The 569,190-nt window shown below is 49.0% G+C and overlaps 12 protein-coding genes, 2 long non-coding RNA genes, 1 other non-coding gene and 2 pseudogenes across 61 annotated transcripts; 10 read left to right on the top strand and 7 right to left on the bottom strand.

The window, feature by feature from the left end:
• Positions 1-43,922: 43,922 nt before the first annotated feature.
• Positions 43,923-54,228, top strand: LOC121816168 (uncharacterized). Its single transcript, XR_006055613.2, has 3 exons — positions 43,923-44,108; positions 46,725-46,983; positions 47,230-54,228. It is a non-coding gene; the product is annotated as an uncharacterized LOC121816168 (long non-coding RNA).
• Positions 54,229-58,168: 3,940 nt separating this feature from the next.
• ASB13 (ankyrin repeat and SOCS box containing 13) lies at positions 58,169-75,053 on the bottom strand. The gene is made up of 6 exons (XM_004014310.5): positions 74,953-75,053; positions 64,743-64,930; positions 63,259-63,409; positions 61,614-61,748; positions 61,245-61,436; positions 58,169-60,104 (listed from the first exon to the last, which is right to left on the bottom strand). Exons 1-6 carry the CDS (start codon positions 74,993-74,995, stop codon positions 59,977-59,979), a joined length of 837 nt encoding a protein of 278 aa, XP_004014359.1. The 5' UTR covers positions 74,996-75,053; the 3' UTR covers positions 58,169-59,976.
• A 7,572-nt stretch (positions 75,054-82,625) lies between these two features.
• On the top strand, positions 82,626-82,697 carry TRNAW-CCA (transfer RNA tryptophan (anticodon CCA)). Its single transcript has one exon. It is a non-coding gene; the product is annotated as a tRNA-Trp (tRNA).
• Positions 82,698-84,709: 2,012 nt separating this feature from the next.
• On the top strand, positions 84,710-153,944 carry TASOR2 (transcription activation suppressor family member 2). 22 transcript variants are annotated; one of them, XM_042229657.1, is made up of 27 exons: positions 84,710-85,196; positions 90,797-90,970; positions 103,160-103,293; positions 110,089-110,234; positions 110,526-110,621; positions 111,693-111,765; positions 116,039-116,130; positions 118,631-118,768; positions 118,911-119,041; positions 119,122-119,141; positions 119,242-119,341; positions 127,400-127,518; positions 128,376-128,479; positions 129,371-129,443; positions 129,539-129,604; positions 131,144-131,863; positions 135,695-135,937; positions 136,835-137,023; positions 139,313-140,171; positions 141,914-142,337; positions 142,918-146,670; positions 148,910-149,035; positions 149,718-149,871; positions 150,689-150,794; positions 151,226-151,407; positions 152,069-152,183; positions 152,419-153,944. In XM_042229657.1, coding segments are annotated over exons 2-27 (8,187 nt in total). In that variant the 5' UTR covers positions 84,710-85,196; positions 90,797-90,947; the 3' UTR covers positions 152,420-153,944. The 22 variants fall into 22 exon arrangements, with proteins under 22 accessions (XP_042085591.1, XP_042085590.1, XP_060253518.1 ...); XM_042229656.1 differs by adding an exon at positions 87,601-87,728 and having other exon boundaries at positions 152,069-153,944; XM_060397535.1 differs by lacking the exon at positions 136,835-137,023 and having other exon boundaries at positions 127,400-127,500.
• A 1,549-nt stretch (positions 153,945-155,493) lies between these two features.
• Positions 155,494-185,936, bottom strand: GDI2 (GDP dissociation inhibitor 2). Its single transcript, NM_001161865.1, is given in 11 exon segments — positions 155,494-155,640; positions 155,730-155,784; positions 155,973-156,117; positions 157,483-157,654; positions 159,010-159,109; positions 164,340-164,471; positions 164,733-164,931; positions 170,242-170,376; positions 171,790-171,889; positions 174,835-174,942; positions 185,892-185,936. Coding segments are annotated over 11 exon segments (1,338 nt in total).
• Positions 159,913-163,190, top strand: LOC101105348 (choline transporter-like protein 2). Its single transcript, XM_027976784.3, has one exon. It carries the CDS (start codon positions 160,929-160,931, stop codon positions 162,090-162,092), a length of 1,164 nt encoding a protein of 387 aa, XP_027832585.2. The 5' UTR covers positions 159,913-160,928; the 3' UTR covers positions 162,093-163,190.
• Positions 185,937-190,324: 4,388 nt separating the features above from the next.
• Positions 190,325-233,885, bottom strand: ANKRD16 (ankyrin repeat domain 16). 8 transcript variants are annotated; one of them, XM_015099685.4, is made up of 8 exons: positions 233,307-233,885; positions 230,061-230,281; positions 228,131-228,173; positions 226,238-226,346; positions 225,588-225,749; positions 222,901-222,979; positions 194,206-194,280; positions 190,325-190,598 (listed from the first exon to the last, which is right to left on the bottom strand). In XM_015099685.4, coding segments are annotated over exons 1-8 (1,011 nt in total). In that variant the 5' UTR covers positions 233,627-233,885; the 3' UTR covers positions 190,325-190,596. The 8 variants fall into 8 exon arrangements, with proteins under 8 accessions (XP_014955171.3, XP_042085588.1, XP_014955168.3 ...); XM_042229654.2 differs by having other exon boundaries at positions 194,206-194,277; XM_015099682.4 differs by having other exon boundaries at positions 190,325-194,280.
• LOC101106787 (voltage-dependent calcium channel gamma-like subunit) lies at positions 197,976-210,890 on the bottom strand (annotated as a pseudogene).
• Positions 233,886-234,217: 332 nt separating the features above from the next.
• ABHD12 (abhydrolase domain containing 12, lysophospholipase) lies at positions 234,218-298,888 on the top strand. 13 transcript variants are annotated; one of them, XM_060397553.1, is made up of 16 exons: positions 234,218-239,417; positions 240,438-241,460; positions 242,482-242,541; positions 242,700-246,114; positions 275,114-275,238; positions 282,844-282,949; positions 286,035-286,154; positions 288,502-288,532; positions 289,846-289,891; positions 291,865-291,994; positions 292,837-292,874; positions 293,296-293,375; positions 294,333-294,415; positions 296,508-296,586; positions 297,223-297,350; positions 298,251-298,888. In XM_060397553.1, the coding sequence occupies exons 4-16, from the start codon at positions 245,696-245,698 to the stop codon at positions 298,288-298,290; spliced, it is 1,425 nt and encodes a 474-aa protein (XP_060253536.1). In that variant the 5' UTR covers positions 234,218-239,417; positions 240,438-241,460; positions 242,482-242,541; positions 242,700-245,695; the 3' UTR covers positions 298,291-298,888. The 13 variants fall into 13 exon arrangements, with proteins under 13 accessions (XP_060253536.1, XP_060253535.1, XP_060253530.1 ...); XM_060397552.1 differs by having other exon boundaries at positions 242,642-246,114; XM_060397547.1 differs by having other exon boundaries at positions 242,482-246,114.
• A 2,083-nt stretch (positions 298,889-300,971) lies between these two features.
• PYGB (glycogen phosphorylase B) lies at positions 300,972-335,307 on the bottom strand. 2 transcript variants are annotated; one of them, NM_001024863.1, is given in 20 exon segments: positions 300,972-302,264; positions 303,329-303,395; positions 304,421-304,555; positions 305,006-305,213; positions 306,654-306,795; positions 308,325-308,383; positions 311,666-311,813; positions 312,346-312,447; positions 312,810-312,924; positions 313,562-313,725; positions 314,417-314,563; positions 315,672-315,764; positions 316,180-316,323; positions 317,124-317,206; positions 317,492-317,603; positions 319,123-319,254; positions 320,574-320,677; positions 321,915-321,993; positions 324,251-324,352; positions 334,943-335,278. In NM_001024863.1, coding segments are annotated over 20 exon segments (2,532 nt in total). In that variant the 5' UTR covers positions 335,186-335,278; the 3' UTR covers positions 300,972-302,111.
• A 16,349-nt stretch (positions 335,308-351,656) lies between these two features.
• ENTPD6 (ectonucleoside triphosphate diphosphohydrolase 6) lies at positions 351,657-369,418 on the bottom strand. 3 transcript variants are annotated; one of them, XM_012188584.5, is made up of 15 exons: positions 369,253-369,418; positions 367,841-367,931; positions 364,908-365,231; positions 363,261-363,337; positions 362,193-362,336; positions 361,237-361,312; positions 360,521-360,556; positions 359,757-359,845; positions 358,880-358,959; positions 358,278-358,342; positions 356,820-356,921; positions 354,725-354,865; positions 353,867-353,959; positions 352,857-352,969; positions 351,657-352,764 (listed from the first exon to the last, which is right to left on the bottom strand). In XM_012188584.5, exons 3-15 carry the CDS (start codon positions 365,197-365,199, stop codon positions 352,666-352,668), a joined length of 1,407 nt encoding a protein of 468 aa, XP_012043974.2. In that variant the 5' UTR covers positions 365,200-365,231; positions 367,841-367,931; positions 369,253-369,418; the 3' UTR covers positions 351,657-352,665. The 3 variants fall into 3 exon arrangements, with proteins under 3 accessions (XP_012043974.2, XP_004014357.2, XP_060253515.1); XM_004014308.6 differs by having other exon boundaries at positions 353,867-353,923; XM_060397532.1 differs by lacking the exon at positions 369,253-369,418 and adding an exon at positions 368,041-368,168.
• Positions 369,419-369,520: 102 nt separating this feature from the next.
• LOC114117506 (uncharacterized) lies at positions 369,521-400,233 on the top strand. Its single transcript, XR_003591138.3, has 5 exons — positions 369,521-369,739; positions 370,235-370,353; positions 370,644-374,122; positions 393,990-394,238; positions 399,063-400,233. It is a non-coding gene; the product is annotated as an uncharacterized LOC114117506 (long non-coding RNA).
• An 8,092-nt stretch (positions 400,234-408,325) lies between these two features.
• On the top strand, positions 408,326-416,476 carry VSX1 (visual system homeobox 1). The gene is made up of 5 exons (XM_027976427.2): positions 408,326-408,749; positions 411,064-411,142; positions 411,749-411,872; positions 413,870-414,050; positions 415,373-416,476. The coding sequence occupies exons 1-5, from the start codon at positions 408,326-408,328 to the stop codon at positions 415,660-415,662; spliced, it is 1,098 nt and encodes a 365-aa protein (XP_027832228.1). The 3' UTR covers positions 415,663-416,476.
• Positions 416,477-420,740: 4,264 nt separating this feature from the next.
• On the top strand, positions 420,741-422,046 carry LOC101106027 (chromobox protein homolog 1-like; annotated as a pseudogene).
• Positions 422,047-434,955: 12,909 nt separating this feature from the next.
• ACSS1 (acyl-CoA synthetase short chain family member 1) lies at positions 434,956-479,015 on the top strand. 2 transcript variants are annotated; one of them, XM_015099680.3, is made up of 14 exons: positions 434,956-435,280; positions 443,781-443,877; positions 458,460-458,659; positions 464,074-464,249; positions 464,614-464,766; positions 468,591-468,738; positions 469,663-469,800; positions 471,981-472,073; positions 472,952-473,064; positions 473,271-473,397; positions 473,956-474,083; positions 474,159-474,222; positions 476,169-476,287; positions 477,545-479,015. In XM_015099680.3, the coding sequence occupies exons 1-14, from the start codon at positions 434,989-434,991 to the stop codon at positions 477,722-477,724; spliced, it is 2,028 nt and encodes a 675-aa protein (XP_014955166.2). In that variant the 5' UTR covers positions 434,956-434,988; the 3' UTR covers positions 477,725-479,015. The 2 variants fall into 2 exon arrangements, with proteins under 2 accessions (XP_014955166.2, XP_042085584.1); XM_042229650.1 differs by lacking the exon at positions 464,614-464,766.
• A 5,441-nt stretch (positions 479,016-484,456) lies between these two features.
• On the top strand, positions 484,457-511,396 carry APMAP (adipocyte plasma membrane associated protein). 2 transcript variants are annotated; one of them, XM_004014307.5, is made up of 9 exons: positions 484,457-484,610; positions 492,558-492,674; positions 496,931-497,046; positions 503,788-503,880; positions 505,339-505,455; positions 506,868-507,042; positions 507,562-507,696; positions 508,075-508,267; positions 509,438-511,396. In XM_004014307.5, exons 1-9 carry the CDS (start codon positions 484,519-484,521, stop codon positions 509,636-509,638), a joined length of 1,239 nt encoding a protein of 412 aa, XP_004014356.2. In that variant the 5' UTR covers positions 484,457-484,518; the 3' UTR covers positions 509,639-511,396. The 2 variants fall into 2 exon arrangements, with proteins under 2 accessions (XP_004014356.2, XP_042085585.1); XM_042229651.1 differs by lacking the exons at positions 503,788-503,880; positions 505,339-505,455.
• Positions 511,397-512,460: 1,064 nt separating this feature from the next.
• CST7 (cystatin F) lies at positions 512,461-522,313 on the bottom strand. 2 transcript variants are annotated; one of them, XM_027976776.2, is made up of 4 exons: positions 515,073-522,313; positions 514,723-514,895; positions 513,822-513,938; positions 512,461-512,885 (listed from the first exon to the last, which is right to left on the bottom strand). In XM_027976776.2, the coding sequence occupies exons 1-4, from the start codon at positions 515,200-515,202 to the stop codon at positions 512,808-512,810; spliced, it is 498 nt and encodes a 165-aa protein (XP_027832577.1). In that variant the 5' UTR covers positions 515,203-522,313; the 3' UTR covers positions 512,461-512,807. The 2 variants fall into 2 exon arrangements, with proteins under 2 accessions (XP_027832577.1, XP_012043971.2); XM_012188581.4 differs by having other exon boundaries at positions 522,227-522,313.
• Between the last annotated feature and the right edge of the window lie 46,877 nt (positions 522,314-569,190).

The raw sequence follows: 569,190 nt of genomic DNA, 5'->3' as shown, positions 1-569,190 counted from the left end.
TCTACCTGGACACAAGAAGGAGACACCATCCTGATCATCCATCTCCACCCCCTGGGCTCCTCCCCAGGGGAACTTGAAACTCGGTGTGTGGCAGGTTGACTTCACCTTTAATTCCCAAAGGTCCTGTAAAACAGAACGTCTGGCACAAGGAAAGTGCTTTCCAAGATGCTTTACTGGATCAAGCCCAACATCTGCGGACAGTCTGGTATTTCCAGCATCACAGAATTGGCCGACTGTCTGGTCCTTTACAAGGGACCAGGGCATCCTGCCTGAAATCACCATCTTGGAAGCGGGAGAGATTTTAGAGGATGGAGATGTGGCTGCAGCTCCAGACTGTGGCAAGCTTCGGTGAATGCGGCCCCGATAAATCACAGTTGATACAACCGGAAATCCGCTCCCAAAGGTCCTTGTATGGGAGGTTTGTCCTACAGCCGTAACTCAGTTTTATATAGATGCACTTCTTTTTGGTGGAGGGGGGAACAGTAAGTGCATGAACTCTTTTATGGGTCTTCCCCTCCACAGAGAATGGCTCAGTGAAGTGCTTAATAAACTGAGAAAAGCATGTCAGCAAACATTTTGGAGTGTCTACCCTCAGTTCAGTCTTGCACTGACCACAGCTATCGGTGAACTTCTGATCTTTGATTAAGTGCGCTTTCTTTTTTTTTTTTTTTTTTTTTTCTGTACTCTTCTCCAAGATCCACAATACCTCTGGGTAACATGGACCATATAAATATTTAATCAAATGGCTCCACGTGAGATTTTCAAGTATGAATGATGCAATTTGCCTCGTAAGAAAAATCTGTGTTTCTCTGATTTGCAGTCATGAAGCCCCACACAAAGCCCCACAGACCCCCACACGGTGTCTTTTTCTTAACACACACACAGTCTGGAGAGAGAGCCAAGGGCCCTCTGGGGAGGAAACTGTGAAGAAACAGAACGTCTAAATAAAGCCAAGACTTCTCTGAACACCTCACAGTCCTTATTCAAAGGGCATTTTACAGATACCCTCTCACTCTGGACAAAACGAGCCTTCCTTGGTGGCTTGGAAAACGCCAGGCAGAGGGGCTTGATCAGCAGACACGCACTATCATAAACATCTCGTCTGTCAAGCCAGCCTCTAATATAACTGCAGCTTTGGGAGGGGAATGCAAAGAATATTTCAGCTTTAAACAATGACGCATCACCAAAGCAAATGGGCAAGGGCCAGTCGAATTCTCATCTAAAATTAAATGCAGTGTTGTTTGCAGAACTTCACCTCAAGTCCCTTCAGTCCTTGCCTGGAATAGATTTGAGTCTCTGCCTCTTGCTCTTGGCTTGGTATCCAGACAGCATGCATGGATGGAGAAGGGGGGGGAGGGGAGGTTCGTGACCTCAAGGCTGGGGGTAAAGGACTAAACTTGGCCAAAGGCTTTTTGGAAATGAGTTGGTAATGATCTTTTAAGTGATTGGACGCCTTAAGAGAAACATATTCTGTTTTATTTAAAACAGTCTTTCAGGTCAAGCAATCCATCCGTGGCTGTTCGTTGAGAATAGCAGGAAAACGACTGGCTGACACTGGCTCTCCCAGAGCCCAGGCTATGGTTTCCAGAGGCGAGGAGCTGAGTTTACTGGCCCGGCCCCGACAGGGGTCGGAGTCCAACTCTGCCATGTATTGGAGTCTGGACCTCACTGCCAAGTTACTAGGTCTGGTTTCCTCGTCTATAAAATGGGGATAAGGTTTGTTGGGAAGGTTAGGTGAGGAGGTGCCCAGGGCCCTGGCAGGTACCACTTCTCTCTAAAGGTGGGTTATTACTGTCACCCATAAATAACCCCCCAAGGCACCAACTGACGTACCAAGTAAGTGGCATCGTCATTTGATTCACAGAAGCTCAGAGGTGGAGAGGTCAAGAGGCAAGAGGAGGTCCACAGAGAAAATGTTTAGCCGTGACTACAGCTTCAAAGATCTGGTCACTGAACTTTCCCACCTTGATCCTCAGTGCTCCTTAGGCCTGATTTATTCCTGTCTTGACCAAATGGGATGGCTGTCCTGTAAAGAGTGGGACTCCAGGACCATCTGCTTCTGTTCTGCTGGCCACTCCTCCCACCCTGGACACCACATCCCATGAGGGATTCAAGATGGGAGGGGGCAGTCCTCAGGGTGCCCCCAGGGCGGGGCTGGGGAGTGTCTTCGGTGGTCTTACAGTTAGATGACCACCAGCTTCCTTTCCCACCCACAAGAAGGACTCCGAAGGATGGAGGCAGGGGGTGGGCAGAGTGAAGAGATTCGTCCATGCCTGCAGTTAGAATCCATCAGACCCAGCCATCCCTACAGTGGTGGCTGGCCTGGGGAAGGACGCATGTGGACCCTGCATGTCATGTGACTCCTGGAGGAAGGGCTGGCCAAGGGCCATGGCACACAGAGGTCTGGGGGAGGGTCGGGGGAGGGTCAGGGAGAGCGTGCATTGGGTTTATTCTCTCCTTTATTCAAGCACTGGTTGAGCATCTGCTGACAGGTCATCCAGTCCTTAGGGGATGATGGGAAAGGTGAGTCAGAGCACATGGGGGCCCTGGGCTCTGGACTTTACTCGGTGGACAATGTCCCCTCTGGCTGCTTGTCACATCAGCATCCCATCAATGATAATAGTAATAAAAATAGTAGCAATACCTCTCATTGCCTGGGCGCAAAGCGAGAAATGCTGCTACTTGAAGCACTACTCAGCCCTCACCACACTCCATGGGGAGAGACTTCCACTTCACAGATGAGGAAATGGGGGTGCAGGAAGGTGAAGGATGCTTCCAAGGGGCAAAAGCTCCAGGCAGCAGAGCAAGGGTCCCAACCCAGGCATCTTACCTCTTGATGGTCCCCTCCCAAGCACACGGTGCCTCCATGGCCCCCTCCTTGCTCCGGACTGTGACCACCGTCCTGTGCTCCCTGACCCTCCATGGGAGTTCACCTCCACGCCAGGTCCACCTTCACCAAAGCTGCTCTTGGTTGGAAAGCAGTAGGGGGCGGAGCTTCCAACTTGCCTTCCCTTGTCTTCGTCGTGTCTCCTGCCGGGACCTTGGCAGCAGCCTCCACCTGGTCCCCAGGCTCCATCCTGATGGCTCCCAGCCCGCAGGCAGCAAAGGGAGCCAGTTAGAGTGTAAGTCGGTGACACGGGCCCCTGCTCCTAGGCCCTCGGGGTGTCCTACAGTCTCAGCTCCCATCCTCCCAAAGGCCTCCTCCACCAGGCCCAACAAACAAGGACCCCAGAGGGCCACAGCGGGGCCGCCATCTGGCCAGAGCCAGGACGCTCCCTCCCTTCGTGGCCCCCAGCACCAGCTCTCCCATCAGTTCTTGTGTCCTGACCCCTGGGGCTAGTTAAGGGCCATCTTTCCTCCAGTGCTTCCGAGGTGGCCCACGCAGCGTTTATCACATGGCGTGGTCATTGCCGGTTTACCTCCCTGCTGCTACAGACTGGCGTGTGTCCACCAAAAACCCAAGTGTCAGCTCCTAGCCCGCAAGGGGACCATGTTGGGAGGTGGGCTCCCTGGGAGGCGATGAGGTCTTGAGGGTGGAAGCCCCAGGACGGGATTAGTGTCCTTATAAAGGGACCCTAGAGAGCCCCCCGACCCTCCTCCAGGTGAAGACACAGCAAGAATATGCTGTCTATGAACCAGGAAGAGAATTCTCACCGGACACTGAACCTGCTGGTCCCCTGATCTAGGACGTCCAGCCTCCAGAGCTGGGAGAAATGAACGTCTCTTGTTTATAAGCCACTAGCCTGTGGTGTTGTGTTACAGTAGTTGGAATGAATGGTCCCCCAGACTAAACTCGAAGCCCAGTCTGTGTTTACTTCGAATGTGTTGCCTGGACACAGAGGGGGTAGGGTAGGGAGGGGGCGCTCAGCACAGACCCTGAAGAGTCCTGGTGAAGAGCCCATGCCCTTGGGGCATCCCAGCCCCTAAACAGTTCCTCAGGGATCCTGACTCTTTCCTCTCTGAAACCCTTGCGTGACAGCAGTCACATTCCTGTGCTTTCTCTGTACCTCTGTCCCCAGAGTCGGGCCCCCAAACCTCCTCCCCACCTGGGATGTTTCTGTAAAGGAACAAGGAGGCCCTGAAGGGGCAGCCCCCAACAGCAGGAAGGCTGGGCATCACCATCCTGTGACCCCACAGACCAAGGCTGGTGCTGGGAGGAGAGGATACAGGCATTTCAGGAGAGCACACGGGGATTACCAGAACCTCAGTGCAACGACCACCAGAGGCAGCAGCCCAGAGCTCACCAAAGAGAGGGGGCTTTGGGGAGATATGAGCTCTTACTGCGTCTTATTTCGGGCCATTTGTGTTGTGTATAAAATGGGTGTGATTCCTGCTATATTAGGCCAAGGAACCACCAGCTGCTGTAACAAGCAGCCCCAGGCCTCGGGGACTAAATGCAGTGAAGCTAGCCCTTCTTACTGAAGCAAAGCCGTGTGGTCCTCCACCTGACCTGCCGCCCTAACCAGCCGAGTAGGGGAGAGAGGAGGGCAGAGAGTTGCCTGAGGCCTGGGGGCCAGCCTGGAAGAGGCATCCATCTCTTCAGCTACATCCCCCATCTAGGACCAAGGGGAGGAGAGGTAGGAAATATAGACCACAAAATGGTCTGGAACACACCCATACTGCTTCTGCGTATCTCCTTGGAAGAGCTGTGTTTATCAGAACCACACCAAAAGGCACGGAACAGCATCCTGGCCCGTGTGTGGTTGATGCCGACATAATAAATTTCCTTCTTCTGTTGCCTTTGGTGGCTGGTTGGGGCTGCAAGTTTTCTAGAATGATCTCTGTATATAAAGAGCCCTAGGTCTTTTTCCAAGCCACCACTAATGAGACTTTCGGGGGCACTAGCCAAGCATCAGAGGCCCAGGGGTGTCCGGGTGGGGAGCAGGGGCTCACCCAGATTTTCCAGAACATTTGGAAAGCAGTGCACTGAGGTCCATGCCAATGTGTGCCCCCCAATGCCTCCACCCATATCCATCAGCCACAGACACACATCTGTCCTGCCCCAGAAGGAAATGGAGATTTGGGTGACTGGATCTTGAATTTCCTCAGCACAGATAAAAGAGGCTTAAGGAGTCTGTCTGTGTGGATAAAGCCAAGGAATGAGGTGTCTCTGGCTGGGAAGGCATGACTCAGGGTGGAGTCAGCTGAGTCCCCATGTGTGGGGAGGCAGGCGGGATGAGACTGAGACTCTTTTCTGACCTCCCCCTTCATCACTTCCTGCCTTCACCCGTGGCTTGCTCTGTGTCTTTGGGGCAGAGACAAGCTGCTGGTGAGGATGCTGGGCTACGAGGACTCCGACCTGCCTCCAGGAAGCAAACGGAGCTCAGCATCAGCAGACCACCAGCTGCACAAAAAGAGAAGCCACATGACATGGTTGGGGCGGGGCGGGCAGGGGTCGTACCCCCACCATGGCCCTCGGTTCATCATCTCCGAGAGTCTTCCCTCCAGGCTGAGGGACCTTTTTTGTGAGATTCCCTGGAGATGCTCCCACGTCTTGGTTGGGGTCATCCCACTGCTATTGGTTATGGCAATGTCAGACTCCAGCTGTTAAGTGATGGCTGACCCCCTCAGGCAGCCGACCTCCTTCCTGCAGCCCCCACTCCCTAGGGACACACCACCCGCGCCTCCCCGGGTCCCTAGGCCTCTCAGTGGCTGCACCCATGGGGGCTCCGAACCCCTCAGTCTCCTTTCTCCCACACCTGCTGTTCACTCTCAGTCCCCTCCAGGAGAGGGGTGGGGGAAACAGTGCCCTGAGAATCTGTCCTCCTTTGGTATGATGGCTTTCCCTTTGTCTCATGGGGGTTCAGAGAGTGAGGTGTGTCCACGATCTTCTACCTAAGAGGCAGAACCTGAGCGCCAGGGGTGGGGAAAACTCATTTCCTGCAGGCCGTCTTCCTTTCGCGTCTCCAGAAAAGCCGCAGAATGCAAACACACACACATTCAAAGTTTATCTGGACCAAACCGTCCAGGATTCTAGCACAGAAGCTGGGGACGTGCCAGCAGACTTCTCACCTAGCTCAGGGCACCACCTCCCGACTTACTGTGGTGGTCACTACACCTGGCTCTGGTTCCGGCCCGCAGCCAGTTCTTTCAGAGGCTGCAGTCCATAACCATGTGACGGGCCCTCCTCCAGCCTTTCCTCCCCTCCTCCTCCCACATCCATGCTCTACCTCCTTTTAAGACTCATGTTTCATCCTAAACCAGATTTCTCTTTTCTCTTTCATTTTGTTGACCAGCCGTCACCATGACAACCCTCCCACCCACCCACCTCCTCTCAGGAATGGGCCCACAGGCAGGGGCTTGTCCTTGTCCTGAGTTACTCAAAGTGAGTCAAATCTCAGCTCCCGCCCAGGATCAGCCAGGAGTGCTCCTTCCTTTATTTCCTTGATGCCAGGAGGACTCCAGCACTGGGGAGCTTAGCTTAGGGCAGGGAACCCTTCCCTGGGGGGCAGGAAATGGGTTATTTGCCTTTGGAGTCAGCTCCTCCAGGGACCAAGTGGGAGCTATTCTGGGTCCCTGCACACCACAGAATCTACAAGGCAATATCATAAGCCATATTAAATATACATTTTAAGTAAATATTTTTAATTTTTTAATATTTATTTTTATTTATTTGTGCCAGGTTGCAGCATGTGGGATCTTGGTTCCTTATCAGGGATCAAATCCTGGGTCCCTTCACTGGGTGTGCAGTCTTAGCCACTGAACCACCAAGGAAGTCCCCATAAATTCATATGATTTTAAATACACACACACACACACACTCCCTGGCGGCTCAGCAGTAATGAATCTGTCTGCCAAAGCAGGAGACATGGGTTCAATCCCTGGGTCAGGAAGATCCCCTGGAGAATGGAATGGCAAACCCCTACAGTATTCTTGCCTTGGAAATCCCATGGCAGAGGAGCCTGGTGGGTTACAGTCCATGCGGTTGCACAGTCAGACACGACTGAACAACAACACACACAATACATTTGATAATAACTATTTGGAAGTTTTTCTCGCACATATGATCAAAAACTGCTTTGCTGGGTGACTTTGCTCAAAAATCAAGCCAGCCATAAATCCACAAAAGATGGGCAAGAATGAAAACCCTCTCACAAACCTTGCTGTAACCTGTGGGAAGCAAGCATTCTGTGCACATTTGATGTCTCAAGATATTATCAGCATGTTTACGAGGCCAAAACATTCAGAAGGTGTAGATGTAAATAAATTTTGTTAAAGTAACCATCCATGAATGTTTGCTTAGTGCTAAGGGGGGAACATTCCCTTGCTCAAGACTTGTATTCCTCCAAGACTGTATTCCTCCAAGCTGATTCTTCAAAGAATCAGCTAATTAAGTAATACTGACATTTTTCATGGCGATTGAAGGGAGTAACCCTCCTTTTCCAATCCCGTGTGCATTTTGTTTGGTTTGGCGATAGGAAGACTATCACATGAATTTTATTAATTTACAGCCATTTATTGAACCTAAACAGAAAAGCCACACCTGGCTGTGGGTGTAGTAGGTGCAGTCTCTCCAACAGATGAGGTCATACCTAATGTCCCTCACCAGGAAAAAGGAGGTAGGTGGCTCAGACCGAAAATGATCAAGGGAGCCGAGATCTAAAGTGATCTTTAAAGCTTGATCCAGTGGTGACTTCACAGGGGTATCCACATGTAAAAGTTCATCAACCTGTGTAACTGTGGACATGTCACACCATATCACATCCCTGTAGAAAAACAGAATAAGTGCTCAGAGGGCAAACTGAGAGCATCTCAGTTCTCTTGGCTTTGACCACAGAGGTGCCAAAATATCACCCCCACCCCTGACCTGTGGAAGAGGCTAGAAGGGAGGAGAAAGGGCCCAGACTGCACACCTGCAAAGTGTCAAAAACCTATGAGGAGGTGCACAGGGAAATGCCTGCGTAAGTAAGTGGACATAGGCTAGGGAAAAGCAGATATAGGCTGGCTTCTCTCGGACTTTGTCAGCTGACTTGTTTTATGTGTTTTGGATTCTCTCCATGTATGTCCTTTATTGCTCACTTGGTATCAGACAAAGTGCTGCAAGTATTGATAAGGTTACTAATAGATTTTAGCAAGTAGGAGAATTCACAAATACAGAATCATGTGTCATGAGGACTCACTGTACTGATTAGGTAGAACTAGTGGTAAAGAACCCACCTGCCAATGCAGGGAGACACAAGAGACAAAGGTTGGAGCCCTAGGTTAGGAAGACTTCCTGGGGTAAGAAATAGCAACCCACTCCAGTATTGTTGCTTGGAGAATGCCATGGACAGAGGAGCCTGGCAGACTACCGTCAATGGGGTCACAAAGAGTTGGATACAACTGAGCAACTGAGCACAGCACACAAGAGGAACTAAGGGGGAAAACTATTGTCTATAACAGTGGTTACCCAAGTTTACTCCAGTTAGAATCTCCTGGGGATCTTTAAAACCCTTAATGAACAGACCACGCTTCCAGCCAAATAATTAAGAATCTCTGGGGTGGAAGCCAGGCATCAGTCTTTGCAGTGTTATTGTTTCAGTTTCCCCAGGTAATGACAATGCTCAGCTATGGTTGAAAGCCTGTGATCTTTGCTTGACCAAAATTTATTGGGCATGGCCCATGGAGGGCTAGGATGGTGCTAATGGCAGCTGCAATTAGAAGAGTAAGTCCCAAACGGCCGTCAGATCACCCTGTGTTTGTGATCTATTGCTCTATAACAGATTGCCCTAAGGCTTAGCAGCCTGAAAGGACATTTACTATCCCACAGTTTCTGTGGGTCAGGAATACGGATGTGGCTGAGCTGGGTCCTCCATGCTCAGGGCCTCTCACAAGGCTGGAAATGGGTGTCAGATAGGGCTACGGTTCCTTGTGAAGACTCAGCTGGTGGGGGATCAGACTCTAAGCTCAGCTCAGCATTGTTAGGCAGGGAGCAGCTCTTCATGAGTGGGTGGACCAGGAGGCCCCATTTCTCATTGACTGGTTGTTCTTTGCTGTGGGGGCCTTGAGCTCTGCCTTGCAGATATCTGTGCACATAGGATATATTCAGTCAGCCCTGGGGTTGATCAGTTGGCTGGTTGGTTAAATGAAGTAACAAATGTCATCTCAGAAATCTACCTTCCCCAAGTGCCTTCTCCAGAAGCCGCAAAGCCTGATGTTTCCACTGTCAAGATCGCCAGTTCAAAGTTTGTTGGAAATATAAATATTTTAACAGGATTACAGATCATTTTGGCAGGGAAGGCAGAGCCTGTTAACAGCTCATGGTTACCCAGAACCCCTTTCTCTAGTCCTTCATCACTTCCATCCAAGGCCAGGCACACGGTGGGTGTGCTCTGATGAGAAAGAGGGAAGAAGTTAGGGAAGGTCTGAAGCAGAGCTTCCAAAAGAGCTCCAGAAAACCTGTTGTGAGGCTGACTGCCCCTCCAATGAGCGTGTTTATTCATTTTTGAAATGATAGTTATCTGCTGAAACGGGACGTCTGATCCGTAATGTGTAACCATGATCACATGTCTTCGGTGTGAGCTGGACTCCTAGAATGGAAACAAGTATCCTTAAGCCCCTTTCATCCGGGGTTGGATCCGTTCCGTGTGTCTGTGGACTTACTTGCCTTTGTCACCAGTTGACAACCCAATTCTGCAGTTCCTACTCTCTGTGTGAACAGGGGAGAAGACTTTGTTGCTCTGGCCTCTGTCTGACCTGGGGTGGGGGCATGGGGCATCTCAATTCTACCAGCTGTGTCATCTGGACAAGCTACTCAACCTCTCTGGATGGCGGGGCAAAGGCTCAGCAGGTGAAGGTCTTGCACAGAGCTCAGGGCTCTGTGATAAAGTTCTATTTACCAATAAGGACATGGCTCACTCATCACCCGTTTACCCAAATACGCGATCGTGCCTGCGGTGGTGTGTGGGGACATGCACCCTCCCAAGTGGACGCTGCCCAGACCCATGTCTTTGGGGAACCCATGCTCCTGAGTCGCAGCTCTGTTCTCGGGACCTCTGGGGACATGGGTTGTGCCTCCGTCACTCCTCAGGTGGCCAGGCTGGAAGGAAGAATTCTCGCAGCAAGAATCGTCCAACAAGTATTTATTGAGCACTTAGTGTGTGCCATGTGTGGGATTGAGGATCTTCTTCAGGTAGATGGGGACAAAGTCAGGAAGCCAAATTCATTGAAGCAAGATTTCCTTTTTATAAATGCGATATCTATTCACACAACATATTGAAAGCTTGCTCTGTCTGGGATTTTGAAAGCAGAGGGAGAGGAAATCCAGCCATGGGTATGACTAGGGCTGAGTTCCCACCAGCTCCTGCCCACACACCTGTGGGGTGGGCATGAATGCTCACACCTGCTCACACCTGTGGAGGTGGGCACACCTGCTCACACCTGGGGTCCAGGGGTAGGGGGAGGAGACCTTGCGACAGGAGACAGTAGATTCTGAGGGGGCAGGAGAGTGACCACAGAGCCAAAAGGGGTCCCGTCTGCTTGTCCCCTTCCTCCTGCTTCTGGCCACGGACTTGGTAATGACAGGGCTTCCCTATGGCCTCCCCAGGGGCAGGACTCACTCCCACTGAATTGCTGCCCAGCAGCCTCGGCCTCGTCCTGGCAGGAGGTTCGAAGTGTGTGCGGGGCCCCCAGCGCTCCCAGGCCCAAGGGGCCGTGTTCACCCTCTCCCCATTCTGTCCCAGCCACCTTTGCACTTTGCAGGCCTCTGAACAGGCAGGTGACCACCCTCCCTGGCTGAGCCAGGCCCAGAGAGACCAGGATTCAGAGCCACAAGCTCTTGGCAGCCCTGCCCCGGGGGAGGGTGGCTCTGGGCCTCCCTGAGGAGAAAGAACCGAGCCCGCACCTCAGGCTTCCCCAGCCTCCCCCTGGTGACCTTGACCGTACCCGCCAGCATTACAGCATGAGGAACCCAAAGTTCACAGAGATTAAACACAAACGGATGACAGGCTTCTGAGTCACTCAGAGACCTTACAAACATGGTTTCAACAAGGGCAGAGCCCAAGGCCAGGCCCCTGACGAAAACCAGATGGAGGGAGAAAGAAACCCTGTGACTTGCAAGAGGCTGGTTTAAAAGCCAAAGAATAAAGTAAGAGTCCCTAGGACAGCAAGGAGATCAAATTAGCCCATCCTAAAGGGAATCAATCCTGAATATTCATTGGAAGGACTGATGCTGAAGCTGAAGCTCCCATACTTTGGCTACCTGATGCGAAGAACTGACTCATTTGAAAAGACCCTGATGCTGGAAAAGATTGAGAGCAGGAGGAGAAGAGGATGACAGAGGACAGGATGGTTGGGTGGCATCATCAACTTGATGGACATGAGTTTGAGCAAGCTCCAGGAGTTGGTGATGGACAGGGAAGCCTGGTATGTGGCAGTCCATGGGGTTGCAAGAGTCAGACACAACCGAGCCACTGAACAACAACAAACTGGGACTCACAGCACTGCCCCAGGGCCCTGGAACTCACTGCATCTGAGACGTTTCCACATGCAGCAGGGACTTTCCAGAGGCCAGCAGGGGAGGGAGAGGGCTTGTATGCCGGTGGAATACATCCGTGTATATTTAAGTCAGTGCGATCGGGTCTTCTGGTTGGAAAGATGGGGCACTGGTGAGTGATCATTCGACCTGTCAGGACCTGCGCCAAGTGCTCACAGGGGCTCTGGGAGATGGTGTGGTTGGGGACCCGGGGGCTCCTGGAGACTAGCTCTGGGTGGTACAGCGGCCGTTAATGGCCCCCAGAAGCACATCTGGCCTCCACTGGGCCTCAGAGGCCCGGCCACTGCATCTCTTCCAGAACATCCCACGTCTGGACTTACTGCAGCACCTGATCTGCACCGCTCAGCCCAGGTCATCATCCTCCTGCTCCTCCCAGCTCCAAGGCCCACCCAGAGGAGGCCACGGACAAAACGCAGCTGCTCCCTTGGGAGTAGGCAGCACACGGCATCCCCAGGCCTGACAAATCCACCAGAGCTTCATGCTGTCATGTTATCTAACAAGGACAATTCCTGGCTGCCCATGCCTCTGCAGAGGGAGAGCCAATGGATAGGAGGCTGGCCCAAGGCCACACTGCTGGTTAAGTTCTTGCCCATCACACCCCCTGTGTCTCCCACCAGGAGGACCACCTGCTTAATGACTGACACCATCTTGGGTCCAAAGTATGCGGAGAGCAAGGCCAGGGACCAGCTCACCAGCCCCTGCCATTCCATAGACTGTTGTAAACGTCCTGTGGCCATAAGGACAGTGGTTCGTAGACTCTCAAGCACTCTCCAGTCACACAGCCAACCAGGTGGATTCCTCGTTCCAGGTGTCATCCCATGTGTCCCTGGCTGCAGGTGGGTGATTCACCATCCCCGCCACCCACACCTGCCTCCTGCACAGCACTGACCACTGCAGGCCACCCTGGGCTGCCCCTGCTCCTGAAAAGCCTTCTCTGACCCTCCACTTCCATTTCCAAGTGACTCCTCTGATCAGGTTATCATAAGAATGACAAAGTCAACCCAAACAGTATTGCAAAATCAAGGGATTAGAAATGAGTCTACAGGGTGATGGGAACAAAGCAGAGGGCACCTAAAGAACTGAGCCATGGGGATTTCCCTAGCAGTCCAGTGGTTAGGACTCCATGCTTCTGCTGCAGTGGGCGCAAGTTCAATCCCTGGTGGGAGAACTAAGATTCTACACTCCATGAGGCACGACCACACACAAAAAAAGAAGAAGTGAGCCCTAGTTTAAGCCTGTGCTCAGGCAAAGGGCTCTGTGAGTACCTAGACGTACAGGGTTTTCCTCTCCCGAAAGGAAAAAGAGCTGGAGCTGGACAGACATGAAGGCTGCCTCCTGAGATACAGCTGCTGGGGACGGGTGGAGGGGCCCGCAGAGCAGAGAAGGGCCATGTCTTTCAAGATCTTCAAAGAGCAAAGCCCCTCTGTTTCCCCAGGGAGGACACTCTTCAGGAGTCCTCGGGGGTGTTCTACCAATCGTTGACCTGGGTCAGATGCTGTTGGGACAGGCCCTCTGGAGGGCAAGGTGCTGAGGTTGCAAAGTAAACCTGAGCAGGTGGTCACCATCAGCACCCCCCTCATTCTCATCTGATGTTTAATTTATGTGTTACTGTTTCAGTCTTTTGATGCTAATATTCTCATACTTGGGAAAGGAGGGGGGAAAAGCCCCACCAGAGGGACTTCCCTGGTGATCCAGTGGTTAAGAATCTGCCTGCCAGTGCAGACAGCATGGTTCGATCTCTGATCCAGGAAGCTCCCACATGGCACGGAGCAACTAAGCCTGTGTGCCACAACTACTGAGCCTGCAAGCCGCAACTTCTGAAGCAGCAAGTGCTCCAGAGCCTGTGTTCCACAACAAGAGAAGCCACAGCAATGAGAAGCCCAAGCACAACTAGAGAGTAACCTCCGCTCACTACAACTAGAGAAAGCCCACATGCAGCAACCAAGACCCAGTGCAGCCAAACATTAATTAATCAATTTTTTTTTTTAAAAAAAGAGCCCCAGCAGAGGAGGAAAGCAGGGCCTGATGGGACTGAAGACAGCCAAGCGGGAGGGAGGATGTGGACAAAAGAAAGGGCTCCGCAGGGCCAGGTGGACCCCTGATACGCAGACACTCAGGGATACCTGTCAGTGGGATGCAGCTGGGCGCTGTGCGGGGTGCTGGCCATCAGGAGCAGGCTGAGGGACCCAACGTTGACGTTTGGGATGGTCGCCTCTAAACAGCAGACCTGGCCTGACCCTTGGCCCTCCACCTCCACTCCTTGACCTCTGGAGGCCAGGGCCCACTCTTTTCTGCACCCGAGGTTGCCTAGGCAACGACTGCTGCTGACCCCTAGACTTCCAAAGCCCCAGGGCTGTAATCTGAATCTCAGGCAGGCTTGTTCCACTCTGCTGGCTTTGAAGAGAGAATGCTGCAGCTCTGGTTTCAGAACCTGCCCGGAGGACACCCCCCAAGTGAGGGAACAGGACCTGGGAGGGAAGGCGAAGAGGGAAACAGCTGGGAGAGGAGTCCCCTGGGGCAGGGCATGAGGTGAGGACCTTCCCGAGTTCCGCCTTTGGATTCGTGAACAGAAGGGTGCACAGGGGCCCATCTGTGGTCAAAGACTCTCTTGGGCCCAGCCTGTCTTCCTTCGCTGTCTTTATCAGAGGCTGGAATAAAATCACGCTGCTCAGATCCACAGAGGACAGCGAGCAGCAAGGCAGGGCTGACAGGCTTCAGAGAACTGGACTGGTAAAGGAGGCTTTCTTACAGTAGAGTTATGGGCCGAAACCAGTCATCCTAAGCGATAACTTATGGGGGAAGTCTGGCTGTCCAGAAACTGTCTGGAGGGTTCTGATCGCTTGCAAACCCCATGTGAGCAGGTAGGAAAAGGACACCTTGGAAAGCAGAGGTGACCAGAGCATGCCTGTGTGCTTGCCCATCATCCCCTGCCCATGCTGCCTAGAAGCTGGGACGCCCCCTGGTATTATGTGCAGATCTTGGAAGTTAAGGTGACTAATGCAATGTGAATGCAGGCCCCAGTGTTGTGTTTAGAATGGAAATAATTGTGCAACCCAGGAACTGTTGAATGGTGTGGTTAAACTAGCTGGGTTGGGACATTCACTCTAACATTTATAAGCTGTGTGTCCTTGAGGAAGTTATTCACCTCTCTGTGTGGCAGTGGTCTCATCCACATGATGGCGGTAACAATCCTAGGATTTCAGTGCAGTTTGAGCCGGTCACTCCAGAGGAAGCGCCTGGCAGTTGTCTCTAAGTCGTTGCTGCTGGTGTTGGTGACTCAGCCGCCCCATGCTATTAAAGCGTTGACGAGTTGCGTCTGCCTAGAGGGCCCTAGACTCTGAGTGCTTGGCCAGCCTCAAACCCTGGTCGCCCCTGATGCCGTCAGGCTGTGCCTGGTCCCTCCTGATAGCAGTGAGGTGGACACCCAGGTAGCCCCTGGGAATGAGTCAGTGAGAGAAACCAGTGACTCCTCTCCCCAAGACAGCTTGAGGTTGTGAGCCCCCAGCCCACGATGTTGCCCTTGGTGAGACCCACTGACAAGAAGGCTGTCCCTCCTGTGGCTAGTCCACAGGGACAGTGGGTGCCGGGAAATCCCATTTTCCACACACAGCCACAGCCAACCTGTGCTGGAGTGGAGGGAAGCTGGCTTTCTCTCTCTCCTTTCTCTAGCCAGCGGGGCTGTCCCCTTCCCACAGCATCTCAGGAGGACGGGAGAGGATTAGAGCTGGTGCGGATGGAACATTACATCTGCTTGTCCACTCCCTAGGTCTCTCCCAGTCCCTGGAAGACTCGCCTGTAATCCGCCCACACCCTGCCTCCATCATTCTCCAAGGCCTGAACCCAGTCGCACCTCACATGGGATTCGAACCCAACCGAAACTCAGAGTGGGACCTGAACCCCTGGGCTGGGACTCCAACCCACCATCTTTTCATTGAGATCACACACCCGTCTCGAGACTTAATGACACTCAGGTTCTTTATGTCTCGGTGTAGAAAGAACTGATCGAGAGGCTGATAGGTAAGAATCAGATTTGCTGAGAGAGACACATACTCCACAGACAGAGCGTGGGCTGTCTCAGAGGGTGAGAAGCCCTGAGATATGGGGTGGACAACTTTTACGGGCTGGGTAATGTCATAAGCTAATGAGGGGGAGGATGACTCCAACTAACTGGGGGAAGAGGTATGGATTTCCAGGCATTGGGCCATAGCCCACTTTTTGGCCTTTTGTGGGTGGGCTGGGATAGGTCCTGGTGTCCATGGGTATGAGGGTAGTCGTTAATGTGCTAATATGCTACAGTGAGCATGTAAAAAGGCGCCATGTCCAGAAGGTGAACCTTCTGCCCTCTTGGGCCTAACCAGTTCTAACCAGTCTCTGTCATGAACTCAACAGCTGTGTAATTCTTTTGAAGTTTTTACCTGGCCTTCTTCCCTCCTGTCTCATTGGTGTTGATTTCGGGAGCCATCACTTGTGAAAGAAGTAAGCGGTTTACACAGTGCCTTTCGAGGGTGTAGGCCTCTGTCCCCAAGGCCGGCTTCTAGGCCGGGAGGCCATGTCTCTAAACACTTATCACAAGGTTCAATCCCCAGGTCTATAAGATCTCCTGGAGGAGGAAATGGCAACCCACTCCAGTATTCTTGCCTGGAGAATCCCATGGACAGAGAATCCCATGGCGGGCTGCAGTCCCTGGGACTGCAAGAGTCGGACATGACTGAGCAACTAAGCACACACTCACGTTCCCTGTCTGGGAACCACCTTTCTGCCCATGGGCCTCTCCAGAAACCCAGACCAGATTCGAAGCAGCTGAAACTAGGCTCTGTCTTAAAGCCAGAACTCCGTCTCCCCTCTGTTCGTCGTGGCCTCCTATGCTGTTTATTCAGTAACAGGTTATTTATTTTGCCAATACTGAGTGTGGGATGCGGGCGTCCTTCTAAGGGCTTTGCCAACGTCACTCCATGAACCCTCACAACAGCTCCGGAATGTAGATGCCCAGTCTTCATCCCCATGTGCTGGGGCGGGTGAGGGGGACCTCAGCCCGGAGCAGTCCCCCATACATCCCAGGTGCACAGACAGTGAGCAGCCGGGTCAGGATTCAGACCAGGGTCATGAACTCCGGGGTCCCTGGCCTTGCACTGTCTCATGGCACAACATGCCACATGGGTCTGCACTGTCCGCAAGTAGCCTGGGATCTTCTAGAAGCAGAGACAGGGTCTTCATCAAAGGATCTTACAGTGAAGGCACCCAGAGATGACCTGTGATGACTCAGAAGTGACTTTTACTGGAGGGTTTCCCATCCACCCACCTACCCATGAGCAACATCAGCCCAGGAAGCCAGGGAAGTAACCCCTCCCACAGGAGCTGCCCAAGTGCCCTGGCGGGTGAGGATGGGAGCAGGGAGGAGGCCCCTGGCTGACCCCTCAGAGAGCTGTAGCTACTGCACCCCCTCCGGCTCCCCCAAGGGGAAGATGGCATCTTCTCTTCCATTGTTCTCTGAGGAAGTCTGGCAGCAGCACAGACAGCCTGCCTTACAGGCCCCTCCTCGCTAGAGCCTCACCCAGCAAGAGTCCCCAGATGCCCTAGAGTTCCCGCTGGACCCTCAGCTCAGGGGCAGCCCTGACCCAGGGACACGCAGCCAGTCGGACCGAGGGGGACCTGAGGGACCTCGAGAGGGGCCCTAGAGAGGGGGCTGCCTGCACTCCAGGGCACTGAGTGACAGCCCCTTTCAGGCACAGTGGAGACTGGGTAATGGAGGAGTGGGGAGTGGGAGCCAGGAGGCTGGGTGTCCCCAGTGGATTTAGTAAAGCTATTTTGCAGCTGGTTAATGAGGCTGCCAGGATGGCTCCCCCATGACAGTGTGGTGACCTGGGGCACTGGGCCCCAGGAGATGAAGGGGAGGATAGCTCAGGGAAGCTGGGTCAGCCAGCATGGGGGCAGAAGGAAGAAGGAGGGGCACCTGGAGGTGTGACACCAAGGTTCAGGAAACGGCGTTCATGGGGTCTCAGGGGCCTTTCACCAGGCTGCAGGCCAGCTGGCCACCTCTGGCTGCTGCAAGGGCCGGGCTGGGGGACGGGGTAGGTTCCTCCACGCAGGCAAGTCTGAGATGTCCCTAGTGAGTGGCCACCGCAAGTCTGTCCTGGGGGGCCGTCACCCCAGCTGCGGGCAGTTCCCACCCAGTAGCTGAAGCCTCTGACTGACCAGACACCTCTGCATCCATCCCACCCCACCCCAGCGCTCTGGGGGCATGGAGGTCCCTTGGCAGAGTTTTCCATGAGAACAATGCAGGTCTGAAGGTTCTTGTGCTTAGCCTGATCCCTGCTGGCCCAGCGCCCACCCTAAGATGCTTTGCGATGACAACTCAGAGTCTACTGACTCCACCGGAAACTGTTACAGGACATCCCAGAGCTTCAGTTGCATAAGACACAGTCTCTGAGCAAACAGAATTATCATCTAGCTGGATAGAATACAGGAGCAAAAGTGTGAATGGTGTTATAGCACAACCAATGGTGAGAACCAAAAAAGCCTCTAGACCATAAAGGCATGGCTTCCACAGGTGGCTCAGATGGTAAAGAATCTGCCTGCAATGCAGGAGGTGCGGGCTCAATCCCTGGGCTGGGAAGATCCCCTGGAGAAGGGAACGGCAACCCACTCCACTATTCTGGCCTGGAGAATCCCATGGACAGAGGAGCCTTGTGGGCTACAGTCTGTGGGGTCACAAAGAGTCAGACACAGCTGAAGTGACTAAGCACACACGTATGCACGTAGGATAAAAGTGGCTATGAGAGCAGAGGGGACTCCACAGAGCCCAAGTTTGGCCAGGACTGAGTGGGATTTTGCTGATGGCCTCTCCATGACTTCTTGTTGCTGTTTAGTCACTCAGTCGTGTCTGACTCTCTGCGACACTATGGACTGTAGCCTGCCAGCCTCCTTTGTCCCTGGGATTTCTCAGGCGAGGATACAAGAGCGGGCCGCCATGACTTAGCAGCCTATTAAACAACACCTTTGTAAGCAGGTCCATGAAGAGCGAGGCTGGTACCTGGACAGGAGGAACAGGGTTGGGCGAGACTGCCGCAGCTTGACACCCTCCTTCTGTGAATGTGACTGGCGGAGGTGCTGCCTGCAGAGACCAAGGATGATGGCAGAAGGAGCCCAAGGGGTGGAAGAAGAAGGCCCCCCACCCAGCAGGCAGACCCCAGCCCTGCACTCACCTTCCAGTGCCCAGTTTCCCTTCGCCCACCCTGTGTGCATCCAGGACGGGCCCACAGACCCTCTGCAGAGCCGACCCCAGGCTGCTCACAAGCACAACTTTCACTTAAAGTTTGACCTGGTGCCGTGCGTAACCCCACCAACCATCTGTGCTTTCTTTCCATACTTCTGTTCATGATCTGAGGGGCAGGGCTCCCTATCTCCAAAACTAGTTCCCAGTCTCCTGCTCATTGTGACTCTGTTTCTCCTCATACTCACTGCTCCCTGCCCCCTTCCCAAAAGATGAAGGAAAAAAAGTAATAAGATGAAAAAGAGGTGACGTGTGTCTGAGCCATCAAAGCAGGCCGAGAAGGCGGGTGGCATGGCTGGCCATCCTTCTCAAGGGGGAAGGGGGAAGCTGGGGGTGTAAGAGGACTGAGCAGTGACTGAGGTCAAGGTTAAACCCCACTCTCCCCACCCCACCCCAGGCTTAAGGGTCCCTCCAATCCATCACACCCCTGCACCTCCCCTACACAGCTTCCCTCATTAGGGTCCTGACCTTCAGTCTCCCTCGTTGGCTTTCAGTCACGTTCAGCAAATTTATCCTGATGCCCTGAAGTCTTTATCTCACAGTTTCTTAGAATTCAGACAGCACGTGAGCAGTGCAGTCCAAACACACTCGCGTTTTGCTTTTATTTCTCAAGGCTTCATATATACATAAAGTACCGACAAACTGCTGGAAAGAAGAGGAAGACACACAACGACCACTCCCAAGTGGCCCCCTTGAAGATTTGGTGGCGGGGAGGTGGACAGACAGAGGGACCTGAAGCCCCAGGTGCCCTGCTGGTGACAGGATCCCAGGTCTGGAGGCAGAATGCACCCCTTGACCTGCGGTCATCAGGGCCCGCACCTGTCCCTGCCTTTCACCCAGCCCCTCAGGAGGCCCAAGGGCAGCTTCCCAGGCCCGGATGTGAGTAACTTTCAAGGCTGGGTCTGGAGGGAGGTCTTTCCGGGTCACGGTCATGCAGAGAGCTGGCCTCCCAACGCGAGCCACTCTAAGCTGGAGGTCTGCGCCGGGCAAGCGGGTGACAGGCGTAGCTAAAGGCTTCCTGGGACAATGAGCCGGCCTGCTTTCACCTGTTGTTCTCGGCCGACAGCTGTGGGAGACGAATGAGCCAGGGCTGGGCCAGCGGAGGGTGAATGGGAGGCCAACCCGGCCTCCGTGTGCCCAGTGCTCGCACAGAGAGCTACCCACACAGAGCGCTGCCAGTGTGGCCCCTGGAATGTGCCCGAGACCCAGGCTGTGGCCTCTCGGCCGGGGCAGGACCCACAGCTGCCGAGCCCAACACCTCCATGGCCCACAGCTGTGCTTGTCACAGGATGTGGCCCAAGTCCCCACTGGGTGAGAAGGTGGCAGTTCCAGGGCTGTGCTTTCCATCAGTGTCTGCTCTGGGAGCCCCTCCAGGCCATACCTGCCACAGCTGCCCCTCGACCACCCAAGAGCCAACGCAGTGACCCGTGACCACTGAGGCTTCACAGCCTTTCTCTGCACGCCTTGCCTGCTGATGGTGTCAGGGCCTGACGTTCGGAACTCATCCCCTTCTCTGGTATATTCAGCAAACTTCTTCCGGATGCCTTAAAGTCCTCAACTGACAGATTCTCAGAATTCAGACAGGATGCTAGCAGTGCAGTTCAAACGCAATTGCATTTTGCATTTATTTCTCGAGGCTTCATAGAAAGGAAGCCCCAAGCTAGATCACTAGAAATAACGTGAGTACTAAAATTGGAGCCATCCATAGACAATTAGCCTGACCCCTAAGCAAGCAAAGAAGACACACAAATTCACGAGCATTCCATGCTTGGTGGAAACTGAACTTACTGTCGTCATGATTTTGCTACATATACATAAAGTCACTACCTGGTACACCTTAAATTTACCCAGTGTTGTGTGTCAATTATAACTCAATAAAGCCAGAAAACAAAAGAGAGAGAGAAGGAGGAGAGGAAGAAAGAGAGGAAAGGAGAAAGGGAGGGAATGCAGGAGGGAGGAAGATGACACAGGTACCACTCTCAAGAGACCTGGTTAGAGATTTGGAGAGCTGAGGGACTTCCCTGGTAATCCAGTGGTTAAGAATTCGCCTTCCCACGCAGGGGGTGTGGGTTCAATCCCTGGTGGAGGAGCTAAGATCCCACATGCCAAAAAAACCCAAAAATATAAAATACAAGTAATACTGTAACAAATCCAACAAAGGCTTTTAAAATGGTCCACATTAAAAATAAAATCTTTAAAAAAATAAGATATGGAGAGATGAGCTCACAAATGGACCTGAAATATTATAAGGATAACACAAGTAAGAATAGAGTTCAGGGTGCACAGACATGCTGCAGAATTGAACTGAAATTGCTGTGGAAGGGGGGAGAATGCACCCAGGCCAGGTAGATCCCATAAGACCCACTGTTTCGAAGGATGGAGTTATTAAGATCCTATGTGAGTGCTGATTTAAGAGGAGTGTGTAGAATCACCCGACCCCAACCAAGAGGGAGGGAGAGAGAGGTACTTCTGTCCCTGGGGGTGGCAGGAAACCCATTGTTTCCTGGGGGGAAGAGAGCAGGATGCCCACTCCATCATTCCTAAATTACTGATTAAATAAGTTGAGATTTTTTCTTGAAATAATTCACCTGTGTTTGTGGTTAAAATATAGAAAATACAAATGAACAAGCAGAAGGAAAGGTAAGTCCTGGGTATTCTCACCACTTCATCCCACATGTCTTTTTTCTCTGCACAAACACAAGTTTGCTAAATTGCACTTTGCTAAAGAAAGCACTGATTCAGGACACATCTGTCCTAGTCTGCGAGTTACTAGGTGTGTTCACAAGGGGCTCACAGATGGTGATTCCTCTTTTTGTGTGCAGAGGGCTACAAAGAGCTCCTTTTTGGAAGTGATGGCCAATATTTGTCACCCATCAACCTGGACAGCTTTGGATAAAGAAATGCAAGCCCTCTACCTGCCAAGTAGGACAGCCTGTTACCACCCTTTTCTGCTTGGTTTTCCATGGCGTCTGTGACATGGTGAGGGGAGCGAGGCTGATTTCAAACTCTTCTAAATAACGTTCCTGCCTCTCACTTAACCTCTTTGGTTCCAGAGTACTGAACCCGCAGGGGTAAGAAAATATAGGGAAATAGTCGTGTACCCCCAAATGTCACCCCTGACCTCCAGGAAGGGTCTACCATGGGAGAGGCGGCAGGTGGACTAAAAGACACCCACATAGGAGGACTTCCCTGGCAGTCCAACGGTTAAGAATTCGTGCTTCCACGACAGTGGGTTCAGGTTCAATCCCAAGGCACAGAACTTAGATCCCACATGCCTCACAGTGTGCCAATAAATAAGCAAGTTAAAACACCCACGCGGTACACGACTGAACACACCCAAGGGCTTGCACAACGAATGTAAGGGTTGGAGAGGGACTGAGAAATAGCCTCGTCCTCCCGCGCCCACTTTGACACCACAGAGGAGGAAACTGGAAACCGACTTGCCCAAAAGCCTCTTGCAAAGCCCCCAGAATGTCTGTTTCTGAGCCGTCATGTAGTTTCTTAGCAGTTCTGTGCTTCTGGTTGGGGCACATACCCATCAGACACAGTTTTGGTGGGCCTGCTGTAAATCACTGTAACTCGCCGTCTTCCTCCAAAGAGACAGACTCGCCCAGAGGGAGTCTGTGGCCTTCCCTGGCCCCCAGACCACTCGCTGCACAGGGGCCAGTGATGTAAGTGCTGGTCCCACCGGTGCTGAGACAGGAAGAGAACTCAGGGGCTGTTTCTCTTCTCCAAAAGACCCTCCCGGTGGAGTCGCTGGGGTTTTATAAACCAAGTGTCTTCACAGCTGAAATGAATAACCATGACCTCAGCCATCACACACGCAGCCCCTGCTGCTATGCATTTAGCATTGCAGTCCGGGCGTCCTGTAAATAGCCCGTGTCTGGGGAACATGTGGGGGACGAGCCTGCCGTCAGGAAGGGCTCTCGCTGGAGGCCTGAGACAAGCCTGCAAGCCCGACCGTCATCTGTTAGCGATTTCCCGCTCCCATTAAAGCCAGACGCTGGATCCGCTTGCGGCGTCCAGACCATCACCAGGGAATTGTCTTTATTACTTGGACTTGGGTCTTCGAACCACATCAATTATAGACCTTGGTGTTGCCAACGGGGTTACGGGGGAGGGGTGAGAGATGAAATGAGGACAGTCTTGCCGGGAACAGTTCACAGATGTGTGGAGTCGGAATCCTGTGTTCACAGAACATAGGAGGGAAAACAAAAATCTAGATTTTAGGCAAATCAACCCCCCAAATATGATGCCTAATCCACAAAGCTTTGCATCGGGGCATTTAGGCTGCATTCAAACCTAACTTTATGAGGGTCAGGCAACAGAGACCTAGGACCCAAATTTAAGGAGTAATTTCCAGAGATATGGAAACAATATGCCATTATTATTATTTAAAACATATGAAAAATAGAGTTGCTATTAACTAGCCTCTTGGAAACTATAAAACACACAGTGGACCAGCCAGAGAAGACACCTGGGCTTCGTCCCGGTTCCTCCATGAACTTCTCCATGGCCTTGGGCACATGACAGGCATGAAGCCTCAGTTTCCTCTTGTCAGATGAAGGGTTTGAATAATCCAAATTTCCCTCCATCTCTAACTAGAACTCGGATTCTCAGTGCCTTTGGGAGGTATGGAAATAAATCATTGGCAGAAAAATTCACGCCCAGTAAGAGAAGTCATCATATAATAGCCATGAGGGCTGCTGAACTGGGGGCCTCAAAGCATATTAGAGAGGAGGGCTGGTACCTTCCACAGTCCAAGACGACAAAATTGCAGCCGCAGGAACCTGGGTCTACACTACAAAGCCCTGCACCTTGGGGCCACTAAAGGCAGGCTCTCCAGCCTCTTGGCAACCATGTCCTAGCTTCCTGGAAACCCTGTCCCCCAGAAGAGGCAAAATTATGCTGAGGGACAAGGGACCCTGGAAAGTGTAGGGAGGTTAGTCTTCAGGGAACTCCCACCCCTCACAGGATGGGCCTGACTTGGTCAAAAGACACTGTAGCTCTCCAGAAGGCTCAATGGCCATAACAGTTCCACTAAATCCTGGAAGAAAAGGGACGTTTGCAACCAGGAACTTGCGGACTGTCTCCTCTTTCGCTCTCTTCCGTTTCCTGAGAGTGACTGATGGTGCCCTGGCAAGGAGGGGCCACAAGGGAAGTCATTTCCTCTCAAAGATGTTTCACTCACCTCTGATTCAACTCAAGTGAATCTGCTCAGAACCAGACACAACACACCATGGATTTTTCCTGAGCTCTGATCTGTTGTGGTTCTTGACTTGAGCCCCCATCCTTCCACACCATGTAGCTTGTTCAAGAAGCCAGGATCTGTGGCTGGTGGGGCTGAGTGCTAACCCTGCTTCTCTGCCCTGAACCTGCTTGGAAGGCATCTGTCCCATCTCCAGCTTCTGGGCCAGGGGAACAGGAGGATGAGGCTGTCAGATGCAGGGGATCTAGGTCCAGCCACAGTCAGGACCAGGCTCCCCTTGCCCTGAGAACACAGAAGACCAGGGGCCCTTGGCAGTCACCAGCATGGCCTTACAAAAGAGTCCAGCAGCAGCTCTCGCCAGGCTTAACATCCATGGATGTCACGCTCTAAGAAAAACGCAGAGACTATTTTCCACTTTGTTGCTGTTCAGTCGCTTAGTCATGTCCAACTCTTTGCAACCCCATGGACTCCAGCACACCAGGCTTCCCTGTCCTTCACCATCTCCTGGAGCTTCCTCAAACTCATGTCCATTGAGTCGGTAATGCCATCCAACCATCTCATCCTCTGTCATCCGCTTCTCCCTCCTTCAATCTTTCCCGGCATCAGGGTCTTTTCAAATGAGTCAGTTCTTCACATCAGGTGGCCAAAGTATTAGAAGTTCAGCTTCAGCATCAGTCCTTGCAATGAGTATTCAGAGTATTTCCTTTAGGATGGACTGGTTTGATCTCCTTGCAGTTCAAGGGACTCTCAAGAGTCTTCTCCAACACCACAGTTCAAAAGCATCAATTCTTCGACTAATTGTCCACCAGCCACATTTCTTCCAGACTTACCCCCAAGGCCTGGTGGAGGGACCTTCAGCTGATAGCCTAGAAGAAAAAAATGAGACTTCATACTGCTCCCCTCTTCTGTCTGTTGTGTGCCCAGGGACACATGCATGTGCACGCTCATACATGTACAGCTAGTCGGGACTGACTCTGTCTTAGAGCTGCCCCGTGGTGGAAGAGGAAGGGGCAATTCCACCTGTATCCCATAGAGGACGCTCTCAGCCTGCACGGAGGTGAGCAGCCTCTGCCCATTCATACCTATCCTTCCGTGAATCATCACCAACTCTACAAGATGGACTAACCATATGGCAACAGCTTGGGCCTGGCAGTCAGCTCCATCAGAACGAAGCATCTGGTGCTTCCCAGAGGCACTGAGCTCATAGCTGACGCCACTGGAATCAGGTGGGGCAGGTGGTCACCTGAAGGAGGACAGGGGCTGGGGAGGAGCAGGTGTCTCTGCAGGTTTGTCTCTGGGGGGCTGAGCACAGGCAGGATGGGGGACCTAGGGGCTGTGCAGAAGCTTCCAGAGACCTCACTGATTCTCACAATCTGTGGATGACCCAGGAGCAGGCTGCTCCATAGATAAAATACCAGGTGTGATATGAGAGAGAGGAGCGGCATCGGAGGAGAAGGGGGCTAAGGGGGTCACTCCTGAGCCCTGCACTTGGGTCACAGAAGCAGCTGGTGACAGGGAGGTGCATGGTGTCATCCTCATGGGACACATGGAAATGTGAACCCTAGAGGGTTTCTCTTCCTGAATTTTCCCCTCTCCAATTCAGCGTCTGTGTCTCGACACCTCCGGAGTAAAAGCAGCGAGAACGGGAATAACAACATGCATTGAGTACTCCGTGAATGTCGGGCACACTTATTAACTCGCTTAATCCCAAGGTGGTGGCTTCCCTGGCGGCTCAGTGGTATAGAATCTGCCTGCCAATGCAGGAGACATGGATTCAATTCCTGGGTTGGGAAGATCCCCTGGAGAAGGAAATGGCAACCCGCTCCAGTATTCTTACCTGGAGAATCCCAAGGACAGAGGAGCCTGGCGGGCTAGGGTCCAGGGGGGTCACAAAGAGTCAGTCATGACTTAATGACTAAACAGCAGCAACAGTCCCAAGGGAGGCACAAGGTCAGTGGGAAGCAGAAATAGCCTCCACATTTCTCTGGCTTTGAGCAAAGGATGGGAAGGAGACAAAGTCTTAAAGAAACTTAAAGGGAGAAGGATCTGGCCTATAAGGAAGGAACCAAGGAGAGAAAAAGGGAATGAGAGAGAGGATCATGGTTCCTGGGCAGAAGCCAGTGTGGCCTTGAACCCAAGCCTTGGCTCCTCTGGAGGGGAGGGGGCAGTGGGAATAGGGGCAGACTCCCATCCTGCCTCACGCCTGAAGTGGAGGCCCAGGGCCAATGGGTCATTGGACTGGACAGTGAACATCTCCACCGCTCTGGTGTAGACTGGGTGTCAGGCCACAGGACTGCCCCTACAGCTTTTGCACTAGGCAAGACCCTGGGAATATGCCCCAGTCTTTGGATGGAGGAGGGCTTCCCTCCTCAGTAGCTCAGATGTAAAGAGTCTGCCTGCAATGTGGGAGACCCAGGTTCGATCCCTGGGTTGGGACGATCCCCTGGACAAGGGCATGAAATCCCACTTCCAGTATTCTTGCCTGGAGAATCCCCATGGACCAAGGAGCCTGGCAGGCTATATAGTCCATGGAGTTACAAAGAGTCAGACATGACGGAACAACTAAGCATACACAAAATATAACAGTCCCATGGTCTTCAAAGCCAGGCATGAAAACCATTTGCAAAATGTAGAATCACACCACTCTTTTCGCTTATTTTTTTTAATATTTTATTTATATTTATTTTTATTTGACTGTGCTGGGTCTTAGCTGTAGCATGTGGGACCTAGTTCCCTACTAGAGATTGAATCTGGGCCCCTTGCATTGGGGGCACAGAGGCTTAACCACTGGACACCACTGGACCACTAGGGAAGTCCCTCACTAATTTTTTTGTTTGAAAAACATAGTTATTGGTTATAAAATATGCTGTCTTAACAAGCAATGAGTTTATTCATGCATTTTAATGAATTAATGAATCATATACTTCTTTATTTTTCAGTTGGAGGATAATTGCTTTATAATGTTTTGCTAGTTTCTGCTGCACAACAGCCCCACATATACATACAGGCCCTCCCACCCCATCCCCACCCCACCTCTCTAGGTCATCACAGAGCACCAAACTCAGGTTGAATCATACACTTTTAAACTTTCTCAGCTCTAACTGTTAACATAGGCACCCACTGAGAATTTGTTTACAACATAAAAAAACAAAAGCTCTTGGGTATCCTCAGTAACTTTTGAGAGTGAGAGTGGTCCCGAGACCAGGGTCTTTGGGAACTGCTATAATAGAGCAGGAGGGATGAGGTCGGTAGGGGAGGGGGGTCAGCAGGAGGGAGGATCTGTAGCTGACCGTCAGCCTCTCCAAGCTCATCCACAAAACGAAGATGCTGGACCAATGGGCTTCATCTTAACAGTCTCTAATTTTACAGGCAGAGGCAGAGATGGACACTGGAAAAAGTCAATGGGGCCCTCCCTGAAATTCTGACTCCCTGCAATGGGCCATGGGAATGCCACGGGACGGGTTAGAGGCCAAAAATACTTGCTCTAAGACCTGGGGGTCAAAGGGCTCCTCCCAGAGCCAGAAGTGGGGATGATGTCAGCGCCCAGGGGCCGGCAACATTCCTGGTCACTCAGGTCTGTGGGTGATGGCTCAGGAATCCGCCATCCTTCTGTGGCTCCAGAATCTCTGAGCCCAGAGTGTGTGTGTGTGTGCGCATGCACACATGTATGCCGTGTGTGTATCTGTGTGTACACATATATGCCATGTCATGTCTGTGTCTGTGTGTATATGTGTGTGCATGTGTGCCGTGTGTGCGCACATGTATACCGTGTGTGCACATGTATGCCATGTTGTGTGTGTGCACGCGTGCATGCTGTGTGTGTATCTGTGTGTACACATGTATGCCATGTTATGTCTATGTCTGTGTGTATATGTGTGTCGTGTGTGTACACATGTATGCCATGTGTGTGCACGTGTGTGCCATGTGTATACACCTGTATGCCGTGTTGTGTGTGCACATGTGTGCCATGTTGTGTGTGTGCACACGTGTATGCCGTGTGTATCTGTGTGTACACATATATGCCATGTTATGTCTGTGTCTGTGTGTATATGTGTGTGCATGTGTGCCGCGTGTGCACACATGTATGCCATGTGTGTGCACATGTATGCCATGTTGTGTGTGTGCACGCGTGCATGCCGTGTGTGTATCTGTGTGTACACATGTATGCCATGTTTTGTGTGCATGTGTATGCCGTGTGTGTACACATGTATGCCATGTTGTCTATGTCTGTGTGTGTGTTGTGTGTGTACACATGTATACCATGTGTGTGCACGTGTGTGCCATGTGTATACACCTGTATGCCATGCTGTGTGTGTGTGCACATGTATGCCATGTGTGTGTGCACGAGTATGCCGTGTGTGTGTGCCCACGCATACCATCAAACGCTAGAAGTAATCCAATCCCGGCTCTGACATCCTTTCAGGGAAGCCTCTGTGGAGGAACAAGCTTAGAGCCTCGTTCCTCAATCGCCCATGCCCCTCCCTGTGTTGGGGCCCCAGCAAGAAGAATTACTGAGGGTTGGTGGGGAGTGACCCCAGCAGCCGTGCCACCCCTTCCTTTCTGCCACGTCCCTCACCAGGGCTGGAACTCATGATCCTTTGCAGGGTTATTGGAGAAATGCTCCAAAACACTGTTATAAATACCCACTAACAAATAAACATGGGTTATTTCTGAAGAGTGCCCAGGAATAGCCAACTGCCCTAATAGCCAAGGTTGTTCTTCAGATCCTGGGAAAAATAGAAATATGGGCATGGTTTCTTTTTCCATGGCCCAAAGCAGAAGCATAGTGCATACATGCCTAATTTTAGTTTCTGTTTCCATTGCTTTTTTATCTTATCATCTTATAACTTGGGGCAAGAGAGAGGAGGGGAAAGAGAAGGGAAAACAACAAGGAAGAAAAAAAACCGAATAGGCAAGGAAGATTCTACTCATCTCTTTCAGCTCTTTCCAAAACATTCAGAAAAACAAAATAGTCTAGGACTTCCCTGGCCATCCAGCAGACAAGAATCTGCCTCCCAATGCAGGAGATCCGGGTTCAATCCCTGGTCTGGGGAGATCCCACGTGCCATAGGGCAACTAAGCCTGTGCGCTACAGCTATTGCGCCCACATGCCACAACAGCTGAGCCCACACTCTAGAGCCTGTGCTCCTCAACAGAAGCCACCGCAGTGAGAAGCCCACACACCACAATGAAGAGCAGCCTTTGCTCGTCACAACTAGAGAAAGCCCTCACAGCAGTGAAGATCCAGTGTAGCCAAAAATAATTTTTGAAAAAGCATAGTCTAGGCTTTCATGCTTCGTTGACTCCAGAAGACATGAATGATAGATACAAGATGACAAGTGAAAAATAAAAAACTAAAAAAAAAAAAAAGATGACAAGTGAGTCATAGAAGGAAGGTATCAACTTCCAGATCCCAAAAGAAACAGAAAAAAGAAATCTGGGAGAAAAAAGGCCACTATAACAACCGGTGTGACTTGAGGCACCAGAAAAGGAGTTTAAATGTAAGTCACCAGTAGTCATATATGGATGTGAGAGTTGGACCATAAAGAAGGCTGAGCCCCAAAGAATCGATGTTTTCAAACTACAGTGCTGGAGAAGACTCTTAATCCTTTGGACTGCAAGGAGATCAAACCAGTCAATCCCAAAAGGTATCAACCCTGAATATTCACTGGATATTCCCTGAATATTCACTGAAGCTGAAACACCAATACTTTGGCCACCTGATTTGAAGAGCCGACTCATTGGAAAAGACCCTGATGCTGGGAAAGATTGAGGGCAAAAAAGGAAGGGGGTGACAGAAGATGACATGGTTGGATGGCATCAGCAATTCAATGGACATGAGTTTGAGCAAGCTCCAGGAAATAGTGAAGGACAAGGAAGCCTGGCGTGCTACATTCCATGGAGTCACAAAGACTTGGACACAACTGAGTAACTGAACAACAACAAAATCCCATAAAATAACTAGGATTTATTAAGCACCTGTGATCTGCCTAGCATTTTCTCCATGCGTCATCTCATTTAATCACCAGTAAGCCTTTGCTCCCTGCGCAGACCAAGTGGCCTCAATTCTCAGTTCTCGGTGGTCTGGTGGATGTTAGGATCCCTGGGCGTGAGGCCACAGCCTGTCCACCACAGTGCAGCCATCTGCCTTTCTCATCCATCCCCTCTGGATGGCAGAGGAACCCTCAAGGAGGGACCCCGGCATCAGGCTTGAAGCTGCCCCAGCCCTCTGCCCAGTGCCCACATCACAGACCTGACACAAGGGCAGAATCCAGCCAAGCACCACCCTGCCTCCAGAGAGGGGAGAGAGCCTGGACAGATCCTCCCCCAGGGCCCGCTTCACTCAGGACTCCTCTGGGGAAGACCTGAAGGTTAATGGAACACCGAGGCCCGGAGAGCAGGGTGCCTAGAGCGGGCATGGGATCCACACGCTGTTCCTGAGGTGGTCTCACCCCCAGAACCTGGTCAGAAACAGCCCAGTAAGTCCCAGGAGAGGCATCAGCTGAACTGAGTGCCACTGCCTCTAAGACCTAATAAGTCATGTCTGTCTTGTGAAAGTGCTGCACTCAATATGCCAGCAAATTTGGAAAACTCAGCAGTGGCCACAGGACTGGAAAAGGTCAGTTTTCATTCCAATCCCAAAGAAAGGCAATGCCAAAGAATGCTCAAACTACCACACAATAGCACTCATCTCACATGCTAGTAAAGTAATGCTCAAAATTCTCCAAGCCAGGCTTCAGCAATACATGAACCGTGAACTCCCTGATGTTCAAGCTGGTTTTAGAAAAGGCAGAGGAACCAAAGATCAAATTGCCAACATCCGCTGGATCATGGAAAAAGCAAGAGAGTTCCAGAAAAACATCTATTTCTGCTTTATGGACTATGCCAAAGCCTTTGACTGTGTAGATCACAATAAACTGTGGAAAATTCTGAGAGAGATGGGAATACAGACCACCTGACCTGCCTCTTGAAAAATTTGTATGCAGGTCAGGAAGCAACAGTTAGAACTGGACATGGAACAACAGACTGGTTCCAAATAGGAAAAGGAGTATGTCAAGGCTGTATATTGTCACCCTGCTTATTCAACTTCTATGCAGAGTGCATCATGAGAAACGCTGGACTGGAAGAAACACAAGCTGGAATCAAGATTGCCGGGAGAAATATCAATCACCTCAGATATGCAGATGACACCACCCTTATGGCAGAAAGTGAAGAAGAGCTAAAAAGCCTCTTGATGAAAGTAAAACAGGAGAGTGAAAAAGTTGGCTTAAAGCTCAACATTCAGAAAATGAAGATCATGGCATCCGGTCCCATCACTTCATGGGAAATAGGTGGCGAAACAGTGGAAAGAGTGTCAGATTTTATTTTGTGAGCTCCAAAATCACTGCAGATGGTGATTGCAGCCATGAAATTAAAAGACGCTTACTCCTTGGAAGAAAAGTTATGACCAACCTAGATAGCATATTCAAAAGCAGAGACATTACTTTGCCAACTAAGGTCCATCTAGTCAAGGCTACGGTTTTTCCTGTGGTCATGTATGGATGTGAGAGTTGGACTGTGAAGAAGGCTGACTGCTGAAGAACTGATGCTTTTGAACTGTGGTGTTGGAGAAGACTCTTGAGAGTCCCTTGGACTGCAAGGAGATCCAACCAGTCCATTCTGAAGGAGATCAACCCTGGGATTTCTTTGGAAGGAATGATGCTAAAGCTGAAACTCCAGTACTTTGGCCACCTCATGCAGAGTTGACTCATTGGAAAAGACTTTGATGCTGGGAGGGATTGGGGGCAGGAGGAGAAGGGGCTAACAGAGGATGAGATGGCTGGATAGCATCACTGACTCAATGGACGTGAATCTGAGTGAACTCTGGGAGATGGTGATGGACAGGGAGGCCTGGCATGCTGTGATTCATGGGGTCGCAAAGAGTTGGACACGACTGAGCGACTGAACTGAACTGTCTCCACCTGAAAATACAATCTGGCTTCAAAACCAGCCCACGGGCCTATACAAGGTGCAGAAGCAGGGAATCAACTCTGCCCTCAAAACCAAAATCATGCTGATGAGTGGGCATGGCCCTTGCAGGCAGGCCCTGCAGAGGTCCTGTCAGGCACCCCAATGTCCCCAGTACGAGCCCTGACGGTTATATCAGAACATGCTTCACCCCCTTGAGTTAAAACTGTCACACCTCTGCTTCTCTCACCTTCTTAAGGCACTTTTTAAATAATCTTTATTGAATTGGCAGTAAGGAGATACCCCTCGTCCAAGGTAAGGAGCAGCGGCTGTGCTTTGCTGGAGCAGCCGTGAAGAGATACCCCACGCCCAAGGTAACAGAAACCCAAGTAAGATGGTAGGTGTTGCAAGAGGGCATCAGAGGGCAGACACACTGAAACCATACTCACAGAAAACTAGTCAATCTAATCACACTAGGACCACAGCCTTGTCTAACTCAATGAAACCAAGCCATGCCTGCGGGGCAACCCAAGATGGGTGGGTCATGGTGGAGCAGTCTGACAGAATGTGGTCCACTGGAGAAGGGAATGGCAAGCCACTTCAGTATCCTTGCCTTGAGAACCCCATGAACAGTATGAAAAGACAAAATGATAGGATACCAAAAGAGGAACTTCCCAGGTCATTAGGTGCATCATGGACTCGATGGACGTGAGTCTGAGTGAACTCCGGGAGATGGTGATGGGCAGGGAGGCCTGGCCTGCTGCGATTCATGGGGTCGCAAAGAGTTAGACACGAATGAGCGACTGAACTGAACTGAACTTGGAGTGACCTGGCGTAAGCATGATGCGTTTATAACTGATGCAATAATTGATGCAGGCAAATAGCAAAGATTTCTAAAGATGGTTTCACCAGAGTGCTTCATGGATCAAGAAATGCCACATCATGGGAAAAACAAAAGCTTCCCCAGGCGGTCTTATCGATTCTGATTCCTGGCGGTCCAATCGCATTTCGATATACTCTCACCTGTCCATGTGGCCTGAAGTCAGAAGGTGGCGGGTGTGGGGTGTGTTCAGATTTCCGGATTCTGAGACCTGATTTCTCACACTCTCTGATAAAGAGCTTGGAGCTCATGGGCTGCTGGACGGGAGGGGACATTGTGGTCCCTTTCCACTGTGTCCCAGTGGTCTGGCTGGTGTTGGGATCCCTGGGCCTGAGCCCACAGCCTGTCCACTGTGGGAGAATCCACCTTAAGGTGCTTGAAGAAGGTGGGGACTTCCTTGACCATCCAGTGGTTAAGACTTTACCTTCCAAAGCAGGAGTTGTGGATTTGATTCCACAAGCCTTGTGGCCAAAAAACTGATACATAAAAACAGGAATGAACCGGTAGCCAATTTAATAGTTCAGTCACTCAGTTGTGTCTGACACCTTGCGACCCCATGGATCGCAGCATGCCAGGCCTCACTGTCCATCACCATCTCCCGGAGTTCACTCAGACTCACGTCCATTGAGTCAGTGATGCCATCCAGCCATCTCATCCTCTGTTATCCCCTTCTCCTCCTGCCCCCAATCCCTCCCAGCATCACAGTCTTTTCCAATGAGCCAACTCTTCGCATGAGGTGGCCAAAGTACTGGAGTTTCAGCTTTAGCATCATTCCTTCCAAAGAAATCCCAGGGTTGATTTCCTTCAGAATGGACTGGTTGGATCTCCTTGCAGTCCAAGGGACTCTCAAGAGTCTTCTCCAACACCACAGTTCAAAAGCATCAGTTCTTCAGCAGTCAGCCTTCTTCACAGTCCAACTCTCACATCCATACATGACCACAGGAAAAACCATAGCCTTGACTAGACGGACCTTAGTCGGCAAAGTAATGTCTCTGCTTTTGAATATACTATCTAGGTTGGTCATAACTTTTCTTCCAAGGAGTGTCTTTTAATTTCATGGCTGCAATCACCATCTGCAGTGATTTTGGAGCCCACAAAATAAAATCTGACACTCTTTCCACTGTTTCGCCATCTATTTCCCATGAAGTGATGGGACCGGATGCCATGATCTTCGTTTTCTGAATGTTGAGCTTTAAGCCAACTTTTTCACTCTCCTGTTTTACTTTCATCAAGAGGCTTTTTAGCTCCTCTTCACTTTCTGCCATAAAGGTGGTGTCATCTGCATATCTGAGGTGATTGATATTTCTCCCGGCAATCTTGATTCCAGCTTGTGTTTCTTCCAGTCCAGCATTTCTCATGATGTACTCTGCATAGAAGTTAAATAAGCAGGGTGACAATATACAGCCTTGATGTAATCCTTTCCCCATTTGGAACCAGTCTGTTGTTCCATGTCCAGTTCTAACTGTTGCTTCCTGACCTGCATACAGATTTCTCAAGAGGCAGATTAGGTGGTCTGGTATTCCCATTTCTTTCAGAATTTTCCACAGTTTATTGTGATCCACACAATCAAAGGCTTTGGCATAGTCCATAAAGCAGAAATAGATGTTTTTCTGGAACTCTCTTGCTTTTTCCATGATCCAGTGGATGTTGGCAATTTGATCTTTGGTTCCTCTGCCTTTTCTAAAACCAGCTTGAACATCAGGGAGTTCATGGTTCATGTATTGCTGAAGCCTGGCTTGGAGAATTTTGAGCATTACTTTACTAGCATGTGAGATGAGTGCTATTGTGTGGTAGTTTGAGCATTCTTTGGCGTTGCCTTTCTTTGGGATTGGAATGAAAACTGACCTTTTCCAGTCCTGTGGCCACTGCTGAGTTTTCCAAATTTGCTGGCATATTGAGTGCAGCACTTTCACAGCATCATCTTTCAGGATTTGAAACAGCTCAACTGGAATTCCATCACCTCCACTAGCTTTGTTCATAGTGATGCTTTCTAAGGCCCCGTTGACTTCACATCCCAAGACGTCTGGCTCTAGATTAGTGATCACATCATCATGATTATCTGGGTTGTGAAGATCTTTTTTGTACAGTTCTCCGTGTATTCTTGCCACCTCTTCTTAATATCTTCTGCTTCTGTTAGGTCCATACCATTTCTGTCCTTTATCGAGCCCATCTTTGCATGAAATCTTCCCTTGGTAGCTCTAATTTTCTTGAAGAGATCTCTAGTCTTTCCCATTCTGTTGTTTTCCTCTATTTCTTTGCAGTGATCACTGAAGAAGGCTTTCCTATCTCTTCTCCAAGGCAAGTTCTAATCCCTCCCCTCTAGCCAGCTGCCCCACCAAGTCCCCCTGTGAAGGTATTCAGGTGCCACTGGGCAGGAACCTCTCAAATCTCCCATCGTGACATCCCAACTTGTCCCCACAACATGCTGAAGTTGTAGATACTCGAGCAGAATGAGCAACATGATGAACCAAGAGATTCCAGGAGTGTCTGGCGACACGGAGAAGCAGAAAAGTCCGCTGTAAGGCAGCAGCAGTGATGGGGACCTGGAAGGGAGGAGAGTGAGAGACACGACTGAGGAGGAAGGGCCAATGGGGTTAGAGGGGCCAGGCGCCAGCAGGGGCCCCGAGGTGCGGAGAGTCTGACAGAGAGCAGGACATGGCGGGGGTCGGGGCTGCTGGGAAGATATGTTTAGCAGTTTGGTTAAACAAACCACAACGCCTGCAGGAGCGGAATCAGGAAGCACCTATTATGGTCTCAGATCATTTACAGTTTTGTTTTTGTTTGGCTTGGCGGGGTGGGTGGGAGATTTATGGGAACGAGAGCATGAGAAACCACTGTACCTTCTAGAGAGAAGCAGAGACGGAGATGAGAGGAAACAAAGCTTGGATTTCACTGTTAAAACCCCATTGGCTGTGGGGCAAGCATCGCCGAGGCTGGCATGCTGGACATCCTGCTTGGTTCCTTAAAAGGTAAGTTCAGCTAAGAAGGTCCTTCCTCCTGGGAGATTTTTAGAATAAGTGGAGTAGATTGCCAGCTACACACACAATGAGATGAACTCTTATAAAGCAGCTGACGTTTGCTGGGTAACTAGATACAGAAAATATCCCAGTAAAATAGTGTTTTACCATGAGGAAACAGCCCAGACAGATGAACGGCGGGGCTGGACTGCAATCAGATCTCCTGGTCCCAACACTAGAGTCTGGGGTCCATTCGTGTTCTGCGTCAGTGCTGTGTTAACCTTTCCACTCTGAAAAGGGCCAGATGTGGACCATGGATTATTTGGTCCACTACCTCCGGGATGGAAGAGCCTGGGTGCAGAGTTAGCGAGTCCTGTCCTTAGTCACCGTGAGAGCCTAGAGGGAGACTGGAACTGAGTGGAGGCATCTCTGGGTTTGAGGACCTGCATTTTCTGCCGGTTGCCCAGGGGGCTCTGTGTTGGGGCTGGAAAGGGAGTCCCTCCTCTTCTTCGGGGATGCAGCTTGAACTTCTCTCTTTGTGTCTGTGGCCGGTGAGTCACCTGAATGCCGGCTCACCCCCCAATCTCCTCCCTATAACCTCCTGGTTCACTTCTGAATACCTGGCCCTACCGTCGATGTAGGGACCATGGGCAGCCGAGGGCATCTGCGTCCTCCCCACCGTCCATGCACACTTGTTTACACACTGAGCTCTCACAGCACACGCTCAGTGTCCACAGGCTCCCAAGTCCTCGGAGTTTTGGGGAGCCAGCCTGGGCCGGCGGTGCCTGCCTGTGGTCAGTGCTGTTTGCCGGTCGGGATGCACAGCTGAGGAGGAGGCAGAAGGCGTAAGGAGGCTGGTGTGGTTCACGGTCACAGGGATGTGGCCACAGACCAGGAACAGGGTCCCATCGCGGCCTCGTTTTTCTTCCGGGCAGCTGGGCAGTCAGCTCCTTGTCCTCACATCCCTGATGAGCGGAGGGTGTAGCAAGACTGGTGCATCCTTTCCAGACAGGAGAAAGCCAGTGATTCCCCCCCAAACAGTCCATCGGGCCCAGAGCTGAAGGTCAGGCCCAATATCTTGTGTTAGGACCTCTCTCACTGCCTGTTGAGGCCGCCAGGCTTGCCATACTTGGTCCCTCTTCTCACGTCTGAAGACATTCATCTTGGCGTGCAGGCTGTGTGCCATTGTGGGCAGCCTCCCAGCAGCAGGATGGGGCAGATCTGAGTTCTCCACGTGCACCCCTGTGCTGTAACCCCAGCAATGTGGAGGGAGGGGTCTAAGAGCAAATGGACCTTCAACAGTCTTATGAGCCCTCTACTAAAATGCGTGAGAACTGTCAGAGTCACCATGAAAGCTGGGTGTTGGGCACCACCAGGCAGTTCTATTATTATCCCCAGTAAACAGTGGAAAAAATTGAGGCCCAGAGATGTGAACTATTCTGGCTCAGGTCACAGGGTTAGGCAGAGGCAGAGCTGAGATTTGACCCCAGATGCTTGGAAAGGCAGTGATGCCCCACTGTTCACAGCACAGTCATCATACTGTCTTAGACCCAAAGAGGCATCTCCATGTGACCTCCCAAACCCATCCACCTCTGTCCAGTGGCCCCAGTGTGGGTAGCAGGACAGTGGGAAGTTTACTGTCACCGCTTTGTCTTAGTGAGCTCAGCTGCTGTAACACCATACCAGACCCGGCGGCTGATAAACAACAGAGTCTATTTCTTACAGTTCTGGGGGCTGAAGGTCAAGATCAAGGTGTGGCCAGGATTTGCGTCTAGTGAGGACCTGCCTCCTAGTTCATAGAGAGTGTCTTCTCAGTGCGTCCTCACACCTGGAGGGCACTCTCTAGGGTCTCTTTATAAGGACGCTAATCGCATCCTCAGGGCTCCACGCTCATGACCTCATCACCACCCAAAGGCCCCACCTCCTGATACCATCATCTTGGAGGTTAGTGCTTCAGTATACGAATTTGGTGGGGGACAAGCATTCAGTCTGAAGTACCCTTCCTTTCCTTTCTGGGGCCTTTCTTTGTGACCCCGCCAGGCTTCTCTGTCCATGGGATTCTCCAGGCAAGAGTACTGGAGAGGGTTGTCATTCCCTTCCCCAGGGGATCTTCCCAACCCAGGGATCAAACCCACATCTCCTGCATTGGCAGGTGGAATCTTTACTGCTAAGCCACCAGGGAATCCCTTTGATTTGGGTACATAAAAACATTATTTGTGGGAAAACTCAAAATGGACAAGCTTTGGGGAAACGCTGGGGGACTGATGTGGGTGTAGAAGGAAGCTGACGTCCCTGATCATTGCTCAGTAAATGACTGGTGATTTTTAACACATATAACTTCTGTGACTGCCAAGCAGACCCACTGGAGTCGCACGTCCTCACAGTTTTGTTTGCACTCTTGCCATTAATTGATACATTTGTGGGCCTCCACATTCTTCAGTTCTGCTCACCATGCAGGAGCCCCAGGTGACCAGGGTCTTTATCCCAGTCACCTTGGCATCACCAAAGAGAAGAAGCATCTCAGTGAATCTCCTGTCCACCTGGTCCCACCATCCTGGATGCCCCAGACTCTGCTAAACCAGCAAGCTAGAGGAACCATGGGGTCAGGGGGAAAGCCTTGCGGTATCAGCTTGGTGTGGCTGGTCCATGCCCTCGAGTGTACAAGTTGTGTGTGTGTACTTATGTATACGTGTCTACCATTTCCTGGAAGGCCACAGCTATGCCATGAGGAATGGGTGACTCATCGCCCCGCATCAGCCCTCACCAGTTCACAGGCCTGTCTAGAGCCGCCCAGAGCCAGGCTCTCATGGTGAAGGATGTTCGGCTCACTGCAGGGCCATGCCCTGGTCCCTGCCCTCAACCATCTGTTTGGCTTTGGGCCACTGAGAAGAGAAACCTGCTGTCTCTCTGGGTAATTCCCTCTCTCTTCAGCTTCTCAAGTAAACATTTCAGAAGGGGAATCAGTCAGGTCTCCAGATAACAACAAAAAGAGAAAACAGTCCCATAAACCTTCTCATCCAGCTCACCAATCCCCCATCTCCTCCGCAGTTCCACCTCTGGCTCTGCAGGTAACCTCCCTGTCCTCCTTCCTCTCTTCCTGGCATTTCCTCTTACTCATCATTCACTCAACACTTCAGGAACCCACTCCATGCTAGATTTTATGTCTGGCCCCGGGGATACAAGGATGGATCAGGCAGCACCCCTGCCCCAAAGGTAAAAACCGAAATCAGCCAGGAGAAAAAGCTTGCTCCATGTGTTGTGTGTGAGTGTTGGGAGGAGGAAGAGGAGAAACTGAGTCCTGGACCACTTCTCCTTCTGGGTGAGCAGTTCAGAGAGGAAAGTCTTCACCACTTTGGGTCATCCTCAGAAGCCAGAAGGCGGGGCTGGTGTGGGTATCTGCATTCCCAAACAGTTCTGCCCTGTGGACGGTGTGTACTGGCTCCTTTTCCTGACCCCGCACCCCTGGTTCCCAGGAAATACTCTCTTCAGCGTAGAATCAAAGACATGGCCTCTGAGGTTGGTCATGCACAACCAGACGGGGTAAAGATGGTGAAACCAAGCCAGGATGGGCCTGGAAAGATCTAATGCCTCTGGGCAGAAGCAGGGGGAAAAAAGCGGAGGTCTGGAGGCGTCCTGAACCCAGTCTCCCTTCATCCTTATTAAAGTCCATGAGCCCAGCCATCTCATGGGGTGACCTGTACAGTCAAGAAGCAGAGACAAGGCCTGTGTTCACAATCCCCTTGGACCCGCTGGCCGGGATGCAATGTTCCTCCCATAGAGGTCAGGTCTGGGCCATCAATAGGATCTGTCTGCTGGTGTGTTTTGCTTGTTCCATGGGAGGGGGAGGGGAGGCAGCCTGGAAACAATCAAGGGGACTGTTGACCTTTCACAGTTAAGGTCCTAAGGGCCCAACACCCAACGTGTGAACAGGCAGTGGAGGGGCCAGTGAGCCAGGGACAGGCAGACCCCAACCCCAGCCCCACTGACCAGGGAACAAATATAGACAAACAAGCAATCCGTGACATCCTTGAAACACATGTTGCAGGCTGAGGTCTCCAGTCCCAGCAGAGAGGGGGTGGAAGGCTGGGAGAGCCTTTCATCATTTCCAGGTCCCCCACCCAGAAAGTGCCTCTTCAATGGCCCCCCAACCCCAAGACAGCACCTGAGATCTGTCAGGTTCTGGACTCTGCCTCCCTCACTCCTGCAAGCGGGACGAACGAGGACAAACAAGGTTGGAAGCTGTACTGGGGTTGGTTAGGACCACACGGTCTGCTCCATCCTAGAGCTCCAGGTGGACACCCCACCCTCAACTTTAGGATGCTTTGTAGCGGGAGGGGATGGACCTGCGGCCCCAGCCAATTGGGAGCTGGGGTGGCATCCCTGAGGATGCCCATCCAGTTTGTGCCAGGGCCAAGAGCTGCTGGGCGCACTCAGCCCAGGGAGACACGTGGGGCCGGGAAGGGGATCGGAAACCTCGGTGGTCTTTAGGAGGATCGCAGGTGAATCCATCAACCCCAAAACTGTTGCTTGTGATTACAGAGCAGAGGGCAGTGCATTATGGCCTTAGGACTGCTTTGTGGAGCTTTTTCAGGAAATCAAGGTCTGCCCAGGAACCTGGGCGTGTTGAGGTCCACACCCTGCCCTTGATAGTCATTGAATCATCCTGAAATCTGCCATGCCCAGCCCACCCTAAGCTCCATGTTTTGGTTGGGTTTGCTTTGCCCTGTCTCATCACTAACCCTCTGGCTTTCAAAGCCCTCCTCCCTGCCGGAGGTCCCTTGGTCCCCACAGGGGCGTGCTGCCCAGAGCCAGAATAGACAGTGGGAGTTAGAAAAGAGGAGAGTTGAAAGGCAGTGGCTCCCGGGAGTCTCTGTAGGGTCTACACCTCACCTCACCTGCATTTCAGCTGCATGCCACGGCTGCCTGCAGCCCATCCTGCCCTAGCTGCTGGAACTCCATGAGTTTCTTCAGGTTGGCGGTAAGAAATGGAGTATTTCCTGCCATAGTAGTAAACAAGGATGTCACAATCAGCCCTCCAATGTGAATGCGTCAGCCCCAAGGACACTCAGGAAAGAGAAGAATACCTGCCATCTGCCAGCCATCAGATTACAGCCACTACACCCAGTGAGCCCCAAGGAAGCTCAGGATGTAAAAACACAAGATACTGGCCCCAGATCGCCGAGATTCATACAAAAGGAATGATTTCAGTGAGCCCAGACTCCACATCTTCCCATACACAGAAAAGCACTAAATTCCTTAACTTGGGATATGTGTGCATGCCAAGTCTATTCAGGGACTCTTTGCGACCCTATGGACTGTAGCCCACCAGGTTCCTCTTGTCCATGGGATTCTCCAGGCAAGAATACTGTAGTGGGTTGCCATTTCCTTCTCCAGGGGAATCTTCCTGACCCAGGGATCAAACCAGCATCACTTAAGTCTATCTGCATTGGCAGGTGGGTTCTTTACCACTAGCGCCACCTGGGATATCTGCTTTCCTTTAATGAACAATAATATTTTGATGTTCAGATTACCTGCCCTTTGTTGCAAAACTTCAGCATAACCTAGCTTCCCCCTTGCCTCCTCAGAGCAGTTCTCTCAGGGTCCCTTGAGATGATACCACCCAGGCTCAAGTCCTAAAGCTTCCCACTGAATAAAAACTAACTCGCAACTTTTAGGTTGTGGATATTTTTAAAGTAGGCAGCAGCAAAGGAAACTGGATACTGCTGCTGCCAAGGAGGACATTGTGTTCTTACATTTGCCTCAGACCACAGCCCCAGGACCACACACATGGAGAAACTGATTTCTTCTTTCCCCCACCCATCCCTAGTATGGGTACCTCTGCCCCCATGGCCTAGGAAAAAAGAAGGCACAGCCCACACTCATGGGTGTGGCCTTTGGTTGCCTTGGATACAGGTTCTTCTTTTCCTGCATCCACAGAGGATGAAGGGCTGAGATGTCATAGCTCTCAGACTTCATAGTCACAGCTCAGATGCAATCAGGACCTTCCTATAACAACTCCACTTGAAATATGGGATCTTCATGAAGCCCACAACTAATTCATCACAACTAAGACTCAAATACGAGCCTGATTAGCAGTTGGTTTTCATTCTTCTTGGTTTAGGTATCTTAGCTCTTGTTTTTCTTTTATTCCCTTTCTTTCTTTCTCCCTAACATCTCTGGGAGAGTCAGCAAGTAGAGTCTTCTCTGAACTCAGTATGGGGCAGAGACCCAGGTCCCAGGTCCCCCCCAGAGGCCCGGGGGGAGGGGCAATGACATCATGTCTGCAGAGGCCCGCAGCCCCTTGGAAGGTGATCCCGCTGTAATTTCTTGGAAAAGCCTGCTCCTTCCCGCGGTTTCTGCTCACACCAGCTCGGGTTACCTCCTCTGGCCGCCACTCACAGGAGCTCTCTGCTCTTGCCAGGTTTCCATTTGCATGCCCTCCCACCCTCTCCGTCTGACCACAGCAGCCTGAGTTTAACCTCCTGCGGTCTCCACCAGCTAGTTAACCCTCCGGATCTCTCTAATGCAAGGTGTTTGGGGGAGGGAACATGTTTCACTTTGTTGTTTCATTTTGATGCATTCTCTCACTCTGCGTACTGAAGTCTGGTGAGGGAAGAATCTGGGAAGTAGGTAGATGCTCGCTTGTTGGAAACACAGCTTGGAGGGTGTGTTTATGCTTGGAGGGTGCTCAACCAGCCCCCAGCTTGTGTGTGATGATTCCCCCCGCCCCTGCCATGAGTTCCTTTTCAGTGCCTGAGGTGAGGCAGGTGGGGAGGCCCTGTCCCTCCATAAACAGCTCCACCTGGGACACCACGGATCTAGGTTCTGGTTCTGCTTCTCCTATTGACTTTCTTGAGGAGGGACAGACAGAAACCCTCCCTCATCCCGGGTTCTAATAATCTCGTCTCTGGGATGGCCCTTGCTGTCTGGCATCCACAGTTTTCCGTGGGAACATGGGATGGATGCTTAAGTGGAGAGAGAGGGTGAAGGAGCTTACAGGGCAGATGGGCGTGTGAGCTCTGAGTTCTCTAAAAACAGGGCAGGGGAACTTCCCTAGTGGTCCAATGGTTAAGACTCTCTGCCCACAATGCAGGGGGCCCGGGATCAATCCCTGGACAGGGAGCTAGATCCCACATGCTGCAACTACCCAAAAATATTAAAATAGTTTTTAAAAATAAGTATTAAAAATAAAAGCAGAGGAGGCAGGGGTTGACCATCCTCCCATACTGGAAGGTGGGCCAGCGTGGTGATTACAGGTGTGGGTTCACAGGAGGTACACCTCAAACTTCCACTATGCCATAATAAAGCCAGAAAACAAACTGTGTGGGTTCTAGACTCCAATGCCCAGGCTGGAACCTCAGCCCCACCAGCAGGTCAGTGACCTGTGCACGATCCCTAACTCCTGTGAGCAGTCACCCTTCTTTAGCAAACCAGGGACATGGTACTAGCCACCCCATAGACGTGGTCTGGGGACATCACAGGATAATCCGCATGCACCCTTGGGCTGCACTGCTGTATTAGAAGGCTTCCATAAAACGAACCATTATGAAGACTGTGTCTCCAGCATTTTGCTTTGAAATCATCCTGGAAAGATTAACTAATGAGTCTTTTTAGAATCTTGGGGGTAGGAACCATGATTCTCCCCAGTTTCCTGGTAAGGAAGCCCAAACTCAGAAGGTTATATCCTGTTCAGCATCCCACAGGTGAACAAGGGGCAAAGCACACCTGGAAGGCTGTTCCCATCTCCCGCTGCCTGGCTGGGAGCAGGCGTGGTGCTGACCTGAGCTCCACACAGTCTGGTTCAGGGGCACAAAATGTGGGGCTGTCCTATCCTGGAGGGGCTCTCCCAGAAGAGGTTTCAAGGGCACAGGATCAGAGGAGGCGGCCGTGGAGGCCGGACCCTGGCCGGCCCCGTCAGATCCCACAGACCCGCACTGCCTCCCGGGGTGTGGGGGCACCCGCATCTCCTCTTCCCCGCAAGAAAGATGTCTGACCCGAGGCGGTGAGCTCTCCGAGCAGGTAGTGGGTCCCCGCCCAGGCTCCAGCCTCGCTCCTGCGGTTTGGCAGCGAGGCCTCTCCAGCTCCAGGTCTGGCACTGCTGCTCGCCCACCTGCAGAAAGCCGGGCAGGTGCGTGCCTAACGCGGAGACGCACGGGCAGGTGGGCGCGGGTACCAGCTGTCCACGCAGACGTCCCCACCCCGCGCTGCGCGGAGAAGAGGGGCCTCGAGCCTCTCCAGGCCTAGCAGCAGCAGCAGGCTGACCTCCCGGGTCAGTCCCGAGTGAACGCTCGGGGCTTCCCCGGAGCGCCCTGCGCCAACGGCAGAGGCGCTTCGATGCCCAGACTCAGAGACCCGAGGACCTCCTGGAGGAGGTGAGCAGGGAGGGGAAGAGCCGGGCCCCCTCCCAGGGAAGAGGGTGCACCAGGCCTGCAGCGGAAACACATGGAAAGAGCTCGCAGGAAACTTGGGAGCCAGACGCTCTGCTCATGAGAGGCCCGGGTAGGCGGCGGTCACCCAGCGGGTAAATGAGAGAGCAGGTCTGACCACAGCCTGCTTCCTCCAGACCCCTGTGGAAGGAGGTTGCCCTTCCCGGTGCCCCATCCCACCCTGCCCCCTCCAAGCAGAGCCCTCAGCCTGCACGTGGGAGCCTTGTCACTTGGCTGTTTTATGTGGTTTGGAAGGAAATCCGTTTCTGGGTTTTGAGGCCAAGGTAACATATTTTTTTTAATTTCCCTCCCTTTTTTTTCTCTTTGGTGGGCTTGCTATGACTGATTTCAGAGCCTGGCTTACTGGGCAGGGAAAGAGGGGGTGCAGGCTGTGGGGGTGGCAGGGTCCTGTTAAGGGGGGGCCCTGCCCTGCAGAGGTTGGAGGTTGGGCACCCCTGCAGGGGGCAGGCCTACACCCCAAGGCAGGAGGAGGGTCAGCAGACTCACCCCACCTGGCCGGGGCTGGGTTTGGAAGGTGGAGAGGGTCATGGAGGCAGCCCTCGGGTGCAGAGTGCTCTGTGATTGTGTAGATCGCTCTCTAGTACGGACTCTGTCACCCGCTGGGGCAATCGAGGGGCAAAATTTGGGCTGTGGCCTCCAAGGCCCACCAGGAGGAGAAAGGCCCGAGGAGTGCCCTCAGCCAGCCCGGAGAGGCCGCTGGTGGCAGCCCAGCTGGCCCAGGCAGGCGCAGGGGGTGGAGAGCGTGGGGGACTTAAGGGCGCCCGGCGTGTGAGGCCACCATCACATTCCAGAGTGACCGCAGCCCCAGACTAAACATGAGATGGAAAAGCCTGGCTCTGAAAAATAACTATTTTTACATCCCCTTCCCAAAATTCCAAGGTGCTGAGATACAATTTAAAACAAAAAGAAACCCAAAAAAGAGGATAGAGGGAAAAAAATACCCCACTATGAAAATTATTCTTTCTTTCAACATTTCTAATGCTGATTTCGGGGCCCCACCCAGACCTGCAGAACCCACCTCAGGCCTGGAACCCTGCATTTTCAATCTGCACCCAGCTGACTCCTGCATACCACTTTTGCTCGTTGTGGGGACTATGCCAGCCACTGGGCCAGGGGCTGGGGATGCTGGGTGTTCAGACAGAAGGAAATTCACAGCGCTGTGGAGACGCTTCCCACAAAAAGCAACGACTCAGCACCCTCATCACAATGCAGTCTAGGCAGAGCCAGTGAGAGCTCTTCTTGGAGGGTCTGGGGTCCTCCAGGCCTCGGAGGAAGAAGGCAGAGGTTCTGGTCTCCAGGTGTGGGCTGCCTGGGGGCCTTGATCTGAGCTGACCCAGCATCCAGACCTTTCTCAGCAGAAGTAGAGATCACTGGGACACTCCAGACACGCCGGTGGCCTCTTTCTTACAGCCGATGAATGAGAACCAGAGAGGGAAAGTGACCTGGCCCAGGTCACCCAGCCAAGGAAACGGCAGAGCAGAAATAGGAAACTAGCTTTGGGGCCCACGGCTGTTTGTGCAGTTAAGCTTTGGCCCGGCTATATTTCCCACAGAAGTAAAACCTGAGGGCAGAAGTGATCTCAGACATCCTCACAGTCCACCCTGAGTGTTTCGGTAAGGAGCCCAAGGCCATGGGGGAGGTGACATTCCTGCCCCTGGGGCCACACAGCTCAGCAGGGACAAGGGAAGTGGCAGCCCACCTGGAACTGAGTTGCCTTCAGTCCCCTCTAGAATTACAGGGGTCGCTGAGGGTGACAGGGAGAGAGCAGCTTTCTCAATGAATACCCGTCTCTGGCCCAGGCCTGGCACAGCTCAGCAAACCTGGACCGGGCCTGGGCAACCCGTCAGCAGGCTGGGCCATCGGCTCCCCCTTGTGGCCAAACGTCAGAACGCCAGGCTGGGGACCCTGCCCCTGGGCTTGGCCCTGATGGTACCTTTCACCCCACGGGTGAGGCTTAGGGGTCTCTGTGTATGGAGGCTCCACCAGTGGCTGGCCAGAATTTGGGGGGCAAATGCTTAGCTCATCCTGAGAGCTACAGATATGTAAAGGACCCCAAGCTTAAGGGAGATTCCTGCTGAGGTTAAAAAGCTTGCTCAGGGGTCTCCCCTAGTTCTGGCCTCAGCACTTCCCCTAGGGCAGTGCCCCGGCAGCCCACCCAAGGGCTAAATCTCCAGCCGACCTTTCCAGGCAGAGACGCTGTGGTGCTCAGCCCCTGGTGCTTCTACAGGTCTGTGAAAACATTTCAGCTCAAAAGTTCTAAAATTCGAAGGGAAAAATGAACATAATAATGACAAATGTATGAAAATGAATCCAGCTGGATTATAGTCCTCTATGCCAACACAGCCATGAAATATAATTTTTTGTGTATTTTTTTTAAATGGAGGAGACCATGAATCCTAAAGTCCCTCGGGCCCAGGACAGTCAACATTTCACCTGGAGGCCCCATGCCTCCAGAGAGTTCTTATTAAGGCAAGAAACAAAAAACAAAAATATTTATTTCCAGAGAATAAACACGATGAGGCTATCCTCGTTTGTTTACAGGGAGTGGATTGGCTCGTCTGTGCTCTGAGGTGGACAGACAACCTTGAACCAGTGGTTTAACCTCTCAGAAACGTCTCTCATCTGAAAAGCAGAGAAGAAAAGAATACATTCCCAATACAGCTCCTGTGACACATAGAAATAGGAGCTTAATAATAATGTCATAGACTGGATGTTTGTGGCCCCCTCCCAAAGTCCTGTGTTGATGCCCTAATCCTCACTGTGATGGTCATGGAGATGAGGCTTTGGGGAGAGGATTAAGGTGAGATGAGGCCGTGAGGGTCATGGGGTTAGTGTCCTTACAAGAAGGAAGAGGGGACTTCCCTGGTAGCTCAGTGGTAAAGAATCCACCTGCCAATGCAGGAGACATGGGTTTGATCCCCACCCCGTAAAAGGAAATGGCAACCGACTCCAGTAGTCTTGCCTGGGAAATTCCACGGGAGAGGAGCCTGGTGGGGTTGCAAAAGAGTCAGACACAACTGAGCGACTAAACAGTAACAATCCACAGGAAGGAAGAGACCGGAGCTGCCTCTGACCACCCCATGAGGACCCACGAAGGCCACTGTCTGCAGACCGGGAAGCGGGGCTCTCACAAGGGCCAGGACTGCTGCCCCAGTCTAAGCCTTCCAGCCCCCAGGACAATGAGAACTGACCCCAGCCTGCACTCTAGTGTCATGTCGTGACAGCCCAAGCTGGTGGAGATGAGTTACCGCCATCGTAATTCTTTGCAGGACTAAGTACCCCGTGGGAGGAGAAGCAGACTCATTTGCAGGGGAGAGGACCGGCCTTAGAGGGAGTCACAAAGGGTCTGAAGGGTCTACTCTGAGCTCTTCTGGGAGCCAGCCCATCACTGACCACCAGCATGGTGGGACTGGCCACTGATGTGGAAGCCACTGGCCTTATCACTGGTTTTCACTGACTCTGGCTTGAGGACAGGACGCTGCAGCCTCTTTCACCCTTCAGGCCCTGTGGGCAGGTCGCGAGGCCAGGCTGCTTTGCCAGGACACCCTGATCAGTGTTGGTTTGAAGACTGGAAACCCTGAAGGGTGGCAGAATTTGGGGCAGCTGTGGGAGACAGCTGGCATGGTCTGAGAGTTCAGAGACTGTATGCAGTACAGGACCACCGTGACCGTGGCCCCTTTGCTTCTCAGATCTTTCCTCCCTGGCATCCTTTCTTCAACTTTTAGTGATACTGGGGTTGGCAGACTATGGCCCGTGAGCCAAAGCTGGCCTCACCCGTTTTTGTAAAGTAAGTTTTATTGGAACACAGCCATGCAGTTCATCTGTGGGCAACCTTGCCCTGTAATGATAAAGTAGTTGTGACAGAGACCATACATTCCAAAAAGCTGAAAATGTTTATAGTCTTTGCAGAAAGTTTACCAACCTCTGCTCTAAACCTCTCTACCCCCAGACTTACCATGTAAAAATAATGAATCCTCCTGTGTTGAAGACATGGGGTCAGCTTTTTGCTACTCATAGTCTAATTGATGCAATAATACTTATACTTGAGGTACATAGAGTTTTCACAGCTATGGGAACATAGCATAGCAACTTTGGGGAGATTAAGAAAAAAAAGCACATCCCAAATTCTCTTTAAAAGAAGGAGCACAGTGATCAAATTGGACATAGTCCTACATAATTCCAGAGGCTCTGTTCACACCATAGAGGAGTTGTACAGTACACAGCCTGGGCAGCTGTCCATGGCAACCCTGTAGCCCTGCCTTCATCTATTCAGTCACTGTGTGTGGATTATCTCTGTGCCAGATGCTGAGGAAGGTATGGTCCCTGATCTTTTGAGTCTCACATAATAGAGGAAATAAGCTGAGTATTGATATGTTTAGGACAGAACTATATCTCCCCTCCCAGTTCATGTTGAATGTATAACTCCCACGTTGCTGTATTGGGAGATAAGTAGGCTTTAGGGTAAGTGTCCTAGAGAGGCAAATACAGTTCAGCAAATATCTTAGCTCCCAGCCTGGGGGACAAGGATGTGCCAGGCCACCTGGCAAGCTCCTTCCCTATGTTCAGGTGGGTGCATCCAGCCCTGAGACTCTCCTTGACTGATATGCTGTTTGAGAAGCAGGAACAAACCTGGGAGATGTGAATTCCGTTACTCGGATTTCTTATCTTTGGCCCGCATCAGAAAGCCCTCTTTGATCCAGGGAAGTAAAACGCCAATCGGCCCTGATGGGGCTCTGGGCTTGCTTAGTCCATGGGCCTGAACTATTCCAGGTGAAGCATATTGGTCTTTAAGCTTCCATCTTCCTTTGAGTGTTTGATTTCCAGAGAATATGTTATTTCGGAAAAGAGCGTTTTCTTTGCCTTGGCTCAAACGGGGACTCCTCCTGCCTCCTCTCCTATCGCCCTGCCCCTTAAGTGCTGGCGTGAGGCCGCGTCCGAGCAAGCGTGGCCTCTGCTCTGCCCGGCGGCCGGTCCTCCTACATGCCCAGTGTCTCTGGGTCCAGGACCGAGTGTTGGGTTAGGTTGTTCCAAAGGAGGATGAGAGAGCAAGGACTTAACATGTGGCTCCGAGAGGGACACAGACACGCCTTGGCCCTCGTGGTAGAGACGTCCTTACCTGCTTCTGAGTCACAGCAGTGGCCCAGGGCACCGCCCAAGCCGTAGGTCAGGGGGCATCTTCTCAGCCAGCAGGACTGGGGCAGCGTCTGGAGGGCGGTTGCATTTGGCACACATTATCCCCAAACCTGCAGAGGGTCTTGTTCACGTGTCAGCCGGTCTTGTGGGGACATTGCAGGGAGAACCAGGTCATAAGCTGAGTGAAGGGGGCGGTCAGCCAGCTCCATCTAATGATCCCTTCAGTGTATGTGTGTGAGAAAGAGAGAGAATGACCACTCTTTTCCCAGGAACTCAGGCCTAAATTCACAAGACTACCACCCAGACTTAATCCAGTCAATCTCTTAATATCCAGTCAGTCTCTCAGTCCAGTTGATTTTACCTCTGAGCTGTGGGCATGACCTTCACCACTTTCTCCCTTGCGGCCCCCTTCCCTTCCCTCTCCCCTGCTCTGAGAAGCTCTAAAGGGCCCTGGACCTCACACCTGCAGCCTCTGCTGTCTGTCTCCTAGCTCCCATCCCATTATCCCCCAACTAAAACCCCTCACAGGGTCCCCTCTGCCTCCAGAATAAACCTCCCCCATCTTTACTCCTTTATTCTGCTCTTTTCAGAGCAGAAAATGGCAGCACACCCTCTCCTTTACCTCCTGAAGCTGCTCAAGGGCAGAACCCTACCAGGTGCCTGGATTCACTTGGAAATATTAAAGGAAAAAAGAAAAAAAACACCAAAGGAAACCCAATCCAGCCCGCCCTGGTTCACTGGTAAGACAGAGATTTATCTACGTCTCTGGATCTCTTCCGGTCATCCATCACCTCCTTCAGCCGTCGGAACATCCCGAGGAAAGTAATGATTCACTCTGGGCTGTGATCAGAGCTGCCTGTCAGCACAAAGTACAGGTGGTTACGGTGTTCACTCCTGCAGTTCAGGCACTGGGCTGCAGCTGGAAGTCGATGCTGACAGCAGCAGAGAGAAACACAGCGCTGTTCTTTGTGGCCAGGAACCTTTGAAGCAAGATTCCCAGGACCCCAGCCCCAGAAGCCTGGCTCCCTGTGATACCCCTGGGAAGCATAATGGGAAATGACCTCAGCTATGCCAAGCGTCTCGAGGCTCCATGTGTCTCCCTAAAATACTACACGTTGAGGGCGTTTCACTGAACTGGGCCTCGAAACTAAAGTTTGAGAGCCTGGTGGAGAGGAAACCGCAGCTGGCAGAGCAGTAGTCCCCAGGGTGGGTCTTTCCGACACCCCCTCCAGCAGCCGCTGTGTCCCATGGAACTCACAGAAATGCAGGTTCACAGGCCCCAGCCCAGAATCACTGAATCAGGTTTTCTTCAGGGAGGAGGCCCGGCAGTCTGTTTTAACAAGCCCCCCAGGTGACTATGTTCCAGGCAAACGTTTGGGAACCACTGGAAGAGAAGCCGAGGAAAGTCCCATGTCCACCTGCATCTCCTCCCAGGGAAATCAGGGTATGGGCCTGAATGCTTCAGGTCCATCTACCCCGACCCTGGAAATCCCAGCCTGCCTGCCTTCCTGCCCTACCCCCTGACGGAAGACAGTGCTTAGTAGGTAGCAGAGTACGCTAGGGGTTTTAATAAGTGCCAGATTTTAAGCCACATTCTTGCTTGGCAAATGGTGGGTCCTAGGTTCATGTTCAGTAGACACCGCCATCCGCCATGTTGAATTACGACTGTCACATTTGCAAAATACTCCTTTCTTGTGTTAGTGAAAGTTCTCCTGGGAAACAGGCCCAGTGGGATATGCTTTCCCATGCATACAGAGAGGGGAGGATTTATCACATGGGACTCACTCCGTCATGGAGGCAGAAAGTCCCTCTGTCCACCTGCAGCCTTGAGACCTGGGCACCTGGTGGTATAGTCCAGTCCAGACCTGCAGGCCTGGGGACGGGAGGAAGCTATAGTGCCAGTCCCAGTCTGAGACAGGAGAACACCCATGTCCAGCTCAGTGGTCAGGCAGAGATCAGACCCCCTCCTCCCCATCTCTGTTCTCTTCAAGCCTTGAGGGACTGGATGGTGCCTCCACATTGATGAGGACAACCTTCTTTATTCAGTCTGCTGACTCAGATGCTCATCTCTTGCAAGGAGAAGCTTAGAGACACCCCAGAATAATGTTTTACCTGCTACCTGGGCACCCCCTGGCCCAGTCAAGTTGACCCATAAAATTAACCATGACTCACTTCATAGCATCCTTTCCTCCCATTCCACCCAGAGGCATCCTGTCCCTGAATGTTACTCCAGGTAGTAACCAAGCTCTTGTTGTTTTTCAGTCACTAAGTCATGTCCGACTCTTTTTGACCCCATGGATTGCAACACGCCAGGCTTCCCTGTCCGTCACCATCTCCTAGAGCTTGCTCAAACGCATGTCCATTGAGTCGGTGACACCATCCAACCATCTCATCCTCTGTTGTCCCCTTCTCCTCCCGCCCTCAATCTTTCCCAGCATCAGGGTCTTTTCAAATGAGTTGGCTCTTCGCATCAGGTGGCCAACATACTGGAGCTTCAGCTTCAACATCAGTCCTTCCAATGAATATACAGGACTGATTTCCTTTAGGACTGACTGGTTTGATCCCCATGCAGTCCGAGGGACTTTCAAGAGTCTTCTCCAACACCACAGTTCAAAAGCATCAGTTCTTCAGGGCTCAGCCTTCTTTATGGTCCAACTCTCACATCCATACGTGACTACTGGAAAAACCATAGCTTTGACTAGATGGACCTTTGTTGATAAACTAATGTCTCTGCTTTTTAATATGCTGTCTAGGTTTGTCATAGCTTTTCTTCCAAGGAGCATGTGTCTTTTAATTTCATGGCGGCAGTCACCATCCACAGTGATTTTGGAGCCCAGGAAAATAAACCAAATTCTGCTGGGCCAAATTTCCAACATCTCTTTCACCCCTGAATTGTTTTTCTCATCCAACTTGTGCCTGACAACTTAACATTCATTTTCCTCTCTCTCCTTATTCATTTTATCTCTCTCTCTCTCTTCTCCCACTTTTGGTGTCACACTGGCCTTTCTGTGATGCATGGAAATCCTGGAAGCACACCTATGACAAGGTAAAGGTTTAAAGTCATGTCAGTGGGACAACCTACCTTACAAACTTCTAAAACCAAAGGTGCCTTGGGCATCTCAGTCAAAGTTTCCTCCTCCTGCTTTCCCTCAAGTTCAATATAAACCAAAAGCCTGTCTTTTCTAAAAAATGATTTTATTTCTGTGTTTACTTTTGGCTGCACCGGGTCTTTGTTGTAGTGTTCCTGCTTTCCTCTAGTTGCAGCGAGCAGGTGCTCCTCTCTAGTTGTGGGGCTTCTCGTCGCTGTGGCTTCTCTTGTTTCTTCTTGTCGCTGTGGCTTTCTCTTTCTCTAGGACACATGGGCTCAGTGCTTGCAGCTCCTGGGCTCTAGAGCACAGGTTCAGTAGTTGTGGCACACAGGCTGAGTTGCTGTGCAACATGTGGGATCTTCCCAGACCGGGGATCAAACCCGTGTCTCCTGCATTAGCAGGCGGATTCTTTACTGCTGAGCCAGCAGGGAAGCCCCAGACTGTCTCTGAGATCAGGTTTAGTATTGAGTGGATTCACATCCTTCACAATCCAGCCTTCAGGTCCATCGTGCCTCCATTCAGGGGTGGCGACCCCTCGCCAAGCAGGGTCCCCACATCCCTGAGCCAAGCCTTTGTGTGTGTGGTCAGCTGGCTGCCTGGCTTTGGGATTTAGTCCTTTGTGACCCAGGCAGACCCTCACAGGATGCTGCAACCATCATCACAAAGCAATCGATCAAACCGATTACATGTTTCTAGAACACAAAGGAATGTGTTTTTGTAGGCTGGTTTGGGAACTTGTTACCTTTGTTTCCATGAAGAAGTGTGTTCAAGAAGCCAAATCCTCCATCTCAGGTCACAGTTCCCTTGTGATTAGAAACGTCCTTCAGCTTTATCAAGTCTCCCAGGTTGGGCGGCCCTTGCTTTAGAGGCATATGAGCTGATCCTGAGGCCGCCTCCCAGGTGAGGCCCCCGGTTACAGGTGTGGGGGGTGTGTCCTCCAGCCTTGCAGGTAACATTGCTCTGACCCGTGCTGTAAGTGTCAGAAACGACTTCCTGCTCTTGGCCTGCTCTGAGAGCTCTGGCCAGTCTCCTCAGGAAGAGGCAGCAGGGGTGGCTGGTAGAACTGGTGACCCCGACAGGCAGGACCCAGCACCCGTGTTTTCCACCGGCTACCCTCCCCTCCCCTCCTCCAGCCGCTCCCTGTATTGCCCTTAGCCCCTGCTCACTTGGCTCTTAAACAGAACTGAATCCTATTTTCTGCTGGATACACTCTGAGCTTTTTAGGGGGGCATGTGGCTTGTGAAATCTTAGTTCCCCAAACCAGGGGTTGAACCCAGGCCTTCCACAGTGAGAAAGCAGAGTCCTAACCACTGGGCCACCAGGGAATTCCCCACTCTGTGCTTTTTTTTTTAAAAGAAGCAAAGGACCCCTCTGACTCTCCAAAAGAAAGAGTTTTAAAAAATTAAAAAAAAAGACTAACGATTAGACTCTTTGAAGGTAGCCTGTGATGATCTTTCCCCTATGGCTCAGTTAATTTCAAGTTTTAAAACCACCCACATGTGTTCTGCGTGTTGACTCATAGGCAGAAGGTCTGGCTCCCTTCTCTCAGTTTGGCCCTTTGTAGAAGTCTCCTCCAGAAATTTGGAAGAAGTAAGCACAAATGTTTATAGTGAACACTTTACACATGTAAAATCCTACGTGATTAAACCTCACTCTCTGGTTTCTGTGTTTGGGAGGAGTGTACAAAATGAAACAAAAGAGAAGCTGTATCCGTCAGTCTTTGGCATCTTCACACTTGCTCCGGAAAAGTGCTGCCAATACTACAGGTCCTTAGAAAGCCTGGTAAACTACACAGCACCATGGATAGAAAAATGAATGCAGTTGTAAATATTTATTTACCCAAGACGTGAGAAACAGTCAAGGTCATCTCTCTCCTTCTCCTCTAAGAGCAAAGTTGGGCCTCCTTCCTGTTTGGGGCTCACGACCCCTTCCTGCCCCCATTCCCAGATATGCTTCCTATGTCTGTTCCCTGAGCAACAGATTCAGGTCCTTCGGGGCCAGGGCCAGGTCCTTTGGGGTGTTGGCTTTTGCTTTTGGTGGGGTTACTGGTATCTTCAGTGCCCAGTAAAGAACCTAAGAGAAAATAATCAGTTTGAAAAAATAAAACAGGGCTTCTTTGGTGGCTCAGTGGTAAAGAATCTGCCTGCCAATGCAGGAGACACGGGTTTGATCCCTGGTCTGGGAAGATCCCACGTGCCATGAAGTAGCTGAGCCCAGGCACCACAACTACAGAGCTGAAGTGACAACTGCTGATCCCATGCACCCTAGAGCCCATGCTCCATGACAAGAGAAGCCACCACCATGAGAAACCTACACACAGCTAGAGAGTAGCTCCTGCTCACTGCATCTAGAGGAAGACCCAGCACAGCCAAACATAAATAAAATGATTTAAAAAGAAGGGTAGATGGATGGAAGGAAGGAATGAAAGGGAAAGTGGACCAAGAGCCAAGAGGACATTCCTCGTCTCATTCATTCAGCGCCCTGTCTCCACCACAGCAGAGTGAGCCGGATTCGGTGAACACCGAGAAGCAAGGGGAATTTTCTCTGTGGATCGTGCAGAATGCAGAGGGGTATGCTACTTGCACACCCAGCTCGGAGCTCTGTTGCCAGTTCTCTTCTCTGAAGTTTGTGGTTCATGAGAACCATACACCTGGAGACCAGCTGCTGGAAAGTCAGAGTCTATATGAAGAAGGAGATGTGTGTATGAGAGAGAGACTTGTCACGAGCCTCTCCTCCTTTATTTGTGGTTTTGAGACATTAGGCTTCTAGGAGGCTCCCTGTTTAGATTGGACCAACTTAAAACATATTTGCATTCAAGTTGCCAGAGATCACGAGACTTTTGATGCCAGCATAACATGGGCTTAGCTGTCAATGCCACATGGTGCTCACACTGAGAAAAGAGGAAAAACAAAGTCTGCGGGGTCTGGAAGCCTTTTCCAGGCCGTCATGGAAAGGACAGTCAATGCTGCAGGGTGGAGAAGCAGGCAGCCTGCTGGCACTCCTGCAGTCAGCACAGCTGCTCACAATATGGGCCGGTGAGCTCTGTGATGGGAGCCAGGCTTAGGCTCATTTTCCTGAATAAAGGAACCCAAACGCTTAAACTCGAAGGTTATCATGTGGGTTCTGCGATGTTGCTGGTCACACACATATCCTCGGATGCTGTCTGTCTTGCATTTCACTTTTTACAAATGGATTCATACTATACTTCAATAAGTTTGGCAGCTTTTTTCCATTGGCCATTATAATTTTTAGATCTATTAGTGGTAATCCATGTAAACCATATCCGACTCAATGGACTTGAGTTTGAGTAAGCTCTGGGAGTTGGGGATAGACAGGGAAGCCTGGCGTGCTGCAGTCCATGCGGTCACAAATATTCGGACACAAAATGACTGAGCAACTGAACTGAACTGATGTAACTCTAATTCACTTTAACAGTCACAGTGCATAAGCATTAAGTGAATGTGCAAATTTATTCTACAGCTTCTCCGCTGCTGAGGTCTTTCACTATGACATGCACTGTGGCACTAATCATTGCCACTCATCTGCTTATGACACACGTGTGGGTTCCTTCAGGTACATTTGCCAAAATAGAAATGTTAGGGGGAAGGCATAATCAGATGAAGGTAGTCAAAAAAGGACAACTTCTAGGACTTCCCTGGTGGCACAGTGGATAGAATCCTCCTGCCAATGCAGGAGACACAGGTTCAATCCCTGGTCCCAGAAGATTCCACATGCCACGGTGCAACTAGGCACCACAAGTACTGAGCCTGTGCTCTAGAGGCCATGAGCTTCAGCTACTGAGTCTATGCCCTGCAGCTACTGAAGCCTGCACGCCAAGAGCCTCTGCTCCACAGCGAGAGAAGCCGCTGCAGTGAGGATCCCGTGGACCGAAACGAGAGGAGCCCCCACTTGCTGCAACTAGAGAAAGCCTTTGCAAAGCAATGAAGACCCAGTGCAGCCAAAAATGATTTTTTTAAAAAAAAAGACAGACTTCCTGTTACAAGATAAGTAAGTGCTAGAGATGTAACACACATGATAAATATAACACTGCTGTACACAGTATGAAAGTTGTTTAAAAAGTAAATTGAGTTCTCTTCACAAGGAAAACAATTGTTTTCTATTTCTTCCATGTGGTATCTATATGAGATGATCCATGTTCAGTAAATCTGAGGTGGTCATCATTTCATTGTGTGTGTTGTGCACCTTAAACTCATATAGTGCTGTATGTCAATTACAATACAACTAGAAAAAAAAAAAAAGAAAGTAGAGCTACTGTACAATTGTGGTATAAGCACTTTTAGCAATACTGTCTAACAGCTTTCCAAAACACACGTACCAATTTATACCCCTGTTGGCCGTCTGAGTTGCCATTTGCCCAACATACATTTTCATTTTTGTTAAGACGATGGTACTTAACAGTATCATTTCACTGAAGTGTGTACTCACTAATGTGCATTTCCATCATCACTGCTTGGGACAGGTTGGACAGGAAAGGACCAACCTTTCATGTCATGGGACATTTGAGGTTTCCTCTTCTGTAAATTTCTTGTTCATAGTCTTTGCCTGCTTTATTTTTGTGGGGAGGGGGGTGTTAATCTTCTTCTGAATGATTTATCAAATATCCTTACATAGTTTGATCAGTAGTCATTTGTTATCTATGTAAATATCTTCTCCAAATCTGTCAGCTGCACACTGGGTTGTTTTTTAATTTTTTAAAGTAGAGTTGAATTACAATGTTGTGTTAATTTCTGCTGTACAGCAAAGCGACTCAGTTTATATTCTTTTCCACACTTTTTTCCATTATGGTTTATCACAAGATATTGAATATAGTTCCTTATGTGCACATTGAGTTTTAAAATGTAAACTGAGAGGTGTTCTGAGTGGATTACTCCTGAAATAGGTGGTCCTACCTCAAAATCAGAAGAGAATTGTTTACATGGTTGTAAGATGTGTGCATGTGCTAAGTCACTTCAGTCATATCTGAGTCTTTGAAACTGTATGGACTGTAGCCCGCCATGCTCCTCTGTCCATGGCATTCTCCAGGCATGAATACTGGAGTGGGTTACCACGCCCTCCTCCAGGGGATCTTCCTGACCCAGGGATCGAACCCACATCTCTTATGTCTCCTGTATTAGCAGGCAGGTTCTTTACCACTGGCATCACCAGGCGAAGAGGTTTACACATCAACAAAGCCACAGTCATACATGCAACAAAGCACAGTCATGCATGCAACAAAGCACAGTCATGCATACGACTTTAATATTTGAGAAGCATGTCATTGTTTTCAAGGCAACTTCTCATCACCAAATTTTGGCTTCATGAAAACATCTGAGCCTGACTAGCCTTATATTCTCATCCATGAGATTTGGTGGTTGATCATCACATCCTTTCAATGATCAAAGTCTGACCTTGATCCCTCTCCTACAGCCGGGAAGACCCAGGCTCAGAGGGCTGAGATGTGTCTTCAGCCAGTCCTACGGAGGGGTCCATCCTCATCAGTTACATCTCAATAAAGTGGGGGGCAGCTACAGGAAGCCCTGGAATGATAGTCATCTGATCCCTTGGGCAGGGTCTCTCCGCAAGTGGGGGTATGGAGACCAGCACCAGGAGAGGAGTGGCTGGGAGAGGGGCAAGGGGGACACACGTCCAGGACTGGCCAAGACCCATCGGAGATGGCAGCAGCCCCTCTGGCTCTCCCTGGATGAAGCCCACCCTGTGCTTCTGCCCGCCCCCAATAAGAAAAGGGCCATGTGCACAAAAGGATGGACTCACCCCGACCAGTTTTATTGAGCAGTAAATGCAGGAACCAGACTCTGCCCCTGGTGTCCCACATGTGGAAACGTTAGCAGCTTTCACAGACAGAGGCAAGTTCCTGTTACAAAGATGAAAGGGCAGAACCTGGCGCTTTTGTGTGTGTGTGTGATTAGTGCACATGGATACACTGATTGACCCAGAACTCGTATCTACACCTGCAGCAAATGGGAGCAGCTCTTATCTCCTTGTACGAGGAAGCACCATCCTAACAGCCTGAGCAGTGGAGCGGAAAATACCCACAGCTGCCAGCACAGAACTTTCCACCATGTATGGGCCCCACCCGTGTAGCCCTGCCAAGAGGTGCCCCTGGTCGTGAGCACAGCTGGCATGACCTTGACCCACCAGGCTCATTCTTCCCCCGACACTCTCCAGGGGAACCTGGTGAGGTCAACATTTCTGGGGACACTGGCTTGAGGCCTGACCCACAAGAGAGTTCACAAGGGGTACTTTCTCCATTGCCCCCCAAACCAAATAGACACTGGCTTGAGGCCTGACCCACAAGAGAGTTCACAAGGGGTACTTTCTCCATTGCCCCCCAAACCAAATAGACCTCAACTACTTATACAAACGCCCTCTAGTTTAACCCCTGAGATTTTAAATTATGATACAGAATCTTAAGCAGACAGATGCAGTTTGAACATACTATGTCATGTCACCTCATGGTTTATAATGTAGAATTACTTGTTTCTTTCTATTACTAAAATCAGATTGTGCAACACTTTCTCGCCCTGACTGGATGATGAGTCTGATTCCTGGCCGGCTCACAGCACCAAGGCAGTGCCTGAAGCTCAGATGTTCCTTAAGTGTCCACAAAAAATGCATGAATCCACGCTCGACCTGGCAGAGGGTGATGCGACCTCTTCTGCCAACTGCAGAGCTTCAGGAAATTAGCAAAACTTAGGGTGGGCAAAGAATTCATTTAGCAGCTGTAGAAAGATGAAAAACATTCTCTAAAGAGTTTCCCAGTGGTGCTTCACATTGGAAATCACTACCCCAGGGAGGATGTGCTAGGACGCCTTCCTGTTACCTGTTGCTTTACAGACTTGTTAACAAAACCTAAGTGCTACAGCGCATGTGTCTAAAAGTTTTCATCACCAGCATATACTTTTTAAAAGAGCTGAGACCTCAGACTCAGACTGGAGAAAAACTTAAGAAACACTGTGGGAATAGGAAGCCTGATGCTTCCCCACTGAGACCCGTATAAAGCCCCCTGAGTGATGGGCACACCTGGGCACAGGTGGTCTCACAAGGTGCCAACCGTAGCTCCAGAAAACAGCACCCAAGGGGGCAGGCTGTCCCCAAAGTGCTGTCCCGGGCCCACCCCCTGCAGTGCAGGCTCCTCCCTTTGCACATCCAAGGCCACCCGGCGCTGAAGGAATCAGGGTGATGCCTCCCAGATGTGTGGAAACGGAATCAGAGCCCTGGCTCCCCAGCCCCACCTGGCCCCCCCCCCCCCGCCCCCCGTGCTTCTGGAGAGTCTGTCCTGAGAATCCCTCCGAGGAAGGTCATGAAGAGAGACACCGGCACAGCCGGGAGGAAGATGGAGGGAGCTGGACCGAAGTCCAGGGAGGGCCAGCCCCAGGCCTTTCCCACAGCCTTAGAAACATCTGCCAAGGGTCTGCACAGAAGACGAAACAGGATGGTCCGGAGGGACTCAGGGTGCTGCTCCCCACAGCAGCAGCACAGTTTCCGACACTGAGGGCAGAGAACCCGCCTCGGCCCCGAGTCACTGTCTGCCTGGACCTCACGCCTGAAGCTCAGTTGTAGGAGAGGAAGTCGATGAGCCGGGGAGGGATGTCCAGCCTGGCGATCTTCTCCAGCCCCCTGACGCCGGCCGCCCGCCTCAGGCTCACCCTGCAGAGCTGAGACAGGCTAAGGGGGGTCTCTGCAGAAAGGGACAGAATGTACGAGAGGTCAGCTTGAGGAAGGAGTGCAGCATCCTTCAGCGTAACAAGAGCCAGGACAGAACTGCAGACACCTCCCCTTTCCTGCAAAGATGATGAACCCTGTGTACCCTCTCCGGAAGGCAGCCAGGAAGGACAGCCAGGGACTGGGACCCAGGGCAGAAGATCAGGAAATAGAATTCAGCTGATGGCCCCTGGGGTTTCATTTTGTGGGCTTTGGGTTTAGGGGGATTTTTTTTGGCACCATAATGTTATAACTGAGCACATGGATTCATCAGCAAAGCACAAATCTGCAGCCAGTAGGCTTGTTTGTCAAACTTCCAGACAGATGAGGATTGGGCAAGGGTTCAGGCAGCCAATGCTGGCTACCCACCCCTGTAGTTCCAAGCCCCAGGGGCTCTGCTCCGGAGCACTACAGCCACAGGGACCCATGAAGAGCTGACCCACAGGACAAAGGGTCAGGACCACAGGCCTAAAGATGAAGCCTGGAGCTACAGCTCATGAGGGACACACACCAGGGCCAAAGAAGGAACATGCCTGGAGGCCCCTGACCGTTGGGCCATAGGAACACGTACAGAGCAGAGCCTGGCCCCGACGGCTGCCTTTAGGACCATGTTAACCAAAGAGAGTATTCTCTACCTAGGAAATGTTATGAAAGAAAAACCTCTTTGAAAGAAAAATGAATTACTGGTGGCATTCCTTTTCCCAGTTACTTCCTCCTAAATTATCTGGATGCAGCAAGAGAAAACACCTTCTAGAAAATGTTTTCTGGACAGATGTGGATGGTATTTGCCTCTCAATCCATGATGGATTTTAGTTGGGTCAGATTGGCAAAATGTTTAATCAATGGGCTTTTTCTTTTCCGATTGGTATTTGAAAGCCTCTTAGGACTGCAATTCCATGTAAACTCTTAAAAATGTTTCCCCAGAGACGAGGCCTTGACTTAGCTGGTGGTTTGTCCTCTGTTGGCTGAAGATCCTGGCCTGTATCTGCATTATCGCAGGGACCCATCTGAGTAAAGGGACGACTGACTGATCGTAATTATCTCCTTTCCCGCAAGTGGTCCCCGCAACCCCAGCGCGCGCAGACACGACGCCAGGAGTCACTGCGCACACACTTACTCTCATAGTGCTCCAGGCACCTGGCGGGGGCACTGCTGGCCCACGTGTAGTCCGACGGCTTCCGCCCCCGGTTGTCGCGCGCGTAGATGTTGCCCCCAAACTGGATGAGCATCTCGATGAGGTCCACGTTCTTCACCTTGGCCGCGTGGTGCAGCGCCGTCTCATGGAGCTTCGCCGCGTTCACGTTGGCCCCTGCAGGGTCGGGAGTAGAGTCAAAAATCGCCGAGGAACACGGGACACGAAAGTATCAGCCCCTCCCCAGAAACGCAGTCAGCCTCTGCAGCAGCGGGCAGCACAGGTGGAAACGCTGTTGTGCTGAGCCCGGGGCTGGGGTGGAGGGGTGGGGCGGGGGGGTCAAAGACTACGCACCTGCATTGAGCAGCACTTTGACACAGTCCAGATGCTCGCGGGCGCAGGCAACATGCAGAGGGGTCCCAAAGTGGCAGTCGTGCGCTTCCAGGTTGGCCCCAACATCGATCAGAAGCCTCACACACTCGGAACTTCCTTAAAAGAAACGGAAGCAAAGGAAAAAGCCTCGTGTATTTGAAGTAAGAGGCGTGGCTGGAGCGAGCTTGGCGGCGGCAGGAGACAGGGGAGGTGGGCTGCAACCCACGGGAGCACAGGGTGGGCATCCTTCCCTGGGGAGCTCGCCCACCATCCCCCAAAGCCCGCCAGGCAAGCGGACAAGGGAAGAGCTGCGCGGACCTGTACCCAGCACTGGGAGAACACAAAGTTTGGGTCGCCAGGTGTGGACGCAAAGCTCCCGGGCCCTCGTGGAAGAGAAGGGTCTCCCCACCTCTGGTTGCTCCCCAAGCTGTATCTGAAACACCAAGCTGCCTGGATGAACTTCCCTAAACTTTCCTACCACAGGGGTTCCCTGCCCCCTCCCAGCTGACACCTTTCTGGCCTCTTTCCTGGCTTTTCTCCAGCATCTTTAACTCAAGTTTGGGGTTGAGCTTAGGTCGGGCTCCATCCATCCCAGACTCCATCCTGTCTCATTTCTTGATCACGCCTGCTCCACCTCCACCACCAGGCTGTGGCCATTTTCATGTGGACTCGTTCCCCATGACCAGGTCCTCTCCACTCCCCAGCCAGCCTCCTCCTAACCGAGTTGACCTGGACCTTGGGCTGTCTCCCCCACATCAACTCTAACCACCCTCTGCCTGAGCTCTCCTGTGTGTATGTGCAATGCACACACTAACTTCTGCTTGGTTTTCTCTTCTTAATCCATCCCTTGTCCCTTGTCCATCTTATTGGCAGGACCCTGCCAGTGAACCTAAGATGAGTGTAGGAATAAAAAAACTTCTCTTCCCCATGCTGTGCATGGATGGATGACTGCTAAACGAATCTTTCAACAATGTGTTCCTAGCATTCAGCATCTGCTCATAAACCTTCAGAGCTGCCTGAAGTGGTCCCCATCGACAAAGGTGACTTGGCGATGGGATTTGGGGTGCAGGCAGCAGAGACAGGGGAGACATAGGAGAGCCAGGTCCCAACAAGCGCAGCGAGCCAGAGCATTGCACCTGCCAAAGCCCAGGACAGGTGTGCAAACTTTGCTCTCAACAGTAGAATCCAAACTGCCTAGCCTAGCCTCTCAAATTTTCTGGCCCGCTGGTCTCACCCTAAATTTCCAGTTCTGCCTGTCATAGCTCCTCTCCTGGGCGTGTCTAACCCAGTGAGACTGGAGCAGCCATGTCCTCCCACCCTCTGAAATCCATCCTTTCTCCAGGGGCAGCTGAAAACCACGAGTGCCCAGCTCTTCTGAGAGCATCTGCCTCAAGGATGCGTCTGGGCCTCCTCTTCCTGCCAGATCAGGGACTCTCAGGGCAGTCCACGAGGTAAGTGGCTGCAGGGGGCACCCGACTCCCGGGTGAGCATCTGAAAAATGATGACTGGCTAGAACCCTGCCTTCAGTCCAGGCGAGCACTGCATCTCCAGGAGGAAAAGCACAAGACTCCATGGCTTCACCAGCCATCGGACAGCCTCCCTGGCATCTAGGCCTCTGCCAACTCACCGCTCATGCAGGCTTCGTGCAGCGGGGACGCTGTGTACAAGGGCGGGTTGACCTTGGCCCCATAGGAGAGCAGGAGCTTCACGCACTCGACACTGCCTGAGGCACAGGCATCACAGAGCGGGGTGCTGCCGTCAATGTTGCGAGCATCCACCTGGAGGGAGGGTAACAAGCATCAGAGGGTGGAGGAGAGGGTGCCGGCCACTCACGCTCTGATGCATGTTCATCTCTGCAAAGACACTGCGTGGTTCTCCTAAGTCCTTAGGTTTTCTATTACATATCTTCCCTAGTGGTTCAGAAGGTCAAGAGTCTGCCTGCAATGCAATTCAATCCCTGGATTGGGAAAGTCCCCTGGAGAAGGGAATGGCAACCCACTCTAGTATTCCTGGAGAATCCCATGTACAGAGGAGCCTGGTGGGCTACAGTCCATGGGGTCACAAAAAGTTGGACACGACTGAGTGAAGAACACCAATACGTGCTGAGGCACTGTCCCAGGTGAGTGCGTTCACAGACCACAGGGCGTGTCTACGGGAGCCTAAGTACAGCCAGCAAGTGCTTTAGGGCTTTTCTTTCAACTCAGCCTCATTCCCGCCACCACCCCAACACCTCACTAGCACAGGCAGGGTAGGAAGACCGGCTTTAACTTGAGCCCCATCTAGGAGGAGTGCCCAAAACTGTCTAACCATGCCTCTTCTAGCTGGAAAATCACAGAGCAGGAAAAGGCAACTCCCCAAACTGGCAGATTCCGCTTAGAATTTGTCCAAATTCAGCTGTTATTTGGATTCACGCGGAAGCTTGTTCCATTTCCTCTGGAACTGCCGTCATAGCCAAATTCTGGGAAAAGTGAGCAGTGCACAGCCTTCCCTTCTTCCTCACCTCCCCCCATCGCTGTCCCGTGGGAGCTAAGCCAGCTCCTACCAGCCTGCCCAGCCCTCTGGTAAAGACCCAGCTATTCCGCCAGCCCAATACCTGGTACGGCTGTGAGTCCTTAACTAGGGAAAGCAGCGAGTCAGTCTTGCTTTTGTTCCTTTCTACCTGGCCTTTCTAAAGCTGGTTTGCCAGCATCCCACGTAATCATCCTGCTCTCTGTACCCAAATGGCTCCTGCAGCCAAGGCCCCACCAGCCCCATGGGCAGCTGGCCTCTGAGAGGTGCACAGCCTGGCCCATCTGCAGAGCTGGCCCAGCTCTGCAGAGCAGAGCTCGCCACCGCTTTGCTAAAACCCCTTCTCTTCCACCGCCAGTGACCTCCCAACAGCCAGTCCAAAGGCCTCCTCACAACCTCAGGGTTGTGGTTGCCATAGAGATCGGCCCTCTCTACAGCCCATTCTGGTTTCCTCCTTCCTTTCCTTCTCACCTCCTGCAGTGGTCTTCTTTCTTTCTATGTGCTCACAGCACACACAACACTATTCCCAAGCCTCTTTTCCTCTAGAGCTTGTCCTGCCATTCCCGGGGTGGGAGTGGGGGTCTGTGCTACAGGGTGGCTTACCTGGGCCCCAGCGGCCAGCAGCAGCTGCACGCACTGCACCTGGCCCTGCAGACTGGCCGCATGCAGGGGCGTGATGGAGTCCACTGTGACCTGATTGACGCAGGCCCCACTCTCAATCAGCTGCTGCAGCTGTCGGGTCTCCCCCCTCTGGGCCGCCTCGTGCACAGGGGTGCGCTCCACCCAGAAACCTGGAAAGGAACACAGGTAATGCTAAGACCATGCCACTTCTGTCCAGGTCAAATGAACACATGTATGACCCCAGGACCCTTTATGAAACCTAAGCCACTGTATATATGAAAGTGTAATTGGTCCAGACACCCCTATTCAAAATCCTTCAGTGATTCCCACTGCCTGGGGGCAGAGTCCAAGTCTTTGGGGAGGCACCTCCTTGACCCCTCTCCTACCACTGACCCCCACAAGCCTGTTCTCCAGCCACACTGCTGGCTCATCATGGTTCCCTGCCCTGGCACACCTGTGTCTCTGCATACATTCTCTCTGCTTGAGAAGCCCACCTGTGCCCCTACCCCAGCCATCCATTCTGCAGTCTCCTTAGTTTAGATGTTATGCCGTCCATGTGGACCCATTTGAAATATCTCTTTCTCCAGGAAACACATCTTCCACAACCCTCACACCTATATACTCATAACATGGCATTTATACTTCCGTTATCCTTGCCTGGGAGAGCCTTCAAAGCAAGGACTTCTTCTAATTCAGTTTTATCAGATTCCTCAGGATTTCCTACAGTAAATCATGTCATCTGCATTCAGAGGTAGCTTTGCTTCTCCCTCTCTAATCCAGATGCCTTTTCTTTTTCTTGCCTAATTGCTTTGGCTTGGATGTGCAGCTGCACATTGAACAGAAGTACCAAGAGACACCTGCTGTCTTGTTCCTGGTCCTGGGGCAAAAGCTTTGTCCTCCAGTTGTTAAGACTCCATGCTTCAACTGTAGAGGATGTAAGTTTGATCCCTGTTTGGGAAACTAAGATCCAGCATGCTGTGCGGTGTGACCAAAAATAGCTTTGTCCTTCACCACAAAAGCTGTGGGTTTTCATGGATATCCTTTATCAGGTCAAGGATATTCTCTTCTATTTCTAGTTTTTTGAGTGTTTTTATCATGAGAGGGTATTGGATTTGTCAAGGACTTTATCTGGAGCTATGGCAATGATCATGCTGGCTATTTTTTCTTAATTATATCAAAATGATGTAATACATTAATTGATTTTTAGATGTTCAACCAACTGTGCACTCTTGGGATAAATTCCACTTGGTCATGGTGTATAATCTTTTTATAAGACAGAGTTGATTCACACATATTTTGACGATTTGAGGGTCTATGTTCATAAGAGTCACTTTTCTTGTGATTGATGTATTTGTCTGGTTTTGGGGTCAAAGTAATACTGGCCTCAGAGAATGAATTGGGAAGTATTCCTCCCTTTAAATTTTGGAAGAGTTTATGAAGAACTGGTATTAAATCTTTAAATATTAGGTAAAATTCATCTGTGAAGACATCTGGGTCTGGGCTTTCTTTAAGTTTTTTATTTAGAATTTTTTTTTTTTTGAGTCAGTTTTGGTAGTTTGAAGTTTGCCTCTTTTTAGGAACTTGTGTACTTCATCCATGTTATCTAATTTTTGGCATACAGTTTGTTATGGACTGAACTGTGTCCCCAAAATCCATATGTTGAAGCCCTAACTTCTAACACCTCAGAATGCGATGGTATTTGGAGACATAATTATAGAAGTCATTAAGTTAAAGCAAGCTTATTAGTGTGGGCCCTAATCCAGTATGACTGGTGCCCTTAGAAGAAAAGAAAGTTAGGACATACAGATACCAGAGATCTGGGTGAATGAAGCAAAGACGACATGAGGACATAGCAAGAAGGCAGGCGTCTGCAAGCGCAGGAGAGAGGCCTCAGGAGATGTGAGCCCCACAAATGCAGAATCCAAGCTTGGGGAACTTCATACTTACTGACCCCAGAAGGAGACCCCAGTATGTCTCCCAGTCAGAATGAGTGGCCACCCGAGTGCCTGTCTTTGGAGGGGGTAGGTAGTGGAAAGTGGCTGTGGATCACTTTCAGGTCAATCTCGGGGGAGCAGATTGAGCAGCTGCAACCCTCAGAAGAGAAGAGCAGGGGGGCCCTGGGTCTTGCAGGAAGGAGGAAAGTGCAGCTCAGGAAGATGGGTGCAGGGGAGACCCAAGCATTCACTGAGAAGTCTGTGCAGGTAGACACAGCCTCCCCCACCACAGAGCACAAAGATGGAAGGACGTGACAGTGAGCAAGCAGTTCACAGTCATGGGCAGGGGGTGGACAACCAATTCAAAACCACAGGATGACTGCAGTACTGGAGGAACAGGTCAAGTTACAGGAACTTAGAAGCAAGATAACCCATGTCCAGGGCCTGTCAGGAAGGCATCACAGAGGAGGTGGGGCTATGGCCAGCCTGCCGGGCATCACCTGCTGGCTCTATTCCCAGTGCCTGGCACAGTGTGAGGCCCTGCAAAGGCTTGCTCACATGACTTGCTTTTTGAGTGAATAAGGGACAAATGAATGGGAGTAATTACTAATATGAATTCTAAAGCCTGGACATAAAATTTTTAAAGAAAATCTAATTGTATCTCTTTCTGATCAGTCTACAGAGGAAGTGCAGCTTACTTGGAACCATATTTTCTAATGAATAAACAACGGCTACATTTGTCTTAGCAGCAGCTGAGGGCAGAGATCAGAAGCAGCAGATATGATTACAAAGGAGAGAATTTATGTGTCTCAGGGGCCACAGTCAACAGTGAAAGGCACCGATGGGAAGGGGGACCGTATATATCAGAATAAAGAATGCCTACAACTCAATAACATAAATAACCTCTTAAAAAAAGTAACAAGGGACTGAGATATTTCTCTAAAGAAGATATACAGATGGTCAACAGGCACATGAAAAGATGCTCACCACCAACTGTCAGAGACATGCAAATCAAAACCACAGTGAGATACCACCACACACCCATTAGGATGGCTACTATCAAAAGAACAGAAAATAGATGTTGGCAAAGACGTGGAGAAATTGGAACTTTTGTGTGCTGTTGGTGGGAAAGCAAAGTGGTGCAGACACTTTGGACAGGAGTACTGCAGTTCCTCAAAAATTAAAATGGAACTATCAGACAATCCAGCAATTTTTCTCCAAAGGAACTGCAAACACTAACTCGATAAGATATAAGTACCCACGTTCACGGCAGCATCATTTACAATAGCATGATACAGAAAGTACCTGAGTGCCCATGGACGGATGAATGGATAAAGAGGATATGATATATACACACCATGGAATATCATTCAGCCTTAAAAAGGAATGAGATGCTGACACAGGCTACAACGTAAGAACCTCGAGGACATGACACTCAGTGAAATAAGCAAGTCACAAAAAGACAAATACTGTATGATTCCACTTACATGACGCTCCCAGAGTCATAGAGACAGAAAATAGAATGGTGGCTGCCAGGGGGAAAGGAGAAGGGGAACAATGGGGAGGTGAACAGGTGCAGAGTTTCCATGTTATAAGATGAAAAATTCTAGAACTCTGTCATATCAAAATGTGCATGTAGTTCATACTACTGAACTGCGCAATGAAAACTGACCATCTTCACCGTTTCCATGGGTTTTCTTAGCCAGAGCGAAAACTTTAAAAATTCTCTTTTAAGGGAGTAACAAAGATGGAGGAGGGCCCAGTGGTGGGGGAGGTGTTAACCACAGCTGGTACCAACCACAGGGTGTCATCAAGAGGAGACAGCTTTACAGCAGGGGGGAGGTGGGGGGAAGTGGCAGTTTCAGTGTCTCTGAAGACCCCTGGAAGCAAAGGGGAGGGGAGAGCGACCCCAGAGATAAAGAACACAGGGTGCCTTGTGGCTGAAAGGAAGTGCAGCTGCAAGAAGGCGCACAGGCTGGCAGTGGGAAGCTCGGCAGCCCCCACCCCTGCCCCCACCGCTGCATGCCCTCCCTCACCACAGTGAGCAGGTTGGGCAGGTGGGAATATACTTACCAACCTTAAAGCCAAGAGCCTGCAGGGAAGAGAGGCAGGAAGATGCCATGCTAGTGGACCCACTGAGCTCAGGCTGTTTCCAGCCCTGTGCCTGGACCCCACGTATGACTGGATACCCCCACCCCTGGACCACTCCCCTGGGAGAGGGTCAGTCAGTCAGTTCAGTCACTCAGTCATGTCTGACTCTGGACTGCAGCAAGCCAGGCCTCCCTGTCCATCACCAACTCCCAGAGCTTGCTCAAACTCATGTCCGTCACATCAGTGATGCCATCCAACCATCTCATCCTGTCATCCCCTTCGCCTCCCACCTTCAGTCTTTTCCAGCATCAGGGTCTTTTCCAATGAGTCGTTTCTTCACATCAGGTGGCCAAAGTACTGGAGAGGGGCCACCCTGGAAACCTGAGACCCGCCCTCTGGGATGAGACTTCCCCTGAATCCCAGCCCTGCCACATAATCGGTCTCCTGGCTCCCCATTCCCATCATCCCCCTCCCTCCTATCACAACCCCTCTGGTCTTCCCCTCCCCACTTAGCATTAGCAGCTAAGTCATCAGTGGGTCATGGTGGTCCTGCTTCAAACCCTTGCTCTTGTCTCTGGAATAATCCACATAATCCACATGCCTTTGCAGGCCAGGAATACAGACCCTCCAGGATGGACCCCAGCCCCTTTTTCCAGGTTCCCCCCACCCCACCATATCCTCCCATCTCACCACTACCCCACACACACCCTTGTCGCCAATCGATCGGCACCTCAGGTAGCTGACAGAGGGTCCAGGTGTGCTGTGCCCCACTCAGCCCCACTCCTCCTCCCCACTGAGGCTGGGTCTCAGCTCCTTGAGGGAGCCTTCCGGCGTGCAGCCCCCTACCCATGCCTCCTCTAGGCTACCCCTGTGCACACACCTGTCCCTGACTCCCCTCCTCCCCTTCCACAAGCATCTTCGTGGCAGGACCTCAGCCGCCCACCTCCCATTCCATCACCACACCTGACACACGGGTATCAAACAAACATATTCTCTCCAGGAGCCTGTTCTACTTGCCAGACTGAACTTGCCCCGCTGCAGCCAGGTCGGTACCCCACTGCCAGAGTACACCCCTCGACTGGCCCATCACAGGCCTGCCCAGCCCAGACACTGACCTGGGCCACGCCTGTGGCCTCGCCCACTCAAGCCATGCCACGTGCCAGGGCATCAGTCAGATGGGAGTCTGTCGCAAGAGAGCCAAGGCCATAGTGCCCGGAAGACACTGCCTGCCTCCTCTACACACTGCCCAGGGGTGGGTTTCGGGACCCTCCTCCCAAATAGCCAGCAGTCTGGCCAGGCAGAAACCTCTGGGAGCTGGAGCCAGCACGGGTGAATATTTACACCAGGGGAAGCAGCAAATCAGAACAGGCTTTTCCTTTTGCTTGTTTGTTTGGTTTTTTTTTTCCCCTTTTTCTCCAGACAGCCAATTTACCAGTATCCCACTTAGTTATCCAGAGCCCGGAATCCAGCTCTTTGAGCCCAAACAGCAGCTCTCAGTCACAGGCCAGCCAGCCCTCCCAGAGAGCCTGTCCCTCCAGCGGGCATGGCCTGCCAGGCCTCTGGCCCACGTGCAGAGTAGAGTTCCCATCGGCCCTACCCGACTGCCCAGAGTCCAGAGCCCAGCCCCTGTGCTGACCCTGACTCTGACCCTGACCACTCCTCCCCAGCCAGGCAGCCCCTCCACGCAGCAGCTTCATTCTAACAGAGTGTTTTCCAAAGGCCATAGAGAACACCTCCATCACAAGTGGATCCAACAGCTCAGCATCCACCAGGCACCCTTCAGCGTCACTTGGGCCAGTATCTGGCTCCAAGTCTGTCATGAAGGGCAGCCTGGGGCCCTCACTGCAGAGATTGAAATAAGCCTTCTCCCCAAATATCCCAGTAAATATTCTTGAAATAATTCCAGGTAAGCTTTCCCTTACCCCATGCACAGCCGCAGGGCACCTTTATGGGGATGTAGCCAGGGTGAGCGGTCACTGAAGCTGCAGTGGAGCTGGTGTTCCGAGGCCCACTCTCAGCGGGCTCTCTGGAAAGTCAGGGACCCCAGTGACTTGTCCCCCAAAGTCCAAGAAGTTCAAGGATTTGTGGGTACAAAGAAAAGATGAATTGAAGAGCTAAAAGGACCTAGAAATCATGGCAAAGTGTACCCACCCATCTAATAGTAAAGGAGTGAAAAAAAACAGGGCCAAAGACCCATAAGGACAGAGAGACCAGCGCCTGAGAATGGCAGACCTCTCCATGAGATGCCTTAGGGACCAAAGACACGTGCATGCAGATAGCTGGGCACAGGTGGTGCTTAGTAAATGCTTGATCATGACCACCCACCTTACAGTGCTGTCCGAATCCAAGTTCAGTGTGCTTGAAGCTACCAGTCACCTTGACTCTAAGGGAAGATAGAAATCTTCATTTTTAAATATGTTAATAGAAACCCTTACTTAGCACTTGGGGCTGAGTATTTTGCTGCTTTTGAAGAGATTTTTTGAGCACGGTCTTTTTTCAGTGTTTTCATGATCAATAGCCCAAATACTGTTTGTCAGTAAACTTGAGGTCAAGCGGCACAACCCATGGTTTTTAAAATGTGTTAAATTGGGTAAAAATTTTAAAGAGAAAAGGTTTACCTTCCTACAGGAACAAGACAGTCAAAGCCTAGTTAAGAGGGAAAAAGAAAGTGAAAGCGAAAAAGTGAAAGCAAAAGAGACAAGTGGGAAGAGGTTTCGCAACGCAAGCAGTGGAAGACAGCCAGGGAAAGGGAGGGAAAGAGCTTCTTAAACACATTTTATGAGAAACGCCCAAATCAGATGTTTGCCCTCCCTCCACAACCTTCCTGATCGCTCATCCAATAATCCGCCACCCCAACCTCTCCCCTATAGTGCTTAGGACCCAGGGGTGTGAGCTGGGGAGGACAGTTATACCAAAAAATCAAAACTCCTTTGTACTGCTGTAGTTGGCAGCCACTCCTGGCCACAGTGAGTGCCCAGAACACCAACTGGTATTAAAATCAACCTAATTTCCTTCAAACATTTTTATTAGTAGGGTAATGCACGGCCCAGAGGATTCTCCACTAACTAGACACTTCTAGAATGCAGCCTTCTCTAAGGTAGAAACAAGATGCGCAATTTGAGATTTTTAAGGAAGTTGATCTCCCAGCCAGGGCACCAATTATCTAGATCTCTCAAAGTACTTTCACTACAATTCTTATTTTAGAAATTGAAATCCCAGAATTCCCTGGCAGTCCAGTAGCTAGGTCTCAGTGTTCTCACTGCCAGGGCCCTGGGTTCAACCCCTGGTTGGGGAACTAGGATCCCACAGCCACCCAGCAAGGCCAAAAAAAAAAAGGGAGAAAAAACAAACAAACAAAACCCATCATATTCTGCAGACTCAACAGGAGGATGAACTTGGAGACTTGAATGGGGATGCAGATTGACCTCCATCCTGATCATGGACACCCGGAGGCAAAGACGTTTCTCAGAGCCTGAAAGTGACATCGTGCAGAGGTGATGAATGGTAATGGTGCTCCCCCGCCCCCTGAGAACCTGCAGCGGACAACACGCATCCATCCCAGTCACAAACCCACCCAGCACTACACATCCATTACAGGTGATCTTATCTGACAGAAGAGACATGAGCCTTGTAACATAAAACAGGCAAAACCAAAAAGAACTGCTTGCATTAAAACCTCAGCTTTGGGGACTCCCTTGGTGGTCCAGTGGCTAAGACTCTGCGCTCCTAATGCAGGGGGTCCCGGGTTCAATCCCTGGTCAGGGAACTAGACCACACATGCTGCAACCGAAGAATCTGCTTGCGACCACTAAGACCCAGCTCAGCCAAAGAAATAAATATTAAAAACAAAACAAAACAAAACACCTCAGCTTTGTGACTTCCTGGCTGTGAGAACTCAGTTTCACCTCTAACTTATAGATAATGATGAGTGTCCTGCAGCCATTGCAAGGCTCGTAGTCAGCACTGGCACACAGCCGAGCAGCTCAGTGGCTCTCACCATGGTCCCAGGGTGTCTTGGTCCCAGGGCTGCCGCCCCCTTTCTCTCTCCATGCCACCTTCCCAACACCCCAGAGGCTGAGGATAAGTGAAGAATCCTTTCATCTTCTGCCAGCCTCTAGCTTCCAAGTCAGAAGCCCGTAAGTACAGATGCTGAAATCAGGAGTCACTTTTTCCAACTTTGCAAACAGACAATGATGTGAATTACATTTGCTAAGGAACAAACACTGGATTCACTTTAGGATGCGACCTGCCCTAAATTCTTGGTTCTTATTGGTAAACCCATATTATAGGACTGCTGCCTTTACTTCTGTGAAGTGTTACAGGGTTATATTAAAGCTACATGGTTTGGTTAGAGTATACCACACACAGAGAATTTGAGATCAGAACGCTAACATGAGTTAAAGTTCCTATGATGGTCCTCTGCTTCTGCTGGGATGGCAGCACTGTTTTGGATTCAACACATTGAGTTTAGTCATTTGTGTTGAGAATAAAAATGTCAGCAGGATAAAATGTATTTTGGAAGAAATACATGACATAAAACAATGGCGAAGTCAAAAATAGCCATGAACCGCAGAAACTGTGCATCCTCCATTAGTTTAGAATGTTGTTGTTCAGTCACTCAGTCGTGTCTGACTCTTTGCGACCACATGGACTGCAGCATGCCAGTCTTCCCTGTCCTTCACTATCTCCCAGTGTTTCCTCAAATTCATGTCCACAGAATCAGTGATTCTGTCTACCCATCTCATCCTCGGTTGCCCCATTCTTTTCCTGCCCTCAATCTTTCCCAGCAACAGGGTCTTTTCCAATGAGTTGGGTCTTCCTATCAGGTGGCCAAAATATTGGAGCTTCAGCATCAGTCCTTCCAATGAATATTCAGAGTTGATTATCCTCTAAAAGATACATTCCTTAAACTGTACAAAAACACATACCCAGGAGTGATGCAGTGCTATTGAACCTTGTTGTTTTTGTTGTTTGGTCATTAAGTCATGCCTGACTCTTGTGACCCAATGGACTGTAGCCGACCAGGTTCCTCTGTCCACAAATTTTCCAGGCAATTCTGGAAAGGATTGCTATTTCCTCCTCCAGGGTATCTTCCCCACCCAGGGATGGAACCTGCATTTCCTACATTTCAGGAGGATTCTTTACCACTGAGCCACCAGGGAAGCCACTGAACCTTGTACATGAACAAAAATACTAAAATGTGTTTAAATAGGTGTCTGTAGTCAGCTGTTCATTGCCTGTTTCATTGAACCAACCACACACAGCTTACACTGGCAGGGTCAAAGTCCTGTGCTTGCCTAGGATGAGATGCCAAGTAAAAACAGAGATGCTTATTAAATGACTTTGATCTTGTTGAAGGTGGATGTTTTGCAACATCATAAAATATCTTTGCTTTGCTAGGACTGTAATTCCTCTTAAGCTAAATTTACCCTTAAGACTTCTCACTTTTATTCGCACTACATTTTTTATGAGCATAAAAGTACTGCATAGATTGTTTTCTTTCCAGGCTTTCAAAGTGTTTTCACTGCTCATGTCATTTGCCCTAGAATAACTCGGTAGGCAGGGAGGCTTGCTTCCCCTGAGAATGGCCCTTTGCCCTAGCATCCATTTTATTCTAGGGAAGGCTCAATGAAGAATCAAGGTCGCATGTCTCACACAGCGCGACACGTGCACACACTCCTTCCTGATCGGATTCCTGGTGTCTCCGTAGGATGCTAACGACCCCGCGCACGACCCTCCCACTTGGGTGCCTGGAAGGCAGTCTGCTCCAACCCTGGTACCAGGGCTGCCAGTGGTCCCACGCGGGCACTTCCTAGGTTCTCCTCGGAACCTGGCAGTGACCATGCACAGCCCCGCATCCTCCCCAGGTTGCTGGGCTCTCGGGGGGTAGGGGGGAGTTCTACGGTTCTCAAGTCACAAGGATGACCAGCCCTGCGACGCGCGGGCCGACGGGGGAACCTGGAGCGGGACGCAGAAACCGCATCTGAGCTGCACTGGACCCCCGGACCTGTTCCTTTAACAGCACGGCCCTCTGAACCGACCCAGTCCCCGCCAGACGCCCCTGGCCAACCCTCAGAGCAGGACGCGTCCCCGCTGGGGGTGAATGTCACCAGATGCAGCTCTTGGTCCCCGGAGCCGGCCCCGCGCCCCCTGCGCCTCGCACGTACCCACGTCACCCAGGAAGCTGCCGTCCAAAGAGCGGGGCTCCATAACACCGGCTCCGGCGTCCCGGTCCGCGGCTCCGCCACTCGCACCGCCGCGGGAACCTGGGCCGGGAAAGCGCCGCCCGCTGGGCGGGGCCGTTCGGCGTCGCCGCGCGTCCGGCCGAGGTGGCTTAGAGCCGGGAGTTGTAGTTCCCCGCCCCGCCGGTGCGGCTCCCGGGAGGGCCCCGGTCCAGCGCCACGCCGCGGCCACCTGCGTCCAACTCCGCGGTCGCCGCCTCGGGCTTTTCTGGACGAATGTATGTTCGTGTGCAAAATATTTGTTCGTGTGCAAACCGTGCCATGTGTCCATGTGCAGAAGGGATCAGTGTGCAAACCTGTACAGGTGTCCTGAAAAACACGTGTCCAGGTGCAATGTATGTCCACATGCAAAATATGCCCGTTTGTCCATGTGCACATCGCGTCCCTGTCGGTGTGCAAAACGTGTCTGTGTGCAAAGCGTTTCCACATGTCCAAGAATCCACGGGCAAAACCTGCCTCCGTGAGCAAAATATGTCTGTACTTGCAAATTGCGCCCACATGTCCATGTGCAGAACATGTCCTTGTGTCCCAGTGTAAAAAATGTCCAGCTGCCACAACTCACTACCTTCCTTTGCATTCATCTAGCTAGGCAGCGGAGAAGGCAATGGCACCCCACTCAAGTACTCTTGCCTGGAAAATCCCATGGATGGAGGAGCCTGGTAGGCTGCAATCCATGGGGTTGCTAAGAGTTGGACACGACTGAGCGACTTCACTTTCACTTTTCACTTTCATGCTTTGGAGAAGGAGATGGCAACCCACTCCAGTGTTCTCGCCTGGAGAATCCCAGGGACGGGGGAACCTGGTGGCTGCTTTCCATGGGGTCGCACAGAGTCAGAAACGACTAAAGCCACTTAGCTGCAGCAGCTAGGCAAAGCTCATCCCACCCCACACCCCCCCCCCACATGCTTTCATTTTGAAGATGCGTTTCCTACCAGAGCTGGCATGCTCCTGCTTCTTTCATCTTTCCAGAGAAATCATATATTCCAAATCGTTCACATCACACACACACCATGCGTTTTGAAATCTCCTAACAGAAATGAAGGACCTGTTTACAGATTCCAAGTAGGCAATTCGGTAATTGAACTGTTGTTTTTTTTTTTCAAACAAGCTCACAAAGTTGAGGTTTAACCTTGCCAACGTTTGTTGCAGTCACATCACTGAGATCTGCACTGAGCCTAAATGCAGAAATTAGTTTGAGCTGAAAAGTAAACATATCAGGAGTGATCCTGCCTGGAAATACATAAGGACTAGCACACAGCTGGGAGACCTGAGAGAGGTCTACCCTGAGACTGAGTCTTTACCTCCAGTCTGGGCCACTGGAGCTGTATCCGCAAGGGTTTGATTCCCATCTATCCCACTTCCAAAATCGGGAAAACTCCTTGCCCCAGTTCTGGGAGTGACATTTCAAGCCTCTTTCCATAGGATGTTAAGGAAAAACCCAAATGACCTTTTTGGCCAAAGCAATAGTATAGCCATTTCAGTTTTCTTACATGTGAATATACTCCTATACTTTTAAATATATTTATATCTTTGAATCTAAAGTGTGTCTCCTGCACATTATAGTTATATCATCTTTTAAAAAAATATTTATTTGGCTGTGCCAGGTTATAGCTGGAACACTTGAGATCTTCTATCTTCCTTGAGGCATTTGTGATCCTCAGTTGTGGTATGCGGGATTTTCTTTTTTCAGTTGAGGCATGTGAACTCTTAGTTAAGGCAGGTGGGATTTGGTTCCCTGATCAAGGATGGAACCTGGGCACCCTGCACTGGGAGCTGGGAGTCTTAGCCAGTGGACCATAAGGGAAATCCCATTATATTATCTTTTAATCAATTCTATTGATTTCTCTGCTCATCTCCATTTTGATTTGTTTAATCCATTCACATTTAACTATATTTATATAGCTGGATTTTGTAAGGCCTCCTCAGACAACCATTTTGCCTTTTTGCACTTCTCTTTCTTGACAACGGCCTTGAAAACTCAGCAGTGGCCACAGGACTGGAAAAGGTCAGTTTTCATTCCAATCCTAAAGAAAGGCAATGCCAAAGAATGCTCAAACTACCGCACAATTGCACTCATCTCACACACTAGCAAAGTAATGCTCAAAACTCTCCAAGCCAGGCTTCAACAGTACGTGAACAGTGAACTTCCAGATGTTCAAGTTGGATTTAGAAAAGGCAGAGGAACCAGGGATCCAATTGCCAACATCTGTTGGATCATCAAAAAAGCAAGAGAGTTCCAGAAAAACATCTACTCCTGCTTTATTGACTACTCCAAAGCCTTTGACTGTGTGGATCACAGCAAACTGGAAAATTCTGAAAGAGATAGGAATACCAGACCACCTGACCTGCCTCTTGAGAAATCTGTACGAAGGTCAGGAAGCAACAGTTAGAACTGGACATGGAACAACAGACTGGTTCCAAATAGGAAAAGGAGTACGTCAAGGCTGTATATTGTCTCCCTGCTTATTTAACTTATATGCAGAGTACATCATATACACTGGGCTGGATGAAGCACAAGCTGGAATCAAGATTGTGGGGAGAAATATCAATAACCTCAGATATGCAGATACCACCACCCTTTTGGCAGAAAGCAAATAAGAATTAAAGAGCCTCTTGTTGAAAGTGAAAGAGGAGAGTGAAAAAGTTGGCTTAAAGCTCAACATTCAGAAAACTAAGATCATGGCATCTGGTCCCATCAGTTCAGTTCAGTCACTCAGTCGTGTCTGACTCTTTGCAACCCTATGAACCACAGCACGCCAGGCCTCCTTTCCATCACCAACTCCCGGAGTCCACCCAAACCCATGTCCATTGAGTCAGTGATGCCATCCAACCATCTCATCCTCTGTTGTCCTCTTCTCCTCCTGCCTTCAATCTTTCCCAGCATCAGGGTCTTTTCAAATGAGTCAACTCTTCACATCAGGTGGCCAAAATATTGGAGTTTCAGCTTCAACATCAGTCCTTCTAATGAACACCCAGGACTGATCTCCTTTAGGATGGACTGGTTGGATCTCCTTGCAGTCCAAGGGACTCTCAGGAGTCTTCTCCAACACCACAGTTCAAAAGCATCAATTCTTCTGCGCTCAGCTTTCTTCACAGTCCAACTTTCACATCCATACATGACCACTGGAAAAACCATAGCCTTGACTAGATGGACCTCTGTTGACAAAGTAATGTCTCTGCTTTTTAATATGCTGTCTAGGTTGTCTGGTCCCATCACTTCATGGCAAATAGATGGGGAAACATTGGAAACAGGGGCAGACTTTACTTTTGGGGGGCTCCAAAATCACTGCAGATGGTGACAGCAGCCATGAAATTAAAAGATTCTTATTCCTTGGAAGAAAAGTTATGACCAACCTAAATAGCATATTGAAAAGCAGAGACATTACTTTGCCAACAAAGGTCCATCTAGTCAAAGTTATGGTTTTTCCAGTAGTCATGTATGGATGTGAGAGTTGGACTATAACAAAAGCTGAGCACCAAAGACTTGATGCTTTTGAACTGTGGTATTGGAGGAGACTCTTGAGAGTGCCTTGGACTGCAAGGAGATCCAACCAGATCCAAATGTAAAGAGATCCATCCAAAGGAAATCAGTCCTGAATATTCATTGGAAGGACTGATGCTGAAGCTGAAACTCCAATTCTTTGGCTCCATGATGCAAAAGACTGACTCACTTGAAAAGACCCTGATGCTAGGAAAGATTGAAGGCAGGAGGAGAAGGTGATGACAGAGGATGAGATGGTTGGATGGCATCACTGCCTCAATGGACATGAGTCTGAGTAAACTCCAGGAGTTGGTATTGGACAGGGACACCTGGCGTGCTGCAGTCCATGGGGTCACAAAGAATGAGACATGACTCAGCGATTGAACTGACCTGATATAGCTGGATTTATGTCTGCCATTTTATTTTTCTTCTATATTTTCATGTCTGATTTAGTTCTCTGTTCCTCCTTTATGGCTTTAATTTGCATTAAATGAATATTTTCTATTGTAGCATTTTCATTTCTTTAGTGTTGCTCTAGGGTTTACCATATATATTTTATCAAAATAAGCTTCAGATTTACACTAGCTCAATTCAGTGACATATAAAAATGTTATACCTATTAAGCTCTAATCCTTTTCTTTCTTTTTGCAGTGTTATTGTCATACATATTACTTCTACTTATGTTACAAATTCAACAATACATTCTTATAATTATTACTTTACCATCTGTTGTCATTTCCTTAGCCAAATGGACCTTTGCCCCCACTTACCTCCTTTGTGCTTTTATTAGCAAATGTAATATACATATATTTCATGTCTACATGTTAAACCCCCAATAAGCCCAATATCACATTATCTAAATATTATTCCATGTTTTTTTAAATTAGTTATGACAATAAAGGAGAAAAATAGGCAATAAGCATTTATGTTTTTTTAATCTTTATGTAATTAATTTTACCAGTGTTCTTTGCTTTTTCTTGTGGATTCAGATTACCATCTGTGGTCACTCAGTTTCAATCTGAAGAATCTCTTGTAAAGCAAATCTGCTAGCAAAATTTCTTTCAGTTTTTGTTTATTTGGAACAGTCTTGTATTCACTTCCATTTTTGAAAGATAGATTTGCTAGATATAGAACCCTTGGTTGACAGTTTTTCTCTCCTCCGAGTACTTTGAATATGTCATCTCACTGTCTTCTAGATTCCATTGTTTCTGCTGAGAAGCCATCTATTAATCTTACCAGGGTTCTCTTGTAAGTGATGTTATTTTGCTGTTTGCTGCTTTCAAGATTTTGTCTTTTGTCTTTGAGCATTTTTTCCCTATGATGTGTCTATTTGTGACTCTGAATTTGTACCACATGGAGTTCATTGGGCTTCCTAGATGTGGATATTATTATTTTTCAACCAATTTGATGAGGGTTTTTTAAAATTATTTTTTGAAATATTTTTCTTCTCCATTTTTTCTCTCTTCTCCTGCTACTACCAATTTTAATCAGAGTATTTTGGAAATTAAAAGATGAGGGAATACTTAACCAGCTCATTCTGTGAGGCTAGAGCTACTCTGATACCAAAACTAAGATATTACAAGAAAAGTAAACTGTGGACAAAAGTAAACTGTTCCTCTCAGGAACATACATACCAAAATTCTTAACAAAATACAGCAATTCATGCCCAATGATATAGAGAAAAGAAAATGCATCCAAAGTAAACTTTGTTCCTCCCAGGAGTTCAAGGTTGGCTTAATGTTTGAAAATAAATTAATGTAATTTATCACATTAGTAGATATTTTCACTGCACAATCCTCTCAATAGATGCAGATAAAATTCAACATTCATTTACCATAAAAGTTCTCAAAAACTAGGAACAAAGGGGAAAATCCTCAACCTAAAAAAGGACAGAAAACACCAACGTTAACATTATACTTACCTTTGTGAAATACTGAATGCTTCTCCCCCTAGATCAATAATGTTTGCTCTCACCCAGTATCTTTATTGCATTTGAGGACTTAAACAATGCAATAGGGAAAAAATACAGATTGGGAACAAAGAAAAGTATTTTTATTTTTTATTTTATCATACATACACACACAAATAGCTATTAGCTCTAGTAAGTGAGTTCAGCAAGTTGCAAGATATAAAGTTACTATGGGAAAATCAACTGCATTTCTATATACTAGCACATAGCCACTGTGAATTACAATTCTTAAATACCATAAAACTATAAAGAGATATATATAAGAAAATGTGCACAAGACCAGTATGCTGAAAAATATACATGTTGCTTAGAGAAAACTGAAATAGAGATATCATGTTCATGGATTCAAAGATGCAATATTAAGATGTTAATTCTCTCCAAACTTATCTATATACTGAACACAATCCCAGATGAGATCTTAGCAGCTGTGGGGTTTTTTGGAGGGCTGTTTGTCTTACTTTGAGGTAGGAAATAAGCTGATTCTAAAATTTATACAGAAATTCAATAACTTAAAATAGTCAAAACTACTTAAATATTGGAAAAAGAACAAAGTTGGAGGCAGTTCAAATTCAAACCATATCATACCCTTCAGAGTAGCTAAAGTTAAAAATATTGGCCAAGATGTAGAGAAACTAGAATTCTTATACATTTCTTGTGGAAATGTAACTTTGTAAAACCAATTTGCCAAAAGTTTGACTTGATTAAAGTTGACCATAAGCCTTCTTTATTGCCACAGTAATGCTATATAACAGACTACCCCAATCTCAGTGACTTAGGACAACAGCATTAATTCTCATACTCACCAATCTTTGGGATGTCTTTTCTGTGTGTGTGCTCAGCTGTGTCCAACTCTTCATGACCCCATGCACTGTAGTCCGCAAGGCTCCTCTGTCCATGGGATTTTCCAAGCAAGAATACTGGAGTGGATTGCCATTTTCTCCTCCAGGGTATCTTCCTCACCAACCCAGGGATCGAACCCACATCTCCTGCATCTCCTGCACTGGCAGGCAGATTCTTTACTACTCTGCTATCTGGAAAGCTTGGGCTGTCTAGTTCAGTTCAGTCACTCAGTTGTGTCCAACTCTTTGTGACCCCATGGACTGCAGCACCTCCCTGTCTATCACCAACTCCTAGGGCTTGTTCAAACTCGCATCCATCCAGTCAGTGATGCCATCCAACCATCTCATCCTCTGTCATCCCCTTCTCCTGCCTTCAATCTTTCCCAGCATTAGAGTCTTTTCTGATGAGTCAGTTCTTCACATCAGGGGGTCAAAGTGTTGCAGTTTCAGCTTCAGCATCAGTCTTTCCAGTGAATATTCAGGATTGATTTCTTTTAGGATGGACTGGTTTCATCTCCTTGCAGTCCAAGGGACTCTAAAGAGTCTTCTCCAACACCACAGTTCGAAAGCATGTGGGATGTCTATGGTTGTGATAATTAAGATGGGTTTGGCCTACAGGTTGAATTCACATCTGCTCCATAAGTGCTTGTTTTGAGTGCCCAGAATGAAGGGGCAACAGCAGCAAGAGACTTCAATCTCCTCACGTGCATCACCTATACTCAGGAGCCAAATCAAACTAGGCAAGCACACTTAAGACTCCTGCATATGTCATGTCTGCGGATATCCTATCAATCAAATGAATCCATATGACCAAGAACAATATAAATGGGTAGAAAAGTAAACCTTACCAACAGTAGAAGAGGGAAAGGGAAAGTTATCTGCTGAAGCAAAAATCCAAATTATCATGTCCAGCATCTCCAGCATGTTATATACCCAGCATAAATGAGGCCCGTGTGTACCAGACATGAATAAGAAAGTTCAAGCAGTACTATTCATAATAGCCAAGAACTGGAAACAATGAAAACGTCTATCTACATATCAAAGAAAATGTACTACATCCAGACATACATATATAGCAATGAAAATGAAAAATTGTACACAAAAACATAAGTTCCACCATGTTACTCCAAAGAAACCAAGCACTAAACCATTCAATTTATATAAAATTCAAACCACAAGCAAAACTAAATGATAAAGTTCAGGGGTTGCATATTTATGCAGTGAATCTACTAAGAAAGGAAAGAAGAGATTACCATGGAAATTATATTGCTTGTTAGGTTTGATGGTAGGTAAGAGGAGTGGGTGGGCTTCCCTGGTGGCTCAGAGGTTAAAGCGTCTGCCTCCAATGCAGGAGACCCAGGTTCGATCCCTGGGTGGGGAAGATCCCCTGGAGAAGGAAATGGTAACCCACTCCAGTATTCTTGCCTGGAGAATCCCATGGATGGAGAAGCCTGGTAGGCTACAGTCCACGGGGTCACAAAGAGTCGGACACGACTGAGGGACTTCACTTTCACTTTCACTAAAGGGAGTGGGTATTGATCAGAGATATCACAAGAGGGAGCTCCTGGGGTTTTGGCAGTGTTCTATTTCTTGACCAGAGTGGTGGTTTCATGAACATTTGCTTTGTGATAAACCAGTGAGTTGTATATACCGATTCTGTGTACTTTGAAAATATCGGTTATATTTGATTGCTTCTAGAGCCAATTTTCTTCAGTTCTTGAACATAATTTCCCTTTTAGGGTTTTTGTACTTGCTTTGTATTCTGCTTAGAAAGTTCTTCCTCCACATCTTCCAAAAACTGATTTTGTCTGTTTTCATTATTGAGGTTTGACCCCAAATGTCCCTTATACAGTGAAATGTTGACGCTCTCCCTCTTCTGCCCCAGCTTCCAGGCTCCAACCCTATCCTCAGCATTTCTGGCTTGTTTTCACAGCAGTGTTAGTAAATGAAATTCTGTTCTTGGGATAGAAGTGGTTTACTTGTTACTGTTTGTCATTCACCTCTAGAATAAGCACCACAATGTGCAAGGTCCTTGTCTAGCTTACTCACAACTGTAATCTTAGCGCCTAATTTAGTAGCCGGCCACAGTAAACAATTTAAAAGGTGCTACTGACAGATGTGTATAACGGACTTTTGGACTCAGAGGGAGAGGGAGAGGGTGGGATGATTTGGGAGAATGACATTCTAACATGTATACTATCATCTAAGAATTGAATCGCCAGTCTATGTCTGACGCAGGATGCAGCATGCTTGGGGCTGGTGCATGGGGATGACCCAGAGAGATGTTATGGGGAGGGAGGTGGGAGGGGGGTTCATGTTTGGGAACGCATGTAAGAATTAAAGATTTTAAAATTTAAAAAAATAAAAAACTAAAAAAAAAAAAAGAATAAGAAGAGGCAGAAAAAATAAATAAATAAAAGGTGCTACTGAATGAGTGAGTCATTCCATTCCTACCACGAGGTCCAGTGCCTGGTTCACGGTTAAGTGTGTGCAGCACTTAGTATCTCTCATTGGTAGAAGAACGCTATTTGTTGCCCCTCAACCTAGATAGCATATTGAAAAGCAGAGACATTACTTTGCCAACAAAGGTCCGTCTAGTCAAGGCTATGGTTTTTCCAGTGGTCATTTATGGATGTGAGAGTTGGACTGTGAAGAAACTGATCGCTGAAGAATTGACGCTTTTGAACTGTGGTGTTGGAGAAGACTCCTGAGAGTCCCTTGGACTGCAAGGAGATCCAACCAGTCCATTCTGATCAGCCCTGGGTGTACTTTGCAAGGAATGATGCTAAAGCTGAAACTCCAGTACTTTGGCCACCTCATGCGAAGAGCTGACTCACTGGAAAAGACTGTGATGCTGGGAGGGATTGGGTGCAGGAGGAGAAGGGGAGGACAGTGGATGAGATGGCTGGATGGCATCACTGACTCGATGGACGTGAGTCTGAGTGAACTCTGGGAGTTGGTGATGGACAGGGAGGCCTGGCGTGCTGCGATTCATGGGGTCGACTGAGCGACTGAAATGAACTGAACTGAACTGAAAGACTCCCAATCGTGAGGCGAACAAACACCCCATAGCGCGTGCGGGGCCATCGACACAAGGATTCGGCGGCTCCCCTTGCACGCCTTCCGTTTCCGGTTACGCGTCCACCTCGCAAGACGCCTCGCCACACCGCTGCACCCGCCAGAATCTATCATCCAATCCCGGGCCGTCCTGAAGCCTCGCGCCTGCTCAGAGGAGAGAGGCGAGCGCCGCGTGGACGCCGGCCGCGGCCCGCGCCTGCGCGTCGGCTTCTCCTCAGCGATTGGCTCCTGCCCTCCCTAGGGGGCAGCCACAGTTCAGTTTTCACTTTCTCTCCCCCCACATCACGTCTTCCTGTGGGCGTGGGTTTTACTTCCGGGTTCCAGCGTCCGTCACTGGGAAAGTCGACATGTTCCCTTAGGGAGTGGGGCGCCTTGGGGTCCGTGCCGCCTTTTGACCCTCTGGGGGCAGGGACGACGCTTGGCTGACCAGCGCCGAGGAGCCTGCGGGCTCCAGACCCGGACAGCCCGGCCAGCGTCCCTCCCGCCGGCGCGTCGCGGCCGCCCCGCGACGCCCGGGCGGCGCTCCTGACAGGGGCGGAGAAGCAGAACGGGCTACGACGTGGAGAGTCCCGCGCGCAGCTGACGAGCCTTTGCTGACGCGGGCCGCGTGGAAACCGGGAGGAGGGGAGTCCCGGCCGAGAAGGCGGCCCGAGCGCTGCTCGGTCTCAGGGTCCGACGGGATCTGCCACGCGTGGCCGGGAGGGGAGGCAACGCGCGTGGAGGCGCGGACAGCATCTCAGCATGAGGAGGAAACTGAACTCTGAAGTCAGGTCCGCCAGGGCGGCGGCGGCGCAGAGAACAGGTGAGGCCGTCCCTCGTGGACGCCCGCCCGGGGGACGCGGCAGGTGCGAGTCCTTCGGGGCTGAGTTGCCCGGCGTGGCCGCTCGGGTCGTGGAGGTATATGCAGTAAGAGAGCTCGCCGTTGTCACGTTCTGTTTTGTTCTTTTGAAAAATTAAACAGCTGTCCACTTTGCATGCTTCTCGCGGCTGCTGGGTTGACACACGCCTTCTTGCCTTGTTGGCGTTCCTCCGGGTGAGCAGGGCGCCGGGCGGTGGTTTCAGAGTCGCTTTTGTTGGGCTGCCTCTGCGCGGCCTCCCGGCCGCCGACACTCGGGTCTTCACCTGTCTCCAGGCTCTCGGCGTCCTCCTGGAGTGTGGCGCTTCAGACTTCCTCCCGCCCCTCTAGGAGGCGTTGTCTCTGGCGGCTTCGGCGCGTCCTCGGAGTTGCCTGTCAGAGGACCGCGGCATCCTCACGGACGCCGTGAGAACTCTGGAGGCGTTGATTTTCCGGCTGGGACTGGCTGGGAAGCACTTTCCTCAGGAACCCTGGTGAAGTCCGCTCCCCCGCTTCCTTTCTGTGGACCCTTGGTGGCTCTGTGTGACCTCTTCTTTTTAAGGTAGACGTAAAAGAAGGAAGAGGTCTTTCTCCAGGGAGGCCTCTTTAGCTGAAAACTGAAGTATCGCATCACCGTAGGTGGGTCCATGCAACCCAGCAGTTTGAAGGTGGCACAAGCAGTAGTTGTGGGGGACGTGGCATGCCCTGCCAGGTCGCTTCAGTCGTCTCCGACTTTGGGCGACCCCGTGGACTGTAGCCCGCCAGGTTCCGCTGTCCATGGGATTCTCCAGGCAAGAATCCTGGAGTGGGTTGTGGGGAAGATCCTTCGAAAAGCCTCGTTTCACTTAATTCACCACTTGTCTATTTGAAATCTAAAAATTTAAATGCACCTCTCTTACCCTTTTTGTCCCTCAAAGGGAGAACGGTTAAGGTTTTTCAGAATATATTCTAGATTTAAGGGTTGCTCTAGCATATGGTGTTAGTTGCAGTAACGTTGGTGATCCAAAGGCCCATAGTGTTCCCCTTCAGAAGCTTTAGGGATAGGGGTGTAGATATGATATATAATATTATGGGCTTTTAGATTGGTAGTAAGCCTACTCAGGAGGTTCATAACAAAGCTGCTATTCCTTAACAGTATAAGAGTACTTTTTTGTTGAAAAAGATGCTTTCTATAATAGAACCAGATAGCTCTATAAATATGTTCTGCTAAGTCGCTTCAGTCGTGTCCGACTCTGTGCGACCCCATAGACGGCAGCCCGCCAGGCTCCCCCGTCCCTGGGATTCTCCAGGCTAGAACACTGGAGTGGGTTGCCATTTCCTTCCAATGCATGAGAGTGAAAAGTGAAAGTGAAGTCGCTCAGTCGTGTCCGACTCTTAGCGACCCCATGGACTGCCGCACACCAGGCTCCTCCGTCCGTGGGATTTTCCAGGCAAGAGTACTGGAGTGGGCTGCCATTTCCTTCTCCAGTGCATGAAAGTGAAAAGTGAAAGTGAAGTTGCTCAGTCGTGCCCGACTCTTAGCGACCCCATGGACTGCAGCCCACCAGGCTCCTCCATCCATGGGATTTTCCAGGCAAGAGTACTGGAGTGGGGCGCCATTGCCTTCTCCGGTAAATATGTTCAGTACATCAGTAAATAAATAACCCAGTTTGGAGAAAGCTGTGTTTGTTCACAACTGTTTTGAGGAAGATAAAGACCAGTATTTGAAATTTTGTGTTTTCTTTTAAAAAGAGCTATATCAGGGGCATCTCTTGTAACCCAGAAATAGTTGCTTAAATGATTTAAAATCTACAAAGTGTCTAAAAGTTTGGGTGAGATGTAGGGTTTGTTAAATAAATGCTATGTGGTATATCTATTTAGTATCATTCGATCGATATGGTATCTATTTATCCAATAAGTCTTTCATTCTTCTATTGATGCACATTTATTTTCAAGTTTTCCCTATAACTTAAATGCTGCAGTTATAAGCACTGCTTCATGTGCTCATCAAAGTATTTTTATGAATCATAGAATTGATTCCGTCTGAGGATGATAGATCATAATGCTATTAAATTACCCTCAAATGATTGTATCCTTTTATATTCACTTTCTCAAAAGGTGTGTTTTATCTCCCCACTAGCCAGATGGTAATATTTTACTAACTTTCTAATACTTGAAAATAACATCTCATTTAAGTGTTTATCTTTCCTGGGTAATAAGAATATTAAGCATTTTTGAGCAACAAACATCCTTTGCTGTTTTAAGTTCTGACTTTCTTATTTGACCCATTTATTTGTTACTGCAGTGTTTTAATTACTGTAGCTTTAAGGTATATTTTGGTACTTCCTTTTGAAGAAAAGCTTTGGGCTCTTCTTTTGCATTTTTCTTCCAGATGAAATTTAGAACCATATTTTCAAGTTCTGTAGAAAATTTGGTTGCGATATAGTTTGTGATTGCATTGAATTTGTAGATCAATTTGAGAAGAGACATTCTTTTGGGTTTTTCCTTCTAGGATAATAGGTATGTCTCCTCGTTTCTTCTATTAAATTTTTTTGTAATGAAATATGCCATTTATATGTACTGTTAAAAAGAAAAGTGTATCTGTATACTCTGCTTGATAGAACATCACAAGTACTTGGAAGCTTTTGATGTATGCCTTTCCCCAGAAACAGGATTCTCTGCCCCCATGACCATCGTCATCCTGAATTTGGTGTTAATTATTCCCTTGCTTTTCTTTACAGTTTTAGCAACTGTGTATGTATTTTTTCCCAACATATTGTTTACTTTCACATGTTTTTGAACTTTAAGTAGAATCATATTGCATATTCTGTGAATTACTTTTGTTAAGCATTATGTTTCTGAGATTCATCCCTGTTGAAGTGTATACCTGTAGTTCAGTTCAGAAACTTTAGAACTCCTTTACAAGTATTGAAAGTATTGAATACCTCTCAAAGATCTTTTGCTTATGTGGATTAAGTCATATTAGATATTAAAACCAATTTTAAATATAGACATTGTTGCATTTGCTTATGCCTATAAACATATGGTATATTGATAGCTCTAAAAAATAGTAATAATAGAATTAAAGATTTTAAAATTTAAAAAATAAAAAACTAAAATTAAAAAAAAATAGTAATAATAATAGTAAATCTTAGACAACATTTTTAATGAAAAGTAATTTTTCCAAAATAAGTTAGTGGCAAGAGTGGCATTGTTTTACAGTTTTCCCAAATATCTTTCATGACCAGAATCTCATGTTTGCTTCTACATTCAGTCTCTTGCAATATATTGTTTTGGTTGAAGTAGATGCAGAAAATCTGGCCTCACCGAACTACATATTGAGAAGAAGGAGGAATATGTTGATAATCTTTTAAATAGTTATATTATTCTTTCAGTTCAGTTCAGTTGCTCAGTCGTGTCCGACTCTTTGCAACCCCATGAACTACAGCACGCAAGGCCTCCCTGTCCATCACCAACTCCCGGAGTTTACCCAAACTCATGTCTACTGAGTCAGTGATGCCATCCAACCATCTCATATTCTTTAATACTCATCAAATCCTAACAGTTTCTGAAAGGTTAGCCACAGTGTAGAATTTAAAATCAAATAACTTCTCAAACTCTGTGACATTAAAACCTGTTAGTCTAGCTTGCATTTTAAAGGGATATTTTATCCATGCATTGGTCGTGTGAAAGATATTAGTTCACTGAATTATGTAGATTTCCCAAATGATGATACATTTCAATATAGAATATCAAAAAATCACCTACATTATCATCACCACTTTGGGAATCACTCCTGTGATTCATTGACTTTTGTTGAAGTATAATAATCTATTATAATAATATATGTTTATCCATTTTATTTTTTATGAACATACTGGTTAGTTCCACCACTGGGCTACAATAATTAGTGGTGCCATAAACATTCTTGGTCATTTTTTCAAGTCCATATACACAGTAGTATCATTTAGGCATATTAGTAGTGGCATATTAGTAGTGGAATTGCTAGATCAGTTGGGAGGATATGTACAAGTTCAATTTCATTAGATAGGCTTTTCCCAAATGATGACTCTGATTTATACTCCACCATGAATGAAACCCCCCTTTGCTCTCCAGGCTTTCTGATGTGGCGTTGTCCAACATTTTAAAATTTTGCTGGTCTGGTGGAAGATAAATGATTTATTACTATAGTTTTCAACTGCATTTCTCTGATTACTTCCGACATTGGATATATCTGTTCCCAATTCCCTGCCTCCCTCTCTGTTAATTCATCTTGCCTGTAGCTTTTCAGTTATATTAGCCTTTTCTGGAATCCTTTTATGGCTTTGCGATTATGGCTATCATATATTTTTTGTTTATTTTCCATTTTTTCATTTATTAAACTATTTTGAGGTAACTGTAGATTTGAAACACATGTATTTCAGATGTGTTTCTTTTAAAGAGCATCTGTTGGAATTTTAATGCAATTTAAAAACATTTTTAGCTGAGATACAGTCTATCTATATTTGCTTAGTTGCCCTTTGTTCTAGTTGTCCTGTTTTATATTTCTTTTTTCTGTTTGTTTTTTTAATAATTATTTAATATCTTTTACCATTTCAATTATTTAATATCTTTTACCACTTGATTTTTCCGATATACTAATTTGGAAGTTTTATACTTTTTTATTGTTGTTCTAGAAATAGGCATCCTTGACTTTTCAAAATCTAAAAGTGACCAATATTTTTACCTTCCTCTTAGATAATACAAGAATCTTAGACATTTAACTTAATTCAACCCCTCATGACTTACATGTTTTTATCATGTATTTTGATTTTTAAAAAAATATTACCAGGGACTTCCCTGGAAGTCCATTGGTTAAGACTTCATGCACCCGATATAGGATGCATGGGTTGAATCCCTGCTTAGGGAACTAAGATCCCATATGCCATGCAGTATAGCCAAAAAATAAATAAATAAAAAATATTCTCACCAGACAGAAGAGGACCCATTTAGAATTATTGTTGTGTTTTGCAGGCAGTGTATTTTTGCTACTTTCTCTATTATTCATTGATTATTTTATCTTTTAGACCATCCATCTAGGGCCTTTTCCTTCTGCTTAAACTATATGCTTTAGAATAACTTACTAAAAGTCTGTTGATGATAACCTTTTTCAGTTTGTGTTTACCTGAAAATATCTTTATTTTGCTATCACTTAAGATGTCTTTGCTGAATATAGCAGTTTAGGTTGGCAGTTGTTTTCTTTTAGCACTTTAAAGATCTCATTTCTCTGTCTTTTGGTTTCATTTATTGCTATTGAAAAGTCAGCTGTCAGTCCCTTAGTTGCTTTTCTCGGACTACTTTGACATTTTTCTCTTTGTTTTTAGCTTTCTGCTGCTTCATTGTATTTTTATCTTGGGACTTATTTGCCTTTCTTAAGTTTGTATTGGAGGTGTTTTGAAATATGTTTATTGGCTTTATAATTTCTAGACTGTGGATTTCCATTTTTATATTCTATTGATATATTTATCTAATGTATAAATAAATGTTTTATAACTTTCATAGTAATTTTCTCCTGGCCTTTTACTTCTTTTTCCCTTTGTTTTCCACAGTTTCCCCAACAGACTGCATTGCCACTGGTGGATTTTTGTTAATCTGAATAGTGAAAAGTGAACTTGACAATAAAACTCGGAAACTGGTCTTTGGAGAGGAGTAGGACTGCAACTACTCTTTCCGTTTTTTCATCATAATTGGTTTATTCAGATGTTTCTTCCATTTAGACCAATGTTAGTAAATTATATTTTCATGATTTTCAAATTTAGTAGTGTAAATAGCATGTGATAATTCATAATTTTAGACATTTCCCCTGTGTTTGTGGTTAGCCTCCTTTTGTTGATTTTTTTTTTTCTTTTCATTGATTATGTTTGCTGAAGGTTGTCTGTTCCAAAAAAATCAGCTTTGGGGTTTTATTGATTAACTCAGTTGGCCTTTTGTTTCTGAATTTGGTTTCTCTTTTTTTATTTACAAATTTTATAAGAAGTGTCTGGTGCATACTTTCTGTTTTCTCTTAATGAGATTCTTTAATGAGATTTTTAACACTTAATTGAGTAACTAAATCCCTAGGTAATATTCTGTGTTGAAGACTCTGCCTTCCCTCCCCTCTGACCCTGTTTAGAACCTTTGGGTATACCTGTTCCCTAATTAAGAGAAAGAATATTCACGACCCCAACTCCTGAGACCTGTTTTGACCAGTTAAAGCACCTGCTCAACTCTATGGTTATCCCCTACTTCTCTGTGAGCCATCCTTAGTGAATAGTCCTGTTCTTTGCCCAGGGCATTTTTATGTGATTTATCTAGGGGCGGTAGCAATTAAGGAAGGGGGGGGGGATTGTGATGGCATAAATTAGGCATCACTTTCCCTTTTGTTAGATGTAATAATCAAAATAATCCACAGTGGGTCTTAAAATGTCATTGACCCTGAAAGAAATTTATTCTTAGGATTTTCTTGTCAGGACAAAACTGCTTAACAGTATCCTTGTAGTAAATACAGTAATGAGTTTAATGCAGTCATTTCATTGCAGATTGATAGCTTAATACTAAAGCACAAATTTAGCCTAATTTGATGAACCAGAACAAAGATAGGTTTCCTTTATACAGATGTCTGAAAATGGCACCATATAAATTTTGAAGTGATTCCAGTAAAGTGCATAATCTTGACTATGGAAAAGTGTTCTCCAAAGAATCTGTTGACTTTACATAGCATAGCAAGGAAGGGAACAAAATTTGAAAACTATAAGATTATAAGTATCTGTGTGATATACAGAAATGTTTTTTATTGTAGGATTCAATTTTGAAAATGTAAAACTAATCTTCAAAAATTGAATATTAAGTCTAAAAGTAAGTCACAGTTAAATGACAATATCATATTGCCAAGCCATAACTCATTTTTTGCAATGGGAGTAATTTAAGTTTTTTTTTTTACAAAGAAGGCACTTGTACTGTCATTGCATATACTAAATGCCCAAAGTTATTTTGCTATTTTACATAGTAATTAATCTACATAATTCTTTATGAATTTAAGTAACTTGCTTTGTGAGCTAAGGTTTTCCTGTATGCTTTCTATTTGTACAGTACCATAGCAGCAATGATTCTCTAGGAGCTCCTGGTTAGTTTTCCTCTAGCAAATGCAGATATGGTCCGGGAAATACATATGGTTGTGTTAGATTACTTGGTTAAAACATGAGCCAAAAGTAAAAGATGTCCTTAGACCAGGCCAGACACTTGACACACACGTACACCAATTTTACTTTTAGTTGATGTTGTTAGGGCTGCTGTGGCTTAGTGGGAGGGACAAGCACCCCCAATCCTGACCCTGAGTGCTGGAATCAGCATCTGCTGGGCATATATGGAATATCCATAAACCATATCCAGTAGACCGTTTATTTTTATCGACTACGCAACAATGCCCAGTGAAACCATAATCAGGGAGTTTACGTAGGCAGTAACTGGAAAGCTTTATAGCAGCGAGGAGTTAAAATAACTTTGGGGTCACTGTAGTGAAAAGATGTGGATTTCGGGTTAGGTCTGCGATCTGCAGTCCTGAATAGTTACTGAATAACCTGTGGGCGAGACACCTTCGAGGAAGTTGAAGCTTGGAGCGACCATTGTAAAATGACAGTAAAACTGTCCATCTAGGAGTCCTGGGAGACGTCAGACAGAGGCCCGAGGGAGCCCCGCTTGCTTGTCCGCACTCGGCCCCGACCGCAACTCCCACCCGCTTCGCAGCGGCCTGTGCGGGTGTGGGTTGGCGGTTCCGCCCCGCGCGGTTGACTTTTAAAGGCGCGGAGCTGTGTGCGCCGCCCACCACGCTGGCTTTCGCTGGCGGGAGCAGGCAGGCGGGGCCGGCGGGGGGAAGGGAAGCCCCCTCCCCCACGCATCATGAGGTGAGGAGGAGGGGTCGACGCCCACCTGGCGGGTAAACTGCCTGCCTGCCGTGCCTAGCAGACTGGCAGAAGGGTCACTCTAGGTGTCCCACCCTCAGGGGGCTTTAGGGAGTGAAGCTTTGGTGGTGCCGCCGGGATGCTAGGGCTCAGGGGCTGAGTCTATTCAACTCCTTGCCACCGCCGTGGACTGTAGCCCGCCAGGTTCGTGTGTCCATGGGATTCTCCAGGCAAGAATACTGGAGTGGATTGCCATCTCCCTCCTCCAGGGTATCTTCCCTACTCAGGGATCGAATCCGTGTGTCCTGCGTTGGCAGGCACGTGGATTCCTTACCACTGAGCCATCTGGGAAGTCAGGTTTACGGAGCATCTTAGGGGAGACCCTTGCCAAGCTGCTATAGAAGATGGCAGCACTCCTCACATCTCATGTGTGTCTGTGTCTGTGTCTGTGTGTGTGTGTTGCCAAGCTGCTATAGAAGATAGCAGCACTCCTCACATCTCGTGTGTGTGTGTGTGTGTGTGTGTAGACATGTAGTATTTTAGGATGTCCTTTGAACTGTGTCCTTTAAAGCAGTGATTCCAAATAATAGCAAGAATACGTTGGTTTTTATTCTTTATCTGCGTGATTATCTTGACGTTAGGAAACATTTAAACTTTTGTGCATGGCAGACGTGTTTATATATTTTAAGATTGTTATGAAAATCATGTTTCTCATTTATGGTATCTTCTGTTTTAAATACAGGAGCTTTGTCTTATGGGTCTCTTACTGTTTGGGCTTATGGGAAATGCTATTTCCATTTGTTTGCTTTGTCTTCATTTTTTAAAACTAATTTGCTACTACTTAGGGCAATGGGAGATCTTTTTTTTTCCAAAATGAAAATAGCTTTATTTCCCCAGATTATATTTATGCTTACATAAAATTTCAGGTAATACATAAAGCTGTAAAAAAAAAAAAAAGAAAAGAAAAGAAACAAAAATTAGCTGTATTTGATGCACTCAAAGGTGACTTGGTAGAGTTTTGGGTACCATGGTCCAGGAGCTCTCCTGGGTACTGGGGGGCTTTGTGAGCAAGACAGTATCTACTTGTGTGCACCTTACATTCTGGTGGGGAAGAGGGACACACACCTCAAAAGTAAATTGACAAGATAGTTGAAGTAGTGAGTGCTTCAAAGAAAATGCCTACTTTAGTTGGGGGTAATCAGAGGTTCATCTGAGGAAATAACTTCTAGATTTCAGTAAAAGAAGAGAGGGAGCTAAGTCACGGGCATAACAGAAGACCCAGCATTCCAGTCAGAAATATCAGCAATTGCAAAGGCCTGAGAAGAGCAAAGAGCTTGAATGGAAAGACCAGGGTAGCTGGACCTTAGTAGGAAGGTGGATCAGGTAAGGTGGAGGGAGTAAGCAGGGGCTGAATTTCATAGGGCTACCGAGCAGTGTGTGCAGTGGGGTCTCAGGGCTTAAGTAGGGAAATGAAGTGATCTGGAATACTGATTGATTTACTGGTTATGTGAATGTTTATTGAAACCTAACTGTACCAGGCACTGTTCTGGGCACTGGGGTATAGCATGGAAAAAGATACTCTGTATTCATGAAACTATTATAATAATCTAGTGGTGGGAACATAATCAAATAAACAAGAAAAAGATCAGATATTGGTAAGTGTTATACAGATGATAACTACCATTTAAATCATAGTATATGTTCTTAAGGCCTTATATATGTGTGTGTGTGTGTGTGTGTGACACACATATATATTAGTACTTCTTTGTAATCAGCTTTTCTTTCCTCTAGACAGTTTATGGTAGGACTTTTTCTCTGTTACATTAAATGAATAGATTTATTTGGGAGTGTCAGGGTTTTTTTTTAGGCTAAGTATGGCCAAATTAATACTACATAAATGAAAAAAATACTGGGCATCAACAAAAACTTGTGTAAGTCATCTATTTGGAAAGAAGTATCACTTCATGGGAAATAGATGGGGAAACAGTGGAACGTGTCAGACTTTATTTTTTGGGGCTCCAGAATCACTGCAATTGCAGCCATGAAATTAAAAGACGCTTACTCCTTGGAAGGAAAGTTATGACCAACCTAGATAGCATATTCAAAAGCAGAGACATTACTTTGCCAACAAAGGTCCGTCTGTCTAGTCAAGGCTATGGTTTTTCCTGTGGTCATGTATGGATGTGAGAGTTGGGCTGTGAAGAAAGCTGAGCGCTGAAGAATTGATGCTTTTGAACTGTGGTGTTGGAGAAAACTCTTGAGAGTCCCTTGGACTGCAAGATCCAACCAGTCCATCCTAAAGGAGATCGGTCCTGGGTGTTCTTTGGAAGGAATGATGCTAAAGCTGAAGCTCCAGTACTTTGGCCACCTCATGCAAAGAGTTGACTCATTGGAAAAGACTGATGTCGGGAGGGATTGGGGCAGGAAGAGAAGGGGACGACAGTGGATGAGATAGCTGGATGGCATGACCGACTCGATGGATATGAGTCTGAGTGAACTCCAGGAGTTGGTGATGGACAGGGAGGCCTGGTGTGCTGTGATTCATGGGGTCGCAAGGAGTTGGACACGACTGAGCAACTGAACTGAACTGAACTGATGCAGTAACTTCCTTTGGATACATTAACTTATGGCTCTCCACCTTCATTCTATGCTCCAGCAGCCCCTCGTGATAATTTTGACATATTAGTGTGGTTTGTCATACACTTCAAGAATGTACCCTAATTAACCTCTGTTGTCATTCTAGTTCCTCATGGATTCTCTTTGCCAGTACATATATTTTAGGATTTTAGTATTCATAAGAGAAATGCAAGAAAGTAGAGGAAAAGAATAGAATGGGAAAGACAGATCTCTTCAAGAAAATTGGAGATACCAAGGGAACATTGAAGAAGAAAATGGCAACCCACTCCAGTATTCTTGCCTGGAAAATCTCATGGACAGAGGAGCCTGGCAGGCTATGGTCCATGGGATTACAAGAGTAGGACACGACTTAGCAACTAAACCACCACCACCAAGGCAACATTTCATGCAAGGATGGGCACGATAAAGTACAGAGATGGTAAGGACCTAACAGAAGAATCGCAAAAAGCAATTAAAGAAGTAGCAAGAATACACAGGAGAACTATACCAAAAATATCTTAATGACCCAAATAAACATGATGGGGTGGTCACTCACCTAGAGTCAAACATTCTGGAGTGTGAAGTCAAGTGGGTCTTAGGAAGCATCACTACGAACAAAGCTAGTGGAGGTGATGGAATTCCAGCTGAGCTGTTTCAAATCCTTAAAGATGATGCTGTTAAAGTGCTGTACTCAGCATGTCAGCAAATTTGAAAAACTCAGCAGTGGCCACAGGACCAGAAAAGGTCAGTTTTCCTTCCACTCCCAAAGAAGGGCAGTGCCAAAGGATGTTCAAACTCCCGGATGATTGCTCTCATTTCACATGCTAATAAGGTTATGCTCAAAATCCTGAAGCTGGGCTTCAGCAGTCCATGAACTGAGAACTTCCAGATGTATGAGCTGGGTTTAGAAAAGACAGAGAAATCAGGTCAAATTGCCAGCATTCATTGGATCATAGAAAAGCAAGAGAATTCCAAAAAACATCTGCTTCTACTTCATTGACTATGGAAAAGCCTTTGACTGTGTGGATCACAACAAACTGGAAAATTATTGAAGAGATGAGAATACCAAACTACCTTACCTGTCTCCTTAGAAACCTGGATGTGGATCAGAAGGAAACAGTTAGACCCTTACATGGAACAACAGACTGGTTCAAAATTGGGAAAAGAGGATGTCAAGGCTGTATATTGTCACCCTGCTTATTTAATTTATATGCAGGGTGAAAGTGTTAGTTGCTCAGTCGTGTCCAACTCTTTTTAACCCCATGGACTATAGCCCACCAGGTTCTTCTGTCCGTGGAATTCTGGAGGCAGGAATACTGGAGTGGGTTGCCATTTCCTACTCCAAGGGATCTTCCCCAACCCAGGGATTGAACATGGTTCTCCTGCATTGCAGGCAAATTCTTTATCGTCTGAGCCATGAGGAAAGACCTAGTGCTCATGATATGTGGGGTACATCATGCAAAATGCCAGGCTGGATGAATCCCAAGCTGGAATCAAGGTGATACTATACATGGCAGAAAGTGAGGAAGAACTAAAGAGCCTCTGGATGAGAGTGAAGAACCTGGCTTAAAACTCCACATTGAAAAAACTAAGATCATGGTATCCAGTCCCATCACTTCATGGCGAATGGATAGGGAAAAAGTTTGGAACAGTGACAGATTTTATTTTCTTGGGCTCCAGAATCACTGTGGACAGTGACTGCACCCATGAAATTAAAAGATACCTGCTCCTTGAAAGGAAAGCTGTGACAAACCTAGACAGCAGGTTAAAAAGCAGAAACATACATTACTTTGCTGACAAAGATTTATCTAGTCAAAGCTATGATTTTTCCAGTAGTCATGTACGGATGTGAGAGTTGGACCATAAAGAAGGCTGAGTGCTGAAGAATTGATACTTTTGAACTGTGGTACTGGAGAAGACTGTTGAGAGTCCCTTGGACTGCAAGAAGTCAATCCTAAAGGAAATTAACCCTAAATCATCATTGGAAGGACTGATGCTGAAGCTGAAGCTCCAATACTTTGGCCACCTGATGCAAAGTGCCACTCATTGAAAAAGACCCTGATGCTTGGAAGGTGATGAAAGTGAAAGTGATGTCACTCAGTCGTGTCCAACTCTTTGAGACCCCATGGATTGTAGCCTACCATGCTCCTCCGTCCATGGGATTTTCCAGGCAAGAGTATTGGAGTGGGTTTCCATTTTCTTCTCCAGAGGATCTTCCCGACCCAGGGATTGAACCCGGGTCTTCCTCATTGTAGGCATACACTTTAACATCTGAGCTACCAAGGAAGTCCACAATGCTGGGAAAGATTGAAGGCAAAAGGAGAAGAGGGTGGCAGAAGTTGAGATGGTTAGATGGTATCACTGACTCAGTGGACATGAGTTTGAGCAAATCCTGGGAGATAGTGAATCAGGTCAGGGAAGCCATGGGGTTGCACAGAGTTGGACACAACTTAGTGACTGAACAACAACAATTCATAAGAGAGATCTGTAGTTTCCTTTCATATGTTTTTTATTTTTCAGATTTTAATGTTTGCTTTGCAAAATCAAATTGGGAAGCTGTGCTCCGTTTTCTGAATTTTAGAACAGATTACATAAGTATAATTTTTCCTTTCAGTTATCAAATGCATATTTACTAAACATCTACTGTGTGCCAGGCATTGGGCTGATGCTGGGTAATCAGAAGTAAACAAAACAGACATGATTCCTGTCCTCATAGGGCTTGATTTATTAGGGTAGTAGACATTGGTGAAATAATTATGATTATATAATTATAAACTATGATAAGTACTCTGGGGGAAAAATAGAGTGCTTTAAAAGAATAGCATTGATGATCTACTTTGTTCTTTTTGTATATTTGAGTAAATGGTTATTGAGTTCATATGCACTAAAAATTAATTCTTTTAATATTTGTTGAAGATTTGATACGTAATTAGGTCAGTGGTAAATACTTAAATAAAATGAGGTCTTCATAATTATAAAAATGGAAATAAAAATAATGGTAATAGGAGCTACTATGATAGATGGTATATTGCATATTTTTTATTGAGACATATTAAGTAGACATTTCAGTTACATGACACATCCAATTGTTCACTCCTCTGGAAATCCCGCTAAGATTATAGTAAAAGAATAAAGATAAAAATCCACAAAGATCGAGAGAATGAGGAAGGAGAAGATAAATGAAATCAATATTTGGGAAACTAGAAGGAAGTTGTTGTTGTTGAGTCTCTCAGTATTGTCCAACTGTTTTGCGGCCCCATGACCATAACCCACCACGTACCCCTGTCCATTGGATTTCCCAGACAGGAATATTGGAGTGAGTTGCCATTCCCTCCTCCAGGGGATATTCCTGACCCAGGGATGGAACCTGTATCTCCTGCATTGCAGGCAGATTCTTTACCACTGAGCCACTTTCTATGGGGAAGCTCATGGAAAGAAGGTAGTTAAGTACTAAATGATTTAGTGGATTAGACAATGCTGAAGAGAATAAGCTAACAAGAGAAGCAAGCTGATTTCCTTCACAGAATCTGGGAAAGGATCAGGATATAGAGGTACCAAGCTTTTCTCAAGGTAGAAATACCGGTGGAATAGAAATAGAAGTAATTGATCCTCTTCACTCCACATACCCAGATAGCCACCTTCCTTCTACCCTGACAGAAGACTGAAGGTTTATAGTCAGGAGACATGAACTAGGCAGGCTCTAGACAACTGAGGTTGGGTGAAGATCCTAAATAAAGATAAGGATTAAGTGAAAGTTAACATATGGAATGGTGAAACCAGAGCTGTCTTTTTCTGCATGGTTCTCAGAACTAGTAGTCAAGCTTTTGTGTGTTATAGTGTGTTAATTGCTCAGTCATGTCAGACTCTTTGTGACCCCATAGACTGTTGCCCACCAGGCTTCTCTGTCCATGGGATTCTCTAGGCAAGAATACTGGAGTGTGTAGCCATTGCCTTCTCCAGGGAATCTTTCCTACCCAGGGATTAAACCCGGGTCTTCTGCATTTCCGGCAGATTCTTTACCATATGAGCCACTTATGCTTCCCCTCAACAGGGTATTAAAGGATTCTTTTCTGGAGAAACTTTTCAACCCACAACAAAATATTTAACAGATAGGACTTTTTGAGTTCACTTGATTAAATCAGCAGCTGCATCACCATCAGATCTCCTGCAGGAATGACGGCTGCTGGTCAGGAAGTGGTGCTCATGCGTTAGACTTTCAGTCAGCTTTAAGTGCCTCACAGTTAAACGTAAACAGACAGCCAAGGATCACCAGTCATTTGTTGGAAGTCTCTAACACAGAAGAGACCAAGCAGGAATAAACAGAAAATAAAAGGAGCTTGGTAGAAATTAGATTTACTGCAGGTAACAGGAGAAACTTTAACACAATGAAACAGTAGTATCTTTAAAGAGAAAAAAGAAGATATAACTTACATGAAAGAAGAGATTCTATTTTTTAAAAGAGGAATTATTCAGAAAACAGGAAGAGATTAGATAATAAAGCTGAAGAACTCTCCTAAAAACAGCCACACCAATTAGAATCTGGAACACGATACAGTGGGTACGTAATGATACAAACAGCCACTGTCATTGAGATGGGATATGTCATGAAATGTTTCAGAGAGGCACTGATACTTGAAATCTGAAGGAAGCCAAAAAAGGGGGCGCACTAGTGTATATGTTTTCAAGGCAACAGAAGTAGGAGCAAATGCAGAGGTAGAAGCACGATACACATGAGAAACTGCAAGCAGTTCATTATTTGGGAAATTAATATGTTTTACAAAAAAATAATGTATAGTTATACATACCTTTTTTCAAAAAGGATTTGAGATGGAGTTGTGTCGATTTATTTAAAATTCTTTAGAAAAGTAGCAGTATTGATGGTATCCATTCATTATGTCGAGAGGAGAATTAAGTTGTGAGTCAGGAGACCAGGATTCTAGTGTAGACCTACCACTGACTTGTTCTAAGACCTTAGTGTGATGATGTCAGTGACTGCCTTCCAATAATTATCTCCCCTTTTCTTACATACCCCCAGATCACAATTTTGCCTAGATTTGGGGGGAATTTCATGCTTCAGGAGTAGCATGGGAGGATGAGAATGGTGGGGCTATGTGAATATTACTCTAAGCTCATTACGGTAATTCTACTCTCCTTGGTTCGTGGCTGTTTTAGTAAAAACGTGACTCAGTTCTGACCAGTAAGGTGAGAATGGCCGCCTGCAGAGAGAAGTCTGGGAAAGTTTTCTCACAAAGGACAAAGGAAAAGATTCTCTCTCTCTCTGCCTTCATCTTATTCTAGCTCTGAAGATGTGTTTGAGTCCAGTGTAGTGATGCAGCAGAGCAGTTTTCAGTCTTAAGGGTTCCCTCCTTTGCTCCTTCATCCAAGGATTGTTTTTAAAAATATGGTGCCTTTATTGCTACTCCTCTTGTAACTTGCAAGTGTAATCTGGCTTGGGAGGGTCTTGACTTCCACCTCTTTGAGGTGGAAGAGGTTTCCAACTCAACTGGTTTCCTCTTTGAGACCACTGTCACCAGAAGACACAACCCTTGCTTCCCAGAGGTCACTCTAGGAATATTTTGTGAGCACATTCTAAGATCCCTGGGCTTCACAGGCACTTTCATTGTAAACACTTTTTCAATGAGACAGTTTCATTTGTCTCATGAAATCCAAGGTATAGCATAGTACTAGAATAATAGCACTAAGTTTCGTTTAATGAAGGTTGAATCATATACTACACAATTGCACTCATCTCACACACTGGTAAAGTAATGCTCAAAATTCTCCAAGCCAGGCTTCAGCAATACATGAACCGTGAACTTCCAGATGTTCAAGCTGGTTTTAGAAAAGGCAGAGGAACCAGAGATCAAATTGCTAACATCCACTGGATCATCGAAAAAGCAAGAGAGTTCCAGAAAAACATCTATTTCTGCTTTATTGACTATGCCAAAGCCTTTAACTGTGTGGATCACAATAAACTGGAAAATTCTGAGAGAGATGGGAATACCAGACCACCTGTCCTGCCTCTTGAGAAACCTATATGTAGGTCAGGAAGCAACAATTAGAACTGGACATGGAACAACAGACTGGTTCCAGATAGGAAAAGAAATATGTCAGGGCTGTATATTGTCACCCTGCTTATTTAACTTATATGCAGAGTACATCGTGAGAAACGCTGGGCTGGAAGAAGCACAAGCTGGAATCAAGATTGCCGGGAGAAATATCAGTAACCTCAGATATGCAGATGACACCACCCTTATGGCAGAAAGTGAAGAGGAACTAAAAAGCATCTTGCTGAAAGTGAAAGTGGAGAGTGAAAAAGTTGGCTTAAAGCTCAACATTCAGAAAACTAAGATCATGGCATCTGGTCCCATCACTTCATGGGAAATAGATGGGGAAACAGTGGCTGACTTTTATTTTTGGGGGCTCCAAAATCACTGCAGATGGTGACTGCAGCCATGAAATTAAAAGACGCTTACTCCTTGGAAGGAAAGTTTGGACCAACCTAGATAGCGCATTAAAAAACAGATATTACTTTGCCAACAAAGGTCCGTCTAGTCAAGACTATGGTTTTTTCCAGTGGTCATGTATGGATGTGAGAGTTGGACTGTGAAGAAAGCTGAGCACAGAAGAATTGATCCTTTTGAACTGTGGTGCTGGGAGAGACTCTTGCAAGTCCCTTGGACTGCAAGGAGATCCAACCAGTCCATCCTAAAGGAGATCAGTCCTGGGTGTTCATTGGAAGGACTGATGCTGAGGCTGAAACTCCAATCCTTTGGCCACCTCATGCGAAAAGTTGACTCATTGGAAAAGACCCTGATGCTGGGAGGGATTGGGGGCAGGAGGAGAAGGGGATGAGATGGCAGGATGGCATCACCGACTCAATGCACATGAGTTTGAGTGAACTCCGGGAGTTGGTGATGGACAGGGAGGCCTGACGTGCTGTGATTCTTGGGGTCGCAAAGAGTGGGACACGATTGAGCGACTGAACTGAACTGGATTTAAGGGTAGAGAGAAGTTTTATTTGTGTTCTGTTTGATTTTATTATTTCCAATCAGTAGAACATGGGTGTGGTTCTATAATCTCTTCACTTTGAGAGGCTTTTTTCCCCATCTAGGACTGTACCACCCTGATCTTGTCTGAAAGGTTTTTTTTCAATAAGGCAAAAGTGATTTCTATTTATTTTTGTGAAGAAAATTTCCTTTAGAAATTAAAGGATTGGAGAAACAACATTTCAGTTTATGTGTATTATTACTTCTTATAGAGCAAATCAGTAGAACTTTAGCCTTTAGCTCTGGATCCTTGACAAAGTAAATATTACAAAATTGTACCTAATGCTCAGTAAACATTTATTTATATAGTAGATATGCCCAAAATAGAACTACTCACTTTATGATTTAATTTTTTCTTTTTTTGTTTTAGCATTTATGACATTAACAGAGAACAGGAGTATGTCAAGAATTCTGGGGGTATACTTGGTGAAAATGAATTAAGACCACCCTCCCAGCTGCATCCCCTCTTAGAGAAGACTGAGACAGGGTTCATATCAGAAAAGAGTGGGTATTAAACAAATGGTCTAAGTTATTGTTAATGAATCCAGAGTTGAACAATGCAATTTTTAAAATTTTAATTTACATCATGTAAATGCAAGGACTTGAAAATTATAATTTCTAGTAGCTGCAAAATTTTTGTAATTATTAGTCCAAAATTGATAGGTTCTTTAAGTTTAAGTTTTTAATTTAAGGTTAATTAAGTTTTCAAATTGCATCAGAAAATATGTGTTCAAGAGAAATTGTCACTCTCTGTATTTCTTTGAAATTATTATTTATTTTACTTGATTTTAAGTTATGTTAAATAGTAGAAGTAATACATGCTTATATAAGAAAAATATAAATTGTAGTAACATATGTAAGGTAAAAGTACAAGGTCTCCTTTTTTGTCCACTCCCCAGTCACCATTGGCATAAACACTGTTAACTGTTGGATTTCCTATCTCTTTCTAGATCTTTTTCTGTATACTTTGAAACACATAATTTTTTTTACCAAAATAACATTATATAATGCATTTATTCACTCAATAGTATACAGTAGATATCTTTGTACATTAGTATATACAGATTTACTTTGTCTTTATTTAATAGTTGCAAGGTGTTTCCCTGTTGATTGCAGTTTAGGTTATCTCCAAGGCTTCCCCGGTGGCTCAATTGGTAAGGCATCTGCCTGCAATGTGGGATACCTTGGTTTGATCCCTGGGTTGGGAAGATCCCCCGGAGAAGGGGATGGTTACCCACTCCAATATTCTGGCCTGGAGAATTCCATGAACTGTATAGTCCATGGAGTCGCAAAGAGTCCAACAGGACTGAGCGACTTTCACTTTCACTTAGGTTATCTCCATTGTTCTTCGTGTTACAGGTGCTGGTATGTGGAACATCCTTGTACTTATCACCTCTGCACTTAGCTAATATTTCTGAAGAATAGATTTTCAGGAATGAAATGGTTATTTAGTATGCCCATTTTAAGTTTTTGTTACTTCCTGACAAACTGTGTTCTGAAGAAGTTGTATTTATCTTAAACTGGCAGTCCTTTGATATCTTAAAGGTATCAGAGATACCTTTTCAGATTAGGTGATTAAGGACTGGGCTGTTCCTTCAACAACTATCAAATAACCGAGGAGATAAACTATAGGCATCTAGAGTGAAAATGCTATTGCTTAATCACAGACAGGATATGTCCAGGGGAATTGTAGAAGTGGTTAGTTTCTGTTAGAATTACTGTGACACCTAAGTTGTTGCCATTTGTTCATCTCATTATTTGCTTTCAGACCAGATGCTTATTAAATGGAAAACAGATGCTTGTAACATAGCTTGAGAAATTGGTTTATAATTTCCTTGTCTCTCTTACTAGAAGTTAGAGAAAGAAGTGTCCCTCATGTCAGTCACTCAGTATCCCTGATGGAGTTTGAGATGGGGGAGATGATTCAGGGCACTGTGAGCAGAGTCCAACTTCTTGTGTCAAGCATGACCTAACTTTTAAGATAAAATCCAGAAATAGCAGAGCTGCTGCTGCTGCTAAGGCACTTCAGTCGTGTCTGACTCTGTGCAACCCCATAGATGGCAGCCTACCAGGCTCCCCACTCTCTGGGATTCTCCAGGCAAGAGCACTGGAGTGGGTGGCCATTTCCTTCTCCAAAGCATGAAAGTGAAAAGTGAACGGGAAGTCGCTCAGTCATCTCCGACTTTTAGTGACCCCATGGACTGCAGCCTACCAGGCTCCTCCGTCCACGGGATTTTCCAGGCAAGAGAAGTATACCCAAAGCCAGGTGCTACAGTAAAGAGCATTAACTCAGTTTTTACAGCCATTTTGATTGAACTTAAATTTTTTCCGTATGCACTCTGTTTGTCACTTAAGTCTTACGGGATACTCTTTACACCTTACAGTCAGATTTTTTTCAAGTTACCCTCTTAGATGTTGTTTAAATTTCTTTGTGGAATAGCCCCCACTTCTTTCTCTTAATATTCTGATACTCTTGAATGGTTTATAAAGCATGTGTATTGCTCAGCAAAAAAGATAAGACTATCCTTTTATTTAGTGCTCCTTGATTTGTACATTTGTTAGGGGGTTAAATGAGAGTGGGTTGTGTGGGCAGAGACTTCTCAATAAACATTCTTATCTATCTCCTTACATAAAGAGCAGGAAACTTGTACTTTCTTGAGAGTATAATCAAGGTTATTTATTATGAAATCATGAAAGATGCAGGATTTACCATGGTTTTCCATAAAGTTTTCTTTTGATATGCTTTTCCTTCTGTCAACTATAAAAATTGTTACTTTTATAACGTATGGCTATTGAGTGCTAACCTAAAAGGGGAAGCATTTTTAACCGTAAATAGTCTTAGAAATTACAATATGAAAGTACAAAATAAGTGATTTACTTGTTCTGCCTTGTTTATTTTAAATCGTTACCATTAGTCATAGCTTTATTGGGAACTGTATTCCCCACACTGTGTTAGACAGGTTTTTTTTTTTAATTGCATTATTTCTCCCTTCAGTTTATTATTGTGCATTGACACTCAAAATTGGGGAAATATGTAGTATTTACTACTTCTGAAATTTAAAATCTGTGCCTATCTGTTAACATTGCGTACAATTTAAGATAGTTGGTAATCATAGTTTGTTCATTTCCAGAACTACAAGAACTTTTGTATCTTGTAAGCAAAATCTTTCACAGATATGGAGCCTAAGTGAACAAAGCCATAGCTTTTTAATTACTGTCATTAGTGTTTTGCTATTTGAAGCTCTTTAGAATATCCTTTTCTTTTCTTTCTTTTTTTAATAACACTGGTATATTGATCCAGTATTCTTGCCTGGAGAATTCCATGGACAGAGGAGCCTGGCAGGCTACAGTCCATGGGGTCACAAAGCAAGTCGGACACGACTGAGGGACTTTCACTTTCACTTCATTATATTAATATTGAAAGAGAGAAGATGAAACTGAGGAAAAATAAAAATAAATGTTTCATCTTTTTTTTTCCTTCCTATTTATAATCTTTTATTTTCAATTCTAGGAAGTTTTGTTATTAAAAGCATTTTCAAATTACCTTGTGAATTAAAGTGTTAGGACAGTTTAGTACAAATTAATTTTACTGAAATGTTTGTTTTAATTTAATAGTTTAGGGTTTTTTTTTAAATCTGTTGTTCATAAATTAATTTTATTTAAAAAGCTTATATTCTCCAACTTTTGAACTTTAATGTAATTGGCTGAGTTCTGATAAAAGTAGGAAACCATATTAACGTACGTATTTATACTGTAAGGTCAAAACTTCCAGTGTTATAAACATTACTCTGTTCTCCTTAGAAGTAATCCGTGTGTATCCTTTTCCCCACCTTGTTAAAGAGAATAGAGGATCCAAATAGAAAGGAGTAAACAAAGCAAACAGTTAAATGTTATGAGACTTCATTAGTCTCAGTTCTCGCTGAGTGAGGACTCGTAAAAAGGACAAAGGCCCAACCAGGAGAATTGCTTGATTGGGTCATTAATTCTCAACTATAGGAAACATGGCTTTCATAGGAGAGGTAGCCTAGCATCTCTCAGATGGTACGTGGGTATGGTTTGAAAAAAGCACTTTCAAAAAAAGTAATGAATTTTTATTTTCATAAAATGATGATTTTCTAGTACAATCCATAAGAAGTAAAGTTCAGTAGACGTTTCCAGGCTGGTGAGGAAGGCTCAGAGAGAAACAATTTCTGATGTGTTTGCTGAGTGTGCAGTTCAGTTCAGTTGCTCAGTCATGTCCGATTCTTTGTGACCCCATGGACTGCAGCATGCCAGGCCTCCCTGTCCAACACCAACTCTCCCGGAGTTTACTCAAACTCATGTCCATTAAATCGGTGATGGCATCCAGCCATCTTATCCTCTGTCGTCCCCTTCTCCTCCTGCCTTCAATCTTTCCCAGCATCAGGGTCTTTTCAAATGAGTCAGCTCTTTGCATCAGGTGGCCAAAGTATTGGAGTTTCAGCTTCAGCATCAGTCCTTCCAGTGAATATTCAGGACTGATTTCCTTTAGGATAGACTCGTTGGATCTCCTTGCTGTTCAAGGGACTCTCAGGAGTTTTCTCCAGCACCGCAGTTCAAAAGCATCAAATGTTCTGTGCTCAGCTTTCTTTATAGTCCAACTCTCATATCCATACATGACTACTGGAAAACCATAGCCTTGACTAGACGGACCTTTGTTGGCAAAGTAATGTCTCTGCTTTTTAATATGGTGTCTAGTTTGGTCATAACTTTTCTTCCAAGGAGCAAGCGTCTTTTAATTTCATGGCTGCAGTTACCATCTGCAGTGATTTTGGAGCCCCCCAAAATGAAGTCTGTCGCTGTTTCCACTGCTTACCCATCTATTTGCCATGAAGTGATGGGACTGGATTCTGTGATCTTAGTTTTCTGAATGTCGAGTTTTAAGCCAACTTTTTCACTTCTTTTACTTTCATCAAGAGGCTCTTTAGTTCTTTGCTTTCTGCCATAAGTGTGGTATCATCTGTGTATCTGAGGTTATTCATAATTCTCCAGCAATCTTGATTCCAGCTTGTGCTTCATCCAGTCCAGCATTTCTCATGATGTACTCTGCATATAAGTTAAATAAAGCAGGGTGACAATATATAGCCTTCACATACTCTTTTTGCAATTTGGAACCAGTCTGTTGTTCTTTGTCCAGTTCTAACTGTTGCTTCTTGACCTGCATACAGATTTCTCAGAAGGCAGGTCAGATGGTCTGCCGTCTCTCAAAGAATTTTCCACAATTTATTGTGGTCCACACAGTCAAAGGCTTTGGAGTAGTCAATAAAGCAGAAGTAGATGTTTTTCTGGAACTCTTGCTTTTTCAGTGGTCCAGCAGATGTTGGCAATTTGATCTCTGGTTCCTCTTCCTTTTCTAAATCCAGCTTGAACATCTGGAAGTTCAGAGTTCGCATTCTATGGAAGCCTGACTTGGAGAATTTTGAGCATTACTTTACCAGTGTGTGAGATGAGTGCAGTTGTGCGGTATTTTGAGCATTCTTTGGCATTGCCTTTCTTTGGCATTGCCTTTCTTTGGGATTGGAATAAAATCTGACCTTTTCCAGTCCTGTGGCCACTGCTGAGTTTTCCAAATTTGCTGGCATATTGAGTGCAGCACTTTCACAGCACCACCCAGCATCATCTTTTAGGATTTGAAGTAGCTCAGTTGGAATTCCTTCACCTCCACTAGCTTTATTCGTAGTGATGCTTCCTAAGGCCCACTTGACTTCACATTCCAGGATGTCTGGCTCTAGGTGACTGATCATGCCATCGTGATTATCTGGGTCATGAAGATCTTTCTTGTATAGTTCTTCAGTGTATTCTTGCCACCTCTTAATACCTTCTGCTTCTGTCATGTTCAAACCATTTCTGTACTTTACTGTGGCCATCTTTGCATGAGATGTTCCCTTGGTGTCTCTAATTTTCTTGAAGAGATCTCTAGTCTTTTCCATTCTATTGTTTACCTCTATTTCTTTGCATTGATCACTGAGGAAGGCTTTCTTATCTCTCCTTGCTATTCTTTGAAACTCTGCATTCATATGGGTATATCTTTCTTTTTCTCCTTTGCCTTTTGCTTCTCTTCTTTTCATAGCTATTTGTAAGGCCTCCTCAGACAACCATTTTGCCTTTTTGCATTTCTTTTCCTTGGGGATGGTCTTGATCCCTGCCTTCTGTACAGTGTCACGAACCTCCGTCCATAATTCTTCAGGCACTCTATCAGATCTGATCCCTTGAATCTATTTGTCACTTCCACTGTATACTCATAAGGGATTTGATTTAGGTCAGACCTGAATGGTCTAGTGGTTTTTCCCTACTTTTTTCAATTTAAGTCTGAATTTGGCAATAAGGAGTTCATGATCTGAGCCACAGTCACCTCCCGGTCTTGTTTTTGCTGACTGTATAGACCTTCTCCATCTTTGGCTGCAAAGAATATAATCAGTCTGATTTCGGTGTTGACCATCTGGTGATGTCCATGTGTAGAGTCTTCTCTTGTGTTGTTGGAAGAGGGTGTTTGCTATGACCTGTGCATTCTCTTGGCAAAACTCCTATTAGCCTTTGCTCCCTTCATCCTGTACTCCAGGGTCAAATGAGTGTGCAGTAGTAGCCCCTTTCCATGGAACCTCACAAACTTCCCTGTAGATTTGGTGAGCCACTGGGAAGGTTAAGTTTGTCAAAATGTGGCCTGCTGCTGCTGCTAAGTTGCTTCAGTCATGTCCGACTCTGTGCGACCCCATAGACGGCAGCCCACCAGGCTCCCCTGTCCCTGGGATTCTCCAGGCAAGAACACTGGAGTGGGTGGCCATTTCCTTCTCTGGTGCGTGAAAGTGAAGTCGCTCAGTCACGTCCACTCCTAGTGACCCTATGGACTGCAGCCCACCAGGCTCCTCTGTCCATGGGATTTTCCAGGCAAGAGTACTGGAGTGGGTTGCCATTGCCTTCTCCAAAATGTAGCCTAGATTTACAAAAACTTAGGAACAAGAAGCATTGATCTAAGCAGTCGCTGACCTCCAGCTTGACACTATAGATGCATCTCTTTTACAGCCTTGATTACAGCACCCAGCTTTAAACCTAAAGGGATTTACTCTTGCATTAAAAGTAATTCATCCATTGTTATAATCCATTTAGGTTATTTTCATTAAGTATGAGGTCTTTGAAGATAGTCCAGATATGATAGCCAGAACATAATGGAAATGTCTTTGTTATGCAGGAAGGAAATGAATGACTTGGTCAGTGATATTTAGTGTGCCACTTTCCCCAGCCTTTGGTTATCTTAAACAGTTGCATTATTTTTGTGTTTTACAGTTTTTGAGACAGTATCCTTGAGTTCAGACTCTCTCTTCCAGAGGACAGTTTCAATTCTCCATACTTCTTACTTGGACTCTGCATCTGAGCATGGTTTTCAGTACAGTGAAGTGACTTTGGTGAAAAATGACATTTTCTTAAATGAGGTGAGGTGCTTGGTACACACTGTGTCTGTGGTTAGTTTTATTTTAGTTTTGAAGAAATAGACCCATCATTTTTTATATTTGAGCCTAGTTCTTCTTACCTATCACATTTTAGCACGATAAACGATCCTTGGTAATAATCACTTGAAAGGTAATTATAATATATTCTAGGGAATAGAAAAATAATAAATTTCATTAGTCTTTTAGCAGGAGGAATTCAGTTGATGCATTTTTAAAAAATTAATTTGGAAGGCAAAATAACATGTTAATAACATTTGATTATTCTCTATACAGTACAAAGCTTTTTACCAAGAAAAAAAAGCAAGTAACTATACTCACGAAGAACTTCAAGAAACTTATGGGTTTCTTCTGTTTGAAACTGAAAATCAGGTAAGGAAATTTAGTTTTAGAGAATTAATTTTATGATATTAAGGTACAAAATTAATTATGTCATTAAAGTTAAACATTGATTCTATAAAACTTGTAACATTACCAGTTCATCAGTCTTTTTTAGGTAGCAGTGTAAATGACAATGAAAGCTTCTCATGAAAGAGATTTGATTTCTGCAACTTTTTAAGGTTTTCTGTAGTTTTATCTTAAATACATTTGTAAGCTTGTAGTGAGATTTCGATTAATACAGACTTCTTAAGTATTAATAATGCCTTTTAGTGGAGTGAATGGATATTTTTCCATTCTGGATCATTGTTTACATAGATATCTTCTATTTCTCATGGAAGTTTTTTCAAGTTTAAATTACATGGTTTTGGGGATAAGATGAACACTTTCAGCATTCTAGTTACTTGGAATTGTTTCATGCTGTTTTGAAAATTGAACATATATATTGTTGCTTATACCTAAATTGTGGAGAAAGAAACTGCTGTGTGCAGGTATGTCTCCAAAGATGTGTGTGACTTCTAGATACACTTTCATCAGTGCCAGAGATCTGTGATCCAGTTTAAAGTAATTCACAAGTAGTATTTTGGTTGGGATCATGATTTTTAAAGAATGGGGGTAGATTTGCTAAAGGATAGTGAACATTAGCATGTACCTTATGATTACATAGTAATACCAGAGAGTTTATTTACTTAGTTGTTGACTTCCAAATAAGATATGTTAGGGGTTCATACTTTAAGAAAAAATAAAGGTCATCTGGGGGTAAGGCATTTTCAAATTTTGTGATTCCCAAGCTGTAATTGTAAAAGAAATCTTCAGGAGAGGACTAATCTGTGAGCTTGTTTAATTTGGTTTTGCCAATGACATTTTCGTTAGCAGAAATGGTAAAATTTCATGAAAAAGTTTAAATTGTTATTATTAACTGAAACACAATTGCTATACAGAAACTTGCTTTGTGCCCCGAATGCATATAGTGTACAGATTCTGTATTGAAAGTTTGTATGTAAATTATAGTTATTTCATTGACTCCAAAACATGATATAAGCAAAGTCCGATCTTTTGTTGAAGGCGAAGTTGGTATGTCAGCATGGACTCTGTGTGGGCAGCAGTGCTATCACCACTCTGGGAGACCCAGCGAAAGGTATGGTCTGTAAGGAAGGAGAATTTCTTTTACAAGGTGAAGTGGAATTTAGTTAGTTACAGAAGAGTCTGTATTAAAAGCTAGTTTCATTGATGATAAATAATCTTTGGAATCAGAACTTTAAATATATACATGAGCTTTGAATCTAAGAACTTAAGGTTTTCTAATAGAGTTCTCTCTTTTAAAAGATGATTGGACTAGAAGATATCTTTCAGTGCCAAGAGGTCAGTGCTATCATCTGGGGCTAAGGAGGCTTTCCTCCTAACTATCATATGGCAGTAGAAATAGAGAATAGATGGTACTGACCAAAGACAGCAACTGTGGAATGTGAGGAGTAGAGAAAGGAAATACTCAAATATAAAGTGTTAAATTTGCACTGCATTGATATTATCAATAGAGGAGAGATTTTAGACAGGCTGATGAGTTACAGGAGAAAGGTAGTCTTATCACTAAGAATGTGCTTTAGCCCTACTTTCTTTAAGCTTCACTTTCTTCATCTGTAAATAGATAAAACTATCTTCTAGATTTGTTGTGAGGATTATGAGACTATGTAAAGTGCTTAGCATGGAGCTTACACCTAGTAAGCTCGCAGTAAATGAACACTTACTTCAGTAAGCTGTTTGAGAAACAGTAGGTCATCATAAGTGTTCTGGAAGCTATCCTGCTGGTGATGAAAACAGTTGGAAGAGGGATGAGGACTAGAGGTTGGGGCTCAAGGTGGCAGAGGGTGCATGTTAGTTGAAGCCAAAGATATTGTTACATGGGGCAGCACAGATGGTGAAGAACAGAACTTTTATTTAGATGGTTATGGGACCAAGGGATAGGGACATGGGGCGAGGACAGGAAGAGGAAGAGCTGAGAGCAATCCAGTGGATGAAGAGTCTGGAGGTGGAGTCTCACAGGAAGCAGAAGGTGTCCGGAGGGGTGTTAGCAGTGTCAGATGCTATAGAAGTTGGAGATCAGGGGTGAGAAAGACTAGGGGGCTTCATGGCTAGGTTCTTGCTGGCCCTTTCTTTGTAATAACAGCTTTATTGAGATAAAATTCACCATACAATTCACCCATTTGAAGTATACAATTCAGTGTTCTTTTAGGGCATTCAGAGTTGTGCAACAGTTAGCACAGTCAGTTTTAGACCGTTTTCATCAGTCCCCTCCCCTCCCACCAGCCTGGGCAACCACTGTTTTCATTTTTGCACCTGTGGATTGACCTATTCCAGACATTCCGTATAAATGGAATCATATCTGACCTTTTGTAACTGTTTTTTTACTCAGTGTTTTTGAGATTCTCTGTTGTTGCATGTACTTGATTCGCTTTTTGACTGAATAATATTCCATTGTACCACTTTTTCCTTATCCATTCAGCAGTTGGTAGATACTTCGTTTCTACTTTTTAGCTATTATTTTAAAAAGCTACTGTTTATATTCTGGTACATATGGTCTTTATGTGGACAACTATTTTCATTTTTGCTGGTTTATACCTAGGAGTGGAATTGCTGGCTTGTATGGTAACTCTGTGTGTAGGAAATGTTTTTAAACTTCTATTCAGCTATCCTAAAGGACATGAAAGAGGATAAGTTCACAACTCAAATAACAGTTTACCTGAAACCTTTTTTTCTTTTCCCCTATTCTTCTTAACATCTCCTTCTTTTCATTATGAAAAATGTTAATGTAGAAAAAAGTAGCATGGTATGATATACCCATCACCTACCTTTACCAGATAATGTTTCGCATTAATCCTCTTCATTTATCTAAAAACATTTTTCTTCCTGAAAAATGTGGAAGTGAGTTACAAGCAAAGGCCTCAGCATATACCTCTAAAAATCAAGGCCATTTTTCTATGTGACAGTTGCATGAGTTTATTGTTGATGTTCTGAGAGCCTGGTTTCAGTAGGAGGTGTGGAGTAGAGGCTGCATTGTTCCTACACATACACATTCTTCTTCACATGCTGGGTGTGATGATAAGATAGCACTACTGGATATGTATGTTTATAGTTTTTGGCTCAAGTAAAATGAATGACATATATGACCATCACTATGAACAAAGCTAGTGGAGGTGATGGAATTCCAGTTGAGCTATTTCAAATCCTGAAAGACGGTGCTGTGAAAGTGCTGCACTCAATATGCCAGCAAACTTGGAAAACTCAGCAGTGGCCACAGGACTGGAAAAGGTCAGTTTTCATTCCAATCCCAAAGAATGCTCAAACTACCACACAGTTGCACTCATCTCACATGCTAGTAAAGTAACGCTCAAAATTCTCCAAGCCAGGCTTCAGCAATACGTGAACTGTGAACTTCCAGATGTTCAAGCTGGGTTTAGAAAAGGCAGAGGAACCAGAGATCAAATTGCCAACATCCGCTGGATCATTGAAAAAGCAAGAGAGTTCCAGAAAAACATCTGTTTCTGCTTTACTGACTATGCCAAAGCCTTTAACTGTGTGAATCACAATAAACTGGAAAATTCTGAAATTCAGAGATGGGAATACCAGACCACCTGTCCTACCTCTTGAGAAACCTATATGCAGGTCAGGAAGCAACAGTTAGAACTGGACAAGGAACAACAGACTGGTTCCAAATAGGAAAAGGAGTACATCAAAGCTGTATATTGTCACCCTGCTTATTTAACTTATATGCAGAGTACATCATGAGAAACACTAGGCTGGAAGAAGCACAAGCTGGAATCAAGATTGCCGGGAGAAATATCAGTAATCTCAGATATGCAGATGACACCACCCTTATGGCAGAAAGTGAAGAGGAACTAAAAAGCATCTTGCTGAAAGTGAAAGAGGAGAGCGAAAAAGTTGGCTTAAAGCTCAACATTCAGAAAACGAAGATCATGGCATCTGGTCCCATCACTTCATGGGAAATAGATGGATAAACAGTGGAAACAGTGTCAGACTTTATTTTTCTGGGCTCCAAAATCACTGCAGATGGTGACTGCAGCCATGAAATTAAAAGACGCTTACTCCTTGGAAGAAAAGTTATGACCAACCTAGATAGCATACTGAAAAGCAGAGACATTACTTGGCCAACAAAGGTCCGTCTAGTCAAGGCTATGGTTTTTCCAGTGGTCATGTATGGATGTGAGAGTTGGACGGTGAAGAAAGCTGAGCGCTGAATAATTGATGCTTTTGAACTGTGGTGTTGGGGAAGACTCTTGAGAGTCCCTTGGACTACAAGGAGATCCAACCAGTCCATTCTGAAGGAGATCAGCCCTGGGATTTCTTTGGAAGGAATGATGCTAAAGCTGAAAACTTTGGCCACCTCATGCAAAGAGTTGACTCATTGGAAAAGACTGTGATGCTGGGAGGGATTGAGGGCAGGAGGAGAAGGGGACGACCAAGGATGAGATGGCTGGATGGCATCACGGACTCGATGGACGTGAGTCTGAGTGAACTCCATTGGTGATGGACAGGGAGGCCTGGCATGCTGCGATTCATGGGGTCGCAAAGAGTCGGACATGACTGAGCAACTGAACTGAACTGAACTGAAGCCTTTATATTACTATAGTATGTTACAGTTTAAGGTTTATGGATCTTTTTAAATCTTCCTGAAGACCTGTGATTTCTGTATCTGTGACCCACACCCATCCTCTCACTACTCAGTCATGTGCTTAGTAGTAGTAGTAATAAGTGAAGAACTTGGAACTGGAATCCAGTTTTCTGACATGTCTGTAACTGTTCATTCTATCTGTGTTCTCACCGTTGTCTTTTCTATTTCACAAGCGATGCCTCAGTTCAGGAATGCCCCTGAAGTCGGTTCTTTCGTCTGTTTTCTCACTGCTGCTTCCGTATGAGGATCATCCTCTCCTGCCTCAACCTACAGGAGTCTCTCCCCGCTTGAGACTCTTCTCTTTTAAACAACAATGGTCTGTGATGAGGCTGCAGTGGTGAACCAAAAATATCTAACCTCTGCTGACTGGAATTCACAGTCCAGCAGAACGTGCTGCTTAAAGGCAGGGATCTTATTCTGTTTCCCTTTGTATCACTGCTGCCTGGCACAGACCTGCTGAGTAGTAAACCTCATCACACATTCTTAAATAGGAGCATTTACTGAGATTTTCTGGAAAAAATAACTTGAGAATCAGATTACCACAGGCCTTTTCACTGAAAGATTGCATGGAGAATAAAACAGAGACTTTTCCAAAATTGTGATACATTCATCCCTTTTCATGTTACCTTTTATTTGTCCCTTGTGTCATCTTGTTCAGTTTAAGTAACCCATGTGTAAACATTCTTCTTAAAGTGTACATTAATCTATTTTTATACTTTTATAGGTGTGTACATTTCCAAATACTCAGACTATCTTCACGCAAGACCTTGGTATCATGGGAAGTCTGGTTATGTTGTAATTTTTAATCTAATTAAGGTAAAGCCTAAATTTGCTTTTGTGTAATTTTTTTTTAATGAAAGTTTATCAGTCTGTGATCATGTTTTTTGCAGCTCATTTGCTAAACATAGTCCTTGCCAAAGACAACTGTTCAGAATCAGAAAAAATAACTGCTCCTTTTGCTTTCCTTTAAGGACAAAGCTTTTTTTCACTCTTTTAATAGATGATCTGTGATTTTTTTTTCTTAAAAAAAAAAAACTTCAAAATAATACAGCAGGCATTTAGTGAGAAGCTTTCCTCACCCTGCTCCACAATGTCACTTTTTAAACGTTAAATAGCTGAATGAGTATTGTTTATAAAACAACATGATTTCACCTATAAGAGATGAATTTAGAAGACAGCATTCTGGTTTAAATTGTCAAAATGAGAGATCTGTATGCATTTTTATTATCCCTAAAACATTGAGATCTTGTTCATAGCTTCATGTGATAGCTATAACTAATAATCTGAGGAATTTTTTAGTTCCCTTAAATAATGCAGTATAAGTGAATCACACAATTAGAATTTTCATTCAAATAGTAGGCAAACTAATTTTAGAGGTCGGGGGATTTTTTGAGGACGTATTCTGTGGTCTTGTTTTGTTTGTGCTTTTGTTTTAGCATTCCTACTAAGTTCTTCAGTTATAAACCTAACACTGCTGATTTTTTAAGAGTGTGAATTCTCCATATTCCAAAATTCGTCCCCAAGAACTGAAGGGAAAGTAGCATTCATTGGCTCCCAGCCACTGCTTCCCCTTTAACGTTTCCCTCTCCCGCTCTGTGATAAGTACTGTAGTTCTGCTGCAGCCCACATGCTTGTCAGCTCAGATATCAAGTTTTTTATGTCAGATTGTGCCTCGCCATTGGTTTCATGCCCCTACCCTGTCTGGCGGACCCCGCTGTTTAGTTTTGAGTTTCTGGCCATGTGCTCTCAATCCTCCTTACTTCACTGCTCAGAAGCCAGCCCTGCCCAGTTTGATGGGGAGAGGATGCAGATTCTGACTGCTCACTGGAGCACCGCTCATGTGCTTAGTCTTCTGAGGATTGTCCTTGGTGGTCCAAGTGCTGAAGAGGAGGGACCTTAACAGCAAGCATATATATGTATATGTATATATATTTAAATAGTGCATCTTGTAAACATAAAAATAAAAGTTGCCTATTATTTCGTACCTCATTTTGGTACCTGTTTTGTGTATTTCCATTTTTTTCATGTTATGTCATTATGCTATTCAAAATAGCTTTTAAAATCATTGTATGACCTTTTATTGCGTGATAAACTCAACAGTTCTCTTTTTCCTTTTTCTGGGAGATATGTACCCCTTGATGAAGAGATTCCATAGTGAAAAATACTGTCAGCTGTTGAGTAATCAGGGCTATTGGCCTGTGAAGTGCTTTACTGAGCTTTTGTTCCTTGCTGGTTTACTGGGTGCTGCTGGAAAGGAGTATCTTGGTCTCTAATTTACAATTTACGGAGAAGGCAATAGCACCCCACTCCAGTATTCTTGCCTGGAAAAGTCCCATGGACGGAGGAGCCTGGTGGGCTGCAGTCCATGGGGGTCGCAAAGAGTCGGACACGACTGAGTGACTTCACTTTCACTTTTCATTTGCATGCATTGGAGAAGGAAATGGCAACCCACTCCAGTGTTTTTGCCTGGACAGTCCCAGGGACGCCTGGTGGGCTGCCTTCTATGGGGTTGCACAGAGTCAGACATGACTGAAGCGACTTGGCAGCAGCAGCAGCAATTTACAGTTTATAATTTAATACTTCAGTTTGGAACTCATCTTTTGACATTTTAGTTTTTCTCATCTTTTATGATATGGTCATTGAATAGTGAGTCTGTTTGGTGAACTGTGTAATTTCTCTTTTAAAGAAGTAAAGTTAAGTTAAAATGTTAGTCAGTTGTGTCCGACTCTTTGCGACCCCATGGGCTATATAGGCCACCAGGCTCCTCCATCCATGGGATTTCCCAGGCAAGAATACTGGAGTGGGTTGCCATTTCCTTCTTCAGTTGAAAGGAATGGTTCTCCTAAATTTGGGCTAATTCATGTACTCCTTTAATACTATGAAAAAAGCTGTGGATGTTTGCCTAAGAAAGATACCAACTTATATCAGAGTTTGTGAAAAAACAAAAAACTTTGAGGGCTAAGTACAAATGTAATGAGGTTCATGGATAATTAAAACTATTATTGGTCTTAAGATAATTTTTTAAGAGCCGTAGTTCTTAACACAGTTTGCTGCTGCTGCTGCTAAGTCGCTTCAGTCGTGTCTGACTCTGTGCGACCCCATAGACGACAGCCCACCAGGCTCTGCCGTTCCTGGGATTCTCCAGGCAAGAACACTGGAGTGGGTTGCCATTTCCTTCTCCAATGCATGAAAGTGAAAAGTGAAAGTGATAGTCAAAATACATCCCCATCTTTATTTAGGCTATTTTAAAATAAATCCTAGAGTGAAATTATTCCTATTTGAAGATATTTGATTAGTCTTAATATTTTCATTCTAGGGAAAAGTCAAGTTTGTGTCTGAGAATTATACAGCTAACTATACTAGCCCATCTTCTGGCTATGATTGCCATGTGGCTGCAAATATTAACAAGATTTCTCACAAGACAAGTCATTTTCGCACCTTTGAACTGAGTCAGGTATAGTCACCTGGGAATAAATCATTTGCAAGATACTTTTCTGAATCTAATGAGTTAAATTTAGAGGTTGGGTAGGGTTGAAGTAAACTTGATACATGAGGAATTCTGTAGTGCTATCCTCATAATACTTCTCTTCTTTCAGTATTACCTCTATGAACTTTCAGGCAGCACTGTTACTGAGCGACCCAGACAGATCTGTCCTTACCTGATTGTAGCTTTTCAGTACAGGGAACCTAAAAAGATGGCAGCACCAGCCCATGATCATAAAAGCATGTAAGTAATGACGTGCATACTTTGTTTTACTGGATTTGTTTTCTTTGCTCTTATAAAAATGCTTCTTTTTTCCCCCCTAGACTTGAACTCAAAGAAAATGGTAAGAAATTATTTGGGTTTTTTTTTTAGTTTTTTCTTTAAGTAAATGTTTTGTTCAAAAATAAAATAATCAGTTTCTTTCTTAACCTCATTTCTTACAGTTCTCATCTCTCCATGGAAAGGGAAATTAATTATACAAGGCTGTCTGCTGTGCGATATAACTCTTTGGTCTTCCTATGGTACAGTGGTTCCAAAACAACTGTAAGTGTTGAATTAATGCCCTTTACTAATGCTTCCCTAAGTTTTCAGTTCTCGTTTTGAGGTCCTGCTTGTTGGCACTGGTGTGAAATATACCAGCTGTACTTGGTTTTAGGTTATTCTTCAGGAGATGTATAAAGTACAGGGCTGTGACACAAGAGACCAAAATTCAAATCTAAATTTGGCCTTTGCTTGGGAATAAGTTAGTTTTATTGTTACTCAGTTGCTAAGCTGTGTCTGCCTCTGTGACCCCATGGACTGTAGCAAGCCAGGCTTCCCTGTCCTTCACTATCTCCTGAAGTTTGCTCAAACTCATGTCCATTGAGTCAGTGATGCCATCCAACCGTCTCATCCTCTGTCGTCCCCTTCTCCTCCTACCCTCAATCTTTCCCAGCATCAGGGTCTTTTCCAATAAGTTGGCTCTTTATATCAGGTGGCCACAGTATTGGAGCTTCAGCATCAGTCCTTCCAATGAATATTCAGGGCTGATTTCCTTGAGGATAGACTGGTTTGATCTCCTTACTGTCCAAGGAAGTCTCAAGAGTCTTCTCCAACACCAGAGTTGAAAAGCATCAATTCTTTGGTGCTTAGCCTTGATTATGGTCCAGCTCTCACATCTGTACATGACTGCTAAAAAAACCATAGCTTTGGCTATATGGACCTTTGCTGGCAAAGTGAAGTCCCTACTTTTTAGTTTTATAGTCTTTGATAAATCGCTTTTAAAATTTTAGCATCTTAATCCATTTGTGGAAAAATAAGCTCTCAGGCTAAATTAATTTACTTAATGCTAAAAGTTTGACTTTCTGCGAGAAACAAATTGTACTTGCCTAGATAACAGATGCAGATTATAGCCACTTAATGATTTCTGTTATAGTTTTTATTAAGATATGCAGGATCTAATTTTCTAATTTTCACATGATTTTCCTAAAGTGGTATTAAATAGAGGAGCTGTTACATGTATTTATATTATAATGAATTACAGCATTTTTTTCTGGGCTTCTTGTGATACTTTTTTGTTTAACCTATTTAGTTTGTCCTCAAACCCCTTGAAAGTTAGATGTGCTTTAACTGAAATAAAAAGTGAAAGTTAGTGTTCTATTAGAAATAACTTTCTTTTTATTGGCTCTTTTTAAAAGTTTTATGTTTGTTTATTTATTTAGATTGCATGAGCCTTCATTGCTTTCTGCAACTTTCTCTAGTTATGGCGAGCAGGGGGCTACTCTCTAGTTGGAGTACTCGGACTTCTCATGGTGGTGGCTTCTCTCGTTGAGGAGCACAGGCTTTAGGTGTGCAGGCTTCAGGAGTTGTGTAGAGTACAACTAGTAAGTGTAGAACCCACTCCAGTGTTCTTGCCTGGAGAATCCCAGGGATAGGGGAGCCTCGTAGGCTGCCGTCTATAGCGTTGCACAGAGTCAGACACAACTGAAGTGAGTTAGCAGCAGCAGTAAGTGTAGAAAGAGTGATGAAATTAAGAAATCACATTTTGGCAACATCATAATGATCAATGGAGGCTTGATAAAGTAGGTGGAAGTTTGATGAAATTTACATATCTCACAAAGGAAAAAATGCAGACCTTATAATAAAAGAAGCTGCACATACCATTTTAACTCAGTTCAGTTCAGTTGCTCAGTTGTGTACAACTCTTTGTGAACCCATGGACTGCAGCACGACAGGCCGCCCTGTCCATCACCAACTCCCGGAGTCTACTCAAACTCATGTCCATCGAGTCGGTGTTACCATCCAGCCATCTCATCCTCTGTCGTCCCCTTCTCCACCTGCACCCAATCCTTCCCAGCATCAGGGTCCTTTCCAGTGAGTCAACTATTCACATGAAATGGCCAAAGTATTGGGAGTTTCAGCTTTAGCATCATTCCTTCCAAGAAATCCCAGGGTTGATCTCATTCAGAATGGACTGGTTGGATCTCCTTGCTGTCCAAGGGACTCTCAAGAGTCTTCTCCAACACCACAGTTCAAAAGCATCAATTCTTCGGTGCTCAGCTTTCTTCACAGTCCAACTCTCACATCCATACCTGACCACTGGAAAAACCATAGCCTTGACTGGACGGACCTTTGTTGGCCAAGCAGTGTCTCTGCTTTTCAGTATGCTATCTAGGTTGGTTATAACTTTCCTTCCAAGGTGTAAGCATTTTTTAATTTTGTGGCTGCAATCTCCATCTGCAGTGATTTTGGAGCCCCAAAACATAAAGGCAGCCACTGTTTCCACTGTTTATCCATCTATTTCCCATGAAGTGATGGGACCAGATGCCATGATCTTAGTTTTCTGAATGTTGAGCTTTAAGTCAACTTTTTCACTCTCCTTTCATTTTCAGTAAGAGGCTTTTTAGTTCCTCTTCACTTTCTGCCATAAGGGTGGTGTCATCTGCATATCTGAGATTACTGATATTTCTCCTGGCAATCTTGATTCCAGCTTGTGCTTCTTCCAGCCCAGTGTTTCCCATGATGTACTCTGCATATAGGTTAAATAAGCAGGGTCAGCCTTGACGTATTCCTTTTCCTATTTGGAACCAGTCTGTTGTTCCATGTCCAGTTCTAACTTGCTTCTTGACCTGCATACAGATTTCTCAAGAGGCAAGTCAGGTGGTCTGGTATTCCATCTCTTCCAGAATTTGCCACAGTTTATTGTGATTCACACAGTCAAAGGCTTTGGCATAGTGAATAAAGCAGAAATAGATGTTTTTCTCGAACTCTCTTGCTGTTTCGATGATCCAGAGGATGTTGGCAGTTTGATCTCTGGTTCCTCTGCCTTTTCTAAAAGCAGCTTGAACATCTGGAAGTTCACAGTTCACGTATTGCTAAAGCCTGGCTTGGAGAATTTTGAGCATTACTTTACTAGCGTGTGAGATGAGTGCAATTGTGCAGTAGTTTGAGCATTCTTTGGCATTGCCTTTCTTTGGGATTGGAATGAAAACTGACCTTTTCCAGTCCTGTGGCCACTGCTGAGTTTTCGAAATCTGCTGGCATATTGAGTGCGGCACTTTCACAGCACCATCTTTCAGGATTTTGAAATAGCACAACTGGCATTCCATCACCTCCACCAGCTTTGTTCATTGTGATGCTTTCTAAGGCCCACTTGACTTCACATTCCAGGATATCTGGCTCTAAGTGAGTGATCACACCATCGTGATTATCTGGGTCGTGAGGATCTTTTTTGTACAGTTCTTCTGTGTATTCTTGCCACCTCTTCTTAATATCTTCTGCTTCTGTTAGGTCCATACCATTTCTGTCCTTTATCGAGCCCATCTTTGCATGAAATGTTCCCGCGTGATCTTTAATCTTCTTGAAAAGATCTCTAGTCTTTCCCATTCTATTGTTTTCCTCTATTTCTTTGCACTGATCACTAAGGAAGGCTTTCTTATCTCTCCTTGCTATTCTTTGGAACTCTGCATTCAAGTGGGAATATCTTTCCTTTTCTCCTTTGCTTTTCGCTTCTCTTCTTTTCACACCTATTTGTAAGGCTTCCTCAGATAGCCATTTTGCTTTTTTTTCCATGGGGATGGTTTTGATTCCTGTCACTTGTACAATGTAACAAACCTCCGTCCATAGTTCATCAGGCACTGTCTATCAGATCTAGTCCCTTAAATCTATTTCTCACTTCCACTGTATAATCATAGGGATTTGATATAGGTCATATGTGAATGGTCTCGTGGTTTTCCCTACTTTCTTCATTTTAAGTCTGAATTTGGCAATAAGGAGTTCATGATCTGAGCCACAGTTAGCTCCTGGTCTTGTTTTGCTGACTATAAAGAGCTTCTCCATCTTTGGCTGCAAAGAATGTAATCAATCTGATTTCTGTGTTGACCATCTGGTGATGTCCATGTGTAGAGTCTTCTCTTGTGTTGTTGGAAGAGGGTGTTTGCTATGACCAGTGCGTTCTCTTGGCAAAACTCTATTAGCCTTTGCCCTGCTTCATTCCGCATTCCAAGGCCAAATTTGCCTGTTACTCCAGGTGTTTCTTGACTTCCTACTTTTGCATTCCAGTCCCCTATAATGAAAAGGACATCTTTTTTGGGTGTTAGTTCTAAAAGGTCTTGTAGGTCTTCATAGAACTGCTCAACTTCAGCTTCTTCAGCATTACTGGTTGGAGCATAGGCTTGGATTACCATGTTATTGAATAGTTTGCCTTGGAAACGAACAGAGATCATTCTGTCGTTTTTGAGATTGCATCCAAGTACTGCATTGCGGACTCTTTTGTTGACCATGATGACTACTCCATTTCTTCTAAGGGATTCTTGCCCACAGTAGTAGATAAAATGGTCATCTGAGTTAAATTCACCCTTTCCAGTCCATTTTAGTTTGCTGATTCCTAGAATATTGACGTTCACCCTTGCCACCTCCTGTTTGACCACTTCCAATTTGCCTTGATTCATGGACCTGACATTCCAGGTTCCTATGCAATATTGCTCTTTGCAGCATCAGACCGTGCTTCTATCAGCAGTCACATCCGCAACTGGGTATTGTTTTTGCTTTGGCTCCATCCCTTCACTCTTTCTGGAGTTATTTCTCCACTGATCTCCGGTAGCATATTGGGCACCTACTGACCTGGGGAGTTCCTCTTTCAGTATCCTATCATTTTGCCTTTTTGTACTGTTCATGGGGTTCTCAAGGCAAGAATACTGAAGTGGTTTGCCATTCCCTTCTCCAGTGGACCACCTTCTGTCACATCTTTCCACCAAGACCCGTCCGTCGCCCCACACAGCATGGCTTAGTTTGATTGAGTTAGACAGGCTGTGGTCCATGTGATCAGATTGGCTAGTTTTCGATGATTATGGTTTCAGTGTATCTGCCCTCTGATGCCCTCTCGCAACACCTACCATCTTACTTGGGTTTCTCTTACCTTGGACGTCGGGTATCTCCTCATGGCCGCCCCTCCTGACCTTGAACATGGAGTAGCTCCTCTCGGCCCTCCTGCACTTGCTCAGCCACCGCTCCTTGGATGTGGGGCTGTTCATCTCGGCCGCCGCCCCTGACCTCGGGCGCATTTTAACTCAGTGGATAAGTTAACATCACCAAGAAAGAAAGAAACATCAGGAGCCTCCTGACATGATACACAGAGAATGACACAATATCATGTCTGTGGTGTTCCTGCCAGTCTAACCAGGAGGAAACGTCAGACATGCCCAGATTGAAGGACAGTCTGCAAAGCAAATGGCCTGTATTATTCAGAAATACCAGGGTCAGTGAAGATGAAGACTTGCAGGTTGAAGGAGATGAGAGAGACATAAGTAAGTGTTGTGTGTCATTCTGGATTGGATTCTGGACCAGAAAAAAGCAGTGCCTTCTCTTGTTACCAGGGACCTTAGTGAGTGCTGTAGATTAAAGAACTGTACTGTATTATTGATGTCTTGAGTTTGCTAATTGTTTTGTGGTTACATCAGTTCAGTCAGTTCAGTCACTCAGTCGTGTCTGACTCTTCACGACTCCATGGACTGCAAGGCCTCCCTGTCCATCACCAACTCCCGGAGCTGGTCCATTGAGTCAGTGATGCCACCCAACCATCTCATCCTCTGTTGTCCCCTTCTCCTTCTGTCTTCAGTCTTTCTCAGCATCAGGGTCTTTCCCAATAAATCAGTTCTTCGCATCAGGTGGCCAAAATATTGGAGCTTCAGCTTCAGTCCTTCCAATGAATATTCAGGACTGATTTCCGTTAGGATGGACTGGTTGGATCTCTTTGCAGTCCAACAGATGCCCAACAGTCTACTTCAGCACCACAATTCAAAAGCATCAATTTTCGGTGGTGCTCAACTTTCTTTATAGTCCAACTCTTACATCCATACATGACTACTGGAAACCATACTTGATGGACCTTTGTTGTCTAAGTAATATCTCTGCTTTTTAATATATTGTCTAGGTTGGTCATAGCTTTTCTTCCAAGGAGCAAGTGTCTTTTAATTTCATGGCCGCAGTCAACATCTGCAGTGATTTTGGAGCCCCCAAAAATAAAGTCTCTGACTGTTTCCATTGTTTCCCCATCTATTTGCCATGAAGTGATGGGACCAGAGATCGTAGTTTCCTGAATGTCAAGTTTTAAGACAACTTTTCACTCTCATCTTTCACTTTCATCAAGAGGCTCTTTAGCTCTTCCTCGCTTTCTGCCATAAGGGTGGTGTTATCTGTATATCTGAGGTTATTGATATTTCTCCCGGCAATCTTGATTTCAGCTTGGGATTCATTCAGCCTGGCATTTTGCACGATGAACACTGCATATAAGTTAAATAAGCAGGGTGACAATATACAGCCTTGACATATTCCTTTCCCAATTTGGAACCAGTCTGTTCTTCCATGTCCAGTTCTAACTGTTGCTTCTTGACCTGTATACAGATTTCTCAGGAGGCAGGTAAGGTGATCTGGTATTCCCATCTCTTTAAGAATTTTCCACACTTTGTTGTGTTCCACACGGTCAAAGGCTTTGGAGTAGTCAATAAAGCAGAAATAGATGTTTTTCTGAACCTCTCTTGCTTTTTTGATGATGCATCGGATGTTGGCAATTTGATCTCTGGTTCCTCTGCCTTTTCTAAATCCAACTTGAACATCTGGAAGTTCTTGGTTCATATACTATTGAATGATTTACATACCAATCTCGCTTGGAGAATTTTGAGCATCACTTACTAGCATGTGAGATGAGTGTGATTGTTCGGTAGTTTGAGCATTCTCTCTCTGGCATTGCCTTTCTTTGGGATTGGAATAAAATCTGACCTTTCCTGGTCTTGTGGCCACTGCTGAAGTTTTCCAAATTTGCTGGCATATTGAGTGCAGCACTTTAACAGCATCCTCTTTTAGGAGTTGAAATAACTCAGCTGGAATTCCATCACCTCCACTAGCTTTGTTCCTAGTGATGCTTCCTAAGGCCTACTTGACTTCACCCTCCAGGATGTCTGGCTGTAGGTGAGTGATCAAACCCTCATGGTTATCTGGGTCATTAAGATCTTTTTTTGTATAGTTCTTCTGTATATTACTGCCACGCCTTCTTAATATCTTCTGCTTCTGTTAGGTCCATACTATTTCTGTCATTTAATGTGCCCATCTTTGCATGAAATGTTCCCTTGGCATCTCTAATTTTCTAGAAAAGATCTCTAGTCTTTCCCCTTGTATTGTTTACCTCTATTTCTTTGCATTGATCACTTAGGAAGGCTTTCTTATCTCTCCTTGATATTCTTTGGATCTCTACATTCAGACGAGTATATCTTTTGTGTGTGTATGTGTGGTTATAGAAGGAAATGTTTTTCTTAAAAGTGCACGCAGAGAAGTCTTTAGGGGGAAAAGGAGGTATCTGTAAGTGTACAAGTATTTCTAAATATGTTTTAAAGAAGGAAGTGGTACTAGTCTAGATAGGGTTCTTTCTGTGGCCCTGCATGGTAGGCAGTCCTGTATTGTCGAAAGCTTTCAACTCTTATGTGGTATAATTTCTAGAAGATTCTCATTCCATTCCAGAATACATAATTATTCCATACTTCCGGATATTTTGGTTATAATGAAAATGCATGCATTCAGTTAATGTGAACATATTTGCAAACCATGGTTTATGAGGTACTGGTGATGGACAGGGAGGCCTGGTGTGCTGCAGTTCGTGGGGTCGCAAAGAGTCGGACACGACTGAGCGACTGAACTGAACTGCACTGGAGTCCTCAGTCATACGTGACTCTTTGTGACCCTATGGATAGTCTTGTCATGCCTGACTCTTCGTGACCCCGTGGACTATAGCCTGCCAGGCTTCTTGGTGCATAGGATTCTCCAGGCAAGAGTACTGGAGTGGGTTGCCATTCCCTTCTTCAGGGTATCTTCCTGACCCACAGATTGAACACAGATCTCCTGCATTGCAAGCAGTTTTTTTATTGTCTGAGCCATCAGGGAAGCCAATTTATAAGGTCATATACCCAAAAATCTCTAGTACTTATGAACATACACATTATTTGATTTAGAGTTTATAGATTTAAAATTTTTGTGATTTTAATAGTTTTGTTTTCATTTATATTAGAAAATCAAAAGTTATGAAGCTCTAGTTTTAGTGTTTATTACATTACATGATATTGTTTTGTTTTTTAGACCACATGAACTAGATTTTAAGTATGTAATGAAAGTGTCATCTTTGAAAGAGAGACTACCAGAAGCTGCTTTTAAAAAACAGAATTACATGGAGCACAAAGGTCTGTTCAGATGTCATGGTACGCTGTGTGTCCTGAACTTTGTTCCAGTTGTTTTCCACTCTCTCTTTCATACACACACATGCATGCACACATACTTTCTCTCCCTCCTTATTTCTGTTTTTCCCTTAAGTGAGTCTTAAAAGGGTCTTTTGTGAAAGGGATAGAGTAACCATGTGATTCAGTTCCTGGGAGGCCAGCTCAAAGTGATGAACAGTAGTTTCATTTAATATGGCAGAGACTAGCTTTAATATATAATACTGAGGGAATTAAGCAGAGATATGCTTACAAACAGTTGGAAACTCATAATCATTACTTTCAAGGAGAACAGAGGTTTTGTGGTTGTTTTTATTTGTTTACCACTGACTCTGGAACAACACAGGTTTGAATTGCTTAAGTCCACTTATAAGCAGTTTTTTTTCAGTAGTACATATTACAGTACCACTCAATCCGTGGATGTGGAATCATGATTACCCAGGTGATCATATATTGAAAATACTGACTGCACAGGGGGTTGAGGGAGAGGCATTCAAGGGCCATTTCATTTACTTTTAAATGAAATAAAGCAGAAAACATGAGAAGGAAAGTTCTTAGTCATTTAGATTAATTCATGGCAACATTGATGTTTTTATTTATATATATTTATTTGTCTTGTTAACTTTATATTAGTGTAGTATAAAAGCATTGTTTTTAAATACTTTATACAGTAACATTTTATTAAGGGGTTTTATAACCAAGACCATTGAATGATCCATGTTTTTTGAATAGTATTCCTATTTCATCTTTTAAAATATAAAATGAATAAATAGGTTGTAAAAAAAAAGCATCATAGTATTTAAAAATAAGAAATGTTCTGTGTTTCTGATTTTTTTCCACAGTCTGTTGCCAAGACATGTGCTTCAGTATGTATGAGGTGGAACTCTCAAACAAACAGGGGGAGAAAGTAGATAAACTAATAGAATACATTAAAAGGGAACAGTTGGTAAGAGTCATCCATTTAACATATTATTATTTTCCCTAAAATTGAGAACTTGATACACAGGGACTGTGGGAGAAACATATGGAGACGCACCACAGTGATGGTTCCTGTGGGTAGCATTCTAATAAAGAATCAGAAGTCTTTTTTTCATACTTGAGTTGTTAGTGAATGATCTATTAATTTATCAGATTTGTAGGCTTATGACCTGTCAATTTTTGAAATACAGTATTTATCTCTTCATGAAGTAGTATATTTTATTCTGTTTTTTTTAACTCAATGATTATTATATGAACATTGGATTTTGTCTTTGTTATATGTATGTAGGCTTTTGAAATGGTGAATAATGGGAAAGAAGAGCTGCATTTTCTGTCTGCATTTCTTATTACCAGGGACCTAATGATATTATTGCCTGTTATTTCCCATCTCCTAGAATGCTGTGGAAAGGATTTCTTTAATGGATGATATTTTCCAGTTTTTCTAGTTCCAGGATTCTGTGATGTTTTGTGTTAACTTGAGCTTATTGATGTTAATCATAGGTCTGAGTGACCTTGAATTTGTAGTGGCTAATGGGAAACAGCAGATACTTACACAGCAAATGTCAAACATGACAATGAAAAAAGTTTCTGATTGATTTGTTACATAGTTGAACACTATCTGAAAACTAACCCTTGATATTCCAGTTATTTATTATATGTAGCCCTAACAAGGCAAAGATTATTTGAGCAGTAAGGGACTTGAAATTTCTGATACTAGGGACAAAATTGTTCTGCTTCTCATAAATACTAACATTTCAAGAATCTTTTTCCTTAACTTTTCATAAGGTTAAAAATCACTGAAGAATGTGGTAGAAGGAGAAGGGAATTGAATCTTCTTTCTTGCTTTTTTATGTTTAAGGCAATCATCAAATGCTTAGAAGATCGAGAATTTTTCATTTTACTTACGTCATCAGCCTTAATGTCTGAAACAGGTAAGGACAACTCTTTTGAAAAAATGTTTTCCAATATGTTTACTTGTATCAAATCAGCAACCTGATTTTCTTCTGATTCTCATTATTATGTGTAGGTTTTAGAGAGGAGCAGACAGGTCTACACGGGTTGCATTTATTCCACTCACCTCCATCAGCAGCAGGTAAGGGCACAGGCAGTCCATGACAGCTGTGGGCCACTTTTCAGTCCTCATCTTAAACCCCCAGCAGCACATGACTCTAGCAACTGTTTTCTTCTCTGAAATAACTTTCCCCCTTTACTCTCCCTGGTCAGTCCTTCATCTCTGCAGGCTTATCTTTGCTTGTCTACTCTCCACTCAGTATCCACCTGCCTATTGACATCTCTTTCCACTTAGGTGTCTCAGATATTCCTCACAATCAGTGTGTCCAAAACTGGATTCATTTTTTCTTGAAGAGCAATAGCCAGGAAGTAGTTTCATTATAGTCTCCCCGTCAGTAGGACTTAAGGTCTTCACAGAAGCACTTACCTTTATCTGGACTGCTTGTCTCCTTCCCCAGGATCAGGAATTATCTATTAGGGGAAAAAAGTATTGCTCATGCAGGATAAAAATAGATATACAGTAGATCAGTGGTATTAGAATTTCAGAGGGCAGTTAGGAAACAAAGTCCAGAAAGGCTCTGATCAGGGGAGATAATGAATAAAGCTGGAGAATAAGCATGGTCTAGCTTCTGATGGAGAGCTGTCAGGTGTAAGCCTGATTATCACTCTAATGAGTCCATCATCACTCTTCCTTCATTGAGGAACACAGACTAGTCAGTCTAACTGCTGCTGCTGCTGCTAAGTCACTTCAGTCATGTCCGACTCTGTGTGACCCCATAGATGGCAGCCCACCAGGCTCCCCTCTCCCTGGGATTCTCCAGGCAAGAACACTGGAGTGGGTTGCCATTTCCTTCTCCAGTGCATGAAAGTGAAGTCACTCAGTCGTGTCCAACTCTTTGCGACCCATGGACTGCAGCCTACCAGGCTCCTCCATCCATGGGATTTTCCAGTCAGTCTAGTTACATAATAGTAACTTGAGGGTTACTTAGGGGTTTACTTTGTTTGAGTTCAGTTGGTTCCCATCACAAAGAAAAAAACTTTATTTCTTCTTTAATTTTGTATCTACATGGTATGATGGGTGTTCACTAGACTTACTGAGGTAACTGTTTAATGATGTATGTAAGTCAAATCATTATGCTGTAAATTCTGAATGTACACGATGCTGTATTTCAATTATATCTCAATAAAGCTAGAAGCAAAAGGAAAGTCAAAATGCGAACCAAAGGACATTTTTACCTTTGACTGCCTTGTTAAGAGAGTTTGAAGTAGGTCATAGAAGGTACAGATAAGAACAGAAAAGCAACTCTGCCAACTCTAAGAGCCGGTGCTATTTTTCGGAGCTGGAGGCAGGCCTGCCTTCCTCATTCTCACCTTGTCATCCCTCCTGAATGACTCTGTTTTGATTCTGTGTGTATTTTCATATATATGGTCATTATATATGTTCATCTATATGTTCATAGAAGGCATTCATAAGCCTTCTATTAATTGCTGTTTAGATTACCATTTGAAACACTCATCATATTTAACCATCCTATAATTTTGTAATATAAAGCATTTCTTTTCCTGCATGATTTTTGGGAAACAAAAGTTCAGGTTTTTAATACATGCATATATATTTTAGGTCGGACAGACTTGAAAGTTGAAGACGACATCTCATTGAAGGTGGTGTCTGTTTTGCCTGCCCTCAATTGTGCCCTGCTAGAAGCAAAGAAATCATTTTCTGAAAAAGGAATCTCTCTAAACACATTAGTAAAGCATAATTTCCAAGACTTGTCCAAGGTGAACAAGAGCCCTCCAGTGACTGCTGCTTCCCAGGACGGATTTAAAGAAACTGGCTTCTCTGGCCAAGTGTCCAGTGGTTTTGACTTGACTCCTCCAGCTGAAAAGTGCCCTTTACAGTCTTTAACTCAGCTGAAGTCTTACTTTTCAGATGCGAGCGGGTATATTTTGGGAGTGTCTACTGTGTTAGGTCTATTGGCAGAGCGTCCTCAGTCTCCTTGTATTTCAGATGGGATATGCGATGCAGGCTTTTCTTTAGTGATGACTCCAGATCCTGAATTTCGCGACTCAGAGGCAGAAGGAAGAAAAGATACAGAAACTGGAAATAACTCTGAAGATGTGTTTCAAGCAAGACAGGGAGCTCTGGTCCCACTGAGCCTAGCGCCAAATCTGAGAGTGCAGCCCAAGAGAAAGGCAAGCACACTGCCCATGGTACAGAGTAAAAGGGTGAGCTTGTACCGACCCTTCCCCAAAAGGACTCCTGCTGGAGAAAACAAGGGTCCCGCCTCTACCACAACTCTCAAGCTAGTCAAAGGACAGTTTCCTCAGAGGAGAAAAAGAGGTAAGCACATCATGTGGGTTTTCAGATATTGTGTCCCCACCCTGTGTGACAGTCCTGGACCATAGCTTGGTGGTGTCTGGGAGGAGTTCTCTCCCGGTGGCTTGTATGCACACTAGAGCTGGGGGGCACTGATCTAGGTGACAGGTGAAAGTCAACAGGACAAAAGCCTGCCCACTGGGAGCTCTTATTCACTTGTAAAACTGCTCCAGTTGCCAGTTAGTTATTTCTTAACTTTCTAAGAAATAAGGTCTTTGAGTTTCTGAACTGCCCTGGGACAGATTGGACAGGATCTCCTAATATCAGGCACACTAAGAGCAACTGGTAGAAAGTTTTGAGTGACGGCCTGAGCACATCTAAAGAGGGTCCACCTGGGCCTCCACAATCAGAGCACCCTGGGGCAGAGTTCTAACCCTTGGTGTGTTCTAAAGGTGGTCACCTGGACCTGCTGTCTGGTACGGACCTACTGAAACCGTGTCCAGTGGCCTGGAGATGTATGTAAAGAAACAGTTCACAAGTGGTTTTGTTGTCCCTGAAAACTGAGTAGGACCCCACATCCAGAGCCATTTAGTGTCAGTCGAGTGCACTTTAGCCAGCAGAGCACAGCAGACAGCACAACTCTGGCTTAGAGCCCCCTCAGATATGTGTAGTGTATTTGTTTAAACTAGGGAACTTAAAGGAAATTAGTCCTGAAGATTCATTGGAAGGACTGATGCCGAAGCTGAAACTCCAATACTTTGGCCACCTGATGGAAAGAACTGACTCATTAGAAAACACCCTGATGCTGGGAAAGATTGAAAGTGGGAGGAGAAGGGAATGACAGAGGATGAGATGGTTGGATGGCATCACTGACTCAATGGACGTGAGTTTGAGTAAGCTCCGGGAGTTGGTGATGGACAGGGAGTCCTATCGTGCTGCAGTCCATGGGGTCGCAAAGAGTCAGACACGAGTGAGTGACTGAACTGAACTGAACTGAGGGAACTTACACTCCATGTTCTCTACGAGAAGGGTGAGCAGACTGTGGCCAGGGCCCCTTAGGCATTTCGCCATCATCTCTGTACTTGATAGCAGGCAAAGTGGGAGGCTGCTTATGAGCATGTGTCTTAGCCAGCCCTGACTGTCATGTTGTGAATTTAACACTTGATGCCTAAAGAAGAAATACTGGAGATGTGTGGATCCCCCAGGATCCTAGATAATTAAGATTTTACCCTTTGGTTTAACAAATAGTTATTTCTGACCAATTATAGTTTGAGAAATGGTGTGTGTGTTTAGGAAGGTTGTGGAAAGAAGGGCAGCATGAAGCAGACACACATGCACTGTTTCCGTAAACATTCCAGGCCGTATTGGCTTTCTTCTCTATATGATTTTACTTAAAGGTATTAAATATATTATCTGTAATTCAACATATATGTTGTCACTGTTTCTCAAAACATTTTAAATTTCATCCACTGTAAGAAATGTGTTTTATGTTTTAGTCTAGTACACACAAATGCATACATACTGAAACAGAAATTTCAGAAAACATTTACCCTGACTTTGTGCAGTATAATCTGATATATTCTGTTTCATTTAATAAAGAATTCTGGTTGCATCCCACTAGGTTTATTTGACAGTCCACCCATGGGTCATTGTGCGCATTTTGAGAAACATGCTGTTGAGTGATGCAGATAAGCAGGGTGGTCCCTGCAGGGTCGTGTTTCCCCTTTTCCTCCCAGGACCTGGGTCATGAGAGGTGTTCACTTCCTGCCCATGCAGATCTTACATGTCCCCTCGTCTTGATCATCTTATCTGTTTCCTTTCTCTTCTCAATTTAGTATTAATCATTTTCCACTTTTATGCAGGAGACCTGGGTTAGATCCCTGGGTTGGGAAGATGCCCTGGAGAAAGGAAAGGCTACCCACTCCAGTATTCTGGCCTGGAGAATTCCATGGACTGTATAGTCCATGGGGTTGCAAAAAGTCAGACATGATTGAGTGACTTTCAGTTTCACTTTCATTTTCCTGCTTGATTTATATTTTGTCTTTTTTATGGCAAAATTTTTTAAAGTTGTAACTGATGCAGAATCAGAAGTCTTAATCTGGAACAAACAAAACTATGCTGCTCTGTTGCCTTTATTAGTTTAGTAGGGAAGAAAATAATTAAACCCAGGGAAATGTTCAACATTAAGAGAGCCTAAAAGCTTTTTTAAAAACCACTTATTCCTCTAATTTTCAGAAACATAAAATGAAATTGGTCTTTTTTACATTTCACTAATAACCATCACATTCTTACACTGTTTAGTATCATTTTTCTGTTCACAGTTAGAAATAATATTTTCTATATGTGTGATTTTTAAATGTTTACAGACATTCATAGATATGATAATTTTATATAGTCAGTATGGAAAATAGTTTTCACAGGAAACAGTGTGGAAAACAGTTTTCACAGGGAACATTTATTAACATTTTTTTTCAACTCTTAAAGCATTGAAACATTTGCTATGTGTGATATAAGCAGGTCATTAATGGTTTTTTTCTCATCTCCCTCCACCTTTAGCTCTTTCCCTGAGAAGTAAAGCTGAGCATTTTGTAAGTTCAGTTGCTCAGTCGTGTCCGACTCTTTGCAACCCCATGGACTGCAACATGCCAGGCTTCCCTGTCTATCACCAACTCCCAGAGCTTGCTCAAACTTATATCCATTGAGTCAGTGATGCCATCCAACTGTCTCATCTTCTGTCGTCCCTTCTCCTCCTGCCTTCAATCTTTCCCAGCATTGGGGTCTTTTCCAGTGAGTCAGTTCTTCACATCAGGTGGCCACCAAAGTATTGGAGCTTCAGCTTCAGTCCTTCTAATGAATATTCAGGGATGATTTCCTTTAGGATGGACTGGTTGGATCTCCTTGCAGTCCGAGGGACTCTCAGGTCTTCTACACCACAGTTCAAAAGCATCAATTCTTCAGCTCTCAGCTTTCTTTATAGTCCAACTCTCACATCCATACATGAATACTGGAAAAACCATAGCTTTTCTTCCAAGGAGCAACTGTTTTTTAATTTCATGACTGCAGTCACCATCTGCAGTGATTTGGGAGCCCCCCAAAATGAAAGTCTTTCAGTGTTTCCATTCTTTCCCTATTTATTTGCCATGAAGTGATGGGACTGGATGCCATGATCTTAGTTTTCTGAATATTCAATTTTAAGCCAACTTTTTCACTCTCCTCTTTCACTTTCATCAAGAGGCTTTTTAGTTTTTCTTCGCTTTCTGCCATAAGGGTAGTAGGTTGATAGGGAATTAAATCAGATGAGGATTTTGTTCAGTGTACCTTCCTCCATCTTCTCTTAAGAGGTGATTTTTTCAGGCGGGTGTTAAGGCTTTGGTATTAATATTTAGGTGTAGTGAAGAAAAACATGTAAGGTCTTTGTGAATCTGAGTCTCATCTCTGCAATGTGCTTATGGTTTCAACCACATCACTTCATGGGACCTCTGTCGCTTTTGGGTAAATTGAATTATTTGTCCCAGTGCTGTGAAGTAGAATATTCAGCCTTACCTGTTACATCAGTCAGCAAAGATTATGGAATTTTTTTTAATTGTTTTATTTTTATAAAGTTATTACTCTGATATTTTCTTCTAATCTGGATAGATAGACCAAACTTAACAAGTTCATAATTTTATACTTATGTGAGAGCTTGTTAACTCTTGCTTTGTTTAAAAAAAATGCTAATGAACTATCCCAAATTTTATATTTTATTCCCCATTTCTAAAGTTATCCCCCACACAACAAAAGAAATCAAAGGAGAAAGCTATGCTGATAAATATGTGAGCCCCCACCCCTTAAAAAATGGTGTCTTTTCTGCATAAGGTGCTGAGGTGCTGACTGCACAGTTTGTACAGATAACCAAACTGGATAGGAAACCCCAAGAAGCTCCTAGTTCTAAAGATGTTCCAGTGGCAACGAATGCTAAAAGGGCAAGGAGACGAGCGGCCTCTCCAGACACACCTGTTCCAACGGCTAAGCCACCCATGAAGAAATCTCCACAAAAACAGAGGGTAAATATAGTAAAAGGCAATCAGAATCCAAGACTCAGAAAACAGCCACAACCTGGTAAGAAACACACTTCCTATATATTTCAGCACCACAATACAGACTAATCAAGGTTGCAAGATAGTATATTGACCAGTATGAGATCAGCTGATGTCCATCAGGTTCTTGCTGTCTTCTTTAGTTCAGACACTGACAGGACGAGTAACTTGGTTTCCTATCGTGAATAAATTAGGAAAGTGTGAAGATTCATGCCTTTACTAAGTAAAACCTACTTTTCAGTTTGCAGAAAGCCTGAACAGGAACGGTTTACCAGAGTTAAAGTATAAATGGTCTTTTTAAGCGACTAAATTCACAAGCAGGTAGCATATGGCAGTACTTTCCTGGACCATAATCAGTTATAAAAAGGAGAAGGTTATAAGTCTCCCCAGAGGGAACTGTAAAGAGGTGGTTCAAAGCAGTCAGGAATCCAGAAGGCTGTATTTGGTCTTAAAAGGCATTGTTTATTTACTTCTGCATTTGTGGAAGAGGGTAATGGAATCTCCTTATGTGAGCTTCTGTGTTCCACCTGCTGGAAGCTCTTCATCACTGGAAAGTTCTCAAGTCATCATGGCCTTGGCTCTTCACCTCGCTCCACGCCGCTCTCATGCCCACGCTTTCTGAGTGCAGTGCAGCCCCCACCACTTGGCAAGACCTGCGCCATTTACAGGGTCTTCAGTCTTGACTCTGTTGTGCTACGTGGTGCTGTTTCCTATTTAGAAATACCTTCATTTCCTCATACCTTTGTAGCCCTATCAGGTTTCTGTCTAGTCTCATGATTCTGCTTTCTCTCTTATCTCTCTTTAGATTTTTAAAAAATCTTAGGTGGAATTCAGGGAAGGAAACTTTAGTTGATGTGATGGTATTACCGATGAGCTTGGTTTTTTCTTTCCTCTTTTTTTTTTTTTTTTTTTCTTTTAGTTTTCAAGTGCACCTCACTGCAGCGAAACCCGTGCCCCCCACGTTGGAGGCACGGAGTCTTAACCACTGGACCTATAGGGAAGTCCCTTTCCTCAGTTTGTTCAAAGTTGTTTATGACTGAAGATGTTCTGAAATCTCATCACTGTACAGCCTATAGAGAGTCTGCTTGTCGCCCCAGGCAGTCACAAGGTAGCCTCCCCAGGGCTCCACGTCTCTCCCCTGCCGTTTCCCTGTGCCGGGCTCCCACATTCCGCACCTGGGGTCACTACTGTGCATCGCCAGTGCTCAGCTCAGTCACATGGAGGCGTTTCCTGGGGTTCTGATATGCACTCATCTCTCCTTTCTCAGTTCCTTTTGGGCTTTTGAGAACATTAAAGAATTGCATTCATACTCATCCAGTTATCTAGTGGGTCTTGGTCCTGACTTTCCAACTAGTTTGTAGACAGGAAGAGCATAGACACATAGGTAATGCATTGTATTCTTTGCCATGTCGTTAGAATTCCTTGTGCTGAACTGGCCTCCAGATACTTGCAGGCTACTCCGTTAGTGGGAGGAGGTATATAATGTTATTGGCAGAAAATGCAAAGTTTTCACAATGTGCATTCAGGAAAAGGCTGATTTGTATTGCAAATGTCTGTATACATGGTGCAGCCATATTCCAAGTTAAAATTGTAAGATTACCACCTTTTAAATAATGTCTTAATTTTTCTTTTATGTCTTAATCTGCTTCATTTCTTTTACTTGAAATATTAGAGTTTAAGAAGGCTCAGTCATTTTGTTACTGAAACTAATAGTTTTCTGTCCTTTTTAAAGTTTTCAATATAGTTTTTATTTATTGAAATCTCTATTTTTATAATTCATTTGGCATCTTAATTTCTTAAAAGAAATAATCAGTATTTTTAATGAATTGAAAACCTCTAACAAGTCAGTACTTAAGTGATTTACTTAAAATGCTGCTGCTGCTGCTGCTAAGTCACTTCAGTCATGTCCCGACTCTGTGTGACCCCATAGATGGCAGCCCACCAGGCTCCCCCGTCCCTGGGATTCTCCAGGCAAGAACACTGGAGTGGGTTGCCATTTCCGTCTCCAATGCATGAAAGGGAAAAGGGAAAGTGACACGACTCTTAGCGGCGACTCTTAGCGACTCTTAGCAGCCTACTAGACGCCTCCGTCCATGGGATTTTCCAGGCAAGAGTACTGGAGTGGGTTGCCAGTGCCTTCTCCGTTACCTGAAATGACACATATTTATTAAAATGGACTCTTTTGCTTGATTCTGTCCAGAATGACACTCGGTGTAAGAACCATGGTATTAAAGGGTAGAATGAACTGTTAGCAGACACATCGATCCTAAAATGGATTTCGTGTTTCCAGTACACCCAGGGGGTTCATGAGACAGCTCTCTGGGTCACTTTCTCCCACCTCACTCCCTTGGAGCTTTATATGTTAAATAAAAACTGGGCAGTGCTTGATTAATTCCACCCTCCTCACCATACACACAGTCTGATCTTTTTGTTTGATGACCTCATAAGCCAGAGTTTCCTCTGTAAACGTGTTGTCACTGGCCTTTGGAGACAGGTTGGTAATTCATGTCAGACCTGCTACTTCTAATTATAAAGAGGGGCACAGTTGGCTTTTCTGTCCATCCAGCCACCTGCTACAGGGACTCACCGCCTAGTACTGTTGTGAGCTTTGTCCTTCGTGATAACCGCTTTTAAGAAGGCTGAGAAGGCAAGTAAACCACCTGAGTGTGTGTTTTCTGGCCAAAGGCATATGGGGAGATTTGACTACCTGCTGAAAGAATTATCATTAGATGAGGAGATTTGCTTTTTTGCAGAGTAGAGAGGAAATGTTTTCAATGTAAAAACTGAAGTTTTAAAACTTGAAGTTAATTGGCAATTCAGAATATTTTTAAAACAGTTCTCATATTTTATTATCATAATATAATTAAACATCAGTATGGTTAAAATCATCTCTATTTTGAACTTAGGTGATTTTTGTAATAAATGATTTTCATAAAATGATTTCTAAGGAAGTATGTTAACATTCTGTAATATATACTTTAAACTTAGAAACTCTTAGATTCTCACTAGACTGTAAGCCCTCTGAAGGCAGAAGTCTTGTTTTCTTGTTTGGGTTTTTTTTTTTTTTTTTTTTTTTTGTCTTTGTATATTTCTCTAGCTGAGCAATATGCCTTATGTGTAGATCAGTACATGCAATTTCAAAGGGTGATTTTTTTTTTAATTAATATGCATACTCCCTAGAACTGGTTCTTCTGGTAAACACATTATAAAGCCTCAGGGAATTGGACAAGACCTCAGTCTAATAATAAAAACTTAATACAAACTTTGCAACATACCAAGAGGTTTTTCTTGAATACGTCCCCTTAGCTGTTAACTTTCATTGAGCCATAGTAGTACAAAAAAGAATTAGTTCTATGGAAATCAAATGTTATATATCTTTTTTTCTTTTACAATGAAGCCAAAGGAGAAACTGCTTTACAGCTTCAATCAGAAATTTCCAGTGGTCAAGATGTTATTAGTATAAATACAACCCAACCAGAACATGTCACGGTGGCCCCAAAAGCCCCGACTGAAACTTCCGTTGTTGGCTGTGACTCGCAGGCCCTTAACATGCTGGCCGACCTGGCTCTGAGTGCTGCTACCTCCAGCACGCCATCCCCTGAGCCCAGAAACCTCCCCTGCTCCCTGGAGCCGCCGCAAAACAGTGTTCCACTTTCTAAAGAACAGCCTTTGTGTGGGACATCAGACCACGAATACCACAGAGGAGTTAAAAGTCAGAGAGGTGGGCCGTTACACAAGCCGTCCTCTGACCAGAGTAGTCCGTCATCAGACCCCACAGTCAGCCCAGAGGAAGAGAGCATGGGTCCTGGCAGTTGGGCCCCTGCAGAAGCCCAGCCAGCACTTCCCAAGGAGACCCACGAGAGTTCCGATGCAAGCCAGAGCTCTTTTGTGGCTGCGGAGCATTCCTACGCCCTGCTCCTCGTGGAACATTCAAAGAGGGGGAGCCCAGGCCTGGCCTTTGCCAAGAGCAGCACCAAAGGCTCTGACATCGGGACCCCTGTGGGGAAGGTGATACCCTTCCTGCGCCAGAACTTGACGTCCCCGCTACAGAAGCTGTCCATGGCCCTGGCCTTCAGGCACAGGGCCGGGTTGCTGTCCACTGGCCCGCATGACTTCCGCTGCTCCTCACACACCGTGTTCTGCTGTGACGGCTCCTTTAAGGTCATGTTCACATGCGAAGCAGATTACTCTTTCAGCTTAGACAGCAAGTACACCAACAACCCGCTGGAGAAGACTGTGGTCAGAGCACTGCATGGGTGAGTAGGGGCGACACTGGGTAGATAACTTGATGTAGGGAGAAGGGATGCTGTGCTCAGTCTGAGGAGGGAGAAAGAAGGGTGTAAAATCCAGTAAATGCGGAGTAATAGTGAGCAGTGGATCATTGAGATGCTCCTTCATGAGTCTTTCTGGTCCTTGAATTGTAATATGTAAATAAGATCTTGGTGGAAAATAGTGAGGTAAAGGAATAATGCTTTGCAGACTGAATCCCAGAAAAAACATTTAAAGAATTACTTGCAGACTTCCCTGGTGATCCAGTGGCTGAAACTCCTCCTTCCCCAAGCAGGATTAGGATTAGGTTCAATCCCTAGTCAGGGAACTAGATACCATGTGCTTCAACTAAGACCCAGTGCAGCCAAATAAGTAAATAAATAATTGAAAAAATAAAACTTGTAGCTTGTCAAGTTGGTCACATTGCTGTGAGTGAGCATGTTTACATGGGGTTTTTCTAGAAATCTTCCTTAGGGACCAAGGCAGAATAGTGGAGAGCTAAAAGCACTGGCTTTGGAGCGTGGACCAGCCTCAGTATGGAGTCAAGGCTTTCCCAGCTCTCAGAACAGCACTTCTGGCCCTTCCTGATACTCAGCCTGGGAGCTCACTGAACTGTGGGTTCTGACTCTGTTTAGGGTAGGGCCTGAGAGTCTGCATTTCTCACCAGTGTCCAGATGACACCTGGGAAGGGTGACAGTCTGTGGGCAATGTTTTTAACATGAGTTTAATAATAGCCATATGATGAGGGTTTGCATGGTGACAGGCTGGTATTGAACAGTGGCTATCGCTGTTAGCAGTGAGCATTGGCCTGTGACCTCAGCTCATGGCAGGGGAATGATGCTTTGTGCAAGGCCCTGAATTCCTTTGGACTCCTCTCGCTCCAGGACCAGCTCACACCTAAGAGCCTGCATTTGCTCATGAGGGTCACTTCCTTTCCCTGAACCCTGCCTCACTGAAGCCCCACTCTGTAACCCCTCTGACTCACTACACTTGCTCTTTGGCCTGGCATATGGCCAGAAGTGTGTTCTGTCTCCCTTCTGGTTTCAGGAGTGTCTTCAAAGCTGGGATCTGAAAATAGTGCAGTTCTGCTGAACTGCCTGACTACTTTAATCTTCAGACTTCCCAACTGTTAGACATGTAGAATTAAAATAGAAATAGGTTAGCCAGACTTTCCGGAAGCCAGGAGATGAGGATTTGGGAAGTCACTGAAGCCATTATTCACATAAGGTGTCTGTTTTGTCCCAGGAGAGCTCGCATTGAATTTGGGGAGAGCCCCAGGCTCAGAGCGGGAAGGCCTGTGTTCTGATCATGGTTCTTCCACTCACAGAGTTTGTGTTTTGAAAGAAGTCACTTAAGACTCTGATTTCCAGCTCCTTGCTCTGTCTCTGTAAAAAGAAGAGATGAGATGCTTTGTAATTATTTGTTAATTAACTTCATTTTTGTCTTATTTTTATTTCATGCTCATGTAATTTTTGGAGAAGGCAATGGCAACCCACTCCAGTACTCTTGCCTGAAAATCCCATGGGCGGAGGAGCCTGGTAGGCTGCCGTCTATGGGGTCGTACAGAGTCGGACATGACTGAAGCAACTTAGCAGCAGCAGCATGTAATTTTTAAAAGAAAACTGAACATAAAAACTGTTAATGATGAAGGCACTTGCTTTATGATATGACAGTCATCTAAAAGAGTCATCTTCAATGATTTTCATTTGTTCCTTCTTTGAACCCTCAGGCCCTGGAATACTGATTTACCGGATAACGTGGAAGAGGTGAAGCTTCTGCTGCATATGTGGGTGGCTCTGTTTTATAGCAGACAGAACAAAGTTGTGCGGTCGTCCCGGAAAGTCGTAGAACACAGCAACCCAGCAAAATACGTGTCCATAAATAGCACACTAGAGCCATTTGAGTGTGAAATCGAGGAGCCCTCCGGAGTAGAGAGGTACTCCGTAGACCCTCTGCTGGAGGCCAGTGAGGCTCCCAGAGCCCATGCAGCTGAGGTGTCCTGCCCTGGCGCCGACCCCCTGCGTCCTTTCACAAAGTCTCCTCCTGTGAGAGGCCTGGAGCTCTGGGTGCAGAATGAACAGAAAGAAATGTTTGCAACAGTGGGTCACCAGGAAAGCCCAGAAAGCCAGAATTTCATCTGTTACAATAATGAGGTCAGTAAAGCTGAATACTAAAAATGCTGGTATTATTTTTGAAGAAATTTTTTTGTACATAAAATCACTTTCAAAACAAGGCACTGATTTCTTTTAGGAAAGTGGATTCTCTAACTCTGTACAGGATTATAATGCCAGAAACTTAAGTTTTCAAGCCCCATGTTGTCTGCTTTGGAGCTTATCTACCATCCTGATTGAAGAAGTGAAAATAGGAAAAGAATCGTAAGGGTCAGATGATCTAGGAGCCAGCCATAATTATGTTGCTTTTTAGTAGTGTGATTTGGGGCCAATTACTTACTCTCTCTGAGCTGAATAATACTTATTGTGTCTTACCTAGAATAGTGTTTATTGGAGCTTTTATGTGTGTATTTAAAAAAAATCTCTCTCTCCAGTGTATTTTAAGCCTATGTAAGAAGAGAGGGATTTGCTTGATCTCTGCCCTGTGAAGATTCAAAAGGACAGAACTAGCTAAAATCATTCTTTGTCTGTTCTTCCCATATGTAAATTCTTTTTTAAAAATTATGTATTTTAGACTCTTGGTTTTTTTTTTAATTTATTTATTTTGCTTTAATCATTTCAGATAATTAGGGGGAAAGCTGAACAAGAGTCATCAGGTAAACTGGAGACTTCCGATCTTGTGCTTCCTAGCATTGGAAGAACTCAAGCTAATGGACCTTCTATTCCTGGTGAAGATGAAACCTTTGAGCCTCTTGATAACACACAAGTGACCTCTTATAATGATACTGCCCCACAAACCACATTTGCCAAGACTTATGATGAGATCAACAGTCCATCAATGATTTGCCAGAAGTCTGTGTACAGCACTCTTGAGAGCAAAGTTGATATTTTTCATGCACAAAAGGAAACAGAAGCAGATGCTCTGCAGGGCCTTACCCAGTATAGCAGCCCCATAAACAAAGAATGTCAGCCATTGTTGGAGGGGAAGGGTGATACGGGGTACGTGATGATTAATCTGGAACCAGTTACACTCACTTTGGAAAAAAGTGCCTACGTGCCAGTACAGACAGAAGCTGTCAGCAGAGCTGACAAACCTACAGCCTTTAACATGGAGTTGACTAAACAGGTGTCACCTGCTGCAAGCCTTAGACATCCTGTATCCACATTTGAAAAGTCACAGATGCAGGGCCTTGGGGAAGACCCCTCGCTGGCAGTGTCAGGACAAAAGGGCACTCAGTACCTCCATGCCTCCTCAGTGCATAGAGAGACACTTGCTGAAGAAACATATTCCTTACAGAAGGGACAGGCTGCGACAGGCTCACCTTCACCATCTGATAATCCCATGGTAATAGAAGCATTACCATTGGCTAAAAGTTCAAATTACTTGTTACCCAGAGAAGAAATGAAACTCTCTCAAGAATTCCTTCTCCCAACACAGAATCTCTTGAGCATCTCTTCGGAAGAAATAATAGAGCCGTCCCAGGTTGAAGTAGTCCCATTGTCAGCCTCTGCCCCCTTGGGAAAAAAGGATTCCCTTAACTGCATCGCATCAATAAGGAATACTCTGTGTGGCTCTTCAGAACTAAAGAAGGACAAGAGTGGTCTGAACAGTGAAAATATTAGTTTTAAACCATTTAATTCCACATTTACCAAAGAAGCAGGCCTGTCTGTGAATAGAGAGGAGGTCAGCCTCAAGGTATCAGAGGAGGATTCCAACCTTGACCTCACTCTCACCCTATCACCACCCATGAGTCTTAGGGAAGAAGCGCCCACTGGTGAAGTGGAGCAACCGCAGGAGGCCTCGCTTCCCTGCGTAGACCTTCAGGAGATGGCAGAGGAAATACTCATGTCCAAAGAGGTTACTTTCACAGAAAACAGAGACGTGAACTCTGCTGCTAACACGTCTGTGAAACCAGCAGAAAACAAGGAGGGAAAAGGTGATCATTTACAGACAGTGGCTTTCATACTTTCTAAAGAAACATGTACCCGGCAGGTTGCGGAGGAAGTTCACCTTGCCTCTGACTTCCCATTCGGTTCCTTGATTGAAGAAGTGTCACCCGCTTCCAGCCCTGGCCCCCAGGCACCAGTGGAAGAAGCACCACCAACTCAGGCCACATCTCCACGTGGTCTGAAACACCGTGACACACTTGGTGAGAAAAGCACCAGGCTCTGTGAGGTCGAATCAGGAGATTTGGCCGAAACAGAAAAGGAAAGTTCTCTTGTTACTGCCACCCATCCAGTGGAACAAGATAACTCAGCTCAGGTACAGCAGATGCAGCTTTCTGCTGAAACACCTCTACAATTACAGAACCACGCAGGAAGAAAAGGTAGATTCTTAATCCTTCCTGGTGACGTCACTGAGGAAACTGGCCCAAGTAAATGTGGGGAGGGCTTCTCTCTCTCAGGAAAGGGGCCAGATTTCGATGCCACAGTAACCCAGCCTGCCTGCGGTGTCACGTACGGAGATTCTCTTGAAAACCTGGTATCATCAGGATACCCACTGCAGCCCACGGGTGTGGAGATCTGCAGCCCCCACTCACATCATCGTGTCCTGGAGACCAGTGAGCCTTTCAGTCCTGCAGAGATCCCTGAAAACAAGTCTTCTGCTGACATGTTTGTTTCTACAGCCACACCAGGTGCTGTGGTGACCAGCACTCAGAGCCTTCCTGAAGATGTTTTGAGCAGTAATGTGAAAACACAGGAATGCTGTTACATCCTGGTTAAGTCCTTGCGCTCCGACCCAGTTGCTGGAGCTGAGGGTGTGCAGACCCACGGGCACCCAGAGCTCCCCAAGCCTGCACTCCCCTCAGGCGGGGCTACCACAGCAAACAGCACAGGCCCCAGCGACACAGGGACAGGGTTCCCGACACAGGAAGTCCCGGTTGTCAGAATGACCCACCTGCTCAACAGTGAGGATAGTGGAGCCGAGTTACAGGGAAGAGCCGCGGATCCAGGAGGTGCTGGCCCCCAGCTGCTCACCACCTCTCCACAAGGCAGACAGGAGTCAGCCTGTCTGCTGCAGGAGGGGTCACCGTGTGCAGTATGGGATCTGCTCCATGGCGGACTTCTCCCCACGTACCTGCAGGCTGATGCTCACCCAGGTACTGCAGCCCACGGCGAGAGTGCCAGTCCAGAGCCCTCTGTGTCCGTTGCTCCCCGATCTGGTGCACCTCCTGTTGGTGGGGTCTCTGAAGAGCAGCTGCAAGGTGTGAGTACGGGCGAAGCAGGCACAGGTGGAGGCAAGGGTGTGGGCGTGATCTCTGACATCTACTATGAACCCCTTTCTGGAGACTCAGATCAGGACTCTGTGGGTGAGTATGGACACCCCAGATACAACACAGAAGAGTCCCGTGCTTCACAATATGGCCACACCGGGAAAAGAGAAGGTGCATCCAAAGACAGTTATGATGCTTTCCTGAGCCTGAACACCAGTGATGACCATGACTGGGGCTACGCGAGCCAGGTTCCAGGGCTGGAGACCAGCGTTCCTCCCAGAAGTTGGCTGGGTGGACTGAAGAAGGAAGCTACGTGTGTGCCCTGTTACGTCCAAATCCGAGATGTCTGTGGGGTCCCCAGGAGCTACGCCAACTTCACCGTGACCAGAGAGCTCAGAGACACACCAAGAACCCTGCACGGCTTGAGGCGGCGCCCCAGCAGCACGGTCCCGTGTGGCTTGCTCAGCTCCTGGGTGGACACCTGGCAGGGAACAGATGACCTCACCCAGAACACTTTAGACCTGGAGCACCTGCGTTTTGCACACAAACTGAAACAAATTGTGAAGATGGGAGCCGCTCGGCATTCTGCCCTTTTGCCTGGTGCCTTTCCAAAGGAGCCTCCACCCCAGGTCACCACCGGGGCTTTTCCTGGGACCCCAATGCCCACATGCCCGGGGCTGCCTCCCACCTCCCGAAGCAGGAGTCCTCTTGTGGTGACAGTCGTGCATCAGATGCCCAACCATGTGGACCGCTCCTCCTCCTGGAAGAAGGGGTGTGGCCATGGTAGAAATCACCTCACAAACTCAGACCAGAATCAGACCGCCTCCTTCCACCTCCACAAGCTGAAATACAACAGTACATTGAAAGACTCACGCAACGACATTGCTGTCATTCTCAGTGAGTATGCCGAGTTCAACAAGGTGATGCTGAGCAGCCGCCAGTTGGTCCAGGACACGGAGCCACCTGTGGCTTTGGGAGCGGCCATGCCCAGTGAACTGTGTGTCTGCAGCCCACAGCCCGCCTCCTACGAGGACCTGGTGGCCGACCTGTGCTCCAGCCTGCGCGTCAAGCTGGAGCGAGTGGTGAGGGAGGCGTGTTCCAGCACCTTCCTCTTCCACCTCGTAGAGACTGAAGACAAGTCCTTCTTTGTAAGAACAAAGGTAAGGTGCCAGATTTTTCCTTCAGTTTTTATTACTTTGATTGCAGGTCCAAGTTTTTGGGTTTTTTTTTTAGTAATACAGCATTCTCAGCTTCAGAAAGCAGCCACGATGTGGTATTATACCTTCTCAGCTCAGTCTTTCCCTGTCCCCAGTGCCACTACAGAGCAGGGTAAGGTCCTATGTGCCTGCCTCCTGGGGGTCCTCCCCGTGTCGCCCTGGTCACTGAGCACCTCCAGGCCTGAGGCTCCCCAAAGGGTAGAGAGTAGAGAGGGCCTCCCAAAGTGTAGTGGTCACCATCGGGTCAAAGGATCATACAGCAGCACTGAGACGACCACCCTAGGCCCCTGGAAGGCGCTGAGGAGTGCTTCTGAAAGAGCAGCCGTGCTTTAGAGAGCATTTCTCCACCGCCCGGAGGGTGGCTAAGGGAGGAAGGGCAGCCTCATGAAGCTCCCCAGGTGGCTGAGCCAGAGACGGTCTCCTGGGAGACGCTGATGGCTCCAATTTCGTATCATTTAAATATGATTTCTAAGTATTTATTTTTCCCAAATTTGTGAAATCTGATCTTCTGTGTAACTGGTATTTTTCCCCACCAAGGCTCCTTTTGCTGTCCATGGTTTTTCACAGATGGCTGCCAGATGTGGTCTCCTCCACCCCCATCATTGCTCCCATTTCACGCCATTTTGGGAAACAGTTTTGTTGAAAAAAATACAGCATGAAAGGGCCTTCAGTCTTTTTTGGAAGGTGCTTCGCCTCCAAAAGTAATCTGTAAATAATTTTTTTTAACCTTGAATTAGAGTTGATTTTCTTTGGCTCAGTGCATAGCCGTACCTTGACATGTGCTGACATGAGTCAGGGCCAAGTCCCTGTTCTGCCACAGTGAGCAGAACACTTGCTTTCTTCTTGCTTCCCTCTCAAAAGCAGCAGTGCAAGATCTTGGTTCTTATGTCCTCAGCAGAGCAAAAGTGATGCTGGTTTCCATACAGGAGCAACCAGAAGGATGTTAGTTTATTTATAGCTGGAGTACTTGTAGATAACACAGGTTTCAACAGTGACTATATTGTTTCATGGTAATATTTTGTCACATGACCACTATTTACAACAGAAAATAACAAATTGTGTGTTCCTCAAATGAGCAAGTGGACACCTTGTAAAATACATTGAGAATAAAGTGTAATCAGGAGCAGTGTTTGTAGCTCAGAAAGCTCTCCTGGAAGATTCGTCTGTTCCAGAGCGCCCAATGGGGTGTCAAGCCCCGTTTACTCATGAAGTGATGAACGATATTAGATACTTAGATATTTTAGTGAGCTCTTTATTAAAAGAAATTTCGTCTGTAGGAGTATTTTTGAAAATACATCGCCATACATTTTTCATTTTACTTTTAGATTTTTATTGGTGTATAGTTGATTTACCTGGGGAGGGCATGGCAACCCATTCCAGTTATCCTTGCCTGGAGAATCCCATGAACAGGAGAGCCTGGCAGGCTACAGTCCATTGGGTCACAAAGAGTCGGACACAACTGAGTGATTTAGCACGTGGTTGATTTACAGTGTTGTATTAGCATCACCATACATTTTGAATGAAGAATTGAAAGTCAAAATTCAGGTTGCCTTGAGAGCCAAGGGAGACTGACCAAAGTAACACCTTATTTTTATAAAAGAAATAACAAATGATGGACAGTGTTACTGGCAATCCTCCAGATCGGAACAGCATCAAAATCAGAGGACAAGCTTGAGGAACTTAACTACACGAGCTTATCCTCTCAACAAAGCTTACTGCAGGGCCATTCTGTGGGATACAGCCATGCCCCTCACCCCTGGTAACCAGGCCCAGTATAACCCCAGCACGTGCCACATCCCAGAGCCTACACTGTCCAACTGTCTGCCAGCTTCTCCATCATCCGCCCTCGCTAGTGATACTCAGAGCAGTGCACAGGCATCAGGGCTGGTCAAAGTCCTGGAAAAACTGAGGCGGCAGTTTTAAAGTAAATATCTTCATCCTCAGGGTGACTCCCTTCAGAGGGAGTATGGGTGTTTGATGTTTCTGAAGAATCAGCCTTTGATATGGACATAAAAGATTCATTATAAAGTGCTCATCTAGTAGTAAAGACAAACTTATATGCCTTATTAGGACATAATTTAGTAAATAAGATGTGCTTTCTTATATATCTTCTGTCAGCAGTTTTATAACAGTTCTGTGCAAGTATCCTTTCTTAAACAATAGCTATCTGTAAATCTTCCAGAATATCCTAAGGAAAGGAGGCCACACAGAAATCGAACCTCAGCATTTCTGTCAAGTATTTCACAGAGAGAAAGGTGCACTCTTAGTCATCATCAGAAATGAAGATATAGCATCCCACCTGCATCAGGTAAGTTTGGAGATCACCTTCTTACAGAGAAACTTATTCCGAACATTTTTTATGTTGTTCTGAAATTAGCCTCATCACTGCCTTTTTATTTAGGGGAGAGGTTAAAACCTGATACCGTTGAATCTAAGTGGGAAGATAATGGGTTTGAGATACCGTGCTGGTGATACTCATGTTGTCATTAAGGTATTGATCTGCAAATTATGTCTTCGAGTTAAGAATATCTTCACAGTAACTAAGGGAGAACATCAATGAAGAGACCGATTTTCCACCTAAAATACAAATCTGCACCTCTGGATATCTAACAGAAACAAGTCTTGCTTTAAAAGGACTTGTGAAAATTTTAACTCTTTGTTACCATGGTTACCTATTAACTGAATAAAAGTAATTGTGCCAGGTCAAGCCCCTTTTGGGGACAAGCACAGTCCTGCATCAGGACAGAGTAACTGAACCCACAGCAGACTGCACTGAGCTGGAGACGGTGGTGAGCCTGCCACCTGATACACGTCCCAAACCTCAGGTGTCCCAAACTCCATCCCCCACCTCTGGAGTTGAGACCACTGTGTAATTAACGGGTCAGTCAGGGTTAAAGGTTTTTCCAGCTGTTCTTGAGTCCGGATGCCCTTTAAAAGTGACAGAAGTGACCCCATGAGCCTGTCTTCACTGGGAACCTCTTATGTTACAGATTCCTTCTCTGCTGAAGCTGAAGCACTTTCCCAGGGTCGTCTTTGCTGGAGTTGACAGCCCTGAAGACGTCCTCAATGACACCTACCAAGAGCTTTTTCAGACAGGAGGCTTTGTGGTATCAGATGACAAACTACTAGAGACTTTAACATTAGGTTGGTCTCTTATTTTCCTTTCTTACATAGTCAAATCAGTTTCTCCTTGCCCAGTGACCCAAATATTTCAGCAAATAGAAATTATCAACTTAAACATCAGTCACCATATACTGAGGGCTTAATTTCTGCCATATGCTGTGCTAAGCACTGTGCTCTTCACATCTTTTGCATTAACCAGTCACCTCCCCCACCAGACCACTCAGTAATGCAGCTAAACTATTCATACGCATTAGATTGTTATATTCAATTTCTCCCTTTGGCAAATCGTCAGCTACATATTTGTTTAGAATCAGCCCTCTTTCCTCCATTTCCGTTGCCATCAACGCGCCCATCAATACCAGAGAAATCTAAAAACCGCTACTCAGTCTGTTCAGTCACCTGCTTGAACATTCATATCTGCTTTCTCTCAGAGCAGTGACCGACACAGAAGGATGTCAGAGCACAGGGCAGCACTTTATATACAGTCCAAGTCTGTAGCTCCGATGCCACATGAGAAATACGGATACCACTTCTGCACTGAACTTTAACTTGTATCATGAATGTTGCAGATATTTATAGAGTCTGTGTTAAGCCTGCTGCAGCAGAACCCACTTCTCCACGTCCATGGTCTGTATGACTGCAGCGCTGCCTCCACTCACTCCTCCCTACGGGAGCATGAGTGGGCAGGGCTGGGTTGAGAAGCCCACCCTGCAAAAGAGGGGGCAGTGATGGTGAACACACAAGCACGGGGCCTTATTTCTCACAGGTAATCACTCGGCTTTGACGACCCAGCAATCCTAAAACGCATCTTCTCTTGTTAAACTTGTTCTATCTCTAGTTCAACTGAAGGAAATTGTCAAAATCCTAGAGAAACTAAATGAAAATGGAAGATGGAAGTGGTTGCTTCACTACAGGGAAAATAAAAAGCTAAAGGAAGATGTGAGGTAAGACCTTCATGGAAGGTGAGGCTTGGGAACCCCCAAGTTCACCTGGAAGTGCTCCCTGAGCTCTAGACCACCATCAGTCAAGTGCTGCCCCAAGGTCATGAACTTACCTAAGATCTTAAAGGGAAATGGCTGAGCACAGAGGCTGGGGAAAGGTGTGTACTTAGGAGAGGAACCAACGGAGCAGACCTGAGAGCCAGCATTGCCAGGGAGGGGCAGAGCCCTCACAGGGCTTCATTACCAGAGCACTTCAGAGGGGAGGTGAGGAAGGTTCAAGATCAAGAGTAAGTAGAGACCAGATGAAAGGGGAAGGAGTATGACTGACTATAGTGAAGATAAAAAGTCTAGGAATAAAACTGAAAATTAAGATACAGGAAAATAAAATCTTTCACAAACTTAGACTAATCTAAATTTAACATTATATTTTTCAGAGTGGATTCAATTGCACATAAAAAGAACTTAATATTGAAATCGTATCAGAGTGCAAACATCATTGAGCTGCTTCACTATCACCAGTGTGACTCTCGACCATCAACCAAAACTGAGCATCTGAAATGTCTGGTGAACCTGCAGGTTCAGCACATCCACGCCAGGTTTGCCGTCTTCCTGACAGGTAATTCACAGCCTTGCTGCTGCTGCTGCTAAGTTGCTTCAGTTGTGTCCAAGTCTGTGCAACCCCATAGACTGCAGCCCACAAGGCTCCCCAGTCCCTGGGATTCTCCAGGCAAGAACACTGGAGTGGGTTGCCATTTCCTTCTACAATGCATGAAAGTGAAAAGTGAAAGTGAAGTCACTCAGTCGTGTCTCTTAGTGACCCCTTGGACTTCAGCCCACCAGGCTCCTCCGTCCATGGGATTTTCCAGGCAAGAGTACTGAGGTGGGGTGCCATTGCCTTCTCCAAATTCATAGCCTTAGTGCTGCCTGATTGTCATCAGCCAGGAAATGGCCTTCCACCTGGACATACAGGAAATGGCAGCCTGAACATACAAGGCTGGGGCGAGTAGAGCAGATTTTATTTCCTTAAAGGTCTGTTAAATGAAACCATCTACGGTTTTAAGGAATGAAGGCCCATCAATGGTTTCAGCACCCCATCCCCGAGGCAGCTGACCCCAAAGTTTCCAATCTTGTTCTTCATTTGACACAGGCTCCTTCTTTCCCTCATATGTAATGTAGTTTTAGAAGGTAATAATGTAGTAATAAAAGGTGTATACACGTTTTAAAAGCTGTATACAAATAAATGAATTGTTCACCAAAAGTTATTTTTCTTTTTGCAGAAAAGCCTGTGGTCTCCAGAGAAGTCTTTGAAAATAGTGGCATCCTTGTGACAGATGTAAATGACTTTATTGAAAATATACAGAAAGTAGCAGCTCCATTTCGGAGTAGCTACTGGTAAGAACACTTCCCAAACACTCCCATGTGACCTGGAATTGACAGGGGTAGATACCGACATCTGTGTCTATGAGAAACCAGTTGCTCAGAAATTGTTTTGTATGTTACACATCATGCTATAGATTTAAAGTGTTTATTTAGGGGTGGAATTGCTGCTGGTTTGGCATAAAGGGGACTTTCTCAAGTATCATTAATGAATAACTACTTTCTGAATGATAAACGTTTTCACTTGCAGAGAGAAGACAATGTCACCTAGACTCCTGGGTATTTTCCCCAGTAGATATCATCCTACTTACACAACAGTTATCAATTTTGTACTTATCCAGGTGGCTCAACTGCAGCTTACCTAGACATCGACGATGCCAACAATAAATTAGTATTTTCCCTTTTCTTTGAAAATCTTTGAGATCTCAAATCAGTGTTTTGCAACCTGGGGAAATGTTTTCCTTCATGTTTTACACATTGCTAGAATGACTTTGTTCACAGCAGCACTGTACTTATTCATTAGCTTTGGACTGCAGTGTTCAATATTTTCATTTTGAACAATGTTTTCAGAGCTATTAATTGAACTTAATATTAAAAATAAGAATTTTACAAGTATATTGAATTGTAGCAAAAAGTACACCTATTTTAACCAGTAGCTCTGTTTTTGCATGTTAGGGTCAAAAATGCATCTGTAATGCATGTGACAGTCTGTTTTAAAGGTTTTGCCACATAGAATCTTAAGTGGTTATACTTCCTGTTTTCATGCTACACTACATGAAATTAGTTTTTTCCTAAATGGTACAAATTTATGAACCGTCATTTTTCACTTACTCAGTTTATGTAAATACTGCACTACAAAATCAGTCCTGAGGAAGAAATAATCATTTATTTATGTTAAAAATAATTTCTACAATAATCTTTAAAACTCAAAACCAAGCAAAAAACATTTGTATGATACATAGTATCTATTTGGAACAAAGATTTTTGTAACTAATTTTTTTTTTTAAATAAAGACAACTAAAAATCATTCAACTAAAAATCATTCAACTGCTTCTGCAACGACTTTATGGTAGAAATTAAATGTGTTAGGGAAGATTTATAGCGGTTTAAAGTTTTCAGTCCACTTAGAATAAGCACTTCCAGAGAAATGCTCCCACTTACCTCACTGTAGCCTCACTCCTTTGGCCTCGTCCTCACAGACCTGCCTGGTGCTCCCCTATCCCAGGTGTAGCTGGCCAGAGCAGCAGGGGACAGCTCAGGACCACCCCCCACCCCCAGGCTGGCCTTCTTGGGGTCACAATAGGCCTGTCCCTCAGGAAGACATTTACCTGCTTCATATCCTGCCCCTACTGAACCCAACCTGCTAATAAATTCACTTGTCTTCCTAGGAGGAGGAATAGAGTTTACCCTAGCCCTTACTTAGAAAACCAACCAGTTAATGTTTACCCCAGGAACAAGAACCTAGTAAGAGAACCATAGCTGAATTAGGCACCCTGAATTAATCAGAAATCACTACAGAAAAGGAGAGCATGTGGCTGACACACCTGCCACCTGCCCAGCGTGGCACCTGCCCTGCCACCTCCTCTGCTGAAGACGGAGACTGGCCAGCAGGCGCCTGCCAAGCCATCTGTCCTGTGACTGAGGGCTGAGCCACGCCGAGAGGGTGGGCACACTAGGCTGAGCTGCAGTACAGACTCTGCCCTTGGCAACCCTGTACCCACTGGCCTGGCACCGACATTTTATTGTTCAATAAATATGCTGAATGCAGAACACGAAGACACGCTGGTGCTCTCTTGTCTTGTCATTAGGCCAGCAGGCACCTCTGCTGCATTAACAGTTCGGTGTGAATTACTGTGTGACAAGTGGGTGGCCTGTGGGAATTTTAGATAACTCTCTTTAGAAAGGGCAGAGGTTTCAACTGGGATGATCGGGGATGTCATCCAGGGAGGTGCATACCATGTGCAGAACAAGCCCCCCAAAAGTGGGCAGTATGAGACTGAGCTAAAGTAACCACCTGGGTAATCTAAGTTGTTATTACCCTAAATCCTTTAACAGAGCAGAGCACCTACCTTAGTCTATGTCCTTCAGACTCATCTGTAATAATCAACACTCAGACCGAGAGAATAGTCACAATGTCCTCATTCCTCTGATATGGTAACAGCATAAAGTGAGGCTTGAACTATCCAGGGGAAAGGGGGTACCATTAAAACTATGTGCAGCTATAATCTGAAATAAATGGAAATATTAAAGCACCTACTCCACTTGGCAGGGTCCTCTACTCTCTCATGACAAGAGTCTGTTTCTAAACCACTACTTGGGATTCCTAGGAGGGTCTAATAAACATTGTGTCAGGACGTAATTCAGGGTCTACTCACAGTGCAGCCTGATGGTGGTGCTCCACCGTCCACGAGGGGTCTTCAGCGCTCACCCTCACATCTGATTCCAGCTCTAGTGAAGGAGATGAGCAGCTTGTCAGGCCAGTGCAGTACTCACTAGCTCTGAGTTGTCAGGACACAAAAGACGAACAAGAGGGAGCTGGTTTCCAGAGTTGGGCTTTATTTGCAGTACAGAAATCATTTGGAGACATCACTGGAGCAGAGGTTCTGTCAAATCAATACTGTGCTGCAGCTTGGTCCGTTGAAGAAGCCACATCTGGGATACAGAAGAAGCTCCTACGTTTACCTGCTTTATGATGGGTTTCTTTCCCCTCTGCGCTCATCAGTTTTAATAGGTTAAAACACCGCACACAGGCTTCCTCCAAAAGACTATCCAAGTCTGGAGTTTGGTTAGAACTGGAGGCCCATGTAAACCAAGCTTGTGGCTGGGCTGGGTGGGCACTGTCCTGACACATGACGTGAACAGAAAGGGGTGGGGAGGAGTAAGGGACGCTGTCCCCAGTTACAGACATTCAGTTCTGAACCTCCTCACCGTCAAGAAGACAAGATGGCACGCAAGCTGCACTGACCCAGCTCTTGAACAGCGGAAGCTCATAACTGCAAAGGCTACACTGATTAAAAGATACAAATACTGTATCAAGTTCTCTGTATCAGTATCACAAGGTTTTAAAACTGATCCTTCACTAGGAAACACAAGCCAATATTGGTTAAATTGAACAGAACGTGGGAACCCACCAATTCGGAAGAGCCACTCCATGAAAACAAGTTAATACATGATATTAGAAAGGGGAGGAATATTTACTGGTACAGTGCTCTGCAATCTCTCAGTTTTGATTACAAAAGCAGGCCTTACAATACTGATTTCATACAATATGCATCATTTGCCAAATTTTAAGTTTGTCCTAATTAGATGATAACATGTACTGCTGTTAGTCTTCCCCATAGATGTCATTTTTCTTGCGCTTCATTTCCTCAAAGTCAAACTCGGATCCCATCATCCTCTTATAGATGTCCTTAATGTCATCACAGGTCGTCTCAAAGTGAGTTGTCGCATCATAGGTACGGGATATAAAGATCTGGAAATGAAAATCACAAAGACTTGAAACTTATCTGGTGACATCACCCAATGAAGCTTGGTAATTACCTTTTTCAGACAGCCACTCACCTGGCTTTCTGTTCCCAGGTCTTTTGGTACAAGGAGGTCACTGATGCTAACGAATCTGGAGGGGAGAGAGAACTCAGTCAGCAAGGGAGCTGACATGCCCCTCACTGCTGGGCCTGATACTCCAAGCCCAGGCAAGGAGGTTGGGAAGAGCCGACGGCTGCACTCACTGTTCTCAAGGGTTCAGTTCACCACGGAGCCAGTCGGTCCCGGGTCTGAGCTGGCATAAACAAACCCAGCACTTACTTCTGCTCAATTGGTTCCAGGAGCTCCAGGGCTGGTCTGATTTCCTTCTCAGGCTCCTTGGTCTCCACCGTTGTGCTGGCGATGGCAATGTACTTGCCTTGTGCGGCCACATTGTGTGCAGAGGAGATCATGCAGACATAGATATCTGGAAGCAAGCAAAGCCACTACTGCCAGGCCCTGTGGACATGGGGCCGAGGTGCGCACTCGGTTTCACCCCAACTTCAGCGAGCTGTGAGTTAACGTTACTTGGAACAGACTATCTTCTGAGACAAGTTCTATATGGAGGCAAACACGGTCAGTCGTACATAGGGGATGGAAATATTCAGCCACTTTGAGCCTACTGGAGATGAAGGAAGGGGTCACATGGCAGTGAGTAGTGGACGTGGACATGAGTCTGCCCAGCTACCACAGCTAACTGTGGAAACCTGTCTCTCATCCCTGAGTCCTGCACTTAGAAAGGTTCTGACTAGCCAAGGTGGGGTTTAACTACTGATTTCTCATTTTTTTTAAGCAATAAAAATTGCAAACAGCATAAGCTACTCTTATGTTGACATAAGCTCATAATAATTCCACACTTGTCTGTGTAACACTAAAGTAACTACATAATTTCCAATACAGAAAACAATTACTAGGCTCCCCTTACTCTTTGTTTTCTTATTTATTCTTTTGGCTGTGCTCAGCCTTCTCAGAGGCTTCACTTGTTTCTGAGCATGGGCTCAGTTGCTCTGCAGTATGTGGAATATTCCCAGACCAGGGATCAAACCCATGCCCCTGTACTGGCAGGGGGATTCTTAACCAATGAACCACCACCAGGGAAGGCCTCACCTTGACAGACCCTGAGATCTACTGGGAACCCTTGAGAGATTACTTTAGTCAAAGTCCCTTTGTTTCAGTAATAACCTTCTGTGATTTGATTTCTTATATGGAAAATACATAGTTGGCCATTTAAAGGTTAATAGTTCCTTTTAAGTTGAAGTTTATATAAATAAAACCTTCAGGGCTCTAACTGAAAGGAAGATGGGAAATGCTACTTAGATGAAAACCAATGGTTAAAGCAAACAGATGCAGAATTATGATTTCAGAGCTAAGTTGTGATCTTAATCAGAGAAATCCAAGTTGTTTTCTAGCACACTGCTAAAGGCAAACGCAAGTATAGATATTGACAAATCATGACATAATAGTACTATGTGCTGTCATCAGCCTAAAAGTTACAGTGAAACCAGGTCAACTAATAAGCATAAACTCCCACAAGCATACAATGTTCAGACGAGACACAGTGCACTCATAGGGTCCAGCTCTCGGTTCTAGAGGAGGGAAGGGAGGCCCCAAGAGGTGCGTCGAAGTCAAGGCAGGGCTCCTGGCCTAACGTGTCCATTTCAAAGTTATGGTCTAGGAGTTCTATGAGCTAAAACCCATCACATTTTCCATGTGTAAACTAAAGTTTCTTCACTCTAATAGAATAGATAAAAACTGCAATTTATGCAGACGTTGCCTGACCTCTGTAACGTACCTGACTTCCGGTTGACTTGGTTCTGTGGAATAATGATCTGGCAGGAGTTGGCGTCGTTGGTGTTTTTGATGGGGTGGCTGAGGATACAGATGACTCTGATCACCTGGCCCACTTTTTCTACTCGATCTTTCACATAGCTGGGATCACAGATGAGCTGCTTACAGCGAGCAATCTGCAACAAAACATTGAAGACTTTCTAATACTCAGTGTTCATCACAATGTTTTTAGAAGGTATAATGATGCCACTGTTCCCTGAACATCACCTGTTATCTTCATCAAGTTAACCACAGATAATTAGTGAATTAGAGATAACTATTAAAACTAGCTTTGCCAACAATCCCTGTAAGTTCTCCTGGAGCAAATCTATGAATTTTAAATCTTATTCAAATAGATAAAATGTGTTGCATGGTGTTTAGACATATAAGCTTTAGAACTGGGCAGAAGAGGGCTCACGTACTGCTAGAATTAAATGAAACTGTTCAAGAAATGTCATTATATGTGAATGGACCCAGTGAGAAATAAACGCTTATGGTACAAACAAACCATAATCACTCTAAGTCTGTACTTCCCAAGTAAAATTTAAGTTGCAAGATAATTTATGTATTATTATAGTTTTCCTCTTTATATCAAAGCACTGAAATGTCCTAAGAGGAAGCAGTTGCCTAAAACAAAGAAGAATGAATAAAAAGAACCTTGAGTTATCAGATTAAAATATTCACCCCTATTTCCTAAACATCTATTATGTGTATGCTAAAAGCACAAGATAGTTACAAAAGATCTACAACAATAAAGGGTCAGAGGGTCAACTAGTGAGTGTAGATTAAGGTCTGAATCCATGGAATACAATCAGGAATGCCAAAAAAAAATTTTTTTAACATATGAGGTTTTTTTTTTTTAATAGTTCTATTTGTAAAAGTTGATGGTTCATGAAATATGGTCTGGTTTGCAGATCAACAGCAATGGCACCCCCTGAGAACTTGGAAGAAAACGAAAACCCACCACAGAACAACTGAAAAAAAAAAAGTACTTTAACGAAATTAACAATTTATATTCAAATTTGAGAAACACTGTTCAAAACTCCTGGCCAGTTCCATGGCTAAACCCCAAATAATAAATGTTCATAGTAATTATTATTGACATTATTAATTGTATGAATAATAAAAAAACGGTATTGGCCAAGCCCCATTTCAACCAATAAATTGTACGTGGAACAAATAAAGCTAAATTTAAATGAAATTTGGGAGATAGGCACCAACCCACAGCATATAAATGAAACTTACCATTTAGAGTGCGTTCGTAATTTCTGTTTTAGTATTAAGCAACAATCAACACAATAGAAAAAAAAATTTTTTTAAACAAAAGCACACCTGTAACTAGTTTTCGGTCGTTATGAACACCCAGTTACCATAAAGAAAACATATGTGGTCTGAAATCCGGGCTCAATGTCCACACCAAGTTAAGTACTTACTAGACAATAAAGTTTTCTTTACAAGAATATCATTTTTTTAAGTTGTAAAAGGTTCTTACCTCTCCTTCAGATTTTACACCAATCACCTTTCCATTCTGCATAATGATTTCTTCAATTGGTTTATTCAGCATGTAGGTACCTCCATAAATAGCACTTAGCCTAGGGAAAAAGAAGTATTTACAATTAGTAATTTATAACTGCTAAACTACTAGTCTCCTTTCTTAGACTTTCATGAATAGTAGGCAACATTCGTTCAATTTCGTTCCAAAAGGCATTAGTTTAAGTCATTAAAGCATCAATTCTAAAACAGTCAAAACCATGTAAATGATGTCTTACTTTCTGTTATGAAAATAGTCAAAAAAAAAAAAAAACACCCACACTGACCAGTAACAAGAGAACAGCTTTGTAAGTCTATTCTTCTTGCATATAAATAAAACTGAACAACAAAACCAATCAGGAAGCACTGGATACTGACTAAAAACAGGCAGAAACTAGGTAAGAGACTTGAAAGGAAGCAGCTGCATGAGATCTTCATGTGGTCTGTATGGCTCTTCCCCTGAAAGAACCAACCTCCCAGTCCACAGGCTTACTGATTTAAGTTGCCATAGACAGAACGTGGCCTGCATGAGGAGATAAAAATTGTGGGGGAAAAAAATCTTCCAAAATGGGAAACAGCCAAATTACAAAATCTCTTCAAATCCTTAAGTAACTCCAGAAATGCTTATACACATGAGAGACTCCCAAGGAATCCATAAAAGCAACAACTGAAAAGCAAAAAGACCTGAGCAAAGACCACAGGCCTTAAGAATAAATGAGTTTGATAACGCCATATTAGAGGAACTTGGTACATTTCGTGCACTTTCCAATGACAACACGAAAGGACCACACCTAACTATGCTAGGACTAAGGATTCAGCCAGACAAAAGATCCCCCCACCAACAAAGTATAAAATCAAGCCTCCAGCGGAGCCTCCAGCCCCACCGGGCTGGGGTCGAGCTGGCCCGGACACCCCTCCCCGCCCGCCGCGGCCATGGTGGACGAGCGGAAGGACGGATCCTATGGAACACCGCAGAAGTATGACCCCGCCTTCAAAGGACCCATTTACAACAGAGGCTGCACAGATATCATTTGCTGTGTCTTCCTCTTTCTGGCTATCGTGGGTTATGTAGCTGTAGGCATCATAGCTTGGACCCATGGAGACCCTCGAAAGGTGATCTACCCCACTGACAGCCGAGGCCAATTCTGCGGGCAGAAGGGCACGAAAAATGAGAACAAACCCTTCCTGTTTTATTTCAGCATCATGAAGTGTGCTAGCCCCCTGGTCCTGCTGGAATTCCAGTGTCCCACCCCCCAGATTTGTGTGGAGAAATGTCCCAGCCGTTACCTCACCTACCTGAATGCTCATGCATCTGAGGACTTTGAGTACTACAAGCAGTACTGTTTACCTGGCTTCCAGAAAAACAAGGGTGTGGCTGAAGTCCTTCGAGATGGAGACTGCCCCGCTGTCCTCATTCCCAGCAAACCCTTTGCCCAGCGATGTTTCCCGGCTGTCCATGCCCACAAGGGGGTCCTCATGGTGGGCAACGAGACGACCTACGAGGATGGGCATGGCTCTCGGAAAAACATCACGGAGCTGGTGGAAGGCGCCAAGAAGGCCAGTGGAGTCCTGGAGGACCGGCAGCTGGCCATGAGGATATTTGAAGATTACACAGTCTCCTGGTACTGGATTATCATAGGCCTGATTATCGCCATGGTGCTGAGCTTCCTGTTCATCATCCTGCTCCGATTCTTGGCTGGCATTATGGTCTGGGTGATGATCGTCATGGTGATCTTGGTCCTAGGCTACGGAATACTGCATTGCTACATGGAATATGCTCGGCTGCATGGTGAGGCCGGCTCTGACATCTCCCTGGTGGACCTTGGCTTCTAGACAGACTTCCGTGTGTACCTGCACTTGCGGCAGACCTGGGTGGCCTTCATGATCATTCTGAGCATCACTGAGGTTATTATCATCTTGCTGCTCATCTTTCTACGGAAGAGAATTCTCACTGCCATCGCACTCATCAAAGAAGCCAGCAGGGCTGTGGGATACGTGATGTGCTCCTTGCTGTACCCACTGGTCACCTTCTTCCTGCTGTGCCTTTGCATCGCCTACTGGGCTAGCACCGCTATCTTCCTGTCCACTTCCAATGAAGCTGTCTATAAGATCTTCAATGACACCAGCTGCCCAGTTGCTGGGAAAACCTGCAACCCCGAGACCTTCCCCTCCTCCAATGAATCCCGAATGTGTCCTGGAGCCCACTGCCAGTTCGCCTTCTATGGTGGTGAATCGACCTACCACCGGGCCCTGTTGGGCCTGCAGATCTTCAACATCTTTATGTTCTTCTGGCTGGCCAACTTCGTGCTGGCACTGGGCCAAGTCACACTAGCCGGGGCGTTTGCCTCCTACTACTGGGCCATGAACAAGCCGGATGATTTGCCTGCCTTCCCGCTCTTCTCTGCCTTTGGCCGGGCGCTCAGGTATCACACAGGCTCCCTGGCCTTTGGCTCCCTCCTTCTGGCCGTCGTGCAGGTCATCCGAGTGATGCTGGAGTACTTGGATCAGCGCTTGAAAGCGGCAGAGAACAAGTTTGCAAAGTTCCTCATGAGCTGTCTCAAATGCTGCTTTTGGTGTCTAGAGAAATTCATCAAATTCCTCAACAGAAATGCCTACATCATGATTGCCATCTATGGCACCAACTTCTGCACCTCAGCCAGAAACGCCTTCTTCCTGCTCATGAGAAACATCATCAGGGTGGCTGTCCTGGATAAAGTCACCGACTCCCTCTTCCTGTTGGGCAAACTTCTGATAGTCGGTAGTGTGGGGATCCTGGCTTTCTTCTTCTTCACTCACCGAATCAGGATCGTGCAGGACACAGCACCACCCCTCCATTATTACTGGGTCCCTATAGTGACGGTGGTCATCGGCTCCTACCTGATCGCCCATGGCTTCTTCAGTGTCTACGGCATGTGCGTGGACACACTTTTCCTCTGTTTCTTGGAGGACTTGGAGAGGAAAGATGGGACGCCCGAGAGGCCTTACTTCATGTCTCTCACCCTCAAGATCTTGAACAAGACCAACAAGAGGCAGGCGGAGGCCTAGAGGCCCTGCCCCCACCCTCCCTGGAACTTTCGTGATGTGTGCTGGGCAGCTGGGTCAGAACCCTCAGCCCATCGGGCTGACCTGAAGTCCTATCACTGCCGCCCCCTTCCTGCCCCACCCATCATCCAGTTACCACCAGGGAACCTGCAGGATTTGGGGCATCACCTCCCTATGCCAAGGGCCAGTCGCAGTTTTCTGGGCACCTCCCCCCCTCACTATTTCACCCCCCACCAGCCAGGATGAGAATCCAGGTGGGGCTTCTTATTATCCAACATGTGGGGCCTCTGTGGGCTGCCCTGTGGTTCCTGCCCCCTCTTACGACAGGACAGTATTTGTGTCTGCAACAGCGGTGGCTGCAACAAGGCCACTGTAACCTGCATCTGCTCTGGCCAGGATGCCAGAACCCTTTCTCCAGGCTGAACAACTGGCTACTGGCCACTGCAGGCATTTCTTTATTTTTAAACCTGGACATGCATTAAAGGGTCTCTTAGCTTTTTCTCTGTCTTCACGGCTGAGATGGGGCCGCTAAAGAATGCTTATGTCCCCTCCTTGGGTGTTGCTGTGTGTACCCAGGTAGGGGTGTCTCCTGGCCAGGGAGGCAGCAGCTGGGGTGTCGATGGGGTGGAGAAGAGGGAGGTAGGTTGTGGGGGCAGGGAGGCTGGGGGTAGGCTGGTGGGGAGGAGGTTGGTAATAGCGGCAAAAATGGAAACTGGCTGGCTGGCTGAGTCGGGCCGAATTTCCCCTTTTCTCTGCCACTTATTGACACACCTCTCTTTGTAAGAGACATAAGAAACTGAATCCACCCAAGGGATGATTTCGAAGAAAGGGGGGATGGGGGTAGATGCCTTGGGCAAATGGGCACCCCCCACCCCCAGTCTCCTCGCTTTGAGGATCTTTTGCCAAATGTGTTGAATTCAGGGGAACTGGTGTACCCGTTCTCCCTTCGCCATATCTCAAGGCCCCCCATATCGATATGTGATCTGGAGAAGCCCCAACCTGGGGTTTCTGTCTCCTGTGCCTACCTGCCCCCCTCCCCCATTCTGTCCACACACCCCTATGTGTAACTGCATTCCAACCACTAATAAAGTGCCTATTGTACAGTGGAAAAAAAAAAAAATCAAGCCTCCAAAAGTTCAAGATGAATGGTCAATAATTTAACTGCAAACTCAAAACAAAATCACTCAATCGCAGAAAGAATCCAGCATCTCTACAATGTATACCAATCAGTATGTGCAATATGCATGGTATAAAATATAATTTTATATAAAGATTACTAAATGCAGGGAAAAAAGAAAAGCGATCAAAACAGATGCCCAAATTACTGATGTTAAAACATGCGGGGAGTTAAATGCAGCTACTATAAAAATGTACAGAACAAATATGCTTGTTCAAAGATCTATGCTCAAAAATATTACATATTCATGAGTCAAAATTAACAAACAGAAAACCTCACCATAAAAATGAAAACTATATTTTAAACATGGGAATTCTAGATCTATTGAAAAAACTTAAAAAAATTTTAAAACTCACTGAATGTGATTAACAGCTAATCGGAAATAACAAAATGTGCACAACAAATGAACACATCACAAAATTTCACAAAACAAGCTCATGAAAAGGTGATCAACATCAGTCCTCAGAAAATGCAAATTAAAATTATAAAAAGATAGCATTTCACACCTGCTGGAAAAGACTGACAATAGTGAATGCTGGCAGGGGTGTGGAGCAACCGAAACTCTCACACCGCTAAGTGTAAGCAGAATGCTACGACCCCTCTGGAAAGTTGTTAAGCAATGTCTCATCAGATGAAACATACACATGCCATTCTCGACCAGCAGCTCCACACCTGGACATGGATGTACCCAGAAGAAGTGGCAACTCAGCTCCATACACACTGTTACACAGAAGTTCATAGTAGTTTCATTCGTAACACCCCAGAACTTTTTGAAAGCTACTTAGATGTCCATCGACAGGACAGTGTGACATATTCACACAATTCACATAGTGGAATACTACTCAGTATTTTTTAAACAACTACCAGCACATGCATCAATACGGATGAATCTCAAAAATACTGTTAAGCAAAAGTGAGCACATATTCCTTTCATATAAACTAAAAGGAGACAAAAGTGATCCTTGGTGATAAAAATTACAAATGCAGCTGTTACAGTGGGGGTTGGGTGACTGTGCGGAGATGCAGCTCAGGATCAGAGGGGTTTCAGGACAAGGTTAAAGATGGGCTCTCACCGTGCAAATCCCTGTGGCAGTTCTCCAAGGCCGTAGAGTGGATAAAGGTATGGGCTTTTGCCGTATCTTGCCAAAGACTCGCTGTAAAGTTTAATCCTATTAATGGTTTCACAACATGGCTGATCTAAATAGCTAGACAAAAGGAAATGAACGTTAGAAAGCACTCTGGCTTGCATTCTTCTGCTCAATTTAAAATCGTTTTCTGAAAGGATTTCAATTCCACACTTCCATATTTTACTTATAAGGCTCTAACACGAAACTGAAGTTAGAAACTTCTTTTTCACAGTATAACATAGCTATGTATTTGTTTTGTTAGAATTTCCACTCTGCAGAATTGGGAAATTCAGTGACAATTTCAAGAAAAAATATAAATCTAAAAACCAGAAGACTTACTCATCAGTTCTGTAAAGTGCCAGGGCATGACCAGTAAAATCTATAACATCTTGGCCCAAGTCAAATTTCTTATACACCTCTCGCATTGATGTCTTCTTAGGATCAATGCCCTCAAAAGTTCGAGGATCGTTCTCATCAAAGTTGGCGACATATACCAGGAATTTTCTGAATCGACGTTTTTCAAACAGCCCCATTAGGCCTAAAAAAGAATTTTTCAAAAAGACACACTCGCAACAGGACACTGAGGAAAAGTAAGTGTGAGAACAAAGTCTAAATATCCCATGTTTCTATCTTAGGCTCTTACAATGCAATGTGCAATTTAAAATACAGGAGTTTTAAAATAAATGAAATTTCTTTCTTAACCATTTCTTTAAAATAAACTGACAGTTTCGTAACACTTTGAAATACACTGTCGTAATTATTTAGTCCCTAAACTGTGTCCGACTCTTCTGTGACCCCACTGACTGTAGCCCCCGGGCTCCTCTGTCCATGGGATTCTTCAGGAAAGAATACTGGAGTGGGTAGCCATTTCCTCCTCCAAGGAATCTTCCCGACCCAGGGATAGAACTACAGTCTCCTACACTGGTGGGTGGATTCTTTACCACTGAGACAACCGGGCTTCCCATAAATAAAACAGATCAGCTATTAAGTCTTCAATTCTACAATACAATTACAAGTAATTATGACCCATAATTAATTAAATATAACAAGTTTAATTATATTAGGTACAAATACAACTTTGAAAAACTATTACTCATGAAGGCATCTATCTGAATGTTCTTTCCACAACTCTGATCTGTACTCCAACTGCCTAAAATTCGAAATGCTGATTTTTTTTCTTTTTCTGCATGCTAAGATACACTCTGGCATTAAATGGAAAAGCAGCTTAGATACCAAGAACAAAGAGACCGCAAAGAAATTTAGATGCTGGTCATGCTTCCAGTCCTAGATAGATAGGCAGTTCACTGCTTTTTACACTAAAAAAGAGGTGAGGAGAAAGCTATGAACCACCATATAAGAAGCCCTCAGCTCTTCCTACCAGTCAGGATTCCCACTGTTGTGAACAGCTGGTAGAAAGACAAGGTTAAAACAGAAGAAAGTTTTCTGGGTCCCTCTCCTGCTGCCCCTTTCTTAAACCATACAGCTACTTTAAAAACAACTGGAGCTTTACATAAAAATTCTTAACCATTTCTTTTATACCCACTGACAGTTGAATATTTTGATACTTTAAACATTTTCCCCCCCAAGACAGCAGTTGAAATCAACAAAACTGAAAATTAAAATGATCATGAGACGATTCATGACACCTGACTACATTTAACCTTTTTAATCAATACTTACGTAACTTAGCTTTTAAATTTAAAAAAATGGACAGAATGCATACACAGTAAAAAGCATAAGGCGAAAAAGCAATATTCTATTATGCTACTTAAGACACTAGTATAGCCGTCAGGGGAAGGCATGAGAGCCAAAGAAAACACAAGTCACCACGCCAACGCACTTACAACTCAGGAGTCACTCTGGTGGACGTGTCTGTTGGAACCTAGAGCTCTTACCAATAGCTAAGACCGCACAGCGTCTTTTAAAGTAAAAATGAAAATCTACTGTGTTTCCTTCAGTTCCCCATTCTTTTCTTTTCTCTTCTTTCCTCTTGATTCCTCTCCCCGCCTCCTCCAAGCCTTGAGCCCGACAGGAGCCTCTCCCAACACAAGGGAGCCTCTCTAAGCTGCTCCTCCAGTCCTTCTGTCAGAACCAAATCCCTGTGTGATCACCAACATCTGAGAGACCTGAGGCTCTGAAAAGGTCGTAATTTAAAAGGTTCATGTACTATTTTCTACATAATTTTTATAATAGCTACTTCTATATGACGACGCCTTCGCTGGTCACCCTATTTAAAACAGCAGTCCCTCCCACACCCCCTCCTTTCATCTCCACCACCATCTGATATGCTTTTATATCTGATTATATCACCAGCTGAAATGCTTTTCCTTTCATGCACAGCCAGCCTGCCACTAATGGAAGCACAAACAGGAAAAGCACTTCTGTTTACTTTTTTCTCCTCTGCTGCACCCGCCCTACCCCAGACCTTCTTAGACGGGTACCTGCCGTATAACAAGCGCCCAGTAAATATCCACTCCAACTAATTAATGTCCAATGGGAGTGAATATAAAAGAAGCTGACGTTCATATACTGGACACACAATATATAAAGGAAATACTCAAATTATATGATAAAGGGACTACAAAAACTCTTTTTCACAATTAGTCCATTGAGTTGCGCCTTCACTTCATTTCAAATGGCTTTACCTTCTTTCATGCACTTGCACATTGAGATTTAATTACCGAAACAGACACCTATGTCAAGACAAAAGCTACAAAAATCTAGAGCAGTTTCAGTAAAAGAAAAGGAAAAAGCATTCCAATTAACAGGTGTAAGATTTGACAAGAGAATTAAAAAATGAAGAAGAATGAATGTCACAGGAAAAGCAGAGACACAGCACGCGATGCAGCGTTCCAATGGTGGACCTCAATAGCCTCACCCCAGGTTGCAGCTGGCCCCGCAGCAGGCGTACCTCCTACCACCAAGAGCTCCCGGTCACTTGGCTCTGTGCTGTCGAAGGTGCCCCCAACAAACACATGCCTCACAGAAGAACACTGAGAACAAGCAAGCTAAAGATTCAACTGAGGACACAAGGTTTTGCTGGGCACATTTCAAAGCTATTCAGGAAAATATCTCAAACTTTTCTAAGTATCTGTGTTCAACATTACTATAGAGGCCAAATATCTTTCTTGTTTACTTGACTAAAGTAACATTTGACCAATGAACAAATACTTATTGGAACCTTGAGGTTTTAGTTGGCATCATGACCTACCACAAAATCAACATTATATACAGCTCCTTAAAAACCCAACAAAAACTCAGGCTTCTTGTTGTTCAGTCGCTCAGTCCTAACTCTGCAACCCCAGGGACTACAGCCTGCGAGACTCCTCATCCTCCATTATCTCCACTTAGGCTATGTTAACAGAAATATACTGGCCAAAGAAAGTAAAAGTTCCACTGAAACTGAGTCGGCATACAACATTTGAAGCGTCAGGTCTGGTCTGGCTCAATTCTATCATATATATGGTAATCTTGGCAAGTCAGAATTTTCAAAGAAAAGTGACAAGAGACCTAGACAACATATTATATCAGAAACCACCACAGGCACTGAAAATGGGCAGCACAGAGAAAAAAGAGAATTCGAGGTTGTGTGCCAGTCATTAAAGTATCTGAGAAGCTACATATTTACACACTACATGGACCTTCCTGGTGGCTCAGATGGTAAAGAATCTGCCTGCAATGTGGGAGACCCAGGTTCAATCCCTGGATCAAGATCCCCTGGAGAAGGGCATGGCTACTCCAGTATTCTGGCCTGGAGAACTCCATGGACAGAGGAGTCTGGCATGCTACAGTTCATGGGGTCGTACAGTCCATGGAGTGCAACAGAGGAAAAAAGAATCAGAGGCTGAGTGGCAGCTGTTAAAATATCTGAGAAGCTATATATTTACATACTACATAGTTTAGTGGTTAAGTGTGGGGTTCTTGAGTCAGACAAATGTGGCTTCAAACTAGTTCTCACTAGTCATGAGCTATGAGATTCATGGGTTCTTTCATACCTGTATACCTCAGTGTTTGCTCATGTATATGCCAAGAACAGCACATCTCAGAGGGCTGTCGTGAATAACTGTGCACAAATGCCTGTACATAATGTTAGCTATTATTAAAGTATAAAACAATGGGTTTATCTTTCTCTTGAACTTCCCACCCTCTACACATTTCCTATCCTGTTTATTCATTCTGTCTTGAACTGTCCTACCTGTCATTCCACCTTCAAAATCCTATCCATCAATACAAACAGTTGACAATAAGGCAGCGATTTAGCAAAAATTTATAATAATGTATGTTAAAACAGGTAAATCCTACTTATACATTAAACCTCAATAAATCTAACCTTAAAAATATATAGATTAAATACATTTGCTTATTTTTGTAAAAATAAACATGAGGATAAATCAGAAATAAGTAAAAATGACCACCTAACAAAGTGGAAAGAATGGAATGGCAAAGGTAAGAACAAGACCCTAAATATATCTTTTAATATAACTTTGACTTTCAAGTCATGTAACTGTTTTACATATTTGAAAATATTAATTCAAAAGGGAAAAATAAAACTCAAAAGGTTAAATCCTTCAACTTTTTTTAAATTAAGGAGGTGGTTGAAGCTATTACTATGGGTTAAGAGCTCAAGAGAGCGTACAACTTTTAAATAAAAAAACTGTACCACAAACAGTGTTTAGAAGAATTTTCAAACTCTTGGACTCTGATTTCTATGAGGACACTTTATTTACATCAGATGCGCGTCACTGACAAGACTGACCTCTAACCCAGGCTCACAGCAAGGACTCCGGCCACTCAAGCAGTAGCAGCTCCTGCCTCACCACCTGTCACGCCCAACCCAGCCCCTACCCTTAGTGCTAGTTTCTGCTTTCTAGCTATAATGTCTTTCAACACTTTAGGCCCAATATCTTCTCCCCTAATAGTAAGAAGTAAATAAATGGAGTTAGAGGAACTGCCAAAAAATTTCCTGAAGAATTAACTGGCACTTTTCCTGTTCTCCAAAAGCAAACCTTTCCCTCCTCTGAACTCCTAGAGCACTTAGAAAATTTATCTGCCCTTCAGTGATACACATTGATCCTTCCTCAAACTGTTCATTCCTCATGGCAACAAAATCACCTTTAAAGGAAGGAAGGTCTTTTCTAGGGGTGTTTGCTATTTAATAAGACTCAGAACAGAAGATGTTAACTAGGAGCCTTTCAAGAGCCAGTAGAGGAAGTGATCTGGGGCAAGAAATAAAATCACTCCATCCTCATTGGCAACTCCTAGGAACAGAGATGCTGGAGAATGGGCACAGTACCAGGGACCAGACATGGCCCCAGGACAGCAAGTGGGACAGAGGCACTGGCAGTCAGCGCAGACGGCGATCAGCTCACGGGCTCTGCAGCAGCCCACCAGGGTCCCCGTGCCTTCATGCCTCTCACTTCCTACGTCATTTCAGGCCTGAGGTTTCTCACCTATAAACTGGAAACCCTACCTCACGAAGGCTTCGAAAATCAGTAAGAATGGGAAGCGTCTCCCACAGAGCCTAGCACATGGGAAACACTCCATGAGACAGCAATGCATATGAATTATTCATCGGAAGAGAGACGCTAGACCCAAGGACGCCCAGCTTCACCAGCAACAGGCTCAGAGATAAAAGCTCACCAGGCTTCAGAGGGGGAGGCGCTTTTGAACATCTTGTTTACGGACATATTGTCAACTGCCAAGAATAACGTCTGGCACAAAACAGACATCCAATGACTATGCTGACTGGGTGAGTGGGGGCATGGCCAATGCAGGGGACTTTGAATTTTATCCCTAAGATCCCTTTCCATTATAAAGTTTTAATATCTGTGAATATGAAATTACTTACTAGATGCCAGGGCTTCTGCTTCAGTGGAAGGTACCTTGTAGATCTTTCCTCCCTTATAAACAAAGCTCCCTTCAGTCACTTTGAAATCCAGATAGCGAGTGACCTCTGTAAAAAGTAGCATCTTAACCAGCTGACCTGTAGGAGTCACATAATTCAAACTGTTATTTACATCTTACTACTTTCAAAAGTTAACAGAAAGAAAAGTAGTTTACTGATACTAATGGCTTTCCAATTTTTTCTTCACATCATCCATTAGCTCCTACAAAAGTCCCCAAAGCCATTTCTAATAGGAAAGTCAGAATGCAGACCTACTGTTTGGCAAAGTTAGCCTTTTTTTCAAATGTTACAACTTCAAGGTGAATAACTTTATCAACCTGCTTTTGTAACAATTACAGAATAATTATTAGAAGTATGAGGTTTAGAATTACAGTACTATTACAAATAGGTCTGGGTTTCTTTAAGGTTCCTACTGCATATTAAAGAGAGGCAACTCAGGCAAAGTTTTCCAGGAATTTGTGTTTTTCAGTTTCTAAGTCAATTTATATTTATTAAAATGAACACTAGTTTTGGATCAAGAAAAATCTAGGATAAACCAAAGGAAATTTTGGTATACTAGAAGTAGTAAACTTCTTTGAAAAAACAAACAAAATTATTTTAAAACTCATTTGAAAGGATAAACATATAAGGACAATCAAAAAAAATTTTTTGAGAATAAAAAAGAGTAATGAGGAGACCTTTATGCAGTCAGATGTTTCAACATTCAACATTCACAGTACAATGATTGAAAAAGATGTTAACTGGGAGAAGGGGAGGGAAACTGGTGGATTATACACCAAAATATTAACTATGTTTCAAGATGATAAGATTTTGGTTATGCAAATTTTATTTCCTTTCTGCTTATCTGTTTTCTAATTTTAATTATTTAAGTAATAAGCTTTTTGTATTTACAATTAACCTCAAGAAAATTCAATTATTTAAATCTAAGATTAAATTCAAGTAAGATCTTTCCACTGAAACAAACTATAGAACACAAATTCCAAGGGGGAAAGGGTGGCACAAACATTTTCATGGGACATAGACTACAATTTAGTTTTTCAACCTCTTAGAAAAAGATGCTAAAATCACAGCAATTTATAGATACTTAACTGCTCTAATTAAAAATATCAACAATCAAAATGAAAAAATAACAATGAAAGCCTACAAACTAGAAAAATATTAAAATGGATGTTTCTGAAGGCCCAGTTATCTAAGATTGTCACCAAGTATCAAGAGCAAAGTCTGTTACAAACACAGTTTTGACGTGTATGATGCCAGAGCATAATTTTGTTTCTCCAAAACGAATTACTGATAAGTCAGTGCCTCCTCCCTCTATTCTTAACATACTGACCCTTGAAGCCTTTAATGGACCCTATTACTCACCACACTGTTCCATTCAACACAATCCACTTCCACCTACCTGGAATAATACTCTCTTAAGAGTCAACAGCTACTTTCTACTTTCAAATCAGAGTCGATGTCCTGTCACAAAGTTAAGTTGGAATTCCTTACCATTTGCCATAAGGAACTTGGGGATTAAGTCAACATTCCAGTCTCTTCCTCTGCCCATGGATGCTGGTGGAGCTCCTGGTATCTTAAATCTTTTGTATAACTAAAACCAAAACAAAAACACCCATAATGTGACAAAATTTAACTTTCATTATGCAACTATTTTTGATGAAGTGATTCTGATATAGCAAAATACCACCAACATGAGGTAAAGGACAACAAGGGCATTTCATTTTTAATCAGTTAGGCCACTTAGCAATATTCTAACACATCCATAAATTAAATACATTACTAAACTAATAAATGGTAAAATAAATATTGCAGAGGTGGTGTGTCTGCTCTTTACTAGCAAGAATGCAGAACAAACGGTTACTGAAGTACTAGTTCTGCAAAGTTTGAGACTCTAGATAAAAAGCAGCTTGCAACTTAAAATTTAATATTCACTCAAACTCATGAATCCTATTGCTAAGGTGGAACAAAATAAACAAAGTTCGTACATATTCATTCAATAAAAACCCCAAGTGAGGGTGGCGGGGCGGGGAACCCAAGTTCTCACATATATTACAAAACAGGACAACTCAATCAAAAAATGGACAGAGGATATGAACAGACATTTCTCCAAAGACATACAGATGGCCAAAATGCACATGATAAGATGTCAACAACCAGAGAAATGCAAATCAAAACTACGTGAGGTATCATCTCACACTGGTCAGAATGGCCATTCTCAGTAAGTCTACAAACAATAAATGCTGGAGAGGGTGTGGAGAAAAAGGATTCCTCCTACACTGCTGGTAGCAATGTAAATTGGTAAACCACTATGGAGAACAGTATGGAAGTTCCTTAAAAAACTAAAAATAACTACCATAAAGTTCAGCAATCCCATTCCTGCCTTTTCTAAATCCAGCTTGTACATTTGAAGTTCTAGATTCTCACACTATTGAAGCACAGAAAAATGTGGTTAGAAAGGATACATTCACCCCAAAGTTCCTTATACCATTACGTACAATAGCCAGGAATGGAAACAAATGTCCATCGACAGAGGAAAGGATAAAGATGATGCTTTACATATATGATGGAGTATGATGCAGCCATAAAAAATGTTGTTAATTGTTTAGTTGTTAAGTCATATCTGACTCTTTGCAACCCTATGAACTGCAGTAAGCCAGGCTTCCCTGTTCTTCACTATCTCCCAGAATTTGCTCAAACTCATGTCCAATGAGTCAGGGATGCTACTGAACCATCTCATATTCTGCCACCGACTTCTGCTCTTGCCCTCAATCTTTTCCAGCATCAGGGTCTTTTCCAACAAGTCAGCTCTTCATCAGGTGGCCAAAGTACTGGAGCTTCAGCTTCAGCATCAGTTCTTCCAGAGTTGATTTCCTGTAAGATTACTGGTTTCATCTCCCTGCTGTTCAAAGGACTCTCTAGCATCACAGTTCAAAAAGCATCAATTCTTTGGCACTCAGCCTTCTTTACGGTCCAACTCTCACATCCATACGTGACTACTGGAAAATACATAGCTTTGACTATAGGGTCCTTTATCGGCAAAGTGATGGCTCTGATTTTAATATGCTGTCTAGGTTTGTCATAGCTTTTCTTCCAAGGAGCAAGCATCTTAATTTTGTGGCTGCAGTCACTGTCCCCAGTGATTTTGGAGCTCAAGAAAATAAAATCTGTCATTATTTCCACTTTTTCCCCATCTATTCACCATGAAGTTAGGACCACAAGCCATGACCTCAGTTTCTGCATGTTGAGTATTAAGTCAGCTTTTTCATTCTCCTCTTTCACCTTCATCAAGAGGTTCTTTAGGGCCTCTTTGCTTTCTGCCATCAAAGTGATGCCATCTGCGTATCTAAAGTTATTGATATTTCTCCCAGCAATCTTGATTCCAGCTTGTGCTTCATCTAGCCCAGAATTTTGCATGATGTACTCTGCACATAAGTTAAATAAGGCAGGTGATAACATAGAGCCTTGATGTACTCCTTTCCCAATTTGGAATGTTGTTCTGTGTCCAGTTCTAACTGTTATTTCTTGTCCTGCATACAGGTTTCTTAGGAGGCAGGTAAAGTGGTCTGGTATTCCCATCTCTAAGAATTTTCCACAGTTTGTTGTGATCCACACAGTCAAAGGTTTTAGCATAGTCAAGGAAGCAGAAATAGATATTTTTCTGGAATTCTCTTGCTTTTTCTATGATCCAGTGGATGTTTGCAATTTGATCTCTGGTTTCTCTGCCTTTTCTAAATCCAGCTTGTACATCTGGAAGTTCTTGATTCTCACACTACTGAAGCATAGCTTGAAGGATTTTGAGCATTACCTTGCTAGCATGTGAAATGAGGGCAATTATACAGTAGTTTGAATATTCTTTGGCATTGCCTTTCATTGGGACTGGAATGAAAACTGACCTTTTCCAGTCCTGCGGCCACTGCTAAGTTTTCCAAATTGCTGGCATATCTAGTGCAACATTTTAACAGCATCATCTTTTAGGATTGTAAATAGCTCAGCTGAAATTTAATGAAATTTGCAACAACATGGGATCAGCCAAAAATTAAAGAAAATATGAAAAAGAATGTGTGCACGTGGATATCTACATATGTGTAACAATCACTCTGCTATACAGCATAACTTAACACAACATTGTAAATCAACTATATTTCAATAAAATAAAAGGGCACTAAGCTTTGGAGTTATATAACCTGGGTTCTCTCAGCCCATCTCTGTGATTGAAAGCCCAAAGAAACTATTTGCCATCTGAAAAAACAGGGATAAAATCTTCGAGTGGCTGTGATCAGCACTGGTGTGATCCCAGGCACCCCAACCAGTCTACACTCTATTACCTCCAAGAGACAACAGGTTCCTGCTCTGAATGGCAACAGAGGTGACTATGGAACATCTCTTCTACAAGCCCCAAACGAGGAGCTCCCAAAAATTATGACGCTACAGATAATCTGTTTAAAAAAACAGAACTGAAACCATTCATAAAAAGTAGAGATTCACAAGGAAAAGACTCGACGCACGAAAGGCACCTTCATTCACTCTAGTACTTACATCTTCCAGCGGTGTTATAGATGCGCTCTCTCCTCCATAATACGGGTTTCTATCCATGTGAAGAACTTTCTTCCCATTCACTGACATTATACCTGACAGGATACATTCCTACAGGGAAAGGATAAACATCTTCAAAGGAAGGAAAAGTGCTATACCATGTTTCAAACATAATTTTTTTAATAAGCCTGTCATTAAACATTCTTTTAGTAATGAATGCTTTTTGTACAGGTAATGTATGATGTAACTTTAAGGACAAACCCCTAAAACAACCAGAGTTCAAAGTGTGGTCAGTGGACTCCTCTGGGTCCCAAGGTTAAAACTATTTTCTTAACAATACTAAGACATCATTCATTTTTTCCCACTGTGTTTCATTTGCAAGAGCAATGGTGGATAAAATGAAGCCAGTGGCTCCAACTGCACCAGTCATTATATTCTTCACCACAAGGCACTCATAGTTTGAAAAAACAAGGTCTGTTTCACTTAAAACTGTCCTTGATGAAACATAAAAAGTCACCTCTGTAAAACAACACCCTCAAACACCCATCTTTTAAATATCCTGTGTAGCCAAATGGGAAGTATATATAAAGCAATGCTGGGTCTAAGAAAGCCTTTTGGGTGACTGACTTATAAGCTAAGCTAGCTATGTTTTTCATGGATCATCATTTTTATTTGGACAAATAACTGACTGACAAACTATGATTACTCAGACTTAAGTACTGGGCAGACATTTTCACAAAAATGAATGTCAAGGAAAATTAACTAATAGTGTTTGCTGCCAATAACAAAAGTCAAAAATATTTATTGAAAATTTGAATTTTAGGAACTTCTATCCATACCACGGGCACGTCAGATCCTTTCAGACAACATCAGTGACACTGCATGCATCCATGCTAAGTCACTTCAGCCGTGTCTGACTCTTTGCGACCCCACGGACTGTAGCCCACAAGGCTCCTCTGTCCATGGGATTCTCCAGGCAAGAATACTGGAGTGGGTTGCCATGCCCCTCTTCAGGGTCAGTGACATTAACAAATATGAGTTTTTGACATTGCATAACGAAATGTGTCAACAATTCAGAAGATCTGCAACTTAGTAAACTAGCACTTTCCAAGTGACCAATGATGTTACAAAATCATACAGTGGGCTAAAAGTGGAATTCAAATTTTAATCTGATGTTCACTGATGTGGTTTCAAATTTCATACTGCAAATTAATCTTTAAAAAAACTTGCCACTTGTGTTTTGGTATATATCAAAGCATAGCCACAACAATCTGAAAGGCTATTAAAATACTCCTCCTCCTTCCAACTACACATCTGTCTAAAGCCTGATTTTGTTCATGTGTGTGAATGCTTAAGTCATTTCTGTCAAGTCAGACTCTTTGTGACCCCATGGACTGTAGCCGGCCAGGCTCCTCTGCCCATGGGATTCTCCAGGCAAGGAGACCGAAGTGCCCTCCTCCAGGGGATCTTCCTGACCCAGGGACTGAACCTGTGTCTCCCTGCACTGCAGGCAGATTCTTTACCACTGAGCCACCAGGGAGGCCAAATTTTCTTCATATACTTTAGCTAAGACAAAAACCATGAAAGACTGAACGCCGAAGCAGGTAAGGCATTTTTTTGTTTTAGGAAACAGTTATACTTCAAAATATTGTTTTTCACATTAACATATAATGAGTTTATCTTTGTTATCTTTAAGTGATTAATAAAAAATTTTTAACTTCTCAACACTGATTTGTAATAGGATAAATATTGAGAGATACTCTTACAAACAAAAGCTCATCAGGGTCCTCAATTTTTAAGAGTAAGTAGATCTGAGACCAAGAGTTTGAAAACTAGAGCCCTAAATGAAGCATCCAGGAACCATCCAATTGATTAAACGATCACTCTCAGAAAAAAAGGTATATAAAGCATGAGTATACTGAGACATATCAAATTAAGATGGGGGGAGAGAGGTTAAGAAAGAATCCAATTAATGGATTAATGAGAAGAAACAGAGATGGGATACACATTTACTCAAAACCATTATACCAGAGTTTAGGTGATAATAACTTTTTTTTTTAAAAGGACAAAGGTAATCCCCTGTAACTTTATAAATCCTAGTGCATCTCAAATTCATCCAAGACTCCAGACAGAGGGAACAATCTCTTCCTCCTAGAAGCCTGACTCTAAAATCTTTATCTTAAAAAATTCATACACATTTCAAATTTTCCTCCATAATGTACTATTCATTTTAATATTTTTAAATAGTTTAAATTAGTTACTATCAGGTTCAAATTTTACTACAGGAGGGTGCATCTTTTTATATTTGGATCAAGAAACAACACATTTTGAGTACCCCAGTAGGCCACCTCTAGCCACAATCACTTCTCAGCCTCAGCCACGTTCATGACTTTTAAGAGCAAAGATTTGTTTTTCCAGAGTTTCTGAACTCTGAATAAATGGAATCTTGTAGTATACATCTTTTAGTCAACATCCACGATTTACTTGCAGTCTAAATTTTCTTACTCTTGCTATACAGCAGGGGTCCCCGAGTACAGGAGCCAAGTCCAGCCTGCAGGCTGTATTTATAAGTGAAGTCTCCCTTACATCCATGGCCATTCCTTTCCATACCGGTTGCTTTCAGTGTACAACAGCACTGTAGTTGTGTCGAAAACCACAGGGCCTGACAACCTACAACCTGACTTTGTGGACCTACACAAGTTTGCCTAACTCCACAAGCAGGGGATCTCACAGCATGCTCCTGACTTGGTCATCACCCGTGAATCTGTTAGAAATGTAAATCTGAAGCAGATTCTAAGCTCACTTTGCACCCACATCACCCTGACACTTGTTAAAAGACTGCAAGGGCCCCCAGCCCCGCAGAGCTTCTGAGCCAGCAGGTCATCATGGAGCATGAGAATCTGCATTTCTCACCAGCTCCCAGGTAAGGTTAATACTGCTGCTCCAGGATCAATTTCAGGAATCCTGAGGAAAGCAGTGCTGCTCAAACTATTATTAAACACCCAGGCATCATGTTAGACTATACATTTTGAATCCATGTATCTCAGGTGAGGCCTAACCTTCTGCATCTCTAGTAAGTTCTCAGGGGTTGCAGCATGGACCACACTACAGTAACAAAGTCACAGGAATCTATCTACTGAATGACTACTCCTTACAGATATGCCACAACTTACTCATCCATGCTACTACTGATGGACACTGGGATAGTTTCCAGTTTGGGGATGTTACAAATAATGCTCCATCAACATTCTCAGAGTGTCTTTCTTATGCATGCACTTGTTAGATATGTATGAAGGAGAGTAAAAATACTGCCAAAAAGTTTTTCAAAATGGTTCTACCAATTCATACTTGTGCAAACAACATATGAAAGTCCCTGTTGTTTCATATCTTGCCCAACATTCGTGTTAAGTGTCTATTCATATTATTTGCTCATTTTTAAAATGACCTTTCTCTTTTTTATTGTTATATAAAAATTCCTTATATACTCTAGATATTTTAAAATGCTTTACTGGCTACATGTACTGCAGAAATCTTCATCCACAGATTGACTTTTAACTTTCTTAACTGAGGTCTTGATAAACAGAACTGAAGGTATTTTAACCGTAAAATTTAACTCCAGTATTATCCAAAGCAAGTCCCTTGCTTAAAAATCAAAAGCAGCACTAACATATGATTTAACATATTATATGAAAGTAGATGTAATATTTACAATCTCAGAAACAGATAATAGCATCAACAGAGGAAAACCAAACAGTCACATTTCCAGTCGACAAAAGCAGACTTCATGGTTCAACTTTCGGAAGCAAAATCAGAGCAGCAACTTTTGAGTGTTGCAGAGCTTCTATATATAACTTTTCACACTCCACTGCAAGTAAGCATGACCCACTCCCTGGACCACGGCTCTAAAACAACCCCCGGAGACTGAGGCCTAATAAAGGACCCAATAATATAAAGATTCTGCAGTCCAAAGAGCTGATACTAATTGCCTTTAAAGAGCCTTGGAGGGAAACCAGAATGGAAAGAGACACATGTACCCCAATGTTCATCGCAGCACTGTTTATAATAGCCAGGACATGGAAACAACCTAGATGTCCATCAGCAGATGAATGGATAAGAAAGCTGTGGTACATATACACAATGGAGTATTACTCAGCCGTTAAAAAGAATTCATTTCAATCAGTTCTGATGAGATGGATGAAACTGGAGCCGATTATACAGAGTGAAGTAAGCCAGAAAGAAAAACACCAATACAGTATACTAACACATATATATGGAATTTAGGAAGATGGCAAGGACGACCCTGTACGCAAGACAGGGAAAGAGACACAGATGTGTATAACGGACTTTTGGACTCAGAGGGAAAGGGAGAGGGTGGGATGATTTGGGAGAATGACATTCTAACATGTATACTATCATGTGAATTGAATCGCCAGTCTATGTCTGATGCAGGATGCAGCATGCTTGGGGCTGGTGCATGGGGATGACCCAGAAAGATGTTATGGGGAGGGAGGTGGGAGGGGGGTTCATGTTTGGGAATGCATGTAAGAATTAAAGATTTTAAAATTTAAAAAATAAAAAACTAAAATTTAAAAAAAAAAAAAATAAAGAGCCTTGGAGGAAACATGATAAAAGCTAATTAATAAATTTGCAGGTTCACTGATTCTACTAAACCATCAATAAAAGACTGCTTTACACTGCCAAGAGAATACACAGTAGCACAAATGTAATACTTTAAATTTTACAACATGAAGTCATTAATTCATTGATAAAACATGAATTATATCTGAGTATAGGGTATATATTAATTATCCCAAAATTTTAATATCCTCCCAAATTAACAATTCAAAATTAAAATTCACTACTACTGCCTGGTGAATACAGAACAACAAGCAAAGTACAAAGTCAGAGAAACTACTCCAAATGAATTTCCTTTTTTCACACTAGAAAACCAGGACCGTTCAACATCTATGTCAAGAACACTGATAACTTTTATCAGGAAACATATATGAATGGATGTTAACACAGTTTTAAAACTAAAATGCTCCACATTTAATTTCAAACTCACCCAAAAGTGACCTAAAAAGTGAACATGAAAGTTGCTCCGACTCTTTGCGACCCCATGAACTATCCAGTCCGTGAAATTCTCCAGGCCAGAATAATGGAGTGGGTAGCCTTTCCCTTCTCCAGGGGATCTTCCCCACTCAGGGATCAAACCAGGAGAACACACAGAGACTCATCCAAAATAACCAGAACTAAAAACCATCTTCAGAATCCAAGTTTTTGTTTTCTCGGTTTATTTATTTTTTGCTATTATGCCTTATTTATCTTTTACTTTTAGGGCTGAGAGCACGTCAGGGACTCAATATGCATAAGTGAATGAATGAATACATGCATGCACTCATGAGATGCACTCAGGAATCTCAGGCAGGGTCATTCATCCCAACTGGGCTCAGGCCCAGAACCCAAGTTCTGTATGATAATGGCATCTTCATGCTGTCCTACATAAAGAAGTAACCAGATTAAACAAAATGGTTAAAGTTCAGCTGCAGCAAAATTCTAGTCTCTGTAGATGTGTGGGTGTGGTGATGGTCAGGAAGGACCAATTAGTTATACTGCACCCAACCCCAACCCCAGCCGCTTCCTACTTAAGGGCAACCTAGGCTTGAAGAGAATAGAACCAGAACACATAATATTTTGATACAACTTCCAAGTGACCAAATGAAGCTCCATGACCACTCTAAATTCTCCTGCATTTTAAATTTCTGGTATAAAGGGGGGAAAAAAAAAAAACCCAGAAACTAAAAGCACACAAAAATGTGATCCGGAAAACACGGTACCTAACAACTCATGTTAAAGAAAAGTGCCTTTTGAAAGCTACTTGTCTAGAAATATAAGAAAAATATACTAACCAGAAAACTTAAAATCAGTTCATCATCTTACAGCAATAACATAATAAAAACGAATGCCAGTGTTCAACAGAATGTTTCTTCAAACGTTTGTCAAAAGTCAATTTATCTTGAAGTTTGGTTCTAATTATATCATTCCTGCTCAAATCCTCTCTTACTGGCTAGAAGATGAAATTCAAACTTTTGAGCCTACTGTCTTCAACATCCTTGGTGACATGCCTTCTTCCCAACGCCCTCATCCCCTAAACACAGGTTCTTTTCTAATACTGACTTACACTGCTCTGCCTAGAAAAATCATTCCTGGTGTTCAAAGTTTACCAGTATTTTTTAATATTTTCCAGTATTGATCTAATTGATTTATAGCACTGTAAAGATGTAAAGCATAATGCTTTGAATTACAAACATCTTGAATATCACAGTAGGTTTAGTGAACATCCATCACCTCAAGTAGACACAACATCAAATAGAAAAAAATGTTTCTTTATGATTAGAATATGAAAGGTTGTTGTTGAATCACGATGCCGGGATTCTTGGCCCCCGGAGGAGGAGAAGAAGAATTCAATCCGGGGCCAGAGACGAGGCTTGATCACTCAGAGCTTTTGTGTAATAAAGTTTTATTAAAGTGTAAAGGAGATAGAGAAAGCTTCTGACATAGGCATCAGAAGGGAGCACAAAGAGTACCCCCTGCTAGTCTTCAGCTGGATGTTATATAGTCACTAGCAGTCCGTTAATGAAAGAAAGGAATGTCTTAAAACTCAGAATGGCACCAGGCCCCTCACCCATAAGGTGCATTTTGGGATAATCTTGGCACCAAATGGTTCATCGTGGGCCATAAAATGATTAACTTGAATCTTGAAGAAGAGCAGATCACACACAAATAGTTTCATTTACATAGATTAGAGGAACAATATCTGAGTATAACATACTGGTTTGTCAAGTGGGTTCTGAGCCAAAAGGCGGAACTGACTTGAAGACAAAGTTTGGGGTAAATGTATAGTACATTAGCATAGCTTAAGATAAATATTTCCGTAAGAAAAAGGCATTGGTTAACTTCAGGTGAAACCAGGTGTCATGGCAACACAGAATTTTAAAAGAAACCTCCTTTTAAATTTGTATAGAGAAGGAAAAAAATATTGCTACTACTTTGTTTCCTCCTGCCGCTTAAGAGAGATAAAAATGTCTGACACTTGCAGGCTATTTCCTCTGTTTGGAGACCCCTGGCCTTCCTGCCTGTCACCCTCTCAAATACTTAAAGATTTATTCTAACAGCTTCCACTTATAATGTACAGCAGTGGTCTCTTTATCATGTTACACATTACATCCCTAGTACTTAACTAGCTTATAACTTACTTAAGTCTGTACCTTATGATTACCTTCATCTAAACCCCCTCCCCTACCTTGATTATGTTTTAAAGCCAACTTAAATACCTCCTTCTTTATGAAAGTTTTTGATTCCAGTATCAGAATTCCCCCTGAGAATTGAACTCAGAGAGAACTGAACTCTCTTAACAGCATTTTCTCACATTAACTCGTATTATACTACCCCTCGTATGACAAGAAGCTACTCACAGACAGGTGTGCTTGGCTTTATATTGACCATAAACAGCACAATGGCCATAGATATGTGAGCCACAGGTTTACCTAGTGGTCTTTCCAACCAACGTCTCACTGCTACCTAGAAATGCTGACGTATGTCTGATTTACTTCTACTCTACTGGACCAGTATACTTGAGGCTGATTTAAAATACAGACTGCCTACACAGTATTTATACCTTTCAAAAATAAGACAACTGCATATATTGGTCCTGCGATCACTACTGCAGTGGACAAAATGTCCTTTGTCCACAGAACTCTAACAGGAATGGGAAAGATTTTCAAGGAGCAAATACAAAAGGCAATTCAAGATTTTTTAAAATCAGGTACAAAAACTCTTTGATGTCACAAATTTTAATACAGAGAGAAGAGGAAAAGTATGTCTGGGATGTAAAACAACGTTTTAAACAAATAATGCTGGGAATAATCTGGTTAGAGATCACTGAAGTGTCTTTTTTGATTCACAGCTCCTTACAAAAATCACCATGCAGAAAAAAACCCCAAAATACCGCTGGGAAGCCCAAGCAGCTGTGGAGCTAGCTGCCCTTGTTTTATTATGTATTACTATTTCTAAGACTAAGCACACAATTTCTAAGATTCATGAATTCATTGCCAAGCCCAAAGTCAACCAGATACAGCATATTAGTGGTCAGAGGATGCCCATGGTCTCCAGTCTACCCATCAAAGTAAGCAAAGAGGGAAAAAAGAAAAAGTAGACTACAACTAACTACCAAAGCCCAGCCGTCTAAGAGGACTTAGTAAGAAGGCCAAAGTTCCCACAGAGCTCAGGAGGTCTCAATGGCTCCACTGTGTTACAGCAGTACTCAGTAATTAACCCTCCCTTTGTGAAATCTTGTTATCAGGTGTTCACTACATTCCTTAGTCTGTTAAGGAAGCTGTGGTATCATTTGAAAGCTTTTTTCTAAAAATTATGGTTCTTTTAATTAATCTTTAATCCCCAGATCAATTCAACTTTTCAACAGTGCTGTCTTTAAACTGCTTCGGCTGCCTGGGGAAAGTGGTACTTCCCAACTATGTTTTACGGACTCTGGTTCTGAAAAGGCACTTCTATGATTCAGAACATTTACAAATACATTCCTCACTTACTATACCTCAAGAAAATAAAGTTATGGGTCTTTAAAGGGAAAGCCATCAGTTCCTTAAAATATTCAACTATATAGAACACTGCACTTCTTATAGACAGAATGAATATTTTGCTCTAGTTTACAGCAAACTATTTTAATCCTCCTTTAAAGTTACTATTAATATTGGTGCACTAATATGACTATTTTAGACATAATAATCCATAAAAAACAATGGCCACATTAGAAAACACAGAGAAATCCCAAAACTTCCTTACATTTTAAAAATAACAAGTTAATTGCACTTAAAGTAATTGACACACAAGAATCACATAACATTTGGTATCCATACGTGATAACATATGCCTGTTTTCAGGTTCTTAAATCTCAGGCACTAAATATTTCTAAGTCAAAAATTAAGTAAATGGTATGTTCACACCAAATACTCAAATTATAAATTGAGCGTTTTTAACGTTGGTGGTCTCAAGTAATCGAAGTTCTCCTATCAATAAAAATGAGGGTAAAAGATTTATCATTATTAAAATCATCCCATCATCACTACTACCAACAACTGTAATACAACAGTAATATGATTGCTCTGAATTGATATAATTTAAAGAATATCTCATAACACCACTCTAGGAAGGTTCACAGGAAACAGTTATCACAGCTATACAAACGACAGCAGAAATTGCTCTGATTTCTAAGTATGCACCTACCATTCACCAAAAAGGTCACAATTAATCCAAATGAAAATGTAAATAAGGTGCAACTTGGTTGTTATACAGTTAAGACTGCCCGCTTTGATACAAAGTGATCCTTCTGAGCTAGGCATGTAGAAACCAGCATGAGGGAAGAAAAAAGGAAAGGGGGGGGGGGGAACAAACCTGTGTAAGGAAGGATTTGCACTCATTTGTCCATGTTTAACTGACCTAATCAAGAGCAAATCTGAAAGACCAGCAATAACGGTAGAAACACAGTGGAACTAACTGGCTCTAACAAAAGGCTGGTAGCAACAGTGCCCATTCCAACGGGCAAACTAAACTACTAAGCTCAGCTCAGAATCCCAATTAAGCACTTCGGAAATGGAAAGAGAAAAAAAAACCCTGCAGTGGGTAGGCCTACTCATTTAGGCATCCAACAGCTCACCAAAGAAATTTAACCCAATATCTCACATTCCATCACTCTCATCTATTTTGTACAATTTCCCAGCCAGTCCCGTCTTTTTCTGGACTGGTCAAACATAGTAAAGCATTCAGAAATGCCTATTACCCAACAATCATCATAAATCACCACAAACAGAAAATAACATGCCAGCAAACTATCACTGTAAGTTTCCAACAATTTTTTCCTAAGAATATTAGCCAAATGCAAGTTTCACAGTTTTCTCTTGTCCAGAGAAATCTAAAATAGTTCTGGAATGCTACCTGAAAAAAATTTTTAAATCTTGAGAGATTACAATGCATTTCAACACATTTACATCAAATGACTCAGGATTTTGAGATCAGTTCATATGGAACACAAGATCAAAATCAGGGTTCATCTTCTAAAACGAAGCAGCCAGCCCCATGTCAGAATTCCAAATTTCCAAAAATCTTGATAAATGGAGACGGTCCTATCTTCAAATGGAATTATTTTGCAAGATGAGCTGTCTTCATTTTCTTTTAAAAACCACAGAAAAGTACAACTCCTGCCTGCGTTATCTGCGGAATATTACCTGAAGTCCTCTGAGCAGACAGCTAGGAAAATACATTTACCCCGGTGACAGGAACACCTGGCCTCTAGCAACCAACCAACTCATCATCAATTCCTTTTCTCAGGGGAAAAGGTTCAGCAGCGTCGAGGTGGGCAAGGACAGATCATACATAAGGCTGGCGAAGGCCAGGTGAGACCCATTTGGAGAAAAACTCATTTCCAATCCCATGGTCGTTCAACTGAGATTGGGAGGGTGGTTACACAGGAATGGACAATGCTTCTCACCTGGGGTGGGGGAGGAGGCTAAGAAAACCAGTTTTCTCAAAAAAAAAAAAAAAAAAAGTAAGTTCACTGGCCTGAATTACCAACCCAACAGCGATTACCTGTGACTGGTCACCGAAACTGACTAGCAGCGGGGCCTGGAAGCTGCGGAGGAAACGCCACTGGGCTAGGCTTCACCCTCCCCCACTCCTTTCCGTCTCCAGGCGCGAGAGGCCCTCGACCAGCAAGGGAGGCGCAGCGACGCCGCAACCCGGGCTTTCTCGGCCTTGCATTCCCGAGACCCTTGCTCGGCCGCCCCAACCCGTCCAGGCACCTGTCCGGGCCAGGCTTTTGCACACCGCGGTGTCCCTTCCCCGCAGGCCCCGCTGCAGATACGGCCCGCCCGGAGGGACCCCCCCCGGGAAGAGACCCCCGGCATCGCGGAGCGGGGGGCGGGGAAGATGGGGCTGAGCAGGGCGTGCGGCCGGCCCCCTCCCGGCCCCGGGCCGCCGCCCCTCCTCACCGTCAGGCCAGTGCCCAGCACGATCACGTCGTACTCTTCATTCATGGCGGGGCCGGGCGCGGACAGAGACCCAGAGAAGGCTCAGAACTCTAGGGGTCTGGGGCTGCGGCTGCCCCGAGAAGAAGGCTGACCAGGGAGCGAGCGCTCAGGCCGGACGGGGCCTGAGGGAAAAGGGAAGCGGAGGCAGAGACTACACGGAGCTGGCGAGCGGGGAGCCGACCGCCACCTCAGACGGGAAGAGAAGAACGGGGCGGGGAGGGTAGGGAAGGAGGCGAGGGAGAGAGAGGCGGGCTGCGACCGCGGCCTCCGCAGCCGGGGCGAGGCCGGGAGGAAGCCGTCGATCACGCCCTTCCCGCTCGCTCATTGGCTACGTCTCCGTCGCCCACGACCCGCTTCCTCTCCCACGTCTCGCGAGAAAAGGGCGGGCCGAGCCCCTGGTGGATTTCGGATCCGTTCCCAAAGCGCGGTCGCCTTGATTGGGGGCGGAGGGGGCAGTAGCGCGCGGGCCTTCGAGGGCGGGGGCGGGGTTGAGCTTGTGGCCGGGGGACCCCTGTCCGGTTCTTCACTCCCGCTCCCCATCGGGCGGCGGGGCGCACTCTGGGCCCCGCGCCCGCAGCTGCCCTTGGACTTTGGGCCCGCGGCGACCACGTGGCTGGGGCTGGCCTCCCCAGCCCCCAGGACCGCGGGCGGCCTCCCGCAGCCCGGCACACCAGGAGCTGACGCCATGCGGCCCGACTCCGGCTGCGGCTCGGCCCTCTGCGCGCCTAGCTGGTCCTCTGCAACTTGTCTTGCTTTTCTTTTTATCCTACCTCCATTTCCTGAAGGAAAAAGGACCTAATGAATTTTAAGGAGTTCAGAAATCACTTTTTTTTTTTTCTTAACTTCCCTCCCAATGTTATTCTTGCTTGATGCATTGCCCCATGTGCAGCCTTAGGAAATAAGAATTTAAAAAAAAAAAAAAAAAAACTCTACTTTTGAAAAGGGAACTTTAGCATAAAGGGGAAGGGCAGATTTGATCGGAAGCAGGTCTGCGCCTACTGAGAGCTATAATCTAAACCAGCTGTAAAGATAGCTGACCAGCACGTGAATGGATTTAGGCCACAGAGTGTAGGGAAAAAAAAAGATTCCCTGTTTTTTGCCTTTCATATCCGAGCCGGCCCAGCCCTGCAAACACACATTTCTTCTGGTTTCTATTTGGCATCTCCAGCCCTGGTGGCTTATGTTCTCAACCGAAGAGAGCAGATCCAGTGTTTTCAGCCTGAGTATGCAGACAAAGGGCTTCCCTGATGGCTCCCACGGTAAAGCGTCTGCCTGCAATGAGGGAGACTCGGGTTCGATTCCTGGGTCGGGAAGGTCCCCTGGAGAAGGGAAGAGCCTGACAGGCTGCAGTCCGTGGGGTCGCAAAGAGTCGGACACGACTGAGCGACTTCACTTTGACTTTCATGCAGACAAAAGAGTTGGTGTTTCCTTGAAGATTTATTCTCAAATAAGAGCTGTCTAAAGTGAATCTTGAGAGACAGACCTACCTTCCTTCACGTTTAAGTCACTCTGATTCATGACAGAATGGGACAGTTTTTTACAATGTTTCTTCATCCCTACATAGAGTTTAAGAAGGTATATTATAAGACAATGGGCCTTTTGGAGGGAGAGGAGAAGAAAACTCAATGTACATCATTCTTAACTGGATTTGTATACATTCGTGGCTAAATGAATTTCTGTTGTTCAGTGGCTAAGTTGCCTAAGTCTCTTTGTGACCCCAGGGACTGCAGCACTCCAGGCTCCTGTGTCTTCCACTATCTCCTAGAGTTTGCTTAAATTCATCTCCAAAATGAATTTTTACAAGTAGACAAAAGTCAAGTGCAAAGTTACTAGTCTATTGAACAGATTGTATAACCATGTTAACTGACTGGCTAAACAGGTGATGCCTTAAGAAAGTCCTGCTGTTGCTAAGTAATCCAGTGCCATATATATCTAACATGTTTACAAACAACAGAAATATATGTCTTACAGTTCTGGAATCTAGAAAACATAAGGTCAAAGTTTGTCTGTTGAGGACAAACTTCCTGGTTCACCCTGTCTTTTCACTGTGCCCTCACATTGGGAAGGAGACAGGGATCTCCCTGGGGCTGCTTTTATCAGTCAGTAAAGAATCTGCCTGCAATGCAGGAGACCTAAGTTAGATTCCTGGGTTGGGAAGATCCTCTGGAGAAGGAAATGGCAACCCACTCCAGTATTCTCACCTGGAGAAGCCCATGTTCAGAGGAAGCTGGCGGGCTACAGTCCATGGGGTCACAAGAGTCGGACATATCTGAGCGACTAAACCACCACTGCCACCATGTTTTTGAACTGACCAAAAATACTGACTCATTAAAAAACTCATTTTAAAAAAAGAAAGAAAGTGAAGTTGCTCAGTCGTGTTTTTCATCATCTTTCTCCAAGCCCCTGCCTGCACTTCGCAAAGGAAAAGACAAGAGTCCAAGGAAAAGAAAATTATAGAGTGAACCTTAGTCCAGGTTCTGTCCAAAACCACAACGGTTTCTCACTCACTTTTCCCGCTCCTGCATATTGTGACCTTTATCTTCTTATGACATGAATCAGAGCATGTCCATGCTTCTGCCTGTCTTTTGTACTTAGAATAAAATGCAAATCCTTGAATCGGACTAAAATGAAAGTGAAAGTGAAGTCGCTCAGTCGTGTCCAACTCTTTGCCGTCGACTGTAGCCCACCAAGCTCCTCCGTCCATGGGATTCTCCAGGCAAGAATACTGGAGTGGGTTGCCAGGGAATCTTCCCGACCCAGGGATCGAACCCAGGTCTCCCACATTGCAGGCAGATGCTTTAACCTCTGCACTAAAAGGTATCCTTTAATCTGCCTCTCACCTCTGCCCCACTGCATCTTGTTGTACTTCAGGCTCATTTCACTCCAAACACACTTGTCTTTCAGTTCCTAGAACCTAGGGTAGCTTTTAACCACTCGAGGGCCTTGCACCCTCAGCGATCCTGCGGCTACCGACCCTGGCTTCCCCCTCCTGCACCTCTTCCCACAGCTAATTCTTTCCACGTCCTTAAGTTTCAGCTTAAAAATCTTCCCTTGCCACTTTATTTAAAGCGGGTTCCTCTCACCTTTTATTCTCTATTGTCACCCTTCATTCCTTTTTGAAAATCAAATTGGTGACCATTTTCTTGTTTTTTGTCTGCCTGTAGCTCAGAATGTAAACTCCATGAGGATAGGGACATTATCTGTCTCGTGCACAAGAGAATAGTGCTGAGTCCCTGGCAGGTGATAGGTAAATATTTGGTGAATGAATAAAGAGACCTGGAAGTCAATGCCTACATCTACAAGGACTAAGTGTGATGAAATAGGTACAAGTTCCTTTTGAGACTTTTGAGAAGCACAGCTTTTCTTGCAGCAGAAGATACTAAAGTTCATGTTTTGGAGGGTCTTAAAGGTAGGGATCAATAAAATATAAATCTGTTTGAAGTCTGGATGGCTAATGGTGAAGATAAAACACATCAGGGTCTAGAAAAAAAGAATTTCCTAAAATATATATTTTCTAGTATATGAGAGATCCTTTACTCCCCCACCCCCACCCCCCACCCTCAAACTGTTCATCTGCCCCTGGTCTCCATCTCAGCACTGATGCCTCCACCTTGGCCCCAAACCAGAATTCTAGATTTTATCCTCATTCTGTCTTCTTTCTCTCCTTCCACATCTAGTCCTGTTTTCTTTGGCTGTGTAACAAACCACCCTAAATTTAGTGGCTATAAAACAAATAAACCTAGTGGCTTAAGGCAGCAATGTATTGATACTGTTATCTCTTATGGTTCTGTGGGTTGAATGGGTTCAGACATGTGGGAGTTGTTTGGGCCTGGGGCTGGGGTCATCTGAAGGCTCGAGTGTCCTGGACATCCACGATGGCACATGTGTGACTAACTGTTGACGCCAGCTGCTGGCTGGGGGCTTAGCTGGAGCTGTCAACCAGAGGAGCATCGTATGTGTGACTTCTCCATTTGGCTTGCACGTCTCAAAGTATGGCAGTTGCATTCCAAGAGTAGAAATTCCAAGAAGCTAGAAATTTAAAAGTAGAAGCTGCCAGCCTCATAAGATCTGGACCTGGAAGCTGCCACCGTGTTCCTTCTGCTGAATTGTTTGGTCACAGCCATTACGGAGCACACCCAAATTCAAGAGGAGCAGCTAGAACCCAGTTGTAAGTGTCAATGAATCTGCAGCCACCTTTAGTTGGCACAATGCCCCATTATGTTCTGGCCATTCCACCTCATAAAGAGCCTTCCAGGAACTTCCCTGGTGGCTTGGTGGTTAAGACTCTGTGCTCCCATTGCAGAGGGCCTGGGTTCAATCCTTGATCAGGAGCCAGATCTCATGCGCTGTAACCAAGAACCTGCCCTTGGCAACTGAGACCCAGCACAGCCAAATAATTGTTTAAAGTAATTTATTTATTTTAGCTGCGCTGGGTCTTCCTTGCTGCACAGGCTCAAGTTGTGGCAAGCAGGGGCTCCTCTCTAGTTGTCGTTCATGGACTTCTCATTGCAGCAGCTTCTTTTGTTGCTGAGCACGGGCTCTAGGGCACACAGGCTTCAGTAGTCGCGACATGTAGGCTCTAAAGCACAGGCTCAGTAGTTATGGTGCACGGGCTTAGTTTCTCCATGGCCTGTGAGATCTTCCCAGATCAGGGATCGAACCCATCTCCTACTTTGGCAAAGGCAGATTCTTTACCACCGAGCCACCAGGGAAGCCCCCCAAATAAAATTTTAGAAAAAACAAAGCCTTCCAGTCCCTTCTCTTCCTCAGGGCCACTACCCTAGTACCAGCCACCATCAGATTCTCTCCTAGATAACTGCAAAAGCTTCCTTCAGTTCAGTGGTTTCTACGTTATAACCCAAGTGATCCTCATAGGAAGTGACCGAGTCAACCATGACTTTAAAATCCTTCACAGGTCTCCATGGCTCTTAGCATAAAGTTCAAATGCCTGGCCATTTCCTAAGAGAAGCCTGAGTAACCTGGCCCTCAGTTACCTGGTCAACCAAGTCATCACCCCAGCCCTCCTCCACCATCTTTTCTGACCCATGGCTGTATAGGTCAGTTTCCAGTCACAAAAACAGAGTTGCTCTAGGTATTTCGAACAGAGGTAGTTAAATATAGGGAACTAGTTTCAAAACTTACACAGACTGAAGGGGCAAAAAAAGGTTACCCAGAGGTGAGGAAGTGCCTGGAGCTGTAGGCTGGAGCAGGAGGGGAACGTGTCACCTGAGCCTGGCTCACGGTGGCCAGGCCGTCTGGCTGACCCGCCACAGTTACTGATTACGGCCACTGCAGAGCCTCTTTGCCACCTCTGCCCCAGGAGCCCAGGAGTCTCTCCACTCACTGGTGCCGCTGCTGCCCTCCCTGCAACCAGAGATGCTCTAAGGGCAGGGAACATGGCTCCTCCCTCGTCTTGCTTGCCTCCAGTCTTCCCCCAGCAGCACCTCCCCAGAAGCACCAGAAGTGAGCTGGCACAGGGATCTGGGTGGTGTGATCAGCTGACTCAGCCTTTGGCAACACAGAGAGAAACAGACATACAGCCTGGAGCCAAGAGATAGGCGTCAGAGCTGCTCTAAACACTTCTGTTTTGTGAGCTCGTCAAGCTTTTTCCCTTCTGGACACACATCCAGACATCCCCTCTATCTGGAATGCTCCTCCCTTCTCCTCCTACTTGACCTGGCTTGTTAGGATCCTCAGTGCGGACGTCACCTGCTCCAGGAATTCTTTCTTAATGCTCCTCTGGGTTAGACTCCTCTGTTTTGAGCTACCATGGTGTTATCGCTTTCTCTTGGCACTTGTCACCTGGTCATAGGTGTTTACAGCTCTGTGGTCCACGCTGTGTTCCTCTCAAGAGTACAGCTCTCTCTTTTCATCCTTTCATTCCTTACATTTGAATCGTGTGTGTGTGTGCGTGTATGTGTTAGTCGCTCAGTCGTGTCCAACTCTTTGCAACCTCATGGATGGTATCATAGTGGAAGTTGCTCAGTCATGTCCGACTCTTTGCGACCCCATGGACTGTATAATCCATGGAATTCTCCAGGCCAGAATACTGGAGTGGGTAGCCTTTCCCTTCTCCAGAGGATCTTCCCAACCCAGGGATCGAACCCAGGTCTCTCACATTGCAGGCAGATTCTTTACCAGCTGAGCCACAAGGGAAGCCCATAGTAGGCACTAAATAAATATATAATGCAGGTCTTGTGATCTGAGGGGGTAAGTATGAAGGCCTCTCAGTGGTCTGTGAACCCTCACATTTGTATGTAAAATATAGTGCCCATGTGCATTTTTCCAGAAAGAGGATCCACCATCAGATTTCCACAGGGATCAGTGACTCCTAAGCAACTGTATATGTGGATAAATGAATGAATTCACAGCTTTCCTAAAACATAAAGAAAAATACAGCTTCCAGGAAGAAACAGTTTCAAAGACCATTTCAGTGATTTAACCTAAATCACAATTACTATTGAATTCCTATAGATAGAGAAGTAAAAGTCAGTCCCAAGACTGATGATGGGCATGGAGATAACAAAATAATATGCAAAATAGAGCTCATTAGCAAGTGTAATCAGTAGCAGCCCTATGGAGCTGCTTCGGGTACAGTGACTGGGAGTTGGTGGAACTGGGTAGGGCTCAGGGTGGGGCTCAGGTGTGGTGGCAGAGCAGGTAAGCCAGGTGTCCTGGTTCTCAAAAGACTCACAAGCACAGGGAAGGCATGTTCTAGATGCCACTGCCCTTCAGACTCACTCTAGCATCTAATTGTAGAAACCTCGTGGGAAGAAGTAATGACAGTTAGCCATTTCATTTTACATATTTGTTTCATTCTAAAAGACTAAAAAGATCTCTAAGCTTCCCAAGCTTCAGTGTTGCTTAGAGCACTTTAAAACCATTCACTTGAATGTTTCTTGTATTAACTTCAGTTACTTTGATTTCAAGTATCAAAAACCATGTCAGGCTACCTTACGTATAAAAGGAGAATATATTGGGACTTCTGTGGTGATCCAGTGGTTAAGACCGAGTTTCCAATGAAAGGGGTTGCAGGTTCAATCCCTGGTCAGGGAATTATGATCCCACATACCACACAGCATGGCCAAATATATATATATATGTGTGTGTGTGTGTGTGTGTGTGTTTTAAAGGAGAATGTGTTAGAAGGACAAAGGGGCAAAAATGTTGTTAGGGGTCTGGAAGGAGCAGGAATCAGTAACTGGAAGGCTGTCTCTAAGCTCAGCTGCTCTCTGTCCAGCCTCTCTGCTGTCCTATCCCGGTGGGTCACCTCTCCCCTGGGATGTGCAAGAAAGATGCTGGCTGGCAGCACAGGTCTCCTCAGTTACCTGCTGCCTGTTCAGGGGTCATGGCAGCAAGAGTTCTCCGCCACACGGTGTGGACTGTAGGCAGCTGATTCTTTGTGTTGGGGGTGGTTCTGGGCACTGGAACATGTTTAGCTGCATCCCTGGCCTCTACACCCTTGATGCTGGCAACACCTACCCTCTCCTCCCACCCCAGCTGTGACATCATAATGTCTCCAGATATTGTCACTGTTTCCAGGGGGCAAAAAACCGATGTGAGTGAGGACCTCCAAACCAGACCCGTCTAGTTTCTCATAACTCAGTATCAGATTTCCAGAAAGAGAGAATCTAGTTGGCTCAGCTTGGGTCTGGGTCCAATTCGATCCAATTAACTATAGCCAGGGCTTCAGGTCACATGGCAGAATCCGGCTGCCAGAAGGAGGGGGCACATTCCTGCTCCCAGATAAGAGGGATGGACGGATATTCTAGGAGGGTCCTTCCACTTCCTTAACCCCAGCGAGCTGTCCTCGTCTGACTCTCTGTACTGTATTTGTAGGAGGTTTAGGGGGAAGTTTTCTCAGAGATATGTTTATGACATCTCTATACCTTTCATATTACCCCCAAATCTTCTACTAGAAGGCCTTTGAAATAAAAATACCTTAATTGTTTTCAATTTTCTCCTCTGAGGTAGGCTCTTTGTGAGGCCTCAGTGAGCTTAGATTGGTCCTATCTACACAGAGGTGTATTTTAATTCCAGGCTGATGTAATAGTTATAATAGTAATAGTATAGTCCTACTTTGGATTAGTATTGCTTTTGTTTTCAAAGCCATTTAACCTTTGATATCTAATTATTATTTTAAATGTTAATGTTTTAAAATCACTTCTCTTCTTTGTACGACTAGGGGTTATCTGCATGTCAGACCGGAACAATGGACTGGGTCTTCTCACCAGGCATTCACGAGCAGATGCCTGTGTTTTACTGCAATACTCACAGTTTGTCACAGTTTGACCACTGACTCTCAGATGCCCATGGTCCTGGGAAAAAATTCTGAGGTCAGTCTTGACTGCTACCAAAAGGGAAAAAGAAAAAAAAAAAAAAAAACCTGTTAGGAAGAACATCTTGTTTTTTCTTAGATAACAGAAAAAGAAATTATTGGGTTATCTAGCAAATAAACATCCACTATGCAGTGATAGCTATGTAGAGTAACTCTTTGTTAAGATTAAAAGTGAGCTGAGCTTACAGCTATTAATCTCTCCCCATCTCCCCAAACAGTGTACTGCTCCCCCAGTCCCTCCCAATCTACATCAGCATCTCCGAGTGATGCTGGCAACTCAAGATGCTTTCCCCAGAGAGAAGTCCTTATAAGTTAGAGAAGCAGTGCCTTCATACCCTCTTTCAGGAGGACTCTGAGAAGTTCTCACTGCCATAGCCATTTAGGAGAGAATACAACAGTATTTAATAAATTCAACATGCGGAAACCTTATGTCCCAGCTCTCTACTCCTGCTGCTACTGCTGCTGTTGCTAAGTCGCTTCAGTCGTGTCCGACTCTATGCGACCCCATAGACTAGACTATGCAGCCCACCAGGCTCCGCCGTCCCTGGGATTCTCCAGGCAAGAACACTGGAGTGGGTTGCCATTTCCTTCTCCAATGCATGAAAGTGAAGTCACTCAGTCATGTCCAACTCTTAGCGACCCCATGGACTGCAGTGCTTCCTGAGAATATATCAAAAAGAAATCTTCTGGTGTATGTGTCAAAATGTTCCTTGGATTCTAATATGTGGCAACAAAGAGCTAAAAGTAAGCTCCAAGCAGCAATCAGGATTAAACTACAATGTAGCCAAGCCAGGGAGGCTGAAGACAGAATGACCATCCCATGACTGTATTGTAAAATTGTAGAACACATGCATCTTATACATTGTTCCAAATATACTTGGGTTTAAATACTTGAGTTGCAATTGGGTTCATTGGAGAGCAGGTACACGTCAGAGATGTCAGCCAGTCCAATCTCATGCTTCTCACCACATAAGAAGCCAAGACAAGAGAGACAACGTTTGGGGGCGAGGAATAGCGATTTTATTCGGAAAGCCAGCTGAGAGAGAAAATGGTAGGCTAGCATCCCAAAAATCATCTTGCTGTTGTTTTCCAGTCGCTAAGTTTTGTCTGACTCTTTGCAACCCCATGAACCGCAGCATGCCAGGCCTCCCTGTCCATCACCAACTCCCGGAGTCCACCCAAACCTATGTCCACTGTGTTGGTGATGCCACCCAACCATCTTATCCTCTCTCATCCCCGTCTCCGCCTGCCCTCAAGATCTTTCCCAGCTTCAGGGTCGTTTCAAATGAGTCAGCTCTCCGCATCAGGTGGCCAAAGTATTGGAATTTCAGCTTCAGCATCAGTCCCTCCAATGAACACCCAGGATTGATCTCCTTTAGGATGGACTGGTTGGATCTCCTTGCAGTCCAAGGGACTCTCAAGAGTCTTCTCCAATACCACAGTTCAAAGCATCAATTATTCAGCAGTCAGCTCTCTTTATAGTCCAACTCTCCCATCTATACACAACTACTGGAAAAACCATAGCCTTGACTACTGCTGCTGCTGCTAAGTCACTTCAGTCATGTCCTGCTTTTTAATATGCTGTCTAGGTTGGTCATAACTTTCCTTCCAAGGAGCAAGCTTCTTTTAATTTCATGGCTGCAATCACAGGGCTCCTTTTATACTAAAAAGGGCAGGGGAGTTGCTGTGACTGGTTGTTGCTAACATCTTAGTGGCAGAATCCTTTGTTCTTGCAGCTGTCCATGTAAGGTCTTGGTCACAATGTTGCTATAAACCTCCAACAAGACAAATGTTATTGTCTGTTCTGCAACTTCTTATCTATGAAAGGAAAGTGTTACACCTTTAAAGGTTAGGATCTTGAGAATGAGCTATCCTATAAATTTCTGGCTACAGGCAACATCCTCTTAGCATCATGGACTCAAGGGACATGAATTTTGAGCAAACTCCTGGGAGACAGTGGAGGACAGAGGAGCCTGGCATGCTGCAGTCCATGGAGTTGCAGAGTCAGACACGACTTAGCAAATGAGCAACAACAACAGGCAATGTTCTTTTACAAAGATGCAGAGCCAACATGACTAAGTTCAGGCAACAAAGCACAGAGCGAGAACTAAAGGAATAGATCCAATATGGAGTCAGGTTTGTTCTCTGTTACAGGGGAGCAGAGTAGGGGACACAATAATAAAATAGAAGGAGGAACCTGAGATGAGATTTCACAGATTGAACACATGCCTTTAATTTGACTCCTTCCTCAAAGTTTGCTAAAAGGGCATTAAAGGAATAAAAAAGGATATAAACCCATAAGTTCAAAGAGAATAGAAAAAGAGATTAGCTGTTGAAAGAAGCTGATGGAATTTTGAAGAATGGAAAGCAGATGGCAAACCTGACTGACTTAACAGACCAGAGGAAGCCGAAACATCAGAGCCTACACAGAGGTAACGCATTAAGAAGCAAATCATTCAGGCTAGAAGACTCCAAAAAAGACAAGAAGTTAGGGGGACCTCAAAGACCAGGTTGTGAGCAGGGGTGAAAACAGAGCTGGCTGGAGGTCTCCCCGCTCCGTTACACAAAGGCAGGCAGTTGAGTCAGACAGGCCCTGATTCTGGCACACCAGGCATACAAACATGCCACAGTCAAACAAAAGGGACTCTGGGCAGGGTGCCCAGAGTGGGGGAGGTGAGGGGTGTATGGGAAATCCCTGTATCTTCCACCCAATTTTTAACAATTAATTATTCTATTTCTTTATTTGGCTGTTCTGGGTCTTAGCTGTGGCATGTGGGTTCTAGTCCCCTGACCAGGGATTGAAGCTGAGCCCCCTGCACAGGGAGGGTGGAGGCTTAGCCACTGGACCACCAGGGAAGTCCTCTTCCACCCCGTTTTGCTGTGAACCTGAAACTGTTCTAAAACATAAAGTATACTAAAACCAATAATAATAATAGTAAATAAAAAGTTTTTTAAGTGCTTTGGGATAGAGTATCATTTTACAAAAATAAAATGTAGCATGTTCACTTTAGAACATAGAATCTGAATGGCGTTTGTCGGCTGAGAAAACTGCGATTCAGGGAGGACTATCTTTTGGCTGATGCTCTGGAAGGATGGTAGACGCTTCCTGGGCCCCTCCCCCTCTCCACACAGCACTGCTGGTTCGAAGTGACCACCAGTCACATGTCCTGGCAGCGATGGGGCCTATCGTGGTCTCACTGGTTCCTCTGGTTTTTATGGCCACAGGGGTTTACTGGCTATGCGTGCATATCAAAAAACAACTGGACCTTTCCTCTTCTGTGGAAATAAAAGCAGCTTCCAGACAAGGACAGGGGTCTGTGTTGATGTGTCTATCTGTGGATCTGAGCTGAAGTCATTTCATTCTTGCCATCTTTCACACTCAGATGAGCTTGTCATCATGTTTATCTCATTTCTGTTCAATCATAAAGCTTTCAGGTCTCTGATACTGATGGCCCCACCTTCTTCAAACATTATAGAGTCACCGCGTTCTAGGACAGATGGGGAAAGACTTGGGAGGGCCCACGAAAGCTCCCCATTTTATGGATGAAGAAACCCACGCCTAAGAAAGTCTAGGTAGCTTGCACCTCTAACCCCCATCTGTCAGTTAATTATATTTCTCTGGCAGTGGAATCCCATTAACATTGTGTGTGTGTTGTAATTTTTTTCCCATGAAACAAAAATAATATTATTTTCTTAGCTTACACATATTGATGTTGTATCTCCAAGTTTATTGTTTTTCAGATTTCAGGAGTAATACGGTAGAAGTTTGTAGAGCTGCAAGTAATAAGTGAAGTGTGTTGGGATATTAAAAATAGGGAATGATGAAGGTTAAGGCAAACTAGAGAGGAAGTGCTTGGCCTACAGGGGATGTGTGTGTTTTAAGCTTTTCTTTTTTTGAAGTATGGTTAACTGTCTCTCTGTGTCTCCCTATTTATATTTCTATTTCTTTCTCTCTCTCTGTCTCTCTGTTTCTCTCTCTGTCTGTCCCTGTCCTCCTAGCACTATCAGGTGGTGGGTTTCTCAGGGCTCTTCCTCTTTGGGGTTTTTGTTCACTTCAAGATGCAGAGTACCAGGGCCTAAGATGTGGATAGAGGCCATGGACACAGCGAGGGACCCCCTTCCTGTTGCTCACCCAGCTGCATTCTGGAAAACTGCTCTGAAGATGATGTTGGTCAGATAGCTTTATGTGCATATTGAGGTCACAGGCACCAGTCCCCAGGTAGGAGGCACGTGGGGACCCTGTGTTGCATAAGGAGTGTCCCTCTCTTCCTGTGACACGTGGACCTGGCTTTGACCAACTCTGCAGCTCAGCTGGTGGGCAGGAGAACTTGTCGGGTGTGGACCTTAGAGCCCAGCATTTCTATGGTGTCAGAACACTTACACTGCAGTTCACCCTTAAAAAGCCAGTGGTATATATTTTTATTAATTTTTGATTTAAAGATAACACACATAGTTGTAAAAAATAGTCAAATAAGACTTGAGTAGACAGTGGAAAGTAGCATCTGTTCTTTCTGCTCCAGACCTCCAAGCCCCTCTCTTAACTTTCTTACGCGTCTTTCCAGAAACATTCTCTATATATACAGGTGTAAACTCATGTTATATGTTCATGATAGCTTATTTAAGTCCCAGGAATTAGAGGATATTTTTAAATATAAGGCATAGGCCCTGCTCTTCAGGTTCTCTCTACCTGGCAGAGGAGGTAAACAGGTAAGAGACTGAAATGTGTTAAGAGCAGCAATAAAGACATATGAATGCCTCCAGGGTGTGTAAAGAATTCTCTCCACTCAACAATAAAAAGACAGAAGACTCAGTTTTTAAAAAATGAGCAAAGGACTTGAATAGACATTCTTCCAAAGAAGATATACATGGGGCTAACAAGCCCATGAAAAGATGCTCAGCATCACTAGTCATGAGGGCAATGCAAATCAAAATCATGAGATACCAGAACACACCCATGAGGATGGTTGCTGCATTGAAAAGCGAAGCAAAGGCGGTGGAGACACAGGAGCCCTCATACGTTGCTGGCAGAAATGTAAGATGGTGCAGCCACTGTGGAAAACAGCTTGGCAGGTCCTCAAAATGTAAACAGAATTACCCAGCAATTCTGCTCCCGGGTTTGATCCCTGGTCAGGGAGCTGGGTCTCACCCGCCACAACTAAAGAGCCCATGTGCTGCAACTATGACCTGGCACAGCCAAATAAATAAATATATATAAATAAATAAGATGCTTAATTTCACATAATGTGAATTTCACCTCTATAAAAAACAAAACAAAAATGCCTACGAAATTGTAGGTAAGTTAAACAACACATAGAGGAGTCAGATCAGCGGAGGAGGAGGGGTGATTAAGTGTCAGATAGAGTCTGGAGAGCCGTCTGGGCACAGATTTCCTCTGGGGAGACAAATGCTTTGTCTGAGCAATGGAGCCGAGCGCAGCTGTGTGCAGGGACCCATGGTTCCGTTTCCTTCCAGTTTACAAGAAGGCTAGTGCTGCTCACCAGGCAGACAGGCCTTCACTGCAGGGCCAGCCGTGCTGCGGGAGTTGTTTAGAGCTTGCTTGTCTGGAGGCAGGGCTGTGCTCCAAGGACCCTACGTCCGCTGCCCCATCAGGGAGGTTGCACAGCATCAGGGGAGGCAGTGCGATTCCTGGGCAGGACAAAGCTGCCCTTGTATGGGTGAAGGAGAGTGTACGAAGTACATTCTCCTCTGGGTGTGAACTGCCACCCTATGAGGCACGAGGTTTCTATCCATTGCACAGAGCACCTCATTTTGTGTCTGAGGGTCCCTGGGCAGTCCTGTCCATCAGGTCTGGGCTGAGCACTGTGGAGGGTGGGGACAGGGGAGGCGAGGGGCCGCTCCCTGGATGTCCCTGACAATGGAATCAAGCAGAACTTCATGGCAGGTGTGGCCTAGGAGTTAACGCAGGGGTGCTCCCTGAAGGTTCAGAACACTTACAACAGGTAAGGCATCGGCGCCCCCCATTTCCCCTTGTGTTAGGCTTTCCTACCCATTAAGGGCCCTTTCTGAGGCCAAGCAGTGCCATGTGCTCAGTCGTGTCTGACTCTTTGTGACCCCATGGACTGCAGCCTGCCAGGCTCCTCTGTCCATGGGATTCTCCAGGCAAGAATACTGGACTAGGTTGCCATTTTCTGCTCCAGGGGATTTTCCCGACCCAGGAATTGAACCCGCATCTCCTGTGTCTCCTGCACGGCATGCAGATTCTTTTCCCACTGAACCGTTGGAGAAGCCCCCATGCCAAGCAAATCTTTCCTTTAATTAATAGCAGACCCCTGCTTCTCTTCCCCATGAATCCTCTTCCACCTGTCCGTTCTTTCAAGGTGTCTGACAAAGATCCAAGCCACTGCTTTGTGCTTCTGCTTTAGCCGGGCACTGGCCAGTACTCACCATAAGCTGATTCACTTAGCCCTCATGATTACTACATAACACAGGAATTACTAGGTCTGCTGTACCAATAAGGAAATAGACTCAGGGAGGTTGGTATTTGGCCAAGGTAAACACCTGGTTAGTGGCAGGATAGGATTCATCAGTTCAGTTCAGTACAGCCACTCAGTTGTGCCTGACTCTTTGCAACCCCATGGACTGCAGCATGCCAGGCCTCCCTGTCTATCACCAACTCCAGGAACTTACTCAAACTCATGTCCATCGAGTCGTTGATGCCATCCAACCACCTCATCCTCTGTCATCCCCTTCTCCTCCCGCCTTCAATCTTTCCCAGCATCAGGGTCTTTTCCAATGAGTCAGTTCTTCACAACAGGTGGCCAAAGTACTGGAGTTTCAGCTCCAATGAATATTCAGGACTGATTTCCTTTACATTGGACTGGTTGGATCTCCTTGCTGTCCAGGGGAGTCTAAAGAGTCTTCTCCAACACCACAGTTCAAAAGCATCAATTCTTTGGCGCTCAGCTTTCTTTATAGTTCAAGAAAAACTATATATAAACTATACTGGAAAAACCATAGCTTTGACTAGATGGACCTTTGTTGGTAAAGTAACATCTGCTTTTTAATATGCTGTCTAGGTTGGTCATAGCTTTTCTTCCAAGGAGTAAGTGTCTTTTAATTTCACGGCTGCAGTCATCATCCGCAGTGATTTTGGAGCCCAGAAAAATAAACTCTCACTGTTTCTATTGTTCCCCCATGTATTTGCCATGAAGTGATGGGACCAGATGCCATGATCTTAGTATTTTGAATGTTGAGTTTCAAGCCAATTTTTTCACTCTACTCTTTCACTTTCATCGGGAGGCTCTTTAGTTCTTTTTTGCTTTCTACCATAAGGGTGGTGTCATCTGGGTATCTGAGGTTATTGATATTTCTCCTGGCAATCTTGATTCCAGGTTGTGCTTCATCCAGCCTGGCGTTTCGAATGATGTACTCTGCATATAAGTTAAATAAGCAGGGTGACAATATACAGCCTTGACATACTCCTTTCCTTATTTGGAACCAGTCTGTTGTTCCAGCTCCAGTTCTAACTGTTGCTTCTTGACCTGCATACAGATTTCTCAGGAGGGAAGTCAGGTGGTCTGGTATTCCAGAAGAATTTCCCACAGTTTGTTGTGATCTATACAGTCAAAGGCTTCATACTTTAAATTTATTGTTTAGATTTTAATATATGTTTACTCTTGTAAAATCAACACCCTAGTAACACAGCCATGACTAAGCTGGTGCTGCTGGAGGCACCACCTAACTTCTGGGCTTCAGACCAGCTACAAAGGCCCCTGGGCCACTGGCCCAACCACCGCAAGGCCAAGAGGCAGCAATTTGAATGTCACATGTTGGCAAAATCTAATCTTTTTTCCTGCACTATGTGGCCAAAAGAAAGACAATGCCAAAGAATGCTCAAACTACTGCACAATTGTACTCATCTCACACGCTAGTAAAGGAATGCTCAAAATCCTCCAAGCCAGGCTTCAGCAATACGTGAACTGTGAACTTTCAGATGTTCAAGCTGGTTTTATTTTTTTTTTTTAATTTTAGTTTTTTATTTTTTAAATTTTAAAATCTTTAATTCTTACATGCATTCCCAAACATGAACCCCCCTCCCACCTCCCTCCCCATAACAACTTTCTGGGTCATCCCCATGCACCAGCCCCAAGCATGCTGCATCCTGCATCAGACATAGACTGGCGATTCAATTCACATGATAGTATACATGTTAGAATGTCATTCTCCCAAATCATCCCACCCTCTCCCTCTCCCTCTGAGTCCAAAAAGTCCGTTATACACATCTGTGTCTCTTTCCCTGTCTTGCATACAGGGTCGTCATTGCCATCTTCCTAAATTCCATATATATGTGTTAGTATACTGTATTGGTGTTTTTCTTTCTGGCTTACTTCACTCTGTATAATCGGCTCCAGTTTCATCCATCTCATCAGAACTGATTGAAATGAATTCTTTTTAACGGCTGAGTAATACTCCATTGTGTATATGTACCACAGCTTTCTTATCCATTCATCTGCTGATGGACATCTAGGTTGTTTCCATGTCCTGGCTATTATAAACAGTGCTGCAATGAACATTGGGGTACATGTGTCTCTTTCAATTCTGGTTTCCTCGGTGTGTATGCCCAGCAGTGGGATTGCTGGGTCATAAGGTAGTTCTATTTGCAATTTTTTAAGGAATCTCCACACCGTTCTCCATAGTGGCTGTACTAGTTTGCATTCCCACCAACAGTGTAGGAGGGTTCCCTTTTCAAGCTGGTTTTAGAAAAGGCAGAGGAATCAGAGATTAAATTGCCAACATATGCTGGATCATCAAAAAAGCAAGAGAGTTCCAGAAAAACATCTATTTCTGCTTTTTTGACTATGCCAAAGCCTTTGACTGTGTGGATCACAATAAACTGTGGAAAATTCTGAAAGAGATGGGAATACCAGACCACCTGTCCTGCCTCTTGAGAAACCTGTATGCAGGTCAGGAAGCAACAGTTAGAACTGGACATGGAACAACAGACTGGTTCCAAATAGGAAAAGGAGTACGTCAAGGCTGTATATTGTCACCCTGCTTATTTAATTTGCAGAGTTAATTTGCAAGTTAATTTAATATGCAGAGTACATCATGAGAAACGCTGGGCTGGAAGAAACACAAGCTGGAATCAAGATTGCCGGGAGAAATATCAATAACCTCAGATATGCAGATGACACCACCCTTGTGGCAGAAAGTGAAGAGGAACTAAAAAGCCTCTTGATGAAAGTGAAAAGGAGAGTGAAAAAGTTGGCTTAAAGCTCAACATTCAGAAAACGAAGATCATGGCATCTGGCCCCATCACTTCATGGGAAATAGATGGGGAAACAGTGGAAACAGTGTCAGACTTTATTTTTGGGGGCTCCAAAATCACTGCAGATGGTGATTGCAGTCATGAAATTAAAAGACGCTTACTCTCTGGAAGGAAAGTTAGGACCAACCTAGATAGTATATTCAAAAGCAGAGACATTACTTTGCCAACAAAGGTCTGTCTAGTCAAGGCTATGGTTTTTCCTGTGGTCATGTATGGATGTGAGAGTTGGACTGTGAAGAAAGCTGAGCACTGAAGAATTGATACTTTTGAACTGTGGTGATGGAGAAGACTCTTGAGAGTCCCCCTTTGACTGCAAGGAGATCCAACCAGTCCATTCTGAAGATCAGTCCTGGGTTTTCTTTGGAAGGACTGATGCTGAAGCTGAAACGCCAATCCTTTGCCACCTCATGCGAGACTGGAAAATACCCTGATGCTGGGAGGGATTGGGGGCAGGAGGAGAAGGGGACAACAGAGGATGAGATGGCTGGATGGCATCACCAACTCGATGGACATGAGTTTCAGTGAACACCGAGAGTTGGTGATGAACAGGGAGGCCTGGCGTGCTGCAGTTCATGGAGTCGCAAAGAGTTGGACATGACTGAGCAACTGAACTGAACTGAACTGAACTGAACTGTGGCATGTGGGATCTAAGTTCCCCAACCATAGACTGAACCCATGCCCCCTGCATTGAAAGCACAGAGAGTCTTAACCCCTGGACCAGCAGGAAAGTCTGGAAAAGTCTCATATTGACCACACTTTCTGGTAGAACTTGATGTCCTTGGAGGGGACCCTAAACTTTTGTAGGCAGGCCCCAGGGATGCATGAAGCTGTCGATGTGGGTGATGCTATTGACATGCAAGAGTTCAGAAAGGGGAGGAAGGAGGCCATGGAGTCACTCAGAACATCAGGGTGAGGCCCATGAGTGTGACCTGGCTCCTGAGAAGGTCAGGAAACTCAGGAGGCCCATGAAGGAGAGGGCGAACAAGACAAGCAGGAGGGAGGGGAGGTCCCTGCACACCTGGGACACTATGAGGAGCCCCAGGAAAAAGACGATGAACACCACTGCCAAGGTGGCCACGCTGCAGGCCACCAGCATATCTGAGGCCAGCCTGGGCACATGGGCCTGACTTGGGTCTCAGAGGAAACGCAGCCCAGTCTGGTTGGAGCCAGTGCAGAAGTACCACAGTCTGAACAGGAGGTCGTCGGCCAGGAGCCATCGCCGCCACAGATGGAGACGAAGCAGAGGACCATGGCCCGGGAGGTGCACAGGATGATGAGGGCTCGGTGGAGGACTCTAAGAAGGACCAGTGGGGCCTCCTTTGGCCAGCAACCTGTGTCTGGACACAGGGGGCTTGACCAGAGGGCTCTTCATTCCCTCCTGCCTTGCTGCCTCCACGCCCCCTCGCTCAGATCTGCTGGGTCTAAATTTAATGTTAATAAACTGCCCGCTATAACTATAAACCAGTTATTAATAAATGACATATTATGTCATTAAGTGACATATAATGTCATATAATGAGAAATGACCCTCCTAAATGACATAACGTCTCAAAAGAGTAAAAATGAGATTTTTGCAGTAGCAACAGTGTGTTTGCAGAGAGATGGGAGGTATTTGGGTGGTATTTTATATGGGGAGGAGGTTTCAGAAAAAAAAAAAAAAAACAGACCAGCAGGTACTCAGCGAGTCAGGACGGCCATGGCACCAGAGAAGGGAGTCTTAGCATCAAAGAAGGGCCAGCATTAGTTCCAGGAAGACAGGCATTTAATCTTTATTTTTATCATGGGTTGTCTTTACTTCTGATCAGTGTGTTCTTTTCTTTAATAACTAAAGCAGATGTACAATGTATGTTTGATAGGCCATAAGCAGGCTATTTTAGTTGGCATAAAATTTGAGTTAACTCAGGGATAAGCCAGAATGACTTCCCCATACCCCAGCAGATGAACATTTCTTTTATCAATCTGTTCTTGAGTTTTCTAAATATATAAACTATTTAATTCCTTAACATAGGACACATACTTTCCCGCAAAAGAATGAAACTTATTACCTGCTAGGAGTTTCACATCTCTGCTCTCATAATAATCCAAGTCCCTGATTCTATCTTTATTTTTATTTATTTATTTTTTAAATTAATTTTTACCGGGGTATAGTCGCTTTGGGGGCTTCCCCGATGGCTCAGCAGGCAAGAATCTGCCTGCCAATGCAGGAGACACAGGTTTGATCGCTGGGTTGGGCAGATTCCCTGGAGAAGGGAATGGCAACGCACTCCAGTATTCTTGTTCTGGGAAATCACATGACAGAGGAGCCTGGCAGGCTACAGTCCATGGGGTCGCAGAGGGTCCGGCACAACTTAGCGAGCAAACAACAACAACATAGCTGCTTTATAATATTGTGTTTGTTTCTACTGCACAGCAAAGTGAATCAGCTTTGTGTACATATATTAGCTCTTTTGGGGATTTCTTTCCCATCTAGGTCACCACAGATCACCGACTAGAGTATCCTGTGCTGTTCAGTAGGTTCTCACTAGTTATCTATTTCATACATAGTATCAGTAGCATATGTGTGTTGATCCCAGTCTCCCAATTCCTCACCCCATCTTAATTTTTAAATAGTGATGTGTTTGTAGCATCTACACCCGACAAGCCTTGTAGGGTAGCAGTATCCCGGATGATTTGCAGGAAAAAACAGTTCACTTCCTGTCGGGCCCCAGAGGAATTGAGAGCACAGTGAGGTAATGTTTAGTTGCTCAACTGTGTCCAGTGCTTTGCAGCTCCATGGAGTGTACCCTACCAGGCTCCTCTGTCCATGGAGTCCATTCTCCAGGCAAGAATACTGGAGTGGGTTGCCATGTCCTTCTCTAGGGGATCTTCCCAATCCGGGGATTGAATTTATGTCTCCTGTATTGGCAGGCAAAATCTTTACCAGTGAGCCACCAGGAAACCCTGAAGTAAAGTTACCAGTTGGCTAAATGTTGTCATAAACCAACGGACACCACACCTAGCAGAGCCCTCCGCACCCTGCCCCTGGGATTCCCAGATGCTGTGACAAAACAGACCCAGGACAGGGAAAGGGAATTCTGCCCTTTATAAAAGTATCTGACAGAAAGGAAAGCCTTTTGCTTTTTCAGGAAGGTATTTAAAATGTGTACAAAAGGCCTACTTATATTTAACTGTAAATGACACAGTGACCAGAGGGTTTTGCAATGACATGTTGTCTTGACACATTCGCTTGTTTAGTCATGCCCACTTCCTAGGACCTGGCAGCCCCCAGCAGCCCTCGGTAGCAGGGATTCCATGGGAAGTTCTGGGTTAAATGAACAGGTTATGAGAAGTGTGTGCAGATGGACAAAGGCAGGAAGGATACATGGATAAAGGGCAAACACTGTGTTTGTGCAACGAGAGTACGATGACACTGAAGCCCCTGAAATTGCCTTTTGGTATGACTATAATGCTATTAGATAAACTTAAAGGTTAAGGCATTCACCTGCAATTATACCTACTCAGTGAAACCTTGTGTAGCAGTTCTGTAGTATACAGTTTGTCTATAAAGAACTAGCATGGAAGGATGTCCAAGATATAGTTATGAGAAAAAAGAAAGTGAACTCCCAAAAGAAAGTATTAAATCATGATCAGATTTTTGTAAAACTCCCCCCACCCCACAAATGTATACCCTCCCTGGTAGCTTAGTTGGTAAAGAATCTGCCTGCAATGCAGGAGACATGGGTTCAATCCCTGAGTTAGGAAGATCCCCTGGAGAAGGAAATGGCAACCCTCTCCAGTATTCTTGTCCTGGGAAAGAAATCTCATGGGCAGAGGAACCTTGTGGGCTGCAGGCCATGGTGTCACAAGAGTTGGACATGAGTTCGCGACAAAACCACATAAATACACATATTTGGTTACACATACACACAGAAAAATCTGGAAAACTAAACCATTTGCTCTGGTTGGTTCCAGGAAGGCTATCAGGGAACTTTCATTTTCTGTGTTTGTAGTTCTGTATCGTTTGCTTCATTTCCATGCATACACTTCATTTTCATAAACATTTAAAATCTTAAGCCTTTTCTTCTCTTTTATGTTTCCCTGTACTTGATCATATCTTAATTTTGTAGTTAGGAATAAAAAATGCAAATCACCCATTTTATCTTTAGTATCTTTTTGAAATATAGTTTTTATTTTATATTAGAGCGTAGCTGATTTACAACATTGCACTAGTTTTAGGGTTTATAGTAAGGGATTCAGTTACACATATATATCCACTCTTTTTAGATTCTTTTCCCATATAGGTTATTCCTACAGAATATTGAGTAGGGTTCCCTGTGATACATAGTAGGTCCTTGTTGAATCAATCACCCATTTTAGCTACACCTTTTTTGTTTTTTGGTAACTGCATTAAAAAATAGTCTAATTCTTGGCACTTGGGCTCACACTGAGGCTAGCACAGGCTCGATTCTGAACCAGCACTGTATTTAGCTTTTCACAAGTCACTGGGCTCTCGGGTGGGAAGAGCAGCTGTTCTTCCTCCTGCAGTGAAAATGTGGAATCACCAGCTATTTTCATCTGTGTAAGTACTAATTTCCTCCCATAGCTGCCTTCTCTCTCTCTCTCCTTTCTCCTTCCTGTTTATCTGGGCGGAAGCTGGCTGTGCTTGTCTAGCATGGACTCAGGAAGAATGAAGACCACCTCAGAGGGGATAAACTAGAGAAACTGGACCTCATCATTGGTCTTATCAATATTTATCTGTGAGGTCTCTCTCCCTCTTTTTCTAAAACGTTGTTTTTAATTGAAGGATAATAGCTTTATTATCCAATACTATTGCGTTGTTTTCTGCCATACAGCAACATGAATCAGCCACAGGTATACGTATGTCCCCTCCCTCCCACTTCCCACCCCGTCCCATCCCTCTAGGTTGTCACAGAGCTCTGGTTTGAGTTCCCTGAGTCATACAGCAAATCCCCACTGGCTATTTCACACGTGGTAGTGTGTATGTTTCCATGCTACTCTCTCCATTTGTCCCCCTCTCTCCTCCACCCCGGATCCATAAGTCTGTTCTCTATGTCTGCATCTCCATTCCTGCCCTGCAAATCAGTTCATCAGTACCATCTTTATAGATTCCATATATATGCGACTTTCCTCTTCACTGTGAGTCTTTGCTGGTCCAGGAATCCTGCAATTCTGAGCCTGGGGGTTTGTTTCTCATCTCACACGTAGGTCAACCCAAAGGAGCCCCTGCCTCCAGGAACCTCCTCTTCCCTCCTGGAGGCAGTGATGGCTTCTTTCTCAGGGACCACCCTCTCAAATCCTGGCACTAAACACACTCTAAATCACAGCCTCAGTATAACCTCCTCTTACTTCACTCAGAGGTGCTTTTCGAGTCTTCCTGTAGAACTGAGTATTTCACTTACAACGTAGCCTTGGACCTATTTACTCTCCAGTCAGCCAGGGGACCATCTGTCTTGAGATTTGCTCTGGTGAAAATACCTAGAGAACTGAGTCTTGTTACTGATTTGAAAACCACTTGTAAAGAAGAACTGATTCCGGGTGTTTTGTGGGTTGATCTTTTTTTTCTCTTTTCTTTTTCTGTCCCTTCCTGTCCCTGCCCCTCACACTTCCTCATGGGCTAATCCTTCTAAAGGATGTTACTTGTCTACAGATCCAGGAGATGGTGAAGGACAGGGAAGCCTGGCGTGCTGCAGTCCATGGGATCACAAAGAGTCAGACAGGACTGAGCGACTGAGCAACAGCTTGCCTACAGAGAGCACCACCCGATCTTTGGATTAAGAGAAGAGGGAAGATTATTGTTTATCCCTGAGCTCTGGGGACCCCTGTCCCATCTTTGGACTCTGGCTAGTGGGTGAACCAGCCCAGGCTGTTGCAGTGGGTTGTGAAGCTGGGACGTCTGAGAAGTGCTGTCACAAGCCGCTGCTTCTCTGCCCCTGCCTCTACGCCACCTTGACTTTTGGAAAAAATATGGCGAAGATCAATTAACCCCAGTGATTCGAGTGGTGGAAGAGTGCCAGGTACACACCCTCAGGCTCTGCAGCTTCCCCTCCTGTGAGCTCCTTCGATTTGGAGAAATGACACTGAGGTAAAAACCAAACGGCAAAGCAGGGGAAGTGTGGTCGGGCTGCTTAACTGTCTTGTTGTTAGCAACTCACTTTCGGTCTAGAATGATGCTTGGATAGTAAAAGTGTTTGCTTGTTATGTTCTATGTGCTGAAAAAGAATAAGACGTTTGTGTGTGTGTGTGTGTGTGTGGTGCTGAAAAAGAATAAGACGTGTGTGTGTGTGTGTGTGTGTGTGTGTGTGTGTGTGTGTGTGTGTGTGTGTGTGTGTGTGTGTGTGTGTGTGTGTGTGTGTGTGTGTGTGTGTGTGTGTGTGTGTGTGTGTGTGTGTGTGTGTGTGTGTGTGTGTGAAACTCACCACACCAGGAAGTCAAGCTCCTTGCTGAGGCCAGTGAGAAGAGGTCAGAAAATTTCTCAGGTTTTTCTTTCCCTAGATTATATTCAGGAAGCTAGAGGGGAAACTGAAGTTCCTGCCTTGGCACAATTCTCACTGATATTTATTTATTAAACTTTTAATTTATTTATCTTGGCTGCACCAGGTCTTAGTTGCGGAATACAGGATCTAGTTCCCTGACCGGGGATCGAATCTGGGCCCCTTGCCTTGGGATGCGGTGTCTCAGCCACTGGACCAGCAGGGAAGTCCTTGTCACTGATATTTAAAAGAGAGAAAATCTCTCAATTATTGGAAAGAAGCAGTGATGCACTCTGATGCCTTCAAGAGCTCGCGTCTGGCTGACTGGACATGCAGGGAGCGTCATGCCCGAGACTTCAGAGGGCAGGGGGCCAGGTGGGTTTTCAGATGCTTGGCTGAAGAGCAGACAAGTTATTGAACTTTGCTCAGCCTTGACTGGACTGGATGGACTCTTACACTTAAAAATCTAAGACATTTTGATAATACTGTTCTCTGTTGCAATGGGGGAAACCGACACTACATGACAAGCAGTGGCGATGCTTTTAATGACAGGTTACAAAGCAAATAAGGATGTCAGAGAGCCAGCCCTTAGTGCCTTCAATGTGCCAGGTGTTATACTCAGACCCTTCTGGCAGGTGGGCATTGTGGCCTTTGTACAGATGAGAACATTGAGTCACTTGGTCTGAATTCTCCTGGACGGGGAGTTGCAGGGTTGTGTTTTAAACAGAGTTCTATGCCGCCAAAGTCCGCTTCCTTCCTTTTATCTTACGCACTTGCCCTGACTCAGCAGTGGTGAGCTTGGGGGCACCTGAAGACAGCGTCGCCAGGGCAGCAATGCCCAGAGGAGCCACATGACTCTTCATGTGACCGGTCTCTGTCCCTGGCTTGTGAGATGGGAAACAAAGGCACCGCTGTTCAGCAGAAACCCACCGGGAAAGGCAAGTATTCTCTGTGAACTGAGGTCTCATTTAGGGTCATCAGACCTAGCAAAATCTGGGACACCCAGTTAAATCTAAACTTCAGATAAGCCACAAATGCTTTTCAGTGGAATTACATCCTGTGAAATATTTGGGATGTATTTACAATAAAAAAGCATTCGTGGTTTATCTGAAATTCAACTGTAACTGCATCTTCTCTGGCAACCCTGACCTCATTGTATCACATCCTTGCTGTTGACTCTGCTCAGGAAACCCTTGCCTACTGTCTCCAAAAATCAACATGATTTCTGCCCTTCCAGGCCCAGCCCAGATGCCACGTCTCCTGAGAAGCCGTTTCCTCGCATGGCCCCCCCAGACAGAGCCTTGATGTAGTCACAGAACAAGCCCTGCTCCTGTTACAGACATCAGCTTCCTGAGGGCACAGGCTGGTCCCCTGTTCGCTGTCCCTCACTGACCCTTCACTCATTCCACAGAGATTTACTGGGGCCCACCTATGCCACCTGGAGGAGGAAATGGCAACCCACTCCAGCATTCTGGCCTGGAGAATCCCGTGGACAGAGGAGCCTGGCGGGCTACAGTCCATGGGGTTGCAAAGAGTCGGACACGACTGAAGTGACCTAGCACACATGCACGCACCTATGCCAAGTGCAAAGCAGGTGTGGACCCTGATCCTGCGGGTTTTCATTTTGCAGAAAGGCCTCGTGTTCTCAGGCAGTTACGAGCGGTGGTGTGAAGGGATGGGACAGAATGTGGCAGAGGGCTGCTCTGAGGCTGTCAGGGGCCAGGATGAACAGGAGGAACCCACAGGACAAGTCAAGAGAAATTTCCAGAAGACACTGAAGTGTAAGAAAGTCTGGTCAGTTTGGGGAACTGAAGGCAGGGAAGTGGGACCCAGAGAGAGGTTTTCTACGTGGTGGTTGGGAGGCAGGGGCCCACAGGCAGCGTGGGACCATGTATGCTCCACCGCAAGTGGAGACGATGAGTCTGCAAGTGGGAGAAACCATCAGATGTGTTATCAGCTTTGGGGGCTGCTCGTGAGAGCTATGTGAAGGGAAGCATAAAAGTGGAGGAAACAGGCGCAATCAGAGGCCGTTATGGGCATTCAGGCCAGATAGACGTGCGGGAGGCAGTGTGGACAGGGGCTCTCACAGCAGTTCCAGGCCCACCTGCTGTCCCACCTGGTCTGGAACTTGTCCACCCTTCCCAAACCCCTTCCCCTGAGGTAGAGGCTGTCTGCCTTGCCCCTGAAGCTGGGCAAGACTTCCCCAGCCGACCCTGACCGATGGCAGGTGGGGAAAGGCAGTGTGGACTCTCCCCTCTCTGGATGCTCACCTCTGGGATCTCAGCCCCCACCCCATGAAGACACTCACACAGGCCCATAGGGAGAGGCCTCTGGGGGAGGCCCTTGCAAAAACCTGAGCCACCAACCAGCAGCAGGGATGCCAGACCATCCCTGACCCACAGTGTCCGTTAGACTCCGGCTAAGCTGCGGCCCGCAGGACTCGAATGGGATTGATACACCTACCTTCCTCAAAGGGGACATGACTCCCTTCACGGGCTGAGGAGCTCAGGGCCCGGAACACAGACACCGGGGGTCTGCCTGTCCCCAGCTGTCCTAACTCACCCTGGGTTGGCTTTACCCAGGCTCTTACTTGGGGCAGAAATACATTTGTGTGTATGCCACTGTTATTTTGAGTCTTAACTATGGGAGCAGAATTGATATCCTAACTAATGGAGGCAAGAAGGGAGGTGTAAATAGAGTGGACGGAAGCTCTGAGAAGGAACAGTGATGTGTGTGAACATTTTATTGATCTGCCTTCCCCACGGGCATGTGTATAAGGTCAGGAAGGGGGAGGGCTTTGAGAGTATATGGGATCCACGCTCACGAAGCACATGGTTCTTTCTTTGCTTTTGGAGGACATGTTTTTCTTGACCTGCAGACTTTTTTTTTTTAATTTATATTTTAATCAGAGGATAATTGCTTTACAGTGCTGTGTTGGTTTCTGCCACACATTAACATGAATCAGCTGTAGGAATACATATGTCCCCTCTCTCCTGAACCTCCCTCCTACCTCCCTCCCTATCCCACCCGCTAGGTTATCAGAGTACTGGATTTGAGCCCCCTGTGCTATATGGCAAATTCTCACTGGCTATCTATTTCACACATGCTAATGTGTATGTCTTAATGCTGCTCTCTCCATTTGCCCTACCCTCTTCTTCACCTGCTGTGTCCACAAGTCTGCTCTCTATGTCAGCTTGCAGACTTTTCTCACTGGTGATTTTTGTTTCAGTCTAATGTTAAATGATTAAACTGAGCTAGCTAAGTTCTTCTCGGCTGGGAGAACGGGGAGCATGGGAGAGAGACCCAGAGCTGTGGATTAAGGGACAAGGTAACCAGCAAGCTGGACTTTGCTTTACATGTTTCATGTTCATCTGAATCTTGGTTGATGATGGATTTTTTTCAGTGAAATGGGGAAAAATAAAGCCCATGCATTCTACAAGCTGGGATAGGAGAACCCTCTAGAATTCTGAGAGCTGCTCTGAAGTTATCAGAGACTAATCCAAACAGACATATTCCGCTGCATTCAGGCTGTATCTGTTCACTCAAGGCTTTCAGTTAGTCTCTTAACTGCCGCTGCTGCTACTGCTGCTAAGTCGTTTCAGTCGTGTCTGACTCTGTGCGACCTCATAGACGGCAGCCCAGCAGGCTCCCCCATCGCTGGGATTCTCCAGGCAGGAACACTGCTGTGGGTTGCCATTTCCTTCTCCAATGCATGAAAGTGAGAAGTGAAAGTGAATTCACTCATTCGTGTCCGACTCTTAGTGACCCCATGGACTGCAGCCTACCAAGCTCCTCTGTCCATGGATTTTCCAGGCAAGAGTACTGGAGTGGGATGCCATCGCCTTCTCCAAGTCTCTTAACTCAGTTCAGTCAGTTCAGTTCAGGCACTCAGTTGTGTCCCTTGCGAACCCACGAATCACAGCACGCCAGGCCTCCCTGTCCATCACCGACTCCCGGAGTTCACTCAAACTCATGTCCATCGAGTCAGTGATGCCATCCAGCCATCTCATCCTCTGTCGTCCCCTTCTCCTCCTGCCCCCAATCCCTCCCAGCATCACAGTCTTTTCCAATGAGTCAACTCTTCGCATGAGGTGGCCAAAGTATTGGAGTTTCAGCTTCAGCATCAGTCCTTCCAAAGAATACCCAGGACTGATCTCCTTCAGAATGGACTGGTTGGATCTCCTTGCAGTCCAAGGGAGTAATGCTTTTACAGCATCACAGTTCAAAAGCATCAATTCTTCGGCGATCAATTTCTTCACACTACAACTCTCACTTCCATACATGACCACTGGAAAAGCCATAGCCTTGACTAGACGGACCTTTGTGGGCAAAGTAATATCTCTGCTTTTTTTCTAGGCTGGTCATAATTTTCCTTCCAAGGAATAAGCGTCTTTTATTTTCATGGCTGCAGTCACCATCTGCAGTGATTTTGGAGCCCAAAAAATAAAGTATGATACTGTTTCCCCATCTATTTCCCATGAAGTGATGGGACCAGATGCCATGATCTTCGTTTTCTGAATGTTGAGCTTTAAGCCAACTTTTTCACTCTCCTCTTTAACTTTCATCAAGAGGCTTTTTAGCTCCTCTTCACTTTCTGCCATAAGGGTGGTATCATCTGCATATTTGAGGTGATTGATATTTCTCCCAGCAATCTTGACTCCAGCTTGTGCTTCTTCCAGTCCAGCATTTCTCATGATGTACTCTTCATATAAGTTAAATAAGCAGGGTGACAATATACAGCCTTGATGTACTCCTTTTCCTATTTGGAACCAGTCTGCTGTTCCATGTCCAGTTCTAATTGTTGCTTCCTGACCTGCATACAGGTTTCTCAAGAGGCAGGACAGGTGGTCTGGTATTCCCATCTCTTTCAGAATTTTCCACAGTTTATTGTGATCCACACAGTCAAAGGCTTTGGCATAGTCAAAAAAGCAGAAATAGATGTTTTTCTGGAACTCTCTTGCTTTTTCCATGATCCAGCAGATGTTGGCAATTTGATCTCTGGTTCCTCTGCCTTTTCTAAAACCAGCTTGAACATTTGGAAGTTCATGGTTCACGTACTGCTGAAGCCTGGCTTGGAGAATTTTGAGCATTATTTTACTAGCATGTGAGATGAGTGCAATTGTGCGGTAGTTTGAGCATTCTTTGGCATTGCCTTTCTTTGGGATTGGAATGAAAACTAACCTTTTCCAGTCCTGTGGCCACTGCTGAGTTTTCCAAATTTGCTGGCATATTGAGTGCAGCACTTTCACAGCATCATCTTTCAGGATTTGAAAGAGCTCAACTGGAATTCTATCACCTCCACTAGCTTTCTTTGTAGTGATGCTTTCTAAGGCCCACTTGACCTCACATTCCAGGATGTCTGGCTCTAGGTGAGTGATCACACCATCCTGATTACCTGGGTGGTGAAGCTCTTTTTTGTACAGTTCTTCTGTGTATTCTTGCCACCTCTTCCTAATATCTTCTGCTTCTGTTAGGTCCATACCACTTCTGTCCTTTATCGAGCCCACCATTGCATGAAATGTTCCCTTGGTATCTCTAGTTTTCTTGAAGAGATCTCTAGTCTTTCCCATTCTGTTGTTTTCCTCTGTTTCTTTGCATTGATCGCTGAGAAAGGCTTTCTTATCTCTCCTTGCTATTCTTTGGAACTCTGCATTCAGATGCTTATATCTTTCCTGTTCTCCTTTGCTTTTCACTTCTCTTCTTTTCACACCTATTTGTAAGGCCTCCCCAGACAGCCATTTCGGTTTTTTGCATTTCTTTTCCATGGGGATGGTCCTGACCCTTGTCTCCTATACAATGTAACGAACCTCAGTCCATAGTTCATCAGGCACTCTATCTATCAGATCTAGGCCCTTAAATCTATTTGTCACTTCCACTGTATAGTCATAAGGGATTTGATTTAGGTCATACCTGAATGGTCTAGTGGTTTTCCCTACTTTCTTCAATTTGAGTCTGAATTTGGCAATAAGGAGTTCATGATCTGAGCCACAGTCAGCTCCTGGTCTTGTTTTTGCTGACTGTATAGAGCTTCTCCATCTTTGGCTGCAAAGAATATAATCAATCTGATTTCGGTTACCATCTGGTGATGTCCATGGGTAGAGTCTTTTCTTGTGTTGTTGGAAGAGAGTATTTGTTACGACCATTGTGTTCTCTTGGCGAAACTCTTAGCCTTTGTCCTGCTTCATTCCATACTCCAAGGCCAAATTTGCCTGTTACTCCAGGTGTTTCTTGACTTCCTACTTTTGCATTCCAGTCCCCTATAATGAAAAGGACGTCTATTTTTGCATGTTAGTTCTAAAAGGTCTTGTAAGTCTTCACAGAACCATTGAACTTCAGCTTCTTCACTGTTACTGGTTGGGGCATAGACTTGGATTACCGTGATATTGAATGGTTTGCCTTGGGTTTGCCTTGGAAACGAACAGATATAATTCTGTCGTTTTTCAGATTATATCTAAATACTGCATTTCGGACTCTTTTGTTGACCACGATGGCTACTCCATTTCTTCTAAGGGATTCCTGCCCACAGTAGTAGATATAATGGTCTTCTGAGTTAAATTCACCCATTCCAGTCCATTTTAATTTGCTGATTCCTAGAATGTCGACGTTCCCTCTTGCCATCTCGTTTGACCACTTCCAATTTGCCTTGATTCATGGACCTGACATTCCAGGTTCCTATGCAATATTGCTCTTTACAGCATCAGACCTTGCTTCTATCACCAGTCACATCCACAACTGGGTATTGTTTTTGCTTTGGCTCTGTCCCTTCATTCTTTCTGGAGTTATTTCTCCACTGATCTCCAGTAGCATATTGGGCACCTACCGATCTGAGGTGTTCCCCTTTCAGTATCCTATCATTTTGCCTTTTCATACTGTTCATGGGGTTCTCAAGGCAAGAATACTGAAGTGGTTTGCCATTCCCTTCTCCAGTGGACCACATTCTGTCAGACTTCTCCACCATGACCCTCCCGTCTCGGGTTGCCCCACAAGGCATGGCTTAGTTTCATTGAGTTAGACAAGCCTGTGGTCCTTGTGATCAGATTGGCTAGTTTTCCGTGATTATGCCTTAAAAAAATCCTGGGAGAATAAAGGCAATATTGCCCTGGCCCGCCACCTGCTGGTGGCTCCAGGAATGGCAAACTGGATAAACTGCCACAGGCACAGTGCTCTCATTTTCTGGGTGTTGAGTTTTGCACTTTCTTTCCCCTGTTGCAATCCCTTAAAATTTTTTTTTTGTAAATACTATCTTGTATATATACATACATATATATATATACTTTACACATATATATGTAAAATGTGTGGAGTCCCAGCTATTTTCAAATGACAAAATTGTATTTCTCCCCAGTCTCCGCCCTGAAATTTTACGGGGTCAGCTGTGCTCTCAGAAGGACTGCCTGCAGCCTCTGGGTGCTGGTCATGTGCGGGGCGCTGAAAACCCCGGGGCAGGTGGCAGCCACTTTCTGGAAGGGGACACAGGCAGACAGCATCAGTGGTCAGTGCGCTGGGTCATGGCAGAGCTCCATGGGTGCGACTGAGGGACTGTGGCAGCGTCGGTTAGGAAGCAAAGCTGAAGCCAGGACCAGGGAGTCACTGTGGGGTGGAGCCGACCGGATCACTGTGCCTCCTGTCCAAGGAAGGTTCCAGGGAGACCGGGGGAGGGGTGGTGTGCAGGCTCTGGAATGAATGTAGGGAGCTTGGGGGAGCACAGGTCTTTTTTGTTTACTTTTTATGTTATACTGGGGTATGGTTGATTTAAAGGTTTTCAAAATTTCTGATTTTAGGGGTAGGCTAGATTTTAAGTGAGCTGGATATGGGGCCAACTTAGGACATCCATGCAAAAATGTACAGCCAGCAGCAGAAGGTCAGGGCTGGAGGGACTCATTGGTCAGGGGCAGTGGGATGAGAGTGGGTGAGACGTGGCTGTGCAGGATGGAGCAGGGACAGAAGTTCGTACAGGTCAGGGCCTGATGGAGACAAGAAAGGAAAGAGAGAGAGCAAGGCCCAGAAGCAGGTTGTTGGAGATGACAGGAAACCAGCTTCCGGAAGATGGGAGTGGTTGCTCATTGAACTGAAAGCATCAGAAACAGGAGGGCCGAAGGACATCACCTGAATTGGCAGTTAGGTCCCTGTGAACTAGAGCAGCAGCTGGAAGCTGGTGGCAGGGACCGGCAGGGCCGATGAGCCGGGGACCAAGGGCAGGTCGGGATGAGAAAGGATGCTTGAGACCGAGGATGGTCAGAAGGGCTGCACTGTGAAGAGCCAGGGAAGGACAAGACTGGCTAGGAAGAGTGCTGAGTACAGCATCCTGGACGCAGTCAGTGCTCAAGGCCACGGGAGTCATCCCCCACTCACTGACCATATCAAGATCACATGTGCCAGGGCTGTTCTGAGCCCTGTAGATACAGTGCGTGAGCAAGAGACACAGAAACCCCAGCCGAGGAGCTTACCTTCTAGCTGGGGAGACAGAGAGCGGACAAAAGAAACAACTCAAGTTGTGTGGTGTATTCCTTAGTGGTCAGTGCTACGGAGAAAGCGTAAACTAAGGGAAGAAGATGTAACATTGAGGGAAAGGATGTTTAGATCATGTGGCCAGGGAAGGGCCCCATTCAGTGAAGACCCAAAGGAAGTGAGAAAATTGGGAAGTGAAGGAATAATGCTAATGATCACCACACCTGTATTCGCATTCTCAGTGTGTCACTATCTCAGGAACAGGTGTAATTGGATCATCACCACTGTCTTTGCCAGTGAATGGTATCGTCATCACTCTCCTCTCTGGCTCCCCAGTGGTTTTGGCAAGTCTGACAGCCTGGGTCCAGCTACAAGAGCCTCTCAGGTGGAGAGCCGCGTCCTGGGGAACCAAGTGCAACCCCACAGACGAGCGTCCTGGTGAGTGTGTACATCAGGTCCACAGCTCGGACGGGAAGGCACCTGCGGGCAGTCACTGCAGAGGAAAAGCTGCATCACGTGTGTACCGAGGGGAGATGGGCAGCACCTGGCGGGTCTTCCTGTCATACCTGCAAGTAGGGGTCCTCCTCATAGGCCACCCTCAGACCCAGAGCAAGTGACACAGAGACACCTCCGGGGCAACAGGAAAGGCGCCAGCAGCTCGAGGAGGTGCAGGTGGAGAGTGTGTGACTCAGAAGTCACAGTTGTGTTTCTGTTGTTATTGTGTTAGTCGCTCAGTCATGTCGGACTCTGTGTGACCCCATGGCGTATCCCGCCAGGTTCCTCTGTCCGTGGATTTCCCAGGCAGGAATGCTGGAGTGGGTTGCCATTTCCTTCTCCATGGGATCTTCCGCATCCAGGGATCAAAGCCATGTCTCCTGCATTGGAGGGCAGGTTCTTTACCACTGAGCCACCTAGGAAGCCCATCGTGTTTCTACCAGAGCATTTATCTGGCTGCTAGAGATAAACACCTGCCAGCACTGTCTGGGAATAGTGAAGAATTCGACATTCTTGCCACGTCTGTTAAGTTCCCACCGGATTACTCCGAACAAGGGGACTGAGTTGCTTGTGGTTAACACATACATTTTTCTTTAACAGATTGGCTGGGATTGATAATTATTCTTTGCATTAAAAAAAAAAAAAAAGAAAAGAATCCAAATGCTGGAGGACTCATCCTCTCTTTAAGTTGCTACAGAATTTCTTAAAGTTATGATGTCAAGTGTCTCGTTTATTGGAGAGTCACAAATCACTTTCCGTGGGCAGGTGGGACAGGACACTCGACCAGTGGCTTCAAGAACAGATACCATCCTTCAAATGAGGTTATGAAAAAGGTTTGAAAATATCTTCGATGTGTTTTTAGATGTATTTATTATCCAAAGTGAGCCAATACAGAATTGTTATTAAAAAATAATAACCTCAGGATTAAAACATTATACTTTAATGTTTTAATTAAACTTTAAATGTTTAATTAAATGCTTTAATGCACATTAAATGTTTTAATATTTAACATTAAGAAGCAGAGTTTAAAAAAAAAAAAAAAGAAGCAGAGTTTAGAATACAGAAGCGTTTCCATTTAACTGCTTGTAAACGTCTATGTAAATAGATCCTTGCATTTCCTCCCCGGCTTTGAAACCAAAAGCTAAACCACTGTAATGACCAATGAAAAGCCCGTGAAAGAAGAAAGTAAACAGGCCAGTCATGTTTTGCGGCTCAAGGCAATGGCAAGTTGCTACATTCTAAATGTTATCATGGCCTTTCCACATGTGATTTATTATAAAACATCTCACACATAACAGCCTGCATACTATTTTCTTTTTTAAAATACTATTTTATTTTTTGGCTGTACCTCGAGGCATGTGGGGATCTTAGTTCCCTGACCAGGGACTGAACCTTGGCCCTTGCAGCGGAAGTGCAGTCTTAACCACTGAACCACCAGGGAAGCCCCCACCCTGTATTTTCAAGCTTCCCTAAGGATTCCAGACGCTGACTTCATCCTCATCATCGACTCCACTCAAAGGTAGAAAAAGTGAATCAGAGACTGGAAAGCGTCCGACTGTGCAATGGGCTGTCATCAAGCCAGGAAGCTAGCCGCCTCATCCTGGGGTGGGGGCGGTCCTCCACCGGAGGGGGTCCTCCACCTGAGGGGGCATGCAGAAAACACCGGCTCCTGGCCTGTTTCACTGCACCTGCTGGCAACTGAAGCAGCACACACGCATTCCCATGGATTCACTGTCTACCTCTGGAAACACCCTCAGCCATCGTGCTGTGGTTGAAGCACTGAAGGACGTCGGGGCTCCGTGTGAGATGCTGAGCCAGGGCGCCAGTGACGTCTGGAGAGTCCTGGAGCCCGGAGCTCAGGAGGAACTGGACACAGGCCGCATGCTGCCCCGCGCAGGCCAGGTGCAGGGCTGGGTGGGGACAGAGGACCCAGCTCAGGGCATCACCCACCGCAGTACAGACAGGGGAACCAGGTGCCCCTGATAGAGATTCTGGTTCCTTCAGCTGCACAGATTTCATAGTTCCATATTCATGCCTATGACGTTGTCTATTCTGGATCTAAACATTTCTCCTTTTAACTTGATTTGGTCAGAAATGGTTTTAAAAGTAATAGAACCAATTGGGGAGGATTTGAGACTTGTCTAAAACACAGAAGTTAGTTAATGAGTCATGTGTGACTCTATCAACCTCACAAACTGTAGCCCGTCAGGCTCTTCTGTCCATGGGATTCTCCAGGCAAGAATATTGGAATGGGGTGCCATATCCTTCTCCAGGGGGATCTTCCCAACCCAGGGATCAAACCTGGTCCTCCCACATTGCAGGCAGATTTTTTTACCATGTGAGCCACCAGGGAAGCCCAGGTGGCTTAGTGGTAAATAATCCGCCTGACAATGCAAGAGCCATGAGAGACCCAGGTTCGATCCCTGGGTCAGGAAGATCCCCTCGAGGAGGACATGGCACCCCACTCCAGTATTCTTGCCTGGAGAATCCCATGGCCAGAGGAGCCTGGCTTGGGCTACAGTCTGCTGCTGCTGCTAAGTCGCTTCAGTCGTGTCCAACTCTGTGCGACCCCATGGACGGTGGCCTACCAGGCTCCCCCGTCCATGGGAGTTTCCAGGCAAGAGTACTGGAGTAGGGTGCCATTGCCCTCTCCGTGGGCTACAGTCTAGGGGGTCACAAAGAGTCGGATATGACTGACACGCACACAGCAAATTAATGAGAACCAGGAGATTTTAAATGGTACAGAAGGCGTTTTCAAAGTTTTGTGAATTCACTGTGTAAGTTAAAAATATCGCTATGAGTAAGAAAGATGTAACGGAAAGAAAAACTGCTGACACACCTTCCCACTCTGGTTAGAAACTGGCACTGAGGCTTTGCGGTCTGCTTCCTGGGGGCCAGAAGAGCCCGGGTCCTGCTCCCCTGCTGTCAGGAGAAGGCTTGTGTCCCTGGACTCAGTGGCCTCCATCTGCAGCCCTGGACTGAGGGGCAGGTTACCTGTGAGCCTTGAAGCATCACAGGTCCCACTAAACCCTGGCAAGATGGTCACTGGTGCACAGAATGCTACTGAGAAAGTTTATTCCAAAGCCCAAGACTAAGGGGTTAGCTCTAAAAATATCTGAGCCTCAAATCTAAAAAAATTACAGTGACTAAGGTTTTAAAATACACTCCAAGAGAGACGGCCTATGAAGAATCCCCGTGACATCCAGGGGGCTGGTGTGATCATGGATTAACACAGAAAGTTCTCTGACACAGGGAACTCTGCTCAGTGTTGTGTGCCAGCCTGGATGGGAGCGGGGGTTTGGGGGAGAATGGATACATGTGTATGTATGGCTGAGTCCCTTCGCTGTTCACTGAAACCATCACAACACTGTTAATCGGCTACACCCCGAGACAAAACAGAAAGTTAAAAAAAAATTGCTTGGATGTCACATATGTTAAGTGGTTTAAACTACTATGAACACAGTAATACTAGAGGCAGTAAAGTATTATTGCTGCCATGGTAACAGCAATAGTTCTATAGCTTTGCAAGTGGATATGTTATTTGAATTAAAAGGTACTGAGCTATTAGAGAAATAATATTAAGACTAATTTTTCAAACATAAAAGTTCATTGTTAATTTTGTTAGGTGGTGGTGGTTTTGCTCAGTTGTGACCAACTCTTGTGATCCCATGGACTGTAGCCTGCCAGGCTCCTCTATCCATGGGATTCTCCACACAAGAAGACTGGAGTGGGTTGCCATTTCCTTCTCCAGAGGATCTTCCTGACCCAGGAATTGAACCTGGGTCTCCTGCATTGCAGGCAGATTCTTTACCAACTGAGCTGAAGAATAATATCTTAAGACTAGTTTTTCTAACATAAAAGTTCATTGTTAATTTTGTTTATATTCATCTTACTAACAATTTTCAAAGTCCATGTAAAATGAGATCATACCTGATCGATTTCTTTCGTCCTTGGAGTTGATGTCAGCACCCAAGGATAAGAGCGTCTGGACTGTGCTCACGTGACCTTCCTGAGTGTTGAAACAAACATGTTACCACTGCAGTGATGACAAAAGCAAGCCTTAGACACAAACTCTACTGCACATCAGGTGCTTTTTCTAAAGTTGTTGTTCAGTTGCTCAGTTCAGTTCAGTCGCTCAGTCGTGTCCGACTCTTTGCGACCCCATGAATCGCAGCACGCCAGGCCTCCCTGTCCATCACCATCTCCCGGAGTTCACTCAAACTCATGTCCATCGAGTCAGTGATGCCATCCAGCCATCTCATCCTCTGTCGTCCCCTTTTTCTCCTGCCCCCAATCCCTCCCAGCATCAGAGTCGTTTCCAACGAGCTCAGTGGTGTCCAACTCTTTGCGACCCATGGACTGCATCATGCCAGGATTCCCTGTCCTTCCCTATCTCCAAGAATTTGTTCAAACTCATGTCCACTGAGTCAGTGATGCCACCCAACCATCTCATCTTCTGTTGCCCCCTTCTCCTCCTGCCTTCAATCTTTCCCAGCATCAGGCTGTTTTCCAATGAGTCAGTTCTTCACATCAGGTGGCCAAAGTACTGGAGCTTCAGCTTCAGCATCAGTCCTTCCAACGAATATTCAGGGTTGATTTCCTTCAGGATTGACTGGTTGGATCTCCTTGCTGTTTGATGGACTCTCAAGAGTCTTCTCCAGCACCACAATATGAGAGCATCAGAAGTACTTAACTAAAGTACTTAACTGCTAAAACTGAATGTTGGTATCTAAAGGAAGGCTCATCACATTACTATTAAAATCCAGTATAAATCATTAAATAAAGATGCAGGTGATGTTTAGTTATTAGAAGAGAGACGATCAACTTTGTAGCCAAATTATTGACCACTATCGTTGGGTTTCTGGGGAAGGAAATGGCAACCCACTCCAGGCTTCCTGCCTGGAGAATCCCATGAACAGAGGATCCTGGTGGGCTACCGTCCAGGGGGTCGCACAAGAATCTGGCATGACAGCACACACGCAATGGTGCACGGCTGGGTTTCAGCTCAATGTAAGGAGTTCAAATCTTGTGATTTTCTTAGAAGACACAACTCTAAATCATCCAAGCAAACACGCTCTTTGCTAACCCCTTAGGGGAGAAAATAGACTGGAACACAATGAAACCTTCCAGGACAGGATTCTTATCACAGCTGGCATCGTCTTTTGTGAAGCAACTGACACGCCTTACATCCAGCCAGTCAGCCCATCAGTACCTGCTGAGGTGGAAAGCGAGGCTGCAGGTTCAATCTTCCCACTTGCTTTGGTCCCCTTGTGGCCCCAGAACACACACTCAGCCCACCCTCAACTATATACCCGTGTTGTCAAAGGGGAACATAGGTAGGAGAGTGCAGGTCCCCAGAAGAACATCTATTCCTGTTGCTAGAAAACAACGAAAGGCAGGCAGCCAATCATGCTAAAGGTTATACAAAACACGTGCATCTTGTGAAAGAGGAGGGTGTAAGCCAACTACTTTCCTAGCAAAAAGTTCTGGACTCCTTTAATTCTTCATGCATCAGCTGTTGTGGTTGTTTAGTCGTTGTCTGACTCTATGCGACCCTATGGACTGTAGCCCGCAGGCTCCTCTGTCCATGAGGATTCTCCAGGCAAAAATACTGGAGTAGGTAGTGTCAACTACACACTGGCACTTACCAAGAGCACTGACAATGAGTGAACAACAAAGGCATTTGCCATGGCTTCTACGGAGATTGAACCCCATGCTGCTATAGCTGTTGACCTTCAACAACCCCTGAGGGAGTTCAGGCTGGCGGGAGGTGCTCTGTGCTCCAGGGAATCTGGGGGGACAGGTTTTTCTACATGGATGTTTTTAGGAACAGATTTTATGATCTCAATACTTGTATCTCCTCATATCTATAGAGAAGCACTAAGTCCCTTCATGGTGACATCAGATCCTCATGACTAACAAAAAAACCTTTTGAAAAATGAGTATTTTATGATATGGAACGCCCCCTTCACCCAAACCATACATATATATTGGCCTTCCCCCACTGCAGCTCTTGAGCTATCTGAGATGCTGCCTCACGGGCTGCAATCCTCATTTTGGCCCCAGTAAAACTTAACTTGCAACTCTCAAGTTGTACATCTTTTTCAGTCGACAGTAGCCGTTTTCTTTCCCAGGGAATCTTCCTGACCCAGGGAATGAATTTGCATCTCCTCTGTTGGCAGGTGGGTTCTTTACCACTGAGTTGCCAGGGAAGCCCTTCATGTATCAGTCAGAGAGCCCAGTAAATGCAATTCCTTTGTCTTAGCTAAAGAAATCTTCTGAAATCCAGTAAAAGGATAAAGAGCTAGGAATTTCATACGATGGATTTTTATGGCTTCAAATAACATTATTCCTGAAAACAAAATGGGTAAGAGGGAACACCCAGCACAGGCATTACACAGAGTAAAGGGCTTTTCTTTTTCACCCAGAAACAAATAGATGCAGGTTTCTATGTAAAGGGACCCAGGGCTTCAGAATCAGGACCATTTGAAGAGTATGTTATGGGCAATTTCTTTCTTCCAAAGAGATGAAGCAGAAGAACCAGGACTTAGGTTACTCATCAACAGGGTTAGGCAAGCCCTTATGGAGCTGGAACACTGTTCTGGAAAGAAACAAACCTTAGCTGCGAAGTGAAGTGCCGTGAGATGGGTAGATCCTGCTCTTGCATCAATGTCGACACCAAGCTCCGAGACCAGGAATCGGATGGCTTCATCCTGCCCAGTGACTGCTGCCCGGTGGATGGCCTGGGCCCCCAGTGAGTCCTCAGCAGACACGCAAGCCTAGGAGGTGAGGACGGACATGAGCAAAAGGAGCACAGACACTTGGGTCCACAGACCTTTTGATGTTCTGGCAAAACTCTGCCGTCTACATATGTTTTTCTGGGTAGATCATACAGAGCTTTTGTCGGATTCTCAAAGGATGCTCTAACCAAAGAAGTGCTTAAGATTCAAAGCTAAGGTGCCAAAAAAAAGTATAGTCACTAGGGAGAGTCTGTTGTTATTATTACTGTGAAACAGCTGCTGTTTATTGAAGACATTTTGCTAACTGCTTTCTGTACATCTATTTAATCCTTACCGTAACCCTGTGAAAAAGTGAAACTTGTCTGTTTTACATATGATGCTTAAAGAGGTAAAGGGGGCCTACAGTGGGGAAGGTGGCAGAGTTCTGAGTTCTGAACCCACCATCCGAATCACCATGCTTCCTGTTTATCCCCTGGGCTAAAACTTGCAGAAATAACCGAAGGGACGGAACCAAACCGTTTCTCTACCTTGTGCTTTTTGAGGAGCAGCCTGGCCACGTCCGTATGGCCACACTGAATGGCGTCCATGAAGGGCGTGAGGCCACACCTGTCTCTGCAGTCCGGTTCGTACTGGCACCTGGAGCCCAGACCCAAAGCAACAGCTGAGAACAGTCACCACTTCAAACCCTACAGCGCTGACTCTGGCCCACCTGCCTTACAGAGCATCCGTGAGGACCTGATGTGCTGGCCCTATGTCCCCGCCTTAGCGTTTGGGGAGCATGTTGGTGTTGAGCAAACCTGCTCCTCCCCCAACTTCCCATCCCATTTTAGGGACTGTCATCTCCCTAGCTTCTCCTGCAGAGCTTTATAGTCACCCCTTACCGCTCACAAAACTTCTCAATTCTCCATCCAGCATGTGAAACAAATTAGTATCCTTCTTTCCAGCTTCATCTTCACCCCTTAAGACGGAGGCAACAGGCAACAGCCTCCTACCTGTTTTTCTCTCTTTAGTTCCGCCCAGCCGTTTTGTTCTTACCACCAACAGAGTAATCTTTTCACCACGTATTTAGGTTATGGCCACTCCTGGTTCAAGCCTTTAACTGCTTCCCAACCACAAAGGACAAAGTCTACAAAGCTCAGTATGACCTCGTAGGTCAGGACTACGTGGAACCTACTTACTTCTCCAGGTTCCTCGGGCCTCTCCTCCCTGTGCTTAAGGAGACCCCCTTCAGCCCGGTCCCACAGCCTATCTGTCCTCCCTCCATTCCTACCTCCTCTTCTGCCTCTACTTTCTTCGTGGTCCTACTTACGTCTCCTTCTTGGCCCCACTGCCTTCTTCCATTCCTACTTCTCTGCTCCCACCTTTTCTGTGATCCTTCTTCTTGGCCCCACCTCCTCCCTGTCCCACCTTCTTCCATTCCTACCTTCTCCTGTGTTCCTATCTTCTTTGCGGTCCTACCCATCTCCCCTTTTTCCTCAGCTCCACCTCCTACCTGTCCCATCTTCTTCTGTTCCTACCTTCAACAATCCTGCCTGTCCCACCTCCTTCTGCTCCTCTAGCTACTGGCTCTTTGCTGCCTTTGCACTTGCTGGACACTCTGCCTGGAACATCCCAGCGCCATTCTTCACCTTGCCACCTTCAAGGCATCCTTCGCATTGCAGCTTCAAGGAGACCTCACAGAGCCGTCTTCCCCACAGATCTATATGGACGACCTGTGCTCCTGCACAGAACTGAGGGCTTTCCCTTTGCAAAATTATCACAACTTGTAATTTTATGACATTTCTGTGATGGTGTTTCTATGCTCGGCTTCTACACTAGCCTGCAGGTGGTCAGGGAAAGGACTGTGTTTACTGCTTGTTGCCTGGTGCCTAACACATAGGAGGCACTCAGAAAGCGATGGCTGAATGAAGGCGCATTAATGACTGCAGACGACACGTATGTCCCAACGTGCAACAGGTGAGCCCTACACAGCGACGCTGTCAGGGCGCTGCATTCTGCTTCCTCTTCTTCACTCACCATCTCCTGGGCAACCTCTTTCATCCTCTGGGTTGAATCGTCACTTCTAAGCCAATGGCTCCTATATCTCGGCCACATCTATCCTCTGGGCCTAGATCTGTGTCTAACTGCTCGGTAGACAACTCTTCCTGGGTGTCTCACAGGTACATGTAATTCAATGTGTCCAAAACTGACGTGAAAGCGAGTGAATGAATATTTCTTGGGTGAACAGATAAAGGGATAAATTCTCCCCAGGTTTGTTAGCTGTTTTTGTTTCACCTTTATCTGCTTATGTCCTTTCTTCATTTCTCTTTTGGTACCTTAGATTCTTTCTGAACAATTTGTCTGAGTTCTTTAGGTGGCAACTCTTTATGATACTGTCAGAATTAACAGATATTGTCCTCAATTTGCTGTTTTGTTCTTACCTCTGAAGAAGCACCTCTACTGCCTCTAAACAGCCATGCATTGCTGGGAGGAGAGAGTTGAGAATGAGAGCTTTTTAGTGCAAAATTAGAATGCCTCTTCCCTCTTGGCACCTCTCTCTGCCCCGTCCCTGTAGCTGTGGGAGTATTGGGTTAGGCTTGCTGCCACCGCCCCAGAAAAGGACAGATTCAGCTGGAGGAGTGGGCAAGGGTCCTATTTTCACCTAATGGGTACAAGGCCCCTACTTTATCATCCTGTCTTTATGAGACTTTCATGGCAAACTTTTAACCCTAAACCTCCATCCTCATCCTCATGCTACAAATCCCTAGGGCCAGGCAGTTTTTGCCTGGGAAATGTAAAACATTGTAAGAGTAATCCATGACAAAATAACCAGGGATTTAATTCTGCTGCTAAAAATAACTATCCTCCGTAACAAAGATTTTTGACTCTCTGTTCTCCACTGTTTTGTATGAATGACTGGGTGCTAACTGCTCCTTCACAAGAGCAGGGGAGCTCATCAAACAGTTTATGAGCAGGGAATTCCACTCATATGCAAAGTTTTTTTCTTTTTTGGGGGGGATGGGGGGCTGTGCTGCAAGGCATGTGGAATTTTAGCTGCCCAACCAGGGACTGAACCCATGCCCCTTGCAGTGGAAGCATGGAGTCTAAACCACTGGACCATCAGGGAAGCCCCTATGTCCAAAGTTTTAAAAAGGATACCTTGGTTCCTAACTGCCCCTCGTGACCAGAACAACTGTGTGCCTACCTCTTTAATGATATCATGTCATGAGTCTTGATTTCCAAGAAGTCTAAAGGCTCTTTATTCAAGTTCAAGGTACTGCCCAGTAGGCTACCAATTACGGCCTAAACGTCTTTATTTGAATTACTGGGCTGCTTAGTGCCCCTTTCGTTTTACACTGCTACACTTTCGCTTTTAACTAATTTAAGATAATTTATAAATACTTAGTCCAGAGTTAAGGATAGTTACTCCAAACAATCAAGAGTGGCCCAGAATTATATTCGACATTATCACTGGATGAGTCACAATCCACTGGGCTTTGGGATTTAATTATAAGCACCCTTGTGCTTCCCAGGTGGCGCTAGTGGTAAAGAGTCTGCCGGTCAATGCCGGAGGTGCAACAGACTCGGGTTCGATCCCTGGGTTGGGAAGATCCTCTGGAGGGGAAATGGCAACCCACTCTAGTACTCTTGCCTGGAGAATCCCATAGACAGGGGAGCCTGGCTACAGTCGATGGGGTCCCAAAGAGTCAGACACGACTGAGGAGACTCTCACTCATGTTTATTTAAATGGATAGCACCGTGGCAGGTGTTGCTGAAGATATGAGGGAATAGCCTCCTTTCCTTCTGCTTTTAATAATAATAATAATCATAATGACGTGAAAACAGCAGCTGTCCTGAGCTCACAGTGTGTGGAGCGCTGTGCTGAGGGACATGCATGCACCTTAATCCCCATGACCCTGTGATATGGGCTTTGTTGCTGCCATTATTCTGTGGCTAAGGAAACCTGCTTGAGAGATTAATTTCCTTGCCCAAGGTCAGAGACATAGTAAGGAACAGAAGCAGCCCACCATCTAACTTGTGGATGGCAATGGCAAGCCACTCCAGTGTTCTTGCCTGGAAAATTCCATGGACAGAGGACGACTACTTGTGGGCTATAGTCCCTGGGGATTGCAAGAGTTGGACACAACTTAGTGACTAAACCACTACCACCACAACCATCTAACTAACTGGGGAGAAGACAGACAGAAGTGAAAGTCACCTAAAACAAGAAAGAAGCACAAGCTGAGGGCCGAGTGACATTGGCTTTGTAAACTGTTTGCCAAAACACTCCAAAGCAGCTTGTGTTCCCTACCCCCTACTTCCCCTGTAGCACCCCCACCGTGGGGGGCATCCCGCAGGTCTGGACCACACCTGCCGTGTGCAGCGGGGTCCTCCCGATCTTGCTGTCTGTCCTCCAGACAGAGGGGCAAACTGCAAGCAGGTACTGGAGGATCAGAGGGTCGCCCTCGCGGCTGGCGATATGAAAACTGTTCCAGCTGTCTTTGTTCTTCAGGAGTGGATTGGCGCCGTGCTCCACGAGATCCCGGATCACCTCGAGGTTTCTCCTCGTGCAGGCCATCATCAGAGGAGTCCTAAGGCCGATGGGACAAGCTGTCAGGTGGAACAGCAGCTGAGACTCTGGAAGCCCAGGACCAGGGCTTCAGAAAAACGCACACCCATGGCGGAGACGGAAAACCTGGAGGACTCAGGGGGTCTGGGAAGCAGGCAAACAGCTTTGGCTGGCAACTTTCCTGCCTGCCGTGAGGAAGCTGGGAGAAATAACCAGGGAAAAACGACTCTGATATGGGTGCCCCTATAAGTGGGAAACACAGAAGAGGCAAAGGTGCTTCTGAACTAGTTTTTCGTATAGCATTGAACCGGAACAGAACCCACCAAAGTTATGGTTTGTGCTGACTATCTGCAAAAGAGGCACTGTGCTAGACCATCCCATTCACTTCAATCAGCAACCCTTTATTAAACTGTGGGGAAACAACTTTAAAAAGAGCATTTGATGGAGAAGGAAACGGCAGGATTTTTGCTTAGAGAATCTCATGGACAGAGGAGCCTGGGGGGCTACAGTCCATGGTGTTGCAGAGTCGGACAAGACTGAGAGATTGAGTATGCACACACAAGCAGGGCCAAATGAATATTTTAAAAATAAATAAATAAAAGAAAAAAGGAGCACTTGACACAGCGCCTTGCTGAAAGGAGCCCACACTGGTAACACTGGTAGAGCAGGTAGAACAGTGGTTCATTACCGGTGAGTTCCTGACCTGATGTGCGTCCACAACTGAGGAGACTGAACCACATCACTGTCAACTACTCCTCCCACCAAAGTGATTCAGTGCTTCTGCTTCTCATCTGCTCCTGCGTGTGCGCATGCTCAGTCAGTCATGTCCAACTCATAGCCCACCAGGCTCCTCTGACCGTGGGATCTCCTGGGCAAGAATACTGGAGTAGGTTGCCATGTCTTCCTCCGGGGGATCTTCCCGACCAGGGATCGAACCCGTGTCTCTTGCATTGTCTGGATTGGCAGGGTATTCCCTGAGTGACCTGGGAACCCTCTCAAGCCCACGACCCCTGGAAAGCAGGGTAGACCCTGGTTACCTCCTATCCCCAGGGCATGGTCCAGCCGGAGCTGAACACAACTAGATGGGTCTCAGACAGGATTTGTCCTGAGACTGCCTTGGTATTATTTCATCATCAACAATCTTGTTTTCATTTTTTAAATTTTTTATTTTGTATTGGGGTATACCTGAATAACAATGTTGTGATAGTTTTAGGTGAACAGTGAAGAGACTCAGCCATACATATACATGGACCCAATCTTCCCCAAACCCCCGCTCCCATCCAGGCTGCCACATAACACAGAGCAAAGATCCCTGTGCTATACAGTATGTCCTTATTGGGACAGCTAGGGCATTTGAGATGGTCATGTACACACTGGTATATTTAAAATGTTTCGGTTTTTTATTTCTGTAATGTAGTAATGAGAGCGAATGAAAAATCAAGAGGGAGAAACTTGGATGAATGAAGGCTGGAATCCTAAAGAAGGGGCTTCGTAGAGGGAATGACTCCAGGGAAGAAGGGACTTGCGAAAGCCAGCAAGGTGAGAACAGTCAAAAATGTCTCTTTGTAACTGCACTTCCTGAGCCCACAGTCAAATGAAACTTGCCCTTGTGATAGTTGTTTGGGGAGGCTGTTTCTTTATCCACAGTTCAGTTCAGTTCAGAGATCTCTAGTCTTTCCCATTCTATCATTTTCTTCTATTTCTTTGCATTGATCGCTGAGGAAGGCTTTCTTATCTCTCCTTGCTATTCTTTTTCCACAGAACTGTTTTAAAAGAGGTAATATGCCTCCACTATCTTTAGACCAACTTACTAGCAGCAGAAGAAAATGTCTTGTGCTTAGTCACAGCCAAAGCGCAAACCTCAAAACTCCTATAAGGAGGCCTATTCCCCCACGCCAGTGGGCAAGATGTACTTTATTAAGCTATATGGCTGTCTGATGCAATTCTTTTTTATATAAAATCAGGGATTCCTTGTGGATTCATTCAGGAATTTCATTATGTTATGAACCTTCAGGTGTTCAAACCTCTAAGCAAATGGACAGACATAGTGAGGACTGAAAACCATGTGGATCTATTAACAGAATGCAATTGCTTCGTGTGATGGTTACAGGTGTGGTGTTGGAGAACTCTTGACAGTCCCTTGGACTGCAAGAAGATCAAACCAGTCAATCCTAAAGGAAATCAGTCCTGAATATTCATTGGAAGGACTGATGCTGAAGCTGAAACTCCAAAACTTTGGCCACCTGATGTGAAGAACTGACTCATTGGAAAAGACCCTGATGCTGGGAAAGACTGAAGGCAGGAGGAGAAGGGGACGACAGAGGCTGAGATGATTGGATGGCATCACCAACTCAATGGGTGTGAGTTTGAGCAAGCTTTGGGAGTTGGTGACGGACAGGGAAGCCTGGTGTGTCCATGGGGTCCCAAAGAGTCAGACATGACTGAGGGACTGAACTGAACTGATGGACTAAAGGTGAGCACTGTGCCTGTGGAGGTGGTCATGTGATAAACCACACAGAGCAAGCCACATACTTACCTGTGCTCACCTGTATAACTGTGAAATCTGAGTAAGTGTCCTGATTGTAGCAATGTCAGTTTCTTCTTTTTATTACTGTACACCCCCTGTAAGATGTTAACTTTGGGGCAAGACTGGGGGAGGGTGCATGGGACTCCCCACTTGTCTTTGGAAATTTCTGAGAAGCTATAACTAGGAATTTCAAAACGGAAAGTTAAAAAGTGTCATGGGTGCAGTAATCATTTAGCTACATGTTTCCAGAACATCCCGTCTGGGGCCCATGCAACACGCAGTACCTACAGGCAAGTCGTAGTTTGAGTCTGTTCTATCTCAGCATGCTCCTTACTGCTCTCTGCTCTATCACGGGAGGCAGTCTGGAACAGGAGGCTGCAACAGTTAACCTCACAAGGGCAGCAACGATGCTCTGCTCTGTAGGGGAAGGCTGACCGGCTACGGTGTGGAGGCCGACCAAGAGTGGGAATCTGCCATCAGCGGGGAGGGGTGGGGGCCCTCTGCAAGGCCCACCACTTACCAGTCGGCCTTCTTCAGGCAGTCGACCGCGGCCCCCCGGCCCAGCAGGTACCGCACGCAGTCCCGGTGGCCCATGGAGGCAGCCTCATGCAGAGGCCGCTTGTAGTCCCGGTTGGCGGCTTCGATGTCCAGGTCCCAGGTCTCGACCAGATAGGCCAAGACGTCCCGGCGGCCGTGGCGGGCGGCGCAGTGCAGGAGGGTGTCCCCGGCCGGCCCCGCGCAGCCCGCGTGCCCAGCCGCCCGCAGCTCCCTGCGCAGGGTGCACAGCCGGCCGTCCTGCACCAGCCGGAACAGCCGCCGCGGGTCAGCGGGCCCGGCCATGGCCGCAGGCTCAGGCTCGCCGAGGACAGCCCAGGACCCTCCTCCGGGCCCGCCCCGCCTCCGCCGGGGCCCGCCTTCGAGATCCTCCCCTGGGACCCTCTAGCCCCCGGGGACCCTCTTCCGGATGCACCCAGCCCCCAAGACTCTCAGGTCTCTGGCTGACCACGCGCCCCGCAAGCCGCCGCGGACGCCGCCGCCCGCGCTGGTTTCATTTTGGGGCGAACCCTCTGGACTGCCGCCGAAGGCCCGGGTCACACGCGACTCCGGCCCTTCCGGGACGGGGTGGGACCCGCGCGTCCCCGCCCACGATCCCGCCCCCTGCAGGCAACTCCGCCCACAACCTCGACCCCGCCCACCCCCGCCGGCCGCGGCCCCTCCGCCGGTCCCAGAGCCTCGAGGAACTCTGGGAAAGTTTCTGCTCGCCTCTTCCGCGCTAGCGGAAGCTCTGACTAGAAGAGGCCCGCTAGCGGGGTAAGGGGAGAGTGAGGGTGCGCATTCCGATTGGCCGCTGGAGTCGACCCCTCCGAATGCGCGCTATGATTTTCCGGGGATGCGTTCTATCAGTGTCGCCGGCGGGCTCTTCTCCTGCCGGCTGCGGCGGTGGCGGCGGAGGCGGAGCTGGTGAAGACTGTCTGCGGACTACTCAGGGGCTTGCTCTTCTCGGGGACGCCTGTTGTGCCCACGGCCCGGGGAAGCGCGGCCCGAAGCGGAGGACGGTTTGCGGCGGCGCTGCGCGCAGCCTGGAGCTCCGGACCAGAAAGTGGAGGACATTGGTCCGGACATCGTTCCTAGCTCTCCCTGCGGGCTCCTTGGGGCCCTGCCCCGAGCCGCACCCGCAGCCCGCTCACATTTTTGCCTTCCTGCGGGTGGAAGCACTGTCCCGGAACCTGAGCGTGTGTGCCTCTCTGGAGGAGGGTCGTCAGTGATCCGCTGGTCCGGAGCGCGCTCCTGTTCTCTGAAGTTCTCTCTAAAAGTGCCCGGCGCCGCCTCGCTTAACGCGTGCTCCTGACGGTGACCTTTCCTCAGAAATTTCCCTCAGAAAATATTTCCTCAGAAATGTTCTTGTCCCGTTGTCCTCCAGAATCAGATCCCAACCCCTGGAAGCATCTGAGACCTTTCTGTGCGCGTCTCAGCGTGTTGTTGATTTTCCCATCCATCCCTGTATTCTGTCCGCAGCAAACGATGTGCTGCCTCCAGGCTGTGGACCGTGTGATACCTTCCTTAGCTTGGTCTGATATGCACCCCACGTCCAACCAGCTCAAAGGGCCCCCTCATGTCTCTGTGGACGTCTCACCTCTCCTCTGCTCCATCCCGCGGACGTGACCCTGTCTCTCTTCCTTGTACCGCTATAGCGATTTATACCTCTGTGGGCTTCCCTCATAGCTCAGTTGGTAAAGAATCTGCCTGTAATCCAGGAGACCCCGGCTTGATCCCTGGGTTGGGAAGATCCCCTGGAGAAGGGATAGGCTACCCACTCCAGTATTCTTGGGCTTCCCTTGTGGCTCAGCTGGTAAAGAATCAGCCTGCAATACGGGAGACCTGGGTTCAATCCCTGGGTTGGGAAGATCCCCTGGAGAAGAGAAAGGCTACCGGCTCCAGTATTCTGGCCTGGAGAATTACACGGACTGTGTAGTCCATGGGGTCTCAAAGAGTCGGACACTACTGAATGACTTTCACGCCTGTCACGTTCTAGGTGTGGTCTTAGAGAGGTTTCCTCCTTCATTTGAGCTATTAGAGCATAGCTGGAGGGCTGGTTGTCCTGTTTGTGCATTCTCTATTGGATCTCACGATATTTTGTTGTTAAGTTGCTTCAGTCCTGTCCGACTCTTTGCGACCCTAAAGACTATAGCTCATCAGGCTCCTCTGTCCATGGGAATCTCCAGGTAAGAACACGAGTGGGTTACCATGCCCTCCACCAGGGGATCCCCACCCAGGGATCAAACCCGCATCTCTTCTGTCTCCTGCATTGGCAGGCAGACCACCTGGGAGGCCCAATATTTTACATATATTAATAAGAGGTGATTACTGAATGAGTATTGTGTGTAGTCTCAGGAGTACCTTCTGAGGATGACACAGAGGGCAGCCCCGTGCCCTCAGAAGGGATTTCCCAGTACTATTAGCCCACAGCCTGTTTTTCCCTTTGTCGTTATACTTACCAGGTTCACATTATACTTACCAGGTTCTCATGCCTAAAGGTTGTGAGAATGTTCTGCTTAACTTGTATGTCCCTTAGACCGGCCATTGGCAATAAGCCAGAGGTGAAGAATTTAACCTATTCTTCAAATGTATTGAAGTTTAAAACCTTAAAGATTGAGGGCAAGATGGGTATGTCAAGGCTCAGTACATTTCTCTTCCAAACCCAACACATTTTGGAGGAAATTTCACATCGCGCTTGCTCCATTCTTTGCTTGGGGTCTTGTCTCCTACATTCACAGAAATATTGTTCTGTTTTTAGTTGTGAACTTTGTTTTGGGTCAGTAAATTTACCCACTTAATTTAGATCTCTGATGGGAACGGGGATGCGTGAGGGTTCCCTCCACTCTGCTTGAGAAGATTTTGGGAACGTATCTCAGCTTATCTTTACCTCCTGAAATGTTAGAACAGTACTCTTTTTAAAGTATAAAGGAGATAGAGAAAGCTTCTGACATAGACATCAGAAGGGGGCAGAAAGAGTACCCGCTTGTTAGTGTTAGCAATGAAGTTAGATACTTTCCAATGAATCCAAAGAATGTCTGAAGGTTGTAAACACCTCACCAGACCTACTCCCATAATTTACATTTTAAGATAACAGAATTAGCCAGAAGATTTAATCCAGAGACTGTCCTCAGGCAGAATACATTGTTGTTATATAATCCTAAAGAATGTAGAGAAGGAAAAAAAGTTTGTCCTTTCTTCCTCCTTGAGAATTCCAGACCCCTCTCTCCTTGGGGACCCCTAGACTTCCTATCAACCTGCCTAGGAAATGACTCTCACTTTCAATGACCTTGTTACAGCTCTCATTTTATTTCTTGTGGTGTCTTTGTCTGGCTTCAGTATAAGGTTATGCTGGCTTCAGAATAAGTCTGGAAGTGTGCCCTCGTCTTCAGTTTTTTTTTGAAGAGTTATAGGGGGATTGATACTAGTTCTTTAAATGTTCAGTAAACTTTTTCAGTGAAGCAATATGTTTCTGGACTGTTCCTTTTGGGGAGGCTTTTGATGACTGATTCAGTCTCCTTACTCATTATTGGTCTGTTCCGATTTTCTGTATCTCCATGATTCAGTCTTGGTAGGTTGTGTGTTCCTAAGGATTTATGCATTTCTTCTAGGTTATCCGTTTGATTGGCCTTCAGTTGTTTGAAGTATTCTTACAACCGTTCTTATTTCTGTGACATCAGTTGTAACGTTTCCTTTTCATTTCTGATTTTAGTTATTCAGATCTTCCCTTTTTCCACTATATATCTAAGAGTTGTCAATTTTGTTTTTAAAAAATAAAATTTTTAGTTTTATTAATTTTTCCACATTTTTAAAATTTTCTATTTCATTTATTTCTGCTTGATAGTCTTTATTATTTCCTCCTTCCTGCTAGCTTTGGGTTTAGTTTGTTCTTTTTCTAGTTCTTTTAGGTGTAAAGTTAGCTTGCTGATGTGTGATATTTCTTATTTTTTAAAAATAAGTTTATTTATTTATGATTTGGCTGCACAGAGTCTTAGTTGCAGCACATGGGATCTAGCTCCCTGACCAGGGATTGAACCTTGGCCCCCTTCATTGAAAGCTTGGAGTCTTAGCCACTGGACCACCAGGGAAGTTGCTGTGATCTTTCTTATTTTTTAATGTAAGTGTTTATAGCTATTAACTGGTTAGCATTGCTTGCATTTCATCCCATATATTTTGGTATCTGTATTTTTATTTGTCTCAAGGTATTTTCTAATTTCTTTGTGATTTCCTTTTGACTCATTGGTTGCTTTAAAAAATGTTTTTGTTTTTAATTTTCACATATTTGTGAGTTTTCCAGCTTTCTTTCCACTACTGATTTCTTGTTTCATTCTTACTGATTGAAAAACATACTTTCTATAATTTCAGTCTTTTAAAATGTGTTAAGACTTCTTTCGTGGCCTTGCATGGGATCTATCCTGGAGAATGTTCTGTGTGTACTCGCAAAGATTATATATTGTTGGGTGGAGTGTTCATTATATGTCTGTCAGGTCCAGTTGATCTAGTGTTGTTTGTTCTATCCATTCTTGAAAGTGGAATATTGAAGTCTCCTGTTATTATCCTGTTATCTGTTTCTCTCTTCAGTTCTGTCAGTGTTTGCTTCCTAGTTTTAGGAGCTCTGCTATTTGGTATGTGCATATTTATAATTGTTATATCTTCTTGGTGAATTGATCCTTTTATTATTTTATAATCTTCTTCTTTGTCTCTTCTAAAATTTTTGACTTAAATTGTGTTTTGTTTAATGCTATTATAGCCATAGCTCTCATATTGTTTAATCCTCTTTGAAACTCTGAGTCATTAGTGTCCCAACAGGAACTGGACACTGTTTCAGATAGGAAAATTGAAGCACTAGCTCTTCACAGATTCTGTAACAAGTTGGTGTTGAAACCAAAAATGAACCCTCCACTTTCCTAGTTTCCAACTAAAATTTGTATAATATTTCTGCCCTTTTCTCCAGCTTTTGAGTTGTGGGCTCTAGTTGTTTTTTAAACAACTATCTGTATGTTTGTAGCCTGATCTGTGCTCTAATAGCCATTGCCTCCATTCTCTTTTGGATTTCTTAAACTATCTAGTTCATTCCTTGGAAAAAGTTGTATCGCCAATACCTGATGAATGAAGAGCAAGCCATCAGCAGGGTGCACAGCATCCTGCTGAGGTATGGCATAGAGGAGGAGTCGGACCTGTATGTGCTGAACCTCATCTGTTAAGTCACCGTCTCCTAGGAGGAAGTTGGTTTCTGAAGTCCTTTCCGAGATATCAGCATTTAATGGATCATCTTTCCCATGGACGCTGCTGTGAATATCTTACAGCTACACAGCCACCACTAAGTGCTCCCTGAGTGTGGACCCTGGGTGGGCGTTGTGGAGTCTGAGGTAGCACCCCCTCCTTGCTGAGGCAGAGGCCTGTGTGTGCCAACACCTCCCTGACCTCTACGCTGCCCCTGCTATACGTGAAGAGTCTGGGGGAGGGCTGGGGAGGTGTCACCTTTTCTCTTCGGAAGAATGTGTCTTGGTGGTCAAGTTTGGCTAAAAGTTATTTTAGATTTATTTTCAAAGTTTTCCTTCAGTCTCTGCTTTGAAGCCTTAATTTTTGTCATTGGTCCGTTAGAGAAATAAAAGGCCACAGATTCTTTAATTTGGAAGGAATTTTAAAAAGCATTTCACCCAATTTCCCCTTCTGTTGAGCAGTCCCAACAGATGGTCATCTAGCTTTTGAACACTGATCAGTAAGGATAGCTTTACAAGGCAGCCCACTGTACTGGTAACAACTTGGGTTATTTGAAAGGACCAGAGAAATGAACGGCTTCATGCTGACACACAGTGAGTTAATGAGAAGCTGGAAATAGTCCTCTGTGTTCTGCCTCCATCGTGTAGAATCCATCATCAGAGGTTCTTAAATGTTGTCTTGGAAGCCAGGAGCAACCCCAGCCTCATTTTGGTAGTTTATCACCCGATCTTTTCAATTTCTTCCTCTTTCCCTAATTTCTCTTCTGTAATGATTACAGCAAGAAAACTACCATCCAACTGACACATGAACAAACAGCTGATCCTAAGCCACAAAGTGGGGCCTCTCCAGGTGGTGAAAATAATGACGTTTGCAGGTAAGGGTGGAGAAGGCAATGGCACCCCACTCCAGTACTCTTGCCTGGAAAATCCCATGGACGGAGGAGCCTGGTAGGCTGCAGTCTATAGGGTTGCTAAGAGTCGGACACAGCTGAGAGACTTCACTTTGACTTTTCACTTTCATGCATTGGAGAAGGAAATGGCAACCCACTGCAGTATTCTTGCCTGGAGAATCCCAGGGATGGGGGAGCCTGGTGGGCTGCTGTCTATGGGGTCGCACAGAGTCAGACACGACTGAAGCAACTTAGCAGCAGCAGCAGGTTAGGGGCTGCCATTCCTGGAAGATTTCTTGTCATTGCATCCCCCTTCCCGTCACCTGCCGGAGTGTCGTTACTTTAATCTATTATTGAACTGCTGCAATTAAGTCATCCAAAAAGCAGTTGTTAAAGAATAATTGCTTTTTCTTCCCACTCCAGGGGGCATCCACCCTGGATGGACAGATGGCCCATCTGCTGGGGGTTGATCTGGCCTGTTACCTATCAACACATCTGCTCAGACACAGATGGCTGTGGGGTGGCTGGTCATGTGACTTTCCTGTTTAGACAGTGTCAGGAGCTCCTGGGATTCCGCACGGTGAAGCTTAGAAGGGGCTCCTACCTTCACATGCATCCCCAAATGCAATGTCTAGTGTTCTGCCAGGGTTAGCTAGTTGTGTTGCCTGGCTCCTAAAGTGCTTGGTCACTCTTTGTCTGAGCTTTGCTCATACAGCTTTCTCAACCTGTGTGTTACAGGCACACAGCTGAGGAGCAGACTGAAGCCCAGGGAGGTCAAGGGGCGCCTTGCTGGAGCTGCCAGTGCCTCAGCCCCAACCCAGGTGGCTCTGCCTGCACTCTGCTGCTCCCTTCGCCACCTGGCATTTAGTTCTCATCAGTACTAAGAGCGTGCCGCTGTTGGGTGCCTGGCTGGTGGCGAGATGAGCGTGGGCGGATCCTGACTAGGGCATCGTGGGAGTGTGTCTTCCTGGTCAGAGGTGACCCTCTCCCTCTTGGCATCCCCAGGCATTGGGAAGACCTCCACCCTGGTCACGTATGCTGAGAAGTGGTCTCAGCAGATTTCCACACATGACCTTCAACAAGAACATCACCAGGTAGCCAGAGCTCATCTTCCCAAGCCACGTCATCTGCAAGACATTCCACTCCGTGGCCTGCAATCGCATCGAGCTCAAGTGAGCTTCCTGGAGCCGCTGTCACCGTCACATCCGGTCACTGCTTTTCACAGGAGAGAACTTAGTGCCTAATCTCCCTTTATAGGCAGGGAATATAACAAAAGATTTAGTGATTTATACTTTTACCCCAGAGAGATACATTGTCACCCAGGGAGGCAGGCTCGTGTGTCTGGAGTTTAGGCACGGGTCAGATGATGTGTCTGCAGTCCCGGGCACCAATGGCCTGGTTGACCCGTTCAGATCAGACTCTCCTTGGAAGCAGGAGGGGAAAGGACAAGGCTAACAGGCATTAGACCCAGGCTCCTGGGGCCTCTGAGCTGCGTTCCCTGGCATAGGAAGGCTTCAGGGGGCGTCAAGGTCCCCCTGGGGCCTACTGGAGTCCTGTCTACACTGTGGAAGAGTGGTATCTATTGTGAGCCACTTTGTCTCCTGGGTTATTAGATGTGGATTTTGGAAAGCTGAATGGAGCCCTTTCCAGTCCCATGTGGCCTGGAAGCACTCAACCCTTTAAGCCTTTTTCCTCACCTGGATGAACCACTGCCAGGGACCTGTGGTGTCATCAGAGAGATGGGGGCAGGGCCTGGGGGACACAAGTCCTACGTGGCCAGGAAGGCCCACCCTGTGCCCTCAGGACGTGCCTTCCAGATACCAGTTGAGAAAGAAGCTGAATCTCTTCAAGTCAACCCCCTTCATGGTCAGCTGTCTCCTTGCTGAAGGGAAGGGCGGCTTCATTAGGGCCACACTCTTGGAGGCCTTCTTCACCTCAGCCTATGAGGAGCTGATGATCGACCATGTGCCCATCTGGTGCAAGAATAGCCAGGGGCAGCAAGTCATGGTGGAACAGAGCAAAAAGCTGGTGAGCCACTCAGTGCCCCTGGAGTCTGGGCTTGGGAGGATAAAGGCGTGACCTCGGGCCCAAATCTAAATTTTTGATATTAGGGGGAGGCTAGGTTTTAAGTGAGCTGGATGTGGGGCCGGATTAGGATGTCCATGCAAAAATGTACAGCCAGCAGCAGAGGGTCAAGGCTGGAGGGACTCGTTGGTCAGGGGCAGTGGGATGAGAGTGGGTGAGACGTGGCTGTGCAGGATGGAGCAGGGACAGAAGCTCGTACACGTCATGGCCTGACAGAGACAGGAAAGGAAACAGAGCAAAGCCCAGAAGCAGGTTGTTGGAGGTGACAGGAAACCAGCTTCCGGAAGGCAGGAGTGATCGCTCATTGAACTGAAAGCATCAGGAACAGGAGGGCCCAAGGACATCACCTAAATTGGCAGGCCAGGTGCAGGGCCGGGTGGGGACAGAGGACCCAGCTCAGGGCATCACCCACCACAGTACAGACAGGGGAGCCGGGTGCCCCTGATAGAAACTCTGGTTCCTTCAGCTGCACAGATTTCATAGTCTTGTATTCATTCCTATGACTTTGTCTATTCTGGATCTGAACATTTTTCCTTTTAATCTGATTTGGTAAAAAATGTTTTAAAAGTAATAGAATCAATTGGGGAGGATTTGAGAGACTTGTCTAAAATGCAGAAGTCAGTAAATGAGAAACAGGAGACTTTAAATGATACAGAAGACATTTTCAAAATTTTGTGAATTCTCTGTGTAAGTAGAAAATAACATGATGCATCAGAAAGATGTAACGAAAGAAAAACTGCTGACACAGCTTCCATTCTGGTTGGAAACTGACACTGAGGGTTTCCAGTATGCTTCCTGCGAGCCAGAAGATCCTCGGTCTCACTCCTTGCCATCAGGGGAAAGTTTGTGTCCCTGAACTCAGTGGCTTCCCTCTGCAGCCCTGGAGTGGGGGACTGGTTGCCTGTGGGTGCTGAAGACATTTTGCTAACTGCTCTCTGTACATTACATTGTTTTATCCTTACAGTAATCCTGTGAAAAAGTGAACTTGTCTGTTTGACACATGGAAACACCGATGCTTAAAGAGGTAAAGCAGGCCTACAGCAGGGAAAGTGGCAGAGTTGAGATCTGAACCCACCATCTGAATCACCATGTTTTCTGTTTATCCCCTGGGCTAAAACTTGTAGGAATAAACAAAGGGACAGAACCAAACCGTTTCTCTATCTTGTGCTTTTCGAGGAGCAGTCTGGCCACATCCATGTGGCCACACTGAATGGCGGCCATGAAGAGCGTGAAGCCATACCTGTCTCTGCAGTCCAGTTCATACTGGCATCTGGAGCCCAGACCAAAGCAACAGCTGAGAACAATCACCGCTTCAAAGCTGACGGCACTGACTCTGGGTGCCCCAGGACTGTAATCTAAAGAACACCAGTATCTACATCTTTTCTTTGGCCTATTGTTGTTCCTTCGCTCAGTCGTGTCCGACTCTGTGACCCCATGGACTGCAGCATGCCAGGTCTCTCTGTCCCTCACCATTTCCCAGAGTGCCCAAGTTCATGGTCATTCAGTCGGTGATGCCGTCCAACCATCTCATCCTCTGCTGCCCTCTTTTCCTTTTACCTTCAATCTTTCCCAGAATCAGGGTCTTTTCCAGTGAGTTGACTGTTCTCATCAGGTGGCCGAAGTATTGGAGCTTTGCCATTAACCTTTTCAATTTCAGACCCCAGGCCTGAGACTGACTTCTTTATCTTTATGTTAGGGAGGGAGGGGTAATAGTACCCACCTCTGAGGGGTTGTGATGGTTCATTATTCCTTCAGCAAGTATTTATGAAGTGCCTGTTTAGCACTGTTCTAGACACTGAAGATAAAGCAGCAGAGTCCTTGCTGTCAGAGTCTAAGACCTAGTGCGGGCAACAGCAAATACAGACATGCCGACGACAAACACATTTGTGAAAAGTGCTGCTCTAAGAAGAGTGTAAGTCAGGACAGTTGAAAAGTGACAGTGAGAGGGCCCGAAGGTTTCAAGTTAGCATTCAGAGAAGGCACAGACCTTAAGTAAATGGGAGTTTGCCATGTGGATTTGACAACTCATATACATGTCACCCATTTCCTGGGGGGCCCCTGTAGCAGCATGGAGGCAGTGATGCTGGAGCTGGGTGAGTGGGTGGTCGAGGCCAAGTCAGGTAGGGCCCTTGACCCATTTCGTGCTTTTCAGTTTTATTTTCATTGAGGTAGGGACCCACTGAAGTATTCTGAGCACACAAGTGACAGAACTGAATCTAGCGTTTTTAAAAGAGCTTTGTGGCCACTGAATTAAGTAGACAGAAGTGAGGCAAGAGACCATTTAGGCTATTAAAATAATCCACCCCCCTCTAAAAGTAGGGAATTTCCTAGCGGTTCAGTGGTTAAGACTCCAAGCTTCCACTGCAGGGGACATAGGTCTGATCCCTGGTCAGAGAACTAGGGTCCTGCATGCCATGTAGCCCAGCAAAAAATGAAAAAATAAAATAATCCAGGTGAGGTATGATGGCAATTTGGCCCATGGTGGAGGTAGTGAGAAATGGTCCACCCTGGATAGATTTTGAAAGGGGAGCTGACCAGGCTTGGTGATAGACCTACTATGTCATGAGCAGGGAGGAATCAAGTAGAATCCCAAGGTTTTGGCCTGAGAAACTGCAAGCATCGTGGACTTAGCATCCTGGAGGTGGGAAAGGTTATGGACGGAGTTAGGGTGGGAGGAGAGCTGAGAGCTCAGCTTTGAACATAATTTTAAGTGCCTATAGGATATCAGGGAGAAGGCAATGGCACCCCATTCCAGTACCCTTGCCTGGAAAATCCCATGGATAGAGAAGCCTGGTAGGGTGCAGTCCATGGGGTCGCTAAGAGTCGGACACCACTGAGCAACTTCACTTTCACTTTCACTTTCATGCACTGGAGAAGGAAATGGCAACCTACTCCAGTATTCTTGCCTGGAGAATCCCAGGGACGGGGGAGCCTGGTGGGCTGCCGTCTATGGGGTCGCACGGAGTCGGACACGACTGAAGCGACTTAGCAGCAGCAGCAGCAGCAGGAGAGGATATCAGAGTGAATAAGTGAGACAAGGAGAGTGGGGTTCAATGAAGAGGTGTGGACTAGAAATACTAGTGTAGGTGTCACTATTGTGGGGTGACACTGGATAAGATCAGAGCCTGGAAAAGATTACTTATACTTGAACTGTGAACCAAGAGTTGAGGACTAGACGGGCTAGGCCTGATACCAAGACTCACTAACCCTTACTCTATTTTTCTAGTCCTCCCTTCCTAGCTTTTTTGTCTATTGATTGAAAAGAATTTAGTGAGTGATGAAAAAAATTGTAAAGTGTAAAAATTGTTTTACACTTTAGTTTCTGGATTCCCAGTCTGTCAGTATATGCTTCTACATTATTTTAAAGAATTCACCAAACGTATGTTTGGACAAATATGAATGCTGGTTGTGATATTTAGTAATATGGTCAGTGAAATTCTTTTTGCAGTTTCTAAGTGTCATTAGGAAGCCAATATAAGGAGCTATTGAATTTCTAAAGACAGTTCTAATTAATTTTAAATCATCAGTTGGCAGTTTTTACTAGCACAAATTTTGAAATTACAAGTTACTTTGTAACATGGTTGTAGCTCATTTGTACAAAAACTGAGCGATTAACACTAACTAAACGCCATATTAAAGAGAGTCAGTTATAAAACTAAGAGATAAAACTACTTTCTTTTGTGTTTTTAGGATCCATTGAATTGTTACTTTGTGTTTCACAACTGGGAATTTGTGAACGGATTCTTCCCTCATCAACTAGTTCTAATTGCTTTATAAAAAATCTAATACTGGTTTTTTAGCAGCTCGGTTTTCATGTTTGGCCCAAAAGATGTGTATTTCAAATTAAAAAACAAACCTGCCTGATCTCATATTTTTTAAAGGCCTTGTGGGAAAATTTAATAGTTGTAAATCATCATTAGGACAGACTTGTGATGTCACCTTTCCCTTTTCGTTGTGTAAACCCTTAAAAGACCCTTTCGGGGGTTTCCACTCTTGAGGGAAGTCAGAGAGACTGGGACGGGAGTGGAGGGTCCGTTTCGGGTAGCTAAGCTGGGCGGGAAGCCGGGAGCCCGGGCTCGGACCTAGCTCGACCCCTACGCAGCGCAGCTCCACCGCCCCGCCGCGGCGTCACGCCCGGACAGTGACGCCCGCCATGGCGTCGTCTGCCCGACTCTAAGATGGCTGCAGGCACCGGGAGGGGGCGGGCCTTGGAGGGCGGGGCGGGTTGGCCGCCTCCCGACGCTCATTGGCCAGCTCTGACCGGCTGTGGGCGGGCCCGCCGGCCGGCAGGGACGTCAGGGCGGCGGGCTCGCGGCGGCGGCTGCGGCGGCGGCGGCTCCCCTTGGCGGTGGCTCCCCTCGGCGGCGGCGGGCGGCGCGGGCGAGACTGGCCGTGCTGGCCACGGAATGAGGAAGCGGACCGAGCCTGTCGCCCTGGAGCATGAACGCCGTGCCGCCTCGGGCTCGCCCTCCGCCGGCCCGGCCGCCGCGGCGCTGGACGCCGACTGCCGCTTGAAGCAGAACCTGTGCCTGGCGGGCCCGGGGCCGGCCGAGCCGCGCTGCGCCGCGGACGCGGGCATGAAGCGGGCGCTGGGCAGGTGAGGGGCGGCGGGGGCGGCCGGGGGCCCGCGCCCCTTCGGAGCTGCCCGCCCGCGCGCCCCGCCGGCCTCTCCGAGCCGGTCCATCCCTGGATGCCTCCCCGAGCGGGCCTGCGGGCCCCCGCCTCTGGCGCCCGGCTGGAGAGCGCCTCCCTATGAGGATGGGGGGCCCCTGGATGCCCGGCGGGGCCGGGAAGCGCGCGCGCGGCGCGGACCCAGCGTCCCTCCTGCGGGGTGGGCAGCTCACCGGCGCCCGCGGGGCCTCTGGGGACGGTGGAGGGTCCGCAGTGTGCAGGCGCGGGGGTGCGCCGCCTTCTCGGGGAGGCTGAGGGCTCGGCGGGGTGCGGGGTCGCGGGGCGCTGCGCCCTCGAAGGCAGAGGGCAGGTGGATGCCCGGCGATCGCGAGCCACTGGCTTCTGGTGTGTGAAATGTGTCCACCCGAGTCTGCCCCTTGGGAAGCGCTGTCCGGTCCGGAAGATGTTTTCGGCCTGCCTTTGGGGAGATGAACGCGTTGACGTTGAATTCATCTCACAGTTGAGAGAGGAGCGTTTTTCACGCGGGCTGGACCCTCCCCTAGGCTGGTGTCTATTATCTGGCTGTTCGTGAAACTTATCACTCATGACAGTTTTGAAGTCTTGATGTTTCTTGGTGACTGAAAAAGTTAGTATGTAATGTTCTCAGATATTGTAGCAAGAGTCACTGCTTTTGGGATCCCCTGGAATGCCCTTAATTGACACAGACCTCTGCAGTGTAAAATATTTATCCAGAGAGCCCCTAAAAATGTTACCTTCATTGCCTAAAAGATCACGAAGTTAAACTATATACACATCTCAGTCAGTGGTTCCCCTTCCTGCTGGAAGTCCAAGGATCGACAGAATTTTTGTTTTTGTGTAAAATTATCTAGCAACTGATCAGCATCTCGTGAAGATAATCTCTTTTGTGGAAAGGTTTATGTGCATTAAAAATGCGCAGTTGGTTTTAATGCACTTTTATTAACAGATTTGACATAACACTTAGGTTGTAAGCTCTTCCTTTCAAGAAGACAAATTGTGATGCACAGTAATGTTTGGGGAAGCAATCTCCCTTGAAAGATCTACTGTATTAAAAGAGTCTGATTATTTTTATTTTTGAGTTGAGGACAAAGAGAGATATTCTAGTGGTGCCACTTCCTTTGAATAAACAAAAGGCTGTTACTGGAATAAAAAGAAAAGCAGAGGGCCGGAAGGGCAAATTTGTGAGTTACCCCATGGTTCCTTCTCTGTTGTCTGAAATGTTCCCCTGGACCTTCTCCTCCTGAGTTTTCTCCTTCAGCCTGGTCTCTGCTCAGCTGTCACCTCTTCAGAGAGGCCTTCCCAGACTAGCACATCCAAAATAGCCATTGGGCCCCCACCGGCGCTTTCTGTTTTCTTTTTTCTTCATCCCCCTTAATTGCCTGCACACTTGACTGGCTTTGTGCATAGTCTCCCACAGGAGAATGGAAGCCCTGTGAGAGCAGGGACATTGTTCTTGGGGCCTCTGTCTTCAGAGGCACATCTTAGGTGGGAGAAAATATTTTGTTGAATGAATATCCAGAATAGATTCCTAGAAGTGGAATTGCTGAGCCTAGGGGTATATGCTGATGACTGAAAGTGCCCTCCCAAGAACTTGTACGATTGGTACACCCTTCAGTAGTGTCAGTCTCCTCGCCCAAATATTGAATCTTACCAGATATTTTGATCTTCTTCTACTTGGTTGGTGAAAATTGAACTCTGATTTGTAACTTTAATTTGCCTCTCTTAGTGGTTAGGTGGCAGTTTTTGTATGTTTTTGTAAGCCTATTATACATCTTTGGGATTATTTACATCTTGAACCATCTTTGTTTGTGTCCCCTTGCACATTTCTTTTAACTTTCTATTGTGCACATTTTCAATAGACACAAGTAGGGGAGTCAGTATAATGAACCTCCCTGAGCCCGTCCCTTCATTTCAATAGTTTTCCATGTTTTGCCAGTCTTGAATCATCTCTTCCTCCTCTCCTCCATTTTTGATATGGTGGGGAGACTAGACTGTTCTAAAACAACTGATTTTGTCCATAAGTATTTTCACAGCGTATCTTGAACAAATAAGGATTTTGAAATATATACGACACCAATACTATTATTGAATTGTATCAAAACTAACAATTTATTATTTGTAATTAATTTAACATTACTTAGTATCCTATCTGGGCTTCCCAAGTGGTGAGGTGGTAAAGAATCTGCCTGCCAATGAAGGAAATAAAGAGATGTGGGTGGGGAAGATCCCCTGGAGTAGGAAATGGCAACCCGCTCCAGTATTCCTGCCTAGAAAATTCCATGGACAAAAGGAGCCTGGAAAGCTGCAGTACATGGGGTTGCAAAGAGACACGACCGAGCAACTGAGCGTGAGTCTACATATACATTTCCTTGTCTTATGTGTTGGTCGCTCAGTTGTGCCCGACTCTTTGCAACCCCATGGACTGCAATCCACCAGGTTCCTCTGTCCATGAGATTTTCCAGGCAAGGATACTAGAGTGGGTTGCCATTTCCTTCTCCAGGGATCTTCCCAACCCAGGGATCGAACCCAGGTCTCCTGCATTGCAGGCAGATTCTTTACTGACTGAGCTACAAGGGAAGCCCATTTCCTTGTCTAAGAAATGTTTGTTTTAAGTCAGTTTTAAAATCCCGTGCATTTCTTAAGTGTATTCCTAGTTAATCTCTTGTTGTTATTTTCTTATATTACACATTATTACTAGTTGTATTTATTAATTCTGTATCTAGCAACTTACATACTCTTAGTTTCAAGTAGTTTTTGCAGTTCCTGAATTTTCCAGGTATGCTATCATATCAGCTGCAAATTAATAATCATTTTGTTTTCTACTTTTTATGTCTTTTGTTTCTCTTTTTTGATTACATTGTATTTCCAGAACAAGGTTGAATAATAGGGGTGATACTGAGTATCCTTATCTTATCCTGACTTTAAGGAGAATTCTTTTAGTGTTTATGCCAAGTTAGTTATTTTATTAAGGGGTGTGTTGCTGCTGTCTTGTCTTTTTTTTAAAGATCAAAAATGGTTGTTGAATTATATTAAATGCTGTTTTAGCATCTGTGAAATGATCATATGAATTTTATCTCTTGACCTGTTAATATGCTGAGTCGTACTAATAGATCTCATGTTATTGAGTCATCATTTTATATTATTGAATCATCAATAATAACTCTTATTGTGTAGACAGATTCTATTTATTACTAGGGAATTTTACACCGTTATTTGTATGACTAGTTTGTAATTTTCTTTTTTTAATGCTATCTTTGCCAAGTGGTTTTAGTGTTTTTTATAGCTTTATTAAAAGTTATCTCTTTCTCTTCATTAGCCAGTTTAAATATTGTACTTTTGAAATGATCTCTTTCTTTAAATTGTGGTAGAATTCACCTGTAAAACTTCCTGAGCATGGTGCTTTTTTAGAATACAGCATTTTTATAACTGTCATAGTTTCTTAGATTTGCAGTCTGTTTCTGGGCTCAGTTTTGGTGATTTATATGCCTATAGAAAACCATCTGTTACATCTAGCTTTTCCTCTAGACTTGGGGCTCTTCCCCAGTCTTGTTTGCTATTTTAGGTATTTATACGCCCTCCCCTCTTTTTTCTTGCTCTAGCACATGTGTGCACACACAGGAAAATTTGGATTTTCTCCTGAATTAAAAAATATTTTGTGTGTATTTTTCTGGGAGCCCAGGATGGTGCTGAGGCTGTGGAGAAGTGGAGGAAACGTTCTCTCTCTGAAGAGGGCAGCAAGAGCTGCTTTCTTTCCTGTGACTGCCCAGCAAGAATGTGGCTCCAGGGCATCCAGATCTTCCAGTCTTTCCTGAAGAGTAGCTGGGTGTGTGTCCGTAACCTCTTAACTTTTTAGAAACTTTTTAGACTAATTTATATAAAGACAACCACCTCAGAGGTAAAACCAGGTTTTTTTGGGTTTTTTTTTTTTTTTGATTGATGTATAGTTGGTTTGCAATGTGTTATATATATATATGTATTCTTTTTCAGATTCTTTTCCCTTCTAGGTTATTACAAAATATTGAGTGTAGCTCCCTTTGGGTTTGTTTTGGACTAAGTTGGACTAAAGGATCATTTTGGAAGGCATTTGGCTTACAGGTTAGCCCTGCACTATGAAAGGAGGGACTGGATACTGCTTTTGCTTTGCGCATGTCTGGTACGAGGAGGCAAATGAGGGATTCTGTGGGCCTTTGATCTTCTCTTCTGTAATCCTGGAGTTCTTGGCACTATTCAGTAAAGGCATCAAGACTCAAGGGGAGTGCTCAGTTGTGTCTGACTCTTTGTGATCCCATGGTCTGTAGCCCGCCAGGCTCCTATGTCCAGGGGATTCTCCAGGTAAGAGTACTGGAGTGGGTTGCCATTTCCTCCTCCAGGGGAATCTTCCCGACCCAGGGATCAAACCTGCGGCTCTTATGTCTCCTGGATTGGCAGGTGGGGTCTTTACCACTAGTGCCATCTGGGAAGCCCGGTGAGATGTATAGGTCTGTGTGTAAGTGAGCTAGACTGTCCTCCCACTGCCAACTCAGAGGCCAAATCTGCCAGATAGTCAAGATCAGTGGACTGCCTGGGAGGTTTAATATCTGATGACCTTTGTGTGTAAATACAGAAGAATGCAGGCATCACCCTTGGTTCCTCCTTGACCCAAAAGAAGGAACTTCATGCAGGGTTGCAGAAGGCTTTACTGAAACCCAGAAAGCCCGGTGGTTCATCTTCCTGAGGGTGAATAGGGAGCTCACCAGACAAGCCTCTCTGCCTGGTATCTGTTTCTTTACATATGGAGATAAGAGTGCTCTCAGAGCTAGCTTTTGTACTTTAAGTCTACTTTTCTCCACCTTCTCCTCCTCCCGCTCCCCAGAGTAGAGTCTGTTCCTGGACCATGACAAGCAGCCAGGGAGGTTACATTATGGTGCTTCAAGTGGGGCTCCCAACTGAGGCCCTCTCTTCCCAGTTGTGGTTTATCTTAGCAGGGACACATTCCAGCCCTGAAACTCAGTTCAGTTCAGTTCAGTCCAGTCGCTCAGTCATGTCCGACTCTTCGCGACCCCATGAATCGCAAAACGCCAGGCCTCTCTGTCTATCACCATTTCCTGGAGTTCACTCAGACTCACGTCCATCGAGTCCGTGATGCCATCCAGCCATCTCATCCTTGGTCATCCCCTTCTCCTCCTGCCCCCAATCCCTCCTAGCATCAGAGTTTTTTCCAATGAGTCAACTCTTCGCAGGAGGTGGCCAAAGTACTGGAGCTTCAGCTTTAGCATCATTCCTTCCAAAGAAATCCCAGGGTTGATCTCCTTCAGAATGGACTGGTTGGATCTCTGCAGTCCAAGGGACTCTCAAGAGTCTTCTCCAACACCACAGTTCAAAAGCATCAATTCTTCGGCGCTCAGCCTTCTTCACAGTCCAACTCTCACATCCATACATGACCACAGGAAAAACCATAGCCTTGAATAGATGGACCTTAGTCGGCAAAGTAATGTCTCTGCTTTTGAATATGCTGTCTAGGTTGGTCATAACTTTTCTTCCAAGGAGTAAGCGTCTTTTAATTTCATGGCTGCAATCACCATCTGCAGTGATTTTGGAGCCCCCCAAAATTAAGTCTGACACTGTTTCCACTGTTTCCCCATCTATTTCCCATGAAGTGATGGGAGCAGATGCCATGATCTTCGTTTTCTGAATGTTGAGCTTTAAGCCAACTTTTTCACTCTCCTCTTTCACTTTCATCAAGAGGCTTTTTAGCTCCTCTTCACTTTCTGCCATAAGGGTGGTGTCATCTGCATATCTGAGGTTATTGATATTTCTCCCGGCAATCTTGATTCCAGCTTGTGTTTCTTCCAGCCCAGCATTTCTCATGATGTACTCTGCGTATAAGTTAAATAAGCAGGGTGACAATATACAGCCTTGATGTACTCCTTTTCCTATTTGGAACCAGTCTGCTGTTCCATGTCCAGTTCTAATTGTTGCTTCCTGACCTGCATACAGATTCTCAAGAGGCAGGTTAGGTGGTCTGGTATTCCCCTCTCTTTCAGAATTTTCCACAGTTTATTGTGATCCACACAGTCCAAGGCTTTGGCATAGTCAATAAAGCAGAAATAGATGTTTTTCTGGAACTCTCTTGCTTTTTCAATGATCCAGCGGATGTTTGCAATTTGATCTCTGGTTCCTCTGCCTTTTCTAGAACCAGCTTGAACATCAGGGAGTTCATGGTTCACGTATTGCTGAAGCCTGGCTTGGAGAATTTTAAGCATTACTTTACTAGCATGTGAGATGAGTGCAATTGTGCAGTAGTTTGAGCATTCTTTGGCACTCCCTTTCTTAGGAATTGGAATGAAAACTGACCTTTTCCAGTCCTGGGGCCACTGCTGAGTTTTCCAAATTTGCTGGCATATTGAGTGCAGCACTTTCACAGCATCATCTTTCAGGATTTGAAACAGCTCAACTGGAATTCCATCACCTCCACTAGCTTTGTTCGTAGTGATGCTTTCTAAGGCCCACTTGACTTCACATTCCAGGATGTCTGGCTCTAGGTGAGTGATCACACCATCGTGATTATCTGGACCCTGGAGCTCAGGACCCTGATACAGGACTTGAGTCCTGTATCTCTGCCTGCTTCCCAGTTCCTTTCAGCCAGTGTGTACCCTCCCTTCTCAAGGGAGTGCCTCTCTTCTACAGTGTGTTGGGCATGGACTGCTTAAATGCAGGAGTTACTTTTTAGGTAGATTAAGAGCTCCAGAAGACACTTATCATAGAGGTAGTCTTGGAGAGAGGCTTAGATGGGTCATCTCCTCAGGGTTCTGCTGACAGCAGTGGAGATGGGACACCTTTCCAGACTCAAGGTCTTCCTCCTCCTCCTCCCGCTAGAGCACTTTTCCTTCCAAAATGCAGTTTATAGGGAAAATTTAACTGTAATACAATCTTGAAAACTGACAGATTAAGTCAAATGCTTAACATGATTCCATAGAACTTGAGTGTCCACATGGGGAGTGGACAGGTTATTTGTTTCTTCCTGAACTGAGGACCAGTGTCTGGAGTGTCAGGCTGCTGACACAAGGAAGTGTGATACCCAGAAACCTGCCCGAGATGTCCGGTTAGTAGAAAGACCTGTTTTTTAGGCTTGGTGCCCATCTTAGTATCATTTGATATTTTGGAGGAAAGTTTAATAGTCTCAAATGAGTGTTCTTAGGTTTGTGTCTTGGGGAAAATTACTTAACTTTCTGAGCTTATTTCTTCTTCGTGATGTGGGGATAAAAATCTCCCTTATAGAAGCAGGGTGAGGCTCCAGTATGAAAGAGCTGCTGGTGGCATGATGTCTCTGGGATCTAGAGACAGGTTAGGGATCCCCAAGGGTGCTGTGAAGTTGCAGGGAGGTGGTTAGCTGTGTGGGACAGCATTGGAAGTTCTCTGGGTGCTTCTGTTTTCTCTGAAATAAGAGCAAAGCCCTCTGCCCAGGGGAGAGGAGCTACCACAGGTGTTTCTCTTTCAGCTTTCCACCGGGACCCAGTCTTAGCTCTCTATCTTTGGTGTAATCAGATGTTTCCTACCATGTTTGCTAAAGTCTCATTAACAAGACCGTCAGTCTCCTTGGCAGAGACTCACTTTTCTAACATGTGGTGTTGCAACAATGGATGACGGAAATGGTTTTCATGGGAAGTTGTTGCAGCTGTGACTTGCTGTTTGTGTTCTGTACAGTTGAGTGTGACCTGGTCCTGGGAGGTCTGAGGGCAGTTCCCCTTGCACCCCCCACCTGAGGACTCCGCACACAGGCCAGTGAGGAGAGTGTTAAGCTGGGTTTGAGGTAGAGAAAAGATCAACATGAACAGAGGGGAACGTCAGTGATCATATGTTTCATAAGCAGAATTCTTGCCCCTCAGGTTTTGCTAATACACAAATAGAGATTTCTAGCAGAATTTGTCTTGAGATGGTGCTTGTGGGCTTTGTTTTAATTGTGTGTATTCTGTTTTCCAGGTATGCCCTGGTTTACCAGGAAGTGCCCTGAGAAGGTAAAAAGAGGAGGGGGTAGATGAGTGTCAATGTGAGAAGTGTGATTTTGCAAAGATGAAGACAGAGAAGGAGTGTCAATAAAGAAATACAAGCACAACTCAGGAATGCTGGAATTTAGGGTTTGTTCTTGAAACTTGAGAGTTGTCCTGAGCTTTGTTATTGTTCAGTCGCTCAGTCGTGTCTGACTCTTTGCTACCTGATGGACTGCAGCATGCCAGGCTTCCCTGTCCTTCACCATCTCCTGGAACTTGCTCAGACTCATCCTCTGCCATCGCCTTCTCCTCACACCTTCCGTCTTTCCCAGGGTCTTTTCCAGTGAGTCCACTCTTCACATCAGAGGGCCAAAGTATTGGAGCTTCAGCATCGGTCCTTCCAATGAATATTCAGGGTTGATTTCCTTTAGGATTGACTGGTTTGAGGTTTAGGGTAAAGAAAAGAAAGTTGAAACTCTTTTCCGGTCTTAGCAAACTTGGATCTCCATGCAAGATTTAGATGAATTGACTGAATTATTTGTAATGGGAAGGAAAAAATGTTCAGAGTGGAAGCAGTTCACTTGGATGCTATAGTTCAGGGTCCTAAAATACACGTATGGCTTTTGACTTTCAGCTGTTTCTTTCTCCTAATAATGTGTACAGCACAGACTCTTTACTGTCTCAGGCTCGACTTGTGCCATTCCTGGGCCTGGAACATCATTTCGTTCCTACCTGAAAGTGGCGTTGTCAGTGTTGCGTGCTAATAGGTTTATTTTATTCAGCCAACCGCTAACTTGCTTCTGTTATTTGAAGTCATGCTAGGCACTGGGAAAGATGAAAGAAGGCAGTGCCTATCCTCAGGGAGTTTGTTGTCTGTCAGTGTTTATGTGTGACATTTTCATGATGTCTCTGGTAGAGACAATGCCAGGATGGCTGGAGACGGTCAGTCTGATCTCACATTCGCCCTTTGTTACTCTTGACATTGTTTTGTACTGATTTATCTTCAGAATATCTCATCTTTTAGGCTTCCACTTCTCCTACAGGATGTAACTCATTTTTCAACGCATCCCTGGTATATCAAGCTATCTATAGATAAAATAAATGTTCACAGTTTAGGGACAGAGCACACTTTGACAAGGCACGTCGTGGCAGAACCTACAGGAAGGAAAATAAGACTGCCATCCTAGGACACTGGATGCCAGTTTGGGGCTCCAGAAGGAAGGGACGGTGTCGGCCAGCTGGGAACCTGCTGGTACAGCCCAGGGCTTCCTGAGGAAGCACCAGGGCGGTTCTGCAGGGACTGAGGAGGATCCTGGTGTGAGGCCGCTGTGAGAGATGGCAGTTGCCATGATGAAAGGCAGCCCCAGAGGGATCCTGTCTGTTTCCCTCTGTTCTTCTCCATTTTTTTGGTCTTCTGATTGCAGAAATGAAAAGAATCTCCTAATACAGATTTAAAACAGAATGTAATTGAGAAAGTAAAATTGCCCTGTGGATAATTACTGTTAGCAGTGTGGCAGCTATAGAGAAGATTGCTAGCATGATTTTTCTTTTATTCATCCACTGAGTATTTGTTGAAGACTTACTGTGTGCTGGAGGCTGTGAATAGAATGTTACAGTCAGACAGTTCCCAGTCCTTGTGGAACTCACATTCTCCTCTTGAGGGAGAAAGATAGCAAAAAAAGGTAGATGTAAATATATAGTAAATTTCAAGGAGATGGTAAAGTGCTATGAAGAAAAATAGAGCAAGGTAGTTTTAAAAAGCAGACAACATACCCAGAATGGAATTGCTTATGCTAAATAAGCCTCACATCACCAAACAAATTTTATTACAGTCTCGGCTCAAATTCTTAAACCAGTCAATTGGAAATCACCTAGTCAGCACTGGTGAGGTCACCTGCCTATCGGAATCTGTCATCTCCTAAAGGAAAGTGACTTTGGAATAAACAACCCAGCTTTTTTGTCTCATAAAACTTCCTTGTTCCTGCTCCCTTCTGCCTAGGAAAGTCTTTCATTTTGTGTAGCTCTTTGGAGCTGCTTTGTATTTACTATGTGAGTTGCTGCCCCATTGATGAATTGTTAAATAAAGCCAATAAGATCTTTTAGGATTTGCTCAGGTGAATTTTGTTTTTTAACAGTAAGTAATGCAATTACGTATAAAGTGCTTGAAAACAAGCTATGTTATAGTGATAAAACATCCTTGCTACTGTCAGGAGAATAAGGCCTTTTCACAGTAGGACAACCAGCTGTTAAGCTCTGCCAGTTTCCTCATGGCTTTTTTCTTCTCTGGGAACTGTTTATGGATTGCTCTTGTGTATTAAGGTCTTAAAGCTTTCAGTTCTGTTCAGTGAAATTACTCCCAATACTGTGTTTGAGTAAGAGTCTAAAGATTGTTCTTCAGGTTTCCACCTATAAGCTAGGTAGAATTTAGTCCAACTATTAGTCTTCAGATGTGAATTTTGGATTTACTTTTTTGTTCCTTCTGAGAGAATATGAGAAAATATAATGGAATATATATATGTATAAACTCATATATGATAGAATATTTATTATAACAGAAAATGTGCTTTGGGATATACCTATTAATATAGTGGAATAAGGCCAAAAACTCCTTCTTAATAATTTTGATTGTTGCAGTCATGGAGGAATTGATGAAAACTAAATATAGACACTTTTTAATAGAAATTTGATTCTTCCACATCTGGCCAAGATAGAGTAACAGGGGCTAAATTTACCCTGAAATAACTACAACAACAAATAAGCCCAGACAAAATGCATGAAACAAGCTTTCAAAACACTGGCCACTGGCAGTGAGAGACTGGTCTGTGAGAGGCGACAAACAAATGAACCCTACAACAGCTCCAGCTTCCCACTGTGTATATGAGAGTTTCTCCACTATAGCCCAGGGAGGGGGAAAGTGATGTGGAGCACCTGGTGGACTCCCTGAGCCATGGATGAGGTGCTGAGAGCCTAGGGACACCAGCATGCCTACAGATAATTACGATGGTGTGATCACTCACCTAGAGCCAGACATCCTGGAATGTGAAGTCAAGTGGGCTTTAGGAAGCATCACTACAAACAAAGCTACTTGAGGTGATAGAATTCCAGTTGAGCTATTTCAAATCCTAAAAGATGATGCTGTGAAAATGCTGCTTGCAGTATGCCAGCAAATTTGGAAAACTCAGCAGTGGCCGCAGGACTGGAAAAGGTCAGTTTTCATTCCAGTCCCAAAGGAAAGCAATGCCAAAGAATGCTTAAACTATCGCACAGTTGCACTCATCTCACATGCTAGGAAAGTAGTACTCCACATCAAGGATTACCAGATGTAATTGTTTGTTTGGGCAGCCATAACAAAGTGTTACAGACTGAATCACTAAAACAGTAAATTTTATTTATGTACTTTATACGTGGACGCTGGAAGTCTTGAGATCAGTGTGTTGGCAGTGTTAGTTTCTTCTCGGGCCTCTCTCCTAGGCCGTCTTCTCCCTGTGTCTCACATGGTCTTTCTTCTGCATGTCTGTCCAGGTTTCTTGTAAGGACACCAGATAAAATTTTCACCTCTTTAAAGACTCTGTTTCCAAATACAATCATATTGTGAGCTACTGGATTGTTGTTGTTCAGTCACTAAGTTGTGTACAACTCTTGGCAACTCCATGTGACCCTTCACTTATTAGCACGTGACCCTGGGAAAATCGTAAGGGATTTGATTTAGGTCATACCTGAATGCTCTAGTGGTTTTCCCTACTTTTGGTTTTTGGTTTGAAAAGATCCTTGGTATGCTTTCCGTCTTAACTTTGTTGAGACTTGATATATCTGTTAAGTTCCTCTGGTCTAGTGTGTCATGTAAGGCCAATGTTTCTGTATTGATTTTTTTCACTGAATGATGTGTCCATTGATGTAAGTGAAGTCACTCAGTTGTGTCCAACTCTTTGCGACCCCATGGACTGTAGCCTACTATGCTTCTCCGTCCATGGGATTTTCCAGGCAAGAGTACTGGAGTGGGTTGCCATTTAAATAGGGTGTTAAAGCCCCTTCTTATTATTGTGTTGTTGTTAGTTTTTCCCTTTATGTTTGTTAACACATTATTGACCAGAGATGTATTAATATATCTTTTGTTACATGAACATTATTGACCAGAGACATTTCAGTATTCACTTACATAACAAATCGCCGGCTACTGGCAATAGTTTCTGCAAAAATCCTCCAGTCAGAAATGTGATGATATTTGCTTTATATATTTAGTTGCTCCTATGTTGGATGTATATTTGTTTACAATTGTTATATCTTATTGGATTGATTCTTTGGTCATTATATAATGTCCTTCTTTGTCTCTTGTTATAGTCTGTTTGAAAATCTGTTTTGTCTGGTATACATATTGCTGCCCTAGCTCTCTTTTTGTTACCATTTGCATGGAATACCATTTTCCATTACCTCAGCTTCTGTGTTTTCAGATCTGAAATGAGTCTCTTGTAGTCAGCATATAGATAGATTGTGTTTTTTTATTTATCTGTTCAGCTATTCTGCGTCTTTTGAATACAGTATTTAATCAATTTATTTTTAAAGTAATTATTGATAGGTATATACTTATTGCCATTTTGTTAATTCTTGTCTGATTGTTTTTATAGTTCTTATTTGTTCTTTCTTTTGCTCTTTCCCCCCATCTGATTTGATGATATATTTGGATTGCTTTCTCTTTGGGTGAGTGTGTGTGTGTGTGTGTGTGTGTGTGTGTGTGTGTGTGTGTGTGTGTGTGTTGTAGGGTTTTCTTTTGATTTGTGGTTACCATGATGTTCATAACCATGATATTCATGGGCTTCCCTGATAGCTCAGTTAGTAAAGCATTTGCCTACAGTGCAGGAGACCCTGGTTCGATTCCTGGGTCTGGAAAATCTTCTGGAGAAGGGATAGGCTCCCCATTCCAGTATTATTCTTGGGCTTCCCTTGTGGCTCAGCTGGTAAAGAATCCATCTGCAATGCAGGAGACCTGGGTTCGATGCCTGGGTTGGGAAGATCCCCTGGAGAATGGAAAGGCTACCCACTTCAGTATTCTGGCCTGGAGAATTCCATAGACTGTATAGTCCATGGGGTTACAAAGAGTCAGATATGACTGAGCAACTTTCACTCTTCATGATGTTCATATATAACAATTACACACACCCACATATAAATATATATAATATATATTAGTAATAATGTGTTATTTTAAGTTGATGATCTTTTAAGTTGAAATGCACTCTAACAATTGTGTGTTATTCCCCCACCTATTTAGTGTTTTTGATAGCATATTTTCTGACTTTTCGTTTTGTATAGGCCTTGGCTGCTTATTGTAGATAGAGATGATTTTGCTGCTTTTGTCTTATACTGTTCCTACCAGCTAAATAGGTGGTTGATGCACTACTTTTACTGTGTGTTTGCCTTTACCAATGAGATTTTTCCTTTCATATCTCTAGTTGTGAAGTTGTTTTTTTTTTTTTTTTCTATTTAAAAAAATCCTGCTTAGAGAAGGCCCATGAACATTTCTTGCAATGCCAGTGTCATGGTGCAGAATTCTTTTCGCTATTGCTTATATGTAAAGTAAAATATTTTTGGTTACAGGTACAGATTTTTTTCCCCTTTCATCACTGAGTATATCATGTCACTTCATTCTGATCTGTGAAATTTCTGCTGGAAAGTTAGCTTAGGGAGTTTTCTTGCACATAACTAATTGCTTTTTTTCTTGCTACTTTTAAGATTCTTTATCTTTAATTTTGCTATTTTAATTGTAATTTGTCTTGGTTTAGACCTCTTTGGCAGGAGGGCATGACAACCCACTCCAGTATTCTTGCCTAGAGAATCCTATGGACAGAGAAACTTGTCAGGGAGAAACCCAGGGAAGCTGAGGATCAAGTTTCATTCTCTCTTTTTTTTTAATTTCTGACAATGCAGTTTAATTCATTCCAAATGAAAATTTGGTGGAATGGAAAGAGAGGGGGCAGACTGAGTCCCAGGACATGAACTCATTCTCAGATGAGGCCTTACCTTAAGTAAATGAATTCATACTGTGAGCCTGGTTTCCATATCTCTAAAAGAGGAGTGTTGCCTATTTTACCTGCTTCATGGAGTTGTACTAAGATTTCAGCAAGGTTATAGCAGCATTATATATCATTATAGAGTGAGGGGTATAGTGCTTTTTTCTGTCCACTCACTCCATCTACTTTTGGTGTTTAAAAGAAGTTCACAAGAGACACCTATTTTACATGTTAATCTGTTTCCCTAAAAAAAGCAAAAGTTTTTATGCTTTTTTTGGGAGATAATTGAATTACCTGTATTGTTGGTTTTGTTTTTATTTATTTTTGGCTTCTCTGGGTCTTCATTGCAGCACGTGGGCCATGTCATTGTGGTGCAAGGGGTTAGTTGTCCTGTGGCATATGGGATCTTAATTCCCTGACCAGTGATTGAACCTGAGTCCCTCAGTGTTAGAAGTCAGATTCTTAACCACAGGACCATCAGGAAAGTCCCACCTGTATTGTTAAGTCCTTGTGTTTTTGCTTTCTATTGCTACAGGTTTCAGAACTTTCTCAGATACTTTTTTGCTATGAAACTGGCACTGGAGAACAGGTAGTTTCTATTAATAGTTGGTAGGGTGGGTACTGCCTTGTTTAGAGACTTGTACTGTTTCTTATTGACAGTTCTAGTGTTGGACAAATACTGCTTCTTGAGTAAAAAGGGGGTTATAATAATTTAATTTTTTTTTTAAATTGTACCATGTGGTTTGCAGAATCTTAGTTCCCCAACTAGGGATTGAACTCAGTCATAACCACTGGACTGCCAGGGAATCCCTTGTATTGACTTAAATGCTTACAGCTATCTTGAAAGGTAGTATAATCCTCGTTTCACAGATGAGGAAATCAAGGCACAGATAGTTACGCATTATAGCTTGTCCAGGATGACACAGCCGCTGGAGGCAGAGCCGGTGTGCCCCTGCCGCTATTAGGGCTGCAACAGCCTGACTGTGAGAACAAGGAAATGGCATGGGTTGGAAATATTGGGCAGATGGCAGTTGAGGGAAACTAATGAGTTAGTCATGATGTTCCTTTCCTTTTCTGACCACATTAGTGACACAGTGAGGTGCTGAGGAGTGGGCTTCTAAGCTCACAGGCCTGGTGCAGAGCCTTCTCTCCGGTGGGCATCACCCTCTGGGACCTCCTGGTTGGTTTGGCTCCCCCTCCTTGTGGAAGCTTTGGAGTGGCTGGCGAGGCCTGCACACCCGTGGCGGTGCCAGGGGAAGCCAGGAGCCTGGGGGAGCCAGCCTCATTGGCCCCTGTGGCTTTCTGATGAGCCAGTGTTATCTGGGACTCCCACATCATGAATTCTGGGCACCTTGGCTGTTGGAGGTGGAACATGTCCCAGGCAGCTGTAATGAGGTTAAGTAGGGGTTTTTGCAACGCCTGTGCGCACTCTTCTAATAAAGAGCCCAGAAGCACAAGGCTTCTCGGATAGGAAAACAAAAGTGAGAAGGCAGGTTCACTTGCATCTAAAAATAGCCCTTTGTTAAAATATTTACTTAGAGCTCCTTTAACAAGCGAGTTTTTCCAGTGTGAAATTGTGAAGTAGCTCACTTTATCCATTTGTGAGTGTTGTGGTCTCACCCGTAGCTCTTCCACCCTGTGGGCACATCCCTGCAGCTCCCTGAATTTCCAGTTCTAGGCCTTGCCCAGGTCTGTAGAAAGTGACATGTGATTCTAGGTAGAAGTGTTTCACAGCCAGTTCTTGGTTCTCTGTGCCATCTTTCCTAACACCGTCTGTGGAGCTGATGATGTCATGAAGCGATGGTGCTTCCTGAGCAACGAGGACTAGCAGAAGCCCCTGCTGACCTGTGCTGTACATGCAGCCAGAGCAAGAAGTGTGAGCTGTTGTTCATGCTGCTGGACTTGGGGGTGGTCATTACTGCCGTGAGATGTAGCCTGTTCATGCTAATACAGTCCCTCCGGTTTTGAAATCTTCTATTATATACAAGAAATATATTTAAAAATTTTAAAAACACTGAAGCATAAGTGGTAAATTCTCTACCCCCGTCTCCCCTGACATGAGCAGTTTCTCCCCTCATCATTGCACGCCACCCCGGTGTGTGTGTGCATGGTCCCCTGTGTGGGAGGCAGAAGGTTAAGGTGCTGGGTCCATAGCTTTCATTGATAAAAGCAACAAAAGTTGGTTGTGAGATGTAGTGGAAGAGAAGCCCAGAAACACCAGTAACAAAAAATACCTATAAGAAAGATATATACAAAATCTGTAAGAGGAAAATAGCTCTGCCCTAAGAAAGGGCAAGTGCAAACTTCTGGTGGGTGACGTGTTAGCCACTTCTACCCCAGATCCGGCTTTCTCTAGCGGCGAGCAAGGGCTACTCTGTTGCAGTCCACAGGCTTCTGACTGCCGTGGCTTCTCTTGTTGCAGAGCATGGGCTCAGTAGTTGTGGTGCAGGAGCTTAGTTGCTTTGCAGCATGTGGACTCTCCCTGGACCAGGGATCCAACCCGTGTCCCTGGCGTTGCCAGGCAGATTCTTAACCACTGGACCACCAGGGAAGTCCAAAGATGGTGTTTCCTTCCCAAATAGATTTAATGCAATTCTGTTTGGGATCAGTCTGCCTCAGTTTCCCTTTAGGGAAGGCAGAGTGCATGGTCATGAGTAGGTCCTGGGGACACAGATTGTCCACAGTTGCAAACAGCAAGCCAGGGACCAGGGACTAGGTGGTAAGCAGAGGGTAGTCAGAGCGGGGAGGCTGCCCTTGAGCTCACCACCTCAGGGAGCTGAGGAAGAAGGCTGAGATTTTCAGCATCCTTTTCTAAAGTTGCATGTATTTCAATAAGGACAAAAAAAACCATTAGAAGTTCTCTTGTAAATATTCCCATTTAAAAAGACAAATGGTTGAGGAAAATATTTTAATATATATAATGTCAGACAGAGGGATGATATTCTTAATATATAATGATTGTAAGAGGAATTAGCATAAACAGCCAAGGAGACCTTGAAGCAAACAGCCCTGGTGCTGAAAGCTGGAGGGAACACAGGGCTGGGGATGTGGACAGGTCCAGAAGGGGGGAAGCAACTAAACCCATGCCCAAGACAGAGCTGGAGGGTCAGAGGAAGTGGGGAAGCACTAGGCCTGTGCTGGAGACTGAGGGCTGGAAGGTCAGAGGTGTGCAGTGTTCCTGGGACCTGTTTCAGATGCTCTTGCATCTGATTATTCAAGAGGGGCAGTGCTATGACCAAGTCTCCTTTTGAGGAGACTCAAAGGCTCTCTGGCTATATAGCAGGCAGGTGGAGGTTGGGGGTGGTTCCATTTAAGAAGTCTCTCCCAAAGGCCAAGGTATTGATCTCCAGAATGGGGTGGGTTCACCCAGGAGGTGGATGAGACAGTCATTAAGATATGGGAAGGAAATATTGGGACTTCTTATTATGTTCATATTCATATATTAACCACCCAGTTATACGTGTGCATCATTTAATATGTACATATATATTGAGGGCATGCTTCAGAAATGTTACTGATTGAATGTGTAATCAAAAAAGTTTAGGGCTGTTGGTCTAGGCAAGATATGTGGCTGGCCTGGAGCAGAGAGGCAGCAGGCAAGGGGACTAGAGGTGGATGGATTTGAAATGTTTTGGAGACTTGGTGGCGTTGGAAGTGGAGGTGGGGCAAGAAGAGGGGTCAGGAATGACTGCTTAGGGTTTGCCATGGGCACAGGTATCTGCTAAGATGGAAAACTGGAGGAGAAGCAGAGCCGGAGGAGAGGACAGAAGCCCAAGTGTTCGTTTAGCTCTGGACGTGTTAGTTTGGTTTGCCTGGGAAACTCCACCTGGAGACACACAAGACACACAGATTGGGAGCTCAGCCCTTTCAGACTTGTATGTTGTTGATCTGACCTGAGTGTTGTCAGGGCAGACCAGGTCATGGAGCAGAACCCTCAGCTCACTGGTGGTTCTTACCCGCTGGGGATCTGGCGTGGACTCTGCTCACCGGGGTTGCTGAGGAGCCGGGCTGGCAGGGCCTTCAGCTCCACACACTCTTGCTTCACCTTGTGGGCTATTGCCGCTCCTGAAGCATCCACCCAGAAAGGACGTAGTCTCTCCACTCATGTTTCCTGAGCCAAAGCAAGTCACTCAGCCACCCCTAACTACAGGGGTAAGTCGTGGCCTAGGAAGGCCCAGAGCTGGAGATAACAGTGCTCGTGTCTGATGACCGCCACATGAGCTGGGCATGAGCTGACAGCAGCGGCCTTTCTGAGCAGGTGACAGTCGAGGAGCACCAGGCCTGGGTAACACTGAGCTCAGAGTGCCATGACCCACCTCCCTCACTTGGGACGTGTCCTTGGGGGCCTGGAGCGGAACACCACTTTAGCTGAACAGGTAGGTCCTGTGACTCTGCTAGGAGAGTGTGCGTGGGCTGGGGCCCGAGGGCTTTAGGGTGAGGTGGGTCTGACTCTGAGCTGCCAGGCCCGGGCGGGGTCCACCCTGGGCAGGCTGGCCGCCCCGCCACTGTCTGGTGCCTGAGTTCCGCTTTGCTTCCCTTCTGATGCTGCACACAGAGTTCAGGGTCATTTCTGAAGTGTCGAACTACTGCTTTTAAGCCCTAACGTGACAGAGGCCCTTTTGGTTCAGCTCAGTGTTCCCCACATTCACGACGGAGACTATGACTGCGCCGAGCATCTCACTTCTTGTGGGTCTGCCCTGCACAGCGGGCCTCTCAGGTAGATCCCGTTAGAGTTGAAGGGACCAAGACTCAGAGGGTGGACCGGCCCTGGCATCTGGAATGTGAGGAGGCACAGGCCAGCTCTCTCCCCACCGACACTCAGAGCCCAGGTTCGGGAGCGTGGCACCTTAGACTTCAGGGGGCTCCCGCTGGAGGGAAGCACGTCTGGCCCCCACTGCCTGAAGGGGTGTTTTCCTGGAGGGGGTCTTGCTCTGAGTCTTCACCCAGCACTCTGTTCCCTCTGCTGGCAGAGGGATCGGGCAGGTGGTTGGAGCATCTGCCTGGGGAGCAGTAAGTCGGGAAAGCAAGTCACGATCCAGTTGGGAAATTGGAGGGGAGCAGGTGCCGATCCGGCACCTGCCTCCTGGTCTTCACATGTTTTCCCAGAACTGCAGCCTGTCTGCCTGTTTGGGTGCATCTGAGAGTGGCTTACCCTGCGCATAGAGTTAGAGTCAGTCCGAGGCTGAAGAGGTGGGCACATTCATCTCAGCAGTAGCTACACTGGCTGAGATTACACCGCCAGGAAAGAGAGGATGGCCAGTTCCCAACAGCTGTCAACTGTTGGGTGTCAGAGCAGTGCATGGGAAATGTCTGGAAGCAGACAGGCTGAGTTGCACAGGGAGTGTTGCAGGTGCCAAGCCTTTATTGCCCAGGGAAGTCTGAGGACTTGTACGAGCAGCCCTGCAGAGGGCCTGTGGGAAGTGAACCTCCACTGTGTCAGGTGCTGGGAGCAGGTGAACCACGTGCAGGGTTGTCTCTTGTCTTGTTGGAAGAAGGTGTTTGCTGTAACTAGTGCGTTCTCTTGGCAGAACTCTGTTAGCCTTTGCCCTGCTTCATTTTGTACTGCAAGGCCAAACTTAACCTATTACTCCAGGTTTCTCTTGACTTCTACTTTTTCATTTGAATCCCCTATGGTGAGAAAGACATTTTTTTTAGTTTGCTGATTTCTAAAATGTCAGCGTTCATTCTTGCCATCTCCTGCTTGACCATGTCCAATTTTACTTGATTCCTGTCCAATTTTACTGATTCCTAACATTCCAGGTTCATATGCAGTATTGTTCTTTGCAGTATGGGACTTTCACTACCAGACACATCCACAGCTGAGTGTCATTTCCCCTTTGGCCCAGCCTTTTCATGGCCTTCCTCTGATGGAGCTATTTCTCTGCTATTCCTCAGTAGCGTATTGAACCGGGGGGGCCCATCTTCCAGTGTCATATCTTTTTGCCTCTTCATAGTGTTGTGGGTTCTCGAGGCAAGAATATTGGGGTGGTTTGCCGTTCCCTTTTCCAGTGGACCATGTTTTGTCAGAACTCTCCACCATGACCTGTCCATCTTGTGTGGCCCTGCATATATGGCTCATAGCTTCACTGAGTTACATAAGGTTGTGATCATTTTGTTAGTTTGCTCTGATTATGGTTTTCATTCTTGAGGCTATGGGATTGTAGATCCTGCTGCTTCCGTCTGCCCGCTGATGGGTGAGGATGAGAGGCTAGTGCGAGCTTCCTAACGGGAGGGACTGGCTATGGGGAAAACTGGGTCTTACTCTGGCAGGCAGGGCCATGCTCACGGAATCTTTAATCGAGTTTTCTCCTGACGAGTGGGGCTGTGCTCCCTCCCTGTTGTTTGGCCTGAGGCGACCCAGTCCTGGAGTTTGCAGGCTCTATGGTAAGTAAGGGTAAAGGCGAACTCCCCAAGAGTTCCTCAAGAGGCGCATGCCAACATGTCCCTCCCAGGATTGCTGCTGCCAGCGCCCCTGTCCCTGTGGTAGCCACTGCTGGCCCACATCTCTGCAGAAGGCCCTCAAACACTCACAGGCAGGTCTGGCTCAGTTTCTTGTGATGTGACTGCTCCTTTCCTCTGGGTCTTGGCGCACACAAGGTTTTGTTCATGACGGCCACGAGTCTCTGTTTCCCCCAGTCCTGTGGAAATTCTGTAATCAAATCCTGTTGCCCTTCCAAGTCAGATTCCCTGGGGATTCCCAGTCCCTTTGCTGGATTCCCAGGTTGGGAAGTCTGATGTGGGGCCTAGAATCTTTGAAACAGTGTGAGAACTTCTTTGTATTATTTGTTCTTCAGTTTGTGGTTCTCCCAGTCCATGGGTATGGGATTTGATTTTACTGTGATTGCACCCTTCCTACCATCTCTTTGTGGCTTCTCCTTTGTCCTTGGACACAGAGTATCTTTTTTTTTTTTTGGTGGATTCCAGCGCCTTCCTGTTGATAGTTTTTTGGCAGCTAGTTGCAATTTTGTTGTTCTCTTAGAAGATGGGTGGAGAAGGCAATGGCACCCCACTCCAGTACTCTTGCCTGGAAAACCCCATGGATGGAGGAGCCTGGAAGGGTGCAGTCCATGGGGCTCCTGAGGGTCGGACATGACTGAGCGACTTCACTTTCACTTTTCACTTTCATGCATTGGAGAAGGAAATGGCAACCCACTCCAGTGTTCTTGCCTGGAAAATCCCAGGGACCGAGGAGCCTGGTGGGCTGCTGTCTGTGGGGTCGCACAGAGTCAGACATGACTGAAGTGACTTAGCAGCAGCAGCAGCAGAAGATGAGAATATTGACCCACCCTCACCAGAAGCTCTAATTGCAAGATTTATTTACTTTTGACTACAGATTGATCAAATAGATGGGGAAACAATGCAAACCGTGAGAGACTTTATTTTCTTGGGCTCCAAAATCACTGCAGATGGTGACTGCAGCCATGAAATAAAAAGACTCTTGGTCCTTGGAAGAAAAGCCATCACCAACCTAGACAGCATATTAAAAAGCAGAGACGTTACTTTGCCAACAAAAGTCTGTCTAGTCAAAGCTATGGTTTTTCCAGTGGTCATGTATGGATAAGAGAGCTGAGCACCAAAGAATTGATGCTTTTGAACTGTGGTGTTGTAGAAGACTCTTGAGAGTCCCTTGGACTGCAAGGAGGTCCAACCAGTCCATCCTAAAGGAGATCAGTCCTGAGTGTTCATTGGAAGGACTGGTGTTGAAGCTGAAACTACAATACTTGGACCACCTGATGTGAAGAGCTGACTCATTTGAAAAGACCCTGATGCTGGGAAAGATTGAGGGCAGGCGGAGAAGGGGATGAGAAAAGATAGATGGTTGGATGGCATGACCAACTTGATGGACATGAGTTTGAGTAAACTCCGGGAGTTGGTAATGGACAGGGAAGCCTGGCCTGCTGCAGTCCATGGGGTGACAAAGAGTCGGACACAACTGAGTGACTGAACAGAACTGAAAGATTGGTCAAGTCTTCCCTGGGCTTCCCCGGTGGCTCAGACAGCGAAGAACCTGGCTGCCAATGCAGGAGGCCAGGCTTTGATCCCTGGGTCTGGAAGATCCCCTGGAGAAGGGAATGGCCACCCACTCCAGTATTCTTGCCTGGAGAATCCCATGGACAGAGGAGCCTGGTAGGGTACAGTGTGTGGGTTTGCAAAGAGTCAGACAGGACTGAGAAGCTAACACTTTCACTTTCAAAGATTGGTCAACCCCAAGATGTCGGAGGGAAGGTCGTGTTCTTAACCTCTAGGAGCACTTCTAGTAGCAGTGTGGGGTGGGGATGTGTTAATCTCTTCATTGGTACAGCCATTCACAGGTGGGCAGGGTCAGATTATCTCCCTGTGAGCTAAACAAAGACATTTTTTGTTTAATTGTGAGGCAGAGAGGCAGAGCCCCCTGAGGCAAGCCATTATGTCTGGTTATAATGCCAAAAACAACAGAAAGCAAAGATTAAAGTCAAAGAAACAGATCCATGGGAGTCAGAATTGGCTCTTTCCTGCATTAGGCAGAAAATTAGAAATGTTGGTTAGGAGGGTTGTAACCAGACTTTGAAGGAGTTTGGTAAAGACTGATAAAATGTGCAAGAGGGCAGGATCTAGGCCAGTTTACAGTCAGATCATAAAAGGTCAAAGATAATGAACAAGACTAGAATCTGAATAACCCTCTAGGGTGTGTTAGTTTTCTGTTGAAACATTAAATTTCTTTGTATAGTCATGTCCTTCTTTGATCAAAGGTACTCAGATTCAGATTTTTTTTTAATTAGTCTAATCATTTACACAGGTTCATCAAGAATACCAGTTGACCACGTAAGCCTCTTAAAAGTTTCCTTTGCTAGAACATTTCATAAGGAATCTCAGATTAGACTTTTAAGTCTTTTGAAGCTAGAAAGCCAAGCCAAGATCAGTATCAGTTCAGTCACTCAGTCATGTCCGACTCTGTGACCCCATGGACTGCAGCACGTCAGGCTTCCCTGTCCATCACCAACTCCCAGAGCTTGCTCAGACTCATGTCCATCGAGTTGGTGATGCCATCCAATCATCTCATCCTCTGTCACCCCCTGCTCCTCCTGCCTTCAATCTTTCCCAGCATCAGATCTTTTCCAGTGAGTCAGTTCTCTGCGTCAGGTGGCCAAAGTATTAGAGCTTCAGCATCAGTCCTTCCAACAAATGTTCAGGATTGATTTCCTTTAGAATTGACTGGTTTGATCTCCTTGCAGTCCAAGGGATGCTCAAGAGTCTTCTTCAACACTGCAGTTCAAAAGCATCAATTCTTCAATGCTCAGCCTTCTTAATGGTCCAAATCTCACATCCATACAGGACTACTGGAAAAGCCGTAGTTTTGACTATACAGACCTTTGTCTCTGCAGTACATACAGAAAAGTGAAAGTGAAGTCGTTCAGTCATGTCCAACTCTTTGGGACCCCATGGACTGTAGCCTACCAGGCTTCTCCGTCCATGGGATTTTCCAGGGAAGAATACTGGAGTAGGTTGCCATTTCCTTCTCCAGAGGATCTTCCTGACCCAGGGATTGAACCCTGGTCTCCTGCATTGTAGGCAGATGCTTTACTGTCTGAGCCACCAAGCAAGTGATAGTACATACAGATTCTGAACTAAAAGATATCCCTTGAGGCGGAACCAGGACCCTGCCCCAAGGCTGCGCTATTCTTAACTGCCCCTCCATTTTTCTGCTTTGGCTCCATTCCCTGATTAGGAGCTGTCTGAATCTGCCCTTTGGAAATCAGAGAAAGTCAAAGAGGCTGCTGCTGCTAAGTCGCTTCAGTCGTGTCCAACTCTGCAACCGCATAGTGAAGCCTTTTTCCTAGGAACAGAAGATGCAGAAAGGCTTGTGTGTCCTGGAGGGCCCTCCAGGGTCCTGTGAGTTTCAACTATTGTTGAAAAATCCATTCATACAATTTCTGTTTCACTTATATCAACCTAACACATTGGTTCTTAACAGTTATACTTGGATTGTTCATGAAATTGCCATAAGCTAACCATTGTCAGGCTATTTCCCTATTTATTATTTTTATAACACATGTGTTAGGCAGATATCAAAAAAATTAGAAAGTAAAAAGCCTTAGAAAGTTAAATTCAGTTTTTTTTTTAAATTGTTTTATTGCTGTGCTTGATGTACATGAAATAATGGATTTCAAGCAATTTCACTGCAGATCTACTTGTACTTTTAGGTTGAATTTATAATTTTAAAAATCTGTTAATAGTAGATTATATTAGGTTGTTATTCTGCCTGGGTTTATTTGTCAAATAATGTGTGCTCATGTTATACTAATGCTAATAACTCAGGGTGAAGATGTGCACCACAGATGGGACTTGAACTCAAGTGAGGGAGTCAGACCCAGTCAAGAACCAATCTCTTTTCATTGAGATCACACATTTGGTGTCAGGACTTAATGAAGCCCAGGTTCTTTATGTCTCTTTGCAGAAAGAATTCAGTGAGAGACAAAGTGATAGGTAAGAAGTGAATTAAGTTAGAGAGAACCACACTTCTCAGAGTGTGGGCCATCAAGAGGCCCCAAAATACAATTCGGTTTTTGTGGGCTGGGTAAACTCATAGGCTAATGGGGGGGAAGCTAATGAAACTGAAGCTCCAGTACTTTGGCCACCTGTTGCCAAGAGCTGACTCGTTGGAAAAGACCCTGGTATTGGGAAAGATTGTGGGCAGGAGGAGAAGGGGGTGACAGAAGATAAGATAGTTGGATGGCATCACTGGCTCAATGGACACGATTTTGAGCAAACTCTGGGAGATGGTATAGGACAGGGAAGCCTGGCATGCTGCAGTCCATGGGGTTGCAGAGGGTCACAGGACTGAGCAGCTGAACAACAACAATGAAGGGGAGGATTATTCCAATTATTTCAGGGAAGGGGTGGGGATTTCCGTAATTTGGGCCACCACCCACTTTTGGCCTTTTCGGTCAGCCTCAGAAGTGTCCTGGTGCTGGTTGGTGTGTCATTTAGCTCATGCATTACAGTAGGCATATAATGAAGCTCAAGGTCTCCTGAAAGTTGGATCTCCTGCTATCTTGGATCTACTTGGATCTAACCAGTTTTGTCATGTCCTATGGCCCTGCCCCCTTCCCTCCATTTCAAGAGGACAACTGCTTTTATTAAAGTGACACTACTAAACTGGTTTTATTTATACATGAACTTGAAAAATATTTGGGTTCTTATATGTCTGGGAATTTTAGGAATATTTAATTTAGCACTTATTTCTCTTTAAGTCATTTGGAGCAGAACTCCTTTAAGGGATTTTGTAAATTAATTTGGTATTACCACCCAGGGCTAGGAAAACATCATAAATACTGTGGCCTCTTGAACAACATGGGTCTGAATAGTGTGGGTCCCCTCATACACGGATTGGTTTTTTGAGCCACCAGTCAGCATAACCGTCACTCAAACCAAGCTCACCGGCTTGGTTCTCGTCTTTGCCCTGCTTTAATTGTCTTTTTATCTGAATTTAGTTTGGGCCAAATGGAACAATTTAAGATTACCTGCCCAAGATGAGGACTAACGCTTTTGTACAATATTTAACTTTTAAGATTTTCATTTCCCATAATGTGTAATCTGTGGAGGCAATGGACTAAATTTCAGTTGAGGGACTTCTTAAAAATACCAGGCAGCAAGTCTGGGTATTTCCATAGCTCAGCTGAGTAGGTAAAATACCCAACTTGTTTCCCATGTGTCATTTTTTCCTTTTCATCCTCAGATAGAGGCTGTGTGAGGTCCCTGAGTCCCTTAACAGGCCCCCCCAGGGAGGCAGAGGCCTAAAACTCTAGTGCCTGTAGGAAAGTGGGGAAAGGCCTGGCAGGATGGACAGAGAAGTCAGTAGAAAGGTTAGTCTCGCGTGCAGTCCTGTCTGGAGTGCCTTCTGAGGAGACAGCTTGGGATTTCCAGACAGAAAGTAGAGTTAGGGGGTCAGTGGATGGAAACAGTTGATATATCAAGAGTAGGAGGGCTCTTGCAAAGGCAGGTCAGTAGATGAGATATCAAGATGGGGGATGACTTAACAGAATTCTTACTAAAGCAGGTCAAGGTCAAGGCACAGAGGAAGAGAGGGCTCAGTTCTTGGTAAAAGCTGAGAAACTAAGTGAATATCTAATGACTGCATAAAGTGGTACAAGTCCGGTGGTGTCGAATTCTTAGCTGTCAACAAAAATGAAAAAGTGCTTGAGTATTTTTCACTGTGTGATTTTTGGCATATAACCCTGAAAAATTGGTAATACTAGTAAACTTCCATTCCCTTTTACTGATGTGAATAAGTTCTAAATATTTGTATTTTTCAAAAACCAAAAAAAACAGAGCTAGCATTAATGTTCGGTTCAGTTCAGTCTCTCAGTCATGTCCAACTCTTTGAGACCCCATGGACTGCAGCACACCAGGCCTCCCTGTCCATCACCAACTCCCAGAATTTACTCAGACTCATGCCCATTAACTTGGTGATGCTATCCAACCATCACATCCTCTGTCATCCCCTTTTCTTCCTGCCTTGATTAATGTTAACCGTCCCTTTTCTACATCAGTAAGTAATATATATAGAGAGAGACATGATGCATTTGGGAAAGTAGTGGAATCCATTTCACTTAGAGATGCGTTTTTAGTAAAAGTTTACTTTCCATGCTTAATAATGATTTACCAAAAATGAAACGTTTGTCATTTTGATTCATGTGTATGGTAATAATCATAACTCAATACAGAAGAAAAATGACTTTAATGTAGAAGAGCCTTACTGCTGCAGATACATAGTTTTTTGAAACTTCTGTTTATATACATATTTCTTGTTCAAGAGGGGTATGACAGCTAGTGAGAGGCAGACTGGATATTGGCCCAGATCACCTTAACCCCGCAGCCTTCCATTTAACCACCACATTGTACGCCTTTTGTCAGTGAAAGCATAGATTGCGCCTGGACTTTAAGTGTCCTTTTAATATGTATTTATTTCTTTGGCTGTGTCAGGTCTTAGTTGCATCATGCAGGATCTTTTCTTGTGGCGTGCAGGCTCGGTACCTGTGGTGTGGGCACTCCAGAGCTCACGGGCTCAGTTGCTGCAGCCAATATGTGGGCACTCTAGTTTTGGCATGTGTGGGTTTAGTTGCTCCACAGCATTTTAGTTCCCCAACCAGGGATGGAACCCACGGCCCCTCTTGCAAGGCGGATTCTTAACCACTGGACCACTGGGGAACTCCCAAGATGCCGTTTTAAACTTCTCCTGCGTCACCTGGCTAACTCCTATATTTCTGACTTGGCGTTTCCACCAGTGGCCCTGTGCTGGCAGCCCGGACTAGGTCAGGCCACCCTGTGCAGGTGTGCTGGCACAGGCTCTCGTCTGCCCTGCTGAGCCGAGAGCACAGCACAGAGGCAGATGCAGCCTTTTCTGCCTGTACTGTCCATTGCCCAAGGAGCACCTGGTGCTCAGTAACAACTGGAGGATGAGCCAGGTGATTGAGTGAAAGGATTACGCTGTCAAGTATGTGTGTTGTCATCAGCTGTACTAAAGTATTCCTTACATCAGTCCGCTTTGTTGTGTTGATTTACCTGTGATAAAATCTACCAAAATGTGCATTCATGTGTCCACAACCACAGTCCAGATAATGAACGTTTCCATCACTGCAAGAGTTGCCTCATACCCCTTGTAATCTCTTCTTCCCTCTACTCCCAGCCCTGGAGGTCACCATTCTGCTGTTTTGCCTTTTGTTGTTGTTCAGTCACTTAGTCTCGTCCAACTTTCTGTGACCGCTTAAGCCTCAGCATGCCAGGCTTCCCTGTCTTCTGTAATTTTGCCTTTTCTGGAATTTTTGGCACATGGGATTATAGAATGTGTAGTCTTTTGTGTCCCTCTGATTTAATTTAGCCTGATGCTTTTATAGCCTTCTGTATTGTTGCATGTGATGGGTTCACATATCTTGATTACTCTTTTGAAATAGCGCAGATAGATGTAAGAAGCCCCATTGAGGTTGAACCTTGATGTCAGAGAGATCTCATGGTGGCACTGTTTGCCTTTCTCACTTTCGATCTCCCATGGGGCTCCGGGAGTGTTTCAGGTACTGCGCGATGCGTCACGCTGCAGCCGATTGAATGCAGAAGCACCAGAACCCGTCTGTCTTCTGCTAAGCTGTTTGTCTTGAAGAAATTTGTAAAAATCTCCTCACTAAAACTTTTCCTTTCGGATAATTTAATCTTTTTAAAATAACAGATATTAATTATATTAACTTGTCATGGGTTGTTTATTATTATTGAATGACTTAGTATAATAGATATTTAAATTTTTTCTTTAATGTCTCATAAAACAAATAGTGATAAAAACAAATCATATGAAGGTCTTTTCGGCCCTCAGTTTTTCAGTTGTCGAGAGGCCCATAGTCCAAGTTTGAGGATCTCTGGGCTAGGAACCCGTTTTAACAGGGGATCAGGACCAGAGTGAGGAAAGTCTTGGAGCTGGTTGTGGATTAGAGAGCATTTTGAGACCTGGGCTGATGACCTGGCCTGAGGCTTCCGGAGCAGGGGCCTCCGGAAGGTATGCAGGCAGAAACATGAGAACAGGGAGTCGTGGCCACTGTTCTGTCCTTGGCCCCCTGCCCCCTCCTGGGATCTGGTTTGACAGGTTCCGTGCGAAGGTGCTTCCTCTGTTGGGGAGCCCACGCCCGCTTGCAGGAGGGGAATCAGAGGCCCAGAGGCAGCCTCTGTCCTGAGGGCAAGTTGCAGCCACAGTCTGACATGAGGTTGGGCACTTTCTGAAGATTTGAAGGATCCCAGGGCTCCCATAGGAAACCAGCAGGACTGTTTATTTGGCTTTCAGGAAACAAATTTTACCCTTCTGGTAGAGTTCTGAGCAAATGGCAAGGCACACGCTCTCGTCCTCGGTGATAGTCTTGTTGGGCAGTAGGTGTGGGTCTTGGTGCATAATTTTTGACGATACTGTTACCAAACTGTAGTGGACTCACTCCTGTGCACTGCTTTTCTCTTGCAGGCGAAAGGGCCTGTGCTTCCGACTGAGGAAGATACTCTTCTTTGTCCTGGGATTGTATGTGGCCATTCCGTTTCTCATCAAACTATGTCCTGGGATACAGGCCAAACTGATTTTCTTGAATTTCGGTAAGTGCTGTGTGTCCATTTTCATTTTCATTTTAGTAAGACTTCATGTTCATAGTGATTTGTGTCTTTGTATTTTTACCACTCAGCTCAGGAAGTAGGGCTTCCCTGATGGCTCAGCTGGTAAAGAATCCGCCTGCAGTGCTGGAGACCCCAGTTCAATTCCTGATTCAGGAAGATCCCCTGGAGAAGGGACAGGCTACTCACTCCAGTATTCCTGGGCTTCTCTGGTGGCTCAGCTGGTAAAGAATCCACCTGCAATGCAGGAGACCCCAGTTCAATTCCTGATTCAGGATGATCCCCTGGAGAAGGGACAGGCTACTCACTCCAGTATTCCTGGGCTTCCCTGGTGGCTCAGCTGGTAAAGAATCCGCCCACAATGTGAGAGACTTGGGTTCAGTCCCTGGATTGGGAAGATCCCCTGGAGAAGGGAAAGGCTACCCACTCCAGTATGCTGGCCTGGGGCATTCCGTGGACTATATAGTCCATGGGGTCACAAAGAATTGGACACGACTGAGCGACATTCACTTTCAGGAAGTAGAGCCTCTCTACTGTCCAGAAGATTCCCTGTGCCCCTCCCCAGTTAAGGGGTGTTTGTAATGAGGGCATTTCTCTCAGGGCTGGCATTTGTGTGCATAGATGACGGCTGCATGGCTGGGGATCTTTCTTCACCATCGTGGGTGGAAGTGTTGATGACATGTAGAGTCTTCTGAAGCTGTCACATTGGGGGTGCTCTGTCTGTAGTGCAGTCTAAGAGGTTAGCTGTCCCTGGGAAAGGTGATCACTGAAACTGTAGTGACTGAAAAAATAATCTGGCCTTTTTTCTTTAAAACACACACACACACACACACCCCTACACCTTTTTTTCTCCCCTTAAAAAACCCTAGCATGCTGCTTTGGTTTCTGTGGAATTGTATGCTGGCTTTAGAGGTGAGGGTTAGAGGTTAGATTATAATCCCCTTCAGTTAGCTTGGACCTGGTGTGTTCCAAAGTTGTTTTTTTTGGTTTTGTTTTTCATGCTATATGTTTCCTTTTGGACAAGTGGGAGGAAAAAGGGTAGAAGTATCTGGTTTATGAAGTGGAAAGTGTATAGTTGCCAGGAATAATCATTAGAAGGAACATCTTTTTACACCCACAAGATGAGGCCAGGAGGGAAGAGACTGCACCTGCCGTGCTGGGGGTCAGCGGATAGAGCCTGGTGCTTGGCACACAGCAGTGCTCCATGAGTGATGGCCTTGCCGTTGGGTATAGGGAGTATTTGGGGCAGGTGAAGCGGTCTCTGTTCTTGCAGCTGTGCCAGTTTGCAAAGAGTGGGTTTGGGCTTGTGTGTGTGGGAACCGGAGGCTTGGGAAGCTATGCTGGTGCTCTGAGGCGGCAGGGGAGCTGGTGAAGGGGAGGGAGAGGAGAGGACAGACTGGAGGTATTGAGGTGTCCTGTGTGATGACTGGCCTGGGGCGGCAGGGCGGGGGAGGGGGGTGGCCCCTCCCCTTAAGTAACACCAGCGTTGCAGGCCCTGCAGGGCACTGAGACATATGAGTTTGGGGTGTTAAGTCTGCAGTAGACTTGATCACAGAAAAGCAGATGTCACTGCTGAAAAGGAATTTGTGCTCTAGAGAGGAGCAGGATGGGACTTCCCTGGCTGCCTAGGGGTTAAGACTCTGCACTTCCAATGTAGGGGCCTGGGTTCCATCCCTGGTCCAGGAACTAAGATCCCACGTGCTGCCTGGGGCAGCCAAAAAATCAAGAGGAGCCAGAGGAGGAAGAGAGGAAGCGGAACAGAGATAGTAAGGTGGATAATAAAATACAATAAATATAAAAGAGGTTTTTATTTGGGTGTCTGAAAGTAAGTGTAAAACACATGTCAGTACACGAAGGTGTGATTTTTCTAACAGAAACATCTTAGTTTTCATCGCTTGTGAGAAGCCCGAACTTGGAAGGAGCTCACAACATACTAAAATCAAAGGAGTTCTGTTTTTCTGACTGTAATGTCCCTTAAGTGTCCAGTCAGCCTTGCGTGGAAGACAGTCTGGGTTACATGCAAACATGAGGCCACAGGCTGCAGGTTTCCTGACAGCAGATCTTAGAGTCAGCCCTGCCCAGCTCTCCCACAGAGCAGGCCTCCGGGCACCTCCAGGCACCTTGGGCAGGCATCTTGGCAGCCAGTGGCCGGCTGCCCTCTGGGCTGCTACACTGTGGGTCCCAGCAGCTCTCTGAATTGAGTTGATTTTCTTTAGCTCCATCATTGAGGTCACATTAGATGCAGCTCATGAATTTTGCACTGTTGATTTCCTAATGAAATGGCAGGATGTTCCTGGATTCTCCTGTTCAGGCTCTGGGCACAGAAGAAAAGGGGTTGGCAGGGCCGCTCTGCACCCCCACAGAGAGGCGCCTGTCCCCAACTGCTTGTTTCCCTCTGCCTGCTGTGTGTGTGTGGGGTAGCTGTCAGGGCCCCTGCCCTCCCCTGTGGAGGTGGGGTCATCTGGGCAGTAACGTGGTAGTTTCACCTCACGCTGCTGGAGGGCCTATGTGTTCTGGAGCACCTTCCTTCTTCACAGGGTGTGAATCGTGAGCAGTGAGTTTCTATCTGGACATTGAAGGAAGTGGAACCATCTTTTGAGCCCCGAAACATGATTAAAGTATTAAGTTTGTAACAAATCTATCTGAAACTAAATCTATAAATCAGGTAAATAAGCATTAGACAAAGGGATAGCGTCTATGATTTAAGGCATTGTTCTCCTTTAAATATATTTTTTTGTAAACAAAAAAATAGATGACTTTCTTAAAAACAAAAAATGAACTGAAAAGCTCTGAATGGCATGAAGAAGAAAAGGAAACTGAGAGAAAATTGGTGTCACATTGTTGTCTGTTCCCTGTGGGCCTTTGTGTGTGTGTCTGTACACGTAAATGTAAATATACATGCTTTTCAATACCCGCAATTCAAAAGTCAGCTCCCCCGCCCCCAGCAGTGTCAGGGTGATACCAGCGGGTTCTCGAAGTCTTTGCCCTGGAATCCAGAACTGTCTCCTGGCGGGAAGGAGTGTTTCAGTTCCGAGGCTGCTCTTCTCTGCACACCGCTCTGGGGGAGATTAGAGTTAATATCTGAATTACCTTGTTGTTAATGCAAAAGCCTGTCCACTACAGCTTCAAGGGATGGCCATCCTTTAGCCTCCTCTCTTTCCATCCCCTTGGCCATTCTGGTGATCCCTGATCCCTTTCCTTATCTGTTCCTTCACTGGGAGCCCAGAGTCCATCAAGGCAGCTGGAGTTTGATAAAACCCAGCTGGGAGGGCCCCTCCCTTGTTGGCGCCCCCCCTCTTCGCTCTTGCTCTTTACTCAGTGCCTGGGACAGGGAGTAGCCACAGTGTTTATAGTTCTCAGGTGGTTGGATATGTCCTCTGCAGCCCAGGAGTTCTGGCCTCCCACCCTACCAGCATCTAAAGGATGGCCGACTCAGTTGTTTTCTGTTCGTTCATGTATTTACACACTGTTTACTGAGCATGGCTGTGCAGAGGCCTTTCTTAATCTCCCCCGTGACATTTGTGGTTGCTGATAAATGACAGCATGCTCAGTGGATAAGACAGCTGGGAAAGCAGGGGACTGCAGAGGGCCTGGCTCTGGAAGCTGCCCGGGCCTATGTGCCGGGTCGCTGGCTGTTCACCGACCTCCGTGTGCAGCAGAGCTTGTAACTGACAGTGATGTGGAGCTGGGTCACCCTGCCAGCTCCTGCCCCGCCACCTCGGGCTGCTGGCGTGCTCAGTGCTCTATCCTTGGTGGACGCAGGGGCTGGGAGTATGGGTTCCAGCCAGCATCCTAGACTCACAAGCTGAGGGCTCAGGCCACATGGAGGCTCGCAGGATCGAGCCAAGTTCCGGCCCAGGCAGCTCCCAGACCCTCCTCAGGCCAGCCTGGGGCCCTGCACCCCTTGACCCCATTTCCTTCCCTTGCAGCTTTTACCAGTAGTGGGCAGGTGGTTCCTGTGGCCTGGCCACCACTGTCTGGGCTGCCTCACCCCAGCACTGACCAGATACCTCTTGTTAGCCAGCTGGGAGGCACACAGGGGCACCTCTACACTAATCTGCACCCTTTTCCCTTTTTTTTTTTTTTTCTTGGCTGTGCTGGGCCTTTGTTGCTGCTCAGGCTTTTTCTCTAGTTGTGACGAGTGGGGTCTGCTCTCTAGTTGTGGTGCGTGGGCTTCTCATTGTGCTGGCTTCTCTCGCTGCAGAGCGCAGGCTCCAGGTACGTGGACTTCAGCAGCTGTGGCTCACGGTCTAAAGAGCACAGACTCAGTAGTTGTGGTGCATGGGCTTAGTTGCTCCATGGCCTGTGGGATCTTCCCAGATCAGGGATGGAGCCCACCTCTCCTCCAATGTCAGGCAGAGTCTTCCTCACTGAGCTCCCAGGGAAGCCCCTCCAGGGTTATTTCTAAAACAGAAATGGAAGTGAACTGGAGGATGAGCCTTGTGGAATGAGCCTGTCCTAGAGCAGAATCGAGTATCTTGGTTCTAGATTTTTCAGCCATGGAAGCTTTCAGGATTAACTGCTGATCCTGGGAAGGCATTCTTCACTAGTGGGGAGCCCTTGGAGCTTTGGGGTGGCACTAAACCGCGTGGCCACCTTTTCCGGGACAGGACTCGCCAGACCTGGCAGCGGTGCCCTCAGCAGCACCGTCTCCCCTGTGGCATGGAGTCTCCAGCCTCGGAGGTAGAGCTAATGGGATCTGGGCTCGTTGGGCATATTCAGAGTTTTATTCATCAGTCATTTCCCCTCAGTCATACACGGTGCTGCAGCCTTGGCTTGCCCAGCGGGAGCAGTCAGGGTGCGGCAGGAGCGGGCGCCTGCATCTGGAAGAGATGCATCCAGGGAGACCTTTCCAGGCCTGCTGGTGCCATGGACCCTTCACAGCATAACGAACACCACAGATGGGGGGAGCTTAAAACCACAAAAATGGATTCTCTCCCAGTCTCGGAGCTTCGAGATCCTGGGCTCCCTCTTGCCAGCCTCTGGTGGTGGCTGGCGTTCCTTGGCTTGTAGCTGCGCCCGGCCTCCCTCGCAGGACCGCCTTCTCCCTGGGGCTTCACGTCCTCTTCCCGCTGTCTGTCCCTGTGTCCAGATTCCCCCTTTTGATAAGGACACCGGTTGTGTTAGATCAGGTCCACCAAATTACCTTACGTAAGTTTAATTATCTCTGTGAAGACCCTCTTTCCAGCTGAGGTCCCCTTCTGATGTGCTGGGGTTAGGACTTGGCTCTCCTTCGAGGGGACCCAATTGGAGAGCATTCAGGGTCCGCCAGGATCAGAACTGGTTTACTGTCCCCACTTCCTATCAAGTAGTCAGGAGAGTGGCGTCTGGTCGCCTGGGTGCAGATCCCAGAGTTACCCCATGAGTCACGCTTGAGCAAGTGCTGTGGTCGTACCGTCCTGTTTCGGGGACGGTGTTCAGTTTAGGGAACGTGCGCCAGCAAGTAAGATGCCGCCTCCTTTGACTGTCAGTTTTCTTTTTAAGTTTTTGAAATGTAGCCTGCTTCTTGGGAAAGAGATGGGTAAAGAAGCTGGAGGTTCAAAAGCAGCCCCAGCGGAAGGAGTGCATAGGTGTTCCCATGGCCTCACCAGTTGGCTGTTTCATTTCTTCAGTGAATGTTTTCTGAGCCATGGGGACATGTGAGGGGGAACTGAGAGTTGGAATGCAGGTATGTGGGGACGGAGCATTCAGGGCAGCCAGTGCAGAGGCCCTGGGGCAGGAGTTGGGCTCAGGAGGCGACAGCGTGGCAGGCGGGCATGCTGGGCTCTGGTGCCACGTGGCCATGTAGGTTACGCAAAGACACAACTCCCTTCACCAGAGAAAACCAGAGTTGCGTGACTTCCTTATTGAAGGTGAGACTGGCTGGAAGTCATGGCCACACTGTCCACTGTCCCTACCCCTTCTGAGAATTGCCATTTTATAATGTGAGTAAATCCCATCTCAAGGTTTGAGTTGTTTTGGTTTTGGTTTTCAACTAAATAGAACTTGAAAAATGGTGTTCACCTCAAGGACTAAAAGTGCAGTGGTATACAAGGGATTCTTGGGCTTCCCTGGTAGCCCAGCTGGTAAAGATTCTGCCTGCAATGCGGGAGACTTGGGTTCAATCCCTGGATTGGGAAGATCCCCTGGAGAAGGGAAAGGCTACCCACTCCAATATACTGGCCTGGAGAATTCCATGGACTGTATAGTCCATGGGATCACAAAGAGTCGGGCAGGACTGAGTGACTTTCCCTTTCACTTTTTCATACACGAAGGATATGCTCCACCCACACACCTTTAAACTTCCACTCACAGCCTGGTGTGTGTCTCTGTTTTCCAGGCCGCACTCGCTGTTGACGCTGGTGTAGCCTGTTTGTTCACTGATCACCTGGGATCATGTAGCAGCATCACAGTGATCTTACCCTCCTTCCCTGCTCTTCTCACCTACTTGTAACTCACAGAGGTTCCTCCAGATCTGTGGGTATCCGTTGCCTCTGTGTGAAGGCCTGGGGGTTCCCATCGGTGGGTATACCGCAGTCCATCAGGCATTGCCCTATTGGCAGGTCCCCTGTAAATTCTGGGCTTAATGAGTAGCTGCCAACTCCTCCACTCTCCCTGGGCTCTGGGTCCTGTGGATTTCTCCACATCCTGCACCCATGCTTCATCTTGGGCCTCACTATCTCAGTGGCAGCACTAGAAACCTCAGCATCCCCCTCGCCTGGCCATACCCACATTCTGGTGGTCATCAAGCCCATGCCGCAGGTCCAGAAAACACATCCTTCTGTCACCTTTCCCATCGTCCCTCCCCCAGCACCCTGGCCCCAGCCTTCAGTTCTCAGCCTTCTTTTCTCCAGCCTCTCTCATAGCCAGGCCAATCCTCAGGGCTCCCAAGGACCTTTTCTTCCCTTCTTTGTATCCTCTCACACCTTGAACAATCTTTAGTGGGTCTCTGCTTGGACCTTACTCTTGCCAAAGGATCTGTAGATATACCTGGCCACACCTGCTCCTGAGGCTGCAGGGCCCAGTGCCCCAGGCATTAGGGTTCGAGAAAGTATTTGAGAGCTTCAGCTCTGCTGTGTACAGGGTGGTCTGTTCAGTTCAGTTCAGTCGCTCAGTCATGTTGGATTCTTTGTGACCTCATGGACTGCAGCATACCAGGCCTCCCTGTCTATCACCAACTCCCCGAGTTTACTCAAACTCATGTCCACTGAGTCAGTGATGCCATCCAACCATCTCATCCTCTGTCGTCCCCTTCTCCTCTTGCCTTCAATCTTTCCCCACATCAGGGTCTTTTCCAATGAGTCAGTTCTTTGCATCAGGTGGCCAAAGTATTGAAATTTCAACTTCAGCATCAGTCCTTCCAATGAATATTCAGGACTGATTTCCTTTAGGATGGACTGGTTGGATCTCCTTGCAGTCCAAGGGACTCTCAAGAGTCTTTTCCAACACCACAGCTCAAAAGCATCAATTCTTCTGCGCTCAACTTTCTTTATAGTCCAACTCTCACTTTCATACATGACTACTGGAAAAGCCATAGCTTTGACTATACAGACCTCTGTTGGCAAAGTAACACCCCCCTAATCCTTGTTTCCATCTCTTTGTCCCCCACAGTGCGGGTTCCCTATTTCATTGATTTGAAAAGACCGCAGGATCGAGGTTTGAATCACACCTGTAATTACTACCTCCAGCCAGAGGAAGACGTAACCATTGGAGTCTGGTGAGTGTTGGCCCCAGGACTACAGGGCCAGGCGCAGGCAGTGTGGCCTCGAGGCAGCAGGGCCTGTGAGGCGTGGCTCTGAAACTGTTGCTGCTTGTCCATTTTTATCTTTATCTGTTTCCAAAGGAAAAATCTCCTCTAGATTCCATGACAATGGAGCACTAGCACCAACTCTGCTCTCAGGTTTTCAAGCAGCAAAGGGTTTGTAAACCAGATTGCTTTTGTTGCAGGAAGGGGGACCCCTTCCAGGGCCTGAGAGCGGGCTCTTGTCTAACACTCGGAAATGAATTGTCTGAGGAGACTCGAACTGACAAAGCAAGAGACTTGATTGAAGGGGAACCCAGGAGGACTGCTTTGCCACGTGGCTCACAGCCTCGGGCTTTATGGTGATGGGGTTAGTTTCTTGGTTGTCTCTGACCAATCACTCTGACTGAGAGTCCTTCCTGGGGTTGCACTCATTGCTTAGCCAAGACGGATGCCAGCGTGAAGGGTTCTGGGCGGTGGTTGGACACGTGGTTTAGACCTCTCCCGAACTCTTCTGGTTAGTGGTGGCCTATTAGTTCCGTGTTTCTTCCCAGGACCTCCTGTCGCGAAATAACTCACGCAGATGGTTGCTGTGGTGCCTGGCCAGGGTGGCGGTTTCAGTCAGTGTGCTTCCCCTAGCGGTTTTTGCAGAAAGCCATATTTCCAGGCGGAAAGAAAGCCAGAAAAGAGACTGTATCACGGAATCACGAGCACAGGCTTGAGCCACACCTATCCTTCAGAGAAGTGAGAGAGTCGTTTCCTAGGCAGGTTGATAAGTCCAGGGGTCCCCAAGGAGAGAGGGGTCTGGAATTCTCAAGGAGGAAGAAAGGACAAACTTTTTTCCCTCTACATTCCTTAGGATTATATAACAACAATGTATCCTGCCTGAGGACAGTCTCTGGAAAGAGCCTTCTGGCTAATCCTGTTATCTTAAAATGTAAATTATGGTAGTAGGTCTAGTGAGGTCTTTACAAACTCCAGACATTCTTTTGATTCTTTGTAATAACTAATTGGAGAGTATATAACTCCATTGTTAACACTAGCAACGGGGTACTCTTTCTGCCCCCTTCTGATGTCTATGTCAGAAGCTTTCTCTATTCTTTTTATACTTTAATACAACTCTATTGCACAGAAACTCTGAGCGATCAAGCCTCATTTCTAGCCCCGTATTGAATTCCTCTCCTCCGGAGGCCAGGAATCCCGGCTTCTTCTCGTGGTTCAGCAGCAGCCTTTCAGAAGGGCCCATCCAGGTGCCGAAAATGGTTGCCTCTCTTTCACGCACAGCTCTTTCAGGCCCTGACGGTGGTGGTGGCATTTGCTCTTTTCTTAGTATTTACTTTTTTTAGCCATAAATTTGGGTTTGGATCTAAGCTCTGTGACTTCTTGGCTTTTCTTCAGAGTACTATTTAGTACACCCATGGACGAGTGGGTGTTTCCAATCAGTGGAACCGGAATGGACTGACTTTGCTATGGCGGCGTCTCTTTGTCTCAGGAGTGGCTCCGAGTCGCTCCTTGGACTCAGGAGAACCGTTGTGCCAGGAGGAGCTTCTGAGGGAAGCACTCTGCACCACTCCCCTGTGCAAGGCCAGGGCGTCCTGGCTGAAGACCCAGAGATGAGAAGGAGGCTCTGATTCTGAGTGCCTGCAGCAGGGACTGTCTGTGGTCGTTTCCGGTGTGATTCAGTGGAGCATTCAGGGCCAGTGTGTGCATGTGGGCTGCTCTGTATGTCCGTCTTCAGTCAAGCTTGCGCATCTTGTTCAGAGCTGTCTGGGGGGACTTGGCAGCTCTCCTGACGGTTACTAGGATCTGTGCTTTGAAGACGTGGGTTCAGCCAGGCTTCTTGCTCAAGCAGAGCAGTCATGTGACAGGATGGGTATCTGGGCAGTTACCCATGAAGGGCGTGTTGGTGATGACCATGTGGGTCTCCAGGAACAACAACACTGTGTGCAGGTGAGCGCCTCTGCCCACCCACGTCTACACCCAGCGCCATCACTGGCAGCGTGGACCCTGGGGCTGCAGCCGCTCCGTTCACCAGCTGCCCTCCTGGTGCCTTGCCAGATCTTCCCACGGCCAAGGAGCAGGGGGGAGCAGCTCCTTCTCTGCCTGGCAGGGGCGGAGCCCAGGGACAGAGAGCTGCCAGGGCCTTTTTCAAAGCTCCAAGTTTCAGGTAGGCTGGCTCCTGGAGGCATATCAGCTCCCAGCATCTGCCAAGGGCACCTTTCTGTCTCACAGGTTTGTAACTATGGGAGAGTGGTAATTGCAGTGGTCAGAACCACCCAAAATGCGATCCTGTGAAATGGTCAGAGACACACATCAGAAACGAGATGCTGGCACTCAGACCTGAAGAAGAAGAAATCAGCCATGCACTGTTTTTAAGGCTTCCCACAAATGAATACATTTACAGAAAAAAACTGTTAAATCAGACCCTCCCCAGTGATGAACAGTGACTTTGATGTGTCCTGAGTTAAGGGTAACCAGAGCACCTCTCTGAAGGAAGGTTTGGGTCTATGTAGCATGCCTGCATGCCTGGCCAGGTGTGCAAGAATCCAGGCTGCCTGCAGGGGCCTGTGACGCTTCCTGCAGAGGAGAATCTAATGCCAAGATGGCGTGTGGACAGGTTCTGTGTTAGAAATGGTGCTTTAAGGACAGCCAGCCTTCCAGTCAGCCTGTAAAGACCAGTGTTAACTGAATTAGCATGTATGACAGACGGTACTGTCCTGTGTACTCATGGGTGCAGTTTCATGTAGCTTATAAACATGGGTGAGTGTGAGGGGATGTGGGGCAGCCTCAGTGCCCATTCCGTGCTCTGACCCAGCTGGAAGGGGTCTTTACCTCACACGGCTTCCCTTTGCTATGGACGGAGTCACTGCTGCGGGGGCAAGCTACTGGGGCCAAGGAGGGGCCCTTCTGCGAGTCAGAAAATGTCCTCAGCTGCCAGACGCTGCCCTCACAGCATGGGGTCTGCCCCCCCAGCCTCCTGCTCTCTGCTCAGTTGTTCCGAGCCATGGGCAGCCTGCCTGCGGGTGTGTCACCTGCCATTCCCCTCTGCTGCTGCTTCCAGGCACACGGTCCCTGCTGTCTGGTGGAAGAATGCCCAGGGGAAGGACCAGATGTGGTACGAGGATGCCCTGTCTTCCAGCCACCCGATCATCCTGTACCTGCATGGGAACGCGGGCACCAGGTGAGCAGGGGCCCACCACAGGGAGAGCGGGCACACCTGGGCACAGGTGACTCGAGAGCTTGGGGAAAGCCAGGGCTTGTCTGGGCTTTGGGAGAGGTGGTTGTGAACCCTTGTTCCCACAGGCCCAGAGCAAGGCAGGGCTGCATGCCAGATGGGCCGGGCCTGTTTGCTTGGGAACCGCCGGCTAAGTGGAAGTTGGCAGCTGTGTCCAGAAAGCCCTGGTCAGAAGCTCGTGCCTGGGTTGAGAATGGAGGTGGCTGTGTCCGTCTGAGCAACCCAGAGCCTCAGTCAGGGTGTGTCGCTCTTCTTGGGTTAGGGACCCAGGCTCCTCAGCCGACAGGAAGCACGGCCCCTTGGTGGAGGCTTTGAGACCCTCCAAGGCCACGGTGTGCCCGGGAAGTTGCCCCTGCGCATCCAGTATCTGCCATCCTGGGGTGAGGACACTTTCTCACCGGCAGGCGTGCCCTGCTGGAAGGGGAGGCACACTTCCTGGAGGCATACGAAGAGACCCCAGCCAAGCAGTCAGGGACAAGTTTGTCCGGGGGGCCGCCCTGCCATGTGGTCAGGCCAGGTACCTTCTGCCCTAAGCCGGCAGTGCCAGCACATCCCACTGGGCCATCAAGGAAGCATGTCCCCGTGTAGTCATCCTTACCCACAGTCATCCTGGGAGCTTTTCAAGGGCAGGTTCAGTGGACATCTTTCAGACTTGCAGGTTTGGATCCCATTGTTTAAAGAGGGCTCCTTCTAGCCCTCACAGTGGCCTTATTGAGAGGAATCTGCATGAGAGTTGGCGGGCTCCATGGGGCCGGGCTGGGGCCTGTCCGTTCACAGGCAGAGCTGGCAAAGGGACAGAGCAGGCTACAGGGGGGGTCTGGGCAGACGGGCTGCACAGAGGGTCAGCAGGATGCTTGGGACGTGGCCCCCAGGATGCCCTGAGCCCGGAGAGCAGAGTGCTGAGCTGCTGACTCGGCACACACGTGGCAGCCTGCTTCCCCGTTGCCCGGGACAAGCTGCGGCGGGTTTCTCTTCCACTTTACCAAGAGCAAATGACCACAGACAGCTCCTGTAGCCTCTTTCTATAAATGAGGGAATGGGCATTCTTTGTGAGCAGTGCCAGTCACGTGGTAAAGAAGACAAAGTCTGTCTGTAGATGCAGGATGGAAGGCATCTTGTGACTCTGAAGGTTTGCTGCCCCCTGCCCCCATGTCCCCAAGGACAGCACAGCGTGCAGTTCTTGGTGGCCACCCGTCCAGGCAGGACGGCAGCAGCCGTGTCTCCCTGAGGCCTGGACCCCAAGGATGCCCTGAGAGCCTGTTATCCTCCGAATCCCTCTTCCTGCTCAGGGGAGGGTACTGGAGGTCTTAAAAAAGAACCATGACAAAGTCTTGCAAAGATAACTGAAAACATTTTGCATTATTTCTCTCCAGTCTTGAAACTCAGCCCTTTGATGTTTGTTTCCGGGTTATTTTGGCTTTCTTCCTCCATCTTTTTCTCGCCTCCCCTAAGGACACTTTCTCTCTCGACACACACACCCAAAATGGCCCAAACACTCGTTATGAGGAAGGGAGAGAGCGGAGAAGTCTGTTGAGGGAGAGCCTGCTCACTGATGCGCTTCCCACTCATCAGGGAGCCCTGTCCTCCTCGGGGTGTCTGCAGGGAACAGCCAGACAGCATCTGGGCAGGAAGTGGGAGGCAGAGGCAGACAGGCCTTGCCAGAGAGGGGTGGGCATGAGGCGGCCAGTGAGGGCCTGGGAGGCTCTCTGTGGCTGTTGGATCACGATGGCGTGCCTCTGACCCAGCGTCTGCCCACGGGCACACGTGTGTGGAAGGACAGCACGGTGGGAGGCACAGCAGCAGACTGTCAAGAGCAGGTGGGGAAGAGCCAGATGACCAGGTGGTGGGGGTGTGAACAGCCAAGGAGGAGCACCCTGAGGGTCGGCGGTGGCTCTGCGGGTGAGGAGGTTGAGCAGGAGGTGCCTGTGGCCCATCCCCATGGTGTACGTGCCAGTGAGGACGGGCATCCCTTCTGTTCCCCTGTGGTCCTGGACACTGGGGAGTCGAGAGGCCTTTGTGTTTCCTAGGTTCTGCCACCTAGTCAAACCAGAGGTGAGGTAATAATTAAGAAACATCCCCACAGTGCTCAGATGGTCCCTTGCCTGTCACCACACTGTGGAGGCCAGCTGGGAGCCATGTAGGTGCCCCGAGGAGGAGGTGACCTGTCCATCACCCTCCCACGTGGATTTGGGGACCAGGCTCTAAGTGCCTGGATGCTGCAGTGTTCATCCCGAGCCTCCTTCTGAGAAGATGCACTAACAGCTGTTCTTGTTTCCTTTCCCTGATGATCTAGAGGTGGCGACCATCGGGTGGAGCTTTACAAGGTAGGTGAGGTCAGCTCATGGTATCCAATGGCGAGCAGTGCCCATCCTCACTGTGTGGACAGAGAGAGCGTAGCTCGCCTGCTGCCTCTGGCTGTTCTTTCCAGGAGTCATGAACAAAACAGAGTTCCCCCTAATAATCTGAGTTAATCGTTGTCAGTCTTTTTCATCTTGCCTTTTACGGACATCTCCTAATGGAGTGTTTCCCGTTTTGCTGCCTCAGGATAGTTTCCAAGATCAGGATGAATGGACTTTGTGGCTCGTATGCCAGAAATTAACAAACTAACTTAAAGTGATTTGCAATTGTTTGTAAAGTTACTTACTCACGTAGGGAATGACGGTAGAACACTACGGGCCGAGAGCTACACTGTCCTCTGGGCTGTGGCTCGGGAGTTCTGCCAGCACTGGGGTTTCTCGTGTCTACCAGGCACAGGGCACCATTGGCGCAGGTTCCCAGCCAACGTGGTGGGAGCAGGTGTCGGGGTGCAGGGCCCCAGGGGGCGCGCACACCCTCCCCGCCACGTGGCTGTCGTCAGAGGGTGTGTGGGTCTTCGACCTGACTCGTGCTGCGATGCAGCGTCTGCGGCCACCACGCCTGTCGCCCTCCTCTCGGGTGGACCTGTTTGGGAACAGGGCCGGAGGGGCAAGACAGACGTGGGCACTGCTGTCTGTCCAGCACCCCGTGGACGGCTCTGGGCTGTTGGAGGGCTGGTTCCCTGGAGCGACTTGGATCCGGGCGTGCGTGGGGTGGTGACTGAACAGCTGTGGCTCCAGAGGGTGCAGGTCCTGTGGGGGCTGGGGGTCCCCGGGCGAGCTATCTTCTCGGGGACGGGAGCGCACCTCAGGTTGGTGACACTGGTGCCTGTGGCAGGTTCCTTGTGGTTCTGAGCATACGCAGCCAGGGCTTGGGTGGGACCGTGAATAGTGACATCATGCAAGCAGTCACCTAATCCTGAGGGGCTTTTTTCTTTTAAATGAGAAAAATTCAACGGGAGCTTAAATCTGAACAGTGCTGGGTTGCATTAAGGGTCACCAGGTGGGGAGTCCACACTGCAGGGCCCTTCCTCCTGGGTCTCTGGGTGGTCAGAACCCCTGGCAACCCCTGGACAGCCGTCCGCCAGCAAGCCCCTCAGAGGGCAGGGGTGCCGCTCGGGCCGGCCTCCGCCTTCCTGAGTGTCCCCCAGTGGCTGACGTCTGGGCTTGGGAGGTCCTGCCAGGATAGAGCGGTGAGGTGACGGCCTTCACTCAGCTCCCTCGAGCGAGGTCTGGTGGGCTAGTCAGAGCCAAGTTGTTCAGCTTTTGTTTTTCATTTCCAGGTGCTGAGTTCCCTCGGCTACCACGTGGTCACCTTTGACTACAGAGGTGAGGGTTCCTTGCTCACCCCGCCTCTTCGAGGTTGGTGTGGGGTGGCCAGGTGTCACTCTGAAAGGCTGGTGGCTCTGCTGTGACCTGTGGTCCTTGTGAGATTGTCAGCGTGTGGAGGTAGCGGAAGGTCTGGGTTCTTGGCAGTGTGTCCTGCGTGCGTTCTCCCCCAGATGGGAGGCACGGGCGCCTGGAACCCCGGCACACACCCTCTGCCAGCCCCTTTCACGTGTCAGAGGTGCTGTCTCCTCTTCGTGGGACTCAGACTTTCCCCACAGCTGGGCATTGGGTCAGTTTCATGCTCAGCAGAGCTTGTCTTGTTGAAGTTACGGAGACAGGAAAGGGACTCTTCTCGTCCCTCCGTGTTTCTCCTTGCCTCCCGCAGTTTGCTTCGTGAGGAAGATGCTTTGTGTCAGCGGGGAGCAGAGTGGTGGCGATGTGTGCCTCAGACAGTCCTCGCCTGGACAGGACACAGGGCTGAGGCCTCTCGTCCAGCTCACCCTGGCTGGGGGGAGGTGGGGCTTCACACGCACAGAACCAGCAGCTGTTGGCGTCGCCTGGGTGTGCACGTTGGGAGAGTCTCCTCTTGATGCTGCCGTGGCTGCCACAAATGTAATGTCCCAAAACAGCACGGATGGACTGTCTTGAAGCCCTGGTGGTCAAGGTTCCAAGTCTTTAGTCACTGGCATGAGTCAAGGTGTGGACATGATGGAGGCTCCAGGAGAGTCAGGTTCCTGGCCTCTTGCAGCTTCTCCAGGCCATGCTGGTTCCTTGCCTGTGGCCCCTTGAGTCTGCATTACTCTGGCCCTGACTCTGTCCCTTCTGCTCGTAAAGACCCGGGGTTGCCTGGGGCTCATGCTGACCAGGACACTGTCCTGTCTCGGGGTCCCCTGCTTGGCAGCCTCTTTCCTGCTGCACCCTTCACTGCCCTTGCTGTGTGAGGTTCCAGAGGCACGGGTTTCCAGGTGTGGATGTGCACGTCTTTGAGGGCCATTATTCCGCCGGCTTAGGGTGCGGGTTGGTTCTTTTGTGAAAGAGTGTTCCGTTAGGAGGAAGGTGCTGGGTTGAAGAAACTCCGAAAGGAGGCTCATCCTTCCCTCCTGCCCCTGCTGCTGGAACCTCAGGGCAGTGAGGGGGCAGCCCTCTCCCTTATTCACCTTCCTGTGCTTCTAACAGAAATAAGATCCCACCTAACACTTCCTCTTTTCAGTTCCTGTTGAGTCTCTTCCCTTCTAAGCTGTACAGGAGACCAGAGTTCTGCCTGTGGCTCCTCGTCCCCGTCTCTCTCTCCCGTTGCTGCCTCCCCCGTCTCCGTCCCTCTTGTGTTTCTCCCTGTCTCTGGCCCTGCCCCTTTGCTGCCCTGAGCCCTGGCTGCTTCCGCTCGTCTGGGCCTGGGGCGCCCCTGCCTCTAGGCTTTGCTTATGTTGCAGGACTTGCTCTCTATGAGCCTTGTGGTATTTTCAGGTCATTTGATGATGACTCACTGCTGAGCTGCTGGAAATGACAGTCACATTTGACTTTTCCAGAATCTGGAGGGAAGGACCCATGGGAGGTCAGAGTTTAGGTGGCTTTCCTCTGTAATGCAAACAGGATTTGCCAGGAGCCCCTTCCTTTGTGGGTCAGCGTTGCCTTGAGCCTGGAATCTGCCCATCCTGAAGCCTCTTCACAGCTGGGTCACAGCTGGGCCATGGAGCCGGGGCTGGGCCAGACTATCAGTGGCTGAGCCTGGCCAAGCCCCAGGTGCCCGTGCCGGGGGTCTGCGGGTCCAACCACCTGTCTGCTTCTGCTCGTTGAGACTCTGGTGAGGGTGGTGGTTGGGTTCAGAGACTGTGACAGCTGAGGAGATGGGAGAAACGAGCTGGCCTGGCCGAGACTTGAGGCCCCTGATGGCCTGGGCCTTCTGCTGAGACGAGGGTGGAGGGGTGTTTGCCCCTTGCAGTCCTGTGATGTCCTTTTTGATGCTGCTTTCCCAGGTTGGGGTGACTCAGTAGGAACGCCGTCGGAGCGGGGCATGACGTATGATGCACTCCATGTTTTTGACTGGATCAAAGTGCGAAGTGGAGACAACCCCGTGTATATTTGGGGGCATTCTCTCGGCACTGGGTGAGAGTTCCCAGCGTGGCGTTTGCGGGAGCAGGTCTTTACGGGTGACTGTCCAGCCCAGGCTGCCTGAGGGGCCCCCAGTGTCCTGGAGCCTCCATTACTGCCCTGGTGGGGGCTGGGGATGAAGCCCCACAGTGCAGGGCACTTGGGCTCCCCAGGCCTGGCTGTGCTATGCAGCGCATCCAGGAGCACAGGCCTTTTGGCTCACACGTGGTGTCATTACTTAAAAACTCGGGGAGGCAGCAGTTGGGGTTCCCTTGTTCCCATCTGCTGAAAGAGGAAGTGCTCTGATGTTCCGTGTGGCCGGTGTAAAGGCACCCCAGACCTTCAGCACCTCCGTTTTCCTGCTGCCTTTCCTTTGGACATATTGGCTGCAGGCTGGGCAGTGTCTGGGACTGGCCCTCCTGGGTGGGAGTGAGCCTTGGCCAGAGGGGAGCAGGCCTTCCCATGCTGGTATCTGCCTGGACCTGCCCAGCTTGGTCCTGGCAAGGCAGGAGGCCTAGGCCGGGCAGAGTCCAGGTGCTGCCCCCTTCAGGGGCCCCCCCGCCACCGCCCTGGGCCCTGCGGTGCTCTGGGCCCCTCCCATCTGTGTCTGTAGGACCAGCTGTGAGCTAGGGCGTTGCTGTGCAGTCCACAGGGGCCATTCCAGGTGAGGCGCGGCACGTTCCTTGGGGCCGTGGAGATGCCCTCACAGGGTCCCTGTTGGAGGGGCTGGCCGCTGGGTCCTGGCCCACTCCCACTCAAAACCCCACCTGTCACCGAGACAGACCTACCTTCCCCAGGAACAGTCTCGTCTGCAACAGTTTTTGTCACAATCCAACTGAACTTCTCCCTCTTTCCAGAGTGGCCACAAACCTGGTGCGGCGCCTCTGTGAGCGAGGTAGGCGCTTGTGTGGACTCCCACGCAGGAGGGCTCTTCGGGTACCGGCTATGCTCCAGACCCTGCCAGTTTCTTGTGGAGTGGGTGGTGGTGGATGAGCGGGGTGGTGAGATGAGAGCTAGGCATTGAAATGGGGGCCTGGGCAGACCCCCTAGGGCCCAACCCCGTTCCCCAGATTCTCTGGCAACTGGTGGCGCCTTGACAGGGGCTGGGCTCCAAACAGGCAGCCTCAGCAGACATGGTTCTCAGGGTCCTCTTGAGAATACTTCCCTCACGTGACCCCCGGGGAGGACCTAAGGGGCAGGGCCAGCCAGGTGGGCACCTGGGGTCCATGGTCCTGTCGAGGGGGTGGTGGTGTGAGGAGTGTCCCACTGGGGCTTCTTGCTCACCTCCCAGTTCCCTGTTGGTCTTATTTATCTAGAGACTCCTCCAGATGCCCTCATCTTGGAATCTCCATTCACTAATATCCGTGAAGAAGCCAAGAGCCATCCATTCTCAGTGGCAAGTACAGAGCTTATTAAAGACGGACTTATGTATATAATGGAAATAATAGCTATAACATATGAAAATGACTATGAGTAAATATGCATATAAGTAAATTAAAATGTCATAAAAGTTATTTAAGTATTCTAATAAATATAGACGTTGTTGAAAGTTAATTCTCATTTAATTCTGGGCACTGGCGTGAATGCACAGCCACTCAGGATATTTATAGCTTCGTGCCAGGTAGAAGGGTGTGGTCACAGTCAGGTTGTCTGAGGGCGGCTAGACCCACAGGAGGCCTTGCCTCATGGCACAGGTTGCCCACCTGGCATTGCTGCCCCTGGGGCCCAGTGCGGGCTGGGAGTGGAGCTGGTGGGCGCCCCAGGGAATCCTTGATGGGAACCCTGTGCTGTTGGGTCCTCACTGGCTGGCCTCAAGGCCTGAGACCCTCCGTTTACAGGCTGGGCCCAGAGGGGGGCCCTCTGTGTCCTACTGCATCCTCCTCCTCCTCCCACTGCTTCTGTGTGTCCAGGGGTGCCGTGTCGGCCCGCCTGACCTCATGCTGCATGCTACAGACAGAAGAATCCTTTGTTGGGTGTTCTTTGGTATTGCTCTTCTCCCAAATCACATGGTCCTCTGTTTTCTTGGGGGTTGTGGCCTGTTCTGTATGGGAAGCCTGGTCTCTGAGTCTTGGGTGTGGGAGTCCTGTTTGTGGGCAATCCCCCGCAGCCAGTCTGGGGCCTCTTGAAAGGGAGTCTGAGGGTGGTGGGAGGGATAACAGGACCACCGCCCCTCTGTCTACCAGCTCTGGGGCCACCAGTCAGCCTGACTGGAAGCAGGGCTGAGCCTGGCCCTACAGGGGTATGGTTCCGCCCATCCCTTCAGCTCTGGGGCCACCTGATTGGAAGCAGGGGTGACCCCCCCACGGGGGTGTAGTGATTGATTCTCTCCTTGTTGTCTATGTGTTGCCTCCAGATCTATCGATACTTCCCTGGGTTTGACTGGTTCTTCCTTGATCCCATCACAAGCAGTGGAATTCAGTTTGCAAATGATGAAAAGTGAGTACTGTGGGAGAGAATTTAGAAGAACCCCAACAACCCTCAGAATAAGCGTCTTGCGTCATGTTAACCAAGGAGGGTGGGGTTCTGGACATGTAGGGGTCTTTTCTAAGCAACATATCTCTATAAAGGGAACATCAGGTAGAGAAAGGGAAGAAGGAAGGTGGAAAGACTGTAGAGGTAAAGAAATAGGAAAGCAGCGTATCTTTTGGTCCATAGAACTGTTTTGCTTGAAAATTATTTGTCAAAACCAGAACTCTTGAATAGGTGTTAAAGCAGCAAGAGTAACTGTTGTTCAAAAAATGACTTTGCCTTAGCCATTTGATTTGTGTTTGGTTATGGAAAGATGTTCTGAATGTTAATATTAAAAATATTTCTACTAGGTAAACCAGAAGTTACATATTCTATTTAAGGACTCTTTCTTTGAACAACGTTTAAGTTCAATTAACATTATCTTTATGATATCTTTATTTCATGGACTTTATTCTAAAAAAAATTTTTTTATCTGAATATTCAGTTAGCATTTAAAAATCTACAGTTTTAAAAGAAGAATTACCTAAATAAACTGGATTTCCTCTAAAAATGACGACAGTGAGAAAGTCACCCTGTGGCTGCCCCCCAGCTGAGCTAGTGTGAGTGTTGGGGGGCTGGCCATCCCTCACCCCCTGGAAGTCAGGAGCCCCTGCATGGTGGGAAGGTCTGTTCCCAAATACTTGCCAAGGTGCCAGCATGTGAGCTAGGCCTCAAGAGTCGGAGAAGCGAAGGACCAGCTTGGTGGGTGGAAGTTATGAAAAGATGTTGAATGTCAAATTGTGTCCTGCACACCAGCAAGCACTTCACCCTGGGAGTAAAATGTGGTGAGTGGGCAATCTGTGTGCCACTAGCAGCAGTGCAGCCTGCCAGATGGCTGGGCGTACACCCAGGCCTGATCCTGCCAGGTGCCAGGCTTGCCCTGGGGCTGCCCACGTGAAGCCCCAGAGCAGCATGAGATCGCCAGGAGCAGGCGTGTGCTGCGTCCACCAGCTCCCCGTGTGGCCTCAGTGAGGGGCAGCTGAGGAGCGTCCAGGGCCCACTAGTCCTGCAGCCTGTCCTTCTGGACGTGGTCTGCTGAGGCGTTTGGATTCAGTGACCATCTTGAGAATGTTCACTTATTTGAAACGTTCAGGAATTAAATGTCATATACACAAAAGAGAAATTAGGGGGTGGCTCTTTTGCCAGCCAATGTCCGGTAATGTTCATTTGCAGTAAGTTTCCTGGCCCACCTATTACTCAGTTTGTAAATATCATTTTGTAACTTTTTAAGAATAGTGTACTGGCAAAGTTTTTTTGTTTTGTTTTTAAATTTCCAGGAAATATTCAGGGACCCGATTTGGTGAATGAATTGATCTCTAGATTTGATTGACACTTGTCACCTAAGACAGATACTGATGGAAACATCTAGGAAACCAGCTGCTGGCTCTGTATTAAAAGCGCCTGGCAGTTTGAACCCTTCCACACTGCGGTGCAGGGCTCCCTCACTGGCCCCTGCTGCTGGGAGCCTGGGAGCCCGGGAGGCCCAGCCCGTCCTGGCCATCCAGTGCCTCTCTCCCTCCCCCCTCCCGCAGTGTGAAGGGAGCCCGGGAGGCCCAGCCCATCCTGGCCATCCAGCGCCTCTCTCCCGGGAGGCCCTGCCCTCCTGGCCATCCAGCGCCTCTCTCCCTCCCCCTCCTGCAGTGTGCAGGGAGCCCGGGAGGCCCTGCCCTCCTGGCCATCCAGCGCCTCTCTCCCTGCCCCTCCAGCAGTGTGCCTGTCTCCCTCCCCCTCCCGCAGTGTGAAGGAAGCCCACGAGGCCCCGCCCTTCTGGCCATCCAGCGCCTCTCTCCCTCCCCTCTCCCTCAGTGTGAAGGGAGCCCGGGAGGCCCAGTCCTCCTGGCCATCCAGCGCCTCTCTCCTGGGAGGCCCTGCCCTCCTGGCCATCCAGCGCCTCTCTCCCTCCCCCTCCTGCAGTGTGCAGGGAGCCCGGGAGGCCCTGCCCTCCTGGCCATCCAGCGCCTCTCTCCTGGGAGGCCCCGCCCTCCTGGCCATGCAGCCTCTCTCCCTTCCCCTCCCGCAGTGTGAAGCACATCTCTTGCTCCCTGCTCATCCTGCACTCCGAGGACGACCCGGTCGTGCCCTTCCAGCTTGGCAGAAAGGTGGGTGTCGGGCAGACTCGTGTCCAGGCAGGTGTGGAAGCGGGTCCCGCTGCTGGCCGGGCCCCTCGTGAGGGAGAAGGCAGGGGAGGTTGGCGGTTCACAGCTCCCACGTGTTCTCTTGCCTCTGGGATGGGGCTGACGCCTGAGGACGTCCTCTCACTGTGAGGCCTCTGCGCCTGCTTTTGCTGCATCTACCTTTGCTGCCAGGCAGCAGGATTAGTAGGTGGGAGTAGGGTGGGAGGGAGCACCCTCTGACTGTGGCGGTGGTGAGGGGTAGGGGCAGGCTAAAGGGCAGGGGGCCCAGGCCGCCGCCAAACAGGTCTGGGCCTAGGACCTGGCCATCCTGGGCTGCAAGGAGGGGCTGAGGTGCCACAGACCCCGAGCCAGCTTGCAGATGGGCCTTGACCTAGGCGTACGGCCCACTCAGCCCTGGGGCAGAGCCGACAGGCTGCCCTGGGCACTCAGGCCACCGTGGCATCCCGGGGCAGGTGGCCTGAGGGTGCTGAGGGCCCCTGAGGAAGGCTGGTCTTGAGATGGGGTGAGGACAGAGAGGGTCTCGAGGGGTGGCCTGAGGGTCCTGTGGCTGAGGCAGGTCACCCCAGGCCCCGGGCGCCAACCCTTCTCTCCCGCCCCCAGCTCTACAACATCGCCGCACCGTCACGCAGCTTCCGGGACTTCAAAGTTCAGTTCATCCCCTTCCACTCGGACCTCGGCTACAGGCACAAGTACATCTACAAGAGCCCCGAGCTCCCGCGGATCCTGAGGTGAGGCACTACCCTCACCCGCCATGCAGGATGGCATGCGGGAGCTGGGCGAGCCCCTGCGGCTGCAGCTGGGACAGCCGTGCCGGGCTGGTTGGGGGGCCCGGCGTCAGCACGAGGCCTGCTGGGCTGCAGTCCCTGTGTGTGCTCGAGCAGTGAGGATGCCGCGGCTGCTGTGCTCAGGCCCCCCTGGCCCCTCCCACAGGACCGTCAGGCCACTGCCCCTGCACGGGGTGTGTGTGGTAGGGGTGATGCAGGTCTGGGCCAGCTCCCCCAAAGCTTGTTGGTCCCCAGCTGCCTCAGGGAGGGAGGCTGTGCCCCTGGCTGCACTGCGCTGGCCAGACTCCTGGGCCGGCAGCCCAGCCACCTGTCCCAAGCCTGGGAACGAGGGTGCCTGGGTGGCAGAGGGAAGGGTTTGGATGGACCAGACACTCCCTGCCTCCCACTCGGGGATGCAGGCTGCCCCCACGTTCCGACTGCGGGGCCTCTGCTGAGACCGGGCTGCTGGAATCAGCCCTCGGAGAAATGTGTGCTGGGGAACTCCAGTTGGTATGTCAGGCCCTCGAAGTCCCAGGGGCAGAGCTCTGCGTTTCTGACATTTCTTGGTGCATGGAATGTGTGTTGCTGAGGGGGGATGGTAGACTGGGACCGTGGTTTTCCCTATAAAAGGCACATGTCACAGAGCCCTCCAGCACCTGGGCGCAGTGGCCTGCCTTCACTCCGCATCGGGACTTGGCGCTGCCCTTGGCGCCCTGCCCGTTTGCCTTGCAGGGTGTTCAAGGCAGAGTATGGTCCTTGAGGCTCCTTTGCGGCCTCCCGGGTGGGCTGCAGGAGGACCCTGGAGGCGGGGCCTCCGATCTGGCCCAGAGGGGTTTGGCTGACAGGTGTCCTCCTCTGCTCCAGGGAGTTCCTGGGGAAGTCGGAACCGGGACGCCAGCACTGAGTTGCTTGCCACCTGAGAGCATGAAGGCCTCTGCCCTCGTCCCCCTTTCCTCCTGCCAGCCTGGGCCCCCGGAGATGCGCCTGGAGAGGGAACACAGATGCCAGGGGAGGTCCTGGCAGATCTGAGGCACCGCCCTGGTTGGTGGGGAGCAGGAGGTCTCTGTGGACCATGTGGAGGCGGCATGTGGCCCTCTCCACCTCATGCTGCCCCTCAGCCCGAGGGCTTGTTGGGAAGACAGTGACAGAACTTTCTGGCCATCGGCTAGTCGATCCCATACCTCCTGAGCCAGGCACGGGGAGCCTGGGACAGGAGGTGAGGGGTCTTGGGACCATGCTGAGCTTTCTGGCACCACCCTTGAGCACGTGGGCGAACGTGGATTCTTTCTGTTCCCCCCAGATGGACGCTCATGGCTCCACCAGCCCCTCCTGCCCTGCCCGCCCTGCTTGCTTCCCTCCGTGTCCCTGCCTCCCTGGGCTGCCCCGCTGCTCCCTGCCGGGGAGGGGCCGGCGATCTGCCTTCCTCTGATGTCCACCCACTTGTCTGCCTAACCAGACCTTAGACTGAGCATTTATTTAAGAATAAAATCGTGGTGGTGGTCTGTCTGTTTTCTCAGTGCTGCCTCCAGTGGTGTCCAGGCTGTGCCCACAGCCCCAGGCCACTCTCAGAACCCGGCTGTATATGAGGAGGGGGTGGCTCTGTAAGGCTAAGGATCGCAGGCTTTCTTCCCGCTCCTGCAGACACCGAGGTCCCGCGGGGAGGGGTGTTGTGTCGGAGGAGGCGTGTTCACAGGGAGCTTGTCTTCTCTGGTGGGGCAGATGGCATTTTCCTAAAACCAGGTCTTTGTGGGTGAGCCTTTCAACCTTACGGTTAACAAGCTCATTGAATGTTGCTGTGTCGATGGATGGGCGGTGGGGTTTCACTCAGAGACCCGGGACGAGCCCCCGGCCACTCATGGAAGGACTCAGGCTGCTGGAGTCCAGGGACTCCCATTCTGCCCTGGGAGTGTCAGCTCGTTCACTCACTGGTCGTGGCATTTGGCCAAGCCTGCCTCCCACGCACAATGCCAGTGCCCGCTCACCGCCCCGCTCTCACCCCCCGAGAGAGATGGTGTGTGGCTTTCTAAGGGGGCTGCACGCCGTACAGTACAGGGCTGGTCGCGGGCGGAGGACTTTGGTTCACCCAGCTCTCTGCTTGGGCTTCCCTGGTAGCTCAGCTGGTAAAGAATCTGCCTGCAATGCAAGAGACCTTGGTTCAATTCCTGGGTTGGGAAGGGATAGGCTACCCACTCCAGTATTCTTGGGTTTCCTTTGTGGCTTAGTTGGTAGAGAATCCGCCTGCAATGCGGGAGACCTGGGTTCGATCCTGGTTGGGAGGATCCCCTGGAGAAGGGAAAGGCTACCCACTCCAGTATTCTAGCCTGGAGAATTCCATGGACTGTATAGTCCATGGGGTTGCAAAGAGTCGGACACGACTAAGTTTCACCTTCTCCTAAAGGCAGGCCTTCCTCCCCTAGATCCTTAGGCTCTGGCACTTTGGAGTCAGTACAGAAGTTCCCCGGGGTGGGGAGGAGCTTATTTGCCTTCTCTTCCCCACTGCTCTTGGCCTGTGAGCAGCTGTGAACTGGCTGGAGGCCCAGAAACAGGTGATTACACCCACTTCGAAACACCTTAGAGCTGCCCATGGCAATTCTCAGCCACCTGGGCCTCAGCTTCACGTCCCCTTGGCTTTCTGGGACGCCCATCCTGACCTGATAACTGCCTTCATATAACTAAAGCAAAAAGCCAGTGTGGCCAGGGTGGCCCCCTGGGGCTTCTCGGGCTTTGTCACAGGCTCCTGGCAGCCCCACAGCCCAGAGCCACGCCCCCTGCTCGTCCTGACCGGCGAGGCCGTCTGAGACCATCTACACTTCGCTCACTCTGCCTGGGCTCAAGTCTTCCTGTTTTCCCTTATATTTTGTCTGTGTGCGTTGCCTCAGATTTTACGGTGGGCGGTGGGTGGGGAGGATAAAGTAGGATACAAAGTGAAAATACAAGCTGCTAGTGTTTTTACAGGTGTCTGACAGCCTGAAGATAAAGCCTAACAAGGTTGCTGAGCAGGTAGCTCCCGCCCTTGACACCTTTCAGGTAATTAGGCCTACATGTCTCTGTTTGGGGGTGTCTCCGCTTATTACCTCAGTCCAAGCTCAGCTTAAACTGTGGAGTAGGACTGACCTTTTGTTGAGTCACAAAGTCAGTCTGTGGTCAGGAACGGCTCGAGATGCTCACTGTTGATCTGTGGTCACAGCCTACGGAAGCGGGTGTCCTGGGAGTTGCCCCTCCACCAACACTTGGGTTCTCTGGGTAACACTGAGCCCTGAGTTCACACCTTGCTGGGTTTTTTATTTAACTTGCAGCCATACAGTTTGGGGAGGGGAATGATTTGGTCCCCAGGAGTTCTACCTCGCAGGACCAGGAGTGGGTGGCAAAAGACAGGTGCAAAGAACAGAGCAATTCGCACGCGACCGCCAACACCCAGCTGACGCTCTCCCAGTGCTGGGTTTGATGACTCAGGCTCACGGGGCTCTGAGTCCCACGGCAGCTGGGTGAGAGAACGTCCTGTCCCCAGTCCCTGAGTGGTGGGCCACAGTGTATCCCGGCCGGGACACACAGCGTCCTGGGTGCAGAGACACAGAGGCCAGAGCATCTGGGCACAAGCAGGTTTAATCGCTTTCACACACGAGGCAGTGACAGCGAAGGGCACAGTGACGGTCACGCTTGGCCTAAAGGGCGGGCAGCAATGGGTGCTGGGGGCGTGAGCACAGACCCCCCAGCTCTGGTGGGGCGAGAGCAGAGCCCCGAGCCACCCAGGTCCCGCATGTGAGGGCGCAGAGCCTCTGGAAGCTTCTGCCCCCAGCTCCCACCTGCTCCCTGGCTTCGTCCTTCCCACTGCTCAGCTGCCATCCCTGGTGCCAGCCTGCCGTCTGGGTAGAATGGAGGGTGGGCTCCCCTCTGGGCCCACTAGTCCTTTTCCAGACCAGGTTTTTCTGCTGCCTCCTGCCTGACAGGCACAGGGAGGGTGCAGGCCTGGGAGAGGGCTGGGCATTCAGCCTCACCCAGCTAGGCGGGGACGCAAGTGAAAACACCCCACCATTGCCTCCCCCAGCATAAACTTCAGAAGTGCTATTTTCCGTTGCTAAAACAAGTAAAGACCTCAGCTAGTTTCATTTCCTTGTGAAAAATCTTCGAAAAAGCAAAATCAAACCAATTCTGCACCAGCCAGCCTGTCCTAACCGAAGCCCCTGGTGCTGGACACAGGCATCCTCCCCAGTGTCACCCTCGGTTCCCTGGGGGCCTTCTATCTGCTCAATCTGGAAACCCCGGGGCGGGTGCCCACATGGCAGTTATGAGGACACGGCCCGGCACACTGGACCCTTCCAGCATGGCCAGGAGGCAGAGCTGGGCTGGGAGAGACTGGATGGCCAGCCTGTGCGCTGCAGAAACACACACTTGCCCAAGCTTTGTCACGGCTACCTGATTGGACCCCAGAATGCAGAGGGTCAAAACTGAATACGAGCTCACACAGGTTTGAACAAGGCCGTGGGGAAGCTGAGTGGGCATCCTGGGGGGTGGGGGGGTCGGGGGGGGCCGAGCCTGTCAGTGCTTGGGACCTGCTCTCCGGCAGGCGATGAGGGGGCATCTCCACACCCCAGCCCCTCAAAGCCACCACCACGATTCCCCCAGCCTTCCTGGAAGTGGCACTGAAAGAAGCAGGGCGCTAGGAAAATGCTTGGAAACAACGGGCAGAGTCAGCATGGGGATGAAAGCTGGTCCCGAGGCCAGGGCCTAGTCCCTGGGGAGGCTGGGCGGTGGGGTCTGCAGGGCAGGGGGCTCCGCGCCCCAGATGTCGCGGGCGTACTCCGTGATGGTCCGGTCACTGGAGAACTTGCCCGAACAGGCGATGTTCCTGATGACCTTCTTGGTCCATTCCTTGGGGTTCTGCAGAGGGAGGCGGGCACTTAGTGACCTCGGTCTGTTCCCAGATGCGCTCAGCCCTGGGCAGCCTGATGGAAGGCAGGCCCTCAAAGCTCAGAGCTCACTGGGAAGGGGGCCCGCCCACCGGGAAGCGTCCAGGTGAGCAGACAGGGTCTGGAGCCCGAGGGGTCCCGCCAGGGCAGAGTGCACACAATGCACACACCCCGCCAGGAGGGGATGCACCCCAGACAGCATCCAGTGCCAGGAGGGCACTCATGGAAGGGAAGCCCGGGGTCACCTGGCCTCCCAGGCCCCCTCCTGTCCTGTCTTAGGAGGAAACTTTGGGAGCTATTTCCTGAGTTGAGGGGGATGGTTAGACACAAGCCCCTTGGCCGTGTCCAAAAACCTGCTTTAACAGATCTGGGCAGTGACTACACAGCCACTCCCCCATTACCAGTGTCCCCTCCTACGGCCATCCCTGGCCAGCTGCATGGGCTACGACACCCCATCACCTCCCTGAGCTCAGGACCTGAGTCTTCCTGGGAGGGCCCCCTGGCTGTGTCCACTTCCTGCAGGTCACACAGAGGCAGGACCTGGGGCCAGGAGTGGAGAGCCAGCTCCAGCATGCCCTCTGTAGAGCTTCAGATCCTCACTCTGCTCGCTGGCGACATGTCCACTGCCCGAGAAACCTCCCTTTAAGCACAAACGTCTTCGCTGCTCACAAGCCCCATCTCCTGCCTTGGGCCTCATGCCCTGCATCACCCCTGCCCTCCTCACTGCACGCAGGCAATCAGACCGTGGGCCGGCGTGTGGCAGCACCTCTGGGAGGGAAGTCCTGCCCTGTCCACTGGCTCTGTGGCAGCGCCCAGGCTGCAGGGGCACGTGTGCTGGTGTGGACAGCAGCCTGGCCCCAAGGGTCCTAGGCGGTAGCCCAAGCAGACGCCCAGCTGAGGCAGTCCCTGAGCAAGAGAGGAAGAAGCCCGACCTGCTCTGGGCCACTATGTCAGCTACAAGCTCCCGGGAGTGGCCCGAGACAGCAGGACATGGTCCCACCCTGCAACTTCCCTGCCAGGGCCCAAGAACCTTACCCTGTACAGCTGGTCCACCTGGGCCTGGCACGCCACGTATGCTTCATAATCCGCAAACACCTTGAACCTGAAATGGGAGACAGGATGCTGGGCTGGGCGGGTGGCGAAGGAGAGGTCAGGAAAAGGGCCCCCAGGTTTGGCTGGCTGCATCCTCGTGCTCCACATGACAGGGGTGGCCACAGTGGCTGTGCTCTGAGCAACACTGCTGTCCTGCAGACACTACTCTAGAAAAACCTTATTACAGCCCCATGCTGTTGAAAGAGACTGTGCCCGTGGATTAGAAGAACACAGACTAAGGTCCCCCTCCACCTCCAGGGAGGCCCAGGGGACACAGGCTCCACCACCTGTTCTCAGTCTCACGAGTTGACAACTGGTGGTGCAGGATTTATGACACATAAACATGTTTTGTTTACAACTGAACTGGGATCACAATTCATAGAACCCCGTACAGTCCCTCCTGGATCCCAGAATCAGCAGGGCTGAGCGCCCAGCCCCAGACATGCATGGAGTTACAATACTGGGGCTGACAGAAGCCAGCAGACAATATTCATTGGAATACGACAGACTGACCCACAGGAACTGAAAGTGGAATGAATAAAGGTTGATTCTCGGCCTTCCCCAGACCCGCCTTTTACCAGGGTGGAGTAGAGGCCTATGGTCAAGGCAGATGGCACTGTTGACCTGTGACAAGTGAGCAAGGCTGTGCCCAGAGAACTGTCACCCCATGTCAGTGGCCTTGTCATAAACACCAACCACGTGGAGACTTGTAACCTCACAAGTTCATTCTACCTGAACCACTCCTGGACTCCCAGGAGTGGTTAACACCCAGGCTCCCTGTACCCCAGGCACGTCACCTCCATCCACCCACAGAGGTGACATCACCTTGTCATGCAATCACATCACCAGGCTCTGAGGCTTGCCAAGCACGGTCAGAGGTCCCACAAGCCCGAGTGCCTGGATGTGACTGACCGTCTGGCCGTGGGCTGAGGTGGGGGTGAGCCTCACCAAAGCCCAGGCTTTGCCCCAAATGATGTGTGGTCTTGGGCACCCTGTCTGACCCAGTGGTGGGGAGGGACGAGGGTCCTATCCCACCTGTCATGGTTCAGCAGCATGTTGACGACGTCCTTAAAGCAGTCGGGCTCCCTGGGGGAGAAGAAGCCGCTGTTGATCTGGTCCACGGCCTGCTGCAGCTCGGGCAGGCGGTTGTAGTACTCATGGGCATTGTACCTGCAGGAGAGGGTGGACTCGTGAGCAGGTGCGGCTGGGGCCAGCCAGGCTGGGCTGGCTGCCAAGGGCACATCACCCCCATCTCCTCCTGGTACAGACACATGGTGGCTGAGACGGTCCTCCAGGAGGGGCTGCTCAAAGGTTCCCGCAGAGCCCCCACCCCTAGTCTGTGCCAAGACCTTGCAGGAAAAAATAACATGTGAAGTCAGACTTGAGAGCCATCAGGGAATCCGGGGAGAGGGAGGCGTGCAACAGACACGGGGCAGAGCCAAAAGGGGGCAGTGCTCACAGGCTGATAAGGTTCCCACCATATGGGTTCATCCCCTGGTGCCTGAGGCCTCCCTGGGTCCCCTGAGGGATTTCAGGCAACTAGGCCAAGCCGGGACCCCCTCAAGGTATCCATGGGTGTGGGGACACTTAAAGGAGAGAGAGGCCTCGAGAGGGACCCACCCTTTCCGGTCCAGGGCCTCCACATCCTCCACCCGCAGGCCAAAGATGAAGAGGTTCTCAGCCCCGGCCTCCTCTGCCATCTCCACGTTGGCCCCGTCCATGGTGCCGATGGTGAGGGCCCCGTTGAGCATGAACTTCATGTTGCCCGTGCCCGAGGCCTCGGTGCCCGCGGTGGAGATCTGCTGTGACAGGTCGGCGGCGGGGATGACTGCGGGGAGCGGGGCACAGGCAAGACCCCGTCAGTCAGGAGGCACAAGAGCAACAGGAACGGCAAGGGGACACCATGCGCTGCCCCCCACCGCACACAGCCCCCCTTCCCGACCAAGGGCAGCCCGAGGCAGCGGGTCCACGTGGAGATGCCAAGAAGCCCTGCAGTGGCAGAGGACCTCTGTTCTAGAACCTGCAAACCAGGACCGTACCAAAACCAGGTGGGGTATTCTTTCCCTTGTATCCTGACATCACTGCTGTCTTAGTCCATCAGCCCGTAGGCTCCTTAAACAACTTCGAAAGGGATCGACTCTCAGAAGCAGAGGACCGGGGACGGTCTTCCCGTGGCCTCATGCCCAGGAGCCGCTCTGTACAGACTGGGCGTGGCAGCTGAGTCACAACCCCCCAGCAGCCGGGTGTTCCTGTGAGTGTCTCGCCACGGCAGCAGGAGGGCGGCTTCCATCCTGCCTGCCTCGGCGTGCCTGCTCCCGCATCCTCAGCCGGTCCTCAGGGCTGATGGATGCTGCTTCCCCAACCCAGCCAGTGGGCACTCGGGGTCAGCCAAGTCCAGAGTCCGGCCCCGTCTTCACGGTCAGGCTCAGGTGCTGGGATGGAGACACAGGCACCCCTGGCCCCTCGGGCAGAGCGACATGAGCAGACGGGATGGTGGACACATGACCACAGCAAGTCCAAGAGCTGGGGAGCATGGGGTCTGTCCCTGAGGTCAGTTCTAGGAAGCGCAAGAGCTAGCCTGGTAGTTCCAGGCGGCAAAGGGCCTGAGACGTGTGAGAAGCTCAGTGAAGCACGAACCACAGCCCAACCCCAGAGCCACAGATGGTACAGGGCAGTGGCGGGATCACAGGGATGGTGCTGATGACCTGGCCACACTGGACAGGGAGGGAGTATGAGAGCCTGCCCTCCACTGGATGCCTGGAGGGCAGCGTACAGTCCCCTGGACCAGAGCGGCTGCGACTTGGGCCACGATTCCAGGCTCAGGTGTCCTAGCACCTCCTGCCAGAAGCGGCTGCCTTAGAAAGGCCAGTCCAGTTCAGGAGAGCCTTGCTCTGAGGCACATGTGGCCACAGGCCCTTCTCTGGGTGGCAACACATACCCAGGACTCCCACAGTGGAGGGGCTCCAGCTAGATGCCCCCAGAGCAGATGCAGGCCAGAGTGAACAGGTGGGGACAACCAGAAGTGTCCTTGGGGCAGGGGGAGAGCGAGGGCATGGGCCACCAAGAGTGAGCCCAGGGGCAGGAAGGCCAAGCTGAGGGGCAGAGGCGCGAGGAGGGGAGGGCAGAAAGTACAGAGACCAGGGCCTTGGCTACCAGACCGGGGCCCCTCTGGCTGGGGAATGTGGTGTCAGGGCCATTAATCTGCCTGGACGCAAGACAGGCCCTGACCAGCAAGGGCTGCCCGTGGCATCAGGCAGGGCAAGCTCACCTTTCTCGGCCAAGGACACCCGGTAGTTTTCCAGGAAGATCACTTTGAGCCTGTCACCCACAATCGGGTCATGGTTGACGATGTCGCCAATGGACGTGACCAGCTTGATGATCTTCTTAGCCATGTGGTAGCCGGGCGCTGCCTGCAAGGGGAAAGGGGCACGCAGCACACACCCTGGGTTCGGGCCCCGGTCTGGACGCGCCCAGCTGAGCGGCTCGGCTGCTGGGAGGGGGCCCCATGGGGGCTGAGGTCACAGCATCCTTGCGTGTCTTTCATCCCGACAGACGGGCCCACAGGGTGCAGCACTCCAGCCGCTCCCTTGGTGCCGACTAAGCGCCTCTCGTGACAGCCCCTTACCCAACACGCACAGATCTGTCAGCCTCAAACTTCGGTTCCTGATTCTAGTTTGTTTTTCAGAAATGGAGAGAGGGAACGAGGACCCCTGAGAACTGACTACCAACCTCCAGGAAACACAGGGAACCCACCAAGGTTCTGGGAGATACCAGAGGGACATGGTCTGGGGGAGACACACAACCTGATTTCTGTAAAAATCTGCAGGGGAAAAAAGGCGGAATGTGGATGAAAACCTAGGGATGAGACATAGCTGCCCGGCGCCATGTGAGAACCTCACTGGGCCCTGAGTCAAACAAACTCAAGATGTCTAATAAGACAGCCAGGCATGTGGCCCTGGCTGGATATTTAATGACGTGGAAGAATTCTTGTCAAGTATTGTAGATGTGATGGTGGCGTTGTGTGGTTTTGCAGGAAAATGTCACTGGGAAGACAACTGATGAAGTTCTTAGGGGTGAAATCTACTTTGAGAAGGTTCAGCAGGAGTCAGGCAATAGGGTTGTGGATGCTCTACGAGTCTTTTTTCCTCTAGGTTTTCATTTCTAAAACACATTTTAAAACTTTCTGACAGTCCCCATCTCTGAGAGATGCATATGGAAATACTGACAAATGAAACAGATGCTGTCCAGAATCTGTTTCAGGAACAGCAAGAGTCGGGGGTGGAGGGGCGGCTGAGACAGAACACGGCGGGTGTGAGCTGCTGTCTGAGCTGGGGGAGCCCACAGGGTGCCTCCACCTGTGGAGCTGCTGAAGTCGGAGGAGAGAACAAACCCGGGCCCACTTGCAGCCCCCATGAAGCAGCCGTGCCCAGGCTCCTGGGAGAAGTGGCCTAGAGTCCAGAGACCTGTGGTGGGACCCACCGATGCCCCCTGGCAACACCCTGGGACTCCACGATCACGTGTCCTAAAGCACGTGCCACGGTAAATAAAACACGTGAGGCCAGGCTGAGAGCAGGCCCACATCTCGCTGATGAAGCAGCCAGTGACCGGTGTCCACTCAGCACAAAAGTGCAGGGGACATGTGGAACGCTGGCAGTCACACTGAGGAATGGTGCTTCCCCACTGGAGGCTGGCCCTGGGGACCCCACCGCCCTGGGCAGGCAGGGGCCCCGTCCAGCTCCCTTCCTGTGGCCGAGCTGATGAGACACCTGAACGTACTGGCCCAGAGGCACAGCTGGGGCTGGAACCTCTGGGCTTTGTGTGCAGATCGGCGCCCAGCCACCCGCAGCATCCATCCCAGATACAGGGACACTGCAGAAAAGCATGGTGGTTTGTATGTTCCCGCCCAATGCCAAGCAAGAGCAAAGAGGCGTCACCTCACCTTGCCCCCGATCATGACAGTCCTGGGCACAAAGGCCTGGGTGGGGTCCTTCTTTATTCCTGCAAAACAAACAGAAGTCAGCCAAGTGAGGCAACTAGAGCCAGACATGCCTGAGCCTTGCACTTGCCGCAGTAACCAGCGTCCTCAGAGACCAGCCCGATGCAAGCGCTGCACTGCAGGAGCTTCCGTTTACAGAACTCTGCACTGCGTTCGGGTTGGTGCCAAAGGCTAACCAGAAGCAGATTCTTCCAGAAGGTTCAGTGGAAAAGCTGTGCCTTTGTGTCCAGAACAGCCCAAGACAGGAGCTCCTTTGGGTCTGGTGACCAGGACTGAAGGCCCTTGCGTGTGTGATGGGCACTTGAAAATGGGTTGACCTTGGGACGGTGGTGATTAACCGTCAGCCTGTGTGGGGTGTCAGTGAGACCCTGAGCCCCCTCCCTGGTGGGACAGAGGGTGAGAAGCCCCCCAGAGCTTTCCTGCACAGGAGCAGACAGCTCACCTCCAGCCCCCGCAGAATGAGGTGTCCTTGCCAGGCCACTGGGTTTTCAGATTTCACTGGGGTGGTGGTGTCATCTACAGAGGAGCGGGGCTGCCCTAAACAGTATTCACCAGGGTCGGGAAGTGGCCAGGAGATTTACAGGAACTGCTAAGGGGCGTGGCTGATCTTTAACATCTGACCTCAGGTTCCTGTAGTCCCTGAGTTTTGAACCTTCCTGCTTCCAGATAGTGGACAAAGTGACCTGGAGAACAAGGTGGGGGGTGGGGGGGAAGCCCCAAATCCACAAGCTACGTTGTAAAGAAGAAAAATATGCAAACTCCAGATCAATGAGCAAGTCCTGCTGGGTCACAAGATGGGTGGGAGATGGGGCTGTGAGCGCAGGGCCTCAGGAATCTCGGCCTCCTGCAGAGGGAGGGGAGGAGGCAGGCAAAGAGCCCCTGAGGGCTGGGCGGGTGGACTATGTCAGCCTCTTTCCCACAGGGAAACCTCGGACAAGGGCCTGGACAACCTGGTGGGCAGAGGCCCACAGGCCATGATGCCTCCTGAGCCAGCCTGGAACTGGAGCCACAGTGGGGGGACATGGCCACAGAGAGGGGACACGGCCCCAGAGAGGGACATGGAGAAGGGACACGGCCCTGGAGAGGGGCATGGCCACGGAGAGGGGACACAGCCCCGGAGCGGGGACACAACCCGGGAGAGGGACACGGAAAGGGGACACGGCCCCGGAGGGGGACACGGCCACGGAGAGGGGACATGGCCTCGGAGAGGGGCATGACCACGGAGAGGGGACACAGCCCCGGAGAGGGGACACAGCCCCAGAGAGGGGACATGGCTCCGGAGAGGGACATGGCCACAGAGAGGGGACATGGCTCCGGAGAGGGACATGGCCACAGAGAGGGGACACAGCCCCGGAGAGGGAGAGGGACACGGAGGGGGACATGGCCACGGAGGGGGACACAGCCTCAGAGGGGCGTCTGGAGCTGGGAGGCCGGCAGTGCCCTGGGCTCACGAGGTTCTGGCCAGGATCTTGATGCAGCTCCTCCAACCCCAACACACAGCTTTGCCACAGATGAGGGAAGTGTAAGCCACCCCCTGTAAGTGTCCAGCCTGTGAGGATGGTCAACGCAAATGGGAGACCATGGCCCAAAACGCAGCACCAAGGTGGGGGAAAACACAGGCCACAAGGCAGAACAGCCCCATGAGGTGCAACCCAATCACAGAAAGCACGGGGAGGAGAAACAGGCAGAGAAAAGCAGACATAGCACGGAGACAGGACCAGCAGACAGCACAGGGCGGGCACAGGGAGAGCGAGCCCGCCACGGGCAGAACGACAGTGGGAGAAAACCCCAACCTCACGCCACACCACACCGGAGCCCGGCGAGGAGAAAGCCGGATCCGGGCCTCCACGCATTTCAAGGCACACCTTAGACGGGAGAGAAGACACCAGCCAACACGCTCAGAGGGCCTCGAGTATGGAGAGAACTGACCGGACGGCCAGTGGCCGACAGCTGAGCCGGACGAGCGCCAGCCGAGAGCTGCCCCCCAAGGACCACCCTCCTGACCGCGCTGCCTGAGGAGAGAGCGAGGCCGAGGACGTCGCCTCAGCCCAGCCACCCTTCCTGGGAAAGGCCACCGACGCCGCGGACACGGAAGACCCCGGGTCGCAGGAACCAAGCAGGGGGGCGACTGGATGGCCCTCACAGCAGACGGGGACCCAAGTCAGGGCACGACGAGGGGGGCTGCTCGTGGGGAGACCACACGCACACCCCCGTGCACACACACACACCGGTGGATGAGTGGGTGGGGGCCGCACGCCTTGCCAGCCCTGTCGGAACGCTGCCAAGGCCACGAGCAGAGGTGGTTCCGGGGGGCAGTAGGCGGCTCTGGCCACCAGAGGGGGCGGGGAGGGAGGGCAGGCCACCGGGAGACCCGGCCCACTGCTCAGGAGCAGGGGACTCGGGGGCACCGCTGGGGCGACGACAAAGGAAATGCAGGAAGCCACAACTGTGAAAGCAAACCACGGCACAAGACGGGGCCTCCGGGAACTGCCGCCTCTGGCCCAGGAGACGCCCGGCCACACGCATGGGAGGGCGCTCCCCTGAGCCTTCTCTGAGCTTTGGGTCAGAGCTGCTCAATGGAAACCGGCATCTGAACTGTCTCATGAGTGACCGGGTGGGGCCCTGGGGACCAAGTCTCCCTTGTGGGAACTGGGGAGCTGACATTCTCCAGAAGAGCTTTATTTGTGGTTCCTCTGTTTTCAAAGTTAGGATTCACTTTGCTATTTTACTATTAATATTACTATGGTATTACTGCTGCTGCTATGTTACTATTACTATGTTACAAAATTTAAAAACCATACGGATTTCCTTGAGGCTTTATTACCTCGTTTATAGAACTAGAAAATGTTCATAGCCACTTTGTGGTTAAGGGGCTCTTTGATTCGCATTTGCTTCAAAATTAAATGCCACTTAAACGTTACTAGTTTAAGGTGTACAGATGTAACATACTATTTCATCTTCCAAGAGTGCACTTTAAATGCCTTCCTTACTGAGTAAAGTGTCTCTAAGTAACTTTAAACAAATCTAACAATAACAACTAAATATGAAAGAAAGGCTACACCGAACCTACAACACAGCCTCCAGGGACCCCAAGGCCCCACCCCAGAGGCAGGGCGTCCCCTGGGTCTCAAGCTCCCCAACCTCTGAGTTCACATCTCACTCCTTGTAGCTGCTGTGCTGTGAACACAAAACCAGAAGTCGCCGCTTAACGCGAACGTGTCACGTCAGATCAAGCACATGAGAAAAACGCCTGGTCCACAGCGGGGTGTGGGCAGGGCACTCACGGTTGTACAAGGTGACCACGTGCAGGCAGTTGAGCAGCTGCCGCTTGTACTCATGGATCCTCTTCACGTGCACGTCAAACATGGACGAGGGGTTGACCTTCACCCCGTACTGCTTCTCCAGGAAGGCGGAGAACTTGACCTTGTTTTCCTGGGAGAACAGAGGTTAGGACAGTGGGGTGTCCACAGGGCTGAGCCTGGGAGCCCATCAGGGACGCGGTAGGGAGGGGCCGCCCCAGGGAGGACGTGGAGGGACGGGGGTCCACGTGGGCAGGAGCGGGGACGCGTGACCCCAAGAGTGGGTCTGCACGAGGGCTCAGAGCTAAGCGGGAAATCAGACCAACAAGCAAACCCTGGGAGAGAAGCGAGGGTGAGAAAGCAGAAAAGGGGACGAGAAGGCAGGGACGGAGACCCTGAAGGGAGCACTGCTTCTGGGCCCCCAGGGCCAGGCCAGGGGCGTAGCAGAGGGTCAGTCTCGGTCTTCAGAGGCCGTCCACAGAGCCGGCCTGCCTGGCCATGAGGCGGCTGTTGGGGGCCTGGGGGCGCAGACAGCAGCTCGAGTGGAGGTGCGGGGCCTGCGTCTATTACCACACGCTTCCCCCCAGACAAGCTCTCCCAGAGGACCCAGGGCCCCTCCACAGGGCCGAGTGGGGGCTGAGCTCCTGGCCCCATGCCGGGCCTACCTGCTTGACTTGGGCCACGTCCCTGATGAGTGCCTCGTCCCCGACCAGCGGCAGCAGCTTCTTCAGTTGGCTCAGATCTGTCAGGAAATCCTCCCCGATTCTCTGCAGAACCATGGGGGCGACACAGCTTCTGCGCTCTGCATCCCCTTTGGCCGCTCCTCTCCATCACACCCCCTCCCAGGAGATCCTGTACACTGGGGCCACTTGAGAACACGGGAACAACTCAACAATGACCCCACTCCCAGCTCACACATCTCGTCAGGACTCACAAGCTGGACCTGAAGCCCAGGACCCCCTCTGAACTCCTGCACGGACCACCAGGTCTGCTGACCAACCGCCAGGCTGGTCACACCTGTGGGCGACAGTGCCCACCCCCCACTCGTCCAGGAGCCCCCACTCTCCACACGCAAGGGGGTGGGTCACACCCACACAGCCCCAGACGGGCCCAGGGGCACCGGCCTCACCTCCACGATGGTCTCTGCCAGCCCCGGGTTACACAGGAGCAGCCAGCGGCGGGGCGTGATGCCGTTCGTCTTATTCTGGAACTTCTCCGGCTCCAGCTCATAAAAGTCCTTAAAGCTAAACACATAGACCAGAGGTGACTCAGCAAACGCTGGTTGGAAGAAGGCGGGCAAAGGGCACAGGGCCCTCTGGAGGGGCCCCGGACCCAGCCTTGCTGTTCTGTCTCCCCAGGAACCCGACCACCCCGGCAGGTGGCTGGAGCCTGGCCTCCTCCCAGTGGTCCTGACAGACAGTGGGGATAAAACAGTGCGTCACACAAAGCCTCAGGCCAGCCCTGAGGACGCAGGCTGCTGGGCGTTCACGGCAGGCATCCCACTCGAGGACTCAGATGAAGACTGAAAGATGGAATTGAGATCCCATCCCATGGAGAGGGGCTGGAGCAGGGAACCTGCCCTCGGAATCCCTCCTTTCTCTCGGGGATGAGCCCCAGCCCTGACCTCTGCCCTGACCTCCCCCTGTCTGGCCTGGCCCCCTCCTCCCCAGGCAGGTGCTCCAGGAGCAGATCTTCTGCCTGGAGAGATGGAGAACACCAACAGCCGGAGGGCTCCTGGTGACAGGAGGGCTCACCCCCAGCATCGTCCATCGAGCCAGAGGCTCACCCTCCCACCACTGAGCTCTGGGCGGTTACCAGCCTCAGCCACTGCGCTGCAGGTGGCAGGGATGGGGTGGGAGCCGAAGGGCGCTCCCCACTCACACTGACTGCCTCACGATCTCAGAGTGGATCCTTGCCACGCCGTTCACGGCGTGGGACCCGATGACACACAGGTGAGCCATGTTGATCCGCTTGCAGTCCCCTTCCTCAATCACCGACATCCTCCGCAAGCGGTCCACATCCCCAGGGAACAGGGCGGCCACATGCTGCAAGGACAGAGCGGTGAGTGGGAGGGCGGGAGCTGCTCCCTCAGGCCAGCTGGAGCCCAGGCTGGCTAGCCCTGAGCACAGGGCTGCCTGAGCCCAGGCAGCTGCGGGCTCAGCCCGTGGACTTGGCGGAGCTGAGCAGGTGCTGTGTGACCAACAGGAAGAGATGAAGATGCTGCGCCCGGGGGCCCAGGCAGGATGTAACCGCAGTCTAGCAGTGAGAACAGCCACTCTTTCACCGAAAGATCAAAAGGAGGAAAATCATCACACCTTAACCCTAAGTCCCCCTGTTCCTGTACCAGCATCCTCTCTATGCGTGACAGAGAAAAGACACAGGTGACTTTTCCCCCATCACCCAAACGCTGCAGTGATGTCTCAGGACAAAGGCCTCTGGCATGCCAGGAACAGACACATCTGAACCTCCTCAGATATGAGAAAAAGGGCTCTCCCTAAGCCCGAAAACAGGGCTCCCAGTGAGGGGACAAGCCAACGTCTCTGCCAAGGGCCAGCCCCTGGCCCCAAGTCCTCTGTGAGCAGAGGCTATTCTGTTCAAGAAGCACCTGTTCCAGGCCTGACAGTCCGATACGGAGTTAAGAGGAGGGCCCAGGGGAGCAGGCGCGGCCCTCCTCCCTCTATCACGACTGGACGGGCGGGCCCTGCAGGTGCAGCCCCGCCGTGCCGCCATGCTCACGTCCAAGTGCCTCTGATTGATGGCGTAGATGATGTCCAGGTGCCGCGGCAGCAGCTTCTCAAACATGGACACCGGCCAGCGCTCCAAGGCCTCAGGCAGCACCGTGTGGTTGGTGTACGCACAAGTCTTCTTTGTGATTTCCCAGGCCTGTGACAATCCAGAAACCCCACAGTGAACAGAGAAAACCAGCTCTCAACACTCCAGAAACCCCACAGTGTTCAGAGACCAGCTCCCAACACTCCAGAAACCCCAGTGTTCAGAGAAGACCAGCTCCCAACACTCCAGAAACCCCACAGCGTTCAGAGAAGACCAGCTCCCAACACTCCAGAAACCCCACGGTGTTCACAGAAGACCAGCTCACAACACTCCAGAAACCCCAGTGAACAGAGAAGACCAGCTGCCTGATGCCAGGCTGAGGGGCACGTGTAGGGTCAGAGGCAGGTGCTCAGATGCCACCAGGAAGGGCCCTGCCAGCTGCATGTCTCTGCTCTGGGGCCTGGAGCTTCCCAGACCCGTGGTGAGTGTTTTGCCCTTCCCTCTCCTGATGTGACCTAGCACATACACCAAACCGATTCACTCTCCTGTCATGAACCGGGACATACTCAGAACCAAGGACCTCTTCGCTACCTGGGAATTGCCCCAGTTTCCTCTGCAAACCTGACAGAGCTCCAGGCAGCTTTATTTCCACCAAACTGACTTCACACCTGTGGTCCAGGGACAGCTGGTGAAGAGTGCGGCCCTGCCCTCTGCTGGCCAGAGGTGAACTGCACTGGCTCAGCCCCACCCAAAGGTGCACCCCAAACCAGAAAGGGGGTAAAAAAGGGGGTAAAATGGCTTTATATGTTGATTTAATTTAGTTACATCAAGAAAACCCCACTAAAGAGTCTAGGACCAAAATAAGTGAGGTGAGGAGAACAAACCCATAAAGAAACAATGTATTTCTGTAAGCTGAACACCTCTGGGTCTTTGACCACAGTTCTAAGATGACAAAGCATACATGAGAAGCTCCGACAAGTGTCAGAATCCTTTTCTTGTCCAGAAAACCGCTCTTCTCTGGCCTTTGCCCTGCTGCCTGTACTCAGCATCCTGCCCTCGGGAGAAACCCCAGAACCACTCCTGTACGTCCTCCTACCCCCGGCCCTGTCTTCCCAGGGACAGCGTCCCTCTCTTCCCGAGGTCCCCAGGGAGGCCCCACTCCGTGTCCCAGGACCGGCCCAGTCCTCGGCCCTGCGGTGGGGCGGGGCGCAGAGCTCACCTTGCCCCAGTCCACCTTCTCCACATCCACCAGGATCCGCATGAGCTCAGGGATGGCGAGCGCCGGGTGGGTGTCGTTCAGCTGGATGGCCACCTGCGTTGACATGGGCGACCCCTTCAGTCCTCTTGACCACTCGTGCAGAACTGGGGTCCTCAGCTGCCTGCCCGCAGAACCTGGTCACAGGGCCGGCCGCGGGCAGTGGATGGTGCGGCATGGGCTCCAGGTCCCAGCATGGAGCACGGGTCGAGGAGCAGGGAGCAGGTTGCCAGGAATGCTGCTCCCGCCTGGCGGACGCGGGTGGCTGGCCTCTCCATTGAGCCTGCAACCTGGCTGCTCTGCCCGACGGGGCCCTTCACAGCATCCCAGGTCCGGTATCCAGGGACATGGAGACCCAGGCTGCGGAGCCACTGCCCACCCGGCCTGGCCTAGCCTGCCGTGGCCGGAAGGAGGAGGCCCTGCCCGGAAACGGCTGGCTTCGGTCCCCTACTTGGCCCCTCTGCAAGCGCACCTTGTCTGGGAACGTCTCGAAGGAGGTCCTCACAGGGTCGCGGCAGCCAAACTTGGACGACTTGAAACGCCGTATGATGTCCTGCAGGGTGGCGGCCACCACGAAGTACTCCTGCTTCAGCCGCAGCTCCTTCCCCTCGAAGAACTGCAGACACGCCCAGAGGACATGTCTGGGCTCAGCCTCGGCCTCAGGCCCCCAACCCAGGGCGGGGCCAGGCTGGGGTCCAGCCCAGATCTGGGGCCAAGGTCAGGTGACCCTCAGACAAGGAAGGAGTGCAGCCAGGAGGGGGTCACAGCACCCTGCAAGGGGCCAAGGCCAGGAACACAACCTCTGGGGTGCGGGCATCTAGAGGCCTCACACCTGAAGCGGGAGACTCTGCTTGCAATCTTGGGGGGTGGAATGGGGAGTCGGGGGCATTTTTCCTGTGAGCCCTTCAGCCCAGGGCCTTGTGCTGCTGCTGTGTGCACATATTTCACTGGTAAAATAGAAACCACAGCCACAGAGCTGGGCAAACCCTAAGGGCTCGTCTGCTAAGAATCTGGGGGCCGTGGAGCACGTGGCTGAGATCCCCGTCTCACATGTGGGGAAACAGCTACAAAGAGCTTTTCAAACCACAACTGTGTGGGTCTCAAGGCGTCACTGCAGGACAGCCACTGCCGACAAGTGTGCCTGCCGATTCTTAGGGAGCTACACCAGGTGCCGAAGAGCAGACTCCGGCAGCAGGTGAGGTGAGGGCTCTGTGGCCCTGTCTTTACGGGGAGGACTGGAGGTATGAGGCTGGGGGCTCCTGGGCCCTGTTGGGGATACCGTGTCCATCTTCACTCTCAGGAGGTCAGCTGAGACCAGTGTGAGGTGCACGGGGGCCCTGATGGAGCCCAGCTTCCTGCACTGAGAGGCAGCAGATGAGAGTCCCCTTTCCCCCTGGTACCGCAGCAGCTGCTCACATTGTCGTTGGGATACAGGACTCTGGAGATGTTCTCGGCCAGGTTCCGGTCCAGGACCGCCTCAATGTAGCCACCCACGTTGACTGAGGGCAGAGAGCGGGGTCAGGACCCACGAGCCTGTCAGGCTCCCAAGCGCCCTGATGGGTCTGAGGACAAGCACTCCTGACCAGGCGCCCCACGGTTGCTCTGCTGCCCAGCCCCTCCCAGCCCCAGGCCCTGGCTCTTTCTGGAGGACGTGGGATCCCTGGGAAGCCTAAGGCTCACAGGGAACCCGCCCTCAGCCCTCCTGTGCTGGGGAGCCCCGCAGGCTGTGAGTGCAGCTGGGGTCAGTCTGGGATCAGGCCCCAGGTGGGAACAGAGGGACGCACAGTCGTGGAGCTTGAAGTCGTTGGGCGCCTTGGCGGACCACAGCCTCATGGTGTTGACAGTGTCGTTCTTGTAGCCTGGCACCGGGGTGTCGTACGGCATGGCCAGCACCACCTGCCAAGGGAAAGTGTGGTCCCCGACCTGGGCCGTGCCCCCTGAGGCTGGGGTGGCTCCCTCACAGAAGCAGCCTGCCGCTGGCGGCTGCCGCCCGCCCTCCTCTGGCTTCTCTCCTCCTGCCCCAAACAACACCAACCGCTCTCCAGGCCTCCTCCAGCTCCTACCTTCCACGCCAGTGTCCATGGTCACCTGGCCCTGGGCAGACCCTCCTCCCATGTCCTCGGCCTCTGCCCTCCATGCCTGCCCTCTCATCCCTCAACTCTGCATAGGCGACTTCGATTTCGGGACTCGCTTAGCCTCACCCCGCACACAGCCACTATTTCTGAACATGCCCCATTTCTGTGGAGGCTCCTCCTGGGGCCTTGACCTCAAACTTCAGCAAACCAAAGCGGCCTGCGTGCTCCCTGCTCCCCATCCCCGTGTGCCCAGAAGCACCAGTGCGCTCTAGCCGACAGAGGCGCCCCCATCTCGGGTCGTCACTGCCCTCGGGCCCTCCTGTGGGGTTGCTCATACTCAGGTCCACTTCCGAGGGTGGCTTCAGGGTGTGAAGGCAGCTCCCAGAGCCACAAAGGACTGGGTGGGGGGCTATACCCCAGCCGCATCCTTCCCTTCCATTGCCCCACAACCCTGTCCCAGACCCTGGCCTCAACCAGCCCTACGAGGCATTTGCAAACCGCTCCGGCCCTCTCCAGGGCCCGGCCCCACAGGAAGGCCCTCATCGTGTCCCGCTGGGGTCTCCAGGCCTTCGTTCATTCGTCTTCAACAGGCACACACACCTAGAAGACCATTCCGCTTCCCAACTTTTTAAAATTAAATACAACTTATTCTGGCATCTTGGGCTACCAGCCTGCCTGGCCTGAGTCCCAGTTCAGACTTGAATCTGGACAGCCCATAAGAACACCTGTGGCTCACAGGCTTGCTCTGTTTTTGCTCATCTCCCCAGATCACTGGACAGTGGACCCTTTCTTACTCACTGCAAACTATCCCCCCCTCCACCGCCCCCTACAGAGCCCTCCTCTGACCCTCCTGCCATCTCTGAGCTGGGGGGACTCTGCGTGTGTGCCCGCTGGGGCCAGCACCATGCTCCTCCAGCACCTGGTGTTCCTGCCCTGGTCCCCCTACTAGGGCCCAGCTAGGTGGGGATGCTCCATTCTTCGACATCCGCCCAGGGCTCCTTGCCCAGGGCACTGATGGCTCCAAATAATCGGTGAGCCGCACCGGGAGACCCTACTGAGAGCCAGGGCTACACAGTGAGTGCCGGCCCCGGGATGCAGAGCTATTCTCACCAACGGCCCCCAGTGCTCTGCCCCTCCCGGCACCAACCTGCTTGCCACAAAACACCCTGAGACACGGCTCCTGTTAAACTACAGAGGTAGCTACACGGTCGCGGTCTGAACCGTCCCAACCAAGTGTGTGGGGAGGCAGCTCCCACAGGGAAGCCCCAAGGGAAGCCCCTGACAGGAGGCAAGTTGAGGGTCCCTGCGCTCAGCCCCCTCCCAGGAAGTGCCTGTGGTACCTGCGTGTCCAGCCAGCGCACTCCTTCGGGGCTGTGCTCCACGCGCCCGTAGAAGTGCACCGGCAGCATGTACTCTGGCCGTGCCTTCTCCCAGGGGTTCCCATAGCGCAGCCAGTCGTCGGCCTCCTCCACCTGAAGGGGTGGCAGGTGGGGGGTGGCAGGTGAGGGGTGGCAGCTGAGGGCAGGTTGTGGGTGAGGGTGGGGGATGGCAGGGGGGGACGGCAGGTGAGAGGGGGCGGCAGGTGAGGGGGGAGGCAAGTGAGGGCAGGGGGCAGCAGGTGAAGGGGGTGGTGGTCCTGGGCATTGATGGGCCCCACCCTACACCTGCACCACCACGCCACCTAGACGATCAACCCCAGCATGGAAACACATGGTAAACACAAGGTAAAGATTCCCAATTCTAGCCCAGGCTCTCGATTTAAAAGTGAATGCTTTGGACTATTAGGGCTTCCCTGGTAGCTCAGCTGGTAAAGACTCAGCCTGTAATGCAGGAGACCCTGGTTTAATCCCTGGGTCAGAAAGATCCTCTGTAGAAGAGATAGGCTACCCACTCCACTATTCTGGCCTGGAGAATTCTATGGACTGTATAGTCCATGGGGTTGCAAAGAGTCGGACACGACTAAGCAACGTTCACTTTCACTTTTGGACTATTAAACAAATTCATATAAAATGCAGAAAATAGATCAAAATAAAAAGACATTAAGAATGCTTTGAATTCAGCAGTAAAAGGGAGAAGTCCTGAGGCACACCGACAAACCTCGAGATGTTACTCGGAGTCCACGCACCATGTGACTCCATCTACATGACGTGACTGGGACAGTCAGAGCACGAAAGACGGCTCTGTGTACATCACACGTCCAGGACAACCAAGTCACAGAGACAGAAAGGAGGCAAGTCCCAAGAAGGAGCATTTGGGTCATGGGACAGTGGCGTGGCTGAGGTTACTGCTTCCCGAGTCCCCCTCTCAGGACTCCACAGAAGGTGAGCCCCTTCTGCCTGGGGCAGGCAGACACTCATCACAGAACTGCTCCTGCCTTTGACTTCCTGGTGGCAGGAAGGTGTTCCTTCCCTGTACGTCAGTAAGATTCCAACGTCAGAGCCTAGTCCCCTCTGAAGAGTAGGACCATAAGCTGTCTGCAGAAGCAGCATCTTCCCAAATATAAGAGGCCCAGCCATGATCTGGCCTGAGCCCGCCAGACGTGCTGTCACAACACAGAAGCCATGTGCAATGAGAACGCACGGGCGACAGGCCCTGCTGGCTGAGGGGATGGCACGCAGATCACGGATCGTCCAGGGCCCTCAGCACCTGCCCCGCCCCCTCCGCTCTGCCAAGGGCCAGAATGCAGCCTCCCTGGAGGAGCAGGAAGTCCAGAAGCAGATCCCACAGCGCCTGGTGACTTTCTTGTGTGCCCGAGGGCCGCAAGCGAGCAGAAGGAGAAAACCACACCCACCTGCCAGCCATTGACAATCTTCTGGTTGAAAATCCCAAACTCATAGCGGATCCCGTAGCCGTATGCCGCCAGGCCCAGGGTGGCCATCGAGTCAAGGAAGCAGGCTGGAAGTCCAAACACAGGAACATCAGCGCAGATCCGAGGCCTCTGAGCCCAGGCCCGGACACCAAGGCAAACAGACACCTCATGGTTGGGGGCCAGCCCCAGGGTGGCAGGCAGTGGTTCAGTGGGGACCCGTTGGCCTCAAGTCTCATGAAAAGGAAAGGCTGAGGCTGCTGGGCCACTGCTGAGGCCCTTCGGCCTGAGATCCTACGGCCAAGACAGCATCAACGTGGGGACTACTTGGGGGCGTGGGACGGGGGACGAACACAAAGGACACAGCCAAACTCAGCCCGTCTCCACACACCATCCCCGCCCTCAAGTGGGGTGCACAGGGTCTTTCCCTGGATGTGGGGCAGACACAGCCAAGGGTGAAGATCTGTGGGATGTTTCATCTGCCAGAAACATATGCTGCACTTATAATGTCTGCAGAATTTAACTTGAATTCTGAAGGCATAAACGCACAAACGCATGGATCAACGTTAGGGCCTTTGCTCCCTTCACAGGAGGATGCCTCTCAGAAGGGGCGGGCCGGGCCATCGCATGGTACTGTAAACTCTGGGGCCCCACACACTTCAGGGCGGTGCAGAATCGATCCTCTCTGTTCCAGAAGCTCTGGGCCCAAGAGCCCAGCAGGACATAGTGCGATCCAGTCTCACTGGGACTGCTGCTTCCACTTCCGAGTTCTTAACCCAGTTCCTTCACCCCATAAAGGCCGGCAAAAATAATTATGACGAGGGGGAAAAAATACCCCAAACTAAAAAACACCAAACTGAGGCTGCTCTCAAATTGGGTGAGAAGGGAGCGACAGCTCCGAGAGGAAGAGCTCTGCCTCTTCAGGGCAGTCAGCTCACTGCAGTAGGCAGGAGCCGGTGCTTTAAGTTGGGCTATGTTCGTAAATGCGTGTGTGACTCTATCCCTGTCTTCGTCCCAATCAGGAAGGTGGTAGGTATGTCGGAAACCTCTCTCTGCATCAGGTCCCCAGGACTGGCAAGTCTGGTCTCCATAATTATGAAGTGCCCCTTGTATGAAAGAGAATAGAATAAGTTGATTTTTTTCTTCCTACTGGTGGCAAAGATTTCGACTTGGAGGACACACTGTCCCATCCACTCTGAGGGACAAATCTTCCCTGACAGGCCGGCGCTGGGAGCATGGCTGACCTTGGCCTCGCTGTGTGCGAGTGAGCACACTGAGCAAGCGCCGTGTCAGGAAAGGCCTGTCCTGGACAGAGGCCGGGGTTACCTGCCAGCCTCCCCAGGCCTCCGTTCCCCAGGCCAGCGTCCTCTTCTATTTCCTCCAATTCTTCCAAGTCCAGCCCCAACTGTGAACAGAAACAGAGGTAACATTTTAATAGGACTTCATATTTTCCCTCAAGTAAGAGGTGGAAAGATACTTAAATCCTGTGAGCTTGTAGCAATCAGAGGTTAGAGGCTGCTTTCTTTTAGACTTGAGAACCCGACATTAAAATTTGGTGTTAGGATGTGGGGAGAAGGGAATGCTCCTACACTGCTGGTGGGAATGTAAATTGGTACAGCCACTGGGAGAGTAGCATGGAGGTTTCTCAAAAAATTAAAAAGAGAACTACCATATGATCCTGAAATCCTACTCCTAGGCATATATCAGTCAGAAGAAAACTAACTGGAAAAGACACGTGCACCCCGACGTTTGCTGCATCACTCTTCACAATAGCCAAGAGGTGGAAACAACCACCGAAATGTCCACGGAAAGACGAACGGATAAAGAAGATGTGGTATGTACCTGAGGAGTATTACTCACCCATAAAAAAGAACGCAATAGTGCCATTTGCAGCAACATGGATGCAACTAGAGATTCTCATACCAGACAAAGTAAGCCAGACAAAGACAACTACAGCATGACATTGCTTATATGTGGAAACCAAAAAATAGTGCAAATAAACTTATTTATAAAATAGGAACTTTGGCCACTTGATGCAAAGAGCTGACTCACTGGAAAAGTCCCTGATGCTGGGAAAGCCTGAAGGCAGGAGGAGAAAGGGGACGACAGACGATGAGATGGTTGGATGGCATCACCAACTCAATGGACGTGAGTCTGCGCAAACTCTGGGAGATAGTGAAGGACAGAGCAGCTTGGCCAAAGAAAAAGAAAAGAAATATCCAGTGAAATATTTACATGTGAACTATTAAGACATTTGATATTGGCTCTTAAATAACTTGGGAGTGGTGGGGCTTTACAGGAAATAAGACCAGCCATGATTTGGGCTTGAGGATTAGGGAAGTCAGGTGATGATGGTGTGTGAAGACGTTCATCATAGCAGACAATTTCCATATATATTTTAACTTTCCTGTAATTTTAAGTGTGTCCTTGATGGCACACTCAGGAGAGAGTGGCTTATGAATTTCTAGTTTTTAGTGGAATCCGCTCTGGAACTGGAGCCTGGGGTGGTGCAGAAGTGGGATGTTTTTTCCTTTTTTAAAACATTTTTTAAAAAGTCTTTATTGAACGTGTTACAATATTGCTTCTGTTTTATGGTTTTTTGGCCGTGAGGCATGTGGGATCTTAGCTCCTGGTACCTCCTGTTTTGGAAGGTCAAGTCTTAACCTGTGGACCACCAGGGAAGTCTCCCATGTTTTATTTTCACAGTGCATTGTAACTGGGGAGCCTGAGGAGGAGGCCGTTCAGCCCTGCACCATCGACAGTCCAGTTCACAGCCTCTAGTACCCACATCCTGCCTGAAAGGCAGGCACTGCCAACATGTGTCTGAGATTCCAAGTTCATCATCATGAAAACCTTCCCAACACAAGCTTAACTAAAAGCTAAACAGCAAGTGAAACAACATTTTAGGGGAAAAAATGTACAATGTTTAAAAAGACACATGCCTCTCTGTATTTTCTATTGCTCATATTAGTCATTCAGTCGTGCCCCATTCTTTGCAACTCCATAGACTATAGCCCACCAGGCCCCTCTGTCCATAGGAGCTCTAATACTTTGGCCGTCTGATGCAAACAGTCAACTCATTGGACAAGACCCTGATGCTGGGAAAGATTGAGGGCAAGAGGAAAAGGGGATGACAGAGGATGAGATGATTGGATGCCATCACCGACTCGATGAAGTGAGCTCCAGGAGTTGGTGATGGACAGGGAAGCCTGACGTGCTGCAGCCCATGGGGTTGCAGAGTCGTTAATAACTTAGCGACTGAACGACAACAATTCCGAGTAGGAGAGAAGGGCAATTTTACCAGCAGGCACAGGACAAGTGTCTTTAGGCTGGGAGAGGGGAGCTGGAGGTGGGCCACCAGCTCAATAAAGTAAAGAGACATGGAACGGTATCAGGCATTTCTGCCATGTGGGGTGGGCATGTGATGTGCAATGGTTGAGAAGCTTCAAGCTTCAGCATCACAACCTGCCCCCTTCCCTGCCCTCCGGGCATTAGCTCCCATCCAGTCCTCACTTTCTCTCCTTGAGAAGGCGCATCACCCAGCACCCATTCCCCCATGCCCGAGCGTTCAGTCCCAGACGGCAGCACTCGCCTCCGCAGGGCCGGATTAAGGCTCGGTGCCACAGGAGGCCAACCCAGCAGCCCGGCCCCAAGGACCACACCTGATAGATGGCTTCATCGCACGCATTCTGGAGGCCCAGGTTCACCATCGTGTTCTGTAGGGTGCGGCCCATGTAGAATTCCAGGGACAGATAGTAGATGCGCTAAGGGAGCAAGAAGAGGCATCTGAGACAGCCAGTTCCGCCCCACGTACCTGAAGATCCCAGTGCAGAGCGGATCTTCTGAGAGGCTGCACTCGGCCAACACTGTGCTTACCTGCACCCCTAAAATGGGCTCCCTCCCTTCAGCCTCAGCCAACCTCACCTTTCCAGGGGCTGCCCCCCAGGGAGGGTCCTTCAAAAGCAGATTCTGTGCACTGCCCTTCTGGAGTCCCCAAGGGGACAAAAAGGAACCTCCCCTGGGGGCAGGGAGATGGGGCAGGGCAATGGTGGGGAACCGACCCCCAGGACAGACGGAGCCCTGTCTGCACTTGGTGGGGGTGAGCCAGCCCTGCAGGGTGAACAGCTCCTGACAGCTGCACTGGGCACTCAGTGCCAAAGGCACGGTCAACACAGTGGGACAGACGGATGGACATGTCTGCCTATTTCCATCTGTTGCCTGTTTGCTGGCTTTGGGGGACTGAGAGATAAACTTCTGTGTAAAAGAAGAGACGACCACCAACACTCGCTGGGGATCATGCAGGATTCCAACGCTTCCCACGCCTGGAGCCGTCTGCCCCCTGCGACGCCCCCTGGGCCACGGAAGGCAGTGGCAGAGTCGAGATCCGGCCCACAGAGTCCTGCTCCTACACGGGACCTCCACGCTGCTTCCAGCCATCCAGAGTGAGGCCTTGGGGGGGCTTGCCTGGTGTTCCAGTGGTTAAGCCTCCACGCTCCCAATGCAGGGGGCCTGGGTTTGATCCCTGGTTAGGGAACCAGACCCCACAGGCCACAACTAAAGATCCTGAATGCCACAACTAAGACCCAATGGAGCCAAATAAAGAAATGTATTAAAAAAATATATAATTTAAGAAAACTTTCCATACATATCAAATCTATAAATCGAAAGAACATGCATGGATACCAAAAAAAATACAGATTTCAGTCTTAGAGAGCCTTTCTTCCACATTTTTTGATCATATGAATGCCTGGCTTCAAAATTCCCATCCATGTTCCAGTGTCCTTTAAGTCACAGACTCATCACGGTGTAACAAGCTTCTCTCTACCCACACGGCTGTCACTGCTGCTCACGGCCCATTGCCTCTTCCTGACCTTTCATCGTCCTGGATGGTATTTGCCCTACACTTGAGCTGATCTATTAGTATATGGGGTTCCCACAGGGCTTGGTAACCAATGGGCAAACACACCAAGATGACAGTGTCTAGCTGTCTGAGCAAGTGAACATCTTGTGAACATTTGATTCTCCCAGGCACACACAAGGGGCATTTTCCCCCACCAGCCTCCTTCTGGGGTTCTCCCGAGAGGTTTTATAAGAAGTTGGCAGGTCAGGGATATGGCTGAGATGTTTTCGTTTTGCCTGTAACTATTCATACAAATATGTATTTTAAAAGTTGTAGTTTGATCTTTCCAACTTTTAACTAGCACTAGGAAAATAGCTTGATTATCTCTTTTCCTAAGAGATGGGTGCTAAGGCATAAAATGTTGCAATCAGCCTTAAAATCTTTGAATCTCTTTCACTTTCCTCCCAAGTTGAACACAGGTGTCCAGGGTTCAGCAGTGTACTGAGTTCTGCAAACAGGCCCGGGAGAGTCTCCTGTGGCCCCCTGCACAAGAGGATAGCAGGCACAGCCATGGCACTGGGGGCCCTCAAGCATTGTCCCCACTCAGAAGGGACCCAGCAGGGACAGCCATGGCACTGGGGGCCCTCAAGCATTGTCCCCACTCAGAAGAGACCCAGGAGGGACAGCCATGGCACTGGGGGCCCTCAAGCACTGTCCCCACTCAGAAGGGACCCAGCAGGGACAGCCATGGCACTGGGGGCCCTCAAGCACTGTCCCCACTCAGAAGGGACCGAGCAGGGTCAGCCCTGTGCCAGGCACCTCTGTAGGCCCCGCCTGGCCGGAGCTCTGGCCTCAGGGTCTGTGCCTTGGTTTCTGCTGCTGTTTTTGCCTGTGTGAGGAGTACTTTTATAACTTCACCACACATGTTGATTTTGCTTTCCCCAGTTTCCTTAAGGTAGTTTGGTGTGAAACCATTAAAACTGAAGGTTCTTGAGAAGCTGGCCGATGACATTTGAACCATACAGACTGGGTCCCATCCTGGCTCCTTCCCGGCAGATGGAGTGACCTGGTCCCTTTATGTCCCTGACAGCACCACGTCCACCCTGGACTCAGCAATGCTGGGCCCCTCACCAGGCCAGATTTTCGGGGAGGGGTGTGGAACCTGTAGAACAGGGTGATAATTCTGGGAAAAAAAAAAACAGCTGAGGGCACAGGCTTGGTCTAAGAAAAAGCCTGGGGGCTCACCTGCAAAGGGCCAATACTTGCTAGCCCCAAACTCTGCTGCTGTGGGCCCACAGCCCTCCAGGCCCAGCCCAGTGTCCCAGCACCATCTTTGCAACCCTGGACAGGGCCTCCCGGCTCCGGGGTTCTGACTGAGGCCCAGACACTCATCTCCTGGAGCCTGAGAACAGCAGGGACCCCTTAACCTTGTCACACACCTCTAGGAGGCCATCTCCAGGGCTGAACTAGGTCACTGAAACTTTTGGCTGGGTTCCTTCTTTGCAATGCAGCTGCAACAAGTGTTATATGGCCTAGAGGCAGCCTTAATTTTTTTTATCAATTGGGTTTATTTATTACATGCAGAGCCCACCCCAACAGGTAACATCACAGAAAAGCATCAACAAAGCTCTTCAACAAAAACAGATGAAAACATGATCAATGCAAATATTATACAGCATATTAATCTCCTAAAGGGTCTTAGGGGGCTTCCCTGGAGGCTCAGACATTAAAGCATCTGCCTGCAATGCGGGAGACCTAGGTTCGATCCCTGGGTTGGGAAGATCCCCTGGAGAAGGAAATGGCAATCCACTCTAGCACTCTTGCCTGGAAAATTCCATGGATGGAATAGCCTGGTAGGCTACAGTCTGTGGGGTCGCAAACAGACACGATGGAGCGACTTCACACAGAGTGTTAGGAATTAGTGAACTCTATGAACATGGAGTTTAATATAAATAGGTACAGCCTCATTTTGCTCTCTATAGAACTGAGATTAATAATAATAGAACTGGGCTTTCTGAGATCTCCATTTCCTCTCCCTCTCCTAAAAGTTTGTTTAGAGCCCTTGGTTAACAGCAGGGTCTGAACGCTCTGCAGGAAGAGGAAACAAAGAACCTTCTCAACACTCAGGGCAATGAAGCTGGGTGCAGACTGGGGCAATCCACTTCCCCGCCACCAAGAACCCAGTTCTGTCTGTGCCAGGAACATGCAGCCACACAGTCCCCTTCCATCTTAGCTCACCAGCTGCCCTCCCAGCACAGAGAGGCTCCTGCCAGATAGAACTGGCCCTGAGGTGACACAGGGACACGGATCACTGACCCAACACAGAGGTCAGCTCCGGTGGGCCCTCCAGCCTCTCCAAAGCCACGGAGGCCCCCTCGTGTCTGTTATCCCACTGCAAGAGGAGAGCTGCTGTGGAGGGGGGTGGCCCCCACACTGGCCAGAGAGCTGAGGCTCACTCCTGTCCGGAGCATGTCTCCACGTCCATGCCACTGCATCCCAGGGGCTTTCTGGAGGAAATGGCTTTCTATATAAAACCACAACTGCGCTCGCATGAGGAGGAAGGGTGGTATCTACCACACAAGTCTTAGGGCCCAACCTACAAAGTCACACTCAGCACGCTCCTTTGGAGTGAAATCTCAAGGAATCTTTCCCCTAATTGGCAGGCTGTGTCTCAATGTAGACCACAAACTTCTTCTTTTTTTTTTTTTTTACTTTAGGTACTGTTACCTAAAGAGTACAGGTCTGTTTGCTCAAAGTAAATCTGGGAAATGTAAAATAGGATATTACAGGATTTGAGAACCTGCAGGGATCTTAGAGATCATTTAGTTCTTCAGGGAACAGATTCACTTTGTGCTCCATGACGTCAATTTTATAGTCCTGGGCCGTCCACCTCACATGCTGCTAAGCCCTACCTACAAAGTGTCCACTCAGCCCATCCCAGAGCCAGACAGTCACGGAGGCCTCCTTGTCACTGATTGATAGCCAGAGCCTGATCAATTTATATTAAGTGATCTGGACCATGTCAAACTCCCCCTGTGACTCAGTAATATGACTCAGTGTTGTGAACAGAACTGTGCGTGCCTGCTAAGTCGCTGCAGTCGTGTCTGACTCTTTACGACCCTATGGCTCCTCTGTCCATAGATTCTCCAGGCATGAATACTAGAGTGTGTTGAAATGCCCTCCTCCAAGGAATCTTCCTAACCCAGGAATCAAACCCATGTCTCTTATATCTCCTGCATTGTCAGGCAGGTTCTTTACCACTAGCAACACCTGGGAAGCCTGGTAAACAGAGCTACTTTCACCTTGAAGTGATGTTTCAAGGATGAGAAAAGACACTCAGCTAAAACTGAAATTATACATAATTCCCACTCTAGAAGATCTAGTGAAACCTTTCTGTCATCCAATCACCTTTCTAAATTTCTGTCTTCATCTCTCCTGCCCTTTCACCATATTCTAAGAAGCCCCTTCTCTACAAGGTAGAAAAAGCTAACCATCTATTGCCTATTGTTTACCTGCTTAGTGTTTTAAAATGTATGGGATTCCATATGGGTTAGAGCCTGCTCTGCTTAATGAGGGGGTGGGAGTAGCGTGGGGAAGGAGGTATATCTGAAAAGATGTATAAAGCCCTCTCAGTCTTCTAACTTGTATTTCCTATCAGTGGGACAACCAACAAAGCCGAGTAAGGTTTGCAGGTGACAACACTATGACGGTGTGAACACCCCAAGTTTTGTATAAGTGCTCTGCTAGTATAAAGGAGTCTCCCTGATTTTTTCCAATCACATATTTGAGTTTTTAGAGGGAAAGTGTAGGTTATCAAGTCTAAAACTTACTCTCAAATGGTTCACAGGAAAAAAAATTGTATTTATAAAGAGAGAAGGATATAACAAACAAGTTAAAAATGGGAAATTCAGATAAAGAACATATGGGAATTCTTGCAACTTTTGAAAGTCTGAAATCATGCAAAATAAACATTTAAAAAATCATCAAGGATTTATCTGGCTGTCCAGTGATGAAGACTCTGCCTTCCCAATGTAGGGCACAAATGTTTGATCCCTGGTGGGGGGGGTCTAACATCCCATATGTCATGTGATGCAGACAAAAAATAAATTTAAAAAAATCATCTACAAAGGGCTGGGATATAGAAGTGAGATGGGTTACAACATTTCATAAAGATACAAAGGGCTTGCCATCCACAGCAGCTTGGATAAGTCAGGGCTCCTCAGAGAAACAGAATCTACAGGACATACACACAGAGATTTATTTAAGGAGCTGGGTCACATAATCACAGAGGTCCAAGACCAAAATCTGGCGAGGTGAGGCATGGAGGAGTGGCATTTGGACTCCAAATGGGGTGTCAGTCTTTGCTCTGTTCAGGCCTTCAACTGAATAGAGGCCCATCTACATTACAGAAGATACTACTTTCCTCAAAATCCACTGACTAAATGTTACTCTCACATTTAGTCAGAAAACACCTTCAAACAAACATCCACATTAATATCAGACCAAATATCTGGGCTCCATAGCCCAGCCAAGCTGACACAGAAAATGAACCATCACAGCCTGCAGGGCAGAGGTTAGGCTGTCTTCTATGAGAAATTGTGGCACACAGGCAGAGTTTCCCCATCTCATCGACAGTGGCTTCACCTGACCTTCCACTCGGCAAGCTGTCAGGGTAATCAGCAACACGAACCATCTGCCCCTCCCCAGCTTCTGGCCACAGAAAGTAACTCTGAGCTCTCTGCTATCAGGAAGGCTTGTCCACAGGATACAAGATCAAGTTCACACAGATGGGTGCAAACACATCAGAACACCACAGCCACAACCAGAACCACAGAGAGCAAACACATCAGAACTGCCTCCTGGGTCAGAAAGATCCCAGTGCTGGTCCCACTCCTGCCTTATTAGAACAGAAGTTCAGAAGTGGGGGTTGTGGGCAGCCAAGGGTATAAAACACTGCTCCAGATTATCTTCCTTCAATTCCCAAATCCAGTAAAACCATAAGACTGACTGTATTATTTATGATTATCTTACTAGAAACATTTAAGACAGGAGCTTGGGCCCAGTGGTAGAGCTTCTTTTTCTTAGTCTACCATGATGGTTATGCCAAGAACTCATGGAGCAGAGCCATGGTAAACTGACCAGTCCATCCGCAGCAGGGGTGCCATCAGGCCAGCTGTCCACCTTGTACAACATCTGCTCTAGAGATTCATGGAAGAAATCTCCCACCTGCCCATCCGAGAATCTCTAGTAGAGACTGAGGACTCCCGTAACTGGACATGACCTGCCATGTGCTCTGTTGCCAGAACTTAGGTTGGCATTTTGTGTCCTGACTTTATCCCTGAACTTAATCCACTTTCCTACCCTTACTGTCTTTTGCCCCAACTTTCTCTTTGAGGTCTTCTATGAAGTTGAGCCTTCTGTATTGTATCTTTTAAAAAATTACTTATCTGTTATTCTTGGCTGTGCTGGGTCCTTTTTGTTGTGGTGCTTGGGCTTCTTGTTGCAGTGGCTTCTCTAGTAGAGCACAGGCTTTAGGGGCCTTGGGCTTCAGCAGTTGCTGCAGACGAGCTCAGTAGCTGTGGTACATGGGCTTAGCTGTTCAGAGGCATGTGAAATCTTCCTAGACCAGGGATCAAATCTGTGTCCCTTGTACTGGCAGGCAAATTCTTAACCACTGGACTGCCAGGGAAGCCCCTGAGTCATGTCTTACTCAAGCATTCTCGAATTCTTTTTGGACTGAATGTCAATGTAAAATGGAAACATTTTACCAGCAAACATAAAACTATGGTGTTTTAGAAAGGAAAGGGACTCGGAAATGGATTACCTAGCTTGACCTTCCTCGTTTTAAAGATGAAAAAAACTGAGACCGAGAAAGAAATCTACCCCAGCCCAAGGTGGAACAATCTGAGTGGTAAAGCCAGGCCTTGAGGGGCTTGGATCTGTGTGAGCCATCCCTTACCACCCAGCTCCTCTCCGTCCCCGAGTCTGGAGTGGAGTCCTGACCTCCTCATCTCCTCAGTCTCCTGGAGCCTCTTTAGAATTAAGCGCTGAGTCCTGCCAAGTGCAGATCTCTTAATTTTAGCCAGATATTTTGACTTGCTGCTTTGCCAGGCAGCTTACTTGAAAACTCTTCCTCTGAGCACTGAGCTTCAATTGTTTCTACGATTACCAAAAATAGAATGCTTGAAAGAGTTACGAAACAATAGGTGCAGCATGGCACTGCACTATTTTGTGTAATAAAAACAAGTGTCTCTACCTGCCCAGAAAAAGAGATGCGGAACACAAGATGTCTGTAGTATTTACATTGTTATCACTAGATGGTGAGATTACAGTTAATGTATCCTTTTGGCTTATCTGTGTTTTCAATTTTTTGTCTCCAATAATCACAAGGATCTGCATAACTGTTTTTAAGTAAATAAAAATATTAAATAAAAGCAGTCTGATTATTGTTTAGATCGTCAGGCTGCCAAAGTGTGAAGTAATGGTACAGATCCTTGAGTCTGCGCTTAGGGTGGGGGTGTGGCTCTGCAGGATTATTTCTGGGAGCTCTCGCACCTTCCCTCATGCTCTGATCCTTCTGGGATCAGAGGTGTAGCAGTGACAAGCTACATCTCTGCCTGCACACTCAAGGGCATTTCCCTGCAGCTGAACCAGAATGTACCACAGCACCATAGCGACCCATTAAGAGTCTTTATTCTATGTTTAGATCCCTAAAAGACTGGTGATGGGCTCAGGGATTGCGGAAATAACCTTTCCCGAACAGGATTAAATTCCTCTAACAAAACAGGGTTTCTTGTCCTTTCCAACAGGGTTTCTTGTCCTCTCAAGCAGGGTTCCCTAACCTCCAAGATCTAATGCCTGACAGTCTAAGGTGGAGCTAACGTAATAATAATAGAAACAAAATGCACAATAAATGTAACATGCTTGAATCATCCAGAAACCATCCCCTCCCACCCCGTGGGGGTGGAAAAACTGTCTTCCATGAAACCAGACCCTGGTCCCTAAAAGGTTGGTGACCCCTGCTTTATAAGCAAATATGTAACTTTTGCAGGAAAAGGAAATGATGAGCCTATTTTCAACATGGATCAGACAGACTGAAGCAGTTAAACTCGAAGTTCCCACTTTCAAAGGACCTTCCTATCCAGGAGAGGCAAACAACCTTCCATTTACAGGCTGCGTGGTTTCCTTAAAAGAGGAACGTTTATGCCTATGGCCACCCTAGCCATCAGTGAGGATCAGCAAACCCGTTTTGCTAGGGGAATTTAATCCTGTTCAGGAAAGGTTATTTCTGCAATCCCTGAGCCCATCACCAGTCTTTTTCGGATCTAAACATAGAATAAAGACTGGAACGGGTCCCTTGGGTGCTGTGGTACATTCTGGTTCAGCTGCAGGGAAATGCCCTTGAGTGTGCAGGCAGAAATGCAGCTTGTCACCTGCTGTATGAATAACAATGATATTGCAAAGTGGAGCTCTGCCACCAGCAGGGAATTCTGGGGGAGCCCTGCCTCTTGGCCAGCTTCCCTGGCAAAGTCGACCCAAGCCCTTGTTGAAATAACCTGTTTTAGCCATTTGGTGTGACTTCACTGTCTTGCATACTAAACATCAAGAGGCTGGTTAGTATTCTGACAAATCTGTCTTTTTTACCACTACTCTTTTAGAAAAAGGAGTGCCCCAGAAAAAGCTTGGAAAAGCAACCGATCTCAGACTTAGCAATTATTGAACATTTCTTAACACCCTACAAAAACACTATCAGCAAAGCAACTGCCCAGTGCCCAGGTGTCCACTGCAAATCAAACTATGCAAACTGGTGTTAGGTCTACAGGTGTGTCCTTCCCTCATCAGTTTTCACTCTACATTAGTATAAAAGAAGGTAAAATGCTCCATGGTCAAGAAGCAAGAAACAAAACCAAAAACCAACCAAACAAAATTGGCAGCAGGGGCCTGGCCAAGCCTATGACATATGCATCAGACTGAAAACTATCAACGATACTGAAGAATCATATTTACTTGGAAAGTTGTTTAAAAACTACAAGTGTTACAAATGTTGATGAATGAAACAGAAGAGCCACAAAACTGTACACTCAACATGCTTTGAAAGGTGTGCATATATATTCAAGAACAGGAGAGGATGCAGAAAGACATACACCTGGATTCTTAACACAGTTAGTAACGGACGTGATGAACAAGTTCTCTCTTGTGCACCTTGTACTCGTCTACCATAAACCTATGCTTGTATAACATATAAAAAGAATCAACAGTTCCTTACAGTCTGCCAACCTTCAGCTAAGAGAAGTTCTCCAGAGCAGGTGTGCCCTCCTGGAAGGCAGGGCCCATCCCTGAGGGCCTCAGTCTCAGAGGCTTCCCAGTGACTCCAGCTCCACCACAGGACAGCAGCCCCCCCCGCTTGGCTTCAGGCACTCAGCGTGTGGTGTGTAGGTGTAGATGAAGCTGTGTGCAGGGCCGCCTCACCTGGGGGGGTGGTGTGTGTGTGTGTGTGTGCACACGCGTGCGCAGGGCCACCTCACCCGTGTGTGTGTGTGCACGCGTGTGTGTGCAGGGCCACCTCACCTGTGTGTGTGTGTGCATGCACACATGTGCAGGGCTGCCTCACCCGGGTGTGTGTGTGTGCAGGGCCACCTTACCCTGTGTGTGTGTGTGTGTGTGTGTGTGTGCAGGGCTGCCTCACCAATGTGTGTGTGTGCGCATGTGCAGGGCTGCCTCACCCAGGTATGTGTGTGTGCAGGGCCACCTCACACAGTGTGTGTGTGTATGTGTGTGTGCAGGGCTGCCTCACCCTTGTGTGTGTGTGTGTGTGCACATGTGCAGGGCTGCCTCACCTGCGGGTGTGTGTGTGTGCAGGGCTGCCTCACCTGGGTGTGTGTGTGTGTGTGTGCAGGGCTGCCTCACCCGTGTGTGTGTGTGTGTGTGTGTGTGTGTGTGTGTGTGTGTGTCTTTACCCCAGCGGTCACTCCTTACCCAGAGTCTCTTCTCACTAGGGATCTCTCCTCACCCAGGGGTTCCCTCTTACCTCGGGCATGGGGTGGGGGCGATCTCCTCCATCTCAAGGGTGGTCGATCCCTCCTCACTGGGGTCTCTCCTCACCCGGGGGGGGGGGTCTCTTCTCACTAGAGGTCCTTCTCCACCCTGAGTCTCTCACCACCCCAGGGATCTCTCCTTACCCAGGGGTCTCTCCTCACCTAGGGCTGCGGGGTCTCTCCCCACCCCGGAGGTCCCTCCTCACCGAGGTCTCCACCCGGGACAGATATAAAGACAGAGATTCGCTCAGTCATGCCCGACTCTCTGCGACCCCGCGGACCGCAGCCCGCCAGGCTCGTGTGTCCATGGGATTCCCCAGGCAGGAATACCGGACTGGGTTGCCGTGCCCTCCTCCAGAGGGTCTTCCCCACCCGGGGACAGAGCCCGCGTCTCCCGCATTGCAGGCGGACGCTTCCCCGTCCGAGCCACCGGGCAGCCGTCTCCCACCCCGGACGCCCTCTTCCCCGGCGCGCCTCACCTTGGGGTCGCGCTCGTAGTAGCGCTGCTGCGTGCGGATCCAGCGGCCCACCAGGTGGTCCCGCACGGTGTGCGCCAGCGCCAGGTAGTAGTCGCGGCGCGTGGCGACATTGCGGTCCTTGACGAGCGTGAAGTGCAGGTGCCGGTTGAAGCTCTTCCGCACCTCTGCCACGTCGCCCAGCCCCGCCAGCCCGCGCACGCTGATCTGCTTCCGCCTCTCGCCGTCCGTCAGCGGCTTTGCCATCGCTCCGGTCGCCCGGGAGGACGAGGACGAGGAGGACGACAAGGAGGAGGAGGACTCAGCGAGCCGCTGGGACACGCCCGCGCTAGGGATGCTGCGGCTTCACCAGCTGCCAGACCGCGCCTGCGCAGTGCGCCGCGGCGGCGAGGAAGGGAGGGGCCGCGGGCGCGACTGCGCGCAGCGCATGGGGCCGAGGGCGGGGCGGGGCCTGATGGAGGGGACGGGCCTGATGGAGGGGCGGAGCTTGCTGGAGGGCGGGGCCGCGGAAGGGGCGGAGTACCTACGCCTGAGTGAAGGCGTACTGTTGAGTTTCTCCACGCGCAAAGCTGAGCGTGAGGTCCTGGGCTTGCGGCCCATTCCTCCCAGCATCTCTCTCCTGTCCACGCCCCCGAGACGGCGTCTCCTCCTGCTCCTTTCAGTTCAGTTCAGTCGCTCAGTCGTGTCAGACTCTGCGACCCCATGAATCGCAGCACACCAAGCCTTCCTGTCCATCACCAACTCCCGGAGTTCACTCAGACTCGCGTCCATCGAGTCAGTGATGCCATCCAGCCATCTCATCCTCTGTCGTCCCCTTCTTCTCCTACCCCCAATCCCTCCCAGCATCAAAGTCTTTTCCAATGAGTCAACTCTTCGCATGAGGTGGCCAAAGTACTGGAGTTTCAGCTTCAGCATCATTCCTTCCAAAGAAATCCCAGGGCTGATCTCCTTCAGAATGGACTGGTTGGATCTCCTTGCAGTCCAAGGGACTCTCGAGAGTCTTCTCCAACACCACAGTTCAAAAGCATCAATTCTTCGGCGCTCAGCCTTCTTCACAGTCCAACTCTCATATCCATACATGACTACTGGAAAAACCATAGCCTTGACTAGACAGAGCTTTGTTGGCAAAGTAATGCTTTTGAATATGCTATCTAGGTTGGTCATAACTTTTCTTCCAAGGAGTAAGCGTCTTTTAATTTCATGGCTGCAATCACCATCTGCAGTGATTTTAAAGCCTCTCAGCTAGTTCCTACCTGCAGGTCCTGGGCTGGGACCCCCTCACTCACTCTCACCAGCACTACCCTAGGGCCATCTTCCAGCCCCTGGCTTCAGTCTTGCTCCCGCAGCTCCTCCTTGATCCTATCTTAGCCTCTGTGATTTCTGCATCAACGGGAGTCCTGACAGGTAGGTGGAACGTGAAAAAACTGGTAGCATTCACTGAAGCTAAACAAACACCTACCTCTGACCCAGCAATACTACTCCAAAGAAAATACCCAACAGAAATGAATGCTTAGGCCGACCAAAAGGCATGTACAGAAATGCCCGTGACATTCAAATATTCGAAACAGTCCCAAACTGGAAACCACGCAAATGCCCAGCAGTGCCGGGCTGCTAAATAAATTGTGGCATATTCCCACGGTTGCATAGCCCAGAGCCATGAGAACGATGGCCCACATCCAACAGCACAGAGGAACAACGCTGCGCGAGAGAAGGCAGCACTTCAGGACTCCGCTCAGACGAGGGTGTAGGACTGGCCAGTCTCTAGGGCTGCAGATCTAAGGCTGGTGCTGAGCCTTACGGGTGGGCATAGCTGGGGGGGAGGTGTCTCCATGGCCTCTGGAAAGCTCTTGATTGCATGTGGTGTGCGATCTCATTACGGCACACATAGGAGTCACCCGGTGTAGGCGTAGTGATGTAGTCCTGTGGCAGGGCCGGGACGGGGGTCACATATGCAACCCAGGGCCTTCCACCATCTTTCTCTATACCTCATCCTGTTTCCTCACCCTCCCTGCACACCCAGCAGGGCTCTAGATCCTTCTCTAGGCCAGTGCCTTCCTTCCTGCCTGTTCCCAAATCAGGTGCCGATAACATCAGGCCTGGTGGACTTGCCTTCTCTCCCAAGCTCTCAAGGACTCTCTCTCGCTAGAGCTGGTCCTCCAAAAGGAAGTCTGGTGCCTCCAGCCATTTGTTCCCAGTGTTTCTAGTCTCTTTATCCATCCTCAGCTACTCCTTTGGGTCCTCTTGCCAGGATTCCCAGGGTAGTTTCCTCATGGGCTCCCCTGCCTCCCAGATACTCCCCAGAACTATCCCCCCCAACAAGGCGGACTGGCCAGTCCCTCAGCAGAGGGTTGAGCTCACCATAGCTTCTGCAAACCACGACCCTGGCCAGGCGAGCTTGCTAAACCAGTCTCAATCCCTCCCTAGCAGGTCCAGGCTGACCTGGGGGAGTTGAGGTGACAGGTGAGGGCAGGCCCCCCTGTAGCTAATGGGCGGGCATTCTGAGGTGACCAGACTGAAGGGGGAGCAGTCAGAGCCAGGGTCAGTGAGAGAGCTGGGTGTGGAGAGAGAGAAGCAGTGCCCGAATGGTGGAGCTTGGTGGCTGCCTGTGGGGCTGTGAGAGGCGGTGAAGGATACACAGCCGACATCCGCAGGCTCCCTGGTCTGGTTCTCGCCCTCCACAGCCCTCCCCTTGGGGAGCCTCTTCCTGGCGGGGCAGATTTGCTGCCTGGCTTCAAGCTGCATCTCAGGGCACTGCCTCTGCCTACCCTCGGCCCGGGCTGGCCCACCACCTGTTTTGGTATGGCCCTCAAGTTAGGAACGCTTTCTACATTTTTAAATGATTGAAACGAATCAAAAGAAGGATAATTTTCATGACATATGAAAATCAGATGAAGTCCAAACTTCACTGTCTACAAAGTACACTCATTCCTCTGCATTTTGTCTAGGCTGCTTTCCATGTCCACGACAGAGCTAAGCATTGTGACTGATGTCAGCTGTGGGCCCTGAATCTGCCCTCCATAGAGGGTGCTGCCCCTGGCCTAGAACATGTGCTCCTCTGAGAGGGCCGCATGTCCCCAGCATGGCCTCCCACGCCAGGCTCCGTGATTATACTCCAGATAGAGCAAATCCCTGTGGTTCTATCTGCCGCATGCAGGCAAGGGTGCACTGAGTGGGAGGTGTGGCTGGCCTGGGCCGGATTCTCGAAGCCTCTTTAAAATTCACTAGGTCACATCAGGGAGACACACATAAAAACCCCAGGAGGCCCCAGGACTCACCTGTTACAATGCTCAACATGAAAATTACCAACAGCATGGAGAGACTGAAGCATGCGGCTCAAGGGAGAGTAACCTTTAGAGCCACACTGGAAACGGTGTGGCAGGTTCTTATAAAATCGTCAAATAGACGCTTAGCATGTGGCCCGACCATTCCACTTTTAGGTATTCCTCCAAGAGAAATAAAAAATGTATGTCTATAAAAAATGCAAGGAGGTTCACAGGAGCCTTATCACTACTACCCCAAAGTGGAAATAGCCTATGTGACTATCAACAGGAAAGTGAAGAAACAATGTGTAGGATATTGATATAGTGGAATATTAACTCAGCCATAAAAAGGAATGAATCGACACCAGTGAGCCTTACAAACATGATGCCAAACAGAAGGCCAGACACAAAAGAGCACAAACTATACCATTTCATTTACACGAAGTTCCAGAATTGGCAAAAGGAATGTGTTGGGATGGAATTCAGAACAGTCCCCCAGGGGCCAAGGGTAGGGGGATTGTCTGGGGACTTTCTGGGGTGACAGACTAAGGTAAGCTACAGGTTATATTTGTCTAAATTGTTTGAACTCTATACTTAAGACCGGTACATTTTACTACAAGAGAATACCTCAATAAAAATATTCTTAAAAAAAAAAAATTCCCTAGGTCAGCAGTAAAAGCTAGAAAGAGCTTAAGTATCAAAAACAGGCTCTGTCAAACAGGCAGCTTTTGAAAATCCAGGCCTCTAGGAAGCAACACTGAGTTTCTTCCGAGATTCATTCAGTGCAGAGAAATTCCAGCTGAGGTTCTGAGTGAGAAGAGTCCACCCAACAGGGAAGCGAAGGAAGGTTTCTTGCTGAAACCTTATTTGCTTTGCTAACCCTTTAGCCCTGCTGTTTGCTTTGGGTGGAGTCCTACCAGGCACTCTCACTGGGAAACAAGAGAATCCTTGGTTCCACAAGGAAATTTAGGGGGAGGGGAGGTAAAGCCAGTGTCTCTCTTCTCTGGATTTTCAATTCTCTTGCTTTCTTTTAGGCAATCTTTTATGACTCAGGAGCGCAGCTGAGTGACATTCCCCATGAGTCCAGCCCCTGCAGGACCCTGGGCTTCACCAGGAAGGAGCTGACCTGATCTCTCACCCCAACTGGGAGGGGATCTTCGCAGCCTGAGGGGAGACCACGGGGAGACTGAAAGAAGTCTAGGGTCCCTTTTCAGATAATTGCTAGTTCCCTTTGCTGTGCAGAAGCTTTTTCCTGTTTAGTGTTTATTTTTGCTTTTATGACGTTTGCTTTTGGAGTCAGATTTAAAAAAAAATCATTGCCAAGACTGACATCAGTGAATTTCTACCTATGTTTTCTTCTAGGAGTTTTACGGTTTCAGGTCTCAATTTCAAGTCTTTAATCCAGTTTGAGTTAATTTCTGTATGTAGTGTAAGATTGTGGTGCAGTTTCATTCTTTTTTTTTTGGCTCTCCAGTTTTTCCAGCACCATTTATTGAAATGACTGTCCATTTTCCATTGTATATTCTTGACTCCTTAGTTGTGAATTAATTGGCCACATATGCATGTGTTTGGAGAAGGCAATGGTAACCCACTCCAGTGCTCTCCCATGGACGGAGTAGCCTGGAAGGCTGCAGTCCATGGGGTTGCTGAGGGTCGGACACGACTGAGCGACTTCACTTTCACTTTTCACTTTCCTGCATTGGAGAGGGAAATAGCAACCCACTCCGGTGTTCTTGCCTGGAGAATCCCAGGGACGGGGGAGCCTGGTGGGCTGCCGTCTATGGGGTCGCACAGAGTCGGACACGACTGAAGTGACTTAGCAGCAGCATGTGTTTATTTTTGGACTTGTTATTCTGGTCCATTGATCTATGTATCTGTTTTTATGCCCATCCCACAACATTTTGATTATTATATTATTGTTATAGCTCACGATACCTCCAGCTTTGTTTTTTTTTCTCTCAAGATTGTTTTGGCTATTCAGAGTCTTTTGCGTGTCTCTTTTATTTCTGTGAAAAATACCACTGGAATTTTGATAGGGATTGCAGTGAATCTTTAGATTGCTTTGCGTAGTATGAACATTTTAACAATATTAATTCTTCCAATCCATAAACATGAAATACCTTTCCATTTACTTGTGTCTTCTTCAATTTCTTTCATCAATGTCTTACAATTTCCAGTGTACAAGATTTTGAAAAGCTTCTGCACAGCAAAAAAAACCATCAACAACAAAATGCAACCTACTGAATGGAAGAAAATACTTGCAAATCACATATCTGGTAATATTTTAAAAATATAAAGAACTCATACAACTCAATAGCAAAGCAAAAACAGAAACAAAAATGAAGCAAACAACTTGATTAAAAAATGGACAGAGAATCTGAATAGACGATTCCCAAGGAAGACAGGCAGATGCCCAAGTGCATGAAAAGAAAAGTGTTGGTAAGGATGTGGAGAAAGGGAAAACCTGAGTACTGTTGCTGGGAATGTGTAGCCACTATGGGAAACAGTATGGAGTTTCCTTAAAAAATAAAAATAGAGCCACTGTTTGAGCCAGCAATTCCACTCCTGAGTATTTATCCAGAAAAACAAAAACACTAATTCAAAGATATATGCACCTCTATGTTTATTGCAGCATTATTCACAATAGCCAAGATACGGAAACAGCCTAAGGGTCCACTGATGGATGAATGGATAAAGATGTGCTATATGTATACAATGGAATACTACTCAGCCAGAAAAAAGAAGATATCTTCTTGCCATTTGCAACTATATGGATGGACCTAGAGGATGTTATGCTAAGTGAAATAACTCAGACAGAGAATGATAAATACTGCATGAATTCACTTATATGTGAAATCTAAACAACAAAGCAAACTAACAAAAAAAAAAAAACTAATCTCACAGATACAGATTTGGTGGCTGCCAGAGGTAGGGGATTGAGGGTGGGTGATATGGGTGAAGAGGTGCAAACTTCTGGACTTCCCTGGTGGTTAAGAATCCACCTTCCAATGCTTCAGGGCCTCACAAGCTCCCACATGCTGCAAGGCAACCAAACCACGAGTCTCAACTAGAGAGAAGCCCTCAGGCTGCAATGAAGACCCGATACAGCCATAAGGAAAGAAAGAAATTTTTTAAAAAAGTCCTGAGAATGCAACATACAGTAGGACTATAGCTACTAATGTTGCATTGCATATTTGAAAGTGGCTGAGAGAGTAGATCTTGGCTCTTACCAGGTTCATGCATGTGTGCAAAGTCACTATAGTTGTGTCCGACTCTCTGTGATCCCATGGACCATGGCCTGTCAGGTTCCTCTGTCCTTAGGATTCTCCAGGCAAGAATACTGGAGTGGGTTGCCATTCCCTTCTCCCCCAAGTAGCTCAGTGGTAAAGAATCCTCGTGCCAGTACAGGTGATACAGAGATTCAGATTCCATCCCTGTCGGAAAGATCCCCTGGAGGAGGGCATGGCAACCCACTCCAGTATTCTTGCCTGGAGAACCCCATGGACAGAGGAGCCTGGTGGGCTACCATCCATAGCGTTGCAAAGAGTTGGACACAACTGAGTAACTGAGCATGCACCTACTCAAGAGAGTAGATCTTAAAGCTGTCATCACAAGGGGAAAAAAAAGGATAAATTTTTTAAAGATTTATTTATTTATCTTTTGGCTGTGGTGGGTCTTTGTCTTTGTGGAGGGCTTTCTCTAGCTGCAGAGAGCATGGCTACTCTTTGTCATTGTGTGGGGGCTTCTCCATGTGGTGGCTTCTCTTGTTGCTGAACACAGGCTCTAGGCTTGTGGGCTTCTGTAGTTGCAGCTCACCAGCTTAGTTGCTCTGGGGCATGAGGGATCTTCCTGGACCAGGGACTGAACCCATGTCCCCTGAATTACAAGGCAGATTCTTAACCACTGGACCACCAGGGAAATCCCAGGGTAAAATCTTGTAATTACGTGAGGTGGTGGATGGTAACTAGAGATGTGGTGATCGTTTTGCAATATAGTCAAGTATTGAATCACTACTTGTACTGCCGTGCTACTGCCGTTTAGTCGCTTAGTCGTGTCTGACTCTATGTGGTCTGTAGTCCGTCAGACTCCTCTGTCCATGGGATTCCCTGGGCAAGAACACTGGAGTGGGTTGTCATTTCCTTCTCCAGGGGTCTTCCTGACTCAGGGATCAAACCCAGGTCTCCTGCATTGTAGGCAGATTCTTTACCATCTGAGCCACTAGGGAAGCCCACGTTGTACACTCTGAACTAATACAGTGTTAAATTAAATTAACATTAAATTAAAAGTAAGTAAACTTAGAGAAATCAGTTTTTTTTTTTTTTAATGCCTAGGAGCTGAAAAGGGAAGAAAGGACCTGTGCTTTCAGACTGGAACAAAATGAAAAGATGTGGTTAAGCACAAAGGGAACTTTCTAGGGGAAATGTGCTGTTTTAGGTAGCTGCCTTCCCAGAGTTCCAGTCTTCATTTTTCAAACTGCTTTATTTTGGCACAGTGGTAAAGAACCCTCCTGCCAATTCAGGAGACGTGAGAGACTAAAATTCTATCCCTGGGTCAGGAAGATCCCCTGGAGGAGGAAATGGCAACTCACTCCAGTATTCTTGCCTGGAAAATTCCATGGACAGAGGAGCCTGATGGGCTATAGTCCATGGGGTCACAAAGAGTTGTACATGACCGAGCAACTGGGCACTCAGCACGCTGAACTATTGAGATTTTTTATATGGTATATTAAATAACATTTTATAATTATATTCCATAAGTTACCCCCTTAAAGAGCCTGATTCAGTAGTGTTTAACAGCATTTAATATTTTAGAGTCATGCAACCATCACCATCACCATAATCTAAATTTAGAACCTTCTCATCAATCCTGCAAAACCCTGTACCCCCCAGTTGGGAGCTACTCCCAGTTCTCCCCACCCCCATCCAGAGTCCTAGGTAACCCCCAGTCCGCTTGCTGTCTCTGTACATTTGCTTATTCTGGACGTTTTGTGTAAACAGAATCATGCAATATGTGATCTCTTGTGCCTAGCTTCTTTCACTTGGCCTCATGTTTTCAAGGTTCATCCATGTTACAGATTATGCCATTTTTACTGCCAAATAATATTCCAAATGCATGGAGAGTCATTTAAAAAAATTCTTTGAAATCTCTTCTCTAAAGGGAAGAGAAAGCTGAAAACCCCGGTTTACACTCCCCTCTCCCCTTGTTGCTTTGGAACAAGGATCTACAGGCACTGAACTCCAGCATTTTCCTGTACAAACCCGTTCAATCTGGGGCTGCTTTCCAGTGGGTCTGGAGAACCATCAGCTGCATATGCTAATCACCTCAGCATATGCAACTGAGGAAGGTATGTTTGGAGCCATCCCACTGCCTGTGTTCTGTGCCACAAACGCACCACTCTGGCGCCCTCCTGACCTTCAGAGAGGCTTCCGGAGAGGGTGCCATACTGGAGATCTCTGCTTCTTAGCCACATCCACCCGAGGCAGACACTAAGCTTTACAGGCTGCACTCAGGCTCTTACCTGGTGGCTCAGATGGTAAAGCATCTGCCTATAATTCGTGAGACCTGGGATCTTCCCTGGGATGGGAAGATCCCTGGAGAAGGAAATGGCAAACCACTCCAGAACTCTTGCCTGGAAAACCCCATGGACAGAGGGGCCTGGTAGGCTACAGTCCATGAGGTCGCAAAGAGTCAGACACGAGTGAGCAACTTCATTTTCACTCTCACTCAGGCTCTTAAAGAGAAGCTTGTATCCACTGGTCAATAACGCGGCAAAGCAAGACATCTGGACTATCAAAGTGACAGAGGCAGTCAAGCCTGGAGCTGTTTTTCTTCTTTTTAAAATGTAATTCTTTTAAAATTCTTTTTACTTGGCGGGCCTGGGTCGTCACTGCTGTGTGCGGGCTTTCTCTAACTGTGGAGTGGGGGCCAATCTCCACTTGTGTATGAGGCTTTTATTGCCGCGGCTCCTCTCATTGTGGCGCAGCCTCGGTAGTTGCAGAGCGAGGGCTCAGCAGTTGTGCCTCACATGCTTAATTGCTCCACTGCATGCGGAACCTTCCCAGACCAGGGACTGAACCCGAGTCCCCTGCATTGGCAGGCAGATTCTTAACCACTGGACTACCAAGGAAGACCTGGAGCTAATTTTTAAAAATTTCTCTTGGTTCTTTATTTTTCTAAATATTCCATGCTCATGAGTATCGTAATGATTGATTCTCCAGCAGGGAAACCCACTTTTGATAAATAGCTACATGCAAGGCCTGATGTGATGAAAAATTCATCTGGAGACACTCAACTTAGAAGGCACACCAGTTTGGGGTTTGGAAGCCTGCAGACCTGGGTGCAAGGGACCCTGTTCATCTCGTCACTGACCTTCAGCTCAGACATTCCAGCCTCTGAGCTGCATGAGGGACTGTTGACTTAATGCTTGACACCCAGCAAGCCCTCCATCAACACAGGCCATGGTTGTTATTGTAGCTCAGAACCGAGGGACACAGCACGTGCTTTGCTCATCTGGCCACACACTCAACATAATTTTCAAGGTGAATCCAAGGAAGTGGGAAGTATGAAGCAGCCAGGGAGGCAACCGATGCTGACCTCTCACCCCCCCAGCATGGAGCCCTTTTCGGGTACCCTTGAATCAAGAGCCATCTTCTTTCAGGACATCTTTCCCCATTACCAGCTTCTCTGCGAGTCTGAATTCTGGCCTCTGGAGCCACACAGGCAGGGCCAGGCTCTGATAAACCTTTCAGGTTGTTTTATTTACTTTTTTTAGACTGTGCCAGCTTGCCAGCTTCTAGTTTCCTACTCAGGGATTGAACTTGCGCCCTGGGCAATGAAAGCATGGAGTCCCAACCACTGAACAACCAGGGAAGCCCCAACACTTACAGTATTGAAGACAGGGCTGTCGGACCCCCGCCCATCTAAAGCCTCTTTCCAGAACTGTGATGTCATGATTTACAGAACAAAATACATGTTTGGTCTTCGTCCTGTTCCTGGCTCATAGGTCCCCAAACTCTGGGGAGTTTGTAAGCCTAAGAGCAGCGGGAGCATCTTTTGTTGTATTTGGTCTCTTATCCTCAGTCCTGTTGCCCCTTCAATCATACTTGAACTTGGGTTAATGAGGTGATTTTTGGCAAGCCTCCAGGTAACCACTAGGGTGGTGGCTGGTTGCTGGGGCAACCAACCAAGTGATTAGAGTGCTCAGGGAGTCTGCCTCTTTTAGGCCCAACCTCTGGGGTGGGGATGGGGGCTGGAAATCAGTGACTTAGTCAACCAAACCTATATAATAAGGCTTCCATAAAAATCCACAGAGTTCAGGGTTTGGAGAGCTCCCAGGTTGATGCCAGGGAGGGTGGTGTGCCTGGGGAGTGTGGACGCTCCACACCCTCCCCCATGCCCTCCCCTCCTGTCCCTTCCATGTGCCTGTTGGTTTGTATCCTGTGTGATGAACTGGCAATAAGGAGTAAACTGTTCTCCTGAATTCTGTGAGCCTCTCTAGCAAACTACAGAATCTGAGGGAGGTGTTGCGGGGACCTCTGACTTAGAGCTGGTTGATCGGAAGCACAGGTCTGATCCCAAGTACCTAGACTTGAGAAGGGCCTCTCAAGTGTAGGACTTGAGCCCTTACCTGCGGGGTCTTGTGATGTCTCCGTCTCTGGGTGGATGGTGTCAGATGGAGTTGAATTGCAGGACACCCAGCTGGGCTCAGAGGACTGCTTGGTGGGAAAAAGCCCACCCATCTGGTTTCAGCGTGAGGCGCTGACAGCAGATCGAGGGGCGAGTGGAGTGGTAGAAAACAGAGTTTCCTCTCTGAGGATGAACCCTCTTCACAGTTCATGGTGTCCAAACAAGGCACTTAAAAACAGCTTTACCAGAAACTGCACACCCAAGTATGGCTTCTCACAGTGCTTACCTTGGGAGATGCAGTGTTTATATTACTGACCTGTGATGATTCTGAACACTTTCTGAAAATTCCTTTAGGGAATCACCTCATGACTTTATTGCCACCCTTGATTTTATCCCCAAAATGGTACTATCCATTTGCTTTCCAATGATTATGAAATTGCTCTAAAAATCAAATCCACCCCGAAACAATGATTTGTTTTCCTTCAGTTCAGTTCAGTTGCCCAGTCGTGTCCGACTCTTTGCAACCCCATGAATCGCAGCACGCCAAGCCTCCCTGTCCATCACCAACTCCCGGAGTTCATTCAGACTCACATCCATCGAGTCTGTGATGCCATCCACCCATCTCATCCTCGGTCGTCCCCTTCTCCTCCTGCCTCCAATCCCTCCCAGCATCACAGTCTTTTCCAATGAATCAACTCTTCACATGAGGTGGCCAAAGTACTGGAGTTTCAGCTTCAGCATCATTCCTTTCAAAGAAATCCCAGGGCTGATCTCCTTCAGAATGGACTGGTTGGATCTCCTTGCAGTCCAAGGGACTCTCAAAAGTCTTCTCCAACACCACAGTTCAAAAGCATCAATTCTTCGGCGCTCAGCCTTCTTCACAGTCCAACTCTCACATCCATACATGACCACTGGAAAAACCATAGCCTTGACTAGACACACCTTTGTTGGCAAAGTAATGTCTCTGCTTTTAAATATGCTATCTAGGTTGGTCATAACTTTTCTTCTGAAAGAGTAAGCGTCTTTTAATTTCATGGCTGCAGTCACCATCTGCAGTGACTTTGGGGCCCCAAAAAATAAAGTCTGACATTGCTTCCACTATTTCCCCATCTATTTCCCATGATGTGATGGGACCGGATGCCATGATCTTCATTTTCTGAATGTTGAGCTTTAAGCCAACTTTTTCACTCTCCTCTTTCACTTTCATCAAAAGGCTTTTTAGTTCCTCTTCACTTCTGCCATAAGGGTGGTGTCATCTGCATATCTGAGGTTATTGATATTTCTCCCGGCAATCTTGATTTCAGCTTGTGCTTCTTCCAGCCCAGCGTTTCTCATGATATACTCTGCATATAAGTTAAATAAGCAGGGTGACAATATACAGCCTTGACATACTCCTTTTCCTATTTGGAACCAGTCTGTTGTTCCATGTCCAGTTCTAACTGTTGCTTCCTGACCTGCATATAGGTTTCTCAAGAGGCAAGTCAGGTGGTCTGGTATTCCCATCTCTTTTGAGAGTATTCAAAGGCATGTGCAGGGATACTGAAAGTAATATAAAAATGAAAACTATATCTTAAAAAAAACTGTTTTGTTAACTTTTAAAACTCTCTCAGTGGGGGACTCTTTCTAATGATGACACAAAACCCAGAATTCAACAAGCAAGGTAAATTGTACAAAAACTGTCATAAATTAGACAAATTTAGGGAATTCCCTGGCGGTCCAATGGTTAAGACTTGATGCTTTCACTGCCAGGGCCTGGGTTTAATCCCTGGTCAAAGAACTAAGACCCCACAAGCCGTGCAGTATGGCCACAAAAAGAGAGAGAGAGAAATTGGATTCATCTGACTACATTAAAATAGAAAAATTGTATATTGAAAAAGTAAAGTAAAAATGTAGTAATATGGATAAAATGGGGGAAATTTGCACCATATTCTGTCACAATAGCTAATTTCCTTAATATATAAAAGTTTCCTAAAAATCAGCAAGAAAATGACCATAATCTGACAGACAAATTGTCAAAGGACATGAACAGATGTTTCACATAAAAGGAAATACTCCTAGACATACACATTCAAGATGAATTAGATTGGTGCCTAGTAAAATCATCAGTTATCATTTTTACCTGTTAGAATGGCAGAGCAAACAGCCTGGCCAGAGTTGTGCTGGTGAGAGCTCAGGAAGCTGGCACCTGACTGCCAGTGGAGTTGTAGGGAAATTTGGCATAATAGTCACAATTTAAAATGTTCTTACCCTGCAGAGCAAAGCAAACCATCCACAAAACACAATGGCAGCCTACTGAAGGGAAGGAAGTATTTATAAATCATATATCTGATAAGGGGCTAATATACAAATTATATAAAGAATTCATACAGCTTAATAGCAAAAAACCAATCTGATTAAAAATGGGCAGGGATCTGAATAGACATTTTGCCAAAGAAGAGATACAGACAGCCAACAGACACAGAACAAGATGCTCAATATCACTCACCATCAGGAAAATGCAAATCAAAACTACAATGAGATATCATCTCACACTTGTCAGAAAGGCTATCATCAAAAGCCAAGAGTTAAGTACTGCCGAGGACGTGGAGAAGGGGAACTTTTGGGCCCTGTTGGTGGGAATATAAATTGGTGCATTCACTATGGAAAATAATATGGAGTGTCCTTTTAAGGAAAATAGAACTACCATATGATGCAGAAATTCCACTTCGGGGACTATATCCAAAGGAAATGAAATCATTAATTAGAAAAGATACATGCACCCTGACATTCATAGCAGCATTATTTACAATAGTCAAGATATGAAAGCAACCTAGATGTCCATCTACAGATGAATGGATAAAGATGTGGTTTATGTATGTAATGGAATATGACTCAGCCATAAGAAAGAATCCAGGTCTCCCGCATTGCAGGCCAATTCTTTACCAGCTGAGCCCCAAAGGAAGCCCAAGAATACTGGGTGGGTAGCCTATCCCTTCTCCAGGGGATCTTCCTGACCCAGGAATCGAACTGGGGTCTCCTGCATTACAGGCAGATTCTTTACCAACTGAGGGGTCCACACATGTGGAATCTAAAAAACAGAAGTTATCAAAATAGACATCAGACTGCTGGTTTCCAGAGGTCGGGAGTGGTGGGGGGGCATGAAATGGATCAGAAGGTAGATTTCCAGTTATAAAAGTCCTGGGGATGTAGCATAGAAGGGTGACCATAGTTAACAACACTGCATTGCTCATTTGAAAGCTGCTAAGAAGAAAGCTGAGTGCCGAAGAATTGATGCTTTTGAACTGTGGTGTTGGAGAAGACTTTTGAGAGTCCCTTGGACTGCAAGGAGATCCAACCAGTACATCCTAAAGGAGACCAGTCCTGGGTGTTCATCGGAAGGACTGATGCTGAGGCTGAAACTCCAGTACTCTGGCCACCTCATGTGAAGAGCTGACCCATTGGAAAAGACCCTGATGCTGGGAGGGACTGGGGGCAGGAGGAGAAGGGGACGACCGAGGATGAAATGGTTGGATGGCATCACCGACTCCATGCACGTGAGTTTGGGTGAACTCCGGGAGTTGGTGATGGACAGGGAGGCCTGACGTGCTGCAGTTCATGGGATCACAAAGAGTCGGACATGGCTGAGTGACTGAACTGAACTGAACTGAAGAGGGTAGGTATCACAAGAAAAGTATTCTGTAACCGTGTATGGTGACTGTCATGTTAACTAGACTTATGTATGTTATGTATGTTAACTAGACTTACTGTGATCATCCCACAACATGTACATCATGTCGTAGAGGGAAGCTAATCCAGTTACATGTCAACTGGACCTCAATTAGGGAAAGAACAGCTCAAGACTGTCTTGTCTGGGGAACCCATTCCTGCGCGAGGCAGGGAAAGAGCAGTAGGCAAGCCCTTGGGAGCATTTTGAGTGAAGTCCTGCCCAGAGCTCTTCTGGGGGTTCTCAGAACTGTCTTCTGGAGAGTGTAGCTTCTTAAAGGACTTGGCTCCCAACAGGGCCCTGACCTTCACGGGTGCTTGTCACTCGAGCGGTTCTCTGGATTGGCCAGACTGCCCTTTCAACCATTCCATTTCTTTAAGATTCGTCCCGGCTCTTTAAGAGGGTGGGGAAGATAGATTCCCAACTCCACACAACAGCCTCTCAGAACCCGACCCCAGAGGTCAACCCCTCAGTGAACCACCTAAGACCACAGACCTCATGGCATATTTCCTATTTTCCCGATGTTTAACCCCGTGAGGATGAAGGGGAAGTAAGTGGAATGATTCTGAGCATTCAGAGGGTACATTTCATGTTAGGGAGAAAGATTCAGCTTAATTCCATTTTTTTCCTAATTTCTGTCAATCCAAGCCTTTCCACCACCATTCAATTTAAGCAGCAATTTAACTTAGATTTTAAACTCCTTATTAAAATACGCTTCTGAGAAGCACCCTAAAACGAAGCACATTCGCCATGTTGCTGCCATTGGGTCTGCAGTGTCAGGCTGGTTCACGCATGTGTGTGGGAGTGCAAGCTGGATGCCGTGGGGTCTTGTCATGCAGACGGGGTGCCTACTCTGAGTGAGTGCGGGAAGGTGGGCGTGGGACCCGAGGGGCAGGACACGTGGGTGGGAGCCTCTTACCTGTGTGCATCACCCACAATGTGCTGGGATGTGCACTGTGTGGCTATTTTTGAAAAGGCAAGAGCTTGCTTTATCATCACAAAGACAGTGAATGACTTGCATAGTCTGCTCAGCTCAAAAACATTCCATGACTTATTTGGGACTCTCTTGGGAGACGGCCAGTTGGCCAGTTGTTTACTTTTTCAGACGTGAGATCACCAACCTATAAATGGACCAAATCAATTTTCACTTTGGCCTTTGTGCATTTTTGATCCCTGGCCTCCGGAGTCCGTGAAGTAGCTAAGCTGCTAGTTATGGTGGAAGGAAGGGGCTGGGAGGCCCGCCAAGGTAGGGGTGTAGGATGGCGGGAGCAGGTTTTCATTTCCTTGTCAAGCGGATCCTCAGGCTTCAGTCCTGAGGTGGCTTTTTGTCCGGGGAAAGCATCTCCCTGCTGTCTTTTCCTGCCATGTCCATATGCAGACCTCTGTCCCCCATCTCAAGGTTGACACTTCGGGGAACCCCTGGGTAGAGGGCAGTTGGCTCCAGTTCTCAGCATCTGTGTCCTGATGGCCTGCCCTCAGCCCTCTGGAGTTGGGGATGTGGCGACCCCCCTCACCTAGTCAGGCCCCCAGGGGAGGGTGCAGACTCCCTGTGTCTGGCCTGCAGGCTCAGGTCTTCTCAGGTTTCACACCTGTCTCTCTCCTGATCGTTTCCACTCAGAGGTCAGGGCTCTGTCCCTGAAGGCCTGACATGTGGGCTTATGCAGCAGTCACACCACCCTGGACCCCTGCAGCCCTAAGAGGGTTGGTCTGTCTTTGTCCGGGCTGTGACCCCCTTCTGCTGGTCCTTGATTAAAACCAGATCCTCACAAGACACACTGTAGCTGGAGGTCAGTGCCTGCTCCAGACCACTTGGCCCTGGAAGTGATGAGCCCACAGATGTCACAGTCCAGAGGGAGCTCTGATCTGCTGGACCCCAGAAAAGCCTTGACCTCCACAGGCCCACCCCGGACAGGGGACACCAGGAGTGCCCAGTAGGGCCTCTGTGTGTCCTGCTGCTGCTGTCTCCCCAGGAGGCACTGCCAGGACTTTAATCCTGCCATCATGCATCACCCATGGGGGCAGGTTTTTGTTTCAGCTTCGGTGAATGGGAATATCAGGTGCCCAATGTGGGCGCCGGGGGTGGAGGGACAGTGCTGATGCTCACCAAGAGGAATCAGAGGAGCAGAAACCCTGGAAAACCCTTTATTTCAAGTGGAACACATGAGGTTCAGCTTATTTCAAGAACTGTACATTCACCACAGGAGCAGCTGTGGGCCTGGGGCCGACAGAGCCCTGTGCCTGGCTCGGCCAGCACCCTGTGAGGGCTCGGCTGCCAGAGGGTGGATCCGGGGCTGTGGCCGGGTGGACGCTGCTTGGCGGCCAACGGCTCAGGCAGCGATACATCCACTGGGCTCAGCACACAGCTTCTGTGCGAGCACTCGGCACCAAACAGACGTCACTCTCTCTCTCTCTCACACACACACACACACACACACACATAGGCACACACGCATGGCTCAGGACACAGATTCTGCGCAAGTGCTTGGCACCACACAGACGTCACACATAGACACACACACACTCTTCACAGCAGCGCACACTCACATTCAGACATACACATACACACACGGCTCAGGACACAGCTTCTGTGCGAGTGCTTGACACCACACAGACACACACACACTCTTCACAGCAGCACACACTCACATTTAGGCCCCTCGAGGAGCCCAGGCAGGTGGGCCATGGAGAGGCATCCCCTCCAGCCCCCATCCCATGCTCAGTGCCAACCTGGCAGCTGAGCCTGAGCCCCCTGAGGACGCGGCTTCTGGATGACGTCCCAGTCCACACCCCCGGGGACACCAGGCCCACTGGCTTGGGGGGACGCCTGCTGGAGAGCAGCACAAAACAAGACTCCTGTCATGGGATGCATGTCACACCCACCCCAGGCCTGAGATGGGACAGTGTGGATGGCCGAGGGGCCGCCCTGGCCTCAGCCTGCGCCCCCTGCCCTGTCTGGACACCGTCCACCTGGAGCCAAAGCCTGGGCTGCGTTCCAGCGCACCCAGGGGCTGGTGTATGCGGCCTAGGGAGGAGGGTCCCGGCTGGTGCCGTGGCCCCCATCCCACAAGTCGGGGGGCCTAAAGGGGCCTGCTCTCGCAGAGCCTGTGCTTCTGCGGGGAAGGCCAGCAACTCAGTGGCTACGAGGTGGGGCTCTTGTGTCTGCTCAGGGAGTCGATGTAATGAAAAGTGGCGCCCAGAGCCCAGCTGGTCTCCACATTGTCGATCTTCCGGGTCAGCTTGAAGAGACAAGTAGGGAGAGGAGCACATGTGTGGGGAAGGCACACACGTGCTCTTGAGGGGCAGGGAGGGAGCACCCCAGGGTCCCTACCTTCAGCACTTTGTCCCCTGGGAAGCCAAGCTCCTGGAGCAGCGAGCTGACGTAGGTGAGGTCCAGGCACAGGAAGGGGCTGGGTGGCGGCCGGGTCTCCGCCGTCCGGCACACTGTGGGGCACACGGCTCCTGGGTGGGGGCATGGGCCCAGGCTGCCCAGCTCCACCCATGCAGGGCACCACCCCCCAGGCCCTGTGCTGCCCAGGGGCCTCTCTGCTGGTCAGAGCCCAGCACCAGCAGGGACTTGAGGTCAACCCAGGGTCCACCACCCACCCTGGCTCTGTCTCCACCCGATGACCCCAGCTACCTCTCCTGGGTGTGGACCCCAGCCTCCTGAGGACTGGAAATGCCTTCAAAGCTGGTGAGAGAGAGCAACCCACCCCTCTTCACGAGGAGGACAGACAAACCACCCACAGCCTCTGGTCAGAGCCTTCTCCCACTGGTGTCCAGGAGACAAACCCAAAAGTGAGGAGAACGATGGAAAAGAAGCCTTTCTGGGGGCAGGGAGAGGGGAAGGAGGTCATTTGATGGAGAAATACAGAGTTTAACTCCTTGGACCTACAACTGGGAAAGGGTCTCAGGGCAGAACTGCTACAAGCGGCCTGCACATCTGCTGGTGGGGATTGAGGAGGGAAGGGTGGCCAACTAGCCCCCAGCCACACCCCAGGGATTGGATCTTGGTCTTCCTCTCTGGGCTCTGCTGTGCAGGGGTCCCTGGCAACTGTGAATCTGCTGGGACACTTTGGGGGCTTGAGGTTATCCTAGCCAAACAGAGTCAGAAAAAGTGAAATCAGGGGAGTCCATGCCTCACACCCCAAGACTAAAACCCTCGCCCCCATCGCTCAGGTTACACAAGGTGTGGCGGGCTGGGGTCCAGCTAGCTCGGTGGCCCCTCACATGCTCACACCCCTGAAGGCTTGTCTGGGCAACAGGCAGGAGCTGAAGAGAAATTCCGGGGCCAGGGCCTCCCTTGAGCCAGGGATGGTGTCCTGCCTCCAGGGTACTCACCATACTTGGCCGCTATCTCAAAGTCCTCAACGACAAGGCTGCCTCCCTTCTCCGCATCTGTGGATGAGACCAAGTGCCCCGTTGGCACCAGGGCTGCGGAGCAGAGACAGCACTGAGGCCCCGGGGCCCATGCACACTGCGGGAGAGGTCCAGAGGTGGATGGCTGCATGTCTGGGCATCGAAGAATAAGGACGAGGTGCCCTGGCTCCAGCTGAGGGGAGCCTGCAGGCAGGGCAGCTGCTAGGATGCCCCAGAGAGAGGGACCTGGGCCCAGGTGAGGGGTCACCTTCCCCCATCCCAGCCTCATCCTGCTGGCCGTCGTCCACGTAAGACCCAACAGCATAGCCAACCTGATGGCCTCTGTCTTTCCAGGGCGATTTTCTATGCACACTAATGTTTCATCCTCACCATGGACAACATTCTGACACCCTTAATCTATCTCATCAAAAGACGTTTCCAGTCCTGACCCAGTGAAGTGACCTCATGACCCTCTTGAGACTTTTTAGTGGGTCTGATGAGTACCAGTCCCAGACTCCCAATGCTGTCTTCTGCCCTGATGGCACTCGTGGGTCTGGAAGGGGTCAGGGTAACACACATAAGCTCCTAAGGGTGGTCTGAGGAGTGGGTGCCAGCAGCTGAGGGTTTGAGAATCACAACAAGTGAGAGAATGAACCAACAGCCAGGAAGCCTTCCTGCATTAAGCGGCTCAGAGAACTGAATTATTTATAAAAGAGGGGCCTAGTACTCTCTACTCATGACAGGTCCCTGCCCTCCTACCACCCTGATGTGACTGGCGGGCCCTCTGCCCAAGGTCCCACACCCCAGGCCCCCACATAGCACACCCGGCCCCACCCTTACCTATGAGGCCCACGTTTGTGGCAAGGTCGTAATAGTAGGAAAAGGCATAGAATTCCACGTCCTTCACTTCCTCTGTCCTGTGCACTTTGTTTCGGAGGATCTCGGACACTCGGCGGGCGCACAGCTGGTAGAGGCTCCCCGCTGGGGCGAAGGGAAAGCAGATTCGGCAGTCAGGGGGCTCTGACCACATGGCCCAAGGTGGCCATGACCTGGGGGTGCTCACCAGCAACCTTTCAGGGGCCACGCACTGTGGCCAGGTCAAGGGGAAAACTGTGAGCACAAAGGTGGCCGGAGGGTGGCCCTGAGCCGGAAGGCCAGCAGCCTCACACTGGGCTCCTGGCGCTGCCCTGACACAGCCCCGTGGGTCCCCCCCACGCTCGCCCTGCCTGCCCCGGGCTCAGCTCGAGTGTGCAGCATCTCGCCCATCTCACCAGCCACCGGGGTGGGGCCTGCAGCTCCTCCTGTCACAGAGGAGGGGCTGGGCCTCAGAGGCAGCTTGCCAAGCGCATGGGACTGGTCGTGGCACTTGCTCAGAAGTGCGACCAACACAGACTGGCTTAGTGGGCGCAGATGGCCCACAGCGCGTGCCCAGGCCTGTTTCCGATCTCGTCCCAGCCCTGCTCCACGGCTGACGGCAGCTCCGTCAAGGGATCTCGTCCCAGCCCTGCTCCACGGCTGACGGCAGCTCTGTCCGGCTTCCCCGTGGCCCCCGAAGCCTCCCCCTCGCCCTCTGGATCTCATTTCCCTGTCTTCTCCCTGCTCTGACCCTCACACCGCCTCCTCCTTGCTCCTTAAATGCAGCAGCCAGCTCAGGGCCTTTGGTGAGCTGCCCCCGCAGCTTGGAGCTCACTGCCCAGTTCGTCACGTCTCGTCTCTTCGTGCTATGAGGCCTTCCCTGCTTGTCCTTAAACCACGACCCGCCCCCCCTCCCAGTCCCCTCCTGTTTATTGCCGGATAATAAAAAATAGGAATTTGCTCTCCGTCCTTGGTCCCTGACACAGAGCTTGTAAAGACTTGGTAAGGCCCTGAGTGGTGAGGGTGAAAGGGGTGTCCTGTTATTCTCAATAAGCCCTAATTTTGTGCTAATGTGGTGACTCCCAGTGGGACCCTCGAGGGCTTCAGGATGGGGGCTGGTGGTTAAAGAATTGGGACGTTCAGCGCCCCCTGGAGGGCATGGGCAGAGGGCTGGGGACTGAGTCAGTCACCACCGGCCACTGACTTGATCAGTCCCTCTGCAAGAAGCCTCGTAAAAAGCCTCGTAAAATGCCTTCACGAAGGGGCTCAGAGAACTTCTGGGTTGGAGACATGTGTGTATGGGGGGCGGGGGAGTATCCTTAGGCAGGGGGCTCCAGGCACCCTCCCCACACGCCTGCCTTGTGCCTCTCTCCCATTTGTTTCCCAGCTGTGTCCTTTAGAAGGAACCAGCAACAGGAATGTGTTTCCCAGAGTTCTGTGCTCCCTGCCAGCAAATTACTGGATTTGAGGATGGGATTGTGGGAACCCCTGATTTGTAACAGGTCGGTCAGAGGAACAGGGGCCGAGCACTTGAAAGGGGTCTCTGAGGAGTGGGACTCAGGGTCTCTGCCCTGACTCTGAAAGCTGGATGGTGAGGGGAATACCCCACATTTGAGGTCAGAAGTGCTGTCTGTGCAAACAGTCCCATCAGTGGCATGTCCAGGTTGGACACAGTATCTCAGTAACCTTTTCAGAAGAAACTCAGAGCACAGAGCAATGGGGCGCTGTGGGTGAGACAGGTCAGGGGCTCCTTGCCCTCTCCCGTCCTTGCTGGAGCACGGGCTGGGGTGGCATGGTTCACAGCAGGGCCTGGCTGTCAGCTAGATGCTGGCGGATGTCCAGGCCCTTCCACACTGGAGGCCTGCTGTGAAACCTGGCCTCTGGAGAAGCATCTGGCGGCAGACAGGGAGGCCCGTCCAGGGAGTCTGCAGGAGGAAGGAGCTCCAGAGCTGAGTCTTATCTCACAGGCAAGTATTGGCCAGTCTGTGAAGGAGGCTGGACAGGCCCCCCACTTCTCTCAGGTACTGGGGGGTAAGGGCCTGCCATCGACCCTCCCAAGCCGCCCGCCTCCATGCCATACCTGCCTCCTGTCCTGCAATCCTGTACGTCACTTCAGCATGCGTCCACTCTCCTTTGAAACCAGCAGACAGACAGGGGCTGACCAGCTCTTGTCCATCCTCAGCTGAAAGAAGAGAGGAGGTGAAGAGCACTGGCCGCGGTGGAGCCAAGACGAGTCCCACGGAGGGCAGCCCACGGCACTGAGGGCCTCACAGGGTCAAGGGAACACGCTTCCTTCCTGCTGTGAGGCTGGACCTCTAGGAGCGACCCAGGTCAGTGGCAGTGGGGCAGAAACCCCAGCAGAACCACTCCCAGCTCACCACCAAGGAGGGGCTTTGAGGTTCCAGGTGATGGAGTAGGGGGTGGGGCCAGGACCCGCTGCGGGTGCCTGCTCACCAGGAGCCTGTGCCGATGGGCCCACGACCGGCAGAGGAAGGGTGGTGGCTGGCCTCCAGGGCCCCAGCCCTTGGGGACACACCTGCTGGCCTCCCGCTGAGCGCGCCCCGTCCTTGGCTGATTCTGGTCTGGGCCCTCCCGCACCAGCGGAATGGCCCCCACAGAACCCCAGGGACCCCAGCAGGGGTGCCACTGCCTGTGAAGGCAGGAGATAGAAAAGACCGTTGTCTGCATCTGCTCAGTCTGGTGTGTGGTCTGCTGAGTGACGACAGCTCACAAGGCAGGAGCTGCCAGCACACTCTAGGGAGAAACATGGCTCCCCTGCTGCTCTGAAGGGGGGTGGTGCAGGAGGGACAGGACCCCGAGGCTGGTGCAGACGGGTGAGTGGGTGCCTGCCATCCTCCGCTGACTAACGGATGTTTTCTAGACTAGAACGAGGCTGCAGGTGTTTGTGAGACACGGACACGGTTTTGGTTTGCAACAAAGGGGACACTGTTAGAAGTTTAAACAGCAGGATCTGAAATAAAGGAGCTGAAGCAGAATGTGTGTGGAAGAGGATTCAAAGGGAACACGTGTGAGCTTGTGCACGTCTGACCAAGGCCTCTGGGGGGACAGGCTGAGGTGGCCTCAGAGCAGGGCCCCGGCCTGCCTTGGGTGCACGGTTCCCTAAATATTCCAGGAGCTCAAGTGCCTGCTGGCAATGTCTGGCTTGTCTGAGCCAAGTGCGTCAGGATGGGACGGCATGGAGAGGGCCTGGAAGCAGACACAGGCTTTGTTCCCAAACGCCACACCTGGAGGAAGGTCAAGCCCATTCCAAGTTCCCTCCGTGCAGCAGAACGCAGGGCATGTTCTCAGGAGCTGCCCCATGGTAAATCCTTATAAACAAGCTGATGCTGATGGTGTCTATTTCTTAGGTTCCTAAGACACTCTCCCTTAGTGATTCAGAAATCACTTCACTAGCCATCTTTCTTTAAAAAGTAACTGGGGAGGTCCTCAGGGGTCCCCAACAAGGTCTACGGGCACCCTCTTGGAGGCTCCCAAATCCTGCTGGCCAGAAGGGCTCTGGACACTGCACCCCACTCACCAGGCTTCCCCTCCTCGCCTCCCAGTACCGCCAGTCTCGCCGACATCAAGCCAAGCCCCAGGTAGCTGTGGAGAGAGTTGCCCTGGTGAGGAGAGGACATGCCCACTGGACGTGTGCAAGGTGGCGGTGGCGGGGGGGCCAAGGCTGGGCGGGGCAGCGGCCTCCCGCTTCTCCCAGGAGCTCCTTGGCTCAACAAGCCAAGACCCTTCCTCGGCAGAGCTCAACCAGGAGCTGTGGACACTGCGGAGAGTGACAGGCAGGCTTCCACCTTTATGGTGCGAACAGGCCTCGTGGGAAGAAGCTACTCAAGGTGCCAGTGGCAAGAAGACGACTCAGAAAACCCCTGCACAATCCACAGGCTCTTCCCCACTTTCCCAAAAGCCTTTTCCGAAGCAGAACAGAATACATACAAAAGAAGAAATACTGCAGCTCAATTTTAAGAGGAAAAGGGAAGGGGGGGTGGCCACAGGGGGAGGGGGAGGCCACAGGGGGTCCAGGCAGGGTCTGGGGACTGAGTCTGTGGACAGCGCTCTGGTCGCTCCCCAGGGGAGGCCTGCAATGGTAAGCTGAGCCCCTGTCCACCCTCAATCCTGAGGACGCACCTGTAGGAGTAGAGCCTGTAGGTCCTGTTAAACACCTGGAGGGACGTGAGGAAGCTGGGTGGCGAGGTTTGAAGGGTGCCCTGCGAAGAACACAGGATTAGTGCTCCTTCCCTGCTGGCCTTTCTAGAAAACTGTCCCCCACCTCCCTCAGTTCATTTGAAAGAACAGGGATAGGCACAGATGTATTCAATTAGATTTTCATCAGCTCACAAGCCATGAAACAGCTTAGACCAAGCAATGAAGCACTTGGATTTCTCCTTTGTTGGGGGTGCTGTGGGCAGGGGTGTGTTGCATGGCACGTGGGATCTCAGCTCCTTCACCAGGGATGGAACCCTCGTCCCCTGCAGTGGAAGCGTGAAGTCTTAACCACTGGATGGCTAGGGAAGTCCCGTGTCTCCCCTCTTTTTGAGTAATATTTATCCATTCTGAGAAGTATGGCCCAACCAGAACAGTTCTGAGTATACTTTAGGCTCTTCCATTAAAACAAACAAACAAACAAAAATTAAAAAGTGGTAGATGAGGAAAGTAATTTTTAAAAACACCATGTGATCTTAATTGGAAATGTGTCCATCCTGAAAAGGACTGTGACTCTGTCCCATGTGAGTCAGACTGATGGCCCCTCCCTGGAAGCCCTTGGGGGGCAGGGAGGAACCCACCCCATGCTCTCTGCCCAAAGGGCTCCAGATAGTATCTGCTAATAGTTTATCACCCCAGCAAAGAGCAAATTCCTAGGTTTTTTTTCTAGGCAGAGTTAAAATCAAACTAAGCAGAATTCACTCTGTGTGATGACCCTCAGGAGGGAAGCTGAGCTCACGGGCCTCCAGGGGACTGCGGCTCCCCTACAGGCCAGGCGGCCTTGGGGGTGGGGGCTGGTTACCTCTAGTCTTGGGAGGAAGGTGATCTGGGTCGACCCCCCGCCTAGGTCCAACATGCCCACGCTGCCCCTCCCGGGGGTCTTCAGGCTGCCTGCAGCACCGGAAGTAAAATCCACATGGCAATGACAGTTAATAAACAGAACAGCAAAAAAAAAGGGTGGGGGAGGTCAGAAGCTAGCCCCTTCCATGGAAAGAAGAAGAAGACAACAGAGGCTGCAGCCACTTAAAAATCTCCACACGTTTGGGGGAGGGCATGAAGAGCAGCTGCCTGGCAGGGCCTTCATCTGAGCTTTCACCTGGGCTCTGGACCTCCCCACTGGCACGGTTCTCCACTCCCGGGTGGCAAAGCCTTCAGGCAACTTCCCTCTCATCCAGTGTCAGACATGCTGGGCTTGTCCATAATTACAACCGAGGGACAAAAACACACATCCGCAGAGTCATCTGAGAAAAATGACTTCTGTTTCCAAGGACCTATGTTGCTGGTCCCTGGTCTTTCTCCAGTGGGACTTCAGTTACAAGGTGATCAGCACTTGCCTCACGTTCAACATTGACTGGGGTAACTCAGGGCTTTTCTCAGGAACGAGGATCATGCTGCCACAGGTCACAACCACCCCCAGTACCTGCATCCACAAACTCGGGACCCACCCTGTCCTGGGGTCAGTAACACTGCAAAACCCTGGGGGGTTATTTTCAAGAGCAAAAATGAGGCTCCTGCTCTCAAGACCAGGGTCTGTGAACAGTGGGCTCTGTGATGAAGGGAACCCACCTGTTAAGAAGTTCACGGTGATCCACGCGGAAACACCTGCAGGACAGGATCACAAAGGGCATCTGAATCACCTGAGAGGCTGTAATTACAGCACCGGGGGCTCATGGAGACTTTCGGATTTCAGGGACACAAGGAGACCACTTCCCCACTACTCTCAGCCTCTGGATCGGCTATGGGAACGGGGATCACTCCGAGCCAACAGCGGTTTCTGGCAGCCTGCTCTAGAAGACACCACACTACAAGCTGGAATGCTTGGCCAAGCGTCCCATCCTGCGCTCCCACTCTTTATCGACTGCCTCTTTTCAGAAGGGGAGGGACGAGAACCAAATGTTCTTTCCTTCCACCCACACAAACTCTTAAGGTCACATTTAGAGTCGGGGCTGGTAAGGAACCTTATTAAGCGATGCTCTTGGAATTAAGGCAACAGCAATGTACTCACACAGCAACTGGGGATTCTCTCTAAATGTTCTTAGAAGAGAGGATTTGTTTTCAGGACTGCGATCTGTGCCAGGCTGGCAGCTAGTCACCAGGAGAATCTAACACTGGCCCCAAGAAGGAGGCTCTGAGATGGCCAGACTGTGGATGGTGGGTGGGGCAGGGCTGTTACTTTGGTGTCTGTGCCTCTGGCCCGGGAAGGCTCCCCCAGCGAGATCCTGACGGCAGTGCTGCATGCAGCCTGCCTTGAGGGATGGCCTCGCAGCACTTTCGGTAATTACCCTCGTCAGTCCCATTCATGATGGAAACACAGTCGTCCCCCACGAGGAATGGCGACGCCTCAAACACTTCTTTCACCTAAATGTAAAGAGAGACACGTCTTTAACCTTAAGAATCTAAACTCCTAGTCCCCGGTCACTGCCCTGCGTTAGGACAGGACAGGAAGGGCAGGAAGCCCCATGGGGCAGATCCCAGCTCTGGGCCCCCATGCAGACTGGTGGGCACATACCCAGGGGATGGCCTGGCACAGGGGAGGCGGAGGCCGGGAGCAGCTGGCTCCTTCTCCATGTTTTAGCCATGATAGATATACAGAAACCTCAGTATGTCTGCGCTTGTGTCCCACAATCTGACTTGAGCACATGAAGGTAGTTTCTATAAAGGGACCTTGACAGGCCTGCAACAACGTCATTTAGCAGCTGGCAGGTGCAGAAACAGCTTGGAGCAGGACCATTTTGCTGAGAACACTTTCCCTGACTCCTGATGGTTAAGACTCCTACAAGCACCTGTCAAAGACAGGCTCCAGGGCCACCTTCAGGAGGTGTAGCGCCTGGGCACAGGCCAACAGTCTCCTGAGCTGTCCCGCTGAGCATCAGACCAAGAGAGGGACCTCTGCTTCCTGCGAGCGTGACCAGCTTGAGCCAAAATGTCAAGAATTCAGGTCCCACTGCCTCAGACACACAGCAAGTCCTTGGATGGAAGGAAGCCCTTCAAACATTATTTTTCACACAAATTTGGTCCTTTTATAAAACAGGTTCATTCTAGAAAACATAAATGGCTTTAAACATCTCGAGGAAGAAAGCGTCATGCACCCACAAGCCCCCACCTGAGGTGACACTGCGGGCGTGTCGACACGCTTCCTTCCTGTGAGACCCTCTCCAGGGCCCTGCCCAGGCGTGGACGGGTGCTGCACGGTCTCAGCTATCATCAGCCAGCCCTTGGGGGAAGTGGAGGCACTCACCTTCCGCAGCAACTTCTGAGCCTTCTCTCCTGGCAGCAGGCGCAGACCAGCTGTGGCCTTGAGGACCAAGGGGGTGGCCTTCCAGAAGTCAAAGGGGATGTCCTGTTTGGCCACGTCCAGTAGCTCCTGGATCCCTGGGGCGCTCTGTGGACACGGTGGGTAAAGCAGGGTTGGTCCACCCGCAGCGTGGTCACCGTTGCTCCCCACCCTTTAGGTTTTATACATCTGTAAATGTATATTTTTCCTGATTTTACAAATTGGCAGAAACAGTGACTCAAGTGGTGCTGGCGGGGGCATGGGGTGGACCTGCGGCAGCGGGGCGGACCAGGGTTCTACATGCGCAGCCCGGCCACCTCGGGCAGTGTCAGGTGAGCTGCAAGGCCTCGGCACACCGTGAGAGAACTCTAGGGTCCCTTATGGCCCTAAAACCCACCAAGAGCAACACCAAAGATTCACCTGCACTTGCCGGTATGCTGAGTGCCACACACTGGGCCAGGGCCCGTGAGTGAGTGAGTGAGTGAGTGTGTGTGTGTGTGTCTGTATATATACACGTGTGGGGTGGTGTGTGGTTGCGTGTATATGTATATATGTATGGTGTGTGTGGCTGTATATATGATGTGTCTGTATGGTGTTGTTGTGTGCATGTATGTATACATGCGGTGTGTGTATACACGTGTGGGGTAGTGTATGGTTGTGTGTGTGTGTATGTGTGTATATGTCTGTGTAAATACACCTGTGGGGTGCTGTGTGGTTGTATGTGTATGGTGTGTGTGGCTGTATATATGGTGTGAGGTACGTGTGGTGTCATTGTGTGTGTATATGGTATGTGTGATATGTATGTGGTTGTGTACACATGTGCGATGTATATGGTGTGGTGTATATATGGGGGGCCCTCCCATGGGTACCAGTGTCCTCCATAGACCCCCTAGGCTGTGGAGCATCCCAGGTCAGCACTGCAGAGATGCTGCCCTGGGAGGACCACACTGCATCTGAGAGGAAGGGAGTCACTTTGATAAGGCTACAGAAGACAAACTTGATGAGCAAAGAGACATGAGAGAAAACTGTTACCTTTTCAACGTCATCAGCATAAGCAGAAAGACCTGGCTTCAGTGCTTTGAAGGTTTCATGGGTCAAGGTGGGAGTTTCTAAGGGAAAATCATATTTTATACAAAATACAAGTGTGAATATAAACACAAATACAGGAATCTCTACAACTATGATGAGCCACACTTATGAGGCAGACATCTGAAAACAGACCTTCGCTGTTTCTTATCTAAACTCTGCCTCTTTAGTCTGGGTAAACGAGGAATACTATAATGCTTACTATACTATAATACTATACTGTTAATGTTTCGGCTACAGCTTTTCCTCTTAAAAAGAAATGAACCTTATTTATTTACGTAGGCCACACTATGAGGCATGAGGGATCTTAGTTCCACAACCAGGGATTGAACCCCTGTCCCCTGCATTGGAAGCATGGAGGCCAGTGCATGCTTAACCAGTGGACAGCCAGGGAATCCCCCAAATCAACTTTTCTGACATATAATTTACATACAAAAGCCTATCCACTTAAAGTGGTTAAAGTTTAACACAGTTAATTCTTGCTGATTCAACAAGCAGAGGAGCAGTGCAAATGATTTTAAACTAGAAATGTAAAATAATTTTCTTGATTCTAGCTTGGACACATTACAGGTTCTAAAGAATATTTCATTCTTCTTTTTAAAAGATTCAGTGTCTTAAATTATTTGGGGCCTGGGCTCACGTGCTTACATCAGGGGAGAGTATTCCCAGGCACGATGAGGCAGAGCAATGTTGTCAAAATACAGACACGAGGAAAGGTCAGGGACAAACTTTTTGTAAGGACATCTCTCCAAAGAAACTACACTGGAACATGGCTACTAAAGGGTTATCTGTTAACATGTGTTGCCTTAAACTTAGCTTCAAATCAATTCTGGAGGTAGGCAAAGTCCAGCATATAAACATTTAACTATTGTCAACAAGTTTAAAACTAAAGCAGATGAAAAGTGGAAAAATGTGTCACAGGAGCCTTGGAGGGGCCTCCTGAAGGCGCCCAGTGCCTCCAGCTCAGCTAAACACGCAGAAAGGTCAGCACAGAAGCAGAGAAGAGGGACCCCCAGATGTGGGGACTGACTCCCCAAGGGGTGGGGGGGGGGAAATGGGCAACACTGGGGGTCTCCCCATGGGAGAAGCCAAGGGGTGAAGACACCCAGCTCCACCCTCATCCCTCCCCAGCCCCGAGCTGGGAAGCAGGCCCACGGGCGACGGCCACAGTTCCCCCTTCACTGGGTCCATGGCCATCGGGCACCCTGTAGCTGCCTGTCCCCAGTGGGCAGCTCCGTGTCTTTGCTCATGTACCTGACTTTCCTGAACTCATGGCTCCCACTGGCCTGAACCTGGGGCTACCAGCTGCCTTGAACTCATCCCATGTGACTTCTGGCCTTAAGTCATGGTCCCAGCCACCCAACCCACCGGAGATGCTGGGAGGGGACAGGACACCCATACCCTCTGAGATCTCAGCTGCCCTTAGCTGGTCACCAGACACCAGTGCGAGTGAGGACATTGGGGCTCCTGAGAACCAGCCCTGTCGACAAGCTCCCCGGGGAGTCCCGGGCAGGAAGTCCTGTCCACCCCGAGGGCCGTGCTCTGCGGTGAGATGGAGGGCAGGGGGTGTGGTCGGGGCTTTCTGCTCAGTACCTCCAGGCTGCCGGCTGAACTGGAAGACGTGCACACGGGTGCCGGTGCTGCCGGCGTCAAACATGATGCCATAGGAGACCTCAGGTCCATGGGTGGCCGCCCCTGGCAGACTGTGGGCCTGCTGGCCCCTCCGGGCCCCCGTGGCCGCCTCGGGGATGCTGAGAAAGGCCTGGGTGGCGGAGGCCCAGTGCCACTTGATGTAGGCGACGTAGATGAACAGGCACACGAACAGCCCCAGCGGGTACGCCACCTTCGTCATCCTCAGGTTCCCATTGTTTGGTATTTTTCTCATTTCCTCGTGTGTGGAAGATGGTACTAGAGCAGCTGGTGGGAGGGAGAGGAGCAGGAAAAACACGCTAGGCTGTGAGGTTCCAGGGCCAGTGGGAAATTCCTGTGTTCAGGGACAAAATCTGTTCAACCACAATTCTTTCCACAGGGACTTCCCTTGTGGTCCAGTGGCTAAGACTCCGCGCTCCCAATGTGGGGGGCCCAGGTTCAATCCCTGGTCAGGGGACTAGATCCCACATGCTGCAACTAAGACTTGATGCAGCCAAATAAATAATAATCAATAAATATTAATCCCCCCCAACCGCCCCACAGATCTGCACTTTTCCTGTGGAATCAGAAGCTTCATTTGCTTCTCAGAATGATTCTGGAAGGTGGAATCCCCATGGAACAGAAGAGGAACTGAGATGTATAGAGACTAGACAACCTGTCCAAAACCATTGGTCCTGCTGGTGCTGACCAGGGCCACAGGCCCTAGCCCCATGGTGCCCTCCAGGGGCTGGTCCAGGCAGACGGCTCTAGACTTGGTTCTGTTTTAAAAGCCAAGTGTACACGGTGTCCCTGGACCTTTCATATACGGAACAGACATATATCCAGTTCATTCTCCCCAGTCTCACTTTTCCTCCCACGTAGATAATTTACTTTCACTCTTAAACTCTGGGACTTAAACTCTGGTCCCCTGGGGACTGCAGAGCCATACAAGATCAGAGAAACAGCTTGTTCTGGGCGTTTCATAGCAGATACCTCCTTTCATTCACACGCATGTTCCTGCTGAGAAGGAAATCACGCCATGTGCTTTCAAAGCCCTTCACAAAATAAACTGATTTGGCCCTACTATTTTTGGTTCAGCACACCTCAAAATGGAGGCCTTTGCTCAATGGAGGCACCAGGCGGGAACCAGAGGCTCAGAGGATGAGAAGGGAGGTGCCTGGTTGTCTGGGCTCCCCCTGTCCTCAGGGAGTCCACCATCTATCCACCTTCACTGCCGGTTGTGGGAGGTGGAGTGGACACCCCAGGGGAGGGAAGACAGCAGTGTTGGCTGGGTGGGAAGCAGGATACGTGGCCGTGGGCAAGCCCCTCGTCGGGGAGCTGGTCGCACCTGTAAGTGATGTGGCTCAGTGCTCAGGACACAAAAGACAGTGGGGGAGGAGGGCTGGAGAACAGCATGACTGCACTTGCCAGGGAGGGGGCGGGAGGCCAGGCCTGGACAGCAGGGGCAGTTGTGGGTGGACTCATGACACCCCCAGGCTGTCTGGGGGAGGACAGACAGAACAGTAGGGGATCTAGTCCTTCAGCCACACCTGGATGCCTGTGGCCCCTGGAGCATGGCCCAAACCTTAGGGACTCCTGTGCCCCTGTTTGGGGGGGGGGCTGCCAGGAGGCCTGGGGATGGAGCGGAGACAGCACACCCCCTCCCTGAGCTTCTGCAGCTGGGTTCCGGGCTCCTCGGTGCTCTCCCCTCCTACTCTCCAGCAAGCTGCGGTTCTTTTGTGCATCCCTGCCCTCTGGTGAGAAGGGGCCTCTCTGCAAGCAGGGACCAGCTCACTCATCCTGATTTCCCGACCACACAAGGCCAGAAACCAGCAGCTGCTCAGCCAGCACCTGCGGGTGAAGGTTAGCTGATGATGCAGCAATTCGCTGGGAGGCGTGGAGGATGCTTCAGGACCCAGGTGATAGCCATCTGAGATGGGAATGTTTGGGCAGGAGATGGCAGTGACCAGGTTTTCCACAGGTGGAGTTTGAAATGATGGCAGGACTTCAGTTGGACACAGAACTGAGCCTTGTGAGAGATGCCAGGTTTGCGGTTGGTGCTTGAGCAGCCATCCCCGGGCAGCCAGCTCCCCTCAGGAACAGGCCCTTTTAGAGGCTTCCTATTTTTAGGTTACAGTAACCCAAAGTTTCCTATGGCTAAGTGATCTCTGAAAAAAAGTACTTATAGAGAAAGCTCTACAGCAGCTATTTCCAAGGATGGTTAGCAAGGACACAAAAGCAAAACTAACATCTTACAACTCTGAAAGTGTTTCATAGAATCCTTTTACATAATCAGTTTTTTTTTTTTAATTTTAAAGATAAAAAGGGACTTATTAGAATGCAATCTGTGAAGCTTATAAGCGGGTGGGTGAGAAATGCAAAGCCCTGAGAACTCACTGGGCTACAGTTTTCTAATCAAAGGAAAAGTGGGAAGGCGGAGAACTTCCTGATCTTTCGTAAGTAGATGTGATGCTTCCATCATCAGTTCCTCCTTCAGGTTGGGCAGGGGAGCTTTCTTTTCCCTACACGGTCAGGCTAGGTCCAGAAATTATTGTTTTTCTCTGTGTGCAGAGAGCATGTCCTAGGGATCATTAATTTACTGAGCTGTTTTATTGTTTATGAGCTGATTTTACTGCTTTATTGTTTATGAGCAAATTTCATCATGTCCTATGTTAGCCTGAGGGCCATAATACACATAATCAGATTAACAGGTAGAATATTACATTTTGAGGCAAAGGCTGCTCTTAATTTGTCTATCCATTTAAAAAACACCACTTTAAACACACTATGAATATATTCTGTCACCAGAGCCCACCCTGCAGGCACCTATATACCACATGATGACTGACTTTCATACAACATGACCAATGCCCAGAAAAGTCTGTAAACGGACTTGCCTGGGATCACACGGTTGGCACACGGCAAAGCCGAGGAGTTTCAGGCTTCTGAATCCAAATCAAACGTGCTTCATTCATCACTTTCCTGTCCCTGTGAATATAAGACTACTTCAGACAACCAGAAAACACTTGAAATTACATACACACAATCATTAAAGTTACAGGGGGCCTCCCAGGTGGCTCAGTGGTAAAGAATCCACCTGTCAATGCAGGAGATGGGGTTCGATGATCTCTGGGTGGGGAAGATCCTCTGGAGGAGGAAATGGCAACCTACTTCAGTGTTCTTTCCTGGAAAAACCCCATGGACAGAGGATCCTGGTGGGCTGCAGACCATGGGGTCACAAAGGGTCAGACATGACTGAGCACAATCATTCAAGTTACACACCAAGTTCAGGGTGGTATAAACAGAGGTCAAACAGAAAATAACTCTGAGGGGAGCTGAGCCAGGAATAGCCATGTCCCTGAGGCCCGAGCCTAAAAGCCAGTTTCATTCGTTGGGGTAAGGGGTTTGTCCAGAGCTAAGACAGCCGCAGGAGGGGCGGGTCACATTTCAGTGACACTACCAACACCTCAGAGGATCACCAAAGAAAATAACTTTCATTCAGTTTTACTCTTTAAAGGAGAGTCTAGAACAACAGCTGTTAAGGCAAGGCGGTGGGGAATGAGGACTCGCTGGTGGTGCGGCAGGATCTAACTGCACAAAGGCAAAGAGAGTTTGGCTGAGCTAACCCGGCTCCCAGTTGGCTTCGGGAGTAGGGTGGGGCTGCATCTCCTGTCCTGGGTCAGAGAGGAGAGTTTCGGCGTGGAGCAGCGGCAGTGATGTCCCACCCCATCCCCTGGGCAAGCTTTCTAGGAGCTGGGGACAGGCAGGTCGGCTCGCGAAATACGAGCTCTATCCAGTTTAGATCTGTAGGCCAGTTTCTTCAAGGGTAAAGTCCCCCAAAGGACCGTGTGCGCAAATGACTGCCGCAGATACTGAAAACCTATCAAAAAATTAAATCGCATAACCAAACACGAATCCTCCTGGTAGGTGTCAACAGGCTTTCCTCCCCTGCTGATCAGGCCCCTGTCCGGTCTTCTGCGCCCGGCCTCGGAGCGGGTCGGCGACGCCGGCTTAATGAATGAGGCGGCAGGCTCCGGGCTCCCCAGGGTGGACACGCGGACGGTCTTGTCCACCCCCGTGCCAGAACACAGACTTGCACCCCCCAGACATCAGCGGAGCCCGGGGTGCCAGGGACCCTGAGGCCTCCTCCAGGCGCTGCCGCCAGGAGAAGGGAGTTGCCGGGCTCTGGGTCTGCGCCCCGGAGGCCCCCGATCCGCCCCGTCCCCCGGGGCGAAGGGCACAGTGCCCGGTTGGGGGGGGGGCGCGCACTGGCATCCGCACCCCGGGGCCGGCGGAACCCGCCGCTTACCCTTCAGCGCCCTGTGCCCCACCCGCAGAGCGGAGTGCCGGTCCTCGGGGAGTTCGCAGGCCTCCGAGGCCGCTTCCCCGCGGTCCTGCCCCACCGGTGTCAGCGTGGCCTCCACCCCCCGGGTCCGCGGGCAGTGGACCCGGGTGCCTCGGCCCCGCCCACGTGTGCCCCGCGTCAGCCCAGTGCGCAGGCGCAGCGTAGCGGCGGGGGGCGGGGCGGCCCAGTGCGCAGGCGCAGAGTGGAGGCGGGGGGCGGGGCGGGGTGGTTTAGTGCGCAGGCGCCGTGGTCCGGGCTGGTGTAGTCGTGGGTGGCGGGGTCTCGGTTGTGTGGCTCCAGCTCCTGGCTGTCCTTCGCAGCACGGCGGAACAGGCCTGCGTCGTGCCTGGCCGGAGTCAGCCCTGCAGTCTCACAACCCTGACCAGCTGTGGAAGTTTTGATTTTTCTCGGGTTCCCCCCACGACATCTAAAGTCCCTCTTTTCCCTTAAGGTAATTCACAGTAGAAAATGCCATTACGACAGGCCAGGCAGTGTCACCAAGGCTCTCCTATTCCTGACCCCCATGTTCTTGTCTATTCCTGGAAGCGGCCCGGGTTCCTTGCTCCTGGGCAGGGCTGTCGTTCACGTAGCCCTGTTTCCTCAAGGTCCTGCTAGCCAGGGCTGCCCACGTGTCCCCTCGGCCCATCTCCTCTCCTGGCCACAGTGCGGCCGGCCTTCCAGCATCTCTTACTGTGGATGTGCACGAGACAGACGGCACTGGGCCAATGGGGTGTCAGTGCGCCCCTTGTGGACCTGGTCCTGGGAGAACCTTGGTGGTTCCTGAATCCCGGGGTCTTCCTGAGTTTGTTGTTGAGACATGGGCAGTTGAAAGTGAGTGGGTGCTGACAGGTGGGATGTAGGGACAAAAGTACTAAGACCAGGCCTGGGCAGGGGCCCGCGTTTGCTCACTGCCAGCACCTGGTGGGACACTGGCTTCATTTACCAGGTTGTGTGGCTGAACACCGACTCTGTTTGATCAGCTCCACCTTGGGCTCACAGTGCTACTGCTTCCCTGTTCTGGGTGGCTGAACTTTAGCCCGCTCACAAGGAATAAACACCAGCCAGGTAAGTTCCCATCAACGTTTTGCCAGGCCTTCAACTGCTGTGAACACTGGAAGAGTGCCTTTTGCGTAGATGGTTAAAGGTCACTGAGACCCTCCTCCTCAGGGGAGAAAGAACCTCTGGTTGGCATCAGTAACACCACTACTCCCCACAGTCAGATTCTATTTTTAGCTTTGGTCCCTTTCAGTTCCCCTGTACCCATTCGGCAGCAAAGAGTGCAGCTTTGAATGCCTGTGTATGTCACCCACAATAACTTCGTTGTTGGTCTATAAAATTGCTGCTTTCTCTTTCAGTCTCATGGTTCCTTCTCAGGTCGGAAAATATTATTCACTGTCTCAGCCACCCAACACAGGCCAAGCCAGGAGATCTGGATTGTTCAGGCAACACTTAATCAGCACCGTCCCTTGTTCCGTGAGTTTGCTGTCGTTTTTAATGCTACAGGATCCCAAGGACTATCTCTGTGCACATGTGTGGGTGTATCTGTGGGGGAAATGCCCAGAAGAGAAATTATAATGGTAGAGGATGTGTCTTTTGCCTTTTTAAAATATTGGATCCATATGGCTAAATTGGGCTTCCCAGGTGGTGCTAGTGATAAAGAACCTGCTTGCCAATGCAGGAGACTAAGAGATATGGGTTCACTCCCTGGGTCGGGAAGATCCCCTGGAGGAGGGCATGGCAACCCACTCCAGTATTCTTGCCTGGAGAATCTCATAGACAGAGGAGCCTGGCGGGCTATGGTCCATAGCGTCTCAAAGAGTCGGACACGACTGAAGGAACTTAGCACTGACGCATGTCTGAATTACTCATTACACATTGAACTAATTGGCCTGCCCACGGTAGTATATGGGAGCATGGGTTTCCCCGTCTTTTCACTACTGGAGTTCTTTCAAACCTTTGGATCTTTGCAGTCCAGTTGTACACCATTCTTTCTCACTACAACCATACAAATCTGCCTGCAATGAGGGAGACCCTCATTGGGTTCGATCCCTGGGTTGGGAAGATCCCCTAGAGAAGGGAAAGGCTACCCATTCCAGTATTCTGGCCTGGAGAATTCCATGGACTGTATAGTCCATGGGGTTGCAAAGAGTCGGGTACGACTGAGCGACTTTCACTTTCACAACCATGCAGTTTTTCAGAAAGCATTAAAAGTATATATATTATTTATTTATTTTTGGCTGTGCTCGGTCTTCTTTGCTGTGTGTGGGCTTTCTCTAGTTGTGGTCAGTGGGCGCTGCTCTTTGCTGTGGTTCTCGGGTTTTTCATAGCAATCGTTTCTCTTGTTCTAGAGCACAGGCTCTAGGCGCTCCGGCTTCAGTAGTTGAGACTCTCAGGCCTAGTTGCCCCAGGGTGTGTGAAATCTCAGACCAGGGATCCAACTGGTGTCCCCTGCATTGGAGGGCAGGTTCTTATCCACTGCGCCACCAGGGCAGTCCAGTTTTAATTTACATTTATTTTAATATTTTGAAATTGTTGATCGTGGAACTGTGATGGCCTTGCTTCTGTCAAACTCACAAAATTTTCACCATGTTTCATAGGATTTCTAGCATTAATCTGTTTTACTGACATGGGCTTTGTATATGCTGTTTACTGCTTAGAAAGCTCTTCTCCCAGGTCTTTCCTTAGTAAAAGGCTATGGTCTGAATGCTGAACGCCAAAGAATTGATGCTTTTGAACTGTGGTGTTGGAGAAGATGCTTGAGAGTCCCTTGGACAGCCAGGAGATCCAACCAGTCCATTTTGAAGGAAATCAGTCCTGAATATTCATTGGAAGGACTGAGGCTGAAGCTGAAACTCCAATACTTTGGCCACCTGATCTGAAGAACTGACTCATTTGAAAAAACCCTGCTGCTGGGAAATATTGAAGGCAGGAGGAGAAGGGGACGACAGAGGATGAGATGTTTGGATGGCATCACTGACTCGGTGGAAATGAGTCTGAGTAAACTCTGGGAGTTGGTGATGGACAGGGACACGACTGAGTGTCTGAACTGAACTGAACTGAATGGTCTGAATGTGTGCATCTCCCCAAGTTCATAGATTCATGTCCTAGCCTTGAAATGATGGTGTCAGGAGGGAGGCCTCTGGAAGGTAGATGGCATTAGTGCCCTCCTAAAAGAGACTCTGGAGGCGATCCATCACCCCTTCTGCCACATGAGATTTCAGACCATGACTCTTTGTTTTATATTTTTAAATTTCCCTCAGCTTATTTTTTTCTGTCTGCTTTTTGTGGTGTATTCTGTTTTTTGTCTTTCTGATTAATTATCTCAATTTTCAGTCTTTTTAAAAACCTGATTTGTTTGCCTGCGCAGGCTCTAGTTGCGGCCATGGGATCTTTGGTTCGGGCATGCGCACTGTTAGTCGTGGCATGTTCCCCAGCCAGGGAAGGAAGCCAGGCCCCTGCTTTGGGGTCCCACAGTCTTAGCCACTGGACCACCATGCAAGTCCCAACATACCGAAATTTAATAAACATTTTTTTTTCTTTTCGAACTTTTTACTTAATGTTTTCAATTAGCAATATATCGTGATGTCGCAAAATTGAAAACATGCAAAATAAAACATACAGTGATAGTGTTTCGAGACACGCTGTTTCCCTTCCTGGAGGCAACCACAGTTAACACTCGTTTGTATCTCCAGAGGAATTTAGTACATGCATACGCATTTCTGCATCTGCATGGGCTGGTTTCTGATATATTTTTCAATTGTAATAAAGTGGTTCGTCTTTAACCTTATTGTTCCATTACTTCTGAATTCACACTTCTGGGAACGTGCTTGGTGTCCATTTGTTGAGGAGACGCCAGGTGGCAGTATTCTACTGAGAGATGGAGGCCATGGACCAAGGGGAAGGGGCTTGTCGTGCCAAATGTTAAATAGTGATTTCACGTGGTTTTCTTTTGCAAAATGGGCCTCTTCAGCCCTCTGGCAGTGAGTGCTGTGTAAGTGTGTAGGTAAATGCCTGCCCAGTTTTAACAAATTGAAGGGGACTTAGTTGAGTTTAAACTGTGGCAAAGTGGAGCTATAGGATCTGACATAGGACTCAGTTATGTTTAGTTTATTGAGAAAAAGTGTTTCTAATTTATTTTTTAATTGGGGGAAAATTGCTTTACAATTTTGTGTTGGTTTCTACAGAACAACAATGCAAATCAATCATAATTATATATATATATGTATATCCAACAGATGCTGAACTAGAGCTGGATTTTCCAGGCTCAATGCCAAGCTGGGAATGCAGAGATGAGTCCAAGTTCAGGCTCTCAGAGTGTCTGTTCTGGAGGGAGACACTGAAGGGTAGCCTCAAGGGATGAGCAAAGGGAGGGTGCTGATTGGTAGAAAGAGAGGAACAAAATGAATTTGAAGGAAGGAGAGGACTCTGCTTAGAAGAAAGACAGAAATATATATATGTATCCCTTCCTTCTTGTACTTCTCTCCCCTCCCTGCATCGCACCCTTCTAGGTCATCACAGAGCACCAGGCTGGGCTCCCTGAAACACAGTTTTAAAGCTGCTCCCAGTTCAGACTCCCTGACCAGGCTTCACACGTCTATATTTGCCTCTTCCCTCAGACTGTGACCTTGCAGTGACTTAAACCCACAAACAAATATTATCTGTGGGGTTGAAGTGACAACAGAAGCCCTCTTCTCCACGCTTCCCTTCACTTTAGAAGATGGATTAACTCCTTCCTCAGATGAGCCCCCGTCTCAGGCCCACGGCCACCCGATTCTCTCTTCTCCTGGATACGACACCTTACCAGTTTCTCCTTCCTTCTCCTGACCTTCTGGGCGTGAGTATATATTTCCTAAATTGAAACCTCTCCCCCAGCAAAAGAGTGCATTCAATATTCCTTGTTCTATATGGATTTTCCATTGAATAATACACCCTGGAGATAGTTACTGATCAATAAATACAAAGAGAAATTTTTTTTTTACGGTTTTAAAATATTTTGTTTTAATGTGGACCATTTTTAACCTCTGTATTAAATTCATTACGCCATTGCTTCTGTTTCTTATGTTTCGGTTTTTTGGCCCCTGAGGCATGTGGGATCTTAGCTCACTGACCAGGGATTGAACCCACACCCCTTGCATTGGAAGGCAAAGTCTTAACCAGAGGACCTCCAGGGAAGTCCCCCAAAAGAATAGTTTTTCAAGCTTTAAAAAAAAATTGAGCTATAGTGTATTACAGCTGTTGGACAACCTGAATCTTAAGTGTGGGCTTGATATTTTGCATATGTTCACACCATTAGCACCACCAATCCCTCATGATGAAAGCAGGCCCAGCTCCCAGGAGGCCCCTTGGTCCCCTTCCCAGTAACCACAATGGTCCCTTTGGTGGCTGCATGGTGTGCTGACGCACGGTTGTGATATGCTTAGCCACATGCCTCCGGTCTTTGCGGTTAGACAAGACGGTCCCCTCACAGACCTTGCACACATTACCTCTTGTCTTTGCGCTTTTACAAGCCCAAAAAACACATCTCACAAAAAACACATAAAACTAATTTGAACAGGGCTTTTCGATCTTGCTACTTCTTCCTGCTGTTTCTGTCTTTCTTCTAATCAGGTTCCTCTCCTTCCTTCAAATTCATTTTGTTCCTCTCATTCTACCAATCAGCACCCTCCCTTTGCTCATCCCTTGAGGCTACCCTTCAGTGTCTCCCTCCAGAACAGACACCCTAAGAGCCTGAACCTGGACTCGTCTCTGCATTCCCAGCTTGGCACGGAGGCTGGAAAATCCAGCTCTAGTTCAGCATCTGTTGGATAAACAAATTTGTGTGCCAGTATCTTAGACCTTATGAGGGTTACAAACACCAGAGCCTGCAAGGATCAAACCTCCATCTGCTAAACAGTCAGGCCACAAAACTATCCATAATAGGCGGTGGAGCAGACTCTGATGGCTTAGTTTAAGAGCTATAATTAGTCTCTCCCCCAGGCTTCTGCTTAGATGCTCTCCTGGGTAGTCGCAGTGCATGCATCACAATGAGAAACTGAACATCAAAGCAACTTAGAACCCACACACCAAGGTTTAACAACTGTACTGTGTGTTAGTGGCCATGCTTACCTCTGGCTGGAGGCCCTCAGGCCCCAAGGCTTTGACCAGAACCCTCACACTTCTTTGCCCTTCCCTCTGATTCTTTGACCCCGGTCTCCCCCTCAGCCTGGGCTGACCCTTGAAAAGCTCTTAGAAAAGAGCCCTTGTGCCCTTGCTCCCCGTCTCTGCCCACTCTGTGTGCAGGGCAGCCACTGGCTATATCTGCTTCAACTCCAGCCTTCACTCAGCCAGGAGTCTTTTGCTTCACAGCATACTCTCAGATTCACTCCATCTTCGTTTGGCTCCCCTAGAAGAAAAGCCTGAGGCAGAAGGGAGCTGGGGTGTTAATCCATCGGCTCCCATCAGCTGTTGGTCAAGTGTTAATTCCCTTGGATGTCTGGCCTGCTGTATGTGCAAACCCTGGAAAGGGTTATTATTATTATTATCATTATTTTTGGCTGCCCTGGGTCTTCATAGTGATGCATGGGGTCTTGCTGCTGTGCCCTGGCTTTCTCTAGTTGCAGTGAGTGGGGGCTACTCTCTAGTTGTGGTACAAGGCCTTCCCATTGCAGGGGCTTCTCTTGTTGTGTGTGTGGGCTCAGTAGTTGTGATGCACGGACTTCGTTGTCTGGCAGTGAGTAGAATCTTCCTGGACCAGGGATCAAACATGCGTCCCCTGCATTGGGCAGGTTGATTCTTAACCACTGGACTATCAGGGAAGTCCCGAGTAAATTATTTCTAAACATGCCTCTCAGTTTGTTTCTTCTGCTGTTTCCTTATGACTAGATTCAGATTAGGGCATCAGAAGTGGTGATATCCCTTTTCTATGCATCTGGTTGGAAGGCACTAGATATCGGTCTTTGTGGTTGCTGGTGTTATTCAGTCCCATCACTTGGTCAGGGTGCCGTCTGCCTGGTTTTTCCACCATCCAGTGACTGTATTTCCTTGTGAAATTAATAAATATCTAGTGGGGAAACACTTTGAGACTGTAAAGATCCCTATACCCCTCCAAATTCTACCCATATCATTATCTATTGATAATTTTTCCTGAAAAAATTGGGACTCATTTTCTCTTTTGAGGGTATGAGGGTTGATGAGATGATTCAGAAAGCTCTGTGTTCTCTGGAAAAGTATACAGACAAGTGTTGGCCTGTTCTGGAGTGGTACATAAAAACACCAAGTTCAGCCAGGTTCTATTTACTCTGCTAACAGAAAATGACATCTTGTCTCCAGTGGCTTAAAACCAGCTCATGTTTTGGAATCTGCACTCTACCTTTTTAGACCTGGAGGGTGCATTTATGATTTGGTGAATTTTTTTTTTAAAGAATACTAAGGTTGTCCTCTATATTATGTATTAAAATGCAAATAGCAAAATTGGCTGACTCCAGTGGGAAAAGAAAGGCAATGCCAAAGAATGCTCAAATTACAGTACAATTGCACTCACCTCACACGCTAATAAAGTAATGCTCAAAATTCTCCAAGCCAGGCTTCAGCAATGCATGAACTGAGCTTCCAGATGTTCAAGCTGGTTTTAGAAAAGGCAGAGGAACCAGAGATCAAGTTGCCAACATCCGCTGGACCATCGAATAAGCAAGAGAATTCCAGAAAAACATCTATTTCTGCTTTACTGACTATGCCAAAGCCTTTGATTGCGTGGATCACAATAAACTGTGGAAAATTCTGTAAGAGATGGGACTACCAGACCACCTGACCTACCTCTTGAGAAATCTGTCAGGAAGCAACAGTTAGAACTGGACATGGAACAACAGGCTGGTTCCAAATAGGAAAAGGAATATGCCAAGGCTGTATACTGTCACCCTGCTTATTTAACTTATATGCAGAGTACATCATGAGAAATGCTGGGCTGGAAGAAGCACAGGCTGGAATCAAGATTGCCGGGAGAAATATCAATAACCTCAGATATGCAGATGACATCACCCTTATGGCAGAAAGTGAAGAAGAATAAAGAACCTCTTGATGAAAGTGAAAGAGGAGAGTGGAAAAGTTGGCTTAAAGCTCAACATTCAGAAAACGAAGATCATGGCATCTGGTCCCATCATGTCATGGGAAATAGATGGGAAGCAGTGGAAACAGTGGCTGACTTTATTTTTGGGGGCTCCAAAATCACTGCAGATGGTGACTGCAGCCATGAAATTAAAAGACGCTTACTCCTTGGAAGGAAAGTTATGACCAACCTAGACAGCATATTAAAAAGCAGAGACATTATTTTGTCAACAAAGGTCCATCTAGTCAAGGCTATGGTTTTCCAGTAGTCATGTATGAATGTGAGAGTTGGACTGTGCAGAAAGCTGAGCACCGAAGAATTGATGCTGTTGAACTATGGTGTTGGAGAAGACTCTTGAGAGTCCCTTGGACTGCAGGGAGATCCAACCAGTCCGTCCTAAAGGAAATTAGTCCTGGATGTTCATTGGAAGGACTAATGTTGAAGCTGAAACTCCAATACTTTGGCCACCTGATGTGAAGAGCTGACTCATTTGAAAAGACCCTGATGCTGGGGAGGATTGAGGGCAGGAAGAGAAGGGGACGACAGAGGATGAGATGGTTGGATGGCATTACTGACTCAATAGACATGGGCTTGGGTGAACTCCAGGAGCTGGTGATGGACAGGGAGGCCTGGCGTGCTGCAGTTCATGGGGTCGCAGGGAGCCAGACACGACTGAGCAACTGAACGGAACTGAACTGAGTGTGAAAAGGGGCTTCACTGGTGGTTCCAGTGGTAAAGAACCTGCCTGCTAATACAAGTTCGATTCTTGGGTCAGGAAGATCCCCTGGAGGAGGGCATGGCAACCCACTCTAATATTCTTGCCTGGAGAATCCCCATGGACAGAGGAGCCTGGTGGGCTACAGTCCATAGGGTCGCAAAGAGCCGGGCATGATTGAAGTGACTTAGCACACACAGAGGGAAAAATCAATAGCTGTTGCCTATGGGGTGGGAATGGGGGTGAGCTGGAGGTGGGGCTGGGTTGATGGAGAACTTTTTAAAAATTAATTTTTATTGGAGTATTGTTGCTTTACAATGTTGTGTTAGTTTCTGCTGTATAGCAAACTCAATCAGTCATACATGTATACCCTCCCTTTTGGATTTCCTTTCCATTCAGGTCACCACAGTGCATTGAGTAGAGTTCCCTGTGCTATAATGTATGTTCTCATTAGGTAACTATTTCATATGTGCGTATGTATCAATCCCAGTCTCCCAGTTCCTCTCGTCCTTTCCCCCTTGTTATCCATACGTTTGTTCTGTGTCTGTGTCTCTATTTCTGCTTTCAAATAAGATTATACCATTTATCTAGATTCCACAGATACACGTTAATATGCGATATTTGTTTTCTCTTTATGACTTTGTGTGAAGTCCACATCACTACAAAAATCTAATTTCATTCCTCTTTATGGCTAATATTCTATTGTATATACATGTACCACACCATCTTTATCCATTCCTCCATTGATGAACATTCAGGCTGCTTCCATGTCCTGGCTATTGAAAATAGTGCTGCTATGGACACTAGGGGGCAGGTATCTTTTTGAGTTACCGGTTTCAGTGAACTTTTTAAGGTGATAGAAGGTAATGCATCTTCATGGAGCAATTCAGAATGGGGCACCTTGGAGTCGAGAGTGACATTACACATGTTTTACCTAAAAATGCCACATCCCATTGTTCATTGCAGCACCATTTACAATAGCTAGGACAGGGAAGCAACCTAGAAGTCCATCGACAGATGAATGGATAAAGAAGTTGTGGTACATATACACAATGGAATATTACTCGGCCATAAACAGGAATGCATTTGAGTCAGTTCTAATGAGGTGGATGAACCTAGAACCTATTATACACAGTGAAGTAAGTCAGAAAGAAAAAGATAAATATCATGTTCTAATGCATATATATGGAATCTAGAAAAATGGTACTGAAGAATTTATTTACAGGGCGACAGTGGAGAAACAGACATGGAGAATAGACTTATGGACATGGGGAGGGGGAGGAAAGGGTGAGATGTATGGAGAGAGTAACATGGAAACTTACATTACCACATGTACAATAGACAGCCAACAGGAATTTGCTGTATGGCTCAGAGAACTCAAACACGGGCTCTGTATCAACCTAGAGGGGTGGGATGGGAAGGGAGATAGGAGGGAGGTTCAAAAGGGAGGGGATATATGTATACCCATGGCTGATTTGTGTTGAGGTTTGACAGAAAACAACAAAATTCTGTAAAGCAATTATCCTTCAATGAAAAATAAATAAAAACCCACATACATACACACAATGGTGTACTAGAATCTATACATTCCAGTTGTTATTTTTAAAATAATATAACTGTAATAAAAATATAGAACACACACAAAAAAGATCAAGTCTATACATTCTGAAATAAAATTTATGATTTTAGTTTAAAATTTAAAAAATGCCCACAAATACATGTGGACTGCAGGTTAATGACAAACACGCTGAAGTGCTTAGTGGAAGGATGAGAATGTCAGCAGCTTAGATGCTAGTTCCGATAGATTGATCGCTGGACGGGGAATAGATTTGTGGTGAGGTGGAAGTAGCCATTTTGACAACGGGAATGTGTGTGGTGGCTAAATGGGGGTTCACTTTGAACTTTACCGTGTATTTGAAATTTTTCATAACAAAATGTTAGGGAAAAATGGGTTACCAAAAAGTGATGTTTTAGTTGTTTGCATTTAACAAGTATTGTAGATGCCTTTAACATACCAAAATAAAGTGCAGTGGAGTTGTGCCCCTTTACAAGGTGACTGTTGAATTCTTGGAAAATTGGAACTTATAGTGTGAAGATGTGGTCTCATAATGGGACACATATTAACAGAAGTATGAAGAACTTTTTAACTTTTAAAGTCTGATGGTGTAAGTCAGAATTATACTTTGTTTTGTAAAAAACGGAGGCATCTATACAAGCTCTGTCCAAAGTCTGAATTTGCTGGGGCCCAAGATGCTGTGTTCGTTGTCTCCCCACCCCCAGCACAGCCTAGTTGGTACCCACGAGATCCCTGACTTGCCCCCCACAGGCCCCTGGTTCTCTACTGTGCCTGTGAATAACAAAGCTTTAACATTTACTAAGCGGGAGGTGACAGGTCCTTGCCATCTCTTTCTATTCATGGCTTCAATTCATAATTAGTCCCCTGAAGAATGAGCCAATCTGTTTCTTGGAGGGAAGGACCATGAGCCAAGCCAATTAGCATCTTGGTTCCGGCTGCCTTGGGAATTTAATTTAGTCTCACGGCCCATTTAAGTTCTCCAAATATTGTTGTCTCCCCAAGATTGAAGTCATGATAGTTAAATGAGCAAAGACCCTGGGGACCCATATGCTGAGGATGCCCCGCAAGGCAGGCTGGCCGGGGCACGGGGCCGGCGGCTTTTGTCCAGCCCACATGCCCGATCCATTCTTCTCCCAGGACTCGGCAGCTGGCCCCAGGCAGTGCAGACCCTAACCACCCGTGGAGGGAGTGGCGGCTGCCCCCAAATAGTTGCACACTTGAGTGGATCTTTTGTGTGCTCAGAAGACATTCCAACTGCCCGTTACCAGTTTGCCTGTGCACAAAAGGGGGTGGCCGCTGGACAGGGCAGTCTGTCTGTGCAGCGTATTGTTGAGGGGTGGCGAGGCTGCAAACAGGCAGTCGGAGTGGTCCCCTGCACGGAGGGTGTACGGGGAATAGCCAGGAAGGCTGAGGCCAGGGCAAGGTTCAAGGAGAGGGATTAGTCAGACAATTTAATTAGGGAATGTAAGGAATCACAGAATCAGGATGTTGGGGCTTCAGGGGGAACAGTCTAGAACTTTTCTCTTCTCTCTCAGGAACCACCTAAGCCTGGCAGCATGGAATCCTCTTTTAAAAGAAACACCCAGGTCTCCTTCATTTCACAACTGTTGCTGGAAGAAAATTCTTTGAATTGTGCAGATTTAAAATCTGCTCTCCTATTTTTTTAAATTTATGAATGAATTTTATAATTAGTTTAACATGTACAACAGTAATAGCAAAAACTGTAGGATTTTTTACTGTGATTGCATATAATCTATAATAGATATGGGAAGAATGGATACCTAATGATATTGCGACTTCTATGAACAAGGCATATTTTTCCATCGATTTAGATACTTATCTTTCAATGAGACTGTATTTTTTTCTCTATAAAAGCTCTCATATATGTTTTATTAGGTTTATTCTTAGGTATTTATTTTTTATAACATAAATAATAACTTTAAATATTTTTGCCTATTTTTGACTAGATATTTTATTGATAATTTTGTGTCTGGCATCCTTGCTAGACTCTCTTAGTTCTGTATGTTGTCCTTCTCCTTATATTTTCTTTATCTTCTTTTGATTCACTGGTGGTTGTTTTTTTTTGACCTTACCATGCAGCTTTTGGGATCTTAGTTCCCTGTTCAGTTCAGTTCAGTTCATTTCAGTCGCTCAGTCGTGTCTGACTCTTTGCGACCCCATGAATCACAGTACGCCAGGCCTCCCTGTCTATCACCAACTCCTGGAGTTCACTCAAATTCACGTCCATCGAGTCAGTGATGCCATCCAGCCATCTCATCCTCTGTCGTCCCCTTCTCCTCCTGCCCCCAATCCCTCCCAGCATCAGAGTCTTTTCCAATGAGTCAACTCTTCGCATGAGGTGGCCAAAGTACTGGAGTTTCAGCTTCAGCATCATTCCCTCCAAAGAACACCCAGGACTGATCTCCTTTAGAGTGGACTAGTTGGATATCCAAGGGACTCTCAAGAGTCTTCTCCAACACCACAGTTCAAAAGCATCAATTATTTGGCGCTCAGCTTTCTGCACAGTCCAACTCTCACATCCATACATGACTACTGGAAAAACCATAGCCTTGACTAGACAGAGCTTTGTTGGCAAAGTAATGTCTCTGCTTTCTAATATGCTATCTAGGTTGATCATAACTTTCCTTCCAAGGAGTAAGCATCTTTTAATTTCATGGCTGCAATCACCATCTGCAGTGATTTTGGAGCCCCCCAAAATAAAGTCTGACACTGTTTCCACTGTTTCCCCATCTATTTCCCATGAAATGATGGGACCAGATGCCATGATCTTCGTTTTCTGAATGTTGAGCTTTAAGCCAACTTTTGCACTCTCCACTTTCACTTTCATCAAGAGGCTTTTTAGTTCCTCTTTCTGCCATAAGGGTGATGTCATCTGCATATCTGAGGTTATTGATATTTCTCCTGGCAACCTTGATTCCAGCTTGTGCTTCTTCCAGCCCAGCATTTCTCATGATATACGCTGCATATAAGTTAAATAAGCAGGGTGACAATATACAGCCTTGACATACTCCTTTTCCTATTTGGAACCAGTCTGTTGTTCCATGTCCAGTTCTAACTGTTGCTTCCTGACCTGCATACAGATTTCTCAAGAGGTAGGTCAGGTGGTCTGGTATTCCCATCTCTTACAGAATTTTCCACAGTTTGCTGACCAGGGATCAAACCCTGGGCCCTCTGCATTTGAAGTGCAGAGTCCTAACCACCAGACCACCAGGGAATTCCCTCACTGGGTATGTTTTCATAATTTTTTACTTTCTTCCCCTTTGCTAATTTGAAGATTACACACTGTTTCCATTCTTAAGTTACAGCATGCATATTTAACTCAGGAAAGCCCAGTTAGCCTAGACTTACCCTCTTCTCTACTGACTGGGGAACTTGGAAGGAATGCTATCTCATTCACCACTAGCACCTCTGACCTCCAGACTTATATGCTATATTTAAAATTTTTTAACCTCTTAAGACATAATGGTCTTACACAACTGGTGTTTAATCAAGATTTGTCCTTTTTTGGCCACACTGTGGGGCTTGCAAGATCTTAGTTCTTCAACCAGGGACTGGATCCAGGCCCACAACAAATGAAAGCATGGAGTCCTAACCGCTGAGCTGCCAGGGAATTCCTCTGTCATTATTTGTTTGTTTATTACCATTTTCTGTGTTCTTCACTTTCCCCCTTGCATCCTGGACCTCACATCTCTGATCGCCTTCCTCAGTTAGCCCCAGATGACCAGATTACCTGTTGCCCAGGAGTAATCTGGTGGGTCGACCCTGGCCCTGCCCTGCATCTGCCTTCTGGCCTGGGGTTCCCTGCATGAGTGTGTGGATGCCCATAGGGAGTTGACATGCTTCCCAAAGCCCCTTCCAAGGCCCCCGCGCAGACAGGGTGACCTTGCATCCCAGCATAGTTTCCTTCCTTCCCCAGCCCTCGAGCCTGCTCTGCGGGATCACTCCTCATCCCGCACCAGGTCTGCCCTCTGGGGACAAGATGTCCGTCGAGGCTAGGTTGAGGGACCCTATGCACGCTTGTGGGTGGGGACTCGGGGGCTGGGGACTTGGCTGTGTGGTCTGCCAGAAAGCTTCACGGGACGGATGGCCCTGAGACACATGAACCCTGGCCTGCAGGGCAAGCAGACAGTGGTGAGATGGTCAAATCCTTGAAACAAGTCAGCCACATCTCCGCGTTCAGAAGGGGACAGAGAGCAGGGCACCGTTGGCCTGCTGCTGGAGGACGCTGTATTCCAAGGGGCCCAGATGGTTCAGGCAAGTGTCACGCCTTTATTTTTCCTCATCGTCCTGCAGTTCAGGGCCACAGAGCGACTGAACCCCAGAGTCGTTGGCCGTCCCTGGCAGCTGTGTTCTAGGGACTCCCATGTGTCAGTGGGGGTCTTACACAACAATAGTACATTATCAAAATGGGCACCTTATTTACCATACGGCAGACTTTATCGGGATTTCACCAGTTTTCCACTAACGGCATTTTTCTTTCCCAGAAGCCAATCCAGGATTTCACACGGCATTTAGTCACCACGGTGCCTTAATCTTCCATTTGGGACAGTTTCTTGTCTTTCCTTGTTTTGCATGACCTTTGAGCAGTATGTTGACTAATTTTTTAAAAACGAAGCTGGCTGACAACCAGGGGGGCTGCAGACACAGCGATGGTTTTGGCCATTCTGGTCCCAGAGACCTGGCTTTTCGACAGCCAAGCACCCTGCAGTCCTCCCTGAGGTGGATCCCCAAGCCCTTTCAAACTGTAGAATCCTGCACGTGTGCAGTCGGGTACACTCTTGTTGCTGCTGTTGAAAGGGTGTTCTTGTAGAAACGGCCGGCAGCAGCCAGTGTGTGGACATGGTTCTGAGCTTGTGCACCTGCAAGGACAGGCTGGTCCTGCAAGCCCGCTGTTCCAGCCTGGAGACATGGCTCACTCCGCCGGCACCTGCCTGGCCAGGCCCCTCAGGGAGACCCCCCTGGACAGATGTCAGACGCTGCCAGTGGTGGCTCCAGGCCAGTCTGGACTGGGTGTGAAGGTTTCTTGACCCTCTTTCCCACGCAGGGCCCTCCGGTGCCCTGGTGTAAATGCAGCCCAGCTGCACCTCCAGGGTCAAGGTCCTTGGGAAACAAAGGCTCTACAGTCAGCCCCTCAGGACTTGTCTCTGCAGGTATACAAAAACACAGTATTTGTCTTTCTCTGACTTATTATACTAGCGTAATATGCTCCAGGTCCATCCACGTCCATGTGGTTTTGGTATCTAATTGCCATTTTGTGTAGGATTCAAAGAGGTTTAAGGGTCCCTAAATCCTCGATTTGATGACATAGGAGCATTCCTAAAAGCCACCCCCAAGTTAGATCGATTGTAGTAACCTAGTTGCAACCAGAAGTGATTGCATCTTAACTCAGCTTCCCCCAGATGCCTCTGACCTCCTAGGACAAGCTGACACACGGGAATGCAAGGAGGGCCAGTGGGAGCGTCTTAAATGCCTGTAGTCACAGGAGTTGGCTGCTGTGGATTTTACAAAAGCACATGACCACATGAGCTCCTTATTGACCTTTGAAAGGACATTTGTCCACCATTTGGGTGAAGATTAAGTAAACCATAGTGTATCCTTAAGAAGGAATGTTACATAGCCAAGGGAAAAAAGTATTTTCAAATTCAAAGGTACTCTCCTCATGATAATGTGCATTGTAGGAAATTAGAAAAATCAGATTAAAAATACACAAAATAAGAAAATGAAAACAGCATATTCCTACCACCCCGAGGTTGTCACTGTTTCTACCTTGGGATATACCCTTCTAGATGTTGACACATTTTGATGACAGCTTGTGAAGTAAAGGAAAAATATCAGTGTGACAAGCTGTATCTACAGTGACACTGAGTTGTAAAGATATGTATGCATGAAATATACTAAACACAGTAATGGAATTTATCTGTGAGTTATGGGTTTAGGGTGATTGTTACTTTCTTATGTCCCATACTTCCTACCACAAAAGGCATGCAGGCTTTTATAATCAGAAAAACAAGTCATTTTAGAGAATAATTTGTAGTCATTTCAAAAGTGAGATGCGAATGTGAATTTATGTAAAATCGGATAAACAGCTTATTTTATGTCTGATGATTATGTGGTTTCAGGTTTTCCTCCCTCAAAAAATCAAATCAGATTGTGATTTTATTCCCTGATACTAACACGTGGGCATTATAGGAGCGCGTGTGCCACGTGGTTAATTCATTGGCAGAGGATTATGTCATCGGGAATAAACGCGAAATTCTCAAGGTACTTTGCTTCTGTAATCAGGACTTTATTTATCTCTAAGCTAAAAGAGAGGATTGAATTCTTTAACAATGATCACAAAATGCTTTTAGGAAGATTCTTTCCTATTAAAAATTTTCTTAAAGTAGCAGTGCACATAGTGGGACCTGCCACGCAGAGGGCTTGATGGGCACGTCCCTTTACCTTGAAGGCACAAGAAAGGATGTCATAGGATCCCCGCAGGGAAAATAATTGGGAAGAAGAAAGGGTTGAGAACTAGGGCAGTCAATGTTACTGATGGCACACCAGCAAGGCCTCCTGGCCCAGTCACCTTGGGGGACTTCAGTTTCCCAAGCAAGTGTTGCTTGGTGATAAGACTCCCACCATGGCCACCAGAGTGTCTCCTAAACCAGCGGAGAAGCCAAAGCCTTAAATAAAATCAGATTCATGCAGCTTAGTTGTATTTCAGCAGTTTGATTTGAGTGCAGGTTCTGTGTTTAAAATGTAAGAGTGTGTTGGTGGTCTGGTCTTGCAGGTGGGATTGGCTGGTACCCATCAGCCGATCCAGCCCCTAGAGACCTGAGGCTTCCAATGAGAAGGTGGTAGGCCACAGCTGCTTACCCCACCCTTTCTTTGGGGTTGCCCAGAATCTTGGGATATTCCCCTTGACTTGTGCCGTGGCACTTAGGCCACTGGAAGCTGACAATAGATTCTCTATCCCCAGGCCACTGCCCAGAGGAGAGGACCTGCTTCCCAGAAAAAATGGCCACTTTCTGTCCTGACCAGGAGGCAAGCAGTAGCCCTGGTCCAGTCCAGAGCTTAGCTAGGGGTCTGCTATGCTCCTCTGCTGTGTTTCCAGGGGGCTTGGAGGGTGGGGGACACCACTTACCTGGATCTGAGTGCAGACCCCCTCCAAGGAGGAAGAATCTACTCACGGTTCTGTGTTCAGAAGAACGTCTATACAAATCTCACTAAATCCTTCTGGTGTCTTAGGGATTTGCTCACATACATGGAACTTACTGGTCATAAGAGTCTTTTCCATTCTGCATAAGATGATCCTGGCTGCTTTGTAAGTAAAGTTGTATGGCTGAAAAATCATGCCCTGTAGGGTTAGAATGTCATGTGTTAAATACTGTGTGATCTTGGGCAAGTTGCTTAGACACTCTGAGCACTAGATGCATCATTCTTAAAAAGAAGGTGATGAAATGCAGTCACATTTTATGACTTTTGTAAATGTAATTTCTACAGTTTTGCAGAGAGAGAGACAGAGAGTGTGAAACAAAGCATCAGGAAAGACAATGTAAATATCAGTGGTCATTCAATGAGCACTCCCCTGATGAACATGTGGCCCAGGAAGACAACACTTCCCCTGGTTGTTCTCAGCCCCACGTCATTGTGCAGTGGGAGCCTAACACTCCCATAGGTGAAGCACACTGAGTGAATCCTGATATTCTCAGATGGTTGAGCTTATTGAAAGACGGTAGGTCAGCCTTCCACACAGCAGCTTCCCAAGAGATATTCAAGTGCAGTCTTGACCCTTTGAATGTGGTCCTCTGCTCCAAGCCTTGGGGAGCCCATCCTGCAGTGAGCTATGGCTCCAGCACTGCCTTGTCAAAGGCTGGTTGTGCAAAGGTTTAGCCTGGGGACATGACTGGATACATTAGGAGCTCAGGAGATGTATATTTTCCCTCCTATGGGAAATATTGAGTCCAAATAAAGTGAAAGGATCATTTAACAAGACTGTGGGATAAGCATTTCTTTTTTTTTTTTTTTTTGCCATGCCAGTTCCCAGACCAGGGATGGAACCTGCACCCCCTGTGGTGGAAAAATGCTGTCTGAACCACTGGACTGCCAGGCTGGTGAATCTCACCTACCGAGCTAGGTGCTCCAACTGCCCTGTGGTAAAAGATAAACTGAGGCATATTAAGGGAATTCCTGGATGGTCCAGTGGCTAGGACTTCGTGCTTTTACTTCTGGGGCCCAGGTTTGATCCCTGGCCAGGGAACTAAGATCCTGAAAGATGCTCGGCCAAAAAAGATGGGGTTTGAGCAAAAAATGTTTTGAATCATGGTATGTTAAGTCCAGTAGGTACAAAGAGCTCCAAGGAGGTGTGCCAAGTGAGACTTTCATGGGCAGAAGGGAGTGGGAACAAGGAAGTTTCACGAGACAAAAAAGCAGGTTGTTTATAGAAAGATCACTTCCCTTTAGGGGACAGCAGGGGTCCATCAGGTAGATGACCTCATTAGGGCTGACTGATGGTTAAGATTCCACTTCTGGGAGAGTGGAGACTGGGTTGGGTCCGGGTTTGGTAACTCAGCACAAGCGACTCCACATGGCCCTGTTGTCTAGTATTAAACTCCAGATTCTGTCTGTCCTTCCCACACCCATGGAGCACACAGTGTTCTCAGTTTACAAACAGGAGCTGACAAGGGGCCACCCTATTGCTAAAGGTCACAGGTGGCAGAGGGAGACCCAGGCCAGCCCAGCCCCAGGCTCTGGTCTGCCCACCAGAGCTGCTTGGAGTCTAAATTGGAGCTTCTTCATGTGTTACACAGCCTTTGACTGCGTGGATCACAACAAACTGTGGAAAGTTCTTAAAGAGAACTTACCAGAACACCTTACCTGCCTCCTGAGAAACCTGTATGTGGGTCAAAAAGCAACAGTCAGAACTGGACATGGAACAACGGACTGGTTCCAAATTGGGAAAGGAGTACATCAAGGCTGTATATTGTCACTTTGCTTATTTAACTTATATGCAGAGTACATCATGAGAAACGCTGGGCTGGATGAAGCACAAGCTGGAATCAAGATTGCCGTGAGAAATATCAATAACCTCAGATATGAAGATGATAGCACCCTTATAGCAGAAAGCAAAGAAGAACAAAAGAGCCTCTTGCTGAAAGTGAAAGAGGAGAGTGAAAAGCTGGATTAAAACTCAACATTCCAAAAATAAAGATCATGGCATCCGGTCCCATCACTTCATGGCAAATAGATGGGAAAACAATGGAAACAGTGACAGAATTTATTTTCTTCGGCTCCAAAATCACTGCAGACGGTGACTGAAACCTTGAAATTAAAAAACATTTGCTCCCTGGAAGAAAAGTTATGACCAACCTAGACAGCATATTAAAAAGCAGAGACATTACTGAGCTGACAAAGGTCCATCTAGTCAAAACTACGGTTTTTCCAGTAGTCATGTATAGATGTGAGAGTTGGACTATAAAGAAACCTGAACGCTGAAGAATTGATGCTTTTGAACTGTGGTGTTGGAGAAGACTCTTGAGAGTCCCTTGGAGTGCAAGGAGATCCAACCAGTCCATCCTAAAGGAAATCAGTCCTGAATATTCAATGGAAGGACTGATGCTGAAGCTGAAACTCCAGTACTTTGGCCACCTGATGTGAAGAGCTGACTCATTAGGAAAGACCCTGATGCTGGGAAAGATTGAGGGCAGGAGAAGGGCACGACGGAGGATGAGATGGTTGGATGGCATCACTGACTCAATGGACATGAGTTTGAGCAATCTCTGGGAGATGGTGATGGATAGGGAAGCCTGGCGTGCTACAGTCCATGGGGTTGCAAAGAGTCGGACACAATTGAGCGACTGAACAACATATGTTACAAAGATGGGGGCAGGTTCCCATCTCCCGTGGGTGTCATCCCATCCTGAGGCCCATGCAGCAGCTCCTGGGGCTTTGATTCCAGGCTGAGCATCCCTACACCCTTGTCTTCCCCTCACCAGGTGCCGGGAGGCTCTCCTGACTCATTGGCCTCACACACACACGAACCGTGAGCCTCACGTGGGGTTGGGAGCAGGGGTGGGTGACTGTCACCCTGGCCACGTCCATACAGACGTGTGATGAAATTCCTCTCTAGGAATTTCCTTCTTGCCTTAGGGAAAGGAAGACCAACCACAAAAGGGTTAAACACTTTATTTCGATGGCTGTGCTTGTTCTGGAGAATTAATGGAGGATAAGCTAAAAGTTCATTTATAAGAGTATTAAAGGATAATTATGATGGAGTAAGTGCAGAGAGTCAAAGGACATTATGCTGAACAGACTGAAAACACAGAGCTGGGAAAAATAGGCTAAAATATATTCAGTAACATAAAACTAACATTTCCCCACAAATTCCAATCTCTGAAAATCTATCTTCTCTTTCTCCCTTCTTTTCTATTTTAATTAAAAGTATAGTAATTGAACCCCTGTTTAGGTCATCTATGAAATTATTATTATAAATTCATCTCAAGAACTAAGAGTTTGAGGCAGATCCAACTAGGTGACCTTTTAATAGCAACAAAATTAAAAAAGAAACAGACTTTGTGTAAAATCTGCTTCGATCAGATTAGATGAAAAGTGGGTAAAGCTGATTACAATCCCACTAAAGACAGTATTTGGGCAGTATTTGTTCTAAAACAATAGTATTAATTCTTCTTTAACAAGTATTATCTGGAAAAAATCAGTAATTAATGGGCACTCAATATGAACTCACAGTGAATTAACGGCAACTCGAGATGACCTCCCTGTGGATGAGGCCACGGGCTGTGCCTGACCTGAGTCAGTGGATGGAGCCCAAGCTCCTCAGGCTTTGGGTTGAGTGAGTGAGTGAGTGAAAGTCGCTCAGTCATGTCCAGCTCTGCGACCCCATGGACTATATAGTCCATGGAATTCTCCAGGCCAGAATACTGAAGTGGGTAGCTGTTCCCTTCTCTAGGGGATCTTCCTAACCTAGGGACTGAACCTTGGTCTGCCACATTGCAGGCAGATTCTTTACCAGCTGAGCCACTAGGGTGGCCTTTTAAAAACATAGTAACTTTGCTGTGGTATAATTCATGCACATAATGTTCACCCAGTAGGTGTATAGTGCAGGGTTCTCAGGGACAAGATGCCAGGTATTCCGAGCTTCTCAGCAGACACGACGGCAAAAATGGTGGGCGCTTTGCTGTGTCTTTGGCGGTGGAGTATGGGTATCCACTTGGGAGGTGGGAGCCCCAGTGGTTTAAACAGGAAGATCTGTCCTTTCACCAGAGACAGCTCTCAGGTCCTCTGCTGTTTCCAGGGATGTTTTGTTTGACCCAAAGATTATATTAAAACGTTGAGCTACATTAAAAAATAGGGATTTTTTTAATGACAAAAATCGGGATTTCTGCTGTTTACTGCAATCAGAAGATCTACAGACTCTAGGCCCTTGTTCCCACAGGGCTGTGATGAGCTGGATTTAGTCATGACCATGGGTTTCATGTGGTGACTGTGCTTTTGAATTTGTAATCATCACTTCACACGTTTAGATTTAAAATCCTTTGAAGTTCAGCCTGGCCTTATCCATGTTGTTGCTTAGATGTCTCATTTAATGTGGTTTAATGTTGATGACAGAACTTTTAGTTGATTTAGCTAATTTTCATTTTCTTCTCTGCTTACTCTGTTCTGTCTTTATGGAACTCCAATTATTGGATAGGGAACTTCCTTGTTAGATCCTCTAATTTTCCTGTCTCTTATTTCTACCTCCTTTTGCTGTATATGTTGGAGGAAGATTTCCTCATTTCTCTCTTCCCAACACTTATATAGAGTTTTAAATTTCTGCTACCACATTTTCAAATGTCAAGAGCTCCTTTTTATTTTCTGTTCCTTGCGATAGCATCTTGTTCTTGTTTCATGAATGCGTTCTTCCCTCTCATTACCTGCAAGGGGGAAACTTCTAAACAGGGAATTTCATTACACACCTGTATGGATGCTGTACCCTTGTCAAAGATCAATTAACCATACAGGCAGTGGTTTATTACTGGGTTCTCCGTTGGTCTACATGTCTGTCTTCATGCCATGCACATTGCTTTGATTACTGAATCTTTGTAGTAAGAATTGAGAAGTGTGAGTCCTCCAGATTTGTTCTTTTTCAAGATTGTTTTGTACAGGTCTCTCGATATTTCATATGAATTTTAGAATTTCTATTTCTACCAAAAATATCTTTGACCTATTGATAGGTACTGCATTGAATCTGTAGATAACTTTTGATAGTACGGACATCTTAACAATGTTAATTCTTCCAATCCATGAAAACAGGATGTCTTTTCATTAAAAAAAAAAAAGGCTTTATTTATTTATTTGGCTGAGCTAGGTCTTGGTTGCTGCATGCAGGACCTTTATTTGTGGCATTTGAACTCTTAGTTGCCACGTGTGGGATCTAGTTCCCCTACCAGGGATGGAAACTGAGCACCCCTGCACTGAGAGTGCAGAATCTTTACACTGGGCTATCAAGGAAGTCCCAGGATGTCTTTTCATTTATTGGTATCTTCTTTGATGTCTTTCATCAATGGTTTGTAATTTCAGCATTCAAGTCTTTCACGTCTTTGGTTAGGTTTATTCCTAAGTATTTTATTGTTTTTGATGCTGTTATAAATGGAATTTTTTTGTTCAACTTCCTTTTCAGATGTTCATTTTTACTGTGATTGATTTTTGTGTGTTGATTTTGTGTCCTGCTAACAGTTGTGTGTGTGTGTGTGTGTGTGTGTGATCTTGAGTATTTTCTACATATAAGATTATGTCATCTGTGAACCAACCCTCATTTTTAAAAAAATAAGTTTATTTATTTGTGTCAGGTTTTAATTGCAGCAAGCGAGATCTTCAGTTATGGTGTGTGGGATCTAGTTCCCTGACCAGGGTTTGAACCTGGGCCCCCTGCATTGGAAGCTGAGACTCTTAACCACTAGACTGCAGGGAAATCCCTAGCTCTCATTTTTGAAAAATACTATCAGTTGTAGATACTGCTAGCTGATGGTTACTTTCTCTCCGTTTTTGAAATTATCCTGCTGTATTCAGGCTTCCATCGTTGCTTCAGCTGCAGAGATAAATTCTCTCCTCAGACATGTTCTCAGGGGCTTTGTCCAAAAATCCTCTCCATGTTTTCCGCCCTTCCTTTCCAGAATTCTCATCACCCGTATGTTGTATCCCTGAAGTGATTCACTAATTTCACCAATTTTGTCACCTTTTTCCTTTTGTTGTTCATTCTCTTGCTCCTCTCCGCTTGTTTTCTGAGCGCCATCTTCAACCTTATCTTACACTCTCACTACTGAATTCTTCCTTTTTTTTTTTTTTTCTCCTGAATTCTTCTTAACTGCTTGTTTTTAATTTCTGGAAGTCATCTTTTACTTTCTAACTGTTCCTTTTTAAAAAGCCCGTCTGTTCTGGTTTCATAGACACAACATCTCTCATCTCTTTAAGAATATTAACTATAGTTCTTTTTTTGGTTATTTTATGTTTATTAAAAACTTATTATTTTGTATTGGAGTGAAGCTGATTAACAAACAATGTTGTGATAGTTTCAGGTGAACCGTGAAGGGACTTGGTCACACACATACAGGTATCCTTTCTCTCCCAAACTCCCCTTCCATCCAGGCTGCCGCATAACATTGAACAGATTATCTATAGTTCTTTACGGCTGTCCATCCTGTACTTTCTATGTCCACTGTGTATCCCTAGTTTTTGATGATTTGTTTTGGTTTTTGTCTCCAACATTAAGGACTTTCTTTAGCCACCCTTTCCTACTGAGAATGAGTAACTAAAATGAGATGGAATTCTGTGTGTGAGTGTGGTGGTAGGTTTCCCTGCAGGTAATCAGACATCAAGCTGGTGCCCTGGGGTGGCCTAGAGGTGGTGGGAGGAGGCACTTCAGGGATTTTTCTTACTGTCGCTGCTTCCTGTCTGGTGCCTCAGCCCTGCTTGCCACTGTGCTCCATGTCTGTACCTCTGGAGACTTTCTGAGTCAACTTCTCCAGAAAAAAGCCCCAGCTTCTGGAGGGCAGGGAGGAGTGGCCCATGGTGCAAGGGGCTGGCTCCCGGAAGTCACTTGGTCCCTCCTGCAGACTTCTCCACTTTCAGCGGCAGGCTTCATCCTGCCCACCCTGGGACTTGTCTCCAATCCTGGAAGCTTCTTGGCCCACATCCTCACCAACATTTGTTGTCTTTTGTGCTAAGAGCCACCCTAAAAGGTAGGAGGTGATAGCTCGTGGTGGTTTTGACTTGCACTTCCCTCACATGTCAGTGATGCTGAGCATCTTGTCTTCTGTTAAATTACTTCTTAGGATAACTTCCCAGGAGAGGACCAGCCACCATCTTCATGAGCTTTGTCCACTATTCCTCTTCTGGCCTGCAGCCACGCTTGTCTGAGGATGTGTCTACACCAACTTCTATTTTCAATTGGCTGCAACGGTGCTGTTTTGTCCCCAAGTGTCCTCTGTGCTCAGCATGGTGTCCCGGGACTGGGCCCAGGATGGGGCAAGGAAGAGCATGTGGGCTCACCTCTGGGGAAGGCCGGAACCCTGCAGGGAAAGGTGGGTTTCTTGACAAGCGGTGACACTGGCCTCGGGAAGACGGGGGCAGGTTGTGGACCAGGGGAGGGGCCTCTGCACGACGTTTGGCCGTTGTACATTAATGGGGACATCTGTCACTGTGCTCACTGGGGAGGACTGTCTGCAGCCCCTGTGACAATATGCTCTGAGCCTCATAATCACTTGAAAAATTTCACGTTTGCAGAAGGTTCTTCTAGCGTTTGTTGAAAATCCCTCTATTTTATTACAGAAATCCCGGCAAATCCTTCAGCGAGGGGGGACTTTCTATTAACACACAGCTGTTAAGTGAAAATTAGAACAAACAAGAGAGAAACCAAACCAGACCCCAGATAATCACACACTGGCCTTTAGAGCTTTGAGTGGCGCTCTTCTGAAGGGAAGACAAGACAGAGACCACAGTCTTGACGGTGTGATGAGTCCCAGAGGCCTCTGGATGACCCTGGGTCCACACTTTCCCTTCCTGCCTCTGTCTTCCCTTCCCTGTCTCCTGCTTCCTCTTTTCCTCCCCAAAGGGAGATTTTTGTCCCATGCTTGCCTTTGGTCAGCACTGGGGACCCTGTGGGAAAAACCTACCCCCAAGCTCAGTCTCCCTCCCTTCCCATGAGATACTCTCCACCCAGAGGCAGGAAAAAGTTTCAAATACAGGAAGCAGGTCATGCTTCTCTTTGCTTTTCTGAAGTTTTTTCTTGGTTAACGTGTTGTAAACAGATATATTTTCTCCTTGCCACAGCAACTCTTTCCCATGGTTCGTCTTTTTTTAAGGTAACTTTATGGAGGTAAAATTGAAGACCAGTAAGATCTATCCTTTTACTTGATGCTCTCTGGTGACCTAGATGGGAAGGAAATTTTTAAAAAGAGGGGTATGGCTGATTCACTTTGCTATACAGTAGAAACTAATACAACATTGAAAAGCAACTAACTATACTCCAATAAAAATTTTTTTAAAAAGAGCCATCCTTTTTAAGCATATAATCCATGAGTCTGGTCACGGACCCTCAGAAGCCTCAGAGGTTCATTGTTAGGAGTCCCGTGGCTCAGGAGGGTTTCCCAGAAGCAGAGCCGGAGGCAGGGCTTTGCTGAGGGAGGGGGCCCAGGAGGAAGGGCTGAGGAGGTGGGATGAGGCAAAGGAGGGGCTGGGTGGTACCACTGAGAGCCCTTCTGAGAGAAGGGGCCACCCTGGAGGACTCTTTGGTCAGCCAGTGGCCAGTCCTAGGGGAGGCTGGGACCCAGCCACTTCAGGGCAGGTGGTTCTGCCCCCCGGGTGGTTCTCCAGGGAAGGAGTCCCTGTGAGCTCATGGCCGTTGACATTCATGGCAGGGGGGAATGGCCACACTAGCCCAGAAGTCACCTGGGCAGGCACCTGGCATCCAGCTGAGAACCAGAGCATTCAACACACACACAAGCCATCTTGGGAACACCGTGCAGGAGGGAGGGTGCCCGCCCTTCACCTCCGACCTTCCTGTCGTGAGAAAGCTTGTAGAGGGAGCATGTGTGTCTTCTGCACATTTTGATGTCGGGGCAAAGTGGGGGGGGGCATGATCACCTTTACTTCTCACTGATCAACATTCTATCCACATGGAAAAAGAAGACATATGTTAGAAATAAGTTCCTAGTTTATATATTTTAAAACCACTCATCTAGGACTTCCCTGGCAGTCCAGTGGTCAAGAATCCGCCTGCCAGTGCAGGGGACACGGTTTTGATCCCTGGTCTGGGAAGACTCCATATGCGGCAGGGCAGCTGGGCCTATGAGCCCCGACTACTGAAGCCCACGCGCCCTGGAGTCCGTGGGCCACCAAAGAGAAGCCGCTGCAATGAGAAGCCTGTGCCCCACAACCAGAGAGAAGAGAAAGCCCATGGCAGCAATGGAGAACTCAGCGCAGCCAAAAATAAAGAAATCAATAAAAACAAAAACAAGACGTTCATCTAGGCTTGTAGGGGAAATAGTTTCACTGACTTTTACCAAAAGGTTGTTAGGTGCTGAAAATCTATGAAATATAAAATATAGGCTTGGCCAAAAAGTCTGTTCAGGTTTTTCATAAGATGTCATGGAAAAACCCAAATGAACCAATTTGGCCAACTCTGTGTAAATCAAAACATATTTAAATTGGGGTACAAATATCAGGCTCTGTCACTGGTGGGGCTGCTGTGGAGGCACTTAGAGGCGACTGTGGCCAGTGGTGCCTAAGCTAGGATTACAGCTCTCGGCCCCAGCAGAAACAGCTTCTGAAAGCATCGTTGAAGAAGCAGTTCCCTGTATTTGAGAAAACCGGCTTCATGTGAGTGGGATTAATTCCTCCCACTCACACCGGAGGGGCTGTGCTAAATCCGTCATAAAAGTAACTATAGAGTCAATTCCTATGTGTGTTTATGTATGTGTGTATCTGCCTCCCCATCCATCTGTCATGTCTTTTATTTTTAAGCACTTTAAGGTCACATATAAAATGGAAATTGATGGACTGTGTTAGTTTTTATCCGGAACTGCCAGGAATGTTTCTAAAATGTACATTTTCCAGCTTTACCTTGGTTTTACAGTTTTGTACCTGTAACAGACTTTTGTTCTCATAATAGACAGGAGGAAAAGCTTTTTGTCTTTAGCTTGGTGGGTTCCTTATGTAGGTAGGTTTCCCATTGATCCCCTCAAAGCTTCAGCTGGTCCACAAGGCTGGCAGTGGCCTGGCATGGTCTGAGTAAGGAAGGGCCAGCAGTGCCCAGGGGCAGGGACTGGAGGAAGAGAGCCTGTAGGGGTTCCTGTGTGTTCAGCTGCACCCCTTCCTTTACCCCACCCTAGGTATCAGACTTGGTGTCACATTCCACAAGCCAGTAAACTTGCCTTGTGCATAAATTGATTCAGGTTGGTTCTGACACTTGTAACCAGAGAGTCTTGAAAATTTTACCTGAAGGAGAACGTTTGAGTTCCATTTCCAGCCACAACTTGTGAACTGATTAAATGGAAAACATCTCCTAGAAAGAAAATACAGCACACATCTTCGTAGAGTCATAACTTCTCTCTCAACATTTGGGGGAATTTCCAAGGACCAAAAATGAGGGTGAGAACCAGGGGTGTGAGGAGAGCTGGAAGCCAGCTCTGTGGGCCTTGCCAGCTTCAGTAATTAGATTTTCCTTCTCTCTTTATTTTTAAAAATTGAGGAGAAAGTACAGAGAATTCCCATGTACACCCCTCTCCCCTGCCCCTAGGTACCACCTATTATTAACAATTTGCATTTATTACAATTGATGAGCCAATGGTGGTACATTATTAAGTAAAGTCCATAGTTTCCATTTGGCTTCTCAGGTGGCACTAGTAGTAAAGAACCTGTCAGCCAGTGCAGGAGACTTTTTAAAGAGATACAGTTTGATCCCTGGGTTGGGAAGATCCCCTGGGTAGGAAATGGCAACCCACTCCAGTCTTCTTGCCTGGGAAATCCCATGGACAGAGAGGCCTGGCTGGCTACAGTCCACGGGGTCGCAAAGAGTCAGACATGACTGAAGCATCTTAGCACGCATGCACATAGTTTACATTAGAGTTTGCTCTCTGTGTTGCATACTTTATAGATTTGGCAAATGTATAATGTCACCCATACACCATTATAGCAGAATTGGATTACCACCTGGAAAATCCTCTGTGCTGTACCTCACCATCCTTTCCCCCACCCTCTGGAAACCACTGAAGTTCTTATGTCTCCAGAGTTTTGCCTTTCCCAGAACGTCATAGAGTAGGGATCATGTCACTCTTGGACAGTACGTTGCCTTTTCAGACTGGCTGCTTTTGCTGACAAGCATCTGAGTTTTCTTCATGTCCTCTTGTGGGCTGACAGCTCATTTCGTGTAAACACTGGATAGTGTTCTGTCGTGTGGACGTGTGAGTCTTTGCTTATATATTCACTAGTTGAAGAGCCATCTTGGTTGCTTCCAGTTTTGGGCTATTAAGAAAAAAAGTGGCTATCATATTCATACATAGGTTTCTGTGAGGATGTAAATTATCAACTCAGTTGGGGAAATACCAAAGAGTATGATTGCTGGATTGTGCTTTAAGACTATGTTTAGCTGTATCAGAAACCACCAAGCTGTCCTTCAAAGTGACTGCGCCAGGTTGCATCCCTAATGGGTGAACAAGGATTCCTGCTGTTCACCCACAACTGGGCCGCAACTGCTGTTGTCAGCATCTGGGATTCAGTCTAAGTGTGTAGGGGCATCTCATTGTTATATTAACCTGCAGTTCCCTAACAACATATGATGTTAACTATCATTTTCATAGGATCATTTGTCACCCATCTCTCTTCTTTGGTGAGGGGTCTGTGCAGATCTTTTGCCTGTTTCTAAATTGGGTCACTTGTTTCCTTTTTGTTGAGTATAAAGTGTTCTTTTTATAGTTTGGGTACAAGTCCTTCAAAGATATGCCTTTCAATCTGAGTGCCCCCTCCAAAAAAGAAAAAAAAAATTCATCTTTTGCAAACATTTTCTGTTAGTCTGCATCTTGTCTTCTCATTCTCTTAACAGTGTCTTTCATAGAACAGACATTCTTAATTTTCATAAACTTCAACTTATTTTTCTCTCTCATTGAGAGTGTTTTTGTTAGTGTTGTTTCTAAAAACTCATTGCCAAACACAAAGTCACCCAGGTTTTCTCCCAGATCATTTCCAAGAAATTTTATAGTTTTGTGCTTTACATTTAAGTCTATGGTCCATCTTGAGATAATTTTGGGGTCAGGTGTAAGGTCTGTATCTCGACTTTTTTTTTTTTTTTGCTTACAAATGTCCAATTATTATTCCAGTATCATTTGTTGAAAAGACAATATGTTTTACAGGAGGGAATGGAAAACCCCATCTCCCAAATGACAAGTATCTACAGAGCAAGAATCAAAGAGAACAAGTTGCACACTAGAAGGAAAGATCTTCTACAACTAAAGACGAAACGACAGAATCACAACGAGATGGGTAGAAGAGGCAGACACAGTACAGTCAAGACTCATTTTCCAAGTAGGCGACTAACAAACAGAAGGATAATCACAGTTGCCGAGGTACTCCCCCAGGAGGGAGGGATCTAAACCCCACATCAGAATCCCCAGCCCTGAGGTCCTGCACTGGGAAGATTGGCCCCCAGAACCTCCAGCTTTGCAAACCAGTGCGGCTTGTAAACAGGAAAAAAGAAAGGCTGTAGGAAACAAAGCTTGGTGTTAAAGGGTACACACAAAATCATATATACTTCAGGACCAAGTGTTAACATCTTACACAACCATGGTATGTTTATCAGGATGAAGAAATTAACACTGGCACATCACTATTAATTAACCTCACTCTCTATTCAGACTTCCCCATAGTGCTCTTTTTCTATTCTGGAACCGAAGCCAGAATACAACATTCAGGGGATTTTGTTTAATAGAAGGAAAAGACTTGGGTCTGTATGAGGCAGTGCAAGAGTAAATAAAAGTGAATAAAGGGGGAAGAGGCAGTTTTCTTAATCTCTCCTTCTTAAAGTGTCTATCTGGGAGACACAGTGGCTTGGGTCATTTTTCAAACCTTTGGAAAGTAGATAAGTCTCTCCACGGACTAGAAAAACTCAATTTTAAAATGCAGACACTTCTGTTGGGTCCCACTTGAAATTCGGAGTTGATGTAGCAGCATATTTTAAGGTGCAACCATTTGTTTTTCTGGAGATAAGGAAGCTTTACTATCCTTTTCAGAAGAGGTCAGTTAGCTAAACAAATAGCTGTCTTGATTCCCCCATGGACTTTGAGTCTCTATGCTGTATAAATTGTGTGGGATTTTATTCTGACTTTGTAGTCTCTTGCAAGCTAACTACACACTTGTATTCTATTAGCTTGTCCCCCAGTGAATCAGTTATCTTTCTTTCTCTTTCTCTGTGTTGGTAGGATTTTTACTTCCCTAATATGAGACAACTAGAATCAGTTTCTCCCTTAGAAGCAGATACCCTTGAATAAAAATACTGTGGCAACTCTATGCCCACAAGCTTGATAACACAGATGAAATGGATCAATTTTTTGAAAGGCGCAACCTGCCAAAACCTCTGTGAGAAGAAATAAACAACATGAATTGGCCTGTACCTGTCAAATAATTGAGTGGGCAATCCATATCCTTCCCCCCCAAAAGAAGGAGCAGGCCCAAATGGGTTCTCTGTGAACATTTAAAGAGGAATGGACACTAATTTTCTTCCATCTCTTTCAGAAGATAGAAGCAGAGGGAATACTCTTCCTAACTCATTCCCAGCATCTCCCTACTAACATAATGGTGGAGTCACAGTCGTAGTTCAGTTGCTCAGTCGTGTCCGACTCTGCGGCTCCACGGACTGCAGCTCGCTGGGCCTCCCTGTCTATCACAAACTCCCAGAGTTTACTCAAACTCCGCTGAGTCAGTGATGCCATCCAACCATCTCATCCTCTGTCATCCCCTTTTCCTCCCTCCTTCAATCTTTCCCAGCATCAGGGTCTTTTCAAATGAGTCAGTTCTTCGCATCAGGTGGCCAAAGTATTGGAGTTTTAGCTTCAGCATCAGTCCTTCCAATGAATATTCAGGGTTGATTTCCTTTAGGATGGACTGGTTGGATCTCCTTACAGTCCAAGAGACTCTCCAAAACCACAGTTCAAAAGCATCAATTCTTTGGCACTCAGCTTTCTTTATAGTCCAGCTCTCACATCCATACATGACTACTGAAAAAACCATAGCTTTGACCTGATGGACCTTTATTGGCAAAGTCATGTCTCTGCTTTTTAATATGCTGTCTAGGTTTGTCATAGCTTTTCTTCCAAGGAGTAAGCGGCTTTTAATTTCGCGGCTGCAGTCACTATCTGCAGTGATTTTGGAGCCCCGCAAAATAGTCTGTCACTGTTTCCACTGTTTCCCCATCTATTTGCCATGAAGTGATGGAGGAGTAGTAATACTAAAAAGGATAAAATCTGATAATTTCTCCCAACAAAGGAAATGCAGGGGACCTGGGGCCGAGAACTCACAGTGGGCAGCCGGGAGGCAAGGAGTGTCCCTCTGATCGAGGGCTAGAGGACCAGGAGCAGAGAGCGCTGGGAGGGCTCTGTCGGTTGGGCAATTGAAAGGCTGGCCCATCACCGCGCTTGAGGAATGCTGTGTCCCAGAGATCTTTCCTCTGAACAGACGCCATCTCCGTCGCGCTGAGGAAGCGGTTCAGCTAATGCCGGTGCCCCGAGGGAGGACAGTTTGGACTTTCAGTCTTGCCTTCTCCCTTCCCACTCCCTCCTCCGCTCTTAGTAAAGATCGCACGTCTGGGCAGTGAGTGCGGTTCTGCACTCGGACCCGCTCCCCACAGCGCGGCCTCGGCCTCCGCTGGTGGAGACCCCGCGCGAACCACACACAGTCCCGGGGAGGCGGCCCGCGCACCCATCTCCAAACCTCCGCTGGAAGCCCTGAACCACACACCCTTGTACAGAGGCAGAAGGCAGGCATCAAGCGCACAGCCCAGCCCTGCGAGCGGAGGGCCGGTGGCCCGGCTGGACTGTGGTTTTGAAGTGGGAGGGGGGGGTCCTTCCGGCCCCTCCAGCCTTAGGGGTACTCAGTCCATCTTCCTCAGACTCGGCCCTGGCAGTGGGGGAGGGGTTGGGGGAGGGGCAGGGGAGAGGATGGGAGGGGAGGAGTACTTAGGATGCTTGGCGGGAGGGCGGGGGGGGGGGGGAGGGGTGGCAGGCTGAAGAGGGGGGCCCAAGCTCTCATCCACTCTCAGCGGATTCCTTTCCTCTGCAAATCTGGGCGGTGCGCTGAGTATCCGGCCCACAGGCGCCAGGAAGGCCCTGGTTTTGTGGAGTTTACCAGCTGAAACTCCAACACTTTGGCCACCTGATGCGAAGAACTGACTCATTGGAAAAGATCCTGATGCTGGGAAAGACTGAAGGCAGGAGGAGAAGGGGAAGAGAGAGGATGAGATGGTTGGATGGCATCACTGACTCAATGGACATGAGTCTGAGTAAATTCCGGGAGCTGGTGATGGACAGAGAGGCCTGGTGTGCTGCGATTCATGGGGTCGCAAAGAGTCAGGACACGACTGAGCAACTGAACCAAAGTGAACAGACTGTCCAGGAGTGGGTCCCCTCCCCCGCAAAGCAGACCTGGAGACAGGGACCGGGTGAACTAGTTCATCTGGAAGGTAAAAGGAGACAGCCCTGATGAGGGGCAGGACACAGAGAAGGCTCTGATACTGGGTAGGGTTTGTGGGTCCTCTCCTGATCAGGCCCTTGGGGCCACTGTGCGGAGCCCACTTCAGCCCCAGGGGACAAGGATGCTGGGGTATTTGCCCACCAACTCCCAAACACCCATGGCTGCTGGGGGCTTACCTCCCCAGGCCCCCAGGCCTGGCTGCTGCACTCCTAGGGCCTATGAACATCGTCAAGCACAGGGGTAGGTTGATGGGAAACCAGCAGACAGTGCCAGCTAGGGGATCTCATAAAGGGGCCAGGTAAAGTGCGGCAAACCAGCAGGCAAAGGAGTGATTACAGTTGTGGGGAGTGCCTTTAAGGGAGCAGGCGGGAGCGAGTGCAGTGGAGGAAGGAGGACCTCCTTCTGGTGGGAGATGCTGTGTCCAATGGGGAACTTGCAGCCCCACCTCCCTGGGAGAATCCTTCTCACCCTGGCCAAGAGTGACTACATGTGAGTCAGGATGGTTAATTGTGTTTTCAGTCACTGACAACAGGCTAACAACACACTGTTTACTATTGGACAGGTTTCTCAGCTGCCAGCAGATGACCGAATGCTTGACACCGGAAAGTCACCCACAGCTCCCACCTGCCCTTAGTGACCTCTCCCCGTAACCTTTTGGCTGACATGGCTGATGTCATGCCTCCCCTGCCCCATGTCCAAGGGACACACCTATTTCCATCTGCTGGACCCTATCCCCCTGCAGAGGCCACACAGATGTTTCTGGATGTTGGGTGCTGTGTTGTCTCCTGAGTTCTACTGACCTGGGATTCCTGGGGGAGCAGATGGGACTTGAGGAGTGTGGCCATGAACTGTTTCGAGGGGCTGAAGTTAGGGAGGAGCTAAGAAGGTGGGGATGAAGAGGAAAGAGGACAGACATGGGAGGAGTCAGGGCAGAGAGAAGGAAAATACAGTTCTAGGGGGCCAAAGAGTTACCAGGTTCCCTACCTAGGGTTTTCCTGTTAATCTCAGGACTTAAAGAGAAGAGCTGGAGCATGGGCACCAGAGCCTCCTGCAGAAACCTGCCTGGCTCTGTCAGCTTGATCCCTGGGGCAGTGACTCCCCTGGAAGGTGTGTGGCCCTCCATTGCCTAGTCCCTGGGCCCTCCAGGAAGGGGAGGTGGGAGGTTAGTGGTTGACGAAATCACATGGTGGCCTTGGGGCTGTGTGATGCTTTGCTCTCAGAAGTCTTCCCAGGTTTCCCCCTAGTCCTTCAGTCCACACAACCCCAGCCCTCTCTGAGGTCACATGGGTTCACATAATGATTGGCAGGTGAGGGAGTTTCAGAAACCACGGGAGAAAAAAGATGTTTACTTCATACCTCTCTTCGAAAAGAAATCAAAGGCAGCCATGAAGGATGGATTGAAAGTGTGTGTCTGGAAGGGACAAGAGCCTTTGAAAATGATGTCCTAAATGCATATTTGATGATACACAAAGTCGTGATCTATGTTAAATAATAAGGCACATTATAAGTGAATTAACAGATGAGGAAAAAAAGAAATCTGCCTCGAGCCCATGGCACCAGGCACTGACAGCACCTGGAGCAATGCAAGATTGAGGGCTTCACAGGACATTAAAGACAAGTCCAATGCTAAAGCTCAGACAAATGTAGGGAACCCCTGACATTGTCATGTCCCCCATCGTGACTTAGCTGCTTCCAGTGTGACAGGTTTGCGTCCAGACCTCTCTACTCCCTGCCAGCCTCATTACAGCTCTGCCCTAGTTTTCTCAACCAGTTTTCTCAAGCCAGGGAGCTCAGAGTAGCCACTGGGCACTCACTGCTGCTACTGTACAAAACCCAGAGTGGGCTCTGAGCCCCTGGACAAGCGTTTATCTGGGAGGAGACTTCAGACGACACCAGTAGGGGAGTGTGACAGTGAGATGGAGCGGGTCTCTAGAAGTGGAGCTACAAACCTGGCCTGGATGCATGAGCTTAATGGAGGGAGGTAGAAGTCAGTAGTGAGGGGGCCAGAGAGGAGGGAAAGGGTGGACATGGATGAACACTTGGGTCCAGTTAAGCCTTGGCTTGACCTGTGAGTGGAGAGGGGTTTGAAGCAGAGATAGCTCTGCAGAGCCGTTCCTCTGAGAGCAAGGGGGCAGCCTTGTACCATTATCATTTCAGTCAATCAACCGCTGTGTACGTGGGTGTGCCTGTGGGTGGTGTGGCTCGGATTAGAGGATTTCGTCAGCAGAGGGTGGTTCTCCTGACTAGGGGCAAGAGCCTGCACTGGCGTGCGGTGTGGGGCGGGGGACTGGATGGTGTGGGGTGGGGGAGGTTCAAGAGCTCTGGAAAGGGGCAACCACAGCACTTAGGAAGAAAGCAATTTAGGATGTGATAGTTAGTGATAAGGGGTTCCCAGGTAGCTCAGTGGGTAAAGAATCTGCCTGCAATGCAGGAAATGCAGGCAGACTCCCGTTTCATGTCTGGATGGGAAAGATCCCCTGGAGGAGGACATGACGACCCATTCCAACAGTCTCGCCTGGAGAATTCCAGGGACAAAGCCAAGCGGACTATAGTCCACGTGGTCGCAAAGAATCGGACACGACTGAAGCGACTGACCATGCACAATTAGTGATAACTGGCGCAGACTCAGCTGGGGGCTTCTGGGAGGCCTGAGTTATCCCACCGAACACCTGGGGTGGTGTTTATACTCTGACTCCTGCTGTCGTTGGTCCTGGACTTCTCAGGGCATGTCCAAGGCAATACCCCTTGGTATTTCTGGCCAGCAGACTCTGAAGACCAGAGAAACCCACAGGCAAAGATGTGGGGCCTGGGCACTAGAGGAACTGCAGGCTGCCGGCAGAATGGTCAGGGCACAGATGTGAAGAGGGCCAAACAGCCTCGACTACAACGGCCATTAAAGGCGACCAAAAAAAAAAACAACAAAAAAAAAAACACCCGCCAAGAAGAAGGAGGAGACAGAGGCAGGAGGGAAATTTAGAGGAGCAGAGCCCTAGGACATCTTGGTGTAGATACAGAGATGCTCTCTATTCCCACAGTGCGAGTCCCTCTCTTAGCGCAGCTGGGCTTTATACTAGCAGCCTGTAAGGGGGCGGCTCCCCAAAGCCTGAGACTGGTTTCCCTGAGCCACTTACATCCGGGCCAGCGTCTCGGCCTGGTGTGGGCAAGAGCCCAGAAGCCTCCAGGCAGGCGGAGAGAGGGACGTAGAGCGCACTTTGGTGGTTGGCCACAGACAGCGGCTGGAAACCTTCCCTGGAAAATAATGAGCGGAGAAACCTTTACTGATTAGTTAAATCCTAGATAATCCTGGTTGATGAAGGCAGACCCGGACCCCTTAACGGATTTAGGGTTTCAAAAACCGACTTGGGGGGTGACCCAGGCGGGGACGATGGAGCGGGCTCCGCTCTGTCCGCAGATTCGTCTATGTTGGGAGGGGGCTGGGAGGCGCTCCCCTTCCATCGTTTCCCAGTGCTGTCGCCAAACATTATTTGAGGCACCCGCCAGGGAGCCGGGGGACAGTGCAATGTGGGTGGGCTCAGGGCCGGCTCGCTCCCTCCACGTCTCCTGAAACACTGGGCGCGCTTCCCTCACTGCGCCGACTTTGGGCGGAGCGCTAGACGCGATCCCCAGGGGCTGCGGCCCTAGCAGACCCACGCTCCCACGCAACGCCTGCGGTGGGAGTAGGGGCGCAGATTAGCGTGGCGGGGTGGCGACGATCCTCACACGAGAGAGGGCAGTGAGATTGTCCGCCCTCGCAGCCACCATGCGGCGGAAAGGGAGGCGCTCAGGGCTCAGCTCTCCCTCCATCCTGGTCCCTCCCGCGAGCCCCTTCCTGTAGATGGGGCCGGAGCCGGCAGCAGTGACTCTTACGGCCAGGAACTGCAAGATCTCCTTATAACTCCCACCCCAGGTCTTTCCTCTGCTTCGCTTTGCTTTCTCGATTTCTCTCTGCGTGTCCGGTGTGAGCGGGTTAATACACCTCAGTTTCTCTCATCTGCAAAATGGGTTTTGTAATATCCTTCCTAAGGGGTTGGAAACCAGTTTGCTGTTGGTACTCAGTGGCGGTCGAAATTGGGCTCCTTTCGGCCGGCCTTTTGGTACCCCGGGAGTCCCTGGCCATCTATTCGAGACCTGCTCTGGTAGGGACTTGGGGACAGAAACTTCGAGACCCCGGCCCAGGCCAGCGGGCGCCGTTGGCCCTCCAAGCTGCAGACAGGGCGCACACACGTCCGCCTCTGAGACCAGCCCCTGCGAAGGCCCCAGGACCGGCCACCTCAAGGTCGGTTGTCCCGCCTTCCGGCCGGGATGTCTGCAGCTGTGTGCATCTTTAGCAGACTTCCTTAACTGCAGCCCCAAATCCTGATTTAGGAACTCCTGCTCTGCCGGGCCGAGAGCCAGAACATCGTGGCTGGATCTTGTACCCCCAACACTTTCCCCTAAACCCAGAGATAAATTTGGGGAGAAATTCCTGGCAGAGCTCAAAACGAGCCGTCCACAGCCCCGAGCGACTCAAAAGACAATTATCCTAAAGGAAAGTTATGGCTTTGCTAATCTCAGGAACAGCTTGCGAGGGGGAGATTTGGGTCTTCTTTTAATAATGAAAAGTTAATGCGCAGCCTCTTGTAATTATCTTTATCGGAAGCCCCTCGCTTAATCCTGGGGTTTGCAGAAGACCCAGTTGGGGGCGCAGACTTTGCCGGATTCAGCTCCAGCTCGGGATCCTTCTCGGCTCCGGCTAGTCCCGGCTCCGGCTCGGCTCGGCTCGAGCTCGGGCTCGGCTCGGGCTACACCGCGGGGTGCGCGCAGAGACCCACCAGGCGCCCACGCTGCGCTGGGAGAGCTGCCTCACCCCTCACTGAGCGCCTACTCGCCGCTTGCCCTCTGAAGGGCTGTACTGAGAGGTTCGGCTTCCCGGATCCCGGGTTTGAGAAGGATGGACTCCGAGCGATTCGGGTTTGGTAGGCTCGGATTTTCCGAGTGGGAACCAGGAGAGGTTTACCCACGTGCTGCGTTTCGAGACAACTTAATACGGGCGCCTTACGTGAAAATCAGGCTTTCTTCGAAAAATTATAAAATCTGACATTAATTTGCTAGCTTCTGTGTGGGGTGGGTCCCAGTAGACACGCCCTATTTTCCAACTTACCTTCCCCATTTAGGGCTCGCCAGATAATATACTGGTACACACTTATAATTTTAAAACTCACTGTTCATCTGAAATTTCGATTTCACTGGACCTCCTGTAATGCAATTTGCTAAACGTGGCTTCCTTGCCCTGGCCGGGTTAGTCCGCTCAGGCCTGTCTCTACTTCTTCTCCAGCTCCCGTGAATTTTGCGACCTGGGACAGTCCGGCCGCTAGAGCGCTGGGGTGGGTTTGGCTGGAGGTGGAGTAGGCACGGATTAAATAAATGTTTTCCACTCCTTTCCCCTTGGGGATTTTCAGGGAAGGCCTTGGCTCAGGCGGTGGCATTGGAGGGCTGGCGGGGTTCATATTGGTGGTGATGGGGAGAGTGCGGCTGGGAACGGGGTCTTGGTCTTAATGGACGACTGGATGCGGGGAAGGCGGGTCTGTGCCGGGCCTCCACCGGGGAATCCACCCGGAAGGGGAGAGAAGACTCCGAAGGAATCTGGAACTTTCGGCGTTTAGAGGTTTAGGGAGGGGACGACTCGCGCCGAGAACCGGCGTGGGGTTGGTAGCGGGGACGACTGGAGAGGAGAGAGGAGAGGGTGCTGATGGAGGGGACCGCAGCTGGGAGGGCGGCGACCAAAGGGAGGGGGGCAGGTGGCGTCCCCATGTCGCGGGGTCCCGGGCGTGACGCGTCCGCGCCGCGCTGATTGGAGCCCTCCGGGAGCCCGACTGTATAAAGCGCTCTCAGAGCTGCGCCCCCTCCGCGAAAGTGACGGACCAGAGGGCCCAGCTTCGCCGCTGGAGAAGCCATGACCGGCAGAGACGCGCTTTCCGACGGGCGTGCCAGAAGCAGGGCGCTGGTGCCCGGAGGCCCGTCCACCGGCTCGCGCCCCCGGGGCTTCGCCATCACCGACCTGCTGGGCCTGGAGGCCGAGCTGCCCGCACCTGCGGGCCCCGGCCCGGGATCCGGGTGCGAAGGCCCGGCAGCCGCGCCCCGCGTGGGCCCAGGGCTCGGAGGCTCCTGCCCAGCACGCGGAGCCCTTCCGTTGGGCCTCGGTCTCCTCTGCGGTTTCGGCGCGCAGCCCCCTGCGGCTGCCCGGGCACCCTGCCTGCTCCTCGCCGACGTGCCCTTCCTGCCGCCCGAGGGGCCTGAGCCCCCCGCTCCGCGCTTCCCCGGCCGCCCACTGCCCTCGGCCGCCCGCCAGAAACGCAGCGAGAGCGTGTCGACGTCGGGTAAGGATGCCAGTCCGCGACCCTACTGTCTCTTCCCTCGGCTCGGGTGGGCAGAGTGACACTCTGGCGCCCCGTCGGGCCCCACCCCAGTCCCCCAGATCTATAGAAGTGGGGACCCTAGAGCGTAGCGGCGCCGGGAGGCGCATTCTCGCACCAGCACCCTCTGCGCCCCTGCCCCCGCCCCCGTCCCGGCCTCTCCTCTGGGCTTGGTCGCCGCCACCCCGCGGACACCACCACCCGATCAGGACCCGCCCTGGGGTCTCGGCGACCCAGCCTCCGGGGGACACTTTCCGCCACGCGGGGCTCGGCCTCTGGGTGCCGCAGGGGTCGGGAAACCTGGGTGGGCCTACCTTGTTTATCAGCGGCACGGAACCCGGTACCCGCCGGCTCCAAGAGGGATTAGACAAACCGATTGACGGATTGACAGGCCCTTGAGCGCCGGGCGGAGGCCTGGATCTGTCCTCCTCCGGGTGCTGAAGAGCGAGTCTGGGCACCCCGCTTCTCCCCTACTCCCCTCACTGGAGAAGCGGGCTCTCCCTCTTACAGCAGCTGTGCCCAGATCCTCAGAGAAGTCGGCACGGACTGTAGAGTAAAGCAGGGAGCGGTGGAAATCGACAAAGACAGGGCGGAGAAGTCGAAAGGTTTGGGGCATGGGGGAAGAGAACGGAGAATTTCAGAAGAGTTCGAGGGAGAACAGCTATGTGATAGTAGACCGCAGAGCTGAGCATCCAGGCGGCTGAATGCAGAAACTGCGCTGGTCTCCACTACTGATTAAAGGAAGCAGGCGCGGTCGGCAGACACTCACTCTGAGAGGACTTTATTTCATGAGTGTCTACTAGGTGCCAAGTTGCTTCGGTCCTGTCCGGCTTTTTGAGACCTGATGGACGGTAGCCCGCCAGGCTTCTCTGTCCATGGGATTCTCCAGGCAGGAATATTGGAGTGAATTGCCATGCCCTCCTCAGGGGATCTTCCCGACCCAGGCATGGAACCTGCATCTCTTGTGTCTCCTGCATTGGCGGGGGGTTTCATTACCACCAGTATCTAGCAAATAACCACCCCCTCCATTAGTTGTCTCACTAAAAATGCAGGAACCGATTTCATACTGTGGATTTTTTTTCCCTGTGAGGACCCACAAAGCTAAGGGAAAATACAACCACATCCTAGCCTGTGAGGGTATTTCTCAAGACCAAGACCAATAGTGTCTTGTGGAATCGTCATGTGACTGGGAGTGTAATGAAAGTTTCTTAGAGCCACAATAAAAAGGAAAATAAATAGGTGAAACAGATTTAAATACTATGTCTCATTTAATCCAATACCTACAAAATATTGTCATTGTATGTGTTATCAATATAAGAGTTATTAATATTTTACTCTGAGGGGGTCTATTGTTTTCAGTCTATTGGATATTTCATGCTCACAGCTGGTCTCAATTTAGACTGGCCACATTTCAGGGCTCCATAACCTTATGTATCTAATGGTATCAGATTGGACAGCACAGATAGTATAATATCATAATCCAATCTTCTGGTGAACTCACTGATGTAGGAGTAAAACTGATATTATTTTACTACTTTTGCTTTTATTAATTTACATTTAGTATTTTGAAACATATATGCTTTTTAACAACAAAGCTGACCATAGTTCGGTCTTCTAAACTTTCTTTCAGCTTAAATCTTTCAATATAATGGATTTCAAAAGATAAAGCATAGTGGAGTGGGTTCTTAAAATTTTTGATGTGCATCTGTGAATCATCTGGGTACCCGGGCCAAGAATGAGTTTCCCAGGTCCCACTTTCAGAGATTTGAAATTGGTACAGCAGGGCTGTCACAAACCTCAGTCTTCCCGTTGAGAAGTGGTGGCATAATGGCTAAGATGAAGAACGTGAGATGGAAGCAGAAGGAAGTGTATGGATTTGGAAGCTGAAGGGAACAGGAAATGCAATTAGTGTTCAAGTAGCTTAGGCTTCACACACATTTGGGGTTTGAATTCCAACTTCACTGTTGACAACCTTTGTGATCTTGGGACAAGTTAATCTCTCTGTGCCTTGGTTTCCTCTGTAAAAGGAGGATAATAATAGCAGCTGTCATGGAGGTTTTTTTTTTTTAAATTTATGAAGAATAATGTTGATATGCATGGGCAATCAGTTAAGTGCAGCACTTGGAATATGTCATCAGATGTGAAAACTGTGATCTTGTCTTGTTAAATATTCACATCCCAGACAAGTTCATAGCTTCAGTCCTCAAATTAAAATCCAGAGGGCAAAATGAAAAATGTGCTCACCTCTAAAGTCCTCTTCTTCTCCTTGTGCTAACAGATGAGGACAGCCCTTCTGAAGACAGGAGTGACCGGAAGGCGTCGCCGGCCCCCAGCAAGAGGAAGAAGAGGAGGCACAGGTACTAAGATCCCACATGGCGTTCCCCACCCCGCCTTCCTCGAGACCTTGTGCCTGAGAAGGTCTGGTCTTGCCTTGGGGCGGCATGGGAAAGGGCACAGTAGCCATCTGGGCATGTAATTCTGCCATTCCTGGGGTCTGCAGGTCAGCCTTTGTAGCATTTTACTAATGATGATGATTATTATTTTAAAAAAGTTTTTTGCCACACCATGTGGGATCTTGGTTCCTCAACCAGGAATGGAACCCCCTGCATTGGAAGCAGAGTCTTAACCACAAGACTGGCAGAGCATTTTGAGCACAGCACTATTAGACCCTGGAGCATTTTGAAGACACAATTTTGTGGGCCCTTAAAGTAGTTCTTCTTAAAATGAGTTGGTGGAGTTTATTGAGGAGAAAAAAAAGACCTAAAGAGCTCTGTTTTGCTTGAACCAAACTGTGGACTTCCCAGAGGCTACTCATTTGGAGATGGGGTGCCCAGCTCTCATCTGGGCGCCTCATCTGGGCACCCCAGATGAGGTGGGCAGAGGTGGGGAGCAGGCCTGGGGTCCTCTGAGGCTGGGAAGCCTGGCCACCTCCTCTGGTCATGTGCCCATGTGCCTCTTTGCAGGACTGTTTTCACTGCCCACCAACTGGAAGAGCTGGAAAAGGCCTTCAGTGAGGCTCACTACCCTGATGTGTATGCCCGGGAAATGCTGGCTGTGAAGACTGAACTCCCAGAAGACCGAATACAGGTGCAGGGGCCCCCTCTCCTCCCAAAGACACCCAGAGACCATGCTGTTCTCACATGCAGTGAGTCAGCCCACAGCCACCTTGAAACAGCCCCCTCCATCCACAAACTGAGGGTCACTTAGATGCCAGAGTCTTCCTTTGTGTTCATTTAGAGAGGATGACTCCTGTAGCCATCCAGCCTTTTTACCTTTTATTAAATCATTCTTAAAAATTATACAATTTGTGCCACATCTAGAAATTATGTAAAGATATCAATGAAAAAAATGACTATCCATCCATGGCAGACCAGTGTAAGTAGCTGATGAGGACTTTCTGCATTCCAGCCCCATGCCATATACACACTTGACCCTGAAATACACACTCACACGCACACAGAAGACTGGTCTTTGTCTTCACGTTAAGCCATCTTATGTCTGACAGCACATCCTTTCCAAGTCAGAAGACATGCCATTCACTCCTTTTTTAATTATTTTAATTGGAGGATAATTACTTTGCAATACTATGGTGGTTTTTGCTATACATTGACATGAATCAGCCATGGGTGTACATGTGTCCCCCATTCTGAAGCCCCCTCCCACCACCCTCTCCACCCCATCCCTCTGGGTTGTCCCAGAGCACTGGCTTTGGGTGCCCTGCTTCATGCATCAAACTTACACTGGTTATTTACTTTACATATGATAATGTACATGTTTCAGTGTTATTCTCTCATATCATCCCACCCTCGCCTTCTCCCTATAGTCCAGTAGTCTGTTCTTTACATCTGTGTCTCTTTTGCTGCCTTGCATATAGGACCGTCATTACCATCTTTCTAAATTCCATATATACATGTTAATATACTGTATTGGTGTTTTTCTTTCTGACTTACCTTACTCTGTATAATAGGCTCCAGTTTCATCCACCTCATTAGAACTGACTCAAATGCATTCTTTTCTTAGCTGAGTAATATTCCATTGTGTAATGTACCACAACTTCCTTATCCATTTGTCTGCTGATGGACATCTAGGTTGCTTCCATGTCCTGACTATTATAAACAGTGCTGCAATGAACATTGGGGTACACATGTCTCTTTCAGTTCTGGTTTCCTCAGTGTGTATGCCCAGCAGTGGGATTGCTGGGTCATATGGCAGTTCTATTTGCAGTCTTTTAAGGAATCTCCACACTGTTCTCCATAGTGGCTGTACTAGTTTGCATTCCCACCAACAGGGTAGGAGGGTTCCCTTTTCTCCACACCCTCTCCAGCATTTATTGTCTGTAGACTTTTTGATGGTGGCCATTCTGACTGGCATGAGATAGTGCCTCATTTTGATTTGCTTTTCTCTGATAATGAGTGATATTGTTTTCATGTGTTTATTAGCCATCTGTATGTCTTCTTTGGAGAAATGTCTGTTTAGTTCTTTGGCCCACTTTTGATTGGGTTGTTTGTTTTTCTAGTTTTGAGCTGCATGAGCTGCTTGTATATTTTGGAGATTAGTTCTTTGTCAGTTGTTTCATTTGCTATTATCTTCTCCCATTCTGAAGGCTGCCTTTTTACCTTGCTTATAGTATCCTTCATTGTGCAAAATCTTTTACATTTAATTAGATCCCTATTGTTTATTTTTGTTTTTATTTCTATTACTCTGGGAGGTGGGTCATAGAAGATCTTGCTATGATTTATGTCAGAGTCACTCACTCTTTTTAAACAATATTTGACACTAATCTTTTGTTAAGATAAAGCAATCCAACAACTGAGGTTAGAAGAGACCATTGCTTGGTGAACATTCCCATCAGAGTGAAAACTGGCTTCTTTGCACAGTGTGGGATACTCTGACTTTGTCTTGTCATGCTTGACTCCATGGAAACTTCGGTGGAAATTGATCCGAATCACCTAGCACTACCAGTCCTGTGAGCTGTGAGACAGGCCAGGTGCTCCCAGAGAGGGTAGCTGGTCCTTGCACCCCTCTGTGCTGGGGTGGGGGTCTCCTCCTATAAGTCTGTCTGCTCCCCTCCTACCTCAATCTAGGTCTGGTTTCAAAACCGGCGGGCCAAGTGGCGGAAGCGAGAGAAGCGCTGGGGCGGCAGCAGTGTGATGGCTGAGTACGGGCTCTACGGGGCGATGGTGCGTCACTGCATTCCGCTGCCTGACTCCGTCCTGAGCTCTGGTGAGGGCGGCCTGCTGGGCTCCTGCGCACCCTGGCTCCTGGGTAAGGAAGAGAGCCTTGTGGCCGCGCCGCTCGGGCAACGTCTGGGGTCCCTATGCCTGGAGGGCCACTGCCAAGCCAAGCAGTGTAAATTTACTCCGATTTTTAAATTAATGACAAGGCCTGGACTCTGATCGGTTGCCTTATTTTTCACTGGAACTGTGTAGGCAATGTGTGGACAGGTCCAGTCAGCCCCTGGTTCTCTGAATGGAATGATACACATTCATTACGTGAAATATGTATTTCCAGTGTTGAGTGCTGTCAACCACACAGTTCAGAGCTCATGGCAATAGAAAGCAAGATGGGGCAGGCAGTGAACCTACAGGCCGTTAACCGCATGCACCCTGGAGTGGAGGTCTGGTTCTCTGTCCCGGTTCAGCTGATAACAACCTGCGACTTAGCTGTTCTGTCCCCCAGTTTTTGTGCTAGAACGGTCTGCTCTGTTGGAGTTCAAGCTTTGAGGCTGGAAGTTCTAAGAAGCTGGCATCCTTACTGGTCTGTTGGCTATTACCAAAGAACCACAGGCTTGGAGAAATGAGTTATAGACAGCATCCAGGCAAATTAGGTGGAGAAAAACACAAGGCAGAAAGTTAGGATTAGGGGGATGCTCGCAGGGGGCCAATTTTAGGCTGAGGAGGAGGAGGGTTTTTGTTCAGCGAAACTTTTTTGAACTCCTACCCATCTGAAACTATGCTGGGACTGGAGATATCAAGTCATCTTTGCCCTCAAGGACTGGAGAGCTGAGAGGGAATTCTGGGCAGGTCACCCGGCCCACCCCTCTGAGTTTACATGAGCAGGTGGGGTGAGCTTACTGAGTCTACAGGTCTGCGGCCTTACAAGAAAGTAGGCCTCGGGTTGCTAGACTCCTGACTTTTTGAGAGAAGCTGGACATCTGGCTTTTGATGTAAATCTCTTGATTTTAAAATCTTGCCAAAAAACTTTAAAATAAAAATTTAAAAACCGTTATGTCATCCAAATAATTGTACACCGTGCCCAGTGTACAAACCCTAATGTTGAGAGTTACCTACAAGACTCTCCAGTAGGCCCCAGACAGGCACCAGCAACGGAAATCCTAATGGGATTTAGAGAGCAATGACAAGGAAGAAATTTTACTTAATTGCTGTATTTAAAGACTGCAGAAGGAAATGGCAACCCACTCAAGTGTTCTTGCCTGGAGAATCCCATAGACAGAGGAGCCTGGCAGGCTACAGTCTATGGGGTCATAAAGAGTCGGACACGACTGAGACTACGCACATATTTAAAGATAAATATTTTATTTATTTATTTATTTATTTATTTTCTTCTTCTTTTTTTTTTTTTGCTAGGGATGCATAAAAAATCTGCAGGGACGATAAATAAAGCAGAAAGTGAAGAAAAGCTGGCAGGACTCTGGGGCTCTGACCACCTCAAGGAAGGTTCTAGCCCCCATCAGCTGGGACCCCAGAGGGGCTTGGAGGAAGGCAGTCCTGTGAGCAGTGTGGAAGACGTGGTCATTGATCTCTCCAGCTCCACACGCCAGGAGACTGAGAGAGTGCAGCAGGGGGTCGGGGCCCAAGGACGTCCAGACTCTGAGGGGCTAGAGGGGCTCCAACCTGGGAAGGAGGGGGCCTTATGAGACTGCAGGCCTCTACCCCTAACACGCAAAGGCTGGAAATGTGCGCATTCCTCACCAGCATTTTTCAGAAGACAAACGTTGTCCAAGACAAATGCTCTCAGCTGGATTTTCTTCTTCCTGTGTCAGGATAAAATGCAATGTCACTTGCTTTAAGAAGACACATGGTGACTCTTGGAACATTCCACTGCATTCTAGAATGGAAATCATTCCTTGAAGGCACGTGAATCAATTAATTAGATCTAAAACTTGCATTCTCTTCTGTAGGTAGAACTTGAGGGAGGATTTCAAGCCCCAAACGCATTCTCACTGCCAGACATCCTGAGGTTTGGTTCAGTAGACTGTGTAGATTCATAGGCTAAGTATGCTGTCCTTACACTGAATCCAAAAATACAGAAGTATTCAATCTACAGAGAATCATATATCTTCATAAATAGTAAAGACCTTGGGCAGCCCCCATATGAATGAAATATCATATTCTTACCTTGAACCTGGCTTTAGACATTTCCATTTTCTTGTTAGACAATGCTTCTATGTCCCTCTGAGTATCATTTGATTGGGTCTGTGAGTCTTGGAATGTTTCCTCCAAGGAAGCCCTCTCTCCCTTCCTTTCTGATACAGCAGGGAACCATCTCTGAACAGCTGTTGAATATCTATAAACAGTGTTTTAAGGTCAGATCAGGCTTCTCGGTTTTTTTAAATTTATGTTTGAGAGCACTTTAGAGACTTGATTTCGTGAATGTTTCCTTGCCTCTATCTCCTTCCTTTATTTATTATTTAAAAATAAACGTTTTATGGTTTGCTCGGTTCTCATGCACCCCCTCTGTCTACATGTTCATCTACTGCCGCCCTGACCAAGCGTATCGCCATTTCCTGCCCCAAACACCATGCCTGAAGCCTTCATGCTTGGCTGCAGCTTTTACCCTCTGTTGCTCTGTAAACTCCTATAGGGCAGTGGCCGTATCTAAATCCTTTTTTTTTTTTTTAAATGGAGAACTTTTTATATTGAAGTATACCCAATTAACAATGTTGTAATAGTTCCAGGTACACAGCAGAGCGACTCAACCATATATTATACATGTATCCATTCTCCCCCAAAGTCCCCTCCCATCCAGGCTGCCATGTAACACTGAGCAGAGTAGGACCTTGTTGGTTATCCATTTTTAAATATAGCAGTGTCGATCTCAATCCACCTGCAATGCAGGAGACCACCTGCAATGCAGAGACACAGGTTTGATCCCTGGTGGGGAAGATCCCTTTGAGAAGGAAATGGCACCCCACTCCAGTATTCTTGCCTGGGAAATCCGGTGGAGAGAGGAGCCTGTTGGGCTACAGTCCATGGGGTCGCAAGAGTTGGACACAACTTAATGACTAAACCACCCTTACTACGTGTCAATCTGACATTCCCTAACTATCCCCTTCCCTCCAGTCCTTTCTGAGTTCAGAGTCCAGACAGAGCTTGCGGCTCACTGATGGGGAAGCTGAAGGGGAAAACATGCCCCCAAGTCCCCTGAAGAGGCAGAGAGGAAGGAGGGTGGGGACCTCCTATAGGTGACTTCCCCCAGGAATGGGCGCAGCACCCCTCAGCCCGGACATGGCTCTTTAGTCTCTGCAGATGAGAAAACAGAGCCTCTTCCCTGTGGCCTCTTTTCTCATCCTGAGCTTCTCCCAGACTACTGTGGAAATTAAATGTCACCTATCCTTACCGTCACAGCAGCAAACCACAAGCCCCACTTTCTCTCATTCATTCTGGCACCTGGAGATCTCGCTCGAAGCCTGGGCCTGATGGTGGGAGGGTTGTTGTGAGGAGAATTTGGACGTTGATTTCTCTGCCTCCTACTGGACTCACAGAGCAGGCCCCAAGTGACACGGCCACACTTATTCCATTCGGTCTCCTGCCTCCAGCCAGTTCTCAGATTCTTGCCTCCATCTCTTCCTAGTTTATCCAGAGTTGAGTTTGAGGGAGAGAGCTAGTAACCTGTACAATTTATATATATCCCACTCATAAAATAAAATATTCAGTCAGTTCAGTTCAGTCGCTGTCGTGTCCGACTCTTTGTGACCCCATGAATCGCAGCACGCCAGACCTCCCTGTCCATCACCAACTCCCAGAGTTCACTCAGAGTCACGTCCATTGAGTCAGTGATGCCATCCAGCCATCTCATCCTTTGTCATCCCCTTTTCCTCCTGCCCTCAATCCCTCCCAGCATCAGAGTCTTTTCCAATGAGTCAACTCTTCGCATGAGGTGGCCAAAGTACTGGAGCTTCAGCTTTAGCATCATTCCCTCCAAAGAACATCCAGGGCTGATCTCCTTCAGAATGGACTGGTTGGATCTCCTTGCAGTCCAAGGGACTCTCAAAAGTCTTCTCCAACACCACAGTTCAAAAGCATCAATTCTTCAGCACTCAGCCTTCTTCACAGTCCAATTCTCACATCCATACATGACCACTGGAAAAACCATAGCCTTGACTAGACAGAGCTTTGTTGGCAAAGTAATGTCTCTGCTTTTGAATATGCTATCTAGGTTGGTCATAACTTTCCTTCCAAGGAGTAAGCGTCTTTTAACTTCATGGCTGCAGTCACCATCTGCAGTGATTTTGGAGCCCCCCAAAATAAAGTCTGACACCGTTTCCACTGTTTCCCCATCTATTTCCCATGAAGTGATGGGATGCAGCCACTAGAAATAACAACCAGGCATGGAAACATGTTCATGAAATGTTGCTGAGTAGAAACACTTCTAAATGAATCCCCCAAAGGATACAAGTAGAAAAAAAAAGGTAAAGTAGAATAAAAATGCAATAAAGAAATTTAACTGGCATAAAAACAATACAGATAGTGGACAAATTTCTAGGCAAAATTACCTAAAGAAGGAGAAGGCAGGTAGAAGCAAAAGAGAAAGGTCCTAGAGACAGTAATAGAGGCCATTTAAAAAGTATATAAGAACACTGATGTCTCTTTTTTTTTCAGTCATGAAATGGGAACCATAATAGAACACCCTTGTTCCTGAAGAGAACAGAAAGATGTGAATAAAGTGCGTACCTCCGTCTCCAGCGTGGCAGAGAAAGAGAAAAATATTGACTATTGTTGCCACTGTTACTGGCACTCCTCCTAGTCTTCAAGGCTCAAGGAAAATACTTATCATCATTAGGTAGCAACATGGGACTCAATAAATAAATCATGGGATACAGGTCGGAGCACCGTGCAAAGAGCTGTTAAGAGCCCCAGGGGCCATGGCTTAACTCCACTCAGTGTCTGCGGGCACAGGAGAGGGACATGCCCAACACGGAGAAACGTGCCTTGCCTGGTGTACTTGAACCTGGGCTGGGCCTTTCAGCAGCTGGGGGACGCAGGCAGGGTCTGTCCTGACTCCTTCGCCTTTCCCCCTGGCTTGTCGCCTCAAAAAAGCCACCGGACCCTCCGCAGGCCTCCTCACTTCCCATTGGTCAGAATTACTATCACTCTTGGGTCTAAACCAATCGTGAGTCAAGGGAGCAGAATTCCTCCTTTGGCTTCAGTTCAGTTGAGTCGCTCAGTCGTGTCTGACTCTGCGACCCCATGAATTGCAGCACGCCAGGCCTCCCTGTCCATCACCAGCTCCCGGGGTTCACTCAGACTCACGTCCATAGAGTCAGTGATGCCATTCAGCCATCTCATCCTCTGTCGTCCCCTTCTCCTCCTGCACCCAATCCCTCCCAGCATCAAAGTCTTTTCCAATGAGTCAACTCTTCGCATGAGGTGGCCAAAGTACTGGAGTTTCAGCTTTAGCATCATTCCTTCCAAAGAAATCCCAGGGCTGATCTCTTTCAGAATGGACTGGTTGGATCTCCTTGCAGTCCAAGGGACTCTCGAGAGTCTTCTCCAACACCACAGTTCAAAAGCATCAATTCTTCTGCGCTCAGCCTTCTTCACGGTCCAACTCTCACATCCATATGTGACCACTGGAAAAACCATAGCCTTGACTAGACGGACCTTAGTTGGCAAAGTAATGTCTCTGCTTTTGAATATGCTGTCTAGGTTGGTCATAACTTTTCTTCCAAGGAGTAAGCGTCTTTTAATTTCATGGCTGCAGTTAGGCCAGAAATTCACTGCTGGGGAAGGACATGGCAACCCACTCCAGTACTGTTGCCTGAAAAATCCCATGGATGGAGGGGCCTGGTAGGCTACAGTCCATGGGGTCGCAAAGAGTCGGACACAGCTGAGCGACTTCACTTTCATTTTTCACTTTCACGGATTGGAGCAGGAAATGGCAACCCACTCCAGTATTCTTGCCTGGAGAATCCCAGGGACAGAGGAGCCTGGGTGGGCTGCTGTCTATGGGGTTGCACAGAGTCAGACACGACTGAAGTGACTTAGCAGCAGCAGCAGCAGAGGTTCAATGCAAGGAGATCCAACCAGTCCATCGTAAAGGAAATCAGTCCTGAATATTCACTGGAAGGACTGATGCTGAAGCTGAAGCTCCAATGCTTTGGCTACCTATGTGAAGAACTGCCTCATTGGAAAAGACCCTGATGCTGGGAATGATTGAAGGTGGGAGGAGAAGGGGACACAGGATGAGATGGTTGGATGGCATCACTGACTCAATGGACATGAGTTTGAGTAAACTCTGGGAGTTGGTGATAGACAGGGAGGCCTGGTGTGCTGCAGTCCATGGTGTTGCAAAGAGTCGGACATGACTGAGCAACTGAACTGAACTGAACTGAAAAATTCACCTGTGGTCCCCAAGCTCCTCTTGCCCTGAAACTGGACTTCTCCCAGCAAAGAAGAAAAAGGAGTGGCTGCTGACCAGCCAAGGGTCAGGCTGGCCATGGGCAGGATGTGAAATAATGTAAGTGACACTTAAAAAAGAAAGCAGATGAAAATCCTTTGAAACCTTCAGAGCGTTTATCTATGGATCATGGGTTAATGGATATTTCTTCTTTTCATATTTTCTATATTTTGTAAACTTATGTAAAAATAAAATAGTTAATATGAATAGTATTAAAATGATAATTCCTCTTTCTTGATTTAGGGCCAAGTATACACAGGACAAGAATCTAATTTAAAAAACAGCGAGAGTGGTCACCCGGCTTGTTGCTTTTCTGGTCGCCACTCCCCCGGCCGGCCGGACAAGACCCGCCAGTAGCGCGGCACTGATTCATCTCGGGCTTGTGGGCGCTGCTCTGACCGGTGTCATCCTTTATACCAGAAAGCTGGCGGGCACTATGGGGAAAAAACAAAACAAGAAGAAAGTGGAGGAGGTGCTAGAAGAAGAGGAAGAAGAATATGTGGTGGAAAAAGTTCTAGACCGTCGAGTCGTAAAGGGCAAAGTGGAGTATCTTCTAAAGTGGAAGGGCTTCTCAGATGAGGATAACACATGGGAACCAGAAGAGAACCTGGATTGCCCTGATCTCATTGCTGAGTTTCTGCAGTCACAGAAAACAGCACACGAGACAGATAAATCAGAGGGAGGCAAGCGCAAAGCTGATTCTGATTCGAAGATAAGGGGGAGGAGAGCAAACCAAAGAAGAAGAAAGAAGAGTCAGAAAAGCCACAAGGCTTTGCCCGGGGTTTGGAACCAGAGCGGATTATTGGAGCTACGGACTCCAGTGGAGAACTCATGTTCCTAATGAAATGGAAGAACTCTGATGAGGCTGATCTGGTCCCTGCCAAGGAAGCCAATGTCAAGTGCCCGCAGGTTGTCATATCCTTCTATGAGGAAAGGCTGATGTGGCATTCTTACCCCTCAGAGGATGATGACAAAAAGGATGATAAGAATTAACTTTCTTGAATACCAGCCCCTGTCACATCTGACTGTGGGTTTCAAGTGGGGAAAGAAGGAGTTCTCCTTGTCTTGACACCATGAAGGTGGCTTGAGAAGATGTCCTTTGAAGAGCCAGTATAGTTTCTGTGCCCTACAGCAGCCCAGGGCTTCAAAGCCTCTCCATGCTGTACAGTTTGCACACCCATCCCAGTGGAGGGGAAGGAGGGTCAGTGTTTCAAGGCAACCCATTCTGAACTTGGCTGAAAAAAAAAAAAGCAAAGGGCCTTCTATGAAGGACAAAACATAGAATGTGATGTGGGAGAGCAAGAGATACTGTAGCTCTTCAAAGAGCATCTCCACAACCCACACAGCCTTCTTCCCGATAGTGTTAACTCTGCATTTTTACAGCGTAGCATGTGTGTAGTTTTTGGCTATTAGTGGTGTATTATTTGGGGTGGGTGGGGTGGGGTGGGAAAGAAGGGAGATGGGTTAGGATCATTTTTGTTAAAATTTGGGGAAACGGTGAAACAAAGGAAAGAACAACTAATGATGATTGGGTTCAGTGTCCAGAATATTGTATCCTTTCAAAAAATGTCATTGGCAACCTAAATGAGGACTGTGAGAGACTGTTTAAAAGCTGTGAATGCCTGAAACTTAGAAGCCAAGGTATTCCCCTGCCTGAGCTTAATGCTGTTCCGAGCAAAGGAATGAGAAACTACCAAAGCTGCCATTTGGGAGATGGAAACTGGTTGAGGAGGAAAAGTCTTATTGGAGTGTATACACAGGCAGATCATTCTGTCTTAGAGGTGCTACTCATGAAACTGACAAGAAGACCCTTTCTTTTCCTATTGTGAAGTTACAAATATCAGCTTCTCCATCCAAGCCACTGGTGAAGTATTTCGGGAATGGCAGAGAGTGGTATAGGAGGTAAGTGAGTAGGGAAAGACAAGGGCCAGTGCTCATAGGGTGGAAAACTCTTGGAGCCTCTGTTTTTTGAACTTTGAAACCATTGGTGGCAGGGTTCAGTCACTGACAGCGCAAGTTCAAGAGTTGAATGATTTCAAAAGCCCTGGTCTCAGGAGAAGATAAATTTTCATACTGGGGCAGTGGTTCACTTTAAACAAAACAAGTTTTTTAATCCTAAGAATTAACTAAAATCCAAAACGCTGTCTTGAGTCGTGAGATCCATCAGTTGTTGACGTCGTCTTGATCTGCATCTAGAACTCCATTGTAATTTTTAGGCGTGGGTTAGGTTTTTGTGACAACTTTTGTTTAAATGTAAACTTCATATCAACACTGTCAGTTTTTTGTCTTAATAAAACTATATAGATTTATAAAAAATAAAAAAAATAAAAAACAGCGAAAACATTTTATGATACAGAGTCCGTATTTTGCCTGCATCTCTTGTTGTGTCGATACAAGTGCCAGGTTGATAGGAAACACGTGGTCCCTTTAAACCCTCACTCAAATCATGCAGCCAATGGGAATCTGACCACTGACAGTAGGTCAGAATTGTTCCCAGCTTTCAAAGTTGCTTGCCAGCTGGAATTTTGGCTGTAAAACCCTAAAAGGAGATTTTAAAAAATTATAATTGTAGCAAGGTCAATTTGGACAGATTCCTACTATGAACCAGTGTCACCCTGGCTGCCTTTTGGTGACAGGAGCAGTCCATCAGTGTATGAGAAACGTGTATGACCCCAGGAGATATTTTCAGAAATGACGGAAGAACAAGATATGGCAATCAGTGTTATTTCTGTGGGTTCACCAGTATAAATATAATAAACTATTGCTCTCGGTGGTCTATAAATCATGTCCGTATTGTCTTTTTTGATTCTCACAACAGGTGAGAAACTGAGCTGCAGAAAAATTAAGTGAACTTGCTAAGCTGATTCTCAATTTCTAGGGCTCAGGGCCAGAAGAGCTAAGTCACCCTTGAAACAGACGGAGGTGGTGATTTGCTCGGCCACACGTGAGCCCTGCCTGAAACTGTCTGCTCAAGCCCCAGAGCAGACAGCCTGAAGGGCAGGGAGAACAAACGTGTGCAGATACGGAGGTGGCAAGGCTGGCCACCGAGGAAAGCAGTCCCTTTATGTTTTAAAATAGTTATGTGGCTGCACCAGGTCTCAGTTGTGGCATGTGGGGTCTGGTTCCCTGACCAGGGATTGAAGTCCAGAGTCTTAGCCACTGAACCACCAGGAAAGTCCTGAAAGCGTTCACTTTTTGATACATTATTGAGACAATTGTTTATCCAAACGGGGAAAAATGAAATGGACCTCAGTTTCATGCCTTACAGGAAAATATGTCCAGATGAATCAGACAAACGTGAAAGGCAGGACTATGGAGCTTTTAGAGGTCTGGATCTAGAAGATGCTTCAGTTGCCCCAAAGCGATGGTTGAAAACAACCACTTTATTTTGCTCACAGTTTCGTGGGTCTTCTTACAGCATGAGGCTTACCAAGCCTCAGCCTCTCTTTCCATTCATCTATCATCTCATCTCTCTGTCCACACATTAGATACATTTTTCTGAACCATTTGAGAGGAAGTTGTTATCTCTGTTTTCCAGCATTTATTGAGATATAATTGACATACACCATTGTGTAAGTTTGACGTATACAAGATGATGATTTGATACATGTATAACTTGTGAAATGTAATAAGGTTAGTTAAACCATCCAAATGGTTACTATTTTGTTGTTGTTATGAACATTAAACGTCTAGTCTCATAGCATCTTTCAGATATACAATACAACACTGTTACCTAGAGTCACTGTGCTGTACATTAGAGCCCCAGAATGTACTGATCTTGTAACTAAAAGTCTGTACGCTTTGACTAACGTCTTCCTATTTCCCCCATTTCTCTGCCACCTGGCCACTACCGTCCTACTCTCCATTTCTGTAAGTTTGATATTTTTAGATTCTGCACAAGCCAGATCATATCTTGTCCCACCTTCTCTGTCTGACCTGTTTTACTTAGCAAAATGCCTTCAAGGTCCATCCATGTTGCTGCAGATAGTAAGATTTCTTTTCTTTCTTTTTTTTTTTTTTTGGCTGCAACGAGTGGCACATGGGATCTTACTTAGTTCCCTGACCAGGGATTGAACCAGAGCTCCCTGCACTGGAAGTGTGGAGTCTTAACCGCTGGAGGACTGCTAGCGAAGTTCCTGGATTTTCTTACTTTTTAATAGTGACTACCATTCCACTGTACACACACACACTACACACACTACATCTTTACCCATTCACCTGCCAATGGACACTTTACATCGTTTTCATACCCTGACTCTTGCGGATGAAACTACAGTGAACATGGGAGGTGCGGTTAACTTTTCCAGAAGTGAGTTTTATCTCCTTTGGATAAATATCCAGAAGTGGAATTGCCTGATCATATGGTAGTTCCATTTTTAATTTTTTGAAGACCTCCCCATGTTGTTTTTCATAGTGGCTGTTCAGTTCAGTTCAGTCACTCAGTCATGTCCTAATCTTTGCGACCCCATGGACTGCAGCATGACAGGCTTCCCTGTCCATCGTCTACTCCTGGAGTTTCCTAAAACTCATGTCCATGGAGTTGGTGATGCCTTCCAACCATCTCATCCTCTGTCATCCCCTTTTCCTCCCGCCTTCAATCATTCCCAGCATCAGGGTCTTTTCAAATGAGTCAGTTCTTCACATCAGGTGGCCAAAGTATTGGAGTTTCAGCTTCAGCATCAGTCCTTCCAATAAATAATCAGGATTGATCTCCTTTAGGATGGACTGGTTGGATCTCCTTGCAGTCCAAGGGACTCCCAAGAGTCTTCTTCAATACCACAGTTCAAAAGCATAAATTCTTTGGCGCTCTGCTTTCTTTGTACCTACCCCTTTATCTCTTGATACTGTGTGTATTTTTTAAGAATAAGGACATTCTCTTACATAACCTGAGTAGTTATCAACTTCAGAAAACCTGAGTACAACATTTGAAATCTCAATACAAAATTCTAAACCTGAGTAAAATATAGTACTCTGAATACAACACTTTTATCCAACACGGAGTTAATTAGATACAATATGAAATACTAGGTTAAATACAGTGCTCTCATTTGAATACAAAGCTATTATTTAGTGCCTTTATCTAGTATTGATTACAATATTCTAAATATGCATACAAGACTTTTATCCACCCCTTTGCTCACATTCCAGTTCTGCCAACTGACAACAATGGCCTCCACAGTTCCTTTGTTTTCCATCCAGGATCCAGTCTAGAGTCTCACGTTGCATCTAACCATCATGTCCTTCATGACATGATGTCCTGCAGCCTTTCTTTGTTTTTTTGTGACATAGATTTTTTTTAAAGAAATTATTTATTTGAGTGTACCAGGTCTTGGTTGTGGCATGTAAGATCTACTTCCCTGACCATGGATCAAACCCCAGCCCCCTGCATTGGGTTTTTGGAGTCTTACCTACTGGACCACCAGGGAAGTCCCAGCATTGATATTTTTGAAGAACACGGATCAATTATTTTACAGGATATCCCCTCAATCTGGGTCTGCCTAATGTTCCTTCATGATGAGATTTCAGGTTATCCATTTTTGCCGGGAACAGCACTGAAGTGAGCAGCTTCAAGGACTGAAAGGCTGACTCTGAGCAGAGAGTGACAGACAGGAAGCCAGGGATTCCCAAGTTACCTTCTGGACAACTTCCCGTGTGATTGAATTTTTAACAGGGACATATCGAGCTTCCCTGACAATTCAGGAGATATAAGAGATGCAAGGTCGATCCCTGGGTTGGGAAGATCCCCTGGAGGAGGGCATGGCAACCCGCTCCAGTATTCTTGCCTAGAGAATCCCATGGACAAAGGAGCCTCCCAGGCTACAGTCCATAGGATTGCAGAGTCAGACACGACTGAAGCGACTTAGCAAACAGCATCGATGCAGTTTTTTAGCATAAGAGAAAGGTACTACCAGAGGGCACCTAGTTTGGAGGTAAGCAGGCAGGCTAATCATCTTCTGAATCCTTTGAGTAGGCCAAGATTCAGTATTTAGGAAAGCCTCCTTTCTGCCCAGTAGAGAAAGCCACTCTCCTCCCTCACCACTGGCATTTACAGACTCTTGCAGCTGCTGTCCTGGGAGCCTGCTAAATGCTCAGAAGACCCCAGAAGGTTGAGAGTCCTGCCTTCTGTCTGCTCTCTTTTTCCATATTCCTGCTGGGCATGTAACGGCAGCCAGCAAACCTAGGGCTGTGGATCTGATCTTGCTTTGGGTATTCTTAGGGCCTCACTAGGAGAAGGCAATGGCACCCCACTCCAGTACTCTTGCCTGGGAAATCCCATGGACAGAGGAGCCTGGTAGGCCGCAGTCCATGGGGCTGTGACGAGTCGGACACAGCTGAGCGACTTCACTTTGACTTTTCACTTTCATGCATTGGAGAAGGAAATGGCAACCCACTCCAGTGTTCTTGCCTGGAGAATCCCAGGGATGGGGGAGCCTAGTGGGCTGCCATCTATGGGGTCTCACAGAGTCAGACACGACTGAAGCGACTTAGCAGCAGCAGCAGCAGCAGCAGCAGCAGCAGCAGCAGGGCCTCACTGTGGAAGCTATGCAGGGACTGCAAAGGTTTCAGAATCCGTGGAATGGGATCAAGGATTTTGTCCTGTGTACAACCCTAGGGTGACTTATCTCAGAGAATTACTGGGAAACTTTGTTTTCCATGGGATTTTATCAGGGAGCCCACCTTGAGAAGGGCATGGCAACCCACTCCAGTATTCTTGCCTGGAGAACACCCATGGGCAGAGGAGGCTGGCCGGCTACAGTCCGTGGAGTCACAAAGAGTCGGACATGACTTAGGGACTAACACGCACACACACACGCACCAGAGCACCCACAGGGTGTTCCAAACCCTGTTTGGGTGAAGATCAGCTTCAGCCACACCTTCTAATGCTGCAGAAGTTTTCTCCTCTGGGGAATTTCTCATGCAGCTGTATTCAGCCCAAACAAGCATGCCATGTCCTTATCACCACTGACAGTCCCTGTTAGTGGTCGCCCCATGCTTGTGTAGGGCTCTCCAGTGATACAAAGAATGCAACAACTTCCGGAGAGAATGCACTGAAGAGTGTGTTGTGCTCTTTCCCATACCTGTAACCTGGCTGGGGAGAGCAGAACTGCACCCATGACATCCGAGCTCAAGGCCCAGATGCAAGACTTCTCTTCCAGGAGCATCTTACATTAATGCTTCCTCTGGAGTTATCTGTCAACAGGGAACCATAGGGACCCATGGCTTTGTTCTGACTTCTTTGGACCCTCTCCACTTAAAAATTCATCCAAGGCTGACTGCCTTCTTGCTCTTTCCATCAAAATGAATGGGTAAAGAAATCCTCACGGGAGCTTCCCTGGTGGTCCAGTAGCTAAGACTCCGCACTCCCAATGCAGGGGCCCGGGTTTGATCTCAACTCAGGGAGCTAGATCCCACATCACGAATAACACACTGGCGCCATGTGTTGGCAGGACTGTGGCTGTGCTTGGGCCTGAGTCGAGGATCTGACTCCGTTTTGTCAGACAACCCGCTGTCCCCAGCCCACCCTCGGCCTGCACAGTGCAGCAAGGGGGAATCCTAGTTCCCCCAGCTAGGCATCCAAGCAGTGTCTCCTGCGTTGGGACCCTTGTGTTGGGACCACGGAGTCTTAACCCCTGGACTGCCAGGAAAGTCCCACAAGTCTGATCCATCTAAATTCACAGGTTGAACACATCTGTGTAGAGAAATTTCTGTTTTTCTATCCTCTTCCTTCCAACCCACCTTCCGCTGTGGGCGTCTTCCTTTTGAAATATCTTCAGCCACATAATTGTCCTGTTAGCCACCTGTTGCTGTGGTTAAGTGCCCAATTTATGGTATTTTGTTATAGGACTCAGACACAAAACCTCTTCTTTTCTCGATTTATGGTCATTTAAAATAAAGAACCCACCTGCCAATGCAGGAGACATAAGAGACCCGGATTTGATCGCTGGATCAGGTAGATCCCCTGGAGGAGGGTATGGCAACCCACTCCAGTATTCTTGCATGGAGAATCCCATGGACAGAGGAACCTGGCGGGCTATAGTCCAAAGAGACAGACACGACTGAAGTGACCTAACTGCAATTTCCATTATTCCCTCTGCCAAGTCCACCACCTTGATTTCTGATGGCTGTGTACAGTAGATCTCTTCCCTCCTTCCCCGTTCCCAAGTTCAAGGCTGCCCTGGGCACAGTCTGACCTAGAGAGATGAGGACTATTTAGAAGGCCTTGTTCAGGAGATGCTCCTGGACTTCCCTGATAGAGATGTGGCTTCAAGACCCCTGCTCTGTTCTGCCTGGTCCTGAAGCAGCTTAGTTAAAGGTAGAATCCATCACTTCTCTGGGCTTCCCTGGCATCTCAGACAGTAAAGAATCTGCCTGCAATGTGAGCCACCTGGGTTCGATCCCTGGGTCCAGAAGATCCCACGGAGGAGGGCATGACAACCCACTCCAGTATTCTTGCCTGGAGAATCCCCACAAACAGAGGAGCCTGGTGGGCTGCAGTCCATTGGGTCGCAAAGAGTGGGACACGATTGAGCGACTAAGCACAGCACACAGAATCCATCGCCAGGTGGCAGTGTTGGCCAGCTTTAAAGTTTGTCAAAATCCGCACGCCTAGAAATTTGAGTGCTGTTTTCTATCCCTCACCTTCTCTTTAAATCGGTCCACAATCTGTCAATCCAGAATCCTGGGGCCCCGACTCAATCCACACATAACCCTCCTGGGTCCTCAGCTGGCGCCTGCAGGGTTGGGCTCTGTTTATTCTGGGGCCCCCAGGGGCTGACCCCTGAGGAAGTAATGTTCACACCAGGAGGTCAGCACAGGTTTGCTGCTGACCTTTCTCTGCTGTGGCCTTTGTCTCCAAGTCATGCTCCTATTGTAAACCTCCATATTTGGGGTGGTTGAGCCGAGATGCAGGGGAGCCTGAGACTGGTGGTGAAGTGGTTTCAGCTACCTTTGCTGTCTTGGACAGGAAAAGGAACTTTACTTCTCAAATCAGCCCAGAGGCTGATCCCCCGTTTCACTCTGTCCCTCTCATCCCCCTCTTATCCTGAGGAGCCCAGCATCCAGAGTGATCACTGCCAAACAAGCATCTAAGTAAGGATATCCCCTGGCCTGAGACCTGGAGGGGGCAGGGTGGTCACTGCCATCCTGACCAACCTCTTCTCTTGCCCTTGGCAGTAGAACCATCCTTCCCCCACCCCACCTGCCTGCTGCTCATGGTTGGGTCTCAAAGAAAACCCCGAGACTCAGCAGAGGGCATCCTCCCTAGCCACCCAGCCCCTGAATGTTAATTTTAAGCATGTTAAAATACAAACCTTCCCAGCCCAAACTGCAAGCCGCCCTTCTCCAAAGCTACTGGACCAAAATCTGTCAGTTGGTCTACCCCTGATTGTACTTGAGTCCAGTTTGGAGTTGGTTCCAGGGGAACTGACTTCAACAGGAAACTAGCAATGATGAGTTGGGGGCTGGAAGGGGGTGGTGATATGGCTACTGGAGTCCTGAAGTGGGAAGAGAAACAGCGGCTGCAGACTGGGGGTGGGACAGCACCTCTCGAGCTGGGACGATGGCAGTCTGCTGAGTTGGGAGCCAAAGAAAGACAGGGAAGGGGTAGGGAGGGTGTAAGGTATGCAGAACTGAAGCCCCTCAGCCCTTAAATAAGTCTGTGCAGCCCCCAAACCTCAGAAGCTATGATTTTACATAAATTGAAAAAGTCAGCACACCCTTATTGCGATAAACTCACCACTAGGCATCTGAGACCTGAAGGGTTCAGGATATCTCTCCCATTCATTCATTTTGCAAACGACAACACTGAGGTGCTTGCCTTACACACGGTGGGAAGGGGGCAGTGAAGAGGCCTGGTGCAGGGCTTTTGGCTCCTCCACTGTGCCCTCTGTCTACCTGGCTTCCTCGAGGTCGGCGGAGGAGGAAGCCAGGGCTTGGTCCACGCTGACAGTGGTCATGGCTCGCAGTTGTTAGAGACTGGCCCTGAGAGGGACCTCCTGTGTCCTGTGGTTGCCCCTGGCTTGCTGTCACAGCAAGTGTCCAGGCAGAGAGGCGGGAAGAGCCGTGGGTGTGAGGTCTCTGTGGACCTGGGCAGTGAGAGAACCGGTTCCTTCAGGTACCAGTGACACTTCACAGGCAAAGCCACAGTCTTCCCCGATGGCGCTCTTGAGCACTGTGGGGTGTGGGGGGTGTCTTCTGGGGGCCACAGAGAACCCCAAGGCCAAAATCCTTTCTGTGCTGTGTGGGTGGTTGACACCCCAGTCTTTCCTGCTCACCGGGGGCTGGAGAGAGTTAAAGGCTTCCGGGGTCTGGTGTTGTCGGCATTTAGGGAATTCACTGAGGGAGTTGCCTGAGAACAGACCTACCCAGAATTCTGGTGGCTCCTCAGATGGGGGTCCCTGGCTCTGGCGGACACCACTGCCAGCCCTGAGCCACCTGGAGTTCTCTCTGGTTTTCACCTGTGGTCTCTCCCACTCTTTGGTGGTGAACCCTCTCACCCTGGGGACACTGTTCACCCTCCCTCCCAGGGGTCCAGTGTGCATGTTATGGGGCACTGCATGGGGGTTGTGGAGCCCACCACTGCTGAAGCCTTGGAGGCATGTCCCCACTCTCCATTGCTGCCACTGAGGTCATGCGGACATTGGGAAATGGCGACCAGAGGGCAGGAAGCCTGACAGCCTTGTGTGACCAATCCCAGACCTCCAGCGGCTGCGTCCTTTCCTTCCTCCAACCCACTTCAAGGCTCTTAGTGTGGATTTTTCTTTTTGGTTTTGCTTTGCATTTCAGTCATTGGAGCTGGTGCCTGTCTCCCTGGCCCTCCCTCTCCTTGGGCTCAGGGGGTGTGTCTGGTTTATCCTTGTCCAGCTGACAGCCTCCACACTGGCCCATGCACACAGCAGGGAGGGACTCCTCAAATCCTGTCATTGAAGGGAGCTGGGGGAGTGATAACAAGGGCTGAGGAGCAAGGGGGTCCGGTGACTCAGTGCTGAGGGTCTCCTGGACCCTTATCTACAAAGCTGCTCCTTAGAAGGGTCCAGTGGCACAGCTTCGACCAACGCGGGAGGGGAGGCTTAAGAAGGCAGACACCTTACAGCTGCTCAAGTTGTGAGCGCTGGCGGCTGAGGCTTCCCATTTGCCAGCCATGAGACCTTGGATGGCTTCTCCCCTCTCTGTGTTTGCTAAGTGAAGATCAGAGCATCCTTCTCTTAGGATTGTGAGGGTTGCCATCTCTGACTTGAACATCGGGGCTGAGACATAAAGTGAGCCCAGTTTCCCTCTCAGGCCTCCCGCGTTTGCACCTGCCAATGCACTGCTTTCTGCAGTGGAGGGCTCTGCTTCTATTTTAAGGGCCAGGGCTTCTATGATTCGGGCTGCCTGAAGGGCCAGCTGTTCTCAGAACAGTCCAGGCCCCATGAAAAGCTGTTCTGCGGACGTCACTGGGTGTGGCTCCACCTGCGTAGTTCCTGGAGGAGAGCCGCTTCCAGGAGGCAGTCTTGGCCTTGGCCTCTGTGACCTCACCTCAGGTAACGCTGGGCCACAGGACATGCAGTTCTGTACCACCTGGTTGGCTCTGTAATGTTTTCTGTACACACAATCACTTCTCTTTCTCCAGCCTGAAGGAAAGCCAGTTTCATACGTCTTGAGCCAATTCCGTGTACTTTCCCTATTGTTCTTGCAGTAGGGGCGGGCAGGGGGTGGGGCAGGGCTACCCAGCAGCTCTTATCACTCCGCAGTGGCGGCAGTTAGAGGCCCCGCTGCTCCACCAACAGTCAGCTTGCAGCTGTCCCCGGTGGTACAGAGCGCAGTGAGAGGTGGATTGTGGCCTTCTTCCCCGGGCCCTCCAGGCCTTCCAGCCTTGGGGTGGTGGGTAATCCTGGGGCCATAGGGATGGACTGAGGACTGTGTCTGGCAGAGTCCTCACCACAGCTGCCTGCCACCAAGCCCAGGCTCTAAGCGGCAGCAAACCTCTCCCCTATCCCACCTCCAAGACCTGATGGCAGCAGCTGTCTCCATGGGTTGCCGTTTGTGGAACCCCGCCCCACTTTGTGTGGCCTGAGGAGCCTGAGTGCCATCTGGGGCTGGGTGGGATCTAGGGACCGGGCTGTGAGGGGCGGCCTGCTGAGATCTGTCTTTTCAGCACACTGTGCACTGGTGGGAGGACCCAAACTGGATGCTGGACAATTGCTCCAAGGCAGGGTAACTGGCCTGCACAGGGACCCCTCCTCTTACCAAGGACCTGGGCCTCGCAGGGCAAAAGCTGAGCCTTGGGACCTTGAACCCGTAAAACGAGGGGTAATCATGTTGTTTTGCTTACGAGGTTTGTTAAACGAGGGGTAATCATGTTGTTTTGCTTACGAGGTTTGTTGCGTGTTAACAGCTGCAAGGAGGCACGGAGACAGAATTAAATGACTCCCCTTCCCTTTCTGGTCAGAACAGATACTAATGTTTGTTTTGGTGGAGGTTTATAGGAACATCATGACTTGACCATGAGCTGTCCTCAAGAATAAAGGTTCTGACAACATGAAGTCTGCAACAGCTACCCCACCTCTACCTTTCCCAGAAAAGGGCTTTGCTGAAAAGTTTTGGGGAGTTTAGGGTTTTTAAGGCATGAGCCTCCTCCCTCCTTGCAGGGCCCTGCAATAAACCTTTCTCTGCTCCAGACTCAGGTGTTTTGGTGTTGGTTGGCCTTATGTGGACTTGAGTTTGGTAACATTCTCTGCAGGGGTCTCTAGGGCCTGCTTCTGTGGCCTCTCAGGGCCTGGGCTGGGATAGTCGGAGCAGCATTGCTTATCCACTTGTGGGGAACAGATCCTTCCTCTTGAGGGGGAGCCTCTCATCTATAGAGCAAATGCCTGGGAGTTTTCACCCACTGCTCCAGCATCTGTAGTCATCTTTGGGACCCCCGGCCACACTTACGGTCTTTCTGTATTTCAGTTTTATTATTTATTCTATTAAAAATGGTGATTCGGGGAATTTCCTGGCAGTCCAGTGGTTAGGAATCTGTGCTCTCACTGCATAGGGCCCAGGTTCAATCCCTGATTGGGGAACTAAAATCCTGCATGCTGTGTGGTGAGGCTTAAAAAAAGAAAAAAGTGATTCAGGCCAAGTGGTGAAGCAGAAATTGAGGCGGGAGTGGGGTTGCTGCCCAGCACGTGTTTATTTCTTAGGGCTCAGCGTCCTCATATGTTCCACTTGGGAGCTGAGAGTGGGCATGACTTGATAGCACCAGATAACTTTTAAATTAAGTAGAAAAATGCAGGTCAAGCACTTGGCACAGAGCAGCGCCCATGTGTAAGTGCTAACTGTTCTCATTGGACCCCAGCACCCGCAGCCTTAAAAAGCAGGCACCATGTGCAAGCAGGCAAGTGCACGCAGGCGCACAGGAGAGGGGGCACACACACACACACACACACACACACACTGGGGCTGACAGCAGAAGTTCCTCTTACAGCTAATGGGCTGGAACTCAACCAACCAACTTTCAAAATTCCCCTCTCCCTTCTGTTTATCTTATTTATTATGTGTTTAGTTTGTGGGTGTTGTGATATTCGAGTCTGGCTGAGGCAAGTTTCTGTGGGTTCCCTTCTATCTTTCCTGGCTTGATAACTGGGACATAGCCTCCATTCCCGGGCTTCCTGGGTACAGCTGGGGGAGAGAGATATCATGCGTTTCCCCCTCCCCAGGGCTGCATAAGAATAAATGAGTTGGTGTCTGAAACTTGCAGTCTGGGAGGGACACCCAGGGAGCTCAGTAGCCGGGGTGGTGTAGGCACAGAGACCTTTAAGGAACTCACCCGAGGTCAGAGAGCTAGAAACGTCAGGTTTTGAACCCAGGACACAGAAGCTGTAGCAGCAGGCCGAAACCCCCGGGCGTTTGCTTCGTTGCCACAGGAATGCGGTGGACCCTAGACCACCTCCCTGGGTACCCCCACGGCCTCTTGGGTAGAGGACCCCACTTAGTCCACGGAGCAGGGGTGCTGCTTGTGTGTGTATATTTTGGCCGGGGTCCGGTGCAGGCAGACCTGCGTGTTCCTTTTCCAGGGCGCACGAAGAGACGAACGCCTTCGGCCTCTGAGATGCTGAATGGACCTAACTGGTGGTTCGCTGGCTCCGTGATCGCTCCCGCACTCGGAAGAGCCTGCGTCCCCGGGTTCCCCATCTTTGCGGTTCCCCGCGCCGCGTAGCCGTCGGAGCTGGAGGACGCACCGGTTCAAGCGCCGGCAGCCCGCCCCGGGACCCCGTACCCTGCGCTCCGGGAGGCCCCCCTTCCCCAGCTGCTCCCCCTCCTTTGGCGCTCAGCTCTGGAGCGCAAGCTGAGGGATTGGGAGGGGCGGGGCGGGGGCGGTGCCTGAGGGCGGGCCCGGGGCGCTGGCCGGAGGGGCGGGGCGGGGGCGGAGCCAGGGAGGGGCGCGAGCGCGCGAGGACTGGGAGAGGGAGCGGGATTGGGCGAGGGCCGGGGCGTTGGCAGGAGGGCGGGGCCTGGGGCGGGGCGGGGCCGGGGCGGGGCGCGGGCACGCGGGCGCCCGGTTGCCACAGGGCTCTGAGGCGCGGGACTCTGAGGCGCGATGGCGGCGCGCTGCTTGGGCCGCGGCGTCGGGCGGCTACTGGGGGGCCTCCGCGGGGTGGGGGTGCGGGCGCTGGCGGCCCCGCGGCTCTGGAGCAGCGCCTCCGCCCCCGCAGCGCCGCCCGGCTCCTACCAAGAGCGAATCAAGCTGGCAGCTCGCGAGCCCGCCGCCTTCTGGGGGCCGCTGGCGCGGGACGCTCTCGTGTGGGACACCCCCTACCACACGGTGAGCGACTGCGACTTCCGCAGCGGCAGGATCAGCTGGTTCCTGGGAGGCCAGTTAAACGTGTCTGGTGAGTGGGCCTGGGGACCGGGGCGCCCCAGCTCGCGCGCCCAGGGGACCCCGAGCCCGGCGTGCGGCGGCTCCACACGCTCCCTCCTCGGCGCTCCGGCATCGCTCCCCGGCAAGCGACGCGGCCACCCCCCCCCCCCCCCCCCGCCGGCCCGGCCCCGACTCCTCGGTCGTGGCTCGCGCTCCCCGGCGCCCCCCCCCCCCGCCCCGAGTCTAACGGTGGCCCCCACCGGCCCTAACACCGAGCGTGCCGCACGGGGGGTGGAAGGCAAGGGGCGCGCCAGGAGCAGGACTTCCCGCCCCCGGGGCCGGCCGGCGACAGAACCGAAAAGCTTCTGGCCGTTGTTACCGCCAGGTGCCGGCCGGCGACCCGCCTGGGGAGCAGCCCTGCCCATGTAAACAAACGGGGCTTCGCCGGGTGGCGGGGAGGAGGAAGCCGCCCCGGCAGCCGGAGTCAGCCCGCGGGCGGGCGGGCGGGCGGGAAGGAAGCAGCAGTGGGACCTACCCGCTCTCAGTTTCACCTTCACCCCGAAGACCCAGGGGGCCGGTCTTCCGAGGTCTCAGAAGCCAGCTCCATCGCCAGTCTGACCTCTCTGGCCCCTACTGGAGATTGAATCCCCTACGGTTCTGTCCAGACTTGGGACTGGGGTTCACACTGCCAGCCATGCCCCTGCCCGCCAGGGGCAAAAGGCCCAGCAACTAAGGGAAGAAGGAGGCAGGCTAGGCCTGGAGTGTGAGCAGCCAGATGCGGGGGCGGTCAGAGGGGCTGCCTGTCAAGGAGGAAGTGGGTAATGGGATAGATGGGAGTCTAGGGGCTGTTTAAGGAAAGGTCTTCCTGACCAAGGCCTGAACTGGGCAGTGGGGTCTAAGTGTCCAGGTTCCACTTCTTTACTGGTCCAGTTTTTCTGTTCCTCTGAGTTTCAGCATTCTCCTGTGTAGACTGCTGCTGCTAAGTTGCTTCAGTCGTGTCTGACCCTGTGAGACCCCATAGACGGCAACCCACCAGGCTCCCCCATCCCTGGGATTCTCCAGGCAAGAACACTAGAGTGGGTTGCCATTTCCTTCTCCAATGCATGAAAGTGAAAAGTGAAAGTGAAGTCGCTCAGTCGTGTCTGACTCTTAGCGACCCCATGGACTGCAGCCTACCAGGCTCCTCTGTCCATGGGATTTTCCAGGCAAGAGTACTGGAGTGGGGGCCATTGCCTTCTCTGCCTGTGTAGACTAGAGGGCACAATACCCACCTGAGGGGCTGGGTTGTGATGACCAGGCACACAGGGTATGGAACAGGCCCAGTACTTACTAGTGAGCAATAAGTGGTAGTGATTTTGACTCGTGAAATTTAGAAGTAGCCAGAGTTACAGGTAGTTTCTTGCGGTTATTTTTCAAGCAAAGATATTTAAAGGAACTTTGGACCAGACTTTTTTTTTTTTTATATTGTATATTGCTTTGCTGGTTTAATAAAAATGACTCAGTAGATAAGTGTCTTCTCTAAAATTGAGTCAGCACAAAGTGTCCTTGGACTAGTGGGAGAAAAACTAAACCCTTAGGTTTGCAGGGTTGGTGGAATGCACCCTGGATCGAGAGAGCTGCGTGCAGGGGGAAGGGGTGGAAGGTTGCAATTCCTTTAGAAGCTGCCTTGGACTTGGGAGACCTGAGGCTGCCAGGGACATTCAAGGTGAACACGTGCCACCTTTCACTCTCAGATAAGAAGCGGGGAGTGGTGGTGGTGGTGTAATGACAGATCCGGTGCGACGGGCAGCCAGGGCCTTGTGAGCCCTACTCGGTCAGGTTCAAGGTCAGGGTTAGGGTGTACAGCAAGACACTCTTTGGCCTCTTTTTCTTCATTTATTTCTCCTTTATGGTTACCTTAGCCAGAAACTGAACTTCAGAAAACTGCCTTGTAGAAAAACAGCATTTCAGCCACATTCTCTCATCAAATGTGTATGTGTTGCACTCATCTGTCAGAAATATCTCTGATGGTCGCCAGTGTCTGCAAATCAGAGGTGATCATATGAAAAAGGACCAGACCAAGTTATGGCTATCCTGGGAGCCACTAGAAAGTTGTGGGCTGGGGTGGAAGGGGGTGTGTTTTGGCATGCTCTGTCTGTCTGTGTGATGGTCATGTGATGTTGGCTTATTCCAAAGGAGCATCACTTAAAACTCCATTTGCTCCTTCAGGAAGGTCTGTATGTACAGTTCTCAAAGTGTGGTCCCTGGACCAGCAGCATCGGCAAGACCTGTGAACTTTGTAGAAACATCCTAGATGGCCAGAGCCAGGAACCTGGGGGTGGATCCTCCAGGTGATCCTGATACACACTTAAGGTTGAGAACCACTGACCTGTGTCCAACCAGGGCAGGTGGGGCACCACTTAATGGGTGGATTGGGATGAATGCCAATCTGTCTCTCTCAAACAAACAAAGAGTCTGTGGGTGGTACCATACACTTCAGTGGTGCTGGGTGTGTTTTTGGAATCATACCTGAGTTTGAATACTTGTTTTCCCCTGATCACTTTTTTTTTCTTTCTATCTAAAGTCTTGCCAAGTGCTTAATTTTTTAAAATTCATTTTTTTGGAGTATAGTTGGTTTACAATTGTGTTAGCTACACAGCAAAGTGAGTCAAGTATATATATACACATATCCACTCTTTCAGATTCTGTTCCCATATAGGTCATTACAGAGTACTGAATAATTCCCTGTGCTTTACAGTAGGTTCTTATTAGTTTACACTATTTTATGTATAGTAGTGTGTCTGTGTCAATCCCACTCTCCCAATTTACTCCCCCTGCCCTCCCCTGAATGTTCTTTGGTGTGTCTCCTCATTTGTAATGTGAGAACAGTGCGTAACTGAAATTCTGTTCCAGTTCCTATCCGTGCCATTTTCTTAGTCTCTCGGATTCCGTGGGTCAGGACTTTGGACAGGGCCTGACTGGAGTGGCTTGCCTCTGCTCCCCACCTGTGGGACTCTAGTCATCTACCTTGCTCACCCCCATGTCTGCGGCCTGGCCTACAGGCTGGGCTTAGTTGGAGCTGTGGCCTGGAGCACCCACAAGGAGCTTCTCACAAGGTGGTGACTAGACCCAGGGCTGTTGGCTACCAGAGGTCCCAGAGACCAAGGCAGAAGCTGCTAGGCTTCTGACCAGCGGCAGGTGACCTGGGACTACTGTTAGCATTGAATGTGAAAACGCTTGTGAAGCATTCTGCACTGTCTTCAGAACATTCCTTGCACCCAATCACTGGCCTTTGTTATTTATTAATGAATCCTGGGAGGAGGCTGTAACCTTGAACCTGCTCTTCAGCCGTGCTGCTTTGCCTCTGAATGGGACCACACAGGTTTTCCATCTGACCAGCCTATTCTGGGAAGCAGGCTGGGGAGGGCATGCAGGTGGCTGACGTGGCTCTGAAAGCCCTCCTGGACCATGGGAGAGCCAGGCCGGTGGGGGGGTTGTGGTGTCAGAGGGCCCTGGGCGGGGTGGGGTGGGAGTGGGGAGGTAGACCTGACACCCCCTGCAGTGAACTGGTTTGCATGAAACCCGAAACTCTTTAGAAAGCCACGTTCTGATAAGGACTGTTTCCAGCTTTTGAAGTTTGGCTCTTTCCCTCACAGGGCTCAACAGATGTCTTTGCTCCGTGGGTATAAACTTGAGACATCAGGAAGCTGCAGATGCAGAACTGGAGGGTAGTGACGTGTTGCTTTCAGAATACAAAACGAAACTCTATTTTGAGTCTGAATTTGAAACACGCGTGTGTGTATTCTTACTTTCAAGCTCAAGGATAGACTGTTTATAACTAGCATTGAACACAGAGATTCCTTGGACACTTTTTGGAACATTCCTTGTAGCAGTGGAAACCATTTCGCTGTAGCTCTCTCCTCTTCATGACGTGCCTCGAATAATTCAGACGGCAAGAGCCGTCTGAAACGTTGAGATGGCAAGAGCCTGCCTTTGAGGCTGCATTTCCTCCCAGTGGCTGAAGTAGCTCACTCAGGTCCTTCAAGGAACTCTCAGTGGATACATGACCTCAGGTCTCAGGAGGAGGGACCCTCGGAAAGCTCTGAATCCTCCCCAGTTGTTAGAGACATGACTTACTTTAAATAGCAGATGTTTCTGGAAAGTTGGCAAATACAGTTTTTGTGATTGACGTAATACCTCAAATTATGCCAGGGAGGTTTTCTTTAAATAGAAGAACCTATTGTGACTCCTCTTGTGAATATTAACTCTCTCATCTCTTTGGATTAAAATTAAATTTTTGTAAAAGGAGGAGGGGCAGGGATGCATTTAAACAACCAACAAGTTTGTTGGATGGAAATGCCTGCATTTTTGTGTACATGTTTATGATGAAACTGATGACCCTCTGGTCACCTTTTCTTTTTTAATAATATCTTAATTTTTTTATGTGGGCTATCTTTTAAAAGTTTTTATTGAATTTATTACAACATTGCTTCTGTTTTATGTTTGGATTTTTTTGGCCTCAAGGCTTGTGGGATCTTAGCCTCCTGAACAGGGGTCAAACCCACACCCCTTCATTGTTACGCGAAGTCTTAACCACTGGATTGGCAGGGAAGTCCCTCATCACCTCTTCTTAAAAACAAACCCAAACTCACCACACATGCCCACTTACCTGCTTGCAGAGCCACATCAGGCCCGGGTGCAGACTTGCCCTTAGGTGAACTTTGTGATGCCTCATCTCATGACATCCTTGTGACACCAATTTGAAGTGTCTGGTGGCCCCATTGTACAGATGTGGATGTAAGGGGGGGATCACGCATAAAATGCCCCTGTGCCTCAGAGCCTGCGTTCTGATGAGGAGAAGGACCACAGATCAGTAAAGGAGCAGGTCCACACTGGTGACAGTGCTCAAGGTTTTACAGCTGCTAAGGGGAGAATTAGGAACTTTGTCCCATCATCCCCTACCCCCCTTCCGAGGTGAAGGAATCGTAGGGAAATGGTCCCTGCCCATAGGGACCTTGTGACCCAGTTGGGGGCGGATTTAGCAGAGCTGATGTTGTGTCAGAATGGGGGCTGCTGGGAAGATGAGTCAGTGCCGAATGGAGTTGTGGGAGGAGAGATTGCTGTGTGCTGGGAGATTTGGAAAAGGATCAAAATAAGAGATCGGGTTTGAGCCAAGCCTTAAGTTGCTCTCTCCTTGCCCAATTTTTCTTGGAAATACTTGGAAATGAAATTCTGTTGTCTTGCTGCCCAGTTCTTTGGTGGAGACTTCTTTCTTTTTAAATGAGAGATGTAAGGGTTTCCTTCCTTTCCTCCCTTTTTTTTTTTCCCCTCTGCACTTGAGGCAACAGCAGGAGCCATGCAGATGTGTTAAAAGTCAACATACACATGGCACCATAGAGCCACGTCGCCTCAGACCCAGCCCTGTGCTTTCTCTGGACACTGTCATCTGAGGGTTGTCCATGGCAGCTGTGAACTCAGTTTCCCTTGGGGACACAGTCGCACCCCATGGCAGGAAAACTCCAGTGGCATCTAATTATTACCCTGCCTCCTAGAGTCCAGAACCGTTACCACCACCAATTAGGAGAGTAAGATTTAGAGGTGGTGTTTAGAGATAAATAGACGAGTCTACGGTTAGTGAGTGGTCAGACAGTGGCCTGACTCTAGAGTGTGATTTTAACTGTGACCCCAGGCTGCCATCCAATGAGGGCATGGCCGGATGTCTTGCAGAGATGGCAAGGGTCTTTAATTATTCCTATCCAGGAGTTGGACACGACTTAGTGACTAAACCACCACCACCACCACTGGAAAAAGAAAGCTCCCCGGGACTCTGGACTGTACGTACCAGAAGACATATGTGTGTGTGTGTATGCACCCGCCTGTGTGAAAGAGGTCCCGGACCTGCAATCACACATCAAGTTGGATCCTGGTAGAAGTGAAATCCTCAAGACCACCCAGACCTGTTCAGTCAGAGACTCAGGGTGGGGTCTCGAAAGTTACAGGCTCACAAGTCATCTGGGATCCTTGGGAAGTCAGAAGCCTTGATGTAGGCCCCAAAAGGAAACTTCTTGAGGGACAAAGCCAGGAAGATGAGAAGAGGTCTGTTCCCTCTCCCAGGCACGCACCCAGCCTGGTGTCACCTGGACCCCACATCATCCTCTAACTTGAGGACTTGGCAGGTCCATCCATCATCCAGAACTTAGGGCTTCCTGTGCTCGGAGCCCTGGGTCAGGCTGCAAGTGTCCAAACAGGAACCGGGCATGTGACCCCTGCCCACAAAGGGGCAGCAGGTTGGAAACACCACAGGGGCTGTTACAGTCTGGGAGGCATAAGGTCCCAGGGAGGAGTAGTGCTCCATAGCGGAGTGAGGACGTGTTGGCTGAGACCTGGGGGAGGCTGGGTACCAGATGATGTGCAGTGGTGGGGAGGGTGGGACGATATCCCCCAGGGAGGGAGAAACTGTGCAAAGGCCCTGAGGCAGGACCCTGAGCAGACTTGGCATGGCTAGCAAGGGGAGGTGCCAGGACCCACTCCTGCTGAGAGTGGTCACCACCTCAGCTGCAAGGTGTGGGTATGGCCTCATCTGCTGATTGTTCAAGAGAAGCCAGAAATCTGTGGTCTTAATGTGAAAACTCTTCTAAAGTTTGTACCAGGACTTCCCTGGTGGTCCAGTGGTTGGGAGTCTGCCTACCAATGCAGGGGACTCGGATTAGATCCCTGGTCAGGAACTAGGGTCCCATGTGCCGTGGGACAAGTGGGCCTGTGTGTCACAATTACTGAGCCCATGAGCCACAACCACCGAAGCCCGTGTCCCTAGAGCCTGTGCTCCACAACGAGAGAAGCCAGCACGATGGAAGACCCACACACCACAACTAGAGAGTAGCCCCTGGCTTTCTGCAACTAGAGAAAGCCTGTGCATGGCAATGAAGACCCAGAACAGCCAAAAATAAATAAATATTAAGAAAAAGAACTTTGGACCAGACTGACACACGCATGACTGATGTCAGGTTTATTCTGTAAACCCAAGTTTTGCCACCAAGCCCCTTCTTCTCAGTTTGTCTTTCTGCTTTTGTCTCTTCTTTTTTGGGGGTGGGTGGGTGGGGATTTATTCTCTTCTGTTTTTCTAGTAGTTCAAAGAACTTTCCTGTGGCAATAACTAGGAATTTTCCCCATGACATCCCCAACTTCATTTATCAAGTTTGTGAGGTATAGCTTATATACCTGTTAGAAACTTGAAATTAAAAAAAATTTTTTTAATTGAAGGATAATTGCTTTACAATATTGTGTTGGTTTCTGCCATACATCAACAGGAATCAGCCATAGGTTTACATATGTCCCTCCCTCTTGAACTTCCCTCCCACCTCCCAGAGTAAAGGATAGATAAAATATCCTGAGAGGGAAAAAATGTGATTCATATGCACACAGGCACACACAGACACAAGCTAAAGTTTGTAAATGTTTCCATGGGAGTTCACCCTCTCAAGGATTATGGGTTTGTTATGGGGAGAGTCTCCCATAACTTGTGTCAGAATGGTTTTCCATCAGGAAATACTTGTAGGAACTCCCAGCAGGGTGATTATCGGGTGGTGACCGACCTCATATTCTTGTAACCTCTCAGGATTGCTTTCCATCTGATTCTGACCCAGCCCTGTGAGTTAGACTTGGCAAAGGGTACATCTCCCATTTCTGTAGAAGATTAGTTTGGGAGAAGATGAATAATTGCCCCAAAAAGACAGGAAAGGAAAAATTTATATACCTTGACATGTGGGTGACCCTGAAGACCAGGTGGGCAGTGGCTGCTGGTCTGAAAGCTGTTTTTAGGTATTTATTTCCCTGCTGATGGGGAGGTGAGGAATGAAGACAGGCCACGAGGGCCGGCTGGAAGGGGCTCTGGCAAAAACTGGCCAGAGCCAAGCTCACCTTGAAGTCCAGTCAGTGGTGGTGAACAGGAAGTTAGCAATGAACATGATCCTACTGATCTTCAGGTTGACAGTAAACCACCACAACCGACCTGTTTTTGTGGGCAGTCATATGACCTGAGCTTCGGTAACGGAGCGGGAGGGGAGCAAGCCTCCTGGAAAACTAGCGAGACATTTCCCTTGTCAGTGCATCACTTCTGGGAGCTGGGTGCTGGATGGACACCTGAGAAGGGACGTGGGTCCTTGTCCTGGATCGCACCCCTACCCCACAAGCACCCTCCCCATGCACTGCACGGAATCAGGCCCTGTTTGCGTTGAGTCTTCTTTCCTACAGCCTAGGCTGCAGTGCTCAGCCCTGGCTGTGTCAGAATTTCCAGGGAGCCTTGAAAACCACAGGGCCAGTTGGGTCAGGTCGCTGGCTGAGGGTGGTGGTGGTGGGGGCAGGGAATGAGGCTGGGGATTGGGACTTGGGGAGTGCTCCACACATGAAGCGCCTGCTTCAGAATTCTCAGTGGTCACCTGCACCTGAGAGGTCTCTCAACCTAGGGAGCATGGCGCCAGCCAGGCCAACTGGACCCTCCCCGTTCTGACTCCAGTGGCACCAAGTGTAACGTCCATGCACCTGTTTTTGTGCAGTCAACTGCTTGGATCAGCACGTTCAGAAGTCCCCGGAGAGCATTGCTTTGATCTGGGAGCGAGATGAGCCTGGAACTGAAGTGAAGATCACCTACAGGTACGGTGTGTCCCCTGATGGCGGGTGCCTCTGCGTGCGCACGTGGGCACCAGTGCCAAACGCTGCCACCTAGCTGTGGATGGGAGGAAGCCTGGCGTCCTCATCCACCTGGGCAGTACTTGGTGTCTTTGGATTCTGCTGGAGAGAACAGGGTCCTCAGAAACAAGTATGACGAATGTTCGAGGCACAGGGTCACTCTTGGTCAAGCAGTTCCGTGTGCCTGTGACCAGTTCTTGGCAGGGCATTATATGGGTATCAGGGGGCATTTCCACTTTGGAACTGTTCTTTGGTCTCAGGAAAAGTGAATATGAACATGAGCTGAATCACATACATGCTGGGGTAACTAAAATCAGCCCCTCTTAGTGCGTCATGATAGTGGCACAACAGTAAACCCAAGACTTTGAAATGAGGCTAAAATAAAACAAGGGCCATGATATTTAAGGGATCACAGGGTATCTGTGTGTGCACAGTGTGTGCACTGGGGGGTTTGAGCAGACCTGGCGTCAGGAGAGCAGGTACTTGTCTTCCTGAAGCCTTGCTCCTTCCTGGGACTGTCTTGCTCAGAGGTGTCTGGTCTGTGGCCACATCCTCGTGGGAAAACCCCTTGGCTCAAGCTTCAGTTCACCTTTACAGGGTTATTTCAGGCCTCCTGGGAGCCTAGCTTGTGGTCCCTTAGTACCCCAGGTAGTTGTGGGCATGATTACCCTCCTGGTGGGTGGCTCAGGGCTTCTTGGCCAGCCATTCAACAGATGTCACTGAGTGCCACTGTAGCAGTCACGGCAGGCTGGGGTACATTACAGTGATGAACATCCCCAGGCCCATGGCCCCGGTGTGGGCCAGCGACCCAGTGAAGGTCGCTTTACATGCTGCTGACAAGGAGCGGCCTCAGGAAGATGGTGCAGCCTGAGGAAGATGGAGAGAGAACGTCCAGTCCTAGCCCAGGGATCCCAGGAACAGAGAGAAGGTGCAGGCGTGCTTGGCTGATGGGGAGGTGAGGAAGGGGACACGGCAGGAGGAGAGTTCAGAGTTCCAGGCCCCAGGGACCCCTGGTTTCCTGCTTGTTTCTCAGACTCAGGTTTTATCACAGATCGAGTGCACCAGGCCTGGTGAAGCTGTATTCAGGTGGACTTCTAGAAGTAGCAAAGTGACGTTAGTTAATCTGCTGTGGCTCCTAGCGGGCCCTGCCCTGCTTATCCCTCCCCTTGCGCCCAATACCCTCAGCTGTCACAGTCCCTTTCAGCCTTTACTGCCCGTCACTGCATTGAGCTGGGTCCCCTGGACAGATAACCTCCGAACTCCATGTGGCCTGGGAGCCCTGGGCTCTGCACACTGGAGTCAGGGGCACTGCTCTAACAGGTGAGCTGCTCCAATGTTCTTCACCCTCACTGGCCCAACTTGATCTATGTGTGATTGTTCAGTAGAAGATGAGGGCTCTGTGATGAGGGTGGAGGAGGTGAAGGGGGTCCAGCTATGGACTAATTTCCTCCTGTCCTCCTGTGGACCCGGACCATGAGCTGGTGTTGGGCCATGTCGGGCCTCTAAGGGCCTCTGGGTGAGCCTCTGAGTGTGTGATTGTCACTGCAGGGGAGTCTAAGGAAGATTGCCAGCTCGTTAAAACAAAGAACAACTTTATTTCCATTGCAAAGCTGCCCTGAGCAGGTATAAACCTATAAGTGCAGGCAAAGAATTTATTATTCTCTCTAAAAATAAACAGACTCAGCCTAACAAAATGGTTTTACAAACTTCAGCTCATCTTAATGCCCCGTGACTGTTGCTATTTACTGTTTGAGGGAAAAGAGAAGCGTGTGACTGGGTTGTCTGTAATGGCAGCTAGTTTTTGAGGGACCTGGATTAATCATTTTCCTGGTCATGTTAGGTTTTCAGTGTGAGGTTTTCTCCCTCCTGTCTCAGAGGAGAGCTGCCTACACTTGGTGCTGGTTGTCCTGCCAGCATACAAACTGCCACTAAACTGAAGTGCCCTCCTGCCAAGTGACTCACGTGGTGGCACCCAAGGTGCCCCAGGACGGTCACAGGCCTTGGTGGCCTGAGGACAAAGTTCCAGATCCATGACCTGAGAGCCCTTGAAGGAGGCTGTGTGGGGCTGAGGTTCTCAGGGACCAGTGTGCCGAGGGCAATGTGGTTTCCCAGGACCCCACCTGCCTCATCTGTCTGAAGCTTGGGGGACCCGTCTTGTTGCTTAGGGGCACAGGCTAGTCCTTTCTGAGTCTGCTGAGTTCTTCTGAGGAAGTGCATCTGAAGAATCAGCAGAGAGCTTGTAACATGAACCCCCTTCTGCCCCAAATACTAGTGACACATGGATCCACATGTGCACACACACCCTCGCACACATGCCTGAAACGTGCATGTATCTACAGCCTGCTCTCCATGTCCAAGGATCCTTCCTGGACTGCTCTCCTGGGTTGTGGAGACGCCGCCCTGCTCCTACTCTGGGAGTTGGGCCATTGCCTGGGGGTGGGGTCTACGTTGTCTTCAAGTTCTCAGTGCTGTTGGCATGTATTTCCAACCGCGCCTCCCTAGGGTGCGCGAGGTCTGGCAGGACCCGCTTTGGGAACCCCGGGGCAGCCCAGTGTCTCCATCCTGTCCAACACCTGTCTGTAGCACTGGCAGTGCCAGTTCCCAGGCGCATCCTGCCCACCAGGCGGAGGCACGGGGGTGGCTAGGCAGTGCGGTGGGCCTTGTGTGGTACTGGCCGCGTGGCTCTGGGAGAAGGACAGCCTCTTTGGCTGGGGTTCTGTCCTCCAGACGCGCTTCCTTCTTCAGGCGTGGTGCTCACTTCCTGATGGGAAGCAAAGGGGCAGGGATCAGCCTGGGATGGCCGGCAAGCATCTCCCGGGGAGGAGGGGCAGCCTGTGACCTGAGGCCAGAGCCCAGGCCACAGGGCTGCCCAGCTGATTTCCAGCCTGCTTCTGCACAGAGGTGTGTCTGAACCCGTCTGAGGGAGCCAGCAGGCCGGCAATCCTGGGCCCTCTGGCACCGCCTGAGGTCTGTAACGCCAGGCAGGCACAGATAACCTGGGTGTCTCCCTGAGGGGGTTCAGCCAGATAGCACTGGCCACTGCTCCTCCCAGCTGTCCACGTACCTATTTCACAAGCTGATTCTTCACGGTCAGCTCAAGCAGAGAGATTCTAGAGATGCTTGGGGGTGGGGATGTGCACAAACACAAATCCCTTTCCTCTAGACAGGTGGGGGGCAGTTCAAGACCACTGCCTGCCTGGAGCCCGGGGTCTGGGCCAAGGATTTCCAAGCGGGGAATGGTCAGAGGGCGGGGAGCAGAGCAGACAGCTGGTCCCTGTGTGCTGCACTCAGGGCCTCTCAGCGGGGGGTGCCTCTGAGCCTGGTGCCCAGTCAGAGCAGAGAGTGGGCTGAGAGTCTTCACCAGGCCCTGACCCAGGATCTTCCATCTGAGACTCTCTGAGGAGGGGTCCAGACATGAGCCCTTTACAGTTTTTTAAAAACTTTATTTTATTGAAGTATAGTTGATTTATAATCTTGTGTTACTTTGTGCTGTACAGTAAAGTGATTCGGTTATGCATATATATATATATATATTTATATATATATTCTTTTTCATATCCTTTTCCATTATGGTTGATCACAGGATATTGAATACAGTTCCCTGTGCTCTACAGTAGAACCTTGTCACTTATCCAAGACGTGACCTTTTAAAAAAGCTGGAGCAGATTTTAGCCCTGGCTTGGCCTTCCGCTGTGAATGTGGGTTACTGTGAGGGCAGCGCGGCTGCGGTCACGGGCAGGCTGTGCAGCTGAGCTGGGCGGCTGGGCTGCAGAGTAGAGCAGGCCTGGTCCCCCCCGCCCCCCATGTACCCACACGTGAGCTGAGTGGAGTTTCCACTGTGGCCTCAGCCCTGGAGGGGGTGATTTCTGTGGTGGTTCCAGCTGGGCTTTCTTATGTAGAGGGTGCATAGTGAGGAGGCCCTGTGGAGGCACAGAGCAGACCCATGTGCCCCCACCCCCGCCCCACCGTGGAGGGCGCCTCCTCCCTGGGCCAGTCGGCACTGAGCATTACTGCGCCCAGTGTGGAGGGGCCACTGGGAACACAGGATGGGCCCCAGGCTCTGAGGCGCCCCTCTGTCTGCGGCAGTCAGACAGCAGCCCTGGGCAGAGGGAGCGGCAAGGTCTGAAGCCTGGAGGTACCTCCTCAGAGGCTGGCTCTTGTCCCGGTTGTGGCCACTTGTTACTGTCACAGAAGGGCCCCCTGGGCTCTGGCGGGAGGAAGCAGGAAGTCTCGCTGGGATGTGGCTGGAGACGACGTTGAGGAAGTCCTGGGAGTGAGTTTTGAGAGGCCAGGAGGGTTTCGCAGGCCAGTGCGCTGTGGGGCGGGGCAGCCGGGTGGGTGCCCTGTGTTCGCACCCGCTTTGTCCCCGACTGTGGACGACCTAGAGAACATTTCTGGCTCCCGGAGCCTGTTTTCTCCTCCCCTGGGTGCTGGGTGCTGAGCAGCCCAGGGGAATGAAAGCCCAGGCCAGGATCTGGGAGGATGCAAGCCTCATTTAGCTGTAGGTCAGGGCCAGGTGAAGGGATGCCAGGAAAGGATTTCAGATTTGACGAGCAGAAGGGCTGGTGGCCCTGCTGCTGGTGGTGCTGGGAGGGGTGGGTGGGTTTTCCAGGGAGAGGACCTCACCTTGGGAGAACAATTTAGGGTCTGCTAAAAGGCAGCACTTCTGCCCCTCCCAGCCCCCAACCTTGCACCTGGTGCTTCTCACCCACAGATTAATTACAGTTTGCAGCAAGCAAACTCCTGTATTAACAAATGAGGGCAACTGAAGGGGAGGATTATTAACTGTTATAGTGAGCTGGAGAGGTGGGGTGCTTTGGGATGAACTAGCGCCGTTTATTGTGAGGCACTGGAACAGGGGCACCTGTCCGGCAGGGGAAGTGGGTTTGTGGGGGTGGGCTCCTCTGGGCGGGGGTACAAGAGGCCAAGGGCCGCCAGGCTTGTGTGCGGTGTCCCCTGCTGGCCTCTGAGTAACTCTGACTGCAGAACTCGGTCAGGAATCCCTGTGCCGGCTCCCAGAATCCGGCAGGAGTCCTGGGTTACTTGGATCGAGCTGGTTTTAAACCAGTATTTAAGTTTCCTTGAGACTTTAGTTTGAAGCTGGCAAGTGCTTTGAATTCTTCTCTACACGATGCTCTTCTTCCCCCTTCTTCCGTGCAAGCTCTTGAAATCTCACATTTTAGAATGGCCCTATTTTGGGACCGCACGAGAGTCGGTCTCTTGGGGAATGACCCCCACGAGAGTCGATCTTCTTGACGGGGGCCTTTCTGGGAAGCCCCTGGCTGACGTTCAGTGTGAATAACAACCGCCTGCCTTGGCACTGCTCCCCTGTTTCTGTGAGCCCCTTATGGCTGTGCGAAATGCGGCAGGGGCTCGCCTTGTGGGAGGACGAGCTGCCTGCCGAGGGGAGGGGCGGGGCGCAGACACCCGGGGGTGGGGAAGGGGAGGGGCGAAGGCCTCCGCCCGGCCTCTTGAGACCAGCCTTCCGGTAGGGGAGGGGCTTCTATTCCAGCTGTGTGGTTGGGCTTCTGGCGGCTGCAGACCCAGTGGGCTGGGGTTGTGGGGGCGGGAGCTGTGCCTGGGCGGTGTGGAGGCCCAATCGGCCACGCTCCTCCGCCACCCTCCCCGCCCCCTCCTTGGCCACTTCAAGACTTCAGGAGGTAGAAAATCAAGGCCCCCAGAGGGACCGGCCCAGGGGGCTGGCAACCCTGAGATCCCGCAGGGCCACCTCGAGGCTTGGCAGACATGCAGCCCCCAGTGCCCACGGTGCCATACCCTTCCATCTGCTGCCCAAGACCTGCTGCCTGGAGGGCTCCCTATAACCAGCCAGGGGCCTGCTGTCTTCTGGTCACCTTACCCCAACCCTAGCCCTGACCCTAGGGCTGGGCAGCCTCGGCTGTGTGGGTGGCTGACGCCTACAATCTTCACTGGGATTCGCAGTCGTCCTCAGTAGTAAAGCGTGGGACCTGACTCCCAGCCAGCCTCAAGGACTCTCAGGCTCCCCCAGCTGGAAAGGCCAGAGACAGGGTCGGACAATGCAGTGTCTGCTCTGTGGGTTGTGCTCTGGAGTCTCAGAGGTGGTGAAGGTGTGAACAGTGGGGCTGCTGGGGGGCAGAGCCTGGTGACAGGCCTGCACACCTGTGTACAGACAACACACCCCTTCACCGACCCAGGGCCGTGTGTTCCTGGCACCCCCATGCCCACCCCAGGACAAAGTTAACCATGAATACTGACTGGAGAGGTCAGCGCCAGAGAGCTCCACATGGCCTCCAAGAGGGACAAGGGACGGCTGCAGAGCAGGTGGGCCTGAGGGTGGTGGAGTCCTGAGGTACAGTCCTGAGGTACAGAAAGTGCAGGTGCTGGAGCAGCTTGGGGGCAGGGCTTGGTGCTCTCAGGCCCTTAGAGGCAGGAGGGGTCACTGTGGGTACCAGGGGAGGAGTGATGGCCTGGAGAGGGAGGAGGGGCTGCCTGGCCCTTCATTTTCTCTGCTGGTCCCCCGTGACTGTTTTGGACCTCATCCGAACCTGGGAAGAAGGGGGGTTCAGATCTGGGGAGGCTTGACAATTTCCCATCAGCAAATCCAGTTCAGTGTCCTCTGGGAAGCTGGCGCAAGGTTTCTGGGCCATAGGGAGGGTGGATTCCTTTGCTCTGTCTGGGCTGACGGCCCCATCCTCCCTGCTGGTTATGGTTGGACTGGGGCCGCAGACCGCTCTCGCCCGGGGCTGGCAGGAACCTCAGGGGTTCTTAGTGGGTTGGTGTTGGCTCTCTCTTTGTGAGCAGGGCTCTGAGTCTGGAAAGGAAAGAACTTTTCCGGAGACAAAACTTGGGCTGAAGGCCTGTGCTGAGGTCCAAGGGAAATCAGGTGTGAATTAGGGAAGAAGTCTGACCTGTCACTTCTGTGCCACAGTGTGGTGTCTGGGTGGGAAAGACAGGATGAGCGGGAGACAGACCCTGGGGCAGGTGGTTCTGAATGTGGGGCCAAATCCTGAATCGTGAAGTAAATCCATCCCCCACCCCATTCTCCTCCATCCTGATTAGGCTCAATTCCACTACTGTGAGCGGCCTGGAACACTTCTCTTGCTAATTTGAACAACCCAAGTAAAAATGTTGGTCTTCCCTGGTGGCTCAGTGGTAAAGAATCCACCTGCAGTGCAGGAGACCCAGGTTTGATCCCTGGGTCAGGAAGATCCTCTCCAAAAGGAAATGGCAACCCACTCCAGTACTCTTGCCTGGAGAGTCCCATGGATGGAGGAGCCTGGCAGGCTACTGTTCATGGGGTGGCAAAGAGTCGGACAGGACTTAACAACTAAACAACAACGAAGAAAGATTGTTACACTGGAATTGGCCAATGGCAAAATTGTCAAGTCTGGGGACCTTTATAATAGGGTTCAAGTTGTTCTGAAGCTGTGGGTTTTGAGAGCAGCCCTTGGGGCCAGACTGGGTTTTAATCTTGACCTGATTCTTGACCCTTTCAGCTGAATAGCCTTGAGAAGTCACCTATCTCCTCTGTGCCTCAGTTTTCTCATCTGGAAAATGGGATGGGTGATGGTAACTTCCAACCCTTGGGCTGTTGTGAGGCTCCATGGATGTGCCTAGGATTCAGAGCAGTGTTGGGCACAGGACATCCGCTCAGTAGCTGTTGTCACTGAAGGAACTGTGAATGGGAGTGGGGTGGGAGGGGTAGGAGGAGAGTGCTCTGGGCAGTGACTTGGGGGTTCGGGAAGCCTCAGGGGCCTGGGGGTAGCTGAGGCTGCCTGGATAGCAGGGTCCTTGTGCTCACAGTGGGTGGTGAGCGTGGCTGAAGAAGATGGGGCAGCTGGTGGAGGTGGGGGGGAGACACGACAGGTGGTGGAGGGGCAGGGTGCACCTGCCTTCCCCCAGCCTCTCAGAACCCCGGGCCGTGGCTGAGTACCTAGAACCTGCCACTGGCAGTGGCCCCGACTGTGGGTGATGTATCCTTCTCAGACCCCTCCCACCTCAAGCAAGGGCTTCCCATCAGTACCCACTGCAGGGCACAGGGCTGCAGGGGAGGGGTTCTGTAGCTGTATTCAGATATAGCCGTGACCCTTATTCACCCCGAGCCAATGACACAGCTGCCTGCGATTCACACAAAAGCAAACTGACATCCTCACACTCCTTCCTGCTGTTAAGGAACCACCCATTGTCACCCGTTTTCTTTTTCTGCAGTAATTATAGCTACTGTTTATAGGATGATTTTACATGTGCCTGGAACTTCAGATTTGGTCCTGTCCTTTTTTTTTTTTTTTAATTGGAGTATAGTTGCTTTACAACGTGTTTTTCGGTTGTACAGGCCCTGTCTTAGGTCGTTTGGACTTCTGTAACAAAATGCCACTGACCGAGGGGGCTGAGAAATAATGGAGACTTATTTCTCAGTTGTGGAGGCTGGAAGCCCAAGATCAAGGTGCCAGCATGGTCGTCTGCTGGTTGGGTTCTCCTGGTCATAGCCAGCACCTTCCCTCCATGTCCGCACCTAGTGGAAGGAAAAAGGGAGCTCCATGGGGTCTCCCTTATAAGGGCGCTAATCCCATCATGGGGCTCCACCCTCATGACCTAATTTCCCCCAAAGACTTCCCTTCTAATGCTACCCTCTTTGGGGGTAAGGACTGTGCAGACATTCAGACCACAGGAGTCCTGGAGACCGTCTTAGAAGTACTCCTATTATTGGACCGTACTATGGTTGGGTCAGTCAAGACCGAGGTGTATGGGGAGTTGGGGGGTGGGGGGGGAGCCCTACCTCTAATCAGATGTCCTTCGCTGAGACACTCTCCTGAGAGGGAAATTCTCTGAGTCCAGAACTTTCCCTAGAGTATAGCAAAGCCTCAAGGAGAATACATTTACTTTTTGTAAGGAATTTAGAAAACATGCAGCTTCAGTGAGCCCCAGTTCACTAGCTGGCCCAGGGTCAGCAGTGGTGTTTCAGCTCTTGTTTGCTTCGAACCCTGAGTGTGTCCAGGGCTTCGTTGGCAAGGGCAGCTTGGGTGTATTCGTGTTGACATGTGGCAGTGGCTTTACAGTTCCCTGCAGCTTACCTTTGTTCAAGGTCATGGTCACGAGATCGAATCATGACGTGAGAGGAATTTCATACTTGGGTTATGAGCCCGCTCAGCTGAATTTCCTGGGCTTCTGTTCTCTGGTGGCAGTAAGTAGCAGAGTAAGCACATGGCCTCGCGTTAGATCAGATTTAGTGGCCACAGTAATGTCTGGGCCAGAGGAGTTTTGCCAGAGGGAAGGGGATGGTCCTGAGGCCTTACAAGCCTCTTCCTGTGGGAAGGGGTCCCTTCTGCCATGCCATGCCCCACTTCTCTTGCCAACGTTCGCTTCTCTTACCATCTTCACCTTCCAGAAATGGCTTACTGAACAGAATAGCAGTCTAGAGAAGTGGGGGCTTCGCAGGTGGTCCAGTGGTTAAGAATCTGCCTTGTAATGCAGAGAAGGCAGGTCTGACCCCTGGTTGGGGAACTCTGATCCCACATGTTGCGGAGCAACTAAGCCTGTGTGCCACACCAAGATCCCATATGCTGCAGCTAAGACCTGGGGCAGCCAAAGAAGTCAAGTCTAGAGAAGCAGACTGAAGGAAGACCTGTCCTGTCTGGTCCTGCATCTGGACCCTGGGCTTGACCCCTCCCCTCAGCACCAGGCTAGGGGAGAGAAGACACTGTCACAGGCCTTCCACACACCCAGTGACCCCATTCCCTGGGCTCCTTCCCTTCTCGGCAGAAGGAAATGTAGACAGAGGAGTAGCCATGGGCTGGCCTATCAGTGGGGTTGTCCTGCCCATGGCGCTCTCTGAGGGGCAGGATGTTTCCTCCAATGTGACCCTGTCTCAGTGCGGGAGGCTGGGAGGCATCTGCAAGTGGACCAGCGCTCACGGTTAGGCCCCAGGCTCCAGTCACTCTGTGCCTGCCTGGGCTCTTTCAGGCTTACCTGCTGGTCTCTTCCATTCCACAGACATCTGTCACACACCTTTTCTGCACTAGGCCCAGTTCTGGATACTGGGAGGAAGGCAGTGAACAAATCCCTGCTGAAGGGAAGCTGATACTCAGTGGGGCAGGTGGACAACGAAGGGGGTAGCCTCTTAGCTAGTGTTTAATGAACACAAGAGCCACAGTAATTGTAGCAAGTAAGCAAGTTGTGTGTTCCACATTAGTTTCTTAAATACAGCAGCAGTGCGTGCGCGCACACACACGTGCCCCTGCACGTATACACACACACACACACACACACACACACACACACACACACACACACACACACACAGAGCTATCTTAATTTTCCAGGTCTGTCCAGCTGTGTCCTGTTTTGGATTGAGCTGGACCAGAGATGGCTTTCTTCTGTCTGTGTTCAGGCAGGTATTGTGTTGATTGCACATACTTGTGGTTGGGTTAGCATTGGATGGACATTCCTCCCAGCTGAAGCTTAGAGTTGGCTGTGAAAGGTCTCCTTTCTTCCCCAAGGCCAGGCAGCCTTTTGCTGTTCAGCACCCTGAAGGCGAGGCCAGTCTGTGTATTCATGCCTGTCATTTTCATGCCTCCGCATGGAAGGCGTGGCCCTGAGGCGTCTTCTGGCAGACAAACATAGATAGCTTGTTCAGAACTTGATTGACAAATAATGTATTGCTCCTCGCACTGGAAAATAGAACTAGAACTTATTTTGTTAGGTGATTTCTCAGAAAGCTGCATGTCACTGTCCCTTGGAAAAACCCCACAGGCAAGGAGGAAGCAGTGTTTCCTGCAGGGACAGCCCAGAGCACTGGTCACTGAGTGACTGCACTATCTATTTGATATAGAAGCAACATATCGATCGGTTTGTGAAAGTCTGAGAAGTCATGAATATCCAAGGACAGCTTTTGGATGATTTTTGAGTACCCTGGAGTAAATTTTTAAGTACCTGGAGGATCGTTTGCATAACACTTACATTTTCGTGATTTGAAGATCTAGGTTTGCTGACCTTATTCTCCAGTGGTGTAAGTCTGGAGGAAATTGTTAACGAAAATCCAAATTAAAAAAAATAATGGGTGGACTGGAAAGATGGATAGAAATTGAGGTGGAATTAAATAGGGACAAATAGTCCAGAAAGTCTGATTTTGAGAATTAATTCTCTGATTGTGATAGGGCAAAGCCCTGGTTAGAGTCCTGTTCTGGGTGTGGTGATGGTTAGTGGGTTAGTGACCTCATGTTGAATTGGGGCCACCTGTGTTAGGCATTAAAAATAAATGTGTTCTTCATTTACATGGTTAAATATAAAATTGGGGTCAAGGGTCTGGGTTTCCTTATTCTGACCCTGGCAGATACCATGGGAGTGCTGGGGTCTGTTTTGTGACCTGGGAGTTTCTAGGGTGTAAGAGTCGGTTCCTGGAGGGCTGGGGGAGAGAAGCTGGGAGAGAAAGGCTTTGTGGGATGGTGGAGGGAGTGTTCTAGGAATCTGAAGGGTTGTTATTGCATGACAGAGTTATTCTGGACATCTTTAAAGGCCTGAGCTGGACCAAGGGCTGGAAGTGGAACAGCCACAAATCTTGGCCTGATTCTAGGAAGACTGTTTCTCTATTGAAGTAGCAAAGAAAGAGGGAGTGCTGTGTGAGGTGACTCCCAGCCACTGTTTAAGCAAAGGCTGGACTGATGAGGCCAGGAATCCCAAGGAGGTTTCAAGGATTTCTTTGACCTTGAGTTTTATGGCCTTGGTGGAGAGGACAGGAAGGGCAATGAACTCAAGAGCTTTACCCGGATCAGATTCTTTATCAGAAACTTCTCTGGAGGCAGTAGCAAGAGTGCAGGACCCAGGCTTCCCAGGTGCCTCAGTGGTGAAGAACTTGCCTGCCAATGCAGGAAACACGGGTTCCGTCCCTGGTCCAGGAAGATCTCACATGCCATGGAGCAACTAAGTCCGTGTGCCTAGAACCCGTGCTCCACAACAAGAGAAGCTACCACAATGAGAAGCCTGCGTACTGCAACTAGAGAGGAGCCTCCACTCGCCACAGTGAGAGAAAAACCTGCACAGCAACGAAAATGCAGCACAACCAAAAATAAATAAATATAAAAAAAGAGTGCGGGACCTAGCGGACTCAGTTGCAGGGCCCGTGGGGAGGCCCCTTGATCCTCCAGGGAATACTTTGGCTACTGCCGCTTGGTCTCAACACCTTCCCAGGGCCACACAGGCCGGTTGCCCAGCTCTGGTCGCCAGGCAGCTTCTGGCTGGAAGGAATCCTCTTCCTTCTGGTGCCTTCCTCCTCTTCCCCACCGCTGGCCTTTCCCGAAAGTTCTCCCTGCTGCCCTCAGCAATCGTACCCGAAACTGAGGCGGTGAACGCCCTTCACGCTCTCACGTGCCTTCACTTCCCCATCAGAGCTGTGCTGCCAGAGGACACTCTCCTCTCATTTCCTTGGTCTGGTGCCCAGCTTGCCCTTATGGTACCGAGAACAGAATTTTTAACATCTTACGAATTCACCAAAGTGAATGAGTTGATTTTAGTACTTTTAGAACTTTCAAACACAGACGCCTGATGGTAGAGATAGTCTCTACTGAATGTTTGGCAGGGTCCTGAGTGGGTGATGCTTCTCGGTCACACGTGTGACAGTCCAACAAAGTGGAGGGGCCTGCTGTTTCTCAGGTGATCTCGTGCCGGCTATGAAAGCTGAGCTCCCACACCTGTGCAGCTACTGTAGAGAGTAACCCAGGCCACTCTGTCTGGGCCGTTCTGTTCCTTCTTTCACTTCAAAATGCTGCCTTCCATTTTCTACATTTCTTCCATTTTCTACGGATGGAAGGAAATCCTTCCATCCGTAGAAAAAGGACAGGATTTCATCACCACTGATCTCTGACACACTTGAGCCTCCATCTCCTCAGCACCAACCGCGTCCTTAGGGCTGTTAAAAACAGCACGTGGGCTGCGCTTAAGTCACCTGGGTAACTGACCATGACTGCCTCTTCAGTGGTGTCACATACAGGAGGCATGTTTCTGGGCCCTGGTTCTGGGGTGTTTGCTGTTGGGGGCCCTCTGGGTGCTCTTTCTTTCATCACAAGCTCAGGTGCAGGGTGGATGGGGCGCCAGTGAGTGGTGCTTTTGTCCTAAAGCCTTAAGAGAGGGGATGGGGTCTGTGCCAGTCTGGGCGGGAGTCGGGGGAGAGTGCAGGCTGCACTTGTGTTACCAAACCAGACCTGAGTCAGTCCGCTCTCCCGTGCACAGTAGAGCCAGCTACTGACAGCAGGTTGTGGTGAAGGAAAGTGCAGCGTTTATTGCAGGGTGCCAAGTACGTGTCCAGGGTAGCTGGTGCTTGAAACACCTGGACTCCCCGATGGGTTTTGGAAAGCCTTTTAAAGTCCAGGTGAGGGAGGGGAGTCCCAGGGTATGTGACCAGCTTGTGCACAGTTCTCTGATTGGTTGATGGAGAGGTAACGGGGCTGTTAACATGATGAGTCCTCAGGCTCCAGTAGGTCTAGAGGCTACAAGTAGTTCATTTCTTCCATTCAGTGGGGGTTTTAGCATCTGTAAGAAAACTCAGGAACGTGTGTGAGATACGATTATCCGAGTGCTTCAGAGAGGAGCTAACGCGGAGTGTATAGGGGAGGGCGTGTCCCACAGGTCCTGCTTGGTTACGCCAGTGATCTGCTCCCATCTGGGCTCCCACCCCCCAACTCTTTGTTTCCTGGTGGCCCTTGCCAGGCTGCCCCTTTCTGGGTCTCTGACCACGGGGCAACCACAAACACTCCTGGGGCCTGGCCACAGGGGTGGAGCCATGTGTGTGGGGCGAACTCACTCTGCCCTTCCATGCCAGCTCTTTCTGTTAAATAACAAATACAATAAAACAAAAGCAGCAAAAATGGGGAACTTCCCTTCCTGTGGGAAGTGAGGTTCAGCAGGACCACTTGGGAAACAGGGTTGAACTCATTGTGCAGCTGCTTCTGCCCTCCTGTACGTCTCCCACCCCTGGTTCTGCTGCTGACTCCTGGTTTCCGGGGGAATGTCATCCTCTCTGGGTTGGGTCGGGTCATATGCAAACCTCAGGCCAATCAATCAGCTTGTCCAGGGGGATGCGGCACTCTGATCAGCCAGCCGAGTCTAAGCCTGGGAGTGGAGGCAGGGGCCTTGTGGGTGCATGAGGTGAGGGCATGGTGTTCAGCGTCCCCATCCCTCACCTCCGCAGCCCTGCCCCAGGCCATGGGCTGCCTTCCTCCCCAAATTTCGGTGGCTTCACAGAGTTGGGAGTGCCCTGCTCAGCAAGGCCTGTGTTGAGCCAGAGAACTGGGGCCTCTCAGGGTGGATGTGTCAGAAGCCTTGGGGACAGGATAACCCAGGTCTGAGAAGCCCTGTTCTCTGTGGATGATGGGCAGGTGATTTTCCTCAGCAGTGTGATCATGAACCCATGTCAGTACCAGCCTACAGAGTTACAGTGTTTTCTGAAAACATTGTTCCATGCACCGGGTGTTTGAGCCGCTGCCCTCTCCAGGCTGGTTGGGGTTGCAATGCCTGCAGTTTGCAGAACTGTTCCAGCCCTCCCCTTCTCTGATGGCCCTCCCTCCCTTGTGCTGCAGGGAGCTACTGGAGACCACGTGCCGCCTGGCCAACACACTCAAGAGGTATGGAGTCCGCCGAGGGGACCGAGTGGCCATCTACATGCCTGTCTCCCCACTGGCTGTGGCTGCCATGCTGGCCTGTGCCAGGATCGGAGCCATCCACAATGTCATCTTTGCTGGCTTCAGTGTGGGGTCCTTGGCTGGGAGGATCAACGATGGTGAGCATGTGGGCAGTGGGATGGGGGAAGAAATCTGGGTCCCCCTTGGCCTTCAGGGACTCAGGGTGGTGGCAGACATCACTGAAAGTCACAGAGACAGATGATGGGCACTGCCAAGCACAGTGCGTGGCTGAATGAGCATTTGCTCTATGAGCTGAGATCCAAGTGCACAGGATTGAACCACATGAAGAAGGAAGATTCCAGGTGGAGGGAATGGCATAGGTATCTGCTGGAGGAGGCCATGTGGCTGCAGTGGAGGCAGGAAGAAATGTAGGGTGAAAGGAGGCTGGGAGGCTGGGGAAGGTTCTACCAGTCAACAGATGAAAGCCTTTGTGGTGAGGAATGATGGAGTCAGGTATGGGCCTTGTGGTATATCTTTAAGACTTTCTGTGTGCAGGTAGGTCAGAGGCTCCCAGACAAGTGTGTAGAGCAATATTGTCTCCTTTTTTTTTGTGGTGTCAGAGGGCAGAGTGTCTGCATGGTGGCACCGTGTTTGTACAGCCAGATCCCTGGTCCCTTGAGATCCTAGAGGGCTCGCTGAGCTGGCTCCCCCAGGAGGGTGCCAAGTTCTGGGGGCTGTTGGGAATTCTTTTGTGTCTCACAGAAGACTTGCCTTTGGGTAGTGGACAGACCTGAAGGGCAGAGTTCTCAGACCTCAGCTGACCACCCTTTTTTAGGAAAGACTGGGGAGCCTTTCTGTTTCCTCTCAACATTTCCTGTTGCTTTCAGGGTTAGTGCTGCCATTCCCTTCTCTTTCTCTCTCAACTTTAGCACCTACTGTGTGCCAGGCTCTGCCTAAGCAATCTGTGAAGGTCATCTCCTATAATTTTAATTTAGTCTTCATAAATACCATATGAGATAAGACTTTTGCCATTTCCACCCTATCCTTTTTCCTATTACCATTGCATCACTTTAAAGTGTACAATTCAGAGACATTAAGCACATTTACAGTGTCATGCAACCATCATCACTATTCCAGAATTTTCCATCCCTCGAATGGACATCTCATACCCACAAAGCAGGCATTCACCATTTCCCCTCATCCAGCCTCTGGCAACCACCGATCTGCTTTCTGTTTCTGTGATTTGTCTGTTCCGGATGTTTTGTAAAAACGAGCTCCTACAATGTGTGGCATTCTGTGAGCCACTTCTTTCACTAAGCATGGTGTTTTCAAGGTGGACCTGTGTTGTAGTGTGAATCAGTATTTCATTTATTTTTGTAGTTGAATAATATCTCACTGTATGGATAGATTACATTTTGTCTGTCCATTATTCTGTTTATGGGCATTTTGACTTGTTTCTAATTTTTGGCTATTGTGAATAGAGCTGCTATGAATGTTTATGTACAAGAACACCTCCTTTCAATTGTTTTGGGTGTATACCTAGGAATGGAATTGCTGGCACATGTGGTAAATCTATTTTAACTTACTGACGAACTGCAAAACTTTTCCAATGGAATTGCTCTGTGTTCCATGTCCACTAGCAATGTGTGAGGGTTCCAATTTCCCCAAATCCTCATCAACACTTATTTTCCTTTTTAAAAAATTATAGCCATCCCAGTGGGTCTGGAGTGGTATCTCATTATAGTTTTGATTTGTATTTTCCAAATGACTAATATCACTGGATGTCTTTTCATGTGTTTGTTGTCCATTTGTGTCTTCTTTGGAGAAATGTCTACCTAAGTCCTTGGCTCTTTTTCTAATTGGTCATTTGTCTTTTTTGTTGTTGTTGAGTTGTGAGTTCTCTATATATTATAGATACTGTACCTTTATCAGGTATATGATTCGCAGTTATCTCATTCTCTGTGTTGTCTTTTTGCTTTCTCAATATTGACCTTTTATGCACAAAAATTTTTAATTGTGATAAAGTCCAGTTCATCTCTTTCCTTTTGTTGTTTCTGTTTCTGATGTATTATTTAAGATTCAGTTGCTGAATACAACATTATGAAGATTTGTCTCTGTGTTTTCTTCTAAGAGTGTTTTAATAGTCTTAGCTTTTTCATTTAGGTCTTTGATGCATTTTGAGTTAGTTTTTGTATATGGTGGGAAGTAAGGGTCCAACCTCATTTTTTAAAATCTGTGCATATCCAGCGATACCAGCACCATTTGTTGAAGAAACCATTCTTCCCACGTTGAATGGTCTTGACATCCTTGTCAAAACTAACTTGACTATATATTTGAGGGCTCTTTTCTGAGTTCTGTGTTATGCTCCACTGATATATATATCTATCCTTGATTTTCGTATGTTGAACCATCCTTGCGTTCCAGGAGTAAATCCCTCCTAGTCATGGTATATAACCTTATTGCTATGCTACTGGATACAGTTAGCATTTGGTTGAGAGTTTTTGCATCAGTGTTTATAAGGGATTTCGGTCTGTAGTTTTCTGTTCTTGTGATGTGTTTGTCTGATTTCGGGATCAGGGTAATGGTGGCCACATAGAAGGAGTGAGAAAGCATTTCCACCTCTGCAATTTTTAGGATGAGTTTGAGAAAGATTGATGTTAATTTATTTTGATTTGGTAGAATTCTCCAGTGAAGCCATCTGGTCCTGGGGACCCAGGCACAGAGAAGTGAAGTGACTTTCCCAGGAGCATACTTCTGCTTAGTGACAGACCCAGGGTTTGAACCCAGGCATCTTGCTGATGCTTTTAACATTACATTAGGCTGCTCCTTTTCTGACTTGCTGATGTGGTCATAGTTACCAAATGTTTCTGTTAAGATTCTCTGAAATAAGAAAACGCAGCTGATTCTGGGGAATTGGTAACTGGATGCAGGGCAACTCCTAGACCTCAGGAATCCTAAACAGCCAGGCCATGGGAAGGCAGGGCCCAGTCAGCTCCAAGTGCCTCAGTAGGGAAAACTCCTATAGCTTTTCTCCAGAACTTTGCCATTAAGCAACTCTTCCCCAGTATCCTACACCTCCATTCAGGTATCAGTTTCCTGGGGGTAAGACCCTGTTCGGACAAGTGTCTGTGTCCTCTTGGGTCAGTGAGTGTAGTATTTTGGTTATTTGTTGCTGTATTACAAGCTACTCCAAAAGTTAGTACTTAGAATAGTGTATTTTCTTATTATATTTCGTGATTCTGTGGGGCAGGAGTCAGGTGGGCATAGTGGGAGTGGCTTCACCACGCTCTGTGGTATCTGGGACATTAGCTGGGTTGGCTTGGGTGGTTGGGGGGCCAGGGTCTCTTCCTCTTCATGTGGCCTTGCATGTGATTGACGTAGACTCCCTCATGGCAAAGGCTATGAAGGCAGAATAGTGGCCCGAGCAATTGCCAGTGCCCCAACCCCCAGTATCTGTGAATATGTCCCTTCCGTGGCAGATGACCTCTGCAGGTGTGATGGGGTGCTAAGATGGGGGAATGATGCTGGTTGTCCCAAGCTAACTACCTAAGTCCTTAAAAACACAGAACTCTCTTTGGCTGAAACTGTGGCAGAGAGGAAGGTCAGAGAGATTCAAAGTGGGGCAAGGACTTGACCTGCCTTTGCTGGCTTTGAGGATGAGGAGGTGTTGCCCTGGGGGGGTGTAGTGGCTCTAAAAGCTGAGGACAACCCCTGACCGACTGTCAGCAAGGTGGGGGCCTCAGTCCTGCAGTCACATGGAACTGAGTTCTGTCAACACCCTGAATAGCCTGGAAGCAGATTCTACCCCAAGCTTCAGGTGAGATCCCCAACCCCTGACCCCTTGATACTGGCTGTGAAACTCTAAGCAGAGGACCCTGCTGAGCTCACCCAGGCTACAGAACCATAAGCTAAAAAAAAAATCAGTGGGTGTTCTGAGACACTAAATTTGTGGTAATTGGCCATGGGAGCAATTAAAACCAAATATAGGACTCGCCTGGTGGTCCAGTGGTTGGGAATCTGTCAATGCTGGGGACAGGGGTTCAATCCTTGGTCCCAGAAGATTCCATATACCAAAGGGCAACTAACTTTATGTGCCACAACCACTGAGCCCACGAGCTGCAACTCAAGAAGCCCTCATGTCCAAGAGCCATGTTCTGCAACAAGAGAAGCCACCGCAATGAGAAGCCCACACACGGCAACTCGAGAGTAGCCTCTGCTCACTGCAACTAGAGAAAGCCCATGCACAGCAACGAGGACCCAGCATAGGAAAATAACTAAATATTAAAACAAAGACAAATACAGATGCTGAGATCTGGGGGAAAAAAAAAACTGGGGTGAAAGCAAATTCCCACAGACAAAGTGTCTGTGGTCCCACCTGTGCTGATGCACTTGCCACAGCCCTGCTGCCCGTCCTCAGGGGCCTCAGGGAGTGGAGGCTCCCCAAGCACCTCCTGGGGACTGGACCTGCCAGGGATTGGAGGTTCCAGTCCTGGAGGACCGCTCGGGCAGGGAGGCCTTGCACAGGTGGGCACCAGGAGTAAGGCCTGCATCACGGAGGCCAGGGTCCCAGCACCCAGGATGGGCAGGGGCTGGTGTCTCCTCCAGGGGATCTTGAGCATCCTGCCTCATACGCCGTTGAAGGGGTCCCTTTCCCTCTCTTGGTCCGTCTCCCTTCCTGCCTGATGCAGAGCTTCCCTGGACAGTCCCCGCCCAGGGAGACAGGCCTGGAGAGTCTTGGGCAGGCTCTGTCCACCTGTCTCAGGTGGCCGGCAGGGCTGTGCCACCTCCAGGGTTCTTGCTTGGGAGGAAGAGAGGTTGTGAGCATGCCTTTTGAAAGTGCGTCTCAGACTGCAAAACTGAGGGAGACTAGTGCCTTGGGTAGGGCCCCAGGAGCTGGTCCTGGAGTGAGAATTCAAGTGCAGGCAGTTCACTGGGGAGGGGGTCCTGGGAGGCACTGTAGGCTGTGGGGTGTGAGGCCAGGGAGCTGCCCCCATGGGTGCCCAGGTCTCAGACCACATGGGAATCCCCAAAGCAATGGGGTCCCATGCATCAGCATGGCCCCCAAGGGGCGATGGACCCGGTTGAGGGCTGCTGGGTGGGGTGGTTCCCCAGGACCTCTGCCCATGACTCCGAATCAGGCCTCTGTGCCCACACCACAGGTTGAGGGCTGTGTGTGGTCGTCAGCAGGGCAGCTGGATGTTTGTTCCAGGCTCTTCCTCAGGGGCCAGTTGTACAGTAGCCCACCTTATCCCTGATTCCTTCAGTTTATTCCGGGTTTGGGTATTGTGGGTGGAGGGTGGGTGGTGGAGGGTTCCCCCAGAGCAGGTGGGAGTGGGAATGGAAATCTGGAAGAGTTGAGATGGCTCCTCTCCATTACACCCACTTCTCCTAGGTTCTGAGCACGAAGTTCCCAAAGTCCCAATGTGGAACTTCACATTTCTGTGTGGACCCTCCTGCTCAAGGATGGACTTCCTCCATCACACCCTTAGGCCTGGGACGTGTGGTGGTCTGGGCTGTGAGAGTCAGAGTAGGGAGGAAACTGACCAGAAATTCCTGCATTTGACTCCGATAGCCCAGTGCAAGGTGGTTATTACCTTCAACCAAGGACTCCGGGGAGGGCGCGTGGTGCAGCTGAAGAAGATCGTGGACGAAGCCATAAAGATCTGTCCATCCGTCCAGCATGTCCTGGTGGCTCACAGGACAGACAACAAGGTCCACATGGGGGATCTGGATGTTTCTCTTGAGCAGGTGAGTCTATCTTTTTTTGTATAGTTTGAGCAGAAGAGTTTGCCATTGGATTAACTGGGTCTTATTAGAGTGTAGTTCTCAATCTGGGTCCCTCAGAGGTACCCAGTGTTCCTCTGTGTTATCTGATGGGCTTCCATCCTGGTGGGGAAGATGGAACTCAAAGTCCACAAACAGAGGGAAACACTTCACATAATGAAATGATTGGATCCATCCTTTTATCTTTTATCTAGGGCGGGCTAGATAAGGTGAACCCTGAGCCTGGTCTCCCAAGTCCTGCGGCTGTGGGGAAGAGGAGGTCTCTGGGAGGCTGGGTGTGGGGCAAAGTCTCTATCCTTGATGGGCCATCTAGTCCTCTCCCTCACAGGAGATGGCCAAGGAGGAGCCGGTATGTGCCCCAGAGAGCATGGGCAGTGAGGATACGCTCTTCCTGTTATATACCTCGGGGAGCACTGGGAAGCCCAAGGGGCTCGTTCACACCCAGGCGGGCTACCTGCTGTATGCTGCCCTGACGCACCGGGTAAGGCGCCACCCTGGGGAGATCTGCAGGAGGGGCTAGGGGCGGCTGGACTGGGGGGCCACAACTGCTGCTGTGTTCAAGAGCAGGGCCAGAAGTCCTGGCACCAGTGTGGTTGGAGGGGTGGGCTTGCGGGGCAGTGTCTGTGCCTGTCAGAAGGGCCTGGGTCCCGCGTGCCCTGGTTTCCTGCTTGTCCTCAGCCCATCACATGTGTGCTGAGTCTTTCTGGGGCCTGCCCTGCTGCTGGCACAGCTGCTTTCTGGCACTGGGTGCCCTGGACACTCCAGCCTTCCTGGACCCTTCTCCCATATGACTGCATTGGTGTAAGGACGAGTACATTGCTGTTATTTGTTAAAATGCTTGCTTCTATTTAAGAGATCTTTTGGGTCTGATTTTAAAAGAAAGTAAAACATTTTTATGGGCCTCTAAAATGCTGTGGCCTCTAGGCTCTGCTTACTGGGGCCTCAATTTAAAAGGAAAAAAATTTTTAAAAGATTTGCTTTTATGAGGAGACTTAAATTTAGTCCATGGAGATTGCATCCAGGGGGCCATCCTTTAAGGATTATGAAGCAAATGATCTGGAACAGCTTTATTCCAGTAAATGCATTTAAAAATCAGCACTCGTTTAAATATGAGTGAGTGGGTGGGGGCCTCTGGTTACTGTGCATCCCTGGTTGCCTTGGGGAGGAGCTGACCCTTTCCAAGGGGTCAGAGACACGCTCTCAGGATACTGTCTGTGGACCTGATTTTCTCTGGCCAGAAGCAGAACTCAGCCCCTACCAGCGTGAGCAGCAGTGGAGCAGACTGGCCAGGTGACCCGGAAGCCCAGGTCCATCCAAGCAAGGCTTGGACACTGAGAGCACCTACATTCTGGCTGAGATCCAGGGCCCCGTCCCCTCAGTCACTGGCGGGGTTGGGGGCGGGCTATGCTGATCAGCCAGGTCAGTCACTTGGAGGCGGACCTCGTGGATGAGTGTGGACTAGGAGCCAGTGGTGGAAGGCAGAGATGCGGCCTGTGAGTGCAGGCCGCTCGTGGGCAGGTCTGAGGATGTGGAAGTGAGGCAGAACGACAGATATGGCTAGAACCAGGCCAGACAGACGAGGTATTACGCTTGACACTATCCATGTTAAAGCCGCTGTCTTCTGGCTGCTGGGTGACTGTGGTAATCACGGAGCCGTTCTTGTCTGAAAGTCTCTTGCTTGGCTCTGGGGAGGTGTGTTGCAAAGACTGAAACGTTGCGTAAGTCAGAACACTTTGGAAAATGCAACTACTGAGACTGAACACCAAAGAAGTCGAAGAATGGGTCAAAGTGTTTCCCTATTTCCCTAATGCTAACGAAATTAGCATTAGGGGTTCCCTGGTGGCTCAGATCAGAGAAGGCAATGGCACCCCACTCCAGTTCTCTTGCCTGGAAAATCGCATGGATGGAGGAGCCTGGTAGGCTGCGGTCTGTGGGGTCGCTAAGAGTCGGACACGACTGAGCGACTTCACTTTCACTTTTCACTTTCATGCATTGGAGAAGGAAATGGCAACCCACTCCAGTGTTCTTGCCTGGAGAATCCCAGGGATGGGGGAGCCTGGTGGGCTGTTGTCTATGGGGTCGCACAGAGTCGGACACGACTGAAGTGACTTAGCAGTACCAGATGGCTCAGATGGAAAAAAATCTGAATGTGGGAGACCTGGGTTCAAATCTTGAGAAGATCCTCCTGGAGAGGGGAATGGTAACCCACTGCACTATTCTTGCCTGGAGAATTCCATGGGCAGAGGAGTGTGGTGGGCAACAGTCTATGGGGTCACAAAGAATCGGATACATCTGAGCATGAACACGACTAACACACACACAGCATTAGGGAAGCTGTCAATGTGGTGAAATAGTTTCCATTTGTTTTCAAGCGTTACTAGGGCACTGTCTGCATGAGCAGAAGCAATGGGGATGCAAGGGCGGGACCATCTTTTGAATTTCTCTTCAATACAGTGAGGGCATTTTAAAGCATTAGGAATAGAAACTTTCAGCCTTTTATATGTAAGTGTATGTCTGTGAGTGTGCATATATGTGTGTGTCTGTGCATGTGCTGAAGGTGTTAGGGCTGTTGGTTTCTTCAGGGAAAGGGAAGTTGAGTCTGCAGGGGTGGTGGGGATGTGAGCAGGCTTCGGGGATGTGAGTGGTGGTGTCGGGGTGCCTTGCTGGTCCCGGGCACCTGCTCTCCTTCCAAGAACGGCAAGGAGACAGAACACCAGTCTCTTGAAAGACGTGGCACAGTGGGTATGCATTGTATTAAAACCCTCTCAGTCTCAGGATGCTGTGGGCTTTGGGGTGTGGGTGTCCTGCTTCACTGGTGGAGCGGGAGTGCTGTTTCCTTGAGATTCTGCCTTGGCTCACAGCTCCGCAGGGTCCCGGCCAACTTGGGACCACTGTGCTGTTTGGGAACTACTGGGGGACCTCAGGGTGTGTCTGTGGCAGCAGGAGATGGGACTGCTTGTCCAAAGGTTAAAAAACACCTTTACTGCAAAAGAGAACACAGACACAGGGACTTCTCTGGCGGTCCAGCAGTTCAGACTCCATGCTCCCAATGTAAGTGGTCCAGATTCAATCTGTGGTCAGGGAGCGAGATCCTGTATGCCGCAGCTAAAGATCCTTCAGTGAAGACTAAAGATGCTGCTTGCCACAACCAACACCTGGCCCAGCTAAATAAATAAAACAAAAACACAGATACAGAAAACCATCAAAATGAAATGTGTGATTTCACAAATGATTGCTCAACAAACCTACTTCAGTCAAAAACTGGAATACCTCCGCCTGACACGGAAGCCCCTTCCTGGCCCACCTGATCCCAGTCCCCCTGGCCCCTTGACGTGCATCCGGGTTTTATAGTGTCCCTGCCCCGGTTTCCTGGTTTTGTCACCCTAGTGTGCATCCCTAGATACTGAGGCTTACTATTGTCCACTGATTGTTGTTCAGTCACTCAGCTGGGGCTGACTTTGCGACCCCATGGACTGGCATGCCAGGCTTCCCCGTCCTCCACTGTCCCCCACAGGCTAGTGGTTGCGGGTAGGCCATATTTGGCTGGTGGATTTCGCTCCACCCTGTCACTGCCTTAAGCGCTGTCCATTGTTGTGCCCAGCCCTGTGTCCCTCTGTCCCTTTGTCTCCCACAGACGGGCAGGTGGACCTGCAGACTGAGTCAGGCTCAGGTTTGAGCCTTTGGCAAGAATAAGCAGATGGCCATGTCTCAGGCTCTTAAAAGCTGATGAGGCTTGATGTGTTTCTTGGTCGATTTGGCTTTTGTTTTTTTGCCCTTTTTAAAAGATTAAAAAAAAATATGGCTTAACTTAATATGGAAGAAAATGGCAACCCACTCCAGTAATCTTGCTTGGGAAATCCCATGGACAAAGGAGCCTGGTGGGCTACAGTCCATGGGGTCGCAAAAGTCAGATATGACTTAGCGACTAAACCACTAAAGGCAGAGGTGCCCTTATTTTAGACACAGGACTGCATGGAGTTCACCTGTGGGTACACGTGTGGCTCCCACCTGTGTTAGGATGCAGGCTTCTCCGGCTCCCCCAAGGCCCTGACTTCTGCCCCGCAACCCCACCTCAGGGTCAGTGCTGGGTGACTCCCGGCACATGGGTGGGCTTTGTGCTGTGGAGTGTCCTCTCTGGGGTCTGGCTCCCTCTGCTGTCCCCAGTGGCCGTCTCCTCACCATGGCTGTTCTGCCCTGAGTGCTGCTCTCGGGGGCTGTGGTAGCAGCCGGGCTCTGACAGGACACACCCAGCGATGTGCAGGAACTGCTGCCAAGCTCTTGATAGCCCCTCCCCTGTCTCTGCAGCTTGTGTTTGACTACCGGCCAGGTGACGTCTTCGGCTGCGTGGCTGATATCGGCTGGATCACGGGACACAGCTATGTGGTGTACGGGCCCCTCTGCAACGGAGCGACCAGCGTCCTTTTTGAGAGCACTCCAGTTTACCCCAATGCGGGTGCGGGCTGCAGGAGGGGCCGGAAGGAGGAGCAGAGGTTGGAGGGTGTGGGGCAAGTGGTGGAGAGTTCCGGTGACAAAGCTGCCAGGCCGGGCCAGGTGTGCAGAGGGGTCACACGAGCAGTGGAGAGGGTCTGACCTCTGAAGGCTTCAAGACACCACCCACCCTAACATCTCTCTCACCTCTGTGGCCACTGACCGGATCCTGCCCTTCCTCGAAACCCAGGCCAGTGGCCAGCCTCCTGGGTCCCCTGCTGCCTGTCCTTCGGGCTGTTCGGGCAGTGTGACCTGGAGCCGATGCCATGGAGTGGCATTCCTTTGAAGACCCCCATCTTGCTCTCCTGGCATCTCCCTCCCTCATGCCACCGCGTCCTCCAGTGTCTGTTCAGATGAGACCAGATGTTGGAAGTTGTGCTGAGGCTGTCGCCCAGGCAGTCCACGGCGATGATAGCTCTGTGCCCAGAACTTTGGTCCCTTGCCTGGGTCCTCTCCAGCCTCCTGCAGAGGCCAGCTGTGCTCCTGGAAGACACGCAGGGGGCCTGGCTAGGGATGGGAGGCGCGTCTCAGGTGGCCTCAGTGAGTTGGGGGTGATAGGGCCTGTGCATCCTGTGTGTCACCGCTGCTCCAGGGAGCACTGGTCACCTCTGGAGGCTGTTTATGTCCTCCTGGACGTGGGTTCTGCATTGGTGCTACTTCACCGTAACATCCCTTTGACTGCTTCCTTGCCGTGTCACGTGGGTCAGGACGTGGGCTGGCAGGCCCAGGGCCAGGCGGAGGTGGTGCACGGGGAGCCCCTCCCCTTCCAGCAGTGGTGCAGAGTGGGTTTCGTGGACACTGTAGGTGTTTGCATGCATCCAGCACATGGTAACGTGGGTCACCTCTGAGTGAGGCTCACGGAGGTGACATGACCCGGGGCCTCTCATAGGTCGGTACTGGGAGATGGTGCAGAGGCTGAAGATCAATCAGTTCTATGGCGCCCCGACGGCCTACCGGCTGCTGCTGAAGTTCGAGGACTCCTGGGTGAAGAAGTATGACCGCTCTTCTCTGCGGACCCTGGGCTCAGGTGAGCGGCTGCAGGCGTGTGTGTATCGGAGCCGCGCAGGCCTCTGGATGCTTCATCACAATGGCCATGTCTGCGCTGAGTCCACTTGATGTGGCCACAGCTGTAGAAAGCAGATGTCCTCCCTGGAAGCCCTCTTCCGGAGCCCACAGCCGTGGAGGGACTGGAGCTCAGCACTGCGACCTTGGCTGTGCTCCGTCTTCATTATGAAAACTCAGCATTGTGGGAAGGTCAGGCCCTGGCTGGTTCCCCACTGCTGCCCGGGATTTTACCCACTCTGTTCCCAGCACGGGCATCTGTGCCGTTCTGTCCTTGGGTGCGTGTCTCCAGGCAGGGATGGTGTTGCGAGATTAGAGGTTACCTTCACTTTTATGATAATTTGGATCCATGTCACCAGGTCACGTGAGGACATTTTGGAAAGGTGACCTTGAGTTGAGGTGGTCCTTGGAGGGGGAAGGTTTCAGGCCTGTTCTCCCGTAGGGGATTTAGTTGCTAAGGAAGCAGGACCAGGTAATGAGGGAGACGCTGCTTGAGGGTCTGTGTGTCCCCCAGGCCTGGCAGACTCCTGTGGGCCTCACTCCCTAAAGCCCATGACCAGAGCCACTCTCTCGGACCAGGAGTGTGCCGAAACCCCCTGCCCCAGGGAGCCCTCACAGGCTAGCCGGGCCTCTGTAACGGGGCAGCCCAGCCGCATAACCAGTGCCAATAGCAGAGGCCTGTGGGGTGTTCTGAGACCAGAGTATTGTTGAGGAAAATAATTAGTAACCAGTGTATAATAAGAATTGTTATTTAGTCGCTTAGTCGTGTCCGACTCTTTGCGAGCAACTAATAAAAATAGAAGAGAGTTTTATTCAAGCCAAGCTGAGGAGGCTAGATCTGAGGAGCTGCTCCAGAGAAGTATGTTGTTGCTAAGTCGCTTCAGTCGTGTCCGACTTTGTGCGACCCCATAGACGGCAGCCCACCAGGCTCCCCTGTCCCTGGGATTCTCCAGGCAAGAACACTGGAGTGGGTTGCCATTTCCTTCTCCAATGCATGAAAGTGAAAAGTGAAAGTGAAGTCGCTCAGTTGTGTCCGACTCTTAACGATCCCGTGGACTGCAGCCTACGAGGCTCCTCCGCCCATGGGATTTTCCAGGCAAGAGAACTGGAGTGGGTTGCCATTGCTTTCTCTGCCAGAGAAGTATGGTTTTTAGCAATTCTATGTCTTATCAGAACAAAGTACATCAAACAAGTCAGGAATACATGCCTTCAAGGTTCTGAAGAAGCCCCTCAGCACGTACACAGAGTCAGTACAGCCGTGGCCCTAGGAGAAGAGTCTTATCATCAAAGGAGTCCCAGTGTTGGCATCCCAGGCAGGAGGCATTTATCTCTTATCTCCTAAACTTCTGGTCGGTATGCCCTTTTCCCTGCTTTTTAATGACTAAAGCAGATTACAGGGTCTGTTTGACAGGCCACAGATGAGCTGTTGTCGTCAGCCTAAGTCCAAGTTAAATGGCTTGTGAGCCAGAACGACTTCCCCGCAACGACGTGCGGCTGCACTGGCAGAGGGGTGACCAGCACAGCGGCTCCTGCACTGGGACTGCTGCATGCTTTGGCCATCAGGAAAGTGCCATGACTCACTTTGCCATTCTCTGCTCCACGGACCGTTTTTAGCTGCAGGCTGCAGGAACACCCTCGTCCATTTTTCCTTCTGGGGCTGGGCGCTGCCTTCTCATCACAGAACAAGCATGTGTGGCTTTACTGCATTCTGCCAGCAGCAGGTGCCTAGAGCATTTGCAGCAGGAGTGTCACTTCTAAACAGGAAGAGAGGGATTTCCCTAGTGGTCCTGTAGTTAGGACTCTGAGCTTCCACTGCAGGGGCATGGGTTCGGTCCCTAGTTGGGATGACCATAAACAAACAGGAAGAGAAATGCCTGCATCGCTCCCAAGCTGCACTCGGGTGGTGTATATGCTGGTGTTTCCTCCACACTCTTGCCAGCCTCTTGGTTTTTGACCCCCTGATATTGAAAATATCTCACTGTCATTTGTATTCTTCAATGGCCATAAAGAGGATGATCTCACTGCTTTCTCAAGTCTCCTGTGTGCCTTTCAGGACAACTAACAGATCTGTTTTCCTCATGAAATCCGCTCCTTTGGTTTCAGCCCTGTGGAGTCTCTTAACACTTCTGTCTCGTATGGTTGCAGTGGGAGAGCCGATCAACCACGAGGCCTGGGAGTGGCTGCACAGGGTGGTGGGGGACGGCCGGTGCACGCTGGTAGACACCTGGTGGCAGACAGGTGAGCCTGTCCATCGGGGGAGGCTCAGCCCCATGGGCGCCTGGCATTTGGGGAGAGGAGCTCGGGGCTGCTGCTGCTCTGCAGCTCTGACACCTGGGTGTGAAGGCTTCCCCGAGCCTCCTTTCCTCGTCTGTAAGGTGGGGCCTGGGTGGGCGTGGAGGGGGTGACACAGGAGCCCACAAGGGTCCCGTCCATGGCGGCCCACCTCCTGAACCCAGCATAGTCTAGCCTGGGGCCTGCTGTTTAAGGGACCTTGAGTCTAGGATTAGATGTTAGTGGGAAAAGAAGTTTTATTTGCATTGTTTTGCTTTGATTTGCCCCTCTCCTCTGGGGTGTCTGACTTATCAGAATTTGGGGGCCAAGAGACCCCTCACTGAAGTGGCTGAAGTCTCATCCTTCAAGAAGCCAGAAAGAGATGTTCCTGGTTTGCAGGCCTCGTGGTTCAGAAAGGCCCTGGGTGTTCCCTACAGCGGAGCCCTGGTGGGCCTTCCCCTGCAGGCTGATGAATCCAGAGAAATGACCAGGGGCAGAACCTGGGGCTGTTCTCCCTGTCTGGGGTCCTTGCCCTGAGCATTCTTTTCCTCTGTCCTCCTTTCCGCTGCCCCCATGTCCCCATGACACAGGCTGGGGACCTCAGCTCCTGGGGCTGCCCTAGGTGTGTTCTTGTTTCCACAGTGGAGGGACCAGCACTCTAGCCTGGTTTCTCCTCAGACAGAGGTCCTTTTGTCACCGGGGCCATTTCCTTGCCCCGGATGGCAGGTCCTTCCCTCCCTCTCTGGCGTGCACCCTTGTGTGCTGTGTGGACCCAGTGCCCATGCGGTCTGGACGCACGTGTCAGTAGCCCCAGGCCCACTGGCGTTTCTTCTTATCCCCTGCAGAAACGGGGGGCATCTGCATCTCTCCACGGCCCTCAGAGGAGGGGGCAGAGATCCTGCCCTGCATGGCGATGAGGCCCCTGTTCGGCATTGTTCCCGTTCTCATGGATGAGAAGGTGGACCACCCCTTCCACACGCTCTGCCCAGCCCCACTGCTTGTCATGCCTCCCTGGCCCCCCTGCCCTCTCCCCTCACAAGGCACCCGCCGCAGGGCCTCCTCTTAGAGGGGAAAGCCCTCTGGGGTGCCTGTCCTGTGCCTGCGTTGGGCCCGGCGGTTTGGAGAACAGGAGATGGTCATTCCTTCTGTCTCCTGGATCTGCAGGGAAATGTCCTGGAGGGCGGAGATGTGTCTGGGGCTCTGTGCCTGTCCCAGGCCTGGCCGGGCATGGCCCGGACCATCTACAGAGACCACCAGCGATTCTTGGACGTCTACTTCGAGACCTACCCCGGTGAGCCTTTCCCTGCTGCTGCTGCTGGACAGTCCCAGAACTGTTTCCAAGGGGCCGGGGGTTATGTGAACTGTCCCTATTTTCCTTCCCTCTGAGTTGGAAGTGGCCCTGCTTGGGGTCCTCCTGGGGGCTCAGGCTGTGGGCTCCCAGGAGAAGCACAAGGACACCACCCTGGCAATGACAGTGGTGGCCCCAGGCCTTCCCTGTCTCCCTGTTGTTGTCCTCCTGACTTGTGTAGTGTGGTCGGGCGGAAGTTCGCAAATACGTGTGCCGGTAGGAACTGATGCCCAGCAGTGGCAAGCCCATCAGAGACACTAATGGGGAAGCTGGAGTGGGCTCCTTACAGCTCCTGCTTCCAGGCTCAGCCTCCGGCCATCTGGCAGCCATTCTGCCCTTTACTGGCACCAGCCAGGCAGCACCTGGGGAGTGTCTCCCTGCGGGGGTCTGCTGGGGGGGGAGGGTCTGCACTTCCTCCTGTTCAGGGGGTCTCTCGTGGAATGACGGGAGCCCTACCGGTCCTGGCTGGGAGCTGGGGCCGACTCCCGCGCTGTGGTGCAGGCTACTACTTCACGGGAGACGGGGCTTACCGAACAGAGGAGGGCTACTACGAGATCACTGGGCGCATGGACGACGTTATCAACATCAGCGGCCACCGGGTGGGGACCGCGGAGATCGAGGACGCCTTGGTAAGCACGGCCGCCGCTGGTCTGGGGGCTGAGTCTGAGTCAGTGCCTCACCTCTGTGTGTTCTGTCCTGCCCAGGCTGACCACCCTGCGGTGCCCGAGACCGCTGTCATTGGCTACCCGCACGACATCAAGGGAGAAGGTGCGTCCTCCACCCTCCGGCCCTGGGGGTGGGGCCTCTAGGAGGCATGGACTCGTGGGCAGGGCCAGGGCTTTCCCTGGGGTCAGGCTGCTGGCTCACCCCTCCTTCAAGCGGGGGTTTGGGGGAGGGGGCCGAACAGCACGAATGGTAGAAAAAAGTCTGGATTCTGCAGCGCCGCAGCTCTGTCATCTTTGAGGAACACTCACTTGTGGCGAGCAGCCCTGACCTGTTGGCCCAGCTGAGCTCGGGGCGCTTCCTCCTGGTCCACGGCTTCACCTGGCTACCCTGCTAGGGATCTGTGTGCAAGTGCCCCTCGCTGCCCACACGTGGAAGGCCCGGACTCTCTCTGGGGGAGTCTGACCTGGGTTCCCCTGCACAGCGATGGGCCAGGGAAGTGCAGAGCCCGTGACAGGACTGATCCTCACTGACACACTTTGTTTCAAAGCCTGCCGGTTTCTAAGTGGTGGGTCTGGGAAGGGACAGGCTCATCTGAGCTGTAATGCCAGGCGGGCAGTGGTGACACTGGCCTGGCCTGACCGGCTCTCCATGTTGCCCTTCAGGACAGATGGAGCTCTCTGTCTGGAGCAGCCCAGGCACACTTCCTCTTGGGGTCCTAGCATCTCCAGCCTCCTGGCCATGTCTGTGTGCTGCTCTTCTATGAGTTACTCACTGTCTCTAAGCCAACCTTTAGGAAAACTGAACACTTATTAAGTGCTTTAAAAAAGCATTTTCAGTTACCATGAAGGACACACCTGTGAGGCTGTCTCCCTTGTGAACTGGCTAAGACTCAAGGTGGGGGTGTCAGGGGTTGAGGGAATGAGACAGGACAAGTCCTCGTGTGTGCGTCTCAGGGCCCTTGGCCCATGCCACGTTCCACCAGCCTCCCTTGCCTCCTAGTGGCTCTGGGTGTTGCCTGCCAGGCTTTGGGAGAGAATTTGTGTATTGGCTATGGTTATGTGCATTTTCCTGATTTCTAACACATTTGAGCATTTGTCCACTTGTAAAACATGAACAACAAAAACTGTGTGTGTGTGTTTTTCCCCACTCTCTCTGCATTTGACCTGATGGAGGAGAGCTCCCCAGGTCTCGTGTGATTAGGATGCAGACCTAGGGAGCGACCTAAGTCCCTGCCCTGTGGGCTCATGTGCTGGAGGGGCCCAGGGAGAGGGGACAGGCAGCTGGATCGGCTCAGCGGGGATTGTAGGCGTCTTGATCAGGGGTGGGCTCGGGGCAGGCATATGCAGGCCAGCGAGCAATATGGAGGCTGCATGTGAAGGGAGCTGCGGTAGGAGGGGGCAGTGCAGGTCAGACTGTCCAAAGTGACGCTGGGACAGTGACCACTCACACGGAGAGAAATGGAGTTGGGTCCGTATGTGACATCGTAGTTAAGGAGATGCCTGGGAGCCCCTCTGATCCTCTATCGAGTACTGAAAACAAAACCTGGTGTTTATGCTAAACTATTGGTGACCAGTGCAGCCCAATAGAGCTTCTTGCTGAGCAATTCATCTGTGCTGTCTGCACAGTGGCTCCCAGCTGCATTTTACACTGAACTCATGTTTAAATAGCTTCGGATCTGATGCCCACAGGCTGGACACAGGTCCACAGACTAGTGCCTGGGGAGGGATTCCATGCCCGATGCACATGGTGGAAAGTGAGTCTCTGACAGCCCATGTCATGGCTGTGTCACAGGCGTAAGGACAGAGGTGAGTCACGGCTCCAGGGTCTCTCCACACGTGTCCGCCACCCCAGGGCCCTCAGAGGAGCTCCTGGAGTCACTTCCACCTTGAATGAAAATGGAAATGCACCTTCAGGGAGGCAGCTACAGGGACCAGTGGCCACGGGTGCATTGGCCTCTGATCTAAAACCCCTTTGGACTTAACGGCGATTGTGTGAAACACGCTGCCCTGGGAGGTGGTTCGTGGTCTGAACCTCTGCTCTCCTTCCAGCCGCCTTCGCCTTCATTGTGTTGAAAGATGACGTGGGTGATGTGGACGTGGTGGTGAAGGAGCTCCGGTTGGGGGTGGCCGACAAGATCGCCAAGTACGCAGTGCCTGATCAGGTCCTGGTGAGTGGATGCCCCTCAGGGGCCACCAAGCTGCTGCTTTTCAGCCTTCTTTCTGCTTTCTACCATTGACAGGGTGGCAGCAGGAGGTGGGTGAGGGGGTGGCTGCTGCGTCCTCGGAGTGGGGGAGGAGATAGTGTCAGCATGGACAGAGCCCGGCACTCAGGCCTGGCTGGGTTGCAGAGTGTCAGGCATTGTAAATAGAGAGGACTGGGTCCAGACCAGATGTCCCCGGGCAGATGGGGAGATGCCGCCAGAGTCTGCCTGGGAGTCTTTGCTGGGGTGGGTTTTGGGGGAAGACTGGGCCATCTTCTCAGCCCTGGTGGCTTTTCAATCCTTTCAACACCAGCCCACGACCTTCTTTAGCTGGTAGGTAGGACTCTGAGGCAGGAGGGCCCAGCCTCACTTGGTGCCACATGAGTGACACTGTTGGCCTGGTGACCAGAGCTTCACCTGAACTCCCCGTCGATGAACAAGTTTCTTTCTAAGGACCGGCCGCTGTTATAGGCCCTAAATGCAGTCCTTCATGTATTGCCTTGACATTGAATGCCTGTGAATGGATAATGTCAAATGCTAAGTTTCAAACACTGAGCAAGATGACATTTTCCTCTCAAGCAGCTCCTACTTCTTATGTTAGAAAAGCCAATTATGGTCCCAGCCAGGGGAGGAGACAAGGTGCCCCTCGAACACCTGGTTCTGCTGTCACCCGAGAGCCCTCCCAGCTTAACTGGAGGGAGGAATGGGTGTCGGCAGTGAGGTCCACCAGGTATGGGTAGAGCCTCCGCAGTGGAGATTCAGCTAACCCCCGGGCAGTGGATGGTTTCAGCTTTAGGTCCAGAAGGAGGAGAACAAGGGCTTCCCAGGCACAGCTAGTGATAAACAACCTACGAGCTGATGCAGGAGATGTAACAGATGCGGGTTCAGTTCCTGAGTTGGGAAGATCCCCTGGAGGAAGGCACGGCAACCCATTCCAGTATTCTTGCCTGGAGCATTCCATGGACAGAGGAGCCAGGCGGGCTACAGTCCATGGGGTCACAAAGAGTCAAACACGACTGAAGTGACTTAGGATGCATGCTTGGAGAATAAAACTGGAGGCCACAGCCCCGCCGCTCTCTGTGTCGGGGGGCTGCACCTCAGCCATTCCTATTGGGTCCTCGGGGAGAGGTGTCTTCCTCCAGGACACCCTCATCTCAGTACAGCTGGACACCGGCTGGGAGTCTGAGCACCACCCAAAGGCTAATGCTGCGTCTTCCCTGCCAGGTAGTGAAGCGTCTTCCAAAAACTCGGTCTGGAAAAGTCATGCGGAGGCTCCTGAGGAAGATCGTCATGGGCCGAGCTCAGGACCTGGGGGACACCACCACCCTCGAGGACCCTGGCGTAGTCACGGAGATCCTGAGCGCCTACCAGGAGTACAAAGACAAGCGGGGGTGTGCCAAATGATGGCTCTGCTGAGACCAGGCCCCTAATGCGTGTTCCTAGAACACAGCTCCCGAGTTGGCTTGTTCCTAGACGCCCCAGCAGAACCCAGGCTGCCCTCCTTGTGAAGCCTGAAGTCCCCGCCTCCCCTCCCCGGGGACCCATGACAGGTCCTCGCCCAGGGAGAGCTTCCTCCCTCTTGTCCCGAATCTGGTTTCCTGGTGAAAAGTCCATCCCCCTGTCCCCCTGACAGCACAGGAAGGTGGAGCCCCTGTGTCTGCTCAGGTGGACTGGGAGCAAACAAACAGCAGTCATGTTTCCTCCAGATGTTTCTAGAAACAAAAGGTGAAGACTTTATTTTTATACTTTTATATTTGAGAAGAAACATGGTACCCACACACATGCAGTGTGCTCTACTTGCACACACTCTTCTTAACAGTTACGAAAAGCTCCTTTTTTGCCTCCGCTCGTGGGGAAGCGTGGCGGGCTGGAGGGTGCACTTTGGGTTACTGTTTGGCTTGTTGGAAATGTAAGTTGGAAATGTTTGTGCCTCTGTCTTAACACAGCTATGTTGAAACCTCTCAAGCCCACAGCATCTATTTTTGGTGTGTTTCCACTTTTCTTGATTTGTGTGTGATGAAACCTAGCTGCTAGAAGCACCTGTGGGGATGGGTTCTGGTCATGTATGTTTGTGCAGGCTGTAGTCCGGGATGATTACTCTCCCCTGGCCTAGGACCCTCTTAGCCGCCGGTTGGTGTGCTCCACTCTTGGGGCTCTTTAGGGAAGCTGGGGACTCACTAATGCAGCTGAAACTGGGTCCCTGCAAACCGTCCTACCTCCCTGCTCTGAGCCAGTCTTTCCCTTTGCCAGTGTGCCTTGAGTCCTCTGGACTTAACAAAATGATGGGGACTGGTAGGCTGCAAAGGGTCTATTTATAGCCAGGCACATGAGGGCCCACTTGTGGATCAAGGGGAGGATGGCCTGCTGAGCTGGGTCCCGGAGAACAGGGAGGGCTGCCCCCACCTGGCTCTGTGCCCCACAGTGGGTGGTGCCCTGCAGGTGTGCAGGTGTTCACAGGGCATCGGGTTGCTTACCACCTGCTGTGGCCATGCTGGGTGGCCAGGCGAGGATGGGCAGCCTCGGCTGTAGCACACGGCTCTAACAGAACCACACACCTGCACCTGTAGCGTTTCACTGGACTTGGTTCATTATAGTCAGGGCACTACTTAGGAAATGACTTCACTATAAACTGGGACAGTGACCAGAGCCTCAAAATGATCTGCAGGGCCGTTCAAATAAAGCTTTATTTTGTTCATTCTCTTCTTTCTGTGGTGATGTTTTCTGATTTTAAAAAATTGCTATTCTTAGTTGCTAAATATAATCCTTGGAACAAAACTGGAAGAGACCGGTTCACTCAAAAGAGAAAACTTAAAAAATTCACTGTCTTCCTGGAGGAAGTACAACTCCAGGAACCTCACCTATCTTAGGCTGTTATTTGGCTAACTTAATGTGTCTTCTAGACCACTGGTGCTGGCCAATCACTAGTTACATGTGTCTAGTTAGATATGTTAAAAAACAAACTAAAAATGTAGTTCCTTGGTGGCACCAGCCAATGACGCTCAGGTGCTACGTGGCTGGGAGCTACCAGGCTGGATGACACAGACCCCTCATCAGCCGTGGGGGCTGATCTAGAGCACAGAGCTCGAGGGGGTAGAAGCCCACCCAGGCAGCGACACCCCCCCCACCCCTCCGCCGCCCAGAGATGGACAGGAGTTGTTTCCTTCAGTGGATGAGAGGCAGGCTTCAGAGAAATACACGTCGAACAGGCGCCCTGAGAGGTAGGGATGCGAAATGCTCCTCAGAGCTGGAGCCCAGTGGCCCAGGGACAGTGTCCCTCTGGAGCCCACAGGCGTGGGGAGGAGGCTGGGAAGATGCTGAATTTATGAAGGTGGCTCACCAGGAAAAGACCCGGATCTACCTCTGGCTGCCTGGGAAGTCCCAGCCACAGCAGTCTGGCCCCAGGCAGGGCAGTGGGAGAGGGTTACAGGGCGACTTTTAACAAATCCAGTTACCCAGCGTCCCCTTCTGGTAAAGCCACCCTGATCTCGGTCTCCTGAGGGCTTGCGACTGTCATTCCCAGGGAAACCATGTACAAGCCTTTGTGTCCTTATCTTTTGAAGTAAAAGGCTGACTCAAGAGTTAATGACTGGGAAATGTGAAGATGTAGAAGCAAAGAATAGCTCTTGGGCCAGGGAGCTGTGATGGCAGAACTACCGAACTCTCAGTTCCCTGAAAGATATGGATAAACATCTGACACACATTCCTAAGTTGTTTTTACAGGCAGTAGATCCCTCCGCATGAAAACTGCTGATCCCAAGAACACAGACCCTAGACTGGTTGAAACCAGAAGGCTGATGATACTTGAAACTCCACCTTGACGTCAACTAACCTAACTCTCCATGAGCTGATCCTGCCCTGCCCTCTGAACACTATACCACCTTCCCACTCCCTCCAGAGGGGGGTCACCTGGTCTTGAAGGCATTAGACTACTCTTCCCCCCTTTGCCTGGCAAAGCAATAAAGCTACTCTTTTCTACTTCACCCAAAACGCAGTCTCTGTGTTTCTACTTGGTGCTGGGAAATAGGCCAACAGTGGGAATAGGCCAACAATTTCGGCAACGGTGGTATCACAGTCCTTGGCTGTGTGATGTGTCTGGCCTCTAAGAGGACTCGGAGAGAGCTCCAGCAGGGCCTGCCTGGGACAGAGTGGGGCACACTGTCCTGCCTAACTCAGCCCCAGGCTTTGCTCCCTGCGTTACCTCTTCTGTCGAGACTGACAAAGACCCGACTTGGAGCCACCAACAGCAGAGAGCAGAGTGGAGATGGATGACTGATGGCGTGGAAGCAGAGCAGGGACCAGAAGGGACAGAAAGACCACTGTGCTGTGACGGCACGACACCGGCCTAACGGCAGATCCCGAGGTGACACAGGCACGCCAGGACACACGTGCTGGTCCCGTGTCACCCACAGTGGCTGCACTTGCAGAGCAGGAGTGGCAGTGTAAATGCTCACCACTGCCTCAGCCTGACTCGAGTGCGATTAATTCAAGTCCTCCCAGACTGACTTGCCCTCACCTCCAGCCCTCAAGATACCCCATGTCATTACGGAAATGCTTCCACGGGGCTTGCCTGGTGGTCCAGTGGTTAAGGTTGCAGGGGACATGGGTTTGATCCCTGGCCCAGGAAGATTCCATATGTTGTGGAGCAACTAAGCCCACACGGCACAACCACACACACCTACTGAAGCGCGAGCGCCTAGAGCCCGTGCTCTGCAAGAGGCCAGCGCACCCCAACCAAGAGTAGCCCCATCTTGTTGCAACTGGAGAAAACCAGAGAGTAGCAGGGAAGACCCAGCACGGCCAAAAATAAACATGAGTTAAAACAAAAACACAACCACTTCTGCTGCTGAAGGGGGCCCTGCCAGGTGCTCGACTCAGCCCACTTCACCCTCACGGCGCCTCCTGTATAGACACTTGTCCCCACTTGGCAGAGGAGGTGGGAAGGTGGTAGAGTTGGGTTTGGATGGAGCCTGTCTGACTCTACCCTTGACCTCCATGCTCAGACTCCTCCTGAGAGAGCTTAGGGGAGCATCAATATTTAACTTTTTTTTTTATAATTTTGAAGGCATCTTGTTGGCCTTTGAAATGTTATCTGGGATGGGGAGAGCTGAGGCAGGTGCAGGCCCACAGTAAGCCTTCCAGGAGGCGTTGACTTTGGTGGGAGGAGGCAGGGTGCTGACCTCTAACCCGAGTTAAGGAGGTTTTCCCTTCATCATTGGGAATTCTGCTGCATAACAGGGTGAAGCCAAGCAAACAAATCCTTTCTGGTTTGTGAACACCAGTTGTCTTTGGTTTCACAGTATTTCATTTCACAAATAAAACTTATTTATCCTGCTTGGGCTCCACAGAACTTCTTGAGTCTGTGGGTTGATGTCCACCTGAAGCAGTTTTAGAAATATCTCAGTCATTTATTGTATCTTTAAATATAATTTTTGTTATTCTTTCTTCTGAGGACACAGACGTCTCACGTTGCAATTTCTCACATTCTCATCTCTCTTCCTGCCTTGGTCTCACCTGCCCTGAAGGAGCTGCGATAAAGGCTTGTATGTGACTTACTTAGGAATGTGATTCCAGGAACAAGTGTCAGGGATAAGGGTGTGAAACAGGAAAGCAGGCAAATGAGTGCCATGGCAACATTGCTGACCTCCCAGGACTCAGGAGTACTACACCTGGGTCTCTGAACTGGCTGGCCTCTCAATCTCCTCCTCTAGACCTGTGAATGCACTTGGGGAAAAAGTGGCTTCCAGCCTTGGGCTCATCTTCCCGAGCCTCTGTCATTCCTGGATCCTGATCACCATGCTGGGCTCAGTGGTGAGTTCATCGTTGTCCCCACTGTGGGTGTGAGTCTATCACCTAATCTGCAATCACAGGAATAGAAAGCCATGCATAATGTTCCTTACATGTGAAAGGTTCTGAATGCCAACATCCATTTCACTCAAGCATTTCCTGTGAGTTACTGAGGTTGTTTACATTACTACTTTGTATTGTTTATTCCCTCCCAGTACAATGTTAAGTATGTGTGCCAAGTTGCTTCAGTCGTGTCCCACTCTTTGCGACCCCATGGACTGTAGCCCTCCAGGCTCCTCTGTCCATGGGATTCTCCAGGCAAGAATACTGGAGTGGGTTGCCATGCTCTCCTCCAGGCACTGCACCTGCATCTTTGTCTCCTGCACTGGTACATTTCAAAGATTCCCGATGATCTAATGTGCAGCTAAGAGCTCCAGTCTTAAGGAGTGGTGGCACTGCAACCACAGCAACCTGCAGAGCATTTGCCACAGGGCGAACATGTTTATTTTCACCCTCACGTTATGCCTTTGGGTCCAGCTGCTGACAATGAAGGCCTCAAGAGACTGACTGTGGCGTCTAGCCGCTGGGACGGTCCTCCTGGCCCAAATGACTTGAGAGCAAGCAACTGGGAAGGCAACACTGCTGGAAGTGGGCCTCAGCCCCAGGCTCAGGGTGCAGCCATGAGTAGGTGGGCTGCTGCTCAACACCCTACAATGTGCAGGACAGCTCCTCCCTCTCTTCTCTCCAAAGAATTATCTGGCCCAAATTGTCAGTAATGCAGCGGTTGAGGAACCTGATCTAACCAACAAGGTAGCCCCATCCCCCCTGCCAGGAACAGGATGGCAGCCATCCTGGAAGGTATGGGGTGTGGGGGGTTCTGAGAAGAAACCACAACTAGCACTAACTTAAAAGGTTAGTGCTAATTTTGCTTCTTATGACATCTAAACAGAAAAACAGGACTAAACTGTGGTGTGCAACACACGGCTCCGCTTGTGCAGAGCACATGCTCCAAGACAAGACCACTGACCCCTCCAGTGACTATTCTGGTTACAAACTCTGACCCATCCTTGCCAAGACCATCTTTGGTTAACTCCAGCCCAGACCCCTTGGAGACCCTTCCATTACACTGCTGTCCGGAGGAGACTCATGTGTCCTCTGGTGCATTTCTTTGCTGAAGCAAGTTCAATAAACCTAAGTTTTTATTATTTTCTTGTACAGTCACGTTCCTGTTTCCAGTTGGCATGGAATACAAAAATCTCCAGTGAGAGTGCCTTAGACATAAAGGTGTCCTGCTTTTGAAATTAGGGGAAGGATTTTCAGCAAATGACATGGGCCCTGAGACATAAAAATGGTTTTGGCCAAGTGGAGGTGAAGGAAAGCACTATCAGAGAGACAAGGAATAATAGGGACCAAGGCAGGGAGGCACAGAATTAGAAACAGCAAATAATACTGAGTGTGTGAAACACAGGATTCAGGGCGGGAGGGATGCTCCAGACAGGCAGGAAGGGGACCATCGTGTAGCTGTTAAAACCCATCCCTGGGACAGCGGCCGTTCTGGTGCATCAGCAGAGAAAGATGTTGCCCAGGTGTTAATTATATAACCTGGAACCCTGCAGACCTCGATTCAAGAAAGTTTCCTCCTTTCACGCTGGGTCTTGCAGATTTTTCTCGGGGGCAGTCGAGTAGGGGGTCTGACGCCGCCCCTCCCCCCAGCACCCAGAAAGGCTCGGGGAGCCCGCTGACCTGGGAACTGCCTTGTGGAGCAGCAGGGAAAGCGATTCTCAGGGCGTCATTCCGAGCGGGCTTTTCTGGAGACGCTGCACAGTAAAAGGACCCGGTTTCCTCTGCCGGAAAAGCCCCCTCCCAGTGTCTCTCCCATCCCGTCCATCTTTCGCTCCTTTATTTGCCAAACGTCCTCACGAGCCCGCTGGTTCCCTTCGGCGCGGGCGCGGGCCTCGACCTACCCACAGCGCCCGGCGACAGACCCGGCCACACGCTTACAAACCGCCCACCGTCGCTGTGGCCGTCACAAAGACGGACACGACCAGCCGCCCTTTTCCAGCGAGTCTTACCCTCAACCCCGCCGGTTCGGAAACGGCCCCGGGATTCCCGGTGGGGTGGGGTGGGGTGGGGTAGGGGGCCCGCCCACGGTCAGATCGGACGTGAGGGGCCGGGGCCGCCGGGGGCGAGGACGCGCAGTCCAGACCCCGGAAGCCGCCACCGCCTGGGGGATGGGGCGGTGGTTAGGGATAGCGCGAAAGAACCTCGCAGCTACCACCTCCCGGGAGGCCGGAAGAGGCGGGCCCTACGTCACTCCCGCGCGCGCCCGAGCGGGGAGGCGGAGCCTCGGTCGTCACTTCCGCGCGCCTGGCGGGAGGTGGTCCGCGCGGGGAGCTGACTGGCGTCTCAGAACCATGACCGAGGCTGACGGGCTGCGGCAGCGCCGGCCCTTGCGGCCGCAGGTGGTCACGGACGACAACCGGACACCGGAGGCCAAGGGCGGCAGGTAGGCCGGACCTGAAGCGGGGCTGTGCCCCCAAGGCCGCGACAGTAGCTGGCGCCTCATTTAGTCCTCGGCAGCCTCGCTTCGGGAGAAGGCAGTGGCATCCCACTCCAGTATTCTTGCCTGCAAAATCCCATGGGCAGAGGAGCCTGGTAGGCTGCAGTCCACGGGTTCGCTAAGAGTTGGACACGACTGAGCGACTTCACTTTCACTTTTCACTTTCATGCATTGGAGAAGGAAATGGCAACCCACTCCAGTGTTCTTGCCTGGAGAATCCCAGGGACGGGGGAGCCCGGTTGGCCCCCCGTCTATGGGGTCGCACAGAGTCGGACACGACTGAAGCTACTTAGCAGCAGCAGCAGCCTCGCTTTGCGGGTGGAAGCGGGCTCTAGGCGCGCGGTGCACCTGGAGCCCTTCGGCCCACCGCTGCGTCATTGCCCGGCCCTAGAGCCCCCCGGCCTCGGCCGGCGTCCGCGGAGCCGCTTCCATACCTGCCCTTCTCGGAAAGAGCGGGAAGCAGAAGGGACATCGTTGGGCAGTTTCTGTGAGGGTCCAGCCTTGCATGTTTTCCTGGTAGGGACGGACATGCATAGGGCACCGGCGATGTTGGTGCCTGATAAAGGGAATATCAGATCTTCTCCCAACTTCGCTTCTTCTAACCTTCCCGAGTGCTTTGTTAGCTAGAAACTGAAGCATAAGCCTTTAAAGTTCTTAAAATTCTCTTAACTTTGTGCCCCGAGTGGCATAACTTTAGGTTTTTAAGAACCAAGAGGCCCCACATAGACCCAAGTTCAGAGTTTGGAACTGATTGGCTTTTATGTTGATGGTAATTTTGGGATATTTTTTTGCCGTGCCATTGGCTGTGGTACATATTGAATGCAGCAGCACAGTGTTTGCTGAGAGAGACTGAATTTATTCCCTGATGATAATGAAAGGAAGGAGTGTTTGGTCTAAAAATCTATGATTTTCGGAGAAGATTTTTCACTAGCAAGAGTCCCGGGACCAGTGGAAAGGTCAGGAATACACTCCTCTTTGTGGGGTGACCAGCCATTCTGTTTTGCTCTGGATTCTAGGGTGTGGATTCTAGACTGCTGACCGTGGGCAGACCACGACAGGTCGGTCACCCTTTTGACTGGATGTTGTGAGATCATCTGCTGATGACTTAGGAGCCTGCAGAGCAGACAGGCTGGTACTAGCAGTGCTGTGCAGCCATGCCAACTCGCGTTGCCACACACTTGTGCCCAGGAGACCAGGGGGCAGCCGGCCTGGGTCTGCTATTAGGCACAGGGCATAGAGCACCCAAGGGGAGTAGTTGGATGGGCCCAACCATTAGCTGGGCCCTGTAGGCCCCAGGGCAGGGGGCAGAGTTAATTTACTTGTTTTTCAGTTTCTCTGGGATTTCCTCCTTAATGGCAGGGTTACTTTGTGTCCCAAACTCCTCACCTGTTGCTAGTCTTCCCCTGGGTGCCTTTTGCTCTCTGTTGATTTAAGACATTTTCTTGGCTTTCCTGTGTTTCCCCTTCTCTTCTCTGATCCTCTTCTGGGTCTTTGTAACAGTCTGTTTCCTGTCACCCACCTTCCTTCCTATGTGTATGTTGTAATTCTTTAGCTTTCTCTTATTTTTATCCTGCAGTTTTCTAGCTTTCATTTCTTTTGTAGTGGTTTCTAGTAGTTCATCTGATTGACATCTTGATTACCTTAAAATTTGAGGGTTCACTCTAAGACAAGAAAGTATTGTGTATAATGAGTGAAGGAAAGGAATCTGAAGGAAATAGAAATGTGATGGCTGTATAGTAAGCTTTAGATGTGCTGAACAGAATAAAGAAAGGACAGTTTACAGAAGCAGGACATTTGCTTCTGTTTACAGAAGGAGGGCAATAGATTTTAGTGGATGGGACACTGAATGATACCTTGCCCAGTCTCCTGGCTTCTGGCATGAGTGGTGGCACTAGCTCTGTTTTACTGGTAAGGTCGTTGAAGTCTTTGTGAGTGACATGGTTTTTGTAAAGTTACAGAGGAATGGAGTCGCAAGAGACATGAAAACAAATGAAGGACAGAATTGGCTTCTGGACAATGAGGAGTGTATTTTTAAAATCAGGCTTTGGAGATAATGTTTTATTTCAAAGTTGTTGCGTGCCTGTATCTGAACAGTAATCTTTTTTTGGCCGTGGCATGCAAGATGTTAGTTACCTGGCTGGGATTGAACCTGTGCCCCCTGACATGGAATTGCAGAGTGCTAACCACTGGACTACCAGGGAGGGCCCCAGTGCGGGTTTCTGATGAGTGTCATTTGGCATCAGTTTCCCCACAGGTTTAAGAAGTTTATTGACAGAGTGATTGTAACCCAGAAAGGATTCCTTCCCTTTTGGAACATAGTTTTGTCTGAGAGGAGAGAACAACTGTTTAATGTCCATGTATACTTTTTTAGGAGTGAAGAGTTGAAAAGTTACCAGCTTCTTTTTCAATAAGCTTCCAAAGGGTTTCAGACTAATTAAAAATCTCTTGTAGGTCCATTTTCCTTTTTAAGATGGAAGCGAAAGGGAGGCAGTGGGGAGGGACAGCTGGGGCTGTCGTAATTCATGAGGTTGTGGGGAGCCAGGATTCCAGAGTTTTCTCAGCCCTTCCTCTGGGTGTGTGTTTTCAAATTGCTGTTTTACCGTGTTTTCAGTTTGGTGTCAGCGCTGAAACAATGCCTGCAGTCTCGGAGCCCGGTGTAAAGGACTGTGGAAAGTGAACCAATGCAGGGCACGGTCACCTGAAAGGACTGGGCCACTGTGTGTGAGTCTCAGGTTCCAGGGATCACCTCAGCACCTGGGGTTCCGGTCTCTCGTGGGTTGGGGCCTGAAATCACAGGTCTGTGTTTATCTCATGGAGCGTGTGGGTCAGGACTTCAGTCTTTTCCTCGAGGCCTTGATGTCTTGTGTGCAGAAGCTATTAGAGGACACCCTTTGCCACATTTTGCCCCAGTAAATCCCATTTAACAGGATTTGTAAGTTGTGACTGAGCCGTTGGTAGTTGTCAGATCCTGTACGTCCCAGGCATGGCTCTGAGGGTGCAGGTGTAGAGATGGCTTCCAGGTGCAGGTGTAGGGGTTGGGGCAAGCAAGCTGACCTCCCGGATGGCACCTGGGAGGGAGAGGGCTGGCCTTCCGGGGTGTGTCAGCACAGACTGAAGAGAGTATGATGGGCCTGTGCAGCACTTTGTTGGTGAAGATGGTTTGGATAAACGGAGGGGCCTTTAGATGAGTGGACGTAGTGCAGGTGTGCAGGGCTTCCCATGTGGCTCAAGTGGTGAAGAATCCACCGGCTAGTGCAGGAGACGCAGGCAGGAGACACGGGTTAGAGCCTTGTGTTGGGAAGATTCCCCTGGAGGAGGACATGGCAACCCACTCCAGTATTCTTGCCTGGAGAATCCTGAGGCTAGAGGGGCCTGGCGGGCTACAGTCCCTGAGGTTGCATAGAGTCAGACACGACTTCGCAATGGAGCACAGTGCAGTGTGTGGTCGGGCTGTTACAGAGCAGATGCAGAACTGTAGTTGACTCCGAGTTCACAGGAGCCAGCAGTGAGATGGGCCTGCCAAAAAAGTTAATGAACCTTGGGCTGCAATAATCATGCTTCCAGAGCCTGGGTCAGGAGCTCTCTGACCTCACCTTCAGGACCTGTGCACCTGCCAGTTACAGACTCAGTGCCCAGGGTCGCGTGGCTCTCACCTGTGCCCAGAGCTCGTTGAGTCCTGTGTTTCCTCGGCCGCATAGCTCTGCCCAGTTGCTTCTCCTGAAATCTGTGCAGAGTCCGTGGGCTTCAGACCCTCCCCACCCTCTGCTGACCTGAGGCACTGCTCCTCTCCGTGCTGGTTGCTGCCTGTCTGGCCTCGCTCACCCTAGGCTGCACAGAGGGCGGGCACTTGACTGCTCTGCTCTCGGGGTTGGGTGCCTGCGCCACTTGCGCAGGTGGTCACGGAGCGCTTGTGGACTCCCAGGGCGTGCCGTCTGATGCGGCAGTCACTTGGCCGCATGTAACTACTCAAGTCTAAATTAATTAAAATGAACCAAAATTTAAAATTCACTTCCTTGTTTGTGTTATGTAGTGGGTTTGGGGGTTGCTGAGACTGATGAAGGAAAGTGATATGGCTGTGAGGTGGCAGCAGCCGCCTGAGCTTTGTGGGTGACACTGACAGGTTTGCATGTGGGGGAGTCTCATAGGGGAGGGGATGAGAGGGGCTTCTGGGTCAAGGTGAGGGTCCGAGAGCTCCAAGGGCAGGAGTTGGGGTAGGAGTGGAGTTCAGTCCAGTTCAGTCACTCAGTCATGTCCGACTTCTTGCGACTCCACGGACTGCAGCACGCCAGCCTTCCCTGTCCATCACTGACTCCCAGAGCTTGTTCAAACTCATGTCCTTTGAGTTGATGATGCCATCCAACCATCTCATCCTCTGTCGTCCCCCTCTCTTCCTGCCTTCAATCTTTCCCAAGGGTCTTTTCCAAGGAGTTAGTTCTTCCCATCAGGTGGCCAAAGTATTGGAGCTTCAGCTATAGCATCAGTCCTTCCAATGAACATTCAGTGGAAGTGGTGAGGCTCTGTTTTATTGAAGGGTAGTCACTGTCTGGATGAAGCACAAACTGGAATCAAGATTCCCGGGAGAAATATCAATAACCTCAGATATGCAGATGACATCACCCTTGCGGCAGAAAGTGAAGAAGCACTAAAGAGCCTCTTGATGAAAGTGAAAGAGGAGAGTAAAGAAGTTGGCTTAAAACTCAACATTCAGAAAACTAAGATCATGGCATCTGGTCCCATCACTTCATGGGAAATAGATGGGGAAACAGTGGAAACAGTGACAGACTTTATATTCTTGGGCTCCAAAATCACTGCAGATGGTGATTGCAGCCATGAAATTTAAAGATGCTTACTCCTTGGAAGAAAAGTTATGACTAACCTAGATAGCATATTAAAAAGCAGGGACATTACTTTGTCAACAAAGGTCCACCTAGTCAAAGCTATGGTTTTTCCAGTAGTCATGTATGGATGTGAGAGCTGGACTATAAAGAAAGCTGAGTGCCAAAGGATTGATGCTTTTGAACTGTGGTGTTGGAGAAGACTCTTGAGAGTCCCTTGGACTGCAAGGAGATCCAACCAGCCCATCCTAAAGGAGATCAGTCCTGAATATTCATTGGAAGGACTGATGCTTAAGCTGAAACTGCACTACTTTGGCCATCCCTGATGGAAGAACTGACTCATTGGGAAAGACTCTGATGCTGGAAAAGATTGAAGGTGGGAGGAGAAGGGGACGACACAGGATGAGATAGTTGGATGGCATCACCGACTCAATGGACATGAGTCTGAGTCAACCCCGGGAGTTGGTGATGGACAGGGAGGCCTGGTGTGCTGCAGTCCATGGAGTCGCGAAGAGTCAGACACGACTGAGCAACTGAACTGAACCAAGCCACTGTCTGGGGAGGTTTCGCCAAGCACATAAAGCAGGCGGGCTCTGAATGGCTAAAAACTTCGGTGTTGGGGCCATTTGTCAAGTTACTGGATATGTAAAGTTGGAGTTTGATGGCCCTGCAGAGCTAGAGTCTCAGCCTGCAGTGAGGAAGTAAACAGCGTGGGGCCGAGCTGCCGGTTCTAAAACTTGACCCTGTATGGAGTTTTCCAGTAGGAACTGGCTGGCGGTCAGCCAGGGTGCTGATGGACTTCTTTCCCTGGAGAGGGGTTGGATCTGGACAGTGGTGTCCAGCCGCACATCAGGAACAACTGGGGTTTGAACCTGCCTGGCAGGTGGGACCGTGTGGACATGAGGCTTTGCCGGAGTTCCGGCCACCTTTCTAGCTGCAAGCAGTCACTTTCTTTCCAGGCTGGACTTCTCGTTTTCCCTGTTGTAGGAAGGGGCAAGCAGGTCTTCAAGCACGCTGCCGCAAGCTCCGAATCACATTCCTAAATTAAGATTTTAAAATATACACTATCACATAGAAAAGGAGAGTTAGCACAGAGTCCACTTTAGACAGGAAGGGTCTGTTTTATGTGGAAATGTGTTTGGCAAGGAAAAGGGAAAGGGACACTTTGGCCAGTGTCGGCACTTTTGCTGGTGCGTTTGCACAAGGCAGCTTCCCCAGGGGCTGCAACTGTGTGGGGTGGGGGCGGGCTGATTGCGTCAGCCCCCTTGGCAGGGCACCGTCCTTCCCCGTGGGCTCTGAGGGGCAGTTCGTGCAGTGCCGTGTGGCCTGCCCTTTGGGACTCTACTTTTGAAGGGACCACAGGACCACGCCATTCCTGCCCCAAGCCCTTGCAGACACGCTCTGCCCGTGCAGTCCCCGGCTGTGGTGGTCGCACTGACAGACCAGGCCCCCAAGGAAGTCCTGGGTGGCGTGTGTCCCAGCCTCTGGACGGGCGGCCACCGACTTTGACTTTGTGGACGTCTTTGTGGAGCTGTAATTCGCATATCATCAGTCACCGGTTTAGAATGTCCAATTCAGGGATTTTTAGCTCATTTAGAGAGATTTGCTAAAGTGACAAATCACCACAGTCTAAGTGAAGAACATTCTGGTCACCGTTAACGGCTTTTTGAGGTGGGGTATATAACGTAAAAGGAACCTCCTTAGAGTGCACACGGTTCAGCAGTGTTTACTGTTGGGCAACCACCACTCTTCTCTAGTTTCAAAACTTGTCCTCATCCCGTGAAACTCCTTGTTGCCGTTAAGTAACCCCGTCTCATCTCCCCTCCCAACAAGTGTCCCTTAGATGAGTGGAAAACTTTTGTGGTGTTGAGCTGTGGAAGAACGACAGGAAGCGCTGCCATGGACTTCTTCTGGGGTGAAGCGGGACACGCGGTGCTGAGCGCAGGCTCGCAGGGGCCACACCAGCTGTTTGCCTTCACCCCAGAATCCCCCAGGGGAGCAGACACGGTCAGCTTGTGCAGCGTGTTTGAAACCTGACTCTGGGCTCCGGGTCCAGGCATCTCTTCCTGTCCTCGGCAGGCGGTGTCGTTAGTGGTGACTTCCGGCTTGGAGTCAGACATGACCCTCAGTCCTGTCCTCCTGGCAGTGGACTGCCCAACCCCAGCCCACACATTTCTGCATTCTACATTGAAACCGTCTTGTCAAAAATCAAATGAAACAGTACCCTTAGTTGGTCAGGTGTGAGTCCTAACTTTTTTCAAGTCAGCTTTCTTGGATAGAAAAAGATTTTCCACTTTAGGAGCTCAGGATTTTAATTTGCTCTACGTTACTCTTGGCTTCAGGTGTTCAGTGAATCTGAATATCCTGACGCAGGCAAGTAGTGATCCCAGCAGTTTATTTCTTAGCAGGAGGCGTCACGTGCTGCCTGGCCCACGAGTGAGTGAGGTCGTTGGTGAGGGTTGTTGGAGGGTGTTTCAGCCCCCCGTGGCCACACACTCTGCTTGAGGGCCCAGGCCACTGTCAGGTCTCCCCGTGGCTTTTGAAGAGGCGGTCTGGAGGTATGGCTTTGCGGGTTCTCCCGTGTCTGCTAATGGTTGGGTTTGGACCTTCAGGATGTTCTGCCTCCGTTTCCTTTGTGAATGTGGCTCTGATCCTTGCTGCTCTGAGCCTCGGTGGTCAGAGGTGGTGACTGAGGGCCGCTGTCTACCCGGTAGACGAGGGCGGCTCCTTCCCACAGCTTCACTCACACCTCCGTCACTTTGTGCCCATTGGTTCTTTGGGTTTACTGGCTTTTAGCATCTGCTGGAGGATCCAGGATACCACTCATCAGACTACCTGGGAGGTAACTGGTGAGTGCTCCACACCCTGGAAGATTAAAAGAAGAACAAGGGCATGATTGCCATCCTAGCAAACACTGCTGACCTTTAGTCACCACCACGGAGGCGGTGGCCTCGAAAGGGGCAGGCTGGGTGGGAGGGCTGCCCCTGCCCAGAGGGCTGAGGGTGCAGCCGGTCGGTCTGAGCCCTGCGGATGCCTTCGTGTGCTTTTTGTCCGGCAGCTCCTTTAGCGGCAGAGTGTTCCGAGCCACCTTCCTCATGCTGGCAGCCTTCCTCACCATCCCCCTGCTCGGCGCCCTGGTGCTGCTGGACTCGCCTATAGACCCGGAGCCTCTCAGGTGAGTAGCTGCGTAGCTCGGGCAGGGTGGGTGTTGCTGCTTGACAAAATCTGGCTGAGAGCTTCTTGGCTAATAAATCAACCTGCTCTGCAGGGCGGGCTGTGCCGAGCAGGAGAGAGCGTGAACCCTTTAGTGCCTGTGCTCCGTGTTGAATCAGGTGTCACTCAACATGTGCCCAGTGCTAGGCATGCTACTCTTTCAAAAACAAAACTGTGCAAACCAACATTAAAAACTAGAAAAATCCCAGACAAGAGAAGCTTAAGTATTAGAGGTGATTAACCTGAATTCATTTGAAGTGTCGAGAGCACAGACACACAAAGGTGAAGTTCACGTTGCCGTGTTTAAATTTTTTAAGTAGCTGATTTTTAAAAATTATTGATAAGTGCTATTTATTTGGCAGTCACCACTATGTTTCCTGAAGTAAGGATTTACAAGTAGTTGATTTTTAATAAACCTTGTATAATAATTACTGTTCTATTTTTCCTAAATTACCCTTCATCAGTGGGGATATGTAGGTAATACAGCATACTTGAAAAACTAGTGTGCACCTCAGGTCTCGTGAAGGTATTCACATTTGTAGTTACAGTCACGCAGAGCCAGGCTTCTCTTCATGTGACTGTTCATGACGTCAAGGGCTGTGCAGTCTGGTTTCCCCTCAGAGCCGCTCAGGGTGGTGAAGCTGCCTGAAGTTTGCTGTGAGTTCATGTAAAGTTGAAAAGTTCAGATAAGAACCCTGTCTCAGTGTAGAGGGAAGCTAATAGGTATAAACTGAATGATGTGTTTTGTGAGTGAGAGTTGAGGCTTCATAGTGGGCAGTGTGTTGGGCGTCCTCTCTCTGAAGGTCTCCCTCCTGCCAGTCCCCCTCACTGTGTAGAAGGAGGTGGCTAAACTGGCTTCAAATGCAGACTGCCTGGGCCTTTCTGCTAATCCAGTGCACCAGGTGGGAGTGAGATTTGTGTCCAAAGCTGGGGGTCGAAACCTGGGCTGGAGAGCTGGCCATGGAGAGTGAGGTGGTGGGGAGCAGGTGAACACACGGCTTCTAAGGGGACGCAAGACCTTTGATCTCAGTAGAGGTCGTTAATCGTGCCAAGAGTGGTAAAGAAATTTAGGGGAAAGGTAGTGTGACGTCCGAGCAGCCCGGAGAGGAGCCAGGTTGGGAAGGCTTTGAGGCTGTCCAGAGCAAGCACTGTCGGTGGAGTAGATGTGCCTGGTGAGGAGAACCCCATAGAAACTGGCGCGGCGGATGGGTCTCTCCTGGGCTCAGAGTTGGGCAATGACTTGCTCCCACTTTGGGGGTGTGGGGCCCTGAAGCCAGAACGAAGCAGAAGACTGGCAGACAGTGAGAACGGGAACGAACTGAGGTTTGGGGAAAAGTACTGGTAACAACAGCAGAAAGGTCTTCTATGAAACTCTGCTCAGAGCAGAAAGAGCAAGGAAAGGGGCGGATACACTGGGACGAGCGGTGCAGTCTCCATGCTGGCGGCTCAGCTGGTGGGGGTGCCTCGGGGGCTCTGCTTTCAGGAGACCCAGGAAGTCAGAGGACAGACAGACCTGGAGGGCCCAGGACTGCGGGAGACCCTCCCAGGTGGCGGGTTATGCAGATGGTGGCAGCCTTTTAGTGAGCAGAGTCACCAGAGAGGCCGCCAGGCTTGGCCAGACCCTGCTGTGCACAGCAGCCTTCTTTTCCTCATTAGGAAGATCTGGGGCTGGTGGACACAACACCTGTGACGTCTTGATTCCTAGAGGGTATTGCCCAGCGTCCGTTGGGACACGTGTTCCCAGAGGTGGGATCACAGCGGTGTCATCAGGCGTGGGTGACGTGGGCTCAGGAATATCTGCTTGGTGGATATTCCCTCCTTACCACAGGGGAGTGTCCACCTGTGGAGCCAGAGAGTCGGGATCGGGGTTGGGTGGGGGCGCCGCTCCATGGGTTTCCTGAGCATCTGTGAGGAGCCCAGGCTGTCTCCCTGGCTGAGGGTCGGGGGCATGGGCCACCGTCCCGCTCCTTCCCCCGCAGGTCTCTTGTGGGCCTTGCCCGAGTTTTATTTTTGTGTGTTTCTGTTTGCCCCTCACATCCCTGACCACCCATAGCACTTTGTTGCTGCTTTTTATTTATTGAGTTCTACAGTTTTACCCTGTTAATAAAATGCAAATTTTTGACAGTTAACAGTAATAGCTTTCAGCTGCCAGAAGAGTTACTGTCCTTGTTGGTTTTTAAAATCATAGGCACAAAATCTCTTCTTTACAACACTACTGTGTCTTTTATGTTAAATTTTACAGTAACTAAAATATGTTTTAAATATGACAGAAACAGTCCTGTCTTTTCATGAAAACTCATGTTTCTGTTCCTTTCTGGATGGAAACCCAGTCCTTCCCCAGAGTGGAGGGGTGGAGGCCGCAGTGACCGCTGCTGAGTGGAGGCCGCTGGCCATGTCCTGGCCCCATGCTTGTGAGACACACTCGCAGCTGGTGGGGACATTTTTATCAGTTTGATTTCAGAAGAAAGATTAAAGAGTGATCCTAATCAGAGAGAACCATGGGGAGAAACAGGACAAAACCGGAAACTGAGCATAGACGGTGACCGAGTTAGGAGAGTCAGCAGGAGCGAGCGCCTGGGCTGCCATCCCTGGTGCCTCTGTGCTCAGCGGAGCGCCCAGGCAGTTAATGAGCGCCTGGGCTGCCGTCCCTGGTGCCTTTCTTCCAGGCCGCTGCATTTTCTGTGCTTTCCCATCTCCCCTTGGGGGCAGGGACAGTGCACCACCCTGACTAGTTTGATGCTGCAGCCCTTCGAGGCCTTCCTGAGTGCAGGGAATCTGGCAGCGCCCACGGGGACAGCGGGGAGGCTGGGACTCGGGGGGGCCCCCTCTGCCCCTGCTCCATGTGCTTGTCTGTTGCCTGTCTGCACACGTCCCTGCCCGTCTGGAGGTGTGACCTTCCCTCAGAGCTTGAACCCAAGTGTGTTGCAGGTCCCAGTCCTTCTCTCCCACTCTGGAAATAAAGCTCTTTCGTTGAACCACGCGTGTGCTTTTGAAGAGCAGTTAGGAAGCTGTATTTGTGAGACAGGGCCAAGGGTGGAGGGGGAGGTTTAGTTCCAGGGGAGTTGTGCTGAGAAGGGGTGGGGATGGAGAGCTCCCAGACCACCAGCCCCACCCTCCCCTTGGTTCTCCTACTCTCCGGGCCGGGGTGGGGGTGGGAGGTGACACGTGGGAACTCCTCTCCCCTGCTCCCCTGGGGGCCAGCAAGTCAGTGAGAACCCAGCAAGTTGGGGGCACAGGCAGCTGACAGAGTGAGGAGCTGACAATGCAAACACAGTGGTGTGGGGTCTGGGTTTCTGGGGGCAGCGCTGAGTGTTACACTGTGTGGTCAGAGCAGACTTCACTGAGGAGGTGATGGGAGGAGGCAGCGGGTTTAAAATGGGAGATGCCCAGGGCCCTTGGTGACCAGCTGGGAGAGCAGAGCGAGGGGAGGCCGTGGCCGGACTGTTGGGCGAGGAGTTTGTGGGAGACTTTGGCTCCGGGGAGAGGGCCCATTTGCAGGTATTGAGGGGTGGATACCCTTGATCTGTGCTTCACAGAGCGCAGGTGGGCTGCTGGGTTGCAAGCAGATGTGGGGGGACGAGGGAGGAAGCGGGGAGGGAAGATGGTGGCATGGCTCTGGGTGGCAACAGTTGCTGATGGCTTGGGAGAAACAGCGTGTCTGCCTGTGGATGGAGGAGATGGGAGAGCTCCTGGGCACTTTTGCGTGAGCCTGGGGTGGGGGTGGGGGTCCAGGCCACAGGGGGGGTGTGCCTGTGTGGGTGCAGGGGGGTGGCCCCAGGCCCAGCTGTCTTCTGTCCTCCCCATGGAGCAGGAAGCAAGGCTGTCCCTGTGCAATGTCCACTCCGCTCTCTCCGTCTCGGTTGGGCCTGGATGGTCAGGCAGCCAGTGGCAAAATAAATGCCGGGCTCTGTGAGCTGGAGGGTGAAGCTTGTTGGATGGGTTGGGGAGGCCCGGCGCCCTGGGCCTCAGGTGACAGGAGAGTGTTCTTACGTCAGCCACATTGACGCCTTCAGTTTTCTTCTGTGCTGTGACCTTTCCTGATATCCTGGGAGGTTTTTTTCTTTTAACCAGTGCGTCTGGCAACTAGGAATATTATTGAAATGTGTACCCTTTGTCAAAGAATGGCGAATTAATGCATGTAGGTCCTTGCAGGTCTTCAGTAAATACTTTCTTCATGTGTTTTTATAGACAAATCCCTATAATTGCATTATTTTACAGCTTCAAAGAGCCCCCTCTCTTCCTTGGTGTGCTGCAACCAAATACGAAGTTACAACAGGCGGAAAAGCTATTTGAAAATCAGCTTGTTGGGCCAGAATCCATAGCAAATATTGGGGGTAAGTAGACCCCTGGGACTTGGCGCTGTCTGCTGCCTGAGCGGGGTTCTGTGGGGACAGTGCCACGGGGAGTCTGGGCGGCCTTCTGGGCTGCAATTGTGCCTGTTTGTCTAGCAGATGCCCCGAGGGAGCCTCTTGCCTCTCTGAGTTGCAGGCTGTTGTAGTACTGGGTGATTTTGAGTTCCTGTCTAATAAGCTTTATTCTGCTCAAATTGTTGGACCATTTAAAAGGAAAGGAGAAAGAAAAAGCGTGGACACTGGTGTTTTAGTTCCCTTGTCACAATTGAGTAGGTGTTACTTGATGTAGCACAGGTTGTCTTTGTGTAGATTGCATTTTTGACAAGAACAGGAACTGTTCTCAGTATTTCCACTTTTTTAAACGGTCACCTTGGTGGGTACATTTAAGGGTAACCATCTGCTTCAGACTTGCCCGAACCTCCAGACTAGAAGAGGATCTGGTTCTAATTCTTGAGTCTGTAGCAACCTGGAACAGGCCTTTCCTGTCTGTTAGAATGAGAATTAAGCTTAGGAGTCAAAAGATACGGTTAGTGAAGAGGTTGGCGAGGATTGAGACGTGAGGATTTCCTGCGTCGTTTGTTACCTCAGCTTGCTGGCCATCACCCCAGAGCGCGGTGGAACGGCCATGGGTGGCTGCCATGCTTCCGTTTCCTTCTGAAGGCCTGTCAGGCCCGTGCCTCCACCTCCAAAGCTGTGAACCAGCTTGCCTTTCCCAGCATTGCTCTTTGGCTGGCCTGAGGACTGGGTATTTCTGTAGTTGGTTGTTGCTTTTGTCTGGCAGAGTGAGAATTGCTCAGGAGAGATGGGCATTTTGTGATTAAGTTTTGTGTTTCTCTTAAAAAGACATTGATGTTTATTAATTTCACAAATTTCGTGTGTTTGGTTAAGAAATCTAGTACTGACGTTTAAAATTGGAACGTTGAGGAGTCCCAGTGATTCCTCCCCCACCCCATGCCCTCAGATCTCCCAGAGAATGCTTTTTTTGTCTTTTCCACTGGGCCTGATGCCTTATCTTGCTCTGTCACCACACCTCCTTTTCTCTTTTCTCTGCTTGTCCTTTGGTGACATTTCTGGTTATCCCCTGCAGGTGTGAACTGCATGAGGGCACCTGGGCTCACTGCTGCTGACAGTAGAGACAGGCACTCACCTCAGAAGGTGCCAGGAGAGGGGTCACCAATGAACATCATTTAGACTTTACTTTTTAGAGCAATTTTGGAGTCACAGCAACATGGAGGGGAAGATACAGAAACTTACCATATATCCTCTACCCCCTACTTGCCGCATTATTAACATCTCCCCCAAGATGGTACATTTATTGAGAGTACATTGGACAACTCCTCCTTGTCATATCATCATCACCGGAGTCCATAGTTTACGTTAGGGTTTACTCTTGGTGTGTATGTTCTACGGGTTTGGACAAATGTTTAATGACATGTATCCATCATTAGATCATCACACAGAATTTTTACTGCCCCTTGAAATCCACTGCGTTCAGCCTCTTCGTCCACTCTGCCCCCAGGCCTCTGGTGGCCGCTGGTCTGTTTCTTGTTTCCATAGGTTTGCCTTTCCCAAATGCTTTAGAGTTCGAATCGCACATCAGGCAGTCTTTTAGATTGACCTCTCTCACTTACGTTATGCATTTTACGGTTCTACCCACTCCAGTACTCTTGGGCTTCCCTGGTGGCTCAGACGGTTGCAGTGTGGGAGACCTGGGCTGGGAAGATCCCTGGAGAAGGGAAGCCTACCACTCCAGCGTTCTTGCCTGGGGAATCTCCAAGGACAGAGGAGCCTGGTGGGCTAAGTCCATGGGGGTTGCAGAGTCAGACACGACTGAGCGACTTTCACATTCACAAGTCTTTTTACAGCTTTAGAGCTCATTCCTTTTTATTAGCGAATAATATGCCATTGCCTGGATGTATCATAGTTCATTTTTCCATTCACCTTGTGTAGTTTTATAAGTTGCCAAACTGTCTTCAGAAGTGGCTGTACTGTTTTGCACCCCACCCCTCCCCCGCCCGCAGTCGTGAGTGGGAGCTTTTGTAGCTCCATTCCCCTGGTGATTGGCACTGTCAGTGTTCTGGATTTTGGCAGTTTTAATAGGTGTGAAGTGGTATCTCATGGCTATTTTAGTTTGCAGTTCCCTGATGATATATGATATATGAACATCATTCCATGTGTTTGTTTTCCACCATAGTAGATCTTCTGTGGTGAGGTGTTTTAAGTCTTTGCGATATTTTTAAAATTGGATTGTTCATTTTCTTATTGTTGAGTCTAAAGAATTTTTTGTATATTTTGGATGCCAGTCCTTTATCAAATGCATTGTTTGCAGATACTTTCTTCCAGTCTGTGGCTTGTCTTCCCATTCTCTAGACAGTGTCTTTCTCAGAGCAGAAGTTTTTAAGTTTCAATGAAGCCCAGCTTATCAGTTCTTTCTTTTATGGATCATATCTTTGGTGTTGTGTTTAAAATGTCATCACCATATACAAAGTCAACTCAGTTTTCTCCGTTTTTGTCTTCTAGGAGTTTTGTAGTTTTGTGTTTGATGTTTAGGTCTGAAATCCGTGTTGAGTTAGTTTTTGTGAAGGGTGTAGGGTCTGTGTCTAGGTTCATCTCTTTGCGTGTGGATGTCTAGCTGTTTCAGCGAGATTTGTTGAAGAGGCGGTCTGTCCCTCACTGTGTCACCTTTGCTCTTTGGTTAGAGGTGAGCTGTGGTCTGCTGCTGGGCTCTGTGTTCTGTTCCACTGATCTGTTTGTTCTTGTGCCTTTACCACACTGGCTTCGTTATTGTAGCTTTATAGTGACTTTTTTTTTAAAGTCTTTATTGAATATTGCTTCTGTTTGTTTGTTTGTTTGTTTTTTGGCCAAGAGGCATCCCTGAACAGGGACCGGACCCATGGCCCCTGCGTTGGAAGGTGAAGTCTTAACCGCTGAATGTCAGGGAAGTCCGTATAGTAAGTCTTGAAGTCAAGTGGTGTACGGCCTCCAACTTTGTTCTCTTTCAGAATCGCGTTGGCTCGTCTAGATCTTTGCTTCTTCGTGTAAGGTTTAGGATCATTTAAATAGCATTGGGATCGCTCTGGATCTAGAGCTCAGGTTGAGAAGAACTGACCTCTTGACAATGTTGTATCTTTTAATCCGTGAACATGGACTGTCTCTCCCTTTATTAAGTTCTTTGATTTCTGTTATCTGAATTTCATGGTTTTTCTCATCTAGATCTTGTATATATTTCATTATATTTAGACCTAAATATTTCATTCTTTTTGGAAGGTAGTGAAACACCTTCTGATACTCTGATTTTAATTTCAGGTTTCACTTGTTCATTGTTGGTATATAGGAAACTGATTGACTTTAGTATATTATCTTTGTATCCTGCAACCTTGCTATAATTGCTTATTAGTTTCCAAGACTTATTGTTGTTGATTCTTTGAGATTTCCTACATAGATAGTCATGTTATCTACAAATGAACATAGTTTTATTTATACCTTTTGTATCCTTTTCTGGTCTTACTGCATTAGCTAGAACTTTCAGCCCAGTATTGTAAAGAAGTGATGAAAGGGGACATCCTTGCTTTGTTCCTGATTTTAGTGAGAAAGCTTCTAGTTTTCACCATTAAGTATGATGTTAACTGTAGATTTTTTCGTAGATATTCTTTATCAAGTTGAGGAAGTTCCCCTCTGTTCCTAATTTGCTAAAAGCTTTTATCATGAAATGGGTGTTGGATTTTTGTCAATACTTTTTCTGCATCTGCTGATAAGTTCATGTAATTTTTCTTTAGTCTTCTAATATTATGGGTTACTTAGATGCTACACCAGCCTTACATACTTGGGATAAATCTCATTTTGTTGGGGTGTGTAATTCCTTTTCTACATTTTGGATTTGATTTGCTAATATTTTATTGAGAATTTTCACATCTTTGGACTTGAGAGATATTGGTGTGTAGTTTTCTTGAAATGACTTTATCTGGTTTTGGTATTAAAGTGATGCTGGCTTCATGGAATGAATTAAGAAGTATTCCTCTCCTTCTGTTTTCTGGAAGAGATTATAGAAAGTTGGTACCATTTCTTCCTTCCTAAATGTTTGGTAGAATTCATCAGTGAACCCATCTCAGCCTGGTGCTGTTTTGGAAGGTTATTAACTATTGATTCATTTCTTCCATAGATACAGACCTATTCAAATTGTCTCTTGTATGAGTTTTGGTAGATTGTGCCTTTCAAGGAATCGGACTGTTTCATCTACATTATCAAATTTGTGGACTTAGAGTTGTTCATAGTATTTCTTTAGTATCCTCTTAATGCCCGGGGGGGTCTTTCGTTTCTGATATTGGTAATTTCTATCTTTGTTAGCCTAGCTAAAGGATTATTTATTTTATTTATTTTTTCAAAGAACCAACTTTTGGTTTTGTTGATTTTTCTTTATTGATTTCTTGTTTCAATTTCATTGATATCTGCTCTAATTTTTATTCTTTCCTCTGCTTACCTAGGGTTTCCTTTGTTCTTTATCTAGCTTCCAAAGATGGAAGCTTAGATGACTGATTTTAGGTCTCTTTCTTTTCTAATATGTCTCTTTGATGCTGTAACTTTCTTTGTAAGCACTGTTTTCTCTTCCTCCAGGAAATTTTTGATGAGTTGCGTTTTCAATTTAACTTAGTTCAAGATGTTTTGTAATCTTGTGATTTCTTCTTTGACCTATGTGTTAAATTAGAAGTGTGTGTTGTTTAATCTCTTAAGTATTTTGGGATTTTCAGCTCTCTTTCTTTTAGTGATTTCTAGTTTAATTTCATGTTGGTGTGAGAGCAGATATTGTATCATTTCTGTTCTGTTAAATTTATTAAGGCATATGGTATGGCCCCAAATGTGGTCTATCTTGGTGAATGTTTCATGTGAACTCAAGAAAAAATATTTTGCTGTTTGTTGGCTGAGGTGTTGAAGGGTGTCAATTAATATTCAGTTAAGCAATGGTGCTGTTGAGTTCAACTGTGTCTTTATTGATTTTCTTATTTATTTATTGGTTTTGGCTGTCCTGGGTTTTCGTCTAGTTGTGGTGAGTGGGGGCTACTTTTTGTTGCAGGGCACGGGCTTCTCACTGTGGTGGCTTCTCTTGTTGTGGAGCTCTGGCTATAGGCCAGTGGGCTTCAGTTAGGGTAATTTTCTGTTGCCAGGATCTGTCAATTAATTTTTTATTTATTTTTTTGACATATAGTTGATTTACAGTGTTGTGTTAATTTCCACTGTACATTAAAGTGACTCAGTTATACGTATATGTACATTCTTTTCCGTTTTATTTTTCATTGTGGTTTAGCCCAGGACATTGCAGGCTAGCTCCCTGTTCTATGAATGTGCTGTGCGGTCGGATCTTGTTGCTCATCAGGGTCTTTCCATTTCTGAGGGAGGGATGCTGAGGTCTTCTCCTCTAATCATGGATTCCTGTGCTTCCTTGCAGTTGTATCTGGTTTGCCTCATGTATTTTGACAATTATTATCAGGCGCATACATGTTAAGGACTGTGTGTCTTCTCTACAGTTGACCTTTGTTGTTACCTGATGGTCGTCTTTATCCCTGATCATGTTCCTAGCCCTGCAGCTTTCTTTTAATTAGTGTTAGTGTGGTGTATTTTTCTTTACCCCTTCATTTTTCATCTCTATGTGTCTGTATATATAAAGGGAGCTTCTTACAGACTGCATTTCATTGCGTCTTGTTTTCTAATACACTCAATGACAATCACTGTCTTTTAATTGAGGTTTTTATTCCATTAACGTTTAAGATGGTAATTGATATACAGTTGATCCTTTAACAACTCAGGTTCACTTAAACATGGATTTTTTTCCATTGAACACATTCTGCAGCACTGCTCCATCCACAGTTGCTTAAATCCGTGGGTCTGGAATCTTGCGATGCAGAACCTCACAGATTCAGGACCTTGAGGATGTGAGGGCTGACCATAAAGTTATCCACAGATGTTTGACTGTGCAGAGGGTTGACGCCCCCTAACCCCCAGCTGTTCAAGGGTCAGCTGTTGTTGGATTACTCTCTCCCATGTTTGTTACCGTTTTCTATTCATTGCTTATGTTATTTTCTTCCTTATTTTCTCATCCACTTTGGGAGTTCAGTAGTTCAGTTGAGCATCTTACATGATTCTCTTTTCTGTCCATTCTTTACCTATCAGTTATACTTATTTTAAATACTTTTTTTAGTGGCTCCCCTAGAGTGTGCAATATTTACATATAAGAATATGGAGCATTTCATGAATTTGCGCATCATTGCAAGTTTTGCGTGGTTCTGGTTCTAGTATATGTGCTGCTGAAGTGAGCACTTGATTTTACACCTGGGGGCCTTCCCAGCAGTTGTTTCCCTTTGGTTGGATAGTCACCTTCTGCAGTTAGACACTGCCATGAGGCAGATGTGACCAGACCCAAGCGCTGAGCGTCAGCCTGAGGGTTCCCGCTTCTTTGAGGGTAGAAAATCCTGTTTTTATCTCTGACTGGTGTCTGCTGTGCCCTTGCTCCAGCCTCAGGGTCACGCCCATGCTGGTTCCAAGGCCCTTATGGCGTTATTGCTGCATGTGTTAAGGCTTTTGGTCCCAGACACCACTTGCTTTCATTTTCAAAACTGCCATTTCCTCTCTGGAGACCAAGCACAGACTGGCCACCTCTGTTGGTGGTGGTGGTGAGAGCATAGTTCTTAGGCTAACCTAGTAACACCCTTACTCCTTCCTGTCTTTAAACAGATGTGATGTTCACGGGTACAGCAGATGGCCGAGTTGTAAAGCTTGAAAATGGTGAAGTAGAGACCGTTGCTCGATTTGGCTCAGGCCTGTGCAGTAAGTTTTGGTGACCGCCTTTGTGTCTCTTCCAGGCACCCAAGGAAGGTGCTGAGAGGAGCTGTGTTTCCTGGAAGTCAGGTCTTCGGAAGAGGAGAGCCCTGCTGCCCAGCTGAGGCCCCTGTGGTCATACTTTCCCTCCAGACCCCTCACACCCCTCACCTCAGCACGTACCCCAGAGCCGCTGTGGGAGGCACTAGGCTTTGTTCCTCAGGTGCTGAAGTGCATTCCCACACTAGCCTACCAGGGACCTCAGCCTTTCATCCAGAGTGAATTACCCTTAGGTCCCTCAGGTTTTAGAAACTCACTATTTAAGCACTGGTAGCACAGACTTACTATCCTTTTGTTAGGAGCTAGAATGTTTTTGTAAAAATGATGCATTTTTATAGTAAAATGCGAACAGCACAAAGAAGAAAGTAAAACTCACCTACAGTCTTCTCAGGTATAACTTGTTAACAATGTAATGAATAACTGTTCAGATCTCTTTCTGTTCATGGACTCACACCCACACATGGTTGTAAGTGATGGGATCATACTCTGCATATGAGTATTTAACTTGCTTTTCCCACTCCGTATGGTGGCTAAGTGCCTCTGCAGTAAGCATCCTGTGGTAAGCATCCTAATGTAAGCACGCATGTTAAGTGCCTCTGCATTGAGGGTCCTGCAGTAAGCCCTCTGCAATAAGCACTCTGGTAAATACCCTGCAATAAGCACTGAGTAGTGAGCACTCAATAGTAAGCACCCTGCAATAAGCACTCATTAGTAAGTACCCTGCGGTAAGCGTGGTAAGTGCCCTGCAGTGAGTGCCCAGCACTAAATATGCTCTGCCACAGGTTTAAAAAGAATATAGGTAGTAGAGCAGGAGAATGGATCTAAGGAGTAATATGGTAGCTTTTCCTTTATGATGGGTGGAGGGACCCTGCCATGTCCTTGGATGGGCACAGCATTCAGGTCCAGCTGTGGGGCTTCAACCCCACTCCTGGAGTGCTGGGGGATCCAGGGGTGGGGCCTGTGCCTAATGGGGGATCGGGGGTGGGGCCTGTGCCTGCTGGGAGATCTGGGGGTGGGGCCTGTGCCTGCTGGGGGATCAGGGGAGGGGCCTGTGTCTGCTGGGGGGTCGGGGGAGGGGCCTGTGACTGGGGGATCTGGGGGCGGAGCCTATGCCTGCGCTGACTGTTTGAGTCTCCAAACGCTGATGTGAGCGTGATTCTTGAGCGCCAGTGCTGTGCGTGTGTCCACATCCTGACTCTCCGGTGGGCCCTCTGGACAGACTGGACAGTTGTCCTAAGCTCTCAGGGCCAGGGACGCGGTGGGGGCTGAGTCGGTCCCTGATGCCATGGTCAGTTTTGTTCTCTGCAGCAAGATGCCGCTTTAGGATGGGATAGATGAGGTGACTGGACACTGATGGGCCTCAGGCAGAATCTGGGGCCAGCCACTGATTCCTGTCTGTTTCCCTAGAAACCCGAGATGACGAGCCTGCTTGTGGGAGACCCCTAGGCATCCGGGCTGGGCCCAACGGGACCCTTTTTGTGGTTGATGCATACAAAGGGCTGTTTGAAGTAAATCCCTGGAAACGTACGTGCCAGTAACTTGCTTCCTTCTGTGATGACTGCGGATCTTTTAAACAACGTGTGTATTTATTTATAAATGGATTTAGTAGAACTTGTTCAGTACAGCCTACCGGAGACCCTGGTATTTTTCTTACATACTGAATGGTACTGAAGGTCTTGCCTGCAGAGAGCACCAGCATTCACGTCGTGTGGCTCCTCACTCGAGCCTGCCTCAGGTTCATACCTTCCTCTCCCCTGACCACCGGGTCCCAGAAGGTCTCATTCTGAGGGTGTGAGGCTCCTCTTCCTGTCTTCACTTTTCTGTGTGTCCGTCTGGGCTCCCTGTTTGTTTTCTGCTTCTCAGTCTTCTCTTTTTCCTTCCCCTTCATCTCTTGTCTTTGTACTTTTCCCTCCTCCAGCTGCTTCTGCTGTTTCCCTCCCCTGACTGGTCATGGTGTCCTGTGGACTAGTGCTGTGTGTGATATTGTTGTGTGTGCTCAATGGGGAGGGTCACGTGGAGGGAGGAGTTGTCCTCGTGGGTGGTGCACAGGGCCCCTGGGTGGCCCCCACTCTGCTGGATGCAGGCATGTGCCGGTTACTCAGCCTCGGAGTCCACTTGCCTCACCACAGTGTGGGGCTGACAGGAGGGCCTGCCTTGGGGGATCGTTGTTGGCGTTTAAATGGGGTTGGGCGTAAAGAGAACTAAGCACTCCGTGAGTGTCTGTGCTATAGTCTGGAAAGACTTACTACTACTCCTGCTTTTCACATTTAAAAGCAGGTGAGGGGAGCACTGTATTTCTCTCAAATAGAAAATTGCCTTATTAACCCCAGACTCTTGGCAGATTTTTAAGTCAGTTGGTCTTGGGGAAAGGAGTTCCTCGACCATAGGGAGGATTCTGCCTTGAGTGGGGTTGTTCTAAAAAGTTCATCACTGAATAGAAAGGAGGGGAACACTGTGCCAAGTACTGCATCTTCTGACATAGAGAGTGGGGAGGCTCCCTTAGTTTTTCCTTTTTTTTTTTTTTTTAGTTTTCTTTTTTTTTTTAAATTATTTAATTATTTATTTATTTATTTTAGTTTTTTATTTTTTAAATTTTAAAATCTTTAATTCTTACATGCGTTCCCAAACATGAACCCCCCTCCCACCTCCCTCCCCATAACATCTCTCTGGGTCATCCCCATGCACCAGCCCCAAGCGTGCTGTATTCTGCGTCAGACATAGACTGGCGATTCAATTCTTACATGATAGTATACATGTTAGAATGCCATTCTCCCAAATCATCCCACCCTCTCCCTCTCCCTCTGAGTCCAAAAATAAGTTAGGTTGATTAATAGTTTGAAACTATTGAGCTACAGGTTCTAAGAATGAAAGCAAGTCTCCCGTCTTTCTTCTTTCTCTCTTCCTGTTTTTCCTTTTCTTCCTTCCCATCCCCTCAGGTGAAGTAAAACTGCTGCTGTCCTCCGAGACCCCCATTGAGGGGAGGAAAATGTCCTTCTTGAACGATCTTACAGTAACTCGGGACGGGAGGAAGGTTTACTTTACGGATTCTAGCAGCAAATGGCAAAGACGAGATTATCTGTTCCTGTTGATGGAGGGGACGGATGATGGGCGGTGAGTGTCCTGAATCTGCCCAGGGAAGCTGTAGATGGGCAGGGTGACGTTGGAGAGTATATCACGCCCAGGAGTTGGTGGGTGTTTCTGAGCATCTGCTCAGCTTTTAAGGGAGGATCTTAATGTTTCTTGGAAATAGGTGGTGGTCACAACAGGGCAGTGAGATGTTCTCACTTCTCTTTGGAGAAATGAAGCTAAGAACAGCCAGGCCATCTGAGGGTGTGGGGGGTGGTCTGGCACTTGGCGGGGAACCTCAACTCCTGTGAGGCTGGAGACATGGTGACCCACCTGGTGTGAGCTAGTGCCCAGGTCAGCGAGAGAACTGACTGTGGGCTTGTCTGGAGGGGGGTGCCCGGGTGGCCCTCCAGGGCCAGCCTGGAACTGGTCTGAGTGGAGGATGGGGGCCCTGCCACTCCAGTGCAGGCCAAGTGCCCCTGCACAGGCCCTGGCCAAGGGCTCCACTCCAGCCCCGCAGGGCTCCCAGATGCCCCATGTGACCCTCTGCGTTGGCACCTGCAGCCTGCTGGAGTACGACACCCAAACCAAGGAGGTGAAGGTTTTGTTGGACCACTTGCGGTTCCCCAATGGGGTGCAGCTGTCTCCTGCGGAGGACTTTGTCCTGGTGGCGGAGTCGGCCATGGTGAGGATCAGGAGGTGCGTGAGCTGGCGGGTGTGAGGGGTGGGGCGGGGCCGGGGGGCCTGGGTGAGAAGCAGGGCGGGGCCAGTGTGAGAGGCCTGCTGCAGAGCCTGGGGCGTGGCAGAGGCTGGTCCTTTGTAAGGGGAGAGTTGTCTTCTCTCTTTCCCTCAGCCTTCTTGAGTGTTGCGGGCTGGGAGAGTCTCAGCAGAACGCTGACTGCGGTCCTGGCCCGGCCCAGTCCCCGTCTCTGCTTCTCGCTGGACCCAGGGCTCTGAGGCCCTTGCAGCGGGCCATTGCATCAAGTGCCCTCGTTCATGATGGATGCCTTGGTGTTTGGCTCCAGTTTTTTGTTTTGGGGGGCTGCTGTTCATTGCCTGCTTGGCTGACTTTTTCAGGTTCTACGTGTCTGGCCTGATGAAGGGAGGGGCTGACGTGTTTGTGGAGAATTTGCCTGGCTTCCCGGACAACATCCGAGCCAGCAGCTCCGGGGGGTACTGGGTCAGCATGGCGGCCATCCGCGCCAATCCCGGCTTCTCCATGTTGGATTTCTTATCCGAGAGGCCTTTTCTTAAAAAAGTGATTTTTAAGGTAAACATGAAAACTATGCTTTCAAGAAACAAAATGAAACTGCATCTCACTGTGGGTTTCTTTGACCCTTGTGAAAGCTCTAAAAATTCTAGTTCTGCTTATGATATCTGATGCTTTCAGTGACTTCTTTACACTTATCCTTCGGCTTAAAATGTAAGTTTACATCTTTGAGCCCTCTGACTCTTTCCCTCCTGGTCTCCTCGTCTGGAACTGTCACCCTCACCATCATGACCTGTTGGGCCTCTGTCCTGCTTGTCCCTCTTGCTCTCCCCCAGACGCCCAGCCTTTGGCTCTTCCTCGAGTGGTTTAGGTGCCCCTTCCTCCTGCCTCCCCGGAGCCTTGTCATGCCCTCCGTGGGATCCTGCCCATGTCCCAGTGCCAGTACCAATTACTGGTACTGAACTGTTTGTAACCTAAGGTCCTGGAAGGTGCCAGGCGGCGGTTCCTGAATGAGTCTGTGCGCACGTGCTCATGGGCAGACCTTTGTACTTAAACATTCATATATCTTTATCTGTTCCTTTAAACTGAAAACTCTAAGTAAGACTGGTGTTTCTGGTCCAACACCACAGGATCTATGCCTCTTCTTACCATCCATGTTGGTACTTCCTTTCTCTAAGGGTGAGAAACCTGGGTCCCGTGCTCCCTCGTGCCTGTTTGATTGGATTCCCCTGGTGTCCACATTTGTAGCCTTTGTCCCCAGCATCACACGGCCCTGGTTAGGGCTCTGGTACCCAGGCCAGCCCTTCTCCTTCCTCCCAGCCACGTGTAGGGGCCTGCTCTCCCCTTGGGGCCCGTGGCCTGTGCCGGCTGCCCCACTGCAGGACACCGTCTCCCCTGCTTGGAGCCATGGCCTCTCCTCCAGGGTGGATGCTCCCTACTCAGACTGACTCCTGGTCTGGGCAACCCCTGCACACACCTACCCTGCTCAGCCCCACAAGCCATTTTTTGACTAAATGTTTTGGGACCAATATTAAAAAAAGGCAGTCTCACTCTTGTGTGGAGGGGGGCAGGTGGGGAGGTGGTTCAGCGGGGGGGCAGTGCAGATGGGATGCACCCAGCAGGTGATAGGACTGGGTGCCCAGCTGCGGGTCTCCAGGTGGGCCTGTTGTCTGGACTCCAGGGGCTACACCTGCCCTGCCATACTCTCTCTGCTCTGTGTTTCCGTTGCAGCTATTCAGCCAAGAGACGGTGATGAAATTCGTACCGCGGTACAGTCTTGTCCTGGAGCTCAGTGATAGCGGGGCCTTCCAGAGGAGTCTGCACGACCCCGAAGGGCAGGTGGTCACCTACGTGAGCGAGGCGCATGAACACAATGGGCACCTCTACCTGGGCTCCTTCAGGGCCCCCTACCTGTGCAGACTCCGCCTGTAGTCTGCTTAGGCCTGCTGTCACCCTCTGCCCGTTGTCACCTGGAACCCGCTGTTACCTGGAGCCCTTTGTCACCCCATGTGCCACCCCTGGGTCCCCCGACGCCCGCTGGTCCTGGAGGCGTGGTGCAGTCCCAGAACCCCTCACCTGGGCTAGGCCTTGAATTTGCCGAGGGGAAGATGAGTCCTTGTAAAGCCATTTTCTCTTAAAAACCTCCCAAGCGTGGTGATTGTCTCTGGGACCTGGGGACTTGGTGTACTCTGGTGGGGATGGATTTGTGGGTGAGCAGCTGAGGTCTTGACCCTGCTGCTGGCTGTGTCTCACCAGCCTTGGTGTCTTTGCTGTTAAGCAGGTGATACCTGCCTTTGGGGGAGGGACCCCAGGAGGGTGAGGAGAGCTCAGAACAAATGTGTGTGAGAACTCAAGATGGGCTGTGTGGGCGAAGAGTCTTCCCAGAGTCATAAGGGGCTGGGCCTCAGCCCTGGGCGTCCCTCCTGTGGCTCCCACCCTCTTCCCCTGCCCAGGCCTTCCCTCCTTCCCTCCCTGGCCCCCAGCCAGTGTTCTGAAGACAAGGACCTTGATGTGTGTGGTGGAGGAAGAACATGTTGATTCTAGCCGCTCAGAGGACTAGCCAGCTTCTCTGTGTACAGCCTGCTGTGCAAATCACAGGATGGGGATGGAAGGTGGGCGCTGGGCACCAGGAGTCCTGTTTACAGCTGGTTCCTCATCCCCAGACCCGAGTGTGAACAGTGCACGTGCTGGGGTCGCTTCTGCTCCGGTGTCACAAGCCTGACGGATGTGTCCTCACGTGGTCCTGGTGGTGGGTGACTCTTATGGATTGACCTGTGCATGGTGTTGCCTGGGACTTTGTTCCCTGCTTTGATTTGCTCCAACAGCGAGTGAGGTCTGTTTTTCCGTGTGTCGTGAGGGCTCGTCTGCTGGGATCGTGCTTGCCTTTGCTTGGTGCCTCCCCCATGGCCTCCCACACTGACTCAGTCCACATGACACTGCTGTCCTGCCAGGTAGGGCTGATGTCTGCTCCTCCCTTTCCTGGCATTTGTGAGAACACATCAGGGATTGTGTGTCTGGAGTTGTCTTTGTGAGTTGGAAAGATGGTATTTTGAATAGATGACAACAGTGAATGTCAAGGAGGGCCGACGGCAGTGGTGAAACCTGAACCCTTTGTGCCGTGTGCTGACTCAGGGCCCCCCCCCCCATTTTAGGGGAGAACAGTCAGTCTGATGGGGGCCCGTCCCGGGTCATCTTCTGCTGAGGGCCAGCTCCCCACACAGCTGTGCAGAGCAGTCAGATTGGCCGCGTGGCAGTGACCCGTGTCCTGTCAGGTGATGTAACCTCACGGGAAATGGTGTTTAATAGGCAACAGTGCACCCGTGTATGACGTCTGTGGGAACAGTCGGGTAAAACCTGACCATTCTGCCATGAAAACGCAGTTCAAGCGCACTGACCCTGAACGTTTCTTGGTTGGGAGCCGGGAGCCGAGGGCTGCGCTGTCAGTGCAGGGGAGCTGGTAGCTTTTCACAGTTTTCAGCAAAGGTGTCTTTTTTTTCCTGACTCAGGTGTTGCTTCTCTGTCTCAAAGTGTCATTTCCTGTGTTCTTTGTGGTTATTTGCCATGGTAAGGTGTAAAGTGTAGCTTCATTAGTTTTAAATATACGATAGACTTTTGTTGTAAATATAAAATGGATTTGTTGTAATGTGAATTGGTAACATGCTCTTAAAATTAAAGCGAATGATTCATTCATTGTGTGCTGCTTCATCTGTTACAAAAACACTGTCAGTACTCCGCCACTGCCTTTCACAGGACCGAGGCCTCACGCTGAGGTTCTGTCGTCAGCGTTCGTGCTGCCGTGCTGAAGGGTGTTCACGTGTGCTGAGCTCTTAATGATACAGGGAGACTGACCGAGTCCCACTGGGAGTAGAGGCTGGGGAGGGACCTTCCCAGAGGTGCAGGCGGCTGGGGGCAGGGGGCAGGGTGACCGCTCAGCCCAGGGCTCAGACCTACGGGTCCCTGGGTCCCTGGCACCGAGGCTGGGCCGCAGTGAGACTAAGCCTTGCGGGTGGTTAGTCCACTGGGCAGAGGGTGTTCCTCAGAGCCTGGTCCGTCTGCAGCCCGGGGTAGGGGTGGGGAGGGGGCCTGGAGCTGGATCCCAGTCTCCATGGCTGATGGTCAGGGGCGGAGGCCTGGCGGGAAGGCTGGGGAACACTCAGGGTGGGCTGGCTGGCTGGAGTTTGGTTTCGGTCAGTGTGAGACCTGAGTGTTCCTTCTTGGTGGTACCTCTGTGCGTCTTAGAATCCCGGGTCCTTAACTTGATGTTTTCCCGGTGACACTGAATGAGATGGAGGCCCAGCTTGCCGCTGTCAGACTCATTCGCTCTGAGAGCAGAGCCGCTGTGTTTTAAAAAGCATGCAGACTGGGTGGCAATGCGGGCCTCGAGGTTCCCGCTGGCTGACACCCTCCCCCTGCAGTTCGTGACACCGTCATGGGCACGGGGGACTCGGTTGGGGGTGCCCTGGGGCCGCTCCCCCAACACCTCTCCGTTCTGATGTCCCGTGAGGCCTGTGGGGCAGCATTGGGTGGCCCCGTGGTTGTCAGGAGAAACCTGGCCTTGTGTTCCAGTGCGTGTTGGTGCGTGAAGATAGAGGGGAGTTCAGAGCCTGTGTGCTGTGTCAGGCGCGGTGGCCCCACGGGGGTGTTCTGAGGCGCTGGTCCTGGGGTTCCTGCCGTGCCCCACCGTACGGCGGGCCCTCCCATCACTGAGCTGCCTTTCCAGTTCTCCCCTCAGTGGGGCAAGCACCAGGGAGAGCTTTGAGGGGGTCAGTTCTTTATTCAGGTTTCTTCCTAAGTGTTCATCTTGGAGGTCGTTACTGAGCTGATCGGGTCCCTGCCCAGTGCTGGGATGATTATTCAGCCTGAAGGACGGCCCTCTGGGCTTTCCTCGAGGGCCTGGGACCTCGGGGCAGTCGGGTTGGAGGGCCCTTGGGGTTGAGAACCCGTGTAACTCGCACCAGAGGACTTGCCCCATCTGTGCAGACCGGCTTCCCATCCCAGCAACGACGTGGCTATCCGTGGGCTCCTGGCGCCACCATTCTGTTCCTGGCAGATGCCGTTCCCGAGGACTGGTGACAGCAGGGACAGAGCTGGGAGGCGGCGGTCAGTGACAATGGAGGACGGACACCTCGGTAGTCTGCAGCCAGGGGATGACCCAGACTTCAGAGTAGCAGCTGAGGGTCTGAAAGGAGGGGTGGCCTGAGGGTTCCCTTCCCGGAGGCTGCCCACCCCACCAGGGTACCCCCACCTGCTGCAGAAGTGGGTTCCCAGTGCCACTGCCTTGGGGGGGGTTATGTACACACACGTGTGCTTATGTGCATGTGTTCACGTGTGCACATCTGTGTGCACCCACACACAGGCCTGTGTGTTTTCTTTACTGAAGAGTTCTCTTCCTGCCCAGACTTTATTTTGAAAAACTTCAAATCTACTGGAAAGTTGCAGGAGTAATTCAAGAATACACACTTGGGCTTCCACTGCCAGCGTGGGGGCACGAGTTTGATCCCTCTTCCATGAAGACCCCACATACTGTGGGGCAACCAAGCCCATGAATCACAACTACTGAGCTTGCGCTTCGCAGCGAGAGAAGCCTCCACAGTGAGAAACCCCTGCACCACGACTAGCAAGTAGGCCACTTCCAGCAACAAAGACCAAGCACAGCCAAAAAGAAGAAAACAGCACGTCCTCCACACCTCTGTTTATAGATTACCAAGTTTTGCTGCTGGCAACCCACTCGAGTACTCTTGCCTGGAGAATCCCATGGACAGAGGAGCCTGGCAGGCTTCAGTCTGTGCGCTCACAAAGAATCGGACATGACTGAGCGACTAACCCTAAGTTCTGCCGCCTCTGCTCTCCCTCAGTGTGTATATATAGTTTCTGAATTAGGTCAAAGGTGTTTCTGCTCCGCCCACACCTCCATGCCTTCAGTGTGTGCTCCTGGACACGTGCTTCTGGGAGCGAGGAGGGCTGGGTGTTTGGGAAGTCCCAGGGGGCCGCCTCCCACCCTCTGGTGTCGGGGTGGGATCTGGAGCCTCATGGGGAGAGAAGTGCTGAGGGTGACTTCGAGGCGGTGGAGGCGGTTGAGGGGTGCGAGGGCGGGGAGGCGAGACCCTCCTCTTACCCACTGCAGGGTGCGGTTGGTCTGGAAGCCGCAGTCATCCAGGTTTGCATGCCCGTTCTTCCTGCAGGTGGTTCTGCCAATGTCTACGTCCAGCATGAACTTCAGGCCTTTCACTATCTGAGGGGACAGAGGGTGGGCCTGGGACACTGGGTCCAGGACATGGTGAGAGAGGGAGTGAGCTGGGGGCCACCTCCCTCCCTCCAGGCTTTGGCCCAGGTTCCTGCAGGCAATGGGGAGGGAAGACCCTGATCCCCCTGTCTGGGCCCCTAGAGCCCTGACGCAGCTTTCACCCGCGCAGACCGCCCTCCATGATCCAGACAGCACCCTGCTCTCAGAGTTGGCAATCGCCAAAGAGAGAGAACACAGTCACCTGCCAATCCTGTGCCCAGGGGGTGACTGTGAGTGTGTGTCAGCATGCCGGGTGTGTTGGGCAGCCTGCGTCCTCGGACCAGTGGATGTGAAGCTTGTGACCGGCTGCCCTGGGCCCCTGCTTTTAGGGGGTGAGTGACTGGGTCCTGTACCCTTGACCTGTGTGCTCAGGAGCCAGGCCTGACTGCCCCATGGGGTCCCTGTGTGGGGAGCATCAGGCCTCCTATACGGGGTCGCTGAGAAGGATGGGGACCTCCCAGGATGTGACGTGTGGGGATGGGGCACGGTGGGGGCAGCGTGGCCAGAGGTGGTTTGGGGCTGTGGCGGAGCCACCCTCAGGCAGCCCTGAAGGTGGGTAGCAGTGCAGCTTGTGGCCCCGCTCCAGGGGCTGCACTGTCCACCCTGCGGAAGCCTGGTCTGCTGAGAGATGGTGCCAGCCTTGGAGCCTGACGCTGGTGGCCCCAGGCTGGTTCTGGGAGGTCAGATCTGGTCAGACCTGGCCGCCCTGCGCTGTTGTGAGCCCAGACCTCACCTGGACAAGGGCTCTGCTGATGCGGGACTCCCGGAACAAGAAGGCATCATTGCTGCAGTTGTTGAAGCTCTCGGCGCTGTGTCGGGCCGCCCTGAGGACATCTGGGTTGTTGGTCTTGATGGTCTTGGGAAATCCTGGTTTCACATCTGACTTAAGGATCTGGGAGCAAAAGTCTGGACGAGAAACAGAACCAGATGAGAACTTTGCTGAGGGATGGGGGCTTGGCCCAGGGATCATGCCTCCCACCTCTGCTCCCAGTGTGGCCCCCACTCGTCCACCTCCCCATCCGCCCACCTGGCCTGTCCCCCCTGCCCCTGGCCGTGTACCCTCCCGGCCCGTCTACCCCGCACCTCCTGGTGCATGTCCTGTGTGTCTCCGTGGCTGTCCTGTCCCCAGCGAAGGGCCAGTGTGGTGGGGAGCAGAGAGATGGGTAAGAAGTCCCGTCCCTGCCTGCCTGGCCCCTTTCAGAAGCCAGGTCATCTCTGACGGTCACAGGAACCTGGACAGCCCCCGAGAGCCTCTGTCAGAATGAGCCCTGGTGTGCAGAGAAGTCACCCCTGGTCTCTGAGGCCGCCCTCTGGCTCCGACCCCTCTCCAGCAAGTGGCCGAGGGGGAGGTGCCTGGAGGCCGTCCATCACTCCCGGGACTCTGGACTGAAACCACCAGGCTGCCAGGTCCCCAGGGCACCCATGTGCTAGCCACCAGGTCCCCGGGGCACCCGTGTGCTAGCTGCCAGGTCCCCGGGGCATTTGTGTGCTAGCTGCCAGGTTTCCAGGGCACCTGTGTGCTAGCCACCAGGTTTCCAGGTCACCCATGTGCTGCTCCTCTGGAAGTTCAGGAAGCAGGTGGATGGCAGAAATTGTAGTTGGTGGTTCAGGGCTGACTTGATTTCAAGCCAACATTTCTCAGTTTTGCTGCAGTGGTCACAGACTACTTGTGCATTAAAATCAAAATTGTGGGGGAGGGAGAACAGGCGGAGGGTTTGGGCGGTAGATTACTTCTCTTTACTAGGAATTTCCCCGATTTTCCTGAAGTCATCTTGTGCCCGAGGTGACCCAGCGCGGACCCGTCCCCCGGTGCCTGCTCAGCTGTGGTCTTCCTCTGAGTTGTGTGGAGTGTGGGGTCCTCGTATCATGCATGGCCCGAGTCCAGGCTCAGCTGTGTTCTGGCCAGTGTGGATGGTCTGTTGGCCTGTGCTGCCTGGAGGGTTACTCTGCCTCCCTTGAGGAGCACCTTGTGGAGGATTCAGTGGGGCTGGGGTCAGCACAAGGTGGGCAGGCCGGAGCCACAGACGTGTGGACGAGCTTCCAGGTGTAGAGTGTGGAGAGAAGGGGTCAGCGCTGCCCGGGTCCCTCCTCATGGGGGACTCGCTGGGACTGCAGACTTGGGGTGCTGGGTGTGGGCCCCACTATCAGAGGACACACAGCTCCCTGGTTGTGAAGAAATCTTGACTCCTGGGAGGAAAACCGTGCTGTGAGGTCAGCAGCGTGTGGGGGCTTCATTCCTCAGGGGCTGGACTGGGGACAGAGACCCCCAGTCATGAGGCTAATGGGCCTAGAGGACCTTCAACTTGAGCTGGGGGTGGGTGGGGGTTAGGCCCAGTTGGCTGGTTGGGCTGGGGCCCAGGCGCCTGGCAGCATGGCTTGTGTGGGTCTGTGTGCCCAGGAGCCTGGGCTGGGGTCAGTCAGAGATGCTGGAACCTTTCCTGGGGCCAGCCTGTCCGTGGGTCCTAGCAGAGGTTGGGACATGGCGGACACCCAGCTCAGCTCGGCAGGGTGGTCTTGCTGGGGTGTCAGTGATCCTGTGGCTCAGATTGAGGCTCCCAGAGGAGGCTAGTTCCACCGTTGCTTGAGGTTTTCATGAAGCCCTCCTTAGAACTGGGCGTCTGACGTGGCAGCAGGCACAGGAGACCCCAACCAGAAGTGAGAACAAGGCCAGCCAGGCCAGCCACATCAGCCCGGCTGAGGGGTTTCCTCTCCGTGTGGGTGAAGCATGGAGGGGGTGCTGGCCATGGGCAGAGAAGGTGTGGGCCCCATCTGGGTCTCCGTAGGGCCCCTGACCCTATGTGTGACCCTCTGGCACCTGTGACAGCCTCTTTGTCAGGGGGACTGGCACTGGCTGCCCGAGTGGGACCCCTCCTGGCAGGTGGGCCCAGCTGGGTCCCTGGTCGAGACGGAGCTCTGGATGGCTCTGTGAGGCCCGCTCAGCTAGGGGTCTGCTCCACTGGTGAGAACCTCCCGGCACGGAATGCTGTCACTGGTCCCCCACAAAACTGTCCCCAGCGTCTCTGAGACTCTCCTTTGCAGTGACCTGGCCCTCATGTGATGTCCCACAGACGCCGGCCGTGGCTGAGGTCTCTGGACATGGCAGCTGTGTTGGTTGGCCATCTGGGCCCTGAGCCCGTGGCTCTGACTCCGGTGCTGGAGGGCTCCTGGCCTGCTGTTGACGCCGGGAAGTCGTGTGGTTTTCTTTTGGGAGAACAGCTTGATTGCTCATCAGCGTAGTCCATAAACAGCAGGAGCACCTGGTGGGCAGGAGCCCAGTCTCCCGTGTGTTTGTAGGCCTATACCCATGGTTGTCGATTTCCCCTTTGTGCAAATTACATACGGAGCCTTTTCTGATTATAGGCTTACCTATCTGGTAGGAAACTTGAAAAATATAGAAAAGTATAACAAAAACGTTAGCGGTAACTCAGTGTTGCAAAGATAATCACTGTCACCTGTTTCTTAAATAGAACGTATTAAATGTCATTTCACTTGGACTTAACATGATTGTGTTAATAATAACGAAGTGAAACTAGGCGAGGCCAGACCTATGAACGTCCCTCCCAAGCATGTGACGTCAGTTCCTAAGTGATTTCGGTAAAATTACAGAGGTAATGAGAATCGTTGAACTTGGTTTATTTTTAACTACGTTTCCTAAAATGCAGGCTTCAGTTCACTGAGGCTTTGTCAGCAGAGCTGTCGAAGCAAATGATAGAACCTCATTTTTAGTTTGAAAAAGTTGAAAAGTCAAACCTATTTTCAGAATGATTCTTCAAGACATCAATAGGGAAAAGCTGGGGACAGAAGAAGCCCAAGGTTGGGGTGGGGGGTCTTCTTCCAGAAGATCGGCAGCCGGGTGGGGGCCAGGGTCCCAGTCAGGTAGCCGGCCCCCCACCCCCGCCGAGGGGGTCCTGGGGGCTGTCTTCCTCGCACCTCTACCCCATCTACAGGGAGTAACAGGCCTCCAAGGGGTGCAGGGCGGGTTTAACTCCAGGTTCTAAAGCCGCACTCTTTCTCTCAAGAAGTATTTCCGGAGGGGTGCTGGGAGTGATGCCAGGGGCTAGGGGGGCACACAGTCCAGAAGGTGGGGGACAGTGATGGTGACAGTGACCTGGCAGAAAGGGCTTCAGGAGGGAGCCAGGTGGGGACCAGTTAGAGGGCCGGGAGGTGCGTGGGGGGTGGAGGGTGGTAAAGGAGAGCAGAGAGAGCCCTGAGCTGGAGGCTGGGTGTGGGGCCCGGAGTGGGACTGTGACTCACCCTGGTGGCAGGTGGTGGCCTGTTGACATGGGCTGAGAGGACCACCAGGAGGTGAGGTTGTGAGGAGGAACAAACGCTCTGCCTCCCACACCCAGGGGCAGCTAGGAGGGAAGTGAGGTCTCCGGATGAGGTGTGGCAGTGAGGGCTGCAGCCCTGAGGGGCACGGGGAGACGGAGGTGAGCAGACTCCTGAGGGGGGTAGGCTGAGTCAGGAAGGGGAGAGGAGGCTCCCTCACGCCTCCTGGGAGAGAAAGAGCTCTTCAGCTGGTCTGGAAGAAATAACTCAGGTGGCAGGAGATTCGACAAAGAAGACATGGAGGGCCCAGGGACTTGGGGAGGTTAGGGGGACGGTGGCAGGTGGCGGGCACCAAGTGGGGGGTCTGGCTCCCCCCGGGGACACAGTTGTCCTGACACCCGGATGAGCCCCTTGGCAGGAGCGCAAAGGCCTCTAGAGGAGGACGGCAGAGGCCCAGCCTTCCCACGGCCAGAGCAGACGCCCCCGGTGGAGACGGGGTGTCGTCTCAGACCAGGGTAACAGGTCATGGGCAGGAACCTGTGGAGGGCTGGCTCTTAGCAGACCCTGCCCGCTCGCCCTGACACCACCAAGGCTGCTCCCACTGATCCCCGGGTGGCTCAGACCAGGCCACCCCCGTGGACTCCCTGGCCACTCCCTTCTGTGAAGTCACCCCAGGCCTCTTTAGCCCCGGATTCAAGGGAATCAAGGACTCTCCTCTCCTGGTGATCACAGTGGGAAGCAAAGTATCAAGAACTGTTCTGGTGTTTCTGGCTGAAAAGTTAACTTTCCATCAGAATCCCAAGTGACGACTCCTCCAGCTCCTGTCCTCCCTGCCGGACAACCCCTTCTTCAGAACCAACACTGGCCCCCTGCCTGTGCCCTCGGTGGCCAGGCCCTGTGCTTGCCCTCATGGGGTGGGGCACTCTGCTCCCACCAGGAGTGTGTGGGCACTTCACAGGCATCTAGGGGTCAGGGCAGGTCCACTGCTGACCAGGTGGGCTGGAGCTCAGGGGATGCTGCCCCCAGCCCCGTGAGTGGCAGCAACAGTTAACTGTTCCCGTGCAGGTTACAGAGGACGGGGTCTGCCCTTGAATCACCCCTAAACGTTCAGAAAGCGTCCCGGGAGAGGACAGCAACTTTCTGACAAGGACCAGCTGTAAAATGAATCAGTAGCAAATGTTTTGCGTAAACAAATGTCCCTTAACTTGCTTTTCTAAAAAATGAAGACACGTGGGAGGCACTGAAGCCTGGGATGCTGGCCGGGGTCCAGGCACTGAAGCTGGGGAGGGGGCTGGGCCTGGCCTCGCAGTCTCTCCCAGTGGGTGGATGAGCAGCCCTGCGGGGAGGGGAGTTTCCTGGTGTGGAAGGGCAAGGGGGCTCCTGGGCGGCCCGAGGCTCCCCACCCCTTCCTGTTTCAGGAATGTTCTAGGTGTGCCTAGGAGGTGAGGGGAACCCGAGAAGAGAACCAGGGTGCCCAGGAGAGGAACACTCTGACGTCTCTGCTGAAGGCCCACCCCCCACCCCGTGTCCCTGGGGGTTTCCTCCCAGTGGTTGCTTCCCTGCCAGCTTCATGGGGCCCTTGTCGTGGGCAGGGCCTGGAGCTCAAACCGGGGGGGAGGGGTCATGCCCAGGAACTGGGGTGCTGGTGTCCATGGTCTGCCTGGAGGTTCACCCCAAGCCATGCCCCCTCGTGTGATATCACATCTCAGTGAGCCAGTGGTTGCCCTTAGTTCTGTGGGGCCACACCCACCAGCCATACTCTGGGGGCTCTGAGGGATGAGTCTCCCTTCATTTAGGGATGTACGTATCCCCCGGCACAGATAGGATGCTAGTTAGTCCCAGCCTTAACCCAGCGGGACCCGCCCAGAGTGAATCCCAGCTCTGTCTCTCAAAGGCTGTGTGGTCTTGGGGAAATTGCTTGACCTCTCTGAGCCTCTCTTGATGGCCCCTACCCCTGAGGGTTGTGGTGAAAGTATAGGAGACCGTCCGCAGGAAGGTCTTGTCGCTAACGGGTTGTGTAACAGTGTCGCGACTGTCAAATATCAGATATGCAAAATGGCTGCAGTAGGGGTAAACGGTGTCCCAGCTGGAAAAAAGAAATCTCAGAATGCAGAGGGTGGGCCAGGGCCCCCATGCCAAGATGTGGCATCCCCCCAACCCCAGATGCACCTAGCATGGGCCTCCCTTGTGGAGGGTGGTCTCTGGGTGTGCCCAGGTCCTGTCACTGGTGACCGATGGGCTGGACCCCAGGCCCTGCCCAGGTGGCCTGTGGTGGGAAGCTGGGCCCCTGGGAGCCTGACTAGGGGGGCTTCCCAGGAGAGATGAGAGTCAGCTTGAGAGACAAGGGCTTTCCGTTCTCAACCGAAGGTAGAACAGCTGAAGAAATCGGCGCAGCGATTTCCAGATTCTAAAGGGCTCAGGTCAGCGCAGTTCGGTGCCAGGGGTGGGAAGAAGTCAGGTGCCCAGGGCGTGACACTGGGGGCGCCTGTCCCCCTGCTGTGGAAGGCTCTGGAATCTGTTCTTGGAGGAGGGCTGTGGTGAGGGCAGACTCGGGGCCGGGGCTGAACTGTCTCTGCTGGACCACCAGCCAGGGGCCTCCAAGCCTCTCACTGGGCCTGGCCTCCGTCACAGCAGAGAGAATCTGTGTGGCGTGGGGGTTGCGGCCAGCAGAGGCTCAGGACCTGGGGTTTGGGTGGGCGACTGCCCAGCGCCCCAGACCCAGGGGGACTACCTTCCTTGGGCCACAGCAGCCAGGCTCCTCCTGGGCCTCAGGCGGTACGGTGATTTGCCCGTTTCGTGGATGGTGAGACTGAGGCTCAGAGAGGCTCGAGCTTCCAAGGCCTCTGCATGTGAGTTGGACCCTGGGCCCTCCTTCATCTTGGGCTGTAGGGTTGTGAGCAGAGCTGACAGGGGAGGGCCCGGCCAGCCAGAGGGTGGGGGCATGGCGGGGACAGGCCTCTCCCGTGGGGTTGGAGATGGCTGGGTCCAGGGCCAAACCCCGGCAGAGGACAGGCAGTCCCACCAAGGGAAGAGGCCCGTGCCCAGTGCCTCTGGGCCAGGATTCCCCTCGCCATCCCCTTGTTAGGGGAGGAAGGGAGGCAGCCAAAGCAGCTTAGGGCAAGGGAGGGCAGGAACGCCCATCCCAGTGCGGTGGAGATGTGGGCCCCTCACTCAGGCTTTCCTTCGGACGGGCACTCGGGGGTCCCAGGCGGACAGATGGCGCAGAAGAGAGGCCCCGTGGGGTTCACAGTGTGAGTTAAGACCGCAGCCCGGGGGAGGGGACCGAGGCGGGCTGTCTGGTCCCTGTGATCCCCGAGATGGGCCAGAGCCCGAGGCAGTGTCGCCCACTCCCGAGGCTATGACCACTCCAGGGACTGAGAGGATCAGACTGTCTCCTTGTCACCTGCCTGGGCCTCTCCACCTGGTCACCTGTGGCCATGCTTTAGCCCCCTTTGAAAACAGGAAAGCTGAGACCAGTTGCTGCCTGGGCACTGCCCCCACCCTTCACACTGCCGCTGGTCATTTCAACTCTGGCCAACAGCTTCCTCATGCACATGGGGGCAGGTGCTCAGGGGCTGTGTGACGGGCAAGTCACCTACCCTCTCTGGGCCTCATTTCCTGGCGCTCCCCTCGCCTTCCCCTAGTGGTGGCCTGGCTGGAAGAATAAAGGTTCCCCCAGGGAAGTCACAGGCCCCCAGTGGAGGCCAGAAGGATGCGCTCTCAGAAATGGCCTGACCCTGCGAGCTGTCCCCACAGAGGGGCCCTGGGTGGGGGCCTCCTCTGGGCACTCACAGACACCAGGAATGGCGGGGAACAGAAGACAGTTCACTGGCCCCTAGAGCCCCCAGTATCCCCAAAGCCTGCTCCCCACAAAGGCAGCCTCTGTGAGGTACCCTGGAATGTGCCTTGGTGACAACATGTGAGCAGCAAGCTCATGGCACCCAGGCAGTGGGGAGATCCCCTCTTACCTGGTGAAGGCTTCCCCAAGACACCCAGGACCAGGCCGCAGACGACCAGCAGCGCCCCGGCGGCAGGCATGGCTATGCTCAGACTGTGCCGGGCAGGGACGCCTCCCTGAGGTGGTGGGGAAGCCCCGCCCAGTGACCCGCCTGTCTGGGGTGGGCTGGTGGTTTCTTGCTCTTCACCTCCACATCTCTCAGCTACAAACTCAACCACTTCCTTTGTAAGAATTTCCAAGCAACGATTATTTGCAGAGGGAGGAGGAAGAAGTGAGTGGCTAGCAAAACCTCTGCAATTTTCTGCCCTGGAAACACGTGGAAGAGATGTCCAGAGAAGCACCAACAGGGATTTCCAGAACAGATGCTCGGGGTTTCTCCTCCAAAGGCCCAGATTCTCGGGTCCGAGTGGCCCCCTGCAGGAGACCGTCCTCCTGGCATGAACAGGCCAGTCTCCCTGGGAAGAGATGTCCTGTGTATGCATGTGCATCCCGGGGAAGTGTGTGTGTGTTAAATGTATGCATGTGCATCCCGGGGAAGTGTGTGTGCATGTGTCCTGTGCTACATGTGTCCTGTGTATGCATGGTCACCCTGGGGAAGTGTGTGTGTGTACTGTTACATGTGTCCTGTGTTACATGTGTCTTGTGTATGCATGTGCACCTCAGGGAGGTGTGTGTGTGTGTGTACTGTTACATGTGTCCTGTGTATGCATGTGCACCCTGGGGAAGTGTGTGTGTGTGTGTGTGTGTGTGTGTGTGTGTGTGTACTGTTACATGTGTCCTGTGTATGCATGTGCACCTCAGGGAAGTGTGTGTGTGTGTGTGTACTGTGTATGCACACCCAGCAGTCTTTGTTTCAGTCTTGACATGTGTCTGAACGTGAACATGTGTCTGAATGTGAACTCATGTATAGCATGTGAATGAAAAGTGTGTAGGTGCTTATGAGCAGATGTATGTAGGTTTGTGTGAGTGGGTGTTTTGTATGTATGTTGTGATGTTAGTTTTATGCATCAACTTAACTGGGCCACTGAGGGCCCAGACAGTTGGTCAAGCATGATCCCCTGTGCATTCATAAGCAATGTTTCTAGAAGGGATCAGCACTGGAGCCAGTAAACTGACTAAGGCACCCAGCCCTCCTGTGTGGTGGGCCTTGTCCAATCAGTTGGAGGTCTGAGTATAACAAAGGCTGAGGAATGGGAGTCCTCCTTGCCTGCCTGTCTTCTAGCTGGGTCATCTGTCTTCCTCAGCCTTCAGAATTGGACTGAGACTGTCCTGGGTCCAGACTTCTCAGCCTCTTTGATCCCACAAGCTAATTCCTTGTGATAAATCTCTCCCCACTGCCTCTGTCTCTCTGGAGAACCTGACTGACTGTTGGGCAGGTTGTGTGTATCTGTGTGAGAGTGTATACAGCTTGGGAGTCTGCTTGTTCAGGTGTGTGTGTGTGTGCATATGTGTGATTGTGTGTAGGGTACATGCACGCTTTCTGCCCCACCCGTGGCCTGGGGGTCTCGGACTCTGCACTGAGCCCCACTCACTCATTCGAGGGTCCGTTCATCACTCACCTCCTGCCGCTTCTTCCTGTGTGAAGCACGGTGTGTGTTCCCCTGCCCGGTGTGGTCAGGACTCCCTGGGCCCCAGATGTAAATGCAGCTTCTTGGGCTCTGCTCCTGATCGGGCTCTGTGAGGGGGACCCAGGAATGTTTCACAAACCCTCCACAAGACCACTGGTCTCCAAGGTCAAGCTTTCTGGCCTGGAGGGTCACTGGCATGCATGGTGTACTTCTGACTTCCACGCCGTGCCCGTTGCTGATTGGCTGGAGCCATCCAGTTCTCAGACTGTCCTTCCTGGGCAGCCCAGCCACATGGCCACCGAGTGAATGGGACACTGGAGCTGTCCTGCGGCTCTCGGGTCCTGAGCTTCCTGCCTTAGGCTGCCTGTCTTGGCCACGGCTGGGCTCAGAGAGCCGGAGCTCTGTCTGCTGTGCTGCTGCGTTAGTTCTGAAGACTGCGGTGGTGACGACTGGAGGGTGTGTTCCAGCACTGGCTCTGGCCCAGCCGTTTTCTAAGCTCCATTTTTCAAATCCTCACACTGTTTGACAGGGAAACTGAGACACAAGGGCTGAGGAGTTACAGGACATTCTGAAGAGCTGGGGCCCAGGCAAGCAGTGTGGTCCTAGCCGCTGTCCTGCACCCTCCACCCCCAACCCTGCCCAGGGGCCCGAGCCTGAAGTGCTGGCAAGCCTATAGATGTCAGCTTGGCCATAGGGGTCCCTGATGGTGGCCCAAGGGGGCTGACATCTGTCCAGCACGACTGTCAGCAAAAGCATTACGAGGCCCTGCAGAACACGGAGTGTGGGAGGGAGTAGTCTGGGTGTGTGTGACTTTCGTGCACCCAGACAATGTACAGAAGAGACACAAAAACAGGTTGCCCCTGGAGAAGATTATCCAATGGGCTTCTGACCCCTTATGTCTGCATGTACTTTACTTTCTAAAGTCCACAGTAGCTGTCTGAATGGAGAAGCAGGAGGGTGCTTTATGGTCCAAAAAGAGCTACTGGTGTGAGTGGGGGGCGAGCAGACTTTGCCCACATGGTGGTGCTGTGACCCAAGAAACAAGCAGGTCTAGCCTGGTGTTTCCCAGGCTGGGGGCTGGGGGCTTCCTCCTCTGCTCTGGGACCCCCTTTGCTCCTGTCCTCATGTCTGCACTGTTTTGGTGATGGATTTCAGCAGACCTCGGCCCTCTCTGGGGAAACGCAGTTCTCAGCAGGGAGGACCCTGCAGGTCTTCGGCCTGGGGGCTCTTCACCCTCCTCAGGCCGGGCCTCATCCTGGGGGATTTTAGTGCTCTTGGGGGTGGGGTTTGCACACCCAGTGCCACCCACAACCTTCCATAAGGCCATGCTTCTGCACGTAGGGGCTGCATGGCTGGGCACAGCTGCTCCACTAGCTTTGGGAGATCCTCAGCGGGTGTCTGGAGTCGCCTAAGATGCTGAAGCCCCGTCTGGACAGATCTCTACAGGGCTGTCGGCCTTGTGGCTCCCGGAGCAGCAGGCAGAAGCTTCATTGCCTTTTACGAACTAGACTTCGAAGTCACACGGGGTTACTTCTGTCATAACCACAGACCTGTGCTGTGCTTATCGCTTAGTTGTGTCTGACTGTTTGCCACCCCATAGACTATACAGTCCATGGGATTCTCCAGGCTGGAATACTGGAGTGGGTTGCTGTGTCCTCCTCCAGGGGATCTTCCCAACCCAGGGATCGAACCCAGGTCTCCCATATTGTAGGCAGATTCTTTACCGTCTGAGCCACCAGGGAAGCCCAAGAATCCTGGAGTGGGTGGCTTATCCCTCCAGAGGATCTTCCTGACCCAGGAATTGAACTGGGATTTCCTGCATTTTAGGCAGATTCTTTACCAGCTGAGCTACCAGGGAAGCAGACTAACGTAGACTCAAAGGATAGGAAACAAAGCCAGCCCCATCTCTTGGGGCCAGTGTCACCGTAAGAAGGGCATGGGAGAGGGGACATGTCTGCCTCGGGTGGGTCCAGAGAGAATCAAAGGCTAAACCTCTCTGGAAGGGACCCTGCCTCCCTGACTTTACCACCCACTGCAGGTAAGCCTGCAGATGAACCTTTACCACACCTGTTGCTGTCTGCATGGTCAGGACAGGGCAGTGGGGCAGTGGTTCAGTGGGCCATCAGGCCCCACAGCCCAGGGGTTCTGTTTAGGAGGGGCTGACACCAGCTCTTTTTTTTTTCTTTTTTTCATTTTTTTAATTTTAATATCTTTAATTCTTACATGCGTTCCCAAACATGAACCCCCCTCCCACCTCCCCTCCCCATAACATCTCTCTGGGTCATCCCCATGCACCAGCCCCAAGCATGCTGCATCCTGCGTCAGACATAGACTGGCGATTCAATTCTTACATGATAGTATACATGTTAGAATGTCATTCTCCCAAATCATCCCACCCTCTCCCTCTCCCTCTGAGTCCAAAAGTCCGTTATACACTTCTGTGTCTCTTTCCCTGTCTTGCATACGGGGTTGTCATTGCCATCTTCCTAAATTCCATATATATGTGACACCAGCTCTTGAAGTAGGCTCTGATCGGCCCATGTCAGCTCAGTGGGTTAACAGGTGGACAAATGACCAAAGGACTTATGTCTGTGGTGCGGGGGGAGGAAAATGTGTCTTGCTTCACAATCCTGTTCCCTCCTCTTTCTTCATGTACATCAGTTAAGCAGCACATAGACCCCCAGAGCTGCTGGTAGCCTTCTTGGTATAGGAGGACAGCCAGGCTGAGGAGGAAGCTCTAAAGGGAGAATTTTAGAGACTCAGCCATAACAAACTCCTGGATCAAACCCACCCTGAAGCTCATATGCTGCTAGATTTTCCAGTTATGACTGCAGGCACAGTGGGGCTTGGCTCCTGGACACTGCACACAACTTGTCTTACTTGTGGCAGTGCTGTGGCTTCTGTCCAGGGGTCACCTAAAGGCCTGGCTTGGCTTCTGACATCCATTACCTAAGGTTGCCAGTTAAAATACAGGGCACCCCATAAACTTGAATTTTAGAGAAACTAAAGTAATATTATACTGTACTTAAGTAGGCTTCCCAGGGGGCTCAGTGGGTAAAGAAGCTGCCTGCCAATGCAGGAGACACAGGTTCGATCCCTGGGTCGGGAAGATCCCCTGGAGGAGGAAATGGCAACTCACTCCAGTATTCTTGCCTGGGAAATGCCATGGACAGAGGAGCCTGGCGGGCTACAGTCCATGCAGTTGCAAGAGTTGGACATTACTGAGCACACACACATATATGCTAAGCATTGCCTGAGGTAGACTTACACAATAAAATCATTCACTGTCTAAAAGTCAGATTCTGTGTATTTTTATGTGCTAACCCTGGCAGCCTTTCACTCGCTTGGCCTGGTGACCTGGGCAGAAGGACAGACTTGCCAGCTCTTTACACGCAATTCTGGGTGGAATGTGGGGCTCTCAGCTCAGGGCCCTGGTGGGCCAGCCTGGTCAGCTGACCGCACCGGCTGCGCAGGGTCCTGGTTTGGAGCTGCGCCTGCTACGATGTGATGGGATCCAGCTGCTGCTTTCGCCCTTAGGCTTTGTGGGCTGAAAGCTGGAAGGAAGTGGAACGTGTCCCCAGTTGGGCCCCACTTCTGGTTGCCTGCCGCCAGCATCCCCTGGCCAACCTGAAACCTTCCATGTCCCCTACCCTGGCCTGCATGCCTGTCCCTACCACATGCGAGTGACTGAGTTCCCTGGTTGTCACACACTCTGAATAAGGGAGGTGGCTTTTGCTTGCTCTCGTCTGGGTGGCCCTTGTTTATTTTCTCACCAGGAGATGTGGGTGGGGATCGGACTGGGGACACAGCCTGTGCAGACAGGTTATAAAGCATAGGCTCTTGCTGGGCAGATGCACCAGACACTCCACTCAGGCAGACACACCGCCCATCCCACCAATGGGTTTGCCTTCCTCCCTGCGTCCCTCCTCTTCATATTTCAGGATGATCACAGATTAGAATGGTTGAAGGCGACCTCTCTGCCTCAGTGCCCCCACTTGGCATCTGATGACCCATTTATTACCATTAATTTGGCCCCATGTGGGGCCTACCCCGTGGCTCAGTGGTAAAGAATCTGCCTGCAATGCAGAAGCCGCTGGAGATGTCGGTTCGATTCTTGGGTCAGGAAGATCCCTGGAGGAGGGCATGGCAACCCACTCCAGGATTCTTGCCTGGAGAATCCCAGGGACAGAGACTTGTGGGCCACAGTCCAGGGGTTTCGAAAGAGTCGGACGTGACTGAAGCGATTAACACACACGCGGGCAGGCACCAGGCGTACCTTTCCTTGTGTATCTGTAACTCTTGGGCCTCAGTTGCTTGACTCCACAGTGTTGCGGACAACACACTTCACTGACTTTCCTTCTGCCGTTAGTTTCCACAGCCCTTGTGTAAAATTCCACATAGCAATTTCCTGACCCCAGGTTGTGTCGTGAGCTAGGGTTGGTTTCACAACCTCCCTTTGTCGTGTGTGTGGTGGGTGCAGCTGTCACAGAACCACAAATTCAGGGTCAAAGGGATGGTCATGAAACTCAGTTCTCGCTTGATTTCTTCTATAACATTTTAGCAGAAAAATGTCCAGGTTGTTTCAGAAAAACTGAATGAATTGTTCTGTGGATACTCATGTGCCATCCCCTAAATGCCACGGTTAACTTCTATACTGGCTTTGATAGAGAAAGAGAAAAGGCACAAACTGGATGATTAAATAGTTAATCCCACTAGGGAATTGTAAGTAGGAAAACTATGGGAGACCCCTGTAAGTTAAAGATTATTCAAGAAAGCAGCTTGCCTCTCAACAAAACCATACAACAGAAGCATGAGGCATGCCCCCAAACAATAAAACAATAGTGGCATGAGTCCCACATCCTGCCCAGTGAGCTCAATAAGTTAATGATCCCCAGGACATGCTCTCTGCTCGCATAAAAACAAAATTTGTGGACCTAGCTGGACCATGTAGGGGCAAAAAAAAGCTCCCCTGCCCAACCTGGAGGAGGAGCTGATGATGGAAGCCTGAGGTCTACTCAAGAAAGACAAAGAAGGTCTTCTCCCCCTCCTTCCTTTTCCTTTGATTATAAAACTGTAGCCCAGTAAGCTCTTGGAGTGTGGTACCTCCTTGCCCATCTGCTTCCAAGCCTCACAAATGTCCTATTTTAATAAATCACTTTGCCTCTCACTGAATTTTTCTCTGTGCTAAGACATAGAGGACTATGGTAATGGAGCTCTTTGGAGCCCCTGAAATGACACCTAACAGTTTCAGCTCCATTCATCCATCCATTCATCCATCTATCCATCCATCCATCCATCCATCCATCCATCCATCATCCATCCAGCTAGCCATCCATCCATTTATCCATCCATCATCCATCCATCATCCCTCAGTTCCTCTTGCTATTTTTGCACATTATTCACAAAGTAGCTGCACTTCAGTTGATGTTGAATTCTGGGGACCCCATCCTGGCTAGTGACTTCAGAGCCTTGGTTTAAATTTTCCCAAACCTGCTGCAGCCCAGTTCTACCACTCCAGCTGTCACCAGGCCCCTTTTTGCGCCAGGGGCCCAGTGACAGGCTCCCTTTCTCCCAGGGTGATTCTTTAAAAGAAGGCATTGAAGGGAAGCAAGAGGCAGAACACGTGGGGGAATTGGAGCCCGGAGCGGGGCCTGTCCTGTCCCTGGCTCAGGGCTCTGGCAGGCCCAGAATATGTGGGTCTAACAAGCTGACAGGTGAGGCTCCACTTTGAGAACATCTGGTTTAAGCTGACATGGCTCCTTGGAAGTCCAATGATCCCTAAAGTAACTGCTTAGCCAGAGTCTGGGGTGTCCTTTTGGAATAGAGATGGAAACATTCTTCTAGCCCAAGGGTGCTACAGTCTTTGCCCCCAAGGGAGGCCAGGCCGGCCCCTCCCCTGGCCCGGATGCCGCTGGATGCTGGCTCTGGGACAGCACCTTCAGGGCGGTGACTTGATCCTGTTCTGGGTGTGTTTCCTCTGCAGGCTGTGTGTCTCTGCAGGCCTGCCTTGGGCCACACCTGCAGCCCCTCTGTGGCTCTCATAGTGCCCATGGCCCCCCTGACCCACAGGGGAGGGGGTCCAGCCATGCCCCAGAGAGAGAGGTGTCATCATTAGACCTGCATGCACCATGGCACCAATAACCTTTCTTTGCTTGATTTATTTCCTCATCACCCAAAGTAAAACTGTAAGAAAGCAAGTTGTGTGTCTTTGAGAATGCCTTTGCCTCCTTCTGTGGACTGCACTGCTGTCTTTCACACTCTGCTGTTGCAAATTAAGTCGTTAACAAAAGAGTAAACTCGTGTTAATTGTTGATGGCTTATTAGTACCTATGTGGATGGTCAGGCTGGGGACGTGTGTGAATTTTATTAATTTCTCCAGGCTTTTGGAGTTTGGCTTGAACTCAAAGGCCCTCAGTGAGTGAACTCTTGTAAAGCTTTAATTAACTCTTGCCAGTGTCAATATATTTTATTACCTTCCGCAGCCCACAGGCTCCCTCATGACTAATTTACTCGGATGTTCCCAGCCGCTCTCACAAAGGCCGATGCTCTGGGCCGACAGGAGTGGATCGTGTTGCTTTATGGGTTACAGCTCAAGGGCAGTGCATGTCCATCAGAGATGATAACTGGGGTGGGGGGACACTTTGCTCTGGGGAGTCAGAACTTGTTGCCTTAGAAACCGAGGGGCTGAGGTTAGATTGATATATACACACTATTATATAGACCACCTTATATAGGTCTATAAAACAGACCACTAATAAGGACCTGCTGTATAGCACAGGCAACTTGACTCAATACTCTGTAATGGCCTTTACGGGAAAAGAATCCAAAAGAGTGGATATATGTATATGTATAACTGACTCACCTTGCTGTACAACAGAAATTAATACATTGTAAATCAACTGTGGTCCAATAAAAAAATTAAGGGAACCAAAGGGCTGAGCTTGGAGATATGAGTTTGGCCATGACCTTGAAGGCCGGGTGGGGTCTGGGTCCTGACCTTTGCTTGGAAGCTATGGAGTGGAGGGTCAGTCACCCCACCTCCCACTCCCTGTCCCTCCATTTGAAGGCCCAGGTGGGAACCTTGCCCCTAGAGGGTCAGGTGTGGGGGCATCTTCATGGACACACGTATTGGTGGAACCGCTGACTTCCACTGGCTCGGTGGTCTGGGGCCTGAGGCTGCCTGGCCTCTCGAGGTGGGAGCCAGGGGGACAGACATTGTCAGCACGTGGCCCCTGCAGCAGCTACCTGCCCATCCCACCTGCACCCGCAGCCCCGGCCCCTGCCCACAGGACCAGAAGGGCCGAAGGCCAACAAGCTGAATTTCATCATGATCCTTGGGGCGGAGGAGGTGGAAGTCTGCCTGAGGCGGGCACCCCAGGCTGTCAGGCCTACTTCCCTGGCCGCTTCTTCCCCTTGACTCCAAGTAGAAATTTATCGAAATGTTGATCTTTGAGGCTTGCTACTTCTATCTGATTGAGGGCACATTTACGTGCAGTGGATGTAAGATCATAAGTGGATGATTCCATGAAATACTGCAGATCCAGGCACTCGGTACAGAGCCATGGGTTCCCACGAGTCCCAGCATCAGTCTGCTGGCTCCCGGGCACTGTGCTCTGATCCTGTCCCCAGAGGCTGGCCTGGCCACCTGCAGCTCTGCGTGGGGGACTTGCACAGCTGGACGGGTTCCCAGCCCGCTTCTTTTGTGTCGTGTGATGTCCCTGGGGTGAACCTGTGGTTCCTGTGTCAGTGTCCTTTCCTTTTACTGAGGAGGAGGGTTCTGTCCATTTGTTTATTACTTGCTGATGTGTGTTACATATTGTCCAGGTTTGGCTGTTATGAAAAATGCTGCTGTAAATGTCCGTTTCTCCTGGGGGCGGGGGGATTGGTGAGTCGTTGGGTAGGTGTATTTTCAGTTTCTCCCGAAACTGCTAGGCTGCTTTCCGGAGCAGCTCGACCGATCTTTACCCCCAGCAGCAGTGCCGTCGGCACTTGGCACTGTCACCCCTGTTTAAAAATATTTTTCACCAGTTGAGGCTGCCTCACTGCGGACAGGTCCACAGGCCTATTACAGACGTGACTATTTTGTTATCTTTGTTGGTAGGATTTCCACCATTAGTGCTTTTCTTAGTTTGCATTTCTTTTCTCCCAGGTGAGACTTCTGTGTAAATTTTGTCACTCTGCTCTTCAGTTGACTTTTTCTCTCTCCAGCTAAATTTATTCTGCTCTTTAACCCATGGAGTTTTAAATTTCAATGATTATATTTTTCATTTTCAGAAATTCCACTTTGTGCTTTACTAGAACTCTGTGGTCATATTTGAGAGTCTCTTGTTCCTTCGGTTTTTGTCCATTTCAGCATGTTGAGCACCTTTATACTTTTGAATTTGATCATTCCCTTCTCTTTTGTCTTCACAGATCCCCTCTCCTCACTTTTTGGTGTTGTCATTGATTCTAGATTGAAATGGTTGGTTTCCTCATTCATGATTACTCCCAAGTCTCTGTCGAGCATCAGGGATGATCGCTGTGCCCTGGGGGTAGGCAGACCTCTGTCCTTGTCCTCTGGTGGGTTCTGTGTTGGAGAGACCACCCCCTCTGCCTGCAAGGTGCCTCTGCCTCTGCAGTCCTGGGGCCTTGTACCCCTTATCCCCTCTGATAATACACAGGCTTGCATTTAGCCACCAAAGCTCAATGACTCTATGACCTCGGTTAGCTTTAAAAAGCTTTTCTAAACCTCAGTTTCCTCATCTGTTGTGTGGTCACAAGTCAGCACCCAGAGAACCGTTAGATTATTTCTCCCCTTTTCCTTTCTCTCTTCTTTTACATCCACTTTTTGCCCACTTAGAGTGACTATTAAGCCAAGACTATTAGAAACCCTAAACTGTGTATTAAGTTAGGCTGAAGCACTACTTACAATATAATAATGATTCTTTGAAAATATTTCAACTTTTTCTTAAATATTTTTATTTTTTAATTTACTTGGCTGCACGGGGTCTTAGATGTGGTACACAGGATCCTCATTGCAGCATGTGGGATCTTTTAGTTGTGGCATGCAAACTCACGTGGGATTTAGTTCCCTGACCAGGGATTGAACCTGGGCCCCCTGCATTGGGAGCACAGAGTCTTAGCCACAGGATCCCCAGGGAAGTCCTGAAAATGTTCCACCCTTTTTATCTCTTCGGCTGTTGCGTTATTAACTCTCTGATTTGTCAATAGGGCAGAATGACCAAACAAAAGGCTTCAATAGAAAAAGTCCCTTAGTAGCCGGTGTAATAAATCTTCCACTGAAATTCAGGTAATTCTCACCTTTGAGTTATGATGGGGCGGGGTGGGGAGTGCCACCCTGGGAAGGTATTTTCAGAGTTGGTGTTTAAGCTCTGTTGGGGTGTCCTCTAAAGTTTCTCAGAAGATAAAATACGCTGACTGCTCATCTATCTCAAGTCCTGTTCATGAGATGAAAGTGTTTGCTTCCACTGCCAGATGCTCTGAGGGGGATAAGATGTTAACTTGCCGTCAGTGAAGTTCCCTCCCATTTTGGCTGTGATGGTTCTAGGATCTGGGATTCCTCTCCTTGCATAGTCAGAGCTGCTTGGCAGTCACAGCTATGGATGTCCAGGAGGTTTGTTCGTCATTTTCTCTGGGTGGCAGGCCCCTCACTTCCTTCTCCGTCATGGCCTTGTTTTCTTACAAGAGATGACACACAATGACTCCTCTCTGGTCCTGGGCTCATTTACCCGTCTGGATAAGGCCCCTTTATCCTCTAGCAACTGGGGCCTCTGCTTTAGAAGTGGCACCTTAGGAGGCAATGTTGCTGTGTCCGGAGGCGTCTCTGCTTCAAGAAGCTTATTGGAAACACCCACCCCCCTCCAGACACGCTTGTACACAGGGAAGACTTGGAATGGGAGTCCTGCTGCTGTAAACAGCACCTGAGAAGATGCCTGGGGGAGGTTTCACTGGTGTGAGCAGGAGGGAGCAATGCAATATGCAAAGGGATGGTGGTGGGACCCATCTGTCCATCTGTCCATCCACTCATGCACTAAGTGTGGCTTAATTAGATCCTTTTCTTCAGTGGGCACGTGAAGGCTTGAAGCCTGGTGCTGGAGTTACAAACACAGGACACGTCTTATCCTCACGTTGCTCAGTCTTTTGGGCCAGAGTGACCCATAAACAGATTCATTGCCCAGTATGAACGTCACTGGGTAGGTGCATCGGGGTGGAGAGGAGGATAGAGCTTCGGGAGTGGGGCTGGGTGACCAGGGATGCACTAGAGTTCACCTTCACGCCGGGTGCTGGACTAGGGGCTGGAGGGCCTGAGGTGCCATCCCCAGGAGAGTCTGGCTCAGACGAAAGTGTGGCCTGCAGCCTGGACGAGACGGCAGGTGCCAATCATGAGGGTCCCAGGGGCCTGGCTACAGGACTTGCACTTTATTCTACAGGAGCTGGGATCTTGTGAAGGGATTTGATAACAATCAGAACTGCATTTTGAAAAATCGTTCGGGATGCTCTTTGGTGGATGAGGCAAAGGGGTCATATGGGAAGCCACTGTCCAGGCAGAAGGTGCTGATGCTGAGCCCGGGGTGGGGTGCAGTGGAGGTCAGCAGGGGCTTCCTGGGAAGAAGCTTTGGCAGGAGGTGAGGGAGAGACATGGACGGAGGTGAGATGAGGTTCAGGGACTGAAGCTGGGGCGCCTGGAGACCCAGAAAATGGGCTGCAGGCAGTATGGGTGTGGGTAACGGTGGTCAGTACACATAGTTCAGGTTTAAGGGCCTGTGTGCATTGAGGTGAGAGGCCTCACAGCTGTGAACATGTCTGAGCTTAGGAGAAGGAGTGATAGGCTCAGGAGTGATGGGCAAGACAGACACGGGGAGAGGGAGATGGTACTCCAGACACAGGGAGATGGGCCATAGAAATTCTTCGCATGCGAAGGGCCTAGCTTGCTAATTAACATCTCTCTAGCATGTCACAGTGCTGGTTCCTATGAAGCTTGCGGTGGACTCAAAACCTAGGACTTTCCCATCAGAAGTGCCGACAGTTCAAGTCTCTGCCATCTCGTTTCTGAGTGACTAATCTCTTGAGTTCAAATGCACAGCCTTCCATCTGGTTACTTCTGGCCTGACACTGGGCTCTGGGGCTTGGCTGTCGTGCTGCTGGCCCCTGAGTCCTATGGCCTCTGCTGCTGTGGTAGGGGTCTCTGCTGCTGCCCACCAGGGGAGGTTGATGGAGCAGGGCCCTGGGGGCTCTGTGCCTCCAAGTTCTGCATGGGGGGGCACAAAGCGGCCCCTGCACAAGGGGCAGTGCTCGCTGTCATGACACCCCCATGTGAGCGTGTCAGCAGAGGTCAGGTCACGTGCCGTCAGTCATCCTGGATGCACCCACCTGACTGTGGTTTTGGCCTTGCTTCCTGTCCCTGGGAATTTTAAATTGGAAGGTGGCTTTGATGGGCCGCGGTGTTCAGGGTCAAACAGGAGATGGAAAACCACCCCCCAGCCACCCCCCCCGCCACCCCTGCCAGGGGCTGTCTCAACCCAACTCACAAGACAATTTCTTTGTTATTTGTGGAAAGAGGGTGTATAATTTAGAGGAATTGTATTAAGTGGTTAAAATCTTTTATTTCATCTTTCTTAAATAGCAGATTTTCAAAGACTGGCAGGCAAATTGAAGGGAAGTGCGTGCGTGTGGGTGGCGTGTGGGTGTCCAGTGTGAAGCTGTGAGGTCTGTCCCCAGCAGCACACACGTTCCAGGGTAAGACATGCCCCCACTAAGACTTGCTGGGGTCCAGGGGTCTGTCCTTGCAAGTCTTGCCCTGGTTGTGGGGGGCAGGATGTGACTGGCTCAGACCTCCCGTGCGGCGGGCTGGAGCCTGTGACAAGGGGCTCCTGCCGCCTCTTCACTCAACGCTAAATTGTTTTACGTTAGTCAAGGGTGAGGAGAAGTGTTGTCGGCAAGGAAGATGTCCTGTGGTCGGTTAGCAGGTTGGAAAGTTACGCGTCAGGAATAAACAGTTTATTCTTCAGTCTGTGCATCACGAGGACCACGAGACGTGCCGACAAGGCCAAAATCGATGAGCTGTGAGGAGCAGCTGCCCCCATGTGGGTCCTCAGCCCGCCCTTCCTGGGCGTCCCTCGCCCTGTGTCTATCCCATCGCCTTTGGCCGGGGGCCACCCCCGTTGTCTTGCTCTGTCCACTCGGACCCGGGCAGTAGTGCAGCGTCACCCTTGGGGTGGGGGCTATGCCCTTCCTGCTGCAGGTGAGGGTGGTCATCATGGCCGCTTCCCCAAGGCAGCCGTCGATGCTGCCCACCGAGCTGTGGTCCTGTCTGGCCCCCTCTCAGAGGGTTGCTCAGCCTCAGGCTGTCTTCTTAAAGGGACCTGAGCCCCTGATGGACACTCCAGCCCCATCCAGGGAGGGTGGGGTGTCGGGAGGGCTCTGGAGAGAGGCACTGCTGGGGTGGGTGAGGAAGGTTCCGGAAGGTACTTCTGTGGTTAGAGGGGAGGCATCCGGCGTGGACCAACAGGCCAGGGTCTCCTCAGTCACGGATGGCGCTCCTGCCAGCTGGTCGGTTCTGTGTGGCTTCCACCCCATCACTCTGGGCACGTCCTTCCTGAGAGGTTGGCTCAAAACAGTACGGGCTAAATCCATGTGCTCAGGGCATTTTCACCTTTCTCAGTCTCTGCGACATCTCAGGCTTTCCCTGAGACAGGAAGCTGTCTGGGATTCGGTGCTGGCAGGGTGCTGGGCAGGGTTTCATGCCCACCCACACTCTCTTTACTTCTCTAGCTCTGCAGTCATGCTTATCTTCGAAATTGATTTTATCGTAAAGATGAAGGGCATTAAAAAAAAAATATTCTGCTCTGGAGACGTTAAAGATACCATTGACAAAAAGGGATGAATAAGAGAGGCTTTTGAGGAGGAAATCTGAGCTCAACTTCTCCCTGGGGCTCCCTGAGCAAGAATCGGGTTCGCCCTGGCCTGGGGAGGAGGACTGTGGTCCCCACATGGCAGGAAGCTTGGCCAGGAGTAGAGTCTGCTGGAGTTTGGTGCCAGGGACGACCCTGGGGAGCTGGGGGTGCCGGTAGAGAGAGAGCAGGCTGGAGTTTCCGCCAGGAGACACTCCGTGTGACACTCCCACTGTGAAACTGACTGATGGGCAGGGTCTCCATGAGCTGCTGGGTAGGGCTCGTCTCGCACCTGTCTGTGGAGTGGGCCCTCTCTGCTCTCAGACTTTAGCGGCCGTCTCCAAGGCACTGATTTGAGACGAGGGATGGTACATCAGTAGCTCATTCTGTAACCGCCCACCCCCTACCCTGTAATTAGCTTGGGTGACACCGAGGACAAAGAGCCATCTCGGTTGCGGGTCCACTAGGCTAGCATGACATCTCAGAGGAGGGCCATTTATTTTTCCTCAAGCGTTTTTGTTGCCCAAGAGCATCCTGTGCAGGGGGCTCAGCGTGGTTGGCGACAGCCCAGCTGCAAGCCCAGCTGGCTGGAGCCAGGCGCCCATGTGGCAGCAGCTGTGGTTTCTGTCCCTGAGCTGACGGAGCGCCTTGTGAGCCCCGGTCTGCAGAATGGCAGGAACATTTGCAGTGAGAGGCAGATGGCTAGATGGCCGCAGCCCTGATCTGCTCCAGAGAGGCTGGTTCAGGCCTGTGGTCCTGTGACATTATCTGCTGCCACCTTTGTTCTTACCCAGTGCCCTCATCCGGATGATAAATCCCACAGTTATCTTGCCATGGTTAATACGTGTCATATACGAAGAGTCTTTCTGTGCTAAATGGGTGAACACCCGGATGGAAGTGTGGAGTAAAGCCATGAAAGGTACTGTGTATGCAATTTAAAACAGATGGTCAGTTCATGTTGGAAAGCACTGTTAATAAAAAAGAAGGCAGCATGAGGAAGTGTTTTTGCCAGCAATGGGAAAGCTTTGCAAACAAGTATAAACACAGAGTTGGGACTTCCCTGGTGGTCCAGTGGTTAAGACTCTGTGCTCATAATGCAGAGGGCACGGCTTTGACCCCTGATGGGGGAACTAAGAGCCTGCATGCCACATGACATAGCTGAAAAACCCCGAAACAAACAACCCCCACAGCAATGCAGAGTCTTGCACGGGTATGGGGAATGGGTCCCATCTCCTCTTTTTGGTCACAGCAGAATTTGGAAGACTCCTTCTGGAAAGCAGCTTTGCAACTTGTGTGAGAGGGTTTCCACTTCCAGGAATGTGTCTTTAGGAAATATTTCAGAACAAGTAAAATCACAGGTGTTCACTGCAGCCTTATTTATAGAAACTTGGAAAGACACAACTTGCCCAGCAGAGAGGAAAACAGTTAAATGTTACTGAGCAAGCCCTATAAGCACACAGCAGAAATGATTCACTTTGACCTCCACTGCAGCCCTTGTGATGTAGGTACCCACATTGTCCCCACCTTACAAGTAAGGACACCAGGGCACGGAGCAATAAAGGGATTTCAGCTGACACTGGACATGGGCAGCATGACCACTAGACCCAGACCCAGACCACCTCCCCCAACACAGGGTGTGGCCTGTCCAGTGGGACGGATGGTCCCGCCGTCAGATCTGGTGTCCAACGCTTAATGACTTGGAAAGGTCAGGATGAAATCGGTAGGAGCAGTGACAAAGCAGTGTGGGGCTGAAGCCAGGGGATGTGGTGATTCTGACTTCATTTGTTCACACAGGAACTGAAGCTGCTGCCCTGGGACCCGAGACAGGTGGGCAAACACCATGCAAACCTCCCTGCCTCATCAGCAGGACACAGTCCAGGGGCCTGCATGTCTGAGCCTGGGTTGGTCAGGGGCCCACATTTATCATTTTTTAAGATTTAAACATAACTGACACAGAGTGAAATACACCGATCCTGCAATTTGATGAGCTTTGATAATCTCACGTATCTGCGTGAGCATCACCCAGACGAGATAGAGGAGGTCTTCATCATCCCAGGATTCTCCTGTGATCCTTCTCCCCACCCTGGGATCCCTGTGCTGCTCTTTCAGCCCAGACTGGTTTCCTGTTCCTGCTGTCACAGGCGGTGGTGTTTTTTTTTTTTGTCAGGCAGCTGTTGTCTGAATAATGTTTTGTTGCCTTGTCCAGGCTGGGGCTGAGCTCAGAACCCTCCTTCCAGTTACTGAGTCGCGCCCACGGCGATGCAGAGCCTGGGAACTTTTGTCTCTGGACACTGGCTTTCTCTTCTCTTGAATGCACACGCAGGTGTGGGCTGTTAGGTTACAGTGACAACAGAGGTACGGCTTTACAGGGAAGTGTCAGTTTCCAGGTGGTTCTGTTGACACAGGTTCCAAAGTCACGCGCTCTCCTCTGTTGGTACCTTGCCAGCGTGTGACAATGTCTGTTTTTCTGCACCGGGGGATATAGTGGAATCTTGTCCTTGGCTTTATTTTTTAATCTTGTAAAGCAATAAAACATTCTTTAATTTAAAAGAAAATAAAACTTCACAAATCCTAAGTTATATAACAGAAATTCATAGAGACAGAAACACCATCTTCAATTGGAAACTAAGAATTCAGTGCCCCAAGTCACCAAGCTCTTCATGTTCAGCTTAAATGTTATTATTATTTTTTTTAATCCTTCCCACTCCCTATTTTCCTTTCTCCACTTGAGAACCTAAAATGTCAAAATTTATTGACCCTGCAACCCATACCTTGTATCTCAGCGTGGTATGTGCTCATTTTTCTTTGTCCAGAGGTTGATTCCTTTGAAAGGAAGCATCTGTAGTAATCTGGAAACATGCAAGGAGAGGCATGAGACGAAGAATGAATGACAAAGCACCTCAGCACTCATACTGATAATGGGCTTGGTTAATTAATAAGCTTAACCCCATATCTCAAATACTATTGGGGTATAACCTAGGATTTGCAAGCATGTGCTGATTTTTCAATATGTTGAAAAAGTATGGTATGGTCTTCAAAAGTCTTTGGTATGAAGACTAACTTTGCTTCCAAATTCTTTCTAGGTACTCCCAGGTGACGCAGTGGTGAAGAACCCTCTTGCCAGTGCAGGAGACGCAAGAGACATGGGTTCGATCCCTGGGTCGGGAAGATCCCCTGGGGGAGGAAATGGCAACCTACTCCAGTATTCTTGCCTGGAAAAATTCCATGGACAGAAGGAGCCTGGTGGGATAGAGTCCATGGGTTCACAAACTAGAAAGACACGAGTGAGCAGGCATGCGTAGCACGTTACCTCTAATCTTAGAAAAGATTTGAAAACTGAAGTGTGTTCTTTCCATGCAGTTTGCTGTGGCTTTAAGTTGCGCTTACTGGTCATGAGTTCGTCCAGATTCTTGGCTGTGCTTGTCATTTTTCATACAACCTCCTGTTAACTATCTGCTCAAGTCTTTTGTGCTCTCTTTGTTAACATCCCCATTCAACTCTTCGTCCTGCTCCTCCTCAGTGGGGGAGGTAGGTGGACGCAGAAATCAGTTGTGAATTGGGATTGATGGCAAGGAAAATTTGGAGAAATATGTTAATTCCAGAAGCTGGAGAAATTCTAGTCCAAGGCTCTCTCTACCTTCTCTTTAGCTGTCTCTGGTTTTCCGAGACCTCTCTGAGTCTGGAGTTACTCTATCCTCTCTGACCTGTAGTGGCTCTTACCTACTTCTGCAATATACCTGTGAGACCTCTGTCGGTCTACCACATGTCCGCCCATTCGAGGCCTGCTCCTGGAGAGGCAGTGCCTGGGCTCTCCCCACATCCCTCCAATCTCCGGATGGACCCTCCTGGGCACCCATTCATTCCTGGCCCCGTCAGCCATGGCTGTGATGACCCGAGCCAGGCAGGCTGTGACCTTGTGTGGTCCGACTGGGCCTGGGCTCTGTCCTTCCCTGCTTGGTTCTCCCCTGATGCCTCAGTGCCAGACATCCTTGTCCCACATGGCCCTACACGTCCCACCTGGACCCCTGGGCAGGTCAGCCTTCCAGGGAGCCAAGGGGTTAATGAGGAGGGTCTTGAGGGTTCTTAGTCATCATGTGCCTCCTGATTGAGAGTCTGTGGGCCTGAGCTGGGGAGGTGGACTTCCCTCTTGCCTCGCTCAACCCTGTCCTGCCCCCCTGCTCCTGGGACCACACCTCCCCAAGTCTTTGACTCAGAGTCTCTTTTTGGAGGCTCCAGGCTGACGGCATCCAGGAGGTGGTGCTTCATCCTGCCTCCATGTGGGAAACCCTGCAGTGGCTGACTGCCCTTAGAACAAGGTGCCGTGTCACAGTGGGGCTCCTCTAGGGCCAAGGCCTGCCTCCATCACCCCTGCCTCTCCCCCAGAACCCAAAAGTGAAAGTCGCTCAACCCACTCCAGTATTCTTGCCTGGAGAATCCCATGGACAGAGGAGCCTGGTGGGCTATAGTCCACGGGGTCACAAAGAGTGGGACACAACTGAAGCAACTTGGCATGCATGCGTGCCCAGGGTTCTGGTGACCTAGAGGACCCTGGTGGGCAGGACAACGCAGCATCCTACCATAAGGACCAGATAAGATGAGATGAGGCTCGCTTCTCCAGTAAAACGAGTGTTCTTGCCTGGCCCCCACCCAGATCTCCATGCTCACTCTTGGGATGGCTGTTGACTAGCCACATCTCCCAGGCTGACCTGGAGACTCTGTTCCTCTCTCTGCCTCTGTCCCCCGGGACCCTCGCTGGAGGGAAGGCACTGGGATTTCCGGGGGCTGCTGAAGACGATAAGACAGCTCCTGCCACTCTTTGGACAGAAAAGCTTGTCCCCACAGCCAGCAGGGCCAAATCTAGGGAGAGAGGATTTATGCCTGTGTCTGTCCAAGGGTGCACAGCCCCGAATGCAGATACAGTCTCTGAAAGTCTCTGGAAGCTTCGTCAGCCCAGGCTGACCCTACATGGTTGAGGAGAGAGAAGGCCCTGGAGACAGACCCTGTAGATGGTTCACGGGCCGGTGGTTTCTAAGGAAGTGCTCCTAGGTGGGGTTGCAGGGAGTTGGGGAGGCGGGTGGGACGGGAGAGGCTGCTGGTGTGGGCTGACTCCATGTGGAGCTCTGTCTGGCCTGGGTCCCCCCGTCTTTGATCACAGGAGTAGAGTAAGGAGGTCATCCTGGTCTTCTCTAGGGAAAAGCTGGTCATCTCTTATCTAATTACTGCCCACTGCCCTCACTTGCCATAGTGACAATGGCAAGCGAACAACTGTGAGGATGGCCCTAAGTTGACTGATGCTCATGCGTGATTCTTGGGGAAGATCAACCAAGAGCAGGCACAAAGACTTCGGTGGATGGCACCTTAGAGCCAGTCTCTCAGTCGTTTCTGACTCTTTTCGACATCATGCACGATAGGCTCCTCTGTCCATGGGATTCTCCAGGCAAGAATACTGGAGTGGGCAGCCATGCCCTCCTCCGGGGGACCTTCCTGGCCCAGGGATCAGACCTGGGTCTCCTGCGTGGCCAGCAGATTCTTTACTGTCTGAGCCACCGTAATAATACCACTAAAGAGCAGAGGTCCTTCATCTCCCTCTAAGGTGCCCCAAACTGACACACTCACCTGTTCTACAAACACCGGTGGGCGTTTGCACAGAAAGTGCAAGTTGCTCAGTTGTGTCTGACTCTTTGCAACCCCATGGACTGTACAGTCCATGGAATTCTCCAGGACAGAATACTGGAGTGCGTACCCTTTCCCTTCTCTAGGGGATCTTCCCAACAGAATCAGGACTTTATCGCATGTTGGTCACGACCCAGAGCACATGGTTCTGGAAGCCCCGCGGCCAGGTGGCATCAGCAGATGGTTGGAATGGTTTCTGAGCTGGAAGGTGGCTGGCTCTGGACTCCTGTGGCTGCACCAGGTGTGATTTCAAAAGGAAAATTCAACAAGCATCTCTGTGGTCTATGGGAGCTGGGGCTCATGGCTGTTCAAGCAGTTTCTGGAGAGCTTTTTTTTTTTTTTTATGATCTTTTGATTTTGCACATACATTCAGGCCATCTCATTCAAACAAGGGCAGTAACACACATTTCCAAAGAAATTGAGGCCTGTGTCTGGTGGGGAGGACAGACTGGCAGATGGGAAACCTGCTGGTTGGGGTCTTGTGTGCCCAGACTTTCTGCAGCAGGACAGCAGTGCCAGGGGTCGTGTTGCTCGGGCGTTTCAGACGTGTTCAGGGTGACACCAAAGGGGAGGGGCTGGGGCGGGTGGGGGAAGGCATTCGCTGTAGCAGAGGCGCCGTTTACAACGTTTACGTGGTGCCTGCCGTGGATAAAGCACGGTGACTTCAGTGTGCGCAGGGCTCTGCTTGAAAACATAGTTCTGCAGCTCTAACAGTAGGAAAGCACCGAGGTCATGTCCTTCTCTCCCTTCACACCAAGGAACCAGAGGCAGAAGAGGCTTAGCTAAGCATATCACCTGCCGGCCGGAGAGACGCGACAGATATCGGCCTCATCCATGCCAGTCTGGCTGTTACTCCGCCAGTTGATTGTCTGATTAAAACTCGGCATGCTCACTTGAAGTGGGACGTTGACCCCCCAAAGACATACTGCCCAGAAGGGGTGTTAGGGTCAGGGCTCACCGGGGGCCCAGCCATTTCTGACAACAGGGTCTGTTCTGTCCTCTGAACCTTCCATAAATAGAAATCTGTCCTGTCTGTTTGGACTTTAGCCTTTATTTGTTTGAAATGGACTTGAAACACCTGCTGTGTCTTTTCCATCATCATCACCACACCTTAGGGTTTGGAACGGCTCTTGCAGGGATGACCCCTGCTGGGGTTGACAGCTCCATGATGCAGGTTGTTAGGGTCGCAATGGAAAGAGGTGGAATCCAAGGTGACTTGTCTAACTTTTCTCCACCTGTCAGTGGTGGGGCTGCTGGGGTGGAGTGGGTGGGCGTGTGCCCTGGAATTGTCCCCCTGCTTGATCCACAGCAGGCGGAAAGCTCGCTCCTATAGGGTTGGCTGTTCATGTTGGCTCTAAATTCAGCAAGTATCCCTGGTGTCTCTGTTCCATGTGGGCAACCTTCCAGACACCAGGGGGCAGCAGAGGACAGAGCCCCCGAGCCCAAGGGCTCTGGAGGCACCCAAGGGTCTGGATGCTGAAGTGAGGGGCACGGTGAGGGCGTCTGATCACCAGAATCCCTGGCTTGCCTGTGTGGGTACCCACCCACATTTAACCACCAAATTTGAGGCCCTGGGATGTCCTGCCGTCTTTTCTGTTCCACTTAACCTTGCTCAGGAAGGTCCACGGGGCAACTCGTCTCTCAAGATGGGTATCTATAGTTTCTTATGCTTTTGGCCTCATTGCCTGTCTCTTTTATTTGAATTTTAGAAATCAGAGAGGGTAAAACAGCTCTTGCTTTCTTCACCAGCTCCCCCTTTGCAGACCCCAGGTAATGCAGCAACAGTGGGGGGAAGCGAGTCCCATCTGTCTCTGGAAGACGGTCCCCCAGCTGGACACCCATCAGCAGCTGAGCGCTTGTCTGTGTGCCTGGGATGCCACGGGGGCTCCTTGCTGCTGCAGGCTGTGAGGCCAGTGGCTCCCAGGTCAGGGGCTTTAGAGCTGATGACACCAGCGGGGAGGGGATACATCTGGCCAGGCAGAGGAAGGGTGCTTGCTTCTCATGGAGGGTGAGGTGGCTAAGCAGGGATCTGGACAGAGGCTGGGGGACCCTGAACAGCACATCAACTCAGCCTACAGTCTGATGGTGAGGCCCTTCTGGTGAAATGTGTGTGGCTGAAATCCAAGACAGTAAACCAAACAGGAATTTGGTTCACTTCATGAGTCCAGATAATTGTACTTTGAAAAATGTTTCCAACATAACATTAATTTTGATCTATATGTGAAGTGTGACATAAGTGTGTTTTTAAAATGGATATTCATGCATGACACATTTTCCATTAGCACCTTATCAGATTTTCTGAGTTGCTGCTGCAATAGATAGGTTAGGTGTTTAAAATAAGCAATCAGTTACTTTTATGCTTCTGCAAGGACAGGTTATGGTGATCGAACGTAATTTGCTTTTTTTTTTTTCCCTTCCTGGAGCCTCAAGAACAAAGGCCAGGGGAGGGTGGTGGGTCCTGCCACCCGGACCACTCGAGGGGGGTAGAGGGTGGAGGGGTGGAAAGTGAGGGAGGGGCCTGCAGGTACTCACTCCTCATGTCTGATGGGACTGGCAGCTCTTTCCTGTACCCTCTGACCTTTAGATCTCCCTGGGAAATACGTAAGACCCAAGCTAAGATTTATCTGTGGATTCCCATGGGAGTCACTGGCTTCCTGATTCAGAACATTTTCCCTTCTGCCAGCGCCGTCCCAGCCAAGGAGCGGAGGGGCAGGGAAATCGGGCCATCTCCCTCAACCCCCGCTTCTTGTTGGCTAAGGTCTGCTTCTGGGAATCCACCCTCTGTCCCTTCCTGCTGGACCCCATGACAGGAAAGCCCCTAGGCAGAGTCTTCGGGCCACACAGGGGACTCTGTGGATATGCCAGGAGCCCTGAGAGCTGGGGTCTGTGGCCAGGGCACCCAAGGTACCATAGTTTGCATTGGACAATTTGGGAATATGGTGATCAGCGTAAAACTTCTTGGAATTAATAGAGAGGAGAATCTATTTAGGATGGGAAGAAGTATATTGTCTGTGCTTCTAGTTAACTGGGGGACTCAGGGACTAGAGGACTGGGATAAAGCTGTGTGATCTGGATTCCCTTTTAACAGAATAAGCCTTCGTACTGCAATATTCCAGCCACCACGTTCATTTTTCAAAATCACTTAGCAGCACTAATACCCTTAATTGCTAAATAAATATGGTTGCTGAAAATCGAAAATAATACATTATAAACTCTATTTAAAGTGGTAAAAGAATTCACACTATTAGGAGCTTGGAGGAAATCAGCTATCTTTAAATGCCTGGGTAAACAAAGACTGTGCAGGGCTTTGTAGGAACAAAAATTGCAAAGAACTGCTTGTTTGTTTCAGAGGAGAGACACGCAGCACTGTTTGGTACTCAGGTGTTTGCCCACCGGTGTTTAGTTGCTTTGTGGGGGGTAAAAACCTGAGATCTCTCCACTGAGAGGCAGTTCTGGGTCCGGCACATGCCTGGACGAAAAGAACAGAGCTGGAATCCAGTGAGAATTCTTTCCGTCCTGTATCACTGTGTACACCCGTGTCCCTCTTTCCGTCCTTTCTGCAGCCTGGTTTCCTTTTCAGGAACTACGTTTTCTCCAAAGGGCTGGCGTAGCAGACCATTCAGGCCAAACCACCAGGTATTCCCACTATGGTGTTTGCATCTCATGTCAACAGTGGCTTCTGGGAGAGACTGCCCACTGCAGAGAGTTTTCATTTCTCTCCTGGTCTCTGGAGAACCTGTCCCCAGTCTTGCCCCTGGACCTATGGGCTTCCTATATGTTTGTGAATTCTCTGAGTTGGAGCAGTTCTTATGAGCACAGCATTCTAGCTGATACATTTCCCCTCCACCAGCTGCTCTTTTAACTCATGCCGTGAGTTAAAGGACCTTCCCTCCTCCTCACATCTCGTCAACAAAGTATGCACCGTCTGTGATTTAGTTTTGAGGATGCATGTTGTGCCAGAAGCTGCCTGGGGCCTGTCCTTTCCCCTGCAGCTCATGCCAGCCAGATTCCATGGCTAGCATCTGCATCTCTTAGTCGCCCCGATCCCAGGCACCCCAGATGAGGTAGGGCAGAGACAGCCAGCCCCGCGGTGCCCTTTCTGAAGTCCGGGTGCTAAGGCACCACAGCGGCCATCCTGAAATTAACGGAGTGAAGCATGATGGAGTGGTGCTTCCCACCATTAACTTCAGGCTGACTGCCGGGCTGCACTGGCTGCTGGAACGAGGGCAGAGGGATGGGAGCTGGGAGCGCGGAGGGCACCCCTGGTTCACCCCAGGATGAGCCAAGGCCAAGGGGACATGGGACGGAGTGGAAGCCCCTGGTGGGAAGTGGCCAGGCTAGGGTGGGGCTCAGAAGCCACCCCAAGGCATCCGCAGGAGTGAACGCAGTGCCAGCTCGCTGTGCATTTAGGCTGTTGAGAAAGACTCTTAGACCTAGGTTCTCATGAACAAGTGGGTTAATAATTGTCCCCAAACCACAGGGTTGCTATGGGGCTTCCACTGAGTGACAAGTTCTCTGGTGCACAGTGTGGGTGATGGATGTGGCCGTCCTCACTGGTGGTTCCATTTCTGCTCCTTCAGTGATGACGGGGGCGTGATTTCCAGACACTCCCTGCAGAGGCAGTGTCATCGACCCTGGGCCCTGGAAGCTGTTTGGGAAAGAAGGCTCTACCCCACTCCCTGGTAGATGAGAGTAGCAGCTAGAGCACAGAGGTGAGGGGCTGGCCCCAGCACAGGGCTGGGGACTGAGGTTTCAGGCATTTCTGAACAAGGGCTTGTTCATCCCGAACTGTGAGTAGAGAGATGCTTGGAGGCTGGGACATGACAAGCCCTCACTGGGCGGAAACTGGCGTGGACTCGCATCCTTACAGTCTCCGGGCTGAAGGGTTGGCCTTTGATAATGTGCAAATTCAGCTATCTTCTTTTGTTGGTACCTAGTTTATCCAGAAGCAACCAGAATATATATTGGGTAGTTCCCAGGGGCTAGGAAATTTTCTGGGTGCCTGGGGAGAAAGTGGTGAGATAAAGGGACAAAATTCCTTGTCCATTCAGAATTTCATCCCAGTGAGAAAAGAGGAAGGCTGTGGGCAAGACAGGTAAGAACATGGCACAGGTTGTTGGGAGCTGGTGAGTTCCAGGAAGGAGAATGAGGAAGGAGATGAGACCTGATGATGTGGGGAGGGCGGATGGGGGAGGGACAAGGGTGAAGGGTGCGGTCCAGGCGCGCCCCGCCCCCATCCCCTCCCCCAGCTCTGAACAGAAGTTTGGGAAACTTCTCCAAGGAACTCCAGGGAATGGACCACTTCCCCCGTTCGTGGGGTGGAGATGTCCTAGGAAGCTGAGGGATGGGTTTCAAGTCAACACTGGCATCCACCTTTCACCCAGCCAGGGCGGAGAGAAACTATAACAGCCAGGACAGAAAGCTCAGCAAAAGCAACCAGAATTTTGATGTAAATGCCATTTTGGAGAACTGATTAATATGTCAAAATATTCAGCTCCCAAGGTCTGTGATAAAAATAACCAATTTCATGATTTAACATTCGAATGAATGATTTAAATTCCATTTCATCAACTGCTTTTCAAACCTGTCCCCTCTTTCCAGGGGTTTTGGGGCGGCTTCTCTGCTGGACTCTGAATTGATACGGGCCAGAATTTCTGGGGAGGGGGGAACCACAGGCTCTGGAGAACTGGGGTGGGGGCTGTCTGTGGGTTATCCTGACCGGAGCGATTTGCCTTTGTAAGGCATGGCCTTTGTGTCCAGCAGGGGGACACAGGAGGAAGCAGGGACAGGGTGGCAGGGGGCACTCATAGCCCTGCTCCTGGCAGGAAGTGACTCCCAGTACGGGGTCACTTCTCAGTGGGGCCCGTCCTGGCCTCGGCTCCCCAGAAAGCAGAGCCTGAGACACACAGAGCCAGTGTTCCCCTTTTACAGGGAGGGGATTAGGGAGGGGTGGAGTGGGGGCTGGGGAGTGTGATCCCGGGGGAGTGAGGCAGTGGGGGTGAGGAGGGAAGGTGGGGAGCAAGCAAATGGACCACTGGGTGGGTGAACACCTTCAGAGAGGCCTTAGAAACTGCGGGGAGGGGTGTGTACCCCATTTCTCACTGCCCGTAGGTCCAGTCACCGTTCTGTGTCTTCAGGGAGCCTTGTGAGCCTGGGAATCGATACCCCTTACTCTAACCACCCTGCATCTCCAACCCCGAGCCTCCTGGCCCGGCAGCTGGGGAGGGGCCGGGTGTGGGGGCCAGTGCTGCCCCAGAGCTCCGGCCAAGGAACAGAGGTCCTGGCAGCCCAGGGGGTCAGTCCAGGCCCGCCTGGCCAGAAGCACACAGTCCCGGGGTGCGAGGCTGCTGACACACGACCTTAGAAGGACTCGTTAAGAAACGGTCAACCCTCAGGATGGAAGGAACTCCTGCGAATCAGCATCTCCCACGTGGCCCACAGGTGGGGTTGACGTGGATGCTGTGAGCCTGCACGTGGAGCCACGGGGCGGGGGCGGGGGTGGGCAAGGCCCTGTGTTCCCTTCATCTCGGGGAAGCATGGCTGAGGCTGCATCCCAATGGGGGAGCACCCTCTGCACCCAGAAGGCTCACCCCTGTACCCGTGCTCATAGAAGGCTCGGTTCAGGGTCCTTATTTAATCAGCCAAGGGCATGACATTTTTCCAGGGATTCGGGGGCCGAGGGGAGAAAGGGTGGGGTACTCCCTGTGGACCAGCCCCCTAGGGAGGCTGCAGGAACTCCTGAGTGGTGGTCCTTAGAGGGTCCAGGGTTACCACTGAATTGATTGGCAGAGGCTGCACTGGGAGAAGTCTGGGCCTGAGTAGGGCCTCCAATGCCAGGCTAGAGCTGGGTAATGTTGCCCTCTGGCCCCAGGCTGGCGGAGAGGGCCTCTCCCCCGACCTTGCCAGGCCCCAGCCCAGAGGCTGCTAATTTTTCTCTCTATTTTCTTGCTGCCCAGGTGGCCTGGGGTCCCTTTGCAGCAGTGCTCCAGGTGGCTGGCATCTGTGTGGCCGTCAGGAGCCTGGGCTGCTGTCTCTTAGGGGAGATTTGTTGTCTCTTCGCCAAGGAAAAGCCAGAAAAAGCATCCATGAGCCAGAAATAGAAGTTGAGGCTATTAAGCAAATGTCCAATTATCTTTCAAGATGGGGCCTAAGGACTGTCTGCCTGTGGCTTTGCAGCCTTTTGGAGCAGCCGGCTGCTGGCCCATGTAGGGACTATCTGGGGAGGGCGGTCTAGACAGAGCCCAGCTCACTGTCCTGGCAGGTGTTCATTTCAGGGCGCTAATGTGGACACAGGCGCTTGCTTCCACATGCAGCCAGACATGTTTTATCATCACCTCTCTTCCTGCGACAGCAACATTCCGGTCTTTGTAGATCCCAGCCTGCACGTTATGAGGTGATTACCTCGCAGAGCCAGGTGGAATCAGTGAGCCGCCCGCATCTGGCTCTGATGGTGCTTCTGTCCTTTAGATGTGGCTATTAGATGGCCATTTTGTGGCAAGCAAGCACTCTCCCAGGAAAACCAGCAGAGAAAATAGGCAGCATCAAGCTCGCTCATCACTTGCGAGATGAGGCTGGGGTGGCACAGGGAGGCCGCTGCTGGGGGACAAGTGCGGTTGCTGGAGCCTTCAGGAGGTGCCGCCAAGGCTGACACCACAGCTTCAGGATGCGGGCTCAGCGTTGGCTCAGCGTCCTTGCCTGCAGGGACCTCGGGCCAGGTTTCTTCCTCACCTGCTCAGAGAGGCGGCTGCCCTTGCCACGTGGCTTGTCTGGTACCTACTGTACAGCAGGTGGTCAGCTACAGTGGCGGTGGCCCCAAGGAATGTGACTCTTCTGCTGGGGTCCTGACCCTGGCCTGGAACACGTCTTATAAAGGAGTTTGTGTGGTTTCCCCAGTCCAAAGGTCTGTCCGAAGGATGCTGTTTGGACTTCAAAATATTGGTTAAAATTTCTGGGAAAATGAAAGATTTGACTTGGGGCCTGTTTTTAAAAGTCCGAGCTGACTGCTGCTATGTACACATGACCCCTGTCATCATTGCCACAAATAATTGGTAAAGCAAATAGCCAATGTTTGTTGAGTACACACAAGCCAGCCTGGGTCACAGGCCTGGCTGAAGTGGCCTCATCTGAATGAGGCGTTTACTGTGTAGGCGATGAAGCTGAGGCTTGGATGTGAAGTCATGGTTCAAGTTCAGCCAGATGTGAGAGGAAGACCTGGAATTTAACCCAAGTGTCTGGCTCTTAACCCAAATTTTATCATCCCATTACACAACCCCTTTCCTTCCAAGAGTCGAAGATTAAAGGAATCGGTCCACGTAAACCCCCTGGGTGCTGCGTTTCCCAGCACAGTGGACAATAAGTTCCAGCTGTTTCCGTATCACTGTCACCATTGCTGTTTCTGGAGTAACTGAGGGGGCAGAGAGTTAAACCCGGGCACTTTGCCACAGAAGGGGAGAGCCTGGCTGAGAAAATGCCAACACAGATGGACACGGAATTCTCCAGGCAAGAATACTAGAGTGGGTTGCCATTCTCTTCTCCGGGGTATCTTCTTGACCTAGGGATTGAACCCAGGTCTCCCACATTGCAGGTAGATTCTTTACCATCTGAGCCACCAGGGAAGCCTCCTCATAAGCCTCACCCATTCAAAAAATGAAAAGACAAAAAGAGCTTCCTAATGATACTTCCTGAGTTCCTAGAGGCAGCCACACCTGATATCCACTCCTGGAGTTTTCAGTGCTGTGGGCCACTGCGTGTGTGCTAAGTCACTCAGTCCTGTCTGACTCTTTGTGACCCCATGGACTGTAGCCCACCAGGCTCCTCTGTCCATGGGATTCTCCAGGCAAGAATCCTGGAGTGGGTTGCTATTCCCTTCTCCAGGGGATCTTCCCTACCCAGGGATGGAACCCGCATCTCTTCCATCTCCTGCTTTGGCAGGTGGGTTCTTTACCACTAGCGACACCCTGGGGAGCCCAGGTGATATAGCCAACTTGAATTGGGGTCCCTTCACTTACAACCAAGAGTTCTAACACGTTCAAGCAGAGACAACCTTATCTTGCCTACAATTCCCACAGCCTATGTCTGTCATATATCCCTTGAAAAGCCAGATTTTCTAAATCGAAATCATGATCAATGCTTTGACACAGAGTTTCTTTTCCTGACCTGCCGGAGTCCAGCTCCAGCACCGACCTGAATGTTTCGTTACAGGAACTTAGTGGTTTACTAAAAAGTCACCTTTATGAAAGAACCACTGTTCCCTGAGCGCACACACTGCAAACCCAGAGCAGCTTAGCACCCCTTGGCCACAGGCATCGGCTCTCTCTACATCCCCCTGAAGGGACCCGTGTGCCGGCCGATTTTACCTTCCTGGCTTCAGGCATTTCACTGGGGTCTGCATCTGGCTGATTTTTGTGTCCCCCATGGTGACTTACATGTAGTCCCCTAAAAGGCAGGTTTTTGGTGAAAGTATTGATATGCGATGTTGGTGTTGTTTTCTGGGAACTTCTCTTAAACCACGAAGTCCAAAGACATCAGTAGATTTTTTTAAAATTGGCTTTTCTAGACCCTAGAAACACTGAAAAATTAATTAAAGGGGCACAGTTCATGCTTCCCCAGCTGGCAGGAGCCTAATGCACAGCTTAAGCATCTGATTTGGAGCCAATACCATTAACCTCTAATTAACTTCTATCCTCCTGACACCCATAATGTTGTGATGATGCTAATATGTGAGGTTATTAATTATATCTAATTATTCAATTAACGAATAGCAAATACCAGTGGAGATGCAAGTTTGTGAATGATTAACAAGATGACTCCAGTTTGACAGGCTATGAGCTGCTTAGTGGCAAGAGAGAGGATTTCTGGGGCTTTGAGTGGCCTTCAGGGGAGGGAAGGGTGCTTACCTGGCGTCCCCGGAGATGGAGATTTGAGGCCTGGAGACCCAGGCTGTTTGTGGGCTCAGAGCTTGCCCTGCCAGGCAGAGTGTGTGTGTCTCTCTCTGTCTTAGCTAGAGCTGGGGTGCCCTGGTCCCAGGCCCAGATCTCCCCGGGGGTGGGCAGGGCTTTCTGGCCGCTGAGCAAGTGGGGCTTGTTTTTAATACTCAGTGACTCTGCACACAGTCCCTGAATGCTGGCTGGGCCTTGAATGAGATACTGAGAAAGTCATGGACCAGAGGGCAATGCAGACTCAATGTTAATTTGGGGATAAGCAGCAGATGTGAATTCTCACCTGGGCACTTGCACCCTGGGGCACGTAGACACAGAGGAGAGATTCCCAGATCCTTAGCATCCACATGCTGGCCTCTTAAGTTGACTGGGAGGCACGCAGGGCCCCTGTCCCATTCCCTACTCATGGTGCCCACTGATACCTCATCTCTCCTGTTCTGGAAATCAAGGCTGCTGGAAGATGGCAGGTGACTGTGGGGACCCTTCCCACATGAAACTTGCTCTGCTGGGAAAAGTTCTGGAAGGGAGCAGCGGGGCTCTGCATGTATAGCCAAAATCAGCATCACTTTCGGGGGACAGTCACGTGGGAGTGAGGCAGAGAGATTACAGGTAAGAAACACTGAAATCAACTTCTTTCATGAATTTAAAAATATCAGCTTTCTCCCTAACTTTGTCAGTGCTTGTCATCTGGGTATGTCATTTGGCTGAAAGACAAGTATCTTTGAGCAGTGGAGCAGGGATGCTTATAGCTTAATAAGATTATGGTTTTAAATGTATTTTGGGTTTAGGCTGAAACACGGCTGAAATTTGTTTTCAATATAAACATAGGCTGAAATTTGCTGATTAAAATTTTGTGTGCATTATTCTAAAGGAAGCTAAAATCCATTTTTTCAAATCATAGAATGAAATATTTATTTGAATTATAGTCAATCCTCATCTTTATCAAAATAAATATTTACTAAATTTATAAATTCCTGTTTTCATTGAAAAAAAAAATTGTAAGCAACCAACAGACCCTTAGCTTTTTAGCATTTTCACCTTCTCTTTTTCTTAAATATAAAAAGAAACTTTGGTTACTATGTCATATAAGGTAGATAAGGCTATTTATGATTTTAATAGATTATGCTAAATTATTCTCAAGGATTTTATAATATATTTTATTTCATAAATAGTAATTTTTCCTACATCTGAGATTATGACATTGCATATGACAAGTCCAGTTATGAGAAATAGCCTTTAGACTTGTTTTCACAATCTATCATAATATGAATTAATTATATTAGTTTTTGCATTTTTAAAAAATATACTTTCAAAATATTATAAATTATACCTAAAATATGCATTATTTTTGTATCATGGTAAAACAAATGTAACATAAAGTTTGCCATCTTAACCCGTGTTCAGTGCACAGTTGAGGGCACAGTAACACTCACATTGTGCCACCATCACCAGCATCTGTTTCCAGAATTTTTTCCATCTTGTAAACCTAAAACTTTGCACCCATTAAACTGTCTCCCCAGCCCCTGATCTCCAGGCCTTGGCAACCAGCATTTCACGGTCTAGAAATAGAAAGTGTAAGAGATTTTGACTATGGGCCCTTAGTGCAGTGAAGTCATACTACCTGTCTTTGTGGCTGACTTAATTCACTTAGTGCAATGTCCTCAAGATTCGCCCACGTTAGAGCAAATGGCAGAATCTCCTTTTTTGTAAGGCTGCATAAGTCACCATATGTAAGGACCACGTTTTGCTTCTCTATTTACCTATCGATGGACTCAGGTTGCTTCCATGGTTTGCTGTTAAGACTCATGCTGTTATGAACTTGGATGTACTAATATCTCTAGAGGTTCTAAGAGATTTCAATTATTTTGGGTATAGACCCAGAAGCAGAATTGCTAAATTGTATGATGGTGCTGTTTTTAATTTTTTGAGGAACCTCTATACTATTTCCCACAACAATTGGATATTTCCCTGTCCAACCAAAGTGCACACAGGTTCCAATTTCTTCACATTCCTGTCAACACTTGCTTTTTTTTGTTTCCGCCCCCGCCATACTAGCCATTCTAATCGCAGTTTTGATTTGCATTTCCCTAATAATCAGTGATATTGAGCATTTTTTTACATGCTTATTGGACATTCATATAGCTTCTTTGGAGAAATGTCTATTCAAGTCCTTTGCCCATTTTCCCATTTTTGAATCAGGGTTTTTTGTTTGTTTTGTTTTGTTGTTGTTGTTGTTGAGTTCTAGTTTTCTCTATATTTCAGATATTAATCCCTTATTATCATTTTAATCTTGATGGCTGTTAGTAATCTCTTTTATTTTTTTTAGTAAGACACATTTCACAATTTATTTCTCAATGATTTTCATGCTGTTTCTTGAAACACACATTCACACGCTCGTTTGAGTTGAGAAATGTCTTATGCCATCACTGGGAGAAGTCCTGCTGGCAGTTCCTTGAGCTGTTTGAAGACACAGCGGCTGGCTTTCTAAGCACCTGTGGGTGGCATACCCATATTTGGGTTGGCTGAGAGATTTAAGCCTATGATAAAACAAAGTCTAACTCTTTCTCAGTGGCTTGGACCAAGCGGGCAGACCTGATGGTCCCCTGGGAGTACTATAATGGGGCTTTGGGGCAGACTTTCCAGAGAAGGTGTAAGAATGATTTCACTGTCACCTCTCTAAGGCAGGTGCTTTCTAATTCTCAGCTTCCAACAAAGTCAAAAGGAGACTTAACTGCTGAGACTCAGCAGGGGTTCCAAGCTGGGTGATGCTGGTGGCAGAAGGAGGCGTGAGTACAATTCCTTGGTGCTTACAGGTGTAACATAAAACCCTGAAAACAAAAGGTGAGGATAAATGGAATGCCAAGCCTGCCCTGCTAGTTCCAGAATGAAGCAATATCCACCTATAGTGAGGCCTCAGCTGGAAAGACAACAACAGGACCCCCAGCAAAGTGGATTTGCATGAGACACAGGAGAAGATGCTCAAGGGGCTTCTGTACCCATCCTGCCGCCTCTCCTGGCCTCATTCCAGGGGGTAGACAGTGGGCACCGCCTCAGGAAACAGCAGCAACTATAGAACCACCATCTTGTTTAGAGACGTTTTCCCGGCACAGCCTCACTTTCTACATGTAATCACTCATCAAAATCTCTACTGTCTTAACTTGCTCAGTAACATCAATAATAATCTTAATAAAACTCAAAGAAAACATTTAAAACACCTAGACCTTTTTTATCTTAAGAAACCAAAATAGTTTCCATTTATACATGTGTTTCTGTTGCAAGATTTTATGAGAATGATAATAAAGCATGTTCAGGCATAAAATTCTATAATATGAGGATAAAATTCTGGGAGTGGAATGTAATGAAATTATATTTAAGGAGAAAAGAGGAAAGGGTAAAGTTTTTAACTCCTGGAGTAGAAATTGCCTGTGTAGTAGTATCTTTTTTATGTATGTTTTTTAATACTTAGTGTATTTATTCTTAAGTATAATCTTTTCTAAAAAATTATTTAATTATTCTCACTGTTATTTTATTTACTTTTATATTTTGGCCATGCGGGATCTTAGTTTGCAGATCAGGGATTGAACTGGAGCCCCCTGCATCAACAGGGCAGAGTCGTAGCCACCAGACCACCTGGGAAATCCTGCTCATGTATGCTTTATCTTTTGTTTTATTCTTTGGCATTACTGACTCGATAGACATGAGTCTATCACCAGGAATTGGTGATGGACAGGGAGGCCTGGCGTGCTGCAGTCCATGGGGTCACAAAGAGTCGCACACGACTGAGCGCCTGCACTGAACTGATTTTTTGGGTCTTTGTTGGTGTGCGGGGGCTTTCTCTAGTTATGGCGAGTGGGAGCTACCCTTTTGCTGTGAAGCTTCTCATTGCAGTTGCTTGTCTTGTTGCAGAGCACAGGCTCCAGGCTCGAGGGCTTAGGAGCCGTGACCCGTGTGCTCTGGAGCGCTGGCTTCAGTAGTTGCGGTGTGTGGGCCTGGTTGCTCCTTGGCACGCGGAATCCTCCCAGACCAGGGGTCAAACCCGTGTCCCCTGCCCTGGCAGATGGGTTCTTATCCAGGGAAGTCCCCATTTATGTTTCATCAATCGTGGTGGGTCTTACACTGGTGTGAAACTTGTTTTCTACGATGTACATTCTAAAGAGATCTGAGAGTTTTACATGAAAATAATTTATAATATACTATAATTTTATTTATATTTAATATTTCTATATTTACAAATATAAAATATAAAAATATAAATATACTTATAAATATACACTAGGGTGAAAAGGCACATGTAATCTTAAATGTATATGAGGGGAGCATCACAGTTTTGTTAAAACAGTTGAGGGCAGTGCAGCGGCAGATGCATTACCGTCGTGGAGGCTGCAGCATGGCCTGGGTGTAGACAGCGGGGTGTCCGGGTGAAGAGGGGAATGGGGAGCCCTGGAGGGGAGGGGGGAGTCTCTAAGTCCTCAGTGAGGAGCCGGGGGAGTGTCTGGGTGGCAGGCTAGCGATGGTGGAGGCCATGGCAGGCAGTGACTGACCGTGTGTGGGGAGGATGGCGGATCAGGCCCCAGGGGCTGAGCGAGGCGGAAGGACCCAGGCTGGGGTGGCAGCAGCAGGAGGGAGGGGGCAGTGTGCATGTTTGCCAGGTAGAACTGACAGGTGCTTGTGACTCACAAGGGAGCGGTGTGGGTGGGGCGGGTCCAGCCTCAGGCTCGTGACTCATCTCTGGGCACAAATGGTGCTGGGGGATGGTAGCATAACCGGAGTCCTCAGGTGATACCTCCAGCTCTCCTGGGCCTAAAGAAGGATGAGTTCTCATCACAGCCACCAGCATTTTGCTGAATGTATACAAATGTTCCTTTTGGTCTCTGAACTCTACTCTCAGTGATGGAAATGGGAGGAGAGGGCTGGACAGGTCCCTGGCTGGGCAGGGAGGCAGGTCTCATTTGCAGGTGGGCTTGTCAAAAGAATAGCAAACATCCATCCCAACTTCTTATTTTACAAAGGAGGGAGCTGAGCTGGAGGGGTAACATGATGGGCAAGGTGACCAACTAGGTGGGTGGCAGTGTTCTTGAAGATGCCTTGGCAAAGGAGTAGAACAAGCAATCATTTATGCTTCATGGGTAGAAGGTAAAGTAAGGCCCCTCTTCCAGTATCTCCAGTTGGAGGCAGATTTGTAAACGGGCCAAACGTTCTAATTAAAAGGCTGAGATAGGAAGAACAAGACAAAAACCATGATCCAGTGATATGATAACTAAGAAAAGACACACTGGAGATTTTAAGACACAAATGATTGAATGGGAAAGGATGAGAAAAGAGATTCCCTGGAAACAGCTACCCAAAGAGAGCTGGAGTAAATGTACCAAGAACAGACAAAAAAGAGTTTAAGGCAACAATTATTGCTAGAGAAAATTAAGTAATTTTATAATGAAATAGAAAATCCATCAAAATGACATAGCAATGATAACAACAGAGTCCCAGATATGTGAAGCCAAACAGGCAGATTTAAAGAAGAAATAAGCAATTCAAAATAATAGCTGGAGACTTCAGTAGCTGTACAGACATTAGCAAATAGACTTCCAACATCATGAAACAATGAATCCTCACAACTGTCTATACAACACCCTACCCAACAATCGTAGAAGACGCATCCTTTCCAAGCACATTCCCCAGAAGAGACAATTTATCAGGCCACAAAACAAGTCTTTGTGCGTTTAAAAGGAGTAAAATCATACAAAGTATGTTCTCTGATCACAATAGAATGAAATTAGGAATCGATACGAGAAGGAAATTTAAGAATTTCACAAAAATGTGGAAAATAAACAGTATACTTCTAAATAATCAATAGCTCAAAAAGAACCACAAGGAACTGGCAAATATTTTGAGTTGAATGGAAGTGAAAACACAACATACCAGAATTTATGGATACGCTGAAAGTAGTGTCAGAACGAAAATTATACCCGTAAATGCTTACTTTAAAAAAGAAATATCTGAAGTCAATAACCTCACCATTCATCTTAAGAAACTAGAATAAGCAGAGCCGGAGTAGGAAGTAAATAAAGCAGACGGAATCACATGAAATAGAGGACGGGAAAACATTAGAGAAAACGACGCACAAACCCTCAAGTCAGTTCTTTGTAAAGAAGAACAAAATTGACAATCCCCTGTAGCTGGACTGATCAAGAAAGGAAGAGAGATTCATATACTAGATCAGGAATGAAGAGGGACATTGTTACGTGCCACAGAGAGTAAAAAGGATTGTAAGGGGACACTGTGAATAACTGTGTGGCAACACATTAGGTGATTTATAGGAAATGGACACATTCCTAGAAAGACACAGACAGCCACAGCTGACTCAAGAAGAGACAGAAGATCAATAAATTTATAACTAGAGATTGGACTGGTAATAGAAATGCTTCACACACACACACAAACCCCAGAACCAGATGGCTTTCCTGGTGAATTGTTGACAAGTTCGAAGAAAAATAAACAGAGTGAGCATTCATTTTAGGCAAAGAGGGGAAAAAACACTAAGCAAGACAGGAAGTTAAGAACAATAAAAGCAGGAACTGGTGAATCTGAAAACAGAAAATGAGAAGTGAAAAATAATCTTAAGTTGAAGATACACGTGTGTGGCACTCACAAACTCTGAGTCTCCCACCCACACATATGCACACGTACATACGCTCGGTAAACTCAGCCTCAAAGGACAATTTAAGATGAGAAAGTGTTAGAAATCACAGATGCAGAAAAAACAGTCAGATTCAAATGGAAAAGGATACTTTGCTTCACTCTGTGGATTAGATGACTGATGCCAAAAGACCCAGGAAACTGAAGGGTCAGTGGACACGTGCGAAGCTGAGCGGTCCTTCAGATGACCTTCAAGAGGGGCTGTGAGGGGGGTGACCGTGTCCAGGAAACATCTCCAAGGTGCCCTGTGAGCTGCGGTAACATGGCGCACTGGTGAACGCCCACACGTGGTGTGTGCAGCCGCGCCTGTGACCTGAGTACACGGGCACGCTGGGCACCATTGTTCTCTGGGTACCCAGGGAGCAACCCTGGCATATTGAGCTGGGGCACTCACGTGTGCAGGTGGGAAGAAAGTGATTTCCACTGCACATCCTTTTGATCCAGCTGGCTGATTTTTACCACTTCTTATCATTTACTAATGCAAAAAAAAAAGCAGGGGGGGATGTTCCATGGAAAAATGCCAAAGAGGTCTCTCCATACCATTTGCTGATAAACACCCTCAGATACAAGCCTCAGGGGAGCTTGGGACGTCAGCTGAGGGTGCAGAGTGTCCTGAATGGAGTGTGGAAGTTGGTCTCCTGTAATGACCCCATGTGTCTCACTGGCCAAGTACTCTGTTGGCGTTGGTAACACTCCGGGCCTGTGGCCAAGGTCTCTTGGCCAGTAGCAGTTCTAACCCATCCCTTCACGGTGAAATGATAAAACTGGGTTGGCAGAATGGTTTCTGAAATGAGAATGGTGATGAATGCCCACAGCTGTCAGTCTTTAGCAGAAATTTGTCTTATTATACACAGAATTAAATCTATCCTCCATTAAAAGTATGACAAAAAGAATTAATTCATTTTCAATGTAATGACTTAAGCAAGCAGATCTTGCATAACAATGAGGGTTTCTGAACTTCTAATGAACTGTTTAAAGTGTTCGAGCTGAATTTGGGTCTCTGATAATAATTTCTAAGATCCAAGACTCCCCAGTTGGATGGCATTACCAATTCAATGGTCATGAACTTGGGCAAATTCCAGGAGATGGCGAGGGACAGGGAAGCTTATTGTGCTGCAGTCCATGGGGTTGCAAAGAGTCGGACACGGGGTTGCAAAGAGTCGGACACGACTTGGCAACTGAATAACGAAAAACAGCAAGACTCCCCTAAAGGGGCTGTTTGCTGAGATACTCTCCAAGGGAACTCGTCTGGAGACAATGAACTTACCAGTGAAAAAGTCAGAGACCGTGGCAGTCTGCTGTATCTGTGGCCCCATGGTGACCTTACTCCCTGTTGATCTGGAGGTTGGCCATGTGGTTGTTCAGGGTGAGGTATTAACAACTGTGAGCTTGCTAAGTGCCATTGTGTTGGGGTCTGTGTTCCTGGGACACTGCTTTGTGGAAGCCAGCTGCCATGTGCCAAGGCCAGTGGCCTGAGGCCACCTGCTGTCAGGAAGCCCAAGCTGCCCCGTGGAAGGTCACACGGAAAGAGCTCTGTGCCGTCGGCTCTCGGCTGGGTCAGCTGGTCTGGCCGAAGCCCCACAGCCCAAGTGTATGTTAGTTGGAGGGAAGGACTGCCCAGCTGAGCCCAGGTTCAAATTTTTACTGTTGCTCAAGCTGCTAAGTTTTGAAGCATCTTGTGCAGCTTAGGCAACGGCTGGGGGAGGGTGGGGGTCTGAGGTGAGATGCACCTGGAGGAAAGGGAGCAGGTGCAGGAAATAAATGTACCAAGAGTGGTAATCCTGTCATCGTAAAGTGGTCAGAACTCCGACTGCTTCACAAGGACTCTCTAGGTGACAGCATAGCCAAGGTCCATGTGACTCAAGTGTGGTCCCCACACTGCAGCGCTGACGTGCTCTGGGAGCTTGTTCATTTCTTAGAAAACCTCAAACCTGGGACCCTGCCCCAGAAACCTAGCTCTCCACATAATGTCTAGGCACTCCACGAGGAGGTTCAGGTCTCAGAGGCCTGGGTTTTGGGTTGTGAGCCCTGGGGTTGCCACACTCTCGGCAGTGAGCAGGTCATGACCATCTGTACAAAGATGGATTTCAAGATGTCCATCTCCCTGGAGACCTTTGCGAAGGAGTGATTCATCCACTGCAGGTCTCACAACACCACCCCCCACACACCCCCCGAATAATCAGCCTTCACGTTCCCAACCAGGAGCACACTCGGTCATGTGGCCATCCTCAGAAAAGATCAGTAACAGGGGGCTTTGTTCACTGCTAATGCAGAGGCTCTGTGTCGGTTGGGAAGGTGATGGCCTGGGAAGGGGTCTTGGGGACGGGGGTTGATGGCAAGGGTTCCACGACTCTGAGCTGCTGGTCACGCAATGGAAAGGCTGGCCCAGTGGCCCCTGGAAGTCTCATTGCTGGTCAGAACCCAGAGGCCAGGCCCTGCCCCTGGTGCAGACTTTGCACCAGGGACTGGGGTGGACCCGAGACAGGGCCTGCAGTCTTGACAGGCAGTTCTGGAACCATCCTTCCTAATTTAACCTGAGCAGTAAGGCAGGAGTGTGCTGTGAACCGGCAAGGCGAGATGGAAACAACCCACAACCCTGCTGCCGTGCAGTATCCCGAGGTCTGCCGTGTGGACACTGAGACCAGCACAGACTCCAAGCCGCCAACAGCTTAACCGCCAGCTCCCTAAACCTAGCCTGGCAGAGCCCGGGAATCCCCGTCAGACGCTCACAGAGGGGTGGGGGTAGGTGGGGGTTGAGGGGTGTCGGGGGGCTGGCCCATCCCCCGCCCCTCCTGACCACAGCTGCTGGGCAGATGGGATGAAGGCAACCGAGGCTGAACTCCCGCCCAGGCCCGGGATGGGTGTCTGGAATGGAGCCCGGGGCCCCGTGGCCGCTGACCTAGGGAAGATCCCTGGCACATCTTTTCCTGGAGCTCCAGCGCCACCTGGTGGCGGGGTCCCCACGCCCGGGTGCATCTGGGATCCAGATGGTACCACCTGGGCGTGTCCTGGGTGAGCTCGCATCAGAGGGAGAGGGTCCCAAAGAAGTCCCAGGAGGCCTGTGCCCCCTGCCCAGCCTCGGCACCCCCTGCCTCACTGCTGTGTCCTACAGGTGTATTTCTGGGGAATGTGTCAGAGTGAGGCTGTTGCCCCAGGCTCTGCTTTACAGGGACAGAAATTGAACCTGGTCCTGGTCCCTGCTCGTGCCCCTGTGCTGCCTCCCCCCTCCCCGGTGGTGATGTGGGGGCGTAGGGTCCAGTGTCCCTGCCCTGGCCGGACATCTGGGCCTGAGCACCCCGTCCTGCAGCCTGACCCGCTTCAGGCAGGATGAACTCCAAGAGCCGGGCAGCAACAGCCCTGATCATCCCGAGAGCCCAGGGTTAGAAAAGTGACCAAAACAGGAAAGTTTTGCTTTCTACAAGCCTTTTAATATCTTCTCCAAATCCCAAATTTCCATATATGTCTTTATTATAGTATTAACATGCAACACATTCATATATCATATAAGGTTCCCCAGCGGCTCAGTGGAAAAGAATCTGCCTGCAGTGGAGGACACAAGGGAGATGTGGGTTCAATTCCTGGGTCAGTAAGATCTCCTGGAGAAGGGAAATGGCACTCCACTGCAGTATTCCTGCCTGGGAAATTCCATGGACAGAGGAGCCTGGCAGGCTGCAGTCCATAGGATCGCAAGGAACGCTCTGTACCCTATTACCTGCCCTGAAAGGGGCGCTCTGCCCTGCCTTTTGTTCCATTTGGCACATTGGCTGTTTGGCTGTTGTCGGCCATCAGAGACTCTAAAGCCACCTGAGAAAAGGCCCCGTGATATTTGGACAAAGAGATGTGACATGGGGGGCGGGCAGCAGAGGCTGAAGGATGAGCTGCTGCCCCCGGCCTGTAATGCCTTCTTCACCCAGTGTGTCCCCACAGGCTTTGAGCTCAAGCAAAGTTATCCTTGGAGACCCATCCATTGTTTCAGTTGCTATGGCTTCACAACAAACCAGCCCAGGCCTCAGCAATTTTAAACAACAGTGTTTGTTGACCTTGAGCCTGTGGGTCAGGAATGTGGACAAACACAGCGCTCTCCACATGGTCTCCTGCTCTGAGGTGGAGGGGGCCGGCCCCCACGTGGAGGCCATGCCCCAGGAGAGAGAGGCGGCTCAGCCTCGGACGTCAGCATCTTCTCCTGTGAGGTACACCGAGGTCGGACACATTTCACAGCTGCCTTTAGAAATTCATCGTCCAGGCCGCCATTTCACAGACGTGACCCCATCAGCTGAGCAAACTGGACATTCAGGGACCACATTGCTAGGCTGGGACAGAACAGGCTGGGGCCAGGGACTGTCCCAGGGAGGACTCAGGTGTCTTGGAGGGGCCTCGGCCCACCCAGGCCCTGGCGATACCCCAGGTGGAAGAGGATGACTGGAGGCTCCAGGCAGGGGAGGAAGTGGATCTTGGTGATGAAGGGCCCCCTGTTACTTGTGGATCAGCAGTTCCTTCTGACCAGGAGGCCAGCCAGTGGCAGAGGATGAAGAAAGGGAGTGGGTAGGGAGGGAACCACGCCACCAAGATTGCAGCCAAGCTCTGTAGCTGGACGCAGGCAAGAGGCAAGGTTTCCATCAGCCCCATGTCTTAGTCCAGGGAGCCTCCCCACACCAAGAGCCATCCAACAGCGAGCCTGAGGCCTTTATGCTGGGAAGACAGACTGGGGCCTCTAGCAGCCCTGTTGGGTGCGGAAGGCTGAGGCTTGCCTACTTGTCTGGTGTCCAAGGAGATGGTCATCCCTCAGATGAAATTTGGGTGGAGGGAGGGCTCCTGAGACTACAATCTCCCCTGCTCAGATGTGGCTCCCAAAGCCAGGGTTCAGTGGTTTGCGCTGAGCTGGGCTAAAAAAAATCCCAGGATTCCCACCCCTCCGCATTTCCCCCTTCCTTCAGGAAGCCCTCCGTGCCTTCCTGCAAACAGGGTTCCGGCCTCTGCCCTGATCGCCCACTGTTTCAAGGTGAGCGTGTGGTTGAGTCCTCCAGGCACTAAGTGCTGTCTGGTCCACAGTGGAGCCCAGACCTCCTCACAGGCCTTGCTGAGCTGAGAGCGCAAGACTGTGGTTACCATACAGGGGGCGGGGTGCTCAGCGTGAAGGGTGTTATGTCCCGTACACTGGAAGGGAAGGGGTAACGGCACGTGTCGGGAGCCCGTCGGAGCCCTTGGCCCCTGGCTCTGGTCCTGTGGGCAGGAACGCGTTCATCCGTGTCCACCCTGGGACAACGAGCCTGCAGGCTTGGTGGCTGTTACCCCAGCGTGTGGGAAGGAGGCTTACATAACTTGTAGCCTGAGCAGGGCGGACCCTGGTGGGGAGAAACTGCAGCCTGGGTTCGGAGGAATGGCAGGGCTGTTCCCCCCTGGGGGGCGCCCCATTCCTGGACCAGTCGCTGCTACTCACAAGGGTGCCAACCTGCCTGGCTCTTGCCGTTGCACCTACTGTCTCCACAAAGAGCTGCCCTGCTGGGACCGAGGGTGTGGCTTTGGCTTCCCAGGTGGAGTCTGGGGCCCAGGTGACTGCCTGGAAGCCCCGCCCACATCCTCAGCATCACCCTGTGATCCTGGTCTCCTCCTCCTGGGGCCCACACGCCCAGGCTCACTGCCATCGTTTGAGGGGGGTTTCTGGGGCTTGGCTTCTCTTTCCACTTGTCACACGTCCTCAGGAGACTAAAAGGGACTCTGTCTTGGTGCAGTTTTTGTTCCAACAGAAGGTGACTCTTGTTCGTGATGGAGAGAAGGGGGCACCAGCATGACCTTGAGGCTGAGGTAGGGGCAAGGATGCTGGTGGGAGGAGGGAGGAAGATGGGGGCATGTTAATACAAGAGGGCTTCTGAGTGCACCCCACGCCCCCAGCGCTCAGGAGGCTGGGAGCAGAGTCAGAACTCCACTCCCAGGGTCAGCCTCCACCCAGCACCCAAGCTCCGAGCTGAGCCCAAGAGGCTGGAAAGGAGCCTGTGTGAGCCACAGCTCTCTCTGGACGTGGCTCGGGGATGTTTGGACTCTTAATTAGTGTGAATGTTCCTTAATCATCCCTGGATGGAGCTCCTGATGAGGGTTGCCATGGCCACGGGGCTCTGGTGAGTGAAGGGCCCTCCAACTTTCACATCAGTCACCTCGCCCCTGTGGAGCTCAGGCAGCTCTGCTCTGAGCCTTGGGCGCCTCCAGGAGCTCTTGGCAGCTCCTCCTTTTGTGGCACCCTAGTGCTCTTGCCTGGAAAATCCCATGGGTGGAGGAGCCTGGTAGGCTGGTAGTCCATGGGGTCGCTAAGTCAGACACGACTGAGCGACTTCACTTTCACTTTTCACTTCCATGCATTGGAGAAGGAAACGGCAACCCACTCCAGTGTTCTTGCCTGGAGAGTCCCAGGGATGGGGGAGCCTGGTGGGCTGCCGTCTATGGGGTTGCACAGAGTCAGACATGACTGAAGTGACTTAGCAGTTAGCAGGGTCCCTGTGTGCTCCTGGCAGGAACCCATCACCACAGGCTACCACGTGGTGTGTCCTCTGGGCCCTCCCAGGAGTACCATCAGGGGCGGTGGAAGAGGAAACAGAGGTTCACAGAGGACCAGTGACGTGCCAAACCCAGTGATGACTGTCTGCGCCCTGTTCGGGTGAGGACGCGACGACAGCTCCACGGCACCAGATGTGGGCTCGAGGCCTGAATACCAGCAGCCTGTGAAGTAAGTGCAGGTAGCCATCCCTGCTTTGTAGGTGAGGTGAGCGGCTCGGAGAGGCTGAGTAACTTGCCCCAGGTCATGGAGCAAGTGTGAGGGCGAGGTGGGCTTCTGGGGCTGCTAGTGCCTGCTCTCAGGAGCAGAGGCAGGGCCCAGGGTTTGCTGCGGATCCTGGGTCTTCCTGGAGCATGGATGTTTCCCCTTCCACCCCCTCCACTGGCCTGCGGTGGCCCCGAGGGCCATGGCACCATGGCATGAGGCAGGAAAAGTGGCGGTGACGGGGTGCTCCATGCATAGGCACCTGCAACCCAGGGTGGGTTTCACAGTTCAGTGCCCCATGGGGACTGTCCCCAGCCTCAGCCCAGCAGCTCCCACAGTCTCCTTCAAAGGGGGCTGAGTCTTCCTGGCTCCTGCCAGTGCACATGATGGTTTAGGGGCCAGGCCAGATATGTGACACGTCCCATGCCAGCTGCGGACATGCTAAGGGCACGCGGGGGGTGGGGCAGCGAGTGCCAGATGCCCTCCAGAGGGGTGCTGACAGCTGGGTCTCCGTCCTCGTCATGAATGTCCTGACTGTCGCCTGCCCTGCTGTTCCCGGTCTCCTAATTAGAGTGAGACGAGGTCATCTGCATCCCCTGCAGCTTTTCCGGACTGTTTTTCACCCAGCTGAGCTGAGGCAGGGCTGTTAGTCCTCATCACGGTAGATGATCATGGGTCACGCGTGGTCAGATGCTTGTTCTGGGAAGCTGGGTCTTCAGAGCTCGAGACTGTTGCCGCTGCCCCTTGTCCGTGTGCTGGAGGCTCCTAATCCGTGAGACTTAAGGAGGCCCCAGCGCCCTGGCTGGCTGCTTCTCCCACCCCAGGCGTGTGCCTTCCTGGACTCAACCTGGTTGTAGGTGTGCAGTCCTCTCTCCTCTTTTGAACGCCTGACTTTGTTCACACGGGCGGGCCTCACGACAACCTTCTCCGTGAGACACTCTGCAGGTAACCCAGGTTCTGTCTCCGTGGGGGCCTGCGGGCTGCTGCAGCAGAAAGACCAACGTCCCGACTCTAAAGCACGGACGTTGGTGCTCCTTCACTGAGCCTGTTGGCAGGTGGCTGCCTCCATCGGGAGGCTCCTCCCGGGGGTGCGTTCTCTGTGTCCTTAGCCCCACGCCTCGTGGCCTGTCCCTGCATCCAGGTGCAGGTGGTGAGGAGTGTGGGGAAGGCGCAGCCACTTCCCAAATCCTGGACCAGGTGCTGGCCGGCCTTGCTGGCCCACGTCCCTGGGGTGAGGACGCAGTTGTCACTGCCGCCTGCAGGGAGGTGGCAGGTGGGGCTCTGGGCGCCAGGAGGAAGAGGGGACGCAGCCTTGAGGGGCCTCGGGAGCAGGTGTGAGTGAAGAGGGGGGCTCCCGGGGCCCGGGACAGGCCTGTCCTCAGCACCTTCCTTGCATGCCCTCCTTCTTTGTGACCCGCTAGGAGCTCGTCCCAGACTTGGCCATCTCCCCAGATGTCCGTCCATTTCCAAGCTGGTTGTGCATCAGAATCACCACTGTTCTCTGGAGACACGGACGCCTGGCCCCAGGCCCCCTGTGCTGCTTCACAGGCCCGAGCTGGGGCCTTGGGCACCTGCAGATGTAGCAAGTCCTGCAGGTCCAGCCGTCCCAGCCCCTACGCTTGGCCCTGGTTCTGCCCCAGGTCCAAGGAGACGCATCCGTTGCCCACATGGAGACAGCATCGTGGGTTCACTCCCTGCCCGGCTCCCACAGGATCTATGAGGGCCCCAGGGCAGAGTGGAGAGGACGTGCCCGCCTTGGGGAGACAGGAGCCGGGAGACATGATGTCCCCATCTGGAGGCGCAAGCTGCTAATTGTTTTGTTTTGCGTTATTGGCATCTGCGGGAAGAGAGAGCAAACACTGCCACTGCCCAGCCTGCCATCCCTGGAGGTGACCACCCCGTGGTCAGGGCTCTTGGCACAGAACCTGTCAGATGCACAGCTGAGCACCCCGTCTGGCTGCCCCTGTGTCCTTGCTGCTAAGACAGTCGTGCCCACACGCTGCCCTGAGAACAGGTGCTGTGGTGACTGCCACCCCTTCCTGCAGCAGCATCAGGAACACACTTCTTTCTCCTTCTCGAAGATTCCAGGCGGAACCTCTCAGCTCGGTGCCACAAACTGAACGCCTCCACCAAGTTTTCTGTCTCTAATTTTAAGGGCACTTTTCTCCCCAAGCTGCAGCTCTGGGCTCTCAGAGGATGCTGGCAGGCCAGAGCACACAGGGGCGAGGGGTGGGGGAATGACTAGGGCCTCCCTTACAGAACACCTTCAATGTTTCTTTTTAATTGGGTGGGTGGGTTCTCAGATGCAGAGAAAACCCAAAGTGGCAGCCCTGTGCCCCTAGTAGGAAGAGGAAGTGCCTTGTCTGTTGAGAGGAGCTCCATTCAGCCTCTGAGCCTCAGTTTCCCTGTTTGTGAAACCAAGAACTAATCCCCCCTGCAACTGCATCACAGGGCTTTCTCAAGAGGATCAAATTTAATCAGGTTCAACAAGCTGTGTATTAATACAACACTAAACTGCTTCCCAAATGACGTGCTGAGGGAATACATTTGTGCATAAAATGAGATGTCGTTCCCAGAAGAAACGGAAAATGCAGAGGAAGGCACACTCGTGTCAGCAAGCAGGATGCAGCGCTGAATTAGTGATCGTGAGGCAACCACGGCCCCGGAAGCCCCGTCTCCATAGCAGGCTGTGCCCTTGCTGGCCTGTGCCCACCCTGCCCCCAAACGATGAGGGTCCATCACACGCCCACAAAGGGGAGAACCCAGCCTGTCCTGTTGGGAGTGGAGACGGTGACCCCTGGGCACAGGGGCCATGTCTCTTGAACCTCCTGGTGCCTCAAGCCCAGCAGAGTACCTGGCACAAGCTCAGCCTCTGAGCTTTTTTAAACCATGAAACAAACTAGATGCACAGCGACCAGTATAACAGTTTGAGAACCACAGCACCGCCCCGCCCCAACTTGCTTCCCATCTTCTTCATCACTTAAGGAAGCATCACTACCGTTTAGCTTTTCCTCCTTTGAACCAGGTCTGAATGGACGTCAACAGGCATCTTCTGGGACGTGTGTTTCTGTTCTCCGCCGTATTGAGACTCAGTTAGTTAACGTTCTCTCCAGGGCAGGACTGACGGTGGTGGGTGCAGTCAATGCTGCTGAATGCAGGCAGGGGCTGTGAAGGCAAATACCCCATGTGCCCAGCTGAGGAGGAGAGAGTTGCGAGCCCACGGGAGCCCGAAGGCCAGGCTGGGCAACAGCTGCACTGCTTGGACCCTGCAGGGCGTGCCTGTCTCAGCTGGGTGCCTGTGTGGGTGGGGCCGGGGGGTGTGGAAGCAGGGGGCCCTGCCCAGATGGGGTGCGGGATGCTGGGGTATCAGTAAGGGCAGGGGCAGGGATGGGCCTCCTGGGGCTGGGGCCGGAATCAGTCCCTGAGCACATGGCTGCCCCCCGCCTCTCACCCTCAGAGGAGGC

The sequence above is a fragment of the Ovis aries genome, chromosome 13, assembly GCF_016772045.2.
Source record: "Ovis aries strain OAR_USU_Benz2616 breed Rambouillet chromosome 13, ARS-UI_Ramb_v3.0, whole genome shotgun sequence".
NCBI lineage: Eukaryota > Metazoa > Chordata > Mammalia > Artiodactyla > Bovidae > Ovis > Ovis aries.
Note: the sequence above shows the minus strand (reverse complement) of the source record. Positions and strands in the feature narration are given on the sequence as shown.

Coding starts and splice junctions, on each gene's coding strand:
- CST7 (XM_027976776.2), bottom strand. CDS start 515,202: ATGACCTGGCTTCTGAAAGGGGCCAGGCAGGCAGGGACGGGACTTCTT. Junction 514,896..515,072: donor CACAGGACATGCACCAGGAG/GTGCGGGGTAGA, acceptor TTTCTCGTCCAG/ACTTTTGCTCCCAGATCCTT. Junction 513,939..514,722: donor TCAGCAGAGCCCTTGTCCAG/GTGAGGTCTGGG, acceptor CTGTCCCCTCAG/ATAGTGAAAGGCCTGAAGTT.
- TASOR2 (XM_042229655.1), top strand. CDS start 90,948: ATGTTTCTTCCATTTAGACCAAT. Junction 129,444..129,538: donor AGCCTTAATGTCTGAAACAG/GTAAGGACAACT, acceptor TATTATGTGTAG/GTTTTAGAGAGGAGCAGACA. Junction 129,605..131,143: donor CTCACCTCCATCAGCAGCAG/GTAAGGGCACAG, acceptor TATATATTTTAG/GTCGGACAGACTTGAAAGTT.
- LOC101105348 (XM_027976784.3), top strand. CDS start 160,929: ATGATCATTCTGAGCATCACTGAGGTTATTATCATCTTGCTGCTCATC.
- ANKRD16 (XM_015099682.4), bottom strand. CDS start 233,626: ATGGCCGGGCCCGCTGACCCGCGGCGGCTGTTCCGGCTGGTGCAGGAC. Junction 230,282..233,306: donor TGCCTGAAGAAGGCCGACTG/GTAAGTGGTGGG, acceptor CATCGGCCTTAG/GACTCCTCTGATGATGGCCT. Junction 228,174..230,060: donor GACCCCGCTGCACACGGCAG/GTGTGGTCCAGA, acceptor CTCTCCTCCCAG/CAATGCATGGCTGTTTAGAG.
- APMAP (XM_004014307.5), top strand. CDS start 484,519: ATGACCGAGGCTGACGGGCTGCGGCAGCGCCGGCCCTTGCGGCCGCAG. Junction 484,611..492,557: donor CCGGAGGCCAAGGGCGGCAG/GTAGGCCGGACC, acceptor TTTGTCCGGCAG/CTCCTTTAGCGGCAGAGTGT. Junction 507,697..508,074: donor GCCATGGTGAGGATCAGGAG/GTGCGTGAGCTG, acceptor TGACTTTTTCAG/GTTCTACGTGTCTGGCCTGA.
- ASB13 (XM_004014310.5), bottom strand. CDS start 74,995: ATGGAGCCCCGCTCTTTGGACGGCAGCTTCCTGGGTGACGTGG. Junction 63,410..64,742: donor TGCTGGCCGCTGGGGCCCAG/GTAAGCCACCCT, acceptor CCCTCCCTCCAG/GTGGATGCTCGCAACATTGA. Junction 60,105..61,244: donor GTGCCTGGAGCACTATGAGA/GTAAGTGTGTGC, acceptor CCCTTTCTGCAG/AGACCCCCCTTAGCCTGTCT.
- VSX1 (XM_027976427.2), top strand. CDS start 408,326: ATGACCGGCAGAGACGCGCTTTCCGACGGGCGTGCCAGAAGCAGGGCG. Junction 411,873..413,869: donor TCCCAGAAGACCGAATACAG/GTGCAGGGGCCC, acceptor ACCTCAATCTAG/GTCTGGTTTCAAAACCGGCG. Junction 414,051..415,372: donor CTGCGCACCCTGGCTCCTGG/GTAAGGAAGAGA, acceptor TTTTTTTGCTAG/GGATGCATAAAAAATCTGCA.
- PYGB (XM_042229608.1), bottom strand. CDS start 335,185: ATGGCAAAGCCGCTGACGGACGGCGAGAGGCGGAAGCAGATCAGCGTG. Junction 317,604..319,122: donor TGCGCTGGCTGGACACGCAG/GTACCACAGGCA, acceptor TTCCCTTGGCAG/GTGGTGCTGGCCATGCCGTA. Junction 317,207..317,491: donor CGACTTCAAGCTCCACGACT/GTGCGTCCCTCT, acceptor CTCTGCCCTCAG/TCAACGTGGGTGGCTACATT.
- ACSS1 (XM_015099680.3), top strand. CDS start 434,989: ATGGCGGCGCGCTGCTTGGGCCGCGGCGTCGGGCGGCTACTGGGGGGC. Junction 468,739..469,662: donor TCCAGTTTACCCCAATGCGG/GTGCGGGCTGCA, acceptor GGCCTCTCATAG/GTCGGTACTGGGAGATGGTG. Junction 474,223..476,168: donor GCACGACATCAAGGGAGAAG/GTGCGTCCTCCA, acceptor CTCTCCTTCCAG/CCGCCTTCGCCTTCATTGTG.
- ENTPD6 (XM_012188584.5), bottom strand. CDS start 365,199: ATGAGAAAAATACCAAACAATGGGAACCTGAGGATGACGAAGGTGGCG. Junction 360,557..361,236: donor CATGAATGGGACTGACGAGG/GTAATTACCGAA, acceptor CCTGTCCTGCAG/GTGTTTCCGCGTGGATCACC. Junction 352,765..352,856: donor CAGGGGACAAAGTGCTGAAG/GTAGGGACCCTG, acceptor TGTCTCTTCAAG/CTGACCCGGAAGATCGACAA.
- ABHD12 (XM_060397553.1), top strand. CDS start 245,696: ATGGCTGCAGGCACCGGGAGGGGGCGGGCCTTGGAGGGCGGGGCGGGT. Junction 293,376..294,332: donor AGAGCCATCCATTCTCAGTG/GCAAGTACAGAG, acceptor TGTTGCCTCCAG/ATCTATCGATACTTCCCTGG. Junction 296,587..297,222: donor CCTTCCAGCTTGGCAGAAAG/GTGGGTGTCGGG, acceptor TCCCGCCCCCAG/CTCTACAACATCGCCGCACC.